At 43.6% G+C, this 576716-nt stretch overlaps 8 protein-coding genes and 2 non-coding genes across 57 annotated transcripts in view; 5 read left to right on the forward strand and 5 right to left on the reverse strand.

Moving 5' to 3' along the window:
• The first annotated feature begins 35246 nt into the window (after positions 1–35246).
• Positions 35247–50236, forward strand: PABPC4 (poly(A) binding protein cytoplasmic 4). Of its 13 annotated transcripts, none has more exons than XM_047869355.1 (16): positions 35252–35981; positions 38749–38942; positions 39708–39823; positions 41069–41208; positions 41558–41652; positions 42320–42457; positions 43049–43144; positions 45113–45385; positions 45729–45816; positions 45960–46079; positions 46583–46669; positions 46764–46891; positions 48265–48358; positions 48475–48605; positions 48826–48885; positions 49929–50236. In XM_047869355.1, the coding sequence occupies exons 1-16, from the start codon at positions 35789–35791 to the stop codon at positions 49944–49946; spliced, it is 1971 nt and encodes a 656-aa protein (XP_047725311.1). In that variant the 5' UTR covers positions 35252–35788; the 3' UTR covers positions 49947–50236. The 13 variants fall into 13 exon arrangements, 12 of the variants coding, with proteins under 12 accessions (XP_047725320.1, XP_047725318.1, XP_047725319.1 ...); XM_047869358.1 differs by having other exon boundaries at positions 45729–45801; positions 45960–46031; positions 48826–48928; XM_047869357.1 differs by having other exon boundaries at positions 35253–35981; positions 45960–46031; positions 48826–48928.
• On the forward strand, positions 43405–43539 carry LOC125174285 (small nucleolar RNA SNORA55). Its single transcript, XR_007155397.1, has one exon. It is a non-coding gene; the product is annotated as a small nucleolar RNA SNORA55 (small nucleolar RNA).
• Positions 50237–51913: 1677 nt separating the features above from the next.
• LOC125171996 (peptidyl-prolyl cis-trans isomerase E-like) lies at positions 51914–85243 on the forward strand. Of its 14 annotated transcripts, none has more exons than XR_007154542.1 (6): positions 51914–52337; positions 52878–52940; positions 53044–53200; positions 59155–59287; positions 61662–61785; positions 72902–73037. XR_007154542.1 is itself a non-coding variant. In XM_047869372.1 (6 exons), the coding sequence occupies exons 1-4, from the start codon at positions 52176–52178 to the stop codon at positions 72930–72932; spliced, it is 483 nt and encodes a 160-aa protein (XP_047725328.1). In that variant the 5' UTR covers positions 51914–52175; the 3' UTR covers positions 72933–75956; positions 82429–82517; positions 85003–85243. The 14 variants fall into 14 exon arrangements, 5 of the variants coding, with proteins under 5 accessions (XP_047725328.1, XP_047725327.1, XP_047725329.1 ...); XR_007154537.1 differs by having other exon boundaries at positions 59155–59274; XR_007154539.1 differs by having other exon boundaries at positions 59170–59274.
• BMP8A (bone morphogenetic protein 8a) lies at positions 72610–104319 on the reverse strand. Of its 2 annotated transcripts, XM_047869369.1 has the most exons (7): positions 103986–104319; positions 91671–91860; positions 91087–91235; positions 84524–84718; positions 83687–83766; positions 83010–83120; positions 72610–75930 (listed from the first exon to the last, which is right to left on the reverse strand). In XM_047869369.1, the coding sequence occupies exons 1-7, from the start codon at positions 104317–104319 to the stop codon at positions 75781–75783; spliced, it is 1209 nt and encodes a 402-aa protein (XP_047725325.1). In that variant the 3' UTR covers positions 72610–75780. The 2 variants fall into 2 exon arrangements, with proteins under 2 accessions (XP_047725325.1, XP_047725324.1); XM_047869368.1 differs by lacking the exon at positions 72610–75930 and having other exon boundaries at positions 82818–83120.
• LOC125171994 (succinyl-CoA:3-ketoacid coenzyme A transferase 2, mitochondrial-like) lies at positions 86950–88669 on the reverse strand. The gene is given in 3 exon segments (XM_047869367.1): positions 86950–88332; positions 88335–88361; positions 88364–88669. Coding segments are annotated over 3 exon segments (1560 nt in total). The 5' UTR covers positions 88617–88669; the 3' UTR covers positions 86950–87052.
• A 4230-nt stretch (positions 104320–108549) lies between the features above and the next one.
• On the reverse strand, positions 108550–439877 carry MACF1 (microtubule actin crosslinking factor 1). Of its 16 annotated transcripts, none has more exons than XM_047871152.1 (100): positions 439643–439877; positions 313109–313170; positions 301349–301438; positions 296569–296646; positions 292922–293014; positions 268918–269084; positions 268012–268124; positions 267805–267911; positions 267271–267390; positions 267022–267117; positions 266244–266371; positions 266062–266155; positions 265745–265899; positions 264684–264960; positions 263590–263718; positions 262264–262341; positions 261484–261645; positions 259571–259675; positions 258323–258418; positions 256463–256588; positions 253786–253938; positions 252327–252481; positions 250826–250952; positions 250109–250292; positions 249514–249683; positions 245121–245299; positions 244334–244472; positions 243617–243810; positions 242394–242556; positions 241429–241512; positions 238475–238582; positions 238183–238281; positions 236194–236346; positions 235800–235888; positions 233578–233713; positions 224392–229839; positions 223380–223529; positions 221640–221855; positions 221403–221552; positions 218964–219197; positions 216587–216736; positions 215313–215546; positions 213771–213974; positions 211125–211643; positions 210150–210326; positions 209759–209882; positions 208742–208950; positions 208046–208363; positions 205233–205399; positions 203744–203900; positions 201354–201471; positions 198173–198235; positions 197285–197526; positions 196338–196467; positions 195443–195642; positions 190605–191100; positions 188452–189923; positions 160887–161048; positions 160521–160691; positions 159721–159887; positions 155384–155543; positions 154696–155022; positions 153644–153728; positions 152891–153132; positions 151979–152185; positions 150338–150457; positions 149796–149903; positions 148685–148903; positions 147512–147715; positions 146753–146761; positions 145558–145789; positions 144716–144942; positions 143264–143386; positions 143070–143171; positions 142358–142459; positions 142092–142265; positions 141845–142000; positions 141503–141700; positions 140784–140912; positions 139706–139879; positions 137235–137390; positions 136924–137130; positions 136681–136800; positions 135858–136027; positions 134639–134798; positions 133640–133834; positions 133179–133307; positions 131915–132058; positions 131246–131434; positions 130402–130522; positions 129532–129695; positions 127978–128140; positions 126566–126720; positions 125618–125692; positions 124465–124482; positions 121349–121466; positions 114097–114308; positions 113462–113572; positions 110861–110990; positions 108550–110012 (listed from the first exon to the last, which is right to left on the reverse strand). In XM_047871152.1, exons 1-100 carry the CDS (start codon positions 439860–439862, stop codon positions 109756–109758), a joined length of 22599 nt encoding a protein of 7532 aa, XP_047727108.1. In that variant the 5' UTR covers positions 439863–439877; the 3' UTR covers positions 108550–109755. The 16 variants fall into 16 exon arrangements, with proteins under 16 accessions (XP_047727108.1, XP_047727113.1, XP_047727116.1 ...); XM_047871157.1 differs by lacking the exon at positions 439643–439877 and adding an exon at positions 425568–425885; XM_047871160.1 differs by lacking the exon at positions 439643–439877 and adding an exon at positions 382712–382778.
• Positions 373946–374052, forward strand: LOC125174153 (U6 spliceosomal RNA). The gene has a single exon (XR_007155284.1). It is a non-coding gene; the product is annotated as a U6 spliceosomal RNA (small nuclear RNA).
• A 36227-nt stretch (positions 439878–476104) lies between the features above and the next one.
• Positions 476105–481846, reverse strand: NDUFS5 (NADH:ubiquinone oxidoreductase subunit S5). Its single transcript, XM_047870789.1, has 3 exons — positions 481691–481846; positions 479951–480168; positions 476105–476328 (listed from the first exon to the last, which is right to left on the reverse strand). The coding sequence occupies exons 2-3, from the start codon at positions 480164–480166 to the stop codon at positions 476224–476226; spliced, it is 321 nt and encodes a 106-aa protein (XP_047726745.1). The 5' UTR covers positions 480167–480168; positions 481691–481846; the 3' UTR covers positions 476105–476223.
• Positions 481847–492588: 10742 nt separating this feature from the next.
• Positions 492589–503434, reverse strand: AKIRIN1 (akirin 1). Its single transcript, XM_047870788.1, has 5 exons — positions 503097–503434; positions 498494–498634; positions 496051–496185; positions 494780–494851; positions 492589–494124 (listed from the first exon to the last, which is right to left on the reverse strand). Exons 1-5 carry the CDS (start codon positions 503314–503316, stop codon positions 494114–494116), a joined length of 579 nt encoding a protein of 192 aa, XP_047726744.1. The 5' UTR covers positions 503317–503434; the 3' UTR covers positions 492589–494113.
• A 28264-nt stretch (positions 503435–531698) lies between these two features.
• RHBDL2 (rhomboid like 2) overlaps positions 531699–576716 on the forward strand; it is a 52409-nt gene continuing 7391 nt past the window's right edge. The window contains exons 1-7 of one of the 7 annotated variants that reach the window (XM_047868864.1): positions 531699–531889; positions 535777–535870; positions 546120–546230; positions 555259–555525; positions 559388–559536; positions 563023–563135; positions 575450–575550. In XM_047868864.1, coding sequence (XP_047724820.1) covers positions 546189–546230; positions 555259–555525; positions 559388–559536; positions 563023–563135; positions 575450–575550 — 672 coding nt within the window. In that variant the 5' untranslated portion in view covers positions 531699–531889; positions 535777–535870; positions 546120–546188. Of the gene's footprint in view, positions 531890–535776; positions 535871–546119; positions 546231–546735; positions 546759–549632; positions 550481–553600; positions 554561–555258; positions 555526–559387; positions 559537–563022; positions 563136–575449; positions 575551–576716 lie in introns of those variants that run through there. The other 6 variants (XM_047868867.1, XM_047868866.1, XM_047868869.1 and 3 more) reach the window with 6 other exon arrangements.

The raw sequence follows: 576716 nt of genomic DNA on the forward strand, positions 1-576716 counted from the left end.
GATACTTTCTGAGAAGCAAAGTGGAAATCAATTTCCACAAGGGCATCTCTGTCCTCCAGGTGCCTCCTAGTCCCTGACCCATAGTAGATCCATAAGAAACATTTTGTGTTGGATGCTTTAGAAATTTATAATTCATTTAAGAGTCACTGAGTATTTTTTGACTTTGTGGAAAACTCAAGACATTAGCTTCCTTCTCTCCTTCCTGGGGAAGGAGGGTAGGAAGAATCAGGCCTGGATACCAGCTGATTGCATTAATAACAGTAAACAGTTTTGAGCCCTTGGTTTACATGATCTCATATAATCCTCCTATAGCCCTGGGAGTAAAGTACTATTATTAGCCCCACTTTACAGAAGAGGAAGTTGAGATTCAATTTGTGAGTGAAAGCACCCAAACTTTACAACACTAATCAATGTTCTAGCCAAAGTGGAAATGAAGGTCTATCTGATTCAGTCTTACCCAATAGAGTGCACTGCTTCGTTCCCAAGCTGCGTCCTGTAATACAAAGCCTAAGACATCCAGTGGCAGGCCTTAAAGGATTGGTGGGCTGGACTATTATGTTAGCCTGAGAAGCCTTCAGCCCATCATGCTTTTCTCCCCTGTGCTAGTGAGAGTAAGCCTTGGCTGCTATAACAAAGAGGCCCAGCTATAACACAGTGGATGAAAGAAGATAGAACTTTCTTTCTTTTTAAAAAAATGTTTATATATTTTTTTTGAGGGAGAGAGAGTGAGCATGTGCAAGGTAGGGAGGGGCAGAGAGGGAGAGAGAGAATCCCAAGCAAGAGCCACACCATCAGCACAGAGCCTGACACAATGCTCGATCTCACAAACCTCAAGATCATGACCTCAGCCAAAATCAGACACTCAACCATCTGGGCCACCCAGGTGCCCCAGAAGTATACGTATTTTTTGTGTCACTGCCTGATGGATGTTCCAAGTCAGCAAGAAGCTCTGCCCAATGCAGGCATTCTAGAACCCAGATTCCTTCCATCTTGATTCCCTGCCATCCCCTAGGGCATTGTGCCTACGTGGTTGACGCTAGGTCTCCAGGGGTTTAAGCCAGCAGGAGAGGAATGAAAGTCTGGTAGAGGCATGACCAGTCTTAAAGCCAAGTCCTGAGAGTAGCATGTGTATATATGTCCATCCACTTGGTGAGAACTTTGGTGGTTGGCCACATCAAACTGCAAAGGAGGCTGGGAAATGCATTTTAGCCCTGTTCTCTGAAATAGATGTGAATGGATGTTGGCAGATAGTCTCTATCAGCTGGTCCTTACCTTCCAGCCTGGGAGTTTGACACGAATGGGAGAATCAGGGCCACTGTAAGCTACTGACTACTGTGTGTGCACACATACACATACACTTGGTCCAGGGGTCAATTTACTTTGAGTTTAAGGAACCAGGTATAGGGACTCCACCTACAATTCTCTGATCCCACAGGGGTAGGTTGGATACCCTCAAATGGAATTGTGTCTGCACTGGGCCCAACTTTCTGGAGAACTCCCACAGAAAACATAATGTAAGACTAGGAGGGCTGATTGCCAGTGGGTTCCAGGCAACCAATGATCAGTGTCACCTGGAGGGCTTGTGTGTCACAGTGTCACCATCCCAGCTCCCCAGCCACTGGGGAGGAGGCACTATTGATGTTCATACCTTCCCTGACCCAGACTGCCTGTCCTGCTTGCTTCTCTCCTGACTGCCTGGGACACAGCCTACCTGGAGCTTTGGTGAAAGGCTGGCCACATAGGCCTGCAGGTTCTGTTTGTGGAAATTGAGTTTCTCATGAATAGGGCTGCTGAGAGGGCCCTCATTAATTATTTCACAGTGACAGGTGAAAAGAGGCCAGGCATTGGGTCTCCAAAGACCCCAGCTCTCAGGACTTTTTTTTTAACTTCATGTCAGAGTAAAAAGAAGCAAGAGTATCATTCAGCCCATGAATCTTAGAAAGCTAGCTGGCCAACCTATCCTGCCCTGAGCCCCAGGGCCATTTTAAAGTCAGGGTTGACTCAGGCCTTTGGGCAAGATCTGGATTGCCCTGCTCTGTTCAAAGAAGTCCAGTGTGTAACACCCCAGCCCAGGCACCCAGATGTTCTGTTAGAGCCTCTGTAAAATAATGAACAACTCCAGCAACCGTAAAAGGAACCAGTCAACAAGAAGGAAAAGTAATAATGCCCTATATTGTATAGCGTGTTACATTTCAAGTGCCTCCAAGGGTATTATTCCACTCACACCTCTCGACAATCTGGTCAAGGGAGCCAGGACTGGAGTTATTATCTCCGTAATGCAGATGAGAAACCCAGTCACATTAAGAGGTAAAATAATTTTCCCCCACATCAGAAAAATAGTAAATGGCAAAGCTTGTCTGGACAGTAGCAGAAAGTCCTGGATCATAAGCAGGTGCACAAGTCACATAACATTATCCAAACATTACTGAGCACTTGCCCAGTACTAAGTGCTTTACATGTGGGCTCTGAGTCTGTCTACACAACTCCACAGTCTGGGTTTTATTTCTATTATTATCTCCATTTTATAGGTGAGGAAACAAGCTCAGAGAGAATGAGTAACTTGTTCAAGATAACACAGCTGTTAGGTAGCAGAGCTCTTAACTGCCAAGTTCGACAGCCTACTAAGTGCTCTATCTTCTACCCCTTCCACATATCAGAGGAGGAGGTACCCAAGCCTCCACAACAGCTCCTGGCTTACACCTCAAAGCTTTGGCCTCAGACCCATCAGTATCAACTCAGCCACCCCTCGGGACATAGAAACCAGCTCTGCTTTCTTAACAACACGTAGGGAGTACTGACTATGTGCCAGGTACTCATTTAGGTGCTGGGATACAGCAATAAATAAAACAGATCCCCAGATTCACAGAGGCAGACAGATGATAAACACCTAGGCAAATACATATATAGGTGGAATGCTTGATGCGGAAGAAGGATGATGTGGATAAGGGAACAGAGAGTGATAGGGAAAGGTGCTGTTTTACATAGGATGGACAGGGAAGGCCAGAGGTAGCAATTTGAACTGACACTAGGGGAGGAAGGAAGGAGGGGGGGAGAGGGGAAGGGAGGGGGAGGGAGCCATGAAACTATCAGAGAAGAGGGTGTTTTAGAAAGGGAGGGTCAAGGACTACTCCCAGAGGCCAGTGCAGCTAGGGTTAGACAGCAAGGGGAGAGCAGAAGGAGATAAAGTCTGAGAGGGGTGGGGGACAAGTCACGAGAGGGTGTTAGATTTTACTCTGAGTCAGGAAGGCATAGGAGGGTTAAGTGTCCAGGAGACTCATGATCTGGTGTATGTATTAGGAATCACCATGTGAAGGATAGACAGCAAGGGGACAGGGGTAGGAGCAGGGAGGCCATGGAGACCCCTTTGATTCCAGTGACCTCAACTGCCCACACCCACAGAACCCACCATCATCAAAAATGGCTCCTGTAGAGAATCCTCTTTTTCAAATACTCAGTTCTCCAGCCTCCAAGTGCTCTCCTTCAAGCTCCCCCTCTCAGCCTTCCTATGGCAAAAACTCTCCAACCTTGGGGCACCTGGGTGGCTTAGTCTACTAAGTGTCTGACTCTTGATTTTGGTTCAAGTCATGATCCCATGGTTCATGGGCTCGAGCCCCTCATCAGGCTCTGCTGACAATGAAGAGCCTGCTTTGGATCCTCTGTCTCCCTCTCTTTGCCGCTCCCCTGCTTGTGGGCTCTCTCTCTCTTTCTCAAAATAAGTAAATAAACTTAAAAAAAAAAAAAACCCAAAACCCTTCCAACCTCAAGGAGTTCTTCAAATCATTGACCGCACCATCCCCTTCCAGCCATTGGTCACCTCCTGGTTCCACTTCCTTCCTTATCTTGCTAAGGGCTCATGGACCCTCATATCTGTAACCACCCCTTCAAATAACCTGAGTCCTTGTCCCACCTCTCCCTCCACTGCAGTCACCAGGTATGGGAACAGACTTTATAATGGACCCCATGACCCCCACCTCCTGGTGTCCATACCCTTGTAAAATCCCCTCCACAGATACAGGCAGAATCTGTGGCTTGGTTCTAATCAATAGAATATGGCAAATGTGAGGGGTGTCATCCCCATGTTTAAGCTATATCATATGGCAAAGGTGATGGGCTGCACCCCCGCCAATGATTGCCTTATCTTATATAAGACTGTCTTAGCCATATGGATAGAGGGACTCTCTCTGCAGGTTTGATAAAGTCAGCCATGGCTCCAACAGTAGCCATGTTGGAGAAGCCCACATGGCAAGGCACAGTGAGTGGCCTCTGGGGCCACAGGAGCAGTCTCCAACAGACAGCCAGCAAAAAGCCAGGGCCCCATCAGGCAGCACAAGGAAGTGAATTCTGCCAACCACCTGAATGAGTTTGAGAGTGGAGTTTTCCCCAGTCAAGCCTCCAGATGAGCCTAGCCAACACCATGATCACAACCTTGTAAGACCCTGAGCAGAGGACCCATCTAGGCCATGCCAGGTCTCCTGACCTACAGAAATTGTGTGCTAATGGTTATATGGCAATAGATAATATACCAGGCAAACCCTGGATCTTGTTTACAACTAACTTCCTGCTTATTCTATACCTGCTGGAAAAGAGTCATTCAATCAACTAGAAAAGTCATTGGTCTGATTCATTCATAATCAGAAATTTCAAATGAGGGCCTACTCTGCCTCTCCACCAGCTGGTTCTCCAGCTTTCTACAATAACCACATTATTCCTTGGCCTCTCTCCTCACAACCCATTCCCCTTCCCATTAAATTCTCAGAAGGTGATCTTGCTTCATTCCTCATGTTGAATATGGAGGTTTTAGTGACCTTGAGAATAATATTCTTTCTTTCTTTTTTTTTTTGAGAATAGTATTATTTTCTAAGAGCAACAGTATTGAGGTACAATTTACATACAATGAAGTTCACCAATTTTAACTGTACAATGTGATGAGTCTTGACAGTGTATACACTCAGGTCATCAAAATTGTGGTATAGAACATTTCTATCACCCCGAAAGTTCCCTTGCTCCCATTGGCAGTCATTCTCCTTGTGCTATGCCAGCCCCTGGCAAACACTGATCTGCTTTCTGTTGGAGCCTGGCTTCTTTCTTCACTGTGCATATGGTTTAGAGATCCATCAATCAAATTCTGTGAATCAGTTGTCCCTCCCTTTGTTACTGCTGACTAGTATTCCACTGTATGGACATACCACAGTTTGTTGATCCATTCATCTGTAGATGGTCATTTGGGTGGTTTCATGAAGGTGGTTTATTAAAGAAAGTTTATTTGTAGAGTCCACAATTCATTTCTATCAGTAAAATTACTGAATCAAAACACTAGTTCTTTCTTAACCTTTAAAGCTCAGCTTGGAAATCTTGTTTCAAGGGGTGCCTGGGTGGCTCAGTCGGTTAAGCATCTGACTCTTGATTTTGTTTGTATGTTTGTTTGTGAGTTCAAGCCCTGAGTTGGGCTCCACATTGACAGCGTGGAGCCTGCTTGGGATTCTCTCTCCCTCTCTCTCTCTGCCCCTCCCCCTTTCAAAATGAATAAATAAACTTAAAAAAAAAAAAAGAAATCTTGTTTGAAGGTCTAACAGATCTGGAGCACCTGGGTGGCTCAGTTGGTTAAGTGTCTGACTCTTGGTCTCAGGTCAGGTCTTGATCTCACGTGGGGAGTTCAAGCCCCACGTTGGGCTCTGTGCTGAGTGTGAAGCCTACCTAAAAACAAAATTAATTTAAAAAAAGATCTAGCAGATTTTATCAAATGCTTCAAATGGATCTTTAACAAACTTGTGTCTTCAAATATTTTAAAGTGCATTTATAGATGACTGGATCTTCCGCATCTCACTTATCTGATAAAAACAAAAGTTTCCTGAGGATTTAGATCGTTCTTGTAAATCTAATAAACCCAACCTATAAGTATGGTGAAAACTTAATTTCTCTTAAAAATCTATTTATATAAGAGTGCCTGGGTGGCTCAGTCAGTTAAGTGTCTGACTTCGGCTCAGGTCATGATCTCACGGTTTGTAGGTTCAAGCCCTGCATTGGGCTCTGTGCTGACAGTTCAGAGCCTGGAGCCTGCTTCGGATTCTGTGTCTCCCCCTCTCTCTACCCCTCCCCTGCTCTCACTCTGTCTCTCTTTCACTTAAAAATAAACATTAGGGGTGCCTGTGTGGCTCAGTCGGTTAAGTGGCTGACTTTGGCTCAGGTCATGATCTCGCGGTCCATGAGTTTGAGCCCCACGTCGGGCTCTGTGCTGACAGCTCAGAGCCTGGAGCCTGTTTCAGATTCTGTGTCTCCCTCTCTCTGACCCTCCCCTGTTCATGCTCTGTCTCTCCCTGTCTCAAAAATAAATAAAACTTAAAAAAAATTTTTTTAATAAAAATAAAAATATAAACATTAAAAAAAATTTTAATCTATTTATATAAAAAACTTAATGTATGTAGATTTCTTCTTTAAACAGAAATAGTATGCTAAAGTTTAAAAAAATTTTTTAATGTTTTTTATGTATTTTTGAGACAGAGAGAGACAGAGCATGAGCAGGGGAGGGGCAGAGAGAGAGGGAGACACAGAATCCCAAGCAGGCTCCAGGCTCTGAGCTGTCAGCACAGAGCCTGACGCGGGGCTTGAACTCACGGACTGTGAGATCATGACCTGAGCTGAAGTCGGACGCTTAACCGACTGAGCCACCCAGGTGCCCCCTAAAGTTTTAATTCTTGGTTTAGTATGCTATATATTTAATTCTAAATCTGCCTAGGGTTAACTTGTATACCCACATCAGGTGCCCTCTAAGGAAGAAAGTTTCATTCAGACAGCAGAAGTTAATTAATTCTACACCTTCCTGAGGTTGAAAGATGTGCTTCAACTAAAAAAGAAGAAGATGAAAAAAAAACCCACAGACTTTCCAGTTCATGGAAGTCGCCTGACCACTAAGGAAGACAGCTGTGGCTGTGGTTGCCAGCCATGTCCTCACCAGGGCCTCGCATCCTGCTTGTATGGCTGAATCTCTGATCCAAAGGACTGCTGAGAGGCCCTCATTATGTAGCTGGTGGGATGTGTGAAACGGTGACAGGTGTTGGCTTTGGGGGCTCTTCTGTCTGATTCAGGCAGGACTGAAAGCATCTGACTCAACCCTGAATGTCTCAGGAAGCTGCATGGTGCTGCAACAGGCCCCTTTAAGTAAAGACCCACAAGCCTCTGCAGGTGGACCAGGAATGACAAATACCTGACACCTGAACAGCCACTTCCGGATCCTGTTCCCTTGACAGACATTGCTAGTCAATTGCTACGTCCCTTCCCTGTTGTTAAGACAGCACTACCCAGAGCCAGACAGAATTAACTGAAGTTGGCGCAAGAGCTAAAACCCTCGTGCCTCCCCTGGACTAACTGTAACCGGCTCTGGTGAGAAAATGAGGCCCGTCCACTTGACCCTCGCTCAGGGCTGGGTTAATGGGTAACCGGGTTTGGGGTTTTCCGGGCTCGTTCCTGTTTTCTGTGGAAACGGTGATCTGCAGTGTGAGGACGCGGTGCAGAGAACAGCCTGGAAGAGGTGTGGGTATTACCCGCCTGCCCCGGGTGGGACCGGTGTGGGGAGCTACAGCAGGCTCCAGGACATAGCCCACGGTGAGATGCTGAGGGGAGCACACAGGCCCGAGTCCCAGGCGGAGCGCTGCCGGCCTCTCTGTGTGGTCGCGGGCCAGGCGGCTCCAAGCCTGAGCCTTGGGCTCAAATGTGCACGTCTGAGCCCAAGCCCCCGAAGTCCAGATGTGGACACCCAATGGCCAAACCTCTAAGAGGCATCCAAAACTAACATGTCTTAAAACCAAACCTCTGAGTCTCAGCCCCCTCCCTGACACACTCCTCCCCAAATCCTCCGGGTCTCAGGAAAGGACAGCTCTGCCCTTCTAGCTGCTCTGTCTGAAAGCCCCGAGGTTGAGGTTGTCTTTGACACCTAATTCCCTCACAGTCCACACCCAGCAAATCCTGTCAGCTCAGCTCTGCCTTCAAAATACACCCAGGGGCGCCTGGGTGGCTCAGCCGGTTAGGTGTCCAACTCTTGGTTTCTGCTCGGGTCATGATCTCATGGTCCGTGAGTTGGAGCCCCACATCAAGCTCTGGGCTGGCAGCCCAGAGCCTACTTGGGATTCTCTGTCTCTACCCACCCCGTGCCCCTCCCCTACTCACGCTGTCTCTGTCTCTCTCAAATAACTAAACTTAAAAAAAAAAAACAACATCCAGAATCTGTCCACTTCTCACCACCAGCGCTTGTGTCATCCAATTCAAGCCATCAGCATGTCTTGTCTCTCCTCCGCATCCCTGCAGTGGCCTCATCACAGGCCCCCTGTGCCTTTACCCCACAGCCCATTCTCCTCACAGCAACCCCAGCAGCTTTGAACATGCAAGTCTTTTGCTCAGCACCCTCTGCTGACTTCCTCGCCCACAAAAGCCCACAGCCCTCCCCACGGCCACACGGCCCCACATCGTCAGCTCCCCACCCCATGCCTCACCCTAGACCCATTGCACAGAACTCTCCCTGTCACCGCCCTCTTGTGCTACCCTGGCCTGCATTAGTCTGATTATTTCAGAGAAACAGAACCAATAGGATGCACATTATGTATTTGGAGAGAGATTCGTTTTAAGGAATTGGCTCCGATCGCATGGGGGCAGGAAGTCTGAAATCTACAGGGCCGGCCAGCAGGATGGAAATTCAGGCAAGAGTTGATGTAGTCTGGAGTCCGAAGGCTGGAGACTTGCGCAGAATTTCTGTGTTACAGTGTGGGGGCAGAACGGCCTTCTCCCTCAGGAGGACCTCAGTCTTTGTTCTTAAGGCCTCTACTGATTGCATGAGGCCCACCCACATCACAGAGGGTAACCTGCTTTACTCAAAGTCCGCCGACTGAAATAGCGATCACAGCCAGAAAGTGCCTTCACAGCAACCGCGAGAAGGTGTTTGACCAAAGAACTGGGCACCACGGCCTAGCCAAGTTGACACATAAAATTAACATCACGGCGACTCTGCCATTCTTTGAAGGCGGGCACCTTCCTGTCTCGGGACCTTCACCCTCACTCTTCTCTCTGCCCGAATGTTCTACTCCAGGATATCCACCATGACTCCTGGATATCCAGAAGTTCCTCCCTCCTTTTCTATGGTTTTTGCTGGATGTCATTTAGTGACACTTCCTCTGACAGGTGTTCAATTCTCCCATGTTCAATTCCCAGCCCCCCTCTAGCCCTGGCACTTCTTACCCTCCCTTCCATGCTCTATTTTTGGCCATCTTCATTACTCATACTGAAAGAATATAAAGGTGTTTTTTTTTTTTTTTTAATTGTGGATCTCCCTCCCTAGAATGTAAGCTGCAAGAGGCAGGGATGCCTGTGCGTGTGTGAGGTGGAAGGTGGGTGGGAAGGGTTGTTGCTGTATCCTCAGTACCTACAGCAGTGATATTGAACACAGTAGTCTTTTACTAAATATTAGTCAAGTTAATAATAACAGTAGCTCAAATCAATACTAAGTGCCAGACACTATTTTAAACACTTTTCATGACTCATCTCATTTCATTTTTGCAAGTTTTATGAAGTAAATCCTGATATCCCCATGGACAGATGAAGAAACTAAGGCACAATGCTCTTAAGGTGGTAGCTAGTCTGTGATGGAGCCAGAATTTTAATCCAAATACTCTGGCTCCAAAGACTGAATCTGAAGCCACTCTGTCTTGCTCTCAAAAGAATGAAAATATGAACGAAATTAGAGTAACTATTTACTGTACCCATACCAGAAACAATAAATTTTGAAGTCAGACCTAAGTTAAGATTCCAGACTTTCTATATATTGGAATACGTGACTCAGACAAGTTTGTTGGTTTCCCTAAGTCTCAGCGTCCTAATGAACAGAAAAGGAAAAATCTACCAAATGTTAGCTGATTTAATGTATGTACCCGTTCTTGATCTATTACTGCCCCCTAGTGGTCAGTTAAAAATAATGACTTCATAGGTACCGCCCCGAAGCCAGTAGTTTCTGCAAAATAAAACAGCCCATGATTCTTGGTTTCTTTTGTCTCCTAGATCCTATTAGTTTTCAAGGTATAAGTGAAGATCAGGCTTCCTCAAAGGGAAACATTAAAGACTAGCCCATGGTGGTCCCTGTAGGCAGAATGTTTCCAAAGAAATCATCCTCATGAAAAATAAATTACCCAACCTCCCTACCTAAACAAACACACATAAAAAACTTAACAGGCTCAGTACGTTTTACAGTTGAGTTGTCCACACCTTCAAAGAAGGTGTACTTTAAAGAAGGTGTACAAAGAAGGTGTACAAAGAAGGGTACTAAGAGTATTTTTGGATGATATTAGCATTGCAATTGGTTGACCAAATAAGCAAATTGCCCTCTACATTGTTGGTGGGCCTCATCCAATCAGTTGAAGAGCTGAATAGGAAAAAAAAAAAAAAAGACTGAGTAAAAGGGATCTTGTCCTGCCTGCTATGTGGGCTGGGACACTGGTCTTTTCTGGCCCTCTGACTCAATTGGAAGCGTCAGATTTTTCTGTGGCTCAAGCCTGCTAGCTTTGGGACTGATACCAACACCATCAGTTCCTCTGGTTCCCAGCCTTCAGACCTTCAGACTCAGAGTGGACCTGGATCACTGGGTCACATCAGCTCACCTGGGTCTCCAGCTTGTTGACAAAGATCTTGGGACTTCTCAGCCTCCATAAGTGTGAGCCAGTTCCTTATCATAAGTTTCTCTCTCTTTCTCCCTCCCTCTGTGTGTGTGTGTGTGTGTGTGTGTGTGTGTGTGTGTTTAAATACAAACATACATTCTATTGGTTCTGTTTCTCTGGAGAACCCTGAACCATACACCCTGTTTTAAACACACCCCTTTAGAGGATGGCAAAAAAGGAAAACCACTTAACTCATTTTTCTAATGCTAGTATAACCTTGACATCAAGCCCAGGCAAGGGCAATCTGAGATGAGAACATTATAGAACAAATTTAGTTATGATTATAGATGCAAATCCCCTAAATAATAAAACATAAAACAGAATCCTTATTTTATAGAAATATAGAATAGACTTTAGCCAAAAATGCAAGGGTTGTTTAACACTAGGAAAACAATTCCTATATTCTTTTTTTTTTTTTTTTAATTTTTTTTTCAACGTTTATATATTTTTGCGACAGAGAGAGACAGAGCATGAACAGGGGAGGGGCAGAGAGAGAGGGAACACAGAATCGGAAACAGGCTCCAGGCTCTGAGCCATCAGCCCAGAGCCCGACGCGGGGCTCGAACTCCCGGACCGCGAGATTGTGACCTGGCTGAAGTCGGACGCTCAACCGACTGCGCCACCCAGGCGCCCCCAATTCCTATATTCTGAGCCTTAATACATTAGAAGAATACAAGCATATGATCACTTTAATAAATGTGCAAAAATCATTTGACAAAATTAAACATATATCTTTTCTAATCTTAGGAAATTAAGATGTGTAGAGTAATACATCAACCTGATAGGGATATTTGCCAAATATCTAGGCATAATACTTAAGTCCGGAACTCGAGCATTTCCATAAAAGTAAAAATAAAAATAAAACAAGATAAGAATGCTTTCTACTCACAATTTTACTGGAGTTTTTAGCTAATGTAATAAAATAATAGAAAGAAATGAAGTTTAAGAAATAGAAGAGTAACACCATCCTTAGATGCATATGATTTATTTTATATCTAGAAAATAAAGGAATCTACATGCAAAGTATTAAACTAATAAGAATATTTAGTAGGATTGCTAAATACTGGAGGATCCTACATAAATCAGTAGCATTCTTGTGAATGCTTATTGGATTAGCAACAGGAAACAAGAAAATATAATCAAAAGGATGTCATTTCCAATGGCAACACAAATTATGAGACATCCAGAAATATATATAACAAAAACTTGCTAGATGTTTTCTCAGAAAATCATGCAACTGTTTCTTTGTAAAGGAATACAAATCTAAACCTATTCTTCCAGTACAATTTAGCAATCAGGCTGCTTGGTATTTACTCGAATAAGTTGAAATTTTATGTCCGTGCCAAAACCTGCGCACAGATATTTATAGCGGCTTTATTTATAATTGCCAAAACTTGGAAACAAACCAAGATATCCTTCAGTAGATGAATGGAAAATTGTGGTAGAGCCAGACAATGGAATATTATTCAGCTCTAAAAAGAACTAAGCTACCAAGCCGTGAAAAGACATAGAGGAAACTTAAATGCATATTACTAAGTGAAAGAAGCCAATCTGAAAAGGCTACATACTGTGTGATGCCAACTATGTGACATTCTGGAAAAGGCAAAACTATGGAGATGGTGAGAAGATCAATGGTTGCCAGGGGTTGTGGGGGAGGAGAGGATAAGGCTAGGCAGAACACAGAGGATTTTTACAGCTGTGGAACTATTCTATGTGATACTATAATGGGTATATGTCATTGTACATTTGTTAAAATCCATAAGGTATTCAACACCAAGAGTGGACACTAATGTGAATCACGGACTTTAGATGACAATGATGTGTCAACATAGGTACTACTCGATGCAACAAATGTACTACTCCAATGTGGGATGTGCAGATGTGGGAGATGTTGACAGTGGTGTGTGGGGGAAGCAAAGGTTCTGTGACAATTTTGTATATTCTGCTCAATTTTGCTGTGAACCTAACACTGCTCTAGAAAAAAAGTTCATTTTATTTTATTTTATTCTATTTTATTTTTTTTTATTTCCTTATTTTGAGAAAGCACAAGCTGGGGAGGGGCAGAGACAGAGGGAGAGAGAGAGAATCCCAAGCAGGCTCTGCACTGTCAGTGCTAGAGCCCAATGCAGGGGTTGAACCCACGAACCATGAGATCATGACCTGAACTAAAGTTGGATGCTTAACTGACCGAGCCACCCAGGTGCCCCAATAAAGTCTATTTTAAAAAGTAAAAGAAGACCTAAATAAATGGAACTATATAATTTGTTCATAGATGGGAATACTCAATATAGTAATGATCCAGGTAACCTGCAAATATGTTTATGATTTCAGAACTATTCCAAAAAAAGAAAAGAAAAGAAAAATCCCAATAGGGTTTTTCATGGAACTAGTCAAACTGATTCCAAATCCACATGGAAGTGTAAAGGTCCAAGAAGAGCCTAGAAAATACCAAAAAAAGGAAAAGAAGGAAGGAAGGAAAAACAAGGATAGAAGGAAAGAAAAGCAAAAAGGGGAAACAATGAAAGAGAAGATAGCTAGAAAAAAAGGAAATACCATTGTAAATTGAAACTGCACAGCCATCAGATAGGTAAAATCAAAGTCTGATAATAACAGGCTTTGGTGGCAAGGACTCATAGAAATTCACATGCTGTGGATGAGAGCGTAATTGACACCACCACTTAGGGAGCAATTTGACAATATTTTGAAATTTTGTATTCCCTGCCACCCAGCAGTTGTATACCCTAAAGAAATTCTCTCAAATGCGTCCCAGGAGACATTGTCAAGTCAGTTCATAGCAGCACAGCTAGTAGAGAAAAATTGCATCAACTGTAATGTCCACCAGGAGGAAAAGAAAATATGGCATGTACTCCAATAAAAGGCAACTAGCAAAAAAAAAAAAAAAAAAAAAAAAAGAAAAGAAAAAGAACCAGGCCTACATGTATCCATATAAAGTTGGATGGGTCAACAAGGTGCAGAAATAATCCACAGAATGAAAGAACTCAGGAAAATATTTTTATTTATTTATTTATTGAATTTTATCTTTATTTTAGAGAGGGAGAGTTGGGAGGGGGAGAGGGAGAGAATCTTAAGCAGGCTCCATACTCAGCACTGAACCCAACTCAGGGATTGATCCCATCACCCTGGGATCACAACCTGAGCCGATGATATCGGGGATGGAGTGAGATGCTCAACTAACTGAGCCACCCAGGCACTCCTAGGAAAATATTTTAAAATCCTGTTCTGGCTTTTTATTATTGAGATAAAATTCACATGACAAAGTTCACCATTTTAACCATTTTGAAAGGTACATTTCAGTGGGATTTTTTAAATTTTATTTTTTTTAAATTTACATCCAAATTAATTGGCATATAGTGAAACAATGATTTCAGGAGTAGATTCCAGTGATTCATCCCCTACATTTAACACCCAGTGCTCAGCCCAGCAAATGTCTTCCTTAAGACCCCTTACCCATTTAGCCCATCCCCCCTCCCTTCAGTGGGGTTTTTTAAAGATAGGTTTTTTTTTTTTTATTTTTTAAGTTTTTTTTTTTTTTGAGAGACACAGAGACAGCGCAAGTGGGGGAGGGGCAGAGAGAGAGGGGGAGACCGAGAATCCCAAGCAGGCTCCGTACTTTCACCTCGGAGCCCAATGTGGGGCTGGAACTCACAAAACCATGAGATCGTGACTTGAGCTGAAACTAAGAGTCAGATTCTTAACCGACTGAGCCACCCAGGTGCCCCTATTTATTTTTAACTAATCTCTAAATCCACTGTGGGGATGCCTCACGACCCCGAGATCCAGAGGCATATGGTCTTCTGACTGAGCCTTCCGGATGCCCCCATTTCAGTGGTGTTTATTATATTTACAGAGTTGTGCAGCCATCACCACCATCTAATTCCAGAACACTTTTATCATTCAAGAAGGGGTCTCATGCCTACTAAGCAGTCACTTGTTACTTACTCCTCTTTCCCCCCCATCTAGCAACCACTTTGGCAACTACAAATCTCTTTTCTGTCTCAATGGATTTGCCTACCCTGTAGATTTGGAATCATACAATATGTAGCCTTTCGTGTCTGGTTTCTTTTATTATGTTTTCAAGACTGATCCAAGTTAGCATGTAGTGGCCCTGCATTTCTTTTTATTGCTTAATAATATTCCATTATGTGGATATACCACATTTCGTTGAGCCATTCATCAGTGGATGGGCATTTGGGTTGTTTCCACATTTTGGCTGTTACAGTTAGTGCTGCTATGAACACACACTCTGTTTTGTTTGTAGAAATAGATTAGAAGGACACACATTGGACTAATAATAACAGCTCCTGGGAATCAAGAGAAGGAGGGGAATTGAACCAGGAGGTGTACAAAGGGGCTTTATCTGTAGTGTTCTCTTTATTTTATATAAAAAATATATCTGGAGCAAACATGTTAACAGTTGATTATTTTGGGTGATGAGCACATGGCTGTTTGTTACATTATTCTCCAGGCTTTAAAAAATTTCAATAATTTTAAAATTAAATCCATATATATAAATATGCACACACATATCTGTGTGTGTGTGTGAGTGCGTGTGTGTGAGTGTGTGTGTGTGTGTGTGTGTGTGTGTGTATATATATATATATATATATTCCTGTAGCAAAGTTCTGGCATTAGAGGTCTAAGGAGTCTGGGAAGAACAGACCCTGAGGGGTGGGGAGAGGCCAGGAGCAAGAGGCCAAGCCCAAGGCCAGGGAGGAGCAGCTGGAAACTCTTGGAAGAGACACTTGGAAAGTTGGGGCAGAACCCCATGACCCCACCTGCACCTCTGTCCTGGGGCCCCTCAGTAAGAGGGCCTAGATCTGGTGTCCATGATCCGTGATGGCAGAGCCAGGGCCAGGTCAAGAAAGAGAGGCTGCAACCCCATTGATCTTCCTTCTCAGCCATGCTTCTGGAAGGAGTCATCCACCTCCCCCATGCCACCCCCATTGTCCTCACTTTCCATTTTCCTGAGCCCTCTGTTCAGGGCCAGCCACATAATTTGTGAGACCTTGTACAAAATGAAAATGTGGGGCCCCTTGTTCAAAGGCCAGGGCCAAGGCCTTCTAATTCCATGGGGGCAGCCACAATGTGGGTGGTGTGAACAATCAGAAGCCTCTAGGTCAAGTCCCTGGGCTTGTTCATTTGCTCATGCATTCACTCATTCATTCAAATGAGTGCTTCATATGTGGCTGGTGCTGTGCGAGGTGCTGGGAGTACAATGGTGAGCAAGACACAGCCCAGCTTCAAGAAGCTTGCATTCTAGCCGGGGCTGTGGGTTGAATCCCAGACACAAAATAGATCCTCACAAGCTGCAGGAAGTGCTGCGAAGAGCAAATAGCGGGGCCTGTGAGATAGGCCCCTGACCACAAGAAAACCCCTGCCAGAGAGTGACGCTGCAGCAGAGTTCCCAAGGACAAGTGTTGGGGGGTGAGCTGGGGGAGAACATCCGGAACATTTCTGGCAGACTGGTGAGTGACACCTTCAAGGACTTGCAGGCCATATAGCAAGAGCCAGGGAGGCCCAGATGAGACCGCAGAGGGGCCTCTACTGTTCCGGTACCTTGTTCACGGGATTCCATTTGTACTATTATTCCCTTTAAAATTGTCTTCAGGAGGTTGCGGCAAGATGGCGGCTTAGGAGGACGCTGGGCTCACCGCACGTCCTGCTGATCACTTAGATTCCATCTACACCTGCCTAAATAACCCAGAAAACCGCCAGAGGATTAGCAGAACAGAGTCGCCGGAGCCAAACGCAGACGAGAGGCCCACGGAAGAGGGTAGGAAGGGCGGCGAGGCGGTGCGCGCTCCACGGACTGGCGGGAGGGAGCCGGGGCGGAGGGGCGGCTCGCCGGCCAAGCAGAGCCCCCGAGTCGGGCTTGCAAAAGCGGAGGGGCCGGGCGGACTGTGTTCCGACAGCAAGCGCGACTTAGCGTCTGGGAGGTCAGAAATTAACAGCTCTGCTCGGAAAGCGGGAAGGCTGGAGGACAAAGGGAGGGAGAGCTGCTGAGCCCCCTGACAACAAAGCTCAGTTTGGTGAGGAACAAAGGCGCTCGCCAGCGCCATTTCCCCCGCCCATCCCCCAGCCGAAATCCCAAAGGGAACCGGTTCCTGCCAGGGAACTTGCTCGCTCCGCGCAAACACCCAACTCTGCGCTTCTGCGGAGCCAAACCTCCGGCAGCGGATCTGACTCCCTCCCGCTGCCACAGGGCCCCTCCTGAAGCGGATCACCTAAGGAGAAGCGATCTAAGCCTGCCCCTCCTGCCCCCGAGCACCTTGCCTACCCACCCCAGCTAAAACGCCAGATCCCCAGCATCACAAGCCTGGCAGGGTGCAAGTAGCCCAGACGAGCCACACCACCCCACAGTGAATCCCGCCCCTAGGAGAGGGGAAGAGAAGGCACACACCAGTCTGACTGTGGCCCCAGCGGTGGGCTGGGGGCAGACATCAGGTCTGACTGCGGCCCCGCCCACCAACTCCAGGTATACACCACAGCACAGGGGAAGTGCCCTGCAGGTCCTCACCACGCCAGGGACTATCCAAAATGACCAAGCGGAAGAACTCCCCTCAGAAGAATCTCCAGGAAATAACAACAGCTAATGAGCTGATCAAAAAGGATTTAAATAATATAACAGAAAGTGAATTTAGAATAATAGTCATAAAATTAATCGCTGGGCTTGAAAACAGTATACAGGACAGCAGAGAATCTCTTGCTACAGAGATCAAGGGACTAAGGAACAGTCACGAGGAGCTGAAAAACGCTTTAAACGAAATGCATAACAAAATGGAAACCACCACAGCTCGGCTTGAAGAGGCAGAGGAGAGAATAGGTGAACTAGAAGATAAAGTTATGGAAAAAGAGGAAGCTGAGAAAAAGAGAGATAAAAAAATCCAGGAGTATGAGGGGAAAATTAGAGAATTAAGTGATACACTAAAAAGAAATAATATACGCATAATTGGTATCCCAGAGGAGGAAGAGAGAGGGAAAGGTGCTGAAGGGGTACTTGAAGAAATCATAGCTGAGAACTTCCCTGAACTGGGGAAGGAAAAAGGCATTGAAATCCAAGAGGCACAGAGAACTCCCTTCAGACGTAACTTGAATCGATCTTCTGCACGACATATTATAGTGAAACTGGCAAAATACAAGGATAAAGAGAAAATTCTGAAAGCAGCAAGGGGTAAACGTGCCCTCACATATAAAGGGAGACCTATAAGACTCGTGACTGATCTCTCTTTTGAAACTTGGCAGGCCAGAAAGAATTGGCAAGAGATTTTCAGGGTGCTAGACAGAAAAAATATGCAGCCAAGAATCCTTTATCCAGCAAGTCTGTCATTTAGAATAGAAGGAGAGATAAAGGTCTTCCCAAACAAACAAAAACTGAAGGAATTTGTCACCACTAAACCAGCCCTACAAGAGATCCTAAGGGGGACCCTGTGAGACAAAGTCCCAGAGACATCACTATAAGCATAAAACATACAGACATCACAATGACTCTAAACCCGTATCTTTCTGTAACAACACTGAATGTAAATGGATTAAATGCGCCAACCAAAAGACATAGGGTATCAGAATGGATAAAAAAACAAGACCCATCTATTTGCTGTCTACAAGAGACTCATTTTAGACCTGAGGACACCTTTAGATTGAGAGTGAGGGGATGGAGAACTATTTATCATGCGACTGGAAGCCAAAAGAAAGCTGGAGTAGCCATACTTATATCAGACAAACTAGACTTTAAATTAAAGGCTGTAACAAGAGATGAAGAAGGACATTATATAATAGTTACAGGGTCTATCCATCAGGAAGAGCTAACAATTATCAATGTCTATGCACCGAATACCGGAGCCCCCAAATATATAAAACAATTACTCATAAACATAAGCAACCTTATTGATAAGAATGTGGTAATTGCAGGGGACTTTAACACACCACTTACAGAAATGGATAGATCAACTAGACACACGGTCAATAAAGAAACAAGGGCCCTGAATGAGACATTGGATGAGATGGACTTGACAGATATATTTAGAACTCTGCATCCCAAAGCAACAGAATATACTTTCTTCTCGAGTGCACATGGAACATTCTCCAAGATAGATCATATACTGGGTCACAAAACAGCCCTTCATAAGTTTACAAGAATTGAAATTATACCATGCTTACTTTCAGACCACAATGCCATGAAGCTTGAAATCAACCACAGGAAAAAGTCTGGAAAACCTCCAAAAGCATGGAGGTTAAAGAACACCTTACTAACGAATGAGTGGGTCAACCAGGCAATTAGAGAAGAAATTAAAAAATATATGGAAACAAACGAAAATGAAAATACAACAATCCAAACACTTTGGGACGCAGCAAAGGCGGTCCTGAGAGGAAAATACATTGCAATCCAGGCCTATCTCAAGAAACAAGAAAAATCCCAAATACAAAATCTAACAGCACACCTAAAGGAACTAGAAGCAGAACAGCAAAGGCAGCCTAAGCCCAGCAGAAGAAGAGAAATAATAAAGATCAGAGCAGAAATAAACAATATAGAAACTAAAAAAACTGTAGAGCAGATCAACGAAACCAAGAGTTGGTTTTTTGAAAAAATAAACAAAATTGACAAACCTCTAGCCAGGCTTCTCAAAAAGAAAAGGGAGATGACCCAAATAGATAAAATCATGAATGAAAATGGAACTATTACAACCAATCCCTCAGAGATACAAACAATTATCAGGGAATACTATGAAAACTTATATGCCAACAAATTGGACAACCTGGAAGAAATGGACGAATTCCTGAACACCCACACGCTTCCAAAACTCAATCAGGAGGAAATAGAAAGCTTGAACAGACCCATAACCAGCGAAGAAATTGAATCGGTTATCAAAAATCTCCCAACAAATAAGAGTCCAGGACCAGATGGCTTCCCAGGGGAGTTCTACCAGACGTTTAAAGCAGAGATAATACCTATCCTTCTCAAGCTATTCCAAGAAATAGAAAGGGAAGGAAAACTTCCAGACTCATTCTATGAAGCCAGTATTACTTTGATTCCTAAACCAGACAGAGACCCAGTAAAAAAAGAGAACTACAGGCCAATATCCCTGATGAATATGGATGCAAAAATTCTCAATAAGATACTAGCAAATCGAATTCAACGGCATATAAAAAGAATTATTCACCATGATCAAGTGGGATTCATTCCTGGGATGCAGGGCTGGTTCAACATTCGCAAATCAATCAACGTGATACATCACATTAACAAAAAAAGAGAGAAGAACCATATGATCCTGTCAATCGATGCAGAAAAGGCCTTCGACAAAATCCAGCACCCTTTCTTAATAAAAACCCTTGAGAAAGTCGGGATAGAAGGAACATACTTAAAGATCATAAAAGCCATTTATGAAAAGCCCACAGCTAACATCATCCTCAACGGGGAAAAACTGAAAGCTTTCTCCCTGAGATCAGGAACACGACAAGGATGCCCACTCTCACCGCTGCTGTTTAACATAGTGCTGGAAGTTCTAGCATCAGCAATCAGACAACAAAAGGAAATCAAAGGCATCAAAATTGGCAAAGATGAAGTCAAGCTTTCGCTTTTTGCAGATGACATGATATTATACATGGAAAATCCGATAGACTCCACCAAAAGTCTGCTAGAACTGATACAGGAATTCAGCAAAGTTGCAGGCTACAAAATCAATGTACAGAAATCAGTTGCATTCTTATACACTAACAATGAAGCAACAGAAAGACAAATAAAGAAACTGATCCCATTCACAATTGCACCAAGAAGCATAAAATACCTAGGAATAAATCTAACCAAAGATGTAAAGGATCTGTATGCTGAAAACTATAGAAAGCTTCTGAAGGAAATTGAAGAAGATTTAAAGAAATGGAAAGACATTCCCTGCTCATGGATTGGAAAAATAAATATTGTCAAAATGTCAATACTACCCAAAGCTATCTACACATTCAATGCAATCCCAATCAAAATTGCACCAGCATTCTTCTCGAAACTAGAACAAGCAATCCTAAAATTCATATGGAACCACAAAAGGCCCCGAATAGCCAAAGGAATTTTGAAGAAGAAGACCAAAGCAGGAGGCATCACAATCCCAGACTTTAGCCTCTACTACAAAGCTGTCATCATCAAGACAGCATGGTATTGGCACCAAAACAGACACATAGACCAATGGAATAGAATAGAAACCCCAGAACTAGACCCACAAACGTATGGCCAACTCATTTTTGACAAAGCAGGAAAGAACATCCAATGGAAAAAAGACAGCCTCTTTAACAAATGGTGCTGGGAGAACTGGACAGCAACATGCAGAAGGTTGAAACTAGACCACTTTCTCACACCATTCACAAAAATAAACTCAAAATGGATAAAGGACCTAAATGTGAGACAGGAAACCATCAAAACCTTAGAGGAGAAAGCAGGAAAAGACCTCTCTGACCTCAGCCGTAGCAATCTCTTACTCGACACATCCCCAAAGGCAAGGGAATTAAAAGCAAAAGTGAATTACTGGGACCTTATGAAGATAAAAAGCTTCTGCACAGCAAAGGAAACAACCAACAAAACTAAAAGGCAACCAACGGAATGGGAAAAGATATTTGCAAATGACATATCGGACAAAGGGCTAGTATCCAAAATCTATAAAGAGCTCACCAAACTCCACACCCGAAAAACAAATAACCCAGTGAAGAAATGGGCAGAAAACATGAATAGACACTTCTCTAAAGAAGACATCCGGATGGCCAACAGACACATGAAAAGATGTTCAGCGTCGCTCCTTATCAGGGAAATACAAATCAAAACCACACTCAGGTATCACCTCACGCCAGTCAGAGTGGCCAAAATGAACAAATCAGGAGACTATAGATGCTGGAGAGGATGTGGAGAAACGGGAACCCTCTTGCACTGTTGGTGGGAATGCAAATTGGTGCAGCCGCTCTGGAAAGCAGTGTGGAGGTTCCTCAGAAAATTAAAAATAGACCTACCCTATGACCCAGCAATAGCACTGCTAGGAATTTATCCAAGGGATACAGGAGCACTGATGCATAGGGCCACTTGTACCCCAATGTTCATAGCAGCACTCTCAACAATAGCCAAATTATGGAAAGAGCCTAAATGTCCATCAACTGATGAATGGATAAAGAAATTGTGGTTTATATACACAATGGAATATTACATGGCAATGAGAAAAAATGAAATATGGCCTTTTGTAGCAACGTGGATGGAACTGGAGAGTGTGATGCTAAGTGAAATAAGCCATACAGAGAAAGACAGATACCATATGGTCTCACTCTTATGTGGATCCTGAGAAACTTAACAGGAACCCATGGGGGAGGGGAAGGAAAAAAAAAAAAAAAGAGAGGTTAGAAAGGGAGAGAGCCAAAGCATAAGAGACTGTTAAAAACTGAGAACAAACTGAGGGTTGATGGGGGGTGGGAGGGAGGAGAGGGTGGGTGATGGGTATTGAAGAGGGCACCTTTTGGGATGAGCACTGGGTGTTGTATGGAAACCAATTTGTCAATAAATTTCAGAAAAAAAAAAAAAAAAAAAAAATTGTCTTCAAATTGGCTCCCTTTGTATCCTTACCCTGAGCAAGAATATTCATGAAACCCAAGGATTGACCTACCACGTACATTTTTTCTAATACACGCTGAAATTTAAAAAAAATTTTTAAATTCCCCCATGTCCCACCTACAATCATTCCCTTTACCACCGCAGTTTGGAAAATACTATTATCAGTTCCTATCTTAAGAGCCATGGGAAGCCTGTAACAGGATTTCAGCCTGTTGAGGCCAGTGACACGGTCTCATTTACATTTTTGAAAAACGATTCTGGCTGCTGCGTATAGAGTAGATGTCAGGGTGCCGGAGGGAGACGGCTGAGGGGGTTGTTGCTGGTATCCAGGGAGGAGCTTCGGGGATCTGTAGGGAGGGGGATCTTGGCCTTCCCACCCACACCCCACACAAGCCCTACCCTCCACCCGAAGCCAAATCTCCTTTTTTTAAATGTCCCTGTGCTGATTCAAGGCCTTCCCAGATAAGCGGATTCTTCTGTGATCCTCCCACCTCTGTATCAGCACCAGCACTGCTGGGAATTTGGACAGCTTTTTCAGCGCACCCATGAGAGCCCAGCTTCACAAGCGGGTTCGGGCTGACCGCAGTTTGGCCTTCTGGGTCACATCCAGTCAGGCCCTGTGGTCTCCAATCCAACAACAAGGGCTCCCACGACACCCCAGTCAGCCCGCGGTTCAGGTGGTTTCTGTCATCTGTAGGTTGGTGGCTTGTAAACCTATGGACCCCAAATCTGCACCCTTAGCCACTGGACCCACCCTCCAGGGCCTGCCTTGCCCCCAAACTTTGTACCTTCTGCAAGACTTGACTCCCCTGACATTGCTTCCCTGAGGACCTGTTATCTACCCATTCTCCCACCCCCCACCAGAAGTGGCCTTCTCTATTGCTGTTCCAAACCGTTACCCCGACATTCTGTGAAACAACAGAACGTCTCCGCTTTTAAGACTCTTGCAGGGGCGCCTGGGTGGCTCAGTCGGTTGAGCGTCCGACTTTGGCTCAGGTCATGATCTCACGTTCCGTGAGTTCGAGCCCCGCGTCGGGCTCTGTGCTGACAGCTCAGAGCCTGGAGCCTGTTTCAGATTCTGTGTCTCCCTCTCTCTCTGACCCTCCCCCGTTCATGCTCTGTCTCTCTCTGTCTCAAAAATGAATAAAAAATTAAAAAAAAAAAGACTCTTGCAAAACTGCCCCCTGCTCTTCCAGCTCCATCAGCTTTTGGATGAGGGAGCGGGGAGGGGTGGGTAGGAGGAGGGCTCTAGCAGGTGCCGCCACTGGCTAAACCCCAGAGATACCACGGTGAACTAGACTGCCCCCGCCAGCGCCCCCTTGCGGTGGGAAGGAGGCACTTCCAGCACTTCCGCGCGTCCACGGAGGAAGTTCCGGAAGGCAGGCTTTCTAGAGCAGGCGATTTCAGACTTGAAGGTTGTAAAAAGCCTGACGCTATACTGGAAGGCGGAGGCTGGGAGGGTGGGCTTTGGGTAAGGAGGGCGGGAAGAGCAGGGCCAGACAGTTTGGAAAGCCTTTGTCAAGACATTTGGTTCTGAAAGCAATGCTGAGATTCTGAAGGGACGAAGTAGGGGAGTGGCAGGTCTGGCTTCCCACTTTAGCAAGATTAACCCTGACTGCTAACTCACAGAGCAGAGGGGAGTGGAGAGGAGACCCCGGCTAAGACCAGTTGGTGTAGAAGGCACAGCTGGGTCAGTCTGGGATCAGGATCTAGGACTTGATGATTGGCTGGATGTGGTTGGGGGAGAGGTTGAGAAAAAAAAAAAAACAACAACCAAAAATGGCACCATGCCTGGGTTCTACTGGTTTGGGCAACTGCGAGCTAGGAATTGAAGACTTAAGCATGACTAAGACCTGCCAGGCTCTTGCCCTCACAGACACGTGCTCTAGATACAGAAGTACATTCTAGATTTTCATGCATTCTGGGAAGATAACAAGCAGAGTGCCATAAAGGAGAATCACAGAGGCAGCCACTGCAGAAGGTGGCCTCTCTAAGGAGGAGATAATGCAGCTGAGACCTGGAGAATGAGAAAAGTGCAGGGAAAGTGAGTCCTAGGAGAGGTCCCAGCTAATGCAAAGGTCCTACAGGGCCAAAAGGCCAGTGTGGCTGGAGTGTACGTAGGAAGCCAGGGTGGAGTGCTTCCAGATGAGCCTGGAGACACTCTTCTCCTCCTGGGGAGGGACAATTGAGGGAATCACATTCTTCTGCCCCAGCCTAAGTCCTCCACTGGAGCTTCAGATCCCACCCCTTCTTCTCTTGGGGACCTTGTCTCACGATTCTTCACTCCCTCTGAGATCTTCTGTCTCTTCTATGGGCTTATCTCCTTCGGCAGTAAACACCTCTAGTCACCCTCATCTTTAAAAACTACCATGTAAAAAAAAAAAAAAAAGTTAAAAAGCCTGGGGTGGGGGTGCGGGTACCTGGCTTTAACGAACTCTTGATCCGACTCTTGATTCGAACTCTTGGTCCGACTCTTGATTCCTGCTCAGGTGATGATCTCATGGTTCATGAGTTCAGAGAATCCCTACTTGGGATTCTCTCTCTCCCCCTCTCTCTCTCTGCCCCTCCCCAGCTCACGCACAGGCGCTCTCTCTCTCTCTCTCTCTCTCTCTCTCTCAAGGAGACACTGTCGGTCTCCTTCACTGTCCCTTCCATGTGGGCCTTCCATGAGGCTTCGGTGTTCTCTCTTCTCCCCTCCACTGGCTCCTTCTGTCATGCGCATGCCGATGGCTCACAAACATATGGTCATTTGTTCATTCAACCAAAATGTATGGAGCACCTACTCTAAGGCAGATACTGTGCTAGGCAATGGGGATACAATGGTGAACAGGATAGAATGGTCCCTTGACTGGGTGCAGTTTATGGTCTGGTGAGATAGACCTCCTAGAACGGACAGACAGTGCTATAGCTGTGAAGGAAGCTGGCAGAGTTAAGTGGTGGCGACGCTGCCTGGACAGGATGTTCATCAAAGACCTTTGGTGGGAAGCGATATTTAAAGGGGTGCCTAAAGAATGAGAATGAGCCAGGCAGTCAGAACCTGGGGGAATAGAGCGGAGAGCAAGTGCAAAGGCCCTGATATGAGAAGAGTTCAAGGAACCGAAGGAAGGGCAATGTGGCTGGAGCAGGGGTGGCAAGGCATAAAGTGAGATGAGATTGGAGAGAAAGGCATCCGTGAGCTCTTAAGCTCGTGGGCCTCATAAGCCATAGTAAAGAGTCTAGAGGTTATTTGAATGGCAGTGAGAAACCTTGAAGGGTTTTACGCAGAGGAAAGGATTTTCTAGTGGATTCCTGTTGCTGTGTGAAAAGCAGATTGGAAGTCAACAAGAGCTGAGGAGGAGGCCAACTAAGAAGCTATTGCATTGGTCCAGGTGACAAATATTGGCCCGTCACGTCTCTTCTGAAGGCCACCTAGACTTGTATGCCCGGCTCTTCCCTGGGCATCCTCCCTCCATCCTTGAGTCCCCATCTTTCACAGAACTGTTGCCATCTATCCACTACCCTACACTAGAAACCTGGGAGTGTTTCTTTCTCCCTCACCCTCCATTGCATTTGTGAGGGAGGCAAAATGATTTTCCCCCTACTCTTCTGATTTCTTGGCTGAGACCCCTGTGATAGAAGGCAGGTTAACAAGGGAAGAGTACAAGTGTGTAAACAGGTAAACCTCAGGCATTTGGAGGAGATACCCAGGGAAAAACAAGTAAGTCTCTGAGATGGCCTAATATTCAGGCTTAAACGCCATTTTGATAGGCAAAGGGGAGGGGGATGCAGGCCTCTTAGAGGAGAGCACATGCATTTTAGAAAAGATGAAGCATCCCTTAGAAGAATAGATGAGAGAGAGAATAGTTTGTGACAAAGTTTGTCTGGGTGTGGCATTACTTCTAGTCTCCTCTTCTGTGATAAGAGTCAATCCTCTCTGGGTGACAAAACTCCCCAGGAGAGGACTGATTACCATTGAGTCCTCTTGGAGGATTTGTCTTTAGGCAGATAAGGAGAGTTCAGAGAAAGTCTCTCCTGAATGTGCTGTTTTCCAAGTGTTCCAAATAGCAATTTTCTGCTATTTCTGAATAAACCTCACTTTTTTGCTGGTAAAATAACTGACAGTTTTATTTTTAAGGTTAACAATCTTTATTCTCTTACTTAGAGTTTGGCTTGTTTCAACGAGCAAGAATTGCTTTTTAGTTTGAAAGAGAAAGTAAATTATGTCAGGAAAAAAAGAAGGACCCAGATGTTCCCTGTTGGAGAGAACTTTTCTGGCCTTGGCACTTAATTACCCACCCCATCCCCCACCTTGGACTTCCACTGTGTCCTCTCCAAGGCATTTATCATGTTGTGATGGAATGTATTTGTTTGCATGCCTGTCTCCCATGCAATTCATCTTGGTTCCCTGTATCCAGCATATAATAGGTGTCAGGTAATTATTGGATGGACAGATGATGGGTGGATAGATGGATGGAAGGATGGATGGATGGATAGATAGGCCAAGTTACTTCTCTCTTATGATTTGCCTGACATGTTATCTGTACCCCATTCAGAAATAATTTTTCATTCATTTTTGGAGGTTTTGTTTCTTATGCCTTTGTCATTTTTTTCAAATGATAGCCTTGAGCTACTCAAGGGCAGGGTCTGTGTCTGCTCCATGGTAGCTAATCTTGCTTTACACACATGGTTTTATTGAGTCCTCACAATGATTCTATGAGGCAGATACTCTTTTACATATATGCTAGCTTCATTGAGATGTAATTCACAAACCATACAATTTACTTATTGAAACCATATAATTCAATTGTTTTTAATATATTCACAGAGTTGTACAACCATCATCAAAACCAACTTTAGTACATTTTGATCTTGTCAAAATGAAACCCCTGCCCATTATTAGTCACTCCCCATTTCCCCTCAGCCTCTCCCCACCCCCAGTCCTAGGAACGACCAGTCTACTTCCCATCTCTACCAATTTGCCTCTTCTGGGCATTTCATGTAAATGGAATCCTACAATGTGCTATCTTTTGTGACTGGCTCCTTTCACTTATCATGATATTTTCAAGGCTCATTCATGCTGCAGCATGTACTAGTACTTTTTATTGCTGAATAATATTGCATCGTATGGATGTCAAAATCACCTAGTACCAGGGAAGGGCAGAGTGGATGGGGCACAATAGAATGGGGTTTCCCAATTTTTTTTTAAATTTTTTTTCACATTTATATATTTTTGAGAGACAGAGACAGAGCATGAGCAGGACAGGGGCAGAGAGAGAGAGAGAGGGAGACACAGATCCAAAGCAGACTCCAGGCTCTGAGCTGTCAGCACAGAGCCTGATGCGGGGCTCGAACTCACAAACTGTGAGATCGTGACCTGAGCCGATGTTGGACGTTCAACCGACTGAGCCACCCAGGTGCCCCGGGGTTCCCCAATTTTATTGGGAATCTTGATGAAATACAGATCCTAATTCAGCAGGTGAGGGGTGGGACCTGAGATACTGTGTTTCTAAGAAGCTCCCAGGTGATATGGAGGGATGTAGAGGACTTTCACTAAAGGTCAGGGAATTTGAGACTCTTTCCTTTTAAAATTTTTTTAAAAGTTTATTTATTTATTTTGAGAGAGAGGGAGAGCAAAGGAGGGGCAGAGAGAGAATCCCAAGCAGGCTCCACGCCGCCAGCACAGAGCCTGATGCAAGGCTCGAACTCATGAACTGTGAGATCATGACCTGAACTGAAACCAAGAGCCAGATGCTTAACTGACTGAGCCACTCAGGTGCCCTGGGGCTCTTTCTCATATAAGACATCCATGTGGCTTTAACTCTATGCGCCACCAAGGTCGCCTCTTCTCGATGAATGAATTCTTTCCAGACATCAAATTTCAAGTGAAGAGTCAGCATGGTGAGTATGAATTAGAGAAAGATGGATGGCTATTTTTGAGGGATGATTTGGTCCATCTCTGAGTGGAGCCCGCTGAAGCCTCCTCTTTTCTCTGGGTCTGTTTCTGTGTCAGAACCAGATCATGGGTCAGGAAGCCAAGCTGCCAGCCTGCAGAGCTGCCCTGGAACATCCTGGGACATCCCTGTCCCTCCTGGGTGCCCCTCTCCATGCTTATGGCCATCAGACTTTCATGACAGGTTCCTGTTCCCAGGTGTTCAGACCCTGATTTATCAAATACACTTTCTGTCGACATAAAATGAATTTGTGGGTATGAACTGCATTGTCAACCTCAAGGGCCATCTGCAAGAGGCGGGATTGTTGAGCATATGGTCGATGTGTTAGTTTGGGTCCTCCAAGAAGCAGACACCAAGATGGGATTAGATGTATGAGAGATTTATTGGGAAAAAGCCTGTGAAGGATAAAGGGGATGGGAGCAGAAATAGTCATGGAGAGCCTATAGACCATGACATAAGTCTGACACCTGCTAGGTCAGTGGGAAGGAAGAGCTTCAGACTGCAGTGAAGGTTTGAGGAAATCTTGGCCAGGCAGAGAGTCCATGAGCGAGGATATCCATTAGAAGAGTCTAATGCCAGACAGGAACAGTCTGTGCATTCCTCCACCATGCCCATCATTGGCTGTGGCCCCTGAGTGAGCATGATGGTGAAGCCAAAGGGGCAACGGCTGTCAATCAAGAACACCCCCCACAGTAGGTTCTTTTGAAGGAGTTAAGAGTGACCTGGCTCCCAGTTTTCTACCAGCTACCAGTGGTCAGGTCACGAATGTCACACAACTTCCTCACCACCCTCAATTCCCCCATCTGCCAAGTTGACGATGGTACCGACTTTCCATGACTGTTGTGAGGGTTGAATGAAATGATATGTGTAAGCCTCAATAAATGTTAGTCATCATTATTACTACTATTATTTTTGCCAGCATGAGATTTAGAGCAAGAAGAAACTCAAGTCTCGACCCACTCTTGCCAGCTTTGTGATCTTGGCCAGTTGCTCTACAGAGTTTGGAATAGTGCCTGGCATGTAGGAAGCACTGTGCAGGGTTTGTTGTTAATGTCATTATTTCCAAATAATAATATTGGGTCAATTACTTCTGGGGAATGCCACAATCTAGAATGGCATTCAAGGACCTCTGCAAAATCTCAAACTCTACTTTGCAGTTTCCTTCCCCACTGCACACGCGCGCGCGCACACACACACACACACACACACACACAAGTTCTAGCCTCATTGGCCACTCACAGCAACCTTGAAAATGTTATGCTGTCATAACACAGTATTGTATAATCCACTGTCTGTCAAGTGCTTATCTTATGGCTGGCACTGTGTGTAAGTTTACATATGTTATGTCTTTTCTATTCTATCAATGAGGAAACTGAGGCCCAGGAATGTGAAGTGACTTATCCAAGCTAATAAATGGCCTGTCCACCTCTGGACTTCTGTTTGTGGAATGCTCTCTCCCTGCCTCCATTTTATTTCTACCCTCTAAGACTTTATCTTCCTTTAAACCCAGATTCATCACCACCTCCTCCTTCCTTGATCCTCAGTCTAGGTACAGATAACCACTCCCTTAGTGCCTAGGGCTCCTGTCTGTGGCACCTAACTCCACAGGTACTGAGTGTAATAATTGATCTGGAAGTCAGTTTGTTCCCACAGGATTGTGACCAGTTCCAGGGAAAGAACAAAGTCTTGTCCATCTTTGTAGCCGGCATCTAGCCTGGGGCCCTGAACAGGAAGACAGCAGTTATGAATCTCCTCATTTATACCCTTGACCTCCACAGATGATGTTTTTGTTTTTGTTTTTTGTTTTATTTTTCAGGCCAGTTCCAGCTTTTAATACCCTGGTCTTTGGCCATGCCATGCACGTTTAGTCCTAGTTTGAGGTTTGAAAATGATGTCTTCCACATAGTCAGTGCTCAGTAAATGGTTGTTTATTCTTGGCATTTTCTGACTAACTGTAAAGGCCAGCAAGGGGTCATGCAGATTCCCAGCTCTCCTCGATGTGGGGAGGACAGGAAAGGAAAAACATCTTTTCTCCAGTGGTCAAATTCTAGGCCCATCTTCATTAAAGGGGTTACTGAGATCATCAAACAGATATGGAGGCCCTGAGATGTGACAACCGATGTCCGAAGTTCACAACTTGTCTTGGTGCCTGGAACAAACCTCTAAGATCTCAAAGATCCTGTCTGTACACAAGGAAGGGTCTTCCTTCCTGAGGGGCAGAACCTTTGTTGCTTATGAGGAAGAGAGCTTTTGTAGGTAGAGTTGGCCATCTGCTAGGAGGATGGGGCTGGGTTTCCCCTGTTCTTACCTTCAAAAAGTTTCTAGATTCAAAGCAGTTTTCACAAATTTTACATGCGCATACACACACACACACACACACGCACACACACAGACTCATACATACACTTGTTTCTTTTTTTTTTTTTTAATTTTTTTTTTCAACGTTTATTTATTTTGGGGACAGAGAGAGACAGAGCATGAACGGGCGAGGGGCAGAGAGAGAGGGAGACACAGAATTGGAAACAGGCTCCAGGCTCCGAGCCATCAGCCCAGAGCCCGACGCGGGGCTCGAACTCACGAACCGCGAGATCGTGACCTGGCTGAAGTCGGACGCTTAACCGACTGCGCCACCCAGGCGCCCCCATACACTTGTTTCTTATCTCTCTCCCCAATAAGGACAGGTTGGTTTGTGAATGTTTAGCTCATAGTTCTGTCCCCAGCACACCCAGAGCAGAGAGAGCCTGGCTCTTAGGAATGCCTCATAAAGTTTGTTGAATGACGAATGAATCAGGAAGGTAAAGCTTTTACATCTCTGCTATACTGCAAACCCCTCAGCTGCAGAGAGCTACCCCTGTGTGCATCTCCTTACTTTGAACTTGTATCCTCTTCCTCTTCCCAACCCTGGACATATTCTTTCTCTTGCTTGATATGTCATACCATCAAGTACAGACCTAAAAGTAGCGTCCGCCCCAGTGGAAAAAACAAAACAAAACAAAACAAAACTGCACCCTTTCCTGTCCCAGCAAAGGCAGATTTGACTGATGTGCTCAGCCCTCTTTCTAAGATCACTGGCCTGGTAAGTTTTTGTTTGTTTGTTTGGTTTTGGTTTTGATTTGAAGTATAGTTGACACACATGATGCGTTAGATTCAGGTGTGCAACATACTGATTCAACAAATCTATACATTGTGCTATGCTCACCACAAACGTAGCTACCATCTGTCACCATAACACAATCGACTCTATTCCCTATGCTGTACCTTTCATCTCTGTGCCTTATTCATTCCATAGCTGGAAGACTGTACCTCCCACTCCCTTTCACCCATTTTGCCCAGCCCCCTCCCTTCCCTACCATCTGGTGACCATCGGTTTATTCTCTGTACTTATGGGTGTGTTTCTGCTTTTTGTTCGCTTGTTTTGTTTTTTAGATTCCACATATAAGTGAAATCATGTGATATTTGTCATTCTCTGTCTGACCTACTTCACAGAGCATGGCACCCTCTAGATCCATCCGTGTTGTCCCAAATAGCAAGATCTCATTCTTTTTTATGGCTAAGTAATATTCTATTGTGTACATATATGCCACATCTTCTCTATCCATTCATCTGTCAAGGGCCACCTGGGTTGCTTGTGTAACTTGGTTATGGTAAATAATGCTATGATAAACATAGGGGTGCATGCGTCTTATTGAATTAGTGTTTTCCTTTTCGTTGGGTAGATACCCAATAGTGGAATTACTGGATCATTTGGTTTTTCCATTTTTAATTTTTTTGAGGCAACTCCCTACTGTTTTCTACAGTGGCTGCACTAATTTACATTCTCACCAACAGTGAATCAGGGTTCCTTTTTCTCCACATCTTCGCCAACACTTGGTATTTCTTGTCTTTTTGATTCTAGCCATTCTGATGGTTATACTGTGATATCTCATTGCAGTTTTGATTTGCATTTCCATGATGATGAGTATGTTGAACATCTTCTCATGTGTCTGTTGGCCATCTGTATTATTATTTTTTTTTCTTGGAAAAATATCTATGTAGGTCTTCTGCCCATCTTTAATGGGATTATTTGGGCGTTTTTTTGGTGTTGGGTTATCTAAGTTCTTAACATATTTTGGATATTAACTCTTTATTGGATATATCATTTGAAAATATCTTCTCTCATTCAGCAGGTTGACTGGCCTGCTAATTTGTCCAGCCTCTTCCCAGGCTTCTTTTAATCTGGAAAAAGTCCTCTTTGGATTTTGCAGGCCGGGAGTCCAGGTGGCTTTTTTTGGTGACTTTGCATATATCTCCCCTCTAAGACCAATTAAGTGATGCTCTTGTGTTTAGATATGGGGAATTGAAATTTCTTTGACTTCCCAGAACCTTGGGAACCATCTGTGACACCTATACTTTCTCCTTCCATATCCAATTAATCACAAATTATACTAAATTTTTAAAAAATTCAAGCCACTTTCTCTATCTCCACAGCTACTATCTATCTTAGTGGCCATAACTTCCAGGTCTCCCTGTCCCCACCCGCTACTCCTTTTCCTTTCTGTGGCCAGAGAGGTATTTTTAAAAATTTAATTTGAGCCAAGGCGCTTCCCGGTTAAAATTCTTCAGTTCTGCTCTTTGATCTCAGATAAAGTCCAAAGTGTTTCAAGTCTCCCAGAGTAGGCGGTCTGCAGGCAGTCTTTTCCACCTCCCACTGCACCACAGTCCTGCAGGCTCAGCTCCGACCCACTCTTTCTCAGGGCTTTTACATGTGCTTTTCTCCTTGTCTTCATGAGGGTAACTCCCCTCTCTTCTCGGCACAAGTGTAGCTTGATAAAAATAACATTTACACAAAAGACTCGTGTGTATATATGTGTATTAGCTTATTCTCACAATAACCCTACTAAGTGATATTGTTATTAGTTTACTTACAGATTGGAAATCTGAGAATCAGAGGTAAACTTGCTTGCTCGAGGTCCTACAAGTAGCAAGCCCCCCCCCCCCCGCCCCCCGTCGCTGGACAGCCAGCTGCATGAGGACAGGGATTGTGTGGGCTTTTTTCATGAGTGCCTACTAGTCATTCCTTTCTTTAACAAATATTTATTGAGCATTTAGAGTGTGCCATTATTAGGCACTGTTCTAGGTCCCTGCTTTCATGAAATTTATATACAGTGAGGAAAAGACAGGTATCAAGCAGGTAAACACATATTTGAACAATGTAATTTTAGGTAGTTAATAAGAGTCTTGAAAATAAAACAAAACAGGATAGTGTGAGAATGATTAACAGTGTTGGCAGGCTACTTCAGACCGCAGGGTAGTGGCTTCCCTGAGGAGGGGATCTATCTAGAGGAGTATTCCATAAATGTTTCTTGATATAATACACCATCTGGACTAACTCTCCATGAGAGAGGGACTTCCTCTGCCTTGTCTACCATGGTATATGCACCTATATCTGATGTTGGCAAAGAATAGCCCCAATTAACCACTGCTTTGGATGAATGTATACACAAATATGTGTATTTCTTCATTGCTTTACTTAAATCAGTGATTTTCAATGGGAGTGTCTGTGGGCCCTTTGTTAATTTCTGGATTCGTTTGTCATAGCGATGAGAAGGGTGGTTCCTGGCATTTTTGGCAGAAGGGATGTTGTATATCCTGCAACACATGGGACAGTCCCACATAATGTAGACTCGTCCCATATACCACATGACTTTCAAATGACCTACTAGATTCTCGCGTGGATGAAAAAAATTTTTATAATTGTTGAAGTCTACACTGGATTCCTTTTTATGTGGAAACAAAGTATTTTTTATTTTTAAAATTTTTGCTGAAGGGTAGTGGACATATTAGTTTCAGGTGCACAGCACAGTGATTCAACAATTATATATGGTATGAAATGCTCACCACTGTACATGTAGTTACCCTCTGTCACTGTACAAAGTTATTACAATATTATTGACGGTATTTCCTACGCTGTACATTTCATTCTCGTGATTTATTTCGTAACTGGAGGTTTGTACCTCTAAATTCCCTTTACCCATTTCAAATCTATTCCCCTCTCTGCCCCCGCCCAAGCAGAAATATTTTTGCGCCCTTAAATGTCAACTAAATTTCCAGGAATGCCACCACCATGTAAATAGAGGGATGATTGCATTTTGTTCCTTGGAAGCTTTCCCAACACTTAATCCCATCACCCATGGGTATTACTGCAGATGTGGCTGTCGGGTTCTCGGTACCTCTCCCTCTAGGTCCTAGTATTCTGAAAACATCAGAATGTCTTCTGTATTTGCACCCAAACATTTACATAATGAACCACTTATTATATAATTATACTTATTTCATGTCAGCTTTATTTTACAATAAGCAACACACGGATCCTAGACGTTACGTGTGTGGGTGGGTTGAAGGCGCTCTATCTATTCCCGGAGGGGCAGGTGGTGTATACAGTCGCGCCGTCAGGAAAGCCGCCCTTGGGTCCGGCGGAGACCCCAGCGGAACGGTCCTCCGCGCGCCAGGGGTCGCTGTGGCGCCGCGCGGCCGCGCCGGGTCGCTCTCGCGTGGCCGCCCCGCCTCGGGCCCCCGGGCCGAGTGGGCGGGCACGACTGCGCCCAGGTCGCGAGGCGCCCTTCGACCAGCAGCGCCCGGGGCGGGCGGGTATAAATGGAGCGGTGGCTCCCCCAGCCGCCTCTCTCCGCCCCGGGTCGCCGCAGCCTCTGTCGCTTTCAGGCCCAGCAGCCTGAAGGAAAAACAGGAAAAGAGTAAAAAAAACGAAAACGCTTTAAAATCTAAAAAAAAAAAAAAAAAAAAAAAAGGGAGAGAGAGAGAGAGAGAGAAAGAAAAAGCGCATCCTCCTCTGAGAACCCGCGGGGAAGTCACTTCTGCACGCTTCCGGCCTGCCCGCGCCTGCCGCTGCCGCACCTTGGCGTCCGTCGGTCCGGTGGTGAGCCGCCCGCCCGCGTCCACGCGCCTCCGCTCCGGCCGCCCCCGCGCCGCGTGGCAGCCCCGCGCCCGCCGCCCTCGCCCCCAGCGCGCCGGCCCCGGGCGCACCACGTGTCCGCGCTGCCCTTCGCCGGCCCGGCGTGGGAGGCGGCTGCGCGCCCGGCCCCCGGGGCTTGCCGAGTCGGCACCGACCAAGATTTGGTTTCCCTCTTCCCCTGGCTGCTGTAATCTTAAACCGCCGGGAGCCCGAGGCCTATATTTATAGAGAAACGCGTGTCCTGGAAGCCGCCGTGGGCACCATTTGGTCGCCTCTTGAAGAATTTTTATAATTTGGAGGGGAGTCCCCGTTTTAATACGTTTTTTTTTTTTGTTTTTTGAAATTTGGAGCTTCAGACTAGGACAGCTGCAAATAACAAACTCCCAGGGAGGGCCATATTGTTTTTGAGAGCCTTTTGTCTGCGGTTTTGCAGTCTCAAACGAGCTGTCCCTGAACTCCTCCTTCCGGTCCTCCGTGTCTCTGAGCTACTCCGGCGTCTCTTAGCTTCAGTCTGCCACCTGTGAGCCGCGGCGCGGGCCACGGCTCCGAGAAGAGCCCCTTTTGTCCTGTGTGGTCCCTATAAGAAGTTCTCCTGGCGGGGCTCGGGGTGGTGGGGGCTGGGGAGATGAACGCTGCGGCCAGCAGCTACCCCATGGCCTCCCTCTACGTGGGTGACCTGCACTCGGACGTCACCGAGGCCATGCTGTACGAAAAGTTCAGTCCTGCGGGGCCTGTGCTGTCCATCCGGGTCTGCCGCGATATGATCACCCGCCGCTCCCTGGGTTATGCCTACGTCAACTTCCAGCAGCCGGCTGACGGTGAGTAGACGCTATATCCACAAATTCGTGAGATCCTAGGGGACCCTAGGAGTCTACCCCATGGAGGTGGGGAGCACAGGATGCAGGGGTTGAGAATGAGGATCCTGGCATCAGGTGACCGGAGTTTCAATCTCGCTTCCATTGCTTGCTAACTGGGTGACCTTGGGCTAATCAGTGGTGGCGGTGGGGTTGGAACCCAAGGAGACTGTAAAACGGGATTTGGAGGAAGTCACTGTCATTCCATTGTGTGCATGGTCCTGCTTTAGTGGGAACCTTGTCTGGTCAGTGAGTATGGGCTCCTGCCCCTCACAGGCCTGCCGAAAAGGCAGAACATCTGAAACACAATTCCTGCCAGAATTTTAGGTTCTAAAGCTGCTGCCATCTCCCCTACTTTGACCCTGGACTGAGTCTGTCTGATTTTGTGCTAAGGGGCCTTTCAGTGAAGGTAGGAAGCAGTGAGAAGAACAATTCTGTTGGTTTTACTTGAGCAGGGACTTGTATTGGCGCCACCAGCGCTGCATGTGCCAGACCAGCTCCCGGGTCTCCGGCTTTGCTCCTGGGGTGGAAGGGTCCTTTACTCTCCGGACAAAGCCCTGAAGTGTGGAGAAAGGGTAGCCAGGTAGTCTGGGGAAACACTGTGGAAACTGACTGGGCTGGTGGGGATTATCACCTCACCTGTGAACAGTGTCTTACCCTTGTCTAAACCCTTTTCCTTCATCCCATTTGAAGAAAATGGGACTCCAGAGAGGGCAAAGGGACTGCAGGAGGTGGGAGGCTCAGCTGGGACTGCCAGTGCAGTGCCCCGCCAGCCCAGACTGGGCCCTTGCTTGGAACAGTGAAGAGGTATGCTGCAGGCGTGGCCGGAGGGAGGCCAGAGGAAACCTAATCAGGGGCTGCACGTGACTTCAGATTAAAAGGGAACAACTGTAGACACCATTACTGGGGGAAACAAGCCATTCTGTGGCAAAGGATCTCTGGGTCCCTATTTTTGTCCACACTTTGTTCACTGTCCATGAAACACAGAGAATGTCACTTGCCCGAGCTGCAGCTGAGACCAGAGAGTTGGACTTGTTGAGAGACAAGAGGCACTGATACCATCAATTCTGTGTGCTCTGAGTTGTGTCTGGCCAGAGGGAGGGCACAAAGGTGGCCAAGTGTGGCCTTTTTAGGGGGAGTGGTGGATACATTGGCAGTTGCCTGCCTTTTTGACACTTTGTGAACAAAAGTCCTGTCACTTAGAGATAGTAGCAGAAGCCATTGGTCAGTGTGTCTGCCAACACATGCCTCTGCAGGACCTCTCCCTGCTATAAATAAGTGCAGCCAGATTTGTTAGGCTAAGCCGACTTGCCTTCTGCAGCACTGTCTGGAAAGACACTGAGGAGCTGTGTTGAAATGGCTTCTTTGCTGCTAATCAGACACAGTTTGGGGTCCTGGGCTGTGGATCGCAGAGAGCCATCACAAGTGACTGCTTCTGTGCCCGGACTTTTCCTGAGTTGGAGCTGCCCAGTCTCCCCTTTCTCTGACCTCTTTCCTTCCCAGAGTCAATGAGGCCACCTGAGAAGGTGGGAAGGGTGGTTGGAAAGGGGTGAAAAGAAGATACTCCCTTGGCTGACTGGACAGCTGAGCTTGTGGAGAGGCAGGGTTAGGGAATTTTGTCCCTGTTATAAGTGAGGTGGTTCCTTGAGACAGGAAAACTACCCCCCCCTGCATTCTGTTCATGGAGGAGATTCTGGGGGTTTCATCGCGTAAGTCAGGAAAAGTGGCCACCAGCTCTGGGAACTTGTCGCCAATAAGAGAAGCGTTCCTGCTGACAGGTGATGGTACGTTTTAGCTTCTGGTCCTTTTTGGTACACACATGGGTTTGTTGGGAAGCCAAGGAAGCATCCCAAAGCAGTGGATGGAAAACTTGGCTGAGCACCAGGGCACTTGAAGTCCGGAATTCCACAGAACTCAGATTAAGACTTCACAAGGCCCTGAAACCACTAGGTGCAGAGTCTACTGCACTGTGTGCTTAGGCAGAAAGATGCGGTTTCATCTTTATCATCCTGATAATAAAAATATTTCCATGTGTGACCATTAGTATTTATCATTTTGAGGCCTTTTGAATCTGTTTCTGTTGTCAGAAATTGAAAATACAAGAAAGTGGGCTGAAGATACAAGAAACGGATAGCGCTATCTCCCCAGTCAGTTGTTCCCAGGTTTTGTTCTGTCACTTGTTTCCTAGACAGACAGATTGTAGACTAAATGACAGCTTGTTGGTAATTTGATGCAATATCTAACTGAAAAATAATCAGAAAATCTAGTATTAGTTTCTTACTAGTTAGCTGCACGGTTTAGCCATCCTGGACATAAGTTTGCTCATTTTATGAAATAGATAATATCACAACTGTTCCACCTGTGTCACCATGGGTGGTCAGCAGCAGATCTTTATAACTGATAGAGCTCGGTCAAATGTATGGAATTGTGACTTGATATTGGTGCCAGAAGGCCATTTAGATGCTCTCGCCTACCCCTTTTACACAACAAGGGTGCAGGTCCAGAGGGCTGGAGACTTGTGCCAGGAAGTGGGAGCAACTGGCCAGAACATCTACCCTCACTGGCAACGCAGGCTGGAGGGATCTGATGCCTTTTAATTTTAATAGAGTTGCCTTTTATCACAGTGATTACCTTGAAAAGTCTTGGGAGTCCTCTGTTCCTGGGATGGTGGCAGTTGTCTGCACGGAGTGATGCTTTATATCCTTGACCGAAATATGTTTCTCTCTTGCAGCTGAGCGGGCCTTGGATACCATGAACTTTGATGTGATTAAGGGAAAGCCAATCCGTATCATGTGGTCTCAGAGGGATCCCTCTTTGAGAAAATCTGGTGTGGGAAATGTCTTCATCAAGAATCTGGACAAATCTATAGATAACAAGGCACTTTATGATACTTTTTCTGCTTTTGGAAACATTCTGTCTTGCAAGGTAAGCATTGATTAAATGATTTCAGTAGAATAATCATTGGCTCATGAAAACAAGATAAATACCAAATGGGGAGCAGCCTTGGAATTGGGCGATGGGATATTGGGCGATGGTAATTGGCTGGAAATGGCTCCAAAGGCTAAAAGTTCCCTGTAGATAATCTTGTGTCACAGTCCAGTATAACCAGCAGGTGCTTTTGTTTCTCTGTTTATTCTTCCCTCTGCCTGAAATATCCTTTCTGTTTTCTACCTTTGGAGGGCATTGAAGAGTTTATCTTTTCTGGGGGGAGAAGTAGAGCAGTGCCTCTGGTCTCCAGGCAGCTATACTTAGTCATCTCAGAAGTATAAATTCATCCTCTTCCTTCCTTCCCTTTGCACCTGTTTTTGTGGAGAATTTAGTACAACTGGTGTGGTGGTGGTATCTGACTCCCTACTAGACTTGAAATTGTATTGTGGGCTTGGCCATTGATCACTTTTTCTGCGGCACGGTGGTTTTGCACCCAGATCTCAATGTTTTTTTAATGAAATAAAACATTTGGACTGGAAGCAGCCTAATAGTGGCTGCCATTTGTAAATGGAACATCACTAGGTCCCTTGTAGTGTGCTCACTATTAGGAAAAGCCTTATCTGCTGGAGTCTCCTATCTTTTGACTATGGATGGGCTAGCGGCCTCTCGGACACAGGAGACTCTGAGGAGAAGGTCATGTGGTTGTCAGATACCTGGAGATGCCAGTGGTGCTAAAGTGGCCACCCCCCTTGTCTTTGACAGGTGGTGTGTGATGAGAACGGCTCTAAGGGTTATGCCTTTGTCCACTTCGAGACCCAAGAGGCTGCTGACAAGGCCATCGAGAAGATGAACGGCATGCTCCTCAATGACCGCAAAGTGTGAGTGTCCCAGTCCGGAGCAACAGCCATCGCATGAGCCAGCCGTGGCCCCACCTCGGTATTAACTGGCACACACAAGGCGGCTACTGGTTCTCTCGGCCCAAGTGTGGCCTGCTCCTACCTCTCCACTCCAGGGCTGGTGAGTCTCCCTGCCCGAGCCGTGGCAGCCCTTTTGACTCGCCAAGGTGGGCTTCCTGCCCAAGCCATGGCCTGCCTGCCGCCTCTCCCTCAAAAGCATCATTCGTCCGTGGGTTTTATGAGCATCGGCAACTGGGGCTTGCTAGAAGGCAGCTCTGAGCCCTTTCTGAGCAGGGGTCTTGGCCAGCGGCAGAGTGGAGAGGGCCCTGGACTGACCAGGAGCTGTGTACTAGCCATGTGACCTTGGCCTTCCTGTGATTCAGGTCTGTCCGTGGGGTCATTTGCTAGGAGTTGATGCCAAATTGTCCCCAGATCTCCACTTGGCTAACTTATGACTCAGTGGCCTTCTCATACAAGGCTGGCTCCACAGTAATGCTTAATTTGGTTATAATGAAAAAATCTCTGATTGCAGAAGACGCTGTTAATAGTAGACCTTCTCGCTTTGGTATGGTTATTGCAGAATGGGGACAAGAGAGTCTTAAGCCATTCAGGGAGAGAGAAGGGACAATAAGTCTTGGCTATAACAAGCAAAAATCATTTCTGTCCTTTGTGTTGAACAGACTAGGGGATGGATTGCATTGATAATGTGTATGTGGCCAATGGTCAAGTCTTCCAAAGGTATCACTGGAAAGAGATCTAAAGATTTTCAGTGTGTGGATACATTTTCCCATTAAGTGCAAACACCAGAATGTGCGAAGTGCAAAAGCAAAGGCTACCTCATAGTTCACTCTAGCAATCTCACCCCTAGGATTAACCACTGTTAACAGTTTGGTTTGTATCCTTCCAGACCTTTTCTATGCATTTACATAGATGCACAGAAATGAACGTTTTAATAATGGTCACCAGGTTTCTTCATGAAGGCAGTGTGATGTGGTAGGAGTAGCCCTGGTCTGAGCCAGGAGTCCTGGGACTGATCCTTGCAGGACAGTCCTGCCTCTCTCTTTCTGCTGGGGAGTTGGGGCATCTCTGAGCTTGCTCTCTTGGTGGTTGGATGGGGACTTGTGTGTTTTAACCTCTCCTGTCAGTCTTTAACCTGTATTCCTTTGGGCCCCTGGAAACCTGATTTGTTCTTCTGGGTAGTCACTGTTTCCTATGATTTCTTTTTAGGTTTGTGGGCAGATTCAAGTCTCGAAAAGAGCGGGAAGCCGAGCTTGGAGCCAAAGCCAAGGAGTTCACCAATGTTTATATCAAAAACTTTGGGGAAGAGGTGGATGATGAGAGCCTGAAAGAGCTGTTTAGTCAGTTTGGTAAGTTGGGCTTCTTTGCCCCATGTGCCCCCTTCCACAGTTCACCAGACCTAAAACGTGTGGATCTTAGTTGTTTAAGAGACAAGGGCACCTAGGCCCAGAAGTAAACTACCTTGTGTGACAGGGTCACAGAGTAGATAGGAATAGACTCTTGGCTTTATCCTACCTTGTCCCAGCCCCAGGGCCTTTCCAGTAGCTTGGTCAGAACTAGAAGACCAGGCACCGCGCCTCTTTCTGGACCCCATCTGGGTTCAGCAAGAATTGGCTTCATTTGGACACTTAGAGAAGGCTTCTCTCCTTGAGCTGCAGTAGAGATGGTGTTACTAATAGTTCTGTCCTTTGGTAATAGGTAAGACCCTAAGTGTCAAGGTGATGAGAGATCCCAGTGGGAAATCCAAAGGCTTTGGCTTTGTGAGTTACGAAAAACACGAGGATGCCAATAAGGTGAGAGTACCACAAGGGTCGGGGAGAAATTTTCAGGAAGTGGCCCCTGAGTGTGGTCAGGCCTGGCTGGTAAATAGAGAAGAACTGGAATTGCCCGGGTACCGTAGTGATGCAGTTACTGGCCTGAGGGACTTCACATGGTAATACATCATTTACCTGTTCCCAAAGCACCAGGCATGTAGCCTGTCACCTCAGCTGTTCGGCCCTGTAGGTTGAAAGAGTAGGATGGATGTTTGCTTCCATTCTTAGTGAGGGGACTCCGTCTTCCCTCAGGAGTTGCTGACTTGATAACAGGGCAGCAGCTATTTTTGTAGATAAAGCATGGTGCTGGCCCTTGACATACGTCACTCACTGCCCACAAGAGAACCTGAGAGACTTAGCTACAGCCAGATTATCAGCCTTGGCTCATGTCTGCCATGCTTGTATTTATAAAACTACCATTTTTTTTCCTGTATCATATGGACCAATAATCCATTTAAGTAGTAACCCCCTTTTACTCATGAGGAAGTTTGGATTTGCTTAGCTGGCTTCAGAAATGGAATTAAACTAGTTTTTAACCCTGTAGGAAAGATTTCCTTCTCTCCGAATGTTTGGTGGGACTTTGAGGCCTCCAGGGCAAGGGCCCAGCCTCTACGTCTTGGTTTTAAGACCTGTGTTTCCTCTTTAGGCCGTGGAAGAGATGAATGGAAAAGAAATCAGTGGGAAAGTCATTTTTGTAGGCCGCGCACAGAAGAAAGTGGAACGGCAGGCCGAGTTAAAGCGGAAATTTGAACAGCTGAAGCAAGAGAGAATTAGTCGGTATCAGGTGAGAGGTGGTCTCAGCACAGCCTCCCCACTGAGGGTTTACTGTGCAGTCCCGACAAGAGCGCCTTTCTGTTTATCAGCCTTTCTCTTTGGGAACTGGGAAACTGCCTCTTCCTTTCCTTTCTCCCAAGATCCCCAGGTTTGGAAGGATATACTTACCGGATACAGCAGTGATTCTAGAACAAGGGCAAAAGAGATTGATGTATTATTTAGGGACTCACTCCCGGAAGCCTCAGTCTGTTGTTCTTAGTCATGTGGGTTCTTTTTACTTAAATGATTGCCTTTTGTTGGAATGGTGGCAAGAGCCTTGCTGGGGACAATGGTCAGAGCATTCCAAACCCTTATTGAGGGTCCCTTCAGAAACTGCGGCAGGAGTCTCAACCCTGAGCCTGCATCAGAGTCCCCTTTAGGGCTTGTGAAAGCATGGCTTTCTGAGCCCCAGAATTTCTGGGGTCCTGGTCTGAGAATTTGCTTTTCTAAGAAGCGTCCAAGGAGGTGGTTGCTGCTGGTCTGGGGACCACATTTTGAGAACCAGTGTCTCAGGGCATCTATAGGGTACAGATGTGCATTAACTGTGGCCCCTCTGCTTCAGGGAGTGAATCTCTACATTAAGAACTTGGATGACACCATTGATGATGAGAAGTTAAGAAAAGAGTTTTCTCCTTTTGGATCAATCACCAGCGCTAAGGTATTTTATACTGTGGTTTGGAGATCGAAAGTAGAAATTGTAATTTTTTTTATTTCATTGAAGGAGTGGAATCTAAATTGTGTTCGTTGCTGAAAATAGCTATCATATTCATCTAGCATAATTCCTCCTGGCCTCCAATATTACGCATCTGAGTATGTGCTCTGGAGAATGGAATTTCATTAGGTTAAATGGCACCATCTCTCTCAGGCACTGAGGTATGGAGGTGAATCTGAGCAGTCCCTCCTGCCAACGCCCCTCAAGCACCTGAATCTTTCCCATTCTTTGCTGCTTTGTGCTGGTGTGGGGACAGATGGTGCAACAGTATGAGCAGAGGAAATCCAGACGGGTTGTTTTCCATTTGTTTTGGGGCCTGTCTCTACAACTCTGCCACACACTTTGTCCTTGAATGAAGGTGTTTGAGGACTTGGGAGCTGGGGTTAGGAACTTCTGTCCTGGCCTTATAAAAGCTAAAGGCACACAAAGAGGAGTGGAAAGATGACTCTTCCACATTTTGCCATGTGTGTTGTCTGCTTGGTGTTCTTTGATAGTCCTATCAACTGATACAGCAGGGTGAGTGAGTATGAACCCCCTTGTGGAGATAAGGAATTGGAGTCCTTGAGCATGAGTACACTCGTTAGAGGATGGTGTGCCGCACGTCCTTGGTCCGTGGGGGGGGTGTGATGGGAGTGGATGGCGTGTGAAAGTTTTGGGTTGTAGCCTTGAGGCACACGCTGTTCCTGCTCAGCAGAGGTGCAGCAGGTGTCAGAGTCTTTTCAGGGATGAGAAAGAGGCCAAGTGGTCTGGTAAAAAGACTTTGGTGTGACCCTGTCTTGGCCCTTAGTTTAAGTCGTGCACAACCTGGGAGCGTTGTCAAAGGAACATTATCAGTTGTAGCAGAGTTGACCAGAGTCCACCCTGTCGGGTTCCTTGTTTCCTTGGCCCATCCCTCTTATCACTTCCTTCACTGGCCTTCCATCAGTGTGAAGAATGATGGTCTCTCCTTGCTTATCAGCACAGTGCTTAAGTTGGCAGGAAAAGAACAAAAGAACCGGGTCTTTCAAGTTTCACAGCCCCTGTTTTCAAGATCAGGGTGTCATGTTTTCATACACCGTGTTGGCCCATCTCATTGGTAGAAAGATGTTGGGTTGATATACATCCTTACTCTCATGTCCTCCACCTCAGGAGGCTGTCCAGGCAGCGAGCTAAGACACAAAATGGTGCCAAGCATACCTCGTCCTGTTGCTACCGATTATTTCTGAGGATGTAGACCAGGGAAAGCAATAAGTCACCTTCTCAGGTGAGGATAAAGAGCTATCCATGAATGACTAGCTGTATGTGGGAAGAGAACCAGTAGACATGTGGTTTTGTGGTAGTTTGCCTTAGAGGTCATCATGGACATTGAGGCTCACAGAGGGCAAGTAAATGTTAAGGTCACGCAGCTTAGAGATTAGAGTTGGGACGAGAATCCCAGCTGTCTCTCCCAGCTGGCCATCTTTCTGCTGTTGGATTAATGGTGATGGTCATTGGTTTTGTAATTCCTGCCCGCATGTGGTAATTCAAAACCATATCCTAACCTTGATAAGCAATGATGAAGGTTTTGTGCACCAAGGTCTTGAGCAGATGAGTTCTGCAAGTAAATAGCTTGACACTGCCCAGATTTCTAGTGGGTAGCTAAAGGTAGCTATGCTTCAGGTATCAGGAAACATCTTTTGAGTTCCTGGTTTAACCATTAGCTATGTCATAGTGTTTGGAAACTTTAGGATCACCCAGAGATCTAACAAAGTGAAAATGCCTAGGTCCTGTCCTTAGAGGTTGTGACTTAATTGGCCTGTGGGACATCGTGGCACAAGGCTGAGAACCCTTATCCTACACTTGGGGACTCTTGCAGCAGGACCCAGGGTTTTTGACTCTTAATAGCTGTCCCCCAACATAGAACACTTTTTCCTTAAGTAGCTGGTCCCTTTGTAGGTAATGTTGGAGGATGGGAGAAGCAAAGGGTTTGGCTTTGTCTGCTTCTCATCTCCTGAAGAGGCGACCAAAGCGGTCACTGAGATGAATGGACGCATCGTGGGCTCCAAGCCGCTGTACGTCGCCCTGGCCCAGAGAAAGGAAGAGAGAAAGGCTCACCTGACCAACCAGTATATGCAGCGGGTGGCTGGAATGAGAGCACTTCCTGCCAATGCCATCTTAAATCAGTTCCAGCCTGCAGCCGGTGGCTACTTTGTGCCAGCAGTTCCACAGGTGGGTCTGCTTGTGTTCATGGATCTTTGGAACCTGCCCCCTGACAACTGCTCTGGCAGCCTGTGGTGGTGGGGGAGAGGGGTTTTGGATATTGGAGTTCAGACTGTTGGAGTTAGGACCCATGAAAATGAAGATATTTCTCTTCTCCCTCCCTCTTCCTTCCCTGCCCCCCACAGAGTTAAAATAAAAGAATCCCCATTAACTGGCCTTGCGGCTGCCGCCCACCCCCCGCCTTTGAGTAGAGAGTTTCTGTTTAATTAGCCTTGGGCCTGGCAGTAGGATGAGATCTTTCATGTGGATTCAGGCCCTTCAAATAAAAGGGCTCGGATGCTCTTTCTTGCAGGCTCAGGGAAGACCTCCATATTACACACCTAACCAGTTAGCACAGATGAGGCCTAATCCACGCTGGCAGCAAGGTGGGAGACCTCAAGGTAGGTGGTGGGGAATGGTGACTTGGTCACCCAGGATAAACCTATTCTGGTCTCCCCGCCTCTCCTCCTTGCCCCCTCTGAGGCACAGCCTAGGTTGTGGTCCATATGCTTGATTAGTGATGCACAGTTTTTGTCTTCACCAGGCTTCCAAGGAATGCCAAGTGCTATCCGCCAGTCTGGGCCTCGTCCAGCTCTTCGCCATCTGGCTCCAACTGGTAATGCTCCGGCCTCTCGTGGCCTCCCTACTACTGCTCAGAGAGTCGGTGAGCAAACTGGCCTTGAGAAGCGTGGCCTGGGGAGGAGGGAGTCAGGTTGACTAGCTTCTGCCCAGAGTTGGTCACTTCGTTGGGCTCATGTTCCAGTTCTGGTTCTGTAATCTTAGCTGTGTGCTCTGGTTGGTACTTAAAGAGCAGAGAAACCATGGGAGTTCTAGGGCTATGTCGGTGACTTAAGATTTTTTTGCTCATTGGTGACTCATGTGAAAAAGGTTAATTATAGATGCTTGTTAGCTGGATGACTACAGAGGCAGCCTATTCTTTTGGGTGGGGTTGGGAGATTGAAGGAAACTGTTGTTTACAGAATGTGTCCTGTATTCCAAGAGGCGGGAAGAGTTGTATGTTATCTGTTGGCTGTTCCTCGAAAGTAGCTGTAGTGGCTCCACGTGTGATGTGTTGTGTGAACATGCTTTGGAATTGCTCCTTCCGTGGGACGTGGCCAGTTGGACCTCTGCTGCCGACACTGATGTGCATTTGCTGGTCTGTTGTAGGGTCTGAGTGCCCGGACCGCTTGGCTATGGACTTTGGTGGGGCTGGTGCCGCCCAGCAAGGGCTGACTGACAGCTGCCAGTCTGGAGGTGGTATTGGATGCACACAGAATGGGGAAAGATGGGATTTGACGGGTCTTTGCCCAGACTGATTGGCTTTAATTTTACTTATTCTTTTCCTAAGGTGTTCCCACAGCTGTGCAGACCTTAGCACCTCGTGCTGCTGTTGCTGCTGCTGCTCCTCGGGCTGTCGCACCTTATAAATACGCTTCCAGTGTCCGCAGCCCTCACCCTGCCATCCAGCCTCTGCAGGTGAGGTCTACCAAACGGAATGCTGAAAGGATCTGCCCTGTTTGCATTTGGTTGAAAAGAGGTCTTTGCTTTGATTCCTTCAACAGCCATTAATGCCTGCTCTGTGTCAGGGTGTTGTGTTTTCTATGATGACGCTGCCTTTTAGGGGCTTTCTTTACTGTGAGGGAAAGGGGCTGGAAAGCCTTCCCCCCCATAATAATTTACTTAGCAATGCCCCAGCCTCAGAAACAGCTGGTGCTTCTGCCTTCCTTTTTACAACATGTGTGCTCGCTTAGCTCTTTGAGCTTCTCATTTCCACTGGCTGAGTTGATGCTTAGCCTCTCTGTAAGATTGGTACATTAAGGCAGTAAAGAATTTCATTTTACAGAGGAGACATTCAGTTCCAGAGATGTTAAGTTGGGGTTGGGGGATTAGACCCAGAACTCAGTAGTAATTTGCTTAGAGGAGCCACACTTAACACTTAGCCTTGTGACCCCTGAGCTGCCTCCTCCTACTTCATGCTCTCTAAATTGGAGATGCCTCAGAACTTTGCTTATGTAGCTTTTGCCTACAGGGCCCTACTTTTAGAGTTGTGACTGGCGTTGACAGTGTATGTTGGTAGTCCTTAAGCATTTGATAGAATAAAAACATTTGATATGGGGTGCCTGGGTGGCTCAGTCGGTTAAGTGTCCTACTTCGGCTCACGTCACAATCTCACGGTTCATGGGTTTAAGCTCCACATCAGGCTCTCTGCTGTCAGCACAGAGCCTGCTTTGGATCCCCTCTCTCTGCCCCTTTCCTGATCACTCACATGTGCCCTCCCTTCCTCCCCCCCCTCCAAAGAAATAAGTAAACATTAAAAACATTTGGTATAATAAAGTGATGTGGGATATAATTATAAATGGAATCACTTGATAATTGTTGAGACTTGTAGGTTTACTTTCTTACTCATTTCTTTTCTCTTCTAATAGCATGCTGTTTCCTTTGTTTTGTTTTGTTTTGTTTACTTTTGGGAGAGAGAGCACAAGCAGGGGAGGGACAGAGAGAGGGAGACACAGAATCCAAAACAAGCTCCAGCCTCTGAACTGTCAGCAAAGAGCCTGACACGGGGCTCAAACCCATGAACTGTGAGATTGTGACCTGAGCTTAAGTCAGACACTTAACCGTCAGGTGCCCTGCATGCTGTTTTCATTGTAGTTGCTTTTTGTTTATGCTGTGTACCCCGCTGTTGCTCATGTAACCCCTTCCTCCCCAAGACCGCGATTAGTTCCTTGGCAGCAAGGACATCCACCTCTCTCTCTTTCACATAGTAGGCTTTGAGAGCGAATGGTCAGGCTCATGACCATCAAATGTCCTTTCCTTGATGCTAACCTTCTGCCTCTCCTGATTCCCAGGCACCCCAGCCTGCGGTCCATGTGCAGGGGCAGGAGCCCTTGACCGCCTCCATGTTGGCTGCAGCACCCCCCCAGGAACAGAAGCAGATGTTGGGTGAGTGACCCATGTGTTGGCAGAAGAGGGAGCCAGAACCTGGTACTATCCTGGATACCCGTGTCCATTCTTTACTGGGATTCAACCTGGTTTTTAATTAAATATTCTTCCCCCAGGAGAACGTTTGTTCCCACTCATCCAAACCATGCATTCAAACCTGGCTGGAAAAATCACAGGAATGCTGCTGGAGATTGACAACTCTGAGCTGCTGCACATGCTGGAGTCCCCTGAGTCTCTCCGCTCCAAGGTGAGCTGGTTTCTAGACCCTTCGGCTTTCACTTGCTCCGCCTGGGAGGACGAGGGGTGGCCTTGGCATCCTGGTTCAGCAGAGAAACGGAAGGCTGCTTGTGGGGTGGGTATTGGGAAGAGCAGGCAGCACCAGGAGTCCCTACTACTGGATCTGGGCACCAGGGAGGGGTGGAGGGCCTCTCCTCAGATGTCACTGACCACCTGGAGATTCCTCACAGGTGGATGAAGCTGTGGCGGTTCTACAGGCTCATCATGCCAAGAAAGAAGCTGCCCAGAAGGTGGGCGCTGTTGCTGCTGCTACCTCTTAGACAAGGAAAAACCGTATGTTTGGCTGTTTTTGTTTTTTGCAATGGTTTTGACTTGTGAAGATCTTCCTAAAAGATTAGGGGCAGCATATAGAGCCATGTTTCTGCTATTTAACCTGATAACTTGGGCAAGCTGTCACCCGAGTATTTTCTGTAATCTGAAGGAGTTAATTTGGAGAAAAGAGAGAACAGGTTGTAAATTATAAGGAGCAAACAGGGCAGTTTTCTCCATAAGGAGCACCTGGTTAGATCTTTTTCAAGAATGACTTTTTTTGTTTAGATGGATATACAAGGTGTTGTCATAATCTGATCCCACAGCCTCATTTCTATGAACATCTCCCTGGTTTGGCTTAAGGTTGGTGAGGTGAGCTTGCGTGTGAAGCCACTGCTTAGCTCTGAGAACACAACGGACACAGGCCCTGTGTAAGGTGGGAGAGGCAGACACACCTGACTACAGTTACAGGGTGTGGTTTTAGTCAATTCCTGGACCTGGAGCCCATGGCACCCATCTGCAGAGTGAGTGAAGCTTAACTAGGACCTCTGACAGGGACTGGTGGGTGCCTCTCCTGGTGGAGGAAGGAGAGAACCAAATAGGCAGAGGCAAGGGAAAAGGGCATATGGTAAAGGCCTGAACACTTTTCATTGGGGATTTAAGCAAGTGAACCATCACTTTGGTACAGGATGGCCAGGAAGGGTGCGGGGTGGGGCTGTATAGTAAGTACATAGCCTCAAAGTGGGTGACTCTGAGTCAGGGGTGCCTCTTTGAGAGGACATTTGCCAACAGAGACCTATTTTGGTTGTCATACCTGGAGATGTGTTACTCACATCTAGTGGGTAGAGGCTAGGGATGCTGCTAAAACATCCTGCAATGCACAGGACAGTCCCAACACAATCGTCCATCCCACATGTCAGTAAGCACCGCTTTCTACAATACCTTCTATAAAGCCAGAGATTTCAGTGAATCTCTGTGCTTTTTCTGATTATGTATTTATTTGTGTTGGTGCTTTTCTTTTCAGGATTCAAAAGCCAAATAACCCCTCCTGGAATTCAGCTCAAGGTTTGAAGATTTCTAGCGTGTCCTATGGACCTCAACACCAAGAACCACAAATTGGAAATTTAATAGGTCATTTTGTATCAAAAGGTCAATTATGAAGCACCTAGAATTTTTCAATTAAAAGAATATATTCTCTGGGTTCTGCTATGGCCCAGACAGTGTTAACTTTTTTTTTCTATTGTGGGTTTTGATTTTTTTCCCCCAGAAATTGGTTTTATTTGATGTACCCAAGTCTTAAGTTTCTCAATAAAGAAAAAAATCTCCATAAAACTGCCTGTCCTGTTTCACTCTGACCAGTTTTACCCTGTTAAATTCAGTTATCACTGGAAGTAACTTTTAGTATGTATAGCCTATCATCCTTTCCTGATGGTTATAAACAGACTATTTTGAGTTAGCCAGGTATACAGAACTGTCCCGTTGCATTGTTGTGGGAGGAGTTTTATAATGGACCTCCATTTAACTTACAGGGAACAGAAGTCTAGCATGGGAGAATTGGGTACAGGTTGGGGTTGGCACATGAATGAAGGCTGTATGGGGAGATCAGCAGAACCCGGCCCCTTCCTCCTTGGATGTGTTAGCTGGGGTTTGTGGGTCCCCTTTCCTACATTCGGTTGATTATGCGGCTAAGATTTCCTCTGGCACTGGGAAAAGGCTTGGTGGCTAGGTCTGAGTGGCAACAGCAAGCAAGTGTTGGAGTCCTAAGTGTGTTGTGGTTCCTTTAGTCCTCAATTCTCACCTGGCCAAGGTCAACCAGTCTACTTGCCCTCACTGTCCTCCAGAACACTTTCTCCTTTTCCTTGAAACCTGGCAGGCTGTCTTTTCTCAGGGCCTTACCCAAGGTATCATTTTGCTTGGAATATTCTTAGCAGGCTCCCCATTTTCTTGAAGGTCTGATTTCACTTTAAATAACTAAGGCCTGATCTGCACAGCAAAGGAAATAAAACTAGGACAATCTGAATGGGAGAAGATGTTTGTAAATGACATCTAAAAAAGGCTTAGGATTCAAAATATATAAAGAACTACAACTTGGGGCACCTGGGTGGCTCAGTCAGTAAAGCATGCAACTCTTTAACTTAGGGTCATGAGTTTGAGCCCCACGTTGGGCATAGAGCCTATTTAAAAACACAAGAAGTGGGGCGCCTGGGTGGCGCAGTCGGTTAAGCATCCGACTTCAGCCAGGTCACGATCTCGCGGTCCGTGAGTTTGAGCCCCGCGTCGGGCTCTGGGTTGATGGCTCAGAGCCTGGAGCCTGTTTCCGATTCTGTGACTCCCTCTCTCTCTGCCCCTCCCCCGTTCATGCTCTGTCTCTCTCTGTCCCAAAAATAAATAAACGTTGAAAAAAAAAAAAAATTTTAAAAAAACACAAGAAGTGTTGGCAAGGATGTGAAGTTGGAACCCTTAATGCACTGTGAGTGGTAACCCAGCCACTATGGAAGACAGTAAGGAGGTTCCTCAAAAGTAAAAATAGAACTGCCCTATGATCCAGTAATCACACTACTGGGTGTTTACCCAAGAGTAGGAAAATACTAATTCAAAGGGATACACGTACCTTTATGTTTATTGCAACATTATTAAAATAGCCAAATATGGAAGCCCAAGTGTCCATCGACAAATGTACGACTGAAGATGTCGTGTATATATACAATGCAATATTATTCAGCCATAAGAGAAGGAAATCTTGCTGTCTGCAACAACATGGATGGAACTAGAGTATAATGCTAAGCAAAATAAGCCAGAGAAAGACACATATCCTAGGATTTCACTCACATACGGAATTTAAGAAACAACAAAGACCAATAAAGAGGTAAACCAAAAACAGACTTTATAGAGAACAATCTGGTTACCAGAGGGGAGATGGGTGGAAGGATGAGTGAAACGGGTGAAGGGGATCAAGGTTACATTTATCTTGAGCACACAGCAATATTTGGAATTATTGAATCACTATATTTTACATTTGAGACGAATATAACACTTATGTTACACTGGCATTAAAATAATTAGAAATAAAGGCCGGATCTAAAGTATATTATTCTATTTCTTGACTTCCCCAGTTAATGCCGCTATGTATTTGTGATCTCTATTCTGAGTGCCCTCCAAACATCCGCCGCAGGCCACTGGCCAGGAGCACAGCGGCTGCGCCAGCGAGCGCGAGGTCGGGTCCGGGGGCGGGGCCTGGTTTCGGCTTCCGGCGGAAGAGCCAGGGAGCAAGATGGCTGCCGACAAGACCGTGTTGTTCGTTGCCGAGCTAGCGTGGGTTTCTCTTGTGGCTCTGCCCCCTCAGCCTGTGAGCAGCGCCCGCGACTTGACGGCTGTGCTGGTCCTGGCGCTGCCCAGAGCCCTTTCCCTCTATGATCTTGGTCTCGGAGAGTTGGTAAGATCTGTTATTGTGACCTCAGACCGCATTCCAAACTCTCAAGCCCATTCATTCCATAAACTCCGCAGCCCTGACCCCTTAGAGGAAGGAATTCACCGAATAGTTGGGGAGTTTTGGGAACAGCCTTACTGCGCGGGCTGGCAAGCCTCATGATGTGACCATAAAATAGACAATGTTGATGAGGGTCGAGCTGAGGGCTTTGGGGAATGAACACTCACTCCATCAGGAGAGGTGAGGGCAAACTTTCTGAAGCGCAGAGGCCAAAGCTGGGTTTGAAAGATCATGAGTAAAGCTGTGGCCTGAATGGAGAGCAGCAAGAAAAGAGCCCGGAGAGGTGAAGTAGTCCAACATCTGGGATTTGCGTTCAGGGAGGAAGGCTAGATAGGTCGGCAAGGCTCAGACCTTATGAAGGTCTTATTATATGCCGTGTCAAGGAATTTGGGCTCCGTCCTGTGGGCGTTGGTGAGCTTTTGGAGACTATTAAGCTAAGCTGGATAGTGATGTGATCCGATTTGCACTTTCTTGGAATCATTCTAGGAACTATTGAAGAGATTGTGAAACTGGAGGCAGTGAACCTATCACAGTAACCAAGGGCTAGATGTAAGTCTGAAGGGGGATAGGGGAAGAGTGTACCTCACCGGTCATTTTGTATACCTAAAAGACTGGGGACTCCTTCTTCTCCCTGTGGCTGTCTTGCTAACAGAGCATCTGTACCAAGAGTATGGAGGGCACTGGTTCAGAAGGCACTTCCTCTTTGCTGGTGGGCTGGCAGAGGAGGTAGACAACAAAGTTCTTCGTGTTACTTTTATTTCTGTTTGGAGACATCATGGATAATTAGTTTTCCCTGGATTATGAAACAGGTGAGTTCTTTCAATGTCTCTCTTGTTCAGATTCCTAATGTCAGGAAAAGAATTTGAGAAGAATTTTAAGTCATGTGCATTGTTTACGGTTGATATGTAATGAAGTTCAGGAGGATGTCTCTCTAGGTCAACGTGACTATGATCTTGGTGATGGAAAAGGAATGTTCCAAGGACAACAAGGCCAGGATGCTGGTGTGGCTATGGGCTGAAATTTAGATTGACAGTTTGTTGGATTTGAAGAAAGGCTTTCTCCACACTGGAACCATTTGGGGGCTTTGATATTTGATCATTTAATATATAAACTGCATAGTAAGATTCAGTAGGAAGCTAGTTTTAGAAAAATCTTGAAAGGTCTGAGTAATGTTTCACACCCCCATGCTGGGTAGCTATACCCCACCACACCTGCTGCCCAGACCTCCCTTATTGGCCGTTGTGATTTTAAATAGCAGCAGGCAGCAGGAAAGTTCAGCTGCAACAGTGGCAGGGCCTTGGACTCTGCTCATCTGGGGGAGTTTCCCTTAAATTGGTATCGTAGTGGGGCCCCTGGGTGGCGCAGTCGGTTAAGCGTCCGACTTCAGCCAGGTCACGATCTCGCGGTCCGGGAGTTCGAGCCCCGCGTCAGGCTCTGGGCTGATGGCTCGGAGCCTGGGAGCCAGTTTCCGATTCTGTGTCTCCTTCTCTCTCTGCCCCTCCCCCGTTCATGCTCTGTCTCTCTCTGTCCCAAAAATAAATAAACGTTGAAAAAAAAAATTTTTAAAAAGAAAAAAAAAATTGGTATCGTAGTTATGGTGCATATTTCTATTTGATCCTTGGTTGTAATTTTCTAAGATAAGAGTTTTAGAACCAGCTGTGCCACTAATTCTGGGTTGATACCTCTCTGAGTTCTTCATTTCTTAAATAAAACAGTAAGACTGGCCATTGGGGGCTCGTCTATCCCTGAATTCTATAAATTAGTAACTCTTGTTGCCCTTGCTTTCTGCCAGCTAACATAATGTTTTCCTGAGGACAAGCATGAGGCTCCTTCACTAATAATCACTTAACGCCGTAGTGAGGTCAGTGCTCTGTCCTCCGTTGGTGTTCAGTTGGAATGAATAATTGGTAAACAACTTTGTCTACTTTCTGTATGTCTTATAAACAAGTTATTAAAATGCTTGGAAAGTAACTTAAGCCTTAAATTCTGTTGTGGTAGAATTGGATACTACAAAGTTTAAAAATTTAGTTCACTATTCAGCTATGTTTATTTCAAATGAACAAAATAACCTTAATATTTCTGGAAGCCCTGTTGACTAAACTAAGGAAACCCTAAAAATTAGATTTTCATTTAAAAAAATTTTTTTTAATGTTTATTTTTTTTTTGAGAGCGAGAGCGAGTGAGAGCAGGGGAGGGGCAGAGAAAGAGAGAGAGAGACACAGAATCTGAAGCAGGCTCCAGGCCCTGAGCCATCAGCACGGCGCAGGGCTCAAACTCGTGAACCGCAAGGTCATGACCTGAGCTGAAGTTGGATGCTTAACCAACTCAGCCACCCAGGCGCCCCTAGATTTTCATTTTTTAAAATGGCGTCTGGATATGGCATGCTTCCTTCTATTGCTCACATACTAACGATCTGCTGTTGTGAAGAGCACCAAGGATTTGCTCTTGTTGAGTTTGAATTGGCAGAGGTAAGAAATTTTCCTTGTTTAGTATTTGGTGTTGCCTATTGTCATTGGCTACAAAAGGTGCCACTCTCCATTTGGGTGGATGTAGTAGATTCCTGGGGCTGCCATAACAAACTACCACAAACTTGGCTTAACACAAGAGAAATTTATTCTTACAGCTGTACCTGCTCTGGAGGCTAGCAGATCTAAATCAAGGTATTGGCAGGACCATGCTCCCTCTGAAAGCTCTAGGGAAGAATCCTTCCCTCCCTAGCTTCTGGTGGCTCCTGGCAGTCCTTGGCATTCTGTAGCTTATAACTGCATCAGTCCAGTCTTTGCCCCTATCTTCACATGGCCTTATTCCCCACATGTGTCTGTGTCTCCTCTACTTACAAGAATACCCGTCGTTGATTGGATTTAGGACCACCTTAATGCAGTATGGCCTCATCTTGACTAATTATGTTTGCAAAGACCCTATTTGTAAATAGGGTCACATTCTGAAATTTGGGCAGACCTGAAGTTTTGGGGGATATGATTCAACCCCCAAAACCCTGGTTTGGTGGTGACAGTTGCCAAGGGACAAGAAGTTCCGGTTGAAGGAAGGCTCACCAAGCCAGGCTCATAGCTCCCCTCATGTAGTCAGAATGTGAAAGACAGATCCTGCAGAGATCTGTCTCTGCCTTCTAGAGCCTGCATTGCTGGTTCCTGTCTCCTGTGTGTTTTCAGGTTTCTGTGCCTGAGCACACATCCTTACATCACCAGCTCTAATAAGCAGTTAGTACATACACTTTGTTAAATGCATATAATCTAGGGAGGGAAGGAGGGAAAGTGTGGGGTTTTTTTCCATGTGTGTGCTACTGAGTTTTTATTTGAGTGCTAACCACAGGAAGAGTTGGACTACACACATGAACTCTTAGATTCTCTTAGCAGGATGCTACAGCGGCAATCGACAACATGATATGGCTGAGACTCTTTGCTTTTTACTGAAGCTATTTTTTGATGCTACTTTACAGTACATGGGACCCTCAGGTGCATATTGTGTTTCCAGTTTCTACAGTCTCAAGTTATCTAGGAAGCAAAAGTTGTCATTATTTGAAAGTATTTACTGTGAACTGGCTACTTATGAAATGAATTCTTATTCAGAAATCCTTCCTATTTAAATGTTTGCATAAATGCCAACCATCTTTGTTGGTGAGTCTCTCCCTGACACTTTGGTGTTTTTTTGTTTTTTTATTAAAAAAATTTTTTTAATGTTTACTTTTGGGAGCAGAAAGAAACAGAGCATGAGTGGGGGAGGAGCAGAGAGAGAGAGGGGAGGAGATACAGAATCTGAAGCAGGCTCCAGGTTCTGAGCTGTCAGCACATAGCCCGATGCGAGGCTCAAACCCATGAACTGTAAGATCATGACATGAGCTGAAGTCGTACATTTAACTGACTGAGCCACCCAGGTGTCACTTGTGGGGTTTTTTTTAAGTGTTTATTTATTTTGAGAGAGAGAGAGAGAGAGAGAGAGAGAGAGCGAGCGCGTGTGTGAGTGAGCAAGCATGAGAGGGGCAGGAAGAAGGAGAGAGAGAATTCCAAGCAGGCTTCATGCTGTCAGCACAGACCCCAACATGGAGCTCAATCCCATGCACCATGAGATCATAATCTGAGCCAAAATCAAGAGTCAGACACTCAACTGACTGAGCCTCCCCAGCGCCCCTCTCCCTGACACTTTTGTATCTACGTCAGGGGTCAGCAAATTCAGACTGCAGGCCACATCCGTCCTGCAGCCTGCTTTTGTATGGCCCATGAGCTAAATAGTTTTTTATATGTTTAATGGGTTTTGGAAAAAAAGGGAAAAAAAGCATATTCAGTAGAGACTGTTTGACCCACAAAGAAATATTTACTGTCTAGGGGTACATGGGTGACTCAGTCAGTTAAGCGTCTGACTTCAGCTCAGGTCATGATCTCATGGTTCGTGGGTTCAAGCCCCACATAAGGGTCTCTGCTATCAGTGCAGAGCCCACGGTGGATCTCTGTCCCCCTCTCTTTGTCTCTTTCCCACTCGTTTTCTCTCTCTCTCAAAAAGAAATAAACATTAAAAAAATTACAAACAAATGTTTACTGTCTAGCCGTTTACAGAAAGTTTGCCAGCCTCTAGTCCAGGGCAATATACTGCAAATAGAGTGTAAAAGGATTGCAAGGTAAACTTGTGAATCTGGCATAAAAGACAGGGTTTCATGGAAAACTGCTGTGGTTGGCTCTAGTCAACAAAGTGTAAACTTTTGAACCATGGCTCAAAAGTGGCTCTCTCTAAGTAAAGTTAAACCAGAGAAAACCTGTAAGGTTTGTTAGGCTGAGTGCTTCAAAGAAAAGTGGTTTAAATTCCTACTGCTGCCGTAACAAATTACCAAAATTTAGTGGCTTAACAACAACACAAATTCATTATCTTAGAGTTCTGGAAGTCTTAAGTCCAAAATGTGTCTCACTGCATGAGCAGGACTACATTCCTTGTGGAGGCTCTACGGGAGAGTCTGTTTCTTTCCAGCTTGTAGAGATTGACCTCATTCCTCGGCTTCTGGTCCCTTCTGTCTTCAAGCCAGCAGTGGCCAGGTGAGTCTTTCTCACTCTGAGTCACTCTGAAACTAACTCCCCTGCCTCCCTTGTCACATTTAGAGGATCTTTGTGATTACACTGGGAGCACCTGAATAATCCAGTATAATATCCTTATTTGAAGGTCAGCAGACCAACGAGCGATAGCCTTCCTTCCTTCTTGCCATATAATATTACATATTCACGGGTTCTGGAGAATAAGATGTGGACACCATTGGGGGGGGGTGTTATTTTGCCTACAACAAAACTCTTACATGTTTCTACCCTCCCCTTTTTTTATCTTTATGATAAACCTTTCTTGTCTTATAATCAGTCTTTATGATTAAATATGAAATAAGGGTATTTCATGCTATCATTCAGTCTTTTTCTTAATTGCTATAAGTAAAATTAGTACTTGATTCATCTTTGTTTCTAGGAACAAAGCATAGCTATAATTATAACTTAAATGTTACTAATTAAGGAATCCTATTTCATATTTTTTTAGTTTTCATGAAAAGGCCCAAAACAAACCTTTTTTAAAAATCTTGGGGTGCCTGGGTGGCTCAGTCAGTTAAGTGCACGACTCTTGATTTCAGCTCTGGTCATGATCTCATGGTTTGTGGGTTTGAGCCCCGCATCAGGCTCCATGCTGACAGTGGGGAGCGTGCTTGGGATTCTCTCTCTCCCTCTCTCTCTGCCCCTCCCTCCCTCCCTCTCTCTCTCTTAAAAATAAGTAAATAAACTTAAAAAAAAAAAACTATCTACCCAAGTGTCAGTTGTTCTTGGATAATATTCCTGTACACCCATGTTTTCTGTCACTTTTTCATCAAACATGTCCCCCACCAGCCAGCAATACTATTTCTTTTGCATTTAGTGCTGATCTTGACTTTTAAAAATGGACTCAATACATGGTAACTGCGTTTACCCTTATAATTTCAGAGTTCTGAGCTCAGATTCAAAGATCATGCCAGCACAGATCTTCCTGTTGGTGTTGAAAGAAAAGAAATGTGTAGTGGCTCAGGGACACTTTATGGTTGGTTTTGTGTTTAGCTTGCCATTGCTGGGTGTGGGCTCCCAGCATAGAATTAATCATGAGCAAATCTCAGACTTCTTAGAAGTAAAATGGAAGGTCATTTATTAACCTTACAAGGTTTAAGCAGCTGAGTTGTATTGCAGTCATTTTAGAATGAACCTGAACTCTTTGGGTGCACAATTTGTGTCCGTTTAGCCAAACTAGTGAGTGTTAAGGAAGGCTCATTCAGACCAGGCAAGCGGGGCAATCATGGATTCCCAATCACATCCTCAACTTTGGTCTCTGTTGCCTTTTTATCCCTGTTTTACTTCCTGCTGTGGTGGGAGTATATACATGGGTAGAGTGGTGTACAGGGGAGGGGAGAATGCAACTCCTCCATGGAAATAGACTTTGAGATTCTCTGCAAAGCTAGAGGCATGGTCTCTGTGAAAGTCTTGCTCCGGGATGTAGACATACACTGTGCCCTTTCGGCCTTGACAGTGGTTGGAACTTCCCTTTTGGCTCGGCTTAGTCCTCCCTTGTTACTCTTATCTGCCTCTGCTGAGAGCTGGACTTGAAGGCCTGACATTTCCCAGTGACAGCTTCCCTTGTCCGAGAGGTAACTTCTGCCTGTGAGAGCCACATGGTGTGTCCATTCTGCTGACAAAGTGAAGAACTGGGCACAGCTAGTGAACAGCTGGCCAATAGCCTGAATTTCTTAACATCTGTTCAGTTCTTTTCCTTTCAGTGTGGTCAGGTGATGACTGGTTGAAGAAGTTTTCTGGGCAGACTCTTGAAGAGAATAAAGAGGAAGGAGGGTCGGACGGAGCCTTCCAAAGTGGAAACCCAGGAGGTGAGGTTTGAAGGTGTGTGCTTCCACAGGAGGGGCTGGTGCTTTCCACCCAGGGCGCTCCTGATGTAGGTGGCGGCAGGTGAATGGAATGGAGAAGCGTGGCTTTCTTGTCTGTGAGGGGTTCTAGGTGAGAAGTATGGTATGCATGCTTGGATACCGATTTTTGATTGCTTGAACTAGGTGGGGGTCTGAGATGAGAAAGGACAGTGAGGACTCCCCCTCACCAGTGTCCGCCATCCTCCTGACCTTTCCTGCTCCCTCGCTGAGACTTTGGCCCCAGGCTTGCTTTCTTCCTATTCCTGGCCTGATTCCAGAGAGACCTCAATCCCTCCGTCCTTAGCCAGTTGCTGCCTGCCTCGGCACTTTCTCCTGCTTCTCGATACACCATCCTGACCGTCACTTCTGGGGATAACTTGGAGGCTCCCTCTCCTCTGTCCACCCTCTGAGCAGCGGTGTTTCTCCAAGTTCCTCCCTTAGCCCCCCACTCCTCTCTGCCCGTTGTCCTTGTAGTTTCAGCCACTGTGTCCCATGTCTGAGCTTATTGCAGCACTCAGTGTTCTGCTCATTTCCTGGTCTCTAGTCCTCACCTTGACCTTGCTCCTGAGTTTCACGGGTTTCTGCCTGCATGTCTCCCAGTTACCATAAATCAACAAAGCATGTCCCAAGTGGATTTCCTCTTTCCTTCCTCTCTGGTTGTCCCAAGTACCCAATCTTAGCAAATTTTGCCATCTTCCACAGTCACCCAAACCAGGGACCTCGCTGTCATCTCTGACTCCTCGTCACAATCCACACCTGATGCACTGCCATATCCTGCTATCATTCTCTTTTACACCTGCCTGAATCTCTTCTCTCCTGTTTGCTTCTGCTGCATTGGCTTGCTGTAGCCTCTGTCATCTCTGCTACGAGTAATGATGGTAGCTTCCTAGCTGGTCTCCCACCCTGGGCCCGATTCCTCCTGTCCTGAGCAGCCAGAGGGAGCTTTCTAAGGCATAGAGCTGACCATGTGGCTCCTCTCAAGCAGTCTAGGGACTCCTCATCTATAGGAGGAGTAGTCTGGGCTCCTTTAGGGGGATAGAAGGGCTCTCCGTGTTCAGACCCTGCTCACCTCTCCACATTGTATGTACATTTTACATTCTAGGACAGAATTTGTAGGTACCTATAAGTGTCTGTGTTTTTACCTAAGCAGTTCCTTTGCCTAAATTCCCTTTCCAACTTACTTTGTCTCGCCATCCCCCATTCATCTTTCATAGCTGAATTCGGTTGCTGCCTTCTCTAGGAACCTTTTTTGAATCCTCTAGTTGAGTGAGATCAGTGTCCCTTCCGGGCTTTTGTTGCCTCTGGGATTCTGTAGCACCCTCTATCCTGCATTTACAGCGTTATTTTGACATTATTTACTTAACAAATGTTCAAATGTTGCTTCCTCTATACCAGCAACTGTTCTGTTTTACAAATATTTAATACTAATGATAATCCTTTGAGGTAAGTGCTAATATTATCTCCAACTCTTGGTGACAAAACTAGGCACAAGGAGATCAAATAACTTATCCAACATTACATAGCTCATAAGTGACGGAGCCTAGATTTGAACCGAGGCTGTGTAGCTCTGGGATCTGTGTGTGTCTCGTGTTTGTGGCCAGCCCTCCCCCACTGGATAGCCAGTTATTTAACAACTCCAGTACTGGGCCTCATAGCTCAATACCTATATCTTGACCTATTAGTTCACACCACAAATAGGTCAGAGACAAAGAGCTTTCTCTATGAAACAAATGGTAGGGTTTGTACTGAATGTTGTGTTTATCAGCTAGTCATCCTGGTCCACCTGGAGCACAAAGCAAGGCCCAACCTCCTCATTAATCATGAGCAAATCACAGACTTCTTAGAAGTAAAATGGAAGGTCTTTTATTAACCTCAGTCTTCTGAGCAGTCAGGCCCAAGCCAGAGAGCAGCCCTTTCTGCTTCCATTGAAGCCAGACTGTGAATCTGTAGGGGTAGGCATGGAGGAGAAGGGTGTGGGTCGCTGTAACAGGAGTGTGGTGGGTGGGCTTGAACTGGTGTTTGAATGTGCCAAGAGCTATGTGCTATGGGCCAGGAAAGTTCTGTGACCGCAGGGCAGGGTGAAGCGAGCTGGCATGTCTGAGGGTAAGTGTGATGAGGGAATGAGCTTGCGAGGTGGGGCTCAGGTTAGCTGGTGCTGAAGTGTCCTGTCACTGGGTGTCCGGCCGGGGGCTGCGGCCATGGCCTTCCCTTTCACGGCCCAGGGCCTTCCCTGCCAGCATCTTGCTGTAGCCTGCTTGCGGCTGTTGGGTTCTTGGTGTGTATTCAGAATACTTGCTCTCCTACTTGGGGGGTCGAGTTCTGTCCAGCCTAATGATTTATCCTGCACCCAGGGGGATCCCGCTGCGAAAAAGGCCTCATCAAATCCTCAGGTGTACATGGACATCAAGATTGGGAACAAGCCAGCTGGCTGCATCCAGATGCTTCTGCGTTCAGACATTGTCCCCATAACAGCAGGTGAGCGGGACTCTGGGCAGGATGCCGGTGGCTGAGCAGGCTGGAGAGGGGGCTTCCTGGAATCCTGAGCCTTTAACACTTTTAATCTGAGTCCTTCTGTTGGGATCCCAACATTTAGTAACTAACGAGACTGAGCAACATTTTCGAAGTTCTGTAAAGGCTTAGGACTATTAGAAAGAGTAGGCAGTTGAAAGTTATAAATTGTGTGGTTTTTTTTTTTGTAGTTTTAATGTATTGGTAGACTTATGGGTATATGGAATAAGAGTTCTGTAAGAATAGTACAAGGAATGCATATATCCTTTGTCCACTCATTAATTTACTTTTTGCCCTCTACACTTTACATTGAATTGATATACATAGATGTATCTTCCCCCTACTGTCCCAGTTGAGAGGAAGTTGAAGACATCATACCTCTTGACTCCTAAATAGTTGAGTATATATTTTCTTAAAAAAATTTTTTTGTGTTTATTTTTGAGAGAGGGAGACACAAAGCACAAGTGGGGGAGGGGCAGAGAGAGAGGAAGAGACAGAATACAAAGCAGGCTCCAGGCTCCGAGCTGTCAGCACAGAGCCCAACATGGGGCTTGAACCTGAACCAAAGTCAGTGCCCAACCAACTTGAGCCGCCCAGGTGCCCCAACTATATATTTTCTAAGAATAAGAACATTCCCTTTCACTCTTATGTGGATCCTGAGAAACTTAACAGAAGACTATGGGGGAGGGGAAGGAAAAAAAAAAGTTAGGGAGAGAGCCAAACCATAGGAGACTCTTAAAAACTGAGAATAGGGGCGCCTGGGTGGCGCAGTCGGTTAAGCGTCCGACTTCAGCCAGGTCACCATCTCGCGGTCCGTGAGTTCGAGCCCCGCGTCAGGCTCTGGGCTGATGGCTCGGAGCCTGGAGCCTGTTTCCGATTCTGTGTCTCCCTCTCTCTCTGCCCCTCCCCCGTTCATGCTCTGTCTCTCTCTGTCCCAAAAAAAATAAATAAACGTTGAAAAAAAAAAATTAAAAAAAAAAAAACTGAGAATAAACTGAGGGTTGATGGGGAATGGGAGGGAGAGGAAGGTGGGTGGTGGGCATTGAGGAGGGCACCTCTTGGGAGGAGCACTGGGTATTGTATGGAAACCAATTTGACAATAAATTTCATATTTAAAATAAATTAAATTAAATTAAATTAAATTAAATTAAATTAAAAAAAAATGTTCCCTTACATGATCACAGTATGACCATCAAAATCAGGAAGTTTAACATCAGTACAACACTGTTTACTAATTTTCAACCCATATTCAGATTTCATCAGTTACCCCGGTATTGTCCTTTATAGTAGTTTTAGCAATTGTTCTTCCCTGGCAAGGATTCACACACCACACACTAAAGAAGTCTCTTTAGTTTCCTTCTATTTGGAACAGTGTTTCAGTTTTTTGTCTTTTTTTTTTTTTTTTTTTTAAGTTTTATTTATTTTGAGAAAGAGAGTGTGAGTGTGAGCAGGGGAGGGGCAGAGAGAGACGGAGATAGAATCCCAAGCAGAATCCACACTAGGAGTGCAGAGCCCGATAAGGGGCTTGAACTCAAAAACTGTGAAATTATGACCTGAGCCAAAACCAAGGGTTGGGTGCTTAACTGAGCCACCCAGGTGCCCCTTTCATTGTCTTTCTTGATCTTGATGACTTTGAAGAGGACAGGCCCGTTTTTAAGATTATTTCTCAATCTTTGCCTAGTACTTCCTCATGATTAGGTGTAGGTGTGATGTGTTTTGGCAGGAACACCGCAGAAGAATGCTGTTTCCTTACCAGTGTATCGTGTAAGGAAGTGCATGATGTCAGTTCCAATATTTGTGATGTCAACTTTGGTTGCTTGCTTAAAGAGATGGCTGCCAGCTTTCTCTCCTGGAAGTTACAACTATTTTTAGGGTTATAAATTAAAAGCTAAAGTTTTTTCTCCTCACTACCTCCAGCCCATCTCTTTGAGGTAACTACTATTCACATTCACAGTTGTGTGCTTCTTATTTTCTTTCTTTTTTTTTTTTAATGTTTATTTTTGAGAGAGGGAGAGTGCGAGTTGGAGAAAGGCAGAGAGAGAGAGAGAGACACACACACACAGAATCTGAAACAGGCTTCAGGCTGAGCTGTCAGCACAGAGTACGACATAGGGCTGGAACCCGGGAACAGCGAGATTGTGACCTAGGCCGAAGTCAGACACTTAACTGACTGAGCGCCCCCCCCCCCCCCACAAGCACCTCTTCCTATTTTCTTAAATATTCATATATTTTAAATATGTTTATCAAAAGTTTTTTTTAAAAAACAGTATTTCTTTTTTTTTATTATTTTTTTTAATGTTTATTTATTTTTGAGACAGAGAGAGACAGAGCATGAATGGGGGAGGGTCAGAGAGAGAGGGAGACACAGAATCTGAAGCAGGCTCCAGGCCCTGAGCTGTCAGCACAGAGCCCGATGTGGGGCTCGAACTCACAGACCGTGAGATCATGACCTGAGCCGAAGTCGGACGCTCAACCGACTGAGCCACCCAGGCGCCCCTCAAAAGTGTTTTCAAAAAATGTTTATCAAAGTCATAATTTGCACATAGTTTAAAGAAAATCATTGAAGTTTGTTATAACGTGATGTTCTTCTGTTCCCCCTCACCATAATTTTCCTACCCTGCCAAAGGTAACATTCATTTTTTTCAGGTGATTATTTTGGCTTTTATTGCTACAGCTCTGAAAAACATATTCACATTATCACTACTTGATTTTTTTTTTTTTTTTTCAGTTTTTGGCTGTTTTGGGTCAGAATTTTTAGGAAACAGACTCATGGAGAATTGCATGCAGGAGGCAGAGAGTCATCTCAGGGACAACTCTTGCAAGGGAATGAGGGGAGCAGAGTAGGCAGAGTGTAACTGAGATGCCATCAGTCACATAGAGGCCTCAGCTGGTCCCGGGGGTGCATTGGAGCTTGGATAGCCCTTCTGAGTTGTCCTGAATTGAGGCCTGGGAACCAGGCCTCTGAACCCTCACATGGACAGTCATGAATTCTGGCTGATTCCCAGAAGGGGTGAGCAGCTCTCTTCAACCAAAGGCATTTACTGGGGTGGAACTTCTCCTGGGGCTGCTAGCATCTCACACTCCTGGGAGGTGAGAAAGTGAGAGTCTTGGTCTTGAAGGGGATCCAAGTGGCTTCCCAAAGCCTCCACCGCAGTCCACCTCTCACACCACTCAGATCCTTATTGGCTGCTGCGTCTCAAGTCTCTCCTGTCTCCTCCCTCCTGACCTCCGAACGGTTGCAGGGACCCAGAGCTCAACACTTTTTTGTCTTCTCTACCCTCACTCTTCACTAAATGATTCTTAACATATTAGCCTCGTGCCCACCTCTTAGAACTGATTCTTTACTGGGTGGGAATGAAAGTCACAGCTAATATATTCTTCCAACACATAGTTTGTAAAAAGAAAAAAAAAAGTGTTATGTGGGGCTCCTGGGTGGCTCCATCGTTTGAGTGTCTGACTCTTGAATTTGGCTCAGGTCATGATCTCGAAGTTCATGAGATCGAGCCCCAAGTTGGGTTCTGCACTGGCAGGATGGAGCCTGCTTGGGATTTTCTCTATCTCTCTTTGCTCCTCCCCTGCTGGTTCTCACTTTCTCTCTTAAGTAAAAATAAATATATATATTTTTTAATATTTATTTTTGGGAGAGTGCAAGCAGGGGAGGGGCAGAGAGGTGGGCAGAGGATCCAAAGCGGGCTCTGCGCTGATAGCGGCGAGCCTCATGTAGGGCTCAAACTCATGAACTGCCAGATCATGACCTGAGCCAAAGTTGGACATTCAACTGACTGAGCCACCCAGATGCCCCTAAAAATAAACATTAAAAAAATTTTTTTTAAATAGTGTTATGTAATAATTATAATATGAAAGAAAATGAAAGTAATTTACAATAAAATAGTATGTATTTCAGTATTTAAATGCTTGGACACAACTAAATATGTGAAATATTTAAACATACACTTCTGCCTAGAGCAATAGTTAGTGTGGACTGATATAGGTGTATTTTGTTAGCAGGGTCACAGTAACATGATTTCCTGACATGGTGAAAATCCCCTGGTAAAATTCTGAATGAAACCAAAAATTATGTTCCCTTGGTTTATGTAGTAGGTCTATTTCTGGAAAAATTCAGTGCAAAAGATAAGTCTTTGGATTTATATGTAAAATGGAGTTAGGTTCTCAGCTCAAATCATTATAAACAGATTTTTATCCAATACATGAATGTTTCTCAGGGCATTTGAAAGTCTGAAAGGATTAAGAATAATTCTTCCTGACATGTGACATGGCAGGACATCTGGATTCCCTGTTCCCTTCCCACTAATGCCAGTAGCACCCCCATTATTTCTGACAACGAGCAACATAGCTTGGAGTTTCCAAGTAGCCTCGAGGGGGCAGTCTTACCCTATTTATAACCAGTGCTCTGGCCAATCCCTTCCTGTCCCAGGTTTTCCAGGGTTTCCAGTCATATCTGTAAATGAATCCTGTCCACATGTCAGCCTCCATGCTGTTCTCTCCCTGTCGCCTTCCCCTGGACGTCCCCTGGGTGTCTCAGACCTCACAGACTCTCATGTTCTTTTCTCCCAGACCCTTCCTCTCCTCATCCCTGTCTCCAGCAATGCCACCACCATCTCCCTAACTGCTTGCTCAGCTTAGGACCCCTCCTCGACCCTTCTCCTCCATCTGACATAGGTCAGATCCACGTGTTTCAAGTCACTTTCTCGTCTGCCCTTGCTTCACCCTTCCTTCACCAGCACCAAGTCCTCACACTTGTCTCCCTGTTTCCACTCCTGCATCTTCCCCTCCTGGTCCAATATGTAAGGTAGTCAGAGCCATCCTTTTCAAACATAAACCCAGTCCTGTTACTGTCTGGCTGAGAGTCCTCCCATGGGGCCCCATCACTTAGGACCCACTGGCATGAGGCCTGGCACCTTCCCAAGCTCCCAGAATGTGCTGCTCCTCCCTCTGTCCTCAAGGCAGTCTTGCTGTTCCTCAGTCACAGCTTACTCCCCCTCAGGGTCTTGGTCATTCTACTTCCTGTCCTAGAATGTTCTTTTCTAGCATCTACAGCGTTCACCCCTCACTTCCTTCAGGTGCCATGTACCTTGTCTTAGAGACCTCCCTTGCTCTCTGTCTAGAATGGGCATTCCTGTCATCTCTTCTTTTTAGTCAGCTTCATTTTTCTTCATATATTTAATACCTGAGATTATATTATGAAGTTACTTATTCTTTCACTTATTTTCTGTCTCCCTTTCTAGAATATTAGCCTCATGAGGGCAGGACCCAGTCTTTATTGGTCACCACTGTATTCTAGAATTGTGTAAATATTTGAATATTTAAAACTGATGTTCACAGGGCAGTTTTGTTATGTGTCAGGCACCTTGATCAACTCCATCATTGAGAGTGGAGTGGGACATGGTCCCCATCCAAAGGGAGCATGCAGTCTAGAGCCCTAGCCATGAAAAGGAGGCTTTCTCACTGAGACAGATGAGCTTATAGGTACCCTCCCTCAGCCTCTGCCGAACCTGGCTCTTTTAAACTCAGATGTCACCTCCTTCAGAAAGCCTTCCATGGTACTGTTACATGTGTGTGTGCGTGTGCATGTGAGAGAGAGACACACACACAGACACATATACTTTTAGGTGATTGCGTCTTGTGCTTCCATTCGCTGAACAGATGTCTGTGCCACAAGGCTTTGCTGTTCCATAGCATGATTTTCTTTAAAAAACAAACAAACAAACAGTTTTATTGGGATGCAATTCACATACATTCAGTTCACCCATTTAAAGTATACATTTCAGTGGTTTTTACTGTACTCAGTTATGCAGCTATTACCACAAATAATTTTAGAACATTTTCCTCCCAAAGGAAACCCCACACCCTTTAGCATTCTCCTTCTCCTTGTCCCCCAGGCCTAGGCAAACACTAATCGACTTTCGATTATTTTGGACTATCATATAAATAGAATTCCACAGTATGTGGCCTTTTGTGACTGGCTTCCACTTAGCATGTTTTCGAAAAAGTTCATCTACGATATAACATGTATCTGTACTTAATTTTTTTTATTGTCAATTAATATTCAGTGTGTGCATATACCACAATTTGTTTATCCATTCATAAGTTGATGAACATTTGTGTTTATACATTTTGGTTATTATGAATAATGCTGTTGTGAACATTCATGTATAAGTTTTTGTGTGGACCTATGTTTTCGTTTCCCTTGGGTAGGTACCTACAATTGGAATTGCTGGGGCATAGGATAACTATTTTTTCATATTTTGAGGAACTGCCAGACTGTTTTCTAAAGTGGCTGCACCATTTTACATTCCCATCAGCAGCCTATGAGGGTTCCAGTTTCTCTGTATCCTCACAATCACTGGTTATTATTTCTTTTATGTTCTCTTTATGTTATCCTAGTGATGTGAAATGCTGTCTCATTGTGGTTTTGATTTGCCTTCTGACTGATGGAAGCAAGATGTTGAGCATCTTTTCATGTGTCTGTTGTCCATATTTTAATCTTCATGGGAAAATGTCCATTCAGATCCATTACCCATTGTTAAATTGAGTTATTTATCTCTTTTTTATTGAAATACAAGAGTTCTTTAAATATTCTAGCTGTAGTTCTCTTATCAGATACATGGTTTGCAAGTATTTTTTGTCATTCTGTGGGTTGTCTTTTCACTTTTCTTTGTTTTGCTTCGAAGGACAAAAAGTTTTAATTCTGTTGAAGTTCAATTTATCTCTCTTCTCTTCCATCAGTATATTTTTTGCATCATAACTCAGAAGGTTTTGCCTAAACTAAGGTTGTGAAGATTTACTCCCATATTTTCTTGTAAGAGTGTTAAAGATTAGCTCTTACATTTGGGTGTTTGATCCATTTTTAGTTCATTTTTGTGTATAGTGTGAGAAAAAGGATCTAATTTCATTCTTTCGCCTGTGGATGTCCAGTTGTCCTAGCCTCATTTGTTGAAAAAGTTGTTCTTGGGTGCCTGGGTGGGTCAGTTGGTTAAGCATCTTACTTTGGCTCAGGTAATGATCTCATGGTTTGTGAGTTTGAGTTCTGCTTCAGGTGAGCATGAGCTCCGCTTTGGGTGAGCCGTGCTCTCTCTCTCTCTCTCTCTCTCTGTCTCTCCCTCTCCCCCCCCCCCCCCCCCCCGGTCTCTGCTCTTGTGGGATTCTCTCTCTCTCCCTGCCCTCGCTCACTTGTGTCCTCTCTCAATAAAAGAAAAAAAAAGGCTGTTCTTTTAATTGTCTTGGCATCCCTCTTGAAAATCAGTTGACCATAAATGTAAGGATTTTGTTTCTGGACTTTCTGTTCTGTTTCATTGATCTATATATGTGTCCTATGCCAGTTCTACATTGTCATGTATTCTGTAGCTCCATAGTACATTTCAAATTTGACAAGTGTGAGTCCTCCAACTTTGCTTTTCTTTTTCCAGATTGTTTTGGCTATTCTGGGTCTCTAACATTTCTGTATGAATTTGGGGAATAGTTCTCAATTTTTGCAAAAAAGCCGGTTGGATTTTGACAGAGATTGCACTGAATCTGTAGAACAATTTGTGTATTGCCATCTTAGCAGTATTAAGTTTTCCAGTCCATGAACATGGGATATATTTCCATTTGTTTAAATCTTCTTTAATTTCTTTCTGTAACATTTTATAGTTATCAGGGTATAAGTTTATATTTCTTTTGAATTTATTCTGGTTTATTCTTTTTGATGTTACTATAAATGGAATTATTTTAATTTCATTTTCAGATTGTTCATTGCTAGAGTATAAAATAATTTGATTTTTGTATGTTGATCTTGTATTCTGCAACTTTGCTGAACTAGTCCTAATAGTTTTTTAGTGGATTCTGTAGGATTTTCTTTATACAAGATCATGTCCTCTGCATATTTCATTTTGTTGTTTTGTAGATTGCAGTTGCTGGAACATCTAGTACGATATTGAATAGAAGTGGTAAGGGCAGATGTTTTGGTCTTATTCCTGATCTTAGGGGGAAAACATCTAGTCTTTCACTGTGTGGTTTTTTTGTAGGTGCTCTTTATCAGACTGAGGAAGTTCCCTTCTATTCCTGGTTTGTTGAGTGTTTTTATCATGAGAAGTTGTGGGTTTTGTAAGATGCCTTTTCTGTGTCTATTGCGATAATAATGTGGGTTTTATGCGTTATTCTGTTAATGTGTTATATTGCTTTTTGGATATTAAACCAGCCTTGCATTCCTGAGATACATCCACAGTTATCTTTTGAGTGACTCTTTTCCACTAGACTATGAGCTGCACCAGGGCTGGGACCAATGTCCCCAGGGCTCAACAGGAGCTAAGTTACAAAGTAGACAATACAAGTATTTATTGAATGAGTGAAAGAAAGGATAAACCAGTATAAAATGATTTAAGCAACTTTGCTCACCATTTCACTATCAACTGAGTGGCAAACAAGGCATCCACATGGTATTATCCTAGAGTCTGAGCCTGCCTGGTTGAAGGGCTGTCAACAGTCTGCACAGATGTACGTCTGACAGCAGCGAGCCAAGGGTAGGGCCTGACGTGCTCCTTCTCTCCCCCAGGCCTGCTCTCCATGGTCAGCTCTGGCCCAAACACCAACAGCTCCCGATTCGTCCTGACATGTGACAAGACTGATTGGGTAGATGGCAAGCACATAGTGTTTGGGGAGGTCACAGAAGGCCTGGATGTCTTGCAGCAGATTGAGATGGGTGCCCACTTGGGCCCTGGGTGCGTAGCCCTGTGGGAGAGCTGGAGAGAGGGGCCGTGGCAGATCCCAGGGAGGGCTGCTTCTGCTCAGGCAGGGGTGGGTAGATGGGGAAGGTATCCCTAAGCCAGTCCTTACTCTTCACCTTCCCTTGGTTCTCCCCCTCCTCTGTCCCCACAAAGACCCAGGGCAGCAAGGATAGGAAGCCAAAGCAGAAGGTGATCACTGCCAACTGTGGGGAGTACGTGTGAGTCCGCAAAGTCTCAGCACTGCCCCTGCATATCCAGGAGGGAGCTGTCAGCCTGGGAACCAGCACCTGAGGGTGTCTGTCCCCTTTGCGGCAAGCAGGGGTTTGTGTCGTGGCCCTTCTTGGACTCAGCTCACAGCGACTCTTCTGCAGGTGTGGCCTGGACTCCCTCTGGCTCTTTCCCAGGCATGGCCAGCACAGGGGTCACCTTCCTCATTGTGGACAGGCTGTATGTGGCCTTTTCTGGGCCTTTACTGCCACAGCTTCTCTTCGTCCTGCCAATGTGGCTCCTGGACATTTCTTCTAGGAAAATAAATCCTAGTTCTTATATGGCCGCCTGCCAGCCAGGTCCCAGGTATTTTCAGAGAGCTGTGACTGGCCCATCTTCCTGTGACAAAGCAGAGCACCTCCCCTGCTGTTTCCCTCCCACCTGGGCTGGGTCCCTAAGACTATACCCTTTGCAGACTACTGTAGGGCAGCAGAGGTCAGAGCTGGTGCCAAAGTGCCTCTGTCCTCTCCTCTGCTATGAGGCCAGTGAGTTAGGTAAGCCATGCTCTATTCCTGCCCTCATACCTAGTCGTGAGTCTAAGGGGCACCTGAAATCAGTCTTGGTGACCCATTCACTTATTATTCAGTCATTGAACCAATAGTCCGAATTGTAGTACTGCAGAATGCCCAGAGTCCTTTTACCAGGCGCTGTGCGTGGTGCTGGGGAAACACGAGAAATCAGCCAAAATGGTACTTGCATCCTCCCCATACCCCAGCCCCAGTGGAAATCAAAGTCTGGTGCCACAGTCTGTAGCATGTGTGGCCTCTCACCCTATACCAGTGTTTGGCCAGCCGGGCCACCTCCCAGCATGTCCCATGTGCTGAGGCTGGTCACCAGAAACCATCAGTCATCAGAAACAATGTCCAAGGCTGCCACCTGCTCCTCTACCGCCTGCCAGTGGCTCTAGATCAAGGTTCGACACTCAGAAACCATTGGGCAGGGCTGGTTCTCATTTTGGGTTGAAGTCAGGCTGAGCCTGGAGGGGAGGAGAGAAGCCTGCTGGCCTGTGACCCCAGGACAGCTTCTGCAGAGGGTTGGAGGCTAGCCCTCTCTAGCTAGCTAGCATCCTGGGCCAACCTTGGTTTCTGCCTTCAGGTGGGGTTTGGCTTGTACCCCTTTGGTTGGCTGGCGCCCGCTCCTGTCACTGAAATCATGGCCTGCAGTATTCCCAGCAGGGACCCTCGCTCCCTAACCTAGGCATCCCTCTAACTGGTATCAGTCATGGCTATCAGGACAGGCAGCAGTGAGGCCAGGAAAATGCCAGCCACTCAGGGCTGGTGTGATGTCTGGGAGAGAAGAGATGTACTTGAAATACTCAACAAGGCTGGCTCTAGGGATTACATGTGGGGAGGGGGAACCGACTGGCCTGAAGCCCCAGGAGGGAGGACCGGTCACAACTCTGTGAAACCAGGGGAGAGGTTGTTGGGGGGAGGGAGTTCTGTCCCTCACTGTGCTTCCCTGATTGCCCTAGGAAAGTGGGACTAGCACACTGGCCAGGAATCCAGTGGATGGGGACCTGACAGGTGGCAGTTGCTCCCTCTGTGCTCTGTAAGGGGCTTCCCCAAAATTTATCATGTGGGTCCACCCATAACCCTTGTGTAGGTGGTGACCTGAGCCTCAGTGGTGAGATGCCAGGTCTCAATGCCATCAGCCTGCTGATCGCGTAGGTATTGTCTGACCAGAGCACCTGCCTTCCTGATGCGGGGCCAGTGCTCCCGATGGTAGGGTCATGGGGGCCCCAGACCTGCCTCCAGGGAGGGAATTGTGGCAGAACTGGGGCAGAGGGAGTGCTACAGCAAGATCTGTTTTCAAAGAAGATTTAATAACAAATTTTCAATATATCATAGATCGAGTAAATCAGATCACCAAGCAGTACATAGAGTATGATCCTGACTTCATGAAATACCCAGATGTTCTATATAAAGACAAACATGTATGTGTCAAAGAAAAAGACTGGAAGGAATTATTAACAATGCTTATCTCTGTGTACTGGGATTATGCATTTTGGGGATTATGCTGGGATTATGTTTTTTATTTTCAAAAATTTCCCTAGCACACAAGTGAGGAAAAACTTTTTTTTTTTCTTTTTAAAGGTCCAAATGCTTGCTCAAGGCTTCATGGTAAGAAGAGAAACCCCAGGAAAGCTCCCCTTTCAGCTTCCCAGAAGCTGTAGGACTCTGGACTTTGGGAAGAAATGGGGACAAAACACAGCCCCGTCCTCAGTCCCCAGCAGAGGCCCCGGCTCCACAGGTCACCAAGTCACGGTAGGTCCCTGCACGCCAGGACTCCCACCGGCAGGGGATTTTGTAAGTCCCTACCTCATCCCTAGAGATGACCAAATTTAGATTTTTTAGGAAAAGCTCAGCTTTAAAGTAGACACAGCAGCACCTCCTGGACATGTTCTGGAAGGAGGGGGTTTTAACAGGAAGGTTTTAACAGGGGAGGCCCAGATACATAAATTCATTTAAAGTAAGACCACTAGTAAATGCTATTCATTCAGTACCCATGCACGCACGGTGCTGAGTGCTTTGTGGACACACCAAATCCTCACGATGGCCTTGCAAGGGCAGTACTAATACTCCAGAGGAAAAACTTCTAACTTAGAGGTGACATAATTTGGTCAAATTAACAAGAGGCAGAGCCAGGATTCTATGCCAGGTCTACTGGCTCTAAAACCCACCATATCCTATTCACAGCCTCCTTTCCTGTGAAATTGCAGGGCATTTCTTGAAGCATGTTACCCATTTCTTTACATAGAGACACAAAAGAACAGGGCTTTGCCTGGTGAGCTGTCGTCCGGGCCAGTACCATGCTCTGATTGTGGAGGTGTGCTGGGTGTGAGGCGCACAGAGCAGTTTCCCCTGCACCCCTGCCCCCAGACTTGGCTGTTCCTCTGCAGCCTCCCTTCCTGGCAGCACTTACTTTGCTGTCAGTGGGCCTGAGCTGACCACCCTTATGTATTCTAACGTGCAGCCTTGAACGTAACTTGGGGTATCAGGCAACCATATAAATAAGATGGCTGCCCCTTTATTGACTTTGCATCCATAATTCTCCCCCTTCTCCAAGGCCTTTTCTGGTTGGTTTCAATTTGTTGGCTGGCTGGAGGTTCTAGAAGTCTGTCAGGAAGTCCATGACCACTGTACTTTCAGCTTTATTGCACAGAAAGGGATTCAGATCATGATACTTACATTCCTCTTCGGCACACCCAGTGGACAAGGCAGTCTGCATCTTTAAAACATTCATTCTACAAGCTTTCTTGGTATCCCCAAAACATGTCACGTTATGTGCTAGGTGTTGAGGAGACCAAATACTGACATTTGTTAAAAGTTTTCAAACCTCCACTGCCATTGATACTGGGAGGAGAGAGCTGCTAAGGCCCCGAAGTAGCGGGTTTCATGTCCTATGTACACAGCAGCTGGGCACTCAGGCTGTCTTTGCTCTGTGACAGAGGAGACAGCCAGCGTTTCAGGCAGGAAGTAGGCTTATATCCTTGTGTCACAGATGAGGAACTGAAGCTTGAATCAGGAAGGGAACTTATCCTGACACCAAACCCATCAGTGGCTGAGTTGGAACCAAAGTACAGATCTCCCGACATTCCAGCCACTTTGTGATTCAGTCCCTTGCCAGCCAGAGCTCAAAGCCCCAGGCTAATAGGGAACTCCCCACTTTGCAGACAGTCTGGGCCTGCCCTCTGTGTACACGGGGAGGGTCTCTTCCTCTGTACTTGCTCCATAGTCCCTTCCAGGTCCCTGTGGAGGGGCTGCTGTCCTGCAGCAGGGCCCCAGATTCCTCAACTGCTGCCCCGCCTGCTGTCCTGGGGCCCCACCTCAGGGTGCAGAGTGATGGCAGAGATGCGCGTCTTTGGGCACAGGGGTGGTTCCGCTTCAGCTGGGCTGTGCCTGTGGGTTGGGCGGGCCCAGGATCTGCTTTTAATGACACAGTATTTCAGGGCTCGGGCAGCTGAACTCTGTCTGCTCCAGCAGGTAAATTACAGGCTTAGCAAGTCAGAAATCAAACAAACACTCCCAACTGCCTATGGCAGCTGCTCTGAGGAGAATAACGATTTTCGGGAACCTTCACCCAGGTCAGCCTAATTACTGCCTGTCATTCCCTTGGGACAGGGACCTTTGGTTCACAGGCCTCAAGAAACAGCACAGTGCTTCTGGGCACACAATGTGGTATAGACTGTTGAGCAGCCTGTTCTTAACTCCTTGGTTCTAGCAGACAGACAGTTCCCTCCTTGCCCTGTGCCTGGCCCGAGGTGGCCCAAGCACCATGCTGTGGGTAGAATGGGTTGCTCCTTAGTGTGGGGAAACTGAGTTCACTTTGTGTCAGTGCTAAGCCTCACATGGAAAAAAGGCAGAGGAAACTGGAAGCCCCCAAGGTTATTTGCTTCTGGGTTGGGGTGGGGGCATCATACCACTTTCCCAAGGAGGGGAAGACATATGCCATAAAACATCCCTGTCACCCTCAGTCTTAGCATGAGGCTCATCCAGCTCGTTCTTCTTCCAATGTGCTGCCAGTGGGCCAAGTTAGGAGCCCAGTAATGCACTACTGAGCACAACTGCATCTCTGTGCCCTGGAAATTCCCAGTGTGGTGCTTATAAAGAGGGATAGACCCCCTTCTCCCCACTCAAAGCCCAGCCAGCTAAGCTCACACTCCAGATGCTCCTCAGACAGGCCTGGGTCAGCTACAGTCTGGGTTGGGGATGGCCAAGGACAGGTCCTAAGACAGGATGTCTGAGCTGAAGACAGTGCAGTCAGCATGCCTCGGAGGCTGCTGCGCACATCAGGCCAGCCAGTCTACAGACATCGGGGGGAGGGGGCAGAGGGACCTGGGGAGACCCTGGCAGGGATGCAAGTAGGGGTCCTTTCTGCCACCCCACCTGAGCTGTGATGGCATTTGAGGGTTTCCTGCATCTGGAGAGGGGCCTGATCCAGGCGGGAGGCTCTGCAGCAGCGGGGCCGGGCCTCAGTGGCAGCCACAGGCCCTGACCACCATGTTGCGGTGCTTGCGCAGGATGACATTGTTGCTGCTGTCATAGTAGAGCACGGAGGTGGCGCTCAGCTTCGTGGGGGCGCAGCACGCCTTGGGGACCGCATCCGGCTTCATCAGGTGCACCTGGCCAGGGGAGGGACGGCAGTCAGGTGTGAGTACCGCGGCCTTCTCCCACGACTCCCAGGTCCCACCGACCCCGGAGTCTCCAGCTGCTCACCCTCCCCGGCTCCATCCTCTGCAGCCCGGGCTGGCGCTAACCTGTAGATGTTCCCCACCCCGCCCCCCTTCACCCCTTCCCCGCACCAGCTGGCTCCCTCCCTCCACATTCACTCCCCTCAGAGGCCACGACCCGTTCACTGGTCTCCAGCACATGGTGTGCCCAGTCCCTCTGCCGCACCACCCCTCTGGGGTCCCCTCCGCTCCTCCCATGTGCTCCTGTAACATCCCTGATCATATCTTGTCCCCGTTAGCTGTTTGCCATCTGTCTCCCCTCCCAGCTGTGAGCCAGTGAACGATCACAGAACAGGAGAGACCTAGAATCCTAGGTCCATCCTCGTGTTCAGTGCTGTTACTCCTCAAGGCACTTGCCACCCCTGATAACAACTTCTAAGGCAACTACTGTTCTGGGCCGACCAAGACGGAGGGCACGGAGGCCCCGCGTGGTGCCCAGAGTCGCATGGCTCTCAGATGTGGCAGAACTTGGACGGGGTGTGCTGACCTGCTGCCCTCTGAACAGCCTTACTGCCAGGAGAGAGCCTGCCTGAGGAACGGCCCATTTTCAGCTTCCTAAAAATATTTCTCCCAAGCACTGGCAGGACGAGCCGCAGTTTACACAGAATTCCGGGTCAGGGCCCCCCACTTCCAGGCCCGAAGGAGGCCCGAGGCTGTGGGGAGGCAGGAGAGAAGAGGACACCTGTTCCATCCCTGTGTCGTGCAGCCCAGGGCCCCCCACCCTCTCAGACGCTGCCGAGCAGGACCTAGACGAAGCTGTCTGGCTCTGGGAGACCAGGAGGAAACCGAGTCCCTGCCGGAGAAGATGCAGGCAGAGCTACAGCACTGAAGCAGCAGTTGGAAAACCCCCCTGGGCATGTGGGAGGGGAAGCTGTTTACTCCTCTCATAGAGAGGCCCCAGGGACAGAGATCACTGGGGGACTCCAGGAACAAGGGAGCAGGCCTGTGCTGTTTCCCTCCTGTCCCCCAGCATAAACCCGCCACCTGTGGGAAACAGCACAGCACTGACACTCCTGCCTGACTTGCCACCCTGCCCTCCCCCAGCCATGCCCCTCTCAGCTCCAGTACCCTGGGTCCCTTCCTGCAGAGGACGGTCGTGCAAATCCTGCTGACACCACCTCCCTGCACCCCAAGCCTTGGCAGCTCCACCCCTCCAGTCAGGCTGGGCCTTGGTCCCCACGGCAGCTGGTCCCCTCTCACAGAGGTCTACCTGCAAACCTTGTAGACACTGCACATCGTAGATCCACCCCCTCCAACACACCCATGGCTGGAGCCCATCCATGTGGGACCACAAACGTGGCAGTGCGCGAGCAGCCCCGACGGGGGTCAGCACCTCTTCAGAGACTCCTTCCCCGGAGAGAGGGAAGGACAACTACACATACGAGTCAGGCTGCACCCCAGCAGTGGACTGGGGGCAGACAGTCTGATAAACAGGCCCTGCCCACCAACAAAATCTTCTCAAGGGACAACACAAGAAAAGAGCCCTGTGTTTGGTGCTATAGCATCTTGCGAATGCCTAGTATGACTCAACTCAAGCCCAGAGTGGCCCCAGACCAGCCCACTAACACCACAGGGACCAAACACTGCCCATAACATCAGAGAACTATTGCAGATGACTGGACTGAAGGAAAACGCGTCACAGCAGCAGGGTGTATGTGGCACACACAGAAGACACCCCTGAAGCACCAGCTTCCAGCGAACGGGGGGGGTGCACTGTGCTGCTGGGCACTACCGGATGCCTTCAGAAGGCCACTACTTTCAAGAGCTGGAGACGTAGCAGGAACAGAGAGACAAAATAAGGAGACCGATAAATATATTCCAGATGAAAGAACAGGACAAAATCATGGCAAAAGACCCAAGGAAGACAGAGATAAGTAATATGCCTGATAAAGAATTTGAAGGAATGATAAAGATACTGTACTTGAGAAAAGTGGATGACATCAGGGGTGCCTACCTGGCTCAATTGGTAGAGCATGTGACTCTTGATTTCAGGGTTGTGAGTTCAAGCCCCACATTGGGCGTGGAGCCTACTTAAAAAAGAGTGAAGGACATCAGTGAGACCCTTAAAGAGATAAAAAGGAACCAAACAGAGACAAAGCATACAATAAATGAGGGGTGCCTGGGTGGCTCGGTTAAGCTTCTGACTTTGGCTCAGGTCCTGAACTCACAGTTTGTGAGTTTGAATCCTGTGTTGGCATCTGCTGACAGAACCTGGAGCCTACTTTGGATTCTGTGTCCCTCTCTCTCTGCCCCTACCCCACTCGCACTCTCTCTCTCTTAAAAAAAAAAAAATACAGTAAGTGAAATTTAGAACACACTAGGATGGAATAAACAGCAGGCCAGAGGAATCAGAAAATGAATCAGTGACCTGGAGGACAGAGTGGTGGAAAATAAGTTCGCCAGATGAGAAAAGTTATGCAAAATGAGAATACACTTAGGGAACTCAGCAGCATCATCAAACATATAACATTTGCATTATAGGGATCCCAGAATGAGAAAAAAGAAGGGGTCAGAAAATTTATTTGAGAAATAAGGAAACAGAAATCCAGATCCAGGAGGTACAGAGGTTCCCGAACAAAATCAACCCAAGGAGGTCCACACTAAGACATATAGAAATTAAAGTGACAAAAAGCAATGATAGAGAATTTCAAAAGTAGCAAGAGGAAAAAAAAAAAAAGTTCTATACAAGAGAAACCCCACAAGGCTTTCAGCTGATTTTTCAGTAGAAACTGCAGAGTAGCATGATATATTCAAAGTGCTGAAAGGAAAAGTTTGCAGCCACAGTACTCTATCCAGCAAGGCTATCATTCCGAATAGAGAGAAAGCTTCCCTGGAAATGAAAGTTAAAGGAATTCATGACCACTAAACCAGCCCTAAAAGAAGTTTAAAGGGGAGTCTGAGTAGAAAGAAAAGACCATAAGTAAGATTAGAAAAGTAGCAGCAGGGGCGCCTGGGTGGCTCAGTCGGTTAAGCATCCAGCTTTGGCTCAGGTCATGATCTCACAGTTGTGGGTTCGAGCCCCACGTCTGGCTCTGTGCTGACCGCTCAGAGCCTGGAGCCTGCTTTGGATTCTGTGTCTCCCTCTCTCTCTGCCCCTCCCCCGCTCATGCGCTTGCTCTCGCTCTCTCTCTCTCTCTCTCTCTCTCTCAAAAATAAACACTAAAGGGCGCCTGGATGGCAGAGTCAGTTAAGTGTCCGACTTCGGCTCAGGTCATGGTCTTACAGTCTGTGGGTTCGAGCCCTGCATCAGGCTCTGTGCTGACAGCTCGGAGCCTGGAGCCTGCATTGGATTCTGTGTCTCCCTCTCTCTCTCTGCTCCTCCCCTGCTCATGCTCGGTCTCTCTCTCTCTCTCAAAAATAAACATTTAATTATTAAAAAAAAAAAAGTAGGAACCACAAAAGCAGTAAAAAATAAGTATTTATATAAATCAGTCAAGGGAGTCACAAAATAAAAGGATTTAAAGCATGATACCATATACCTAAATCATAGTGGGGGCAGAGGAGGAATAAATAATGGGCTCAAACTTAAGTGACCATCAACTTCATATAGACTGCTAGATGCAGCAAATGTTATATACAAACCTAACAGTCATAACTAAAAAACCAATAATGGATATACAAGAATTAAAGATGTCCCAATACATCACTAAAGAAAGCCAACTAATCATGAGAGAAGAGCAAGGGAAGAAAGGAACAGAGAATATCTACAAAAACAACCATAAGGGAAGTAACAAAATGGCAATACATACATACTTGTCAATAATTGCTTTGAATGTAATTGGACTAAACAATCAAAAGCCAGGGTAATGGAACTGATACTAAAAAAAGCAGCAGTTGGAAAGACCACCTATATCTGCCTACATAAGAGAATCATTTCAGATCTAAAGACATGCAGACTAAAAGTAAAATGGAACATGAGCATAAAGTCAGGATGCTTATATGGGACAAAATGGACTTTAAAAACAGACTATAACAGCCAAATTTGACACTATGTAATCATAAATGGAACCATCCAACAAGGAGATATAACAATTGTAAATATTTATGCATCCAACATGGGAACACCCAAATACATAAAGCAGTTAATAACAAACATGAAGTAGTTTATAGTAATACAATAATAAGAGGGGACTTTAACATCCTACTTACATCAATGGATAGACCATCCAAACAAAATCAACAAGAAAACTGGCTTTGAATGACACATTTGACCAGATGGTTTTGACAGATGTATTCAGAACATTCCATTCTAAGGCAGCAGAATACACATTCTTTAGAAGTACACACAGAACATTTTCCAGAATAGGTCAGATAGGCCACAAAACAAGTCTGAACAAATAAAAAGATTAAAATCATATCATGCACCTTTTCTCAACACAACACTGAAACTAGAAACCCACAAGAAAAAATCTGGAAAGAGCACAAATACATGGAGGTTAAATAACACACTACTAAACAATGAATGGGTTAACCAAGAAATCGAAAAGGAAAAATACATAGAAACAAATGAAAGCAGAAACACAATAGTCCCAAATCTTTGGGATGCAGCAAAAGCTGTCCTAAGAGGGAAGTTTTAGCAATGCAGAGAAGTTTACTCAAAAAGCAAAAAAGAACTTCAAATAACTTAATCATATACTTAAAGGAGCTAGAAAAAGAACAAGCAAAACCAGCAGAAGGAAGGAATTAAAGGTTAGTGCAGAAATAAAATAGAAACTCAAGACAAAAACCAGGCTGGTTCAGTTGGTAGAGCATGCAACTTTTGATTTTGGGGTTGTGAGTTTGAACCCCATGTTGGGTGTAGACATTACTAAAACAACAACAACAGAACAATGAAATCAGGAGTTTGTTCTTTGAAAGATCAATAAAATTGATAAACATTTAGTCAGACTCAGGAAAAAAAGGGCTTACATTTTAAAACATCAGTAATGAAAGAAGAGATACAACCAATACCACAGAAATACAAAAGATTATGAAAGATCATCATGAAAAGTATATGCCAACAAATTGCATAACCTAGAAGAAATGGATACAGTCCTAGAAACATATAACCTACCAAAACTGAAGCAGGAAAAAATAGAAAATGTGGACAGACCAGTTACCAGCAAGGAGATTGAGTCAGTAACCAAAAAACTCCCAATAAAAGTCCTTGACCAGATGGCTTCACAGATGGATTCTACCAAAAACTCAAAAAGGAGTTATACCTATTCTTCCCAAACTATTCCAAAAATTAAGAGTGAAAGGAAAATTTCCAAATTCATGCTATGAGGCCAGCATTACCCCAATTCCAAAACCAGATTAAAAAAACAAAAACAAAAAACCCGTTACAACAAGAGTACTATAGGCCAATATTCTTGATGAATATGGATGTAAAAACAGCATACCGCATCCAATAATATATTTAAAAAATCATTCACTATGATCAAGTGGATTTATTCCCAAGATACAACAATAGGTCAATATTTGTAAATCAATATAATACATCAATAGGAGGATTAAAACCATATAATCATTTCAGTAGATGGAGGAAAAGCATTTGACAAAATACAACATCTATTCATGAAAAAACCCTCAACAAAGTAGGTTTAGAGGAAACATACCCCAACATAATAAAAGCCATATATGAAAAGCCCACAGGTAACATCATAATGCTGAAAAACAGAGCTTTTCCCCTAGGTCAGGAACAAGACAAGGATGCCCACAGTCACTACTTTTATTCCACAGTACAGGAAGTCCTAGCTATAGCAATCAGACAAGAAAAAAGGTTAAAAGGCATCCAAATTGGTAAGGAAGAAAAACTTTCACTATTTGGAGATGATGTGACACTATATATAGAAAACCCTAAGGACTCCACCAAAAACTGCTAGAATTGATACAATCAGTAATGTCACAGAATACAAAATCACTGTACAGAAATCTGTTGCATTTCTATGCACTAATAATGAAGCAGTGGAAAGAGAAGTTAAGAAAGCAACCACATTTACAATTGTACCAAAAAGAATAAGACACCTAGGAATAAACTTAACCAACGAAGTGAAAGACCTGTACTCCAAAAACTATGAAACAATGATGAAAGGAATCGAAGATAACAAACATGGAAAGATACTCAATACTTACTGATTGGGAGAACCAATATAGGTAGAATGTCCACACTACTCAAAGCAATCTACAGATTTAATGCAATCCCTATCAAAATGCCAACAGCATTTTTCAACTAGAACAATCCTAAAATTTGAATAGAACCACAAATACCCCTCATAGCCAAAGCAACTGTGAAAAAGAAAAACAAAGCTGGGAGTATCACAATCCCAGATTTTAAATTCTACAAAGCTGTAGTAAAACACTTAGCTATAAGCAACAGCAACAGTGCTCTTCATGGAAACTATTTTTCAGCATGTGAAGTTACCCCAGACTCAGCACTGGTAGCATACCTACTTTGGGAAACACAAAGAACTAAGGATCAGGAAGAAGACAACCGGAAGGTGAGCAAAAGGGGGGGTGGGGGCAAAGCCCAGCCCCTCACCCAGGCCACACCTGTAATGCTCTCCACATACACCTTGCAGCAGGTGGCTGAATGCACATGCCTGTCACTCACCCCACAGGGGTCTGTGCGACAGGAGGCCGAGGATGCCGGGGGACATGGTGATGTGTGTGGTGTCTGACCAGAAGCAAGCATGTCTTGTAAATCTGGGTGCCCACATATGTACATGATGCCTTACATGTGCGTGTGCAGGGCACAGATCTGGGTGTGCACAGTCAGGGTAAGTCGGGTGTGTGTGGATTCAGATGCCTAGGGGTCTACATGTGAACGTGGCCACATAGGGACCAGTTCCTGTACAGACATGGGAAGTTAACTGCGTGTGCCTACAGTGAAGGGTGGGGAGAGCTCCCTGAGACCTGAGCAGGCGCTTCCATCCACCTGGCTGCACGAGCCCTCTCCCCGTGGGTGGGGACAGGATGGACGCGGTACTGACCAGGGACTGCAGGATGGCGTGGTTTGTGGCGTTCATGCACGAGTCCAGCGGGAAAGAGCACTCCCCCTCACAGTAATAGGCCGAGTAGCCTTGGGGAGCAATGACCCAATCCTGGGGGGGGAAGAGGAGAAAGTGAGTGCCATCCAGATGCCCCACACACACACACACAGCCCCTGAATCCAGCACACGGCACAAGACGACTCAGGGCTGCCCCTTACCCACCTGCAGCCCCAGCCCCATCAGCCAAGCCTAGGGTCCCTGCAGGCAGGCTCCCCCAAGAGGGCTGTCGTCCACTGGGAGGCCCTCGGCAGGCAGGGCTGGGCACAGCTCTGTCCCCTTCACGTGCACTGGGCATCGGATTCCTCCCCACCCGCCCCACTGCATCTTCTAGAGCTGCTGTCCCAGCAGACGTGCACACGCACTGCCCTCCCAGCCTCGGTTTCCCTGTTGCAGCCCTGACATGTTCTGGCTGAGGATTCAGACTATCCCCATTTCCATGGTTTTCACCAAAAAGCACCTTCTCACTATAAAAGAAAGACATATTCCCTTCAGAAAACACTGAAGAACCTAATGCATGAGAAAATTAAAGTCACCCATAATTCTAGCTGCCCCTGGAGATACACCTATCATTTCCGGGTGGGGACCGTCATGTAAGAAGGAGGGGAGTCAGAAATTACCAGCCAGCCGAGGTCCTGGAAGCTGACGTAGAGCTCGTGCCGCCGGCAAACCTGCCGGCCGTCAGTGCCGTGAACGTCATCTGCAGGGACAGAAGCCAGGTCTGTTCTGGGGTTCCTGCTCTGGGCAGCTTCCACAGGGAGCTCCCAGGGAGGGGGACACCCCACCGGGCACACTTGGTGAATAAATGAATGCAGTGAAACAGACGCATTTGATCTCATTAAGCCCATCCTGCAGCTCTGCTGGTGTCACGACCCAGCTCAAGAAACTTCGATGGCTCCAGGTGGGTCCGATAGCTACAGAGGAACCCTGCACTCACCCCAGCCTCCCCTGAGTTCCAACCTGTGGGCCCTCCCGATGCTTCAGTAAACAGCCCAGGGGACCCTGGGCCATCAGTGGCTCCTTTTCTGTACTGACCTCATCCCACCTCTCCTGCCGCCCCCATTCCACAGGATCGAGTGGCTCACGGAGGCCAAAGGGCGGACTCCCCGTGGAGGAGAGGAGGGCAGGAGGGCAGGGCAGGCCCACTCCTGATCCTGAGGGGCTCAGTCTGCGGGGGAGACCTCCGCATAAACAGTTGTTCATCCTGCAGGGTCCCCAGGGGCTGTGCTGCCCGGAGGATGGGGCACCTGATTCTGATGGAGACTTCTGGAAAAAGCCCTGGGAGCCAGGGGAGGGCAGAGAAAGCACTTCTGGGTGGCAGGGACGGAGAGGGCAGAGGCTGGTCCACAGAACAGTGCTGGAGGGTGACCCCCGGCCTGAACCTACTGAGGACCCAGAAGGTTCTGTCCCCTCCAGGTGGCTCCCGGGCCCCGCCCCAGGCCCCTCCCAGACCTCACCAAAGATCCCCGGGAGTTTGTTCGGGTGTGGCAGCTCGTTGGTTTTCTTGGGCGGCCTCCTCTTCAGGGGCCTCGCTGCCCGAGGGGCTCGGACGGGACCAGGGCTCGCCCTGAAAAAAGTGACCAGGAAAGGCTGTTTGGAGCCCGGCGCCCGTCGCCCCAGCAGGCCAGCCAGGCCAGGATCCACGCTGTGCCCTGAGACGGAGAGAGGAGAGAGGGCGATCACTCGCGGGCAGGGGCTGTGCACGTGGGACAGCGGGGACCCTCCTGCCAGGGCCTGCTCGGGCCCAGGAGCGCAGAGGCAGAGGGCCTCAGTTTGCTCCTCTGGAAACAGGAGTCCCAGGTCCGAGGGAGATGGAGGGAGGGGGGCCTCGCGAACACAGGGTCATTACTCGCGATAACGGTGAACAATGCCATCTGTGAAGCACTTTATAGGTTTGGAGTTAGTTCACACCCGTGACCTTCATGTGTCTCCACAGTCCCCCTGGACCTCATGCTTTGCTGAGAAACGTCAGAGCCACTCTGCCGGGGGCTCGCAGAACCACGGTTCCCATGTCCATCTGAGCGCTCCGAGGCCCGAATTCTCCCTTCCACCCCATACGTTCTGGGGGTGTGGATGGATTTGTGACCCAGCAGATTAGAGCAGCCACCAGGACGTAGCCAGGGCTTGCTCTGCCCAGCACTGCCAAGAGCAGGGCACTAACTGTGCCCTGACATCCACAAACGAGACCCCGGGTTCAGTGGGGCAGAGACATCTGGCCAAAGTCCTGGAGCCGCGGTTCAGTCAGATCCCAAGTTCTTACCCACTGAAGGTCTTACTCCTGGGTGTGTGGGTTAAAAAAGAGAGAAAAGGCTGTGGGCTGGACATGATGGGGACCTCCGGCTTGGAAGAGGGACACCCCTGAAAATGGGATTTGACCCCGCAGCTGCTTAGAGATGAGGATGCCCTGAGAAACACACTCACGATCCCTGGAAATGTCGACTCCACCAATGAAACCAACTTCCTGTACCTCTTTGTATTTCCAAATGACCTCTTGATTCCTTAACTGTCAAAGTAACACAAGGGCAACTGTAAGGTAACCTCTGGGGAAGAAATATCACTCAGAAACCTCTGCCCACCCCAACACATCATTTTCATCTTTCTGGAATATTTTCATGTCACCTGAACTTTTACACAATGGCCATCTTAACAAAGAAATCTGTATGTTTTCCAACTTTTTCACATAAACATGTTCACTGCTGTTAAAATGTCTCCACTATGAACGTTTCAAATGTATAATATTCCTTTGAGAAAATGTACCATAACGTTTAAAGATTAGCTTAACTTTAGACATTTAGGTTATTTGCCGGCTTTCATTAAAAGACGAGAAAGGGGTAGATCTCTTCATTCTCATTTCCTGTGGAATTTTCCTTTTTCTTTGTTTGAATGTTTCTATTTTTCAGAGAGAGAGAGGGAGAGAGAGAGGAAACGTGAGTGGGGGAGGGGCGGAGAGAGAGGGGAACAGAGGCTGTGCAGTGGGCTCTGTGCTGACAGCAGCGAGCCAGTCGTGGGGCTCAAACTTACAAACTGAAACTGTGAGATCATGACCGGAGCAGGAGTCGGATGCTCAACCAACTCAGCCACCTAAGAGTCCCTCCCACGGTATTTTCTCAAACTAAATGACAGGAGGTGATTACTGACTTTTATGCTCCTTAAAACACAGTGCCAACTGCTCTACTTCCTGTACATCACCTCAGTGTTGCCACCCTGACACACACACACACACACACACACACACACACAGGCACCTGTACATTCGTACGTATGGAACACACGTGCACTTCTCATACAGGATACAGACATACACGTACACGATGCTACGTGTCTATTCCATTAGCGGGTGTCTGATTCACTGTGAAACCATCCCAGTCCTGCTCAGCTGGCAAAGGTCAGCCCTTAAACAGCCGGGCTCTAGACCTGGGGCCCCGGGCCAAGTTGGTTGAACTAATCAGTCCAGAGACTAAACTTTGATCTATGACATCACCTCCCACAAACAAATGCACCGGACACGTTAGAGGCACCGCTCAGGAACGACCCTGCTGGGACGGGAGGGGGGTCAGCTGCAGGGGCTGACACTGGAAGGAGCCTTGGGGATACGGGGGTGGTTACTCCTCCCTCATCACTTCCCCCCACATTTCGTGGCTCATTCCCGAGAGAAGGCTCCTCGGTGAAAGCCTTCCTTCCTGGGGATCATCCGAGCTGTAGGAATTTAACGTAAACATCACAGTGAGGAGGGCATCCGAGTGCCCGACGACGGAACCAGACCTAACTCAGGACTCACAGAACATGCAAGAGCAACACCAAAGATCTCCTTTTGTTTTTAATTAAAGCCATATTCCTCTTGAGAGAATAGTCTGTCTGGCGGTAGCCGAGTCCGAGACGCCAGGAGAACCGGTCAGACGAACGGACAGGCGTGATGACACCCCCTCTGGGTGAGAGGCAGTGGCGAAAGTGAAACACACCCTCTGACCAGGGCTTCCTTCCCTGGGTCAGGCAGCCACCTGCTGCATGGGTCTGAGGTTCGGTGACACGGCGAAGGGCTGCCCGTGCTCTGTGACGACGTCCACGGTCAGCCCGTCCCAGAGCTCAATCAGCGTCAGGCCTTTCTTCTTGTGCACGTCGAACACGGCCTTGTCAGTGATGGTCCGGTCCACACAGCGCTTCCCGGTCAGCAGCATGGTATGCTTCTCTGAGATTTTGGGTTCATTGGCCTTGGTGCAGTGCGCCATGGTGACCACCACTCTGGTCTTGGGACTGGACACCAAGTCCATGCCCCCCCCCCCCATGCCTTTCACCTTCTTCCCGGGTATCATCCAGTTAGCCAGGTCACCGTATTTGGAGACCTGCATGGCTCCCAGCATGGTGAGGTCGAGGTGCCCGCCTGGAATCATGGCGAATGAGTCATCGCTGGAGAAGAAACAGCCCCTGGGGAAAATGCTCACCGTCTGCTTGCCCGCGTTGATGAGATCTGCATCCACCTCATCTTTGGGTGGGAACGGCCCCAAGCCCAGGATGCCATGTTCACTGTGAAGATGAACAGTCATGTCTGGGCTGATGTAGTTGCTGGCCAGGAGCGGGATTCCTATGCCCAGATTGGCATATATGCCATCCTCAAATTCAAGAGCTGCCCGCTTGACAATTCGGGCGCCGGGGTCATCTGCAGACTCGGCTTTTTCATCGTGCTCCTTCCTGAGGGCTAGATGCTCAATTCTTTTCTCGTGTTTTTCTCCCTGAATCACGCGGTCGACATAAATGTTAGGAACATGGATGTCTTCGAGGGCAAAGGTCCCCACATCCACGATTTCTTCCACCTCCACCACGGAGGTTTCCACAGCTTTGCACATGGGCACGTTGAAATTCCTGGGACTTTTTCTGAAGATGACGTTCCCAGCGCGGTCGGCCTTCCACCCCTTCACCAAAGCAAAATCAGCAGTGATGGCCTACTCCAGAAGATAGTGGTGTCCGTGGAACTCCCTCACCTCTCGGGGCTGGCTCATGATGGCCATGTGGCCATCGGGCGCGGACCTGATGGGGGCGCCTCCCTCCTGAACCAGGGTCCTGTAGGCCATTGGCGTGTAGAAGGCGGGCACCCCGGCGCCCCCGGCACGGATGCGCTCGGCCAGGGTGCCCTGGGGCGTCAGCTCCAGCTCCAGCTCCAGCTCGCCCGCCAGGTACCGGCGCTTGCACAGCGTGTTCTCCCCAACAAAGGAGCAGATGAGGCGGGCGATCTGCTTGGCCTCCAGTAACAGGCCCGGCCCAAAATCGTCCAACCCACGTTGCTGCTGACCACGGTCAAGCCTTGACGCACGTGCGGAGCAGCGCCTGAATCAGGTTCTCTGGAATCCCGCAGAGCCCGAAGCCGCTGACCATGATCTTGGCCCTGTCCGCGATGTCTTTGACGGCCTCCACGGGATCCGCGTAGAATTTGGCGCGGGCGCGAGCGCTGGTGGCCAGGCCGCGCACACCGCCCTCGGCCTCGGCCAGCGTGGGCCCCCAGCGGCTGGCGGGGATGCGGTGCCCGAGCGCCCGCGCGAGCCTCTGGAGGACGGTCATCGTGCGCTCCGGCTCCGGGCCCCGGACTGAGACCGGCGGGGGACAGGCCAACGCCGGCCGCCACCACCGCGTCACAGAGCAGGGAGGGTGCGTGGGGCGGTGACGCTCACACCGGGTGGCCCCGGCGTCCCTGCCCACAACGAGGCGCCCCTCCCCCAAGGGGATTCCGGACCCTGCGTCCCCCGCCCGCTGCGGAGGCAGCAGCGTTCCTGAGGGGAAGACGCGACCCTGAGTCCTCGGGATTGGCGGCAAGGCCGCCGGTGTCCAGCCCAAAGCCCTGGGGGCAAGGGAGGTCCTTCGCGGGGCCCCTTCCGGGCACACCTCTCCCTGTCGGACACCCCCAACTCTGGGTGGTCCCCTTCCTTCTCCGTCACCACCCCCTTCCCGGGTGACCTGCTCCAGTCCCCTGGCTCTCAGCCACGCAGACTGCCGCGCTTCCTACACCTGCGCCGCCCGCCCCCGCGCTCACCTGTCCTGGGTGACCGGCCATCTGGACGTCTACCAGGGCTCCCAATGACCTCACCGCCAAAGAAAGTGCTCTGGGGTTGCTGCCTCAGACCTGCCCCCTCCTCTTCTTTGACTCAGACACAAAGCTATTAAAAATGGGCCCCTGGCTCACTCCACATTTTCCGTGATTCCTCCGCTGCCCACTTTTCTCCATTTCTGCCGCTACCAACAAGCTCCTCCCCACTCCACCTGCACGCTGGGTGGCTCCTGAGCCTCTGTGACGGCGCTCTTGTCCCCCACACACCACCCTCCTTGCTCACGTCAGGGGCGGGCCGTTCTGGATACATACGGAGAAAGGTTTTATTTTATCCTAGTTGAGATTTACAGAAAAATCGCACCGACAGCCCAGAGTCCCCGGATACCCAGAGCCGGTTTCCCCTGGGAAATGTTAACATTTACGTTAGGGCCGTGGATTTGTCACAACTGATGAACCAATATGATAAATTAACACGATATATTCGGATCTCGCCGGTCTTCCCCATGTCCTCTCTCTCTTCCAGGGTCCCTGCCCGGATCCCACATGGCCGTCAGCTGCTACAACTGCTCAGGCGCCTCTGGGCTCTCACACGAACTCAGACTTGCTTTGTAATTATGACGGTTTGGAGAAGGACCTGACGGGCACTCTGCAGTACGTCCTTCAGTTTCCGTTTGTCTGGGTTTTTCTCACGGTTAGACGGGGTGTGGGTTTTGGGGGGAAGGCCATGAGATGAAGGGCCCTTCCCATCCCTTCATGTCAAGGGGACACGGGAGGTACGTGACATTCACGTGAACCCTGATCACCTGCCGAGGCAGCACGCTCAGCTTTCTCCTCTGTGAACTTACTTCCCCCACCCCGTCCCGACACTACTTTGGGAAGCAGGTCGCTAAGCGTTGTCACACTGAGGGGTGGAGTGATGTCCTCCTTGGGGGGGCAGGGGGGGTGTTTTCAGGGGGCTCTTTTCAGATCCTGCCATCCTCCACTGCTATAAAATACAGTGAGCTACCCCCCACGCTCCAACACCAGGCCCTGGTTTACCCACAGAGGGCCCGGAGCGCCTGGCGGGCTCAATTGGTAAAGCATGCGACGCTTAACCTCAGGGTTGTGAGTTCGAGCCCCACGTTGGGTGCAGACGTTACTTACAAATAAAATCTTGGGGGCCCTCCCCGGCTGGTTCAGTTGGTTAAGCGTCCGACTCTGGCTCAGGTCATGATCTCTCAGTTCATGAGTCTGAGCCCCACATCAGCTCTCTGTCATCAGTGCAGAGCCTGCTTTGGATCCTCTGTCCCCCTGTGCCCCTCCCTGGCTCACGCTCTCTCTCTCAAAAATAAATAAACGTTAAAAAATAAATATAATCTTAAAAAAAAAGAATGCGCCGTGCCAGCTCTCAGTCTCCTCTCCCATCTGCCCTGGCCCCCCCTGCTCCAGCCACGGCCGCCCCTTCCTGCAGCTCAGATACGCCAATCTTGTGCCCACCTTCGGCCTCTCCATCCCACCTCCTGCCATAACGGAGGCTCTTCCCCAGATACCTATGGAACGAATGAAGGTGTGATCCTCATTCTACAGATGAGGAAACGGAGGCTTAGCAGGTAAGTATCCTGCAAGGTCATCGAGTGAGAGCACTGCAGGGCTGGGATTCAAGCCCAGGCCTCTCTGATCAAGTCTGAGGGTGTAACCGCTTCCCCTCCTGCCCTGCCCAGTAGGGGACCTCCCAGCCTACACGGTTGCTCCTGGAGAGGGAAAACACAGACTCTCTCTTAGCAGCTCAAGCGTGGGTTCCGCACAAGGAGAGGAGGGAGAGCACTGGGGTAGGGGGCCCCTGCACCCTGCTGACCCCCACGGCGGGGCAGGGATCGTCACCCCAGGCACAGGGCTGAGAAAGGCCAGGCCTCCAGGGCCCAGGGAGGGGGCTGCAGCCCTCTCGGCTGCCAGCAGCGCCAGAGGAGCCCCCGGGGAGAAGGTCTGCCGCCCAACCCTAGGCCTCACCATCGTCCGTTTCCACATAGAGGCGGAGCCCCAGGTCCTTGTTCCGGCTCAACAACCAGCGGTCACTGGCTGCCGTCACGTCCAACACCAGCCAGCCCTCGTCCCCAGCTCGGAGCGTCTGAAGATCCAAAAAGAACAAGTCAGACTCCCTGTGGACACGAAAGAACAATTAACCGAGGGCTGGCACAGCTGCCTCTGTGTTTCTAGGGCCCTCCTGTGGACCACGAGTGGGCGCCTGCCTGGCTCGGGCCGGGTGCCTCACTCTCCTCACCTCACTGCATCTACCCCACAAAGGTGTTACTGCGCCCACGCAGCGATGTGGAAACAGAGGCCCAGGAGCTCAGTGACCTGCCCAAGGTCCTGCCCAAGGTCCTGCCCCAGGACAGCGGGGCACGGACTTGCAGCAGGACTGGTTCTGGGTCACTCCCCACAGTGACACGAGGCCTGGGGTCAAGTATCTTTCTGTCTCTGGGGGTGTGCTCTCCAGGGAGCTCCCCTTCTGGCCTCTGGGACATGTCCCCTCCGGGGCTGGGCCCGATACACCGACAGAGGCTCGACCAGGAGGCGGGGCGTGGGGCGGGCACCTGTTGGACTGCTCTCTGACCACCTCGAACATGCTGACGTGCAGGGTCCCGTTGAGCAGGTGGGTGCTGGCCATCTTGTAAATCCGGAACTCAGCGGCTGTGACCATCTCCCCCTCTGGGATCTGGGTCAGGTCAAAGCGGAACTCCTTCCAGTGGGGCTCCTGGTGGCCCAGGGTACGGTCACGCTCCACTGCAAGACAGAACGGGACCGGCGGTCGCTCGTGTTCTGGGCTCGGGCTGGGGGTAGGCGGAGTTGGGAGGGAGCTGGGGGCCGAGGCAGCCTGGGTGGTGACGGCCCCCTCCTCTGCAAAGGGGCTTGCTCCCAGGCTCCGCCCGCTGGGTGCTGAGAAGGCTCAGTGGGGCTACACGGTGAGGCGTCTGCAGAGGACCCAGCATACACCAGCTCAACGAGAGCAGCCTTCACTTCTGGCCCCTGAGCCCCAAACCCGGCCTGCCATCCCCATTCCCTGCTGGCGCTGGGACCCGAGGGTGAAGTAGATGTCAGGTCCCTCCTCTGGGAAGACGGACATCAGAGCCAAGGCAGAAAAGGGCCACGTAAGGGAGCAGAGACATAACTGAGTGCATTTCGGAGGCAGGGGCTGCCCAGAATCTGCCGATGTACATGCATGGAAGCCTGGGGAGGGGGAGCCTTTGCAGCTGACACGGGCTGGGGCTTGAGGGGTGAGAGCGGATATGTCGAGAGAGAAGGACACTGCACAAGAAAGGGGCCAGCCTGAGCAAAGGCCTAGGGCTCCAGGGCTGAGGAACAGATTGTGCCAGCAGGGGAAACAACAGCCATAAAACACAGCAAAGGGTGAAATGATGGCAGGCCCCGTTTGGGGACAAGGGGAAGGAAGGAGGAGTGCCGGAGGGAGACTCAGAAAGGAACAAGGAGTAGCAAGGTAGGAGTGACAGCTCCTGGAGAGACCTGGTCAGGGCCTGGGGAAGCTGGACAGTCCCATGGAGTGGTGGGATCTGAGCAGGCTTCCCGGAGGAGGGGACATCTGAACTGGCCTTGAAGGATGGGACAGAGTCTTGTCGGGTGGAGAAGGTGGCAGGGAAGGCATCCTAGGCAGAGGGGACCCCAGAGGCACCGGTGTGGGGTGCTGGGGCGTCCACAGAGCAGCAGTGTGGGGGACGGGCCCTGAGTGGCTGTGGCCTGACTGCGGAGGGCTGGAATTCTGGCCCAGGAGCGTGGGCTGTGCCTCTGGCCGCTGGGGTTCAGGGCTCTGGGCAGCAGGGGCGCAGTGTGGTTTGGGGTGGGGAGGAAGGTATGTGTGGAGGGGCAGGTGAAGCGCAGGCTGGAGGGGGAGCCAGGGCGGCCTGGTGGCGAGGCTGGACTGTCTGGGCAGGAGGCTGTGAGTGGCGAGTCAATCCCACATCTCCCCAGCTGCCCGGAAGTGCCCAGGACAGTATATTTAGTACCGTCTTACTTTAGCCTCTTGTCACTTTCAAACACCACAAATCTGTGTTTCCGGAAAGCAGGGGTGGGAGCCGCCCAGCGCCGTCCTCAAAAGCCAGCACTGAGATTTTAATTACATGTCTGTGAGTCTTTTAAAAACTCTCTCTCTCCGGCTACTGGGCTCAGTGACCACAAGTCACCGGGCCGGTGGCGGAGGCGGATGTGGGGAGCACTTCCCGTCCTCACGGTGAGGACCTGATCTGGTGATGGACAAACAGCTGGGCTGGGTGGGGCCCGTGGACGCACATTTGGACAGGAGGAGACGGGCTTCTCATCCTCAGCCGAGGAGGAGAAGAAACAGAACGTCCATCCTCTGACAGCGTGCCGGACACGCGGCAAATGCCCACCCGTGGCCCAGGCTGTTGCGGAGGCAGCATGACCCAGAGCGGATGCGGGTCCTCCCACACAGGCAGAGAGCGCGGAGGGCAGGGTTCTGGACCCTCACCGAGCGATGCACGCCAAGAATATGGACACGCATGTCCCCTCCCCCCTACAGACACACTCACACTCACACACACGCACAGCTTTGGTGACAACTTCCATCCACTCGAGGACTGCACAGACCACCCCTGTTATGTGGCGGTGTAATCCCGGTCGTGCAGGATGACGTAAGTCTAGGCTGCTGGCTGTCACAGGGTGCAGCACAGAGAGCGAAGGAGGGTGGCTCAGTCACACCCTTCACCTGTGTCCTCTCAGAGCATCATAAATGTATCTGCTCCCAAGGCCCAGTGGTGGCTGACGGGCGGGTCCTGGGGCCACTGGGAATCTCCGTGTGCAGTCCCGACACTGATTTCATGCCGGATCTGGGGACTCGGGGCACAACCCGTGAGCCCGCCAGCTCCTCAGCCTGCGGCCTCCCTCCCGTGCTGACCTGGAGGGCCAGGTGTGCTGGGTCGAGAGAGCCTCATGTACCTGCATTGACCCCAGTTCCCAGCTTCCATTGTGGGTTTGTGAAATTGAGCCATGGGGGAGAAGAGGAGGACATACAATTTTCTTCTTCTAAATAAAAGATTATACAACATAAAAATATGTCAATTCAACTGAAACACATTTGGATGGCATTAAGGTGCCTCCTTTTCACCTGCCTGACCTGTCAAGGTACTTGATCCTCTGGCCTCAGTATCCACATCTGAAAAATGGTCATTTGATCCAGGGTCAAATGTACCTGCAAAAGGCCATGTTTGCTACTGCAGCAGGTACTTGGTTATTATGGTCCAGGCAGTGCCTCTAACGTATTATTCAGGAGCATTTCCTTCATAGTGCACCTTCCTGCCCAGCCTCCACTTCCCCTTGGGGAATCTGGAATCTCCCAAAGATGCCCAGGCACAGAGAGGCAGCCCCTCAGAATCACCACTGAGGCTACTCTGGCTCGGGCAAAAAGCAGAAACTGACCCTTTATGAATGTGCTGTATAGTCCAGAACACCAAAGCTCCAAGGACAGAGGTCACTGCACACACTGTCCTTCCACTTTTATACACACAGAGAGAGGGAACCCAAGGGTCTTGACTCCCATCTGGGCTCCTTCCACTCTATCAGGGTGGACCTCCGCCATCTGATGTTGAAAGAATGGCACAAAAATCAAGTTGGAAGTGGCCTGTTGCTGCCTCCCACACCCCTGCTCTCGTCGATAGTCTGCAGAGGGAATTTATGGGAAAGGCCAAGTCCGTACAACGTGATTTCTTGGGTTTTCCCAGTAATTTTTTTTTTTTTTTTGCTACTGCTTGCAGGGTTGGGAAGTTCATTTCCCGGTCCCCTGGCAGATTTGGACAGGCTGAGGGGCAGGGGGTGCTGGACCCCAGCCACATGAGATATGTCCTGCCAGGAATCATCTCTCTGTGGTGGCCTTGAGGGGGATCACTGATGCCTGCAGCAAGCTTTCTGGGAAGTAAACTATTTCTCCGATCTGCAACATCTGGGCCAGGGATTCCTAACGTTCCCATAATTTCACTTTTGGGCCTGTGGGAGAGGACTCCTGACTACACATGCTCAGGAGGCTTTCTAAAAACGCTCACTTTTTCCATTCATTTTTCCTGGTGACATCCAGGAAAATGTATTCATTTACTTGGCACATTTGGAAACAGGGCTTATTGGATGCAGGCGCTGTGCACGGCATGGGGAGGCTGCAGGCAGTGAGACAGGGTGACCCGCCCCCACGGAGGTTATGGTGCTCATAGGGCTGCAGGGAAGGCGGGCAGCAAACAAGACGACTGTATGTGACCAGCTGTGATGGATGTCAAGACCAGGATGGGACTGGGGAAAACGCAGGGAGGGGCGTGTGAGTCACTTGATGCCTTTAACTTTATTTTGAAATAATTTTAGATGATTTAGATTTAGAGAAAAGTCTTGGCAGGAATAGTACAGAGACTTTCCCTACACGCTTTACTCGGCTTCCGCTAATGATAACATTGTACGTAATCAGACCGTAGCATAATTACCAAAACCACAAAACTGATATCGCGCAGTGCTATTAACTATAGTCTTTTCTAGACTTTTGCCAGGTTTTCCACTATTCATCGTTTAAGTGTACCTGACTTCAACCCAGGGTCCCACATCGCACTCAATTGTTAGGTCTCCTGGGTCTCCTCTGATTTGTAACAATTGCTAAGACTCTGCTTTTCTTTCATGACATTGACACTTTTAAAGAGTGCTGGCTAGCTCTTTTGGTTTATCTGACATTTTCTTTCCTTTTAAAAAAAATCTTTATTGTTGAGAGAGATATAGACAGAGCACGCAAGAGCAGGGGAGCTGCAGAGAAAGGGGGACGCAGGATCCAAAGCAGGCTCTGTGCTGGCAGCAGAGAGCCCAATGCAGGGCTTGAATTCACGAACTGTGAGGTCATGGCCTGAGCTGAAGTTGGATGCTTAACCAACTGAGTTACCCATGTGCCCCTGATGCTTTCCCGTTAGACTGAAGTTATGGATTTTGAAGAATACTACAGAAGTGATATCCATTTCTGTGCACATCAAATTGGACAACATGGTGTCAATATGTATTATTACCAGTGATACTAATGGATTTGTTGATTAAGGTGTTGTCCAGGGATTCAAAGAGGCTTTGTGACCTGGGAAGAATTTGATAAAACTCACCAGTTCTTGATGCTATGATAGTCCACGGCCCTGTGAGGTGGATTGGAAGCCAGCAGCCAAGAGAGGCTCTTGACAGCCAGCTCCATCGAGGTTTGGCAGGCATGGGCCCACCCCTGGGGATGGACAAGGCCAGCCCTGTTTCCACAGGTACCTAATTTTCTGCAAAGCTCTACGTGGGAAAGCAAAGACTTTACTTTCTTAACTCCATTACTGTGGCTCCAGGAAAATAAACAATCACAGGACTCCTGGATCTGTGGTCTTCTCCTACAGCCTCTGATAAAATGACCCCTGCTCTCCACATTTGTGGGAAAGACCCAAGGTGTGCAGGAGATGTCCTTGACCACCACGGTCGCCAAATACATTCTAAGTCTGAGGCTCTGCACTCACCACTCATGGACTAGATCTCCAGATGCCTCACCCTGAGTCCACCAGCCCAACACCAACAAAAACTTTGGGTATTTTTGTGACTTAGACAAAATTTAGAGGTATCCGGATGATCTAAATCTGTCTTGTTTCTGACCAAATAGTAAGACTCCAAAAAACATCTTTTTCCTTCGGCTCAGAGTAGCTATTAAAAAAATAAATCTGACCTTTCTGCCCTCAAACCCTTCCCCAGCCCCACAGGGCCCCTGGGAGGAGCCCAGGCTCTGGTTCCAGGACCCCCTGAGCTGACCTGGCCCAACCTCATGGCCTCCTCGGCCTTCGGGCTGCAAACACCCTCCCTGGACACCCTCCCCAAAGCGCTCTCTCCTGAGTTGCCCCCATCCCGCCTGGTCCAAAGGCCACTCTCCTCTCATCCTGCTCCGACCCCACACAGATCAGCCTGCCAGCCTCTCCCTTTCCCCAGTCCCAGGGGTCCCCATCTCTGCTCCATGTGCCCTTTTGGATGGTGCACAATTGAGGGCAGGACTGCACAATGTGGGGTGCAAACGGGAAGCTCTCAGTGAACTTCCACTGAGCTCCTTGTGTTCTGGGGGCCCAGACAGGGGATGTGTCTGCTGGTTCTTCCCAAGGTCCCCGGGACAGCGGCTCAGCATCCAGCAGCCGCTGCCCCTTGGGTTGGCCGTGCTGCCGGTCTGGAGTGGCCTCCGTGTCACGGTGTGCCTCCATCAGAAGCCACTCACGTTGTCACTTTGCCTTGGGACTGGCCCCCCTTTGCATGGCCAGGCTGCTAAGGGGGAGGGCAGGCTCCCCAGGGTCCCAGAGGCAGGTGTGTGGGTCCTGTCTGGCTGGTCCTGCTCGTGGCAAGGGTGAGGGCCCCCCACCCCTTCAGACCTAAAACAAGACCCAGGTCTCCATGGCCAGTGCAGGCCCACTAAGGGGCTGCAGAATGGACCACCTACCAAGTCTGCATCTGAAGGGCTTCTTCCTCCCACCCAGAAATCTCGGTGCTTCCCAGAGGAGGCCAAAGCTCCATTTCTAAGGTATTTTTAGTCAGTTTTCATTACCGACTTTTTTCAAGAGCTGTTTCCATAAATGGTTCTGCACTCATGATTGCTGGTCCAGGCCTCCAACGGCTTCAGACCCCAAATTAAAAGGGAACACCCGCACACTCCCCCACATCAAGTCTGTCAAGGCCAAAAATAGATCCGAGGAGATTGAGCAAGGATACGATTCCCCAGTGCAAACCCGGGGGAAGAAATGAACTGTGGGACTTTTCCGGAAAGATGCGGTCACAGTGACACATCCCTCTCTCCCGTAGGGAATGGGTTTCCGTAAGGAGATGGATTGGGTGTACCTCCCTGCCCTGGGCCTCACCCCTGGAGGAGCCCCATCAGTGGGCAGGGGTGGGCACATTCTTTGGTCAGAGCTGGAAAGGCCTCCAGGGCAACCCTGCAGACATGGGGAAACTGAGGCCCAGAGGGGCAAAGACTTGCCAGGGGTCGCACGTCAGGTGAGGGCCCTTCGTGTGGACTTTCAGACCTGCAGCTGAGGTAAAATGAGTGGCCCTAGCTTCCCTCCAGGTGGTGATACTGCGATGGGGGGTCACCTGTCAATGAGGTTCTCCTGTCAATGGGGGCCCCCTCCCCCGAGAATGCCTGCTGAAGCCACCTTCTTCCAGGCAGGGCCCTGGGGGCACTGGAGGTCCCAGGAAGTGCCCAGGGAGATGCCGGACCCGCTGTCGGCCTCCACAAAGACAGTGAGGACGGCCCTGCTCTGCTGCACCGACCAGGCCCAGGCTCCCGCCCCTGCTCTCAGCTCCCTGCCTCCAGCTGTGATCGTCCTCCCTCAACCTTGCCAGTCTTCCCTGAGTGCCTGCCATGCAGGGGGTGGGGTGCACGGGGTGGGGGTGCCCCAAAGACTCAGATCTGTCCCTGTTCTCAGGTCGTTCATGGTTTCCCAGGGAGTAAAATAGGGGCGAGACATGGCCCTGAATGAGACTGGCAGAAAGTGACTCAAATCCTAAGAGAAATACACACGATGGGGGGGTGGGACTTTCATCAGAGAAGGAGCCTGTCTCTTGAAGAGGAGTGGAGGTGGGAAACTCCTGCCTGCCCCTTTAAGAGGTGGTGGCAGGGATGTTCTATGCACAGGGTATGAAAGGAGCAAAGACACAGGTGAAATGTAACAGAGTTCTCTGTTAGTTGTTCCTGCTGTTGCCAGCGTCTGCTAGCCTCCCCCTCACAGTGCTGGGAATAGGCCTCATTCACCTGCTCTTAAAGGTGAAGAAAGGAGGTTCACAGACTTTAACAGGAACCTGTCTAGCATCTCACAGCTCCCAGGTGGGACAGCCAGGATTAAAATATAGGCTCAATACATCCACGTGAGCACGTTCTGGGCACCTTTATTCATAACCCCAAACTAGAAACAACTCAATATCCACTAATAAAAATGGACAAATGTGGTATACTTGCAGAATGCAATACAATTCAATTATAAACAAGCGCTACAGGGGTGCCCAGCTGGCTCACTAGCAGAGGCTCTAACTCTTTTTTTTTTTTTTTTTTTTTTTTTCAACGTTTTATTTATTTTTGGGACAGAGAGAGACAGAGCATGAACGGGGGAGGGGCAGAGAGAGAGGGAGACACAGAATCGGAAACAGGCTCCAGGCTCTGAGCCATCAGCCCAGAGCCTGACGTGGGGCTCGAACTCCCGGACCGCGAGATCGTGACCTGGCTGAAGTCGGATGCTTAACCGACTGCGCCACCCAGGCGCCCCCAGAGGCTCTAACTCTTGATTTGATCTTGGGATCATGAGTTCGAGCTCCACCTGGATGTAGAGATTACTTTAAAAAAAAAAAAAAACTTAAAGAACTAAAGATAGGAAGATAACAGGGATGAATCTCAAAAAAAATTATATTAAGTGAAAGACTAGACATAAAAGTATATATAGTAGGGCTTCGGGTATAAGGGGACCAAAGAGAGGTGACATGAATGCATTGTGATAGAAATCAAAAAGTGACTGCCTGGAGGCACTGGGCTAGTGGGAAAAGGATGCCCAGGGGCACCCATGTTACAAGTTTCAATGTGGTATGAAGGGTATCATGAGCATATCTTATTTTGTAATAATCAAACAATAAAACCACTTTAAAAACAGGATTCTCAGTTTATAACATACATTCAAAGACCGTCGAATTCAGCAACACTTACTGTACCTAATGGTGGGCCAGGCCCAGGTCTGGGCGGAGAGGCAGTGTCTATGTAGGAGAAGAGCAGAGGAGACAGGAAGCTGACCTGCTGGGTGGCCTTGGGAAAACCACCTAACTTCTCTGAGCCTCACTCTCCTCTTTTCAAAACAAAGACGTGACCTTAAGTGTGATGCAGATGAAGAGACAGACTCAGAGGTTCTGAGCACAGGGTCCTCACCAGGGGCCATCTTACACACTCCCCGAACAGCCTTCAGGGTGGGCTATTTTACACGAGTGTCTCCCATTTTACAGAGGACGAAACTGAGGCTCTGAGAGGTGGCCTGGAGAGCCCAGATCACACTGAGACTCGGTGGTGGCATCAAGATGCACAGGTTAGAGCCCCCCACCCAGGTCCTGTCTGACCTCCCACTGTCCATCTGCTCCTGGGCTCCAGAGCCCCCCTGGGGGTGGGGTCACTGTCTAGACCAGTGGTCTAGACAACCATCTTTGTGGCTTAAGTATTTATTCCTTGCTCCCCACTAGGAGGCCAGCTCCGCAAGGGGAGGGACTTTGTTTCGCTCACTGTCCTATCCCAGGAACTAGAAAGAACTATGTCTGGCACAGAGCAGGTACCACATGACTATCTGTTGAGTGAATTCGTGAGAAATGAGAGTTCCCTAGTAAAGAACCAAAGGAAGTACCTTCAAGGTCACAGGGCTGAGCAGGACGTGGGCCAGGTCCCTCATTCCCACTCAGCCCTGCCTCTCCCAAATCCAGCGCCTCAGGTCAACACCCCCTGTCCTCGGCTGCCTGAGGCACGGGAATAAATTAGTCTGGTCAGAGAAGGGTCTCCACAAAAGTGAAGATGGCTTGATGCATTTCTGGCTAGACCTCTGCCTTTAGGGCTGTTTGTGCCTCAGTTTCTCAACCTGGAACACGGCACCTGCTGGCCCAGTGGCTCGAGGTGGAGAAGGACCAGGACCAACGTGCGGAGTTGGTCTTTCTGGCCTCATTCCTCCCTCCCTGTGGGCTGGGCCAGCCTGAGGCGCCCAGGGAGCAGCCAGTCAGACCCACGCTCCAGCCCAGGGGACGGGGTGGTGCCATGAGGAGGTGCCTCCAACACGGAGCCACGGGGTCAGGGCCGGGAGGCCCCGTGTTTTCTGACACCATCGCTGTGGACTGGATGAGAAAAGAGGCCCAGAGAGGGAAGGGAGGTGACCTGGGACAGGAAGGACTCAGTGGCGAGCCCAGGCGGTACAAGAACCTGGGTGTTGCCTCCCAGCTCAGGCCTCTCCTCTCCGTGAGCACAGGGGACACCCAGGACAGGTATCGGACCCCATTACCGTGTCCTGACCAAGGGCAGCCAAGAGCATACAGGTGGAGACTCACTGACAGGCCAGGCAGGGGCCCCAGCTCTGACCGTAGTCCTGGCCTCCCTACAGAGACACTGTCAGCCATGACACGGGCTTCCTACAGCACCTGCCTGGGCACAGAGGCCTGACCCACGGGCCAGAGGCCTGTGGGAGGCTAGAGGTCTCTGGGTCCCACAGGCTGCCATGGACGGTCAGGGGCCCAGCAGGCAGCAGGTCTGGCTTCTCAGGACCCGGATGAGGCCAACAGGAGGTAGAGCTGGAGGCAACAGGTGTGGGAGCCTGGGCGTGGGTGCTGACACCATAGCGACTCTGCTATTAGTCTCGGTGGTGGTTCAGGGGCCTGGGGCCTGGGCCTCCAAACAAGGAAAGAATCCTGGTAGGTGTCTAATCCCCCCGCCCCCACAGCCCAGGTAATTACCAGTTAAAACTACTCAAATTGAAGGAGTTGTACTAGTGCAATTAGCACATCAGAATAAAGGAGGCCCTCTGACAGCTGGCTGGGCCCGCCCACAGACCGGGCTTCCACTGAACAAAGATCTGCTTGTTAACCCCACAGCGTCAGAGGCCTTCGATCTTCGTGAAACACACAGACATGGCGTGGGAAGAGGCTGGCATCTGGAATCCACAGCCCCTGGATGATGTCATGGATGCGCTGTGTGGCCCTGGACTGGCCATTTAGCCTCTCTGAGCCCATGAAAAGGGCTTGGGGTGGCTCAGTCAGTTAAGCATCAACTCTTGATTTTGGTTCAGGTCACGATCTCATGGTTCGTGAGTTCGAGCCCCGCATCAGGCTCTGTGCTGACAGCTCAGAACCTGCCTGAGATTCTGTCTCCCTCTCTCTCTGCCCCTCCCTCTTCTCCCCCCCCCCCTCAAAACAAATAAATAAAGGTTAAAAAAAGAAGTGTGGGACATTCCCACACATCCAACCAAGGCTGGCCAGCAGCTGGGAGGGACCGGAGTCAGGAGCAACCAGGCCCAGGCTCACCGACCAGAGGCATGATTTTCTGGTCATCTCCCATCTATCAACTGAACACACAACAACCCTGACGATGCGTTGATCTCTAGGAGCCCCACTTTACAAGGAGGGATCTGTGGCTCCAAGAGGACAAGGGACGTGCCTAAGACCACACAGCAGAGGCACAAGAGGAATCAGATGTGTCTGAACTAAGGGTGATGCTTGATTCACAACAGCAGCTCCTACCAAGGCCGTGTGCGCCTTGACCATGGGATGCTGGGGAAGCAGGACATTGGCCGGGCAGTGACTCACTAACGGATGGCTCCCTTGGGGACATTCTCAACATAACTGTATCTACAGCCCCTCTTGGTTCTGAGCCCCAGGTCAGCTTGTTCTGAGGACAGGCCTCAGTTTTGCACATGGTCTCTGTTATCCCACGTCCCCCACCCTGCCCTCTAACCAGGAAGGTGGCATTCACTGGCCCAAGTCCTGTGCCTGGCACCGGGCTCTCAGCAGAGGTTAACAGCCGCTTCCTGCTGTTCCCTCACCTCAGGCACCCACCAGCTCGGGGCTGGGGGGGGACAGAGGCCTCCTTGGCTGTCCCCTCTGCCTGCCCCAGTGCAGGAAGCAAATGGCTAAAGACCCCACAAGACCTGCCGCTGCTCCATCCCCTGGGTTTCTCTGCCTAATCCCCTCTGGAAGCTCTCTACAACCTGAAAGCCTGCCCTCCTGACAGGAGAAAGAAATATCAGCTCCTTGAGGAGGTGGATGTAGGGCTACCTGCTGTCCTGACTGGGCCACAGAGAGGCTGTGCTATGCTGGGCATAACATTGTCTCTCTGAGCCTCAAAGTCCTCATCGGGGAGATGGGGATGAAGATCATGTCTGGTAACAGGGCTGTCGGGAAGGTCAAGAGTGACGCTGTGGGTGAAGGGAGGCTGTTGGCCTTGGCAAAGGTCTTCTCCCATCTAAGCCTGAGCTGTAGTCCCTGTGCCCCCAGATCCAGTCTGGTGTCTGCTCCAGCCCTGACCCCACAGACAGGAGGCAAAGCGGATAGGGGACAGATAGTCAGGACTGCAGACTAAAGAGCATTTAATAATAGGAAAGACATCTTTGAAAACTAACCATAAATGGCTCCACGACTTGTACAGAGTTTCTGCAGAGAGGAAGGGCTGGGCTTTGTGTGGGAGAAGGAGGGGCGTCCGAGCTGCCCACCATGTCCTTCCACAGCCTGGACCTTCACAGCATGCCAAGCCACGTCCCAGGTGCTGCGCTCAGGGTGACAAGACCGCCGACGGCCCCACTGAGCTCAGAGTCCACTCCTTCCTCACCCGCTGCCCTGACAGCCACACCCTCACCTACAGGGGCTGGGGCTCTGGCCAGGGAACGGGCTGCTGTGGACTCATGACATCTTGGGCTCTCATCTCAGCTCTGGGCACTCTGATGATGTCACCGGGGCTTTCCACGCTGAACTTTGTCCCTTTCTCCAGTACTGCCCTTATCACTGTGGCAGCATCCCGGCCTGTTTACTCATCCGTCTCCCCAGGACCACACTGTCTTCCTGGCACTGCCCGGTCCACCCGACATGAGATGATTCCTACCCTTGGGTGTTTCCAGGGGCGGGACAAACGCGCACATCGATGGGACTCACATTCGCGTCTGGTCTGTCGGAGTGAGCGGGGGCCCACAGCCCTTGGACTCGGCCGCTCTGAGCTCCGCATTCCCAGCCCTCTGTGGGGGCGTGGCCGCGATCAAAGGGGCGCGCACCGGCCAAGGCGGTCCCCTGGACCCGTCCGCACCCGCGCGTCCACCCGGTGGTCTGGTCGTATGGTCACCGGGGCCCCGGACGCCCACTCCGACGGCCTCACTCACCCATGTTGACGAAGCTCATGACCAGGTCGGCGCGGCCCGGGCGCCGCTCAGGGGGGCCGCCGTCCTCGTCGTCGTCGCGGGCCATGGCGTGGTATAGGTCCAGCATAAAGAGCGGCGCCGACGCGGGCAGCCGGGCGGCGGCGGACGGCGCGCGGGGCCGGGGCCGCCCGGGCAGCCCGAGCACCGCCAGGATCTCGCGCTGCATGTCGCGGCGCTCGCGCGGGCCCAGGCGGCGGGCCGGACAGCCGGCCGGGGCGCGCGGGCCGGGGCCGCCGCCGCTCAGCGCGCACAGCGCCAGGCCCACGAGCCACAGCGGCCCGGGGCGCGCGGCCATGGCCGGGCCGGGGGGTGGGGGCGCTCAGCGGGTGCGCATCCGCTCCGCGGCCGGGCGGGGACCGGGGCCGCGGCCACCCCGACGGCGGACGGAGAACCGCGGGCGGGGCTCGGGGTTGGCCGCACGGGGCGCGCTCGCCTGCGGTTTCCCAGCACCTGCTGGGCTCGGGCGGCGTGGACGCGGCAGGGGCTCCTCCGGGAGCTGGGGGCTGGCGGCCAATCTGTCTGTGGCGGCCGAGCCGTCAGTCGGCTGCTGCCGAGGCCCGCTCAGCCGCAGGGGCGGCGGGCGAGCTCCGGTCTGCGCTCGGGACGACGCAGATCCGACGGCGCCTCTCCAGCTGGAGCTGCTGTCTGCGCCGCGCGCCCGCCTCCGCCGCCCGTGGGTCCCGCGTGCCGCCGTCGGGCCCCGCCCCCTCCGCTCCCGACCAATGGGGGCTCGGGGCGGGGCCAAGGCCGCCGGACCGAAGCCAGGGGGAAGGGGCGGTGGGGCGTGGGTGGTGCAGCAGGTGGTGGTGACGCCGAGATGCCGTCCGCTGTTCGTTGGTGGCCGGGTCCGGCGAGGGGTCCCCTGTCCAGCTGCCGGGTCGTCGGGGTCGTGCTGGGCTCCCTTCCCAGCCGGCACCGTCGGGCGGGCGGGGGGCCTCGGCCTGGGGACACGAGGGTAGCGGGGCAGTCGGGAGAAATGAGGCCCTGCGCTCCCGCAGGGCGTGCCCTCCAGCACTCTCGACCGGGCGGGATCCGGGGCTTGCGTCCCACCATTGGAGTGACCCCGCAGTCCCGCCTTAGTGCGCGGAATGTCGCTCCACGCGACACGAAGAAAAGCCTCAGTAGGGTCTAGAGGTAGAGAGGCCCCGAGGTGCCAGTCGTGCCCGGAGAGTGAGACGCGTTCCTTTGCCGTCAGCCGCCACCTCAGTTCCTCGCTGGCCACCCGGCTCCTTACCCGCTGTCCCTTTGCACGCGCTATTGGAGGCTTCTTTCGCGACACCTGCTCAGTCTCTGCTCCCAGCGTGCGTGCCACCCACCTGGTTCCCGCGTGCTCCTGGCTAGCGCCCCAGGCGAGACCCCCCATTCCCCCATGTTCCGGCGACCGCACTGTCACCGCCAGCCCTCGCTGTGCGCCCTGGGGATCCCCCAGTGCTGATCCCGCCTCCCGGAGGAGGGAGCCGCGCATCCGCCTCCAACTGGGCCAGGGAGCTCTGGGGCCCTTTCAGAGCGCCCGGGAGCCGCCCTTTTCGCGTCTTAATTGTCGCGGCTTTCAGAGGCTTGCAAGAGAAAGAAGACTCTACATGGAAACTCGTTGTTGTCTCAGCCCCTTTCTGCACACTCTGCTCCTCCTGGGCGCCCTCTCACTACATTGATTCATATATTATGGCTAAGGCGGTGAGCTGGGAGGAAGTGACACCTAGACTGAGCTCGGAAGGCTGGACGGAATCGGCCTGGGATGACAGGAAAGGGCAGAGGGAGAGCTGGAGAGCAGTTTCCAGGCAGAGGAAACAGCTGGTGTCGAGGCCACAGGACTCCAGGGAGCATAATGCAGGTAACACTTAGCACTTACCATGTGCCAGGCAAGGTCTGCGTCACTTCTTGAATGCTTGCACATATAGAGTAGATGCCGTTTCAACCCCCTCTTTTAACAGATGAGGAAACTGAGGCACACGGAAGTTAAGGGACTTCCCCTGCAGGTGAGCTGTTCAGTGGAGCCTGGAAAGCCTGGGAAACAAATGGCCAGGGTGAGGGTGAGGCTTGAGCGGCTGGCAAGATACGGACCCAAAGGACCTTGCGAGGAGACTAGATGAGGGCTCCGGACAACAGATGGTTATGGTGGCCCCAGTGTGGACTCAATACGAAACTTCAAAAGAAACTAAGAAGTCCACCGAACTTTAAAAATTCCCATCATCACTTCAAACTTTAAAAAAAATCAAGACTTTTCTCTCACATTCTAAATCGAACCAATCATTTGTTGGTGCTTTAAGCCCATGCCTAGTCTGCCTTTTTTCCAACGGTAAATTTCCGCACTGCTTATAAGCCCCATAAGGATGTGGCAGCTTCACCACTGAAAGTGCCCAAGGCAGAGTCCGCTGCAGAGGGGAACATGGATTGTAGGGATGAAGATTAGAGTCAGGGCCCACAGATGGAGGCAAGTACAGTAATAGGGTGGGCAATGACCATGATCCTTTCTGGTGACGGGGTAGAGGGCAGAGGAGAAGCTGTTTAGCAGGCTGCATCCCCAGGGCTTGGTGAGTGCATACTGGGGCAGGGGCAGGGTCAAGGGGGTATCCCTGTGTCAGGCTAGTTCAGGGTCTCTGAATCTCCTGTCCTCCTCACTGTCCTTCTCTGGCCAGCCCTCTGCACTCCCCTTTGAGTTCACACCACATCCTCTGGGTCCTCAGATCTAGCCTGGAGTCCTCAGGTAGTGTATTGTGCAACACTGGGCTTCCAGCTAGACTGTAAGCAGCCCAGGGCTGGGCGGATTCTTATAACAGAAATCACTGATCTCAATTAAGGGTGAGCAGAGATAGCTGTGTTCTTTAAACAACAGGCCTCAAATTCCCATAAACCTAAACATCAGGTTTCGGTCATTCCAAATGGCGTCTCCCTGAAATTCAGTTCAGCGGCAACCGCTGTGGGCTGCTCTGTGCTCTGGCCTGAGCCAGAGATGAAGCCGACGGTTCCCTGCTTCCAAGGGCCCCCCACAACAGGGGCGACAGTCTGATGAATATACAGTCTTAACGGGACGCAGAAGGAAGGCTGTGCTCCCACCGAGGGCCCGGTAAAGTGCCTGGATGGGTAGAGGACAAGGAGCTGGGAAGTGGGGGTGGGGATGTGAGTGGAATCCTGGAACTCCGGCCCTGGAAGGGAACTGAGGGGGGGAAGATTTCTGGAGAGATAGTGTCAAACAAGGGCTTTCCCAGCCGCCTGGTAATGCTGTGACCTTGGGCACGTTACTGAACCTCTCAGGCTGTTTCTCATCTGTGAATGGGGGTCACAGTAGCTGGCTTGTACACGGAGCACTTAGCACAGGCCTATCACAGTCAATAATGGTCAGCTGTTACTGCATCATTGAAAACCCCAGGGACTTGTGTAGCGCTACCCAGCAGACACCAAATTTGTATCACGTGTTTAGCACCTGTATCCCAGAACTGTAATTTTTTCTGGCACCCTTACATTCTCTACATGGCCTTGCATATGGGTGTTTGTTAAATGGAAATGCACTTTGTATAGATTCCACTACTAGGTGACCTTTGTTGCACAGGCTGAGAGAAATCGGAATTACTTGGTAAAAACAACAGCAAATGATCACAGTCCAGAATCTGAAAAGGATGGAGGTCAAGTGTTTTAAATATGCTTCCACTGCCAGGAGGCCTAGAGGGGAAGTAAATTTGGGTGAAAACACTATCCTACACAGTTCTGGCAGCTTGAAGTTACTTAATTCCAGGGGGAACCGAGTAAGCACTTCCTTCAGAATCCATTAGGATGGATTGTTTTAAATCCAGATATCTGGCCTCAAACAGCTTTGGCAAACACCTATGCATCTCACCAAATTCCTGATCACATGAGGAGTATGGCCTAATGGTCAGAAACACTGGTAGCCTGAGTTTGAACCCCTTACCTACCTCTTAAGTCTTCTTTACTTCTTAGCCTAATTCCTTCTGTTAGAATTAATATTTGGCTGTTCTAATTATTATAAAGCCAAATAGGGGCTGGAGGAAATAGGAATGCCAGACTTGAGTAGGGAATCAAGGATTTGATTCAAGGTCCATTTTTTGCCATTTATTAATTCTGTGATCTCAGGCAAATAACCCTCTTTCCCACCCCGGTGTCTCCATCTGCAAAAGAAAGGAGCTAGATTTGGTGACCAATTTGGCATCCACTTCTGAAATTCTGTCATTTAACCAGATATCTCAGCATACTGTGGGAAATCAGCCCCATCCTCTCAAACCCAGGATCTCTTGATTTCTACTTCAGAAGTTTTCTTACATATTGCTATTTGTGTAATCACCTAAGTGGAGCAGATACGCTACAGATTTATTAACAATAGTCTGATTATTTCTTTGTTGCTTTAAAATTAACAAGGATGAAATAAACAGGAAAAAAAAATCTGTTAATGAGCTCCTTAATTTATCCACCAAGATGTTTTGATCTGAATAATGCGTTTAAGTATCTAAAACACAATCATACCCAGAGTAACATGTTATATATAATAGTTGAGAAGAAAATCAGGAAATACAAATTTGTTACTGCAAGCAATTTTAATACAAAAGTGTGTCTTGTTTTTAAACAGTTCATTGGTAGAGCTTCGGTTTCTGCCTCAATTAAAACCAATTGAGATAATTACACAGCAACATGGTCGGAGCTGAAGAGGAACAGCAGCTAAAAAACGGGAGCCCCAGACAGCCCCTCTTCATGGTCACTTGGTCAGTTGACTTTATTACGCACAAAAAAAGACGGAAGCAAACGGGACTTGATAACAAGTGTGCTGGTGAACTCCTTTAAAGGACGAGCAAATGTTTGTCTTATGTCCACATTTTCAGAATAAGCTCGTGGAATTCATTCCTCAGTTTGTGGAAAGTTGATCGACCATTTAAATAAATAGGAAAAATGCAGATAAACAAATCTGTAATTCACAATGCCACCAAGGAGTGTCCCCTTGCCAAGGGCCTGGGTCCTGGTGAGCACAGGAGTTATTGGTGGCTGGGTTAAATAGAAAGTTACAAACCAGGACTCTTAAAAACCCCAATGTTCTGACATCTTCGGAACAGTCACATTTACCCCTGAATTCTAGCAGCTATTGTCCTTTAAACACCCAGTACTGAAACAGGATTCAGAGTATTGCGATGAACTCCTTCTGCTGATCATGTGCAAACATTACCTAGAGGAGGTTCCCTCTCCTCAACTAAAATCACACAGCATTAAAAACATTGGAAAAAGCAATTAGAAGTGCCCTCCCCTCAGTTCTTGCTAATTGAGGTGTCTGTGATTTACAAAAAAAGAGTTCCTTAAACACTGCAGGATTCTTATTATTTTTTTAATATAATTTATCTTGCTGAGACAGCAAGTCAAGTTTATAAAGAAGATGCATTTAGGAATAATCCTAAAAGATAAAGCAGGTTTACAACCCTGCACCGCGCAGAAACCCTATTTAGAGGCATTTTTTTTTTTTAATACACATTCTCATCTTGACCTTTTCACTTGTTTTTCTCAAATATTTCATTTCTGGGCCCCATCCATTACAGGGTTACCAGGAGGCGAATTTTATCTACATAAATATTCACATGAAAATAGTAACTTACAAAAAGAAAAAAAATAAGGCAGCTTCATAACACAATTATTCTTTTACACTTTTAACAATATAACTTCTCCTGTTCAGAATAAATATACACCCAATGTACGGAGCAGGCTTCAAAGTGGATAGAGGCTTGGGGGTGCTTGTACAGTGTTATCGCTTGGGACCCGGAGTCCTGGGGGAGGCAGTGGTGGTCTTCTTAGACATGGTCGGGATTTTGGAAGGCTTGTTTAGCCCTCTTCTGGAGCTGCCCTGGCCTCCTGCAGCGCTGCTCTCCGAAGTATCTGAACAAGCAGACTGCGTCTCTAAAAGGTCAAAGTCAGAGGCATCGCTTCCTCGCCGGCTACTGGCCCGACTCCCGGCCCGACTCCCAGCCCGACTCCCAGGGCGACTGGCTGATTTTTTAGGGTCTGGAATTTGAGAATAAAGCAGCAGACTTAATAGAGACAACATGGGGGGTGGTGAGGACAAGCGACCAGAGGCTAGGGCTCTGATGTAAATACCACCAGATATGCTGTGTGATGTTGGGCAGATCAGAGCCTTTCCGGACCCCATCTTTTCATCTACACAGCAGCCACTGAAACCTTTTCGGGCTTTGTGATTCTGCTTGAGAAGCTTGCCTCCTGAGGATTAGACAGCAGCTTCTCTCAGCACAGTGACCTCCTGTGCCCCCACAGTAGTGCCGAGTGGGGCTGCTCAGTCACCTGGGCATAGAGGAGAGCCTGCTAGCAGGGGTGGGGGGTCGGGCAGGCAAACAGAAAGCCAGAAATGAGGCCAATTCCTGGACTCGCATGGGGAATATCAACAGGTGAACAGATGTGATCTTTCCCTGATGTTCTCTGCTTGCCAGTGTATGCTATAATAAATGCAGAATGTTGGAAAAATTACTATCCAACTGCCAGCCCCAACACTGGGTGACCTTCTGAGGAAAAGCCCACTTCAGGAGGTCCCTCCTGCCTTTTAGATTCTCTCAAATACAGTAATTTCTGGTCAAGAACAGGGGCCTGGCTTTAGATGTGGACACATCTGCTCTCAGAAGGCATGGCTGCAGGCAGCTACAGTGGCAGGAGGGAAAGGAAAGAGCAGCAGAAAATCTGCAGGTCTCTCTTTGGACATCACATCTGTGTGCTGCTCTCATTATCTGCTTTCCTTGGGGAGCAGTGAAGCACCACCCAGAGGCTGCTGTCCCCCAGTTCTAAGCCTGGCCACTCCCCTTCCCCTTTCACCCCAGTGCACATGGATGGGGGCAGGCACTTACCTGCCCGATTCGTTCTGGCACCTGTGGAGGCTGGGGAAGAACTATTGCTGGTATCACCAGCGAGGGATGTGCGGCTAGAGTGAAGGGCTGGGGTTGGTCGTTTCAGCTTGCTCCCTGTTGATGGAATAACCTTAAAAAAAATTTTTTTAACAAGTTCTATTTACTAGGTGAAATTTTTGAAATTCAATCTGAAAAGGTCTATTTAAGCCTCCTTACACCTAACTGATTGAAAAGCAAATTAAAAGTCCAGGAAAACAAAGATTTTTGAAAGTGTCCTAGGTCATATAGTTTGAGGATTCCACCCCAGAAAAGGTCTTATGTTCCAATTCAAAATGTCATAATGTCTTCTATATTTCTACTAGAAAGTTCCTGACAAATTTCCACCAGAAATGGCCAAAAAAAATCCAAATAATCCTGAGTGTCGAAGTGTTGGGGCTAGAAATTTCAAATATGTGTTCTAGCTCTAAATATTTCATATGGAGATGCCAATATCACTCCAACCTCTCTCACTGGATGGGTGCAGGAACTTCAGTCAAACCAAGATCTTTCAGTCCATTTCCCTCAGTGGAAAAACTGCAGACAAGCACACTCTTTCTTTTTCAATCCACTGAGCCACCATGGTCTCCTCACTGTTCCTCCCACCCGGTTTCTGTATGGCTCACTCCCTTGTTTCTTTTGGGCGGATTGGCTGAATGACCCATCAGAGAGGTCTTGCCTCACTACCAGAGTGATACTCTAACTTTCTATTTTCTTCCCCTGCTTTATTTTCTGGCATATCACTCATTACCACCTGACATACGATAGATATCCTTGTTTGTGGTTTGTCTCGCCTGTATTAAAGTGTAAGCTCCATGAAAGCAGGGACTTTGTTCACTGTCACATCCTCAGCACCTAAAACAGTGTCTGGCACAGAAGAGGGGCTCAATAAAAACTTGCCGAATGAATAAATCATGTGTAGAAGCACTTCCTAATGGAAAAAGAGCTGGACAGATACACGTTATTACTACTGCTACCAGCAGGAGAAACATTTCCCATTTGAGTGTTTTGTTTTGTTTTTTTAAGACAGTAGTAGACTTAATTTGGAAGTCCTCATTAAGAATTTTTAAGTCTTTTAAATATCACTCATACCATAACACTATTCTAATTTTTCTTTGAAATAAATTGTGTAAACTGTTTTCCAGGACCTTTAAGATGTTCATACAAATGGAAGAGTAAAGCAACCTGTTTTCACTGTGTTTCTCATATTTAATTTAGGGAAAAAAAGCAAAAGCGACAGAAAGTGATTAACGGTCAAGCGCAAACGCTCCTGGCCCACACAGGAGGAGGAGCACCAGTTTCAGAAGCTACTGCTCGTGAGCATGCCGCTGGCGAGACCGCAGCCCTGGAGGCCCTGGGCTGGAGTCCACGTTGGGAAGCGGCCTGTAGAAAATACCCACAGGTAAGGAAAGATGAAACCTCAAAATGAGCAAAAGGTAAAACCTTAAGATGAAACAAAAAGGCTGATCTATTAGAATCCTGTGAGCATTTTGTACTTTATAAATACATTTAAAATTTTAGAACTTTTGAGACTTTCATGAAACTGGAGCCATTAAGGAAGAAGGAAAGCAAGATAAGCAGGTAGAGTCCTGGGGTTTTGGTGGCAGGAGGTCCCCAGATCATGTTCTAAACCAGACAGATTTCTGAACTGGAGCTTTAGCTCAGAGCGGATGAATCCCAAAGCAGCAGCCCATTCACAGGCACTGGCTTCTTACATCTCCCGCCTTCGCCTTCTGGGGCTGAAGCTTTGCATGACTGAAGGCAATGCTATCTTTTGAGGCACAAGGAACCAGTATTTCCCAGCAGGAGCTAGAATGCAAATTTTCCCGCTATCAGACAAGCCACTAGCCCATGTTTTGTTTCTGAAACACTGCTCTTCCACAAATGCTTTGGGCATTTTAATGACTGCACTCAAACATGCTTAACTGCCAGCATGTGTATTCAAATCAAGGCTTCAGACACCCAAGTGACTAGGCCACTAGTCACACATCCGTGTGACTTAAATTCAGAAGTTAAAATCTGAGCCTTGGAGCAGTGTTCGCTGATGCAGTGTTTGGCTGAAGAAGGCAGCACCCGCCCCTCACACCAGTTTGGCAGTATCAACCACCCTGAGGACATGGCTCAGGGCAGGGGACGCCAGCCGCTCTTCTGTTCTAGCAAAGATAGAACACTGCTGAACATGCACCGTAGTTGAATTTCAAGTGTTCATAACTCGTCTGTGTATCTGAGGTTTGGAGACTCCGAGAGGCCCGAGTTTTATGAATAATATCCATCAACAAATCACCAGGAATGACAATTGTTCATCACCCTGGAAAAACATCATTCTAAACACTGGCAGCAAGTTGTTAATCCAGTTTGAGGCATCTCTTGTTTATCTCCAATTTTGGTGAATCCGAGTTAGAAACCCCTGAAAAGCACTTGACTAGATGAATCGGCTGTGAGAGCAAGCACCACACAGATGGAAAAGAGCATGGACTTGTGTCAGGAAGAGGAGCCGATCCAGTTCTTGGCATTAGCGAGGGCCTCGTCGTGACCGTGTCCTTAGTCAGCAAAACCATACTCTACCTCGGGGCTGGGCAGCTGGAGGTCAGGATAATGGCTGTCCCTGACAGGGGTGCCAGCTTTACTGTTTACCAACCAGGGTTTGTCATAACAGCGAGGGAACTGAAGTGGAGTCTGCGAAACGGAAATCCAAAGGGAAGGATGGGAACAATTGAAAATGGAACAGAAAAGAAGCAAATTGGGAACACAAAAAATAAATAGAAGACACTGAATTTTAAAGAAATAGAAAACAAAACAAAACGTGCATCAGTTTAACAGGATAAAAGGGACCAGGCAGAAAGGCAACAGCATACTTCATAAGTAACCCATCAAAACAACCAAATTTATTCGCTGGCTTCAGCTGCACAGAGAGTGCCTGGATTTCCAAAATTAGTAATTCTGGATGGGAGATTATGTGGAAAGAAGTGTTTCTGACTTAACGATCTGAGTTCATATTTTAATAATGTCCTTCAAAGTAAAATCTTAAAGGTCCTGTTCTCTACTGGGGCCTGGAGAGGCTGGTCTAGGTAGAGCTTGGTCAGTATATCTTCATGTTCCTCTCCTGGCTGGAGGCGTTCAGAGGCTACACTTAACACCAAATTTCTGTAAATATGGGAACAGGGACAAAGGCCATAAGAGAGGTCAGTGTCAGTACATACCTTGGTACCACTGGCTGGGGTGGCTGGAGAAGACGGCATGGATGTACAGCTGTGGTTACTCTGACTAGCACTGGAGCTGGAGCGGGTGGGGGAGGCAGCCCGCGAAGATGGTTTGGACCTTCGACCCCGTGATCGGAAAGGGGTCATTCCCTGGGATGCCCCCTCAGGCAGGATGAATTTCTCTCTAAGTTCGATGTTAGTTCTACCTCGTGCTAAAAAGGAACACACACACACACACACACAATGTCAGTTAATCTTAAAAAAAAAAAAAAAAGTCTTTGATGGTCATACAGCTGCTTGACCCCATGATAACAGCTATATAAGTTATAGATTTAGTACTATCTGTGGATTCTTTTAAAATAAATTCATGATTTGTCAGTCTGTCATGATTCTTACCCATAGCAATGAAGTAATAAGCCTCATTGGTTTGCCATGATAAAGAATTTTATATAAGAGATAGCATCTCATTCTGTGGTAATGATCTTGCCATGTCACTGTCCCCTGGGGTAAGCACACCGTAACGGGTCAAAGAAAGCAGATGCAGCAGTGCACAAACCTCTGACATTAGATCAAAACCCCTCTTTTCTCTCTCATAGTACATGTGTACTTTTTGCTCAGATTTTTGCAGGATAGTGGAGAAAAACAGATCATTGCAATCAACATTGTCCAGACTCTTATTTGAATTCAGTTGCTAACAATCCTCAGGGAAGTGGTCCAGGAACTCAGGATGGTAAAAAGACTGGGATAAAATCATTAAGAAGTAAACATGTGGGAGGAGAGAGAGAAAGATTGAGACCATGCACAAAACTTGCCAGTGAGAAATGTGAGATCAAAAACTGAAAGCGACAAGAAGCTTAAGGGACAATGGTGAGTGGCAGGAATGTCAGGTGGGAGGCGATCTGGAAACTGCTCTGAAGGCCAACAGGTGCTGTCCCATGGCTTTCTGGAGCTGTATAACCAGAACTTAAAATTTGGATTCGGTCAGAGGATTCCAAGGATGACCAACGTAAATGTTAAATGTGAAAGACACTGCTAATTTAAAAGAAATAATTCCTCTGGAATATGTCCTTAGATTATTTCTCACCAAAAGGGTTTATCCTGTAATAACTTCCTCCCTCCTTCATCTATCCTAAACTGTTCACTTTTTAGAATACGCTAGATAGATCTGAACAACAGGACCTCTGGTGAAACTTGGGAAAAGAACTGTTATAAACAAAATGTTTGTCATTCTTTTCTAGTAAGATTTTTCACTCTGGCCAGGAACCATGGGTTTAGCAGATCTGAGGTACCTGTGCCCACCTCCCTCTTCTGCCCAAACCTGCAGGTCTTCAAGGGAACTGAGGAATTTTGGTACAATGAGATTTTAAATCAGGTTTCATGGGTGTCCAAGCAGCGTATTACCAAATTCCTAGATCAAGTTCTTCTCAATATATTATGTTGACATAACATATCAAAGCGTCAGGTTAAAAGGGCCAATGTGGGTATCAAAACCTGAGTTACAATCTAGGCTCAGCTACCAACCAGGTCTTCCTGCTCTGGGCCTCAGTTTCCTCCGGCTGATCCCATTGTCTCGATGGCCTATGAACGCTGTTTCCTTCCTCCTCAGGCCCCAACAGCGTGTGCCCCTCAAGGCTCATTCCTTGTCCCTGGGTTCTCTACTCATGCATTTTCTGGACTTCAGTGTTTTCCCCTGTGTCTACGCTAAAGATTCTCCAAGAGAATTTCCTTCAGCACTAACATGGGAACTTCAGTAAGAGTTCTCATCACTAATAACTGTGGGTTCAGGACTTACATTTCTTTATTTTGTGTTTGCTGAAGTGCCCAGCGTAACAGTGGACACACAACAAAGGCACTAAGATAATAGTGATGAATAAAAATCATCACTTAGCTGAGGATTCACCCCAAAAGAAATGCTTATGTCCCTGAGCTGTACAGAACTTCAGTTGTGTAATTTAAACCTAGTAAACATTTAACAGTTTACTTGTGCACTGGCTCCCCCAGACAAAAACAACAGAGTGATACAAGAGGAAGACTCTGAAGCAGGACCTCAGGTGAGCGCCACAGCATTACATTTAAAATGTAATGATATGATATCATGTTGCTCGTGCACTGCACAATTTACAGAATGTGATCACATGCAGTAGGGCACTTGACTGTCACCAGGGACCTGTTAGCATCCCTGTCACAGACAAAGGAACTGAAGCACTCACAAGGCTGAGGTCAAGGAGAGCCGTGGTAGGGCTGGGACTAGAAGCCACGTCTCCACCTGAGCTCTCTCCCCGCCCCACGCTCCTCACATCCTCATCTACACTAGCGGTTCTCCACTCGTCCCTTACCTCACTCAGGCTCCCGTCCCCACCACAGCACTTAAATCACTCTGCCAAGTTATTACTGATAGCTTTAAACTGTACAAAGGTTGAAATATACAGAAAAGTACAACGAGAATAAAAATTCCTTCATCTTACAACCTAAGGGACATCACTTACAATGATGGTGTGTCTTTATTCCTGTGCACAACTGTGTATGTGTACATATATAATTTAATACAAAAACATCAGGAGCATTCCTCCATGCTTGACAGGTCTTGCATAATTTCAACTAGCTGCATGGCCTTATTTCATCATATGGACATCAATTTATTTAACCAACCCTACTAGTTATATTTTTAACTTGCTTACAATTTCTTAAACATCATATACAATGTCGTGACAAACTACTTGTAAAAGGTTTTTGTGCATATCGATGATTTCCTTAGGATAAATTTCTGTTAAGTGCATTTTCTGGGGAGAAAGGATGCACACAAGATTTTTGATACTTCTCAATTGATCTCCCAAATTTTATACCAACATACACTCTCCAAAATAATGCAGGAGTATACTGAAATTACTTCCTTCTGGCTAATGCTGTTATTCACATGTGCACACATACACATGTACAGATAAAAATCTAATAATCTGACAAGTAAAAACACCTCTCTGCTGTTGTAATTTCCATGTGGGGGGATAACTGCTCTTGTCTTGAAATACTCTCTTCCCTTGGCTCCCAGGACACTCTCTCTCCTGCTTTTCCTCCTTCCCGCCCATTATCAAACACTGATGTCCCCTGCTTCTGTCTGTAGTCCTGTTCTCCCTCTTAGTTTTTGAACCCGGTGGCGATGAGCTCACCGACCTGACACCTCATTGCCATCATACAGTCGTGCCTGACTCCAAACGTGTCCCGTGAGCAGACCCTTTGCTGGATCACAGAATCTTATACCCAGTGACTGATTAGACATGATCCGAGCCAGAAACCAGGGGGGTAGTGTAGGTCTCTCCTTCCTGATGGCAGTTTGGCCTCCTGATTCTATCCTCTAAAGCTCCTCAAATCCCCAGTGCATTCCCACACCCCCAAACCTCCTTACACTTATGTGGATCATGGGCTATCTCCTCCACCATGCACGGGATATAACAGGCTTCCAACTGGTCTCATTTCTCATCTCATCCCCTAGAACTGAATTTCTAAATAAAAACCTGATAACTCTAAATGGCCCAAAATCCTTCCATGGTCTTCCATTGTTTACAGCAGAATTTCCCAAACTAAGGTTTTCTGAGAGGGTTCCTACAAAAAGAGCTTAATAAACACCTTCCCCCTTTGGAAGAGCCTTAATGAGATTAGCATTTTGTGAGCTCTAGGGAGACCTACAGTAAAGAAACCTGCCTTAGCTTTAAGCCAGTGTTTTCCAAAAACACTTAACTGTAATTTTTTGAAGATCACATATTGGAGACCAGGGCCCGAAGGCAACCATTCTAGTTTTTCAACACCAAAGGGGCCACCATTTTCTAAGGGACTTAGGCTGGCCAGTCACAATTGAGTTCTTAGCTCCTGTTTAATGGATATGGAAGTTCAGTTTTACAAGATAAAAAGAGCTCTGTGGATGTGTGATGGTAGCACAACAGTGTGAATGTACTTAATGCTGCTGAACGCTTCGAAAATAGTTAAGATGGTAAATTTATGTTATGTATATTTTACAACAATAAAAAGAAAAGGAAAACAATCAGTTCTAAGCCAAATTGTCTTTTAAATCTTCATGAATGAAGTGTTCTAGATCTCCACTTATTTGGAGGAACTAATTTGTCTACTGCTCAAAAACATATATAGTACCCTAAAAGTAGATCTGTTCTTAGGCAGGGCACTGTTTTCATCTCTATCCAAAACATCACGATCTCCTTTGCCATGGATGAATTCAGAAACTGAAACCTCCAATTTTGGCAGTGTTGGGAACCTACCTAGTTGAATATTTTCACTGTATGTTTGGCTAAAGCAATGTGCGGTTTGAGAGCTCTCTCACTTTATTTTTTTAAGTTTATTTTCAGAGAGAGAGGCAGAGAGAGACAGAGAGAGAGAGAATCCCAAGCAGGCTCTGCGCTGTCAGCACAGAGCCCTAGGTGGGGCTCAAACTCATGACCAGGAGATCATGGCCTGAGCTGAAATCAAGAGTTGATGCTTAATTGACTGAGCCACCCAGGCGCTCCTCTCTTACTTTTTGTTTTAAATTTATTTTGAGAGACAGAAGAGTGAGTGGGGTAGGAGCAGGGAGAGAGAGAATCTCAAGCAGACTCTGCACTGTCAGCCTGGAGCCTAACACAGGGCTCGAATCCACGAACTATGAGATCATGAGCACAAACCATAGTCATGCTCAACTGACTGAGCCACCCAGGCGCCTCTCTCACTCACCTTTTTAAGCAGCTATGTAGCAGGAGGTAACAAATGACTGTGTGTGTTAGTATTATACTGTCATAAATTTTGTTCTATCCTCAGTCTAACATTCTCTATGGTCTAGACAGCCAAGGAAATGCAACACAAATGAATATAAAATCTACCCTAAGTGGTGCTTCTCGAAGCCACATGAATCTTCACAGAATCCTAGATAGCTTCAAGAACTCTCCTCTTTGTGATATTCACGCCCTCCCCAGTCACTTCTTACATCCACCACAGCCCATAAGTGTTCACCTCCTAGTGCAATTTTTTGATTAGAAATACTCATCCTGTCACTGGTAGAGTTATGATAACTAAGACCGCTGGGCAGTTCTGTACTCTGCAATCAGCCCAATCGAGATGATTACTGAGTGCTAGGAGGTCATTTCTGGAGAGGCATACAGGAAAGCCTTACCTTGTTTTCTCCAAGGGATGCTGAAAAGGCTACTATTTTCCACAGAATACAGGTACTAGACGGCCCTCCCAAACTTTCTTGGGGTTCCAGTTTTTAGCTATTAATGTAAGGACAAAGCAAGCAGTGTTCCCCTTGGCCATCAGCATAAAGTTATTGTAAACAGAGCAAGTAAAGCAGGCAGCAAACAGGCAACCAGATTCCAAAATGTCACATGCAGTATCTCTTCTGTTTATTTGTTTAGTCCAATCACACAAGACACCCCCCCCAAAAAAACACGAACCAAACAAAAAAACAAAACCCCAAAATCTTACTAATAGGTTTAGAAAAAAAAAAAATGTTGTCTTACTGAGTTATGGTTAAAATCCTATATATACATTGCTCCTGCTCCTGATGTAAAACCGTGAAAGAGGACTTTTATATCAAGGAAATTAGTTTGCAACATAGTAACTTCTAAAACTGATTGAACACTTTCAAGTTTTTATCAGAATAGGTGCTTTTAAAATTAACTTTTTTTTAATTAATGAAAATTATTTTTGTTTACTGGAGTAATTGCAGAATGAGTTAAAATAAAAGAAGCTACTTATGGGCATATCTGAATTCATGTGAGAACTGCACCCTTTAGCTCTAAACACTTCAAAATAGGACTATAAATCACTTCCAAAGAAGTTATGTAACTGTACTGTAAACATTTCTACCAGGTTTATAAATATGCCTCACCAATTTAATTACACAGGCCGAACCAGCAATCCACACACACAAAGGGGAGGTGGTGGGTATGCCAGCCTCTGAGACACATGGCACCTTGATCAGGAGCACACACTTTAGAGCCAGACTGTCTTGGAACTGAATCCTGTTCTGCCATTTATTATTTGTCTGTCCTCAGGTAAGTTATTTAACTTTTCTGTGCTTTAGTTTCTTATTCTGTAAAATGGAGACAATATTGGTCTGCACCTCATAGCCGTGTAAATGTGTTATCATCTGTAAACTGCTTATAACAGCGTGTGGCATCTAAAAAGCTATGTAAGTATTTGTTAAATGTACAGAAACTCTGAACAAATTCCATGGGTACTGTTTCAACAGAAGGGTTCTATGCTCCATCAACTTATAACAGTTAGAAAAGCTAGGGCTTGGCTATTTCAAAGCATTCGTAAAGGCAGCAGATGCCACAGAGCCAAGAGGCACCACAGTTTAAGAAGCAAAGCCATTCTCAGTGGGCTGGGGTGTGGGTTAGGGGGACAAAGCGTAAAAGCCAACCTATGGGAGACTGACTGGAAATCGAAGAGCTGGAATCAGAGCGCTTTATTTTACTCCCAGGATGGTGAACTAGAATAAAAAAATAAACAAACACAAAGAAACAGAGACAGAGCAGGAAACGCAGAAACTGGTCAAGAAAGACAAACTGGCAGACAGTGGAGGAGCCTCCTGTATACCCACATGCAGCTTGGCCAGCAGGAAAAGGGAAAGGCCGCAGTTGAAGAGGGTTTAGCCACCGGAACCTGATCCCCTCTCCTCTGTTGCAGCCCTCACATGCCTGTAGCTGCAGCTGCCATCGTTCGCATGAAATTTCCCATCTTCTTTTGCCTTTGGGCTGGCATGCCCACCCTTTCAAGTTCAGCACCCCAGGGTCTTGCTTCAGTGATCACCTGTCTTAGAAGCATCTGCGCTGAGGGCTAGGTGTTCATTATCCCCTCTCCTAGCCATGGGAGATGCAGTCCTTCCCTGCATGGGAGGAGCCCAACACCCTCCCCGAGTTTCCGGCATAGGAATCAGGAGCACTAACCAGGAACTTCAGAGGCTTCATTAGGCTCCTTTCCAGGCTAGTGTTAATTTAACACCTCAAACCGAAACACTGGAAGATGCCAATAAATTCCTAATTCTTGTTACTGTATCTCAAAACCTGTCTCCCCTGACAGCATCCACCTCTCCTGCTTTCTCTTCTTGGTCTACTCAGGCACCCTCAAGTTCCAGTCTGTGCTGGTGGAGTAGCTTAACAAAGTAAAACCCAAACAGACCCACTACCAACACTTTGTGTAAGCATGAAAGATAAAGATCAGCGGTGAGGGAGTACCTAATGTGTAATTTATGCTCAGGAAGGTTCCTTACCTCGGCAGGGATCATTTTTCACTAAAAATTCATCCAGGGCCATCCATCCTCCACCAACTCGGACCATCACTGTGCTGCGCAGGATGCGGACCAGCCGCAGCTGCTGAGAGTCTCCAAACTGCAGGACCAAGGGGACAGTGATGAGTGAGTGCGTCCTAGAGCAGGCCGAGGCCTTCTTCCCAGAGCAGACTGTATTCAGACATGACACATGACAGTTTGACAGTCTGCAGGAGAATTTTAACTATTTGGCATTTTTCACAAAAGAATTTAAAATACGGAACAGCTGAGATATCAAGGTAAAGACCAGTGTCTTTCTGTTGGGATCAAGTTAGCTTTTGGTAGTCATGCCTCTACTGTGGGGCAGGGCAGAGGATGGACAAATGTTAGCTCACCTCCGTTCTTTTAAACATTCTGCCCAAATTAAAACCCAGTAGTAAAATTCTTTGTTACGTTAGTTTGCTTTCATAAATGGTAGACATAAAGTATATGTCAACTTCTGAATACAGTGCGCTCAAAAGGTAAATGAAGAACAGCAAATACTATTTCAAGCCTTAAGGAAACCCTTGCAAAGCCATCATTATTACGAGCTTAGAAGGAAAACTGATTTTCCACACAAGGTTTTCAGAAATAAGCCCTCTATATTCTCTAATTGTGAGGTCACCAAGCAGAAAGTTTCTTCAGCTAAACAAATGATTATAGAATTTTACTAAAAAATTTAGCTGAAGAAAATAAAATTTTAATCTACCATGATTACATAGTATTCAACAATTAATTTCAGAGATTAAGACAAGTATGACTTTCTGATATTTATTTTTTCCTTTTTCCTCACCTAACATCCCTATTTCTTAGCCCCGTTAACATATGGAGTTTCCTACTGCGTAATAAATTACCCTCTTCCTAAAATAAGAGGCAACAAAAGAGAATCATGCGGAGATCCCAAAACAAAAATCAAACATTTGGTTGGAGAAATAGCATTCCCAAAATTATTTAATTCAAGGAGAATGCTGGGGTTAGGGTGGGGGCGGGGGAGTGAAGGGACTAATTAGTTAATTCACATTTTTAAATTTATAAAGGAGAACCACAACTTTGAAACAAGGCATAAAAATTGAAAATGCCAGAAAGGATGTTTGAGAAAGGCACATAACCAACCTCCCTGAAAATTAATATATTTGCAGTAATTCTCTGTATTACTCTGCACTGGCTCAAGTGCACTGTTTATATAGGCAGCAAGGTGACTGAAAAGTATTACCCCCCTCCCCAATCCTTTACTTTGAAAATGACTCCATTTTCGAATGACTACATCTCTCATCTACAGTTGTTAAGATTTTATACAGAGTGACCACAGCAACAGCATGGTGTAATATAAAAAGCACTGAAATGGGTGCCCAGAGATGTGAGGGAATAAACGTCCTGTCCTGGGAAGGAAGCTGCCTCTTGGGCCTCTGAGGGTGCCTCCCTCATCAGCTGGCCCAGCAGAAGAAACGGGGAGGCACCGCAAGAGGAATGGAGAATCCCACCACAACCAAGAGCAGTGACGCCAGAGTCACTAGTCGGGGTTCTCTCTGGCTTGGTGAGGAGAGGGAGGAAGTAAGGAACTCACTACATCCTCCACAGTGAGTCAGGAAGGGACTCCAAGAAGTACCTTATCCTTCTATTACTGTGCCCTGTACTTTATCTGTCAGTGCTTAGAATTACTTCACTTGACTCATTCCTCTTTAGTCCTAATTTTTTTTTCTGAAGTGCTCTCTGAAAGATTCTAACTTGTTTCTGCTGAGCTGTAAGGAAAAGGGGGTTTGATCCAAGCCAGCAGCAAAAGTGGCTGGGGGGAGTTGAGGCCAGAGTAGTAGAAGGGGCCATAGCAGCTCTAAAAATGGGGAGCTGTGCAAACCTGGCAAAGCTGGGCAGTGAGGCAGAGGCCCCAGAAATGTCTTGGGGTGACAGTAACTTGTTTCCTTCCCTTCACTGGAAAATCCCTTACAGTGACCTGGGTTCTTGCAGTGGCTCTGACACTAGCTGTGTGACTATCAGCATGGGATCCTTTGGGTCTCAGGTGCCTCATGCACAAAATGAACTCCAGGACTCTGTTTCCAATATTGGAGCTAACTCATCTGACCCTTACTGTCAGTGGAGCAGTAGAGGAGGAGGTCACTGCCACTTCAAGGACCTGCCGGCTGTGTGTGCAGGTTATTAGCAAACAGGTACAACTTTTAGGTATGACTTGGCACTTTCATGCAATGACATTTTAAGCCCAGTTTCTTTCTATCCTCTGTTCTTCCCACTGGCCCAGAATGTTACTGGAGTGAATGACTATTGCAATACCTAGAACCTAATATTGACTGAAGGCCTCAAATAAACTCTTAGTGGTTCTGACTTCATATCACAAGACAGACTTTACCCATGCAACTTCCTTCCATTTGAAGGCACAGGACCCCAGAGCCCTCAAAAGATCTGTATGGTTAGAATTACCAAGCGGAGTCAAAAGCATTTAATCTTTTCTTGCAAGTCTAATTTGATCCCTGAGATTTTGGCTGGCTGGACGTAATCAGCACACTTGAGGCTATGGCCAATCATGACTGCTACACTATAGTTCTCAGGCACCTTATAGTTATAAAACATGTAAATACAAGTAAATATTAATAAGGTCTTTAAATAGATGCAGTACTTAAGTACCCCAAGACTTTTTTGATTTATTGTACATTATAAAATTTGTGTTAACTGTCAAAAGACTGGTATAAATCAGAACTGTGCTGTTTGGTATTCTGATTTCCAAAACAGAAGTATAAGACCAGGTTGCTTTTGGAAACACGTTGGATTGATACCACAGCTTCAAATTCCCCTGAATCACATTACTTCAAACTCAGTCCAGCATAATACCATTTTTAGCCAATCTAATTTTAAATGGAAAATTTCATCTCCTTTAAAAAATAACGTACTTCTATCCTGCTGCTAAGACAGCTTTACAATATCAGCCCTGTTAGCAGTTTCTCCACTTGGTAAGACAACCAGATGTGACCCAGGCATGCTTCAGATTATGTCCTCTCCCCACAGCAAAGAACAGGCAGCACGAGCTACACAGACCATTTCCACCGAGGAGAATGTTGCAAGGCACACTGTACCTGATTGCCGAGGAAGAACTATAGACAAAAGAGTAAACGATGGAGGAAATGGAAGAAAAAAAAAAACAAAAAACAGAGAACATTTTGTCAAATTAACACTAAGGAACAAAAATCATGCAATCACGTTACCAGTCTTCAAGCATGTTCTTCGAGAGCTCCTGCCACAGGGGCGTGGTTTTACAAATTAATTAAGACCTAACTTTTCCACTCTATTGCTCTTGTTAATTCATGTCTCTCAAAGGCATTAAAAAAACAAGAAAATAAAAAGCAATAAGCAAGCACAAGATTGCTTAAAGTTTTATTAACTAGATGCCCTGGACTGGATCCAAGGCACAATCACCTAACACTCGCCAGCTAAAGAGCAGCCCAGGGTGGTTTTGGTGTACTTGGAAGACACTTTAACGTACTGATGGAACCTAGATTCCCTGTTTCTAACTCAGTACAAAAAGCTGTACAATCTGAACCCTCTTTACCAATCCTAGATTTTCCTTAGGACTTCAGAGAATCCAGATAAGCTGCTGAATATATTTAGAAGTGCTGTTTCAGATCCCTCCTATGCCCCAAGCCAGGTCCCAAAAGAAGCTAGAACACAGCATCATTCATGGTCAATTATGTCCACACTCAGCACAGCCTTCCAGGGAAGACTACTGAGGCTGGTGTCCCCTTAGTGCATCAGCTCAGAGCAGACAGAGCATCCTTTGGGACCTTGACAGAGTTCTGCCAGCCCCCTCTGAGCTCGGGAGCCACTCAGGCTCACAATGCTCAGCACTTTGGGGTAATCCGTCAGTCTTCAGGTAATTGTTGCCCTATCTTATGGAACAAGTGTCTCCATTTCCCTAAAGACTTTGGTCAGCAAAAGAGAGAACTTCGATATGTCTCCTATACTGGAACTCAAGTACAAGCCTCTGTTAGCTAAATATGACGGTATTTTTCAGATGGGACTATGTAGGGCACTAAGCTTAGCCCAGCAGGACACCTGACCTCTAGAACCTACAGAGAGTGACCACATCTTAAGTCCTACTGGCTCTGGTCCTCCAAGCGTTGGTATGGGGAAGGTGGGACCATCTGGTCAGCTGTGTGCCAGGTTACTTTCACCTGGAAGGACCATATAGGAGGAACAACTACCACAAAGGACTAGTTTTCTCTTCCTTACCCGGTATTTATTCTCTCCAATCTGCTCCACCTGAAACCTTTTTGCACATTTGCACTGAGCCACTTGTCTTGTGACCTATTGGTTGTGAACAACAAAAAAAGAAAAGTGTGAGGGGTAAAACAAGACTTCCTCTTCAGAGAAACAAAGATTTTTACATGTAAACAGAAAGCTATTTGTTATGTCTGTTTTAGATATTTTAGATTTTTGATACATGCATTTATCCTTTATTCCAAATTAATACATGTCACACATTTGTTGGTCATACATTTGTTTCCAAGTTCCTTCAGAAAAATGTGCTAATATGCATGCATCAAAATCAAACCAAGTACAGCAAACTATGAACTGTTTTAAATTTAAACCTAGGAGCCTCAGAGTCCCCAGAGGTCAGTCCTGGGGTGTTCCAGGCCATACCCAAGACCTGCCCCGCTAACCTCTCCTTTTCTAGGATCAATAAATCCTGAGATCTCCATGTGTTACTAATGAATTTGCTATTTTCAATGTGATGGATGAGATTTTCAACATGGAGAAAATTTTTAACTAGGCAGAAAGGTTGGTTGGTATACACCGTGTTAAACATTACTTCACATTTTACTCCTTAAATGCTTTATTTTAAGACCACATGCTCCTGGATACTGACATAGAATGCCCAGGACTGACTGAGAGAGGACTTGTTCTAGGCAACATGGTGTCTGTGAACTGGAATGGGTGTGGTAAGTCTGTGAACATGAGAGGAACCACAGATGTGACTCATTTGAGTAAAAAGTCATCTAGACTGAAAGAGAGAGCTCAATAGCCAGAGATACTCTGGGGAATCATCCTCCAAATGGGAATTTGCCAAACAGGACTCCAAATAATGATCTTGTGACAGTTAAGTCACAGGGCTGATATGGTCATTGCACCCAACCACTATGGTCAAACATGTGCTCAAAATACAGTTATTTCCCATACCTCATCTTCAATTTTATCCGCGTCGGTTGTTGGGCGGTAAGCATCCTTGTTGGGATGCAGAGCAGCCACGAATTCATAGTAATCGATGTAGCCATCTCCATCTCGGTCAAAAATGTCAGCGACAGCAGTCATCTCTAACTTGGTGGTAGGAAACTCTGGAGAAAAGCAATCACATTTGGAACATTTTAACGAACAGTGCTTACTTGGCTTGCTGGAGGGCATATAAATACTTCTTGAAAGAAAAAACATTTATGTCTTGCTTTTTGCTCAAAAATAATATATGCCCACTTAGAAGATATAATGTTATAAAGATACAGTACCCAGAGATTACTTACTGTTAAGTTTTTGGTGTTTTGATTATAGACTCCCTCCTCCCCCACTCAAAAGAAAAAAAGAAAAGAAAGAAAAAAAGGCAATATTTCAGGTATACTGAAAGATGTGATATTACAACTACCCACAGGCCTACCATCCACCATGAGAATTTACTTATCTGCTCCACTACTGCTGGATACTTCGATTATTTCAGAATAGTGACAATGTGGACTAGGATGAAGTTTTTTTTCTGTTTAGACAACTACCTTAGGCTCTTGAAAAACTGCTTCCCAAAGAAGTGTGAATATTTACAGTAGCCAGGGTGATTTATTAAAATGTGAATCAGATGGTCCCTCAGGTGAAAACCTCTGGTGGTTTCCCACTGTCCTGCTGCCTCTAGGATCAGAGGTCAGATCTGCTCTCTTCACCCAGGGCCTACCAGGCCCTGCACGAGTTGGCTGCTCTTGACCTTTCCAACTTCATCTCTTACCACTCCCCTAGATCATGACAGCCCAACCACATTAATCTTTCTATTCCTAGAACATGCCAAGTTCGTGCCCACCTCAGCGCTTGGAACCTGCTGTTCCCTTTGCCTCTCTTCCCTTAAATATCACCTCTGCAGATAGGCCTTCCTTGGCCACCCATGTAAAGTTGCACAGCTGTGAGATGTGCTCTGTGGCCCTGGCAAGTCACCTAGCTACTTTATGCCTCAATTATTTCTCTTGCTAAAAATAACTGAGATCATATATTTTGTAAGCTGCATACAGATGTCAGAAACGGGTATTATGAAAAATTTTGAATTTCAAACACTTTACTTAGAACCTCATCGTTCACAAAAGTTGGCTCTTTAATCTACACCTCAAACAGGTTTTACTTGCCACTCTGTGTCAACAAGACCCTTTTTTTTTTATTCCCAGCAAAATGAAATTCTTCTTTCCATCAAAATGATAGGCCAATTTTAATAATAAGCAGGTACATTACTTCCTCCCTAACCCTATTGCTTTAACTTCAGAAAGACTCTTCAGCCAGAATATCGCTTGCTTCTACCAAGTGCAAGGAATGCAGATGTGACCCATGTTTGGAAGTATGAGTGAACTCACTGGATGCTAGAATGCCATCAATAAACTCCTGACGTGTTATCTTCCCGTCCTGGTCCTTGTCAATTCGCCGGAAGAAGTCCATCACCCGAGATTTTTTGTGATTCATCCAACGCATATACTTTTTCCTCCAGACATCGAAGTCAAAGTTGGCAAATTCCTTCAACTAGAGAGAAATCATAGGTGTCAACACGATTTATTCTTTTGGCTCTCAAATCTGCCCGGAGCATACCAAAACTTTCAGACATTCAGTAAAGCCATGCAGGCCTTCCGGAGGGGCATCAACAATGACATCCGTGTGCTCTTTGTGAAGGCACAATCTGGGTCCTTCACTTAAAGCTGTGATTGTTTACATGAGCTGTGGTATAGCGGAGCAGTGAGAGGAACGGTAACTGAACAACCACCATGGAAAATATGGAGCACGCGGAACAAGAATGGGTGGAACCAGCCTTGCTTTCCCTTTGCACTTTTCGAAGGATCACCTTCTCAGATGTAAGGGAATGGATTCTATCTCAGAAGAGAAGTCCTTAGCACTCCTCACTTATGTGCTTTTGAAAAGAACTGTGGTCACACTGAGGCCCGGGTCGGAAGGCTCATGTTTCCCATCATTTTCTGAGATGAGAAAATTTGAGTTCTGGCTGGAAGCATTAAGAATCCAACCCGTGCGTGCAGCAAGCATGTTTCTTTGGAATGGTGCCAGAGGGGGCAAACTGCCCGTCTGACCTCCATGTGAAATATTTGGCTTTGGCAGAGGACAGCAGGCCTGAGCAGTGGGCAAGGCAAGGTTTAGCTGCTCGGGCTACGTTGGTGAGACAGACTCAGAATGACTGAGACAGGGCAGCCGTTCTCCCCCTGGTCATTCAAACTCCAAAGTTGGAAGGAATAGGGAAAAAAGAAAAAGCCAAAAACCAAATATGCTTAAAACTCAACTGACCTACAGAAATAACAACAAAAAACACAGAACACTCACTTCCGGGCATAGCTGCTTTGACAGGCACAAATAAAAAAAATATAGAAGATATTAGAGGTTTGTTTTAGAAATTAGGAAGTGTAGTACTAGATTTTTTTAGGTTGGTGTTAATGATACTTCAAAATAGATTTGCTCTTCATCATTAGTGAATATTCAGAGAAATCACAAGGTCATAAAAGTTACCCTTGTTTCCTAATTGTGTAACTTACACCTTTACATAAAGGGCCCAATAATGGTTGTTAGTGTGATAAGCTGCACACCTGGAAGTAACTCAGCCAAGTTCTGCTTCTGATTCTTGACCACAGCCAGGTGCTGAGGAGGGTCGCATCACAGACCAGAGCCTCATGGACTGGCTGGTCGCTTGCTTGCTTGCTTGCCTTCCACAGCTAGGTGCTATGTATGACCTACTCTGTTGTGAGTGGTCTCCTCACCCATGAGCTTTCTCCTAGGGGGACTGAAGGACACAGTACTGGCTCACCCTGGTCTGTCCTCTCCTTCTAGAGAAGTAGGTCAAGGTACACATAGTAAGAGGGCCTCAGAAGGTTAAGTCACCTCCCTCCAGGAAAGGATGCTTGGCAGGGCCTTACCTCTTCCAGTCTATCCAAGGCATCGTTCAGCTTCCGCTGCCGCTCCAGTGCTAGCAGCCACACCTGCTGCCAGCGGGCAGACAGCTGGTTGATTCGTGGGTTTTTCGCTTCAGACTGTGAAAGGATTGGCATGGGAGGAGGGGTGGACTGACTCAAGGACTTCCCTAAAAGGAAAAATAACTACGAGATTAGAAAAGCTGCTTTTGTCAGTTCACAGAGAGAAAGTGCCATATGTGTTAACTTAGGAGACCCTTAAAATGGTATCCGGTCAGTAAATGCGAAAAAAAAATATGGGCAATATTCATGTATTAGGACTGCTCATTTCAAAACTATTGATCTTCCCTCCCAGCCAACAAGTACTTATTTCATATCTTCAAATCAATTCTGTCCTCAGCGAACTGAGGAAATGTCAACTCAACCAAAAAAAGCAGTGGCTCTAGAGGAGCAGATTTATCTTTTTAATTAAATTAACACAAGACAAACGTAAACAGCTAGCACTGATGACCAAAACACTGGAAAGGCCATTGCAGTAGAATCTGCTCAACCACTTCAAAATTATGCCAGTCCAAGAAAATGGAATATAGCTACTGCATGTTGGTATACAAAAAGTGAGTTTCAAAAAAACATTTTAGTTCAAATCCAATACAATTTTTGAAAAAATAGGGAAGTTTTTTGTTTTGATTTGATTTTAAAGTAGGCTCGACAACCAATGTGGGGCTTGAACTCACAACCCTGAGATCAAGAGTCACATGTTCTACTGATTGAGCCAGCCAGGCGCCCCAAAAAGAAGTTTTTTGATAGGGACTTGGAAAGTGGTCATCTTCAAATAGCAGGAAGGAAACACCCTAACACAGGAGGCTAGAAACATACTGCTGCCGCTGCGGGATTTCTCGATGAAAGGCGCGTGAGCAGGCTCTATATTCTTCCTTTTGTACGTCTTGGTGACCCGGTCCACATCAGGCTGTTTGCGAGTCATTTCCTCCATAAACATCTGTCAGACACAAACAGGGAAAAGAGTTAAAGAGTTTTCTTGGACTGAGACAGAATCAGGCAACTTCACTCACAAAGCCCAAGCTCATGATGGACAGACCAATTCACAGATGCCTTTGTACACGGTCTCACTCCTTTCAAGAAACAACTGAGCAAGGCACTTACTTCATCAGGTATGGGAAACCTGAAGAGATAAGACATGGCTTCTGACTCCAAGGAGCTCACAGCTGAGTGAGGAAAACCAGGAAGTCAGAGCAATGAATGCCACACAGGATACCAAAGAAGGACCTAGGAGACCCTCTCCTGCTGGTGGCTGTGAAGACATAGGCTGCCATGCTATGAGCGTGCCAGGTGGCTGAGACCTGAGGGCAGCCTCTGGGAGCTAATGGTGACTCTTGGCTGACAGCCAGCAAGAACATGGAGACCTGGTCCTATAACCACAAGGAATCAGATTCTGCCAACAACTGAATGAGCCTGGGTGAGAACTTGCAGCTGGGGCTGACATCTAGATTTTGGCCTGGTAAGATCCTAAGGAGACCCAGCTAACTCAGGCCCAGACTCCTGCCCCATGGAAACTGCAAGAGAGTAAGTGTGTGTTGTTTTAAGCTGCTAAATCTGTATGAATATGATAAGCAGCCATTTAAAAACAAATACACAGGGCAAAGGAAACGGGCTCCATGAGCAACACAGGAAACACCGCGGCCACATGACATGGTGACAATACCTGATGTTCGGCAATGAGGGCTTTAACTCGGTCGATGTTCTGAGGGATCGGCTCCTGGTCCCGCTGAATGAGGGTGGTCTCAGCCCACTGGATCCACGCCAGAAGTTCTTCCAAGAGCTCGGCATTAGCCACCAGTTCTGACAGGGCTGTTTCAAGACGCTGCTGGTGCTGCTTAGCCCATGTCAGGACCTAGGGAGAGAAAGAAAATCCATCGCCTCTCTCAGTCAAGCACATCCTTTGTTTCCAAAGTTTTTTCTTCTATCTGATCCTAACAATGACTTTAAGGGGGAAGAACACTCGAATACTCCAGAGGCCTCACTCTTACTCTAGTGACAGAGCTGGAATGAGCAATCAGCACTCCTGGAAGCAAATCTAGTATGAATATCCTATTAAACACAGGACTTCTCGGGAAGGAAGGAAAAATACCAAACCATGTCCACTGGAATTCATCACTGAAACCATCACTACACCAGCGCTATTCTCTCAGACTGCTGCTCATTACCAAGAAAACAGTCATGACTAAAACGCTAACTTAATTCTTACTGACATATTCACGGTGGGTGAAAAGAGTCCTTATCTGGGGGTGGGTGGGGAAAGCTCAGTAGCATTTTCTCACCAGAAACCCGCTTCACGGGGCATGTGCTGTCCCCTCTGCAACCAGGAACCCACCTCCTCAAAGCGAGCTCGGATGATAGTGATCCAGTGCTTGATGGTAGTGATGCAATCAGGATGGCACACAGCCAGGATGGCTTCTCCCATTTGTACTGCTGCGTTAACATCCACTCGCTTTTCTTCCACTTTCTTCATGAACTCCTTGAACAAAAAAGATTTGAAAACAAAAACTTGAGAAATCTACTCTAGCAGCACTGTTAGTTTACACTGAGGGGGAAAAGATTTCAATGCATTTTTCCCTCCTCTATGTGTTAACACAGACCTCAAGCCTGCATTTGGGTGTCTCTGGCACTTTGTTCCCAGTTCTGAAAGACGTGAAAAGGTGAAGGGTTTACACAAGAAGGACTTTCTCAGGGCTCCTGGGTGACTCAGTCGGTTAAGCATCCGACTCTATTTTGGCTCAGGTCATGATCTCGCAATTTGTGAGATCAAGTCCTGTGTTGGGCTCTGCACTGGCAGTGTGGAGCCTGCTTGGGATTCTCTCTCTGCCGCTCTCCCACTCATGCTTGCTAGCATGCTTTCACTCTCTCAAAATAAATAAATAAGCATCAACAAATAAATTAAAACAATGATTTTCTCTGCTACAGATGACAAGGTATAGGGACCCAGAAAGGGACCTCCTATCCCACACCAGGCATGACCCTCTTCCTATTCTTAGTTTTTCTTCAAAAAAAAAAAAAAAAAAAATCCTGTTTTTATTCATTTCCATGCATATAAACAATACAGTCTTAGACAAATGACAACTATAAAACACTATGGATATTTAAAAAATACTGAAAAAAAAAATCTGCAACAGAATACCACATATAAAGCTCAGATCAAAATCTCCTGATTAATTTCCCACTTTATTAGGACAGACCGTGGCCCTCAAGACTGCATTATATTCTGGATATATATATTCTATATAGAGCTTGGTAAGAGGTCCAGTGTCTGACGCTGGTAATGTGAGTAAAGGCAAATGAAGCTGTGTGCAGGTGAGGATTCTAGGGGGTGGTACAGCCCACATTTTTCTTTATATGATACCACGCTGTTTTCACTTGTTTACAACCAATACATATTACTTTTGTAAAAACAAATGAATGATGTTTAAGGTATCAAAAAACCCACTAGTCCCTTCCCTTTCATTCCTGCCAAACCAATAATCTGGACCCATTCTGGTTCCAGTCCTTTGCACGTGAGGTTGGAAATTCCCAAACAAAAGCAGGAGGCAGCCCTCACCCTGGTGGGTAGCATGGGTCACTGCACCCTGGGGCTGGATTACCTTATGGGTGTCAATGAGAGACTGCAAGGCCTCCGTGTCATCAGGAAGTGCTCCCCGAAAACGAAGCGTTTGCTCTGCTTCAGAAAGCCACTCCAACAGCATGTGGACTGTGTCCCGAAACTCTTCCGCCTGAAATAACAAAGCACAGCAGATTGAGCCTCTCTGCAGCCAAGGTCCTGGACATTGGGATAATGTCAGAGAAAGGGTTGGGCCTGAACGCCTTTGTGTGTCACAGGCACTGATGACCCTATCAAGGCCCCACAAAGGTCATCTTTCATTTGTAGATCTTTAAAAACCAAATTAATTTTTTTCTCTGAGTGAACATTAAAATCTTGTAGAACATTCAGAAGATCAATGTTTGGTTTTACATTCGAGACTGGGTGGAACTGATCCTGATAAAGAAATGAGAATGAATCTGCTAGGATCCTCTCCCTTGGGTTGTCGCCAAAAAAGTCTCTAACCTGTTTTAAGGCCTGCTCCAGTCGGCTTTGTTTGGAGACGGAGAGCTTACACACAGTGTCCCAGCGAGTGCTCAATTCCTGGAGCTGCCCTTTCACCCATGTGGTGTCATCACGGCTATTCTCAATCAACTCTCGGCCTGACCGCTTCAGTACCTGAACGGTTCCTGTTCGCTTTCCCAGTTCCTTCTGGAAAACCTAGAAAAGAAAAACAGAAGAATTAGTTTGCTGAGAAATGTTCTGAACCCATGACGTCAAACCACAGAGAAAAGGAATCGTTCAGTCCAGTTGTCCTTGGTAGGTGCTAGTCGTGTGTCTTTTATGCACAGGGAGGCAGGACAATGTGTAAGAAAGAACCATCAGAAGAGGTGGCTCTCAAGATGAGTGGTGTGGCTCTGGGTAAGCTGTTTACCTGGAGTCCCAGTTTCCTAACTTGTAAAACAGCAGTAACGTTACAGCAAGATTTCCAGAATCGTGGGAGTTAAGTAAGAACACATTCTGCCATGCACATAATAAGAGTTTGTTGTAAATTCGAGTAAAGCTGAATGCTTTGTGCTAAAACAAGAGGATATAATGGAGGTCAACATGACAGGTGTGGGTTACACTAAATACCACTGTGCAAGGTGCTGGGCTAGCGAGGGTCAAGGATAGCTCAGAAAAGAACTCATTTTCATTGTAGGAGTCAGTGGAAATGGGTATCTTGAGGGGCTCCTGAATTTAAATTCATTGTGTGACTCAACTGAGAGGTACAAACAAGAAGGGGGGAACCCCAAGACAAATTGTACACATCACCAAATCCAAATCAAAGCAATGCTGGCGAATCCTTTGTGACTGATGCAGAATCCCAGTGATACACACGGAGCGAGGAGTGGTCTCTCTGACAAGCAGAGACACAGGCTCTTCCAGACTTCCTTTCTCCCGATGATGAGTCGGAGCAGGAGGCCTGCTTAGGCGGAGGAACCCAGGGCTCTGCCTCCACGCGGCACAGCTCCCGCCCCTCACCTTATGGGCGTCCATGAGGTTCATGACCAGGTCAAGGTCCCCGTGCACGGGCTGGTCCTCGGCCAGCTGCGGCTCCACCTTGTACAGCCAGTCGACCAAGGCCTGCAGAGCATCCATGAACTGACCCGAAAACAGCAGGGCCTCCTCCAACTTGTGCTGCCTGAGAGAAGCACACAAACCTCACAGTTTTGGGGGATCCCTTTTCTTTGACTGGCTCACAGTTCTGACTGCTGAAGGGAACACTGCTTGCACTCTACAGAGACAGGGCTCTCCATGCTGGGCTGGTTCGAAACAGATAAACAGTGACAAAGAGCTATGCCTAGACATTTTGAACCAAACTGCTCTCTAGAATGGATTTAGTACAGGAAACAAGTGCAGATACCCTTCTGGCATCTTAGGAGTCCAATGGTTATATATATGGATACACGCTAATGCCCCAAGTTCTGTGCTAATTACCTTACACCACTCAGGTGGAGGAGGACAGTTTCAGCCATGGTCTGAGTCAGGAGTTGTGTGACCCTGGGCTTTCTCTTCACCTCTGTGAACCTCAGTCACCTCATGCAAAAAATTGTGGAGCACAATATAACGATATCCTAATACTTAGCATAGCATAGTGGGCACCCAGGGACAGGAGTACAACTTATGGAACCAAACTCAAAAGCTTCAAATCCCAGCTCTGCTGCTTAGTAGCTGAGTGACCTTGGGGGAGTTAAAAACCCTCTTTATGATAGTTTCCTCATGTGTAAAATGGGAATAACAGAGCCCACCTCAGTGGTTGTCAGGTGGATTAAGTGATTAGTAGCCCCTTTTTGGCACATGCTCATTAGTGATTGCCCTGTCAAGGGCAGGTATTACAATGGTTACACGAGGTGCTATGTGCAGAGGCTTTGCTCAGTGCTTGACAGTGAGAGAACTCACTGACACAGCCATCAGTGTCACAACTTAGTCACTGACAGAGAAGTGTAGTTACTAATCTTCTGTTGCTATTGGCTTGAGTTTATGGCCTTCTTGCTAATACGGTAAGGTTCAAGTTTAAAATGAGAATTTTAATACATTTTATTCAACTTCACAACTTGCATTGAATGAACCAGAGATATTGAGATGCTACAAAACCTGTTACTGATGCATTAGCTTTATTGCCATTTTATGGAATCCAATTAACAGTCTTTGTTAGTTTCAGGATGACATACAGACCCACAAAGCAAATATTCGTACTCACCTCTCCACAGACTTGCCACAAACAGTATCCCATTTGTCTCTGACTTCTCCCAGTAAATTGTCAAGTTTCTGAGTGTCATCAGGAAGCAAAGTCTTTTCTTTCAGGGCTCTGCCAGTTCGAATTGTGGTATCATACACAGGCTGTTTGCCGCCAAGGGTTTTCTGAAATTCCTGTTTCCAAAGAGAACAGAAAGAATCCACGCTAAAAGATGATGTCTTGATTTGGAACAAAGAAAATTTTTCAGTGTTCAGGTTGGTAATGGATGTCACTTCTTCTTGAGTTAACAACAGCTTATCCTCGAGAAATTTAAAAATTTTGGGTGCGCCTGGGTGGCCTACTCGGTTAAGCATCTGATTCTTGATTTCAGTTCAGGTCATGATTGCACGATTAATGAGATTGAGACCTACATTGGGCTTTGTGCTGACACCATGGAGCCTGCTTGGGATTCTGTCTCCCTCTCTCTCTCTGCCTGTACCCCGGTCTCTATCTCTCTCTCAGAATAAATAAACTTAAAAAAAAAAAAAAAAAGAAAGAAAAAGAAATTTATAAATTTTTGTTTATACTACATGTAGCAGTGCACAAAAATTTCTAAAAGCTTGTTGTTTTAACTGGTTACTCCCACAATCACTTTGTTTGAAGTTATTTAAATGAGTGATTTTTATGGTTAGACCTTATGTAGATACAAGACAGCTAGCTTCATCATCTTGATTTTTCAACATTAACCAATTTTTTTTTTTTTTTTTTTTTACTAGCTCTGATTTCCATTTTTTGCAAACTTCAGTGAATACCAAGGTCAGGACCTAAGAGCCATGAACCGCTTTACCTTATGCTTAGAAAGCTGGAGTTTAATTTTGTCCGGGTCATTGGATATCTCCAGCTCTGAGTCCAGGTGACTCTCTGCATCTTCTAGCCAATCAATCAGTTTTTTCCAAGCTTCATGGAACTGCAATTATATAAAAAGTAAGAATGAATATGCAAGCTACACTTTCATGTAAATCATACCAGAGGCTCTACACATGCAGCCCAAGATTGTTCAAGAAATTGGTAGCTTTCTTTCCTAACTTACTTGTTTTGCCCTCTTCCTGGCATCATCCAGTGATCGCCCTCTTTCAATAGACCGCTGGACAACCTTCTCCCATCGAGACTGGACGCTGACCAGCAAATTCTTGATCAGAACAACATCCTGTTTTTGGCTAAGGAACTTTAACTGATTCCCGGTTTGATCCAGTTCAATTATCTGGTCTCGATGAGCATTGACCTCATTAGCAAACACCTGAGGGGAAAATATAGCTCTTTTTAAACTGAAGATAAGATAGAGGAGCTTCTTTCTCAGCTAGTCCCCTCAAAAGGCAGGCGACATTGTAATGTCACAGTTACCTTGTGCTCCTCTATCTGGGAGAGGACAGTGTTTAGAATCAGGCTGGGAGGAGAGGCGATGTTGAGATTTTGCTCTGCTAGAGTGAGCCAATTGATGAACTCTTGCAGGGAATTCTGGAATTCTGTTGCCAGGTTGAGGGCCTCTTCCAGCTTTGACTGAATTTTAATTAAAACACAAAAAGAGAAAGTGCCAAATTCAGGAATTGTAGTTTCCAGGACAAAGGCGTGAATTGTACACTAAAAAAAATGATCTCTAAAGAGGAAGCCTCACTTAACCTCCAAACATGCCCTGTTTACAAACAAGGGGGCAATTTAACGTTAGTGTCTGAAACCAAAACAAGTATGTATAAAAAGGAAAGAGCACAATTTGCAGCAAAGTTGCTTTCTCTGCCATTCCCCACTTCCTGGGACATTAAAGAACAGGGATAGAGCTATTCAGTAAGTGTAAGGGAACAGATCCTTCAGCGGTGACAGCTGCAGGGTCTGCAACTAGTTCTGGGCAAAGCCTCACTTCCCTTTGATGTACTTTTTCCAGTATAAAAACAACTGAATGAAAAGCACTTTACTGTAAAGATGATGGTCACTACATTGCTCTATTTAAATGTTTTCAGAAAATATGGCATCTGAAAATGTGAGGCTGAAGCTCATTCTTTTTTTATTTTTATTTTTTTAAGGAAGTTCTAGGCCCAACTTATGACCCTGAGATTAAGAGTCGTGTTCTACCAATTGAGCCAGCCAGGTGTCCCTGAAGCTCATTTTTAAGCTACAAGCAGAAAAGGTGAGGGGGGAAAAAAAAAAGCCATAATATTCTAAGCAAAAATGTGACACTAGATACAAATGTTTAGACACTGCTCTAAATCAGAATGGCAAAAACAATGGCTCATTCAGGGCATGTCCACTGCCCAAAAATGCACCCCAATTCCAGAGTCTATGAGCTCCAGAGCTCTACCCACAACACGTAGGTGATGGCCTCTGTCCCTGGTCCATTTAGCAGGCAGGCATGTAATAATGACAGGTTGCTAAAAATGAATATATCTAAGATATTCATAGAAACCCAAGATGTACACTACAAATGTTATTGTTAACTGAGTTATATATACTGTATAGGTTTTTATTTTTCTTTATATTTTCAAGTCACTCTTGTAACACAGAAAAACACTATTATCAATGTTAGAAAAACGTACAGACCTAATGTAAACAAACCAAGAGAAAAATAAAATCTACCTCAAATTTATTACAGAAATGCTTAGAAATTAATATTGCAAGTTCCTAGATAACAGGAAATCTTTCCACATCATTTTATCTATTTATTCCTTAATATAACACCATACACACTTACTACAGAATATTAGTGATACTAAAATGTAAAGTTCTTGCAAAACCAGAAATAACTATCCCTGACACCAAGCCCTTGTTTGACCAGTTTCACCAATGATGGGTAAGTATATCTTGAGGCAACTTGCTCCATTGATGGGAAAACATAGAAATTTCTTGATTAGGAGCCAGAATCTGCCTCAGTTTCTTTAATTAGTCTTAGTTCTGCATTCTGCAGAAATTAGATGATAGTCTGTCAAAGAATTAGAACACAGCCCCACACTCAGTGTCTCTGGTCATTCTTCATATAACAGAATTACCAGATCTCACACTAAAAAAATTCTAGGAAATTAATGGTACTCTCAAAGTATCCATTTATATGTGTGAATACTTCTGTCCATTAAATTTCACAATGATAGGGTTCATGCCTTTGCTTCCACTATATAGCTAGCACAGTGCCTGGCACATACATGCTTAATAACTGTTGAATGGATATGGCCAACAGATTTGAACACATATTTTACATTAGATCTGCCCAGTACAGAAACTCTGTGCTGAGTAATACTCCGAAATTTGGTACTCATAAAAAACAATGTTGTGAGGCCTTGATCCCTGATCAGTTTTCTTTTGAAGAGAATTTGATTTCTGAAGAAGAGTGGGAAAAGGTCACAAAATTTACCCCTCTTCTGATTTTTTTAGTAAAATTATATGCACACTGCCAAATATCTGTGGAGAATATTAGCCCAACTCCCTGCATGTTCTGTTCCCACCCTCCCAATCCCAAGCCAGTGACTCCAACATGACCTTGTTTTTCAGTAGGAACACAGATCAGTGATTACTATGAGTTATAAGTCCATCACTCAGCAGTTAACAGCCTCATTATGTCTCAACTGGTAAAGGCAAAAAAAGGAATGAACGACAAAAGCAAATATTGGCAGAAACCAGTACCATCAATGCAACTTGATATGGATGCAAAATAGAAATTTAACATCAGGAAAGATAGCTTGATTTGTACAAAAACGATAACCAGTTCTGCAACTTCTGGTACTATATAATGGTCTCCGAAAAATCTTCACAGAAACTAGATGGTAATTACATGCGATGGTCAAGCAAACTACTCAAGCCCAATAATCACACACTGTATTTTGTGGTGATACCTTTCTTTCTTCCATCTTACTGCTGACCACATGCCACTTCTGTTCCAAGAGAGCTACACTCTGTTCTGTCTTTGAGCCAGACCCAGAATCATCGCGGCTTAGAAGCATGAGCCTGCCCTTGTCAAGCAGTTGATTATAAGTCTCTTCCTTGGCTTTGAGCTGGGAATAGAGTTCCTACCAAAAAAAGGAAAAAAAAGTCAAGAAAGGGATTGTAATGCCAATTCTCTGAAAGCCACCCACACACAGATTTATAAGCACAGTTGGAAAAGTCCAGGAAGGTCTCATCTTGATCAAAACCCTTTCTTTTGGATTCAGTTCAATTCCTAAGCAATGAATCCTACCATTCTTCACTAAAATTGAAATAATTTTGTTATCAAGAAGATTTCCTTAAGGATCAGAGATCACAAAAGTAGACCCCAATAATTTATTTCTCCTTTACTTGAAACATTTGCCTAGAAATTATGTTGCTTTTTTCTCAGCCCCTTTCTTAAAATATTGTCACATGGGGCACCTGGGTGGCGCAGTCGGTTAAGCGTCCGACTTCAGCCAGGTCACGATCTCGCGGTCCGTGAGTTCGAGCCCCGCATCAGGCTCTGGGCTGATGGCTCGGAGCCTGGACCCTGTTTCCGATTCTGTGTCTCCCTCTCTCTCTGCCCCTCCCCCGTTCATGCTCTGTCTCTCTCTGTCCCAAAAATAAATAAAAAACGTTGAAAAAAAAAAATATTGTCACAGTATCTATCGATTTCTATAAGTCCCTTCAACACTCTTTTCTTAGACATATCCATGTTAACATATTTGTCTTAATGCTCTCACCTTCAAGTCAATATTCTTATGCCAACTGACTGACCAACTCAAAATTTAACAGCTCACCAATGTATTTCCAGTCAAGCTTCCCTGTCACCACTGCTGCCTGTAGTAGGGGCTCTTAAAAGCCCACATAAAAAGCAGTAATCCTTAAGGTCATACTATATTGTCAGTAAAAATGTGCTGCTTTGTAGACTCCTAGATACATACAGGTCTGTGAATTCAGAAAGTTCTGAGTAGGGGATTATGTTCAACTTCAAGAAGCTTCCATTACCATATGTGTATCAAGCTGTTCCCTTGCAGTTTCAGGAAGTCCTCCTGTGGGCTTAGATGCAGAGAGTTGGGTCTCCATTCTAGTCAGTTCCAAGAGAAAATCTTCAATTTCACTATGGAAACCCTGGGCCTTTGAGAAAAGACACATCAGTAAGGTCAGCAGTCAATTCTCAGCTTCAAAAGTAGACTTCCTAAATGACCACATGAAGAACTACCCTGAGGGAGGAATTCTGGGTTGCTCACAGGGTTGTTCTGTTGCTGGATTAGCACGGGGCCAATATACTTATTTATTTTTGGAACCTAGCAGAATTCTTTGGACTTCACTGTAATATATGATAGATGTCTGATATAACCTGATGAATCAATCAACAGACTGAAGTACTATTGAACATGGACATGGGGGGATCCTCACTTAAGAAATAACTGAATCTGTGAGCAAGGTTTGTTATGGCAAAGATTTACTAACTAACTTTGAATAGTAAATAAAGAGACAAGGCTACAAACAAATCTGAAAAGAATCACTCAATCAAAAGCTATTCTTTCCAGACAAGTTCCAGCACAGAATTAACCATCTTCTTAAGACATGGAGCAGGGGCTGGGGTGGGGAAAGGAAGGTTGGTGAGACATTCTCCAAATTGTTTTCCTTTCACTGACTCAGACAGGCTTTCTTCCGATGTTATGTGCACAGCTCCACCTCCCTAACTTGGACAATACACGCACCTGCTGCAATGTCAACTGAAGCTGCTGTTCTCTCTCCTCTGTTTTTTGTAACACTGACTCCCAGCACTGGTTCATAGTTTCCAAACGGCTCCTTAGGCTGCTGGCGTCATCTCCAGCACTAGATTCAAGAAGCTCATTGCCAGCTTTGTTGACTGTTTCTACTGTGGCTTGATGGGCCAGAACATCATTTTTTAGAACCTAAAAGACGTTGAACAATGTAACTTAGCTCCACAGATATCATCAAGCCTGGTTCCCAACGGTACACACAATATCCAGAGGCTTCTGGTGACAATATTGGGTCTCAAGGCAACAGGCTTAGAGATGAAAACTGAGGGCACTTACATGGTGCTTTGCGAGCTCAACTTCAATGACTTTTGGGTCTCCGCTTACTGGTCTCTGAGCATCCAACAACTCCTCAGTGTGAGTCAGCCAACTCATCAGTTCCTCTAAGGCATGCTGGAACTGGCCAAGGGCCAGGAGAGCACCTTCTAGTTTGTGCTATTCAGAAAAAGACATAAAGAGAATGTTGGTCAGGAAATTAGAAAAAAGGAACTAGTTGTCCACTGATGCACTCTACCATCTGCCTCACCTGTCTGTGGGCAATTTTTTCACCCAGGTTCTCCCAGAGGTGTTTGAGTTCTGTCAGCGGTTCTCGGATAATGTCTCTATCCGTCTCATCAGTAGCTTTCTTTAACATCAGCTCACCCTGGTGATTGAGCTTCTCCATCTCAATTTGCTGCTGGTAAACTTCCACTTTGAACTCCTATCAAAGACATACTAATGTTAACATCAAACCAAATCTTTAGAAACAAAAAATAAGCAACTCTTCTTCAAAAGCCATTCCTATTTACAAACCTTCATTTCATTTAACTGATCTTTAACAGTGTTGAGGTCCGTGCCAACAGGGGGCATGGTGCAGAGCTTAATCACAGTGTTATCTAGCCAGTCAAACATAGCCTAAGACAGAAATACAAACAGTCAAAAACCAAAAGAACACAAGGAGTTGGGAGAGAATTAGCATTACCTCTGCTGACATAAGTGGACAAAAATTAAAGTACCTTGTGATGTCTGTGTTTTCAGGTGGGGGTCAGAGGTAAGGGATAATGATCTTTATTCCAGTGATATGGGGATTTAAGAACAGAACCAGTGTTATCAGGATAATGGCCAAAATAAACTCTGGAAAAACTAAATGTGAATAGCAGTTGAGTATTTGTCATGGCCACCTAGCAAGGTCAGGATGTGGTGAAACTACTGTGCCAAGCTGTGCTTCAAGGTAACTTGGTTTTGGAACCTTTTGGCAAGCAATGACTTGCACAATAAGGCCTGCTTCACTGTACAGCCACCCTGAGGATAAATATGATGATGAAGAGCATGGCAAGAATCGTAGAAATTTGGAGGTATTTTTCTCACTAGGAGTGGAAAGCTTCAGCTGGAAATATCAAAACAGCACTGTCTTAGTTTGGAAAATGCTCCAGTCCTGTAAAGGTGATCCACTCAGATGCTGGATCCAAAATATGATAAAGAACATGGAACTTATTTCTATGGTGGCCACTGTGTGGCCTCTCACCTGAAGAGTGTCCTGATACTGCACAGCAGCTTGCATGGCATCCTCAAGCTTTTCTAGCCTCTCCTTCCAGGTTTTGTTTAAGTTCTCCCATGCATTATTCAGCTGGGGGAAAAACAGATTCTTTAATTAATAACCCTCTTCTGTGTGAGTTCACTAATGTTTCATCTGAATTCCTTATCCAGTTTTCCATATACCTCATCAATGCTCTTCTTTACTTCGGGCTTCTCAGTTTCTCCACAGGCAAAAATCAAATCTGCTCCAAGGATTCGAATAAATTCCAACTCCTCATGCAGACCATCTGTCTCTTCCTTAATAGTCTACATGTAAATGAACAGATCATAAGCCAAAACAGAAAGCAGAACAGAACTTCCCAAACTTTGCAAATGTAATTTATACCCCCATCAACAGCAGATGTTGAACAGAACTGTCAATTTCACAGAAGCCTTTCAATGTCCTTAATATTTCACTTATATAAACAGTGAAACTTCAGACTCAATTTATTTCTCTTTCTCTCTCACATACAATATGTATATATGGAATATATTTATATATATATAACAATACATAAAAAATAGTCTGGGAAAGGTCTAATGAGCTTTAATAATTTATGGAACGTTTATCCTTCCAGCTGCCAGAGATTTTCTTTTTTTTTTTTTTGAGAGAGAGAACATGCTTGAGTGGAGGGAGGAGAGAGAGAGAATGCCACAAAGTGCAGAAAGAGGGAGAGAGAGTGCAGAGCCCAGAGAGGGGCTGGAGCTCACCCGACATGGTGCCTGAACTCAAAAACCTTGAGATCATGACCTGAGCTGAAGTCGGATGCTCAACCGACTGATGCAGCCAGGTGCCCCCACCAAGGAGATTATGATCTACAGCCAGAAGTCTATCATGGGGAAGTATATCAACAAGGCTAAAATAATATAGTACAAGTCACCAACTTCAGAGCTGAGAGACTAACATAATAGAAATGCTAGGCTGTATAATTGTGGAGAAAGTCCGTTCTGTGCCAGATCCTAAAAACTGGTTCATGCACTGGCAATGACAGGGGCAAGGAGGGGGGAGAATGGCGGAAATAAAAGACAAAATATCAAGATAGGCAGGACTTTACTTAAAGAGACAAAATGAGATGAAAAATGCATTTCATAAAAACTAGGCTCTCCAAAAAGACTAGAAAAGGGTAGGTCAAAGTAACAATTGTTATCTCTGGATGATGAATCCAGAATTTATTTTCTTTTCTATTTGCTATTTTTCTACATTAAAGAAATTTACTTGAAAAAAGAAATTTACCTGAGAAATAACGTACACTATGGAAAGAACTAAAATCAGAAAGCACATTCTACTAATTTGAATTAAGTTTAAAATTGATAAAAGGATTGCTTTTGAGTGATGGAACTACCCTATATCAAAATTACAGAGGTTGGAGGAGTGTATCCAGGCGGTGAAACTTGTATGTATAAAGAAGAGAGAAATCTTTATTATAACGAGCACATATTTTTTTCAAGTGGAAAAAAGTCCTATTAAACAAACAACAACAATAACAACAACCTCTTAAGGAGTAGGCCTGGGTAAGCAGTTAACACAATATACTTGGATAAAGTGATTTTCTAGAGGACAAACACATAAAAGACAAGGTTTTGTTTCTGTCTTACCTCAGCAGCTTCAACCTGTTGTTTGATTATAGATGGGTCAATGCCTGGGCTTTCCAAGTCATGGACAATGTCCTGGGTGTCTCTGATAGTGGTCAAGAGAGCCGCCATGTCATACCAGAACTTCTCTGCTAGTTCAAGGACATCAAGGAACTTAATTTCTCGTTCTTCAGCTCGAGCTTTGATGTCCTCCCAGAAGAATACCATCTGATCCAATTTGTCCTGGATTTCTGAGGGAATAAACAACAGATATGAATGGGACTTCTCTGAGTACTTGAATCCACTTCATCAGAAATTTCACCCAGTTCTCACATTTTCCCCTGAAATTATCCTTTAAAAAGCTCTACAAATTTATAACCTGAAGGATAGTTTTTTACCTTTGTTTTATTATTATTTCAACATTTGTATTTTCTGCTTATGGTGGTCTCCCACATAAAGAGATCACAGAGATGGCATGGAAATGTGTTATCATCTAATACAAAGGTACTGCTCAAGTGCAAAAGACCTAACTTCTAAAGGGGCTGAGATGAGAACTCTATTTCCAGTGTTCTGTGTCAAACTCACTGTTTCCTATGGAAAGTGTTCTATAACATAGTTATGCTCCGCCTACATTGGACACTGCAATTCATATTAGGGGTTAAAAGAGCATCTGTTTCCTGGCCTAGGAATCCAGCTACCAATTGTAATCTTGTTTCAATGGGGAGATGTGTTCTGAATTCTAAATGACTTTCCAATTACTTGGGGACTGCCTTTACATTCAGTGAAGTATATCTGGTGGGATGCTGGAGTAAGCACAGCCTAGAATTTACTGATTTTCTTTAATAATAATTAGATTCATGAAGCACCTTTTGCAGCCAAGTCCTTGTCGGCTCCCTGAGATCGTGCAATGAGCTCTTCTCCACGGCGCTTCAGGGCCTCAAAGGAAGGCTGAAGCTTTTCCAGCTCCACGGTGGCGCTCTTGTTGTCACTGACACACTCTCTGATCTTGTCCACTTCGGCAGGGATCAGCGGTGGCATACGCAGGCGAGAGGAGAGATTCTCCAGAGTCTCCAACATAGGCTCGATTTTATCATGGAACTAAACAGATGTTGGAACGTTAGCCATCACAGCAATACTACTTCATCACACTTCTGCGGGAAATGTTAGGGAATAACAGGTTATGAATCTACTACTCTTTCTGGTAACTTGCATTCGGCTTAGCCCGATGGCTGTCAAGTGTTAGGTCTGCCTAAGAGACTGCTTTGGGCATAGCACACCAGTGCTGGCCCATCAAAAAAAGAAAGTAAACGTTTATTTTCAAAACAAAAAAAGATATCAAGTAATATGCCAGAAATCGACTCAAGTCATTAGTGCTGTCACAGTACTTCCCTGATCCCAACTAGTGTGACAAGGAAGGGACAAGACCATGAAACTGGTGAGAGTCAGTGTGTCAACATTTCAGATGACAGCTGCATGCAACAGATTAGACCAACAAGTTAGAGGCCCTCTACCAACTGTGTAAATGGATGGGGAACTCAATATGCCACATGACTTAGAGATTAAAAGTATCCTGGCATGCAATTTAATAACCCACTATATGTAATAGTGAGAAAGGAAAAGGTCGGCATGATGAAAGGTAATTAAAGAAGGCCAAATCTATCCTTATTCTAAAAGAACAATTTACCTTCCCGCTTTTCAGGTACTGTGAATAACATGATTGTAATTATAAAATTTTCATTTATAATCTGAAGCAGAGAAGGGGGAAAAGGGTGCAATGCAGATATTCTTGCCCCCTTAAGAAGTTCTCTAAAACCAACTCTGGATTCATTGCAATGAAGCTTAACTCTAGTGTCTTACAGGGGAGACACATAGGATTTCCTTGACAAAATCACTCCCCGCTGCTCCCTCACTTTTAGGTTTTGCCCCAAGTGAGACTGGCATAATAAACCAGACTAATAAAACTTCTTCTACGACAGTAAAGGGCAATTTCCTTAAAGGTAAATCTTCTCAATTCTCAGCTTCATAAGAACCCCCTAATCCCAGTAGAGGTGGGTACCTTACCTCTGCAATCTGTAATGGTGGGCGCGGTCAACACAACAATGAAATGTGACGATGTGGGGAGGACAGGAGCAGGCAGCAACAACACAAAGTAACACATTCCACAATGTGAGTGAGAGATGGGACGGAAGGTGGGGGGAAAAACTTGAGTAAGTACAAATATTAACCAAGAATATTGACACTAAACATAGGAATAAAATACCCAGACATGACAAAAATACCACTAACAGCAATATATTAGTTGAAAAGTATGTAGTTACATGCTTTAAACTCCACTGCTGGTGGTTTATGTTTCTCTTTGGCTCTTACTTGTCCCTACTCAAGCATCTTTCTCTGCACCAGGAGCTAGCTGGTGGCCTCTTGAGTAAGAAAACTAATGTGCTGTCTTCCAAATCTCGAAAGTAAGAGGCTGATAGGAATCTCACTTTTCTTGACACATTTGTTGCTTCAAGGTGAATTTATCCAAAATCATCCCTGCTAAAGACTCATCACAATAGAAAAGTTTTCAAGAAAACTGTCAACAGACAGTATATACCAGCCAAGATGAGACACGCCCCTCCCCCCTGCAACCAGCCATAATGTTGGTATACCAATGTTCCTTGGAATGAAAATGTAATAGGCACAGGTTCCTGATCTACTGATGACATATCATCTGCACGTTGGTCTAGACATTCCAGACCACAGAGGCACACCTGATACAGAGATCTCGTGCTTAGACTAAAGGGCAGTTGAAGGGAACAGGACTTAAAGACACACACATACCTGAGCCGACTGGGAAACAGCCTCGTCCAGAGCCAGTGCCCGCTGGCGCACCTCCTCTTTTATTTGGGCATATAGGTTTTCTGCTTTCTGGTATTTTTCCTCCACCATTTTCCCCTCTTCAGGGTTTAACTCCTTTAGTTGTGGGCCTATCTTTAGCAGCTTATCAATATGGGGTTTGTGTTCAGCAATGGATTCCCGGAGTTGCTATGTAAGAAAATAAAATGATTATTTTTGTACCTAGCTCGTATCAACTTTGAGAGGAAAAAATGGAATTGCTAAAAACCAGCAAGTCCCAGCATCGCACCATTTATGGAAAAGAAAAAAAAAAACGATCTAAGTCTTAGGTTCTAACACTACCTAATTCTCTTAATTTTCAAAAGCCAGTTCAGACGTCCCAACACCAGGAAGCCTTCCCAGACACATCATCTCTCACTCCTCCTCCCCCTCCCTGTTGATGCAAGCTTAATCCCCCTCTTCTGTACATATAAATACTTCCATGCACTATAATTTGCATGGTTAAATAAGTATCTGTCCCCCTCCTCAAACTGAGAGACATTAAGCAGGACAAGGCACAAATGGCAACTTTTCTAGTAATCCAACCACTCCTTGACTCTACTGCTGGCTCCTTCCAGTTTATATCCATCCATGTATAGGAATACAGAGAAAAGAATAAGCACAAGCCATTAGCCACAAATAAGAGAGACATTAAAAACTACCTTTAATGGTAAAAGCCATTAGTTGAAGTGTCTACAAATTTCCCTTTTCCCTAAAGTCCATGCAGCCAATGCTTTCTGACATTGTTTCACTCCAGCTAGGGCTCACCCAAATGGAAAAAGCCACCCAACCATATCCCAAGTCTCATGACGCCCCACCATATCTGGAAAGATTTAAAAATACCCTTGATGTTTACTTAGTTCTTTATTTCTGCAGTACCCAGGTTTCTGACATCTCCATGCTCTTTTTCTTTAATGGATTCATATTAAGGACAAAGGAAGTAATTCAGGTATGTATTGTGTGTGTGTGCGCGCGCACGCAAAAATTCTAACCAATTAAGACTTAACTTCATAACACAGAACTTCCACTTGGTAGGCACTAAAAAACATGTTGTTTTAAAATAAAGCGTAGAGCCAATTTTGAGTTCTGCCATTGCATACAACCTGGATTGCTCCTTACCCTCATTTCCTCTTGCTGCTGCCTGAGCTGCTCATGATCAATGGCTGGAGGAGGTAACTGTGCTATCAGTGCCCGGGTCTCCTCAATCCAGGGGCTGAGCTCCTCATAAGTTTCCCAAAACTGGTTCACCAAGACCTGTGCCCGTTCTAGGCGGGTGTAACGCTCTGAATTGAGCAGACTAATGGCTTCATATTGCTGTATTAGAGACTCTGTCTTTTCCTATGAACAACAAAATATAAAACTTATTACTATCACGAACCCTTCTTTTAAGGAAAAAAGGTAGGTATATATCCATAAAAAATTAAAGAATTTCTTCAGTTTTTTATGTCCAGAAATGGATTAATTGAGCAAAATTACAACTGATTTTATTTTCTTTATACTTAACTGAATTTTCTATTTTTTCTTATCATATATATGTATTGTTTCTAGACTTTTTAACACATGAAAGTAGTTTCAAAGACAAACAGAGCAAGCACGACACAGCATAACCTCTTAGAGATGACATACAACCTCAGACATAGCATTATTACGGCAGGTCAGCTCAAGACAGAACATCTCAGGGGCTGAAATGGACCCTCTGCCCACTAACTTTGACTTGTCTTTTCTCCTCTGATAAAAGTGTCTTCACAAACCAGACACTTAGGCTTCATATGTTTAAAATGAGTAGTTCAATTTATGAAAATTTCGGAGGAAACAGTGGTTAACCATAACTTTTACAAGAACAAGGAAAACTGATCTACAAGTCTCTTGGCCAATCCTTTTAGAAATGGGTATGATCATTTACAAGGGCCTGAAGAAAGAATATCTGCATATGGGTCTGAAAAATCTATCATAGATACTTAGGTAACTCAAAGACCCTTATGGACTGAAGATACATAGCAATTCCCCTGTTATAAAGAAAACAAACCTGCAATGTATTTCACATCTTCTGGTAGGACTGTTTGGACATTTGTGCACATAGGGTTAGGGACATGGCTCCCCCCAGAACATCAAATTGCACTTTAATACCATTACCAGTGACAGAGGGGGAAAAACCTTGTCATTTCACAATTGTACTGATTCACCACCATCAAGACAAGATAAACATGGTAAATAAATAAATGCAATTCACCTGTAATATAGCTTTTTGTTCCTCCCCACATGTGCCAAAGATTTCACCACGATGACTGAAGAGTTCATCCATTGAATCTTTGTGTCGAATGATGTCAATAGAGAAAGCCTTTGAAAGTGAATTACAGTTAGGTCACGAAGTAAGAGAACCCCAAGCCTGTGTTACTGAAATGTTATTAGACACAATTTATGAAAAACTCCTCACTCTGATGAAGCCACATCAAAACTATTCTATAAAGTTTGACACTTTGCCTATCCATACATCTTCCATGCTTATCTTTTAGTAGCTTACAAAAGTATCATCTATCCTAAAAATCATCCAGAAAACTGCTAACTATTCTTTCCTGGATTAATGGGCCTATTGCTCCCTCTTCACAAAACAAAAGAATCTCTTCCTCATCTTACCAATTATTTTAAATCTCTAGCCACCATCATGAAACTGCGTTATTCAACCTGTGGCAGTCAGAAACTCTCGTAGTTACTCTAAACCAGTGAAGATTCTTCTAGCTCAGGGCACAGCAGATATGTCAGTGTTACACTTACCTTCTGTACCTGCAGCTGAGCTGTGGTCTGGTCCTGTTCTAGGCGAATTGGACCCAGGGCCATCAGTTTTCGTTTTGTTTCAGCAACCCAAGCTAGTTCTGCATCAGCAGCTTGCTCATACTAATAGGCATATTAAAGAAAAATGAACAAATTATGTTCCTTAGAATTACCATTTCCTCAACACAGAAAGGCCTGGATTTTTACTAATATGGTTTATTTCTACAAAGGAAAGCCAAAACTGGGGAAAATTGCATAAAATCATAAATCAAGATGCAGATAATTTGTAACTGATTATACTTCAACAAATAGAAGTTGATCCTATTTCATATAGAAGAAGTCATAGAATTCAATTAGTGATCCTACAGCTAGAAACAACAATGGAAATTGACACTCCTAAGACTATACTTCTAATCACAATGCTTTTATGAGGCTGTGCTCTCTCCCATCTGCCAATCCTGTTTCCTACCCATACACTTTTAGCCGTATGTTTAAACGCATGGTTAAACATGGCAACAGACAGCTGAGTCAAGCTAACTTGAAAGTACTCTCATAGTTGAAGAAGCATAAGAACACCAAACCTTTAAAGGGTTCTGTGGAAACAAAGAAAACTAAGAACTTGTTCTATGTGACTGTTTAATGAGGTCCCCCAATTATTTCTCTTCAACTGTGCCAACAAACGCCAATATTTAAAGAGGAAAGTAGGCTTTTCCCAAGCATGATAAATCTCATACCCAAGTATCTGGTCAAGGGTAGGGATACCAATAAAGACATGTTGAGGATGCACTTGAGAGTCACAGCAAACTTCTGTGTGGTTCACAAAGTATTTGCTTATTACTATGAACCCAAGAAGTCATGTTATATTTACTTTGCACCATGACACATTAATAGGTACGTATCCAGCTACAAAGGAAAGCAAATAACTTTTTCCAGAAAGCAGGAAGGAAAAAAGATCGAGGGAAATAGGACACCTGTGTTTACTGAGAAGGTTCTATTTTGGATACCTCTATTTTGGTTATTAGCATATTTGATAGTAATTATAGTTCTTGGTTCCTTCCCCTCTTCCAGCTAATACTAAAACAGTTGATTATGTCAAACTAAGATGGGATGCATTTGGACCTTCTGGTCCTAGATATTATCTACTATCAGAATCTGCCTCTTAACCGGTCAGTAGCTAAGAAGAGGGCTCAAACAGACTCTATCACATATTCCCGTCTGCTCAAAAACGGTCAAATATTATGGGTCAGGGCGCCTGGGTGGCTCAGTCAAGTAAGTGTCCCAACTCAATTTCGGCCAGGTCATGATTTCAGAGTTCAAGCAGGTTCAAGTGGGTTCAAGCTTCATGTTGGGCTCTGCACGAACAGCATGGAGCCTGCTTGGGATTCTCTCTTTCTCTCTCTCCGCCCCTCCCCCACCCTCAAAAATAAATAATAAATACAAAAATATTTTGGGTCAAACTGAGACCCATCTTCACATATCTTTATCCAATCACTTCCAATCACTGAAATAACTTGTTGGATCAGATTTAGCTTACTCTTATTATCCTTATTTCTGACCCTGTATTTATGTGGGTCATAATTTTGTGCTTCACACATACATCCCTGCTGCCTAAAACATTACTGTAGAGGTGTTAATAAACATTACCTGCTGTGATCTCTGAATAGCAGCATCAATTTCATCCACCCTTTGTCCCACAGTGTCACTGACCAGCTTGTACTGTTCGTTGGCATCAGACACAAGTTTATCCAGCCCTTCTCTGGCTCTCCAGGGCACCAGCTCTAAGAGAGCACGGCTCACTTCATTCACTGTGTCCAACACCAGCCTGTGCTCCATGACCTCCTTCTTTAATTCCTAAGGAGGGAAAAAAAGTTTTCAGGCCATTCCTTGCTAAATTAAGCACATTAGCAGCTGTGCTGGGTAGAAAGTGCTATCTCTACCACACATCCCAGCAGGGCTCTGACCTCCTTCCTCCACTTATTTTTTTTCTTGTCTTAGATTTTTCAACCATTCCACAGCCTGACTTCAGGCTTAGCTGCTGCTTAGAACTGTCTGCAACACTTCTTGGGCCACACTATCTCTGGGTAGAACAAATACTGCCTCTTTCTTTTTTCTCCTTACTTCAATAGAAATGATAAAGTACTTTAGCCAAGGGCATTTTTAAGTCAATAAGTACCTACATAGTATTTCTGCACATCCAGAACTGCACTAGATCCTGTAGGAGAATCAAACAGAATCCTGAAGCACTCTCTAGAGAATGAGTTACAGAAGTCAATTTTAAAATGTTACACGTGAAGAAAACTTCCCAGGGATCTGGGATTCAGTCTTTTTTTTTTTTTTTTCCCCTTCAGACCATAACAAGTGCTCTTATATAAGTCTGCCTTTATGTCAAATCTTACTGTCCATGAAAACAAGAGCAAACAAGAAAGGAGGCAGGCAGAACTTTTTGGTTTAGATTTAAGGTTGAGACAGTTGGTGATGACACTTAAACCTTTGAACTTAGGGATTGGAAGAGGTAAAAAAAAATTCTTTCCCTTTACAGCGTGAAACTCAGTTCACCTTCTGTCTTTGCTGAAACTGGGGTATCTGCTCCCCTGTGGGAGACTGTCCTCCACTGGCTGCCAGCTCCTCCTCCACTTCCCTGAGCCACCCAGTCAGTTCCTCATAAGTAGACTGGAACTTGGTGGCCAGCTGCCGGGCTTGCTCTAAAGTTCGGAGGGCCTTGGAGCTGGTGACCGTGATGTCTGCATAGCGAGTCTTTATTCCGTCCAGTTTCTCCTGGATAAGCAATACCTCTTCACCTGTGGGGACAGTGCATAATTATTTATATTTAAGAGGATATGAGGGAGTCTCCTTTATCCCCTTTTCTTCGAAATGAGCTTAAATTTTATAGATGCTCTCTCCCTATGGAAGCAATTTCACTTAGAATCCCACACTATGGGAAGTGGGAGATAAACCTTCCAACTGATAAAAAGAAGCCACTTCTGAGATTATTAAGATCTGAATTCAACTGCAAGTGTTTCTAAATGGTCCCAGCACCTCTTGGTGAATGCTGGCCTTGGACATACTGGAGAGCAGGGGGAGTCATCATCTATAACCAAATGTGAGATAATATCTTTTAGTTTTCAAAAGATTTAGCAGGAAACAGGACCCCAGGCTGCCAGCCTCCAGGAGCACATGGTAATACAACCAGTAAATAAATACTGAACTTCTTCTACATACAAAGAGTAGTGGCTAGTGCAGGATGTTTATTTCCCTGGACATGTGCTTGAGTGACTGCAGAGGTGCTGAGAGATGCACTTTTCAAAGTACCTGTGGTTTGTTTTAGAAGAGCCTGACCATTTTTAATAGCTTGATCTACATTCTTCTTTCTATTAATGATTTCTTCATTTAGAGCCTGAAAGGAAAGAATAGCATGAATCTTAAAACTACAGCACAACAAAGGGAAAGAAAGGTGAGACCTTTAGGAGACCAAGTTTAAAGTAAAGAGACAAATACCAGTTTAGTTTATACCTCAGTTATGTTATTCCTTATCTCTTTGGTTACCCTATTTATTACTCAAAAACAATTAAATCTGATACTTATGGGCAAGCTAATCCCTTGCACCGGATAAGAAGAGATTAGGATTAAATCAGTTTTACCAATCTACTGGTACCAAACCTGAGCCCAAGAAAGGCAGATGTAGAATTCAGCAAAAATGTCTACTGTGTCCAAAACCAAGACTCAGAAAGTTCAAGAAAAGAAAGTCAGCAAGAACAGGCTGAGTTAAATCAGGATCATGGTTAAAAATTCTTAATATTTGAAGTCAATGAATCAGAAGAATCTTAGATTATTTAAAACAACAAAACAACTGCTTTGCCTATTTTTACTACCCTTAAAGAAATTTCATAAAAATGAGATGAAAAGAGAAAATTGTTCTTTCCATTAAGATGACAAATAATCCTTGGAATTTGGGCACATAAATTCTAGAAATATTTTAGAAGTTACAGCTACATGGTCAAACCTAGGGCGATATTTAGGTATTCTGGCTTTGTCACATTACACTCTCTTTCATAAAACTTCTCAGATGGAAACTGAGTGATACATTATCTAATGATGTAAAACATGAGTTGGAACTGAGATGGTCCCTGACTGTACTCTGGATCATCTTCTAGAATTATTGACTCAGTTTGTTAAGTACGAGTATTTCCATGGACTCATCAAAAAATAGATTAGTCCTTAGCAACAAGTCTATAACTATGTGCTTATGTATAAAATGAAGTCGAAATGTTTGGAATTAAAAGAGAAAGAAATGAAGAGAAACATGAATCAGAATTACAACATAACTTAGTAACATGACCAATAAAAATGGAAAACATGAATACCAGGTGGTCAGCATGCTGTTTCTGCAGGACATCCTGTCTGTAATCCTTTACGAACACTGAACTGAGCTTGTCCTCAACCTCAGCCAGCCAGTTGAGCACCTCCACCTCATCCTCCCCGAACAGTCTAGCGTTACACAGTGCCTGTTCAAGCAGGGCTGCTTTCCGACAGCCCCAGTCTTGAATCTCACTGTATCGGGCCTGCAAGGAGTCTAGCTTCTCTGACAGCACACCCTGTTCTGCAGAGCATGTCAGGGAGGAGAGAGACTGCCCAATTTTGACTGCCTGGTGCACATCTGTTGCATGGCTTTCTATTTCTTCCTCCAGAGCCTGGAAATCCAGATGGAAAAAATGAATAACAGAAACAAAATAAATGAAAAGTAAACATGAAACAATGAATAACAAATGATCTAATAAATTAAATAATAGAAAAAGTTCACCTACCAAAGGGCAAAAATAATATAAAAAGTGAGAACAAAAGCTGTTTTTTTTCTGATGGCAGCCTATTAGTCAATTGTTATTTTTACTTCAAGGATGTGACTATGTCAATGAATAATTTGACCATAGTTCAAATTAAACTTTAAAATATCCCCCCCCCCCCAAAACATATCTTCTAGACTGCTATAGGCAGTTAACTTCTGAGATTTCTGACTGCAGTGCTGTGTTCTAATTTATGACAACTCCTCCCTACCTTGTGCCGGATGATCTGCTGCTGAATTTTGGCAGACTGAGTGCCAACAGGCTCTGAGTTAGCAAGCTTTTTCTCCGTGACGGACAAGAAGTCAGAAATAGGCTCAGCTGTCTCATGGAATTGTTTGGCCAGAACCAGGATATCTTCCAGCTGTTTTTGCCTACACAAATATACAGAACAAGCCGCTCAGGCAAAAAATCACATTAAGACTGATAATAGTACTATATTCAGTAAAAGACCAATCTTCAGGTACATTTTAAGTATCAATAGTAAACACGACACATATACGTAGCACTTTGTGGTTTTAAAGTTTTTCATAAGCATTGCCTCATAACCTTGTAAAGTAGGCAGAATAATTATCTCACTATGACAAAACAGAAAGCTAACCCTGAAGGCTTAAAGATTTGTCCAATTCACCCAGTGAGTAGTTAACAGTGCAAAGAGGACTATAATCAGGCCTTCTAATGCTCTTTCTCCTAAGGGACAGAGCACATGCATCATGTGAACATAAGACCAAAATAAAGTTTTTTTTTTTTAATTTTTTTTTTTTCAACATTTATTTTATTTTTGGGACAGAGAGAGACAGAGCATGAACGGGGGAGGGGCAGAGAGAGAGGGAGACACAGAATCGGAAACAGGCTCCAGGCTCCGAGCCATCAGCCCAGAGCCTGACGCGGGGCTCGAACTCACGGACCACGAGATCGTGACCTGGCTGAAGTCGGACGCTTAACTGACTGCGCCACCCAGGCGCCCCAGACCAAAATAAAGTTTAAAGGCATCAAAAAAATTATCAGTTTTCATCTCTTTCTCCCTGTCACTGCTACCTTCACTGTGAGTTAAGAGAGCATATGAGGAACAAATGCAGACTATGAGCTAGAACTTCTTCCCCATTTCCCCAGCTCCAGCGATTTCAAGCACCAGAACATAACTCTGAATCCAGATTTAAGGCAAAGAAAATGACCTCAGAGTAGCTGAATTTGCCAACACACATGGCAGTCAAAAGAACTGTAAACTTCACAGCTCACTTAGAATTTTAAGTCCTGATTAATATAACATCCATACTAAGCTTAGATTTCAAGATACTAAGCTGCAGATTAAAGGCAGCTAATTACAAAGGGGAGAGGAAGCCTGATAGAGAAGAGAAAGAAAAACCACCAAAGAACTGGATTAGCACACAGGTTAATAATAAAAGGCCATAATGATATCTTTGGATGATTAAGAACAGACTAAATGCGACATCATTTAAAAAGGTCTGGGTATATGATGCACTTTAGTTCAACAAACCTTTACTGAACATCCACTTTGTGCCAGGTTCTATGCTGTGTACCCTGGACAAATTTATTTTAATAAGAAATGATTTAGAGGTGCCTGGGTAGCTCAGTTGGTTGAGCATCCAATTCTTGACTTCAGCTCAGGTCATGATCTTGGTGTTGTGGGATAGTGCCCTGCATCAGGCTCTGTGCTGAATGTGGAACCTGCTTAGGAGCTCTGTCCCTCTCCCTCTGCCCCTCCCTAACTTGTGTGCACGCTCTAAAAAAAAAAAAAAAAAAAAAAAAAAAGAAAACAAATGATTTAAACGTAAAGAATTACCATTTTAATGATCTGGAAATTCAATTATGTTTAAATATAAAGCAAAACATATTTCTAGATACTATTTTAATTTTTTTAAGTTTTATTATTTTTTAATGTTGAAGAATATGAAGCTTTTTTTTTTTTAAACAAAGTAAACTCTAGGCTCAAAGTGGGGCTGGAACTCACAACCCCAAGAACAAGAGTCACATGTTCTTCCGACTGAGCCATCCAGGCATCCCTCTGAATGCTACTTTTAAATGTCAGTATGAAGTACAGAATAGTTTGTTTATGCCAGCCTTCAAAATACATCTTCAATTAATACAACTAAAACACATAATCTTAAAGATTATTATTAAACTAGTATATCATTAAAAAAAAACTGGGGGCCCTGGATGGCTCATTTGGTTGAGCATCTGACTCTTGATATTGGCTCAGGTCACGATCTCACGATCCTGAGTTCAAGCCCCGTGTTGGGCTCTGTGCTCTCTCAAAATAAATAAACTTAAAAAAAAACTTGTCCCTGATTTCTAGGTTTTTCTGACTCATCTCTGGTTTTTGGAATCTGAAAGTTTGAAAAACAATGTAATAGCATTTAGGATACCAAAGAGCAAAAATAATTCAGCGGTATAAAAAAATCCAATATTAAAGAATCTAAATAAAAGTCTTTAGGATATCTGGAACAAATGAAGCTTCTCTTGGTATTTCTCTTTAAAATATTGACCCAGAAACTGTGTTAGGTTAGGAGGATGGAAGTGGGCAGAAGGAAAGAGTCATAAAAAGATACATTAGAAACAAATCAGCACTTTAATGAGCTTATGGGGCCTATGAAATAAGTATATAAAATAATGACAATACAAGGTACAAAGAATTACAGGAGTGAAGAGGAAAATGAAAGTATTCCATCCTTGGAGAATAAAGAAAAGTTTCATAGAAGAAGATAAACAGCATGCTTTCTGTCTCTTGTGTCACGGAAGACACAACACTATCAGTAAAGACACAGAATTAGGAACTGACAGAAGATACCTAAGTATATGGTATACTTTACCAATAATACGAGGAGGAGGAACGTGGAAACAGAAATGTAGATTAGGGCCAAATAACTGAAGGCTTCAAATATTGGGTTAAAGAGTTTAGATTTTGTTTTATAGGCAACAGGGAGTCATTAAATTTCTGAGCAAGGCAAAGGGGAAGCCTGAGGGTAAGTGGCCATAGAGTGATGAGTGATTAGTTCATTAGGAAACTACCTCACATTGAGGAGCCCAAGTCACGACCTGAGGCAGGTGAGTAGGAATTAGAGAAATGGATGAATAGAAAAGACACTAGAGAAGTAAAACGGACAGAATTTAGCATCCTGATAGATGTGGGACACAAAGGAGTGGGGGAGAAAGGGTAAAAAATGGGGTTAAGGTTTTAAACCCAGGTAACTGGAAGGCTAATGATACTATTAATGATTACGCCCAGGTAACTGGAAGGCTAATGGTACTATTAATGAAAATGGACAAAGAAAAAAAAGCAGTGCTATCTGTAAATAAAAATAAGTGTAATTTAAAAAAAATAAACTGAATTCTTTCATTTTTGTTTCTCCCACAAATATGGGGGACAATACTTTGCAACTCTGATAAGAAATCAGCACACTGTGGGCCAGTGTAGAAGAGGGAATTATGACAACTTCTGCTGGCTACCTAGAGAACTGAAAGGCTACAACCATAACTCATCACCTACACTACTCTCATAGAGATTTATAATTGGTGAGCATTTCTTTTTAAAACTGGGGACAGCATAAACTAAAAGACCTTCATGTGACATACTAAGCTGAAGTGATGCTGGGGTATAGCTATGGAGAGAGAAAGCACTTCCTCAGAGGAGAAAAGTATACTGCTTATTTTTGGCCACTTATTGAAGACTGGTCATGCACCTGTCTCTCTTTTTAATATTTTATTTTTATGTTTTTATTTTTTATTAAAAAATTTTTAAAAACTTTTACATTTATTCAGTTTTGAGAGACAGAGACAGAGCACAGTGGGGGAGGGGCAGAGAGAAAAGGAGACATAGAATCCGAAGCAGGCTCTAGGCTCTGAGCTGTCAGCACAGAACCTGACGTGGGGCTCGAACTCACAAACCGTGAGATCATGACCTGAGCCGAAGTCGGATGCTTAACTGACTGAGCCACCCTTATTTTTATGTTTTTAAAGTAGGCTCCACACGAACGTGAGGCTCGAACCCACGACTTCAAGATCAAGAGTTGTGTGCTCTCCCTACTGAGCCAACTAGGCGCCCCTATTCATGCATCATGTCCATATATTGAACAGAATCACAGACTAGGTCCTGGATGCAAAAACATCTAATATTGGGATAAGCTATCAGAAAAGAAATATGGTAAATTTCAATTCCAAGTACCAAAAGTATTATTTATAAATATGAAGGGGAAAAATCTGTTTCGAAAACTCAGAAAATAACTTGGCTGGATTGTAGGCGTCTGTGTCTGTCGGTTTGGAACCATGATTGTATCACAGCAGAACAGCAACACGGAGCAATGAATCTTCCAGTTCTGAGAAATTCATGGAGTAGCTGAGGCTCATTTCCTGAGAGCTACTGTGATTATGAGGATCATCTCCAAGAACGTATTCCTCTTCAAGATAAAAGCCATTACACACCTTCCAGAGCTCTCTATGACTCATCCAGGACCTTACAGAGCACTTCAAGTTAAAAACTGGACAAAAAAAAACCCTTGTCTGACCCATTCCTCAAAACCCCTCTGCCCTTACCTGGCTGCTGCCTTGTTGAGTAGTCCAGTCCATCTACTTTCAAGACCCTCCAACTGTGCAGTGATTTTCTCTCTATCAGCCAGCTCAGCAGACTGGGCTATTCTGCCTCCTTCTGCTTGAAGCATATCTACTGTGGCCTTTCGATCATCAAGGAGCCGCTGGAGCAACTAGTGCACACAGTGTTGAAGGAGAGTGAAAAGTGATAACACAATGTCACTTTGAAATCTGAAATAAGGAAGAAAATACAAGCGAAAGATCCCCAAACCCCCACCCCACCAAATCCTAAACTGAGTTGAATAATGGTAGCTTTTTTTTCATCCAGAGGCAAAAACGTGAGATGCAGCATAGCTCCTAGGACCAGCATAAACTTCACACTCTTACATTTTTAAATAGAGGGGTGACAGTCATTATGCGACTAATAGGGAACTTAGTTTGAATCAGGAGAAAAATGCACTAAAAGGGAAATTAAACCAAGCCAAAAATACAGACAGCACCTTATACATGACACACAACATTATTCAGAATATTGCTGACCCTGAAAACTCCAAGAACCTTGTAAGAAAAAGCTGTGCATGAAACACTGGAGTAGAATACACGAATAAATACACCGAACTACTGTTCGGTCCAATGTGTGCCACAGTAAATTGGTAGACTGAAGTAAGATGATGCAAATCAACTTTCACCTTTCTTTTCATGGATTCCTACTAAAACTCCTGAATATACTCCTAAATGAGAAGCCAATGTGTTGTCTGCCACTCCCTACGGCTGTTACAGTTCACTGTCCCAACATTCTCACTTACCTTCTGTTCTTGGATCTGTGCTTTCACCACTTTATACTCGGCAGATGGAGGTTTCTGATTGGCTATGAGCTCCTCAGTGTCTGCCAACCAGCTGAGCAATGGCTCCAAGGCATCTTGAAACTTCCCACAATGCAACAAAGCCTCCTGCAGTTGTGCAATTCTTTGTGCAACCTGTATCACAGATGCAGGGGCTCGTTGTGAGAGAGGAGAGAGCTTTTTAAATGACTACTGACCCCCCTTTCCTAATTATATTTTCCAACTGCTGAATCTGTATTTGTATTCAGGTTGCAGGGAAACCTACAATTGAGATGTGCCTTTCTAAGCCCTCCATTCCCAATGCACTAGAGTTAGCCCCTCGCCACTCGCCTTTTTGTTCAGTGTGTTCCATCGAGCGTTGATCTCTTCCATGTCATGTTCCAAACCCTGCACATCACAGTTTTTTCCGGCACTCTGAATCAACCCCTGGCCGAGTCCATTCACCTGCTGTAGCTTCATCTGAAGAGGATCCACCTGTTCTTTCTGAAACATCTAGATAATTACATGCCAAAGTTTTAATCTAAAGGTAGCAACCAGACCCTCTATACCACACAGTGACTGGTCATTCTTGGGAGATTTATGATTTAACAGAGGAGGAGCAGGAATAAAAAGAGAAAACAAGCCATTTGTATAGGGAACTATCAAGGAAACATGCGGTTTCATATTTCAGTACATCCTCATATGGACAATTACAGAGAGTTATGGCACTACTTAGAGGTCTTTAACCCAATGACTCATGGTTGGTTGGTTTCTGCTTGCTTAATTTTTAATGCAAAAAGCTACAGAGGATAGAGAAAAATCAGCCTCAAGATATCATAAAAGTGTGCTATCAATCCTAAAAGAGAAGAGTAATATCAAATGACTAGTATTTAAGATTAAAAATACCTTGGGGAATACCTTTAACTGACCACTGATATATGCAACATTCTTCTCTGACTAGGACTCATAATTCAATTAATTAAAACATATTAATGTTGTGAAAAACACCAACCTCACAGTTTAATCCCCCTGTGGTCACTTAATTCCACTCTGTTCCAGGGCCACAGACCACACACTGCTAATAATCTTGAGACAGTATTCCCGAGATTACAAAGGGAAACGGGCCAGTAATATTGGGAAATGTCCTTACCAACTTCATACTCTGAGATGCAGATATACAGAAAGTATTTTTAAAATTATAATACTGTCTACCCATGTTCACCATTAAACAATGGAATTTTAAAACAATGTGAATAAGTGTAACAAACAATGCATGTTTCTCTCCCCTGCAGTTAATAAGATCCATTATGACTTAGAAAGTTCTAAAAGGAAACAAAGAGAAGATAATACTTTGACACTGTAATGGTATTAAAGAAAAGAATGAAATAAATAATTGTCCCTAAGATCATATTTTTCTCAATTATCAGAGGATAAAATCAGCCACATTCCACACATTCCCCATAGATCCAATGTGGATTTATTTCTATTTTTTTTCTTCTATAAAATGTTCCTTCAGTTTCAGTGAGATAGGTGAGTCAATTAAAGACAAAGAATGACATAAAATGGAAGAGGACAAAAATGTAAAAGAAAGATATAAGTTTGGGTAAGATTAATTTTGACTTATATGAGACTATAGTTCACACTTGAAGCAGGAAACTTATTCTTGAAAGAATGGGTTATGATGGCTGGATAAGCGAGTCACCAGGGAGGAAAAGCCCCAGGGAACACTAAAAAAGGAAGGTTACAAAGGTAATTACCAGTGGGCTTCATTTTATACTATAATTTGATTACACCATATTTTGTTAGGCAACACTACAAGGCGGTTCAGCTAAAAATGACTGTTTCCCCAACAACAGGGTTCCCAGAAAAGGCAAGTGCTAGGATTCCATTTTCTACTAAAGATGTTTTTTCACTGCAGAAAAATCAAAGCAGAGGGGGGAAAAAACAACTCCCATGTTTTAAGTTGCTTGGGTTCAACAAAATGGTGGTTGGTGATAGGGTGTGGGGGTTAGAAAGGCAAAGAAAGCAGAAAACAAAAGGTAAGGAGGGAAGATGTCAAGCCCACACTGAAGAGCACCCTTTTATCCAGTAAGCAAGTCTTGTCTCATACTGTGGCATTTAAATTCTTTCTGTGCTTTCCAGTATGGTAGCCAGCAGCTACATAATGCTATTTAACTAAAAATTCAGTTCCTCAGCCACACTAGCCACATTTCATGTGGTCAACAGCCATGTGTGGCTAAGTGCCTACTGTACTGGGCAACACAGATAGAGAGTATCTCCATCTTGGCAAGAAGCTCTATTGGACAAGCCATATAAATGACATAGAAAAGTAAAATATATTTAAATAGCTTAGTAACCTCTTTCATATAATAGAATTAATTCTTTTTTAAGGAATTCCATTTACTTTGTCAATGAACATTTCCTATAGAAACATCAGGGATTCCTTCCTCCATTTCTCAACCTCCACTCTATGGATTAATTTGAGAGGGAATGGGTGTTTCATCTTTTTCCAGAGTTTTAAAAATCTATGAGAGTACCTCTAAATAAATACTAAGTATTTATTTTGAACACAAATTAACAGAATGTTAAAGTAAATTTAAAAACAGTTGCTCCCTTCTCTCAACTCCCAAATAAAGCTGTTCTGCAAAATCAGTGCTTTTAGATGCATTAAAATTCCTACTCCTCAGTATTTCAATGGGGCTGTGCCATGTTATTAACCAACCAGAGCTGGCAGATATTTCCCAGAGCAGAACACTAGCAAAAATTACTGCAAGAGTGTAAGACGCAACTGGGACATAAAACAGAAAATTTCCCAAAGAACTTCTTACAACAGTTTTATCTTTGGTAATACCACATTCTCCTAGTTTTTATCCTGCCTGATCCTTTTTTTTTTTTTTTTTTTTTTTAATTTCCTTTATTCTCTTCCTCCTTCTCTTCTAGAGAGATGTTAGTCTATGGGTGTGGGATCAGGGAAGGATGTCAGTTCTGGGCTCTCTTCTTGGCAATTCCATCCATTCCCACATCTTTAAATATTAACCATGATGCTTGTGGCTAAAATGTGTGTGTGTATGCCCATCCAAGTACTTTAATACTGGCATATGAATGAAATCACGGTACCTCAAAACTTCTCCCTTTCCTCTCCCCTAAAAACTGTTTTTATCTACATCAACAATTTACTACTGCCCCCATCTGCTCAGTTGTACAAACTAGAATCGAGAAGCCAACCCTGATAAACACCCCTTTCCTTCTCCCTCCTTCTCAACATAAAAGCCATTATCAGGTCTTGTTGATTCTACATCCAACACACCCACACACGTACGTATACATATATGTGTGTATATGTATACATACATACATGTGTGTATATACACACACACACATGCATACACACACACACACACACACACACACAAATATATATTGTATCCAACCATCTTCAAATCCAGTGACATCTCTCCAGTTCAAGCCATCTGGCCAACTGCAGTAACCTAGCAGGCCTTTCTACTGTCCTTGATCTCCTATAATGCACTCCACATACAGCAACCAGAGTGATTTGTTTTTGAAAACCATTCAGTGTTTTCTATATTTCATGCCAATCATAAGACAAACTAATAAAATATAAGACAAAATAAATCTGAGATTTATAAATCCCAACGTTGAGAATGTTTACTGTCTGCGCAGACTGGTTTGCTCTATCTTCAAGCTGCAAGTAATGTTTTAAAAATGTAAATGAAATCCTTTCGCTCCCCTACTTAAAATCTCTCAACAGCTTCTCATGGTTTTTAAAGTATAGATCCTTTTGAAAACTTCTTAGTCCCTGCATCATCTGGCCTCTTCCTACCTCCCCAGATTTACTTCAAGGCCCTCTTCCAGAACCCTTGCTTACTGTGGGCTAGCCACTTGGTCTTCTTAGAGTCCTAACATCCCAAAGTCTTCCCAGCTTCCATTTCCTTTACCTGGCATATTTTTCCCTCTGACTCTCTGCCTAAATAATTTCTAGGTATCCTTCAGGTTTCAGTTTTAAAATCCTTTCCCTGACACAATCAAAATGAAACATCCCTATTATGTATTACAGCCTTTATTTTTCATTCAAAACATTTGCTGTGATTTCTAACTACATATTTGTGTCTCTTTTTTTAAAGGTTCCCCCCCCCCGGTAATCTCTACACTCAGTGTGGGGCTCAAACCCACCACCCCGAGATCAAGAGTCACATGCTCTTCTGACTGAACCAGCCAGGCAACCCTGTATTTGTGTCTTTTTGCTCAATATTTGCCTCCATTACTGTAGCAGAAGTTCCACAAGGGGAGGGACTATGCCAATTCTATTCACTGCAGGAGCCCCAATACCTGGCACAGAGTAGGTACACAATAAATATTTATCCAGTGAATGAATGAATCCTTGTATAGAAATGGTATTAGGGAAGGCAAACAAATTTAGGAAGGTTCTGCTGATTAGCTGAGCATTCAAACACTGAACTAAGATTGTGAGGCTTCCCAACTTTTGCTGTAAAAGACTTTCTTGGCAATTTTGAATGTTATAGAACCCCTAGTTTTATACCAAAGATTTTTTTTTCTTCCATTGAACCAGTCTCTGGAAATAAAACTAAGGAAGTCTGCAAAAGAGAAAAGGGTTTAAATAACCACAGACTGCTCTCAGTGGGTCTGAATTCCACTATAGGGATAGTAAATAAGTTCTAGCATTTTGCTTCTTCCACCGAACTCTCTTGTTAATGCTATTAGAAAGTTTATATCTATTTTAACCATGTATACATGTGTATATTTGTATGTACACATACACACACACAGCGTTTAAACTACATTTCAGGTATGATCACTTACTGAGTTCTAAGTGTTTACGTATTAAAATGACAGGTTCAGTTGCCTCTAGGAACCATTTGGGAAGAAATGAAATCCATACATCTCTCATCTTGGAAAAACTTTTTCTCTCAATAATATTTCACTGGTCAGAAAAATCTGTATGCTCATGTTACCACTATAATATTTGTTTTGTTTCAATAAAAGTTTTCAAAATAGCCTCTCTACATTCTTATTGGTTAATGTCCCGGCTGGGGTGATGGTTTAGATTTCTTTTGTACACAAATGCAGGCATTTGCTTGCTTCCATAAAGTAACCATACTTCAAAGATGGACAACTGTACAGCTGGGCTACCACTGTCTTCTCCTGTTGTTTGTATCAGGCAGTATTTCATAAATGATTACCCCCCTGGAGCTGGAGGAAATCCTCAGAAATTACCTAGCCCCATTTACTCATTTTGTAGATGAGAATCTGAGACTGATATTAAGGGTTTCTCTGATTTTTTTTCCTTTAGGCAGATTTGATCAGCTCTTTACAAATTTAACACCTGTATTTCATTGATTATTGCTGTAGGCTTTATACAAAAAATATTCTGTTTAATCAAGAATGCCTGTGACTTTGGACAAGTTATTGGGATCCCAGTGTCAATTTCGAATTTAGTAAAACTCAGAAAAGGGAATCAGTCCAACAATCTGAAAGCTTGATGGGATGCTACCTTACAAAATAGGTGGTGAAGCCCAAGGTGGACACCACCACCACTCAGCTAAGCAGGGGATCTGTAGCAAAGTTGGCCACTTGTGGCCCGCAATCAAAATGACTTTTCATCGCTGGTAGCTGCAGATTTAACTGGTGCTCTAGCCGACAAAGCTGCCCTGAAAGGCTCTGCAATGGGGTGGATGTGAGAACCCATCTTTCTTGTAGCATCCACAGATATTCAGATGGATATCACTCATTCATTCAGTCTGTCACAGTGAATGCCTATTACAAGGCAGGCACGGTTTGGGGCCCTAGGGATGGTATAAAATCAAAACCACCTCTGTCTCTGTACTCAGTAATCCCTGGCTATATTAGATTAGATGAAACTTCCAATTCCTTCATTCCTTACCATTGCCCAAATGACACCGGGGCAGTGAACTGTAGAAAGCTGCCAATCTTAAAAGTCTTTGACTAGGACTGCTCAAGGATGTGAACACTGTTCCGGGTGGTTTCTAACACATTTCCGTTCTCTGACATTAAGAATTGCAGAACCATGGAGCTCAGACAGAATGCAGGAGGACATTCAGCCCACTTCATGGATCAGGAAACAAGAGGTCCAGGAAAAAGAGTGACTTGCTTCAGGACACAAAGTTTGACAAGATAGGTAAAATACCTCTATTTTTCATAAACCTTATTATGCCTTATTCTGGCTTTAAGAAACACACATTTGTATTAAAAAGCTGTTATTCACACATCTAGATACCACCTTCACCCAAACCGTTTTGGTGAATTCTTTCAACTAACCAGCACAGCTATGTGGGAGAGAAAGGGGGACGATATCAACAGTGATTTCCACGGGTTATCAGGTTATCCTCACAGGGTTCTGCCTTAACAAATGCGCAAACTAGAGACTCAGGACATCTAACTAATTTGCCAAGTGGCTAACTATCTCAGGTGTCTCTCCAAAGCCCTCACCCCCACTCCTCCCTCACTGCTGACATCACTTATTAAAGAGCAGCCTCTTGATTTAGGACAGAACATGGTCACTGTAATCTTCAAAAGCAGAATCATCTGTTCCAGCTAATAATCTTTTCCAAAATGCAAACCAACAACTATTGGGCTCAGTTTATAAATACAAATTGTAAAGTTTTTCACCAAATGAAAGTAAGACATATTTTGTGCATAAATGCAACAGAAAGACCAGAATAGTCCAGTGCCCCAAAGAGAACCAAAGAAAGGATTATCTGTGCCCTTTCTAATCACTACCAAGGGAACTTGCACATCTCACTTTACTCCCCAGATCCTTTCCCAACAAAATGAGCAACAATTACCTCATTTGAATTTAATTCATCAGTTGCAGCCAGAGGCACTTTCCCATGCAGCACTGTGCCAGTCACCTCTTTTATTTCAAATCCTGAGGACTCAAGGTCCCCCTTAATCCACATTCTAGCAGGGGAAGCCTCTTCTAGAACAGGAGTTCCTTCTTCTGAGATAGGCCCAGAATCAGTGTGGGCAGTATCTCCCAGGAGGGGTGCACCAGCAAGGAACATTTCCTCAGGCAGTGCAGTAGCTGGGGCTGCAGGCTCCTCCGGGGTGGGCACTCTATCAGCTGGGGCTGTAGGCTCCTCTGGGGTGGGCACTCTATCAGCTGGGGCTGCAGGCTCCTCTGGGGTGGGCACTCTATCAGCTAGGGCTATAGGCTCCTCCGGGGTGGGCACTCTATCATCTGGGGCTGCAGGCTCCTCTGGGGTGGGCACTCTATCAGTTGGGGCTGCAGGCTCCTCCGGGGTGGGTACTGCAGCAGCTGGGCCTGCAGGCTCCTCCGGGGTGGGCACTGCAGCAGCTGGAGTGGCAGGCTCCTCTGGGGTGGGCACTGCAGCAGCTGGGGCTGCAGGCTCCTCCAGGGTGGGCACTCTATCAGCTGGGGCTGCAGGCTCCTCTGGGGTGGGCACTCTATCAGCTAGGGCTATAGGCTCCTCCGGGGTGGGCACTCTATCATCTGGGGCTGCAGGCTCCTCTGGGGTGGGCACTCTATCAGTTGGGGCTGCAGGCTCCTCCGGGGTGGGTACTGCAGCAGCTGGGCCTGCAGGCTCCTCTGGGGTGGGCACTGCAGCAGCTGGAGTGGCAGGACCCTCTCGGGTGGGCACTGCAGCAGCTGGAGTGGCAGGCTCCTCTGGGGTGGGCACTGCAGCAGCTGGGGCTGCAGGCTCCTCCAGGGTGGACACTGCAGCAGCTGAGATGGCAGAATCCCCCAGGGCAGGCACTCTATCAGCTGGAGCAGCAGGCTCCTCCGTGGTGGGCACTCTATCAGCTGGGGCTGCAGGCTCCTCCGGGGTGGGCACTGCAGCAGCTGGGGCTGCGGGTGCCTCTGGGATGGTCACTCTAACAGCAGGGGTGGCAGGCTCCTCCGAGGTGGGCACTCGATCAGCTGGGTTAATAGGCTCCTCTGGAGCAGGCACTGCAGAAGCTGGGGTGACAGATCCCTCTGGAATATCATCTCTCGTGGTAGCCACTGCAACGGCTGGGGGAGCAGCCAGGATGTCCTCCTCTGTGGTGGCCACTGAAACAACTAGGACATGTGCCTCTGTGGTGGCCACTGAATCAACTGGTGTGTCCACCTGTGGGGCAGGCGCTGCAGCAGCTGGGATGTCTGCCTCTGGGAGGAGCGCTGCAGCATCTAGGGCACCATCTTCTGCAGTGGGCACTGAGGCAGCGGTGACAGGCTTCTGTGGGATGGGTGTCCATCCCTCCAAAACTGGTTCAGTACTACTAACCTTGGTAATTTGCTCCTCTAGAAAGAGATTTAGCAGTGAATCTGAATCTCTCATTTCTGTCTCCCCTCCCTCTGATGATGCCACAGTCAGCTTGGGCTTTGTCTCATTCACAGTTTCCAAGCCATCTCTGCTAGGTCTTGGTCCTTCAACCAGCAGGGGCAGATTCAGACCATCTGACTCTGTGCACTTCCTCTGGAGAGCTTGGAAGATCTGCCCTGTGAAGGCTCTGTGAAAATGTGCTGGGGCTTGGTCCTCCGAAAGCTTGGCTTCATTACCCAGCTCTTGCACCTCACCATCCGCATCCCAAACTTTCTCCTTGGACAATTCATAAGGGTCCACGGTTCCCAAGGAAGCCAGATTGTTACTTTCTTGATTAATAGCTCCTTTTTCACTTTCCAAATGAATCTCATCTGTTCGTAAATATGAATCATGCGATAACACCTCTACTTCAGATACTGAGGTAACATCTGTTAGTTCATAGCTAAAAGCACAACTGAGGGGGACCCTCTCAACACACTCCTCAAAATTCCCCTCAGTGTGACCGCAGTCTACCTGGGACAGATTGCCATTTTCTTTGGCCAGCTCAGCTACAAAGCCTAGTAAGTCTTCTGGATGAGAAGCCCTATGATCAGAGTTGGGCAATCCTCCTGGGTCCAGCTTTCCCAGAGACTCCAGATCTCCTGGGTTTCTGAACTTAAATTCCCCTGCAGTCTTGGGGCTAGAAGGCACTTTGTCATGCTCCTCCTCACTAACAGTGGAAGTGTCTCCCACGGTATCAGAGTGGGCAATAAGTTCCACAGCATTAGGCACCTGAGAAGAATCCAGGGCATTAAAATATTCACAATCCAATCCAGTATCAGAGTCTTTCACCCTCACATTTAAAAGGCCTATGTGTTCCTCTTCTAAGTCAGTCCCTGGAAAATGACTAATTACAAGTGAATTTTCTGCATCCTGGGATGGGGCCAGCCCTTCAGAAGAGGCTTGCTTCTCCAGTTCAACTAGAGGAGTTACTCCTTCTTCACATAAACACTCTTTTTCAAGTTCAAGAAACATCTGCACTGAATCTGTGTCAGAGAGCTGCTCTGAATCAATAGGACCAACAGTATATTCTAAATCAGAAACAAGACCCTCCAGCCCCTGAGCAGTTCTATTTGTCAGCTCACGTACAGCACTCTCACCTGTGAAAACACAACTGTAATCAAGAGGTGTATCCTTGAGAACAGAAGCCAAATGTTTCTTAGCCGGCTGTAGGTCATCAGAGCAAACTTGACTGAGAGCTAGGTGGTCAAAAGTCCTTATGACAGCAGCTGAACAATCCGCTCCATCCTCTGCCACCGCTACAGTGTTTGCTTGTTCTTTTTCTTCAAAAATATCTGCCAGGCTGTTCTTTTTCTCATCTGCCATTAGAAAAGTCTTTCCTCTCTCTGACAGTTTCTCTTCCTCCCACTCCTCCTCAGCTTCCATCATTATCCATCGCTCATCCTCCTCAAACTTTAGCTCAGACTCTGTTTTCTCTCTCAGGCTGGGAGTTATGAGAAAATGCAATCCTGGATCCAACAGCTCCTCACTCAGGCAAGGGGAAAGAGGTGGCATTTCCACAGTGCAAGCTGTGTCCCCAAGGGGGTGCTGCTTCTCAATGAAGGCTCCCTTAGCTAAACTTTTCATGGCTCTGGGCCAGGTTGCACTTGAGAATCTGTGTTCCTGCATTACATCTGTGTTACCACTTGCTGCTGCAGCTTCTGGTTCTAGAGGCTGGAATTCACGGGGAGAGTGCTCACTGGGCGGCTGCAATCTGAAGTCTTGGCACTCTCCACTTAAGTTTTTCAAATCCTGCACTTCTGGAATATCTATGGATTTGGACACATGTTCCAGAGTCACTGACTCTGACTGAGGTTCCCTGTTGTCCAAATGACCAGAACTTTCTGTCAATGCGGAACTGGATTCCTTCTTCTCTTGCAAGGAAGGATTTGAAGCACCGGCTTCTGAAACCTCACTGAGAGAAGCTTCCATCCTTTCTGCAAATTCTGGGAAATTGGGTGGCATGAAAGACTTCCATGATCTCCTGTTAACATTATCTTTGCGTTCTGCATTTGGTCGCCTTCTGGGTGGAACAGGTGCTGACTTCTGCACATCACTGGTTAACTTTAGTGCATCAAATATTATTCTCTCATCCAGCTTTTTGCCTTCTGGTGCTCTCGATTCAAAAACATTAGATGCTGCTCCTAAGGTACCATTACTGGATATAGTACTTCCTTCCATCTTTTCCATGGTGCTTTTTGAAGTCTGATTAAGCTTTGACCCCTGGTCAATTTGTTCATTTATTCTCATTGTATCATATATAGATCTCTGTGGAACATAACAATCCTCTATATAGCCATCCTCTTCCTCTCCTTTCCCCAGGCAGGTGGGGTTCTGCCTTAAACAGTCTGGCCTGCTGAGTGGCTTACCCATACTTTTTCAATCAAGATGAAACATCAATCTTTTAAAAGTTTTTCACAGGTTACCCAAAAATGCATTCTGCAGAAGTTAAAAATCCTTTTACCAGTTCACAACCCAGGACCACCAACTGGATCTGCCCTCCAAAAAAGCCTGCAAGTCCAACTCTGAAACCATTCTGGGAGCTTCTAAGTGGAACAGTTTTTCCCTCACAGGCTAACAGCCTCATAGTTGCAGACAGATAAGCAGTATAATTTAATCAACAAATATAAAATAATTCCTTGTATGGCTTCTCTTGTGTGTGTTTTTAAGAGCACCGCTCTAATTCAGTCAGTAAAAAAAAAAAAAAAAAAAAAAATCAAATCATTTGATATTGCCCAGTCTTATTCAATACCTAGTTCCACTCACTTCTCACCCAGAGTTAGAAGCTTTATACCGACTGTGTCCCTTAGTAACAATGGCACAGCCTTCCCAGTCTTCAAGTATGGCCCAAGCTCCTAAGAATTCCTTTCATTTTATCCTCAGTTCCAGTCCTGGAGAGTCCAGCTGGTCTGAATTAGCCATTCGTCCTCCCTAGTTCGGGTGTTTGCATTTGAACTGGGCTGGTCGGCGGATATTCCTGCAACTTTAAACACAGGAAGTCCTTCATTCGGGGCCAGCTTGGGGCTTCCTGTCTCCAAAACATCATGGCATTGTTGTGGCTCCCAGAACAGCCCTGCGCTGTGGCCGCAAAACAAGGCGAGTGGAGCCCGGCGCCGGGCCTTTGAAAGGCCGGCAGGCTGCAGCGGCGGCCGAGGGCCGGTCGAAAGGCTCTCTCAGCGCGGCCCGCTCCCCCGCGCCATGCCGCGCGCCCTGAGGGCCAGGGTTGCCTCACCGCAGGCTGGCAGGTGGCTCCGGGCCGCGCCGGCCTCCAGTCCCGCGCTCAGGAAGTTAGTTTGTCCCTCCGGCAGCTGAGTCCCGCGTGCTGTGGGCGCCGCCTCCCCCGCCGCCGCCAGTCCCCGGCCCGCAGCCGCCGCGCCGTGGGCTGCATGTCAAGCAGCCGCCTCTATTCTCCGCCACCGCCGGCCCCGCGGCCCCGCCGTTCTCCCCGCCCGCAGCTGTCACGGTCCCGGCATGCAAAACTTCTGGCTGGGAACAAAAGGCTCCGCTCGGGCCGGGCGGGGGCGAGCCCTCCTCCCCCTCGCCGCGCGGCCCGCTCACCCGCCGCTCGCTGCAAGTGCTGGGCTGGCGAGCGGCTCTCCTCCCCCTTCCCCGCGCCGCCGCGCCGCGCCGCCCCGCCCGGGCAGCCCCCCTGGAAGCCCGGGAGCGCGACGCGGAGAGCCAAGGGGAGGAGGGCGGAGGCGGAGCCGCGGCGGGGGCAGGGAAAAGGAGCGACCCGAGCGGAGGAGGAGGGTGCGGCGGAGAGGATTGGAGGCCGAGGCGGCGGGGGCGGGGCTTCCGCGCGGTTCAGGGCCTGGGAGCCCCGGCGCCAGCCGCTCGGCTCACCAAGCCCACGCCCACCGCGCCCCAGGGCCCGAGGGAGAGCCCCGCCCCCCCGAGAGGGCGAGAGGAGGGGGGCGGCACCCGCGCGAGGCTCGGCAGCGCAGCGCAAATCCCCTGACAAAGGAAAGCCCCGCCCTCCACCCGCTGGCCCGACCCCCCTGCCACCCCCGCCGCGTCCGGACCCGCCGGGCTCCGAGCCCAGCCCAAGGGCGAGCGAACCTAGAAGGGACGCCCCGCCTCCCCCAGCCAGCGGGTTCTGGCAGGGGCCACTCGGGGCCCCATCTGCCCGCGGGGTCGTGCCGGCTGCGGCGGGCGGCACGCATCGCTCTCGGCTCCAGCTCTATCACCAAAGGCTGTCCTGGTCCCTCCAATGTCACCTTTAGCGCGCCCCTGCAGGGCCCAACAACACTCTGGCCTTAAACCCGGCACTTTCTGGGTGTCCGAACGTATTCTCTTAGGCCCAGAGGCCAAGTTATTGGATGAACTCTAGGCACCTTCTCTTTCCTTCTCCTGTACATCAGGTCTTGGTCCATCCTCCCACCAGAATTTATCTGCCCGCAGACATGAGAGGTGGCAAGGACTGAGGAAGGAGGGCAGAGGTGGGGCGGTGGAGATGCCGGCAGCAGAGACCCACGCCCTAACACCTGGGCTCCTTTATTGCGGCGCACATCCAAGGAAACCTGAGCCTCCCTGGGGCCAGCTCAAAGGCATGCGTCTGTATTTCAAGTCTCAAAACGGAAAATACGGGAGAAAGGTGGCCCACAATCCTGTCCACAGCTTTTTGGCTTTTACAAAAGCCATCTGATCACCTGGTGACTGTTAAACCAGTTAAGTACAAAGGGCAACCCAGGAAACTGTCCAACAGAGACAGCTGCATTTCTCAAGGAGTACAATACTCTGCTCCCTTTGTGATGGTCATTTTCGTATTTTATGAAGGAAAAACAACAAAGTCTATTAAAATTTCTGAATCTCTGTTGAACCATGTGGTCAATATAGATGGTAAAACTTATGGAAAAGTTATTTCTATCCTTGACACAAAAAATGAGTGAAGCCAATAGTTGGCATGTGGAGATCTGGCAGTGAAACCCTGAGCTGAGCCTTAGGCTTAACTCAGGGAGCCAGAGAGGTCCTTGGCAAAAATGAGGTGTGGGCTGAAGCCTGTGATCTGAATTAAGCAACTAAAGGGGCGCCTGCCTGGCTCAGTCGGTAGAGCAGTCATGCGGCCCTTGATCTCAGGGTCGTGAGTTCAAGCCTTACGTTGGGAGTGAGGCTACTTAAAAAAAAAAAAAAATTAAGCAACTAAAATAGACCGTTCACTGGCAAAATGTGTTACACTTCATTTCTCACTTTAAAAGAGGCTGCTGATCAATTCTGCCCTCTCAAATCCAAAAGACTATCTCCCTATCTGTAAACTGTAGACTAGATTGTGTCTTGATAGCCTAACCTTTTCTTTAGTTTTAAAAGTTTTAAAGAAGCTGCCCTAGAATCCTGAGTCTTCCTGGTCCTATACTACAAGACACTAGAAACCTTGTCCTCTTTCTACAAACAGTAGAAAGAACCAAGAATGGATGGCCTAGAGAAGGTTCCAGGCAATATGATCAGTGTGAAATATCTGAGGGCTGGGATGTGGGAGGAAGGAGGCTTGTTTTGGATGGCTCCTTAAATTGGCACACTAAGATCCAAGGGCAGATTTTGAACCAACAAAAAGCTTTCTCACAGCTATTCAAAGAATAGAGTGTCTGCTAAAGTGAGGACTTTCCTGACCCTGGAGGTATTTGAGCAGAAATTCAAGCAATCACTTGGCAAGGATTTAGGGAAACAGATTTACAAATCCTCTATCAGTTTGTTCAGGATGAATTTTAAGGTCCTTTCTAATTATGACACACTGTGATTCTAAGGTTTGATCAGCTTACAGATCTGGTACTTAACATTTCAGGGAATCTGGGTCTTAATTTTTCTGTTAATTATTCAGTACAACTGGAAAAACCCAGGGAAGGCAAGATCAGTTTCACTAGCAAGTCTCCCTGGCCAAATACACTCACTTAAGTGTTCAGATATCGTAACAGACTGTTTAGTGTGCCAGGGCCCCTCTGGTTGGAAGAATCTGAGGAATTCTGGCTCTCAACTAGGGTGGGTGGTTATTCCATTATAAAGAATGATCTTGATGTGGAATCACAAACTTCATGGCCAGAAATTCCTTTCCTGTTTCCTCACCAAGTCAGGTGCCAACCAATTCAGTCTTTACTAAATCCCCTCCCCCCACACCTATCTATCTACCTTATTCTCATTATTCTCATCAAATGCTCCATGTTATAATGTAAATAAGCAGAGCATTTTAACAACTATGAAGTTCAAATTTAAGGTATTTATTGGCTTAAGTTATACCCTCTGACTAAAGTGTTAGAGATTATAAATTTCCCCAAAGTTCAAACACACTCTTATAGAAAGGATTACATAAAATTGTCCAATTCTCTCCCCAACTACAAAAAAAAAAAAAAAAAAAAGCCGCCAGAGAGTGCTATCTGAATGCTTTGCTCCTTTTTTTATCGTTAGCATGTGTTTAGGAAGAAATCAAGACAAGGAAGCACAGGGCTCTTTCCTCCATGTCTTTTTTTTTTTTTTTATCTGTTCATGAGTTTCTCTTTAGTTTTGGTATGTGGAACTCTGCCAATAGCCATCTCAGTGACTGAAATAAATACCTGATATAGCTTTCAGCCTCTTGTTACCCTGATAGCTCCAACAAAAAAAGCATCTGTTCATTTCACTTGCTGTGTGTAAACTTTTTAAAAGACAAGAACAGAGAGCTCCAGAGAACCTCTTTGGATGCTTCCCCTACTCCTGTAACCACAAATATATGTGCTGAAGCCAAATTTCAAATTAGTTTCCAGTTAGTTGATTACAGAGTTCAAAGAATTCTCTACTTATTTTGAAATTCCTAAGAACGAAATTTGGTATCAGGTTTTCTTTCAGTGAACTTAGAAGAAAGAACAATCCTGGCCCTTCCTGCTGTCTTCCTAATTAAAGACAGCTGGGTGGAGTCTCCTCACACCCTAACACTGCTCTCTTTCCAAGTTTTGAACCTTGCATTTTGCCTTTGCTCTAGTCTTTTTTTTCTCTTTTTGAGAGAGAGAGAGAGAGAGAGAGAGAGAGAGAGAGAGAGAGGAAAGAGGGCGAGCTGGGGAGAGGGGCAGAGAGGTAGACAGAGAGAATCCTAAGCAGACTTCATGCTCAACATGGAGCCCGATGTGGGGCTCAATCCTGGGATCATGACCCGAGCCAAAATCAGGAAGGAGTCAGTCGCTCAATGGACTGAACCACCCTGGTAGCCCACCTTTGCTCCACTCTTAAACTACCAGCCTCCTAGGACAATCTGGAGACCCCAGATCCATACTTCCTCAGATTCTTCAGTGCCTTTTCATATGCCTCTCTCTCTCAGAGGATTAGTTCTGATTAGAGGAGGATACAGAAGGCTGGTTACATCTTGCACATTTTAAATCTACAAAATGCCTTTCATCTTAGGCTCACTAGACTTTACAAGCATTTATTTAGTGGCAAGTGGAAACTCCACAGTATTAGTCTGTACCTGTTGGGCATCAGTAACTACCATTCTAAGGTGTTTTTATAATACAAAGATGGCTACAGAGTGGCTCATTAAGCAATAAAGCATGATGTGAAGCTTGTTTTAAATGGGATACTAAGGATTTTGAGGCTCTGTGAGCTCGCATGTATTGCCAAACCCATGAGAAAACTTTCCACACACTCTGCAGGAACTCTCATGACCCTGGTAAGCTCTTTCCTGCTTGCAGACTTCCCAAAAGACAGTGTATCAATCTCTCTTTTAGCCACTCATCGAGGTAGTAATGACAAAAGCATGGGGCTCTGCAAGTTAGAAAAGACCAGACAGAAGTGTGGAAGAAAGGAAGGCAGGGGGAATCAGGTAAAGCTTTATGGAATCACATTTACTCACTAGGATGTGAATATGCAGAGATTGTGAAGACAAGATTTCTAAGTGAAAGCCTAGAGGCAGAGACCCCAAAAGAAGCAAACTCACGGTAAGCATGGCTTAAGTACAGGGTGTATGAGAGGTAAGAGTGGTAAGTAGCTCAAGGCCAGTTCAGCAAGGCTCCTGAATGCCAAGCATGGATTTATGCTTTATTCAGAAAACATTTATGACATTGAGATTTACTTATGTAAACTTATCAGGGGATCATGAAAGTTACTGAGTGGTGTGTGGAAAGTTTCCTAAGAATTTCGGACTGGGTGCTCATTAAAATGCCATTTAATAACTTAATATTATCTCATTTTAAAAATACAAATTCTTTTTTTTTTTTTTTTTAATTTTTTTTTTTCAACGTTTTTTATTTATTTTGGGACAGAGAGAGACAGAGCATGAACGGGGGAGGGGCAGAGAGAGAGGGAGACACAGAATCGGAAACAGGCTCCAGGCTCTGAGCCATCAGGCCAGAGCCCGACGCGGGGCTCGAACTCACGGACCGCGAGATCGTGACCTGGCTGAAGTCGGACGCTTAACCGACTGCGCCACCCAGGCGCCCCTAAAAATACAAATTCTTAATTTTTTATAAATGAAACTTGAGGTGGTAAACTTACTTGTCCAAAGTAGCATAGTATTGAATACCTGGGCACTTAAGATTTGAGCTTGTAGCTGATGATACTGCATTGGTCTATGTGCAGAATAAACTGTAGATACAGGAGATTGAAGGTAGAGCCATCAGGAGGGCTTTATAGTTTAGTCAAGAGGTAATAAAGGTCTGAACTTGTGAAAATGAGGAAGGGAGCTGTGAAAGAAATCACAGAGGCAGAATATTTGAACTTCACAACTGACCATATAGAAGGTAGAGGTTAAGGGGGAAATAAACATAAGATAATGCCGTAGCACTACTCTTAAATTACTGAGGGCATAATAGTCCTATAAAACAAAGCAGAGAGGAAGAAACTATTTGAAGAAGTTAACATTCAATTTAGGGTACATTGAATGTGAAGTACTCAAAGGCAACCTATGTGGAGGTATCCAGAAAGGCCCTTCACACAAAAAATTGAGGTTTGGGGATAAAGATACAGATCTGGAACCTTTCTCCCACAGATGAGTGAGGGGGTGCACATCTAGGGGTTAACAGTGTAGAAAAAGGGAAGAGGGTAGATGACAGAATTTTAAGAACCACATATTTGGGAAGTACAAGGACAAACTAAAAAAGAAAGCAGAATGGCAGCTAGAGAAGAGAATGGAGAGAGTACAATGTCAGGAAAGAAAAGAAGCTATGATGTTAAATGCCGCATAACAGAGGAGGATGATGAGTTAGACTTGGCAACTAGGACATCAGCGATTACTTCTAAGCGAACAGTTTCAGTGCTGTGATGGGGGCTGGATCACATTAGGGGATTAAGGATAAGCAGTGATGAGAAAGTATTCATCCTCCCTTCTTCTTGAGACTGTTCTTTTGGCTTCCATGGCACTGTGCTATTCTGATGCTGTCTTTTTAGGCAGTACTTCTTTGTCCCTTGGGTTTCTCATCTGCCCTCTTAAGGCAAGTAATTTCATAAGATGTATCCTTGATTCTTCTTCATTTGTTCAGTATTTACAGGCGTCTACTATGTGCTCTAAATTATGCCAGGCACTAAAGGAGAGAGTGATGAGGAAGATGTGGTCAGGAGCCTACATTCCAGTGGGGGGGGGGGGGTGCGGGGGTGGGAGGGGGGTTGGGTGACATTCATTTTAATTCACTTGTAAGAAGCACTCTGAAAGAAAAGTGAGCAGTACTATGACAGCACCAGTCAAGGGGGCCCGATGTGGCCTGCAGGTTTAGGAAAGGCTTTCCTGAGAAAGTGACCACGTAGGCTTTCATTTGGGACCGAGAGCAGTCTTTCCTGTTCCAGGTTTGCATGACTTCACAACTTTCACATATGAACAACTTCACAAAATTGCTTGGTTATTTCTATGAAACAGGTCCTTGGGGGTGAATTGTCAAGAAATCTTGCTATAGGGGTCCTTTCTCCAATATTAGAAAAAGAGGTAGGATAAATAATACAGAGGGAAGAGATTTATGAAAACTGTCTCTTTCATTTTGTTACTAAAGCAATTCTTACCATCAATCAACAAACAACCACATTAGGTTTGCATGTAAAGAACTGGACCCAAATCAGAGCTTTTCTTTTGGGAATGAACTGCAAGATGACAGAGATATTAAATGGGTCACTTAGATAGATGCAATGAATTCAAGCTGGAGGAGGCCTCATAGAAGTTCAATTTCTTTGAATTCTTAGCTTCTTCTTCTTCCCTTAACTCATATATACATATAACTGAATATTAAAAACATGTCTGCGGAAACTATGAAGAATTAAAGCTTTTCTGTAAAACTATCTGGATCTGGTGTATACACTTGGCAGAGAGATTAATTATATCTCTGTTTTTTAAGCTGCTTTCCTCTGAAATTAAGCTGATACCTTTTCTCCTCACACCTCAATGTTTTAATTAAAGATTGATTAATATTAAGAGGCGTAGCTTCCAAAGATGCTGACTTGGTAGTTGCCATTGTATGGCAACAAGGGAAGATAACATGGTCTATGTTAAAAGCTAATTAGGCCAAGGACCCTGTTATCATTAAAGCTGATCTGATGGGCAACTCTGAGCTACTGAGGAAGTCACTGAGCTGGTAATGGCTTCTGGTTAATTCTAGTTAATGATATGAAAATAACACTGATTTGTAGAGCACATAAGCCAAGGTCAAAATGGTCTCAGAAAAACATGCTGGCTGTGGGATTTTGATATGAATGAATAAATTAACAGGTTAATGAATAAGTAAGCAAACATATATGCGTATGTATGTGTACATAAAGTATATTTACAGCTGTGTTAGGAGTCATGACCTATACTGCCTATATACTGCTACTCTAAGGTTAGAAACCAGCTCTACTCTTGTTCCCCACAAATACTGTTTGGGAAAGCTGTTTGTCCATCCACTTGTTTCACTGCTGCCATTGAGCTAATTGTACTTTATCCTCATAATTTTCATTTTTCCCAGAAGAGAAAAAGCTAATCTAATCTGGTACTGGGCCTTACAGCAAATCTTCTGGAGAATAATTATCCCTAGGAACAAAAGGCATAACTTTTTATTAAAAAGATTTCATAATATTCTAATTTGTCTACCTAGATAAATTTTTTTAAAATAAAAGATTGTCATTTATTGATCACTTAATATATGCCTGGTACCTTCATCTACATCACTTCATTGAACTCTCATAAAAACTCTATAGGTATGATTTACCACTGCTCACATTTTATAAAGTTAACTATACAGAGAGGTTAAGTAATTTTCCCCAAGGTCACTCAGCTAGTAAATGACAGAGCCAGAACTCAAAGCTGGATATTTCTGACTAAAACTCAGATTCAATTTTCTTCACTACACTAAATTGCATGAAGTATGAAGACTCTCCCTGTGAACTAATTGGGTAAATGACAATGACTATAAAGTGATGGGTAACTGCAAGCCAATATTTCAGAATCTGGCTTTCTTCAAGTGTGCTTGGTAGCAAATTTCTTTGTCTGAAATAAAATCCCACTATTTAACATATGCTAACTAGTAGAGAAGGAAGGGAGCCCAGAGGCAAGAAGGAGAGGTGAAGAATCCAGGCTGGGATTAGAATTTTTTGGGATTCACAAGGATTTGCCTCAAGTCTTGCAAAGTTGACAGCATTTTGAATCCCAGAGCTCACATGGCTTATGAGAAATAAAGAGCACTCATCCAATCAGTCAGAATTCACTAATCTCCAACTATGTGCACACCAACATGTTAACTACTTCGAGAGACACAAAAATGAATTTATTCAAAGATGGGACAAATGCCTATAATGAGAAAACACCAAAGTTAGGCAGTATAGGATAAAGGCCAAATGAGTTGCACACATTAAGTGGTTTAGGAGAACAGAAGTAGTGAATTTGGGAAGGAGGCTTTGTGGAGACATGGGACTAGAACCAAGCCTTCAGGTATGGGTAGAAATATGCATAATGTATAAAGAGTGTTTGAGACAAGTGGATGGGTGGTCTATATAGGAATTAAGACTGGAAAAAACAGTGAGGATCAAATATGTGGTTTCCAAGGCTGGAAAAGGAAAAGACTAGAGGGATACAGACCAGTTCTGAAGGATGCCATCATTTAATCCATCAGATCAGATGGCTCCTACATTGAACTGGGTGAAGGATAAGTACATACAGAAAGAAGGGTAAATACAGACAGAAGCTAAGGGAAAAGCAACTTGGAAGCCCAAGTTCTAGAAGGCTACAGCATAAATTATGTCTGTTTTTTCCGTGGGAACCATGTACGTACACGCTAGCAGTCCAATCAGAGGAGCTCTCTGCATTCCTAACAGAGGATCCTTTGTTCCAAACAGCAAGGCTCAAAAGAGACAGAGTCTGATAAAATCACACTGAGATCAGGACACCCAGCTGGTGCAGGGGCTGATGCCATTCCATAACACACCCTACAGGAAGCAGCTTGAGATACACAGCTGATTGATTTCCACAGCAGGAGCCTTGCGGCAGGGTGGGGCTGGGACTGGTCAAGCATTAAGAGAATTCTTTAGCCACTGACTCAAATTAGTTCACCAGGATCCTGACTTTCTCCAACAGATCTGTATAGTCATTCCCAGAACTAACACTATTTCTTAACTAACTTTTGGAAAAAAAAAAAAAAAAAAAGGAGAAAAACCATGAAGCTTTGCCAGGCAGTGGAGTTGTCAGTTAACTCTTACCTGTCATGGCATCTGAAGAGGGGGAAAAAAATCAAACCTCCAACTTTTTAGAAAGGGGCTGAATAATTCTGTGTTGTAAGGGGCTATCCTCTGCATTATAGAATGTTTAGCACCCATTAGATGCTAGCAGAAGCCTCTCCCATTGTGACAGTCAAAACTGTCTCTGGACATGGCCAAATGTCCCCTAAGGGGCAAAACTGCCCCCGTTTGAGAACTATTGGTCAAGCATGACCTTTGGTGCCAAACAAACCTTTCCAATCCCAGCTCTAACATGCTGTGTGGCTTGAACAAGACACTATAACAAACTCACAGTCTCAGTGTTCCTAACTGCAACTGGGATTGTAAATGTCTGATTGATAGGGGGTTGAGGTTAGAGCTCACTTCAACTTAGGTGTCTTTTAGGTGTACTCAGCACCACACGTCACTGCCACTGCAATCCCTGGTGCCTGTTTCCCATAACACATTGTCCCACCACAAGGGCTGGCACAGAGCAAGTGCTCAGTAAGGATGATGGACTGAAAGGAATATGGAGTCCCTTCCTCCTACCTCCCACCAAGGGATCCATGGACCATTACCACGTAGCACTCATTCTTATCCCTGAGTGGCCAAAATTCTGAAAGGTCCACATGTCAAATCACAGTGCTAGTAGCCGGAAAACAGCTTATGAAGGCCTAAGGAATAAGTGTATCCCATTAATCTCCCACCGCCAATACCAGAGGCTGGTATTCGAAAAGCACTTGGTAGTGGTAGTGGCAAAGTATTAAGGAAGGTGGGGAGGGAGCACATTCTTCCCATAGCTAGGTTTTCCCAACAGGACAGCTGAGACTTGGGAAGAATCTGTTTGGCAGGAGACAGCTCTTTGGTGCAGTGACCTGACAGGACTCCCTGTGGGACTTATTTCATCCCTGGTGAACCAAACAATCCTAACAATAAAGTGTCCTTCAGAGCAACTCATCACACTTCCTAGAGGCTCCCTGCTTATGCTGTGTCTCGTGTGCCAGCCAGCTAGCTTCAAAGTGCCCAGGATTTTTCTGACGCTAAGGCTGAGGACCAGGCCAAGGCCAAGACCGTTTACCATTCATTTCTAGACACAATGAGAAATAGTCCTGTTCTGCAAGTCTGTGCTTATCTCAACCTGTGTTCACTAATCAAATACTTAACAATGAATACAAGTCCTGTGTGGGGTAAATTCTAGTTTTCCTGGAAACATATTTTTCCTCCTTTGTGTACAAAATCATATGGTGAACTTTAGTTGCAAATGCTACATGCTGACATGATATGTGAAGAATTTCAGTAAACTCAAATCAAACTGCTCAGTCCTTTCTTACATTGCTTTAAAGTCTTCCCTTGCTATCAAAATTTCCACACAAATTTTTGTGAAATCCATCAATGGATTCTTTCTTGATGATCTTTCATTTGATTTTACTGCCTTTGCTGAGGTGTGAGTCTCCTTTAAGATGATGTAATGACTGCAATCCTGGGATTTTGCTTTGTGATGCTGATACTTAAAATACTAATGGGGCTGCTTTAAAATGGGGCTGGGAAAAGTTCAATATGAAGCAAAGCGAAAGTCCTTAAACACGCCTTTACCTTCTCCCCACCCAGTTGCTAAGTGGGGGTGGAGAGGATTATTAGGGAGCACTGGAATTCTTGGGGTTTGGTAGGTCTGGGAGGTGATCTCCCAAGGGTTATTAACATCAGCAGCCAAACTGTGAGCTCCTGAGCTGAGAACAACTGACAGACTGCAGTCTCCCCCTAAAGGCACTGAATGAGGAAGCTTCCTGAAGTATTTCCACACAGGAAGTTCCTCTTCTCTTTAGAAATGCATCATCAACCAAACACCTGCATCAACAACTCCACGAAAAATAAACTGCTGATGCCAGGGAAAGTGCCTAGGAAATTTTAAACCAGACACAGATTAGTCCCAGCAAAAATCAGGAATCCGGGGCCCAGCTTAAAGGAAGGCTGACTTAGAGGCAATTGCTGCTACCACACAGTCTTAATCAGATTATTAGAAGGCTGTCTGCAACATAAATATTTAACTTAATCAGCCAGCGCTGCTTCCAGCTGAATTCCAAGTTTCCCAAGTGTAGGTGGTAATTTTCTTCTAAGGCAGCGGTGCTCAACAGAGGGAGATTTTTGCCTTCCAGGGGACATTTGGCAATGTTTGGATAGACATTTTTGGTTGTCTATGGGAAGGGTTGCTGCTGGCATCTAGCGGGTAGAGATCGGGGATGCTGCTAAACATCCTGCAGTGTGCAGGACAGCCCCCCCACCACAACGAATTATCCAGTCCCATATGTCAAGAGTGCAGAGGCTGAGAAACCCTGTTCTGGGGCATTCTCTTTACTTCCTTGGACCCTAGTAGTTCCTCTTGGAGTAGCCCTGTTTAAGGAAGAAAGACAAAACCAAGACAGGCCAAGGGTCAGCACAAGGCAGGAGTGGGGGTGCCTACTCAGCTTACCTTGCTGCTGCAAAGCTGGAGATACTGAAACCTCTAGGTGATAGACAGGTCACACACCAAGTGTGATTTCCTTTCTCTCCAAGGGCAGGTAGATAATGCTGACCTCATTTGCTTCATTCTCTAGTGAATCTAACTGGCAAAACTGTAGATGGGCTGATACTGTCTTTGTAATCCTTTGAAAGGAAGAAGTGTCTTTGTGCAAACTGGCAGCCCTTCAGCTCCATGTCAGGCCATGCCTGTCTTAGAGTTCTCATGTGTGCTCAGAGCGAAGCTTAAACTTGCTTTCTATGAGGAAAAAAAAAATCAAATGAAGTTTACAAGGCTTTCTTGTTCTGGTGTTCTGGTGGGATACTGAGGTCTCCAGACAAAGGCTGTAAGTATGTGTAACTCCTGACCCTGGGCTCTGCTCAACCTGAAATAGAACTGAAAACAGTCCTGAGGAAGCCTGCTGCCTTATCTATTTCCCACCAGCCCAGCCGTGAAGACAAGGAAGGAGAAGACCAACAGGCTTGGGTGCTTCCAACACACCAGTAAATGAAGTGAACTTTTGTGGGAAAGCTATGGACCCTACAAAGGTTTCCATTTTTCCCACTTGTTCTTTCTTACCACTGAGTGAGTGGTAGAGGGCCGAGTATGAAGCCTGACCTGAGTACACAGTAAATATAAATACATATGAAACTCGGAGTGCATGAAGGGCATCCAGATACTGCTCTTAATGCCCAAGCCACCACCTACTTCCTGACGGAGATGCCACTGTGGTTCTCGGCGGGTGTGTGTACAACGACGGGGTTGGCTTGAACTCATAATGATCTCAATTCTTGACTATAAAGCTAGCACAGGGAATTTCAAAATGAGGAAAGCCTCTTGTTATCATCAGAGTTACCAGATCTTTGGCTTAAATTTTAGTGAAATAAAGGTCCCTCCTTTCTTGTTAGTGTCCTGTTATGCACATACAATTCCTTTTCCTCAAGAATCACTGACTCTCTTGTTCAGGAAAACAGAATTTCCTGAAGAGATTAGCCAAAGTCTTTTCCTCCCAGTTTTCTGAAAACGTACTCAATATTCTCATTTGAGATTTCTGGAATGGCAGAACCCAATAAAGCCAAATGCAGGAAGGTTTGAGGTCTTTGCTTGTTTAAAGCGGAAGAGAACTCTCTTCCCATCGGACAGATCCACCCTGGTGGACCATATTCTCTCATTTATTCAGAAGCAATTGAGTTAAAAGCCTTTTCTAGGAAAAATGACTTTCAGTTTTTCACGTTAAGGAGGAAATAACTTTTCCCACAAGCTGCCTCTCCACGCATTTCTCAGCACTACTGCACAGTCCCAAGTAAGCCGGGGCTGTCCCCAGACCTGACTCATCGGTCTATGCCACCCATCCACAGTGGAATTAGTCCCAGCAGATGCTACACTTGTGTCTCAGAGACTCATATCCTCTTCTCTTCGGCAGACTCTGTACTGAGAGTGTGATTCCATTAAAAATTTAAAAAATTTAAAAATTAAAAAAAAGCTGAAAACTTAAAGCTAATGCTGTTTTTTATGTTCATCTTCATCTCTGGTTTTTCCTTATTAAAAAACACTTTGAATCTGAAAGCAGAGTCACACTTTATAAATCAGGCCTGCTGCCGGTATGAGGGAAGATTAATTCATTGCTGGGTGTACAGCACATTAACCCAGAACTCAACACTCAAACCACGAAAATGACTCAGTCCTCAGAATGGGTCCAAAAAGACCTTCCCTTTACTCAGTCTCAGGGGACCGTGGAGCTGACACACAGAGCTTTTCCCTCCCATTGTTTTCACTTCCCATGAGCTCAGTGTGAGCTGAGCCAGGAGCGTGCTCCTCCCCTCCTGACCAAACGCCTTTGCTGGGAGGAGGCAAAAACTCTTCCCAAAGCCTTTGACTTTATAAGGCGGACATGTGGAGCCAGGCTTCTGATTTGTGCCCCCAACTTGAGGAGGATACACACAGGGGCACAACTTTGCCACCCTCTTTCTCTCTCTTCTTCCAGTCTTGCATTTCAACACTGGTCCCCTGCAGAGACACACACTCTGCCTATGACCAGCCTTCGCATCCAGAGTATTGGTGGTGGGAGGGTTATTGTTAGAAATCAGTGAAACAGGATGCAATAATAAACAGCTAAGCAGATACTAAACTCTGAGCATTTCTAAGCTACATACTAGGATACAAATAAAATATGGTAGCATCCAGTAATTTCTTAAAATCTGCCAGCTACATCAAAATTCAGAAAGTTTCGGGGCGCCTGGGTGGCGCAGTCGGTTAAGCGTCCGACTTCAGCCAGGTCATGATCTCGCAGTCCATGAGTTCGAGCCCCGCGTCGGGCTCTGGGCTGATGGCTCAGAGCCTGGAGCCTGTTTCAGATTCTGTGTCTCCCTCTCTCTCTGCCCCTCCCCCGTTCATGCTCTGTCTCTCTCTGTCCCAAAAATAAATAAACGTTGAAAAAAAAAAATTAAAAAAAAAATTCAGAAAGTTTCTAGCAACTAAGGATTAACTGAAAAGGACAGTGAAAAGTTGTCCTCAAATCCAAACACTATATACACCTGCCTGTGGACTCTTTTTTATATCCTAGCTTGTATTTTAATGCAATTTTAACAGGCTTGTTTACTTCATTTTCTAGCTCACTGATGATTAGAAGCAAGGGATAGACAGCAAAAGGCAAACCCAATGACAACAGTGAAGTAGCTGCAGTGAGAAGACAGCCCTGCTATCAGGGTAAGCGGGGGGAAATGGAAGCTACACACATATGCACCAAGAGGCACTAAACAAGAACTTCAATACCCAACACAAACTGCACAATAATTTAGGAACATTTAATACAAAGCAGCCCCCAATGTCTCTAATACCCTTGAGGATATCACTGTCACAAAGAACAATATCATCTTTTTAATAATGTTAACCTGCACTCATAAAGAAAAACTTCTACACAACGTAGTGTTTAGAAGATTAGGCAAATAAAATTTAAAATAATTCCCATGTAAACCAGAATCTAGTTTGATACAACTATTTGAATCAAAGGGATGAGCTTCAGGTTTCTAAGAAATTCATTTAGTTGGTCAGATAGTTAATTCTAAGTAACCCGGAGCCTGTAGAAGACAGTCTCTGCTTTCAGGGCGCTTACAACAGCAAAGGCAAGAAAAACACACGTGATGAAGAAAGGCCACCTGCCCCTGGAATGGAGGTGCGGGAGTTTCTAAGAGGAAAACGTATGTGCTCATGGGTTTGAATTTTCCCTTCCTATCCTCTCCTTATTTGGGTCCTCAAGAATCCCCCAAACAATGACTTGTTGCTCCAAACTACACTGTCTCCAAACACTGTAAGGAGATCTTCAGCCAATGTCCCACTTCAGAGTTGAACATCCCTTAAGCTGGGGACCCTTCTAAAACAGCCACCCTTCTGTGCTCGAATCTTGTAACTTTTCTCAGGACTGCGGGGCCCTGACTGGTGTCAATCCCACCTCTCCAAACGTATTTGTACTTGAAAAAATCCTGACAGGCAGGGGCTTTGGAGAACAAATGAACTCTGACTGCAGGAGTATGACTGTGTAGGTGGGAATAATTAACACCAGTGATGGAAACAAAGTGCTGGAAGTAGCCTTTTCATATCCACTCTGTGCACCAAGAAGGAAAAGCAGCAGAGGGGTCTCCAGCAGTGGAGTAAGGCACTTTTTGGCATTTACAACAGGGGAAACTCAGGACGAAAGGCTCCCATCCTGAGAGCCATGACCCTACACACAGTCCTGAGAACTCCAAGTCCCTGACCTAGCAAAATCGCATTTTTGAGAGTCAATTCCTCCCATCTTCCTCTTCCCTGTTGCTTTAATTTCGACTCACAAAATCTCAGGACTGGAAATTCTGACTCAGGCAAAGAGTGAAAACATGTTTGCAGTCAGGGCAGTACTTTTCAAACTCTCCTATAGGCAAAGAACTTATACTCCTGGGGGCCTGGGGTGTCGTCTTACCCGCCTGCTCTAAGTGGGAAGTTTCTTTGAAGTGTTATGTTTTATCTTAATAACTCATGAGAATTTTGTACTTTACTTCATAATGCATCAATAACTTTCTCCTGAAATTGGAGGAAAAAAAAATCAACACTTTATGAAGATGACCCCATGTTTATCTTATGACTTCGCACACCTCAAGTGGAAAACATGGACCTAGGGAAACATTTGCTGCTGTTACAAATCACAAGAGGAGATCCTCGAGTAAGCAGTAACATTTGGACATTTCTTTCTATACCCTCAGTTGGTTATAAACACTGAAATAAATTACAACAGAAAAACATTCAAACCAATTGCCCAGAATCCAAAAGACTGTTAAGTCTCCAGACAGTATGCTTTGATGGTGATGGAAGCGAGAATAGCGACCCCAGGAACAGAAGTTAAGATGTATATCCAATGGGTTTCCGAGTTACAGGAAAAGAAATACACATTACTGAAGGCAAAAGATCAAAAACCAAGGGCATGGCTTACCTTAAAATCTGCTAACTGCTGGTTGATGAGGTCCACTTCAGTCCCCACGACCCACTGGAGGGCCTCCCCTTCCTCTGCTGCCGTGGTCATGTCATTGAGGGCTTTCAGCTTCCTGTAAAAGTCCTCCACGCGGCCCAGCGTCAGCTCCAGCTGCTCCTGGCGAGCTCTGCTCCTCTCTGTCAGTTTGCCACATTGCTTGTTCAGGGCTTCGAGCTCCCTCTTGAGACCTAACAAGTCCAGAGTCCCCTCTTCCTCCAGCATTTGTCGACACTCTGCTTCAGAGGCCTCTATGTCTAACCTGAGAGCTTGGATTTTGTTGAGGAATAGCCGTACATCCTCAATCTGGGACTGGAGGCTATCAGTGTCTCTGCCAATGGCACCCATGCCATCTAGCTCATCATCCAGGTCTGCCAGCTGCGAAAACATCTCTCGGACTCGGCAGTGAAACTGACCAATCCCCTCCAGCTTGTTTTCCATTGTCATGCAACCGCTGTTCACTCTTTGCTTTACTTCCAAGAACTCTTGCTGGGTGACCTCGGCTTGATGAAGAAGTTGGGAAGCATCAGATCCATCTGGGGCATCTTCTACCAGACCCTGGGTGAAGTTCCTCAGATAGTCTACCTGGGGCTCCAGGGTCTGCAGCACTTCCTGTTGAGCTCTTAGCTTCTCCAGGTTCTTGTTGCTACAGGCTTGAGAGCCTAGAGCATCAAAGATCTCAAGTTGGTGTTTGGCCCCTTCAACCTTCTTTTCAATATTCTTAAAGCTTTCCTGGAACTCCTTGAGCCTCTGAGTCATTTCTTCAAGAGACCCTGTTTTGGCCTGTAGTTCCTCTGTAATGGAATCCATGTTCTGGTTGATCCCAGCCTTCTCATCCCGGATGTCATCTTCATCTGTTTCTGAAGAATTGATCAGAATGTCAGCAGCACTGTTCAGTATTTCTAGCAGGGAGCGGCGCTTTTCCACCTCACTCAGCATAGCCTTTGATCTCAGAAGATTGGACTCTAGCTGCACTGGGTCCAGAGTGACCTGCAAGTCAGACATCTTGGCCTTACAATCTTCTATCCACGGCACAAGGTCCTCCACATGCCACTGATATTTCTGAGCTTTCTGCATGCAGTCCTTGAGCCTGGATTGTCTGTCTGCAGTTTTTTTACTAAGCTCTTCCCAGTGGCTTTTGAGCTCAACCAACTGGTTTTGTAAAGTCTTTTTCTCTTCTCCAGGAGGTACAGAAAGAAGCAGAGATTCTCCCTCGGCCACAATCACCTCATAGGAGCCACTGTGTTGGTTAAGGCTCTTCTGAAACTCTTCATTCTCCTGTAGCTGAGACTGTAGCCGCTCCAATTTTGCAGAAATTGGGCAATTTTTTGCTTGCTGGCTTTGTTTGTCATCCAACCAGGTTCTCAGCTCATCAAACATTTGCTGGAACTGCTGGGTGCTGGCAAGAGCTGCCTGGAGTCTGTTCATGCGGTCAGCTGAAATGAGAAAATCAAGTTTAAACCAATCAGATCAGGACATGGCATTTAAGATGTTTGCTGAGAGTATATGGTCTATTCTTAGGGGAAGGAAACATGTTAACTGAGGGTCTGCCACAAAAGCAGCACAGAGCTAGTCTCCTTCACACACTAGATCTGATTTAATCCTCACGCCAACCTTGTAAGGTCACCTGAGTAATAGAAGTAAACTTCTGTTTCTAAGCTGATAAAAAGCCATAAATGTTTCTACAGAAAGGCAACACACTGAGTACAAAATTCTTCTGGTACAAGGCCATCATAAGCAGTCCAGAACATATTCTAATTCTGTAATATGGTATATGTGTGTGTATGCATGTGCATGGTATAAATAAGTATTAGTTAAAGTATGTGTGTGGCTTCACCTATAAGGACATCCATGAGCACGAATCTCTACCTGCTGACAAAATTGATATTAGTGCTCTTATGTCTAGGATTATGCTATATAAAGTCTCCCATATTGCTAGTGCTCAGCCAATGTGTGATGACCATAGCACTTCTCACTGGAGCTGGACAAAGGGATAGGGTAACACTAGTGTGAGTCCAAAAGCTGTTTACAGGTCACCCTAGATTCTTGGGACTATTACAAAGTCAATCTTTGGGCTTGCCACTATTGTCAGCAGTGTGTTCTGTACCCTAACTTACCTGCAAGGTCTTCTAAACCTTGGAGAGGCAAGGCAACTGTCTCCAAACGCTTCTTCAGCTCATCCTTGAGGTACTGCTCCCCAATGAGTACTGAGAGCTCATCACAAAGTGTCTGTGCCTCCTTAATCTCATGGTCTAACTGCTCCACATCAGATCGAATCTCACTGGTCTCCTCCAGTTGCTGCTTCACGGCCTCAGGCTGGGTGCTGATGGCCGACTGGCTACTTAGTCGCTGTCCAACTGCCTTTACCTTCTCTGATAAGTTCTGGAGTAGTTCTTGGTACTGGGTGCTTTTGATAATAGCTTGGTCAATTTGGCTGGAACGGGAATTGAGTTTGTCAGTCAGTTCAATCCACTTTTGATTGATGCTCTGGAGTTCTTTCTGTACTTGGCTGGTGGATGGAGAGACATCTCCAGGGCCTGTTAGAATGCCCTGAGCCGCCTCGTTCAGCTGCTCATGCTGTTGCCTGCGTGTTTCAAATTCCTTCAGCATAAACTGTAATAGAAATGACATCAAGATGTTTAGAGAGAAAAGACAGATCTAAAAAGAGTGTCAAAACAAAAACTGATTTTAGATTGTGCCAAGTAGTGCCAACTCCTTTGGAAAATAAACCAGAAAACTCCAAGGACCAGGCTGCTAGGAAAATGTAGTATCATTTATAACAACAACAACAACTGCTTAATAAAAACTTGTTTTGCAAGGGTCATTGATTGTGCCTATTCTATTTCTTTTCCTTATTTGTCATACTCTGTTTCAACATCAGTTACTAAAATTGGCCTTGTTTTCTGGATTGGCACTCATCAGCTTTGCCAGATAAAACCTGGGGTCCCAGAGCCAGCTAGCTATACCTCTGGCTGGGCTTGCCATTTCAACTCTCAATACCTCTGTTTTTCCTAGTTTCTTTCTTGGAATTCCAACAGCATAAACAATCTGTACATTACAACACAGCATGATTAGATAATGAGCTTCTTTAAAGCAAGGAGCATGTCTTTTTACTCTTTTCTATCCCTTATTTCTTTCAGCAAGGAGTTAGGATTATGGGCTCTGGAGTTGTACTGCTTGGGTTCAAATTCTTACTCTCTTACTTACTAGATGTATATATAACCTTAGGCAAGTTTTTGAAGTTCTCCAAATTTCAGCTTACTTATCTATAAGATGAGGATAGGAAATACTCATCTTGGCTGTTTTAAGGATTAAATAAGATAATTTATGGAAAGTATTCATCACTCACACTGTACAAAAATAAATAAGACAGGACTTTAAGGAATAACAGATGTGTAAACAATGAACCATAACAGAATGTAAAAAAAAAAAAAAGCAAAAACGATAAACACTGATGTGAACAAGGCACTGTGAAAGCAAGAAGTAAGGATGATTAATTCGATAGAAGATGACAAAAGCAGAAGAGGGAAGTCAGGAAGGCTTTGCAAAGGACAAAATAAGGAATTTTCCCAATGAGCAGAGAGTCAGACTGGTGAGGGGCATTTCAGGGGGAGGGCCTAGGATTAGCAAAGGCACAGAGCTGTAGGAATATGGTATGTTCAAGGAAAGGAAGTTACCTGGTGCAGCACAAAACCTAGATATATGGGGGAAGAGTGAGAAATGAGGCTGGCAAGACAAACTGGGATCAGATAGTGGAAAGTCTTACATACGACACTGAGCGGGTATTTGGACGTTGTTCAATAGGCAGCCATGAGCCAGCAAAGCATTTTCACATATTTAGATGTGTGAGTTAAGGAGATAATTTGGTAACTGTGTGGAGGATGCACTAGACAAAGAAGCCCATTAGTAGGCTGTTGCAGTGGTCTAGACCTGAGATCTAACCTACCTAAGGTAGTAGCATTTAGAATGGAAAAAGATTAGAACAGTAATTCTCAAAGTATGCTCCAGGGGTCCTCAGAAGTCTCTAGGACCTTTCAGAGGGTCCACGAGGTCAAAACTATTTTCATAAAAATAGTAAGATATTATTTGCCTTTTATAACTTTTCTTTCATGAATGTTCAATGGAGTTTTCCATAGGCTATATGGCATCTGGTATTGCAATAAATTAAATGCAGAAGCAGATATTAAAATCTATGAGAATGTTCTATTAAGCCAGACATCAAAGAGATTTATAAAGCCATAAAACAATATCTCTCTTACTAAAGTTATTATGTTTGGATAATGTTATTTTTTCATAAAAAATATGTATGTTACTTATGTTAATGTTATGGTTTTACCAACATTTAAAAAAATTAACAAATACATTTATATTTTAACGTTTTTATTTATTTATTTATTTTTTTTGAGACAGAGAGAGAGAGCATGAACAGGGGAGGGTCAGAGAAAGAGGGAGACACAGAATCTGAAACAGGCTCCAGGCTCTGAGCCATCAGCACAGAGCCCGACGCGGGGCTCGAACTCACGGACCGCGAGATCGTGACCTGGCTGAAGTCGGACGCTCAACCGACTGAGCCACCCAGGCGCCCCAAATACATTTATATTTTAAAGATTTTATTTTTTAAGTTTATTCATTTATTTTTGAGAGCGAGAGAGCGAGCACACACGGGGAGAGGGGCAAAGAGAGAAGGAGAGAGAGAGAATACCAAGCAGGCTCCCCACTGACAGTGCAGGGCTCGAACCCACAAACTGTGAGATCATGACCTGAGCCAAAATCAGATGCTTAATGGACTGAGCCACCCAGGCATCCCAACAAATACATATTTTTAGCTTCCTCAGTGTTTTAACACAGTAAATATTAATAGATACCAATATTTAAACACAAGCTCTTTGGGGTCTTTAATAATTTTTAAGAGTGTAAACAGTTGATAGCAAATAGTCTGAAAACCACTGGAATAGGGGGCTAAAAGAAAAGGTTCCTTCAAATACTACTTTTAGGTCTTAATTTAGGGAACTTGGTGGATGGCAAGAAGAAATGGAACAAATTTGAAAGAGGATGTAGAACAAGAAAAGGTTTTTGGGTGCTTACAAAAAAAAAGGAGAAGGGGAGAAGGAGGAGAAGAAGGAAAAGAACAGGAAGAAGAAGGAGAAGGAGAAGAAAGAGAAGAAGGAGAAGGAGGAGAAGGAGGAGAAGAAGGAGAAGGAGGAGAAGGAGGAGAAGGGGAAGAAGAAGAAGAGGAAGAGGAAGAGGAAGAGGAAGAGGAAGAAGAAGAAGAAGAAGAAGAAATGTTCTCAGCATGATTTCATTGGAAATGACATATTTGGTCAATCTAAATTTCTATTAAACAATTTTTTAAATGTTTATTTATTTTGAAGGAGAGAGAGAGAGACAAAGAGAGAGAGAGAGAGAGAGAGAGAGAGAGAGTGTGTGAGAGAGAGAGAGAGCAAGAGAGAGAGAGAGAGTGGAGGAGGGGCAGACAGAGAGGGAGAGACAGAATCCCAAGCAGGCTCCTCATTGTCAACACAGAAGCCAATGCAGGGCTTGAACCAAAAAACCCTGAGATCATGACCCAAGCCAAAATCGAGAGTCAGACGCTAAACCAACTGAGCCACCCAGGTGCCCCTTGGCCAACCTAAATTTCTATGATGGTAGGTACTTAAATAATTTTTTTTTCTTGAGGTTTGAGTAACAGAAAAATCTTTAAATGAAACCAGCAGATATAAGACATTACATTAAGTAATATGGTCATTGTCACTGGGGATTAAAAGTAAAATAAGGTTCAGTGGGCATTCAAGAGAGCTTTCCTACTATTCTTACTTTCTAATCTCATACGCTAATAAACTTTTGCCTGCTGCTCATTTTGTGTCCACCTAAAAAAAAATGTAAAATACGATTCTACAATGTAGTCACATCCACTCATCTTACTGCCTCTGTTAATGATATTAATAATACAGTTATTGACTGTTCATCATTAAAAAATTTTTTTAAACATTTATTCATTTTTGAGAGAGAGAGACAGACCCAGCACAAGTGGGGGTGGGGCAGAGAGAGAGGGAGACACAGAATCTGAAGCAGGATCCAGGCTCTGAGCTGTCAGCACAGAGCCAGACTCGGGGCACAAACTCATAAACCATGAGATCATGACCTGAGCTGAAGTTGGACACTTAACCAACTGAGCTACCCAGGCGCCTCTGTCAGGCAATGAGATAAAGCCCTTACAAACATCTCATTTAGTTTATAGCAGCACTCTCAACAACAGCCAAATTATGGAAAGAGCCTAAATGTCCATCAACTGATGAATGGATAAAGAAATTGTGGTTTATATACATACAAAATGGAGTACTACGTGGCAATGAGAAAGAATGAAATATGGCCCTTTATAGCAACGGGGATGGAACTGGAGAGTGTTATGCTAAGTGAAATAAGCCATACAGAGAAAGACAGATACCATATGTTTTCACTCTTATGTGGATCCTGAGAAACTTAACAGAAACCCATGGGGGAGGGGAAGAAAAAAAAAAGAGGTTAGAGTGGGAGAGAGCCAAAGCATAAGAGATTCTTAAAAACTGAGAACAAACTGAGGGTTGATGGGGGGTGGGAGGGAGGAGAAGGTGGGTGATGGGTATTGAAGAGGGCACTTTTTGGGATGAGCACTGGGTGTTGTATGGAAACCAATTTGACAATAAATTTCATAAAAAAAAAAAACCCTTAGAATAAACTATGCTAGTAAATCTTTATGACCTTTGATTATTAAATATTAAATATTTATTTATATGTCTATAAAAAAAAAAAAACAAAAAAAACCCAAACATCTCATTTAAACCGAGGAAACTGAGACACTGGAAGGTTAAGTGACTAGTCCAGGGTCATTTGAAATCTACTTGCTGACAACAGCATTCAAATCCAGATTCGCATGACTCCCATTTCTTTGCTTAAAGCAGTAAGCTTTGTGGCTCACCTGGACCTGCTGCTTTTGTGCAGTCAGCATGTTGGGGTCAATAGACAGGGGGCCCAGCACCCCCATCATCAGTTCCTTCTCCATCAGCCAGGGCCGGAGCTGGGATTCTGCAGCCTGGAAGCTGGCCAGATGATTTGCAGATTCCTCCAGCTGCCTTTGCCGGGCCACGGTCACTTCAGTGGCCCTTTCCCATCGGGAATCTGTAGAGAGGAAATGAGAGAATGTGTTCCTTTACGCTCACCAGCCACTGGCCTGATCCCTAAGTTATGTTCCTAACCAACTACAGGAAATGACCCCTGCAGCATTAAAGTTTTTTAAGTTAAAAATAACCTTCATTTAATTTTAACTAAAGTAACGTAGTTCTGTACTTGATTGTGGTGGCGGCTTATGAAACTACACATGGGATAAAACTGCACAGAACTACATATACACACACACACACAAATGCACGTATATATTACACAACACATAGATTATTTTATAGCCTGTTTTTTAACTCTTACTATATAATAAACATCTTTTATGCCCATGTTTTTTCTATGTCAATAAATAATTACTACCATCGTTTACAGTTTAATACTATGAATGTGGCATAATTCACCTAATCCTTCCCGTGAGTAGATTATTTCCCATTTTTTCATTTTTATCACCAATGCTCTCTTTATCACAAGATTGTCAGATTGACTTGCCCAAGAAAGCCAAATATCTGACACTTCGAGTGGAATCTCTAGATCCTTTCCTTAATCAGACTCAATCTCTAACCCCATTTGGGCCTCTTGCTTGCTTCTGAAAATTAACTAAAAATAAGTCCTGCTTTATAGGATGTGCTGAAATTCTATATCTGCTTTGAAGATAAGCAATTTAGTGAATCTTCAATCCCCCTGTGATAACTTACTGAGTTCCTCTTGCATTTCCTTCCAGTTTTCTGCTTCTTGTGAGTTAGGATATGTCATCAGCAACCCAGCCAGGGCTTCCTTTACTTTTTGGATTTTTGGAGAATTCTGTTCCAATTCAGCTAGGAAGGCCTAGAAGAGAGAACAGCAGGGATGCCATGAGATTTCTGGATAGGAAAGAAATCTGTGTGTGTGCAGGAAAGGACTGGAAGACTGGGTTGCAATTATTGGCTCTACTTCTGATGCCATCAGTGACTTGTTTTGTGATTTCAAGATACCTAACATTTCTGCTTCAATTTTTACTTTAAAATGAAAATCTAAGTGGCAGGATTTTTATGTACAACACATTGGTAGAACTCAGTAAAAGGGTATTATTAATCCCCATACACAAAAACCGTCAGATATGATGATGATGATGACAGCAAAGACGTCAAGGACATTTATGTAGTTGGAGGAGATGGCACGATATGCCCAATTAGAATATAAAACATTTTGGCAAAAAAAAATTTTTTATAGGATTTTCCATATGGTCTTATTTCTTCTGGTATTTTTCCTAGTTCTACATGTCTACCTTAAGAATGAACTGTAATTACAGCTATATTTAAATCCCCCCGGGAGTTGGAAAGGGGCTTTGATGAGAATGGTTTGGCTTACAGCATCATATGGAAAACCAGATCCCATTCTCAGTGAGCTGATGCTTCTGAGGAGGGATATTCTCTTTCTGTAAACAGGTCTGGTTTTGTTTCTGAATCTTATTCATAGTAATTTCTAACTTCATAGGTAAGAAAGTTCTCTAGTAGAGTTTAGGCATATTAATCATCTGAAAGGGCTCCTCATGGCCTGGGTGGGTGGGCATGTCTCACTTTCAGGTCCCAGGCTCAGGCAGGACCATCGGTACAACAGCCCCTTCCTCTTAGTGTTTGGGATACAGCTAATGTAAACATAGTACCTTGTTAGATTCAGCTTGGGCTCTCACTGTTTCCGGCTTGGTTGGAGATGAAGAGGCATCCATGGCTTTCAGGACTTCCTCTTTTGATTCCAGCCACTGCAGCACTGAGCCTGCCTCCTTCTGAACTTCCTGCATTCTGCTGAGGACAGCTTGAAGGCTTTCTTGGTGTTCCCGAAGCACTCCACCCAGTTTCTCATATTTTAAGTTTACATCTGACATGTCACACTGGATCTCCGTCAGATCTAGCATCATAGAAACAGAAATCAGATTGGGATAGCTCTCCAAGCATCCTCCTGAATTCCTCATGCTAAATTACTCATCAGGATCAAGCGTCTCTCCTACTCCTTCTAGTGAACTAGAGATTCTGTTCCTGCTGAATTACATAAAATTTCTTGCTTACATATACAAAGCAAAAAATGTTTCATTAATCTGCTTTCAGATTTTGACATTAGGTACTCAGATATAGAAATGAAATGCTAAATACACTTGGGAACTGCAGAAGTGAAGGCAGTAAAGGATCTGGGGCATTCTTCTGCTCCCTCTTCTCCAAACTACAGAGAAGTCATGGGGCCAGAAGGTTGAATGCTAGACTAGACCACCTTTAGTGTGGCTTCTTTAGGACTCAAAGATTCGCATATGTTTTTCTTCCAGGTCTTTTCCTTCTTGCTCTTATCTAGTGGTGCAGTTTATTTCCTAGTACCTTTATTTCATTGGCTGCCAACCTGTTTAGCCTTTAGCAATCCAGCAAAGAAGGATCACAGTGGCTTCTCCCAGATTTTTTTTTTTAACCCTCATGCCCATCCTGGCAGTTCTTTCACACATACGGAAACATACACAGATGCCAACGCGAACTCTGTCCTAACACATCCAACAAAGAGGCATTCTCACCTTTGCAGGTGTGGTATCCGTTTACACTGCCTACAGAGCTTCCTACAGAGGGCAGTATGGAACCTGAGCAGAAGGACAGGGAGACAAACAGGGCAAGACAAACTTGTGTTAGGAATACATACAGGCACTGAATTTGTTCTCTGGCACTCACTTTGAGCTCAGGTACCAGGAGGTTAACACAGCACAAGACAACATACTCATGGAAAGAGACAAATCATTTTAGCTGCCAGGCAACAACTCTGATGTTTCGGCTTCTGAGCAGTAGGCAGAAGATAGAAGGCTTCTAATCCCTTCTAAAGGAAACCCGAATTCCCTTTCTCAATCTCCAACTAGTATTCTCTGGACCCTGCTATAACTTTGCGAAGCAAGTACTGGTAAAATGATGAAGTCTTTAGAATAGCTGTGCTGCCTGCCATACTCTGCAATGAGGATTTATAATAAAGCCAAAAGGCTCAACTTTAACATCAATGTCCTCCAACATAACAAAAATGAACAGTAAGTGTAATTGAGGACATAAAAAGCAGCATTCTTTTAATAAAGATATTAAAATGAAGCCTTCTCATGTTGCTTCAAAAGGAAGATTCTGTCTTTTCTTTCATGACTTTCTGCTCCCCTTCCCTACCAGAAAGTGGAAATTCTAAGTGCCAATAAATCTAGCTCATAAGCATTCCCATAAATTCTGCCTTTGGTTCTGTTTCTAATTACCACAATTTCACCTATGTTCTCCCCAAGTTGATTCCTGGTGCTTCAGGAGTGTCCCAAATTAAATAAATAACAGATCATGTGATTATAAAGATTATACAGAAATGTGAAGAATATTCATGATACAGTGTTACATTAAAAGGTCAGAATAAAACTCATGCACTGATTTCACTAGAAAAAGTTATACATAAGGTTACATTAAAAATAGTTAATTATAAAACTTTTAAATGTTAACATGATTGTATTTTCACTGAAAAAAAAAATGGATCAAACAGAAAGATCATATTCCATTGCAGTATGGTGATGGCCAAAAAAGAAACTGGACTAGTAATTAAAGCCAAGACTGTCACCAACTTGGTATGTGAGCTTTAGTCTATGGATAGACCTCAGTATCTTCTCCAGGATATGAAGGTAATACTAGCTATCCTGTTAGCTCTCATAGAGTTACTAGAGAGAGGTAATGAGGCAGTGTATATGAAAGCACTTTATAAAACAAAAAGAGCTACACAAATGTCAGGAACTGGAATATTCAGGACTTCTCAGAGATAGAAGAGAACTGTGAAAACACTCAGGCTAGTGATTTTCAAAGCACCCAAGGAGGTGCTTTAGGGACTCTGTAAATGTTTGGTTTTAAGTGTAATATTCAGAATATATTTCTAACCACTTAGAAATGGCAACAAAACGCGCATGTTCAATTATGTTGAATAGCACATCTTAACCAATTTATGCTGTTCTCGGCAGAGAATAAAATAGCTCCTGTACCTCTCTGCATACATTTATACTTCTTTTTTGAGCGTCACTGATTGGAAAAGCTGTAGCTCTTTGCCAGGACATTACAATAGTCAAACCTACACATGTTCCCTCATACAAAGAAAAACATTTATGGGACATGAGTGCTACATTAAAGAAAATGATAAAGAAGGCTGTGGTGCATCTATTCAGATCAGGCTTTCATTAGGGTGGAATCCTGTTAACAGAATTCTTAACACTTCAGATCATGGTGATGTCAGGTTACAGGCAAATTTTTGTCCTCAATGCCAGTTTTAGGTACTTTCTAGGTTTAAGAAAAGAATGTGAGTCCTCATTAAAATTCTTGGTGATTTAGCTTTGAAACAAGAATTTATTACATCACTTTCAAGCTTCTAGTTCAGCTTAATTGATGAGTGTTCTGAGACTGTAAAGTGAACTTTTTAAAACATTTGTTATCATTTACAACTACTTATCTGTGTGAGTTGCATTTTCTGGATATGATACAGGCAAACAAAATTGAGAAATAAATCAGATAACAAAGCTGTCATCCAGAAATCCTTTTCCAAATTTTTATATTCCCTAAGATAGTCTCAGTATCCTCACCAATGGATTGCATAATAGATAAATGATATAAATTCATTTATAAGGGAAATTTATGCCAATAATATACCATTTGTATTGCTTTATGTAGTAGAGTTCGATTTGAGATTATTCTTAAACAGACTCTAGGGCTATAAAAAATTTGAACAACCACTGGTCTAGTCCAGAAGTGAAAAAACTATACTGGCCAAATCTGGCCCTCTGCCTATTTCTGTATATAAAGTTTTATTTGAACACAGCCACACCCACTTATTTATATATTGTCTATGACTAATTTTGTGCTACAATGGCAGAGATGTGTAGCGTGACAGAGACCATATGCCTCACAAGCCTGAAGTATTTACTATATGGTTCTTTAAGAAAAAGCTTGCTGACTCCTGATATAGTCACACACTAATAAGTTGCTGACTTAGAGGTTTTATGTGTTGGAATATAAGAAGCACGAATTCCCTGAAATGGTGTCATTTCTGGGTAGTTCTTTACACTCCAAAAGAAAAGTAGCCATTCTCAAGAGGTAAAAATAAACTTTTCTCTTACTATGTCAGTGACTATAGAGGTGCACTAACACAGTTTGGTAATAAAACCTATGAGATCCCAATTAACAACCAGAAAGTGATTGTGAGCTCATACAGATTTTGTTTGAAAGACTTAATTTGCAGCCAGAGACTATTCATACATCTGGGCATAATCTTTGTGTCCACTTCCAAGAAGTGTGGCAGTCCTTGGTATGCCAACACTGACCCCTAAATGCTGTGTCTCTCTCAAGAGATCAAGCTAATACCCTCCAGGACTGACTCCAATGTAAAGATGATGCACAACCGTCCATTCACATGTTTAAAAGAGAGAAAATTCGTCAAAATGGAAATCTTATTTTAACCCTTCTCTGTTCATTTAGGCTAACTAGTCCCTTTAGTTTTTCCCACCATAAGAAGGAAATCTGCAAAATGGAGCAATGATAGATAGCAAATGGAAAACAGATCAGGTTGAAGGGGAAGACTGCTTTGTGGAACACTCCCCTTTGTTCTCATACTCAACCTTGATTCTGAGTTTTATTAAATAAGGGGTCATAACCAAAGGCCAAAGCAAAGAATGATGTTTATTCACTACATTTTTAAGAACCTGCACTCACCTGTCTTGGCCTGGGAATCGGGTGCTGTGATCTCCATGATGAGATTTTCTAAAGAAGTGCCTTTGCAATTGATTTCCTCCACCAAACTTCCCTTACTTGCCCAGTCATCTAGAAGATCCTGTTAAAAGAACAGACAGCTAAATGTAACATCTGGTGACTTTGGGACACCTGTTCTTCTAAATATATTCCTTAAAGTTTTGATAACATTGAGTGACCATCCTCATGTATTCAGCCACTTCAAGATCGGTTTAGCCAGTCATCATATGGGAGAATGATATCCTGGAATATTCAGGATCTTTTCATCCATCCATCCATCCATCCATCCATCCAATATTTATTGAACATTTACTGTAGGCCAGGCATCATGCCTAACACTGGGGATAAAAAATACGATTATGACACAGTTCCTATAACCACGAGCTCAGATAATCAATTGCACCATAATGGAATAAATGCTATTACAGAAATATAGACAGTAAAGTCTAAGAGCACAAGAGGAGACACACTTAATTCTGCGTAGAAGGAGGAAAGCTTTAAGACAAAAGGTATAAAAAGGGAACAGGATGCATGTAAAGAATAAAAAGGAAATGGCAATTGGAGGGTAAAATGAGGAGCTCCATATGGAGATGTACAGCAATACCTAGAATCATAGGCTACACTTTGCATTTTCAAGGGAACTTTATATTGGGGTTGCAGTCAGAGCTCTAACAGGGAAAACAATTAGGAAACAATGGCATCTACTCTAACTAGGTCATGTTGTCTCTGGAGGTGGATTGCCTGCCACAGAAGCAGAATTTTACTTCTTCCAAAGCAGGGACACCATCCCAGCTTTGAATCCTTTCCTCCACAACTGAAGTTCCCTGACAATCTACTTAGTTTACCTTAAAAAAAATTTTTTTTTTAATGTTTATATTTATTTTTGAGAGAGACAGTAGGGGAAGGGCAGAGAGAGAGGAAGACAGAGGATCCAAATTGGGCTCTATGCTGACAGCAGAGAGCCCAAAGCAAGGCTCCAACTCATGAACTGAAGTCTGACGCTTAGCCAACAGAGCCACCCAGGTGCCCCTACTTAGTTTGCTTTTGGCCTTAAGCTGCTGAGCAGCAGAGGAAGACAGAGCCATGAACATCTAGCAAGCTCATGCTGCCTAACTGAGCCTTATCAATTCACAGCTGTCAATTCTTTTATTAATCACTCTTGATTCCAAAGAGCCTCAGTTCCCAGATGATGCATTGACTCACAAGATATTTTAAATGTTTGAGGGCAACACAGTGACATCTGTTGGGCACCATGTGAACAACTACTATTACATGATTTTGATCTAACCACGTAGGAAGTTGAGGTTTTTTAGGTTTTTTTCCTTTCCTGTTTCTTTTTTTGGCCTTGAGGTACTGTGAAAAATTTCTTGAAACACTAAGGGCACTGTGGACCAAGAAATCAGGAAGCCTCTGCCCTGGGGGATTCCCTATAGCAAATGTTCCTGGCTCTCTCTGTGAAAGCAACTAAACTCTTCCCTGCCATCTGGCCTAAGACAAATCTTGCTTTACTAAGAAAAGGAAGAGAATGCATGAGAACTAGTTGGAGGCAGACTGGCTTGGTGTCAACAAAAAGAAGAGATGTATTAGAGATGCAAGCAGAGGCCGAATGACTAAATCAAAGAAGGGATTCTGCAGGGGATTGGAGAAAGGTTAATCCTACTCTGGAAGGTACCTTCCAACCATCTAACTTTCCTTTGTTTAGCTGTGGAGCTAGTTCTTCTTTCCTCAACCTGCTGACCATATATCTAGTCACTGGCTCACATATAACAATTCTCAAACACACAGTGAGAGTGTAAGTTTCTCCAGGACTGCACTTTGACAACTGTCAAACTTTGACAAGCTGTCTTTTTGACACAGCATGAGAGGCCTCCGAGAAACAGTTGAAACTTTATAGATGTTATTCCCCATAGGTTACTTTTGTGGTTTTGGTATGGACGTACATACATGCATGTATGTATTTAGAGAGAGAGAGTTGAGAGCATGTGTGCTAGGGAGAGGGGCAGAGAGAGAGAATCTTAAGCAGGCTCCATGCTTAGCACAGAGCTTGACCCAGGGCTCGATTCCATGATCCTGGGATCATGACCTGAGCCGAAATCAAGAATTGGGACGCTCATCCCACTGGGCCACCCAGGCACCCTGGTTTTGGTTTTTAAATTGGAGATGTTTTGGTGCTCAGTGCTGAGGTAGGGGTAGGTGGGAATCACATGAAGAAAATGGGGAGATTTCTATTCTGATGATGCAGATGGATAACTTGGACTTGTCACACCACTTCCCTACCACAGGGGGAGATCAGTCCACACAAGCTTCCAAACCGCTGTCTAGTCTGGTTCCTGGAGCTCCTTTTGTTCACCTACCTTCAGGTGTTCGATCTGCTTTTCCAGCTCTTTAGTACTCATGAAAGTCTCTGTAGGTGGAATATTCCCTTCTGTTTCCTTCAGCCATTTCTGGAAGGTCCTAACCAGCTTCCGAAATTCATCCAATTGCTCCTGACAAGATGATGCATCTTCCTCTCTGTCAATGAAGACATTTTGTTACTTGCCAGACTAAGCTTTGTAAAGAAGTCAACTTGAACTAAAACTGTACTCATTCTGGGACTCAAGGCACTTTTCCTTACAGGGCCTTTCCTTCCCATAATCTTTTCCACAGCAGCTTTGGCTAAACCACCACATACAATGTAAGAGAGCATCAAACTAAGGAATCTGTTGCCCTTGTTTGGACATTTCTGGGGAGAGGAGTCCTCAATCTTACCCCAGGCTAAAGTGAAAGCCAGAGAAACTGAAAGGAGCGTGCTATTTAGGTGCTATGATACAATGGAAAGAATGTAGGCTTTGGATGTGAAGGCCAGCTCTGCCACTTTTTAGGTAGTTGACTCTTTCAAAGCCTAATTCAAATGCTAATCCCCTTAGCAAGGAAGATGCCGAAACTGAGGCTCAGAGAAGTCAGCTTGCGCACACAAATGAATAAAATAAACCAAGGAGAAAGGATAATTCAATTTCGAAATTAAGTTCTGGAAGTGGCCACATCTGGCAGACTTTAAGCCAGAGATCCTGTTCTTCATACAGCTAAATGGCCCTGAGCATAGGAAAAACCAGCCTTCCTGGCCTTTATCCCCCTCCTCTCCACTAAATAACCTGCTGCTTACAGTACTGTTTTGAGCAACTGCTTTTCTCTGGTCACTTTCCCAAGGCAGTCACTTGCCTAATCAAGGTTATATATATGGCTAAACCAAGAGAAGTCTTATCAAGCTCCTAAACCCACATGAGGTTTTCTAATGGAATCATGGCTTTTCAACAGTCAGCAGGTAATCTGAAATCAGCTACCCTTGTCATATATCCCCATGTTTGCCTTAAAAGAAGAATCCAGACACTCCTCCAAAACAGCAACTTAAATGTGGTCAAAACAAGCACAGAGAGACAGAGAGAGAGAGACAGAGAGAGAGAGAGAGAGACAGAGAGAGAGAGAGAGAGAGAGAGAGGACCAATATAACCCCTTAATTACATCTGGAAAGTTTCTTCTAATTTTTGTCTTTACTTCAAATCCTGCCACAATCCTACTTGCTGTCCCAAATTTGTTCTTTTGGGTCTAGGTGACCTAGGCCTTTGATTGTACAGAGGGGAACTGAGCCCCATCACTGAGAAGGAATTCATTATTTAGTAAAAGAAAACCACTAAGGACCAAGTAGATTGAATAGCTTGGCCTGAAAGAGGCACTTTCCAACTCCTAGGACTCAGTAGCAGAGTGCCCGATGCCATATTTTCTACTGAAGGAGGAAAAGAAAAGCATTTCATTCAACAGCAAGAAAAAATTAGCTCCCTGAATTGACCAACATATATGAAAACTCACCTTTCTTTAACTGTCTTCTGTAACTCTGTAAAGTCCTTTTTGAGGTTCTGTACCCTGTCCTGGTGTTGGGAGAGGTCCAGGGCAAAGCCACAGGAGCTCAGTTCAGTGACCAGGTGCTCGAGAGTCTCAAGGTTCTCCTGTTGATCTTCCATTTCCAAATTCAGTTCCTGTTAAGCAAATAAGGAAATGTAGTAAATCCTCTCATCATTATAAATAAGTATACTCTAAAAAAAAAAAAAGATAGCTATATTAAATCTGGGGCAAGTTCCCTCTAATCTGTAGAAAAAGAACAAAAAAAGAGGCTCTCTGGATCAACTACAGCAATAAATATGGAGGATTTCTCCAATCCACCTGAGAATGGCTAGGAATTTAAAAGGAGTCTTGTCTCCTTTAAATAAATGTTCAAAGATTTGGGAGGCAGCATGGCGAAGTGAAAAGAATGGAGGTTTTTGGAGTCAAAAAGACTTCTGAAAATCAATCATGGCTTGTGATCTTAAGCTATTAAACTTCTCTGAGCTTCCATAGCTTCTCTCTTCTGTAAAACACGACAAACATACTCTCTCAACTATTATTTAACTCTGTAGTGAAGATATTAGCCAACGTGATTAAGGTAAGAGAAAACAACCTGTGGCATAAAAATTTGAAAAGAAGAGGTAAAACTGTATTTGCAGATTATATGAAGTGTATTTATAAAACCCCAAGAGAAACGGGGCACCTTAGTGGCTCAGTTGGTTGGGCATCCGACTTCAGCTCAGGTCATGATCTCACAGTGTGTGAGTTCGAGCCCCACATCGGGCTTTGTGCTGACAGCTCAGAGCCTGGAGCCTGCTTTGGATTCTGTGTCTCCCTCTCTCTCTCTGCCCCTCCCCTGCTCATGCTCTGTCTCTGTCTCAAAAATAAATAAGAACATTAAAAAACAAATTAAAAAAAAAAACCCAAGAGAATCAATACAATTAATCAAACAATGATGTAATCCAATAAAATAGCAAGCTTTATGAATAAAACCTTAAAATATTTCTGATAGACACAAAAGCATACCTCAATAAATGGAAAGATATCCATAAAGATATGTGTGTATGTATATGTGTACATATATGCATGCATGAATAAATTTAATATGACCCAAATAAAACTACTAACTTTTCCCCTTATGACTAATAAAGTTGATTCTAAAGTTCACATGGAAAAATAAACATACAAATATAGATATGAAAAATGCTGAAGGAAAGCAAGAAAGGAGAGACTAGCCCTACTAGATACTAAAACATACCATAAAGCCTGAGAATAAAAAACAGTACGCTATGGTTTGTGAACAGACAGACCAGCAAAGAAGAACAGAAAATCCAGAAATAGACTTGAGCCTATACGGATAAACTATATATGATAAAGATGAGTTCTCAAATCACTGAGGAAAAGATGGACTTTTCAGAGAAATGGTATTGGGAACAACTAGATAGATCAACTTGGATTCATACTATGCACTGTATCTTAGAATAAACTTAAAATGTGAAAAGTTTCAATGAAAGAATGAAAGAAACCATACAAGTTCTAGAAGTGAATTCATGGGTGAATTCCTTCACCTGTGTGTGGCAAAAGGCTTTCAAATTATGACCAAAAATACATGTTCACTAAAAAGTGATAAAGTTTACTGTGTAAAAATTAAAAAACCCCTTACATGGCCAAAAACACTATATAAGCAAAAGACAAAGGACAAACTGTGAAAAAAGATTTTCAACAGATCACATAAAAAGAATTAATCTCCCTAATACAGAACTTTTATAAGTTGAAAGAAGAAAAAAACCCGAAAAACAAAAATCAAACTCCTGACAGAAAACAGTAAAGGCCATGAACCAATAGTTTACAAATAAAAGCCCTTAAATGTATAAAAATATACTTAACTTCATCAGAGAAGAAATAAAAATTAAAACCACATCGAAACTTCATATTTTCTCAATGAGATTAACACAAATTCCAATGCTGACAACATATTCTGCATGCACTGCTGGTGGGAATGCAAAATGGTGAAATCTTGTTGGAGGGAGGAGGATGTAGGTAAAAAGTATGCTGGTGTTTATTGTGCATTCCTTCTACTTTTCTGTAAGTTTGCAATTATTCAAAACAAAATCCAAAAAGGACAGGAAACGAAACAAAACCCAGAGACCCTACTTTAACATGGAAAAAGCTGGATAAACCCAAGGCAGCAATGTGGGGATACTGGAATGCTGAAGTGCTACAGGTGGCAACGTGGGCAAGTACAGCCACTGTGGAGCCAAGGTGGCCACTACTTGGTCAAATTAAGCATAGACATATGCTATGACCTAGCAATCCAGCAGCATATGTATCTGTATCTGTGACAGGTGATATTCCTCACCAAATATTTCCAACTCTGCACCAACTACATATATGGTAGGAATACATTTCTCCACCCCCTTGAAAGCCAGGTATAGAACCTGCCTTAATTAATGAAATGTGAATGGATTTGATTGATTGCTCTCTGTTGCAGCGGTAGTCATGAAGGCATATGGCAGGATGAAGTTCCCGTGAACTTGAATCCCTGAAAATGACCGTGACGGACTAAGTAGCCCTACTGATCTGGGTTAAACATGCAGAATGAGTGAAAAATAAATCTCAGCTTTGTTTTTAAAAAATGGACAAACAATATCTAGTTTACAGGGTGGTTGTGATAATTCTTTAAGATAACGCAGGTCAAGTTTCTAGTACGCTGACTGACGTATTATGTGCTCAGTGAGTGCTGGTCCCCTCCTTGCCCTTCTTTTCTCTTTGTTCTGCCAATTTGGCAGATATATTCTCACCTGGATCTGCTGGAAGAAATGTGCAATATCTTGATCTGGCTGATTTCCAGAGGCTAGCATCCGGCTTTTGTTTTCCATGAACTGCTGCAGCTTATCAGAGAGATGTTCAAACATCTCTGCCTGGGGCAGAAGCTTCTTTAGGGAGCTCTCCTTTTCTTGCTGCTGTAGACAGAGTTGTTCGAAGCGCTGGCTCACCTCCGCCAGTTTGCCCTGCAGCACCGCAGCCGTGGTGCTGTCTGCCGTCTCCATGAACCGGGTCACCATCTCACGGGTGGCCTCCAAGCTACTCTTTTGCCGAGCAATGTCTTGCTTCAATTTCTGTCACCAAAAATGTGTCTGTCAGCTCCTGGCTCACTTATCCTAGGATATCTGAGCCACAAACCAATAAACTTCTCATAATTACATGCTCCCTTCCTCAAGGAAGGTTGGATTGCAACTGAGCCTCTGTGATACCATACAACCCATCCCCTTAGTTCTCCAGCCTATCCCACCAGTGACTCTGTAGCACTGCTTTTCCTCGAGCTTAACAATGGTTTGGAAATTGGGTAGAAATATCTTTATGTGGATTAATCATCATCGCTAAGTCTTATTAGAAGATTCATGGGAATGAATTCTTCTGATACTTTTTCAAAGTGATGAAATTCTGGAACACAGCAAATACATCCTCTATGCTAACTCTTGGGGCATTGGTCTCACCATGTTAGTGGCCAGGGCTTCCTGGATGACTCCCGATGACAGTGATGTCACCTGCTCCTCTTCCAGGTTTTGCTCGACTTCCCTGATGGACTCCAACAAGCTCTCCAGGCTTTCCTGGACACTCTGAGATTGGGCAATTGCCTTCTGCAGCAGAGCAGAGCGCTCAGCCAGGTTACTGGAGAGGCTCTGAAAATGGCTGAGTATGGAATCTGGAAAATGAGGGCCATAAGAAGAGTGTGGACACGATTTTTGTGTTGTGCTTTTAAAAAGAATGTATTTAAATTGCACATATTAATTACAATAACAACAGACATTACAACAAAAAGAAAGAATAAGCTTCAAGTGAATTTATATTTGAGCCAAATTCACAACGCACTGTTTACTGAGCACCTGCTAAATGCCAGAAATTGTGCTGGATGCTGAGGACTGAAGACAATTAAGATGAGTCCTTGCCTTCTGCAAACTTAGGACCATAAAAGCAAGCATAGGCAGCAAAAGGCACATCACAATTAACCATAAAAATAAAATCTTAAGTGCTATATTGATGGTAAGAGTAATGTACTAGAGAAGCCTGAAGGAAGAATAATTATTTCTTATCTTTTATTTCTTTTGGGGGTTGGAGGTGGTAGTCAGGACTTTACAAAGGAAGAAACCTCTCAGGTACAGCTAGAAGTTTGAGCAAGATTTCATCACGCATGCTAAGCACTCAATACATGTTAGCAGTTAAACCATAGGGAAAACTTCAGGGGTCAAGTAATGAAGAAATGACAAGTTTACTTGGGAAAGGAAAGAAGCAGGGCATGGCTAGAAGGCAGAATGCCTGGGAGGAGTTGAAACCAGATTGCAAAGGCGGTCAATGGTGCAGGGACAAAGCTCATTCGAGGGTGAGCTATTGCCGGTTGTATCCTCAGCCCCTTGCGGGCACCACAGATACTTGCACGATATAGTGTGATGTATTACAGAACAGTGGTACATACTAAGAATTAAGGGAGCACTCTTGTTATTGCTGCTTCATACCTGTAGTTTCTTGCACATGCTTGCGGTCTGGAGCTGGCTCTCCTTCAATTTCCATGAGGTCATGGGCTACTTTTTGGAGCTTTTCTATAGGTACTTGGTGCTCAGCTAATTCTTCCTGCAACTGCTGCTTGTCCATGAAAAAAGCCAAAAGTAAAACCTCTGAGTAATCAAAGCTGGTTCTAGGAACCGAGAGCTCCTTAGCATGATGCTACTGGAGCTATGAAGAATAATGCTGTTTATCCATACCCACAGACGTTAGAATTAACTGTTTTAGGAACCAGATCTTGTCCGAGGCATTCCCAACCACTGCCTTTAACCTATGAGAGTATTTGCTTTATCTTGTGGTAGGTGCTCCATCCCATGTGCTAGAACAGCCTGTGTCCCCGCCTACCTTTGCTGTTGCAAGCTGCTGTTGTAGGATCCCAGGGTCAGAGGCAACAGTATCTGAGAGGAGCTTCTCCACGTTGGCTTCACAAGCCTGCATCCAGGCCTGCAGGCTGTCAGCAGTGCTCTGGAACTGCTGATACCGGCCTAGAAGCATGTTCAGGTGAGAGCCCAATCGTGTACACTGTGCGGGAGAAAAAAAGGGAAAGCAGATTTATGCAAGGGCAGGCTAGAGGCAGCAGCTTTGTAGGTAGGCACAGTCCAAAGAAAAGCCTGGCTTTGTTAAAGGGATCTCACTAGAACTACAATTGAGGGTAGTTCTGGGGACTCCATGGACAGATAAGTAGCAACCATCTTCTACAAGTGGGGCCTCTGCTGTTTGATCCATACTATTCATCCCAACTATATTATAGACCTGTGAAGATTTAGTGAGTTATATGATAAGCCACCAAAGAAATGCACACCAGGTTGCAGGCTAAGGCAGGGACTAGGAGGTACAAAAAGTGTTCCTTTTGGTGAGGTCAGAGATGTTGGCAAAATGCACAATACAGGTTAGAAGAACTGACTGGATTATACATCTTGGGAGCTAACGGGAATTCTCTGATAGGGAAGAAGGTAAGGATTTACCTAGATGCTCTGTCTAGGAATAAAGACTGTGTATGTGGTTCAAGTTTTCCTTGTACTATGTCTCCTGCGAGCCCACATCTGCTGATCAGGATACAGGAAGCGAGCACCTCCATCCACCTTCCCTACCAGAGCGAGACATGATACCCCTGATACTGCTGGGACCAGGCATTAGCCCATGGGCCTCCACATTCTGCATTTTTGCAGAGCTCATAAACACATTCTGCCTGTGGCCAATACACAAATCAGTTCACTCACTGTGTCCTGAGGTTCTTATTCTAAGCCCCAGAAACCATGCATAGTTATGTGAGGGCTGCTGTGATTGTTCCCCCAGAGGCCATCAGGAACTTCTTGGTACCTTTGAATGCAGAGCAGTGTATCTTTCTGTTGCATCCTTCAGTTTTCCCTTCACTAACATTCCAGTTGCTGATGCCTCTCTGCCTTCCTCAAAGCTGTTTTCTGTGTCTAAAACTTTCTGTCCGGAGATGGTCACAAATCGCAAGTCTCCTTTGTGGGAAATGACATCCTCCGAGAAGCTGCCCTGCCGCTTCAGCAGGGAGGGAAGGGCTTCGGGGCAGCTGCCTCCTTGATGCATGTTCTCCAGCTCTTTCTCAGACCGTTCCAGCCAGTTCTCAAACTCTTCATGGTCCTGCAGAAACTTCTGCAGCTCGTCCCGCAGTGTCTGCACCTGCTTCAGCTCTGCCTCCGACCGGGCCAGGGAAGAGGCATATTGGCCCTTTAGCTCTCCGAGCTTGTCCTCTAGCACCTGGCGTTCTTCGGGGGTGAGGTTGTGGCCATGCTGATCCAGGAAGGCCTGAGCAGACTGGGTGGCCAGGATGAAATTTTGCTGCTGAGACAGCAATTCTTGGTGATGGGCCTGGCAAAAAATCCCCCCAAGCAAAGGACAATCAGCAGGTACACCACAAAAATTTGGTTATATCTACAGCTGGAAGTAGAGAAAGATCTCAATAGGCCACTTTTCCAGCTGCTCAAAAAACCACCAATATCTCTCACTCTCTAAGGATTATGCCATATACTAATCCCAGCTGAACTGACACATACAAGATCTTACATTTTTCAAAGAGATTTCACATGTATTATCTCAACTAATTTGGGACACAACCTGCAATGTAGGCAGACAATATAATATCTGTATTAAACATATTAGGATAAGGGATACCAGAAAGATGTTATATGTCTTGACTAAGGTCACCCAGACAGTTAAGGGACAAACTGAGACTAGAATCTGGCTGTCTTTACTAAACCATCCTAAGCCTAAGAGAAGGTACAAATGGCCAGCTGATAACTACTCACATTAGTGGAAGGGGAAAGTAAGTTGGATAAGCCAGACATATGACAGTATAAAAACTGCAAATATTTAGCTGTGAAATATGTCACTTACATATCCATGAAGCCGGTCCCAACTAGAAAAGCTCTTGGAAAATTAATTCATTAAATAAACAATTTAAATTTTAGTGAGAGTAAAATGTATTTCTGGATAGCATAAGTAATTTGTATTTCTTATTTGTATGTGCTATAGCTACATGGTTACACGTGGACCTTTTTCTATTTTGATGGGATTTATTTTAGGGAGCTGTGTTTGTTTTGTTTTGTTGTTTAAAATGTTCTTCCTGAGTCTATTAGACAACAGTGGGAGTTCAGCCAGTGTTCCTGCCTACCTATAGTTTATGCAACTACCTAGGATCAGGACAATAGCCTAATTTTTTCTGGAATATTGTCCAGTTTCAACCTGTATCAGCAACCTGACAGTGTCAGCTTCCAACATCACCTCAGGGAAGCTGGGGTGACAACTATTTCCTTCTCAAGTAAATAGTAAGGGGCAGTACCATAGCTTGTCTGTACACCCCCCCATATGTCCCCATCTCATCCACCCATGAGTAAGGCAGTCTCTTTCCTGGGATGGAGATGCCCCTTGGTCAGGCTGACTACTGCCAGCAACAAGTATCAGGACATTCCTTGTGACAGCAGACCCATTTCTGCTCTGTGCTGTTAAAAGACTGCCACAGCTTTGGGGGACACCCTACAATGGATCTCCAACCATAGAATAGCATGCAAGAGGCAAAAATCTTACTAATACAAAACACAGCAATGACTTACAAAGGCCATTCAATAGAAGATTTCTAGCTAAGCCAAATTTTCTTTGCTATGAAGATATCACTACTAAAATAGGTAATCTATGTATTTTCTGAGTTCCCTAAACATACTGTTTTTCAGTCATGCCTGCACATGCCAGTTAATATTCTAGGAGATGGTTCATCTGGTTGGTTCACTGGTTTAACTCCAGTGCCGGACATATAGCTGGTGCTCAATATTTGCTGAATAATGAATAAAGGAATAGAGATAAATAGTCAGGAATGGTTTCTTGAGGGCAACAGGCAACCACTAAAAGGCTCGATCAGGGATATAGCATTTTAGAGCAAGGATGGGAAAGGAGAGAGAAAGGAGCCCAGGATGATGTTTAGTTCAGACAATTACGTGGAAGTAGAGGAAGGAGAACACATCTGACTGGGGGAGGGGTGTTATAGGAAACAGGAGCTCTGTTTTTGAGGTTCAGCTGTTTGTGGTTCCAAGTTACAAATAGGCAGATGGATTTATGTACTGGTTTGAAGCTCAGCACAGGCATTAAGGCTGGAGACAAATACATACTGGAATTCACTAGTATAAATAGTAAGTGAAGTGTCATGAGTGGATGAAATTACCCAAGGGAAGCATATTCTGAAAGATGAGAATAGGCTTAGGCAACAACCCGGAAGCACATCAGTATTTCACAAGTTGGCCAGAGGAAAGGAAAAGGGATTACTGGGGCAGAGTCCTGCTTTGGAAACCAAGGCACACAGTATTTCAACGGTGTCAAAGCTGCTGAGGTATCGAAGAGGGCATGAACTGAGAAGTACGCACTGAATTTACGGGTAAGGAGGTTATGGTGACTTGCCTGGGGTGGCAGAGAGCCCCTGGCATCGTGAGGACAAGCTAACATCCTCACCTTCATCTTCTCGCACTGCTTGTCCAGCTCCTCCAGAGCTTGGTTCACTGCCCTGTGGCCATCAGTGGTGTCCATGGCTCCTTTCCCCAGACCAGCTCCTGACAGCTGTTCCATCTGTCTGCCAGTCGATCCCACCCCAGTCACCCAATCCAAGAGAGCATCAATCTTACTCCTGTTCTCGGCCAGTTCCTTTGCTGCTTTACTCTGAAAGCCATAGAAGAGGTTTAGTAAGAAGACCTTAGATACTCGGCTATACAAGAACAAATTAAGTAAAAGGTGAGACTTTTATGCTAAAGAAGAAGAGAAGCTCTAAGACTACGTATAAACATTCGTGGCATCCACAAAAAAGAATGAGCATCTTCTAAATCTGTTGAAAAACAATTACAACAATCTCTAGATTTTGTCTGTATCTCACTGCTCAAAAAAAAAAAAGAGTGAGTAGGGGGCAGGGGTGGGTGGCAAATTTCAGGATTTAAAAGGGCTTTAATAGAGGATTTGATCCTGGCTTCCCAGCAAGGCTTCACAGAATCCTTTCTAGGTGTGTGGAAATGATAGCCTGGCTTGGTAGGGTCAGAAACAGCACAGTCACACTCATTACTTGCTGCCCTTCCCTAAGGGAAATGCAGACTACTCCCATCCTTTTTTCTGCCACACAGAGCACTGAGTTCTAAAATTTGCCTCTCAAATTCCATTATCTGACTGTTCAAGTATTTTAATTTATTAAACATTCATGTATTTCAGAATTCCCCTTCAGGTAACTTATTTCTCCTTTCCATATTCTCCACCTCCCCCATTAGTGTCAGAGTCCTCGGCCAGGCAAAGGATTTAATTCAATCTGCCGGGGCTGAGGGGGGTGCAGAAAGCCGTTTGAGACTTTACCTACTCCTAGACTTGTACCAGTGCCACGGTTTGCACTGAATCTATAGGGGCAGCCTGGGGATAGCTTGTGGCACACTAAGACCCCCCCACCTACTTCCCCCTAGTGCTGCTGGATCATCAGTATAGATTCATGTTTGAAATATGCCATTTGCTCTTTCTTCCTCAGTGTACTACCCTTCTTCACTAAGTTCTTTCCAACATTTTTCAATTGGAGGACTGAGTACACAGATAGCAAAAAAAATCTGTTTCTCTGGGGGGGTGGGGTAGGTGATATGAACTTCCCACCAACTATACTTGACTTAAAGTCCTTCAGGATGATTCTTATACAAATAAATCTTGACTGGGGTGCCTGGGTCAGGATCTCACAGTTCATGAATTCGAGCCCCACATTGGGCTCCATGCTGTCAGTGAGGAGCCTGCTTGGGATTCTCTCTCTCTCTGTTCTCCCAAGCTCTCTCTCTCTCAAAACAAATAAATAAACTGTAAATACACACACACATACATACATATATGACTCACAGACCAACTCCAAAGTAACCCCTTTTCATAATTCTGTTCTCTGTAAGGCAATGAGTTTCCCTTCATTATATACCTTTTACTTATTTGCCAGGTACCAAAATTTTCATTTTTGAAAAATACCAAGTATCAAAGCAGTCTGGTTACCTTTTCAGTCTCCTGCTGTACGGCTGAAGTCACCACTTCTTCCAGCTCCTTCTGGGCCACCCGTGTCCGTTCCTGGAGAGCCTCATACTGTTCCTTAGCCTGATGAAGCTTCTCCCGAAGAGCTGTCAACTCGTGGGGGCTCAGCTTGGCCTGGTTCTCTTCCAGGAACCCTTCGATGTCTTTGACAACACTGGCAAATGAGGTGGCCCGATTCTGAATATCGTCCTGTAAATCCTTAACACACGAACACAGGGATGGTAGAGACTTCAGTGTTACTTCTTCTAAGATTGCTAACAGTGCGAAGATGGAATGGCTAGCATGACACAGACCTGCATCAGATGTGTGTCCCTCACTATAATCTGCTTTAAGGTTTAGGTCTAAGCCAATGCAAATAATTTCTAAGATTTTTTTACTTAAGAAATTTTCTAATATTTATTAGAAATATTAAATATTAAATTAAATATTTAAATTAAATATTAAATATTTCTAATATTTAATTTTCTAAGCAAAATTTAAATTTCTAAGCAAACATTTGATGAAGACAAAAGAGGAGACTCCCCACAAACATGATGTTTATTTTGCAATGAGTTATCTTCAAAGAGATCATTCTTCTATAAAGAGGAGTTGACAGTAGGATTCCAGCTGAGTCAAGGCTTGGTTTCTCCCTTATACTTCCTTGGTTATCACTTCTTCTCCTTCTTCTTTTTTTAAAGTAATCTCTATTAGCCAACGTGGGCTTGAACTCACTACCGCAAAATCAAGAGTCACATGCTCTACCAACCGAGCCAGCCAGGTGCCCCATCACTCCTTATCCTTAATGTGGCCTTTGAGGCCCAGCAGGATGTGGATCCTGCCTCCCATCATTCACTAATCTTCCTTTTGCTCATTGCAGTCCAACCAAACTAGCTTCCTTTAAGTTCTTGAATACACTGTACTTGGCATAGTCTCCTCCTCCTTCCATGCCTCTGTGCGTTAACTCCTATATACCCTTTGCTTCTCAGTTTAAGGTGACACTTTTTCAAACTAATCTTTTCTGACATCCTAGACAAGATTGGGTCTGGCTGTTATATATTCTTGTGTAACTTTTCCTTTATCCATACCATAGTTAATAACTACATGCTTGTTTTTATGATGATCTGTGTAATGTCTGTCTCTCCCATGAGACTGTAAGTTTCAAGAGAACAGGGAGGTTTACCATTATGTTGCCTGGTACATAGCAGGCCTTTATAAATATCTGTTGAAGGAATGAGAAGAATGAATTAACTCATACTGACCTTTAAGTCACTCTGGTTCTTCTGCAAAGCGGAGAGATCCTGCTGGGTGGCTCTACCTTGGTGGCCTGCCAATGTGCTTTCTGCCTGTCCTAGCCAGTTGCAAAGATCGTCCAGTTTCTGGTAACAGGTATTTTGTTGTTTCTGCAGGGTCTAATTAAAATGCAAAGGGGCCGAGAGATAATTAATAATTCTCATTTTTACAAATAGAAGATAACTCCCTGAAATATGGAACAGGAATGTTATATCTTAAGGATGGAAAGTTGGTGAGAGACTAGAATAGGAAAAAGCACAGAAGTCATATTCTGAAAGCTCCCCTCATTTGGACAGTCTGTTGATCCAGGTCAATAGTTTGGATAATTTCAGGTGAGAATGCTCCCAGGTTTTGGTTGGGAGTTCCTTTGCCAGACTGCTGTTATCTGGATTATCCCTGGAAATGGAGAACAGAGAGCCCAGATGCTTCAAATTGATATTCATATCATGGTGATAATAGTAAATTAGTGGTTTTAATCAATTCCTCCACCAGAACTGGAAGATATGCTACATACAAAGTTAAAATATGGAAAATTAAAAGGATTGGATTAGGAAGAAAAAAAATCAAGGAACCGGATAATTCATAAGCTAACTGAGCTTCTTAATAATTGAGCTGACTTTATAAATTAAATGTCTCACAGATGTAGACACCCATTAAATGGAATGATTACATGCCAGGCATGAGGGGCTTGGCTATTTTGAGAAGGAAACTGCTCAAGAATAGCAACTTTCTCAGTCCTTTAGGTATCTACACTGATATCAAAGAGAAAAGCCAGGCCCCGGGGGAGGGAGGGAATATGTTTCTGTGCCTGATCCTTTCTCCAGATCTCATCTTGGCTGCATGACACTGAAGCACCTAATTGAGCCATTGAGCATGATGTGTTCTCCTGACCATCCTTCTGGAACCATTTTCCACCAGTTTCTACCTTCTGATGGTGTTTTAGCCACCTGCACTTACAAACAGGTGCCCAAATTGGCCCTCTCTCCCCCTCTTTAGGACAAATAGAAGGGCTCTGGAAGAGAACTCCTAAGAGCTCTTCAGCTGTAAAACGGGATCTTCATGGGTTAGGATGGGTGCAGACTGAATCTGAAAAAAGCAAAGCAAACAAGTTAACACACGGACATACACATGCATTCAGGGCAAATATAGAGAGAAGCAGAGCATTTCTGACAATAACAAGGTTAATAAACATTGTGGAATCAATTATGTGCTCAGAGAGAATGTTCACATGCAGTTCTACCACCTGCTGCAGCTCTGCGGTCTACCCTGGATCCGGGCTATATCTTAAAGTGGCTCAGACCAATACTATTGCGTTAATTATCCACAAACTACACCATGCTATATAAGTTCCCAAGTGAGGATGTGGCAAATTTTCAGATTTGGAAAGTAACCTAAAGGGTTTCATTAGTATTTTATTTCAATTTCAATGCAGTTGGAGCAGGTAAGCAGTAATGGGGGACATACGGAACTGACCAACCTAATTTCCTCTAGGCCTAACTCAAAAGCTCAATTCGACTTTGCACGATATTTAATAAAGGCGACCCTGAGACAGATTGCTGGTGATAATGACATTCTAATAGCATCTTGCTGAATTCCAACTTTTCAAACAGCAAAAATGGCATAAGCATCATTTTTGGTATTTTTAGGTTATGATGTCACCATTAATGCAATTATGTTGAGTTCTGCAAGAGGGTTATGTGTGGTAGGACGGTTTGTTTTCAAAATGTAACATCCTTGATTCTACACACTGTTTTCCATAATTGAATGAGCACTAGGCATTACAGTGTGAAGAAAGGTGCTAGAAAATAATAATTATTTTTAAAGTGCTAAAAAGTTAATATGATTCTGATAAAAATTTCTTTGTCAGCTGTTTGAAGGTGGTCAAGGAATATTACTGTCAATCATTTGCAAAGCCCCAGAATAAAACTCATTTCAAAACCATTCTTCTCAAGAGCTCAGAGTACCTAAATGTTCCTAATGGCCCTCAAAAGACTCCTGGGGGAGAAAGGAGGAGAAACTAGGGCTGGAGATTGAACTTCCATTTGAAAGTCAGAAACAATGAGGCACAGTGAGGGTAGAGTCTCACTAAAAAGAAAATACTTGCACATGCATACACAGGTAAACACATGTATTCTCTCACACGCACATAAAACCAAAAACATGGCAAGAAAAACAGCCAGAATAGCTGCCTCCTAGACCAGAACCAAACTGGCCTGGAGGATGTGAAATTTCAAAATTGGCAAACGCAGGCTCCTAGAATTATGACGGATGGAGTCTGGCCAGAAATCTCAAAGACAGAGGATACCCCAAAAGACAAAGTGAGCCCAGCCGCTGGTTCAGTCTGACCTTGACCTGGACTGCCTGCTCCATTTGTTGAAAACGGCCCTGCAAGGCATCCATCTGAGCTGTGGCCTGCTCCGCAAGGTCTTGGAAGGACCTCTGCAGTTCATTCAGAAGCCTCAGTATCTGTCGGTTCTGCTGAGGGGATAAGTCCTGGGCATGCTCCGAGATAAAGAACTGAATATCAAAAGCAAGAGCATCCAGCTGAGATTTCCTGTCAGCCATGGGCTGCTTCAAATCCTAAGAAAGGAAATGAAAGAAATAAAATAAATAAAAACAAAACTTCTAATTCTCTATCAAAGTAGAATCTGTTGGTTTTAATCAGAGTCAACATTAAAGAGAGGTTAATTTGGGGCGCCTGGGTGGCGCAGTCGGTTAAGCGTCCGACTTCAGCCAGGTCACGATCTCGCGGTCCGTGAGTTCGAGCCCCGCGTCGGGCTCTGGGCTGATGGCTCAGAGCCTGGAGCCTGTTTCCGATTCTGTGTCTCCCTCTCTCTCTGCCCCTCCCCTGTTCATGCTCTGTCTCTCTCTGTCCCAAAAATAAATAAACGTTGAAAAAAAAAAAATTAAAAAAAAAAAAAAAAAGAGAGGTTAATTTAATAATCACTACTGATAATTTCTAGGGCCAAACCAGCATAGGAAATCTCTCTCACTTCTGCTCTCTCCAAACTCCTCATATCTTACAATTAGGTTTCCTTTACTGGACTTTAATTTCCAAATGCAGTAAGCTTTTAATTATTCATGTTAATATAATTATACTACTGTTCATCCCCGGTATCTAGAGACAACATTTTTTTTTAATGTTTGGAGAATATATCATGAATTTCCGGTCTGAGATAGATCTAATTGTATTTTCTTAGATTCAAACATCTATTTTTATTTGTCCAGCAGTGAGTTACCGGGAGACCAGAAGTGAGAAAGTACTCAGTTTGTCTGTGGTTCACTAAACCATGATTTTGACAGTAAATGATGTTGCTTATACATTTTAAAAAGTGTAAAAGACTACAGCGAGACCTTCTTATATAACAGTTCCATTGCTTCCTTAAAGCACTAAAACCTGCCTAAACACTAGCATTTATCTGTTTTCAGGCAATGAAAAGCATGCAAAATTTCCACAAACAGTTAGTGATCATCAGCCGTGTAATACTGCAATAAAGACAATGAAGATATCTACATCGCTATCACTTTGAAACTGAGTGTAGTCAGCAGTCCTGCAGAGCAGGAGGAAAGGACTTCTGGGTTATTTATCATTAAGCTAAGGATCTTTCTTCACCTGTGACAAATGGATTTGGGAAACTGTCATTAGGAAAACAAGACTTAGATCATGTTTGTCTTCCCATAAAGGCATGCATTTAAGTTATAACTAGGGGAGGAAGCCAGTGCATGAGACGCTCTGTGTTTTTATACCATATACTATGTCACAGGATTTTTTTTTCACTTTTTTTTTTAAATACTCCTGTTAGTGAACAGAGCAAGTCTGCAACTCACTCCCCTAATGATATATTTGGATAAAAGGGTATAAACAAAGATGGCAGGTCAATTCTTGCAAGACAAAAAGGGATGGGGTTGGAAACAAGAAGCCTGACCATGGATAAACTCTTAGGACTGGGGAAAAGGAACAAAAGGAGGGGATATCTTTAGTTCTGCTCTGACTTTAGAAATAATTTAAGGAGTGTGCTATCCATAGTAGAGGGAGGGTAAACCACTGTGAGTAATATCTGATATTATCTTGAGTATAACCAAAACAAAGAACAATGTTGGGAGGAAAAAAAACCAAAACACCTCAGTTCTTGTATATCTCAGTCTTTACCTTTCTCTCACTGACCTATAAAAATAATCAGTTAATTTAAAGCTTAACAAGAAGAAAAGCATCAGTCTAGATCAGGGGTTGGCAATCAACAGCCCCCAGGCTAAATATGTCTGCCATCTGTTTTTGTAAATAAAGTTTATTGTAACACATCCATGACCATTCATTTACGTACTGTCTACAGCTGCTTTCGTGTTTCAACAGCAAAAGTGAATGGCTGCTACAGAAAAGGTCCATTTGTATAAGACCAGCAAGGCCTAAAATATTTATTATCTGGCCCTTTGTTTGCCAAGCCATGCTCTCAACCATGGATCAACAATTCTCCTGAAATTAGTGTGTGTAAAATTAGAAACAAGGGATGGGTACTAGATGCTCAGTTATCAAGACAAGATGAAGTTGATAATCACAGACCATTCTGTAGACTCTCCCTCACAGAATAGCTGAAAGGAAAAATAACCATAATGACTGAGGTTCCAAGGGTATGAGAACCTAAAAGACTAAACACAGCAGACTTTATTTCTAAAATGGAAAACCAGTCTTTCGAAGATAGATAGATACTCGTTTGCCTGGCAGGAAAATAAAATTGACGCAATTCAAAGGACAACTAAAACATGCTTGAGAATGGGTGGACAGTCTACCTCATACCGCTGGAGACAGTGATTCAGGCTGTCTGCATTGGTGTCATCGTTATATTCTTTGCTGTTCAGAATAAGATTGGTATCGCCAACCCAGTCTCTCAGATCTTGAAGTCTGCCGTCTAGCTGTTCACGCTGACTTAACACTTTAGTCTAAGAAATAAATGTCAAATTAGACTATAAAAATCTTTGAGCCATCCCAGACATTGTGAGCCTTTGTGAATAAAAACAAGAAGCTACCTTCTGGACTTCCATAGCACTCTGGAGGTGGAATAGTCTGGAACTCCAGGTGTCACTCACAGAGCTGAGGGACTTTTGGAGATTCTTGGCATCCTTCTCTAGAGCCTTCAACAGTTGAGCAGGAACTTCTTGAGGCTGGCTGATGATAATCTGATTTACACGCTCTAGTTGCTGATGCACCAAGGTGGACAGATCCTTTAGCTCACTGTCTAATACCTGAGGGGATAAAGTGAGTTACCTCCGAAATTAAGGCTAGAACTCTTGCTATTTAGGAATCAACTGTGGACATAGTTTTCTGTCACTTATGCCTGCACATGCTTTACAGCTTAGAAAAAGGTTTTATGTACATTCGTTTGATTCCCACAATCACTAATTCTTGAGGTAGGCAGAGCAGATATTATTATCCCATATTTAGAGAAGAGATGCCTCAGCACTTGAAAATGTTATTTTTGTATTTTACTTTATTTTATTTTAGTCCAAGATCACCCAGCTGATAAGCAATGGACTCAGGACTTGGATTCAGGTTTCCTGACTCAGTGTAGTACACCTTCTGCTACAAGATGATGCCTCTTCAAGAGTGTCATTAGCCTTATATAAGGTGACACAAAATAAGTCTAATGAGGGGCACCCGGGTGGCTCAGTCAGTTAAGCACCGACTTCGGCTCAGGTCATGATCTCAGTTTGTGAGTTTGAGCCCCGCGTCAGGCTCTGTGCTGACAGCTCAGAGCCTGAAGCCTGTTTCAGATTCTGTTTCCCTCTCTCTCCCTGTCCTTTCCCCTGCTCCTGCTCTGTTTCTCTCTCAAAAATAAACATTAAAATATATATATATATATATATATATATATATATATATATATACACGACAAATGAAAGAAGGACTCTTCCATTCCAAATTCCAAGGGGGCAGAACCAAAAAATATAAAATATCCCAACCCAGCCTTCCCACTCAGCCAGTCTACAATATTCTGATCCTCAGCAAAAAAGCCAGAAATAAGCTGTGGAAAGCTTGGTGGTTCTGGGCACTGTCCTCACCTGCTCTCCAGCCACCCAATGCAAGACCATACTCTGGATATTGAGAGAACTGCTCAGCTTCTACAGTCTGTCCTTGTTGTGACTCCAATCCTATGGCAAGTCTTAACCTCCAGGTTTCCCCATCTCAAAACTGTCTAATTATGTCCTCAGGAATCTCATGCCATCAGTTATTACTTCTCTCCCCTAACGAGTTCTCCTTTTCTATTGGTTCTTTCTCTTGGCCCCCAAATCCACTCAAAACATTCCTCTTTCAGCGTACCCCCTCCAGCTAGTGCCCTACCTCTCTCCTCACCTGCATACCAAACTTCTGGAAAGAACGATTTACATTAATTGTTCCCACCTTCCAACCTCCCATTTGTTCTCATGGCAACCTTGTTTATAGCCTGCAATCTTACTAACACTGTTCTTATCAAGGTCATCAATGACTCTCTGGCACTAAATCTCCCTTTCAGTCCTCACTGTACTTAGTCCCCCTCCTGTATTTCCTCCTTCCGTAACTCCTCCCTCGAGTCTCTTCTGCTTTGGTTTCTGGGAGACCAGTGTTTCCTGGTGTTCTCCAGAGATCTCCAGTTCTACTTTTTCAATCTTTTTTTTTTTTTTTTTTTTTTTGGTCCTTTAAATGGTTAGTATTTTTGAACATGTTTTTCCTCCTGAAGAGTCTCTATTTTCCCAAGCTGGTGGGCCTGGAGGAGGTCTCTGGCAACCCACCTTGGCCTGACACAGCAGATCCTGTAGCTCTGCCAGGTTTAGGTCCAGAGGTTGAATCTGTTTGGTCCTCATTTCAATGTCTCGTAATACAGACAGATAAGATACCAGCTTCTCATCATGTTCTAGGCAGAGTTGCCGGTTGAATACATTCTGTGGAACCAAAAAGAAAACTCACTCAGATCTGACATCCTCCTTTAAATATGCTTTTAAAAGTAGTTTGGGTCTTACCAATAGACAAAATAGAATTTTTACTACACATAGGGTGGGATGAAATAAAACATGTTGCCTTCAACTGTCAGACAAAAGAGTGATTTTATTAATTTCTTTGGGGAGGAGAGACTCATAGTTATCAATATAGCATCGTTTTAGTGAAACTTCCAAAAGCTATTCTGACTTCAGATAGCATTGCTCCAATATTTCATATTAGTTCCAATGTTGGTTTCTAAATTAAAACCCTTACGATTTTCGGAAAGACATGCTGCCTATTTTCGAACAGCTGTATAACAAACAGATGATGATAAATTAAGTTATACCTTAGAGAATCATCTAGTCCCTGAAGCTGTATGGATGCACACAATTATACATATGTAAACTCAATATCCAGTCAAGAGTTTTAGCATTAAACTAGTTATATCTAAAATACACACACACACACACACACACACACACACACACACACACACACACACACACACACACAGGGGTGGTGCCTGGGCGGTTCAACTGCTTAAGCATCCAACTCTTGGTTTCAGCTCTGGACATTATCTCATGGTTCGTGGATTCAAGCCCTGCATCGGGCTCTGGGCTGATGGCACAGAGCCTGCTTGGGATTCTCTGTCTCTCCCTCTCTCTGCCCCTCCCCTGCTCACTTGCTCTCTCTCTCAAAATAAAGAAACTTTTTTTTTAAATAAAATAAAATAAAATAAAATAAAATAAAATAAAATAAAATAAAATAAAATAAAATAAAATAAAATAAAATACGTATATACAAACACACCATTGGCAAACTTACTTTAGTTGCTCGGAAGGGCTCAGGGTTTACACCTTCATGTCCCTTTCCCCCAGGTGTAGTCGTGAAAGCAGTCTGTTCACCGCCAGGGCTTTCTCTGAGCTCTTCTTGTGGGGTCCTCTCATCCATCTTCATTGTAGGGTATATGAGCGGCACTGGATTTTCTTCACTGGTCTCTGCAATAATGGGACTAATGGCGGCATCTTGTTGCCCTGTCCTCTCTTTTTGAGACACATCTTTGAAGAGTTTCTCTGGAAGAAGGGACACTAAGACTCTGGGATTGCCCTGAGTCACTATGCCCTCAAAAGATGCTGCCTCTACATCTGTAACTGTAGGGCTGGACATTTCTAGAAATTTCTCTCCAGTTATTTCCTGAGTTGTTACTATTTTAGATGCAAGAATTCCATAGATTTCATTATCACTTTTGCTGTCTTGATGATAAAAGTCCTTTTTGTCTGAGACTTCCAGATAGCTGACTTCTTTTGGGTCTACTCTAGAAACTGTACTTTCTTCCAGTTTAAGAGTTCTTGTTGAGTCAGAAGGTACTTCTTGGTATGATCTTTCTTTATATCCATTAGATGAGCGAATCAGATCTTTGGTTTCTTTGGTTTTAAAAGTAACACAGGAATCTTGGTAATCATTGGTCTCTGGTCTGATGGTTCCCTGGAGAGGCTTGTTTGTTTCAGAAATTTGGGATCTGCCTGCAACTTGGGTCTTTCCAACTAATTCCTGATAGTGTAATCCTTTAGGTCCTGGGGTCATAGAAGAGAATGGTTCACTCTGGGCCCCACAAGTAATTTGAGAAAATTTTTCTTCTGCTTTTAAAGTTAGGCAGAGGTTTAAATTTTTTACTTCTCCTTCACTGACTTGATTGGGTTTGAAGAATGTTAAAGCATCCTGATTTACAGAAATTCCTTTGGGTATCATTGGGGAAGAGTTTTCATCTTTACAAATAATAGAAAATTCCAGCTCTCTACCAGCTTCTTTTTCACTAATGGCTATTTCCACAGGTGGATTCTCTACAGTGGATCCCTGGTCAGCTGTAACAATGGTTTCTTGATTCAACTTTTCTTTGGAAAGAACTGGTTTGTGTGTTTCAACACTTTCTTCTAGATTCATCTCCCTCTCCTTCCTCTTACTTTTCTCTCTGGTATTCATTGATTTCTGCATAACCTGCTCACTCAGAAATCTGCCTGAAGTTTCACAATCTGATTCCTGTACTTCTGAAATAATTCTTTCTTGGTTTTCCCTTATCTCTTTAGAATCTGGACCTGACGTAGACCATTTCATTTGGGAAGTAATTTCTATTTGGGCTTCTACTGTTTCCTGCTCTTCATTTGTGTTTTTTTCCACGTCATTACTAGCCACCTCTTTGAATTTAAAATCATGAGCTTCTGAGCGAGAGAGTGTCACTGAACCTTGGCCCAACAATGTACCTTTATGATCGCCAGGACTTATGATACCGACAGATTCTTCAGCATCTGGAGAAACTCTCTTTTTATCTTGATCCTTCCACTCCATTTCCTGTAATGAAATTTCCATGCTCTTTTTGGCCTGCCCCCCATCAGAAACTCTTGTTTGAACCTTTCCTTGTACAGTCTGACTTGCAATCTGAAATAATTTCTCACTTGCTCCTTTACCACAACTCATTCCAGCAGTCTGATTACATACAACTAACATTTCCTTTCTTAGAAATTCCTTCTCTATTTCACATACTTCAATCCCATCTTGCTTTTCAATCTGAGCCCCGTGATTGCAGGACTCTAAAGGATCTATCTGGATCATAGCTGCCAGTTCAGGACTGATCAATCTTTTCTCAACAGCTTCCTTTAAAGTCACTCTCTGATCATTAAATATGTCAACAATTCCTCCATTTAATACCTGATGAGATGCAATAATTTTAACCATGTTTTCATCCACTAATTTCTGTTCTAAGGCTGATGCCAATGTCAGTCTTTTTCCTGTGGCAGTATCTATGATCCCCCCAGTATTTGCTTGAGCTTCCAAAACCTTCAGTGTAGATACAAAGTCCACTTTTCCAAGCTGAGTTGCTTGAGACAATGTAAGCACTTTGTCACTTGCTCCATCTTTAATGTCTGAGAAGGGAATTACTTCTAGATATCTCTGTCCAGATTCAATATCAATCTTACATTTCTTTACTAATTCTGAATAGGGAACAATTCTGTAATTCTCAGGATCTACAATCCCATGCATCATTCCTGAAGACAATATTGCTTCATTAGTTAACAGTCCTTCTTTTTCAGCTTCTGCCAAGGTCAATCTCTGGCCAGAAATGTGATCTACAAAGCTTCCAGGCAAAGCCTGAATTTCTTGGATTTCTCTTTTCAAGTCTGGGTTAACAAGTTCTAATTTTATGGCTTCAGAAAGGGAAATAGTTTCCTTGGTTTCAGGATGATAAAAGCGATGGAGGCTTAAGTTCTCAACTTTTCTGAGTTGCTTGGCTAAATCTTCATCAATGATGCCATGTTCAAAGGCATTATCAACAGAAAGTCTCATCCCAGATGTATGGTGAATGATACCTCCATCCGCCACCTGCTTGGTCAGCAACTGAACAGCCTCCTCTCTCTCCAGAAGTCCTCTGTCAATGGACTGCATGACTGTTAAAGGAGCTTTGCTCTCAGGGTCTAGAATTCCTGTTGTTTCCATTTGTAAGCTAATAAATCTCTCCCTGACTGTTTTCTCAGCATCTCTGCCTTTGGAAGCTTTCTCCAGATTTATAAGCTCTGTCTCATCAGCACTGTCCACCAAGCCAAGATTTGAGGCCAAAGTTACTGAAACTTTTTTGCTTCGTTTCAGGTCAACAACGCCACCAGTCACCACCTGCCCCTCTAAAATTCTCAAGGCTGTTTGTGTGTCAAGAAGTCCCATTGCAACTGCTTCCCTCACAGAGCAGAGTGTGTGGCTACAGGGGTCTAAGACTCCACTTATAGCTTTGTCCGCCCTGAGGACATTATGTAATAGTTTCTCATCCATCAGACCTTCATCGATGACTTCTTCAGTAGTCAAAGACTCGCAGGTCTGAGAGTCAAAGAAGCCGCGAAACATATTCAGCTTTCCCATTAGTTTGACGGCAGTGTGGCTGGGCACAATACCTTGGGCTATTGCTTCATTTAATAAGAGCTTCTGACCTGTTTGTCCGTGAATGATACCACCATCTAGTAATTGTGCAGATAACGTATTTAAGGTAGCTTCCGGGAGCAATTCTGAAGGATGACCGCATGGCAGGGAGGTTTCATGACCATGATCTTCTGCATCTGTTTTTTCTAATGTCATCGTACTACCGCCTGCAATGTTGTGTCCTTCTGGATTATGTTTATGGTCATCCCTACCCAAAAATGTTTTATTTAAGGTTTTCTGTTTATCTAGAGTATGAATATTCATGTCATCTTCAGACTTTAGCTCTGATTCTAAGTCTAGAGTTTTCTTTATCTGAAATTGTGGCTTTTCGCTTTGGGGTTTTAGGAGTAGCCTCCCAGTTTCACCTGGAATTTCAGTTTCAAGTGTGTTTGCTTGTTCTGTCTGACACAGAAAGGAAGCCTTTCTGGAATTCTGCCATTCTTCCTTCGGTGTCTCGACAGAGAAAGGCTCTTTGCCTACTGCCAAGGTCACAGCTTCAGCTTCCTCAGTGGGTACTGTAAGGAGAAATCCCCTGCTAACCTTTTCTCTGGTAGACATTCCTGTTAGTTCTTCCTTTTTGGTACCTAGCAATTGTCCTTTTAACTCTGATTGGACTTTATCTAGGACCATCAAAGAATCAACATTTGGATTTCTCACTTTTTGTTCCCCCACAAACAGCTCCCTTTCAGAATTCTCTACTGAGGAACCTTCAGTTTCCATTGTGGCCCTTTTGCCTTTTGCTTCATTGCAATCTGCCTGAGTGGGATAGTCTTTGTTCTGAGAAGAAATCTGGAGCTCACGTGGCTTCACACTCAGTCCATCACAGAACGTTTCTGTGGTTTTGACATTCACCAATTCTTGTAATCCCTTGGGACTTTCTAGTCTCTGATGCCCAATTTCCAACACTTCTGGAGGACTTGCTTGATATTCTCCTCTTGCTGTCAGTGTCTCTAACAGCTCGTCATCTACCAGGAGCAGCCTCTGTCCATCCTGCACATTAATATAGCTGTGAGTCATCAGCTGAAACAACAGCCTCTCACCATGGCTTACTACGCCCTCAGTTTGGCACCTGCTGTGTGGTAGACCTACTGCTCCAGGATTAATGTTCAATTTGCTTCGTTCTGAATAATCTGCTAATTGCATGTGGGGCATCACATCAGGTATGCAAATGGATTTTAAGTTATTGACAAGATCTTTGTCCAACATACCATCTTCTACTGCTTTTCTCCAGGACCAAACCTCTGTGCTTGCTGGCAGAAACAGAGCTTTAACATGTTGTCGGCCACTAAGGATTTTGTGAGCTAGTTCAGTAGACACAATACCTTGTTCCAGGGCATCTGTGATTGGGAGGATCTCTCCAGATTCAGGCCACAGCAACCCCATGAATGACCAAAGGGACTCCAGAATCACAAGAGCAATCTTAGCAGCTACTAGATCATTGCTCACTGCTTCATCTATTGTCAGCCTATGCCCAGTGATGGTGTCTATGATGCCTCCTGTCTGAAGCTGCCTTATGAGAATAGCACAGGCCATATCTTGGTCAATCAAATTATGTCTTACAGCCTCTTCTACAGTAAGTCTGTGTCCTGTTCTTGGATCTACTATGCCACCAGCAAAAAGCTGAGCTTCCAGCAGCCGGACAGTGACCTGCCTATCTATTAGGCCTTCCTGAACTGCACGAAAAACACTAACCTTCCGGCCTGATTTTAGGCTCACCATTCCCCCTGCCAGTTGTTTGACAGGGAGCAGTTTCAACCCTGATTCCTGGTGGACAATACATCTCTGCGTCAGATCTAGCAAACTGATTTTCTCAGCTGTGTTGGGGTCTATCAAATTCTTGGATGATTTCAAGTAAGACTCTAACACTGAGTGAAGCCTTGCAGAAATAAGGCCTTGGTGAAAAGCCTCCTCTAGGTTGACGCAGCCCTTGTTAGGAGGGAAACTGAAACCTCCAGTTGCCAGGTGAGCTTCCAACACTTTTAGTCCAATTCTCTCACTGATTATTTTCTTTTCAATTGCTTCCACCACGGAAGGAAGCCCTTTGCTCTCAGTAAGCCTGCTTATTAAGGACAGGGCATCCTGTAGCTCCCACAGCTGCTGGTACACCTGGGGATTAATGAGGTTTCTGGCTAGACCCTCTTCCAGAGAGAGCTTTTCACTGGTCTCAGGGGCAATGAGGCCAGACATGATAACCTGGGATTCCAGGAGCACAAGGCCTGTGTCTTGGTCAATGAGGCCCTTTTGCATGGCTTTGAAGATGGGAAATATCTCCACTGTGCCTAGGTCAATCACCCCAGCAACAGCTCTGCAGCCCTAAAAGGAAAACGAAAAAGAAAACTGAATCAGAGAAGCATGCCTGGTGAAAGCATTCCTTCAAAGAACTATAGTCTATCAAATTCTGACCACAAGAAAAACCCAGCCTGGAATGAGCCCCAATGTGTAGGAAACACTGAAGCCTGGCACCGTTAATACTAAAAAAGAGTTTTTCTAAACTGCAGAATGTTGAACATGGCTGGAAGTTCACAGATTACTTGACAGATGCTGGCATTAAGCATATCTGAGTGACAAGCTCTACAAAGTAGCAAGCGGTGAAGGTGAAAAGTCAGCTCTAAGACTAAATCACCACAAAGGTTCTTCCAGAAATCTACCAGTTCCTCAAAAGTGAAAAGTCAACCCTATAAAACAGCTTCTCAGTGTTGTAACCTGTGCAGAAGATCCTGAAGTAGGATGCCTCTGCCAATGAGTTCGGCAGGACCAATCCACAGGATTAGAAGAGTCAAGCAGCCCAATGGCCACATGACATGTGTGCAGCTCTGTAAACAGCCCAACGTGTACCACTCAAGCAGCTGTTCCACAGCTGGGGCAGTCTCATGCAGTGGCCACTGTAAGTATCTCCCAAGGCAATGGCTCTTGGTTAAATTAGTTCTGGGAATCAGAAGTAGCAAGTCAAGGAAGGAACAGACTGGGGACCTTTGCCTCTAACCACTAGGAACTTTTCTTCTGGTCCAGGCTAAAATGGGTAGTACAGCCTCCATGATACACCTACAATTTGTTGGGCACTTAATATATTTATTGAGCACTGATATTTACTTCTCACAACAATCCTATGAAAACAGTTATTTTAATCTTTAGTTTCCAGATGAGAAAATGAGGCACAGTGAGGTTATTAAGTAACTTGTCCAAGGTCACAAAACAAGTGAGATTCAGAGTCAAATCAAGACCTGACTCTAAGTCTCATGCTATTAAATTGCCTCCTCTAACAGACACAGAAGAGCATGAAGGAAAGGCACAGTAGACTGCATCACACTCAGGAGTTAGGTCCTACGTCCAGTAAAGCAGGAAAATCTACACATTGCCAAAATTACCCTTCCCAAAAAGCCTAAAAATGGCTCCTTCCTGTTTGAAAGCCTTTTATCACAGAATGATGGTATTCAGAAATTAAATCGTTTAACGGGCGCCTGGGTGGTTCAGTCAGTTAAGCGTCCAAGTCTTGATTTCAGCTCAGGTCATGATCTCATGGTTGATGAGATCAAACCCTGTGTCAGGCTCCACGCTCCAACGTGGAGACTGCTTGGGATACTCTCTCTGCCCCGCCCCTGCTCATGCTTGCTCTGTCTCAAAATAATTAAACTTAAAAAAATAAAAAAGATTAAATCATTCAAGTGTTTTGTCACTTACTTTTATTACTTTCAACTTTCTACCTCTTCTTGTTTATGTTCATTATCTTTGTTTCCTATAGATGATTTTGTCTGCCCCCTTCAGTCAGTATTACTTTCTGATCCTCGTTTAACTCTTGAACTAATCCATGGAGGATTTATCCATGGAGGATGTTGTTGAAGCAACTGCCAATCACTTCCCTGCCTCCTAAATAATGCATTCCATTCTGTCTCAGGGAGAGTAAACTCTGTAAGAGCAGGTACCCTGCCCATTCAGTGTCTAAGAACAGTACCGGCAGTTCAAGAAACATTTGTTGAATTAATGAATAAATTGGTAAACAGTAAGGAAATCCTTAAAATCTTTAAACTACTTGCCCCCAGATTTTAAAGGCATGCACTGAGAATTTCAAATTCAATTAGTGGCACAGTATAAGAGACAAAGAATGGAGAGCAAATGAGGGAACACATTTGGTTCACATCCCTAATCTCACTGTATTTATTCAAATAATGGACTAAAACATAAAATTCTCACCACTACTTAAAATATTATGTGTTGTTCCCCATCCTCTTTCTGTGTTCTGAACCTAGAAAGTAGTTCCACTTGTATGACGCAAATGTGTATTATATGCATTTACCAGGTATTTGTTCTATAGAGACTGAAGGGAAAATCACACTAGCATAGGACTCTTTGAGATACATGAAAAATTCCTTTTATAAAATCCATGTAAAGACTGTTCAGAAGCAGACAAGATGACAAAGGAAAAAATTCTTTTGAGAACTTCTAATTTCTTCTGTGAGATTCCTCAAATACTGATATTGAAGAAAAACCTGGAGTCTAGCCAATTGCTAGACAAAGAGAAAAGACTACAGGCTGTTCCTTCCAATACTCTCAGGATTGAAGGACAGGCAAGAAGCACCAAGCTGGGCAATAATCCAGAGAAATCCAGTTCAGTCCCACCAAACATGGGCATTCTGACCTAAACAAGCAGAGAAAGACAGACGGAGAGGAGGAAAGGAAACGTAAAAGGCTTCTACTTACCAGAGTCGCAGCACGCCTTGGGCAGATAGAGAGAGAGCCTTACGGAGCAGCTCAGCCGCATCGCACACACAGTGTAAGCTTGGGGTTAGCGTCCAGCATGCGACTGTTTGTTTTTTTGTAAAAAAGAACCCCAAACAGGTCGTCCTCTTTTTCCCTTTTGTGCATTTGTGCTTAAACTCCAAAGGGTTAGTGAAACTTGTAAGCAAGGATGTCAGTTAATCAGAACAATACTTCACATGAAACACACAAACAGTAACAGGGGACACATCATGCTCAATGTAGTGGTGCTCAGCAGCTTGTCTTTCTTTCTTTTTCCCCCCCTTTTTTAACCTTTCAAAATGAGAACTGGGTGTTCTCAGCAAGCAATTGTTAAAACTTTTCACATACTCCCTTATATGGTGAAGCAATAAGCCATTAGAAGTGGGCTACCTTACATAAGGATGCTAAACCAGCATATTCTTTCTGGAAAACTACTCTCAAACAAATCATAGCTGGTTCTGTCTTGTGATCTTTATAACTCTAGCTCCTGATGCACCAATTTCATACCCAAGGACCAGAGTCAAAGCATGTTTTGTCTGAATATCATTTTGAGCATCATCGAGACCAAATCTGACAACCACATGAGCTTAAATTTTGACCTGCCCCACATAATTTGGCCATTGCTTCACAACATAGGAAATAAGCAGGCAAACACATATATATCCCAGAGACACATGTATATAATATGGTAAGTTTACATATACACACAAAAATCCAGGAAGAACTCAGGACAACCAGCAGGAACTTGACAATTTTCCTATGGTCTGGGAAGGGAACATGAGTGGGAACTGGTAAAGATGTCACACTATGGAATGACCATGGGTGAGGGGAACCAGCGTCTCAGTCAGTACAACCAATCCACCAGTTTGCTTGGAAAATGAACATTTCTCACTTATTTAGTAGCTATGAAAAAAAATATGGAGGAAGAAGTACATGGCCTTTTCTTCCCAATATTCAGAACTTCTGGCTGTCAACTTTTGAATGACAACGCCATGAAGGAGTAATCTTGCTGCCCTGTGATCAGATATAATATAGGATTTATATTCTCTTCAATTGCGGTCTGCCATAAAATGGCAGAAACAGAAACTGTAAATCAGGTCTACAGCGTTGGCCATAAGTGCCTTCTAGTGTTTTTGACTGACCAATACATCATGGAACCCCAGTAAAGAAACACAAGACAAATGGCTGCTATGGTGAGGTTAAAAATTAAGTCACATTGGTCATGGAAAGCTAGTGAACATGATTCTCAATCAGCAAAGCTGCTTTCATACCATTCAAAAGGTACCTTTCCTATTTGGAGAGAGAAACTAAATGTACCTTTTGTTCTGTCTGTTGGGCCAACTGGCTCTGAAGTTGCTGAAGCTGGTTTGCTGAACCATCACAAAGGTCATGGTAAGCCTTATTTAGGGCATTTAATTGTTCAGATATTTGTTCCTTCTCTTTTTCTGAGAGCCTAGAAGATGAAACATTGAAGCTCTTTTAGGGAAAAACGTTCTCTTCTAAAAATAAAATATTTTAAACAGACAAAAGAGAAAATAACCTCTCATTTACCTATTACCCAACTATCCACCTTTGCCAAGTTTTAGTATCGTACCAGATTTACTTTAGATCTTTTTCATGGAAATAAGACATTACGGATATATTCAAAGTCCCATGTACATTTGTCACCAACCCTGTTCTTTTACCTTTCTCCCTAGAGGTAATCGCAATCTTGGATTTGGTGAATTTTGCAACTACCCATCAATTTATTGAGATTTCCTAAGCCCTCCTTAACTCTCCCACTTTTTTCTTAATCTATCATTCCTCCCTATGATCTTCAGTATCTTCTTCTTGTAGTCCAGACCCCACAGTCCATAGTCTCTATTAGCTCCTCGTTATTAGCCTTGCACTCTGTCCTTGCTAATCTGATGAAACTCCTGCCCCAGATCAATAGAATCACTGGACTTCTCTGCTCCTGCCTGCAGGCTAAGTATATCCTGTGTGTGTGTGTGTGTGTGTGTGTGTGTGTGTGTGTGTGTGTGTGTGTGTCTTGGGGTGGGGGGAGGGAGGAGACCCTATGGAGGAGATCCTACTGGTTTCCAGTCTCTAGTGGACCTGAGAGCTTCCTGACAACCTTCTTGGAGGCCCCAGTCAATCCCAATTCCTTTGCCCTGTGAGGGAGCTATCCTCACAGCAAACAACCTTTCAGTCTATTTCAAAAGGAATTGCAGACCACTGGGCACGAATTCACTCACCTTCTGGCTTCGCTCCTTACATATTTACCTCTATCCACACCTTTCCTAATCTCCTTTTCCTCAAACCTCATAGGAAAAGCTGTCTTGACTCTGGTCTAGGGTTGTACTTTCTACCCACTGATAAATTGTGTCCTCTCCTATAACTCTGGGACCCCTCTCCTGTTATTATTCAATCTCTTTCTCCCTTTTGGTCCTTGAGACTCAGTCCATAAACATAGCTAAGTTCCTCTGATCTTTCAAGAAGAGGTCTTTCTTGATTGTATATTCTACTCTAATTATTTACTGTATTATTACCGCCATTTCCTATGGCTAAGCTTCTTGAAAGAGTAGTCTAATTTTGCTATCACTAACTTCCTCACCTCATGTACTCCCCGTCATACTGAATCTGACATCATGCCTCAACTTTTCATCAGTCATCAAAAACTTCCAACTTGCCAAATTCAAGAGAAACATCTCAGTCTCAGTCTTTCTTGACCTCTGACCACTTTCTCCTTTTTGGAACACTATTCTCTCATAGGTTCTAAAGTATTACTCATAATATTCCCTCTATTTCTATAAGGCTTCCTTTACAGGCTGAAAAGTACCAAGACGCCCTTGAACCCTTGTAAACTAATCCATTCATGGTTTCTACTATGCTGATGACTCAGATCTGCATCACTTTAGACTTCTCTCATTAATTCTAAATTTACATACACACCTCCCCATTGGACAACTTTAGTGGAACTATGTAAGGCATAAATTAACATATGAGGTACCTTCTAATACATTCTAAGTATTTCCACTCTTATGTCCTGTGGGCTCTTCAGGTTCATAATATCTAAGAATAAAGCTGCCTTCTCCCTCAATCCACACCTTCTCGTGTATTCCCTATCTTGGTTAGTGACATCACCATACATTCAGAGACCTAAGCCAGAAACCTAGAAGTTATATCTGACAATCTTCATTTGTCACCAAACCCTGTAAGTTCATCATCCTTAATAACTTTTGAATTCTTGCCCTTCTCCACCCTCAACATTTCTCGCCCATATTATCACAACAGCCTCTTTACTGGTCTCAGGCCTCCACTTTGTGAATGTATTCTCTGTAAAACTGTTCTAGAAATCTTCATCAACAAAATCCAATCATATAGAAGAGACTCCTCCCCATAGTCAACAAGGTAAAATGCAAACTCTTCAGCACGAACAATGAGGCTCTTCATAATCTGGCTCTTGCAGCCCTAAATTCTCCAGTCTCCCTGTGACCTTAAGTTTTAGCCAAGTAGATTCAGTCCCCTACATGTGCCAAAATTTCTCATTTAATACTCACTTATGACCATGCTTGGCCAAGAAGATCTGTGAGGTTTTAATGGCCTCAGAGACTTGTTCCCTCTTGGTTGTCAGTTCCTCTGCCAGAACCTAGGTGGTAGAAACAAAGAGTATAGCCTCAGAACCCAATAGATCAAAGAATCAAAATTATTTGAAATAACTTTTTAAAAATCCTAGGGAAAAACCTAGCTTAGGTCAGATTTTTATTACCAATAAGCTATATAAAGTTGATTAAGAAGGTAAAGTACAAATAGGATGACTTCTTAAATTTCTTTAAGTTAGGCAGTTAACATTTATTGAGAATATCATTCCTGGGATGGCCCATATGTGATTTGTTTTATTCCATCTAACGCATTCTTACATATTATTAAGAGACAGATGGCTCTTCTACTCACCTGCTGTTCTAAAATAGCTTTTTCAATGTCCGTCGATTCTTTGGTCTGGGATGAGGTAGCTTTGCTTTGTGTGTTCCTTGCTAGGGTAGACACCCAGCCCAAAAGTTCTTTAACCTTCTCCACATGTTCCTGCTTTTCCTCTTCTACAACTTTCTAGAACAGGAATTAGAAAATCAGTATCTTGGTCAATGTCTTATTAAACTGGCCTGACTTCTGATTTCCTAAAATAGAGACACAAAAGTTACCTAAATCAGTAGGAAGCTAAAATAACCCCAAGATAAATATAATTTACCCAGCCTAGAACATTGTTCATAGGTGCTTAACTGTGTGATACTAGTAGCCAAATTCAACATATCTAGGTTAGCACCTTTCTAAAAAAGAACAATTTTTTTAACATAACGTATTCAATAATTATTTACTGATATTTAAATATCCTTTAAATATAGCATCTTTTTTCATGATTCTTAGATTTACAGGTAAAGAGAATGAAGTCTACAGAGATTAAGTGAGATAGTTATGACATAAAGGAAGTTTTTTGCTAATTTGCATAGGCAAAAATTGGTATGAGTTAGTATTTCCAAAGCGTTTCTTTTATAAAAGTGAGCAACATACAGAAACTTATTTTGCAAAGACGTAGATTTGTATAAGATTATATACTCATTATAAAAAATTCACATAATCTGAAGTGCATAACATATATCCCTTTAATCTCATTCCCCAGAATTTTGGTGTCCACCTGGCCCTTGAACAACACAGGTTTGCACTGGGTGGGTCCACTTATACACGCATTTTATTTTATAAATACAGTTCTTACATAAATGTATTTTCTCTTTATCATGATATTCTTAACATTTTCTTTTCTCTAGCTTACTTTAAGAACACAATATATAATAAATCTCTTTCATAATTTTAACAGTTTCATAGCATCCCATTGTATGGAATTTGTATGTTTCCAATTATTTCCCATTAACAAATTATGCTTTATTAAGGATCTTTGTTCATATCTCCTTTCTTCATATTTACAATATATCTATAATGAAGACACTTGGAAGTGGGAGAGTTGGGACATTATACAGTCAATCCTCATTATTCAAATTCCATATTTGTGAATTTGTTCTACTCACTAGAATTTATTTGTAACTCCAAAGTCAATACTTATAGCAATTTCGTAGTCTTTTCCAGATATGCCCAATGTTCCCAGCTGAGGGTGACACTGTACCTTCTCATTCCAGCTCTTATACTATAAACAAGTATTGTTTTCACAGTCTATTTAGTATCATGTTTTTTCACAATTTTTTTGGTGATTTCACCATTTAAAATGGACCCAAGCAGGGCACCTAGGTGACTCAGTCGGTTAAGCGTCCCACTCTTGATTTCGGCTCAGGTCATGATCTTGCAGTTTGTGAGATCAAGCCCCACATCAGGCTCTGCACTGATGGCACAGAGCCTGCTTGGGATTCTGTCTCTCCCTCGCTCTCTGACCCTCCCCCACTCATGCTCACGCTCTCTCAAAATAAATAAACTTAAAAAAATAATTGATTTATTTTAAAAATAAATAAAATAAAATAAAATGGACGCAAGCACAGTGCTGAAGTGCTATCTCATGTTCCTAGGCAAAAGAAGGCTGTGAATGCCTTACAGAGAAAATGTATGTTAAATAAACTTCATTTAGGTGTGAGGTACAGTGCTCTTGGCCTGAATCAACAAAATATATTAAATAAGGTATTTTTAAACAAAAACACACATAAAACAAGGTTATGTATTATTCACTGACAAAAATGTGTGACTAGAGGCTCACAGGAACCTAACCCTGTATTTCCCCTAAGTGTAAGAGTGCAGTATTCCCTAATGTGGTGTGATAGTAACTTCACAAAACATGACTACTGTGAATAATGAAAATTGGCTGTGTGTGCACTTTAAATTTTGCAAGAGGAAACACAGGATTTTTAATTCTATTTTCAAAATGATTTAGGACCCAACCATCCTCACCTCTTCCTCCTCTAGTCGCCGGAGCGCATCACTGATGTATTTTACATGCTGAGTTGTTAAGGTCACCAGAGCTGTGTAGCGAGTCCTCAAGTCCATGAACTATGGTTCAGAAAAACAATTTAGATAAATTATCTGCCGGAAAAGTATATTTAAATAGTTGAAAATGAGAGGAAGTTTTCATGAAATCACATGCTCAACAGAAAGGTGAACCCTAAATCAAACTGTCAGGGCCCCAACAAACAAATCTTTCCTTAAGGGAAGACAGTGGCATGTCCTTTCCCCACCCTTTCACCTCTTGCGTGATGGCATCTGAGGAGGAAAGCATGCGACGGCGCTTGCCAGGGGATTTCTGCTGTGATTCCACAAATGCCTTGTATGTCATCAGTTGCAATTCATAGTCCTGGGAGAGGAAGACATTTCACCACATTTACACATACTCATGCAACATAACTCATGCAACAGAATCATAGTATTTCATTGCTGGAAGGCACTTTGGTGATCACTTAAACCAGTGATTAGCAAACTTTTTTGCTTAAAGGGCCAGGTGGAAACTATCAGGCCATACGCTCTGTCCTAGCTGCTCAACTCTGCCACTGTAAGGGAGGACAACTGGAGACAATCAGTAAATGAAAGGGTGTGATGGTGTTATCATAAACCATCATGGATGGACACTTGAAAGCTGAAGTTCATAGAATTTTCATGTGTCATGAAGTATTCTTCTTCTTTGGTTTTGGGGGTTTTTCTTGCTATTTCTCATGGGCCACAGAAAGATAGTGTGCAGGCTCAATTTAGCCTGTGGGTCATAGTTTGCTGACCATCCTCATCCTCTCATACATTGGGAACCTGAGGCCTAGAGACAGGAAGTGCGTCTCCCTGATTACTCAGTGGGTGAGCAACAGAGAGATCCTAAACCGATGCTCTTCTCATGTTGCTGTGCTATGCTGACATCGCCTCTGCCATCCTGAGAGTGCTGTCTTCCTCCAGGACCCCTTCCTATCACATATGGATGGGTGCCAGGGAGCCTCTTATTACTCTCCTGCCTTTACTCTCTTCTCAATTTCTTTTCTATCCTGCCACCAGAATAGCTTTTCTAAAACATAATGATGATCACTTCATTCCTCTGTTTGAAAGCTTTTAATGATCTAGAGCAGAGCTTCTCAAATAGCAACATGCACATAAATCACCTTGGGGATCTTGTTGAAACTGAGATCCTGATTTGGCAGGTTAAAGATTCTGCATTTCTGACAAGCTCCCCAATGATACTGATGCTCCTGATTCTAACACCCCATTTTGAGGAACAAGAATAGAAAGTAAAGCCAAGAGAACTGAACAAGGCCTTTCATAGGCTGGCCTCAACTTTCCCTTCTCATTTTCCACAGTCACTGCTTCTTATGTATCACACACCATCTAGCTATGTCAGAATTATTTGCTATTTCCTCCTATAATCATTATATTTCCATTCCTCTGTGCCTTTGACTATGCAGTTCCCTTGGACTGGAATGCCCTGCTTTTTGTTGTCTACTTAGAAAACTCTAGGCAGGAGAAAAACACGGAATGAGTTCCTTAAGCAGCCTAGAGCAGCAGTAAAAAAAAAAAAATTATTACTATTACTACTACTATAATAGTACAATATTAGTAGTAATAAAATGGTAACAATAATAAAAGCAGGTGCTACCATTTACTGAATGTATCTTAAGTTTGAGGCAATGTCCTATGTATACACTATCCCAGGTAATCTTTATAACCATTCAGTGAAGTACTGATTCCATTTTGTAGATTTAGCAACAGGCACCCAGAGAGGCTAAGTACTTGCATAAAGTTTTAAGCCTAGAAAACGGTGAAGCTAGGATTTAAACTCAATTCTTTGTGATACCAAGTCTTTAGTTATTAACTAAAGAAATGGGTTCATTCATAGAATATTTGTTGAGCAACTACTATTACCTATCATTGTTCTGAGTGCTATATGCATAGTGGAGAACGCGTTAGAAAAAACCTTGCTCCCTTGGAACTTACATTCTAGTGGGAAGGAACACAATAAACAAATAAATATATAATAATCTCAGGTCATTTTTATTTGGAGACGTTATCAGAGAAATAGGGAAGGGGGACCAGATCATGCATAGCCTCATAAACTATACACGGCTTTAAATTTTTATTATGAGTATGATATGAAGTCACTAGACAGTTTTAAGCAGGTGACTGACGTGATCCAATTTACCATACTTGAGCTATTGTAAGGTGCACATCTCCCCCACATTTTAGTATCTCTAAAATTAGAATGTGTCTTACAATCAATGGTATTTGCAAAATTAGCAGAATTTCGGGGTGCCTGGGTGGCGCAGTCGGTTAAGCGTCCGACTTCAGCCAGGTCACGATCTCGAGGTCCGTGGGTTCGAGCCCCACGTCAGGCTCTGGGCTGATGGCTCAGAGCCTGGAGCCTGTTTCCGATTCTGTGTCTCCCTCTCTCTCTGCCCCTCCCCCGTTCATGCTCTGTCTCTCTCTGTCCCAAAAATAAATAAAAAACGTTGAAAAAAAAAAGTTAAAAAAAAATCTATTTAAAAAAAAAATTAGCAGAATTTCTTCTTTTTTGGTAGTGTATAAGATAATGGTGTGGCTTATAACTGACAATGTCTGAGATTCGGTGACATGCAGTATGCTCTAAAAAGGTGGGTCTAGCTACTACGTGGGAAAATAGCCTATGGGGCAGGCTGAGCAAGAGATCAGCTCAGAGGATTAGAAGAGTCTAAGGAAGATTCCTCACTCAGATGTGAAACAGGGAAATGGGGACAGGTGAGTGGGTAACAAGAGATAGATCAAGGACATATTGGAAGATGAAGCCAAGCTGTTCACAGACAGAACATAAACTTTAAGGTAAAGAGAAGATTTAAGGGTAACTCTTGGGTTTTCTGCTTCAGCAAGTGGGAAAATGGGACACTCCTGAAATAGGCGAGACCTGAGAAGTACATGTGAGAGGAAATCCAAAACATTCTGTTTCTGACATGGCAAGTTTAAAAAAACCTGTGGATCATCTTAAGTGTGATTCCTTGAATCAGAGCTGATGTCTGGTACTACTCTGAGCATCCTCAAATATAGGGCCATGAAAAGTACACATGTGCATTAACTGGAGGATTGGGCCAGCCCCCCCCCGCAAAAGCTTACTTGTCCAAAAGCAAACCCGACAGTGACAAGGGAGATCTTTCTCTGCTAGAGATCATTTATATGCCTTTGGGGATATGGTAGAGTTACCTTTACAATAGTGGAGTATTGCTGGGAAAATTTTTGACACTGGTCCAGCTTTGTCTGATTCTTCTCGATTTCTGCAAACAGATCCTGGAAACCAAAGTATCACAACATTACCATCGTCCGTATTGTCATCAAAACAGCTATCATTTATTATGTTCTAAGGCAGATTTCAAATCTTAGCGACATCAGAATCACCTGTGAGGCAATCACTGTCTTGCCAGGCCACCTCCAGAGTTTCTGATTCGGTAGGTCTGGGTAAGTCTGAGAACTTGCATTTCTAACATGCTCTCAGTAATGCTGATGCTTCTAGTCTGGACTCCACACTTCAAAAACCCTGCTCTGCAAATTTTACATGTATCCCTTCATTTAACCTTAACAACAATAACTTTATGAGTGAGATAGGTTAAACAAATAATGGACTATGTCCATTTTATTGATGAGGAAGTAGAATGCTGAGAAGTTAAGTAATTTGGTCAAGGTCTTATAGTGAGTGAGTGAGCCAGGACTGGAATCCAAGCAATTTAACACCAGACTTCATACTCTAAACTGTGATGTTAAACAAGATAAACAACAAAACACTAACAAGTAAAAACCACTTTGAATAATTTTTGTCCAGTTACATCTTTCCTGGTTTTCCATGCCCCATGTTCTAATCCTAGTAAAATCAAATGCAGTATCAAGAAACAAAATGAGGCAAGATAATTTTAATCTGTCCACCTATGGTTTCAATATATAGTCTCTGAAACTCAGGTTTCAAAGGGACCTTACAAGTCTGTCTGGCCTAAGTGCAAAACCAGTATCATCTTGAGACCATCTTGCTTGAACTATTTTCAGAAGAGGAGTCTCAGAATACCTTGCTATTTGGGGGAAGCTTAATTGCTAGCTTTTCACCTCCTTCCATGATGAACTAACTCCTCCCCACCCCCCACCCCCGCACACAACTTTCACCATGCTACTGCTATACCCACCGTCTGCTGGCTAAGCTGCTCCGACAGCACTCTGCTATCCTCTGCCTGGCCTGGCTTCATCATTTCCTGCTGGGCAGTGGTTTCCTCAATCCATTTGATGAGAGTTCCATGGCAGGCTCTGTAATCTCCCAGAACTTCCTGAATACTTTCTAGCTCAGATTGGCTGGAGGAGCATAGGGAAAGAAACTGCCATTAGACACCTTGGTACAAACACAATAAAGTAAATGGGGCAATTCCCTCCTTATCCCATTCTTCCAGTTGGGCTTGATCACAGAGGATTCATCTATTTTGGGGAAACAGTAGTACAATGCCAACGGAGACCTATGCACGTAAACAGTGCCCTGTGGGGTGAAAGTAAGTAGAAACCAGTTTTGCATGGTAGCCCTGGACACTGCTTTGGAGCCTGGCATCCCATGATGATCCTTGTCAATTTTTTTTACCTAGGCTGCCAAGGATCACCAGGATTGCCAATAAGATAGTGCTGGCTGTACACTTCTGTCTCCTGATGACAGAGTACCCGTTGGAGTACCACAGTTATGATTTAGGAATTGCTGTAAATTCTTGGGGAAAGATGGGTGAAAATACTAACTTCCAGTTAATTTCAGGAACAGTTTCTTATATCACTTTTGTGAGTCCAACCAGACTTGGGATAGTAATTCAATTACAGAGTATCAATCCAAACTTTTGAGTTACTATAACTCCTCCCTCTCTGTATTTGCCTATCCAGCCTAACCTCAGTAAGGTAATTTTGTCTTTCCTATTCAAATCAGACATCAGAAGCAGGACTTCAAGTAAAAGAAATAAAAACCACTGAATTAGCAAATGAAAGTGGAAGCAAGAAATTCTGCAAAGCTCCACTATGAAAAATGGCTCATAGTTGGATTCAAAACTAAAACAAGAACCAGAACTCAAGATCTAGCCTTGAGAAAAGATTATCACCCTTCCAGTTTATATCCCAAAACATCACTGTCGTCATGGCTTAACTAGATAAAAACTGGTACAGGAGAAGCATCGCTAACAGGACCATCACTGCTTCACCAAATGCAGCCTCAGGTCTGCTTTGGGGTTGATGGTCCCAATTTTCTGTCATTCATCTTGTCCAGAATTCATTTAATCTGTACCTTTCTCTATCACATCCTGCCTTTAAGTAAGAATGTACAGCTTTCTGTTTAAAACCTAGTCCCTGAATTCTAGTAAGAGAAAAGGGTGAGGTCACCACTCACCGGGTCTCGAGCTGGACAATGACCCGGTGCCAACGTTCCCGCAGCTGGGAGCCTTTCTCCTGACAGCGCTCCAAATCCAGGCTTCGCTCTGGAGTCAGACGACTCAGTTGTTCTGCCACTGCCTTGGCCTTGGCAATTTCCTCATCCAGGACTGTAAACACTGAATTCTTGTCCTTCACGTCACTAAGCCAGTGCTATAAAAGGACAAGTACAGCAACAGGTTAAATATATTCTGTGCCAAAAAGGACTCAGACTAAGGTAGCAAACAAGGACATAGCCTATAACTGGCTCCGCGTTGTATCTGGGATTCACAAGCCAAACTCTATAATGTTTGCGCTAGAAATGCCTCCACAGTCCTCATGCACACAGGGAGGCCAAGGGCAGGCAGTACATTACAGAGATGTGCAAAGAATTAGTGTTTGAAACTTGGCTATCTAATTTAGAAGTGTAACTACTGATTGTATCTGATTTAGCTGTGATTTTACGGAAATCACAGGAAATAAAACAGAAAGGCAGTCATTTATTTCCCTTTCCAGCTAGATATTTTTCTCAGTCCCAACTTCTTTGGATCCACATTAAAATATATTAAATATGCTATCCTGCCCAGTTTAAATGCAAATTTAAATCACTGTCATGCTGTCCAAAATTGCATTTCTCTGCTAACCCAAAGCAATGGATATGTTAAGTCAAGCTCCTACGAAACTCAGAGCAACCAACCCGTAACGTAGACCGGTGAGACTCCAGAGCAGAGAGATCTGCTGGTACAGCTTCTTCTTGACTCAGCTTGATTTCATAACCTTTGACCAAGAGTTCAGCATCCTGGATGCTACGCACTATAACATCGATTGTCTTTAGCCTGTGAGGGGAAGGTCACCTTCGTTAACACACACATTTTAAGAGCTTGGCCACAGACTTGGAGCACTATAGAGAGGTTCACAAGATGTACTGCTAAAATCAGTTTTACCATTACTAGATGATGACAGGGTTTTATAAAAATAAGAAAGCATGATATATGTGCTGCCAATTTCAGCCAATTCAAAATAAAGTTCTAGGTGACACTGGGACACACACACATGTGGTGGACTCATGGGAGAAATGACATAAGGCCAGAAACCCACTCAACACTATGAAGAGTCTAAGATCTGTGACTCCTCAAGGTCATGGATGGATAGAGGGAAAATCTTCAAAGACTGTATTTAGCTTAACTGAAAATTTAAAATTTTCATTGTGTAGTGTCCCTTCTTTTTTTCAGAGCTATCTAACCAAAGAGAAATACTCCTAACAATGCAAATCCATCTCTCTTTCTGTATCACTGACATTTGTTTGCTGCACCCCAAGGAACCCACTCCAGTTACTTGGAGCGAAAGCCAAGGTCTCTCTTCATGGGTACATGCTCTTCAAGATCTGCAACCTCTCTGGATTGTTCGTGAAACACTCCAGGCACTTCCCCTTCTCATTCCAATGAAAGCATTGCCCTCTGGATCCAAACCTGCAGCCTACTCACTTATTCAGATAGACTGTGGAGAGACCATACACATGGTCCATTTTCTCCACCAGCAGATTGAGTTCTGAGCGCAGAGTTGGGACACTCGAACCAGATGGAGACTGATGGAGAAAGCTGTTGCATTTCGTGGAAACAGTATCCAAGTCTGACCTCAGTTGCTGTAAGTCCTCTTGGGTACGCTGTCAGGAATAGGACACACAATAAAGATGGAGACAGAATTGAACAAAGAAGTAATAGCAAAATACTGCAAACAAGCTAAATGCCCATATGTGGGAGACTAGTTGAATAAACTGTGAAACAGCACTGAAGGGGGAGAATGGGAAGAACACACACAAGTATTTCCTGAACACAGTATTTGGACTATAGACAAATGTGCAGGCTAAAGACAAAAGGAACCATAAATAAACACTGAACTCCAGTTGGTAGGTTTGTGGAATTTTTCTAGTAGCATTGACTCAGCAATTCTAAACCTACTCATCTCTACATGCTAGAACTGAGCAATAACATAAAGTAGGTTTCTCAGTCTTAGGGAAGGAAGTTACAAATATGGAAACGAGAAAAGTTAGAATGAGACCAAATGGAGACAGATACATATGAATTCACAGTTATGTCTGTGTGTGAGAGAGAAAAATTGATAGATAAATATATTGGTCTACATTTGTGATACATTTATGTGAATATATTGATACACACATCTATACACATATATGTGTATACATATAAGTATGCATGTGTGTAACATTGGGTGTGCCTATATGTGTGTGTGCATTATGCGTTTGTAAGTATGTGTTTTTCTAGCTCTATCTGCTGAGCAGGCCTAGAAACAATGACACCCCAATAATAATGAGCATGCTTATATGTAGATCTTGGTTTCTAAATAGCATTCTCTACCTAAAGGAAGCAGGACTCCTTGGACAAATGGCTGATTCCAGGGTTAGGGCTGGCAAAGGCAAGATGAACCTGAAATATCTCATTTTGTTAAGAAATAAGAAAGCACTCAAAGAATGGTGGGACATGTTAAAATGACATAGATACCAGCTTGAAGGGGCTCTCAATAGCCCCTTGAGAAATTCTGACATCAAAATAAAGACAGTAACAACTTACAAACCATTAACATAAGAATCCATAAGTCCATACTGACATAAAGAATGAAGAAAGGGGACACCTGGGATGCTTAGTCAGTTAAGCGTCCAATCCTTGGTTTTGGCTCAGGTCATGATCCCACAGTTTTTGAGACTGAGCCTCGCATCAGGCTCTACACTGACAGCAGGGAGCCTGCTTGGGATTCTCTCTCTCCCTCTCTTTCTGCCCCTCTCCCACTTGCTCTCTCTCTCAAATAAATAAATAACTTTATTTAAAAATTTTTTTAATGTTTATTTATTTTTGAGAGAGAGAGAGAGAGAGAGAGACCATAAGTGAGGGAGGGGCAGAGAGAGAGGGAGACACAGAATCCAAAGCAGGCTCCAGGCTTTGAACTGTCAGCACAGAGCCCAACGTGGGGCTCAAACTCACAAACGCAAGATCATGACCTGAGCCGAAGTTGTATGCCCAACCGACTAAGCCACCCAGGCACCCCAATAAATAACTTTTAAAAAAGGAAGAGAGGAGGGCATAGAATAGAAATTTTAAAACGTAAAAGGAACAACAGAATTAGATAACCACCTTTTGGCAATAGTCATACTAATAATTAATTCAGTCAAGAATCAACACTAGTTGCTAAAAAACTAGTTGGTGAAAGTGTGATGTAAAACAAGATATTTACATGGTCTCCAAGTATCCCCCCACAACATGCGTAGTAATTACAAAGGGGAAAAGAGCAACAAGCAATACAAGTTATCACCAGTAATGGGACAAATCAACATCACATGCTTCCTGATATCATGTGCTGAGGACACACAATCATTTCTGTGGTATTCCTGCCAAAAATGTGTAACCTATATCTAATCATGAAGAAACCTCAGATAAACACAAAGAAAAGAATAGCCTACAAAATAAATGACCTGCACTCTTCAAAACGTTAGGGGTGGGGTTGGCGCGCCTGGGTTTGCTCAGTTGGCTAAGCATCTGACATTGGATGAGGTCATGATCTCACATTCCATGAACTTAAGCCCCTCATGGGGATCTCTGCTGTCAGTGCAGAGTCCACTTTGGATACTGTGTCCCTCTCTCTCTGCCCCTCCCCCACCTGCATGTGCATGCAGGCACACTCGAAAATAAACATTTAAAAAAATGTTAGGGTCATGAAAGATGATTAAAAAGTTGAGAAATTATTTCAGTTTAAGGAAATTTAAAGAGACACAGCAACTAAACACAATGTGTGATAGGTACTGGATTGAGTCCTATACTAAAAATTTGGAGGGGGTGGAGAATACCCAAAAAAGGCATTATTAAGTCAACTGATGACATTTTAATAAAGTCTTAGATAACAGCATTATATGAATGTTCATTTCCTGATTTTAATCATTGTCCTTTGGTTACATAAGGGACTCTCCTTGATTTTTGAAAATGCACACTAAAGTATTTAGGGGTAAAAATGTATCATGTACAGAACTCACTCTAAAAAGAAGAAAAAGATTATTTAAAAAAATTTTTTTAGGGGCGCCTGGGTGGCGCAGTCGGTTAAGCGTCCGACTTCAGCCAGGTCACGATCTCGCGGTCCGTGAGTTCGAGCCCCGCGTCAAGCTCTGGGCTGATGGCTCAGAGCCTGGAGCCTGTTTCCGATTCTGTGTCTCCCTCTCTCTCTGCCCCTCCCCCGTTCATGCTCTGTCTCTCTCTGTCCCAAAAATAAATAAAACGTTGAAAAAATAAAAAATAAAAAATAAAAAAAATTTAAAAAATAAAAAAATTTTTTTAATGTTTATTTATTTTTGAGAGAGACAGACAGCGCAAATGGGGAAGCAGCAGATAGAGAGGGAGACACAGAATCTGAAGCAGGCTCCAGGATTTGAGCTGTCAGCACAGAACCCGACACGGAGCTTGAATTCACGAACCGCGAGATCATGACCTGAGCTGAAGTCAGATGCTCAACTGACTGAGTCATCCAGGCACTCCAAAAAAGATTATTATGATGTATACATATGTAAAAAAAAAAAATGACAAAGCAAATACAGAAAAATGTCAACATTTGGGGAATCCAGGTGAAGGCTATATGAGAAAAGAAAATTTCTGTATAATGAAACTACTTCAAAATAAAAAGTTAATGGAAAAAAAAAGGAAGATCCTTTAGAAGAGCTGAATATTAACATTTCTTAGAATGTTCTATTTTGCTGGGACAAACAGATTTCAGGTGACTACAGAAAACTAGTAAGTTTCAATATGAAAATTACAGGTTTATATGATATGCTTCATTCAGGCATATTAGATCCTTCTTGGCCACTGAAAATTACACTGCCCACTCATCCTCTTCTTTACGCTTTGGAATAATTGAGAAGGGTAAGAAAAATCACTCCTAATTTAGCCAGTCCTTTCCATTCCTTCAGACTCCCAGGTCAAATCTAATATTCTTTTTTTTTTTTTTTTTAATTTTTAAATGCTTATTTAGTTTTGAGACAGAGACAGAGCACAAGCAGGGTAGGGGCAGAGAGAGAGGGAGACACAGAATCTGAAGCAGGCTCCAGGCTCTGAGCTGTTGGCACAGAGTCCGATGCAGCGCTCGAACCCACGAATGGTGAGATCATGACCTGTGCTGAAGTCTGATGTTTAACCGACTGAGCCACCCAGGCACACCCTATACTCTTTAAAGAGCTCTCATACCATCCCAAGTAGAAATGGTCTAATAATACTCAAACTTCCTATAGCAATGTTTGCTTAGAAATCTGTAAATATCCTAGGTACTATCTTATGACATCTCTTATACTCAAGTTTCTAATTGTGACTTCAACCTTTTATTCTTCTTTAAACTATGCTATAAGCCCAAAGCAAGGACTTTGGCTTACTGTCTTTACATACCTATGAGCACATAGCAAAACAATTAATATTTGCTGCTTTTACTTCAGAAACACTGCCCTACATTTTGATGGCATTTTACTTTTTCAGGAAACTCATTATAGTTAAGTACTATATCACTTAACTTCCAAAGTTTTCCAAAACTTTGAGCAGACAGTAACATCTCTACTACGCAGTCTTAAAATATGTAGCCCAAATGCAGTGCTTAGAACAATTTGCCAGTTTGCCTTCCCAAGTGTGTAGAAAACTAATCAACATTCAGCGACACACTGGGAGTTGAAATCATTCTTTGCCACAGGTAAAGGCATTTATAGGCTGCAGGGAAGGACTCTTGAGAAGGAATGCCATGAGTCTATTGTTTTATGTCTTAGGCTCCATATTGTCTTGACACCCATTCACTCTGAAAACATGTGCACTGCAGGCAGCACCCACCTTGCTCGATGCTTACCTCTTGCTCTGCGATCCTTAATGCACTATCCTGCCGGGCATCTTTGTCAGTCCTAGAACTGGCTGGAGACTGAATTCGTTTGATCAGCCGCTGTTCACACTCCTCCAGGCGTAGTCGGATATTCTTCAGCTCTGAAATGTACGTCTTGGCCACAGTTTCTTCTTTGTCCTCTGTGAATGCACAAGTACAGAATACCATTAACCACCACAACAGAAATCAACAAACCTGAGAATAATAGATTCACCCTCAGACAGAGGGCAACAGGCCTGATATTCCACAAATGAAAGTAAGGCCTTCCTTACATGGGGGGAAGCTTCTGCCTGATCCTAAATTCCCTGCATTATACACTCATCATTAAGGATCTAAACATGTTATCTCCACAAGAAAATGTGACAGGCTGATAAGCAATGACAAATAAGGCCTCTTCTTCCATGATCTAATTTTCAGAATTCATCTCTATAAGTTTTTCCCTATCTCAAGTTTTTAGCAATTCAAATGGTAAAAAGGTGGTACTTTCTAGTCTATATGAAGGGTCCAGCAGCACCCTTCAGGGCTCTCATTCCACCATTCCTCTCCCTCTTGCCAAGGCACACACCATTCTCTATGGACTTCATCAGGTGCTGGAAGTGGGTTTTACAAGCCTCCACCTCCTCTTCCAAGCGCAAACGATCAGCCACTGAGAAGAGCAGAGAGTCACGGCTATCCTGCAGAAAGTCTTCATAGTGGGCCTGGAGGTTCTTCATAACCTGGTGGCACTCCCCTGGTGCTGAGGCTCGAAGCTAAAGAGAGACACAGAGAGAAGGAAATAAAAGAAATTTCAACAGAATGGGAACATAATACCTTCTCCCTTTTTCCTTTTTATTGATGTTTAATATATAGACAAATCAGCTGCACATACCGTAACTGCATTTGTTTTTTCACAAAAAGAACTTGTCCATGTCATTGGCATTCAGATCAAGAAATGATATTACTAGCACCCCAGAAGCACCCACTGTGCCCTATTGTACACAACCCTGACTAATGGTTAATTCACCATTATTCCTGTACAACATACATTTATACAAGAGCTGCAGAGTGAGAAGAAGTCTTTAGTTGGCCAAGAAAACAGGAGATCTTGTTTGTTTTCATCAGGAATTTCCTTAACCATTCAGGCTGCTGTTTTTCGTTCCTAGGACCCCCTAATTCTGAAACATCCCTGACTCCACTTTACTCCCTTTGGGTGGGCAGGAGTCTTACAGTAATGAAAAAAAGTTCCTTCTGAAAAAAGCTTGCCAATAGGATGTGAGCCTGAGGGAAGGCTTTTCACAATTACCTTTTCCAGGTTCCAGGTCTTTACAAGGTCAAGGTCCTTCCGCAGATAGTTCCAGGAAATAAGGCTTTTGGTGTTAACATGTAGCTGATGCCAAAGGGCCATCACTTTCTGGTAAGACTGTTCGACCCTAGAAACAATAGAGAAGCTGGCTGTGGCTATTCTAAAACCTGAGCTCCACATTAGAGACCTTTCAGGGCGAAAATGTGATTGTCTTAGCAGAACTGGATTTATATGCTGAGCAGAGAAAGGCAAGTAATCAAATACTAACAACACAGCAATCTTTAGAACCAAATTAATTGACATAGTCAAACAATTTGGACTTACAATGGTATTATGAATATGATGTCAGCATGTTTAGCAGTCTTATAAATGTTACCTGTATATATAATGATCACGAGAAGTCAGAGAGAGGGTACACCCGTGAAGGTAAGTAATATAGAAAAGTAGAGATAAAATAACCCCATTTGGAATTGTTGAAAAACGACAATCCATATCAATGCTTAAAAATACATTACTGGGTCTATATATTCACAAAACTGCTAAAATGTTTAAAAGTTAAGAACAACTTAAAAAGTTATCTGGCATATTAAAAACAAAAAACAAAAAAAGAACTGCAGTGTGAAGGACCGGAGAAGTTTTTTTCTAAAGCATCCTGTGCCTGATTCAATCTCAACTTCTGGAAGACTTACAGACTCTAAACTCTCACATACACAGACATATTCAACACACACATTACCTTGAATTTCAAATTAAGAAATGTGACATATAAGAATAAGATAGAAAATTAGAAGCCAGGACTTCACTTAAATAGGAGACTTTAAACCCATTTAGTTTATCTGCTCCCTCTCCAAAAAACCCATTAAAATTTCAGTGACGTCAAAATAAAGGATTGAAAATAGCGAGCTTAGGAAATTAGAATTCTGGGGTGGGGGAGGGAATAGTTGGTTTTTATTACAAGCTTCATGGTGTAATTCAGCTTTTAAAAATATGTATGTAGGGGCGCCTGGGTGGCTCAGTTACTTGAACGTCTGACTCTTGGTTTTGGCTCAGGTCATGATCTCACAGTTTGTGAGTCTGAGCCCCACCATCAGGCTCTGTGCTGATGGCATGGAGCCTGCTTGGGATTCTCTCTCCCTCCCTCTCTGCCCCTCCCTGGTTCTCTCTGTCTCTTTCTCAAAATAAATGAATAAACTTAAAAAAATATGTATGTATGTTACTTTAATAAAATATAAAGAAAATTAACTGTCACTACAAAAATCAATCTGAGAGTTAACTGTTTATGATCAAGAATGATCACCGAATTGAACATAAGCATTTACTGAAAACCTACCATGTAGCTGCAAGCACAAGACTTGCTATCTTAATAGTAAGTCTTTCCCAAAAGAAACTTTAAAACTTGGCTGCTCTGTTTAAGATTGCAAATGCAGATTCATCCCTCCATCAATTCACTCAAGCCAAGCAGCACATGTGGCAGTCCAGAGTGGCCCCTGAACCAAGTTACCTGCTGGCCATCTCAATGGCATCCTTATTGGGTGAGGGGATAAGGAAACAGACCGATGGCACCATCGCCTCATTCCCTGTGGGGCTGATCACTTTCCACTTGGTCCTCTGCGAATTATCTTCCAACACACACTCATCATTCTTGCAAATGGTGATCTGAAGAGACAAACTTGTAAGTTATTGCTAGTGGATAAACCGACAACCTGTATGATGTGGTGCCTGACCCCAAAGCTATGAAATCCTTAAGAAAAAAATCATTTTGGAGATCTGACATCCCTTAGTGAGGGTTCCTGATTTTGATGAAAAGATAACCTTATATAAATATACAACACAGGAAAGGTTGAGACATCAAAGAAATCAAGGAAGCAAGTGTCTGTTAAATGTTTATTACAGGTCAAGTAACCTAGTATATGAAAGTTCTAAGGAGACTGTCTTAAGACCTCCAGAAACAATCTCTCTGCATCTACAGCCATTAGGGCAAAGGTTAAAGGGACATGAATAATCACAACTTTGCTTTTGTGATACTTCCCTCTTCCTCCCTTCTTGTCATCCCACTCAAATCCCTTGAAAAGGCTTAAGCATTTTGGAATCATCAATTCTTTCTCTTGGGAGACAAGGAACCAACATCCTCATCCCTATTTTATAGACAGAAATACTGAGACACAGAAAAGTGCCAGAGAAGTTCATTCTTACGCATTACAAATATTTACTGAGCCTATTATGTGCCTGGAATTTTGCTGGGCCACTGGATGTAAGAATGGTAAGATGGTAAACTAACAAACATGGCTGATATTCCTCATATTCTGGTGGGGGTAAGAGTTATAATACTGTATGTCAAATGCAATTTACCAGGGAATGCATGGAAGGGACATGACCCAGTCTTGCCTAGAAAGGTAAAGAAGGATTATTCAGGACCTTGAAGCCACATTAAGGAATTTAGGCCATCTAAATAGAACTAGGGAATTGTTCTTTTTTTTTTTTTTTTTTTTTTAAGATCATTCTGGTAGAAGAATAGAGAATGCATTGATTGGGGAGGCTGATGCCATTATTCAAGTGAAAGAAATTATGGTCTAAATCAGGGTAGAAGCCGCAGGGACAGAAAGAAGTATATCTAATCTAAGGGATATTTATTTGCAAGTTGGTATTGATTTGGTATGGCTACTAGTTGTGGGGTATAAGAGAGGAAAAGCCAAAGATATGGCTCAGGGGCTACAAAGTATCATTTCTGACATCACTTAGGAAATCGGGTGGATGATGATACCAATCACAGAGGCAGGGAGCAGGTCAAGATTATAGAGTTTGGGCTTTTTTTTTTTTCCTTTTTTAAAAGAATGTTTAAGTTCTAATGAAAAAATCAAAAATCTGTAACATTAGACCTTTCTCTATCACACCCTAAACTGAAGGTTTTGCTTCTCCCTCCCTTCCTTCTGGAGCCAGAGGTACCCTTTCCACCTCCTCACCTCTATCTGCCGATAGTCACAGATGGCCTTCACAGAAATGGTACTCTTTAGCACGTGGTCAGGACTGCGTGGCTTTAGCTGAACAATGGTTTTTGATCTCCCAACAAGACTGGCAACGGAACTCTTGGACTGTATAAGCTGCTCCTTTTCATCCTACAAAGTGAGAAGAAACACAAAAAAGACATTAATGCTGCTACTCAGGGTGACTGAGCCAACAAAGAAAACTGAGTGCTCCACTCCCTCAGAGAATGTCATTTCTCAGTTAAGTAGGGATCCTTGGTGGAGCCATCTTAGAAACACAAAGATAAAGAAAAAAGGAGAGGATATTTGTCTTCTACCAAGTGCTTTTATACTCAAATTGTTCAGCTTTCTCCCTGTGCCCTTTCCAATGAATCATGAAGCCACATGCAAAAGTAATGAAAACACAAAAACAAACAAAAAAAAGAACTGCCAGCTGCCAAATACAGCTACACACAGCTAACAAGGGATTTCCCCAAATAAGGTTCAGAAAGCATGGAAATTTAAAAACAATAATAACAACATTGCTGTCGCTATTATTATTATTCGCTTTCTTACTGGCAGAAGCCAGTTCTTGCCTTCTGCTTAGGAGAAGCTAGAATTGTGCTCTTTAAAGAATTTTTAAATAATCATACCTCCCAAGCTCTACTACTAATATTTCACTTTCTTAAATTGAGTCAAACTTTCTAGAGAAAGATCTTAGCTCTTCCACCAACAGTTTATAAAGCAATGCTGTTGGTGGAGACACGACAAATGATTCAGGGTTTACCTTTTAGGGTCTTGCTGTGCCATGCTCATGTAAATTTGAATGGTTTGAAAGAAGTATCATGCAAAATTGAAACTCTCAAGTCTCCGCAAACCCAATTATCTTAAAAACTAATGAACTTCCTGTCCACAAAATTGGTAGCAATGTACTACCAATTGTGTTAGAGAGTAAAAGATAACTTTCATGTATTACCAGGATGTGTCAAGCCCATTTTGAGGTATATAAAGTCCTTAGAAGAGGACTTTCTTAGGATGGAAGTAGATGTGATGAGAGTAAAGAGTTAATAATGTTAAGAAATGCCATTAAAGAATTAAGAATATGCAAGTAAAGAAAAAGAAATGCTTAAATAAACTACCTGTGCCTGTCCCCGGGAGCATGATTGGAAGAAATACAACTTTAACTTATTAGTTAAGAAAGAGGAATGGAATATATCAGGGAGACAGCCACACTGTTCCGTACTTGACAGCTGGTCTACCCATTTCCGTTTCCTTGCAATAAAGATGTCAATTTCTGTCTAACCCACAGCCAAACATCTCAAGCTCCAGAGACCAAGTGCTCAGCGTGGTAAAAGTTCTGAAAAGAACCAGAAGCCATGACAGATGCTCCCGAACCTGACGGACAAGCTGAGGAAAAGCTGAGGAGCAGACCCAGGTGACTTCATGCCCAGATGACGCCGCCAACCCGATGCCCCTGACCTGGAGAGGAGGGAACAGAGCAGCGACCCTCGAGAAGAGAAGATATGACAACAATTGCAGAGAAGTTACCCTAAGACAGGAAGGTACTCTGTGGAAGGGAGGAGATAATAGCCAAGGATTATTATATTCCTCCTTCAAACTTGAAGTACCTCCAAGAGAGACATTCTAGAGACAACATCTAAAAAGTCAGGCTTTTACCCTTCATTCCAAGTTCATTAAATTAACAGATTATTGGCCCGGGTAAAACACTGAATGTGAACCCATTCATAGGTTAATAATACCTGAAAGTGTAAAAATAAATCGATAAATAATCAACTAATGTTCACAAATACCCAACTTTCACCTACAAAAATGTTTTGGGTTCTCTGGTTCTCTTATTTATAATTTTCTACTGAAATGTGGGAATCCTCTGGCTTCTCATATAGAAAAAATAATTTCCCTATTACACTCTTCTATCTTAATTTGGGACATAGCTGGGGCCTTGTCCTGCCAACTCTGTGTAATATGCATTCAATACACGTAAACACTCCTGCTCTGATTTTATTATCAGCATTTCTGAAAGAATAATTCATTGGAGAAAATGAATATAAAACTGATTTGGAGTAAATACCGGATGCAAAAACATTTTCTCAAAGTTAATACTGCTACATAAATTGGACAAATATTGCATTATATCTACATAAGATTTTAACGTCATCCTTAATTAAAATCAATATTCTAATACCTCATTTTGGCAAAACAAAATTACCACAGAGGAAAAATTTGGCTCAGGTCTAGTTCATTGGTTTGGTTTTGTTTTAATTCTCTTTGCATGAGAGAGTGAAAAAAGAATTTGATGTCAGTCACCTAATCCCCTTCAACACTATTTTTCATGCTTTACACCTCATCTTTGGTCCCAACTTTTGAATTAAAATAGGAACAATGCAAAGACAAGCATAGTGGGCACTAAGTGGCTCAGGGGAAGAGGACTAGGCCTTTACTTCAATAGCATACCCAAAGGAATCTTATCAGCAACTTCTTTAAGGACAGAAAAGAAAAAAAAGAATAAGAACAAACTGGGATTAAACTTTATTTGAATGTGAGCCACATTTTATAACACTGACCCATTACCCTACAGCTTTCAAGGATATAAACAGCAGCAGCTGATATGGTTTACTCTGTTTCTCAGGAGTAATCATCCCTCTGAGGCAACACCCACCATGGAGTCCTGGAGCAGGTCCTCGAGACGAGATAAGCTGGTATTGTGGTCACAGGAATATTTTCTTTTGATGGAGTCTTGGAGGTTCCTCAAGAATGACTCCAGGTCCCGTGCATCACTGAAGAACTGTGAGGATAGGAACGGGATCTCAGGCTCAACACATCACGACACACAGATGTTAACCAAGAAAAAGCAATCTCACTGTAATTACTCTCCTGGATTGATGACACTTCATTACAAAATCCGCACGAGTGGAAACTGAGGGCTTAAAACACCACATCTGGGAAAATATTAGTGATGACAACCACAAAGCCTATTTAACCCTAGAGAAAAGTCAGTCAGCTTTGCCTTCTCAGAAACACTGCTAGTGAGGACACTTGGCTGTGAGGTAAGCGTGTCATGAAAAGCCTAGAGGTTGAGTGATCAAACGGTCCAATTCACTGATAAGATTACAAAATGATTAGCGAGATTATTTAATTTAGGGCAAACCCAAACAGAGGCAACGGCTTATTTCCTCCTCCCATCCTCATCTGAAAATAAGGAGTATGTTCTTGATCTTGTGATAGACTGAAGAAAGAAAAATGGTCCTGGGATTTTACAGCTTCACCCATCAAGAGGGAGGGTCTACGTCTTCCCTTGAAGCCGGCCCAGGTACATGACTTGCTTTGGTCAATGATATAATAAATGTGACAGCAGAAAAAAGGGCTTGTGTACTGGGGCTCACTCTCTCTGGTCGTTTGTGGGACAAACGTGAAGAAGCCTAGGCTAGCCTAACAGATGTCATGGCCTTGTACCCCATCACCCCCACCAACTATCAGACGTGGAAGTGATGCCATTTGCAACCAACCAGCCCCTAGCCTGCCTGCCAGTTGCCTGCAGCCATCCACAGGCTAAGCAAGATAAGAAAATCATCTTTTCTTCTCAAAAAATTAAAAATAGAACTATCCTACGACCCAGCAATTGCACTACTAGGTATTTATCCAAGGGTTACAGGTATGCTGTTTCGAAGGAGCACATGCACCCCAATGTTTATAGCATCACTACCAACAATAGCCAAAGTATGGAAAGAGCCCAAATGTCCATCAATGGATGAATGGATAAAGAGGATGTGGTGTATGTATGTATACACACACACACACACACACACACACACACACACACACGAGTGTTACTCGGCAATCACAAAGAATGAAATCTTGCCATTTGCAACTACATGGATGGAACTAGAGGGTATTACGCTAAGCAAAATTAGAGAAAAACAAATATCATATGACTTCACTCATATGAGGTCTTTAAGAGACAAAACAGATGAACATAAGGGAAGGGAAGCAAAAATAATACAAAAACAGGGAGGGGGACAAAATAGAAGAGGCTCTTAAATATGGAGAACAAACAGAGGGTTGCTGCATGGGTTGTGGGAGGCGGGATGGGCTAAATGGGGAAGGGGCATTAAGGAATCTACTCCTGAAATCATTGTTGCACTACATGCTAACTAACTTGGATGTAAATTTAAAAATAAATAAATAAATACATAAAATAAGAATATCATCTTTTCTCATCTCAACTGAGCCTAGCCCAAATCACCAAACCACAGAGTCAAGAACTAACTGAAGGATTACAGTTTTAAGCAGCTGTGCTCTGGGAGTGATGGTTTACACAGTAAAGTGTGGTTTAACTGATATAGATGTGTTTTTCACCCTACCTTTTCCATGTGCAGGCTTGTGTGGACACACAGGCACATACAATTGCTTGCCTGAATGGAAAAGGGTATTCTCCTCATCTCTGATGCTCATGCGTGCGCACGTGTGCACGCACACACACACACACACACACACGCACACAAACACAAAGTTCACATACCTGAAAATAAGCAGTATTCTCTTTTACATGCTGCTCAACACACAAGCATAGCTGCTTCATCCACTGCAACTGGGACTGGACGGCAGCGCTGTAAGCCTGCAAGAGTCAAGCACACGCACAGAAGGGCAGGGGTTTAGCAACATACATGTGCAATGCTCTCTTCCAAGTCCAACTCTGCTAATGACAGGCCAACAGAAGATACATGGAGATGCTTGACAGGCATCTGCGGAGTGCTTCCCATGAGAAACAGGCTTGTCTTTCATCCAACATAGGTTACATAGAAAAGGCCTCTTCCACACTCAATTGCAGCTATAGCTGACCCTTGAACAATGGAGGGGATGGGGGCACCAAACCCCTGTGCAGTTGGAAATCCACACATGACTTTTGACTCCCCAGAAACTTAAGTGGTAATAGCTTACTGTTGACTGGAGGCCTTACTGATAACGTGAACAGTCAACAAACACATATTTTGTATGTTACATGTACATATACTGTATATATACTATATGTTTACAACGAAGTAAGCTACAGCATAGAAAATGTTACTAAAAAAATCATAAGGAAAAGAAAATACATTTACAGTATCCTACAGTATTTAGAAAACAAATCCGCATATAAGAGGGCTACGCAGTTCAAACCCATGTTGTTCAAGGGTCACCTGTAAGTGATCAGCAAAACCTGCGCGTGAATAAATCCCTCCCAGATTCCCCCACTCTCTCTCTCTCCTCTGGGCAAAGGCACCACACCAACAAGAGACAGGATCTGCCCGCATGCCTATTTAAAATATATGGTTCAGGTGCGCCTAGGTGGCTCAGTCGGTTAAGCGTCCGACTTCAGCTCAGGTCTGATCTCGTGGTTTGTGAGTTCAAGCCCCACATCGGGCTCTGTGCTGACAGCTCGGAGCCTGGAGCCTGTTTCGGATTCTGTGTCTCCCTCTCTCTCTCTGACCCTCCCCCATTCATCCTCTGTCTCTCTCTGCCTCAAAAATAAATAAACATTAAAAAAATTAAAAAAATAAATAAATAAAATAAAAGATATGGTTCAATAGGAGTCAATCTCTCTTCTAGTTTCTCCTCCTATTCTCCTTTGTTTGTAGTCTTTCAGGGGCTGGGATAAAGAGAGAAGATCCAAGACAAATGATCACTGACACTTCGTTCAGGTGTTTCAGCAGAACGAAGTCTCTGATTTGGATGCTTCCACTATGACCACCCTAAGCACTTGACCCTCACACATTCTCAAGTCACATACCTCCACAGTCTGCTTGGCTGGGTGGTTCTCAAGTGACAGCAGCTCTGCTGTATCTTGTAGAGACCGAAACACATCCTGTTTCTCCTCCAGCTGCATTGTCAACTCCTGAAAGTTGAATTCAACTAGATGCAGTAAGTGCGATTAAGGGGAGAGGAGCAATAAAGAAAAAGTTGTGTTCCCTGCCCCCACTTTAAAGGGGCCTCCAACACAGGGTTAGTGCCAAAATGAGAGGAATAAATAGCACATGCCAGAGGATTTCGAAGAGCAAAAATGCTAGAATTACTGGACAATGATTTACAAAGGATATGGGGCCTGGGCCAGACCTGAAAAAGCAGGGGAACACAGGTGAGCAATGGAGACAGAGGAAGGAAATAACTTGGCAGGAGTGGCTGGTTCACGTCCCATACCTGACACACCCTGAGATCCCAATCAGTGACTCACTGGCTTTGCTCAGACTATTCCCTCAGCCTACAGTGCCCTCCTCTGGTTTTATATTCTGTTAACACTACAGGACCCAATTTAGATGCTAGCTTTTCTATAAAGCTGGGTGCTGATCCTTGCTGTCACATTTGATCCCTTCTTTCTAAGCACTTTCTTTTTATCTTTATCATAGCCTGATTTCCATTCTCAGACAGTTTACTGCATTAGAGCATTTACTCTTTTTTACTTTAGAAGAATCATATGCTATTCTCTAGTCAGAAGTTTTTATTAAAAAAAATTTTTTAACGGTTATTTCTTATTGAGAGACAGAGCACAAGCATGGGAGGGACAGAGAGAGGAGACACAGACTCCGGAGCAGGCTCCAGACTCTGAGCTGTCAGCACAGAGCCCGATGTGGGGCTCGAACTCACGAACGGTGAGATCATGACCTGAGCCAAAGTCGGATGCTTAACCGACTGAGCCACTCAGGGGCCCTCAGAAGTTTATATTTCTTTAAATCTAACGGAATTTAAAAGTATCTAAAGTAAGTGTGAATAAAAAAGCTTCCTGGGGCACCTGGGTGGCTCAGTCGGTTAAGCATCCGACTTCAGCTCAGGTCATGATCTCACCGTTCGTGAGTTCGAGCCCCGCATCGGGCTCTGTGCTGATACCTCAGGGCCTGGAGCCTGCTTCCGATTCTGTGTCTCCCTCTCTCTCTGCTCCTCCCCCACTCACACTCTACCTGTCTCCCTCTCTCAAAAATAAACATTAAAAATTTTTTTTAAGAAAGCTTCCTATTTGCATAGAGTTTATAATATCTTTAAAATGCTGAGATGTGGAAATACACTTAGAAAGAAAACAACCCCATTGTATTGACTGAAAAAGAACAAACGAATGTTGTCGTTGTCCAATATTCAATTTCCCTTCCCGTCTTACAAATGAAGATATTTGACCAAAAAATTATTAAATGAATTTAACAGAATTCAGAATATATGAAAAGCCAAGAGTATGCTTCAGTTAAACAACAGTAAGCCCTATACTAAATGCTTTGCCCATATTAGCTTAGTCAATCTTTTACACAAGTCTTTGAAGTGATACTATAATCCCATTTCACAGAGGTCCAGAGAGATTAAATGACTGGCCCAAGGTCACAGAGCCAGTTAGTGGAGAAGTAAGAATTGGAACTCAGGTCTCTCACTCCAAAGCCTACCATCCTAAACACAAAGCTATTCTGAAACAACTCGACTTGCAGTCCAATACTCTCATTGTCCAAGACATTGCCTTTCTAAATGCATTCTAAGTAAATTCATTCTAGGACTTGGTTTCCCCTCTCTCCATGTACACTTCTCACATGCACAGATGCATTAAGCAGGGGGTTCCTATTTCTACCCAGAAGAATGCAAATCCAGAAATCCAAGTTCTCAAAAGATTAGCCTCTCTCTGTCTCCTTCTGCTATTACATAAATATGACAGGTCTGTTGTGCTAGACTCACAGAGAAGTAATTTCTTTTGGCTGAGATATTGGGATTGTTGTCACTCCAATCATATGCGAGTTCCTCCTCCTCCTTCTCATTCAACCAGATCAACTCAGCTGTAGCTCTGGAGACAAATTTATGCAGGCTCTGAAGGTGCCTCATCCGGAAGCTGGAAGTTTCCTAGACAAAGCAGGGATTACATGGTTAGACTGCCAGGCTTTCATCTGTAGAAGATAGCACATGTGACATCAAAGCAAAGAATAATGCAGGAAATAAATTTAGCCTTGATTTTTCATCTCTGGGTGCTCCTCATGGACTCAAATTTAAATTTAGTACAAGTTTAGCACAGGACTCCCAGAGCCCTGGTCAATCCTAGCAAGAAGTTACAACTCACCAGGCTTCTGTGGGGCTCCCTGAATAAAGAATGATCCTAGGCCTGTCCTACTCTGGACAATCTTGAAAGATGGGAATGAAGAAAAGATAGAAGAAGAGTCTCCTTCCTACCAACCTCAAACTTTTTGTTCTGGTGTCTCAAAGCATATACAGGCACTGCTTTGGTAAGACACGGAAACTGGGACAGGTTCTACTTAATTTAAACTTTCTGGGGCAGTGATTTCTGATCCACTAAGAAAATTGAGAAAATGTTGTAATACATATGAACAATTGCACAGTAAATGATATAACCTAATAAGCAGAAAACCAAAACAGGGCCAAACCGCAGACTTTCTGAATTAGGGAAGACAGTTGTTTGGAAGGAACTAGACAGTCCATGAAGAGAACAAAAGAGTCAAAACTCACCTTCAGTTTACAATACTGTGTCTCCAGCTTTCCAAGAGTTTCAGCATAACTGGTATGGAAATTCTGGGACATTTTTCCCTGATAAAAAATGAAATAAAGATGTATTAGAGAAAGAGTAAGTAAACTATATGTACAGTATGTTTTCAACTATGTCTGCACATAGTTAGGGACTGATTACCCCAGAAACAGAGTTGAGATAACAGATCTCTGGGTCAGGTTTTAAAGCCTGGAGAAACACTGTATTTTAACTAACTTGAATTTAAATAAAAAAAAAAAAAAATTATGGGCCAAACCAAGAAATAGACTCTTAATGCTAGAGAACAAATTGATCGTTACCAGAGGGGAGGTGGGTAGGGGGACGGGTTAAATAGGTGATGGGGATTAAGGAGTCTTGTTGTGGGGGCAGCTAAGCGTCCAACTTTGGCTCAGGTCATGATCTCATGGTCTGTGGGCTTGAGCCCCACATCGGGCTCTGTGCTGACAACTGCAAGGCCTGCTTGGGATTCTCCCTCTCTCCCTCTTCTCTCTGTCCCTTCCCCACCCCATTCAAAATAAATACATAAACTTAAAAAAAAAAAAAACTTAAAAGAAAAAGAAAGAAGATATTTTTATTCCCCCCCCCCCAAAAAAAAAAAAAAAAAAAAGGAGTGCACTTATGATGAGCACCAGGTGATGTTTGGAAGTGTTGAATCACTGTACTGTATACCTGAAACTAATATTACTCTGTTAGCTAACTGGAATTTAAATAAAAACTTAAAAAATAAAAATAAAAAATAAAGCCTGGGGCAACCATGAGTGAGGGACGGTTTAGTGGAGTGAACACAGCTGAGAGACTTTGTGCTTCCAGTAACTCTGGGAGGTTTCTAGCAAAACTTATGCCTGATGATTCCCAAACTACTCGGCTGCTTTTTTGCAGGGGAAAGTTGAAATTACAAATGGGAAGACAGAATGAGTGAGGGAGAGACTGAGTGAGTAGTTTTTCTATTCCAGCACGCCCTACAGGCAGGAGGTGAAGTGGAAACAAGATGAGGTTCTGGAGCAGGACTGTTTGGAAACTGCACCCACCATGCACTGATTCTGACCTTAGCTTTCAGAATTGCTACTCCTTTTAGTAAAAACGGGTTAATAAAAATACCTTGCTCATAAGGGCATTTCAAAGAGCAAAAGAGACACTTGATGTGGAAAGGGAATTTGGTGGAAAGTGCTGCTCATGGTTCTCATTCTTTTCCAGAGCCTCCTTCTCCCTAGAGACAGCTGCACTGTGCACGCTACCCCGTTACCCATCCCACCCCACCCCGCTCCGTGATGGATTCTGAATGCACACACCTCATACAGCCTGGCCTCTTTGACACTTGAGCCCAGTTCTTCCACACTGGTGTGGATGTGCTGTTGTGTCTCCAGCTGCAACTCCACACTAGGCAGGTCATTGCCCCACTCTGCTCGCTCCAGTTTCATCTGGAAAAGAAAAGATATGTATTTCATTGGTGAATCAGCAAAAAAAGAAAATTTTCAGAACTGATGTTTGGGCAAGGGGGCTGAGGGTAGGAGACTGGGCAAGAGGACACCTAAGCCATCTCCATCACGGCTTCTTATAGGAAAACATGCCATTATCACCCCAAAGAGCTGGAGACTAAATTCCAACTCCTGCAGCAGGGGCAGCCTTTTGTTGCCACATTACGGGATAGATTCCTGAATTCACCAACCAGAAAGGTGTTTCCAAAGGCTGAAGGTTAACTTTATAGTTTAGGCATTTTCCATTATGAAGCTCTGCATTTCACAATCAGAGTGGATATAAGAAAGAAATATCTGAAAATATTAAACTTCATTCATGGCATCAACTATTGACCAGTTGCAGGTAATATTTAAATAGCTTGTCTTTGGATGTTTTTATTTGTCGCTACATGGGGAATCGGCCATCAGGGCATGGGAAGAATTTCATGTAAAACAAACGCATTAGAAGGATAAAAAGGACAGTATCGAACTTGAACCACTATTCTGGAATACATGCATGCACAGCCCCTCAGAACTGTGAGGCACAGCACTGCTTAAACTCCAGAGGGAAGACCAACAACAAAGAGTGAGGGATAAGCTCCTCTGCTGATGAGGGAGTTTCAGAAAAGGTAACTGAGATTTACAGACTCTGTAATTTCTCCCATGAGCTCCACTTAGAGTACAGTTAACTGAAGGGAATGATTCCCAAAGGGCTTCCAATCAGAAAAGCCTACGCTATCCGGTGTGGGACTTTTGAGGATTTGAGCTGACCCTACCCATTTAACATTTGAGAAGGGGGCTTGGGTTCCAGGCAGCATTAACAATTTAGAGTTTACGCAAGGGGCACAGAGCATCCTGGCACTCCTAGACAAGCTGCTGGGTCCAGTAAACCTTAACACATTGCATAAGCATTTGGAACATACACCCACCTGCATTTCTTCTACCCAAGACAGTAGTTCATACACAAATCGAAGATTGCCTTCATCCTCAGAGGATGAGATAGACACAAGTTCAGCCCGAGTCATGGGTTTTCGGAACCAGGAGGTAGAGGAAGAATGGGTTCCCTTGGTCAAGGGTTCTGCCTTCAGATGAGTAGTGGTTAAAGTAGAGGGTGGAGCCAATTCAAGTGAAGTGAAATGGCCCTTCCTATACAAGTTTGTGCACTCTAGACGCAGGGTGACCAGCTCGTCTTGCAGACGCATAACCCTGAAATGGAGGAAGAGAAAAAAGGAAGACACTTAAATCTATAATACACATTTTTTTAAGTGGGTTCCACAACCAATGCGGGGCTTGAACTCACAACCCTGACATCAAGAGTTGCATGCCAGCCAGGCGCCCCTGAAACACACTTTTTTAAGATAAAATATTCCCTATCCGTTTGACAAGGATGAGGTAAAAATAAAAATGAGATCATATCAGGAAAAGTGTTTTGAAAAAAGAAGTGTTATAGGAACACAAGGTGGTTTTAACATCTTCGTCGTTCAGAGTTGTTGAGGCAAATGCCAAATTACAGTGTTAATTGGAGGGAGGCAAACCAGTATCTGTTTATGTAACTCCTGGATGGTACAACAGAATAAACATGGATTAGGGACCAAAAGACATGAGTCTTAGTCTTGGTCCTGTACAAACTGTGTGACCTAGGTGATGCCCATCCCCTCAATGGGTCTTAGTTTTCTCTACAAAATGATGCGTTCGATTGGCAGCAGTTCTAACCCAGATGTGGTACTGCATCCCAGTAGGTCACCCTGAAATATGTGTGGGTGTTATAAGAGGCCACAGTGATTAGGGAATCCTACAGGTACTAAGTGGGCAGGGCCTGCAATAAGGGGCAAGTGTCCTCCACCATGAGAATTTTCCTGCCCCACATACCTGTAGTATCCCCACCAAGACACGGACCTCCAAGACGCAAGTTACAAGATTCAGTGCCAGACTCTTGATCTGTGAGCCTCAGCGATAAGCAAGCCCTCTGTCTGAGCCCCGTGCTCCTCACCTAAAAGCCAGCTCTTCCAGCTGGTAGTAATTCTCATCCCGTAGGATCTGGAGGTCCACCTGCAGCTGCCTGATGAGACCCTCACATTCCTGAATGTACATGATGACATCTGACTCGCACTGTACCGGTTGTCCCGATTCCAGGTGAGCAGCGTCCTAAGACAGAAAAGGAGTAATAGGAGTGGGAGAATGCCAGTGCCCCACCCACGAGGACTGAGGGAGCCGCGTGTGAGGAAGTGACACAGCTGGATTTCTCAATCGTGAATCTGGACCATCAGCGCACAGGGTGAGAAGGGGAGAGACAACACAGACACTCACAGCCTGCAGTGTATTCTTAGCTAGTGTCAGCTTCTCTTCACAGTTCAAAGCACCATTCTGGATTTTGTTCGCAATCTGTAGCAGCAATTCCAGCCTATAATAAGATAAAAACCGTAGTCACGTGCTGGGCTCAAAGCGGCCCGGGTGGGTAACATCAGGCTGCCGTCAGGCCCTGAGCCCACCTCTCCACAGCTGGGCGAAGCGACTTCTCTCGCTCCAGCATCTCGATGATGAGCTTTCCCCATTCTTCCTCCACATCATTTGGGTGGTAACCTTGAGGCAGTTTAATCCGGCCAAACTCAATCCACACCTGAAAAATCCCAGAGACACTCTTTTAGTCCGAAAACACAGCCGTGCCCTCAGGCCCACTTTTACGTGTTCTTGACACATGGCTTCTTGCATATTTACCCAGCCATCAGCAGTTTCTCCTGTTGTCTAATAAGAGAAAAGAACGGAGTACTTAGCAGTACCTCACCTCGAGGTAAGAGCAAAGAAACCATCTCCAAAATACAGGGACTACCAGCTGCTCTAAATTTTTTCATTCCTTCTACATTTTCCATAAATCCACCTGTCCTCTTACTAACTCCCATTCTGGAAAGGCCAAACGCTCAAACCTACAGCTTCAAATTCTCTAGGAGTGAAAATATGGATGGAAGTCTCTCTCCTTTCCATCTTAGGGAGAGGATTCGCTTCCCTCTGAAAAACAGGAAAACTCATTCATAAAACTCAGTGTTTCTGAATAAATGTCATTTTTCAAAAGCCTCTTTCAAAAATACAGATGGATGATGGTACCCATTTACCATAAATTTTCAACACCAGACTAAAAGTGATGTTGATTTGTCACCCTGAGAATATTGCTATTAATGCAGGTTGGGAAGAGCATGCCGGCAATCTAACAAAGAAGTAACAATCAGGCAAACCAGCAAACCCCAAGAATCAACAAAGGGTAAGTTTCCTTACCTCTAATAATTTATATAATTCCTCAATTCTTCCTTTTTCTCTCTCCTTGGCCAGAATTTCTGTTTCTTTGAAGTGTATATATTGGTTATAAAGTGCCTGCAAAATTAATATTTGGTGAATGAATGGATGCATGCAAGCAACCTGACCCACTTTGTATACCACCTCACCCCAGGAGCCAGCAGCAGCGAGCTCTGAGGCTTAATCCCAGCATTGAACTTTATAAAAGACAATTTAGGTCTGTGACTTTACCTTTAGTTCAACAGGGTTCTGGGGAAAAGATTTATCTGACATCAGTATTGTATGCTGTTTGATCCAGGGAATGAGGGAGTCCACTCGGCTTTGGTATTCTTGCCACCTGGAGTCTACTTCCTATTGCCAAAAGGTAGATATCACACACCTTCTGATTAGCGGTACACAAGACAAGCACAGGAGACAGTAGTTCAGGCCACCCCAAACCACATAAAATCCCTTTCCTCTCACTGCCTACACAGCTGTTCAGCCTAATGCGTGGAGTCCCAGTTTCAGAGCTCCTCAAGGGCTCTCAAGATGGGATTCAATTTCCTGACACTAGAATAGTCTATGCTGGATGCTACAAAATTAGCAATATCTGGACTCATTCCCAGGGACCAAAGACAATGACCATGTATAAAGATGATGTGGATTCAGTTTGCTCTGTATAAAAGTGCTCCGCATACAGTGAGTGCTTGAGAAACAAAGTCTAATCAATGCATTCCGCCCAAACATATCAAAGCCAGAAGGTATTTTAGGAAAGTTTTCTTTTACCGTAGCACTGATCCCTTCTCCACCCTCAGGGACTTTGGGGAAGGCATCATAAATTGAAGACACGTAAGTGATCACAGACTTTTCATCTGGAGATGGCACATCCACATCTGAGAGAAAAAGGGAAAGAAATTTCTTAGAACAGAGGGAGCTGCCAGCAGAAGGACAATGAATATAAGCCAAACAAACTCAACACCAGTCCGCTCTCACCTTCTGCGTCCAGTAAGCGGGTGACCCCCAGTCTTTCTGCTACTTCAAAAGCTTGCTCCAAATTCTCACGGTTGCTTTGGATTTGTACCCTTTCCATATCTACCAGATCAGGTCTGTAAAAGTCCACCAAGGCACGTGAAAGGCCTATACATCACACAAGTTCACACAAAGCAAACCTCTTAGAAGTACCCAGAGCTGGAACACACTAATTACATGAGAGAGAAAGCAAGACGTTTAGAAAGATACTAATCCCATTTTTAATTACATGCCAGGAACCCAGTGCTCCCTCATCCTAAACCCATAACAGCAGGTTGGTTGGATTTTATGGGAAAGCCAGTATAGGGTGAAAGCTGGGATGTGTTTATGATCATTAAGAGTGCAATAATTTTAATTTTTGTCATCAAAATTCCTATCTTCCTCACTCATCTCACTCCAGCCAGCTGCTATTCCTCATCCACTCCAAGTAAGCACCCACTTCAGACCCTCTGCACTTGCTGTTTCCTCCAAGTGAAGCCCTCTGACCCTAGGAGGACTGTGTGGCTCGCTCCTTTACAGCTCTGCTCCAGCACCCTAATCAGAGAGGCCATCTCCAGCCACCCGTCCCAAGTACAACAAACCCCATGACTCTCTACCCCTCTACTGCACTTACCACCATATAACAGAATGCATTTCTTTGTTCACTGCCTAATAAATAAACTCCATGAAAGCAAGAGCTGTTGTGGTTCTGTTCCCTGGTGTTTGTACCCAGTGCCTAGAGTAGCAGGAATTCAATACATACTCCTTTTTGAAGTGAGAAAATGAGTCAGAGTGTTGATCCTTGGTTCAGGGAAAAAGTGGCATTATAACTTATTGCAAGCAAGATGAGAAGAAGCTCCTCCAGGCACAGTGAAATCCCACTGCATTTACCTGTATCGGTGAATAAGTGCATTGAACATCTTCCCATCACTCCAGCAGGAGGAAAAGTTGGTACATTTGATCCCTGTGTAACCAGCTGTCACCTTCTGGGTCCACAGGAGAAGCTTCTCCTTGGCTGACATGTCCCCTGATTCTCCACTAATGTAGATGTCAGAGATCTGCCAAAAGATATGGCACGGGTACTTTAGCATAAATAAGAAGAAGCCTTCTAGCCTTCTCTTCTTCATGCATATGGCTCTTAGAAGAAGAGGGAGATTGAAGGCTGGTACAACTTTGAATGACAACTCTAACAGATATTCACTCTGTTTGGTAGTCAGAGATACAAATTAAAACCACGAGAGGTCATTTTTCACCTATCAAATAGGGAAAGTTTTTTGTAATGATATTAGTTAGTACTGGAGAGAATACCTAACACTGGACATTCTCACATATTGTACCAGTGAGAATACACATGCCCTAACTCCTCCAGATGAAGTTTTGAATCAAAAGTCTTAAAATACACATATACTTGATAGGAAACCATCAGAGACACACACACCAAAAAAATTTATACAAGAATGCTTACCAACATATGATAAATGTTACAGCAAAAAGCTATAGAGCTTAAGCTCTAATAAGGGATTGATTGGTTACAAATTAATAGCACATACACAGGGTGGAATTGTTTGTAGCACTATAAAAAGGTGTGCTTTGGCAAATCTTAATGACAAAAGAAAATGATCACCGTATGTTATGAAAAGAAAAAGAACGCAAACAAAACAATTTAATAGCGGTTTTGTTAAAAGATATACAGAATATCTAAATATATAGTCACATGTACATACATATATATACATACATATACATGCACACAAGGTATGTGATAAATGCATATATGTACATGAGGGTAAATAAGGGTAAATACAGGAGAGAAAGACACCAAACGAATCATCACAGGTATCTCGTAAGTGGTAGCATTATAGGTGATATTTCTCTTTCCCAAATTTTCTACATCATGTACATTTTTATAAGAAGAAAACATGTTAGTTTACAAAACCCCCAAAATCCAGCACAGGAACTACTTAGAGAGAGGACAGTTTGGGAGAGAAGAAAATGCATGCCTTTGGTTCCATGCAGACCTGGGTTTGAATCTCAACTTCAAAAACTGTAAGCTGGACCTCAGTCATAACATCTGTAAAGTGGGAATAATACCTACTACCTTTTCTCAGGATTGCTGTGATAACCGAGATTATATACTACAGCACCCAGCCCAGACATAGGGCTATGCTCAACAGAGTTCTGTTTGCTCTTCCTTGTATGGATGATGGCCTTCCTCCAATTCTTACTCCCACATAACACTAAATGCTATCTTGAATTACTGGCTATTATTTCATACATTTGATCTTATCTCCCCAAGACTATATAGGTTTCCTGGGGAGCCAGTACCACAGCTAACAATCAGAACTATCTAAAATTCAAGAGCAGCCCCAAGAGAGAGAGAGCTCCTCGACACAGGGCATGTTCAAGAAGAAGTGGGGATGTTGTGAAAGAAAAACTTCCAACTCTGAAACTCAGCGATCACGTTGCTTCCGTATATCACCCACTGCACCTAGTGTTGTGTTAGTTATATGCTGGACATTTAACACATTTAATTAATGATTATTTAGTTTAAAAATAAAACAATAAAAATAAACAAATGTATTTTAGGGTAAGGTCTACATAGAATCCCGAGACAGGCTACTTTTTAGACAGCAAACTTACTCATTAGCGAATTCAAAACAGTCTGTAGTATAACCAAACAAGTTTGAGCTCGTATCAACAATGGTTGTCTCTCCTGGAGTGAGACTATGGATAATTTTATTCTCTTTTTACTTTTCTTTTATTCACGCTTTAAATACTGAACATACTTTACATTTATAATGAAAGCTACAAAACAATATTTATCAATAAGAAAAAGAAAAAGCCTTTGAGTCAGAGAGACAAGCACTGGAAAGGAGGTATTTACCAGGAACATGACTTCACATAAATAAATGACCAAAGCTTCTTGCACCCCATCTTCCCTATATTTAAGATAAAACAATAACTTTATCATACAGTCATTATAAGGATTAAATAAAGCGATGTAGGTAATATGCCTAGAGAATGTGCATTTCCTTTCCATCATAATAACACACCATGCCCAGAACAACTTGGGGGCCAGGTGCTTTGGGCAGGGAAGGCACAAGCTTGTCAACAGAACACCTGTCTCTTAGCTGTCTCCATCAGGTGCAGCACTGTGAATGGCGTAGCCTCCCTGGTCGTCAGTACATGGGAACAATCAACAATAAGGCACTTTCAAGTCTCTGAATACTAAATTTACAAACTCAACTCATAGCAGATAAGATTAAATCAGGTAAAGATACTCTAAAATTCAGGGGAAAAAAAACAGGGCCAAGAACTTTCATACTTTATTGAGTACACAAGAAAGCTGAAGACTCCTAAATATTACTAAGATGCCTAAGAAAGGCTATGGGAACAAAAGAGCATGGGTGGCCTTCAAGGAGTTTGGAGAAGGGAAAGCCATAAGTGCTGCCTCCAAGACAGTGATGGTGAAATGGTGGCCTAACCAGCAGATCCAGGATTCCTGTCCCTTTGACAGGTGTATTTCTACAGGAGAAATCAGGCTACCAAACTTTGATGATGCCAGCTAGTAAGATCAGCCTGCAAATCTGTCCTCTCTACCCACCGCCTCTTTGCTCTGACTCCATGTTCAGCTGACAACCTTCCATTATTATTTGCTCACGATACAGACATCCTAAAGCGACAAAATGCACAGAGTGGTCGATTCAAATACTGTACCACTTGGCAGTTATAATTCATACTGTAAATTAATTGATTTACATCAATTAATCTCTAGCCAGTATGATCACTGTGAATCAATCCCCTAGAACTCAGTCAACAAGTGTACCAAAAAAAAAAAAAAAAAAAAAAAAAAAAGCAGAGTTGCAAAGCTGAGGGCCCAACAATGGATCATGGTACCCAAGCTATCATCCTGTGACTGCAGTAACAACAGCTCCTCCCTGATACCAATTCTATTCCAGTTCTCCTTACCAACACTTGGATGTGCTGATTTCAGTGGCCAGATACCACTCACCACTGACAGATCCCAGCACTTCCACTGCAGCCACTTCAGACACAGTAAGGTAAAACACTGCCGGGAACAGGACAGGTGGAAGTGAAAAGGGATACAATTTGAATACACAAGATGAAATCTGAGTATTTGGGCTATTTATTTTTTTAAAATCCCAGTTAGTTAATGGGTATTTTACGCCCAGTACAATCAGTCAATCTCTCTGGTGGCATCCTATCACAGTATTTTTGTATATTGCACTGAAAATAGTTCATTGAACAGCTTTACTTCAGATTTCCCACACAGCTATAATGAAACAGGGAAATGTCTGGATCCCTCAAGGAAAGGAAAAATACCCTGTTTGGACTAGGGCCCTTCCTAGACTGCGCTGGATGAGAAAAATAGGATTCTCATCACAACCATCTCAGTAATTACATTGGGCTTCTGTCCATCTCTTCATGTAACGTTCACATGTGATGTACACAGTGCTGTCCTTGGGGCTATGCAGAAGCTTCTACCTTAATCTTCCAAATACAGAAACCTGGCTTCAGTGTCAGAGAGCTCTCCCCCTCATCTGGGTTTTTAAAAATGAGCCATGTAGAGAGAGAGGACAGTCTCAACACCATCCTAGAGACTATGCGTGTCTACCTGAAGTCTCTTTCAACCCATGCTTTCCGAGGCTCAATTAATTCCTTCTCTGAAGTGTATCTAGAAACTTAAGGTGTTCCTAATAATTCAGTAAGTATTTATTAAACAAGATCTCATCTGTGTTTAACATTATTCCAGGCACCATGGAGAAGAACAAAAAAAGTCAAACACCATTTATTCATTCTGTTATTTCTTGACAACCACTATATAATAGGAGCTGCATTTAAGTTCTTTCATCTCAAGATAAAAAAGTCAAACACCGGGGCACCTGGCTGGCTCAGTTGGTAAAGCATGGGACTCTTGATCTAGGGGTTGTAAGTTTAAGCCTCACACGGGGAGGGGGGGGGGGGGGTAGAGATTACTTTAAAAAAAAAAAACTTAAAGAAAAAAGCCAAACATCAATTGTTTATTCTATTTTTCTTGACAACCACTATGTTCTAGGAGCTGTGTTGAAGTTCTTGGTATCTGAAGACAAAAACACAACCTTGGGCCTCAAGCCCAAGCAGTTTAGCAGGGGAGACAATATGCCACACAGATCAATGCTGTGACACAGATAAGCAACTAACCTGAAGGAGCATGCTGAAGAAGCTCTCTGAGATGACATTTATGCTGAGTTTCAAGACAGAAGTAGAAGTTAGCCAGTTGAAAAGAGGGAGATAAAAAAACAGACATGCTTGCCTTGAAAGAATTTAGGTGGCAGACTCCCTATCTGGCTAAAATAAAGCTACCCCATATAAGGTACTCCCCAATTTTTCCAAATGACAACAGATGGATGGAAGAGAGGAAGGGAGAAAGGGAAGATTTGTGGTCCTCTTGCATATATAAACTTCCGGAAATTTTTTTAGATATATACACTTATTTATTTATTTATTTTAATTTTTAATGTTTATTTTTGAGAGAGAGACAGAGACAGAGTGTGCGTGAAGGAGGGGCAGAGAGAGAGAGGGAGACACAGAATCTGAAGCAGGGTCCAGGCTCTGAGGTGTCAGCACCAAGCCCGAGGCAGGGCTCGAACTCACGAACCACGAGATCATGACCTGAGCCAAAGTCAGACACTTAACCAACTGAGCCACCCAGGTGCCCCTATACACATATTTAAAATTAAGTAATATATCTAATGCATTAATTTAGAATTAATGCCACTTGCTGTGATGAACACCGGGAAGTTGTATGGAAGTGTTCAATCACTACTGTCCACGTGAAATATTACAATGTATGTTAACTAACTGGAATTTAAATAAAAACTTTTTAAAAATTAGAATGCTTTTTCTACTTTTCCATTTCATAAAACCATGTTATCAAACCTCTTCACATGCATCTTTAACATCAATGTCTTTTTCATCAATAAAGCTACTTTAATTAAAAAAAAAAACAACTAAAGCTATTTTTTGAGTGAATATTCTAGAAAACTTCACCTACATTTCTTACTCAAATTTCTGAGACACAACAGCACTTTTTTGAATCCATGTTGTCACTGGAAATTCTATCCCCAGCCACAAGAATCCAGTTGCATAACATTGGATTAGGGTTTTTTTTTTTTTCATTTATTTATTCTATTGGTATTTATTTATGGTTTCCATAATGTGAACACTTGCTGTGTTTTTTATAAGTGATGTGAGTGATTTTTTAAAAGTTTTTAATGTGATTAAGACTTATACACAATTACATCCAACACTTCAAATTAGGAGGTTTATAGTCTGTAAAACAATAGTCTGTAATGAAAGCCTTCTTAAGTTTTGGTCTTTTTTGGTTAACCAATTATGTCAGTTGATTCCTATAAAAGTTGATTACCGACTAAACTAGCAGATGGTGACACAAATTCATTCATCCTATTTCATGAGCTGTATTTTCAGTGGGGGCCCAATAACAAGAAAAACTTAACAAAGAGAATTCCTCTTTTCTGAAGACTAATTTCTGGAGGGAAACAAAAATCTTACCATCTATGTAGCCATATGTGGGGGATGGGAGGGTCACATGAAAAAGTTATGCTGAAGGCCTCAAAGAAGCAACTGTAACATAGTAAATAGTAATATCCAATACAGGGGCTCAGCAGAATGAAAATTCATCTGGGTTAGAGGGATTAAAAATCATACTTAAAGAAGTGTGATTTAAACTCATCCTTGAAGGATGTTATCGAAGGGACAGAGAGAAGAAAAGAATTCTAGGTAGAAGGTAGATGCCAACAAAGACTGGAAGTTGAAATAAGCTGAAACTGGAAAAGATGGTTAAGGGGTTGACCTGGTAAGATAGGTAGATTTGGGGGACGTAGGTGGTTCAGTTGATTAAGCATCTGACTCTTGGTTTTAGCTCAGGTCATGATCTCACGGTTCGTGGGTTCAAGTCCCACATCTGGCTCTGTGCTGACAGTGTGGAGCCTGCTTGGGATTCTCTCTCTTCCTCTCTCTCGATGGCCCTACCCTACTCATATGCTCTCACATGTGTGCTCTCTCTCTCAAAATAAATAAATAAACTTTAAAAAAAAAAAAGGTACGTTCAAATGGAAAATTGACACGAGAGAAAGTCAGATAGATTATGGAGGGTTAGAATATCAGACTGAGGAGTTTGGACTTTGTAAGTCTATATAAGTCTCAGAGAACAGGACTGGATGTAGGGAGCAAACAGATACTTGATTCTCATGTCCTGAAGTTCCTAGCAGACCTCATTCCACTACAGAGACAGCATAGGACTGAAAACTTCCATCCAAGAAGCAGGTGAGGGCATAGTGTGGTTGTTCATTACAGATGCCTGGCTGGTTACAGGGATCTAACTGCAGCTGTGTTTATTACCAGCACCTGAGTTAGGCAACAGTCATGGGGTGCACCTTTCAGCATTCAAATTCAGGGTCTAAACCCTAGGTCATAAAATATGCGCATCCTTCAATTCTACTAAATGCTGGTAAACTGCTCTCCAAACAGTAGTTCCACTTTATACTTTCACGCATGAAGAGATTTTTTCCATCACTCTACATCTTCATCTATACTTGGTATTTTCAGACTTTTTATTTTCTGATGGGTATAAAATACTATCTTGTTTCGATATGTATATCGTTGGTTACTACTAGTGACAGAGACGTGTATGAGGCATCTGGGTTTCCTTTTTAGTGAATTGTTTATTCCTGGGTTTTCCCCTATTTTTCTACTAGGGTGTTTACCTTTTTGTTTATTTGTAGGGATTCTTTAAATACTACTACTAACAACTACCATTTATTGTGCTTCACTGTATTAACTCATAAAATTCTCACAACGACTCTACAAAGTATATACTACTGTTATCCTCAATTTACAAATAAGGAAATTATATCGCAGAGAAGTTAAGTAACTTGCCCCAAGGTTCACTGCTAGTAGGTAGTAGAGCTGGAATTCAAATTCAGACGATCTGGCTCCACACTCCTAACCACCTTACTTATACTACATTTCATAGATTCTGAATATTAATCCTTTTTCAGAATATGCATTATGCAACCATTACCATTATTTTTCTTAACTTACCATTTGAAATGGAAAGTTTCAAATACATGCGCAAAGAAACTGAACAGTCTAGTGAACTCCTATGTACCCATCACCCACTTTCCACCATTTCAACTCACAGCTAATCTTATTTCATCTACACTCAACCCACTTCATGCTCCCCTGATATTATGAAGCAAACCGACACACATGGCATTTCTTCCATAAATACTTCAGTGAGTAGCTCTAAAACATGAGGACTCTTTTTTTATTATTATCATTTTTAAGTAATCTCTACACCCAACGTGGGGCTTGAACTTACAACCCTGAGATCAGAAGTCACATGCTCTAATGACTGAGGCAGCCAGGTGTCCCTAAATCATAAGGACTCTTTTTAACATAACCATACCACCACTGTTACACCTAAAAATTCATGATTCTTTTTTTTTTTAATTTTTTTTAAATGTGTATTTATTTTTGAGAGAGAGGGAGAAAGAGCATGAGCAGGGGAGGGGTAGAGAGAGGGAGACACAGAACCTAAAGCAGGTACCAGGCTCTCAGGTGTCAGCACAGAGCCAGATGTGGGGCTTGAACTCATGAACCATGAGTTCATGACCTGAGCTGAAGTCGACGCTTAACCGACTGAGCCACCCAGGCGCCCCTCATGATGATTCTTTGTAACAATTATTTGGGGAGGGGGTAGAGAGAGAGAGACAAAGGGAGAATCCCAAGCAGGCTCCACGCCCAGCACAGAACCCAACTCAGGGCTCCATCTCACCACCATGAGGTCATGACCTGAGGCAAAATCAAGAGTCAGATGCTCAACCGACTGAGTCACCTGGGCGCCCGTAGTAATAAATTTTTGAAAAAGAAAAAAGTCCTTTCTTAACCAAAGCTCCTTTCTTAAAAAGAAAAAAAAATTTTTTTTTAGTGTTTTGTTTATTTTTGAGACAGAGAGAGACAGAGCGTGAGCAGGGGAGGGGCAGAGAGAGAGAGACACACAGAATCCGAAGCAGGCTCCAGGCTCTGAGCTGTCAGCACAGAGCCCGACAGGGGGCTCAAACTCACAAACCGTGAGATCATGACCTGAGCCAAAGTCAGAGGCTTAACCAACTGAGCCACCCAGGCGCCCCAACCAAAGCTCCTTTCTTAACTGTGATTTTAACTGCTACATTCGTCTAATAGGATCATCTGGTTAATTTTGCTTTCTCCTCGCCAATATTAGTAAAACAATTCCCTATAATTAAAGAGGAGACATGGGAAAGGGATACTTGTAAACTGAAAAGGCTGAGCCCAGAAAATAATATACCAACCAATTTCCTCATCACTTCTAGCCCACAGTGTTACCTTACTATCACTCAAAATTGTATGGACTCTAAGGGTTCATGGCAAGGACACTGGTATACAGCCATGTTCTTCATTCAACAGAACCCACTAACAGTGTGGACAGGAGACTGGCATGGGAGCCAAGACAGGGAGGAGGAAGGGATTGTCAGTAATTTTCCTTGTTCCAGTAAGCCAGGTATTCTGGATACTGATGGCAGCTGGCAGTAGGGAGTCCTCCTGAGAGAAGGCTTGTGCCTGACACTCCGACCCAGCTCCAAATCCCAGTCCACTTATCATTCTGAAAACTGAAAACCATTTTTGTTAGCTGGTCCCTATCATCCCATTTCTGTGTTAACTATTTCCTGACAAGGGAAGTATCAACTATAACAGGTGAACAGTAAGGTAGACCATTTGTCTTCTATTATCTAAACCCCACACTCGGGGCACCTGAGTGGCTCAGTCGGTTAAGCATCTGACTTCAGTTCAGGTCACGATCTCATGGTTCGTGAGCTCAAGCTCCACATTCTCTCTCCCTTCCTCTCTCACTCTCTCTGTATCTCATGGGATTCTCTCTCTCCCTCTCTCTCATAAATAAATAAAATTTCAAAAAACAACAAAATAAACCCCACACTTGGCAAGAATCAGAGTCAGTTCCCATTTCTCTCTATCCCTAAAAGAAATAAAACCCACTGCGAAGTTTGTGTCCAGCCACAACAAACCCAACCCTGGCCCCATGTCCGTCAATACACCTTGGGCAATCAACAGGAGAGACGATAAAGCCTAAGTTATGCCAAGGACAGGCAGCACTCCAGAACTTGAACTGTTTCCTGAGGAGGGTTACTACTCTAACATATTAGAAACAAAAGAAGCACCAAAAAGCAAACAGAAAAATCAAGTCTGTGGAACTGCCAGCTGTCTCCTCTTTAGGAAGGAGCTGGAGTGTGACCAGCAGCAGCTGCTCCTCTGACCCCTATGTCCTCCCAGGGCAATCACCCTCAGCAGAGGGAACGCACATTCCTGTTAGATGCTCCCACTTGGGGTCTCAACCCACAGTTTATAGGAAGCCTGCAGTGTCAGAACACGCTGCTTCTGTCTCCCTGGCAGCTGCTGTCCTCGAGGCCTGTGAACAGCACGCTGATAAGGGAGCAGCTCCCTGAAGAAGTTCCTGTAGAGATCAGTGAGGGATTCAGGCCTCCTGGCCTACAGGACTTTCATTCTGAAGGGATTTCACACTTATCTTGAGAAGGTACTTCTTATCTGTGATACGGGATGGTCAGTCTGTGGTCCCTGCTTCACACGATGGGCAAGGAGCCTCAGAAATGTGTCAGCCATCTGAGCTGATGCTCAGTCATTGAACTTTTCAGCCTGGGCTGTAACTCAGTGGTCTGGCTGTGCCTGCTCTGGAAGGGTCGAAGGGATGGGATGCCCAGAAAATATGACATACCAATTTGATTCACATATTGAAAACAGCAAAAGAATCACACTGCTGTCAATACTGTCAAACTACAGAAAAGGTTTCTCCCACCAATCTTTTCTTTAAGACTCTGCACAGAGCTGTTCTGTGGAGATCCCATAATAGAAGTGCCTTGATCGCCTATGGACCATCATCAAGAATAGATTTTCATTAGGAGTTCTTTAAAATTTTACACTCGAAACTTTCTGAAAATGTCACAATTACAAGCATGTTTCCTAAAACATTATGATGCCTCCAAACCTCAGCTTTAATACTAATGGTATAAAAAGAGCAGTTTATAGCAAAACTGCTCTATATCCACTCCATACAAAGAGCTCAAATACTCATACACTCCACCTCAGCAGCCTCCACTGCTTTCCTTCCCACCTTCTCTCTTTCTCTCTTTCTCATTCTCTCCCTCATTCTCTCTCTCTCTCTCTCTCTCTCTCTCTCTCTCTCTCTCACACACACACACACACACACACACACACACACACACAACCCACACCCACAAACACTTTTATACGGAAAAGCCTAAGGTCTCCTTAGACTCTTGCCCAACCATATAATAAGCATCTTTTTTTTAAAATGTTTTATTTATTTTTGAGAGAGACAGAGAGACAGAGCACAAGTGGGGAAGGGGCAGAGAGAGAGAGAGGGAGATATAGAACCCGAGCTGTCAGCAGAGCCTGAAGCAGGGCTCAAACTCACGAACCACAAGATCATGACCTGAGCCAAAGTCGGAGATTTAATCGACTGAACCACCCAGGTACCCCATAAAAAATATTTTCAATGGCCTTCCTTCCAGCTGTTGGGAGTCCTCAAACTCCATAATAACAAAGGGGACTGACATGAGCCTATCAATGGAGGAAATTCATCCCCAAAGAGGACATTTTAAGCACAGATCAAGCACAAGACATTGTGTCTCTATTCAGCCTCATGCTGTTGGGTTTGATATGCAGGGCACCAGTACGGAACAGAGGCCACATCCCTGGGCAAGGAAAATGCCCTATTTCTTCTTCCACCTTTTGCTGCACTGGGATCCTAAAGTTTTTATTTCTTCTACCACAGGAAGCTGATATGCCAACAAAAGTTCTTTAGTCATTGGTGAATTAATAACTTCAGTCACCTACACAATCACAGACTTACATACAAGATCCTGTGCCGCCCACTGTCTTGCTAGTCCCCTTCCCCTCACTGTGTCCAAATCTCTTGAATTCCTACTTACTCCTTGACCCTAGAAGCATTCACAGTGCCCACCACCATCACCACGGACACCTATGCCTTCAATATAACAACAAAAACTTGTTCAAGCCATAAACAAGTCCACCCAGAACACAAACTTTTTCTAGCCTTGAACCTTCAAACTATTCTAACCCCTCCTCTCTGAGTTAAGCTCCAGATAATTCTGTGCCCCTTTCCTCTAATGCTGCAATTAGGAACCCATGGAGGACCAGCCCTCTCCACCTATACAAATACCGAATGGGTGTTGTCATTAGCAGTGTCCCCATAGGAGTGGGATTACATCAGCCCTCGTAAGAACATCACTCTCCAGGGAAGAGCAATCACACTGGGGTCAGCTGCCTTGGCCCGAACCCCTGCCACATTCCCTATGCCTTCTGCACTCATTTAGGAGATTCAGCTAGGCCTCCCTTCAGCCACCACACTACAACTTCCTGTAGCAGGGATGCTCATAAACAGACCTGCCTGAGAAAGTTAAGTACTACCTAGCACTGCACTTTGAAAGATAACCCCGCCAGATAGCTCGAGCAATTATGCTGTGTGGTTACCCGGAATCAGGGATTCCCCAGAGACAACGAGACTTGGTTTCAAGCATCAAGGGGCAGATCTGAAATAGACTCCGCTTGCCAAACCCAGTCACTAACTCTTGGTACGTGACATGGGGGTAAGTCCGCGAAGAAGCACCAGGATCCTCACTTCTTAGCACACTTCACTTTGATAAGTTTGAGGGCCAGGAATCCAAATGTGAACGTAGCCCACCTACCTCCTCCAGACCCCATGGTGGGGTGTGACTTGCCTCCAAAGAAAGGGTGCCATCCTCTTCGGAGAAGGATGTGGAGCTCTTTTCAGGCTCTGTGTCTCTAGGTTGGATCCCGCGTAAGTGTGGCCCGTCACTGCCGTAGCCAGAGGAGGAGGGCAAAACGCTCACAGTCCTGCCGCTGATGGATAAATCACTCTGAGAAGTAGGCAGTCTGGGACCCTGGGGGGGCACTCGACTCACATGGGCAGGTTCTGTGCATCTGTGACCTCTCGACTGGTCCGGCAGTGATGAAGGGACAGAAGGCTCTGCAATCCAGGCACCTGTCTGAGGGCCACTGCAAATACCCGCGGTTCCTGCCCCCACACCCTGGACCCCTGAAAGTTGGTCTGGAGACCCTGCATCGGTGGGGTGGTCTGGCGGGGGGAAGGTGCCGCTCCGAAGTCCAAGCTGAGCACCTCCTTTCCCCACTGCAGTCTCCCCTTGCAAAGGCAGCAGCACAGCCCTGCTGTTGCAGGACGCCATCCTCGGAAATTCCACCAGTTGGCTCACTGACTTCTCACAGTTCCTTTCCGCCGGGTTATCAAGCAGGTGAGCGATGACAGTCCTCCCCTCTTGCAGGGAATCCCAGACCCCTCCGGCAACTGATGACTCATTCTCCAACAAAAGGTGAGCAGTCTGGATCTCCCCTTGGAATCTCTCCTTCACCTGCACGATCATCCCCTGAGCACCCATCCCTGAGCTGGGGGCTGAGTCCCGAGGCAGTAAAATGTCCAAGGGGGGGTGCTCTGTCCCTCCTGCTCCTTCCTCCTTTTGGAGACTCACTGTTAACTTCGGTAGGGTTTCTGTCTCTTCAATTAGTGTGGTTCCTTCCAAGGGTTCCTCCTCATGAGATACCTCTGGAGTAGGGGTTTTCTTCCCCCTCCACTTCCTTTTGAACCGAACCCTTTTCTTAGGAGATATGGGAGCCTTCTCCGGAATAGCTCTTGAATCTTTCGGCTCCTTAACACAGCCCAGTGAATTTCCCATCGCCTTCCTCTCCTAATCTCATCAAAAACGCAGCTAAGCCGGTCCTGGGATCCCAGAGAAATCCCAACCTTGGCTTCATCGGATTAGATGCACATTTAAAAACATGCACTATGCCGGCAATCCCTCCAATTCTTTCTCCCTCCCTCCCCGCCTCTCTGTCTCTCCCAGCCGCTGCCGATTCAGACAGCCATCTTACAGGCTCAGAGCTGCAACAAGACAAATTCAAAGCATCTCACTGCAGTTCAGAAATCACTTGACCTAAAAGCAGACAGAAACCGGATTGGCTGCAGCTTCCTCTCTCCAAATATGAGGTAATTGGAGCACTGCCCTCAGAAACACAAACAGAAAGCAAAAAGGAGCTAGAAACCAGGGGAGGGGGGGGGAAACTAGGGAGGGTGAGGAGGAGGGGGTGGGATGTAAGAGTAAAGGGAAAAGGGAGGGGAAAGAAGGGAGGCCATGGAAGAAGGTAACGTGAAGGGAGGAGGAGGAGGAAGAGGGGAAAGCAAACCAGCGTGCCGCTACCTTGGCAGGGAAGGGCCAAGAAGAACCAGGGCTGGGGACGCTGCCATTATCACTGCCCCCCAGACTCTGAAAGGAAAGAGATTTCAATTGTTCTGCCAGATACCCAGAAGAAAATATCAAGCAATGAAGACAGATGCTCAAATTTTTCAGGTCAGAAATAATAAAATTATCTTAAACAAATTATAATCTGAAGAGAGACCCGAAACTACTCCTCACAGTTAAGAAACACAGGCTTTAAAGATCTAGCCTCCTACAGCATTTATTTCTCTCCTCGCCTTCCCAAAAAGAGAGACAGGAGAGAGAGAGAGAGAGATCTGTTAATTCTGTTAGCCAATGACACAGAGGAGACACTGGGAAATCGTTTTTGAGTATTGTGTAAGGAGGCTCTGTAAAAAGGATACGGCTTCCAAATACAAGAGAGAAGCTCCACCTCTGCTGAACAATAGTTACACAAACGTTCACCAGTAATCACTGATGCCGCCAGCTAACATTTTTTTCAGCATTTGCTACGTGCCACGCACTATGCTAAACTATGGATTACCTCATTTAATTCTGACAGTAACCATATGGAGTCAAAACTACTATTTTACAGGTAAAGAAACAGAGGTTTAAGAAAGTTGATTAATTTGCTCCAGGCTACGCAGCTAATAAGTGGCAAAGCCAGTCCGTGAACTCCTATTTGTTAATTTCAACTCCATGTTATGCTATGTTCTAACTGTGGCAGGGATGGGTCTGTCCTCAATTAAATAAAACAGGAAGATACCCACTGTTCTGAATTGTCCACTAGACTCACATGGGCCAAGGACCCAAACAGATAACACTGGGAGTAAGAGAGGAAGTTGCTAAAATGAGTCCCAGATGGTTTTTACTCAAGTTGCAGCAGGGCAGGAAGTCTGAATTAAAGGTCTAAAAAGTTGGACTAAAAAATCACCCTGTTATGTCAATGGGATTCGCCCACCCCAATTTTTAGTATAGTGTTTCACAGATGAGATAACACCACAGCCTTAGGGGCTCTGGATGGAGTGGAAAGAGGTTGTACTTCCCTGCTGCAGCTGTTTATTCTATACTGAAAGGATCCACACCACACAGCAGAGGAAAATAGCCTGCCTGGTTCTGTGTAAATGCTACCCACCTCTCCTGAAAAATGCCCTGCACGGAAGGAAACCCGAAGGCAGCAGCCCCTACATAACTGCTTACTGAGACCCATCTGCCTCCACTGCAATAGGTGTTTCTCCCCAAGCCTTTTCCTACAGCTGAGCGCAAAGCTGCAGCACCATCTTATGGTGATCATAATCCACAGCAAGAAACGAGACCAGGAGACCAGCATGGAAGAGAAACTCAGACTACAGGAGACCATGTAATCAGCAAAAAACTCTCACATCATAGTATAATTCTCTAAGTAAGCACCAGCCTTCACTCCTCCACCAAACAGAACGAACTATGGAACTTCTCAGGTACACACCCAGGGCCGAAGCTTGAATATTTTTCATGAAATACAAGCAAACCAAATTCCTGCAACTGATCAACTTAGGGGCAAGAGAGACAGCTGCTTTATCTGACTGCTGCTGACAGCGGGGCCTGACAGAACTTGGCATATTTATTTATGGGAGTCGTTTCTTTTTTAAACGTCTTGCCCATGTTGGACAGATCGGGCCTTCATTTCCTTCTGCCCCAGAGGAAAACTGGCCTAGGGAAGGAGCAGAGCTTTCACTAAAGGAGGCCTAGGTTCAAATTCCCAGCTCTAGTAACTTAGTAGCTAAGTAACTAACTTGCTAGGTGGTTCAGTTTCCTTACCCGTAAAATGTGGATACTACCACCTGTGGAAGTGGGTGAGAGAAGGCCGATGAGGTAATGCCTTATAAAGTGCTTGGCTCAGTTCCTGGTCTTCAGTAAATCCCTTTTCTTCCCATTTGTTACTTAAGCAACAAGATAGGAGACACTCTACCATCACCACCACTGGGGTCCTAATATACTCTTTTTTTCTTGACTAGGCTCTTAAGAAAGTAGATATGTTCTAAGACCCAAAGTTCAGGTGTTTGTTTTTCTTAACAGAGGCTCTGCTTCCACTATTTCACTAAGTAAGTCAACTCTGATCACTACTAAGACTTCACCCTGTACCTTTTTTCTCACCTCACCTGAGCTCTCAACATAGGGTGCCGCCTTCTGGCAAAGCAGCTGACTAAGGGCGACTAGGAAGAGACTAGGGCACATTCTTCAGGTCTTCTGTTTTGGCTTTTTCTAGTTAACTGTTCACTGCCCACAGTTCTTACATGGAGACGGCCAGAGTGAACAAGCTCATTCATTCGTTCACTCCACAAACATGAATGGTGCCTCATCTATAGGCCAACCACTAAGTGCCATAAAGTGCACAAAAGTGTAAAGCTCACATCTACCAGCTAAAACCACTTTTTACCCTAACTTCCCTGAATTTTGTTTTATTTCAGAGTGCTAGACGTACCCTTGTATTTAATAAACATTTGAGAGTCAGAAAGCTAATTTTGTCAGATTCTGACTTTCAGAACTCATCTTTTAGATAAATTATAAATCCTAACATTAATACAGGTCTTGGCAAAACCAAGGGACAGGAAATCCTATTATTAGGATCTGAAAGTGTAATCCAAAAATGTCAGTTGGATTCTGTTTCAGTTGCTCATCTGAACAGCCAGCACTGGAAAATAGCCATCACAGTCTATTTATCTGGTCTACCTACCTCCCAGCTTTGAGAAGATCAAATTAATAAAATATCCATTCGCTTAACAAATATTTATTGAGTACCTGTTCTAAGCCAGGAAAAGAAGAGAACAAGAGACAAAATCCACTGTTAAAATGGCATCCTACTGCAGAGATCCAGACAGCAAATAAATGTTAAAACAGTAGTGTTATCCAACACAACACTATGCATCACATACTGCTCTGACAGTAATTTGGCAAAACAAAGGAAAAGTGTATGTATGACCTAATAATTCCGGTCCAGGTACCTATCCAAAAAACCCACTTTCCTATAAACCTAAGGACACATGTACACACATGTTCACTGTAGCAATGAATGCCTTCGGCACAGAGCCCGCTTCAGATCCTCTCTCCCTTCTCTCTCTGCCCATAACCCACTTGCACACATGCGCACTCTCTCTTTCTCTCTCTTAAAAATAAATAAACAAGGGAAAAAAAGGATATATAGAAGACAGAATCTATATCAACTATAAAAACATATAAACACCACCACATACCGTTATGAATACCTCATCTGTCACAAAGACACAAAAGCATATACGGGAACCATCTACATCAACTTCAGGACAGTATTTACTTGGGGAGGTCAGAAGGAACAAGAAAGTTGGTTGTATGGGAAATGTTTCATTAGCACCAACAACAGAGATTATAATGACTATTTTACTGATCCCCTAACATTTGATAGCTCTACTCTACATTTCTATTTGGCTTTATGTAGCAGGTGTCCTTGGTGAGAACAGCTAATAGACACTCAATAATAAAAGACTAGAAAACCGCAATAATACATAACTAGTGAGAGACACGTCATATTCTCTTTGAGACAAGGATGATGGAGCCTCTATATAACCCTTTATCAGCCAACCAGAAGCTTTACAAGAAGGGGAACTTCCCCACACTCCCAAACACTTAGCTAATACAGACAAACACCAAGCCATCAAGAATAGCAAAGAAAAGGAATTAGTAGTTACTTGCATCTGAGAAAATACTCTGGCAGCAGAGCTTCCCACGACAAAACAAAGTAGTTACTCAGCTAGGCTGAAATAGCAAACAGGGAATAGCAGGTAGCCAATATGCATGCAGAAGACAGACAAAACCAAAAGTATTTTATTTTCTGGTAAAATAGGTAACAGGGCAGGGAACAGTGTGCTAAGTCAAAAGCCATGGTAATTATAAGGTCTGTTAATAATTGTAACAAGTTGCTACCAGTAACTGCTGCTAATTATTGAGTATATACGTGTTCCATCTCCCTGGCTCATACCTCCCTGATTCTTTAAACCTCTATCAAGCTATTTTATGGTGCTTCTCTGAATTATTCAGTTGAACCTGGGTTAAGTCTGTGTCTAGTTCACTTTGTATCTCCCACAGACTCTACCTAAGACTTTGTTCATAGCTGGTCCTCAGTAAATGTTTGAGGAATTCAGTTAAAGAATACATTTTCCTGGGGGCACCTGGGGGCTCAGTAGGTTTAAGCATCCGACTTCGGCTCAGCTCATGGTCTCACAGCTTGTGGGTTCAAGCCCCATGTCAGACTCTGTGCTGAAACCTCAGAGCCTGGAGCCTGCTTGGGATTCTGGGTCTCCCTCTCTCTCCGCCCCTCCCCCACTCATCCTCTCCTCTCTCTCTCTCTCAAAAATAAATAAAACATTAAAAAAATACACTTTCCTATAAACTAAAACCACAAGAAGATACAATTTCATACCCACTGTGATGGTTATAATCAAAAGAAAAACAATAACAAATCTTGACGAGGATATGGAGAAGTAAGAGTCCTCACACCTTCCTGATGGAATGTAAAATGGTATAGCCACTTTGGAAGATAGTTTGGCAGTTTCTTAAAAAGTTTTCCATCAACTTACCATACAACCCAGCAATTCCACTTCAAGGTATATATCCAAGGGAAATAAAAACATACATTCACACAAAGACTGGTACTCAAATACTCGTATCAACATAACTTATAACAGCCAAAAAGTGGAAACGACCCAAATGTCCATCAACTGCTGAACAGATAAAATATGTGGTGCATATATATAATAGAACAGTACTCAGCAGTGAAAAGGCATGAAATACTGATACATGCCTCAATATAGACGAACCTCAAAATTTTAATGCTAAGTGAAAGAGGCCAGACGCAAAAGAGTACATATTCTATGACCCCATTTATGAGAATTGCCCCAAATAGGCAAATCTATAGAGACTGAAAATAGATTGGTGGCTGCCTAAGGCTGAGGAGGAAAAAGGGGGGGAATGTAAATGGACAGAATTATTTTCCTAAAATAAACAAACAATAGAATGGCAACCAAAAAGGTGTTTTAAAACAGTCAGCAAACTATATGAAAGGAGAAGAAACAACAGAAAGGGCAGGTCTGGAGGCTGGACTTCTCTGAGTACACCTCACATGCACTTTAAAATTTTCCCTTTGGAACAACATAGATGGTCTATATAACATAAAATAAAATGGAAAGGGGAAAAGCAATCCCTAAAAATTTGGAGGCAAATAAAAACCAATGAACCTAATTGTGTACTGAATTAATAGCTTCACAACACAGAAATTTTTTTCAAATGATTTTAAAATATAATTATGTGTACATTCTTAGGAGATATACACAAAGGACAATGAAAACTATAAAGAAATCACAAACTTCTTAGGGTGCCTGGGTGGCTCAGTTGGCTAACCATCCGACTCTTGATTTCAGCTCGGGTCATGATCAAGCCCCACATGGGGCTCTGCGCTGACAGGGCTGAGCCTGCTTGGGATTTTCTCTCTCCCTCCCTCCATCTCTGCTCCTGCCCCACTCACACTTTCTCTGTCTCTCAAAATAAATAAATAAACTTTTGAAAAATTACAAACTTCTCAGTAATCATATTGTTAATAATAACACTAAGATTGCTGTTTTGGTTCAAATACATGTAATATATCTATGTGATTGTACACACATCTACATGTATGTAGGTATATGGAAAAGGGAGTAAGTAATATGTTACTGTTGTTAGGATCAAGATTTTCAGCATGAGTAAAAAAGATATAAAGTCAAAGAAGTTAAAATAAAACTATAATTTGGGGGTGCCTGGATGGCTCAGTCAGAAGAGCATGTGATTCTTGATCTCAGGGTCATAAGTTCAAGCCCCACACTGGGTATAGAGATTACTAAAAATAAATAAATAAAATTTTTAAAATAACTCTGTAATTTTAAGTTTGAATGAGAGATAGCAGTATAAATTCATGGTTTTTTAAAATAAGGAAAATATACTTATTAGCTAGCTCTGTCCACAGAAAAACTGACCAACCCAGTAGCATTCAGATTGTGGTCAATAAAGAATGAGAGTTTCTGGAAGAAATTGCTAATTTCAGGCCTTGGGCAGGAAATACACAGAGTCTGGAACATCTCATCACAAGAAACAAAGGAGATTATCAAAAAGGACTATGGAGATGATGCCAAAAGACTCAGAGTCCACTTTAGGAAGCTCTCATTGGCCAAAGATGGAGTTGAGTATTAGGAAGAATGATAGCTGTATTTTATTGGAACACATTTAAAAACCCAGGAGTCATAAGTGACACTAAGAAAAAAAATGAAAAAACTTTCATTTTCTTATCTTTGAGAATCTTAGGGAACCAATTAATTATGCTGAAAACTGGTAAACAGAGGGAGATCTTTGTATCTGCCCTTTCCTAGAGGAGATATCTCTTAGGGTAATTGCTGAGGTGAAGTTCTTCTTTATAGAAGTAATCCAGCTAAATAATCAAAAAGGAATGAAGGAATTTGAGCAGCACCATTTTGCAACTTTTAAAAAGTAGGCTCTAGCGTGGAGCCCAGTGAGGGGCTTGAACTCACGACTCTAAGATCAAGACCTGAGCTGAGATCAAGAGTCAGCTACTTACCCAACTGAGCCCCTGCAGGCACCCCTGCAACTTCTAATGAAACAGTGGAACTAGCAACAATGATGAGTGGTTGCTAAAACTATTAGGTGAAGATGTAATAGGGACTGGATGATCAGGCTGCTAATAGCTGAACCCACATGTTCAGCAGCAGACGTATACTACTCAACATCACCATCCTTGCCCTCCACATCCTCCCTAAAGGTATCTGAACGTGATTGAGCCTCAGGTCTAGATCTAAACCACCAGTTGATAAGCAATACAACAGAGGGATGGAAGATGTCACAGAGATGCTATCAACATCTTTATAAACCTTAAAGGACAAAAGACCAGATTTCCTCAATGGATTGTTGGGGGGAGGGAAAATTTAATGCAATATGTAGACTTTGTTGGGATTCTGATTCATAGAAATCAACTTTTTTTTTTTTAAATGAAGTAACTGGAGAAATCTGAACACTAATCAGATACTTGATGATTTTAAGAAATTATTGAGTTTCACAGTGTTATACTAGTTTGCTTAAATTAAGAGTCTTTAGGGGCACTTGGGGGACCTAGTCAGTTAAGTGTCCAACTTTGGCTCAGGTCATGATCTTGCATGTTCGTGGGTTTAAGCCTTGTGACAGGCTCTATGCTGACAGTTTGGAGCCTGGAGCTGCTTTGGATTCTGTGTCTTCCTCTCTCTCTGCTCCTCCCTCGCTCATTCATTCATTCATTCACTCATTCTCTCTCTCTCTCTCAAATGAATAAACATTAAAAAAATTTTTTAAATTAAGAAATCTTTATCTTTCAGAGATATATGCTGAACTACATACAGATGAAATTACATGAAGTTTGGGATTTCTTTCAAGATAACCTACTGGGGTTTGAGGAGTGGATTAGGATATAGATGAAATAATACTGGCCATGAGTTAAGAACTGTCGGGATAGGTGATAGGTATATGGTAGTTCTTCACACTGTTTTCTCTACTTTTATCAATATTTGAAGGTTTTCATAAGAAATTTTTTTTTTCAACATTTATTTATTTTTGGGACAGAGAGAGACAGAGCATGAATGGGGGAGGGGCAGAGAGGGAGGGAGACACAGAATCGGAAACAGGCTCCAGACTCTGAGCCATCAGCCCAGAGCCTGACGCGGGGCTCGAACTCACGGACCGCGAGATCGTGACCTGGCTGAAGTCGGACGCTTAACCGACTGTGCCACCCAGGTGCCCCTAGAAATTTTTAAAGAAAGGGGCGTCTGAGTGGCTCAGTTGGGCTAAGCATCCAACTTTGGCCTAGGTCATGGCTGAGGTCATGATCTCACGGTTCTCCTGAGTTCAAGCCCTACATCGGGCTCTGTGTTGACAGCTCAGAGCCTAGAGCCTGCTTCAGATTCTGTTGTCTCCCTCTCTATGCCCTTCCTCTGCTCATGCTCTGTCTCTCTCTCTCTCATAAAAAAAATTTTTTTTTTAATTTTTAAAGAAAGAGAAAGTACACATTTTCCTGATGGAGCTGTTCAGGAAAACAATGGTTCCATTATCTCCATCTCTTCTGTCCCAGCAAAGTTTTGATTAACCAATTCAGTTTTTATTCCTTGGCCTATGAGTCTCCCTTTTAAAAAGAGATTGAATTACAGTCAAGATAAATAGAGACATAGTGTAGACACAGTCCTCTTATCTCACATCTATGAGACCGACACTGGGACTCACGGTGGGGACAAGTTTGTGGCAAAAATACAAACGGCCAAAACAGTTTCTCTAAAAACATCAACAACAACAACAACACTCCTCTGTTCTTAAGGGCTCTAAGGGGATACCTCTACTGCTCCATGAAAGCTCAGCGAAGTTCTTACACCCACCCTGCTAAGGCACACCTGCCAAGTTCATGTTCCTGGTTATCCCTATATCCAAAGCATGCTTAAAGACACCCTGTGATGGCACAAAAATACATGTTACTTCCACACTTTCCAGATTGCCAGCACTGGCTCCAAACCAGAGCCACAAGAAATAAACCCCAAACTCAATTTTCTCAGGTAATGAGGAATGCTGGGACATCTGCTGTTCTGCTTCTAACCAGCAGGTGGCACTATTGCCCCAACTAGGACATCACAGTCACTTGGGTCCCTGGAGTCCATTCCTTGAGTTATTTATATTAGCCTTCTTTTCTTACCTGCTCAAAAAATGCTCCCTCTAATCTATCAGCTTCATATACAGGGACTGTGTATGGGGGAGCTGTCTGAGAAACAGCTTTGTTTGGCTGAGCTAAAATGATTCAAGATGGTCTTTTTATAAAAATAAGGCTGTATTTTTCCAACAGCAATCCAGACTTGAAAAGGATTTCCCTTCTTAGGAATGGAGCAGCAACAAGGCTGTGTGACCATGTGAACACTACCAAGATGCCACTGCTCTTGAGTATGATGGAAGCAACAAGCTTGTGCTTACCAGCCCATATACAAACCCAGCTGCTAAGGTGCTTGCTGTGGACTGAATGTTAGTGCTCCCTCAAAATTCGTGTTGAAGCCCTTACCTGCAACGTGATATATTTGGAGGTGGGGGCCTTTGAGAGGTAATTAGTTTCAGATGAGGTAATGAAAGCAGAGCCCCCACGCTGGGGCTTACAAAAGGATGAAGAGACATGAGATCTCTTTCTCTGTACCCATGCACCAAGGAAAGATCATGTGAGGAGACAGCCAGGAATAGGGCCCCCACCAAGAACCTGACCATGCTGACACTCTGATCTCAGACTTCCAGCCTCCAGAACCATGAGAACAAGGTGTTTGTTGTGTAAGCCACCTAATCTATGGTACAGGCACACCTTGTTTCATTGTGCTTCACTTTACTACACTTCACAGAAACTGCATTTTCTACAAATTGAAAGTTTGTGGCAACCCTGCATCAGTAAGTCTATCTGTGTCATTTTTCCAACAGCATTTGCTCACCTGTGTCTGTGTCACACTTTGGTAATTCTCCCAATATTTCAAAAGTTTCATTATTATTGTATCTGTTATGGTGATCTGTGATCAGTGATTATGGCTCACTGAAACTCAGATGATAGCATTTTTTAGCAATAAGCTATTTAAAAAAAATTTTTTTTAACGTTTATTTATTTTTGAGACAGAGCATGAATGGGGGAGAGTCAGAGAGAGAGGGAGACACAGAATCTGAAACAGGCTCCAGGCTCTGAGCAGTCAGCACAGAACCCAACGCGGGGCTCGAACTCACAGACCGCGAGATCATGACCTGAGCCGAAGTCGGACGCTTAACCGACTGAGCCACCCAGGCGCCCCAACAATAAGCTATTTTTTAATTGAGGTCTGTACACTTTTTAAAAATACAATGCTATTGCACACTTACAGACTACAGTATAAACATAACTTTTTATATGCACGAGGAAACCAAAAAGTTCATCTGACTTGCTTTATTGTGGTGGTCTGGATCCAAATCTGCAATATCTCTAAGGTCACCTGTATTTCATTACAGAACCCCAAACTGACTAAGGCAGTGCTATAATTAACCAGGCTTGTTTTAAGATCATTAGAGATGAGGAAAAGTCTACACCAAAGCAGGATTACAACCCTTCACCCCACCCTTCTAAAAGCATCAAACGGCCCATACTGTGAGTCCCCATAGAGTCAGTTTTGACCCAACTGAGCAGACTTCTAACAACCGGCCAACACACAAACCAGTGAAAAATCCCATTTCAGCATGCAATGATCAGGAAGTTCTGGGTTTAGGCCGCAAGAGCTCTGTCCCCAGGCTACTTCTACTCTCACCCTTGTTCACGGCCACACACAGAGAAGAAAGGCTTGGCGCTAACCATGGAAGGCTACACATCTTCTAGTTCCTTCTAGGCAACATCCAAGCCAAGCAACAATGACCCCAAACTTCACAGGCCCTACCTGGAAGTGCAAAATAATGGTCCAGATCAGGCCCAGGGTCAGCTTGGGGTTGCCATCCGTGATGTCATCGTTGCGAATATTCACTAGTTTCACCTGGAAAACAAACAGAAGCTGATCTCAGAGCTCTGGGACTTTTGGTTTTGATTTCATTTTTGCAGATTTTCATCCTTATATCCAACTAAACTGATTGTGTGTGGTGTATGTACGCAAGTACAGCTCTATGAGTCTGAACGTCTGTATTGATGCATAATTACCACCGCAGTCAGAATAACAGAACACTTCTGTCACCCTGACAAGGTGATTTCATGCTGCTCCTCTGTGGTCACACCCTGACTTCACCTCTAATTCCTGCCAACCACTGATCCATTCCCCATCTTACTTGTTCTAAAATGTCGTATGAATAGAATCAGACAGTATTAAGTTTTTGATACTGGGTTTTTGGGGTTTTTTTTCACTCAGCATAGCGCCCTGGAGATCTCCATCCTTGTTGTTATATGTATCACTAGTTTGCTCCTTTTTACTGCTTAGTAGTATTCCATCGTATCAACAGACTATGCTGTGTTTACCCATTCATCCACTGAAGAACATTCGGGTTGTTTCCAGTTTGGGACAGTGATGAATAAAGCTCCTAGATTCATGAGCATATGCTTTCATTTCTACAGGGTAAATTCCCAGGCGTGGGACTGCTGGGTCATATGGTATATGTTTAGCTTTAGACAAAACTGCCAAACTCTCTTCCCCCATGATTGTACCATTTTGCATTCCTATCAGCAAGGCAACCTTATAAGCACATGGTATCGTGAGTTGCTTTTTTATTAAGTCATCACAGCGCTGATTTTTTTTCTTTCTTTTTTTTCCCATGGGAGGGAATAGCAAGCCCCTCTCCCTTACTCTTTGGCCTGTTCTCACCTCCATTTTCCCTCCTCTGCTGAAGATATCCACACCTGCCCATGCCTCCACTAGCATCTGTTTTTACCTGTAAAATCTCATTCTAATAACACAATGTGCATAGACACACAGGCCCTATCTGCTGCTATCCCACATGCTGGAAACTGAGAGATTTCCCGGGATGTGGGACTTTCAGTGTTGAAACTGTGAGAGCACCAGGAAAAGCAGCCCAGCCCCTGCGAGCCTTTTCTGTCAGACCCTCATGGAGTTCCCGTTCAACTGTGACAAACTGCCCTTGAGCTGGCCTCTCTTTATCTCTTCAGTTGAACTGAAACCTATGTGTCTCTAAAGAACTCTGGTGACCTCACTTCTCCCCCTACACCAACAGTGACCTGGTACCACAGGTGAAATCCTTGTGTCCCTCCAAAATTCATATGTTAAATTCTAACACTCATTGTGATGGTATTTGGAGGTGGTCCCTTGGGAGGTGATTAAGTCACGAGGGTGAAACCCACATGAATGGGAATGGCACCCTTATAAAAGAGAACCCAGAGAGCTCCCCTGCCCCTCCACCATGTGAGGACACAGCCAGAAGACTGTGGTCTAAGAACCAGAAAACAGGATCTCGCAGACACTGAATCTGCTGGTACCTTACTCTTGAACTTCCCAGTCTCCAGAACTGTGAAAAATATAGTTCTGTTGTTTATAAGCCACCTACATGATAGTATTTTTGTTACAGCAGCCTGAACCAACTAAGACACCTGTATCTCCATTCCTCTTCTGTATACTGCAGGTAGGAGAGGCTACTCTTCTAGATCGAGAACACAGTTTTCTAATCACCAATCACTGACCCACAGTTGGGAGGATGTGGTATTAGCCATGTCCACATTCCTCAGCCCCACTCCCATCAGCTTGCCCCTTCCATTCTGAAGTCTACTTTGCAAACAACCTTCCAATCTCTACTAACCCTTGATGACTTTAGCACCTAAATCCTAAAAGTGGTGATCTTATTAGCACTCATCTCAATGACCCAAATATCACCCCATCTGCACAATTCATGTACGTTCTCCATTCTGAGGACTTACGCTTTTCCTCTACTTTGGACAGCTACACAACTACATCTTAGACCTCCCCATTACCAAGAGCTGTTCTAGAGTTCTCCCTGCCCTTCTCTGAGTCCGCTGTTCTTATCTGCACATACTTTAGTCTGATCATAGTAACCAAATCTACCGTTGGTCCTTATTTAGACTTGTAGCTAATCGATTCTTCTCATTCTCCCTTGCCTATTAAGAACCCCCAGGGTCCTTCCAGCTCTACACACAGACATTTCTAATGCTGCTTTCTCCAGTACCCTAAACACTGCCTCTAATTCTCCCACCACTTTTCATTTGTCAATTTATTTCAACAAATATTTATTAAGTGTCGATTAAGGACCATTCATTATGCCAGGTGATGAAGAGAAAACTGGAGGAAGATCCCATTTCCGGTCCTCACGGGGCCTGCAGTACATGAGAGCAAACAGAGAAATAATAAAGTAGTAGATGTTATATTGAAAGTAAACTGCTCTGGGAGCACAGAGAAAGAATTTCCCAAGTTAATGAGAAATACTGATAAGAGTGATGAAAATAAACTAACTCTAAAAATATGCATACCATTCAACGTCCAGCTTGGCCTGAGTGATTGCCTGGTGCCCACAGCTAGACCGATTTCTTCCACTCAACTGGCTCCAAGCAGACAAACTCTCTGACCCCCTCTTCCATCTTCCTTCCCGCCACCCCACCCCTGCATCTTCATCCCTCCTCCTTCCTTTTCCCTGTATCTCAAAGAAAGCGGCATTTTCCTTTTCTTTTTCAAAGATAACCACACCAGCTGTGCTCAGGATCTCACCCTCAATCCCTGAATTTGTTTCCATCCGTTAGAAAGCAGGGGTGGGGCAGGGGGAGGGGCAGTGTGTAGAAACAGCATGGACAGTGGCAGGAACACTGAACTCCATGGCAGGAGGCCTGGGTGGAAGTCCCAGCTCTGCTCTAGCTTGTGCGCTCTGGGGCAGGTCATTTCACCCCGCCAGATCTCACTTTCCTTATCTAGGAAATGAAGACGCTGGGCTAGAACCTCTCTGTGGCATCTCCCAGGGCTGATATTTTGTCACTGTCAGCACTCCTCCTCACTCTCATCCCTGTCTGCCTCTCTTCACTGGCTTCTCCTCCTATGTGTAAAAACACGTGGAAAACTTTTTTCCCTTCTTATATCCAGGCCCACTAAACTGCTCTAACCCGCTAACTCCAAGAGCTCTTCTGCTCTATTCAGACTGTTCTCAAGTCACCAATGCTTGTCGGCCTCAGACCTCATGTGGCACCAACACAATGGCCAATCCTGACCAGCCCCTCATCTACTCTTCAGGATCATGTAGCATTCTGGTTTCTCCTCTTGCTGGATCAGGTACTTTTTTCCATCTTCTTTGACAATTTATTTTCCATCTTCCTTTTGACCCCCACCTTAGGTGAGTCCATAAGTTTCCATCTTTAGCATCTTGCTCTTCTCTGTTGACACTCTCCCATTCAGGAAGGCCTTAGATTCTATGCAAGGACCACCAAATGATTTGTCCAGCCATAATGAAATCGTTCACTAGCAAACAAGACTCAGACTGGGCCAGATGGAGCAATTACCAAGGGCTCACTAGGAACACTGAAAACATTCCTAAGTAAGGGTCAAATGTCAACACTCCATGGCAGAATAGGGAAAGCATGGAAGTGTCTTACCTGCCGCTGCTTTAGGAAGTCCAGGGCAATCTGCACATTCTGGAGCCTATGAAAACGCATCCTGCCCTTCTCCCGGGGCTGCAAACAAACAAAAAGAGATGGTAATTTTAGCTACACCAGTTTACCTATGCAGAGCCCCATCCTTTTTCATTTCAGGGACTGAAAGACCACACAGAATTCCTCGTGGTTGAAGCCAGCCAGGGGAGCATTACATAAAGCACCCCTTAGTGGCAAGGCCTGTGTGTGTTTCGCCGTGCTCTCTGAGGCCTCCATGATGCTGGTTTCCCACTGTGCCTCCTGAGAACACACAGTGTGGGTAGACTACTAGTGTCGAATCAGTGCCGCAGCTCCTGTACAGGGTCTTCTGTGGCCATATACGGCAGAACCTGATTCTGGATGTGCAGTTAATGGGAACAAAGTCTCTGGCTCTGTGGCTCCTAAAATCACAGTTAAATGCTATTTTAAGGAAAGGGCAGAAAGTCCTAATTGCATACTACACAGTAATTAGAGCCAACCTTATTAAAAACCTGGCAAAAGAAGCTAGAGGTAGCCAATTTTAAACCAGGGAATGAAGAGTTATACATGCTCAATAAACAAGTGAAAAACTCAAAAACGAGAGACAAAAATCAGGAAGAAACCTATTTTCCAGGCAGATGGGTGTCCATTTAAAAAAGTCACCTTGGACCTCAATAAGAAATACCAACAACAATGAAAACCTTGATGAGTAGGGCCACTCAACAATGATACTCCAAAGAAAGGCATTTTCTGCTAGTCTCTCAGTCCCAGATGTCATACAAGCCACTGGAGAGAAGCTCATCTCCATCCCGTGCCCCTGGTACCCTGTCCATAGCTCAGCTACTATCCATCCAAATGTGGCTAAAATCAGTGTACCCAGTGACAGCATGCAAGGGGTGGCTATCTGTCTCTGGAACCTTTTCTCCTGCTCATTTTCCAATGTTGCTTTTATTTTACTAAAATTGGGACTGAAACATCACTCTTACTAGATTATATATACCCAACTTATTTGTAAATGTCAAAGTGGTACTAATTAAAGGCTGATGAATAAGGTAGCTATGCGGCCAGGTGCTTGTACAGAGGAAACATCGTCCCAGGTTGAAACACAAAAAGTAACCAAATGCGTGCAAAGATAAGGGGAGAAGCATTTCTCTGGGTGCCCCCAACACTTCTAAACAACACTCCCAAATGAGGATAATCTACAGAGATGTTGAGGCGCCTCTGGGCCACAGGATAACTTCTTAAGTCAAAGGTTTAGGAAAATCCTCTAGCAAGAACCTCTTTCCAGTCATTTCAGCTAAACTACTTGTGAACATGGCTTTGAGGATGACAGAGCCTATCAAAGTGAAGAGTCTAAGGCAATGGGAAGGGAGATTCTAAAGAGGTGAAAAATGACTTTAAGAGGACAGGAAACAGGGATATTGCTTAATCCCTGTTTCTGGAGAAAGATTATGGGCTATAATTTAGGGCCCACAAACAGGAAATGCCCTTCTCACACACTCTTCTCTTTATTCCTTGGTACTTCCCACCAAAAATAAATACCCTAAGAACATGCAAGTTAAAATCTCTGTCCTCTAGAGATATTATTGACAAAAGCAGCGTATCTCCATGCAGTGAGTGGTTTGCAAACTACAGGCTGTTTTGAAAACAAATGACATGGTGTGTGGTGAGAACCTGGAGGCTACAGAGGGTGGAGAGAGTTAGTCTCAAGTGTGGAGCCGTGAGCAATTAACTGTCATGCCTTCAACTAAACTTTCCACAGTTCTGCAATCCAGACTCAGACAACACAGCAAGGCCACCAAGAAAGCTACTGGTCTCCAGGTCACAAAGGCACTTGACACCTCCAAACACCATTATTCTTTCTGTGCCAACCACTCTCAGATAAGCAAAACAACCCCCACTCCAGGATCATCTAACAGTGGCAAGAGGCACAATTAGTTTTAACCACTTTCTTTGGGACTGAAATTCCCAGGTGCAGAGGGAAGAAGGTGATTGGTAACTAAGGTACTTGGAGACCTCGAGAACCTCAGACTCTCTGATGGCCCTGCGGTGCTGGCTGGGATCCTGGCATCCCAGGAGGACCTACTACATCATCCTCATCTTCCTCCTCCTGCTCTTCGCTGTTTGTATGGCGCCAGGAGGGCATGCTCACGAGACGGAGGGTCTTCAGCCCTGCTGGCTCCTTTGGCCACCAACCAAGGCAAAAACATGACATAGTGACAGGAAATTCACAACACAAAAATGAGAAGGAAATGAATGCAACATTTTTTTTAAAAAGTGAAAATAAATATGAAAATACCCTCCCACAACCCAAAACATGCAAAACCATATCAAGACCAGATCACATGGTTATATTGAACACTTAGTCTGAAACACATCTTCAATTCTCCATGGCTGCCCATTCTCTCTTTTTGTAAATCAACTAAAGGAGAAGGAGATTCTGAGAATAATCATGAAAGAGGTATCTGGATAGTTCTCAGTGAAAAGATGATATGCTACGAATATCTCCATAAACAACTTGCACGTTTTCAAAGGTTAGGCAAAGAAATTAGATTGGAGTGTTTTCAGACGGTTTTATAAGCAACGTCACCCAAAAAAGAATCACTTTCAATATAAAATCCCTACAAGTTCATCAAATATCCCAGCCAAATTGCCCAAAATGTAACTTTGTGAGTTAAAGTCCAGCAATGTGAAAGTGACATTATGATTACTTATGAGATTTATAAATGAGGGCCAGATAAGAAGTGGAATTCGCCAGTAGTGGCTGTGCTAATAAAAGCATCTGTCAATTTAAGTCCATTAAAAATTATAAAAGTAGGGGCACCTGGGTGGCTCGGTCAGTTTAAGCATCTGACTCTTGATTTTGGCTCAGGTCATGATCTCACAGTCATGAGATCGAGCCCCACATTGAGTACCCCCACAGTGGAAGCAGAGCCTGCTTAGGGTTCTCTCTCCCTTGCTCCCTCTGCCCCTGCTCCACTCAGGTTCTCTCAGGGGGAAAAATCATAAAAGTAATTCTACCATAAGACAAAAAAGATGCGAAACCAAAACAAAGGGCCCATGGGAAGCCAAGCCCCAATCCTTGAAGAAGGTGAATAATACTTAAGGAGCAAAATCTAATGTGCTAAATTCCCTTCTTCAAAAACAGCAAATGCTGACTAAGAATTCACCAAAGGCAATGAATGCTTGAGTTACTTCAGTTCATGTTTTCCCCCAGAGATGTTTCCAGTATTTACCCCTGGACTTTTCTAAATGAAAACTATGTTGGGGCACCTGGGTGTCTCAGTCAGTCAAGCATCTGACTCTTGATTTCGGCTTAGGTCATAATCTCATGGTTCATGAGACAGAGCCCCACGTCAGGCTCTGTGCTGACAGCATGAAACCTGCTTGGGATTCTCTCTCTCCCTCTCTCTGTCCACCCCACCCCCCTGAAAACAAAGAACCCACAAGTGGGGTTATTTTGATAAGCCAAGAAGCTCAGGCAGATTTGTCTTTAGATACATAGGTGTTTCCCACAAGCAATGCTTACTTAACACATTTGGGAGTAGGCAGGCATATTTAATTATCCAAGGAATTCAAATGTACTGCATCCAGAACTGTGTTCAGATAGCAACTTCAGTACTTCTCCAAACCTCTGAGATTCAGTGAATCAAAGAAGGAAGAAAGTGAGGTGGACTGGAAAAAATAACTCTATATACCTAGGATTTTTTTTTAAGTTTATTAATTTACTTTGAGAGAGAAAGAGAGAGGGAGAGCACATGTGGGCAGGGGAGGGGCAGAGAGAGGGAGAGGGCGAAGGCGAGGGAGAGGGAAAGGGCGAGGGCAAGGGGCAGAGAGAGAGAGAGAGAGAGAGAGAGAGACAGAGAGAGAGAATCCCATGCTGGTTCCCTGCTGTCGGCGCAGAGCCCAACTCGGGGTTTGAACTCATGAACCGTGAGATCATGACATGAGTCAAAATCAAGAGTTGGACACTTAATCGACTGAGTCACCCAGGCACCCTTAAATACCAGGGCTTTTAATGTAAACTTCATATCCTTAGCTGAATACAGAAAATAAAACAATTCACAACAGATGGGAAAATAGGAGCACCTATATAGACTAGAAAGAAAACTCTAGAAAGAAAAATATGCCTTACTAAAAAGAATCTTCATTTTTTTTAAGTTTATTTATTTGTTTAGAGAGAGAGAGAGAGAGAGAGAGAGAGAGAGACAAAGAGAGTGCACGCCTAAGAGCAGGGGAGGGGCAGAGAGAGAATTCCAAGCAGGTTCCACACTGTCAGCGCAAAGCCCAATGCGGGGCTCAAACTCAGGAACTTCGAGTTCATGACCTGAGCCGAAATCAAGAGTTGGACACTTAACTGACTGAGGTACCCAGGCATCCCACTAAAAAAAAATCTTTAAATGTGAATCTATTGTTCCTGAAATAGTGTACCAACAAGTAGATAAAGAACAAATAAGGAGAAAAAAAATGCATATGAAAGGTATAAAACCGATACCTGATTCCATCAAGAAATGAGAATATGACACATCAATTCACATTAAGATGAAATTACATCATTTTAAAACTGTAAGTATGACTTAGAAGCAAAGTGCACCAATAATGTCTTCTACTTCTTTCTCCCAAGTAACAGAGAGCAGGCAGTGGTGGCCACTGTCCTGGCATTCAACACGATGGACTGGTATGTCATTAACAGGGCCATGTTTGGGCGAGGTCACTCATGAGAAAAAGAGAGGAGGTCACTCATGAGAAAAAGAGAGAAGCTCACCAGTTTGATGCCTGAGAGCACCTCCAGCAGAGAGATTAGGTTGTGGCCATCCCGCAGATCTTCATAAAGATCATTGATGTGCTTGCGGACCTGTGCATGAGAATGAAACAGATTTTTATTTGGTCTTAAAATCTCTTATTATCTACACAAGAGTTTTTGATTCTAGGTAAACACAGATTAAAGAATTTGAAATGTGAAACAATAATAAAATTCAGGAATTTTCAGTTTTGGAGTACAATACATATGAAATGGTAACACTTACCAGAAATGTATGTGTGTTTTTAAAATAGAAGCCAGATCCACTACATACTCTAGCCAACTCTAAACAATATTCAAGAAAGACTGGACAAGGAGATGGAGAGTCAACCATCCTGAAACCTCTCAGGAATTATTATGGACCAAAATGTGATACAATAACAAATGCAGATGGAGGAGTCCAGTCAGAATCAGAAAAGCCTTCTAGAGTGCAAAGGAAACAAAAATGCTAGGTACCCAGTGTTTGACAGGATGTACTTATATTTTAACTCCTCTCTTACCAAATATTTCTAATAGTGAATTTGAGGGTTATTTTCCTTGTGAGAAAAATAATTCCAATTTTAGAACTGAAACTATGGGAAAAAAGATCTCACTTTGGAAAAATATGTGGTCCATGTCAAACACCATGCTGAATGCTGTACACGTTATCTCATCTCTCTCTCACATTGATAAGGCAGGTGTTATTCCTATTTTACACGTGAGGAAATGAGGCACAGAGTGTTAAATAACTTGCCCAAGATCACAAGTGGGAAAACTGGCCTCAGGTTGGTCTTTCTGAATTTAGTCTTTGCCATTAACTACTATGCTTTATAATCAGCCATAATCTTATTTTATATTTATTTAAACCAAACAACAGCCCTATGAAGTTTATTCTTGTATCCACGAAGGGACTGAGGAAGCTGAGACCTTGAGAAGTTAAAGTCACATAGCTGCAGGAAGCAGAAATAGGTTTTCTGGTTTGTTACAAGTCCAGTGACAACTCCATGGGGTGACACAACACAGAATCAGAAGACTAGTAGTGGCAAGCATAAGGAAGATTAATTTTCAATATAAATAATTGTCTAGACAACAATAAAAAGGGCTACTTTCAGAAGTCGTGGGTTTCTAGTCACTGAATTCTTCAAGCAGAGACTGGGATACTGGATTTCCACATCTGAGTGGAAAACTGTACTATAGTCATTTCCAATTGTAATATTCTAGCATTCCAAACAGAATGGGAGTCCGAAAAGATAAAGGCTATGGAGTGCCTGGATGGTTCAGTTGGTAGAGGATATGATTCTTGATCTGAGGGTTATGAGTTCAAGCCCCAAGTTGAGTGCAGAGATTACTTAATAAAAAAAAAAAAAAAAGATAAAGGCTGGAAATATCTGGGGAGACTTCCTGGAAGAGAAAGAACTGGAAGGATTAGAAAATGTTTTGATAGAAAGACAGAAGATGGAAAACCACAGAAGACAAGGTACAGAGGTGAAAACATGCAAGATGCGTGTTTGTACCTGTGTGAGTAAAGGAGTAGGAAGGTGATGGGTAGATTACCCAGTTGGAGAAAATGGTTCATGATGAATTGGGTAATAGCTTTCAAATTTCAAAGGAACATTTCTTTAATTTTTGTGTTATTCACAATGTGAATACAGGTATAACACACTTTTTGGTTTAATCTGCAATATTAACATTTTCTCCACCACTTTAAGTCTAAACAAAATAACACATCTAGCTCAGACTTGTAGCATTTGTTGATTTCCATCATGTAAATACTCCCACCATGACCAATTTCCAGCCACAAATATACTATCACTAAAAGTGATGTCAGGAAGAAATGTACAAGAGCACACCATTATATACTTTTCCATCAGAGATACAGCATACATAATTAACTTCAAGAGCATAGAAAATATTAACATGTAGTAAAATAATTATGAGATGATGTGTTTTGAATATTTATTACCATTATTTTAAATATAACTTATTTCATTGTAAGCTTATATAATATTTCATAATGGCTGTGCTTAGCAACCAACTCACAGAATTAGTATTCAGTTCTCATGAGCCCATGTAAGCTAGCTCCAGCACACCAGTGGCTCCAAAATTTCAAGACCTCTCCATCAAGTGGGTCCAAGGTTTCAAGCTTGCATAACCATGGTGCACCATGGTTGCATAAGCAGGTCATGAGGGTTGGAAAGAATGGATTTGGTAAGTTCAATTTTAAATATACTGAATTTATTTTATTTAAAGTTTATTTATTTATTTGAGGGGGAGGGTGTGGGGAGGAGCAGAAAGAGACAGAGAAAGACAATCCCAATCAGGCTCCAAGCTGCCAGCACAGAGCCTGACATGGGGCTCGATCTCACAAACTGTGAGATAGTGACCTGTGCTGAAATCAAGAGCTGGACACTTAACTGACTGGGAGCCACCCAGGAGCCCCTTAAATATGTTGAAATTAAAAGAGTAGAAAAGGAGCTACAAACGGTAATGTTCTGGAAGCAGCTGAAAATACCAGAATTCAATTTGGGTCAGCTGAGAACTTAAGTTTAGAAGTCATATGCAGAGAGGTGCTAGCTAAAGACATGGGAAATGTTGGCCTTTCTGGGTTAGGGGCAAGAAAGAAGACAGAGTGCTAAGGACTGAGCCTGCGGGAATAGCCAAAATTAGAAGGCAGGAGATGGAAAAGTAATCAACAAAGGACAGGGTGGAAAAAGGCAGTGAAAGAAGTAGGCAAAAAAACAAGAAAGGGTGATCGAGGAAGGGGTGGATTATTGCTAGTATCAAATGCTCCAGGACAAGGATAAGGACCAAGAAAGCGTTTTTTAGTTTTCTTACAAATAACAGTGTTTTTTGTGAGAATCGTTTTCTAGAGAGTGGTAGAATAGAAATCAGATCATAAATGAATGGTGGGTTAAAAAAAAATAAATAAAAAAGTGAGGGGTGCCTGGGTGACTCAGGTCACGATCTCAAGGTCATGGGATGGAGCTCCGTATTGGGCTTTGCACTAAGCATGGAGTCTCCTTGGAATTCTCTCTCTCTCTCTCTCTCTCTCTCTCTCTCTCTCTCTCTCCCTCTGCTCCTCTCCCCCACTCGCTTGCTCTCTCTCTCCCTCTCAAATAAAAAAATAAATAAAAAGAATTAGAAGTTCAAAATGAATAAATAAATAAAGTAGGAAAATATGAAGTACTTGATGTTAAGGGTTAAAAAGAGAAATGACAATGAGAGACTTATTTTTGATAGGTAAGACCTGAGCATAAGGTATTAAAATCAAGAATGGGCACTGAATAATTATTTAAATGAATAATAATAGGAATGAGGACCAAGTGAGATCATATTATCAAAAGGACACTAAATACCATGAGTACTAAAAAGAAAAAGGTGGTATTTTGAAATACAAAGTTAATTTCACATCAAGGCCTCAATATCTCCTTCTAAAAATGCCAGTTATGTTTTACACCTGCAAATAGCAAAATTCAACCACCTTACAAAAAACTTAGGTGAAATGAGTTTATTTTGTCTCTCAGTCTTTGGTTATAATGACTAACTATGAAAAACTATAAAAGATAGATATAGACAGAGATAATGGGGGAAGGGAGGGGAGCATTTTTTCCTGAGAATTTTCAATAACAGAGAACAATAGTGTTTCTGAAGCATATTGGGCACAGCTCTGCCTACAGATGGATAAAGTACTAGCTAACACTAGTGCTTCTATGTTAGAAAATTTTCAAATACAGAGATGGGATTTGGAGGGTTCAATTCATATCCCAAGATCACACAGCTAGTAAACAGTCAGGCCAATAAAATCCAGGTCTCCAATTCTGCTCCATTCCAAAGTCTTTATCTCTTCTGCACATATCAAGTTGCCTCTAAAGTTTTCCATAAATCTCTTAAGAAAAAGTCCAATAGCAGGGCACCTGGTGGCTCAGGTAGTTAAGCGACCAACTCTTTCTTGATTTCAGCTCAGGTCATGATCTCACAGTTAAGAGACTGAGCCCCAGGGGCACCTGGGTGGCTCAGTCGGTTGAGCGGCCGACTTCGGCTCAGGTCACAATCTTGTGGTCCGTGAGTTTGAGCCCCGCGTCGGGCTCTGTGCTGACCACTCAGAGCCTGGAGCCTGCTTCTGATTCTGTGTCTCCCTTTCTCTCTGCCCCTTCCCCATTCATGCTCTGTCTCTCTCTGTCTCAAAAATAAATAAACGTTAGAAAAAAAAATTAAAAAAAAAAAGAAGAGACTGAGCCCCAAATCAGGCTCTGCACTAAGTGTGCAGCCTGCTTGGGATTCTCTCTCTGCCCATCCCCCACTCTCTCCCTCTTCCTCTCAAAATAAATAAACTTTTAAAATAAAGATAAAAGAAAAAGTCCAATAGCCAAAAAAAAAAAAAGCTAACAATGCTGTATGATATATATGAAAGTTGTTAAAAATAAATCCTAAGAATTGTCATTACAAGGAAAAAATTTTTTTTCTTTTTTTGCTTTCTCTTTTTATTGTATTCATGTGACATTGTGGATACTAACTAAACTTACTGCTAATCATTTCATAATATAGGTAACTCAAACCATTGTGCTATACACATTACACTCATACAGTGATGTATGTCAACTCTGTCTCAATAAGACTGGAAAAGGAAAAGGAAAAGGAAAAGGAAAAGGAAAAGGAAAAGGAAAAGGAAAAGGAAAAGGAAAAGGAAAAGGAAAAGGAAAAGTCCAGTGGACCAAGCATCAGATGTTTTAGAGGCAGTCAGACAAAGCCAAGACTGATCAGGAATCATCAATATGTATCTTTTTCTCCAACTAATACTCATGCTATTCTGTCAACAAAAAGATGAGTGAATAACTTCAGCTACTCAGGTTTTTGCCTGTTTGCATTCCCTGTGAAAATCACTGTCAACATTAGCGAATGTCTCCAAAGAATATATACAAATGGCTAACAAACTGATGAAAAGATGCTCAAAATCATTAGCCATAAGGAAAATGTAAATCAAAACTACAGTAAGATACCAGTCCACACCCAAGAGGATAATTATAATAAAAAAGATGGATTATAACTGTTGATGAGGATATAGAGAAACAGACCCTCACACATTGCTGGTGGGAATATAAAATGGTGCAGTCGCTTTGGTAAACAGTCTGACAGTTCCTCAAAAAGCTAAACACAAGTTACCATATGACCCAGTGATTCTACTCCCAGGTGAATATCCAAGAGAACTGAAAATATCTGTCCAGGAAAAAAAAAAAAATGAATGCATGTTCACAGCATTCATTGTTCATAACAGCCAGTGGAAATAATCCAAATGTCTATCAATTGATAAATTGGTAAACAAAATGTCGCACATCCATACAGTGGAGTATTATCTGGCAATTAAATACTGATACATGCTATAATGTGGATGAACTCTGAAAACATTATGTTAAGTGAAAGAAGCCAGTTACAAAAAGCAAAGGACCACATATTGTATGATTCCATTTATAAAAGATATCTAGAATAGGCAAATCTAAAGAGTCAGAAAGTAGATTAGTGGTTGTCTGGGGCTGGGGGATGGTACAGAGGGACTGGGGTGATGACTGAAGAATACAGGGTTTCTTTTGGGGATGACGAAAGGGTTCTAGAATGGATTGTGGTGATTGTTGCACAACTCTGAATATGCTATAAGTCACTGAATTGTATACTTTAAACATGGGTAAATTGTAGGCTACGTGAATTAAATCTCAAAATAGCTATTTTTAAAAATTAAGGAATGACTATGTTTTGAGGGATCAAGTCCACCGAGGCCAGTCCTCCTCAATTCCTGTGCATCAATAAGCTAAGGAAAGCTCTGCTCTCCCAGTTCTTTACAGATTAACTTGAAGTTATGGGTGTTATGGGTCAGTCAGTAGAGCATGAGATGCATGATCTTGGTTCAGGGTCATGATTTCAAGCCCCGTGTTGGGTGTAGAGCCCATTAAAAAAAAAAAAAAAGAAGATTAATTTGAAGTTACAGAAAATGAAACAGCTTCCCCAAATTTCTGAGTAGCTTTAGCAAAGGGAACAAACTGCACTTGGGTACTTGGAATCAGAATCTGGCCCAAAGGAATTTTAACACTCCCAGCTGGCAGATGAGAAAAGTGTTGCCTGGTCAAGTTAGGTACCCTGTATAAGATCACTGATATGGGAAGTGTCCATCACTGTCTCCCAATCCAAGTTCAGTGCTCTTTCCCTTCACAAGGCTTCCATGATGCTTGAAGGGTAGAAAGGACATATTAAGAGGACCTCTTCCTTTCCCAAAGAGAACCAAGGATTGTCATGTGGTATTCTTTGACACCTGCAGAAACCCTGATCAAAAAAACCTTTCCTCTAAGACTTAAAAGAAACACAAGCAGCTCAATTTCCTTGACCCAAACTATGTTGAAGAATGATAAACAGGTCAGAGAAGAAAGTTTTAAAGAGAAGAATATGTTATTTATTCTCATCTACACTTATAAAAGGTACAGGGTATGTAAAAGTGAACCTAGTAACTTTTTTTTAAATGTTTTTATTTAATTTTTGAGAGAGACAGTGAGACACAGAGTGAGCGGGGGAGGGCCAGAGAGAGCGAGACACAGAATCCAAAGCAGGCTCCAGGCTCTGAGCAAGCTGTCAGCACAGAGCCCAACACAGAGCTTGAACCCATGAACCGTGAGATCATGACCTGAACCAAAGTCAGATGCTCAACCAACTGAGCCACCCAGGCGCCCCTGAATTCATAGATTTCTTTTTTTTTTTTTTTTTTTAACATTTATTCCATTTTGAGAGACAGTGAGAGACACAGCACAAGTAGGGGAGGGGCAGAGAGCAAGGGAGACAGAATTTGAAGTAGGCTCTGGGCTCTGAGCTCTCAGCACAGAGCCTGATGTGGGGCTCGAACACACGAACCGGGAGCTTGTGACCTGAGCTAAAGTTGGATGCTTAACCAACCGAGCCACCCAGGTGCCCCTGAACTCAGATTTCTAAACTGTAAGGGGAATTCCATATTGATTCCATGGCCAAATTTATCCTTGAGGAAAAGCCTAAAAGCTAATGCTAAAAAACAGATTATAATTGTCCCAGACTTTTTACCTGTGAAAGACCTGCGCTCATTTAAAACTTTGGATATTTGGGGGTGCCTGGCTGGCTTGGCCAGTAGAGCATGCAACTCTTCATCTCGAGGTCATGAGTTCGAGCCCTACGTTGGGTGAGGAGTCTACTTGAAAAAAAAATTTTTTTTAAATAACAAAACTCTAGATTTTTCCTTTTGATGGTTCTAGTATATGCTCAGAACTCTTGGGTTTGTAGGCTTGCATTCTAAATTAGTTTACTTATATATTAAGATGCTAACAGCCTTAGCAAATCTCTTTTAAGATTGGACCAACAGTGTTCTCAACTAAGAAAGAAGAATTAATTTGCTTAAACCACAACAAAATGTTTCCCACAGAGATAGCTGGGGATCCAAGGGATCCTAGGTCAACTAAATCCAGAACTTAGGAGGCTTGGTTGCTTTGATCTTATATCCATCTACTTGCCAATGGCCACGTTAATCTGGGTGTACTTGGGGAGCACAGCAAGGGATGCCTGAACTACAAAAAGCAAATCTCGATCTGTAATTCTCAGACCAAAGTTCAAAGGATGCCAGCATGGAGCAGTGATTCTGATTAGCAGTGACTCCCTCTGAAATATCCCTAGATGAGAAATGCCCTTGGCTGGGTGTCTGAGAAGAGATGAAAAATAGCCGGGGACTGAAGTAAAGTTCTGGCCAGCTTCCAATTTCTAACAATGCTCCGCTGTATTCATCTGGTTTCTCCCTCCCTGGGCCTCCTGTCATCACACAGCACTGAGGCAGAGGTCCAACCAGCAACAGCAGCGAGCCAGTGCATTTGTATTCAAAGTACAAAGTTTAAGGGACAAGCCTGAGTCAGGATAAATTCAGTTCTTCTGATTGTTAGAGATGAGGCATGAAAAAATAAATTGGGGGCATATTTAGTAGAAAGAACAAGTAATTTTCATCATGAGACTTGTGAGTGATCCCTAGCTCCATCCTTCCACCAGCTGTATGATCTTGGGAAAGTCACTTTATCATTCTGACTCTCACTTTCCTTAGTTGTGAGCATCGAGAGGATTAAAAACCTTTACTTCCTTCAGTTATTATAAGAATCAAGCCAGATAAGAATGTGCTTTATAAGCTATAAAGCACTATTAGAATATTACTCAGGGCAACAAATACTGGGTACTTCTCACATCTGTGGTGCAGTACATAGTAGACAAAGTAGTACAATACAAACCCTAGCCCTCAGTGAGTGCACCGACGGAGGAGACCAATGAGTGAGCACACGAGGCATCACTTCAAAGTGGTGTGGAACAGAGAGTGGCAATTAATTTAGTCTAAGGACTGGAGGTCAGATTCTCAGGAAGGTGATATTGGAGCTGGGCCTTAAAGGGTAAGTGGGTGATGGCCAGGCAGAGGACACTGGGATGTGCATTCCTGGGAGAGAGAAATGAATAAGCAAAGAGGTGTGAAAGCACACAGTGTTTAGGGAGCACTGAGTTGTGTCATGTGACCAAGCACAGGCCACACAGGCGAGAATGCCTGCAAATGAAGCTGGGCAGCTTGGAACCAGCTTGGGAAGGGTTCTGCATCATGACAGAGTTCTGTGTCACCAAACTGAGGGCAAATGGTACACACTGAAGGAATTAGAGGGGAATAGCAATTTTCTCTCCATGTGTCTCTTCCTTTCTTCTTTCTTCTGACACTGACAAAATAAGACATAAGATCTGCCTTCAAGTTACAATCAAACAGAAAATATGGAATGTATATAAATACTGTAACAGAAGTATGTAAGGAATACAGTGAGGGCACAAAGAAAAGGGTAGTCAATTCCATATGGGAGATTCTGGAAAATATTTATTGAGGAGGAGTTAAATTGGTATTATGCAGGCAAAACAGAGCTGGAGAAGGCTCCACGCAGAGAAAGCAGCATGAGCAAAGATACAGAGTCATAAAATAGCATGGCACATGGTTCAGCAAGAGCCTGAGGTAGGAGGGAAATTCAACACTCTGAGGCTGGAAAGGTAGGCAGAAGCCGGGGCCATTACTGAGGTTAACAGCACAAGTTCTAGACTTTAGGCTGTTCTGCCTCTTTCTAGTGATGTGACCTTGAACAAGTTAACCTCCCTAAACCTCATTTTCCTCATTGATAAAATGGGAAAATTACTAGAGTCTACAGCAATCGTCAGTGAGGATTAAATGAGATAATGCATGTAAGGGACTTAGTACAGAATGTCCGCTTTACAGGAAGCACTCAGTAAACTATTTTCCTCAACATTGTTACTACAGAAAACAATATTGGGAACTATTACAGTGGTCAAGGCAAGCTGAAGAGGCCCTAGACTAGAACAGAAGTCATGGAGATAGAGAGGAAAAGTCAGATGCAAGCATTTTCTGAGTTGGAAGTGAGTGACTGGAGCTGGTGACAAGGGGATGATTGGCAGGCTGAAAATAGTACGATTCTAGGTTCCTAATTTGGACAGCTAGGTACGTGAGTGAAAATATTTAGCAATTTGGGGATGTGTTGAATATAAGATATGTCTGAGTGACATCCAGATGAACGTGTCTAGTACACGGTCTTTGGCTTAGGAAAGAATACAGGAAATGGCTCTATTATTATGTCCTTTTTTTTTTTTTTTTTTTTTTTTGAGAGAGAGAGTGCGTGTGCACACATAAGTGGCAGAGAGAGAATGCCGAGCAGGCTCTGCGCTATTAGCATAGAGCCACACGTGGGGCTTAATCTTAGAACCAAGAGATCATGATTTGAGCTGAAATCAAGAGTCAGACGCTTAACAGACTGAGCCACCCAGGTACCCCTCATTATGTCCTTATCCATACTTTATAGTTTGAAAACTGCCCTCACCTGCAATTCCCATTAAACAAGTGGCCCTAAGGAGGTATGTTTAATTTATGTAACCATCTCCCTAGCTACAGATTACCGAGCTATAGATGGACACCTGACCCATGGAGGAAAAAGAAACCCCAGCCGATCAGATTTTCTATTGTCTTCAGAATCCTGCAGCCACAAGGGTTTATATCACCATTTGAGAGACAACCACCACAGCTTACACACAAGCAATGGGAGAAATGCAGACACACAGGAGGCATACAGAAAGAAATAAAAGTGAAAGAACACAAGGCCTCATAAAAAGAGAGTAGCTGCCTGATAATGTTTAGTTTTTCGTAAAGCCTAGCTGCCTCCAGACACCAGATTCTATGAGATCACCTTGTATTCTTTTTCTTCCTGTGCTTTCTTGCATTCCGCGCCACCAGTGATCCCTGTGACTAACACAAGAGACTGCCAAAGACGAGTACAGAGAACAAAACTAGAAAATGGGTAACGTTAGGTCCCTAGGGACCAGCAACATGGAGAAGTCAGAAAGAAAGGCCAGTCAGAGAAGCATGAAAAAGGCATTCATAGAGGAAAGAGGTAATTCAGGAAAAAGCAGTATAGGAGAAACCAACATAAAAGAGGGTTTTAAGAAATAATAAATTAGTCAACAGTATCAGATGCTGTAGAGAAATCAAATAAGAGAAAGACAAAACCAGGCTACTGGATACAGCAATTAAGAGGTCACTGGTGACCTTTCCCGAGCAGTAATCAATATAACTCAAAATTTTCTGAATTATTTGAGTAATTATTATACAATATTCAAAACTTTTGTTTTCAAATATTGACCGCCATATTAGTCACACTGCGTAGCCTGAGGTGTGTGTGTGTTTTTTTTAATGTTTTTATTTTGAGAGCGAGAGTGTGAGCAGGGGAGGGACAGAGAGAAGCAGTGACAGAGGATCTGAAGCGGGCTCTACAATGACAGCAGCAAGCCCGATGTGGGGCTCGAACTCACAAACTATGAGATCATGACCTGAGCTGAAGTCAGACACTCAATCAAGTGAGCCATCCAGGCGCTCCCTGAGGTGGGCTTTTAACAGGCCTCTGCTTGGGGTGCCTGGGTGGCTCAGTCGGCTAATCGTCCAACTTCAGCTCAGGTCACAATCTCGTGGTCCGTGAGTTCGAGCCCCGCGTCGGGCTCTGGGCTGATGGCTCAGAGCCTGGAGCCTGCTTCCGATTCTGTGTCTCCCTCTCTCTCTGCCCCTCCCCCGTTCATGCTCTGTCTCTCTCTGTCTCAAAAATAAACGTTAAAAAAAAAAATTATAACAGGCCTCTGCCTAGGTTTCTCCTCTATTTAAAAATAATAATAAAATCTGTCCCTCCCCACCAACCCTCCCACCAGCAATTCTGGAAGTACTCTGCATCTTAAACTGCATGGTGGTTATAATGTATATACACATGTAAAAATTGCTTAAACTAAACATTTACGATTTGTACACTTAGAGAATAAAAGCCCCTCTTCCCCATCCTTACACAGTGGTCAAATCTAGAAAAAAAATAAAGAAGGGAGCTTAGAAGATAATTTATAAAGCTAGGAACAAAGTGTTCTTTGAATCTAGGAATCACCCCCCGGCAACCTCAACCCTCAACCTCAACCCTCAACCTTCTGAGGTAATGGCATTTATTACTGTCGTCTCCAAGAAACCGATCAGTACAACTTTCCACACTGTTATGACTATGTTAGTTATTTTTAAAAAGTCACATGTGTATCTACATTGAGCACATGACAAGCAATCTGAACTATCCAAGAGACAAGACTGATAAATCCAGCTGAAGAGCAGCCAGAGGTGCCAGTGCAACATCTGTGAAGGAGTCCTACCTTCATCAGGTGCTTATTGACCCATTTGGTGAATGTCTTCTTCTGAACACGGTCCCGTTCATCTGTAAAGGAAACACAGAGAAGGCACTGGCTTAGTGCTGCCCGGACAAGTTCCCATACCCCGGCTTCATCCACACCCCAGCTTCTCCGTGGACTGTGAAGATAGTTTCCATAGACCCATGAAAAGTGTCTTGTTGTTGGGAAGATTTGGCCTCTCTGGACTTCCTCCCCTGTCCCGACCATGTTGCTGCTTTACAGATGAGACAGAGCCCCATATGCCTCAGAAACCATATTGTGGCGAAGTCTCTTTAACATCATAATCCTCTGGGGAGTGAGTGATTCTCTGCTTCCCCCAAAACAACCTCCATAAAGCCAAAGCTGTGAATACCACCTGCAGAAGAGGTGGAGTGGCCTTGGCATTTGGGACCCTTGTATTAGCAGTGGTCACATCTCCCTCTCTGCAAACTGATCTGCCTGACCAATGCTCTGCCCCCACCCTCTCCTGTCCTACTTTCCTCACCAGCCTTTACCAATCAGGCAAAGTCAGAAAGCTGCTCAGTTTACCCACACTGCACATCTCCCCCACTCCTTCCTTCTCCTAAGTCTTATAGAGCCACTTCTTTGTAGGCAAATTCTCCTTCATTCTCCATTTTGTGCACCTCTTTAACAAATACATGACTGCCAATACTTGGCAATCACTGTTCCAGAGGCCTGGTCCTGCAGAGGACTCCCTTTCTACCACACCCGCCAATTCCCCAGGGTGCTTCCACCCCACTGATCCATCAGCCTTGCTCTTTTTCTTCTATTTGAAGCCTATGCCATCCCCATACTACCTTATTCAAATCATCCTTGCTGTCATGGACCACTCCCTGCCACCTGTCCCCCTCCACATGCTAAATCTACCTTAACCTCCGTAACAACTTAGTTCACACTGATTATCTTCACAGGCACCCTGTGGCATCCTCAAATTACTTGATCTCCTGTGCATATCCAGCCATCACGCTGCCATTCCTGGGCCTCATTTCTGCTCCAAACATACCTACTTAACAGTCATCTTTATCAACCTTCTGTACCTCTAATCATTCCTAACCTTCATCACTCCATTCCCTTTAAGAGCATCTAAGATTATTCCAGTCTATGCTAGACAACACAGTTAAGCAATTCAAAGCTGCCATCATTAATACCCCAGGAACTGTCATCTGCCTAACCTTCTACCACTACGTTCACCGTGACAATCTGCAAACCTGAATTACCACATTGCTCAACTCTTCCATTTTTTGCTCCAAGTCAGTCAGCATTCCAGAGAAGAAAGTGGCAGAATTATAGAACTCTGGTTCACTAGCAATCCACACAAACATCAGTGAGGTTTTCCCTCCCCGCTGCCTGGTTCTTCCTTTCTAACTGACTACCTAGTAAGGGTCACATAGGCACCATTCCAAATAATGCCAACACTCTCTCTCTACTTCTAGGTGAATGTACTACCTGCTCACATTTCTAAGTTTATAGCCATTTGGTAAGGCTACCTCATCCCTGTCTCTGGTCTGAACTTCACATCCTTCTTTTCAGCTTTAAATCCTTTCCTGCCTTGCAAGAACACTGATCTCTTCCTGCTATATACCACAGAACTTAGGAGTTAGAATTAGTTAACTAGTGTCATTCCCTGCTGAAACATGATTCCCTTCAACAACAAAGAATCATCTATTCGGGGTTGAAAGGTGTGCCCAGATCCTGCATACTTCTATAATATTCCTGATATTTAAGATTTAATAGAGAATTTACTACCTCCTAAGGCAATACATATTTATTTAATAGTTCTATAAAATGTCATCATCTGCTTCACTATTAAGTCTACCTATTGGCTCTCATTTGGAACTGTTAGAATTTTTTTTTTCTTAACTTTTCATTTTATTTTTTATTTTTTTTGAGACAGAGAGAGACAGAGCATGAACAGGGGAGGGGCAGAGAGAGAGGGAGACACAGAATCGGAAGCAGGCTCTAGGCTCTGAGCCATCAGCCCAGAGCCCGACGTGGGGCTCGAACTCACAGACCGCGAGATCGTGACCTGAGCTGAAGTCAGACGCCTAACCGACTGAGCCACCCAGGCGCCCCTAGAATTTTTTTTTTAAGTGTAGGCTTTCACTTAATAGAGTCCTGTAAGTATTCAAAGCCAAGATCTTTATTAGATTTGACCACTGTAATTCCAATGTATTTTGATCTTTTTAGATGCTGATTCAGTTTTCTAACTGAATTCTTCATTATTCTTCTTTATCTTTCTTCATTATCCTTTCCAAACCTGTGTCATCTGCAGACTGAATCAGAATCCACTTATAACTCAAAAAGTTAAAAATAGAACTATCCTACAACCCAGCAATTGCACTACTAGGGATTTACACAAAGGATACAAAAATACTGATTCAAAGGGGCACATCACCCCAATGTTTATGGCAGCATTATCAACAATAGCCAAATTATGGAAAGAGCCTGAGTGTCCATTGACTGATGAATGCATAGAGATATGGCATACACACACACACACACACACACACACACACACACACACACACACACACGATGGAATATTACTGAGCCATCAAAAAGAATGAAATTTTGCCATTTGCAATGATGTGGGTGGAGCTAGAGTGTATTATGCTAAATGAAATAAGTCAGTCAGAGAAAGACAAATACCATACGATTTCAATCATATGTGGAATTTAAGAAACAAAACAGATGAACATAGGGGAAGAGAAAAAAAGGGAGAGAGACAGAGAGAGAGGCAAACCATGAGACTCTCAACTACAGAGAACAAACTGAGGGTTGCTGGAGAGAAGTGGGTGGGGGGTGAGCTAAATAGGTGATGGGTATTAAGGAGGGCACTTGTTGGGATGAGCACCGGGTGTTATACGTAAGTGATGAATCACTAAATTCTACTCCTGAAACCAATATTACACTATATGTTAACTAACTAGAATTTAAATAAAAACTTGAAACAAAAACAATCACAAAAGAATCCACTTACAACTGTAGTCTCATCTAAATCACTGACACTTTGCTCACACTATTTTCTCTTCATGACATGCTAATCTCTCCTTCTCTACCTCTCCAAATGCTATTTATTCCTTAAAATTTAATTTATTCATTTACTCATTTCTTCTTTGAATACGTCTTTATTAAGGACCTAGGTCACTAGAAGAGCCTGTGTTTGACTCTGACAATAGATACCAAAGTCACTGTCCCTATTCTTTAAAAGAGATGACAGGGCACCTGGCTGCCTCAGTTGGTGGAGGCAACTCCTAATCTCAGGGTCCTGAGTTCAAGCCCCACAATGGGCATGGAACCTACAAAGAAAAGAAGAGAAAAGAAAAGAAAAGAAAAGAAAAGAAAAGAAAAGAAAAGAAAAGAAAAGAAAAGAAAAGAAAAAGTCTAGCAGAAAAGAGAAATAACTTCAGTACAGTTTGATACATGCTATAACAGAGCTAAGCACAGAGTGCTCAAGAACACAAGAGAAATGGTTAAGCTACCTGAACAGGAGAGGGAAACATGAGCAATTAGTGAAAGTTTCCAGATGAATGACTCTACCTAAACCTTAAAAGATGAGTAGAAGTTAGCCAGGAATTAAAAGGAAGGGACAAAGCTACTACACGAAGTTTCACGTAATGCAAATTCATGGAAACAACTGGGAGCTTATGTTCAGAGAAGAGCACAGAATCAAGGATGGTTGAAAGACAGGATGTGTATTAGGTAGTGGAGAGATTTAAAACTAGATAGGATGGCATGGGTCAAATCATGACCGTTCTTGCAAACAAAGGAGTTCAAACTTTACCACTAAGAAATTGGTAGAGATAGGTAAGAGGAAGCTTTGAAAGATTTTAAATAGGAGATGACATGATCAGATGTATGCTTGAGAAAACTACTCTGGCAGCCTTTCTTGACAACTCCAGGCTCAACAGTCTCTTTGTCCTACACATTTTTATGGTTCTTACTATGCTAATCACTCAGTCAGCACTTACATATAGAGTCCTGGCTTTTAATATGCTTACTCTCACATCACCCATGAGATCATTAACTCCTTAAGGAAGGAGACCATGCTTTACTTTTTGTATCTCCCAAAGCTGCTAACAGCTAAAGCTCTGCAGGATGTGACCTAAAACAAAAACTTTCTTGACTGGCCAATATATGATTAGAAGACTGGCTAACAAAACACACAGAATGAAATCACAGCCAAGTTACCTACAAGAAAACAGTCCAACAGGTAAAAAAGCCAACAGCGCAGTGTCACCTGTGTGCTGAAACATGCAGCCATGATGAGAAAACAAAAAGCCAACTGAAAGTTCTGCCCCACCCCCTACATTTTCACCACTACCAAACCCATTCTGCTTCACTACACTTAATACCTTCTTAACCAAGAGTGGCCTGTTTCTAATTTTACAAAATTCTCACCCTGGAGACACAAGTTTTCCTTCTTATTTTTCTTTTCAGAATTTATTTTATCATAAAAGCTATATGCGTTTGCTGTGACAGGTTAATACATAGTTGGAAAAGTTAACAAATGTCCTTTTAAACTGATCTTTTTTTTTTAAATGGATTTCACGCCCAGAGCAGAGCCCAACATGGGGCTTGAACTCACCACCCTAAGAGCAAGACCCGAGCCAAGATCAAGAGTCGGACACCCAGCCAACTGAGCCACCCAGGTGCCCCTAAACTAATCAACATTTTAAAGAGGCGGAATTCATAGGATTTCTCTTTAGTCCACTGCCTCCTTTATTTTAGACCTAAAGATGCAACGGGCATGATGGAGACTGTTCATTCCATCTTACTATATCCATAAGCTATTCTATTCACCTACCAAGTCCTTACAGGATAATAATGCGCCAGGTAGACCTAATGTTCTCATATCAGTCATGTTTCTAATAGCTAAAAAACTGACTTTCAATTCAGGAGTGAGAGGTCTGAGTACTTACTCTGAATAATTACTAAGGGCAACGTGATTACAAGCCCTTTTCAAGACCAGCTAGCCTGCTTTAGAGCTGAGCCAGAAGCTCCTCAGAAAAGGGTTTTATGGAACAACAGTGCCCCAAAGCTGGAGGATTCTTTTTTAGGATCCTGTGTTGCAGACCCATCAATTATATGCAAGTTCTTTCCAATTTAAGCATTAAGACAAGGATACTGCAGTACCTGGGGTTTAAGATCATTAATATTTTTAGCAAGGAAATTCATCAGGGAAGCCAAAGAGCAACTTTAACTATTATACCTTCAAAATGCTCCAAACAGCTCAGACCTTGAAACTTTTAAAATAAGTTTTAGGTTTGGCTTCCTACACACAAATCCCTAATTTAATTCCAGGCCCAGCAAAGTTACAATTTTCAAAGGTACCCAAGTCAATCAAAGAAAAGGCCACATTTTTGATGCTTCTTATAAACTTGGCCCCACCAAAGGCTATGAACTGACAACAAAGAACCCAACTGCCCACTGGGAAATTCTAAGATTGTACATATTGAGGCACCAATTAATCATTCAGGGATTAGTTAATTAGAAGGATTTAATACTTGTTTCCAACTTTTATTAAGGGCATTACAGTCCACTGAGCTACCAATATACCCTAATTTTCTTTCTTTTTGTTTCACTGGCAGAGATGTCCTTCCTGTAACTTAGGCAAGTCCTTCCACCTAAAATCTGGATCCCATCTCTTCTCTTCCCTCAGGAACCTTAATCCAACAATTATCCCCTAGCTTGTATATCTTTAACTTCTCTCTTTCCTTTCCCCTTGGCTTCCTGAACAAGTATGATGACAATGTTGTCTCCACTTCCTCTCCTCCTAGTCCCCCATGTGACCTGTGTGGCCTCTGGCCCCACAAATTCACTGAAACTGCTTTCTCCACAATCACCTTCCTGTCAATTCAAATGACACTGCTGATCATTCCTTCAGCTTTTATTTTTTTATTTTTTTTTTCAACGTTTATTTATTTTTGGGACAGAGAGAGACAGAGCATGAACGGGGGAGGGGCAGAGAGAGAGGGAGACACACAGAATCCGAAACAGGCTCCAGGCTCTGAGCCATCAGCCCAGAGCCTGACGCGGGGCTCGAACTCACGGACCGCGAGATCGTGACCTGGCTGAAGTCGGACGCTTAACCGACTGCGCCACCCAGGCGCCCCTCCTTCAGCTTTTAAACCCACTCTCCCTCATGAATCTCAGACTCCATTCTACCCTAGTGTTCCTCTTCCTCTTTGGGTTATTCCTTCTCTTCTGCTCACTCCTTATATGTTTACTCATCCTTCACCCTCTTTCCTTCATTCTGTATTCTTAAGATACAGGTGGGTGTTATGTGCATGGTGGAAGGGGAAAAACATAGCTTTTATTTGCTTTTATTTTTTTTAATGTTTTTTTTTTTAATTTTTTTTTCAACGTTTTTATTTATTTTTGGGACAGAGAGAGACAGAGCATGAACGGGGGAGAGGCAGAGAGAGAGGGAGACACAGAATCGGAAACAGCCTCCAGGCTCCGAGCCATGAGCCCAGAGCCTGACGCGGGGCTCGAACTCACGGACCGCGAGATCGTGACCTGGCTGAAGTCGGACGCCTAACCGACTGCGCCACCCAGGCGCCCCTTTAATGTTTATTTTTGAGAGAGAGAGAGAGAGAGAGAGAGAGAGCATGAAAGTGAGGAAGGGCTAGAGAGAGAGGGAGAATCCGAAGGAGGGTCCAGGCTCTGAGCTGTCAGCAAAGAGCATGACGGGGGCTCAAACTCACAAACCACGAGATCATGACCTGAGCTGAAGTCAGATGCTTATTAACCAACTGAGCCACCCAGGTGCCCCCCAAAAACACAGCTTTTAAAAAAAGTTACGAAGAGCTGTTCTCTCCATTCTCCCAGAATGACTTCATCTACTCCTATGTTTTCAATCATAACTGATAATTTTCAAATCCATATCTTAAGCTCACACTTTCATCCTAAATACCACTCCCATATGCCTAATTGCCTCCTAAACATTTATTTCATAGTCATCTCAAATTCAATTTGTCTAAAACTGAACTTTTCTTTTCCCTCTGTTTCTAACAGGTTTCCTTACTATAATCCATGTGTTGAGGACTGAATGTTTGTATCTCCTCCCCTAAACTTATATGTTGAAATCCTAACCCCCCACTGTGATAGTATCAGGAGGTGAGGTCTTCGGAACATGATTAGGTCAAGAGGGTGGAGCCTTATAAAAAGGTGGTTCTTTATAAAAGGACCCCAGACAGTCCTCTCTCCGCCATGTGAGGGTACAGTGAGAAGACAGCAGTCTATGAACCAGCAAGAGGGCTCTCACCAGACAACACATTTGCAGTTGCCTTGATCTTGGACTTCCAGCCTCCAGAACTGTGAGAAATCAAGGTGTGTTGTGTAAGCTACCATGTGTGTGGTTTTATTATGGCAGCCCAAATTAAGACACTATCCTTCTCAATGCTGCCAGCCATCTTTCTGGCAAAACTAATCTTTACTGTCTGACTTAAAATCCTTCAATGACTCTGTATGCTCCTAATAATATTAACAGTTAACATTTATTGAACACCTGCTTATGTGCTACACACCTTACATATATTGCTTCTAATGCTCAACAACCCTGAAAATTAAATATTATTTTACTGGAAAAATAAAGCCTAGAGAGGGTAAGTAATTTTTCAGAGATCACAAGGTAGATAATGAAGTCAAATCTGAACTCAGCTCCACTGGATTCCAAAGCCTGATGCCTCCATTCAGGATAATATTTAAACTTTTTGTCTCAGCATCTAAGACCCATTATGATGTGCTGCCTGCCTGCCACTCATTCCTCTCTCCTGTTTCATAAAAATTCTTTCAGCCTTCCTGAACATTCTTGCCGAATGTAATCTTCCCCTGTATTTACTGTTCCCTCTGCTTGGAATATAGTTCCCTTTTCTCTGATTACTTATTGTTCTGTATTCAACTCAACCATCACTTCCTCCAGGAGCTTTTCCTATCCCTTATACACACTAGTTGAGGTGATCTTCCTCTTGTGCTTGGTACAAGATATCACTGTTTACACGTCTATCTGTCCTACTCGGCCAGAAACAATTTGACAATAGGCCTAAAATTGGAATTAAAGCCTGCATTTGCAGTGCAAAGCTCTGTGTTCTAATCCAACGTAGCCTATAACATAGTCCCAGTGCATTATAAATCATTAAAAAAGCAAATAAGAGAATAGCTTTTGCTTGTTTCCCCAGGGGCCACAGAAAAATCACAAATGGTTCAAGAAGCCCAAGAAGCACCAACTACCTGGAAATGTCAAACTGAGATACCTGAGCTGACAGAGAAGGGAAGTAGATAGTCAGAAAAGGCCTGTGCCTTGACCTCACGAAGTTTACAACCTAGTGCAAAGACCAATATGTAAATAATTAACAATATTATCAAGCAAATAACACACCATATACAAGCTACACAACATGATGCTGATAATCACAGAGTTGGCTAATTCTGATAGAGGGGCAGGAGAAGAGTCATGGAAGGCATGATGCTTGAACTAAACCTTGGATAACAATTAGGATTTGGGCAACCCAAAAAGGAGTTAAAGAATGCCAAACAGGGGGGCGCCTGGGTGGCTCGGTCGGTTAAGCGTCAGACTTCGGCTCAGGTCATGATCCCATGGTCTGTGAGTTCGAGCCCTGTGTCAGGCTCTGTGCTGACAGCTCAGAGCCTGGAGCCTGTTTCAGATTCTGTGTCTCCCTCTCTCTCTGCCCCTCCCCCGTTTATGCTCTGTCTCTCTCTGTCTCAAAAATAAATAAACGTTAAAAAAAAAAAAAAAAAGAATGCCGAACGGAAGAAAAAGCAGGAGCAGCGATTGGGACATGTGTAAGTACAGAGGATATGTTTCAGGGAATAGTATAGCTATGCATAGCCTACAATTAGCAACATAATGAGAAAGGTAGCTAGCAAGGTCATCTGAGGTTAAATCACTCCAGAAAACTGAAGGAGTATGTGCTTAATTCAGTAAATAAAATAGTAACACTGAGATTTTCTGAACAAGAGGGTGTTTTGGAAGGATTAATCTGGCACTGAACTGAAGGCCAGACTGCAGCAGACAGACAACTAAGAGGTACAAGAACAAGCTAGATGTCTACCATGACAAACCAAGAAAGAAATCTAAGAGCATGAATTAGGGCAGAGGCAGCAGGTATTAAAGGAGGGCAGTCAAGATCTGCAAGATAAAATAGAGGCAGAAACAATAGCCCTTAAATAGTGACTAGATATGGTAAGGAAAGGGAGGTTTCAAAACAATTCCAATGTTTCTAGTCAACAAATGTTGGTCAAATAATGTTTCTAGCAACTGGGAGGAGTAGTGTCTTGAGATTAGGAAAACAGAAGGAGGCACAGATTGGCTGTGCACAGGTTGGGTAAAGGAGAAGAAAAATAATGAAGTGTTAGCAAGACCTTCTTGCTGACAGTTGGAACCCTAGGTCTAGAGTTCAGAAGAGCAGTCAAAATTGAGGATACAGATTTGAAGCTAACTGTTTGCCGGTGAGGCTGTGGCAAGTACAGCAGACAGCCTCTCTCAACAAATCTTCCTAAATAACCACTTTGCCCATATTATCCCTCTACTCAAAATCTTTTAGTGGCTCCCAGAAGACTAAGTCCAGGCCCTTTACTCCATAGTCTGCTACAACCCTTTGATATTTGAGTCTAGTTTTTATTCACTATATGTTAGGTGGTTGGAGGAGACAAAGACGTAGCCTCTGACCTGAAGAAATTTACAATCTATTCTTCCACCTTTTCCTTTAGGCTCTCCCCTACAAGACCTCACTACAACCATTCTGATATCATTGTTTCCAAACACACTTTGCACATTCTTGTCTTTGTTCACCATCTGCCCTTACTGGAATATCTGCCCCCGCCCTCCACTCTTTTTGGATCATCTAAGTTAGAGCCTCCTTACAAGACCCAACTGAAATCCCACTTCTTCCTTTATACCTTTTTGGCTATGCCAGCCACCTCTAGATGCCTCAAGGTGCCTATGTTTATTCAATTTACTTGGCACCAAGCATATAAAACCTATTGTTAGATACCTCTATATGTAAATCCAATTTATCTGAACTTTAGCTCTTTGGAGTCAAGAACCATGTTTTAAATTTCTTTAAACAATTAAGACAACAATGGATACTCAAGAATACTCATTCATTTAACAAATATACACTGAAAGCCCACTATGCGCCAAGGTTATTATCTACAAGGACACTTTAAGATGGGATTTTCAAAGTCAGACTACAGAAGTATTCCCAAATGATAATTAAAAGGCTACTTTTCAAAAAAGGCGGGGGGTGGAGGGGTGCTCCTGGGTGGCCCAGTGGGTTAAACATCGGACTCTTGCTTTCAGCTTAGGTCATGGTCTCGTGGTTGTCCAAAAGAGGCCCCCTCCCCAACCCCACATTAGGCTCCACACTCAGTGCTGGCCATGAAGCCTGCTTGGTATTCTCTCTCTCTCTCTCTCTCTCTCTCTCTCTCTCTCTCTTCTCTCCCTCCCTCCCTCTCCCTCTCCCTCTGCCCTTCTGTGCTCTCTCTCTCTCTCTCTCTCTAAAAAAAAAAAAAAAAAGAAAAAAGGCTGCTTTTCAGCAGGGAGCATGGATTTCCATTCAGATGTCCCATCTGCAGTTACAGCTTTCCTAAATTCTTCTTGCCACATCTGGATCCAGGAGACTTTGAACCACTTAATGTAAGCTCAGAGAAAATGGGCTGAAGAAACAGATCCACAAATACAGAGGACAAACTGATGGTCACCAAAGGGGAGTGGGGTGTGGGGGTGGGCAAAATGTGTAAAGGGGAGTGGGAGATACAGGCTTCCAGCTATGGGATGAATAAGGCACAGGGGTAAAAGGTACAGCATAGGGAATATAGTCAATAATATTGTAATAGTAATGTATGGTGACAGAGGGTAGATACACTGTGGTGAGCACAGCATAAGGTATAAACTTATTGAATCATATACCTCAAACTAACATAACATTGTCTGTCAACTATGCTTCGATAAGAAAGGAAGGGAGGGAGAAAAGGAGAGAGAGGGAGGGAGGGGAGAGAAGGAGAAGAAAGGAGAGGAAAAGAGAGGGGAGGGGAGGGTGGGAGGGGGAGGGGAGGAGAGGAGAGGAAAGGAGAAAAGATGAGATGGAGATCAAGCAATTAAACTGTGCTTACCAAAAATGTATAACGGCACCAGCATTATAAATGATTCCTATCCTCAGACATATATAAGTCAACTTTGGGAGATAAGACTGACCTAGATATTGTGTGTACTCTGTGTCAGGCACTGTGCAAAGCCTGTCTCATTTAGTATTTGATTTACTCCTCACAACTCTATCAAGTACGCATCATTTATCCTCATTTTTATAGTTCAAAGTGAGGCTCAAAGAGGCTTATTAATAATTTGCCAGAAGTCACACAGTTAGCAAGTAGCAGAATGGAGATTCAAATTCACATCTATCACCGACTTTTAACCACCACACCTACTGCCATCATGAAATTATTAGGAGACAACACAATATAGTCCTGTGTAATAACGGGAAGAAGGGAGGTGCAAACCAAAGCTGTAATAGGATTCATGACAGAAATCTATCACCAAGGGTTGGTACAGGCTTATGTCTCAATGAAGATTGAGATTTGGGAGTTTAAGGAAGTGATAATTCTAGCAACTTCAAAATAAAATTAAAGTTTTATGTTATTTCTCAGGCAAACAGGAACTTTATGAATAATAATTCTTTGCTCTATTGGCAATCAGAGAATACAAGACAGAAGTTAGATACAGAAATAATCTGGGAGTAAGCATGTGGCAAGAGAAATGAGCCACAGAGATAGAGGGAGAGGCATACAAGCAGAAGGGAAGAGGGAGAAAAGCTCGATAGTTTCTTGAAAATTCACTAGATTATCACATTCAGAAAAACTAAGTACTTTACAGATAGAAAGAGATTAGAGGTTTAAGAATCCTCAAAATATCTTAAAGATGAAGAAATCCCAGTCCTGTGAGACTTAAGAACTTGGAGAAAGTGCCACAGTGGCAGAATCAGCCTATAACTTGGATTTGCTGGCCTCTAGCCTATGATTCTTAATTTACTGAATACTCATCTTCCCTCGTTGAACCTGAGTTTCATCTATAATGTGAGGAGTTTGGACTAGATAGATCAATGCTTCCCAGATCTTAGTTTGGGAACCAGCCATATCAAAACCACCTGCAGAGCTTACACTGGGCTAAATGCTGGAATATCATGTATTCCTCATAATGACTCTGAGTTAGGGTCTATTTAAATCCTCTTTTAACAAATGAAGAAACCAAGGCATAGAAAGGTTAAGCAATTCTCCCACCTCATATAGCTATTTGGTGGTAGAGCAAGAACCCCAAGTAAACAGGTGATGCCAAAATCCCTCTTTTAACTATCAGCCATGGGATTAAAAGAGGTAGGATGAGAGAGAATAACGTTTTTGCTTCGAAACATTCAATAAAGATTCTAGATTTCCTTATACTTCTCTGTTGATTACAGAAAAGGGGCCCTTTTATCTCTAAGCACTTTCAGATACAGAGCCTCTTTCCTCTAGATCTCAGGGAGGAAATCTCAATGATACCAGAAAGATAAAAGGCTAGACTACATGGAAACAACAGACTAAAACGGCCCCTCCATGTGCCCCAAACATTATTATAATACCACCTCTGTTTCTCAGAAAGCACTTAAATATCTAGCAATACTGGCCTCCCAGTCAGGAGACAGAATCGGAACCCTAGCTATGCTACACCCCTTCTGAGATTTCTTCTGTCATCTCCCTTTGATAAAACAGCCAGTGATTTCCATTTTAGTGAAAACCTATTTGGGTCACAATTTTGTTCTGCTTTAGAGACTCGACAGTATAAAATCAAAAGTTTGATTATCAAAGTCGATGATCAATCCAGGAGTTCCCAAACTTGGATTTCACCAACCAATAAATGTTCCAAAATAAATCAGAAAACCTAACATAAAGTTGTTAACCTTTTCTTTTGTTAAGTAGGCATTATCTAAAACCAAACTACCACCTAAGAACATTCATTCATAAAATAAAGGACATTTTAACATCAGAAAAGTAGGAAGGGCAATTTCAAAGTAAAGGACAGTTCTTTAAATGAGTTTCGCCCATGAAAAGCACACTACCTTCCCCTTATCTTTTTCATTTTACTGAGAAGTGATGAATTGATATCTCATTCCAGCACCCTGTAGTTTGGAAGCCAAAAGAAACCTGTGGCCAAAAAGGCTAGGCCATTTGCTCAAGGTCACAGAATATTATTTAAATGAACGCTAGTCTTTTATCAAGGGAGATCTAAGTGCAGCCTACACAACACTCCTCCTAGCCTCCAACTCTTCTTTAGGTCCTGTCCACAGACCATCTTCAAGTCTTCCTAGCTCCTCGCCACTGGCAGAAGAGACTAAGTGTATGGAGAATTAGCAATCAGCCCCAAAGAGGAAATCCAGGCCATGACTCCTCCCCACCCCGCCCCCACCCCCGCCCCCCACCATCCAGTCTGCTCAGAGGTGGACTCCGTAACCAACTTCTGCTAAAAATATACCCTGGACTTTCAGAACTATGTAACATAACTTAAAAGTGGTTTCCTGATACAGGCGAAAAGAAGCATGAGCATGAATTCAGTCTCTATAAAAAAGTCCCACACCCAAAGCTCAGGCTCTTAACTGCCAGTGACTACAAGCTTAAGAAGTTCCCCAGGAAGTAGGGCACCACAGTCTATTCCCCTGCACATTTTAACAAGCCCGAAGTTTGTAACACCTGCAAGATTTCAAAGCCCATATATTCCTGTGAGTCAATGAGAGCAAGGGCTCTTTGGGATCCACAGGCCCAGACAAAGAACAAACTTCACGTACCCATACAGCACATGCGGCAAACCAGGTGGGCGTTGAACTCGTGCTCATCTTGGTAACTAGGCCACATGGCACTCTCGTGTCTGCTGACCCCACCCAAAAGGAGGGTGTTCCAAAGAACCTCCAGACAGTGGCTTGTGCACCCTCTGCAGCTCCTCAAAAAAGACTTCAGGGTGAACAGAGACAGATAGCCAAAGGGCTATTCGATGAGCAGGGAGAGACAGCAGAAGTACAGAGACGTGGCTCCACCCACCACTTCCTAATGACCTCCTCCTCCCCTTGAGGTCAGAGAGGAAGCTCCTCCTTAGGGCAATTCCAAAAACTGGGTTCAGGTCTTCAGGCAAACAGCATCCTATTCAAAAGTGGCACCAGCTCAGAGTTTTCAGACCAACAGCAGCATACAGAGGTGGGAGCTTCATATGAAAAAGTCCAGCCAAGTCACTAAGACTGAGCACACAGAAAGAGGCTGGTCTTTGAGTTACCCTCCATTTGCAGAGCAGAAGCTTGTGACCTGGCGAATCTTAGAGAGTTGCAGGACAGCTGGTAAGGTAGAATGGCTTACTGCCAAGTCAGGAACAGTGCATCCATTGCCCAACAAACTGCTCCTAGGGCTGGCCTCTCCTCAGGCAGAAGTACCTATGAAGCGTTAACCAACTGAGAAGGTCCCAAAATGGGAGAGACTACAACGCGGCGAATCCCTTCACTGTCTGCTGCCAACAGATTCCCAGATTCTAAAGGGAGCTTCATTTCCCCACACTTACAGCTGCCCAAAGGGAAGAGTCACAGTCTCTCGTCAATGATTCCACCTACTTTACAGAGTAGCCCAGCTGCAGCCAGCCTCTCAGGTAGATTAGCCCAGCAGATTTCATCAACTTCAAAAACACTGTTTGCCTGTTGCTCCATTCTTTCCTCTCATCCAGCCAGGAATGTCATCCCAAAGTCCCCTTCCTCTTCCCAGACCCTCCCACTCTGTCTTTGCAAGTCAGCACACTTAACTCCGCGGTGCCAGAGATCCCTTTATCCATCAGAGGAAGACTGCTTGCTTGTTTGTCCAACTTGTTTTCTGAGTCTTGGCTAATTGTACCAGACACTGGAATGTTGAAGAAATACAATGAAGGGCTTTTTCATTAGGATGGCCCGGCCCATCTATTGCTTCTTCACAATTCTGACCCAACCAGGGGTTAGAGAAGCCGAGCCTCCGCCGATGGCAGGACGGCCACTAGGATCCCGGTCCCACACCACGCAGAAAGGCCCCGCTGCAGATAAGGGCCTAATCACTGGCCCTCTGCTCCAGCTCCCTAAATAGAATGACTTCTTCAGGCTAATGCTACTTCCAATCCTGTTTCTAGGCAAGGGGGGGAGGGGCAACGCCCAGGAAAGCAAGTCTGCAGAGATTAGCCCCAAAGACTGCAAGTAAAAACTAATAGACTGAGCTTGCCTAGCAGGCCACTCTGTTTACACAAGCCCTATGACCTGCCTCAGTGCCCTGACAGCTTTCTTCACTCCCTACTGGGCATCCCTCCCACCTACAAAGTGCTAATAATCCTGTTACTACTTACTAATAACGAGACTCACAGCTGACCTTATCCCTCCTTGACTAAGCTCCCAGTCACCCCGATAACCTGCGACAATTCTACTCAGTTTGTTCCTCTTATTAAACTCTCCTTAGTCAATCTTGGGACAGGAAGGGTCCTCCTAGAATTTACCTTGAACTAGGAAGGGAAAGGCACAAGGAATAGGGAAGAGAGAGGAAAAAGGAATAAATGCTTCCTGATTTGTATTTAGTAACCTTTTCCTTTATCTGACTTAAATTTCCTGAGTCTTGAGTCTTCTGCCTCCTATCCTGGTCTTACACACATTTTGAAGGCACTCAATAACCTAAGCTAAAATTAACTGAGCATCTACTATAACTGTTAGTTCACAGGTGATGTGCTAAGAACTTTAAATATAATTTCATCTAATCCCAACAATTCTCTAAGATGGTATTATCAATTCCATCTCAGAAATGAAAATATTTTTCTTTTTTAAAAATCTTTTAATGTTTGTTTATTTTTGAGAGAGAGAGAGAGAGAGAGAGAGAGAGAGAGAGAGAGAGAGAGAGAGAATGTGAGCGGGGGAGGGGCAGAGGGATAGAGAGACACAGAATCGGAAGCAGGCTCCAGGCTCTGAGCTGTTAGCAAAGAGCCTGACTTGAGGCTCAAACCCATGAACAGGGAAATCACGACCTGACGTTTAACCGACTAAGCCACCTAGGCACCCCTAGAAATGAAAATATTTTTAAAAGGCTAACTTGACCAAGATTACACAGCCATTTGTCCAGCTCCAAAGCTATGCCCCCCTCTTATACCCTGCTGTCTGTGGGAAGGACTTAATCCAGAACTACACTGCCGTGTGGGAGCTGTATATTTAAGAACGTGGAATATTCCTGGGAAGATAAAGAAATAAAAATATTTGACTATAGCCAACTGGAGATTTAGGGCATATCCTAAGTGAATATGTGGGGCAACTTCTAGAAATACTAAGTAATTTCACAGTCTCTAAAAGTCAAAATAATCATCACTGGGTAAGTTCTGAAAAAGATGAACCAAAACCTACCTTCTCCTCATTCCCCCTGCATCCAAGCAGACCCATTTCCCCTGAAGGCACTGTGGACTGAGAGAGTCCTGGGGACAAGGTCAGTCTAGCTACCAGGAGACCTGCCTTCCCTCCCAGGATCCTAGGAGGTCCTGAATCTCAAAAGGGAAGCTACTGCTGACAGCAGGAAGACTTTGGTTAAGACAGTCAGCTCTTGGGGTGCCTTGGTCAGTTAAGCACCCAATTCTTGATTTCAGCTCAGGTCATGATCTCACAGTTCGTGAGATCGAGCCCTGCATTGGGCTCCACACGGACAGTAGAGAGCCTATTCGTGGTTCTCTCTCCGTCTCTCTCCCCACCGTGCATGCACTCGTGGTCTCTCTCAAAATAAATAAATAAACATAAAAAAAAAAAAAAAAGACAGTCAGCTCTTAATTATTCAGAGGAGACAGGCCTGAGCAGTGATTACCCCAGCCATTCCCCTTCTTTTTTGCCCAACTTTTAGTCATGTCATCGGTCACTGTGTGTTCAGAGATGTTAGAGTCAGGAAAAGTGAGTCTGATTGCTACCTACAGATGCGTAAAATGCTGGGTGGGGAAAAAATAAAAATTAAAAATAAATAAAATGTTGAATGGAAGAGATTCAAGCCACTATTTCCATACATGGCTAAAAGATATTAGAGAATTTACAACTACTGGCATTCTTACACTATCACAGAAAATCAAAGCAATATACATTTCTTTAAATGCCAAAATCATCCACTGTTAAGAATATTAAAGCAGACACAAAAGGCTTTCCTCCTGATGTGTAAAACAATGATTCATAATATGCCACTAACTTTTCATATACTCCCACATTGGCTTCTTTCACATGTCTTCATTCCGACTGTAAAGACAAATATTTGTATTTTGTCCCTGCAGCCTACAGGAAATTACTATGTCCTCAATGATATCTTTTGTGAAACAAGTATCATGATGATAGTAAACAATTACATAGTCCTTGGAGTGTCAGTCTGGCTCAGTCAGAAGAACATGCGACTCTTGATCTCAGGCTCATGAGTTCCAGCCGCACTTTGGGTTCAGAGATTACTAATAAATAAATAAATTTAAATAAACAAAGAAAAAACAATTGTAAAGTCCTTACCATGTGCAGAGTGTATTCTAAAAACTAACTCGAAACCACCATGCAGTATTATTAACCTGACTTTACAGAGGAGGAAACACAGGCCCAGGTAGATTGATGTCAAACTGCCAGTAGTGGCAGAGCTTGAATGATAGCACAAGCAGTCTGACCCAGACTCTCAACCACAATTCCATGCTATATGCAAGTCCAGGCCAGATGATCACACTGCCAGAATCACAGAAAATTAGAGACTTTAGTCTTTATTCTTCTCACTCAGAATGGAAATTTGAAGTCCAGAGGAAATAAGTGACCTAACATCTCCCAGTAGGCAGCAGAAGAGCCAGGACTTAGAACTCAGATTTCCTGACTCCAAGTTCAGTGGTCTTTCTACACTGGACAGATCTGGAAAAAATAGCTAAGGAAAGAAAAAGATAAAGGCTCCACCTTGATTAAAACAGCTGATGGTTTTGTCATCTGAGTAAAGATATTTGATATATGACCATTTACTTATTTACTGAGTGCCTGTTATATGCCTAACACATTTTCAGATAATATAAATGGAGGATGCACAGCTAATGTCATAAATGGAGAAATCAACATTCAAAACAACCTCAACACTGACGCCAAGTCTCACAGGACAAAATGTAACTAGAAAACCTGTAAGTCGTGTGCTGAAGTTCAAGAAAACTAAAGGGACAGTGGTGTGTAGCAGGGAGATTAACAGCAATCCATGGACAGTCTCTGACCATTTTATAACTGAACTTAAGCTTAATAGACTCAACAGTGTAATGGAGCTCCTTTAAAAAAAAAAAAAAAAACAAGGTGACACAATCTTAGGTTGTACTTCACATGGTCCAGATCCAGGAATTATAGCTAGTATCCCAGTGGGATACTGAAAATGGAAAGAACCTTAAAAGACTGGATTGTCCAACCCTTTTACTTTACAGATAAAGAAAACAAGACCCTAGAGAGGGACACATTTGTCCTTTGGCAAATGTTCTTCTCAAGGAACCATAAAGCTTTCTTCCCATTTATGCTATAACAATATGAGTTATTAATAAACTACAACACAGGGCAACTCTCTATCATTCAATTATTTTATATGGAGCACCTACCTTAGATTACATGTCAAGCTAATGCAAGCCCTATAAATACATAAATGAATAGGACAAGTTCATGCTACAGCTTATATCTAATGCTATCATAATTTTTTCATTTTATTTGTTCAAGTAACATTTGCTGACAGCTATTTTGTCTCAGACACTTGAGAAACTGAGGTGAGTAAGAGTCCCTGTTCTTAAAGATCTTACAGTCTAACAGCCTCTAATTAGTGGGGAGAGACAGACAAGAGCAAGATGATACAGGTTTGAATAAGAAGCACTAACACAATGCTATTGGAGCACTGAGAAGGAAGTCTTACTTCAGTGGAGAAAAGACTTTCCAGAGGCAGTAACTACTTACCTTGAAGGACAAGTATCAAGTAGTCCAGCTGAAAAGATGGTATGGGCATTTGTGGTAGAGATCTGCAAGTTTTTAAAAGATTCTGGAGTACTAGTTGCTTATAAGACCAAGACAGGAAATGGAACTAGTGAAATAGGCAGGGAGCAAATTATAAAAACACTTAAAAAAAAAAAAAAAAGTAATCTCTACTCTCGACGTGGGACTCAAACTCATGACCCGGAGATCAAGAGTCGCATGCTCTACTGACTGAGCCAGCCAGGTGCCCCACAACACTTTCATGTCATGCTGAAAAGTTTGAACTTTATTCTAAAAGCAGAGGAGAGGCACTGATGGATTTTAAGCAGGAGAGTGACACACAAAGCTCTGTATTTCAGAAAGGTAACTCTGGCTTTAGGAGTGGGGAGGAGTCTGGGGGAAATAGGTTATTTTAACAGGAAGTTTTTGGAATAACAAGATGATATATGCGAATGTTAAGTGTGGACAGGGTGTATCGAAAACTATTTAAAAATCTAAATACTAATTGAATGCAAAGTGCTGTTTTACAGATATTATATGACTTCAATATAAACTATGTCTTCCTGTACCTTGTTTACATCCACTGAAGAGATGGTGACTTAGGGATGTGGTTGTAAAAGCCATGTGCTTATATAACCAGAGCTCACCAAGGGACTCATAAACATCTAGGAAAAAAACTAAGAAAAGTGAAGGAACAGTGATCAGTGATTCCTTCCCCATGTTTCTGTTCTACTCCCCTCACCTCTCCACATGCACACATGGCCTCCAAATTTTCAAAGCAAAAACAACTGAGTTAACTGTCCAAAGGGAATACTAGAATAATGAGTTAGGGAATCATATATAGTAAATAAGAGGAAAGAGTCTGGGCTGGCAAAGATAGCCTTCAAACCTAAGTAAGTCTGACACCTAGAAGAGGAAGTAGACTTGATCTTTGCTAGGCAAAATTTGGACTAATGGGCCTAAGTTACAAAGAGGCAACTTCTGGGGCATCTGGATGGCTTAGTCTGTTAAGCATCCGACTCTTGATTTTGGCTCAGGTCATGATCTCATGGGTTCATGAGTTCGAGCCCTGCATCAAGCTCTGTGCTAACAGTGTGGAGTCTGCTTGGGATGGTCTCTCTGCCTCTCTCTGTGCCCTTCCCCCGCTCATGGTCTCTCATAAAGTAAATAAGCTTTACAAAGGAAAAAAAAAAAAAAAAAAGAGGCAATTTCCAAATTAAAAAAGAACTCCCCAGTTACCAACACAATGAATAGTCCATAGGCTGTATGTTGTACCATCAAAGACCTTTAAGCAAAGGAAGAATGACTTCTAATAAAGGTAGGATTAAGAGGTTGGACTGGTTAATATGTAAGATCCTTTCCAACTCTACAAGAAAAACAGAACTTGTTATCAACTTTAAGAGCGGAAGAAATCAGGGGCACCTGGGTGGCTCAGTCGGTTAAGCATCCGACTTCGTTCGGCTCAGGTCATGATCTCTGGTTTGTGGTTTTGAGCCCCGTGTCGGGCTCCGTGCTGACAGATCAGAGCTGGGAGCCTGCTTCGGATTCTGTGTCTCCCTCTCACTCTGTTCCTCTCCAGCATTCTCTCTCTCTCTCTCTCTCTCAAAAATAAATAAAAGCTTAAAAAAATTGAAAAAAAAAAAAGAGTGGGAGAAATCAGAAATCTATACAAACACAGTGAGGGTTTACCAGAACACAGTGTCTTAGAACCAAGGAACTAGAAGGAACCCTGAAATTACCTAGTGGTTTTTAGGGGCACCTGAGTGGCACAGTCAGTTAAGTGTCAGACTTTGCCTCAGGTCATAATCTCACAGTTTGTGAGTCTGACTTCAAGCCCTGCAAGGGGCTCTCTACTATCATGGCAGAGCCACTTCAAATCCTCTGTCTCCCTCTCTCTCTGCTTCTCTCTGTACATGTGCACTCTCTTTCTCTCTGAAAGAAAGAAAGAAAGAAAGAAAGAAAGAAAGAAAGAACGAAAGAAACCACCTAGTGGTTTTTAACTCACAGAACACGTTTTCAAACAAATCTTATATGCAACTCAACATATAGAATATATAAAAGCAGTATTAAAAAAAAATAAAAATAGGGGCGCCTGGTTGGCTCAGTCGGTTGAGCATTCAACTTCTGCTCAGATCAGGATCTCGCAGTTTGTGAGTTCAAGCCCCACGTCAGGCTCTGTACTGACAGCTGAGCCTGGAGCCTGCTTCGGATTCTGTGTCTCCCTCTCTCTGCCCCTTCCCCGCTCATGCTCTGTCTCTCAAAAATGAATAAACGTTAAAAAAAAATTTTTTTAATAAAATAAAAAATAAATAAAAGCAGTGTTTAATAGTATAAATCAATGTTATGGCTTCAAATGTATGTTACTTATTTTAAAGCTAAATGAAATAACCAGTCGAGTAATTTTGATTAAAATTAGAGATCAGTTAATTACAGTTATAATAGCCTCAGCATCCAGTCTATGTCTATGTCATGAAATACAGTGAAGCCTTTTTTAACTGGTTCATACAAACAGCAACAAACAGTAACAGTTTCACAGTGTGCCTGGTACTCTCATGATATTGCTCAAATAAATTGATACAAGAGCCTGAAGAACAGCAGAAATATTTGTTTCAAAGCCAAATACCTTCAATATCTAAAACTGTGTACATTCTTTACAAAATGTAAATATGACTAGAAATGTAGGGCAAGAAGCACAAAAACTTTTAGTACATGCTCTGCCAATATTACAGTGTCATCACTTACCAATGTGTTTCCTACTCACTATGGACTGAGCACCTGAGCCCATACAACTGAGTCTTGCCCAGAATTTATCAGGCACAGGACATATATTCTGCAGTATGTTCTGCAATAGTGAAATGCTTCCAATTAAAAAAAAAAATTTTTTTTTTTAAAGACCAGATGAAAAGATACTAGATACTAACTTCACTTTTTGATTAAACTGTAAATTTATAAGCAGTTAAATATATATACAGAGATAGATGATGGGGAAACTTTATTCTGGTGATGTCCATTTGGAAGGTAGTACATTACAGCATATATGTTACTTTTTTTTAATGTTTATTTGTGTGTGAGAGAGAGAGAGAGAGAGAGAGAGAGAGAGAGAGAATATGAGTGGGGGAGGGGCAGAGAGAGAGGGAGACATGGAATGGGAAGCAGGCTCCAGGCTCTGAGCCGTCAGCACAGAGCCCAATGTGGAGCTCAAACTCACGGACCGCCAGGTCATGACCTGAGCCAAAGTCAGACGCTTAGCTGACTGTGCCACCCAGGCGCCCTGAGATAAATGTATCCATTTAAATATATTTTAAATAGATAAAATACATCTCAAAATTGAAATTAAAATAAAATGGGTACAGAATCTCTTAAGCATTTCTGCATAAGTTTTGGTATCCATAGTCACCAATTGGAAAACCCCTGCTCCAATTTTACAGATAAACTGAACACAGCACATTCCCAGTTAACTATGAGGTACTAGAACCAAAGTTGTCTCATAGAAATAAAAAGCTTTTACAATGTATTTTTCTTTTTTATTTCAATGCATTTTATGGCTATTTATGAAATTCACATTACTAAAACATAAAAAAGAAAGCACTTAAAAGACAGGGGCCTGCCTAGTAAGTATCAGAGAAAATCTTATACTGAAGGTAAACTTTAAAAATATCAATCAATTAGTGGTTTAGAAATGTCATTACCATAGTGCATGGGGAAAGGGAAGTAGCAGCCTCAGCCTGGATGATAATTTCTCACTGCATCTGAAATAGTACATAGGGCCAAATAATTCATGCCTGCCTTTTCCTTTCTTTCTAAACTCCAATACAGTCTTATATTCCAGGAAAGCTACGTTGGGCTACCTCTTTAAAAACACCACCACACAAGCAAACATATTTCTGAATGTCTGTTTTTGCTGATATAGACACATGCTGGGATCTGGATATTTAGTCAAAAGCATTTCTGGGACTTACTGGAAAGGACACTGGGGAATGACTGAATCTAATTCTAATTCTGTCAAGCATTCATGAACTTTTAATAGCAAGCGAAGTAATAAGTCATTAAATCTCTACCTTAACTTGTAAGATACCAAGTAACAAGTTCTCAATACATTGGCTTGAAGGTAGCAGGTGGATCACAATGACAGTAGTAAAAGCACTGAAATCCAAGGGTGAACTCCAGGGAAAGTTAGACTTTTATTAATCCTCAACCATGGAGACTTAGAAATAGCAAACGTGAGGCTGTTCCAGCACTGGGCTTTTAGAAGCCAAAGGAATATAATTTAACTAATAGCAAGTACTAGAAGAAAGAGGGGTCTGCTTTTTTTTTTTTTTTTTTTTTTTTTTTTAAGTATCAGGATCTGACTCCCTGGGGAAAAGAACAGTTAACTACTTTGCATTGAACAGGATGGCTTAGATAAACAAGTAAACTATACAGCTGCCTGAGGGGAAAGGAACAGTTTTAATCATATCAAAGAGAACAGAGGCAGCACCTAGGCAGGGACACCATTCACCCCTTCCTCTCACTGGCCTTTCCTCCACTGCCTTTTCTCATCCAAAAACACACCAAATCCAGAAACTTCTCTAATTCCACAAGTTTTCTCAGATCAGACCTAGAGGACCCAGAGGAGGGTGATAGAATTACTGTATGGTTTTGGTTAAAAACAAAGACCTAAAAGCCACTTCGAGATTAAGAAAGGAAGGAAAGGAAGAGCTTGATTCTCTAAGGACCCAAGTCAGCACCATTGCCATTTCCCTCAGCTTGGAGCCCAGACATCACTTCATCAAACCAGCACCCTCTAGCAGACAGCCTCACAGAACAGGGAAGAGTCCAGGTCCAGGGCAGCCCTGTTTCCTCAGTACATCTATACACATACTAGGTCCTAGGTCTGATAGCATCCGGGCTGAGAAGACGTACTGGCCCTTTAAGGAAAGCCACTGGGAAGCCCTCCGTCATTTACCCCACCCTCAAAAGCCCCACAGTAGATTGATTTATACTTCAGTACAAAAGTTACCTGCTCTGCCCCTGGCACATCTCTTCCAGTACAGAACACCAGCAATTCCCAGAACATGAGTCAAAATAAAGATGGTTGATGGCAAATAGGACGAATCTAAGAGAGGCATTTCCACGCTCGACCTTCCTCCTTTCCAGAGTTAGCCACAAGCCCACAGCTAGCGCAGGCCTCCGAATGCCTTTCTCCTGAGGTTACTGCTGTCCCGTACTATCAGCGCAGAGGCAGAGGCCCGCAGCTCATTGTTGTCAGAAACTTCCTGGCGGTTTCTCCTCCATGTCGCCTCTGACTGTTTTTCAGCAGGCAGTACTACGAGATGGGGCTAAAACTGTACAGTGTATCTCAGACAAAGCCCAGGAAACAACTGGCTAGAGGGGGAGGGGAAAGCGAAGGAGGAACCAGGAGAGTGAAAAGGAGAGCCTAAGCCAGTGCTGAGCTGACTCAAATTCTATCTTTGGCATCCTCTGTTCAGCTTAAACAAACAAACCTCAGACCCCTCTACAAGAAGGGAGGGTGTCAGAGGACGTCACATTCAACTTTCCATTCCCGGCCAGGCTGGAACACCAGACTTCAGGATGAAGCCAAAAGAAAAAAGTCACAGAATTACTAGGGAACCACTTGCGGGGAGGGGGCCAAGTACACAAGGATGTATTGTAAGCGTCCATAAGTACCCTGGCCAGTCAGAGGGCAACCCTTCCACACCCATGGCCTGGGAGGGGGAGGCGAGGGACCTGAACATCATGACAGAGAGGATCACATACAGAACAAGCTCCATGAGCTAGATCTGACATCAAGGCCTGATGAAGATGAACAAGGAGAACAAAAAACCAGTGTGCTTTCAGAGTTGGAAAACCCACCTGATTTCCACTAGCTGCCTGAGGGGATACGAGGATACTCAATGACAGCAGGAAACAATGCCTTCCACAAAGCTAAGGCCTGCTTACAAATGAAAACTTGATACGGAGGCTACAGCAGCAACTGAAAACACTTTACCAATACATATCTACTAGAATGACTCAAATTAAAAAGACTGATCATATCAAGTCTTGGCAAGGATGTGAAGCAACTAGAATTCTCACACACTGCTGGTGGGGGTGTACATGGGCACAACAGCTCTGGTTGGGCAGTTTCTTATAAAGTTGAACGTACACATACCAAATGACCAAGCAACATCACGCCTAGGATTTACCCAGGAAAAGTAAAAACATGTGTTCACACAGAGACCTGTATGTGAACATTAATAGCAGCTTTACTCAAAGTAATGAAAATCTGGAACCAGCCCAAAGTCCATCAACTGGTGGACTAATAAACAAATCCATACAATGGAGTGCAACACGGCAATGAAAAAGGAACAAACTACAACAGCACAAATGAATCTCAGAAGCATTATACTACGTGAAGGAAACTAAACGCAAAAAGCTACATACCGTAGAGTTCCACCCATATGACATTCTAGAACAGCAAAACTATAGGGACAGCAATCAGGTTGGGGAAGACAAAAAGTAAAAACAATCAAGTAGTTTGTCACACAAATACAACGGAGATGTTTGTCACACAAATACTAAAAGAGATGAAGCGGAGAGGGAGTGCCAATAGAATCAAGTTTACAGTTTTATGTTCAGCGAGGGCTTCTCTAATAAGAGCATTAAGCAGAGACCTAAAGACTATGAGCAGGAGCTCCTGGGTGGCTGAGTCAGTTAAACCTCCAACTCTTGATTTTGGCTCTGGTCAGTGAGGAGCCTGCTTGAGATTCTCTCTCTCCCTCTCTCCCTCTGCCCCTTCTCTGCTCATCCTCTGTCTCTCTCTCAAAATAAATAAACTTAAATAAATTTAAATTTTTTTTTCAACGTTTTATTTATTTTTGGGACAGAGAGAGGCAGAGCATGAACAGGGGAGGGGCAGAGAGAGAGGGAGACACAGAATCAGAAACAGGCTCCAGGCTCTGAGCCATCAGCCCAGAGCCTGACGCGGGGCTTGAACTCACGGACCGCAAGATCGTGACCTGGCTGAAGTCAGACGCTTAACCGACTGCGCCACCCAGGCGCCCCAAACTTAAATAAATTTAAAAAAGAATATGAGCAAACAAGTCATATGGCTATCCAGAGAAAAGAGGAGCCAAAAAATTTTTTTAAAGCAAGTGCAAAGTCCCTGAGGCAAAAGTAGGTTTGGTGTGTTCAGGGAACATGGAGAAAACTATAATGGTTGGAGCTCAAAGAGAGAAGGGGAGAGTGTCAGGAGATGAAGCAAGAGAGATTATCAGGTCGCCTATGGCTGTGTAGGCCATTTGTAAAGACTTTGGCTTTTATTCTAAGTGAAGTAGGAAACTTTTGGAAAGTTTTGTGTGAAACAGTGACATGACTTAGGGTTTTAAAAGAATCCTTCTTGCTATTCTATTGAGAACAGATACTGGAAAGCAAGAACAGGAGCAAGGAAACTAGTTAAAACACCATTACAATAATCCAAGTGAAAACTGGTAGCTGAGAAACAACAGCTGGGACCAGAGTGTGGTATTAGAGCTGGTGAGATGTGGTCACATTCTGGATAAGTTATAAAGAAAGAGTCATCAGGATTTGCTGATAGAATGGATGTAGGGGGAGGACAGAAAGAATAGAGTCATGGCTCCAGGAGTCCTGGCCTTAGAAATTGAAAGAATGGAACTGCTACTTCCTGAGTTGGGAAAGACTGTCAGAGAAGCAGAGGGTTTGGGGTTTGTTGGTGATTGTAGCTGTTTGGTTTGGGGGGGGGGGGGTGCGGGTAGGCAGGAATTCCCATTTGGACACATTAGATTTAAAATACCCAGTAGACATACCAGTGGAATTTTGAATATGCAGTTGACTATATGAATCTAGGATTTTGGGAAAGACCCAGAATGAGTTTTGAAGCCTGGAAATGGAGTGAGATTACTTGGGGAGTGAACAGAGAAGAGACCAACTTAATGGACTAAGTGCTGGAAACACTACATCAGATGGGGAAGAGTAAGAACCATATAAGAGAGGCCAGGGGGTTAGGAGAACCAAAGAGCATGCTGCCCCAGAAGCCAGGAGAAATGTTTCAAGAAGTAGTAATTAGGGGCACCTGGCTGGCTCAGTCGGTGGAGCATGTGATCTTGATGTTCTGGGTTCGAGCCCCATGTAGGGTGTAGAAGTTACATAAAAATAAAATCTTAAAGAAAAAAAGCAGTAATTAACCATGTCAAAGCTATTAATGTGTCATGATGAGGATTGAGAATGGACCACTGAATTTAGCAATGTGGAGGTTGCTGATGACTTTAACAAGGGCAGTTTTGATGCCAGAAATGGCTTGACTGGAATGATTCAGGAAAGAATGGGATTTTTAGGGATATGATGAAGAGCATGGTGACTATAGTTAAAAATCTAAAAATGGATTGCCTATGTGAAAGTTGCTAAGAGAGTAGATCTTAAAAGTGCTCATCACAAGAGGGGCTCCTAGGTGGCTCAGTTGGTCATGCACCTGTCTCTTGGTTTCAGCTCAGGTCATGATCTCACAGTTTGTGAGTTTGAGACCCCCATCAGGCTCTGCACTGACAGTGTGGAGGCTGCTTGGGATTCTCTCTCTCTCCCTCTCTTTGTGCCCCTCCCCTGCTCTTTCTCTCTCTCAAAATACATAAATAAGCTTTAAAAAAAATTTTTTTTAAAGTACTCATCACAAGAAAAAAAATCTTTTGGTAACTCCATAAGGTGACAGATTTTTTTTTTTGTACTGGTTTGTCAATATCCTTTTTTATTTTTAATTTTATTTTTTATTTTTTAAAATTTACATCCAAATGAGTTAGCATATAGTGCAACAATGATTTCAGGAGTAGATTCCTTAGTGCCTCTTACCCATTTAGCCCATCCCCCCTCCCACAACCCCTCCAGTAATCCTCAGTTTGTTCTCTATATTTATGAGTCTCTTCTGTTTTGTCCCCCTCCCTGTTTTTATATTATTTTTGTTTCCCTTCCCTTATGTTCATCTGTTTTGTCTCTTAATGTCCTCATATGAGTGAAGTCATATGATTTTTGTCTTTTTCTGACTAATTTCACTTAGCCTAATACCCTCCAGTTCCATCCGTGTAGTTGCAAACGGCAAGATTTCATTCTTTTCGATTGCCAAGTAATACTCCATTGTATGTATGTGTGTGTGTGTGTGTGTGTGTGTGTGTGGTGTGTGTGTATACACACACACCATATACACACACCGCATTTTCTTTATCCATTCATCCATCGATGGACATTTGGGCTCTTTCCATACTTTGGCTATTGTTGTTAGTGCTGCTATAAACATGGGGGTGCATGTGTCCCTTCGAAACAGCACACCTGTATCCCGTGGATAAATGCCTAGTCGTGCAATTGCTGGCTCGTGTGGTAGTTCTATTTTTAGTTTTTTGAGGAACCCCCATACTGTTTTCCAGAGTGGCTGCACCAGCTTGCATTCCCAAGGGTGACAGATGTTAACCAGACTTACTGTGGTGATCATTTTGCAATATATGCAAATATCAAATTATTCAAAAAAATTTTTTTAACGTTTATTTATTTTTGAGAGAGAGACAGAACGCAAGCAGGGGAGGGGCAGAGAGAGAGAGGGAGACACAGAATCTGAGGCAGGCTCCAGGCTCTGAGCTGGCAGCACAGAGCCCGACGCGGGGCTCGAACTCACAGACCGTGAGATCATGACCTGAGCTGAAAGTCAGACACTTAACCGACTGAGCCACCCAGGTACCTCGCAAATATCAAAGTATTATGTTGTACACCTACAACTAACATAATGTGTCAATTATACCTCAATTAAGACTGATTTTTTAAGTTAAATATAAAAAAAGAATGGGAGAAGAATTAGTGACAACAAAGTAAAAACAACTCAAGGAATGTTACTGTAAAGAAGAGCAGAGAGAGGGACCTAGGATCAAGAGAATTTTTCTTTTTCTTCTTTTTTTTTTTTTTGAGAATTTTTCTTGGCATGTGAAATGTACTAGTGTTTGCTGAAAGGAATAAAGGCTACGGAAGGAAAACCAATAGCGCAATCCAGTGGAAACTAAGCCAGAGCCTCTTCTGGAGCAGGGCTCTCATGTGAAACAGAGCATTTCATCCATCCATCCATTCACTCAATTTGTTTTACTTTATTTTATTATTTTAGAGAGAGCATGTGTGCAAGTGGAGGAGATGGGCAGAGGGAAGGAGTGAGAATCTCAAGCAGGTTCCATGCTCGGCATGGAGTCCAATGTGGGGCTCAATCCCACGACCCTGGGATCATGACCTGAGCCAAAATCAAGAGTCGGTTGCTCAACCGACTGAGCCACCCAGGTGTCTGCATTCATTCAATATAAAAACACAGAGCATCATGCTAGACACAGTGGACACAAAGATGATGATGATGTACCCCTTACTATAGACAAGCCCTGGAGCTGTGATGGCCAAAGAAGATGAAAGGGCATTTATTATAATATACTATACTAATACTGCAATATATTAACATTTATTAAGTGGTTACTAGAGAGTATCTTCACATCTGTTACTTCATTTAATCTTGATAATATTATCAGTATTAGTTAATATTTTATTATTATATATTTTTAATACCACAAATGAGGACATCTTATAAATAATTTAATAAATCTTAAAAATTTTGTATATTTACAAATTTTATAAATTAAATTTATAAATAATTTTATAAATGTTAGGGGGTTCCTAACATTGTATGTCACATGTACTCAAATTTTTTAAATAAATTTTTTGATAAAAATAAAAAAGAACTTGAGGCTCAGAAAATTCAAATTATTTTGCCCAAAGTTACAAAGTAAGAGAGTGAACTGACATCTGAACTTTTATCTGTCTGATTTCAAACCAGTGTATTTTATCACACTGTCTCCCTTTACTAAAATGTTCTGGCAAACTAACTATACTAACTTGAAGTTAAACAATTTAGATATTTATATGTCTGGAATACTTCCTCTTTACACATACTGTACATAGCCTGACCTGGCTCTAAGGAAAGCATCTCAACTTCAACACAGAACATCACACTGTTAGTGCTGCCTGTATCACCTCATACAACTGTCTTTTGGCAATCTTATAAATATCTTCACCATATTTTTATTTCCCGAAGTTAAAACCATTTCTCTGCCTCACTGCAAAAATATCTTGGATCACATGCTTGTGCCATTCAAAAACACCTAGGAAATTTGAAGAAAAAAAAATCCACAGCATTCAAGTATCAAGATATATTCTGAACTTACTATTATTATTAGAGAAGACAATGGAAGGTATCCAAGGTAATTTACTCTTCATAAGATGGCATGCTATACCTTGGATACAACCATTTTTCTACATATGACAGGTAATAAGTTTTGTTTCCAGGCTTTCTATATATGCACGTTTGTCTGAAGGAGTAAAGAAGAGAAGGGGAACTGCCTCTGTGAAAATAAAATAAATTTTTCACTTAGCAAAACTAAGATGGATCTGTGTGCTGTCATTTATAGGAAGTGGTTAGAAGCTGGCAGGAGGGAGTGACTGGGGTTTTTTTTAGAGATCATTTATTATACAAAGAATGGGCCTTTTAAAGTCATATTTAGCACCCCCCAGGATATCCCTTCCCTACAGCCAATGGGCAGGGCCCCAAACCACCAAAGAAGCCCTGTAAAAGCAAGACTCTAACCTTCATTAAGATTTGAGACCTGCCTCCCTTTAAGATTATTTCACTCCCAAGAATTTAAGGTGGTCACCCACAGCCATTACCCACAAGAAATCTCAAAACAAGACAACACCCCAGAATCACTTTCATGTCTGCGACTGAGGTGACAGCAGGTCTATGAGAAGGGGCGCTGTGACTGTTATTCAAGCTGCCATGGAGTTATACGTGGTCTCAAAATAACTGACATCCACAGCCTCTGAACTTGAGCAGATACAGACTAATAACTTAGGACCCATTTAGTCATTCATTCATTCATTCATTCATTCATTCATTTATAATTTATTTATTTTGAAAGAGAGCACGTGAGTGGGGTAGGCCAGAAAAAGAGGGGAGAGAGAGAATCTCAAGCAGGCCCCTCACTGTCAGCGCAGAACCCAATGCAGGGCTTGAACCCACAAACTGTGAGATCATGACCTGAGTTGAAACCAAGAGTTGGACACTCAACCTACTGAACCACCCAGGCGCCTCAAGATCCATTTAATAGACTGAAATCTGGGGATTACTGGGTAACTCAGTCAGTTAAGCATCTGACTCTTGATTTCAGCTTAGGTCATGATCTCACAGTTTGTGGGTTTGAGTTCCACATCAGGCTCTGTGCTGATAGCACAGAGTCTGCTTGGGATTCCCTCTCTCCTTTCTCTACCCCTCTCCTGCTCCTGCTCATGTGTACATGCTCTCTCTCTCTCTCGCTCTCTCAAAAGTTAATAAACTTTATAAAAATTAAAAAAAAAATAAAAGACTGAAATCTGGAAAAATAATGCTTACAAAGAGGATACTTTTTTAAAAAAACAACAGATATACCTGAGATTAAAACTGTGGTAGAGATTAGTATGTGGCTGTTGTCAATGGAAACCTTGGGCTTCTGGGAACGACAGGATCCAGACATCAAAGCCTGGCCCCGAGCTCTGGTCATCTGTCGCCTGCCATGAGTCCAGTAGGTATCTAACTACGGATAGGCAGAGGACATGTGCTTCACAGTAGCTAATTAGGAGACATTGTGACTCCTGTCTCTAATGTTTAGCAATGTAGGATTATGAAAACAATAAATATGCAAAGGCCCAGAATGCCTACAAAGAATATTCTACATACCCAAGTATCAGTGAATACAATAATGGTAGGAAATTTTCCCAAATTTTTTGCTCAGTACCCTAGATGCCATTATAGTAGTGTGGTAATTACAAGCTCAGTCTGAAGCCAGACTGCCTACATTCAAATCCAGACTTTACAATATATGTCACATTAGCACCTTTGGGCAAATTATTTAATTCACCGCATACAGCCTCAATTTCCCCATCTGTAAAATGATGACACTAACAGTACCTGTCTCATAGAGCGAGTTAATGCATTTAAGGTGCTTAGATCATGGCTGGCACACAGTATGTGCTTAATAATTATTGGCTACTATTATCATTATTTGGAGGAGCAGCATACAAGCCACATCTGACCACAAAGATCTCTGAATACTGTTCAGACTGTATAAAACTTTAGTAAACTGATAATTTGCCTAATTTGCCTAATCCCAGTTTGCCAATCCTGTCCATATTCACTGTGAGATTAATATCCCAGAAGCATGCATAATGACCAGTATATCTTAAATACTCAATAAATGTTCATTTGTAATTTCATTCTAAAACTTTCAATTTCCCACTGTCAGCAAATTAAATTCAAAAAACTCTCTCTGGCTTTACAGTGTTTTCCTCATTTAACCTGGAATGTATTTCCTTCTCATCCCCACTAATCAAAATCCCATTCATATGGACCAGCTTAAAGCCAATATTGCCACAGATTTTTCCCTGGTGACTCCCTCCATCCCAGTCAGAAGTAAACATCTCCTTCTCTTGAGATTATATTATATTTTGTTTCTCTCTCATGACATTTAGCACTTTCTATTTTATAATATAGTTTTGTGCTTATTTTTGCTCTCTCACTAAAGTTTTCGAAGCTAGATGAATTCTGCTTCTCTATATGAAATCTCTTAACTTAACAACTATTTGTGTAATGGGTCCAAAGAGCACTGTGAGAGCCAGGAGTATAAAGGCAAAACATACTGGAATGAGTTAAACAGGGTCCAGTAAACCATGGAGATTCACAAAATATAAGCATTTCTTGGGAATGAATCTATTTTGACTGCAAAAACATACACCAGAGAGCAAATGCCTGGAAAACTATTCATCTTATGGCAGGAAAAACTCAATATACTTCTTTAGACAGACAGACCCAGCAGATATATACACTAACAGAGGAACTGAACCACTTTTAACAGAATTCCAAATCTACCTGGGGGTTTAAGGAAAAAAGTGACTCCAAGAACACAAATACAGGTTTTCCTTTTTCTTAAAGCTGGCAAGAAGTCACTTTACTGATTCAAAAATTCCACTTCTAGAAATCTCTCCAGACATGGATTCTGCCCCAACATCCAAACTCTGGGTGGCCTTCTTGTCCAACTCAGCAATTTAGTTAGGCCCTTACCCTTGAAAAAAAGAAAGAAAAATCAAAGTAAAGGTAAAAAGTAAAGGTGAAAAGTAAAATGGGTGATGTTCTGGGGTAGCACCTAGAAAACTCATTCTTTATTTTTAATGGAGGACATAAAGACAGTGGGCCACTATTTTTAAAGAATTTATTTTGGGGGTACTTGGGTGGCTCAACTGTTGGTATCAGCTCAGATCTTGATCTCACTATCTTGAGATCGAGTCCTATGTCGGGCTCCATGCTGAGCAGAGAGCCTGTTTGGGATTCTCTCTCTCCCTCTCTCTCTGCCCCTCTGCCACTCACGCTCTCTCTCTCAAAATAAATAAATAAACTTTAAAAAAAAAAAGATTTTACTTTTAAGTAATCTCTACATCCAACATGGGGCTGGAGCTTACAACTCCAAGATCAAGAGTCTACATGCTCTACTACTAACTGAGCCAGCCAGGTGTCCCTAGGAAACTCATTCTTTTTTTTTTTTTTTTATGTTTTTAAATTTATTTTTGAGAAAGAGAGAGAGAGAGAGCGAGCGCACGCACAAGCAGGTGAGGGGCAGAGGAAGGGGACAGAGGATCCAAAGTGGGCTCTGTGCAGAAAGCAGAGAGCCCAATGTGGGGCTTGAACTCATAAACCATGAGATCATGACCTGAGCCAAAGCTGGACATTTAACCAACTGAGTCACAGAGGCACCCCCTTTTTTTTTAATGTTTATTTTTATTTATTTTTTTTTTTTTTGAGAGAGAGATCTGGTGAGTGGCGGGGGAGGGGGGGACAGAGGATCGGAAGTGGGCTCACGCTGACAGCAGACAGCCTGATGCAGGGCTAGAACTCACGAACCATGAGACAATAACCTAAGCCAGTCAGACACTTAACCAACTGAGTCACCCAGGCACCCTGGATACTCATTCTTAAAACCAAAATGCCTCTCTCTCTGCACAGGGCTCTAAACTTAACAGTCTGTTAACCAAACCCAGATTCAAATGCTGACTTTACAGTTTCTGGCTGTGTGTCTATGAATCAATTAATTAATCTCTTTAATCTTCAGTTTCTTCATTTGTAAAATAGGGATAATAAAATCACCTCTTTGTGGTGTTACAATGGGGATTAAGTGAGAAAACACATGGACTATCTGGCACACAATAAGCATTCACTATTAACTGTTTAAAAAAAAACATTAAACATGAACTCATTCATGTTAGCCATTGTTATTATTGTTACTCTATTAGAGCATTTATGCCCCAGCAGGGTAACGAGCCACCTTCCACGGGCAATGTGAGGAGATAAGTCAAGGCAAAACATGTGGTATTTAAGCAGCTCTAAGCCACCAACTCAATAAATAAATCAAGTTAGATTTCAATGGCACTGCTTCAAAACGAGAAAGGACAAGAATATTTAGTCCATCTTAATATCCATATTATTATTTTAAATAATCTCTCTCTCTTTGGGATTCAGACCATTTCCCCCCAACAAAGTAATAATGAAATCTAGAGTGATTAGATTTTTTTTCCTGGAAATTCTGGTAGCCAGTATCTTCTATAAATGGAGAAGATTCAAGGAAAAGAAGCCCTGTCTATGGAGACTGCTCTCGACTTTCGCTAAGGATTGTTATTTTTGTCCAGAAAGATCTCTCATTACAAGTGAATTCATGATGGCGAGTAGCACCTGACTCCTATCCAGCCTAAACACATTTTTTAAATGCTTTTCCAAATAAAAACAGTTTCAATGGCAAACATCTTGCAGTGTGGTCTGGCTAAGAAACATGTGATCCATTTTAGTTTCTCTGAGACACCTTGGAACACAAGAGGGCAGAACGGGTATGCAGCTGACAAAGGGTCAGGAACTCAAGTCAGCCTTGAGAATGCTAGTAGGTAGCTATACTCAAGGCTCAGAAGAAGAGTCCGGGCCAAGATAAGAGGTAGGTAAGAGAGACCAACTTAAACTATTTATCCATGGAAACCAAGCTATGCACACAAACAAACGGCTAATTTTAGATCTCTCTGAGATGGTTTTCTAGATCCTGGCAGTAGCCTAAATGACAAAGAGAAAAAACTTGTCACCTGAACACAAAGACAGATTTGTCAGCTTCTTTACACCTGTGGACCCCTGGAGCCTGCTCTGAATCCTAATCCACAACATGAGAATCATTTGGTCTTTCTACCACCAGGCCCTGCTTATCTTCTAATAAAACCTGCTCTCATGAACCCTCACTAGGGTCCAAGGACCAAACTCAAATAAACGTGCCTAACAGGATCTCCTCTAGTAGTACCACAAAACACTAATTATGGGACCCTAGGGACCCCACTTAATATTTCTGAATATTTCCTAAAATGTACAACGTGTATAAAAATACCTATTTCTCAGGGGGCACCTGGGTGGCTCAGTTGGTTAAGCGTCCAACTTCAGCTCAGGTCATGGTCTCAGTCCATGGGTTCAAGCCCCTCATGTGGGGCTCTGTGCTGTCAGCTCAGAGCCTGGAGCCTGCTTCCGATTCTTCCCTCTCTCTCTGCCCTTCCCCCACTCCCACTCTGTCTCTCCCTCTCTCTCAAAAGTAAGTAAACATTAAAAATAAAAAAATAAAAAAACTATTTCTAGGAGTTGTAGTAGGTAAGTATACATCAGATGCTTAATAAACAGTTTTCTTTCCTTGTCTCCTTTCACTTTTTCAAAAAAAGTCTCTTCCAATCTTATTTATAAAACCAATTCCATCTCAGCTTTGGCTTCTTGTCTCACCTAGCATTTGGAATAATCTGTTCTTCATATATTCAGTAGATTTACAAATTTCTTAATACAAGTTCGCATTTTTTATTTCTGTTCTAATGTTTATTTGAAAAAGTGCTCAATATAGGGGGCGCCTGGGTGGCGCAGTCGGTTAAGCGTCCGACTTCAGCCAGGTCACGATCTCGCGGTCCGGGAGTTCGAGCCCCGCGTCAGGCTCTGGGCTGATGGCTCAGAGCCTGGAGCCTGTTTCCGATTCTGTGTCTCCCTCTCTCTCTGCCCCTCCCCGGTTCATGCTCTGTCTCTCTCTGTCCCAAAAATAAATAAACGTTGAAAACAAAAATTTAAAAAAAAAATAAAAAAGTGCTCAATATACAAAGATGTCACAATAAAGACGAGGAATATGATTGGTCTACCATAAGATTAGTGAGTTTCTCTCATTTAGAGCTTAAACCCCCAGTGACCCCTACTGGACAAAGACAGATACAGAAGACTGAGTTTTATAACGAAGACAAAGATTCTGTGACTGCTTTTACTCTAGTGAAATTCGCACACATAGAACTTTCATAACACAAGCTCAAGCTTGCCTCAAAACCCACACACACATAATATAAAAGGCAGGGATGCTAGGTGTAGTCAGCTCTCTCCTTTCATGAACACATTATCACCTCAAAGTTGGTTGGCGTATTGGCTGCCCCAACTGGATCCCCAGTATTCACAGCTTTCTGGTAAGTTCTTACAGAGAAAAGACCAGACACAGAAGAAGCAGTCACTGGCACATAATCCCTACCCCCCACTACCCTGCATTTTTCCATTTGCAAAGCTGACTCACTCTCAGCTCAGCCCAGGCTCCTCACCAGCAGTCAGGGCCACTATGTGTGCCCAGTGAGTAATGCTTCCCCGATGCATCCTAGCAGCTGCCTCTGACTTAACAAGTCATAAAAGGAAATCTGGGTAACAGTTTTAAGGGAAGAGAACACATGCTCCATCCTGGAAACAGGGATAGTTCCTCTCAGTCCTTTGCAGGGACTCAGAGCTATAGTGAATTCCCTCTAATGGCAGCCAGGTGGCAATGCAGAAACAGCTGAAGGCAGAAATACCAATGGGTACAATAAATCCCTACTCTCTAAAATCTCAGGGCAACAGATTCTACTTTGGATAAAACCAAAAGTATTGAGCATTAGGCAGAGCCCAACCCAGCCTACAGATTGGTTATGGCTCATCTACCATAGACTGCTTGTCCAGCAACAGCTTGCTCAGTGGAGACTGCAAGCCAGACTCAGTATCAAACCATCTACCATCACTCAGCCTCATTTGTAAGGCAAAACCCCAATGAAAACCAAATCTCAAAGAAAGGGAGCAGCCTAAAGAACTGCCCATCGTCTATCCTCAAGTTCCCAAAGTAGGTGATGAGGAAATGAGGAAAAGAATGACATCTGGGTTTTTGATTAGTGACTGGCATATCTGATATTCAACAAATCCTAAATGAACAATAGTTGTAGTTCAACTTTCTCCCAAAGGACATTCCTGGAGCATCTAAATCTCCAAAGCTTATCTCAAACATTCTGAAAATGACCATCAAGAGCTAAATAATTTTTGACACAATTTACTTTGAGCAATAATCTTTGATGAATTATCAAACAGCAAAACTTCAATTAACTAGGACTCAACTAAATCGGGTCTACTCTACTGTTAGGTGAAAGGTGAAAAAGAATCACTCCTGATACATAGTATCACTAATTTTTTTTAATTTCCTTGAAATCAGGGCACTTTCAGTATAGCTGCCTACATTTTTCTTTTACCTATAATCCATGGGTCCTTGATGCCTTGGAATGAAACTATTACCCAGCTCAGTTTTTAGCTAAACTTATAATATTGAAGATCCTAACTTATCAAAAAGAAAAGAAAAGAGAGAGAGAGAGAGAAAGAGAGACAGAGGGAGGGAGGGAAGGAAGGAGAGGAAAAATTACCTATGATATTACCTATGACAAAATTACCTAATTACTAAGATCAAAAAGATATGTATAAAAATTTTCAAAAAGAGTGAAACAAAAAGTGTCCTTTGGCTAACCCTGTATTAATGAGAATATTTAATTAAACACATATCAGATTTTATCACTACATTTAGCAGTTTGAGAACTAGAAAAGGAGGTGATATCTCCAGTCCTGACTAGTTTATCATATGACTAAAGGATCATTTAATCACACTGGATCTGTTTATTCATTCATAAAATGAGGTGACATTCTAGATCTCTACATTCTTTGCTAGCCCTAAACTTCTGTGGTTCTGTGAAATATCTAGTTGCCTGGGATTTGTGTTGTTACCCATAACAACAACAACAAATTACAAAGCGGTCTTATAATACTCTTTTAGACCTTACAATCTAACCAGGGAAGTGGCGTGTGTATAAATAATTATAGCATAAGGCAGTATGCTGTGTCATGAGGGTGGCAAGACCACGAGAATTCAGCGGACAAGAAATTTAGGAATGCAGTCAATGGAATGGTCGTTTCCAGTTGGAGAAATTGGGGGTGGGGGGAGGCTTCCCTGTATGAGGCACATAAACTGGGTTTAGGAGAACATGTAGGATGTCAACATTCTAAAATCAAAAAGAGCACACATTCCAGGAGGAAAGATAACCTGAGCAAGAAAATGAAAACAAGAAAGAAGAAATAAAACTAGAGCACAGAGTTTGTGCATTTGAGAGTGAACGAGCAAGAAGTTTGGAAGATTCACTTCTGCCAACTTTAGGTTCTATGCGGCAGACTTAACACGCACATTTATCTCCATTTTTTCTGAAGCCTCAGGAAAATGACAGTCAAGGGATAAAAACAGGACAAACCCGCAGAAAAGAATAAAAAATATCAACAGAAGTTTCAAAAACCACAGCGTGGATAGATCAACGTTCACTAATTTAAATTTCAGCTTAATCTTTCTGCTAAGTGCCTGTGAAGAATGGGGAACAAGAAGAAACCAGGGAAACTGCTGCAGGGCTCCAGAAAGTCTGGGGAACTGGATGCATCAGGGGTCGCTGTAGGCTTGGGGGCAAGGGGTAGAAAGCTGCATGATGAGGCTGAATACAAGACACGTTCAAAGTCGTGAGGCCCACATGAGGTCAGAAGTGTGCTTCACTAATAACAAGGGTATTCAGTGAAATCTGACATAATGAACAAGACTCTCCCCTCTGCCCCACTGTCCAGACTGGCAACCCCAGAGCTCTGGCTGCCAGGCTTAAAAGGCCTCAGACAGAAGACTGGCCAATTCCTCTCTGGAGAAAAAGACCTCCCCTACCTGATAATTCATTAAGAACACACCGGTCAACAAGTCAGCTTGTTAGGCTTCCATTCAGTTTTTTAAGAGCTAAGTCTTATATATGAAGATCACCAAGAAACATCAGACATTTTAAGAGCACCTCTAAGGTGAAAGACAGAGACCAAAATGAACAAACAAAAGGAGCTTGAAACAGAGACAGGGGCACCTGGGCAGCTCAGTTGGTTAAGCGTCCGACTTCGGCTCAAGTAATGATCTCACAAAGATCTCATGGTTCGTGGGTTCAAGCCTCACATCAGGCTCTGTGCTAACAGTACACAACCTGCTTGGGATTCTCTCTCTCTCTCTCTCTCTCCCTCTCTCTCTCTGCCCCTTCCCTGTGTGCGTGCATTCGCTCTCTCTCACTCTCTCTCACAAATAAATAAACTTAAAAAAAAAAAGGCAACAAACAGAGACAATATTAGAAGCAGAGGAAAACATTGAGGGGGTTGAGGGCACCGTAATTAATATCCTCAGAATGCACTAACAAGTAATAGTGCCATAAAACAAGAACAAGTAGTATAAAAAGGAACACTCAGAAAATCTTTTAAATGCTCAGAAATAAAAAATACAATAGCAGAAATAAACCATTGTAAAGAAGAGTTGGAAGATATTGCTGAGGATCTTTACCATAAACTAAAACAAAAAGACAAAGATAGAGAAAATACAGGGAAGGAAATATTCAGAGAAGCCATCAAATTAGCTCAATATCTAGCTAACAGAAGTATCAGAAAGAGAAAATGGAAGGGTGGAAATTATCAAATAACTAATAAATGAAAGATGTGTTTTTAAATGAAAAAGACCTAGGGAGAACTCAACTCAGCAAATTAAAAAAGATCCTCTCCAATGCACATCATCACAATATTTCAGAACACCAGAGACAAAAATGAAATCCTAAGAGCTGTTGAAAAAAAAATAAGTCACAAACAAAATTCAGAAAGCAGAATGGCATTGGACTTCTCAGTAGCAGCACAGGAAGGCAGAGGGAGGATCGTCTTCAAAACTCTGATGGAACACCATTTGCAAACTAGAAGGCTATACTCAAACTCTTAATCAAATGAAAAGTAGAATAAAGACATTTTCAGATAAGCAAAGTCTCAAAAATATTTACTTCTCATGTATCTTTTCTTAGGAAACTACTCTAAGGTATATTCCAATGAAGGAATGGAGTAACCAAGAAAAATGGCAGCATGAGATACAGGAAACATGGGATTGAACACAGAAGAGAGGTAAATGAATTTCCCAGTATGATGGTGAAGGAAAAGTCCCAGAATGACAACTTTACTCAAGGCTTGAGTTGGAGAACAGAACTGGAGAAAAGAAAGCTCCTGGGGAATTTCTCCAAAGATTATTAAAAATATATACATATGTATATTATTTGATATGTTCCAACATACTGAGAGCTGTCTTACAGTCCCCATGGGAGAGCATGGAGTTAGGGCCACAGAAAACAAGTGATAAAATAAGGCAATTAGTTCCAGGGGGAAAAAAGTCAGTCAAGAAAGGAAATGTAATTATAAAATACTGTGTGGATCACCTTTAAGCAAATATTTATATGACCATAATAATCTAAACACTGAATACCAATGGAAATAATGTGTGACAATGAGAAAAGGGAGAAGAGGGAAGAGGGCAGGGATGAAAGAACTAAATCCTAATTTTCTATAGCTGATTATCAACAGATAATGTCAAAAAATGAAAAATCAAGAAGCAGTAAAACAAGGGTATATTTACAAAATGTAGTAGGGGGCACCTGGGTGGCTCAGTCAGTTAAGCATCCAACTCTCCATTTTGGCTCAGGTCATGATCTCATGGTTTGTGGGTTCAAGCCCCACATTGGGCTCCGTGCTAACAGTGCAGAGCCTGCTTGGGATTCTCTTTCTCCCTCTCCCTCTGCCCCTCCCTGACACATGCCTTCTCTCTCTCAAAATAAATAAATAAACTTAAAAAAAGAGAGAGAAAGAAATGTAGTAGAGGTGTGCCTGGCTGGCTCAATGAGTAGAACATGTGACTCTTGATCTCGGGGTTGTGAGTTCAAGCACCCTGTTGGGCTGGAAGCTACTTTAAAGAAAAAGAAAGAGGGGGTGGGCCTCGGTGGCTCAGGGGTTAAGCATAGGACTTCGGCTTAGGTCATGATCTCGTGGTTCGTGGGTTCAAGCCTCATGTCGGGCTCTGTGCTGATAGCTCAGAGCCTAGAGCCTGCTTCCGGTACTGTATCTCTCTCTCTCTTTCCCTCCTCCACTCATGCTCCCTCTCTCTCTCAAAATAAATAAACAAACAAAATTAAAAAAAGAAAAGAAAAGAAAGAGGGGTGTTTAGGTGGCTCAATCAGTTAAGCACCAACCCTTGATGTCAGCTGAGGTCATGATCTCACAGTTCCATGAGATAAAGCCCTGCATAGGGCTCCAAGCTGATAGCATGGGGCCTGCTTGGGATTCTCTCCCTTTCTCTGCCCCTCCGCTGCTCGTGCTCTCTCTCTCTCAAAATAAATAAATAAACTTAAAAAAAAAAAAAAAAAAAGGAAATGTAGTGGAAAATACTAAAAAAAAAAAAAAACCTCTACATGACTTGGAAGCAGTCTCAGAAATGGGGAGGGACAAAACAGATTTTTCTTTTTTTCTTTTTTTTTCTTTTTTAAGATAGAGAGTAGGGGAGAAGGGTAGAGGAAGAGAGAGAGAATCCCAAGCAAGCTCCACACTCCGCACAGAGTCTGATGCAGGGCCCAATTCCACAACCCTGGGATCATGACCCGAGCTGAAACCAAGAGTCAGACGTTCAACTGACTGAGTCACCCAAGCGCCCCAGGTAATTTTTGTTGTAAGTCTCATAGTAATATTTGATCTTTTAAAATAAGAATATAATTTTGATAAAAATAAGTTTATAGAAAGTCGGGCTGGATTATGAAAGGTCTTAAATAACAAGATGAGTTTGGATTTTATCCTATAGGTAACAATGAGCCCTTAAAAGAGTCCTCCCACTAAAAAAAAAAAAAAAAAAGAAGAAGAAAAAGGAAAAATCAAAAAGATATTTGGAATCCCAATCCCCACAATAGATTCCCTTAACATTCTGGTTAATTGTTGTGTCGGAACATTTCTCCCTTATCACTGCTTGACCTTATGATTAAAGGCATTTCACCCATAACCAAAGAAAGGGAAGATCTGTACACATTATAGGCAGGTATAAAGAACATGTTCCGGTCAAGACTGCTGCTTCCACTCAGACTCATCTGACTCAGTGAGTCAGGTGGTGACTTCTGAAACAGCCTCATCATAGATTACCCTCAGGGGGCTCCCAAATAAAACCCATGCTTGGGAGCATTTTCCCCTCGGTCTTCTGGCATGTCAGGCTAAAAGTCTCTTCTAATGATTTGTTATTTCATGGAGAGATACAGGGAGAAGTACAACTAGCACAGAGGAGGAATGTTGCCACCTAGGGCCCAGGGAAGTCCAGCACTCTTCTCTAAGAAACCTCTGATTCAGTCCCTCCTGATTCATATCCTTCCTACCCTTCCTCCAAAGATCAGCTATAGTTCCACAGTGTACCTAGGAGTACAGCCAGATAATCAGCCAGAAGGATGCAACAATTCAAGACAGCACCAAATAATGTTTTCCCCCATGCCATCCAATTCTGGGGGGTTTGTTTTGCCTTGTTTTTTAACTTTTTCTTCTTGTTTATGGTGTATCTTAAAGAGAGGCAGTATCTTCTGTCCAATGCTACCGTAAAGTACTCCAAGCCACTTCCAGATAAATGATTCATAAAGCACAAAGACAGCAACTGATATTACTAAGCCATCTCTCCCCAGATATTCCTTGGGAGACCTGAATCCTGACACAGAATACAAGCGATAAATACCCTCTCTTATCTTTTTGAAAACTGCTGGCTTAGCCTCCAATCTCATAATCATGCAGACTCTGGTAAGTGTTAAGGCATAACAGTAGTGACTAGGAACACTCTTTTACAAGCTTAATGTAAATGGAAGCCTGGGGATGACTGGTTGGCTCAGTTGTGGGAGAGGGGCATTTGACTCTTGATCTCAGGGTCACGAGTTAATTAATTACTAAAAAATAATTAATAAAATAAAATAAATGGAAGCCTGAATACCTAACCAACTTTAGTGAGTTGCAATATGAAGAGATACCAAAAATTACTATCCTTTCTCCTGACTGTAAGTTTCCCCCACTTATCAGCTTTATCCCTACACACCGCAGAGGGCCTCCAATTCAAAGAGAGGAAAAAAAAAAAAAAAAGAAATTTGAGGTTAGAGCAAAGATCCAGGTCTTGCCAAAACACTGGAGGAAACTGAAAAAAAAACAAAAACAAAAAACAACACTGGAGGGAACCAGAGTACTTTTGGCAATAAAGTCAAGTCTCTGAGATTTGACCTTCTGATATCTAGGCAAGTTCCTGTATCTAAAATATCAGGGGAAATGCCACACTTCCAGACTCCACGAGCATGTGAGTTTCAATTCCGAGACACAGACACTGCTAACCATAGAGCTAACACACAGAGTGCAAGACCACACTACACTGCGAGTGAAAGAAATCCACGACTGGCACAGGATGTCATGAGATGTCTCACCCAGTTATAAACACGGTACACCCAAGACAGGCAGAGACTTGACCACATGCTCTAAAGGCTCATGAACAGCACTGCCCACACCAGGGCTCATGAAAAAGGAACTAAAAAACAGGTGATGTTTCTTGTGATCTATGCTAGTCAATCATTCTGACTGCCCAGGCAACCATACAATTCAACACCTCCCTCCAGCCTCAATCAAGGTTCCTGTCTCCACCTGCTCCTCTGACATCATCCTGTCATTATATCTTCTTTGAAATTCCTTTGATGAAAAATGAGTCATCTCTTCCTGCCAACACAAGCCCAGGCCTCTTCCAGGCAAGTCATTATTTTTGTCAGTCCTCTGAGGACAGGGCGCCACCCAGCGGCTCCTCCAGCTGCTATCTCTATACCTCCCAGGAAAGAGTGTCTCAGAGCAAGATCAACAGCCTGGAGAAAAAAATGTAAGAAATGAAAGAACTATGGTTCTTGGTGGAGCTGGAAGGAGGCCTGTGACCCAAAACATAAGCTATCTATGCCAGTGGAACACAGAGTTGAGAAGATAAATAAGAATGAACGTAGGACACCGAGAGTCACACTTAAAACCTGGAAAGCCTTCAACCTCAGGGCATTCGCCTTAAAAGCTTTTGTTCCTTATACAATGTGCCATCAACTATTCCACATAAAGTGATAGCAAACCTAAATTTCTCATCTTGAGGCTTTGGGGCAACAGTAACCTACCCAGTGCTCAAGACAGTGATGCTCTAACTTCAAGATTCACAATGGCAGGAATAAGGAGACAAGCACAAATTGACAAAATACTATTCATACATACAAATCACCCTAAATTTTTTAAATAACAGCTTTATTGAGTTTAATTCACATACCATACAATTCACCCTTTTTAAAAAGATTTTTTTAATGCTTATTTTTGAGAGACAGAGACAGAGCATGAGCAGGGGAGGGGTAGAGACAGAGGGAGACACAGAATCCGAAGCAGGCTCCAGGCTCTGAGTTGTCAGCACAGAGCCTGATGCAGGGCTCGAACTCACAAACCATGAGACCATGACCTGAGCTGAAGTTGGACACCTAACCAACTGAGCCCCCCAGGCGCCCTTCAGTTTACCCTTTTACAGCAAATAATTCGATGGATCTTGACATATTCACAGAGTCGTGCAACCATCACCACCATGTAATTTTAGAACATTTCATTACCCCTTAAAGAAACCCTATATCCATTAGCAGTCATGTCCTATTCCACCCTCTCCCATCCCCAGCAGCCACTAACCTACTTATTGTCTCCATGGACTTGCCTATTCCGTATAATAGAATCGTACAATATGTGGTCTTTTGTAATGGTCTTCTTTCACTTAGCATGTTTTTAAGTTTGATCCATATTAGCATTGATTAATACTTGATTCCTTTTTGTTGCTGAATATTATACTATTGTATACATATGACACTTTTTGTTTATCTGTTGATCAGTTGATAGATATTTGGGTTGTCTCCTCTTTTGAGCTATTATGAATAATACTGCTATGAGCATATGTTGTACAAGTTTTATGTGGATATACATACTCATTTCTCTTGGATATATACTTAGTGGAACTGCTAAGTCATGCAACTTTTTGAGGAACCACTAAGTTATTTTCTGAAGCAGCTGAACCATTTTACATTCCCACCAGCAACGTATAAGGGTTCCAATTTCTCCACATCTTCACTTTTTTATTATAGTAGCCATTCTAGTTGTTATGAAGTGGCATTCTCATTATGGTTTTGATTTGCATTTCCTTAATGAAAAAATGTTGAGCATCTTTTCATGTATTTTTTGGTCATTTGTGTATCTTCTTTGGAGAAATGTCTATTCAAATCTTTTGCCCATCTTTGAGTTGTGTGGTTTTTAACTGTTAGATTCTATTGGTTCATTTTATATATTTAAATATAAATCCCTTATTAAATATATGATTTGTAAATATTTTCTCCCATTCTGTGGTGTGTCTCTTCACTTTTTAAGTAGTGTAGTGGGGACAGTACACTGGAACTCAGTGGGCTCAGTCAGTAGCTGGGCTCAGTCAGTTAAGTGTCCAATTCTTGATTTCTGCTCCGGTCATGATCTCATGTCATGAGACTGAGCCGCATGTTGGACTCCGCACTGAGCATGGATCTTGCTTGGGATTTTCTCTCTCTCCTTCTCTCTCTACCCCTCCCCCACTTGAGCGCACACACATGCACGCTCTCTCTCTCTCTCTCTCAAAATAAATAAATAAACTTAAAAAAATAGTGTCCTTTGAAGCACTAAAGTCTTTAATTTTGATCAAGTCCAATTTATCTATTTTTTTCTTTTCTTTTGTTGCTTGTGCTTTGGGTGTCATACTCAAGAAGTGATGTCTTAATCTAAGGTCACAAAGATTTTTTTCCTAAATTTTCTCCTAAATGTTCTTATAGTTTTAGCTCTTACACATAGATCTGTGGGCCATTTTGAGCTTTTGCATATAGTGTCAGGTAGGGGTCCAACTTCATTCTTTTGCATATGGATATGAACTTGTCCCAGTATAATTTGCTGAAAAGACAATTACTTCCATTGAACTGTCTCAACACCTTTGTCAAAAATCAATTGATTATAAATGTAGAGGGTTATTTTTGGATTCTCAATTCTATTCCATCGATCTATATGCCTATTCTTATGCCAATACCATACTGTCTTGATTACTATAATAAGTTTTCAAATTGGGAATGTGAGTTTTCCAATTTTCTTCTTTTTCAAGATTATTTTGGCTATTACAGATCCCTTGCATTTCTACGTGAATTTTAGGGTCAATTTGTCAATTTCTGCAAAAAAAAAAAAAAGCCAGCAGGGATTTTGGTGGGGACTACATTGAATCTGTACATCAGTTTGGGGAGTACTACCATCTTAACAATATTAACTCTTCCAGTTCATGAACATATAAGGTAAGAAGCAATCTGAGCCACTGTTTTCTGATACTTAAATTTCCTTATGTTCTATCAAATACTTAGCACACTGGAGATACTTGATTTTAAGGACCCCCCCCCCCCCCGAAAAGAAATAAAATGCTAAAAGATACTAATTAGAAAGCCACAAAGTGTCTTTCATATTGCAATACATTATGCTTTTTTTTTTTTTTCAACGTTTATTTATTTTTGGGACAGAGAGAGACAGAGCATGAACGGGGGAAGGGCAGAGAGAGAGGGAGACACAGAATCGGAAACAGGCTCCAGGCTCTGAGCCATCAGCCCAGAGCCCGACGCGGGGCTCGAACTCACGGAGCGCAAGATCGTGACCTGGCTGAAGTCGGACGCTTAACCGACTGCACCACCCAGGCGCCCCTATGCTTTTTAACTAGTTTCCAAAACAGCTGAGTACTCTAAGACCTAGAGACTTAGCCGAGCTTAACTAGGTCTGAGAGGAACAGCAAAGGTCCTGTGATCTGCCAGGCCCCACTGGCCTTGGCTCATTCCACTTTAGTAAACGACAAAAGATGGAATAACTATGACCCCCTTCTCTACCTCAATGAGGTAGAGAAATGCCTCAAATGAGACAAAATAAAACGTTCAGAGATTATTTTACATCTTCTTTTATATAAATTGGCCACAAATAATTTCTGAGAGAAATAAATCTTTGCATCAGTACCAGAGTAGGGAACCAGACATTTTCAATAAAATGGACTCATATATAACAATTGGGTCAGAAGAGGGGACACAATCATAGCAACTCTTGGTGCTATATTGTATAGCAAACAATTTGCACTTAAATGTGTTCATTTAGAGTGGCTGGGGTAAGGGAGGAGGGGAGGGGGTTGGGGGAAGGGATACACTAAAGGCCTATCTAGCCCTCCTTTGGGTTGCCACTGTATTTACTAGACTAGAATAAAGGCAAAGAGTAGTATAACTTTATGTTATAATATATAAACTATACAATTAACATTATGTAGTTAAGTAGGCAAAAAGCTAACCAAAGGCAGTCCACTAGCTCCCATCAACTCTGACCTCTTCGATTACACTACAAAGCTCCCACTTTCAAACATAATTAAATACCTCTTGGGTGAAAATAACCCATTTTCTTAGGATTAGAGAATAATCTTTATATGCATAACCCTAATCCTCTCTAAATCCTACTTTTACAAACAGGAATTATCTCCCCATTTTACAGAAGAGGAAACTGAGACTTACAGAGATGAAGTAACTTATCCAAGATCATACAGCTAATAAGCAGCAATGCTGGGATTCAACCCCGGCATCTTCAATTCTTTATCTAGTGATTTTTCCACTCATCCAGTGGCTTTCCAAATATCCCAAATCTCCTATCGATGCTTCATCTCAAGGCCTTCAAGGAACAGAAGACATAGGAGAGCAGCCGAGTCCCATTCCACCTCTGTTCTGAGTGGAACTGGCTTTCCTAGACCAATAACATGAAGGAGGGAGGGAAAGAGGCAGAGGTCAAGGTGGGAAGAAAGGGAGTTGTGGGCAGAGACAGAGAGAGAAATATGACCAAAGATCAAGATGGACATCAGAACAGAAGTGTGGGGGGAGTTCACCTTGCAGCTAAAAATGAAACTAAAAACGGCAGGCAGCCCTGGCCAAGAAAGATAAGACGACTTCAGTCAAAACTACAAACTTTTTTTCCCTGATGATTTCCATTTCTCCTCTGTAAACAGAAGTTAAAATATCACTTAATCACGGTTTAATCATTCTCCAAGTTCACTGCAGTTTAACTCCTTGTATTCTGAAGGCTTCCAGGATGCTCCTAGAAAACTCTGGAGGGAGCTAAGCAGACCATCAAAAGATGGCTAAAGCAAACAAGAAAGCAGAAGGAAACTTTCAATAAGCATAAGTCTCCAAAACCACTTTACCAAGCCGGAAGTTTTATATTAAGCTCACATGCCACCTGTTCCTTCAGCTTTTCAATCTGACACCTAATCCACGCATGGCCATGGCTCATGATAGGATTCCAGGAGTGAGACGCCAGACCAGAATTTCACTCCTGAGGGCCAGGGCTTTAAGACTGCTGGAATGTGCCTAGTAAAGATGTGGGGGTGTCTGGGCAGCTGAAAGTCTCCACAAGGGAATTCAGTAAGGACAACTGCTTTCCCTCAACCCAAGATTATGAATTTAAAAATAAATCTCAGTGACCCTCATGCCTTAAGAATCATTTGGAAAATAATGTTACTGAATCCAACAATTTGTCCCATTTGGGTGAACCGCAGAGAGGGAAAAAGAGAGAAATGTTCTTACCATCCCTCTCAAGGAGTCTGATAGGACAAATAGACAAGGGAAATCCCAAGTTGGCTTCCCAGAAGCCAAGGTTCATAAAGTGTGTATTTTTATATTTCTTGTATTTTCAGGTTTCAGGAAGACTGTTAATGCACGTGCAGCATCTATGAGGTACTAAGATATATATACATATACATATATATATATGTATATATATATGGTCTTTGTAATCCCACTCCATATATATATATATGGGATATAAAGTATTTGTAAAAGGAAAAACTACAGTGAATTGTAAAGCAGTATGGTGGAAGGCCTCTGTGGACCGTCATAGTGAAGACAGGGACACAACCTTGAGGCCTCAAGCTCCTCTCCTGGAATTTGTAAATAGGAGGCAGTGGGGAATAACTGTTTCCCTGACAGCCTAGATACTGTAGAAATCCTTCTCAGTGATCCCATTTCTCAACTTGACTAAAATAACTACCACCCAGATTCTTGGAAATTGCCGTTTTCCTTATTCAATTGGGAGCTTTATCACCATGGCAGTGCAGCTTTTCTTTTGAGCCGAACAGCTACAGGATTTCAGCATTATTCTCACCCAACTGATTCTTAAGACTGGAGGGTCACTGGGAACAGCCTAAGGGCACTTCAGAAGGCAAAGGCTCTCCCATTCACTACAGTTGCTGGTAGATCGCAAAACAAACAGTGCACAGAACAGAACTGAGATGTTTCCACAAAGTTACCTCATAGAGCTGACTCTCTGAAAGGGTATATTACCAATACCAATTAGAAACTGGGCATGGGGCTTGGAGTCCTACCTTGCTCTACACACACAAATGCTCCTACCATGACCACCACCATCCCCTTCTCAGAGAGCAATAAAAATGTTATGAATGACATGGGGGGTGGTTCCTGGACCCTTCTCTGATGTCCTCCTTGCACAGCAAAATGATGACAGCAGGGCCTGAGGCAGTTCTTTGTACATTAGTCATCAATCTGGAAAAGTCCTACATAAGAAATCCTATGAGGTGGCCCAACACCTGAGGCTCTACAAGCCAATCATGGTTGCTGAAGTTTTTGTTTTATTGGAGGGTTTCAGTTGTTCATTTTTTGTTTTGTTTTGTTTTAGGTTTTTTTCTGGGGTACAGAAGAAACATATGGCTGAAAATAATCCATTTTCTTAGGATTGAGAAAGCAAGGGCTGCAGCTTTGACCTTTGTTAAATGTGATGTTTTGAACCAACAAAAGCTGAAAGAACCTGACAAGTAGGATGGAGTGGGGTTACAAAGACCAGGACAACTATATGGCCCTCCTAGACAGAAGTTCCTTCTGTCTCTATGTCTGAAAATACTGACAGCATAGACTTCCCTCAAGCCTGATTACTGTTTGATTTACATGCAGGAAGGGCAATCTTTCACAATCATTTTTCTTATCAGTTATTTATTTCTGATAGTCCCCACTGCTCAAAAGAAATAGTTAAAAAAAAAAAAAAACTTAAGTATGAGAAACTACCTAGCTTTACTATTTACCAGGAGCTCCCAGAAGGAAGAACATTAGAAAGAAAAGGAGGAAAAGGTATAAAGAACTCCATGTTTCCCCAACTGCCTCTTTCACTGAGTAAATACCACTGACTCTTGAGACACTAGGAAAACTCCACCTTACCCTATTTGAGACCAAACTAGCATTCAGCTTTCCAAGGTCCCAATGAACAGAAACTCCATCTCCTCCAGTTCTATGACCAAATCAGGACAAGAGAAATTACGGCTTTGCTAAGGTAGCTCTCCAAATACACACACTACCTTCTTTTCTCAAGTTGACCAGAGGACTGTGTGAGCCCTTTGAAAGCCATGCCTATGACTGTATTTTCAACACCTAGTTCTGTGCCTTTCAAAGAATGGAATTTAACAAGTGTTTGTTGACCTTAACTACCCTTTTGGGTTGCAGGTGATGCCCTAAACAAACCCTGGTCCTCCTATAACTATGGTCACCAATTTCCCTTCTCTCAAATCCCCAGGCCAATAACAGTGATTCCTGGTCATAACATACCTCCAAGTTTCTAGACTTTCTCAAATAATTCTCAAATACATCTTTGAAATAGAATTCCTAACCCTCTTGACATTTGTATTGTTTGGCATTTTTGTTAAGGAAAGGAACTGAAATAAAGTTAATCAAAAGAAGTCACAATTCCCCAAAGGCTGGGGTCTTTCAAAGGACCGTTCCTCTCCAAGGCTTCAAAGGCAAGCACTGGGATTCAGAGAAACCAGGTCATAGTTTAGGCTTGTCAATAACCAGCTGGGTGACTTGAGGAAAGTGTCCTTTGACCTCTCTGGGTGGGCTCTTCCTCATCTACCTTTGTAAATTTGGGGTTGATCCACGAACCAACTAAACCTCTAGAGCTAAACCAGTGATGTCTAGTCTAGTGGGTATAATGAGAATTCATTTCTAACTGGCCTACCCTAAGCAGGAATTTTCTATAGAAAAATGGCCTTAAAAGGGAAGAAAATGAAAGAAAGAAAAGGCCTTATATGAAAAGGATAAAAATCTTAAGTTAGTGGAGAAAGCCGAAACTGTGACTACAGAATTTAAAAGAAGACTCTTTGAGGTCTCCCCACACCCAGCCACTCGCACTCTCTCCCAGACTTGAAAGAATCCTGAACACTGAAAACAAATAAACGCAAAAGGCAAACACACAAATCAGCATTCTGGATGAGAAAAGAACTGCTGAGAGCTAGAAATCAGGTTTAGGAGAAGAAAACAAAGATTTAAAAAACATGAAATACGGGATACAGGAGAATCACAACGCACTTGCGTTTAACTATACAAATTTGACCACAGAGAGAGAAGTAATTTAAACACACACACATAGGTTTGCTCACGGCTCCATTCAGTGAGGTTTTATGCCAAGGTCAGGTTATGCACCAAGGTGAATATGAGAGAGAGGATGTGAATCTGAGACATCAGTGAGTCTCAGTTCCCATGTGGTCTCACACTGCCAGCACCTTGAATACTGAATATGATTCTAGTGTTTGAGAAGACTTATTTTCTTACCATAAAATGCCCCCTAACTACAAGCCAACTACTCCATGCAGTGTTCTAACTCTGTCCTGGCATATACACAAAACCATGTTTATATACTTTGATTTATGGGTCATTTAAGGTATTTTTCAAAGACAATTTTGATTCTTTGGGATTTTCACTTTATATGATGCCATTAGGATCTAATCTCCTGCAAGAGGTAAGATGAGACTTCACCTTGTGGGGAAGACAGGGCAGACATGGAAATCCTTCCTAAAAGCTCAAGACAATACAGAAAAGGCCAAGAAAGAGACCACCAACTTAAATATCTGTGTCACCCTCTAGCCACACACCAGCAACTCGGGAAAGGAAGTGGCAAGCTTACAAAACAGCCCAGAGACTTAAGATGGGTAGCGCAGCAGGTCTCTCATGGATGGCCAGGGAAATGGAGTGGCTGGGCACTTGCTCGGACGTGCCATTAATGACACTCCCTCAGCCTGGTACTAGAGTCACTAGGGCCAGACCAGCCCTGAAGACTCCCCCTTTCCCTACTGAGATTTCCTTTTCCCGCTTCTCTCACTACTGTGTATTTGGAAGACCAGGGGCACCTCCTCTACAACTCAGTTCAAGGTTCTCCTGGAGCATGAGAAACCTCACTACCCTCAATCAAAGACCAAGAAAGTAGATGACCTCTTTGAGTCATGACCCACGCCCATCCCACAAATAAGAGCAGTTTTGCCAGAGAGTAATAATATAAGCTCCTCTTAATGAAATGGAATCCTTGTTGACATTCAACTATGGAGACACTGAACCTCTAAGAAGTGTCTACATAGAGAATAAGTCTTTCCCTTTGCCTCTGACTGACAAAAAGATCATGCCTGATGAGAACCTCTACCTCCTTTTATTCTAAAAAGACAAAGGTCTGACTGATAGCCTTACACAGCAACATTTGAAATCAGAAAAATAAAGCTAGCTACACTCAGCATTTGTAGTAGACAGTAGTAGTAATATTTACAGAACAGTCAATATTTCCTGAGCACTTACTATATACCAGGCACTGTTCTAAGTACTTTTTACATAATTACCTCACTCACTTCTCATTACCACTGTATGAAAATGGCACTATCACAATCCTCATGTTATAGTTGAAAAACTCTGGCCAAAAGGGGAAGGCTAAGTTGACACACTAAGTGACAACGTGGGATCCAAGGTCATCAGCAGTGTAGATCTTTGGGGAACTCTCATTTTGGATGTATTTCATAAAAAACAGGAAGAAGGAAAGGCTAGCAAAAGCAATCACCAAAAATTGGAGAAATATTATCATTTCCTTTGTTTCTTTCTTTCCACTTCTGCAAAAGTCTCTGATTAAGTCTCTCCTGTTCTCTTTAGCTATCTTTCCTCCCCCCAAACCCCTCAAACACGGTACCTTCACAGGCTTTCAAGTCTTCCCACAGCAGCTTAAGGAAAAGAAAAAAATGTGAAGAAGGCCTTAATCAAAAGCCCTTTTCTTTTGGCAAACAAAAGGCCTTGGTATTTCCACAGACAGACTAGTTATTCTTAACCCTAACCAAAGATTCTTTGGCAGAGAAAGAAATATGAAAATGTTAGGCTTGTGGGAATGGCTTGTGCTTTGGGCTTTTGTGTCTCAGTCAGTAAAACCAGCCCACAGAAACATAAACACACCACCCCTCAGTAACTCCAGGCCGACTTGGTCCAGGGTCTAGGGAGAAAGAGAGAGAACAGAGTCCCTACTACGCCTGATGGTCTAGGCCCTCTCTCCTCTTATGCCCTTCCTGAGAGGGGGAATGTTTGACAGTTTTTCAAGCACACTAGGCAGAAAAATACATCTGAAGATACAGACACATAACAGATCAAGTTCTGACAGTGGAAGAAAAGCAACAAGTGGTAGCAGATGAGGGCAGAGATGAGGCCTAACTCTGGGTGCTCTCACTAGCCTCTGTGCTTCTCACCCCAAATCACCCCACTTTCCTAAGTAAACTGCTAAGATCTGGCAATTGTTTCAAGTGCTTTCTCCACTTAGCACTGGGTTTTAGAGGCATAGTGTGGCCCTGAATGGCCTTAAGTAGTCAATATTTTCCCAGCAGGGAAAGGGAAATTAAGACTATTTTTAAAAATAGGTCAGTAAGGGGGGAAAAAAGGAGGGGAAACAGTCTGCCCGAAGTCAGGAAGGCCCCGGCAGCACTGACCCCAGATAGATCTGGGCTAAACTCTGAATCTCTGACACTCCCACCCCCATCCACTGCATAAGCATAGTAGCATTATGATACTAAAGTGCCTAAAGCCTTTATACCCAGGCAACAGCCCCCTCCCCTTGCTACCTTACCCAGGATATTATGAATAAAACCACTATGAGGACACAGGCCCAGAGGCATATCTCCTAGCAGCCAGGTCTCTGTCACAGTGGGAAACAAGAGTAGCCAGGTATGAGGAGTCTCAGCCCAGCTTTGAAATCCCCTGGAGTGAATAGCCCAAATTAAGCTGTGATTGTTATCTATAATGGTACAAAACCTTGAGGTGTTAAACCATGAGGTAATAAGGTCCCATGTGGTTTAGGACTCTGAATTCTCTTGACTACCCAGGAAGCAGGCCCTCATCTTGCTCCCATGCAGTATCAAAGGCAGGTGGAGTAAAAGGCACTGCTCAGCCAGGCTCAAGCCACCAGCAAGTTTCAAATGTCTGGCCTACAGTAGGCACACACATTTTTGCTGAATGAATAAATGAATAAAACATTTCATCTTCAACTGCTATAATCAGTTCCTTCCTACATCCAAGGGGGTGGAGGCAGTGTCAGAGAATTCTAGACAGTAGGGGGAAAAAAAGCTTTCTTTTCCCTGCCATTCCCCGGTGATCAAGCTCTTCTGTTGCAAAGTATAATGCTCACTTCTATATAAAATTCATTACTTGACTGTTCTCCCACAGAGTTGGATAACAGGCCACACTATCCTAATCAAGGACAATGGTGTTTCTGCAGCTGGTGTGCAATATACAGAGTCCTCTGAAAGACAACACAGCATAGTCAGGGAGATGTCCCTTGCAGCAGTTTTTATATAGCAACAACCTGGAAACAACACAAGCATTCAACAACTAAGAGAATGGCTAAGTGAAGCCATTACCAACATTATAACTGAACTTATAATGACTATAGGGAAACACTAAAAATAAAAAAAATTTAAAAAATCCTTACAATGTTACATGAAACAGGCATGCAAACATACATGTATATGTTAAGTGAAAAAAGCCAGACACAAAAGGCCACATGTTATAGGATTCCATTTATAGGAAAGATCTAGAATAGACAAGTCAGAAAGCAGATTAGTGGTCACCAGGGGCTGAGGGAGGGGAAGGGATGGGGGAGTGACTGCTTAATAGGTACAGGGTTTCCATTTGGAATCGTGAAAATGTTCTGAAGCTAGACTAGTCGTGATGGTTGCACAACATTACAGATGTATGTAATCTCAATGAACTGTAAATTTTGAAACAATTACAATGGTAAATTTTACGTTATGTGTATTTTGCCACCAAAAAAAAACTGGATTGGAAAAAAAACACATATATAGGTCAGGATTACAATTATGTAAAAGTAGACATGAACCAGAGGAACTCAGACAAGTCCCAACATCTGTTAAATTAAAATGGAACTTCACTGATGTTGGACAATAAATAAAAGGAAAGGAAAGTAAGAAAGGTCAGAAGCATGCAACCAGCCCTGAAGCCATACTTACAAGCTACAAATAAGTGCCCACCAAGGGGGGAGACAAGTTACATGGCTCACCAGGCCCTGGAACAGCAGGTGTGTGTGTGCTAGGGAGTGAAGGAGAGAGATCTCCGGCCCTACTCAGCCCTGTCCTCTAATCCCCCTTAAAAACACTCCCTAGGGCAGAGAAACCATCTGTTTCAACAAAGCCTAGAGCCCTACAAGCATATTAACTCCTTCACTGCTCACCTCCTACACGTGGGCTTCACTCAATATTAAGTGTTCCTTTTCAAAATGCCTTTATTTTTTTAAACAATTTTTTAATGTTCCTTTATTTTTGAAAGAGAGAGCGAGAACAATCATGAGCAGGGGAGGAACAGAGAGCTAGGACAGAGGATCCAAAGTGGGCTCTGTGCTGACAGCAGAAAGCCCGATGCAGGGCTTGAACTCACGAACCACGAGATCATGACCTGAGCTGAAGTCAGATCCTTAACGGACGGAGTCACCTAGGCGCCCCTAAAAGTACCTTTAAATGTTAGAATATAAGCTCTACAATGGAGGAGACTTGGCCCTGTTCTCTGGTATATCCCTAATACCCAGAATAAATCAACATCAGAGGGCATTCAATACATTATTGTTTCATTTATGACTATTTTCTAAAGTCTCCCTCTTCTCGTCACTTGTCCTCACTTAGAGTCTGACCTGGTTTCCTCAAATTCACTCAACCAACCAATATTTTGTGTGCTTGTGCACAGGATAAGTAGTCTCCTCACTGTGCGGTCTATCACTAGACCCCAGGGCCTAGTACAGCACACACGGTGAGTGCTCATACATATCTGTCAAATGAAAGAATAACTCACTTTGGTCACCACACCTTATCAGCGTTCAGTACTGAGCACTAAAATCTGGCTAGGTATGGGCTAAGTACCATGAGAGTTACAGAAATGGGACATCTATTAAACACTCCTTTCAAAAAGCTTACAATTTCAATGGGAAGACAAAACTACCATGCAGGAAAGTGATACATCAGCATGAACAGTGATAATCTGAGAAGTCTTCATGGCGAAGCAAGGCCTCAGGTGAGGCTGGAAGGAATGGATAGGTTTCAGTGAAGTATAAAGGGCATTCTAGGTAAAAACTGCCTAAGAAATGGCCGCAGTAGAGAATGAATGAGGCACTTCAAGGTACACAATAAGGAGATGGATTGGGGCGCCTGGGTGGCTCAGTTGGTTAAAGCATCCAACTTCAGCTCAGGTCATGATCTCACGGTTCGTGAGTTCGAGCCCTGCGTCGGGCTCTGTGCTGACAGCTCAGAGTCTATGCTGACAGCTCAGACAGTTCAGATTCTGTGTCTCCCTCTCTCTCTGCTCCTCCCCGACTCAGGTTCTATTTCTCTGTCTCTCAAAACTAAATAAACATTAAAAAAAATTTTTTTTAAAGGAGATGGATCTGTCTTCAGCTGAAAGTGTGTTCTGGAAATTCCATGCGATAAGCCTGGAAGAGTCGGAGTGGGGACAGAATACAAAAGTCTGTCATGGGGCATCTAGCTGGCTCAGTTGGAGGGGCAAGCGACTCTTGATCTCGGGGTCGTGGGTTTGAGCCCCACACTGCATGTAGAGATAAAGTAAGTAAGCTTAAAAAAATAATTTAAAAATAAAAGGTCTGTCCTACTTTTGGTAACAGAAAGCACCAAAAACAAAATATGATGCAGTTGCAGTAATTGAGGCGTGAGGTGATGAGTGACTGGACCAGACTCATGGCAAAGGGAATGGGAAGAAAGGGACAAACTTAAGAGAAATTCTGAAGAAACAAAAGGACCCGATGACAGACTGAAAATGGGAGTTGATGAAAAGAGTGGAGCCAGAGATGTCTCCAGGGTTTCTGATCTAAGACAGTGGAAAAATGTGAGCACAACTGTCAAAACTGAGGAAACAAGAAGGAAAGCCAAGTCTAGGCTTGGTTGTGAAAATACTGAGTTCAAAGTGATATCCAAGTACAGATGTCCTGCAGGCAGTTGAAAAACAGACCAATAAATTGAGATTTTTATACATACAATGGAATATTATTCAGCCTTAAAAAAAAAGGAAATCCTGTCATGCTACAATATAGATAAAACTTGAGGACATCAGGCTAAGTGAAATCAGCCAGACACAGAATGGCAAATACTGCATGATTCCACTTATAAAAGCAATTAAACTCATGGAAGCAGAAAGTAAACTGGTGGTTGCCAATGGAGGTGTGGGGCGGGACAAGGAGTTGCTGTTCAACCAGCACAGCGTTTCAGTCACGCAAGATGAAAAAGTTCTAGAGATCTGCTGCACAACAAATGTGCACACAGTTAACAATGCTGTGCTGTACTTGTAAAAATTTGTTAAGAGGGTAGATTTGGTATGACATGTTTTTTTTTACCATAATAAAAAATAATAACACCTAAAAACACTGAGAAATTTTAAGTAGTAGAAGACAGATGTGGGAGTTTGCATTTCCAAAGAAAAGCTGACGCCAGAAGAACTGGCTAGAGGAACAACAACAACAAAAAAGGTCAGGAGCAGCATCATAATGCCAGCTATGTCTGTATGGTGTATTTACATGTCCCGCTGTGTTAGGAATTTTACCTGTGCCATTCCATGTAATCCTCATAATTTTATGTGGGAGACACTCTTATCCCCGTTTTACAGATGAGAACATGGAAGCTCAGAGAAAGTAAGTAGCCTGACCCAAGTCACTCAGCTAATAAATGTAGAAACTTGGATTTTAACCCAAACCAGCCTGGATCCAAGGCCCTGGTCTTCCCACTTCACCACACTGCCTCACCCCTTAGCTAACTGCCAGAGGTAGAGTCAGAAAAAAGAAAAGACTCAGCAAAGGCACATAAGCAGCAATAAGGTAAAGGAAAACCAAGAAATGCTCTCACTGAAGCTAACAGAGAAGAACATTTTGAATAGGCAGAGAGGTCACGGACAGTATCAAATGCCAACACTCCAACACATAACGAAGTCCACACTCCAAGCTATCTGTAAAGGGTCATGAAAAGATGGGAGTCCTGGGCCAGGTTCTGCAGCCCAGAGAATTTCAAAGAAACAGAAGCCCAACGCAGAGCTAAATGGGCTTCTCCCCTCTTATCACTGACACACACTTGGAGCTGCTATTCTCCCGGCTACACCACGGGCCTCATGCCGAAGTGCATCACCTGACGAGTCCCAGGAAATACCGACCCAAACACAAACCCTTGCACAACACAGGGTCATGTTCAACTTGAGCTGCGGGAAAAGTGTCTCCACTCCAACTGTAGTTCAATATACAATCCGTTTGTTTCTAAAACCAAACTCCCTTTTAGAAGGATTTCATGTGCCTGCTCTCTTCTTCTTTTGTCCTGGACAAACTAAAATCAGATACATACAGCTCCACTTCAGGTGCAGCCCTACCTCTCTATATGACCTCATACTGCTGCCAGAGTTCTACTTCTCTCCTATCAAAAAGCCCCTGATTGTTTATATCATTTCTCTGCCTTGAAAATATCTAGTGCTGTCTACTGCCTACATTATTGCTTAGCCCTTTATAACACAGACTCAACTCTCCATTCCAGCTTCATCTCTCACCCTAAACAACTGCCTATTCTCCCCAGCTTCCTACTTCACAACACTTCTCATTCTTCCCCAGAGGAAACAGACTTCCATGAGTTTATTCCTTTGCACACCTGTTGTCTTTCCAGAATACCTTTTCTCCCCTAACTGGCAAACTCTTACCCAACTTCAAGATTCGGCTCAAATACCAATTCTGCTGTCAAGTCTTCCCATCACCTACCAGGCTGCCCCTAGTAATCACTCCACCTCTGCTCTCACAGTACTTTGTTCATATCTCTATAAATAGCACCAGATAAATAGAGGGGATAGATATCCCACTGGACCATGCAAGAGACTGACAATCCCTCAGTGACAGGGATTGTCATTAATCTTTGTATCCTCAATGTCTTGGATAGGCAAAAGGTTCTCAATGAAAGGAAGGAAGTGTCGGAGGAGGCGCCTGGCTGGCTCAGTTGATGGAGCATGTGACTTTTTTTTTTTTTTAATTTTATTTATTTTTGAGAGACAGAGTGTGAGCAGGGTAGGGGCAGAGAGAGAGGGAGACACAGAATCTGAAGCAGACTCCAGGTTCCAAGCTATCAACACAGAGCCCGATGTGTAAAATCTTTAAAAAAAAAAAAAAAAAAAAAAAAGAGCGGTGCCTGGGTGGCTTAGTCCATTGAGCACCTGACTCTTGATTTTGGCTCAGGTTATGATCCCAGATTGTGGGATCAAGTCCTGAGTCAGGTTCCATGCTAAGCGTGAAGGCTGCTTAAGATCCTCTCTCTCTCTCCCTCTGCCCCTCTCCCCCACTCTCTCTTGCTCACTCTCTCTCTCTCTAAAAAATAGATGAATGAATGAATGAATAAAAATGTTTAAAATTTAAAAAAAAAGAAGAAGAAGAAAAAGAAGGAAGGGGAAAGATACGGGCACTTCCAGAGAGAGAGAGACAGAAAGCATGGAACATTATCAGGGAATAAACCAGTTAGTTGATAACAAATTATAAAAACTCATCTTCCAAATCAAAGGATTTCAAGATGTATCAAACCAGGAAGTCTATAAGGTTCCTGCCACTCCATAATGAGCAAAAGATACTGTTTAGCAACTGATATTCATCCAGAGGGTCCATGCCTACAGTTGCTGTAATGAATAATACATATATGATTAGAGCTATATAGCCTGGCGTTTCTCCAGGAAAATTGCCAAAAGAAACTGTGGCAGAATGGTGGGGACAATACTAATAACTACTTCAAAAAACACAAAACCAAGGATAAGGGAAAAATGATAATTTATACTTTGCTAACATACAGGCTCACTCTTTGAGAGCAAGACATAGTGTAACAGTCATCTCCTGTCATAACAAAAAACACAGAACTACCCCACACATTTGAAAATCTAGAGTACGGATCATTATGCCATGGAATCTCATATTCCCCACGCATTTCAAACCAGCAGCAATAGAAGCCAACCCCAATGTGAACTTGTACTGATAACCCTTTCTAGCCCAGTAACATGCAGTAAGCCTAAAAAATACACAATTAAGGTGCTTGCTTTGACAGCACATATACTAAAATTTGAACAATACAGAGAAGATTAGCTTGGCCCCTGTCTGAGGATGACACACAAATTCATGAAGCATTCCATATTTTTGATGGTAGCTATACTCGTGGTGAACACAGCACAACATATAAATTTGTCAAATCACTAAGTTGTACACCTGAAACTAATGTAACATTGCGTGTCAACTCAGATAAAAAGAAAAAATAAAAATTATTTTAAAAAGCTAAATAGAGGAGCACCTGGCTGGCTCATTAGGTGGAGCATGCAACACTTGATCTCAGGGTTGTGAGTTCAAGCTCCACACTGGGTGTAAAAAGTACTTTAAAAAGTAAGATTTTTTTTAAAAGAGCTAAATACACACACACACACACACACACACACACACACACACACACACACAATTAAGGAGGGCATAAACTTTAATAGTGTACAAAACCATCATGCATCCAAAAACTACAGGATTTACTGAAAGTCTAAGTAGGTGCGTAGTACTGTAAAAGATGTTGACAGGCCTCACCCCAGAAATATGCAGATTCCCAGATTCCTTGCACTGGAGAGAATCACCCCATTGTGATAGGTTCGCTTAAGGGCTCTGGGAATGGGAGGGGTAGACAGTTCTCACTGTGGAGGATGCAATCCTGTCTGTTGGTGACTCAAGCCATTTTCCACTATCCTGGCTGCTGTAGAGACAGACATTTTTATTGACCGCCCTGCACACACGTGTACCTTCCTTCTCGCAGTCCTCAAGCTAATTTCCAAACACCCCAGTCTATCATCAGTTAGAAAGCCCACATTGTCTGCTCCAGGATGTAAACTCCAAGTCAGAAACAAGATTGAACTCTCATCAAGTCTATAATTCTACCCTAAGCCTGTCAGTCCCAAGTAACAGAAGCCAATTTGCACTTGACTGTAATATGTTGATTTAAAACACGGCACCAGCTCCATTTCTCTGAGGCAGTCACCTACCACAAGCAAGGGTGATGACATAGCAGTTTGTCAACCAATTAATTCTATCAAGTTAACCTGGCCTGATTTTCTAGCTCAGTAACAGCAAGAAAAGAAAAAGAGAATCTCAACCTTGGACCAATCTGGGGTTCCAATGCAGGATTTCTGTAGAGCAATGATTAGGTCATTCTTGGTATTGCGTTTCCTGATTAACACAGATGTATCTCTCAGTGCAAGAGGAAAAGGTACTAGGGCTGGGAGGATCAGTGAAGCCATTTAAATGTCCAGAGTTGCTAGGAGAAAAGTTTCAGAATAAAACAGTGCAGTGATGAGATGATGACATGTGGGAGCTGCTGACTAAGTGAAAGAGACACTTGGCACCTGTCCCATGATGAAATTAACTGCACAGTAAAATATCAGAACCAGTTGGCCACCAAGCCTGAAGACAGTGCTATCCCTAGAGCACAAGGGGCCAAGAGCTATCAGAGGGGTATTCAAAATGTTACACGTAACTTGAATAGCTTTTAGAAGTGCAATAAAATTAAAAACCAACATCCAGAGCTTTGAATATATGTTTTAGGACCAGTAATTCTACTTCTAGAGACCTATCCTAAAAGTATCATCAGAAGTGCACAGAAGATTTTATTTACAAAGATGTGGATTATCATAGTACAGCTGTAAAAAATTGGAAACACACATGCTCCACAAGTGGGAAATGTTAAATAAATGGTCCTTTCATTTGAGGAAATTCCACAAGCTGTTAAGAAATGATTTCAACAAACAGGTAAAGGCATAAAAATGCTTACAAAATAATAAAGAGCAAGAAAAAGAACTACATTACAATAATGACAAACATATAAAAACAAAACGTTATGTATATACGGATAGGAAAATATTAAATGGGAGACACCTGGCTGGCTCAGTGCATAGAGCAGGTGACTCTTGATCTCAGGATTGTGAGTCTGAGCCCCACACTGGGTATAGAGATAACTTAAAAAGAAAACCTTAAAAAGAAAAGAAAAAGATTGAATGGAAACACAACAAGTTATGAACACAATAATCTGCAGGTTGTAGGATTTTTGTGATTTTTGGTTTTTATTTTTCTATGCTTTCTACAAGGCCAAAATAGTGTATCTATTTAATGGCAGAAGAAAAAAAAGTGTTTTTTTTTTCCTGAGATTCTTTATTAGCCACATTGAAGAGGGGAAGAAAATTCCCCCCAAAAAAGGTCAATCTCTGAAAGGTACATGTCAGGGTATGAGGACTTCTCCTGCATGCCCAGACATGGTAATAACAACAGTCTTCCTGTATGGCCTACTCACTGGATGTCCAAAGTAAGAGAATGAGAAAGAGGGCTTGACAAACACCTCACAGCTAAGAAACCAAACTGAGTGTGTGCCTTGTCAGTAGTCACCTTGTTCACTTGCTCAACGTTGCCACTGCCCAAAACATACTTGGAACCCCTCACTTGGAACTGCCTCCAGACTAGTAATACCATCTTTCCAATGTCTTCAAGAGCAGTATATTTTCATTCTTTGAGATTGGATTTAATGTTTCAAAATAGCCTAAGTCTTAGATAATATCATTTTTTGACCAAAATTAAGTAGGACTATAAAACAACTGTAGTTTCTTAAGGGAGTAATAATCTAGAGGTGAAGAGAGAAACCACAAAAAGGGTTTTGTGAATGTACACAGCACAGGCACCAATGTCAGAGTATTGTGGGTTTTTTTTTTTTAACCCTCTACGGTGACTACTGAAGGACATTTGGATACATGAGTTTAGTTCAATTCTTCAAATGTCCTTTCATGCTTAACATGTGCCAGGGGAAGAAGATACAAGAAGAAAGGAGTCTAGTTCCCACTTTTAGCAACAGTATAAAAAACATCTTCTGGGCTCCGACTCTGTGCCAGATGTCACACTTACTACTGTATGTAATCCTCACAACATTTTGGGAGGTAAATTGTATTATCCCTATTTTACAAATGAGAAAACTGAGGCTTACAGAAGTTACAGGAAACTTGCCAAAGAAGTAAAGACTAGGAGGAAAATCAAATGTTTAATAACTGTAACTATAACATAACATGTTTAATAACCATAGTTAATAACTATAAGCATGCTCTAAAATCAGTACGTTTAAAGTGTTATGGCAACACTGATGAGGAAAAGAGAACTCTATCTCAAAATGCAAAAGGAAGAAGAAAGAGACGAGAGAGAAAGCAAGGAAAGGAAAGGAACTATGGGGGAAAGTAACAATGAGCTAGGCACTGAAAGAAGAGATGTTTTATATAAAGAGAGAAGGATAATGGTATTCCAGGCAAAGGCAACAAAACAGTACATGCAGAGTGAAAAGAAGGGTGAAAGTATGTGAGTACTGAGGTATATTTGTTTTGGGTTTTTTTTATGTGTCTTTTGGTTTTATTTGAGAGAGAGAGAGAGCACGTGCATGCACAAATGGGGAGGGGGACGAGAGAGAGAGAGAGAGAGAGAGAGAGAGAGAGAGAGAGAGAGAGAGAATCCTAAGCAGGCTCCACACTCAGTGCAGAACCTGAGATGGTGCTCAATGCCATGACCCTGGGGGATCATGACCTGAGCTGAAATCCAGAGTTGGACACTCAACCAACTAAGCTACCTAAGTAGCCAGAGATACACTTGTGTTGTTTTTGTTTTTTTTTTTTAAATAGGTAATTATCAGGGTGCCTGGGTGGCTCAGTCAGTTAAGCGTCTGATTTCAGCTCAGGTCATGATCTCTTCATGAGTCTGCGACTCACATTGGGCTGTCTGCTGTCAGCACAGAGCCCACTTTGGATCCTCGATCTCCCTCTCTCTTTCTCTGCCACTCCCCTGCTTACACTCTGTCTTTCAAATATAAAAAATAAACATTAACAAAAAAATTTTTTTTAATCAGTCATTATCTCACAGACCTATCCCAATTTTGTTTAGCAAAGACTAGAGAACCACCTTCTCATCATTCAACCTTAACCACATATCTGCTTTCCTATTAATCCCCAATTGCCAGTCCACAGCACAGGCCTGGACTCTGCCAAAGAGCAGGACTTGGGCCAATAGTAAAACCCGTCATACCCACAGAAAAGATCCATCTGGGAAGAAATCACTTAATAACTATGGTTTTTGGCAGAACAGAGAAGTAAACCTTAAAGCCCAGAAGCAGCAACAGCAATGGGATATACTGTGCCCCAATCCTGGTGTCAAAGCACCAAGGAGTCACAAGAAATTGGGGACCAGAACTTCAAAAGACTTCTACAATGTCTCTATTCTCCCACTGGGTTCCCTTCAACACTAAATGGAAGAATGGCTGTAAGCTGAATCATCTCAAGAAAGGCAAAGTAGGTAACTCAATGAAAAGGGGAGCCTATGACCTCTTTCTGTCAGTTCCTCTGGAATACACAAAGATAGAGGTGAAATGAAAAAGGGAAGTGGTCATTCACCATAATCAGGGGACACAGTGTGTGAAACTCAGCCCACAGGACAGTTTGACAAAGGCAATGCCTTGTATCTAACTATCTGCCTGGCCACCCAGGGTTGGAGAAATAATTGTCTAGGACCTATAACAACATTCCAGAAATGAGTATAAAGACCAAATCAAAACAACCACATGCCCTCTTTCCAGATACCTCTCTCACCTGAGAAAGATTCAAGTTCTGGGATAGAAGGAAGGTTAAATCAGGTGCTTTCTGTGGGTGAATGAACAAGACAAACTGCTGTATCTCATACATTGTACTCTATAAAGACTATTACACAGTGTATACACATGAATGTAGGATGAGAAAACAGGACACAGCTCAAGGAGGCTAGTGTGGAGAGAAAAGATCTATTGTCCTTACTTCAAAGCACCACACTCTGTACTCCCCCAGAGAATAAGGTGCCCATGAGTGTCACACATACACTTGGGCAGTTGTGGGTATTCCACCCCCTATGGCACTTGGTCCCCAGACAGCACCAGTCATCTTGGCTGCTATACTCCCAGGAAAGCCTTAGCAGGACAGATGTTCTCAGACCAGCCAAGCCTTGGGTTTACCAATGTAAGCCACCTGTTATGTGAGTATTTTAGGAGCTAAATGGATTAATACATGTAAAATGCTTAGATCAGGGCCCAGTCCATAACTAACATTTGCTGAGTGCTTACTGTTATTACTATTATCACTAATGCTACTGTCTTCCAGTCTCAACCTTGATAACTGTCCTCCAGTGAGATCAAGGAAGAGACCTGGAACCAATCATGTCAATGGGTGACAAGCACTACAAGAGTATAACTTGACCCAGCTCATTCTGAACCAAAGCAAGCACAAGGACTTACCCTGACTCAAAGACTCTAGGAGGGACAGGGGAAAGAAGGTCTAGAACTAACATTTGGTGAACTCTGGCCACATTCCAGACACTAAACTCTGTGTGTGTGTATACATATACATATATGTGTGTATACATATATGTGTGTACATATATACATGTATATATATGTATATATGTATATATACATATACGTATGTATATCCTCGTGTTTAATGCCCATAGTAGTAAATGCTTCTGAGTTCATCTTGGAGAGCTAGAACCAAAATAACCCTAGTATCTGGGGTGGGAAAGTGGAGTGTGAGCTGCCACCACTGTAAGTGTGGTCCTTTCTCTTCTCTGATTTCAGCTCCACACAGCTGATTTCAGCTCCACACAGCTCTGATTTCTATCTCCCTGGGATAGATGGATCTTGTCTGTTACTTGTTCATTCCTAGCAACCTTACTCACTCCTTGCCAGAAAGGATGGGGGGTGCGGGGGGAGAGGGGGGGACTTTTTAGGTGGGTCAAGAAAATAAATGATTGCCAAGCTGGTTTTAACATAACCTCTTTCAAAAGCAGAAACAGCCCTTCCTAGTGTGCACCATCCCTGAATGGATCAAATCAAGAGCTACTTGTTCCATCAGCCCCACTGAGAAAGTCAGGAGAGTTACAAGACACTCAGGACCAAAGCAAGCCGTATTTAGGGAGTAAAAAAGGACTCTTTCCTCCATGCATGTTTCATGAGAGGAAAACAAGAAGTGCCCTGATTGGTCATATCTGCACTTTACTCTTTTTTTTTTTTTTTAATTTTTTTTTTCAACGTTTATTTATTTTTGGGACAGAGAGAGACAGAGCATGAACGGGGGAGGGGCAGAGAGAGAGGGAGACACAGAATCAGAAACAGGCTCCAGGCTCTGAGCCATCAGCCCAGAGCCCGACGCGGGGCTCGAACTCACAGACCGCGAGATCGTGACCTGGCTGAAGTCGGACGCTTAACCGACTGCGCCACCCAGGCGCCCCTGCACTTTACTCTTGAAGCACATACAGCAGAGGAGGACAGGGTTATTTGTGGTGTGGTCTCCTGAGAAACTCAGGAATCTACTTAGGTCACTGCTAAACTTGATTCACTTAGGCCACAGCCATCCTCATGTGGTTTAACTGCTCATCTAAACCCTTGACACAAAGGGGAACCAAAAAAGAAAAGTTCTATTCTCCAATTCTATAAATAAGTAAATCTCCTGTAGTTTCCACCCACCATCTGTCCATCTTCAGGAAGCTCTGGCCTTTTATCAGAAGAATGGAGCCAAGGATAATAGGGAATAAAACTACATTAAGGAGTTTCTACTCTAAATCTTTTCTTCTACTGAAGGAACATGCAAGTTAATGAAGGTTGATAATCCTTCCATGAGTTTTGTAAACAGAGGAGGGAAAGGACTCTTGCTGTTGGGTGGGTATCATGCCCAAGAATATAGAAGGATCCCTCTAAGACAGGAAATAGGGCAAGAGAACCTCTTCTCTGCTATGGCACAAAGGTACATTCTTGCACCTCCCTTCACCCAGGCCCCAACAAGCCCCAAGGAGAGTCCCTGAGAAGTTCCACGGGTTCTGTCCCCCTCTCACACCTCTTCCCCGTGATTCTGGATGAAGAAGGCCACACTCCCTCTGCCCTCTCAAAATTGCCTTTGACAGAGAAACAACAGTTAACGCGGTTCATTCTTGCTAAGACCTGCCTGATGCCTGATGAGCTTACAGAGCCCCAAACCAAAAGGGATTGGCTCAAGCTCTCAGGAGTCCTGGGGGAAAAAATGTTTACATGGTGTGGTAGGGAGACAAAAAGGAAGAAAAGGTAGAAATTAGTAGAATAGTATTTTACAGTTGTATATCTCTTTATAGCCTGCAAAGCTCTTCTCATATACGTTCTCTTAGAAACAGTTCTTCGACACATAATGAAAGACCCTGGCAGGATGGGAGTCCAGGTCTGCCGCCATTCCCTCATCCCTGTTCCTCTCTCTACCTCTCCTACTCTCTCTGCACCCACCCCATGGTTGCTCTGGATCCAGAATCTAGACTGCTGGTGAAAGAGGGATGGTTTGAGCACCTTCCTAAGCAGATGGAAACAAAATCATCTATGAATTACAGAAGAGAAAGTAAAAAGATTTCATCTATCTTCTTCCTTAAGAGCCAAAAAGAGGCCTGCATTTTTCTCATCTGTGGTCAGCAAAGAGTTGGACAATCATGTAAAGCAGATATTATTCTCTTTAAATATTATTTTATTAAAAAGTTACCTCCTTTAGGGGTGCCTGGATGGCTCAGTTGGTTAAGCGTTCGACTTTGGCTCAGGGCATGATCTTCCGGTTTGTGGGTTTGAGCCCCACATCAGGTTCTGCACTGACACTGCAGAGCCTGATTGGGATTCTCTCTTTCTCCCTGTCTCTCTGCCCCTTCCCCACTCATGCTTTCTCTCTCTCTCTCTCAAAATAAATAAATAAACTTAAAAAAAAGTTACCTCCTTTAAAGTCAATGATTTACCCTTTACATGGCATCTCTGGCCTCCAACCTGCATTCCTCCTCCCCCACCCCCTACCACTCCCCACTCCTGCTCTCTCCAGGTGGGACTCTGACTCACTATACACACAGGTGACTGGAAAACCTGGCCCAAGAGACAACTACACCTAGGTGAGGCTGCAGTGCCAGATGGCAAAAGCCCTCCACCCACACTGCCCTGGGAGTATCCTGAGCCCTGCTCAACTCAAGAGAGCAGGGGAGAAGACACTTGTTGGGATGAGCACTAGGTGTTATACATAGGGGATGAATCACTGGAATCTACTCCTGAAATCATTATTGCACTATAGGCTAACTAACTTGGATATAAATTTAAAAATAAATAAATGAAAATTTTTAAAAAAGAAACAAAACAGATAAACATAGGAGGAAAAAAAAAGAGAGGCAAACCAGAAAACAGAATCTTAACTATAGAGAATAAACTGAGGGTTGATGGAGGGGAGATTGGTGGGGAGACGGGTATTAAGGAGGGCACATGTGATGAGCATAGGGTGCTGTATGTATGTGATGAATTACTAAATTCTACTCCTGAAACCAGTATTACCCTATAAGTTAACTAACTGGAATTTAAATAAAAACTTGAAACTAAAAAAAAAAAAACAAATAAAATAAATAAGTAAATTATCAAACCAAAAAAAAAAAAAGAAAAGAAAAGAAAAGAAAGAGAGCAGGAGACATTTCTTCATTGTCCATTCAACATTCAAGCAAGAGAACAGACTGCTACTGAAGTAGCAGAAACGATCCCCTCCTGGTCACCCACCATCACACTTACAATGCTAGCCTTTCTGTGTCATTGTGGGAACACACACAAAAATATGGCCAGCTCAGAGTAAGAGGGTTTTCCAAGCTCCTGAGCAGCTGATGGAAAGGAAAGACGCCCGCATAACACACAACACAGTAAGCATTCACACATTCAGCAAGGAGAAAGGCAGGGAGCCAGAAGCCTCATTGTACCTCTAAGGTTGTTGAGTCCCTCCAGGAACTTCTGGTACTTGTAGGCGTTCATGCCCCTGCTCAGCTGTGTTGGTTCAGTGGCTAGAAGTAGGCAGCATGGCACAGTGACAGCTGAGAAGTGAGAGCGTTTGAACGGACTGATCTCTAAGCCCCCGTGCTTGCTAGCCCCCAAGAACTGGACTTTGACCACATTTATAAGTGACGTCACCAGAGAAGCCTCATTACATTACAGGGCTTTGTGCTCCCTCATTTGTTGCAGTGAGCGGAAATACCTCCCCAGGAGAGGACAGCCCCTCCTTTGTGCAAAAGAGGAAGGAGACCACAACAGGCCCCTGCCTATCATCTGCCACCTCATCTGCCACCTTCTCTCTAGACTCCAGCCCAGGATCCACTGGGATTACCGTTCCCCTGGTTAAAACTCTAGGACACGGGTTAGGGGTTCATCTAACATTTGAGAACGAAACCTTTAAAGGGCCACACTCACCACAAGCATGTCACTACAACAGGAGCTCTTGGGCAAATATCACATGGCAATGGGGCAGGTTTTTACAAAATAAACAACCAACTCTGCACTCCCCTTACAGCAGTGATGTTTACAGAATGGAACACAGCCATACACAGGCAAGACACTGCTTATCAACACAGTCCAAGGCAGGAAGACAAAAGCAGAAACTGTGAGGCCCACTCCCTAAGTGCTAAACTGTAAAGCCCACTTGCTAAGTGCTAAATGCACAATTCGGGGGGCAGGACCTTCTCCATAGATAACTAGGGGACAAGTGAAGTTCAAACACCACCCTCACAGCTTCCCACTCCAGGGCACTATTCCACTCAGCTAATTTGTTTTTGGTTTTGCTTTAATGATGTCAGTAGCTGCTGCAAATTTCCTTCTACTCAATTAGCCTCAAAGAGATGACCCCCCCCCCCAAGTAATCACAGGCTCTTCGGATAAGCTACATAGATTATGTAATAAGGGGGAGAAAACCTGAAATTTCTATAGTATCTCGTTGTAAGAAATTCAAAATGGTTCATCTGCATCATTATGTTCATCTTTGAAAATGTCTTTATGAAAATAACTATAAATCTGATTTTACATATGAGAAAACAGGGTAAGCAATCTGCCTAAAAGTCACACTCTGGTGCTCTGGCTCATCTTACCATGAAAGCCTTGGCATTCTAGAAATCCATGGGCAATCAACTGAGTCAGACACCACAGAGGAGCAACCCCTCATAAAGAAGACACCCCTCTCCCAGGCCTGAAGGTTTTCTGAACAACCTGCCATGCAGGCTGCCATTCAGTGCCTTGGGGTAGAACTCGAAGTGTGTCAGACATAATGTTGCACAAAACCCCCAATTATGCAGGTTGGGTGCAGGTGAAGAAACTGTATAAGGAGCATTGTGAAAACAAAGAAAAAAGAGAGTGTTCCCACTTAAAAAGATCAGGCTAAGTAATATTAACAGCTGCTAAGATAATAGAAAGGGGAACATTTTTAAATAATAAAAATATCCAACCTAGGCTTTTGTGCCTTCTTATGCTACCAGTCAGTCAATAGTCACAAGGTAGCCAATCACTGTATGCAGATCTAAGTATTTATGAGAAGTCAAGGGCAACACAATACATGGTTCCTTTTCTCAAAAGAACAATTTCATGGGCAAGATTCAACAGTTAAAAGGGACCTTAATGTTTACAGGGCATAGGTTAGACAATGGGATACAGTAAAAAACCTAACAGAAATATAGATTCTATGGTACATTACTGTAAGAATCACAGTATCTTTAAGGTCACCTAGTCCAACAGACCAGGTCCTTGGATTCCTCATCTGTGAAATAAGGCTGTGGACAGAGAAAGGCAAGCATTAAACAACAGTTCAGATCATGTGTGTCTGTTTCCTAGCATTATTCCACTTATTTCTCCAGGAAGAGAATGGATAATAGAGTACTTGGGTTATAGAGTCAAAATACCTAGATTCCAGAGTCTATCTCAAGATCCAACTTTGCCACAAACTAGCTATGGCAGACAGGAGCCCCAAATTCCTATAAAACACTAATTGTTCTTTTCTGTTTAGGTCACAAACTCTAGTGAGAACCTGATGAAAACTAAGGATACTCTCCCTAGAAAAAGGCACATATTCATCTACATACAAATTTGTTTACAAGTGGAGAGGGGTCAATGAATCATAGGTAAAGAACCTCTGAACTGATCTCTAAGACCTGTTCTGTGTCATGATCTGAAAGCAATCAACGTAGTGCAGGTGAATATAAGAATGTAAAGGAATGATCAATTAGCCCGAGCAGAACTGGGTCCTCTTGCTTTAACGCCACTATAAAATCCCACTCAGAGACTCCTCCCACCTGAAGGAGCAAAGCAGTCCAGACGACAGGAATCTAACAGCAGGAAAAACTGACTTTTAAAATAGCTACTCGAACTAAGTGCATTTAAAAGACAACACATGCTGGTTTGTCATTTCCTCTGTGTGTTTCACCATTGAAATTGTTTAATAACATTTTATCAGATAAAAATTAAACAAAAACAAGGATGTTTGGAATTATAAAGTGAGTGATGGTTCCAATTTGAGGCTTTGGGGAAAGGGCGGCGGGGGCAGCCTGGACTCCAGTTGTATTCTTCTTGCAGATCAGAGACCGTTCCTCAGAATCAAAGCATTTCAAAGCACCACAGTCCAATACCTCTACATGCTCTTTGTGGCTGTTCATCTTTTATCCTCATAGGTCCCACACGGCAAATAGTGAGGTGTTACCTCAGGTGGCAGGAGAAATTCTGCCCTAGGTTCCAGACCAAGATGGACAATGTAAAAGGCTCAGGATCTGGCAGTCAAATAGGGCCTCTCTGGCCAGCTGCTGACAGGGAGAAAAACAGCCTTGCTGTCTCCAACAGCCCTTACAAAGGCACAGACACCTCAGACCTAAGTGGAACTTGACTGAATGAAGGCAGATCGAGAAGTGCAGAGGACAGAGCATGAGATGTGGCCCTTAGAGCTTCTGGCTCTATAGTGACAGGATGGCAGTTAAAAAGGAACACCTGCCCTGCCCTTGAGTGGGCTCAGGGACACCAGAACTCAGGTGGGTGGAGTGAAGGCCTGAGTCAGGTCCAGGATACAAATCCTGAAACAGCAGGACAAGTCTTCCAGCAGTCTCCTTACAACTGAGGAGAAAGTTCTAGGCCGATGAAGAGAGAGAAAGTCCTATCTTGGAGTTCACACAGTCCCCCAAAACTCCTCTACAAATCAATAACTTTCAAAATCCCTTTGAAGCAATCTTTCCTCTAAAAACAGAGGTCCTTCTTCCACAAGGCCCCCTCATGTCAGGGTCAGGGAAGCAAAACCTAAGCAGCCAGTTTAAGGAATTCACCCAGCCATTCATTCTGTGTACATTTGTTGTGTATTCACCACGCAGCAGGCACTATAGGTGCCGGGAACGCAAAACTCAAGAGTCTAATGAGATGGAGAGCAGGACAAAAAAGGAATCAATCTGTCTGCTCAGATTCACAGAAGATGAGGGTCATAGGTGGTCCAACTGAAGGCACAGCTGACTTCCAACTGCTCACTCTCTAGACCAGCCCTAAAGACAAGAGGTTTAGGAACATGAAAGGTAACTCTCTTCATATAAATATATCTATCCATTTTCTTTGAGGCCAGTTGCTCCTGTTACTCCAAAGCAGCTGCTGGCCCAGGAAGACAGCAAAAATGTCTCCAATGACTTAAGAAGTCAGTAACAAAAGCAGGTGCCAGGTTCATGGTCCTATTCAGGAAGCAACAAAGATCACTTTCTTCATTGTCTCCCCCTGGCAGCAGTGTCTGAAGGAGAAAGGGATTGAATTACACCTTGTCCCTCTGGACTGCTAGAGAGAAAATGAGTTTGCCATCTGAAGAAAGAGTTGTCCCCAGGGCCAGGGCCGCCTCTGCAGGGCTGAGGAACAGAAGACAAAAGAAGTCAGACCTCATGCTTAGAAGGAGAGAACTGAAATGGCAAGACCAAGGGAGGCTTTAAAGGGAACTAAGTGCAGGTCTGGCAGCAAAGGTCCAAGAAACTCTGCCCACTCTGTGCTTACCCCAGGCTTGGGGAGGTACTTTGTGTGGACCAGACTTATGATTTGGGGTCTGACAATGAGCTTAAAAAGGCCTTGTGCTTTAGGCCACACACCCTCAAATCAGTTCTCTCTCCTTGATCCTTTTCTTTTCGGCCGTGTGGTTCGCGGAAAAATGGGTGAATCCTATGAGTCCTCTCCTCCCTACAGTGGTTATGTAATATTACAAGACCAGACAAGGTGAAAGGCACTGACCTATTGGGAGGGAAGGCAAAAATACCTGCTCTTAAGGTAAATCTGTGTCTTCCATGACCTTGGATTCTAGCTCTACCTGAGACCAAAATTCCCTTCTACATTTACAACATCATACAGTAACCTAAAAGCCTCATTGGGGGGACCTAAGTAAAAGGTCAGAGGTAAGAGTCACCTACTACTGGAACAAGGTTATGGATCTCCAGCAGAGAGATAGGAGAGAAGGACTTTTATTTCAACAAAAGTCTCCTGACACAGCCACAGGCATTCAGGTGTAATAGAGACCAACAGTATCCCCTTCCTCCAGGAACAGCTTCTCTCATCAAATCCATCAGGATCCAGAGGACACAAAGGTAGGCGCCTGCTGAGGAACACCGTATTTAGTTATTCTGACAAACCTGTGGGGAAAAAGTGCTTGCTGGCTCAATTCACCTGAGCACTTCCACCAGCAAATAAAACAAGTTTCCAAGACGACAGGCCACCAACTTCCCAGAGCATTCCTATGTTGCTTTTGAGTAGAGGAAGGAGGGAAAATAAACATTATTGAAAACTCAGATTGTAGACACTAAAAATAGCATAATAGAATTTTCCTTTGAAGCTGCCTTTTCCTAAAAATGAGGTTATTAAAAAACAAACAAACAAAAAAAGCCCAAGACAGACTGTATAGTGCTGACTCCAGGATGGCAGGGTAAGAGTTCTTAAGAAACTTATTACCTTGAGTCTAAGATAATATTCAGTGTGGGGCGCCTGGGTGGCTCCGTCAGTTAAGCAGCCAACTTCAGCACAGGTCATGATCTCCTGGTTCCTGGGTTTGAGACCCACTGTCAGGCTCTGTGCTGACAGCTCCGAGCCTGGAGCCTGCATTGGATTCTACATCTGCCATTCTCTCTGCCCCTCCCCCGCTTGCACTGTCTCTCTCAAAAATAAACATTTTTTTAAAAATCTTTTAATGTTTTATTTTATATTTGAAAGAGAGACAGAGCAAGAGCAGGGGAGGGGCAGAGGGATGGAGACAGAATCTGAGGCAGGCTCCAGGCTCTGAGCTGTCAGCACAGAGCCCAACACAGGGGGCAAAACCACGAGCAGTGAGATTATGACCTGAGCCGAAGTCGGAAGCTCAACTGACTGTGCCACCGAGGAGCCCCAAAATAAATAAACATTTAAAAAAATGTTTTTAAATAGGATAATATCCAGTGGAAAAACATCACAATGTTAAGGAGGTGCTAAAAGTACTTAATAGGTAAAACCTCAATAGGGGTGCCAACAACTAATGAGTAGTGGGTACATATACATCTGCTATAGTGTTATCTATACTCATCTACATGCTTGAAACATTCATAATAAACATTAAAGTCATGGATCAAACCATCCATCAAATTTATAAGTATGTATACTATTTGGCCCAGCAATTCCACACCTAAGAATTTTTCCTATAGATATACATTTGCAAAATGATAAGTGTACAACAGCTTTTTCATTACAGAATTTTATAACAAAAGAGTGTCCATCAGTAGGTAACTGGCCAAATGAATGTTTTATTTTATATTTGAAAGAGAGACAGACAGAGCATGAGCAGGGGAGGGACAGAGACAGAATCTGAGGCAGGCTCAGCAATTCCATCCATATAATGGAATAATAAGCAAGAGGGAAAAAGAGAAGGTCTTTATGTGCTGAAATGGATTAATTTTCAAGATCTAATAAGTAAAACAAAGAAAAGTCAAACAGGGTGTACGTTAGCCTCTCATTTATGTTTGTTTAAAAAGGAGGGAAGAAAAATATATAGAATTTAGATTGCAGAAAGTCAGGGATTTTTATCTACTTTCTTCACTGTTTATCCCCAGAGCCTAGCATGGTACCTGGCATGTAGTAGGGGCTCAACAAATATTTGCTGAATTACTTTCTTAAATAAATAAGTGCACACATCATCTCTGGAAGGCACAAAAAGCTGACAATATTGTCTTCAGGGAAGGGGGAAGGATGGCTGGAGTGAAAGATTTTTCACTGTACTTTCATCTTTTTGGACCTTCTGAACAGTCAATTATGTGAACATATTACCTAGTCAAAAAATAAATGAAAGCCAAGAATTCGAGATTCTAAATCCCGATCCCGGCCGGCACCGCCACTGACCACATACCTACTCACTCCATCATTCATACAGCCAACAAGCCTGCCCTGGCCAAATCGGTACACCCCTGAGGGTGAAGTTGAAGAGTTCAGGGCCGCCGCTCAAGCATCTTATGATCTAGTGAGTGAGACAAGCAAGTGCACCAAGATGCAATACAGTGCGGCTGATGCTGGTAAAGGTACATGGACGCAAAGAAGCACATGGAAGCCTAGGAAGGCTTCCCAAAAGAGATGCTGCTGCAACTGGAACTTTGGGGCCAGACAGAACCGGATTGATGGGGACAGGAGTGCTGTAGACAGAAAAAGCAAAGCAGAAACATGAGAGAGCACGATGCATTTAAGGAACTTAAAATAGTTTGACATAGCTAGAGTGTAGGGTACTCTTTCCCCTGGAAGAATAATGGCAGGACATGAAAGCTTTGCATGCCATGCTAAAAACAAAACACATTTCATCCTAAAGGCAATAGGAAGCCGAGTGACTATTTTTTTTTAATCATTAGATTTTAAGTTCATAAAGGATATTCTAGCAGCTGTGAAAATGAGGGAAGTAAGACAGAAGGGAAAGAAACCAGTTAGGACACTATCACAGTTACACAGTGAGAAATAATAGACTCATAACAAAGAAAACAGTCCTGGGAGTGGGAAGAAAGGAAGGAGTGTGAGATCTCAAGTAGAATTATACAGCATGTGATTACTGTTTTGTTTGAGCTAGAGTAGTGTTGGGTGGACACACCAAGTGAGGGAAGATTCTCAAATGATTCCCAAATATCTCACCTGTGTGACTGGGAATGGGAGAGAAAAAAGCAGATTTGCCGGGGTGAGGATGAACAATTCATTGTGGAACATGCTGAGTAAAAGGCACCTATAAGATATGTAAAAGAAGTCCTCCAACACTCAGAGATACGTGCATGCAGATCAGGAGAGAGAGCTGACCCAGCAGTTGAAAAAGGAGCATAAGAGGCGCCTGGGTGGCTCAGTGGGTTAAGCGCCCGTCTTTGGCTCAGGTCATGATCTCACAGCTCGTTGAATTCAAGCCCCACGTCGGGCTCTGTGCTGAAAGCTCAGAGCCTAGAGCCTGCTTTGGATTCTGTGTCTCCATCTCTCTCTGCCCCTCCCCTGCTCATGCTCGCTCGCTCTCTCTCTCTCTCTCTCTCTCTCTCTCAGAAATAAACATTTTTTTTAAAATTAAAAAAAAAGAAAATATGAGTATAAGATCACTCAAGAAAACTATGTGGAGGGCCAAAGACAAAATCCTAGAAAGCATCTTTATTTAAAGGAAAATAAACTTGTAAACGAAGGAAGAAAATCAGGAGAGGATAAAGTCACAAAAAGTTAGGGAAGGAAAAACTTTTCTTTTGAAGTTTATTTATTTATTTTGAGAGAGAGAGAAAGCATGAATCAGGGAGGGGCAGAGAGAGAGAGAATCCCAAGCAGGCTCTGCACTGTTGGCACAGAGCCTAATGCCAGGCTCAAACCCACAAACAAGATCATGACCAGAGCCAAAGTGGGACACTTAACCAACTGAGCCACCCAGATGCCACAGGAAGGAGAACAGAGCATTTCATAGTCTCAAGTACACAAAAAAGGTCATGTAAGATTAGGGCTGAAAAATTCCCATTGGATTTGGCAATTAGGAAGTTTAATGACCTTGGCAACAGCAATTTCAGGACAGTGGAGGGGGTTGAAAACTAAAGGGCAGGGGATATATACTGCACTTAAGAATCTTGGAGGAAACAAAGAACATGGCTCTGAAAGGGGAAACACTTAACATCTTTTGTTTTCCACTTTACCTCCCATAATATATCTGCATATTTAAGAAAAATAAGTAGAAGAATGTCCATAAATAGTGTTAGCACTTTATTAGGTGTTAGGTGTAGAATGATAACAATCCAACTTATTAATAATATTACATTAAAGCTGGTTCCATTTACTCCACAAATCACCAAATATTTTTGGACGCTTATGTGCTGGTAATGTGGGAGATTAAATGGAGTTTATGATACTCAACTCAAGTTAGTTGTCAACCTCGAGAAGCTTCCAATATTGTAGAAGAAAATAATGCGTATGTACAAACAGGATACTAAAGTACAATATGAAAGATACAGAAAAAAATGACCACTAGCATTTAATAAATTAGGAACTAATACCCAGTGGGGGTGATCAAAGAAGGTTTCCTGGAAGGCTGTGAGGTGGGCTGTGACCAATGGGTGAGTGCCACACGGCAGACACAGCAAGTGAAGGCTCTCCAAGAAGACAGTCTTGTCTGGCTTAGATCTGAGGAGGCACCTGGAGAGGATGCTGGAAAGGCTATTTATTGTGTAGGACTTTAAACAGGCTGAGATGACTGAGCCCTGCCTCTCTTCTGACTGCTGCAGTACAGTGCCAACCGCCTACGGGGCATTTCCACCTGAGCATGCCACAGCAACTAGAACTCAGGTTATTAAAAGTGGACCCACAGCTTCCCTCCCCAAATTGATACCTCCTTTTAATTTCCCACTTTGAGTAATGGCACACTTTACTCAACCCACCATCCAGTCCTGTCAGTTCTTCCCACCGCCTTTCATCATCTTCTCCTTTATCCAACAGCTGTCCTCTCCTGTCTAATCCTCATTACCTCACACCTGAATTGCTGAAATGGTCTCCAAAAAACAGATTTCTCTCCTTCTCATTCCAATCCATGTTGCACGTGGCACAACATCAGCCTTCATAAAACACCACCTTAATTAAATCATTCCAATACATAAAATCTCCAACAGCAATGCAAAACCTACCACAGGAAAAAAAATCTCAATGAAGTATAAAAACTCAACTACATGGTACAACTTTGGCAGAGAGTAGTTCAGCAAAAATATATCTAAAATGTTGTAAAGCATGCAATGAATTTTGATTCTGCAATTTCACTTTTAGGAATTTATACAAAAGAAATGTGGCTAAGTGTGCAAAGAAAAAATATATATACAAGTATATTCATCTCATTGTTTAAAACATCAAATGCAGAAGTACCTAAAAGTCCAACAATAGGGTATCGGCTCAAGGGCAGTACACCCATGCAATGGAATATTAACAATACAAATTGTTATATAGATACATATTTTTTGACACTGATATTCACCACAGAGTAAAGAAAACTAGTTACATATATATATATTTATATATATATATTTTTTATATTATATATATTCTTAAATATATTTATATATATATAGTTACATATATATATATTTATTTAAAAAATCTGAAAGAAAATATGGCAAAACATTTACAGTGGTTATCCAAGTGATGAGATTTCAGGTGACTTTAATTTTTAAGATTTTAAAGTAATCTTTTTTTTAATGTTTATTTATTTTGAGAGACAGAGAGAGAGAGAGAATACGTGAGTGGGGCTAGGGAAAGAGAGAAAGAGAGAGAGAGAGAATCCCAATGAGGCTCTACATTGTCAGCGCAGAGCCTGACGCAGGTCTCGATCTCAGGAACTGTGAAATCACGGCCTGTGCCAGAACCAAGAGTCAGATGTTTAACCAAGTGAGCCACGCAGGTGCCCCTATTTCTAAGTAATCTCTATACCCAACGTGGGGCTGGAACTTACAACCCTAAGATCAAGACTCTCATGCTCTATCAACTGAGCCAGCCAGGCACCCCTAGGCAACTTTAATTTTCTAGTTTTCATTGCTTCATAATTTTCATACAGTAAACACAGATACTTTATGAAATAAAAAGAGGAGAGGAGATTCTATCACAACTAATATCCAATATAGCATAGCTCTTTTAGACTTTGCAAACGTGGAGACAGCAGAAACTTTGTATACAACCCAAATTCCATCAAGTGTATGGCACCAAAGAAACAAGGATGAAGAAGGCATAAGTCTACCCTCATTAAACTCATGGTGTAAAGGAGCCAGATGATTAAACAGAGAATATAAAATAAGTACTATTACAAAGGGATGTAAAAAGTACCATGAGAACTCAGATGAGAAGATAAGTTCAATTTTTCCTGGTTGAGGTAGGGGGAAAGAAGCTGAAACACCATAAAAAGTTAGTTACTTTTGAGCTGGAATGAAAGATTACAGTATGAACAAGAGTTTGTGAGGCAGATGGAGCAGAAAGAACATCCAAGGCACAGGAAACCGTATAAACAAGGGATGAAACTGAGAATCATATCCATTCTAAGAAGTCTGAACTTCACCCTGTGAAGGAATAGAAAGCAGTGAGCACTGGAGTTCTTAACAAGAGATAAAGTGTAAGACTCAACCACACAGTACAACTTTCATGGAGAGTAGTTCTGCAAAATGTATCTAAAAAAAATTTTTTTAAAGTATGCAATGACTTTGGACCCTGCAAAAGTCACTGGCAATATGCCAAAGATGATAAGGATCTAAAATAGGGCAGTGGATCCAACCAGGATGGATGGATGGATGGGAAAGGATGGATGTTGAGATGTTTCTGAACTAGAACAAACAGAATGTAGCGTCTAATCAGACATGGAGAATGAAGAAGACAAAAAACAAACCCAAATTTCTTAGCTCAGGCAAACAGGTGCAGAGTGATACTGGTGTCGGAGACAGGGTACACAAGAAGAGAGGCAGGTGTGGTTGGGCAGGGGAAAGAAGAGGGATGATGATGACCTTGGTTTTGCATATGTCAATTAGAATATCTGCAAACTCTGAAGTAGAAAAGGGCAGTAGTTATTTGTAAATACAACTCTGGACCCCGGAGAAAAGCCCTTAGAGATACTGAGAGTCATCACCATACAGACAATGTTGATAAATGAAATCACCAGAGTCACTAAACTCATCCAGGGAGAGTGCACAGAGGGACACGGAAGAAAGAGGGCCATAGGGGATCAAATGTTATGACAAGGTCAAAGGGCATGAGAAGTGAAGGAGACTCTGGAACTCTGCAAGTAGATCACCATGAGTGATGGAGACTTCAGTTGGGATGGTGGTCAAGCCCGGCTACGGGGGTCAAGATGACTAGTGGTTTAAAAAAAAAAAAAAAAAGGCAGAAAGAAGAAGAGACCAGTTTAAAAGAATTTTAAAAGAATTTCTGTCCTAGAATGGAGGAAACCTGAACATATTTACAAGGAGTCACTAGGTGGGGAAAGACAAGAATACAAGCCATGTACATGCCCAGAAGCCTGCCTATGACACAGGGAGAATGCAATGAGGACTGGAAAATGACAGGTGCACTGAGAGGCAGAGCCACGGGAAGTGCAAGACTACTTGACTTGTTGAGAGTTACAAGGTAGGGTGGGGAGCAGCAAGTCTGAGGAGAGGAGAAAGTTTGGAATGGATGCTGTTAGGGAAAGGGAGCGGGAGTCAACCAGGAGAGAAGAGAAAGACTTCAGGGCAGTGTTCAGAGTCAAGCTGTGGCTGGAGCTCGTAAATCTGTAAAGAAATCCGTCAGCACAATGCTATGCAGCAGAACTCGGTAGCTGGGTAGAGAAAACGAACCTGGGTCCAGCTTCGAGGAAAGGAAAGTAAAGTGTGGCAAAAAGAGACTTGGAGATGCCAGGACAGGTGTTGTCATATAGGCTACAGGTAGGGAAGGCAAAGGCACCATTCAGAGGCTGAAAGACTGGAAAACAGGCAGAGACCAGGTTCTGTAGGCATAAAGGAATAGAAGCAGAAGAATGAAGCTTGTGACCAGACTCTGGGATTTTCGGGGGGGGGAGGGGGGCAATTTCACATCATCTCAAATACTCTTCCCCTAGAAACAGCCATTTACACAATCCAAATTGATGCCATGCTGACTTCTGAGCCGTGCTCTGATATGTAACCTAGTTCTCCAGACAGGGCTTTCACTTCAAAGGCTGTCAGGAGTTCCAATGAGAGAATGGCAGGATTGAGTCCTCCCACCCTTCTTCCTTCCTGAACTTTGAGATTGACCTGGATATCTGGGTGCATTATCAGTAACTTCTGCTTATTGACTGGGAGATTATAGCAGTTGTCATGTGTGTGGAGTTGTTGAAAGTAAAAGTTTAAGAAACTGCCCAATTGCTAGTTTAGCAATTCCCTCAGGGTCCTGGAGTCAGCTGATGTGGGACAGGAGTCATGGGCCCTTCTCAGGGCCTCGGACCCTTCCCCCACTGCTAAAGGACAACAGTAAGCATAACAAATCAAACATAATCACATTCAACAGGGAGGCAGGAATGGGGTTTGCTAAAAGATAGGTGACATCTAAGACTGAGGTAGGAAAGTGAGTTCACATCCTTTCACTGTAAAGCCTGAATCTAATGCTTGTCTTACAAGGACAGGAAAACCTAAACAAGCTACTTGCTCATTCCCTAAAGATCTAGGTGCCCACACAGCCTATTATCCCAGCCTCTACAAAAAGAAAGACAAAATCCTCTCAGTGGGTGAGCCACGACATTGCCACCAAAAGGGGCTGTGGGCTTATAATGGTAATTCGCTCTAAGAGCCCCAGCTTCCTTCCAAACCTTCTCCTCTCACCCAAAAACAAAGGGTTCAATGATCACAAAAGGTAATTTCTTATATTAAAGTACACTGACGGAAGGATTGAGATTTCAAGGATGTCTATCCGGATAAGCATCTGGAATTTGGCCTCCACATCAGCCTGGTCAGCCATTCCATTTGAACTCGAGATGGACCCTGCTGTGTGAGACAAAAAAAAGTGACTCCAAATGTTTGTTTAATGCAGCTCTGGTTCACCTTCACTTGGGTCACCGCCTTCTTTTGCTCACAAACACTTAATTGTCTCTGAAAAGTAGGTCAGTGCCTTGTGGAACAAGCTGGAGGGGGGGCTAAGACCCAGCCTATCATTCCAGCAGGCCTGGAGAGGCCCAAGCCGTGTCTAGGAGACCAAGACCAGTCAACAATGTATTAATGCCAAGAGTGCTCCAGGTGCTCCAGGAGGCAACCTGGCTACTGCCATTCCTAGGTAGTGTGATTCAGCAGACTGGGAGAGCAGAAGATGCCCAGGATGGGGGGGCCTGAGGTTCATGTGAGTCCAAGAAATACTTGTCCCACTCTGATGGCTAATGAGGTGTCCCTAACCATCCCTGAATGGAGGGGGCAAGAGGTGAACAATCAGAATGCTAAACTCTTCCTCACTGTCCATATGGTCTCTTCTGTAGAATACCAAGCATTGCTCAACCATAAAAGGAGCTGTCTGAACGTCTCCCCACTCCTTTCCCAAATATTTTCTTCAGGACACCCAAAAATAAACACTGCTCCTTGCCCATGAGCTAGAGGTACATTCTTAGCTCTGTAAGTTGACCTATGAACATGGCTGATGATGAAGAAGGGGTTAAAGTTTTTTAACAGGACATGGCTTGTTCCTGGGTCCAAATACTCCATCCACCCAGAATTCTAAAGTGGGAGAGAGACATCCCCCTCCAACCTCCTCCAACCTCTAACTGGCTAGTTTACTAAATATAGGATATTGCTTCAAAGTCAAAAAGAAGGGGCCCAGGGAAATGAGGCGACAGAGGGCTGGCAGTCTGGGAAATAGCTACCCAAGGGTCAGCTGTCCAGCTGGCTCTGGAATCTGAAAACTTCCAAACCCAACAACTGCCTTTCTCAGCAAGAATCAAAAGTATGTGAATCAGCTGTGGAGGATCAAGGCTGCAGAGCCCAGTCTCAGAAGCCAATAGCAAACCACTTCCTTGGTCACTGTTCCCCACAAAGAGCAAAGTGCCAGGAACTTCACCGTCAGACCAGCTACCAACTCTAAGACAGACAAATGAGAAAAGGAGTTAGTTATCTTCTTGGCAAACAAAGTGCAGACATCTCTCTCTTTCTCTACCTCTGTCTCTGTCTCTCTCTCTCTGTCTCTGTCTCTCTCTCTCTCTGTCTCTCACCCTGTCAATCCCTCCAATTCTCTGGCTGTAAAACCCAAACCATTGATAATGCCAATTTTTCAAAATTCTGATTATACAACTTTCTATTATCTTCAAGTCCCACGTACCTCTCCTCCTTCTGATCCCCCACTGCTTCTCCTGCGCCACAACATATGCACACTTCACCTCTAAGGTACTTTAGAGTCAGAACCACATGAACTAATAACCTGATCTCACACTATTTTTATTATTTATTCAATGTAAGTCTAGTCTTTGTTACTAGACTATAAAATCATGTCTTATCACCATTATTATAGTTAACAATGCATGTTTACTGTAAGCCAATAACCATTCTAAACACTTTACATGTATTATTTCATTCAATCTCCATAAGAATCCTATGATGTAGGTACTATCAACATAGCCACCTTACGGATGAGGACTGAAGCACAGACAGGCTTACAAACTTGCTCAGGCTCACGGTAAATGGCAGAGCTGAGATTCAAATCCTGGCAGCTTAGCTCCAGTCGATGCTCTTAACTGTTATACTCTACACAAGTGGTCCCAGACCAGCAGCAGCATCTCCTGGGAACGTGTTAGAAATGACAAACTCTCAAGCCCTACCCCAGACTTACTGAATCAGAAACTGGGGGGTGGGGCGCAGCAGTCTCTGTTTTAACAAGCCCTCCAGGTGATTCTGATGTGAACCACTTCTCTGCAGTACATTCACAAGCTTCGCTGCTTCTGTTTTTCTTTATTTGAGCCACACCCAAGACAGACAGGAGTCCAGGAGGAACTTAATAGTGTAAAAATATTCAGAACAACTGATTATGGCATAATGGTTAGGAGTGCATGCGGATTCCAGTGCCAACCGCCTGTCACTATGAACCCCAACTCCGTTCCCTACCACCTGTGTGGCCTTGGGCAAGTCACTTAGCCTTCCTGTTCCTCAGTTTCATCAAGTATAAAATGGAAATAAAAACAGTACCTACCTCATTTAGTTGTTGAAAGGATTAAATGAGTTAATATCAGGCAAAGCATTTATAAAGTGAATGCCATATAGGTCTTATTAACATGGTCTTTGATCCATTTTACAATTAAACCCAACAAATATGTATTAGGCATCTATGTGCTGGGCACTGTGCTACGTAAATGCATTCACCAACATCTCCCTGACTCCTCACCAGCCTTTCAAATGTTTACTGATGCCTTACTGGGCACAATACTCTGTGCTATGAGATATAAAGGTCACAGAGAACAAGGACAGCACAAAATAGTGCACCAGATAAGATATTTTCACAAGTAACTATAGCATACAGTGGCAAGACATAAGAATCATAAGATAGCATTGTTTGGTAGAAAGAACATGGGGTTTGAGGTCATAAGATTTATATTTAGTTCCAGCTGCATGTGACCTCAGGCAAGTCATTTAACCTCCTTGAGCCTCAGTTTCCTCAGCTTTTACGTAAAGCAGAAGGGACAAACTATACGGGAAGCTCAAAAGAGCTAATATATGTGAAAAGCATTTTGTAAAAGGCTATATGAATGTAAGCTGTCAGCTATTATTACTGTTACTTTTAAGTGAATTTCTTTCAATAATATTAAATTCAGAAAGATGATATGATTTCCAGCTGAAGGGATTAGGAAATGCTGCACCAAAAAAAGTGGTATTTGAGATGGATGTGGAGGGACAAATCAGATGTAGAAATGGAAGGAAAATCCAGGCAGAGGAAACAGCCTGAGCAAAGCACAGAAGCAGGAAGACACAGGGTACTAGTTCATTCTGCTGGAATAAAGAGTAAAGAGTAATGGGTGATAACATTTAAAAGGTAGGTAAAGGATAAACAAAAGGGAAAAAATCTGTTCATTTTCTCCCCTACAAACATTTTTGGTAACTCAAGTAGGAGTAATGATAGAACAGTTGGTTAAAATTAGTTTTAGGATTTATCTGTGAGTCTGAAGTATTCAGCACGCCCTCTGCTCCATTTTCAAGGGTTGATTAAGAGCCAGCTATATCGTATGTGTGGAAAATGGAATACCTCTAATTATGTAGTTTGTGCATGGGCCAGTCTGAAAATGATACTGTTATTCCCCATCAAAGCTGCTCATAGAGAATTCAGGAGAAGGACTGCTCACAACTAATTGTTTTGGCCTTTAGGACCTTTCGACATCATTATTCAAATAAGAGAAAGCTATGTTCATCTAACACCAGCTACAAAATGAAGAGCAAAGGATTCAACCCTTTAGCCATTTCTCAAGTGTTTGTTGGTACCTCTATTGACACACAATATAAAGTACATTCGTTTTAGGGGCGCCTGGGTGGCGCAGTCGGTTAAGCGTCCGACTTCAGCCAGGTCACGATCTCGCGGTCCGTGAGTTCGAGCCCCGCGTCGGGCTCTGGGCTGATGGCTCAGAGCCTGGAGCCTGTTTCCGATTCTGTGTCTCCCTCTCTCTCTGCCCCTCCCCTGTTCATGCTCTGTCTCTCTCTGTCCCAAAAATAAATAAACGTTGAAAAAAAAAATTTTTTTTAAAAAGTACATTCGTTTTGTTTTGGTTTTGTTTTCACTCATTGATTTTGTACAACAAATTATTTGATCAAGATCCTTGAGTGACAGGTATCACATAATCTATAGTAGTAAGAATTTGCCGATACAGAAATTGAGGCTTCCAATAGATTGTTTCAGACAAATTTTTAAAGCTTTATATGTTGAAATCATTAAATGAAATAATGTTTAACCTAGTATCTTGTCAAAGAGTAACTGAAAGTAAGAAAATAAATTTTAAAAATTTAAAGAAAGTCCATTTTTAGTTGACAGAGTAAATAAACTTGTTGATTATGCCAAATATTTTTATATTTCAAATCCAACTGTCAGTTTTCATAAAGAAAACATAAGGAAAAAAATATTAACTTCCCAACACGTTAAAGTTCAAAAATCAAACTGAACACTCTTGTGCATGTCTTTACTCCACTGTCATACAAGTGCCCCCTACTGTCCTTTGTATTTAAGCTATGTTTCTCTAAAATAGATTATTTTTTTAGATTCATTTTTAGATCCTCTCCTGTAGTGGCCTTCACAAAGCATAAACATAATTCTTTAGTCATACATACTTATGCAATCATAATTGAATAAGACTAAATGTAATCTTTATTAACTTAACATAGAATTAAATATGCTTTGTCTCTGTCTCTCAAAAATAAACATTAAAAAAATTTTTAAAATTGTTTTAAATAAAACAAACTAAGAGTCTAGGGGTGCCTGGCTGGATCTGTCCATAGAGCATGGGACTCTTGATCTTGGGGTTGTAAGTTCAAGCCCCACATTGGGTGTAAAGATTACTTAAAAATAAAATCTTATTAAAAAAAAGAGAGAACCTAGATATGTTGTAACAGCAAGAATCCCATTCATAGTAAGAGCAGAGGAGAGAGGAAGGTAGGCAAAGCTGGTAAGCCACAGGCACTACAAAGCACTCTATCCTTGGAAAAATTAGATTAGGAAGCAATTTTCCCCCTAGAGCTCTACCATGCCTGGACCCTCTGTGTGGGCTCCAATGGATCCATCATATGTCAGGCTACTATCAACATGGGTACCATCATCCACCAGACTCCTACCAAAAATAGGTCCCAGAACCAAAACCCAGAGAAATGAAATTAACACAAAAACAGTGATATCTCTCTTCACTTCATCCTCTTCATCTCAGCTTAGGGACCTCTAACTGTAGGGAATCAATCCAACAATATTAATATGAAAAATAATAATCACATTGTTAGCAACCCAAATGTCCGTCAATGAATGAATGAATGAACAAAATGTGGTATACACATACAAAAGATTATTCAGCCTTAAAAAGGAATAAAATTCTGACACATACTACAATACAGATGAACCTTGAAGGCATTATACAAAGAAGTCAGTTTCAAGAGGAATAAATATTACATGATTCCATTTATAGGAAGCACCAAGGGGCGCCTGGGTGGCTCAGTCAGTTAAGCATCCGACTTCAGCTCAGGTCACGATCTCGCAGTCCGTGAGTTCGAGCCCCGCGTCAGGCTCTGGGCTGACAGGTCAGAGCCTGGAGCCTGCTTCGGATTCTGTGTCTCCCTCTCTCTCTGCCCCTCCCCCGCTCAGGCTCTGTCTCTCTCTCTCAAGAATAAATAAACATTAAAAATTTTTTTTTAAATTAAAAAAAAAAAGGAAGTACCTAGAGTAGTCAAATTCATAGAGACAGAAAGTAGAATTGTGGTCGCCAGGGCTGGGGGCACTGGGTGGGAATGAGGAGTTATTGTTTAATGGGTATGGAATTTAAGTTTGGAAGATAAAGTTCTGGAGATGGATGGTAGTAATGGCTGCACAACAGTGTAAATGTACTTAATGGCACTGAATTGTACACTTAAAAATTGTTAAAGTAGGGGAAAAAATGATTAAAGTGGTAAATTTTGTTATGTATATTTTACCACAATTTTTAAAATCATATTGCTATTATGACTCTTTCTAATAAAGACTCCAATTACATACCCACTATGTACCAAGCAACAAGCTTTACATGCACTCATTTAACCTTTACAAAAATCCTGCAAGATAGTTACTATCACCAACATTTGCTACTGAGGAAGTAGAAAAAGCACGCACAGCTCAGAGAGGTTAAGTGACTGTCCAAAGTCACAGAGGTAGTAAGTAGCAGCACCATGATTCCAATGCCTATATCCTTTCCACTGCAAGATACTGCTTTCTGCCCTACAGGGGAAATTTATCTGATACTGTAAAACAGCCCCAAACCAGAAAATCCCTTGAGCAAGGAGAAAGGGCACACGGTCAGCAACAAAAGGACAAATTTACTGTTAAAAGTTAGGCACAGGCTCACTGATTCTATTTATAAGACTGTTCTTTCTCTGATGATCTCCAAGAACTTTAAACGTACCAATTACCCAGCTATGTAAAACCCTGGCAAACTAGAAAAAGTTGTGTTACCACAGAACCTAAAAGTGACTTTTCTCATAACCTACCAAGCAATGTCTTATTTTGTAAGAATTTTTAAGGACTTCTCCAAGGTCCAAAAAGGAAAAAAATCTAAGAATTAGTATGCTGCGAAATTAAACTCCAGCTCCCCAAACACTAAGCAGAGCTCTGCTACAAGCAAAGTGGATCGTGATGCCTTCCTCCCCAGTCCTCTCTTCTAGTCCTCTGCTCTCACTCCAGATGGATCGGGAACAGGCCAGTCAGGATTGGGCAGGCAGCTCTTGGTTAGGAACACAGAAGCTGCTGTGTGGGTCCACAGGTGGCGCTGCTCCGGAACCACCAGCTCCCACCCAGCAGAGAGGAAGCTACAGGGTCTGCTCCTAAGGACGGATGACAGGAAATCTGGAGAGCCAGATTCCCGTCCAGGCTGTGTCTGTCAGGGCTCAAAGGGGCATCCTGCCAGGTTCCATTCCAAGGGTGGGGTCACTTCCACCAGAGACAACAGTGCCTCCCCAGCAGATTCAGGCACCGAAAGGGCTGAGCAGAGGATGTGGTAAGAGTGGGATCCACAGCTAAGTCCCCATGAGGGACCAAGGTCTTCTTATCCAAGTGGGAGATGGGACTCTATCACCACAGGTCAGGTAGGAAAGGGATTCAAAACAAACCCTTTAGGTCCTATGTCTCTGCCAGGGGGACGAGGATGCTTGGCTTCATGTATAGGCTTTGAATTCTTCAAACAAAAGCCACTCTGCTGAAAACAAAAGCAGCCTCCCTCCCAGCCCACATCCCAACTAACTGATTTATAGTCAGCAAGTGTCTCCTGGTACTCAGAAAATATGCTACCAAACAGGAAATGAGAAAATATCCACTTCTTCCAGAAGGAAAGGGGAGGAATCACATCCCAGTAGAGACAGGAAATCAGCTGATCAGGATCCAAGCCTTTCTCAGGGAAACAACTGCTCCCTTCTCAAGGCACAGGGTTGTGCAAAGCCTAGTTCCCCTCAGGCTTCAGTCACTCCCTAGGTAAGAATGTCCAAACCTGGCCCATCTTGTTATAGCTCTTTACTAGTTAGGATATTTAGTAGTTAAAAGGGAAAAATAAAGGCATCCCATGCTCAAATGCCAACCAAAAAGCACATCTCCACAAACTTCCTATTCTTTGCTGTTGGACAGAAGGAAAAGAGCCAAAAAGCAATGTTTGCACAGGACTCAGAGAAACCACAAGGTGCATTTGGCAACAGCCGTGAGTGATCCCAATATTCAAGTCTACAGCCACCCAATCTGAGGTTGTTGGCTGGGTGTGGGTTACACAGCACACAAGAGGTTGAGACTTTCTTGTTCGCCAACAGTGATCATCATAATAACAGCTTTATATTTCTACAGTGCCTGGCTAGCAGGGGCTCAAAGCTTTCTTTCCCCACTCCCAATCTAATCCTGAGCCCCTCCCTTTGCTGAATCCCTCCATTTGGGAGGCACAGGCAGGTAGGTGTCTTTAGTCCCTACTTACAAAGGTCACAGTGACTAGAAGAAGTCTTGCCCAAGGTCATTAGCTAGTCAGATGTTACTAACATTCATAACTTCTAAATGATTTCCCACATGAAGGAAAACTACAAGACAAGTATTTCTCCAGAAATTCTTGCCTAAGAATGAAAATTCTCTGTGTCCTATCCACAAAAATTCTTCTCTTTATCCATCTCCACTCTATACTAATGTCTCCAGACTCAACATGCTAGGCATGCATCTGTCTGCCTTTAAAGCTTCCTTCGACTATTCATTCAACTCAACATACATTTATAAGCGCTTTGAGTTGGGCACTGTTAAACATCAGGGACATAAAGATGAGTAAGACTCCATCCCAGCTCTCAAGATGCTCAGTTTCATGGAGGACAGAAAGACAAACAAATAACTGTTATTCAGAGGAACTGGGGACAACAAAAAAGAAGAGCATATGCTTACAATTCTTTAGCCCTTGAGCCATAGCATCTACAGAGATTTAGTGCCAGTGAAAGGAACCTTTCTCTCAAGAAACTTCTGAAAATATTCCTACTTTCTTCATTCTCAACTTAACACCTCCAAATGATGCTGCCCAAAATGCCAAGGCTGTAAATTGGTACAACGTGTAAAAACAAGAACACCACCACAATGGAAGAGAACTCTTGAGTCAGCCCTTGGAGGAAGCTCTGCAGGACCGCACCCAGGAAAGGACCTGAACAATGTGATGAATGTACTAAATCCACCCCCCCACCACCCCATCATCCCTTCCAGAGCCAGAGAGTGGGACACGTAGGAGGATTTATCTGAAAGGAGGGAAAGAAGTAGACATCACCTTATTCCTGTGGACCAAAACTCTCCCGACCAAGATAGTCTCAGTAACGTCACAATGTTTAATGATCTACAAAAAGTCATTTGGCACTGTTACTCCCTCCAGATTAGTCCGCAGCTAAATAATCCCAAAGAGAGCTGGGAGGCACCTAACCTAAAACAATGTACTTAAAAAAGGGTGGGGCATTTTTAATGTTTTCTTTTTTTTTTTTAAGTTTATTTATTTTGAGAGAGAGAGAGATGGCGCGAGAGTCAGGGAGAGGCAGAGCAAGAGGTAGAGAGAAAATCCCAAGCAGGCTCCATACTCACGAATGCTGAGATCTTGACCCAAAATCAAGAGATGGACATTTAACCGACTGAGCCACCCAAGCACCCCTAAAAAGAGTGTTTTTGGGGCGCCTGGGTGGCGCAGTCAGTTAAGCGTCCGACTTCAGCCAGGTCACGATCTCGCGGTCCGTGAGTTCGAGCCCCGCGTCGGGCTCTGGGCTGATGGCTCAGAGCCTGGAGCCTGTTTCCGATTCTGTGTCTCCCTTTCTCTCTGCCCCTCCCCCGTTCATGCTCTGTCTCTTTCTGTCCCAAAAATAAATAAAAAAACGTTGAGAAAAAAAAAAAATTAAAAAAAAAAAAGAGTGTTTTTAAGACCCAAAGCCCAATCATTATAAATGTATTACAATGATATATTCATATATTCATACTCTGTTCAAAACACCATTAATCCTGATCTTAGGATAATGAGATATCCTATAACAGAAAAAAAAAAAATCAAGTCAAAGAGTGGTCTTTTCCCTTTCAGGGACAAGTACCAACTCCCCAGTACAAATCTTTCTTTGGGTCCATATGACTCAGAGCAAAAGAATGAAGAATGGAGTGATGCCCTTCCATCAACAAAAGAGTAGATCTTCATATTAGGAGACCCCAAGACCCCTAAATCAAGCAATCAAAACATTCTGCCCTCTAGGCCACAGAGGACTTAACACAATCACATTCCATTTCCTTTTCTCCACTTTCCTACTATTTGGGGAAGGCAGAGGAGTGGAGCATAGAAAGGCAGATTACAATCAAGATCTGGACAGCTAATGAAGGGTGGTCCACTGCACACCTTGGCCTCACAGATGGGAAAGATGACAAATCTAGTGTATGTGGTAGAAGGGCATCAGTAAAGCAAGATAAGGCTAAAGGAAGTAGCAGGTGTGGAAATAAGAGGTTTTACATCACTCCAGTAGCAACTCCTACTAGCAAATGCAGAGGGATCTTGGCAACCCGTAAGGTATAGGGCTGATAAGACAAACAAGAGAAAGGAATATTCCCATCCTTTAACCTGGTAACTATCCTGCATCTCTCTTAGATTTCATAATCCTAAACTAAGCCCTTATTCCAGACTCACCCTAATGAGAAAGTTGCTGGGTGGTACAGTTTTATTGCAAAGAAAATAAATGGCAATTAATAACTGGTTTGCACCAGAGAAGCTTGCTTGTCTAATCAGCCTACTGGTTCCAAGAAGCTTCTCTCTGCATTACACCATCCTTTTATTTATATTTTTAATAAAGCCATATCCCTATATCTAACAATGTAGCATCCTCCCTTCCATTCCCTTGTCAGCCCTCCTCCTACACTTACTATCTCTTTTCCCCCCCGATGTGAAGTGTTAATCCCATTCACCAGAGGAGGAAATAGAACCTGTTGCACAAGTATTTCATCTGCCGATACTCCTCTCAGTGGCACACACCCCATCCTGACAGGCAGGCAAGATGATGTCATCAGTTAAGTGTTCCTCAGCCTTCCAGCTCTGAGCACCTGATCTTTAAATGGATGTTAAATATTAAGATCTCACCACATCAACATTTAGTGAATACTTGCTAACATTAGGGCATTGTGCTAGGCAAAATAAGGAATAGAGAGAAGAATAAATCATAATCTGTGAGCCCCAGGAGCACATCTAATTGGGCAAATATGTGGGAAGTTAAAATGCAAATAATAAAATACCAGTGACGATACATTACATGGTCAAAGGGCAAATGAGTAGTCTAAGTTTCTAAGTTAACTCTATGAGTTCAGAAGCAAAATGAGTGATCACAGGTTAGTATGGTTTACAAAGGATTAAAGGGAAAAGGAGGACTTGAGCCGAGCTCCACAAATAAGTAGGATTTCACTAGGAAAGATGGGGAAAGACTCTTCAGGAAAGAGGGTGGCTCTGGCAAACGCATAAATCCTAATTACCAATGGGCACCCAAAAGTAAGCCGGATATATGGCAACAAAAATAAATAAGAGGTAAGGCTATGGGACAAGAGGAGACATGACCAATAGGAAGGAGTAAAGGAGGGAAGGGGGCAGTTCCAAAATAAGACTAGCAAGGGAAAAGCTGGAAGAATACAGACTAAACCTTCAACACTGGTTACCCTGACCAGTCGGACAAAGTAGAGAAATAGAAATACTAGAAAAGAGAACTTTTACTCTTTTTTTGTACTGCTTAAATTTATTACAATGAGCATGTGTGTAGTAACAATAGAATTAGACAAACATAATCAAACTATGTTTTTTCCTCTTTGGTTCTAGGACAGTATTTTTATTTTAAAGGAACTCGTAATGTCCCGCACCTGACTAGGGCCCCTTGACAAGTCTTAAACCACTAGGTAAAAAGTGTCAGCTGAAGTCACACTCCCTTTCCCACTCACAAACAATAAAAGCTCACAAGAATGCAAGTAAAGGTCACCTCCCTGACCCCTTCAGTCAGCATGCTTCCAGAACCAGGAGTTTTTAGAGAAAAAGAGACTGGGGCCAGACAGTTGTATTCAAGGAAGTGAAGGCAAAGTTTAAGATCATGGTTAAGAGCTGAAGCTCTGCAGTCTCACAGAGCTAGATTTAAATGCCTGCTCTACCATTTCCTAGTTGTGACCTTGGGCAAGTTATTTCACCAGCTGAGCCCCAATTTTCCCCTCTGTAAAAGAAGTGATGATAATATCAACTTCATGGGGCCATTCTGCAAATTAAATGGTATAATGTATATAAAGTGCTTAACATAGTCCCTGGCACACAGTAAAAACTCAACTAATGGGACTTTATTATTATTACTACTAATAACAATAATATCCATTCGCCCCATAAAAGTGAAACATCACCCATGGAAGCTACAAAACCAGGTCCATCTCAGCTCTTTCCTATATGTAGCCAAAACCAAAGAGCAGAATTAGCAAGACCAGGATTAAACCTGAACTCTTCCTGTGTCCCTACTGAGAAAATCCTGGTAATAAGTCTTAACAGACCAGCAAAAGCTAATTTCATGTATACTCCTCTCTTCAGGTAAGAAAGTAGCTGAACTTCTGTTTTTATAGGTTGAATTGTGTCCCCAAAAAGATGTTAAAGTCCAAACCCCTAGGACCTGTGAATGTGACTTTATCTGGGAACAAGGCCTTTAAAATTGACCCAGCTAAGGTGAGGTCATCAGGATAGACTCTAACCCAATATCAGGCTGGATTCGTATAAAAAGGGAAAATTTGGACACAGAGACACAGAAACGATGAAAGCCGAGAGACAGAGATCACCAGCTACAAGCTAAAGAGCTTCTGAGGCTACCAGAAGCTAGGAGAGAGGCCTGGAACAGACTCTTCTTCACTGCCCTCAGAAGGAATGAATCCTGCTAACACCCTGATTTCAGGCTTCTGGCCTCCAGAACTGTAAGACAATACATTTCTACTGTTTAAGCCCCCTGGTTTTGGTACTTTGTTATGGCAACCCCAGGAAAATTATATGTCATGTTTTTTTTTTTATTATCCTATTATAAACTACCTATTTTTATTTTTTATTTAAGAAAATTTTTTTAATGTTTATTTATTTTTGAGAGAGATAGAGAGAGACCAAGTACAAGCGAGGGAGGGGCAGAGAGAGAGGGAGACACAGAATCCAAAGCAGGCTCCAGGCTACGAGCTGTCAACACAGAGCCGGATGCAGGGCTCGGACTCACTAACCGTGAGATCATGACCTGACCTGAAGTCGGATGCTCAACCGACTGAGCCACCCAGGTGCCCCTAGACTACATATTTTTAAATGAATTTTAATTTAAAATCAAAAGGTGGGTTATTTTTAAATGACAAGACCTGGCTATATGTACACCTCTTTCTCTACTATTTCTCATCTCCTAACAGTGAGAATACCATTATGGAAAAAACACATTAGGACCAAGACAGATTCTAACTCTGTTTGAATCTGATATATCTGCTTTCCTAACCATCCCTGGATGAACAGAAAGAAGGAAAGAGAATTCACGTATGTTGATGATCCACCATATGCCTCACATATGCTAGGTGCCAACCCACATCATCTTATTTAAACTTAACAACATCCCTGCAAGGTATGAACTATTCTCCCCATTACTAATGAAGAAATCAGTGTTTGAAAGGTTAAGTTGCCAAGCACCATAAAGCCAGGATTCAAGCAGAGCCTAGATTCAAACCCCTTGTTCTTAACTACACCAACCTGCTTGAACAAGTACTTTTGAACCAATTCCCTAGATACGATTTTCTACCAAAATTTCTATTTTAATCACTATGTGTTGAATGAATCAATGAAGAGACCTTATAAATCATGTCTAACTCTCCCATTTTTACAGTACAGAAAGTGGCTGAGAGAAGTAAAATGATGTGACCAAGGTACAAATAAGCTAGTGGCGGTCAGGTGTCCAGCCCAAGTCTTCTGATTTCCATTACACCACATAAATTTGAGAACAATGGCAGGACATGAAAATAGAGAGCATGGATGCTAGAATCAGACCACCTCAATTCAAATCTTAGCTCTGCAATTTACTGGCTGTGTGACCTTGGGCAAGTCAACCTCTCTGTTCTATTTCTTCATCTGAAAATAGAGATAATACATCTCTTACATGGTTACTCTAAGGACTGAATGAATTTATATATAAAGTATTTAAAATAGTGCCTGGCACATTAAGCACTATATGTGTTAACTACCACTGTTGCAATTGCTATTATTAAATAATGCTAAGCAAAACACCAAAGAATATATACATGCTGACTACACTTTTATAAAATTGCAGACAAATGTACTGACAGAAGAGAGAGAAAGGCTCTTTATTCCTATAAACCTGACTAACTTATTAGTAATAACACTTATTATTTACTTTGTGCCAGGCTCAGTATCTGGTATGTTAGAGACATTACTAAATTTCATTAAATCTAAGCTATCATCAATTGAAAAATGCACTAGTATTTCATTTGCTCTCCCCAACAGCCCTACAAGTTAGAGAGTTCCCCTATTCTGCAGATGAAAAACTGAAGCACAGAGAGGTTAAATAATTTACACAAGGTCACACAGCTAGTAAATAGTCAAGCCAGGTTCCAATCCCAGGTCTGTCTGACTCCAAAGTCCCTTGCACTGAACCACTTAATCACCAACTTGGTGCTTCTCAAACTTTCATGTGCACAGAATCATCTGGGAATCTTGCAAAAATGAAAACTGACTCAGCCATCTGGGGCGGAGCCTAACGCTGTGCATTTTTAACAAGCCCCCAGATGCTGCAGATGCTGCTGGTCCTCCCAGGACCATGGATTGCCACACTATTCTGTTTCCCGTTACCACCTCTCCTCCTCCCAGGTCTCTACTCCCATCTCAGCAATCAGCTCCTGAAAGGGCCAGACTCCCAGAGGACAGAGGAATCTACTAATCCTTTGTTTCTCTACCACCTTGCTATCAATTTCCTCTTGCCTCCTGGTTCTGTCCCTACTCTCCTTTCTAAGGCAGGCTACACAAAGCTACCTGAGAGGAAGCTAACAGGGAGATGAAAATGAATGGCTGGTTTCCAAGGGGACCTCTCTAATGAAAAAAAAAAGAAAAAAAAAAGTTAACCTTATGCTTGGATGATTGGGGTGACAAGGTGCCAACTCAAAAGTCCACATCACCACCGTGACTCTGAATGGTGAGCAAATGATTCTGGAATAAATTGGAAACTAAGAGTTATTTACTTCCATCATTTCTCCAAAGAATGGGTGTGACCTCTCCCCATCCCCATTATCAGCTCAGGTCTCTGAGCAACACAGGTAATTATGGTCACCACAGACAGCTAGTTTCAACTGGGTTCACTCCTCTCCTGCTCTACCTGTCCTACATTTTAGGCATTGTCTTTGTGCTCTGGGGGCATAAGAGCACTACCAAACACACTCAGAAGCAGCTGTACTGCACAAGATTGTGACATAATCATCTTCCTATAATGGTCCTGGATACCTGGGTTAAAAAGGAAGTCTGAACTTGAACTATATGTGATATAACTGAGTGGGGGTATATAGCACTACCCACAGCACGGAATTGGGTTGTTTTGTTTTGTTTTGTTTTGTTTTGTTTTGTTTTGTTTTACTCAAGAGCCCTACAGACTCCTCCCTATTCCCACAACCCCACTGTTAGATGGGGTTGTCTTAAGGTAAACAATTTCTGCAATTCTACTTGAGCCATTCAAATCAGACTGGTTCAAAAGTAGTCTGACTTGCAAATCTTAAAGCAATTCAGACCACAAATTCAAAATATTATACAGCCCCTTAAGGTTAAAAAGGCCTATTGCCAAGTGGGGTTTATCAGGCCTGAGTTCAAAACCCAATTCAGCCACTTATGATCTGTGTGATCCTCAGGGAAGTTATTTAAGGTTCCTTAAGCCTCAGTTTCCTCATCTGTGAAATCTACCCATGTCACTGGACTGCCATAGGATGCTATTTGTGATGATTACATGAGATAAGGCACCTGGCATTTAGTAAGGGCTCAGTCCATATTAGTTTGCTCTCCCGTACTCTGCTCACAGTTACAGTTATGACCATACTGCACATCAGTATCAAATGCAACTACAATTAAGCATGATTTCATGGAAAAAACACCATTCACCTGGTGAGGAGATATGGCTTTCGCACTAACTAGTTATGTGACCTTGAGCCAGTTATTGCCCCTTTCCATGCCTCACTTCATTCCCTTACAAGGAATAAGAAGAGTGAGCTGAACCGATCATTTGTAGTTCATTCACTCAACAATTATTTATTGAGTATCTACTATATGTCGGATGCTCTTCTTAGTGCTAGGAATACCAGAGTTAATAAACAAACAACAACAACAAAAATCTCTGCTCTCAATGACGCTGCATTCTAGTAGAGAGACAATAAACAAAGTAGAATATGGAGTTCCGGGAGTAAGGTGAATTAGAACTATAACATTCCAAAAGGGAAAGGGGGGTTAAGGGCATATATAGTTCTAAAAGTTCATGAGATAGGACTTAGAAGATCATATGAGAAAACTACATTATAGTCTGCACAGTGGAATTCTCCATCTGCCGTAACACACTGGCCTTTGGCCCTTGAAAAGGATAGATTATATATTTAGTATACACAAAGCACTTAGCACAGAAACATCTCATACTGACTCCTAGATGAAAGCTAGCCATACATTCAGATTCAAGAGCCAGGGATCTAAAAGGATCCTCCGAAGAACATCTGGTTCAGTTTCCTATCTTTAGCAAATGAAGAATTAAACCATCTATGAGACTGCTTTATTTCTTGAAATTCTTCAAGAACAAAAATGGCACACCATTCTAACAAACTAATGCTATTACCCCAATAACAGGAATTGCTGAAATGTCTTCTACTAGTATTTAATGCCATATCCTCTTATGTATTATGTAGACTGATTTCATGCGGTGAACATTTGTAACAAATCTGGGTGCACAATCTTCACTCACCAAATACTTCTCCAGCACCTATACGTGCTAGGCACTATGCTAAGGCTCGGGAACAAAACTTAAAGTGTGTAGAGGAGATAATCATAAAACCAACCAAACCACAATCCACTTGATATGCATATCAGAAGACTGTAGCAGGGAGGAAAGAGATTAACCATGTGGGAAGAAAGGGTAAGGAAAGGCTTCCCGAAAGTAACAATGTCTGAACTGTGTTTAAGGGTAAACTGGAATTTGCTGGCAGGTGAGGTTAACAGGTAAAAGAAAAATTCCAGGCAGGGGAAACAACATTGGCACACAGAGACATTCTCCAGCCTGGCATGGTAAGGCAACTGGACATATCTTCTTCCTGACAAGGTGAAAAATGCAAGGAGCAGGCAGGGATTAAACTTTTTGTTGCATGTTTGCTCTTTACTGTATAGGCAATGGGAACACCGCGGGGTTACAAGCAGCATCTCTCTTTATAAACCAGAATATGAGATGTACGCAAGAAAAGGGGAAGGCAGAAGACAAATAAATGGAGGAGTTCCAAGTCTGCTCTTAGACAAAATATGTAGGCAAAGGGAAGCAGTTCATGATAGCAATAAATATTTTGTCTTTATCATCCCCCTTAATACAGCCCCCACACCTATTTTCTCTTATACCATGAGACATGATTAGTTTAGTACTTCTGAAGATTTTTTTTCCAGGTAGGAGTGTGAAAGAAAGACCAACGGGGACAAAAGGGTTAAGTTGTCAAAAGGAATCACAACAGTAGTAAGGCCCTGGGCTCGTGTACTAGTGATGAGGCTGGAGGAGGTGACAGACGGAGAGAGATGGAGATGGAACCAACAGGACTTGATAAAAGACTTGCTGCCTGGGCAGCATGAGGGAGAGGAACACACGAAGCCCCGGTTTCTGGCTTTAACAATCGGATGGATGGGGAAAGCAGTCATGGAGATGGGGAACACGGGAGGAGAAGCAGGTCTGGAAGAAGGAATGGAGATGATGGCACCCATTTTGGATACAGCAAGTGTCAGCTGTCTGTGGGACAACCACATGCAAAAACCCATCATGAGGGTGCCTGAAGTTGCTGGAAATACAAAGAAAATATAACCACCACCACCATTTGCAAAGTGGTTCAATTCATGAAGTGCATCATATGCATCTCATTCGTTATAACCTACACCTTCAACAAGATCACAATGAGGTTGGGAAGTTCAGACAAAGACACGCAAAAAGTTAAGTAACAAAACACACAGTAACAAATGCTCCCAGGCAGTTTTGGTTTATGATGAATTGTAAGAAAAACACTTGTTACACTTAAAGACTGTAATCAAATCACCACTTAGCTTTTCAATCTCTGGAACTTTTTTATTTAACTTTCCACATCACTACAAGTCTATTAAGGGTATTACACATCTTTATAAGTCAGAAAATGAGATATAATCAAGAAAAGGAGAAGGAGGAACAGCAAAAGAACACAGGGGTTCTGGCTCTGCTGTGAGACAACATATGTAGGCAAAGGCAAAGGGAAGCAACTAATGATGACAGCAAATATTTTCTGCCTTTACCAGCCCCCTGAATCCTGCCTCCACATCTATCTTCTCTTGCTAACATACCACCTGTGCTACAGCTATGTTGGATACTGCCTCTTATCCCTTCTCAACAACATATTCTTGCCAGGGCCTCAGCTGCCTCACCCCTTTCCAGGAGCCACCCACAGGATGATCAGAAAGAAGAGGACTAAGAGATGAGAATCTAATGTTCCCTCTCTCTCACAGTGACAGTAGAGGGAAATTCCAGCCCCTGACAGTTCCCCATTCTTCCTTAAAAAGGCAGTATTACATGAATACTGTTTTCATACTTGTTAACAGTAACAATAATACAAACAATGAACAAGTCCTTTGAAAGATGTGAGGACCTCAAAGCACCTAAACTACTCTGGTCCCTGTTTTCCATTTGGGAAACTAACCAACAGAGGCTGGGATGGGTCCTACATACTTACACCCTTGAGGTGTCCCAGACCAGCCCAAACCAGCTTCTTTCGAACCCAACCCTGACCCCAGGGCTTATGGCTCATTTGTGGTGTTTGCGAGGGCTGGAGCGTTTGCAGTAGGTCTGGGATGCACTTCCTAATGTTAAAAAGATAATTGCACCAGAGAACACAAGTCTTCTGCATATTCTCCCTGCCTACCACTTCAGCTACAGGTCACTGGAGAGTGAGACCCTGTCAGGATCCCATCCCAGCCACAAAGAAAGGTAACACAGCAATAAGGTCCTGCATGAGACAAGACAGGACATTACTGAGAAACTTCCCGGCATCAAGGAGCCATGGAAGGCAGCTCGCCTGCCATCCAAGTTGGAACAGAAGATAATTTTGTCTCTGTTGGTCTCCCTTCCCTTAGGACTAGGTCTCTTTCTGGGATATGTTCTACTGTGAAAATGGTAGCTAAATGAGGAATGACCTTCCATTATTTATTCAACTGCTTACACATTCCTTATTGTCTTTTGTCATTTGTAATGTTTACTGTACTGTAAAGTCCTACAGGGCAGACAGAGGGTTTATGAACTCTATTCAGTGTTAGATACTCTGCTACATTCAAAGAGGCTCTTAGAGGCACTTCTGCTGCCAGCAATGACAAGGACAGTAGAAAGAATCCATACATGCAAAGTGGCATGCATCCCCCGAAGTGGACCATTCACTGCACTAGTGAAACCAGAGGCAAGGGACACAAGCAGATATACACACCTCTAGCGGGACATAGAGAGAAACTGTACCTGATAAGCCAAACCAGGGACTGAAACAAGATCAAAGATTCTCCGAATTAGTGGAGACACACCTTCCACTCCCTGGAGTGACTCATGTCAAATTCATCTGAAACAGAGTCCAAATTTACAAAACAAGGAGCAGAAAACAAGCACACTGTGGGGAGTAGGCCAATTAACAGCCCAAGGATGCACATAATGCCAATTCTGAGCTGGACCTAATACATTAGGAAATATCCTCCACTCTAGACTAAAGGTGAAGAAACCAAGCAAGTCGAGGACAAAGGAAAGGGTAACCAATACTCTTTTTAGACATAAAGGTCAGATAAATGTTGAAGGACACTATCACCATCTGAAAGGTAGTGATTATAAGGAACCTGTTAAGGTAAGGCAGGGAGGACTGAGTCATGAGAACAAATCCATCACGTTCGCTGCCTGCCTGCCAAAATAAACAAGGAGGAGGTTGCATGTTGTGGAGACAATAGGCACTCTGTCTAGCCTTACAAAGAACCCTGGTCTTCACAAGCCTGGTCTAAATAGACTAGGGAATACTAATCCTGCAGCCTTCATGGAAAGCACAAACGTTTCTAAACTCAACTACCCTGGGAGAATAAGTGAAGCTAGCCTGTGAGATTTATGTCACAGCTAAGCATGGAATTCCCTCTCTAACCAATGAACCCCGCTCTCTCCATACCAGATAGTAAGATGAGGATTAAAGACCAAAGGTAAGAAAAGCCTCTGTGTTAAGAATCAAAATGCCCCTGACCACTAAAGTGAGATTAAGTCAACTCGTGTGTGTGTGTGTGTGTGTGTGTGTGTGTGTGTGTGTGTGTACACACACACACACATACACATACATATTTTATACATGTATATATATATATGAATCAATCTCTGGCCTATACTTTACTAAATGATAGAAAGGAATGCAAAAGTTACATATTTGATTCCTGCCCTGAAAAAGCTTATCATTTTGCTAGGGGAACAAAACACAAGCCAGCCAGACAGCAATACAAACAATGAATAATCAAGCAGTTACATTTTTTGGAAGGACCCCTTATTCTACAAGGACCACTTGTTCTTCCATCACTCTTATGCTGGAAAACTGATCCTGGACCAATCCTCCTGTCTGCCTTCTCAGCATCTACACTCAGGTTACTGAGAGCGCCTGCAGCTAGAGGGAAGGAACGTGCACATGCAAGTGTGTACACATACATACACAAACACAAACACACACGCACACACAAACACACAGCCCCTCCTCTGAGCAGATCACTCCATCCCTTACTTCAAAGAGAGAATAAGAGAAATTTTCTCCATCAGAGAAAATTCCCTCCAGTTCCTACACCTGCTAGCTAACCACCTGTATTCTTGCCTTCCTCCCTCTATAATCTTTTTCAGCAGACACATTCCTCTTTTTACTCTTGAACCCACCCTCCCATGGATTATTCTCTGTTCTTCGAATTTTACTAAACTCTCTTTCTCTACTGATTTTTTCCAAACAGCACTTAAATGTTTGCATCTCTCCTGTGTCACGATAAACAAACAAAACTCCCTCCTCTGCCCACCCCCGACATCCCCCTCTTTAGAATGCCCTCCTCCATGGGGGTGCCCAGGTGGCTCAGTCAGTTGAGCGTCCGACTTTGGCTCAGTCATGATCTCACTGTCCGAGAGTTCGAGCCCCGTGTCTGGCTCTGTGCTGACAGCCCAGAGCCTGTTTCCGATTCTGTGTCTCCCTCTCTTTCTGTCCCTCCCCTGCTCATGCTCTGTCTCTCTCTCTGTCAAAGACAAATAAACTAAAAAAAAAAAAAAAAAATTAGAATGCCTTCCTCCTGTTTCTTCAATGTCCAGGTTTCAAGGCTCATGGACTCCATGTCTGCACTCCTCATTTGCTTCCCAACCCACTGCTTGCTTTCGGGATTGCACTTTCCACAACCCCACTGGAAATGCTCCAGTAAAGGTGACCTTTATATTCTAGAGCCAAAAGTCCTTATCTTGCTTGACTTCTTCATAATCTGACACTGTGCAACACAGACTGTTTCTGGAATTCACTTCTCTTCCTCCTGCATCTCTGGGCACTCTCTTTTGGAGGCCAGTTTCCTTCAGGGGATCCTCCTCTTCTGCTCCCAAACCACCCCTCCCCCCCTTGCAGTTCCCCAGAGTTTTTGCCTCAAACCTCTTCTCACAGTACACACTCTCCCAGCAATCTCCTTGTCCATTCCTGGGATTCCATAAGCTGATGACTGACTCATCTATTGCTGATGACTGACTCATCACACATCTATGCGTGAGCGCTACACCCCTTACCTGCAGGACACCTCTGCCCAGCATCCCAAAGACCACCTCGACATCAACACACAGAAACTAACTCCATATCTTCCCCTGCACCAACACTGTCGCCAAGTCACCGCAAATAAGCTTTTTCCTCTTATACTCCCTTTTTTAGTTGATGATCCCACCCACCCATACAGAACCTCAACACAGAAACCTGCCAAGTCATCCTAGGTGCTTCCCTTTCCCCTCATATACCACATTCAGTTAGTCATCAAAACCCATGGATTTTACCCCTTAATCCCATTTCTTGACTTGTCCGCTTGGGTACATTACTACTTCCACAACCTTAAACTCTAATCACTTCCTGCCTAAATTATTATGACAGCCTCCTAACTGGTCTGTCACTAGCCCTGCCCCTTTGCAGTCCTCCTTCACACTGCTGCCAGAGGGGAAATATTTCTAAAATGTAAATCCAATCATAGTCTTCCTTGCCCCCAAATCCTTCAATGGCTCCCAAAAGCCCGTAGGATAAAGCCCAAACTGTATACAGTATGACAAAGCCCCTCAACACTTCAAGCCCTCCCACCTTTCCCACCTCCTCCCATTTCTCCTTCCCTCACATCCTACACCCAGACCTTACTAATACCCCATATTGCCTCTCCTCAAGCTCTTTCATCCACTCACTTTTGTTCGTGCTGCCCAGAATGCCCTTTACCGGAACTTCTGGCCCCAAGTCCAGAATCTTTTAGGTGACAGCTCAGGCATTTCCTCTTGGATGCTTTCCCTGGCTGGCCCTCTCCCACCCTGGCCAGAGTGGCTACATCCCTCCACTTCCCTCACACCAGCATCTACCTGATAGCACTCCCTGAAATGGACTGTAACTGTCAGTTTACCAAAAGGTTTTCCCCATTTGACTGTAAGACCACAGAGATGCAAGGACAATATCTTTGTTTCTTCAACACTTTGCCTACTACCTGGTTCGGAGTAGATATTCCATAAATGTTTATTAATTAAATGAATGAAGGGATCCTCCAAACAAGCCCCCTGACACCCTAGGAGATTAGCAGTTCAAGATATAACTGAAGATTTTAGAAGAGATTTAAGAGGATTTCTTGTGCAATTCTTGGCCGGTATTCCTGGAAGCATACAATGAAGGTTGTCCAGAGAATGGGTAGAAGTGGCATTCTGGGGCACTCAGCATTGTGAATTTAAATAAGAAGACTCAGCAACACAACTGTGAGTCACAGGTTCAAATGCACAGCCCTATCTGACAAGTTCAAAATGGAGTAAAATCTTCAAAAGATTTTTATACAAGATAAAAGAGGCCTTTATTTTGGAATAACCCTAGCATAAGGGATAGTTAATTTTTTTTCTCCAGGCAAAATCTTCTAGAAAAAGAGTTATCAATGTTAGGATCTAAACTTAAGTCCCTGTACCTGCCCCAAATGTCTCTCAAATATACACCTCTCCTCTTTAACATCCCTTAATCTAACCTCATGACACAGTTACAAGAGTGACCTCCTCGAGAATAAAGCTCCACTCTCATCCATCATTTACACAACTGCTACGTTAATCCTATCCATTTCATAATGGTCCCTCATCTTAACATTCAGGACCTTCTTTCCCTCTACCCCTAATCTCCATATCATTCATACATTCATTCATTCATTGATTTTTATTTGACAGTGTTCTACTCGCATGCTCACAAGCAGGGGAAGAAAGGGAGAGGGAGAAAGAATCCTAAGCAGGCTCCACACTCAGCGGAGAGCCCAACACGGAGCTCAATCTCATTACCCTGGGATCATGACCTGAGCCAAAACTAAGAGTTGGGTGCTCAACTGACTGAGCCACCCAGGCACACTCATATCATTCTTTTAATGTTTCTCAGTGGCCCCTCATCTCCCCACTACCACTTTCCCCAACACAGTATCTGCTTATAGGTACGAGTAGGTACAATGTGAGCTTATTTACTATTGTTCACAAACTAAAAAGTACAGCCAAAAAAAAAAAAAAAAAAAAAAAAAATCCCTTCCTTTATGTTTCAATCCAAAACACAACTGAGGGTTGAAACCATCTGAGCTCCAAAAGACCCTTCAAGCAAGTTCATTCTTTTCATCAACACAAAGGAATTGTGTTTACCTTTCTGAACAAAATTCACAATAGAAATTTGCTGTGGTAAGAGGGAATCCAGTAAGTAGTACAGCTGGCAAGGTCCTTGCCCAAAAGAAAGATACTGACTGACCAATTAATTAACTCGTCATAGGCAAATCATCCCTGATCACTGGCACCTCCTTGATGACTGACACATGGTTATGCAGAAGAAAGCAAATTTTGAACAGAGAAAGAAAAATAAATGCTTGTGCCCCATGAGAATAGACTTACACTGCCACACAAATTTATGGAGCCACAGCAAGCTGAGGGTATCAGATCCCAGATGGCCTGTCCTTGAGCACTGCATTCTCTCTGGCCAGAGCACATCTATCTGTTGGTCAGCCTCCCTCTCCATTCTCCCCCTACACACACGCACACACACACACACACACACACACACACACACACACACACACACAAATAAGGAAGGTGTATTATTTATAACTGTATACTTTCCTGTATTTTTTACAATGTTCTACATTAAATATACATATTACTTTTATAATTTGAAAAGAAAATTATTTTAAAATATGACTTGAAAGTACTCATATGATTGCCCCTTCTCTCTTGAGAGAAACTCCCTGCCAATCAACCACTTACAAAAGAAGTTATAAAAAGTCCCTACGCTGAAAGAGCATAAAATTTCATTGGGAAACGATTCTAACAGACATGAGGCAATGCAAAAATAATACAAAACAGAATAGAGGTTAAGAGACTGTAAGGTAGACATTGTAAGATCAAGGAAGGAGAGATGAATTTCTGAAAAAGTGAGGGGAAAAAGCTGCATGGAGCACACAGGTCCCATGCTTAGCTTTAATTTAAAAACAAAACAAAACAGGTAAGATTTGAATAATCAAAGATAAAGGTAAAGGGCCTTCCAGGAAGAGAGGACAGAACGGCATGGGGACAGATATGAGAATCTAGGGGGAATGAATACTGAGACCTACCCACAAGGAGCAGAGAGCTGTGCTGGACAATAGTCGATACAATTAGGTATGCAGAGTAAGTCAAATTATGGAAAGCCCTGAAAGCTGGAGACAAAGAATCAGAGATTCATTGTAATTTATTCCAGGAATTGAGAAGTTCTGGAATTAAAAACAGTATTTTATTAAAAGTAACCAAATGAAAGTTGAAATAACCATTCTCAGATGTTACACACCAAGCTAACAGACCTGAAAGGGCTCCTCCAGGCCAGAGATGAGCAAACACCCCGGGGTAGAAGCAAGACAACTGAGGCTCACACTCCAATCAAAATCATGAAGAACAAAAGCAGAAGCTTTAGCACACCACACAACCTCATCACAACATGGCTCAACTTATAATTACCAGAGGCTGAAAGGGCCAACCTTATTTAGTAAAAGGAGAACCTGGGTGTTTTCAAGACCACTGAAAAAAATGCTACAAATTCATTTTGCAACCCATAATTATTTACTTGTGAACTTTGATCTTGGAATGTACACTCTGAACAGCTTTCTTTCTACCATCATCTCTAAAACCTGAAATTGGCACTGAAAAATACCAGAATAATAAGGCCTCAGCAGATGCATTTCCCTGGCGTGTATTATGTCACTTGCCAAGCAAGCCCAACCCAAGATGAAGGCAGTAGCTCCCGTAAGCACTGTTAGCACATGCACACGTTTTATGATTTCAACAGCATGAATGTGGCCAAAGTTTGTGATTTCCCAGCAGACAGACTTGACTCACTTTCTGACTTAACAGTGTCCATGTCCAGAAGTAGCAATTATTCTATTGTTCTGTCTAGAAGCTATCCACTCCAATTCAAGGGCTATGTTCTAAAAAGGAACTTAAAACCTGAGTTTACATTTAACCAAGAGGTTGCTTCAGAGAGTCATTTAGTTAAACAATACTAAAGCCTCAGAAGATATTTTCCAACCAATGTGTTAACAAAACTTTATCACTTTGCATTACATTGTTTTTATATAAAAATTTCAAAGTGGGAGTGCCTGGCTGACTCAGTCCATGGAACACACCACTCTTGATCTCGGGGTCCTGAGTTCGAGCCTCACATTGGGCATAGAAATTACTTAAAAAAATTTTTTTTCTCAATGTCAAAGTAATAAACCTCTCCCATAATAAAAGGAAAAGAAATCCTCCACAGTTGAGAGATCTGGAAATACATGCCATTTAAGGGCTACCCCTCAGAGGCTAAAAACTAACAACAATGATATTAGTAAAGTATTTTCACAAAGGTACCTGGTCTCATCTCAGGTCATGATCTCACGGAGCCTACTTGGGATTCTCTCTCCTCTCTCTCTGTCCTTCCCCTGCACTTTCGCACACATGCTCTCTCTCTCTCTCAAAATAAATAAATAAACTTTAAATAAGTAAAGTATCTTCACAATGATCTCACTTAACCCAAGTCACTGCTCTGATTTTAAAACTTCCTTCTGCGATACAATATGAAACCTTCATCTAGAAGTCTTGGATCCTGGCTCTTGGACAGTAATTTAAGTCTCTATGCCTAAATTTATCCATGTGTATAATACCTTCCTTACAAAATATTATAAAGATCAAATAAGATAAGAAATATGAAACTAGGTTGTAAAAAGTAAAGTATTATCTCCATGGAAGTTTTTCTAAATATGAATGGCCTCATACATGCCAATAGCTCATTTATATTCTCATGAATCCCAAGGAGTTAGTATTATCATCCCCATTTTCACGGTGAGAAACCCACAGATTACAGGTTAAGTAACTTTTCCAAGGTCATACAGGACCAGACTGGAGCACAAGGCTAAAGAAATTCAAAGCCTTATCTCTTTCTACTATATTGTGCTGCCTTGCTAGTTTTGAACGTTAAATAACACACAGACCCTTCACTCCTCTCTGTACAGTGAGTTCTGTAAGTTCTTTTTTGGGATACAAGTAAACAAAAATCAGTCCTAACTAGCTTCTTAAAACCCATGGCACCTAGTGAGAACTCTGGCGTTTTTAAGTACCAGAGAGTCCACGTCACCAAAGTTGAAATGTGAATATTCTCTTTTATTCTTTGCCGCGCCTGGCATGCAAAGACTCTTTAAGGCTTTGTGAAAACACAAAAGTCTAATTCTGCGCAAACCAACTTACATATTACCTTCCTGCTTAACCAACCACCAGAAACCTGATTGTATTTGTTTCTAGACCTCTTCTCTAAAACCTAAAACTATGCCCATATGTAGCTGGCTACTTCCGTAGAGTTTGTCCCTATCCCAGGAAGAGTCAGATCCTGGTTCTCCTCCCTCTCTGACTATTCTTAGTTTCCTTTGGTGCTCACAACAACCTCAATCTACCAAGAGGAAAACTTTGTGACTGGCCCAAATCATCTGGATGAAATATTCCTCAAAACAATACATGTCTCTTTCCTTTGTTTCCATGTGTACCAAGCAACCATCTGATTAGCTTCATAAGCACTATGGTATAAGGAAAAGGGTGCCTCAGACTGCAATGTAAGTGTTCCAATCACTGGATTGGTATGTCCTCCACTATGAATTAATAAAATTGGCATACTTGTCGCTTTTTTTAAAACTTTCAATGACTGACTCCCCCGCTGCCCATGAAATAAAGCCATAAAAGAATCTTTATAAGTTGACTCTGAGTCCTTTACAGTATCATCTGCTCCCAAAATTCGAGTCATACCCAACTAGTCACATTCCATTCCTCAAACCCCTCCATTCTCTTTGTACCTTCAAGCCTTTGCATGTGATATTTATTCCTGCCTTCTCCCCTCCCCATCCTCCTCCATCTAACTAAATCCCATTTATCCCTCAAGGCCCACTCAAGTGTCACCCTCCTTTGTCAAATCTCCCAATGAACCCAAGTGGAAATATTCATCCCTCCTCTTGCTTCCACAGTGCATTATACATATCTCTGTTCTACTACCTATAGAATCATAATTGGTTGTTTGCATATGTCTTTTCCTTTGCTAGATGTGAATAACCAAGGGCAGGAACCAGATCTTATTCATTATTCTGACATTTCCAGTGCCTAACACTGGGTTACTTGTAATAGATATTTTATTAATTGTTGAAGGATTGAAAGAATGAAGAACGATACCCTGACTCTGTGGGTTGCTACCCACTCTGAAATGTTAGGATTGAGAGTTATTATCTAATATCTCCTGTTTGCTGGACAGTCAGGCTCTGAAAGAGCCTTTGGGATACTTAGGAAATGAGAGAGAGTGTTTATGTCCATGCTGAATCATCTAATCCTGCCAAAATCATGCTCACTACCAACATACAGGGAAATGGTTGCCAGGCATAATTATGGAAAATCCATGCCTGACAACCATTCCTAATACAGCTGCAATACATACTGCTCTATTCCCTTCACAATACAAATGCATCACTTCCCTTCTAGCCTTTGCCCTTTCCAGGGACAGTTTATGCAGCTGAAAACTTTAGTTCTCCTTCTGAATACCAAAATCCTGTTTCATTTGTAGAATGAAGTGACTACAATTAACAGCAGCAGAGAGAGAGCTCCGACTAAATCTGGTGGCCAACCAATGAGACTCTAGAACCCCAACATCATCAATATCTATTTCCCCAAGTCTCTCCAAAACTAATTCCTGTCTTTGTTCTCCCAAACTATACTCCTAGTCACTGTTTCCAGCTTAGGTAAAGAGTTCTATCAAGGCAGTAAGGGGATTTCTAAATCTGGAAAATGCAAGAATTCCATACAGTGAAGTAACAAAGGCCCGGATGCTAATCCACCCAGACTTCCCAGTGAGAATGGTGCAGTGGGGGGAAGAGAAATTCTGCACCTATCCTAGAGCAGCCTGCACAACAACTCAAACAGCTCGAGTTAATTTATTATGGCCAACCATTTTCGACTCATTCTTCCCCTCAAGAAAGAGATCTGTGCCTGCAAAGGATCAAATTCCTATACACCTGACCAAAATCCTTCAGAGGAAAGGCAAACTAAGTGAGCCAGTTAAAAGGACTGAGCACAAGAGGCCCCTCCTGGAACCAGCCCTACTTCCCCCTTCTTTCCTAGTTTCATTTCCTAGGAATCCAACTTCCTTTCAGCTGGAGGCCACCAGTAACACGATCCAGTGAGGTGCTGAGATTTCTTCACTTATTCGAGTTATAATCCTGCCAGTTTTTAAAGCTGTCACAGCCCAAGACAGGCCCAGAGTATCCTCCGCCTAAAAAGAATGCCGGGTTGCCCAAAAGCCTGCAAAGGAGACTTAATGGAACCATTCACTTAGCAGCAGTTTTTCAATGAAGTTCAGCAGCACAATCTAACCTCTTTGTGCTCTGAAATGAACCACATTTCTTAAAAAGAAAGACCACAGGGGGCTGACAGAAAACTTGCTGCAGGCAGGGAAACCTGGACAGCTTACAGGAGCTGATGCAGAAGGGAACAAGCAGACCTCCTCAGCAGGTCCCTTTTAGCATTTCATTTCATTTCTGTCTCTCTCTGCCTCTCTTTTCTGGTGCATTCTCCAGCAGGACTCTAATGCCACAAGGGAAGAAAAAGAGGGAGCGTTTTACAGCTTCTGCATTAGTTTCCCTTCACTGGGTAGGTGTCGTAAACAAGTATGCTGGATTCAGTCATAGGAGCTGAAGTTCCCTCTCCTTCCGAAGAAAAGAAACTAGAGGCCCGGTCACAAGGGCCCCGCTGAATAAAGCAGGAGAAAGTGCTGCCTCTGTAGTTTCTGGGGGAAATCTCCCAGTCTGTGAAAGCACAGCTGCCACACAAAGCGCCGGCCTGGGATGTTAAAGATCGGAGTTGGGCCCTCAGCTCCCGAGGCCTCCCACCCCTGCCTCGCGCGCGAAGGGCACCCCCGGGCGGCCGGGGACAAGTTGGGGAGCCGCAGTCCGCAGCCCCTCCGTCTGTCAAAACTTTCTCGCGGACACCCAGACCTTGCAGGAGGCACTGGTGTGCGGGACTGCTCAGCCAGAGCGCCTCCGGGCTGCAATCCGAGGCCACCGCAAGCCGTTGGGGAGGGGGGGGTGGGGAGCCGCGGCAGACCCCCGCCTCCACCGGCTCGAAGCCCCCGGGGCTGGACGGGGAGGAGGCCTCTCCCCAAAAGTGCACATTCACCGACCCCGGCCGCCACGCGACGGAGCGGAGACTGAGGGAGACAAAGGGGGGCGAGGGCCCCCGGGCGGGCTCGCGGCCGGCGGAGCCTCGGCGACTGGAGCCCCGCACGGGGAGCGGACGGGGAGGCTCCTCGCGCTCGACTCCTCCTCCTCCCCTGAAACTCCCCGCCGCGCCGGGGCTCCGCAGGCAGCGCCCCGGCTCGCCTCCCTCCAGATAATAGGGCGGCTAATATAACCCGTGCTGGGAAAAGGGCCGTCTCCCGCAGGCTTATCTCAACTCCGCAAATAAGCCGGCCCGAGAATGAGCAGGTCCGGGGCCGGCCCCGACGCCGGGGTGGGCGCGACCCCGCCCGGGCCCCGGCCCACCCGCCACCCCCCACGCGAGTCCCCGACCCCCGACGAGCCCCGGGGCCCCGCCGCGCCGCCCGCCGCACCTTTGTAGCGTTCCAGCACATCCTCGTACGCCTGCACGAACTCCTTCTCCTGGCTGCGGTTGGCCGGCTGCTGACCCGGCACGTAGCCGGCCATGGCCGCCCGCGCCGCTCTCCGCGGGCCCCGGCGGGCGCCGGTTCCAGGCCCGCGCGCTGAGGCGGCGGCGGCGGCGGCCCCAGCCTCGGCCCTTTGTGCGACTCGCGGGAGGCGGCGGCGGCGGCGCCCCGGCAGTCCGCTCTCCGCTCTTCGCCCGCCTCGCCCGGCCTGGCAGTCGCGCTCGGCTCTTCAGCCCGCCCGCACCCGGCCGCTCGCGCTCCGCCGGTCCCGGCTCGCGTTTCCGCCTCCCCACCCCTCGCTCCGCTCCTCCCTCAGCCCGCCCCGGCGCGGCGGCGGCGGCTCCTCCTGTCAGGAGCGCCAGGCCCGGCCCGTTCCCGCCCCTCTCCCGCTGCCTCAGCGGCCCGACGCTGCCCGGCCCCCCGGCAGCCCACGCGGGTCGCGGGCGGCAGGGGACCACCGCCGGCGGGGCCGGGGGCGGCGGGGCCGGAGGCCCCACGCGCGTCCGAATGAAGGGCCAGGCGGGCCGCCGCGGCCGCGAGACCCCGTGCCGACGCCACAGGGCGGGCGGGCACCCCGTTCGGCGCTGACCTACACCCGCCGCTGGGACAAAGGAGGGAGCCCCCTGGCTGGAGGAGACCGAGCTGGGCCTGTGCAGCTGCTGGAGACGGGCCTAGAGAACTGAGGGGAAGGCAGAGAGCAAAAGACCTAGAGAGATCCGGGGCTAGACACGGCCAGCATGAGGACAGGGGCAGGACCCGGACGGGGCTGCAGCGTGAGGCCGAAGGGAACACTGAGGCCACACGGAATCCCAGAAACAAAGGGTTTTCCAGAAACAGAAGAGACTGAACTTGAAACGGAGAGGGCACGCCAAGCACCATGAAGTAAACCAGGCCAAGGATGAGCCAGAGGCTGAGAAATGACAACGGGGGAGGAATGAACACGGGATTCTGACCTCACGGTGGGGTGGATCTACAGAGGGAAAAGACCCCACAGGATTATTGCGCTGTGACAGCCATCAGAACAGAGAGACTTCCAGATCGAAAGGGAGAAATGTGGGGACCTGAGACTGAAAGCGGGATGGTTACGGAACAAAGAAAGGGATCCTGGAGCCTAACTGGTCAGGGAAGAAGAAAAGGGAAGCCCAGTAATCTGTCAGGAGAAAGAAAAGCGATGACAGGAAACTAGTAGATATAGGTAGGGATTTAGTGGGGACCGTTTTGAGAAGAGAGTTCCCAGTATCATCTGCCAGTCCATTCATCTGTGTATCCTTCACTCCCAGTGTTCACAGACTGCACTGGGGGCCAATAGCTGTGAATGAGGAACTCGTAAATGCAGGGGATCTTTCTGCCCCCATCTCCCCTCATCCAGCCATTATCCTCCCCAGCCTCATCAAGTCTGTTAACTTGATTTTTTTCAGGGGGGTGGGGCAGTGGTTGTGGGTAAAAAGTCAAGCTGGCGGTTCTCACAAAGCAGCATATTAGCAGGTTAAAAGAAAAAAAGAATTCATGGGACATTGAACAGGCAAAACTAGGACTTGGGTTTCCATCTCAGTTCCCATGCTCAAGATTTTTAAAAGGGAGCTTCTTCCCCCTGGGGTGAGGCCTGCCTCTTTGTAGGCTATGAGTAGTGCCAAGTATTTGGCCAGTGCTCAGCACATTAAGAAGAAGAAATGATGCTTTTCACCATTAGGTGCACACTGGTTGTTTCCACATCATACCATGATCAGAAATCGGGTGAACAAGTCATTAATCATATCTTTCTCCATCCATCAAGTTCTGCTGGCCTGTCCAAGTTCTAGGACTGGAAATTATACAGGGAAGAGCCCAAAGAGGGCAGACAGGGAGGATTGTTGGACAAATGCTCATTTCCTTCCAGTTTAATCCTTTGTGCTTAAAAAAAGCTAGTCCACGTTTTGGTGTCAGCTGCTTAATGAGCTCAATTTAAGAAGAGAAGGAGAATAAGGTTGAGGGTTTTTTTTGGTTGTTTTTTTTTTTTTTTTTTTTTTTTTAAGGCTCAGTGGAAAATGCAGGGTGAAGGAGTTGGGACTGATGGCATAAGCACATTTTTCATAAACAGCAGAGAATACAGAAATGCTAACTCTGGGGACCTTGACTGTATCAGTGCTGAGTCATCTGCATTTCCTATACTATTTTATTCCAGTAGGGCTAAGAAGGCCCAGACACAAATACACATACACACACCTCCACCCTCACCCCCAGACATCTGCCTCATTTTCATTACAGTAAACAGAAAAGTCCCTCAATCCCCTCCTAGGACTGCTACGTGTGCCACTTTGTAAGCAGGTTCCTCAAGAATTGTGACGGAGGCTTGCCAAAAGTGCAAAAAGACAAGGGCAAGAAGGGAAAGAGAGTCTGTTCTGGGAATCAGACTTTGTTGAAGGCCTGGGGGACTTGCGGGGGGGGGGGGGTGGGGGACGAGGGCAAGAGGTTGAGATTCCTATTAAGAAACATGGTAATCAAGGAAGAAAGTTCTGGTTTGGGTTGCGGCTGAGGGCTTCTCAGACTCAAGTAGCTTTCTTGACAAGATTTGCATTTAAATGCTCCCAGGAGATTTTGAAGTAATGAATTCTTCTAATGAATGGAAAAGGGGAAGTCCACATGTTTGGCTGATGTTTCTGTTTTATACTGAGAAAATTTTATAAGGATAGAGGAACAAAGCAGCTGCTGGAGGGTGGGGGGGTGGCGAAGAAGGAAGCCTATGAAGGGGAGGTTTCTGGTTTTTTCCAAGCAATGGTCTAAATTTATGGCCAGACCACACAATCAGGACAACTCTGAGGCTTTCTCCTTTTGGTCTATGATTTTCCTTTGCTCCTGATGGCCAGGCGGCTGTTGCATTTCTAAGGAGGCTGCAATAAGGAAGCCAAAGGCAGCAAGATGTACTCAGAAGGCCATCTAGTGGGGGGAAAGGGTAATACAGGCAAATAAAGCCCTATTTTTCCTCCGTGTCCTCTGCCACTTAAGCCTCATCAAGTGCCCCTCTCCCTAAGGTCCAGCCACTATCAATTTCTTTCAGCTTCTCAAAGATGTGCTCTCTCGCCCCAGGGCCTTCCCACCTGCTCTCCTCCTGGGCTGTGACCCTTCACTGCTCTCCTCTTTTGGTCTGGCTCACTCCTACTCACACCTCTGCTGAAACTCCTGCAGAGAAGCCTGCCTTGATCCCCCGGATTAGTAGATCCTCCCTCCCCCTCTTCTCCCCTTTGGTAATATGCATCACACTTGAAGCTATCAGTTCCTTGTCTTTCATCCTTATTAAACCATTAGCTCCCTGAGGGCTGGGACTGTTGTCGGTTGTGTTCACCACAGGACCTGCGTCTAGCAAATGACCTGGCACGTGCAGGGCACTCATTAAATATTTGTTTAAAATTTTGATTAAATGGATGAATGAGTGAACCAGATGACCCTAAAATACTCAGCTGCCTGTGTCTTCTGATGAGCTAGAAGGCTAGAGTATTTAAGAAGAGAATATGCCTGTCTCTCACAGTATCCCTTTTTGCCTGGCGTTCAAAGTCCTCCATATTTTGACATCTTTCCTTTATCAGCTGATCTCCGATGATACCCTTGTGTGCAGCATGTTCCCCTAGAATCAAACTCTTGAGCATTTGCCTGGAATGTCCTCCACTTCCCAATTTCACCTAATGAAATCCTACCCATCTTGAAAGCTCACCCAAAACGACATGAAGTTACTTTTAATCAACCCAGGTAGAAGAGGCTGTTCTCAAAAATCCCAGCCACATTTTCTTTCTCTCATTTCTGGCGCTCCAGCCACATGTACTGTGGGTGTCTGCATGCATCACTGCCTCCTTTAAACGTCCTGGTTCAGAAGTTCGTTGAGGCGGAAACATCTATTTCATCTTCCCTCATCATAGGACCCAACACAATGCTTTGTACCTAGTAGATGTTCAATAAGTATTTGCTGAAGGCATGGATGCCTCAACTGAGGACATATGGGGGTGGAGGGTATGGGCTTGATCTGTGATTCAAGACAGTTAAGAATCCAATTCAGTGTCCACTCGGTGGCCAATGGTTTCAGGTGCAGAGAAGAAAGAGGAAAGTGGAAAATTATTTCTCCTTCTGCTAGTGTTCCTCCTCCAACATCTAGAAGGTTTACTCCCAGCACTTCTTCAGCTTGGCTCATGCTGCATTAATTTACATGTGTTAATTGATGCTTTATAAATAAATTTTTTGCTAGTAGTATGTGCAAGAGCTCTGTTCCTCCTTGCAGGGGTAAGCTGTCTCCTGTACCTCTTACATTCCCCAATAGTAAGCTGGAACGAGACACTGAAGGGGCTGCCCTAAGCCCTATCCTTTGGCAAGATCTTGGAAGAAAATCATCCAGTTCTAGTCTCAGGAGAGCTGCCTCCAGACCCATCCCACCAGCCTTACAAACAGGAGCCCAAACTCCCTTTCCATCCAGCCCCTGGAAATACTTAACTAAGCTTTGCCTCCAGTTTCCCAGTCCCCTCTGTGGTAGGAAGCCTTTGACCACCATCATGCTGCCCTCTTCTGTTCAGAAAGTGTAACATCACTCATTTAAGAGGTCTGGATGGTGCCAGCCACCCAGGAAGACAAGATCCCTGCCACAGGCGGCCCGTCACCATGGCAACCCTCAAAATGGTTACTCAGCCATCTGGGTTACCATAGCAACTGGCCAAGTCTCTCCACCTCAGCCTCTCCCTAGGCCTTCTCCCGTGGCTTGTCAGAGCTAATGCCAAAGAATCTCCAATCCTTACTGGGGGAAATGAGCAGAAACTGGACCCCTGATAGGCAGCTGTCCCAAAGGGGCGTGGAATGCCTCTCCCGCCCGGGGCTTCCTGAGGCACAGTGGAGATAATGGGAGTTAAGGCACTCTGTGAACCTTGAAGTGCTGCGCAGATGTTAGCTATTATTAAACTACTGTTCCTTGTAATGGGGGAGGCAGTGGGTTGCCCTAGGCAGAGCTAGTGCCGTTCCCGGCGTGGCCCCTTACTGGCTGGGAGACCTTGAGCAAGTTACCAAACTCTCTGGGTTTCTATTCCATCTACTATGCCCATCTGCCTCCTAAAGTTCTTTTAAGGATAAGGTCAAATAAAGCACATAAGACACTAAGCACAATCCTGGCATTCAGAATATACCAATAGCAGCTAGAAAAGCTCCTGGCCCCTCTGCTATCTCCCAGGCTTTCTGTGAATATAACCATTTTATTTTCTCTCTTAAAGGAACAGCCTAATGTGAGCCCCACTCGATCAACCACACCCCACCTCCCTTCCTGTTCATCCTGAGGTTCCTACCAAACAGGGCTGTAGGCAGTCTGCACTCTGGGGGAATTGGGAGGTTCCCCAAATTAGGCGGTGTGGCTAACCCCTCCAGTGGAAACAACATCTCCCCATCCAATGCTACCTCAGAACAGAAACCTCTAAAGGGGCTGTGACGGGCAGCCTGGAAATTGAGCACAAATCCCACAGAAGCCCTAGAGAGTGGTGGCTGCTCACATGGGACAGCTCACCAGCGTCGGGTCAGGCCTGGGGCACGTGCCCCTCTCATAAGACCAAAATTCCTTCCCTCTATGAGTTTAAAGACTTCAATCCTATTGCATCCCAAGTTCAGTCTCTTAAGACCGAATCCTTGAAATCCATTTTCAGGGTACTTTCTCAATTACACTGGGAGGGTCTTGATTCAAATCCAGGCTCCAAAGGTTTGAAGTGTTTTAGGCAAAACAGACACCATCCTCAGAAATCAAATTTCCAAACAGAGAACACAGGCATGCTTTAGCCTAGTTCTTCATGTTCTGGAAGCAGGGTACAAACCTCAAGTTGGAAGGACCAGAGGATCAGGTAAGCAACACTGGAAGGGACACACCACCCCCTAGGGCCTTGGCATTTGGAAGTCACAATCCCACACAATGCCTCTGGGAAATGTGTGGAGTAGGACTGTTTCCAGCTCAGATTGGACTACTGAGCAGATAAACCAACATACTTACTGCTGGGGGAAGAGCAATAGCTTAAAAGTGAGGTGGCGGGGTGCCTGGGTGGCTCAGTTGGTTGAGCGTCCAACTTCAGCTCAGGTCATCATCTCGCGGTTCACGGGTTCCAGCTCCACATCAGACTCTGTGCTAATGGCTTGGAGCCTGGAGCCCACTTCGGATTCTGTGTGTCCTCTCTCTGCCCCTCCCCAACTCATGCTCTGTCTCTCCCTCTCTCAAAAATAAATAAATATGTTTTTTAAAAAAATTTTTAATAAAAAAAAAAGTGAGGTGGCAAGAGGACATTATTACTGGAACTTCCATCTCTGTAACTGGGGAGGCCAAAATGGGGTGTGTGAGTGAAATAAGACTGGCCCTGAATTGCTAATTCTTGAATCTGGGTGATGGGGGTTCATTTGACTATTCTCACAACTTTAGTAAATGTTTGAAAGGTTCTGAAGAATGCAGGTGGTTGGAGTTAGGCCAACCTGAAGGAAGCAGTGAACAATTCCAAAGGCCACATTGCACGTGTTGTGTTCCAGGGGGCGCCATACACATTCAGCAGTGCTGAAGTTCCTTACCTTCTCTCTTCGGTAACACAGGGAGAATAGCAACTAGTTCCCAGGGCTCTGTGAGGACTGAATGGTAACATGAAATGCCTGACACACATCTAGGACTCACTACATAGCAGCTTCTCCAACTATTACTTACTAGGGGATCCCAGCTGGCATCAGCTCTCAGGAGCTCCTGGACAGAGTCGAGTTCAAATCCCCAAACCACCCTCTGAATGCTTTAATTCCTAACTCCTACCGGCTGGTTCTCTCTTCATTTCCTCTCATTTCTTTCTACTGAGGCCAAAGAAAGGAGAGCAAGAATAGACACCAGCAACAGGGGCATGCCCTTTCTCTTCAGGTTGTCCTGGCAAAGTCCTATTCCTTTTCCAAGTCCCAGATCAAATGCTATCACAGCGCTAAGCTAGCAGTGGGGGCAGAAGCAGGAGAAAGGCCTTCCCTTTCAGAACTTCTCGGAACTCCGGGCTTGCAACACGCACAGCTCGGGCTGCATCCTAGCTGCCTGCACGGGAGGGAGTGGGGTTCCAAAACCCATTCGGAGCCTAGCACAAAGTGGCTCTAGAAATATTTGGTAAATGAATAAGTGCATGATCGATGAATCAGCAAAGGAATGAATGGATGCATTCATGAATTAGTGAACTGGTGTACAAGTGAATGAATGATATCACTGAGAACAGTTACTGTGTGTCCAGTGCTGATTACATAGCAGGCATTAGGCCAAGCACCTCACTCCCCACAACCTCATTTAATCCATCCCGCGAGACTCTGTGGTGGCACTCCTGCTCCCCCATTTTAACTGTGAGAAGGTGAGGCTCAGTGAGGTTAGTAATTTCCCAGGCTCACCCAACTGGCAAGTGATGGAATTGGAACTGGGACTCCAGCTGACTCCCAAAGCCATGCCCTTGAGCGAATGAATGGAAGAGTGAGCACAGGAGGAAATGAGTAAGTAGAGAATGAGGAGGGAAAGGCATGCTGGGAGACACACCCACCCAGGCTCCAGACAGAACCTTTCCCTGGACCACAAGGCTAAAAGCCTGGTAGCTTCTGGGCTAGGGGTGGGACACAGTTGAGGGAGGAAACTTCCACCCACACTGAGTTTTCAAGTTATAGGGGCTTCCAGACCTTCTCTGCAGCAGCATCGTAAATTCGGGCAGAGATTCCAGCCAGGAGCGCCGGTTCTGCTCCTGCAGAAGCGCCAAGGCAGAGCCAGGAAGCTGGCCCACTTCTACCTGACAGGTGGCAACAGGCAGGCTGGGGCCAAATCACGGCAAGTCCCAGCCGAAGCAACTGGCCAGGCTCAGGATCGCACTACTTGGTGATGGTGGGTTATTAATACTCACACTCAGATAGGCTCAGAGTCCTCCTCCCAGGGGGAAGGCTGCTGGGACAAAAGACAGTGCAGCCCTAGATTCTGCTGCACAGTCAGCTCCTCTGGTGGCGTCTGGTCTCTAACCCCGTGGGACAGAGAAATGACAGCCTTCCGCAGCCCCCAAATTAACCAGTCCTTCCTCCACATTCCTACCCTCCGTCCTTGGCTGCTCCTGAACAGAAAGGCGTGAGTCAGACTGCCATTCCAAACCTGTCTCCGTGTCACCTGGGAAGTCGCTAGAAAAGCACGCTGGGAAACCAACGGCACAAAGCCGACACCTTGTGATGTGGCAACCACCTTCCCTCACCAGCTGGGGTCCCACAAAGACCCTGAGCCTCAGAGAAAAGACTGGTTGGCTGTCTTTTCTGCTGCCTGCACAAAATTCTGCCCACGTGGTCACTTTCCATCCCTGCAGCTAATGTGACCCAGATTTACTTTCAGAGAGCTGGTGCTGAGCTGGTGGTGTGTAGCTACAATTCATTCTGCCCCACTTTCAGGGGACTCTCAGGCTCATCTCTCCCGTTACTGAAGCCAAGCTCCAGAAGGGGATGGGGCTGGGAGGATACTGCCAGGAAGAAGTAGAAACGCTAGAAAGGGGGAGGAGCCTCCTGGGGGGCAAAGTTTGAAAAGCCTGGGGCCAGCACAGTTGGTGGCTCTGGTATAAGGGTTCTCAATGGAATCGTTTTTAGGGCACCCTTTCCCACCCCTGTGTTCCCTTCTTCCCAACATGGGTTGGCCAGAGAAAAGACACTCCCATCTGCTCTCGGACAAAGCCCTAGTGTGAACAAAAGAAAGGGACGGAGCTTAGAGGCCTGGAGCCCCTTCCTTGCTCACCTGGGAAAACAGGCCTTCCTGGAGACTCCACTGCCTCTCCTAGTTGGCCCAGAGAAGTTACAACAATGACACGCTAAGTGCAGTAACAGGCATGTTAACCCATGTTCGTCTAACACGTTCGACTCTCATTCAATGATTACTCAAAGCATATATCATCACCCTTTTATAGATAAGGAAACTGAGGCTCTAAGAAGTGAAGTCATTTGCGCAAGTCTTCTGATTCCAGATCCACTTGTCTCCACAGTGCCTGGCACCCAGCCGGGATTAAATCCATTTTTAAAATTTATTTATTTATTGTATTTATTTTTTGATGTTTATTTGTGAGAGAGAGTGCGAGCAAGGGAGGGGCAGAGACAGAGGGAGAGAGAGGATCCAAAGTGGGCTCTGGGGGCGCCTGGGTGGCGCAGTCGGTTAAGCGTCCGACTTCAGCCAGGTCACGATCTCGCAGTCCGTGAGTTCGAGCCCCGCGTCGGGCTCTGGGCTGATGGCTCAGAGCCTGGAGCCTGTTTCCGATTCTGTGTCTCCCTCTCTCTCTGCCCCTCCCCCATTCATGCTCTGTCTCTCTCTGTCCCAAAAATAAATAAACGTTGAAAAAAAAATTAAAAAAAAAAAAAAAACAAAGTGGGCTCTGTGCTGACAGCAGTGAGCTGGATGTGGGGCTCAAACCCACGAACTGTGAGATCATGACCTGAGCTGAAGTTGGACCCTCAACTGACTGAGCCACCCAGGGACCCCAATCCATTTTTTTTTTTATTGAATGAACGAATGAATGAACAAGCAGAGAGGCCCCTTCTCAGAGCTTCCATCCTGGAGCAGAGACACACAGGCACAGAGAAGCAGGCTTCTTCCTCTGACCACGCATGTGCTTTCAAAGGCTGTCTCCCCAGAAGTAAGCCCTTGAGGGACTCCAGCAGCTGAGCTTAGGCGCTGAAAGCAGGGCAAACACCGGCATGCAAGCCCAGCCCTCACTGGGCTAGATTCTAAAGCCCTTACTAGAGGGCTAGCCCTCTAGATTCTAAAGCCCTTACTCTCAGAATGAGATCCTGGGGCAACACCAGGAAGGGTATGATGGGACTCCTGACACATTGAGCTCAGATCTGGTGGGGGAAACGTACCCAGAAACAATGAACTTTAATACAAGGCCAACTGAAACCGGGGCTGGGCAGAGATACAATTGCTGTCTTGCTGCAGGGATCAGGGAAGGCTTCCTGGAGGAGGCCACACTGCAGCAGAAGTTGGGGATGTGATTTCACCAGCACCTGCTGAGAGGCCCCCAAGAACAAATCCTACGGATGCTTTCTACTGGTTAACCGGGAGGCCAATCCTTAGCCCTGAGTCCCTGCGCTCCCCTCTTTCACAACGCACACAAGAATGTAATTTCTTTTCCCCCTGCCCTCCTCTCAACTAGAGTGAGCTCCATGAAGAGGGGACCACATCTTCAGCCATCCTTGGATATCACTGCCAAGAACAAGGAGGGTCCTGAAGATGTGATATTAGAAGGATGGTGGATGGTGAATTCCTCCTGGACCCAGCCTAGCCCCTAGCCCAAACAGGAGCCCTCCTTTCAGACATTTTACTGCCATCTGCAGGAAACTTGTCATAATAAATCTACAAATCCACAATGACAGAAAGTATGAATGGCGCCCCCTAGAGTTGTACAGTGTACAGCCTGTGACACTGTCCTGTACCCGGCTTTCCCCCACCCCCGACCGCCCCCCCCCCCCCCAGGCTCCCCAGAGCCCCAAGAGATACAGCCTTCTTTCCCCTCCTGTGGTGTTGTGCTCCTTTGCTGGTGTGCCTTCCACAGCACCCCCATTCCTTGTTGCCCCCCACCAATAAGTAAGGGTATCACTATTCCTGTTCACTGACAATAGAGAGCCAGGGGGCTTCAAAGAGGCAACGTTTCCAAGATCTCTGTCTCTGCCTTTTTCTACAGGCCAGGATCTTGAGACCTCTCCCAGAAGTGACCAGAAGGACTCTCGGGTGAATCTGAGACCAACTCAGGTTTTTAGATTGTCACCTGCAGAAGATTCAGCCTGGCCTGGTTGCCCCACGTTGCCTAAGGAAATGGAAATAGCAATGCACCTGGAGTTGGAGGATCTGTAGTTACTGGTGTGTGACTACAGGCAAGGCATGTAAATCCTCTGGGCCTCAGATCCTAACACGCGTCCTACCTAACACACAGTTATTGTGAAATCTCTATGTAAACCAAAACACTGATCAACAGAAACAAGGCTTTCTTGTTAATGGACTATTGTTCTGTTGCAATGTGGCTAGGGTTAAGGAGTTGGGAATAGGGCTGGCAAAGAAGAGAGAGACACGCTGAAGGGAAAAGACGAGGATGGGAAAAATTGGGTTACAGTACGCGTGGAGCCCTTAGAACCTGTTTTGACTTTAGACTGAGGTCAGCAGGTGTCTCAGCTCTGACATGCCTCTCCAGTGTGCCATGTGTGATCAGCAGAGGTTCCCCCATCAGGCCTCCCAAGCACAGGACACAGAATGGGCTAGGGGAAGGGGGAGGTCTCTGCATGTGGTGAGACTGATGCAGACACCCCCACTTGGCTTCACACCCAGACCCCGTGGGGAGGAGAAAATTGCACAGGCCACAGCTGGCTTCCAGGGCAAGACTGACTTCATTTCCTCCCAGGATGAAAGTTCTAACTTCAGAGAGCCTCAGAGCACCCAGGTCTCCCAGACATGCCCTTCCTGCACCTCACAGGAAGCAATCCCCGCAGAAGTCAGGCTGCCTTCTAAATTACCCTGGTAGAGTCCCCACCACGTTCCGAAATCACAGCAAGATTTCAGCCGGGCCCTGAAGCAGCTGTCCCGCCTCTTCTCTGCTGCTAACGAAACACGCCCAACTGCAGCGCATGAGTTATTTTTAACCATGACAGTCTCCACATTTTCAGCCTCACCGGCCCAGCCCCCTCCTCAAGACAGTCATTTGGCAGGATCAGGTTGAATAGAAGATCAGCATGGATGCCGGAGACACAGCACAGCGCCCGCCACCCCTCTGCTCATCTGACCCAGCAGCATCCTCAGGGACTCTGCCTGGGCCTTAAGCCCCCTCAAGTCCACTCTACTTTTATTCCAGACTTGGGATGTTAAACAGCAGGCAAAACATCCGGTGAGGCCCCTCGGAGCAAGGAGCAGACCGGAAAGGGAAATCATCACAAAAGGGCCTATAAGTATGTATGTGTGGTGGAGGATGGGGCTAGAGGGCATAAGGAAGGAGAAGGAGGCTGCCTTTAGGAGGAGAGAGCTTTGTGGATCCCGAGGACCCTCAGCTGGGGCCTCTCAAGGCTGGAGACAAATAAAGCCCCTCCTGCATCCTAGCGACAGCTGTGAAACCCTGTGGACTGGCTGATGCCACAGGCCCAAAGGTCTTGAGAAGGACCAAAGACCTTTCTCCAAGGGCTTTCTGTTGCCCACAGAAGGAGTGCAAACTCTCCAGCCAGGTCTCCTCCTTGCAAGTCCACCCTCTGCTAAAACCCTTCCCTCATTATTTGAGCCCACATAACCCTCTCCCTGTCTAGCTTTCCATTACATCCCACTGCCTGTTCCTGGATCACAATCTGTCACATATTCTCCTCGAAATGCTCCTTGCATTCAATCATTCAATGCTGGTTGATCTCCAAACAGGAACAAGGCCCCATGCAAGCAGCTGGGGGCAAAAACATGAGCAAGACACAGTCCAGCATTGCTAACAGTCCTGAGGGAGTGGCGGGTTCCCCCACAAGGGGATAATTGCCATACTGTACAAGGGAACACAGGGGAGGGAAAAGTATGAATACCAGAGCGGAGGAGGGAGCTCTGGATACCTCCGGGGGGCATTGGGGACAGAGGAGGCGGCACTTAAAAGAGGGGGAGGTGGTTCCCAGTGCCTTGCAGAGAAGAAAGCTAAAGCATGGAGGTCTGATCCTGCAAGATGCACACCTCTCAGGGTCAAGGTGCAGCTCAATGTGGCAAGTGCTTAGAAGCAGAGATGGCAAAAGGTGAAGCTCAAGAGGGTCCTGACTTTGAGGGGCCTCTATTCCACAGGCAATGAAGAGCCAAAGAAGGCTTATCAGCAGCTGAGTAACAGGATCAGGTTCTCATGTTAGAACAAAATACTCTTGTTAGTCACATGGAGGAGGGGCGGGACTGGAGGAGGAGAACTGTGAGTTGGAGGTTGGAAGGTCCAGGTGCAAGGTGACACAGCAGGGGCGGGCAGGGGGCACTACTTTAGAGATACAAAAGAGGGAGCAGGACAGGCCTAGGTGATGGAATGAAGCTGGGTGATGTCACTGAACTAGCTGCCAGCACTGCTTTGTCTAGCTTTCCATCTGCACTCTGGCCCCGCTGCCTGTGGAAACGTGGAGCACAACCCACGGGGGCAGCCCTGGATGCCCTCGCAGGAAGCAGCAGAGGGAGCACTCTGCAACCCTCCCCTTTCCTGAGCCAGAAACCCGTTCTAAGAGCTTTACATACATTATCTCATCTCATCCTCAAGGCAGCTCTGTACGGGAAGCATTCTTAAGCCGAGGAAAGGGAGGCTCAGACAGGACAAGAGACTTGCCTAGAGCCACACAGCTGGCCGGTAGCAGGGCCACCCGTCCAGCACCTTATCCCTCTGACTTTGAAGCCTGTCCTCGTAACCACTGCCCTGCATGCTCGGCTACTTGGCAAAGGAGAAGCGGACATCTCCTATGGCAGGTGGCCCCAGCCCTTGCCCAGCAGGAAGGCTAAGTGGGTACCACATTTTCAGAAAGCACTGTGAGTGAAACTGCCCTCTCCAAAGACTCAGCCCAAGGAAATAACTCAACAGAAGTCAAGTGTTATTATTCATAAAGATGTTCTCTGCAGCATTGTCTGTTATGGTGAAAAAGTAGAAAGTGAGTAGGATTTTTTAAATCATGAAATGTTACGCAGCCTTTAAAAATGGTAACTGTAAAGCCTAAAGTGTAATATGGAAAATCGTTTGGATAGAAGAGTAAGTGAAACAAGTCCAGACCCAGAATGGTACGTAAGCTAGCTATGAAGGCAACTGCACGGGGACAGAGGCAGAGAAGATGCAAAAATGGAAACAGGTCTCCTGTTAGCACGCAGGGAGGAGCAGTGGCAGATTCTACCCTGTCAAGTTTTTCTTTAAGGTTATGCCATCATCTTTCCAACAACAGGAATGCCGAAGCGGACTCCAGCTGGCTTGTCAGAGTACCCTGAGGAGGACCCCTCCACCTCTCGCCCCCAGCCAGCGGCCCACTCTTGCCTTGCACCCTGCCACCCCACTCACTGGGGCCTCTCTTACCAGCAACTCTGACCACGGCCCGCTCCGCAGGGTCCAGCACTGAGTCCTGGCTCTTCCGCTTTTTCTGCTCATGCAGTGGCAGGTTCCAGGGTAAGGTGTCCCCTGGGGGACATGGAGACAGGCTCCCTGACCTCTCACTCCTGTAAGACCGCTCACTCCGGCAAGACCGCTCACTCCGGCAGGACCGCTCACTGAGCGTTTCTTCATCTGAGGAAGACATTGCCCAGGCAGGGGCTGCAGCAGGGGGGTTGGGCCTGGGAGCCCAGGGAGAGATGATCTGTAGGAGAGAGGAGCGCAAGTGAACAGACGGAACGGGAACGGGTCACATAAGGTACACTGACACTTGGGAAGCAGAGGGTCTAGTCCCAGTTCTGCCCCTGACCTGACCTCTTTACCCCCTGAACCTCAGTTGCTTCGTCTGGAAAATGGGATGATGCTAAACCATGGCAAAACTAATTCACAAGACTTTAGAGAAATCCCCTGACATAATATACCTGAAGATGTTCACAGATCTGAAAATACTCCGTAAAAGTTAGCTCCCATTCCCAGTAACCTCTATTATTGTTACTCGGTACATTTGGAGCTTATAAGACCCATAGATCCAGAGACATGGATTTAAGTTCTACCCTGGGGAAGCCATTTAACCTCTTTGAGCCTCAGCATCCTAATCTATAAAATGGGGGTGACGATAGCACCTAAACCTCATAGGGTTGTTTGCAAGGCACAAAGGAAGTAAAGCACTGAACAGTGCGTGGTGTCCAAGAAGCACTTAATGAACAGTATCTATTACTGTATTCCTGTTCGACCTACCTTACAGGAATGTTATAAGGATAAAAATGGGGCAGCAGATGGGAAGTATTTTAAAAAAGCGAAGGCACGCTCTCACTAGCAGGCATGAAACAAAGCATGAGCTAGAATAGACAGGAATTTCTCCCATTCCATCTCTGGCACATCTAATAGAAAAAGTACTGAACTTGAAGTAAGACAGACCTGGGGATAAAGTCTGGCTTGGCCACTTTACAACTGGTGTGGTCTGGGGCAAGTCACTTCACCTCTCTGGGACTCGGCTGCCTCATCTGCAAAATGGGGTAATTATTTCACCTGAGAGGATGTCTTAAGAACATAGTGAAATGCAAATATAAAACTGGCTGGCACCACACATGGCACATAAGAGGCATTAGATAAAATGTTTGTTTGCTTTTTCCAAGGGCTGTTGTGGAAATAAGAGGCACAGCATGGGGGTGGGGGAGGTGACACAGAAAGTCAGTTTTTCTGGTCAGTTTAGCTAGTGGAGAGATCTGAACGGAAACATAACCACCCTGGGGCCAGCTGGGCTCCACCAGCCAGACTGGGCAGCCGACCCTCAGCAAGGCCAAGCTCACTTCCCAGAACCATCTGCTACCCATGGACCACTACCCCCAACAGCCTCATCAGAGCCTGGATGGTGCATGCCTTCAGCTACCACCTCCCTGCAGGACCAAATGCAGCCCGATAACCAGCTCTCTCTTTGGCTCTAGGGTCCAGGGAGGGCAGGAGACTGTCACCTTTCCTTTATGAGGGCTGTCTGGAGACCGTGAGGTGGCCTAAATGGCCAGACACCATGGGTCTCTGGGCACAGCTCCTCCCGGATTCTGGGAACCTCAGCATGGAGGCAGCAAGGGGCAGAGACAGGCTCCCGGGGTTCCCCACCATAAGCACAGAATGTGAAGAGATAACAAAAGAAACATTAAACGGGGCTGAAGGCCTCTAAGCAACCTCGGGCGGACGGAACAGCCCTGCCAGGGCACCTCCTGTGCCAGCAGCATTTGGGCCCTCTTCCCATGGAACATCAAGAAGGAATCCAGCCACAGAAGGCAGAAAGGAAAGGACCCAGGTCCTGGCACAGCTTTGCCTTTTATCCAGCACCTACCCCCTCCCCGCAATTACTTCTGGTGCCCGCCTCCTACCTCTTACAGCCAGGTCGGGGGCTGAAGCTACTGCCCCCGCCTCGGGGGAAATTCAGGCCGCGCTTCCTTCCCTAGCGTCGGCAGGGGCCAAGAAAACGCCCCTCCTCTCAGGCCACCTGCTTCATCCCAGAACCGCCCATTCCTCCCCAAGACGCCCATTTACTACAAAGGCAGGCTGGTCCCAGACCCCTCCCGGGGAGACCTTCCCTCGTCGCCTCCACCCCGGTCAGTCTGCCGACCCTCCCAAACACCTGTTTGACCTCGGGGCTCTCGCCTCCCCCCTCGGTCACCTGAGTCACTCCATCAACCCTCGATTCACAGGAGCGCGCGCCCACGCCCCCAAACCACTCGGAAGGCCGTAGGCCAGGTGCGCGACGGGAACCTCACCTGCCTGGCGCTCGCCCGCTGCGCCCCCCCCCCCACGCCCCTCTCCCCACCCTACCTCCACCCCTTCCCCGAGGTGGGGGAGGGGCGCGCCCGGGAGCCCGAGGCGCCGCGGGTGGGTCCGCGTGCCCGCCGCGCGCGGCTGACAAAGAGCGGGGCCGCGCCATGCGGACGCGCGACCGAAGGCCGAGCGGGCGCCGGGGCCAGTGGTGGAGACCTGAGGCTGGGAAGCGTCCTCCCCGCCCGGCCCTGGCCGCTCCCGCAGCTCTCTCGTCCGCAGGGGAGGGTTCGGCGTCCCATCTTCCCGGAGAACACGCCTCCCTCTGGCCGGGGCAGCGCCCGACGCGGGGAGACCCCCGCTCCGCGCGCTCGGCGCTCCCCCGCCCCGACCGCTGGGGCTGCAGGTGCGAGGCCCCGGCGGCCGCGATGCCCACGCCTGTCAACCCGCCTTCCCGCTGCGCCGGCCGCCCGAACTCGGGCGCGGCCGCCCGGCGCATCCAGCACCGCGCCCCGCCGCCGCCGCCGCCGCCGCCGCGCACCCCGCGGACAGGCAGGGAGCCTGTAGCCAGCCCCGCGCCCCGTGCCTTACCCTGGGAGCCCGAGCAGGGGAGACCGGCCGGCGGCGGCAGCAAAGGCGGCGGCGGCGGCGGCGGCGGCGGGGCGCGTCCGGGGCTGGAGCGCAGCGGAGGGGAGCGCCGCGGAGCCGAGGGGAGCGGCTCCCACAATGGCCGAGCTCGCGGCGCCGAGCCCCCCGCCCCCCGCGCCCTAGCGGCAGCGGCTGAAGCGGAGCCGGCGCAGCCGCCCAACCCGCTCCCCCACCCCCGGCGCCGACACCGCCCCCCGCCCCCCGATGCGCGCTCCCCCCGCCCTGCACCCCACCCGCTGCCGCTGCCGTGCTCCCCGCGCGCCCCTGCCCGGCCGCAGCCCGGCGCCCCCTCCGCACTGCCCCCCGAGTCCTCTTGCGGCCCCCGGGCCTCTCTCTGTGTTCCTCTCCCACCCCACCCCCGCCGCAACTCCTCCCGTGCGGCCGCGGGGTCCGCGGGCCAACTCACACCCCCACATTCCCCGCCCAGTGCTCCCGCGCCCTCTCCTCCCCGGCCCCGCGGCCGCTCGCTGACCCTGGCCTGGTTCACACTCCCGCCCCTTTGAAGCTCCTCACCGCCGGTCCCCGAGTCGCTGTCCCTCCCTGGCTGCCTGGCTGCCTCTCAGCCGAACCCGGTTCTTGAATGGCCCATTCCCCGGCCTGCCCCCCTTTGCCCGCTTCCCCTAAACCTACATTCTTTCCCTGCTCCTGGGGCTTCTGCTCCCGCTTCCGGAGAGCGCCCAGCCAGTCCACATCCCCGCTGGGCTTCTGGCTCCGAATGTAGGAGGGACCAGAAGGAGGCCCCATCTTCCCCACGGGGTAAAGGGCAGAGGGGAACCAGGCCCCAGGAGGCAACTCAGACAGACTCTTGTTTAGACAGCACCATTTAGAGCCTTAGAAGAGGCTTCACCTACTGAGAAAACGTTTATTGAGCTGCTTCTGCATGCTCCGCCTAGTATTTCGGAAAATAAGAGCCAGAAATGCCTTCAGTGCTTTCATAGTACAGATAAGTGAACATGTTCAGAGAAGGGAGGGTATTTGCCTAAAGTCACTCCACTAGTAACCTGCATAGCAACAGCTACTATTTGGGCGTGCCTCCTGGGGGACCACGCAAGGTGCTTTTCCTGGGTCATGCCATATCTAATCCTCACAATCCTGTTCATTCTTTCAACAGATAGATATAGATACTGAACGTCTACCATGTGTCAGGCCCTAGGCTCAGTGCTAAGAATACAGTGATGAACAAGCTGCCTCTGGTCCCTGCCCATTGACTCCACTGGGCTTAGCAGTAAAGATAGAGGATATAAATCACAGCGCATCCCTTGAGGCAGCACTATGATCTTCAATTTCTGGATGTCGAAACTGACACTAGATAATTTACTCAGTCATCTAGAAAGAAAGTATCCAATCCAGGACTAGAATTCATGTTCTGGGTTCTTTTTCACTGTAAAGGTTAGGAAGATGTGGGTGGGACCAACTTACAGAGGCCCTTGAAATTCCAGCCAAGAAATTTGGTCTAAATTCTATGGTTATGAGCAGCCAAGGGAGGTGGAAAGCAGAAGACTGAAAGTAACCCAGGGACAGGCACAAGATGGGTGTGGATGGTTATGCTAGAAGACTATTGCAATAGTCCCAGCAAAAGGTAATGAAGCTCTGATCCCAGAAAGGAACAGTAGGGAGGGGAAGGGGGGATTTCCACCCACTGAAACCTTCTAAATTTCTGTCTGCATGCATTCTGCCATGTTAAATAAAGGAAAGGAACTACCATTACTAAATTTCTGCTAAATTTCACTAGGCAATGCCCCCAGGGAATTTTGTGTATATTGTCCTGTTAAATCCTCCCCAGAACCCCGTGCAGTAGGTAATTTTATTATTCTCATTTTACAAATAAGGAAACAGAGACTTTGAGAGATTAAAGGACTTGCTGATGCCCACAAAGCAAACTAGTGTTGGGGCTCGGGTTAGAGCCCAGGCCTCTCTCTAAACCTCATGCTGTAGCCTTTATCTCTACTGTCTGAAGCCAAGACAAAGAACCAGTCTTTGATTCAGCCAAGCATTCTTTACCTTGGATCACAGGTACTTTTAGACTTCCAGAGAAAGGTCAGGGGTCCACAAATGTAACCTAAAGTGTAGCTGGGCCAGTAGCGCAGGCCCCTGTGTGGGACATCTCTCCACAGAAGCCTGCAGAGAGGCCTCAGCCCAGGAGAATTCTGCAGCCCGTTTCTAAAGTTCCTGTGGGGATGGGTGAGAAACCGTGAAGCAGAAGCAGAAACACAAATAGCCTTCTCAGTGAGAGAGGAACATGGGTGCCAAGGGGAGGGCAAACTGAAAGCATGGCAAGGGTGCAGGGAGGCTGGGTATGATACTGAGTGTCCGCGGAGGCTGGGACCGGTGGCCCAGGGCTCTATAGACAGGACCAGCAGGGGAGAGTTCATGAGGCAGGGCTGTCTAATCACCTAGGAAGCCTGCGGTCCCAGCCTCTCTGACTGGAGAGAATCGAAAGGTTTGCCTCTTCTCAACCTCATTGTCCTTCCCAAATCTGACCACCAGTCCGGTCCTGAATTATTCATGCTGTGGGCTGTGAGAAGGTGGAGCTTCCAGAGGCTTCCGGTCTTAGGACCTAGGACATTCGGTGATATCTCCCCCAGGCTCTAGCTCCAGGAGTGCTGCCCTGGGATTGAGCCGCTGGTAAGATCTGCCAAGGTTTTTGCAGCTGGCAGCTGTCCAGTAACCTTGGGCTACTGGGCTTCAATTCATTTCAGCAATCTTTTATTGAGGAATACTATGTGCCGGGGACAGATCTGTGCTCTGTCGGGAACACAAGTGACTGTGACCAGGTCTTTGTCCTTGAGGGTATGCAGGATAGTAGAGGGAGCAGGCACTTAAAAATTATGCCCTTTTACAATGTTCTCTGGGCCTGAGAAGTGTTCCCCTCCAATGTCCCCCCATTTCACCAATTGAAGGCCTCTGCTAATTCCCTCCAGAAGTTACTGGCCTTGAAACTAGGGAAACTCACACCCCAAACACCTGAGCAGGGTTCTCTCCGTGAAGGGGCATCAAAACAACTTCTTACCAAGGACTATTTGGAGCCCTGAACTAGGCCCCCCGACTGTGGCTTGGGCCCCCAGGTTTCCAGCCACATCAGGAAAATGACACTCACTCTCAAATCCTTCCATTCAGCAAACACTAATTAAGCATGCACTCAGCGCCAAGCACCCAGCTTTGTGCTGTGCTGCTGGTTCCAAACCAAAGCACACAGGCATGGACCCCCATTCTCAAGCTGCTCACACTCTAGGTGGGGAGATAGACAAGGGCAATTATACTTCAGCCGATGGTGCAGAGATGGGGGAGGCACAGGGCACCTTGGGAGGGCGCACAGAACGGGAACATGTCCCAGATGCTTGAGGTCAGGTAATTTTACCAGGATTTTCATCTTGTCTTTCTAGGTATTTGCTTAAGTGGAAATTCCTCTGGTCATCTGTCTACATGGAAAAAGCTTTACTCTTCCATACTGGTTTTTCTTTCCACTATTATCCTCTATCCCAGCCTATTCCTTTGGGCCCTTTCGAATCAGGCAGACATCCAATGGAAGGTGGAGGTAAAACATGAGCATAAGTAGAGGCTGGAGCCCTGTGAAGTAATGCTATCTGGAGGAAATAGCACAGGATCCCCATACAAGGAGGGACTTTGAAGATTTCTAAGCTCTGCCTAGAACATTTTCCTCCCACCTTTCACTGAGTGATTCCTCACATCCATACACTGATGACGTCCAGATTTGTATCCCATCTGTACCTCATCCCAGCTCCAGACTCACATCCAACTGCCTCCTTGACATCCCCATCCCCACCAGGATATCTGATAGGCATCTCAAACTCAACATGTCCCACCTAGAGTCAGTTCTTGATATCTGCCCCTACCACCCACAAAACCCCATCTCTGCCATCTCAGAAAAAATGGCTCCACTACCTACGCACTTACTCAAGTCAAAGATCGAGTAGTTACTCTTGATTTTTCTTTCTTTTGTTCTCTTCTACATTAGCAAGGGCTGACAAACTGCCTCCATAATGTATCCCGCATTCATCCACTTCCGTCCGTCTATTGTCACCTTAGTCCATCACTCACCTGGACAACTGCACTAGCCTTCTGAATGGTCTCTCTGTTTCTACTCTTGTTCCCACTCACTCCGGTCCATGAAGCAGCCAAGAGTGAGCCTTTTTAAACATAGATCAGGTTGTCACCTCCCACACAGTTCCAACTTGCACTTAGAATAAAATATAAACTCCTTGTAATGGTCCATAATGATCCGGTCTTTGCTTAGACCTAACCTCAAGACCCCTTGTTCACTGGATTCCAACACATCAGATCCTCTTTCTGTACTTCTAACAAGCTAGTCTCATTCCCATCTTAGGGCCTTGCAACGCTGTCTTGGCCGCCTGGAATTCTCTTCTCTAAAATGTTGCATAATTGGTGCCCTTTTCGTTATCCAGGACTCAGCTTAAAATTCACCCTCTAGGGGTGCCTGACTGACTCAGTCAGAAGAGCATGGGACTCTTGATCCTGGGGTCATGAGTTCGAGCCCCACACTGGGTATAGAGATTACCTAAATAAATAAATAAATAAATAAATAAATAAATAAATAAATAAAGTTAAAAAAAAATTCACCCTCTAAAAAAGGCCTTTTGTGGCCACCCATCTAAAGTAATCACCTTCATGGGGCACCTGGGTGGCTCAGTCAGTTGAGCGTCTGACCCTGGCTCAGGTTATGATCTCACCCCTCGTGGGTTTGTGCCCTGCATCGGGCTCTGTGCTGACAGCTCAGAGCCTGGAGCCTGCTTCGGATTCTGTGTCTCCCTCTCTCTCCCTGCCCCTTCCCCCACTGGTATTCTGTCTCTCTCCCTCTCTCTCTCGAGAATAACTAAACGAAACATGTTAAAATGTCATACAGAAAGTTTTTGAAAAAGCGTTTTAAAAATTAAAAAATAAAGTAACCACCTCCTTTATTATTTTTTTTAATCTGAATAAGGAAGTTTATCTTATCACTGTGAGCAATAGGAGAGAGTGTAAATATGATATAGAGTAACCACCTCCTTTAAATGTTTTTATTTTCTGTGTAACATTTCTCATTTGTCATTATCTGGCTTCTTTGTTTGCCTGTGTGCTGTCTCCCCCACCAGGATGAGGACACTGTGCAGTTCGCCGCCGTATCCCTACGGGGTCTGGCACACGGTATGCTTGCGGTAGCCATTTGTTGAATGGATGAAAGCTTGGATGAGTGAATGAATGAATGAATGAATGCAGTGAGAACAGCAGAGGAAGAGACTTACCAGCAGAGAGATCAGTATGTACAACGACCTGAAGTTGAGAGAGAGTGTCTAATGCTCAAGAAATTGAAAGAAGCTCAGAATCATTGGCATGAAGAGTGTTAGGGGGTCGGCTGTCCAGAATGAGGCTTGAAAAAGCAGTCGGGAGAAATTACGGAGAATGTTGGGTTTTAGATTCTCTCCCAAGTTCCATGTGAAGCCATTGAGGGTTGATTGGTTGTTTTGCTTTTTATTTGTTGTTTTTTCAGCTTTATTGAGGTAAAACTGGCAAATGAAACTGTGAGATATTTAAAGTGTACATCATGATGATTTGGTATACATTCACTGTGAAAGCGTTCCCTACATCTAGTGAATTAACACATCCATCACCTCACACACGTACACGCACACACACAATATTTGGGGGAGTGAGAACATTTAGGTTCTATTCTCTTAGCAAATTTCGATTATACGAAACAGTTTATCAACTATAGTCACCGTATTTTACATTAGATTTTCAGACCTTATTCATTTTGTAGCTGAAAGTTTGTACCTTTTACCAACCCATCCCTATTTCCCCCACCCCCCTGGCAACCACTTTTCTACTCTCTGTTTCTATAACTGTTTGTTTGTTTGTTTGTTTGTTTAATGCCACATGTAAGTGTAAGTCTTGGTCTTTCTCTGTCTGGCTTATTTCACTTAACATAATGCCTTCAAGGTGCATCCATGTTGTCCAAATGGCAGGATTTCCTTCTTTCTCGTGGCTGAGTAATATTCTGTTATACATATACAACACATCTTCTTCAACCACTCATCTGTTGATGGGCACTTAGGTTGTTTCTGTATCTCAGTTGTTGTGAATAAAGTGCAGTGAACATGGGGGCACAGACATCTTTTCAGGATCCTGTTTCCATTTCTGTTGGCTATATACCCAGAAGTGGAATTGCTGGATCATACGGTAGTTCTATTTTTCATTTTTTGAGAAACCTATATATTTTTTCCACAGTGGCTGCACCAATTTATATCATCACCAACAGTGCACAAGGGTTCCCTTTACTCCAGCTCCACACCAACATTTTTTTTTTTAACATTTACTTATTTTTGAGAGACGGAGTGAGAGCAGGGGAGGGTCAGAGAGAGAGGGAGACACAGAATCTGAAGCAGGCTCCAGGCTCCAAACTGTCAACACAGAGCCTGATGCGGGGCTCAAATTCATGAACCATGAGATCATGACCTGAGCCGAAGTCAGACACTTAACCAACTGAGCCACGCAGGCACCGCCCACCCCCCACTTTAAAAAAAAATTTTTTTTAACGTTTATTTATTTTTGAGAGAGACAGACAGACAGAGTGCCAGCAGGGGAGGAGCAGAGAGAGACACACAGAATCTGAAGCATAACATTTGTTATCTCTGGTCTTTTATTTTTTATTTATTTATTTTTTAACGTTTATTTATTTTTGAGACAGAGAGAGACAGAGCATGAATGGGGGAGGGGCAGAGAGAGAGAGAGAGAGACACAGAATCCGAAGCAGGCTCCAGGCTCTGAGCCATCAGCCCAGAGCCCGACGCGGGGCTCGAACTCATTGACCGTGAGATCGTGACCTGAGCTGAAGTCGGACGCTTAACCAACTGAGCCACCCAGGCGCCCCTCTGGTCTTTTATTTTTAATAAATTTTTTGTGTTTATTTATTTTTGAGAGAGACAGAGACAGTGTGGGCAGGGGAGGTGCAGAGGGAGAGGGAGAGGGAGAGGGAGAATCCCAAGCAGGCTCTGAGCTTTTGGCACAGAGCCCGATGCAGGGCTCAAACTCAGAACACAGTGAGATCATGACCTGAGCTGAAATCACGTGTTGGATGCTTAACCGACTAAGCCATCCAGGCACCCCTGTTATCTCTGGTCTTTTTGTTGATAGTCATACCAATGTTTCAAACAGGGAAGGGGCTTAATCCAAGAGGCATTATGGGAAAAAAATCACTCTGGGTGCTGTGAGAATAGACTATGAGGAGGCTAAATTGAGTGTGAGAAAGCCACTGACAGATGCCAATTAAAACTTGCCAGTTTAAACTTGTCCTGACAAGACTGGACAAGAATGATATTACTGAAGATGGGGAGAATTATATAGAATCAAAAACCTTTATTTTTATTTTAAAAAATTTTTAACATTTATTTATTTTTGAGAGACAGAGCATGAGTGAAGGAGAAGCAGAGACAGAGAGGGAGACACAGAATCCAAAGCAGGCTCCAGCCTCTGAGCTGTCAGTACAGAGCCCGACACGGGGCCCGAACCCACGAACAGTGAGATTATGACCTGAGCCAAATTTGGATGCTCAAACAACCAACTGAGCCACCCAGGCATCCCAAGAATCAAAAACCTTTAGAAGGCATCAATAGGAGCCCCTGGCTTGCTCAGTCAGTGGAGAATGTGAGTTTGAGCCCCACATTGTGGTAGAGTTTACTTTTTAAAAAGAGGCATTAATAGGACTTAAGGATGAACTAGATGTGGAGGGTGATGGAAAAGAGGTGCCAAGCATAACTTTCAGATTTCTGACTCCGGCAGATTAATAGTATCATTTTCTAAGGTTGTACAGAAGGAGGAACAGGTCTGGGGAGAAAGATATTGTGTTCATTTTTAGACATGCTAGCTTTGAAGTACCCTTGGGCTGCCCAGTGGAGATATCCAGGTCTGGAGCTCAGGAAAAAAGGTCAAGGCCAGAACTAGACTGGGGGAGGGGGAGCTGTCTGCATAAGGATAAGGGCAGAAAGTTGAGCATCCACATTGAGCTCACCTAGGGCAAGGGTGACGGGTGAGGAGAGAGGAAGACAGAGCCCTGAGCTGTATCAACACTGGACCCTAAGGGGTAGGAGAAAACTGTCATGGGACAATGAGGGCAGATGCTTTCAGTCAGAAGGAAGTGGCTGAAAAGTTGAGCATGGAAAGGGATGAAAATGATGGTGCCTAAGGCAGTCGGTGATATGCTTTTCCTCTGGCCACAGGGCCTGGTTTTGGCATGGCCCTGTGGCCACTTCAGGCCAGAGAGACACAAAGAAGATTGCTGAAGAAGATTCCTTACTCCTGGGGCACCTGGGTGGCTCAGTTGTTTGAGCGTCCATCTCTTGATTTCAGCTCAGATCATGATCTCAGGGTTGTGAGATCAAGCCCTGAGTTGGGCTCTGCACTGAGCCTGGAGCCTACTTAAGATTCTCTCTCTCTCTCTCTCTCTCTCTCTCTCTCTCTCTCTAAGAAAATAAAACCAGGGGTGCCTCAGTGGCTCAGTCAGTTAAGCATCTGACTCTTGATTTCAGCTCAGGTCATGACCTCATGGGCTTGTGGGTTTGAGCCCTATGATGGGCTCTGTGCTGACAGTGCAGAGCCTACTTGAGATTCTATCTCTCTCTTCCCCTCCCCCACTTGCTCACTCTCTCACTCTCTTTCTCTCTCTCTCTCTCAAAATAAATAAATAAACTTAAAAAAAAATAGGAGTGGAGCATCTGGTGGCTCAGTCGGTTAACCCACCAACTTTGGCTTAGGTCATGATCTTGCAGTTAGTGAGTTCAAGTCCCGCGTCAGGCCCTGTGCTGACAGCTCAGAGCCTGGAGCCTGCTTCAGATTCTGTGTCTCCCTCTCTCTCTGCCCCTCCCCCGCTCATGCTGTCTCTCTCTCCCTCTCAAAAATAAATAAAAGATTTAAAAAAATAAAAAATAAAAAACAAAAACAAAACAAAACCCCCTTTATCTTGGGGGGGAAAAAATTCCTTACTTTCAAGAGAGTCGCCAGGAGACACTCCGGCTATCACTCTTCTTGTCATTGTCATCATTGTCATTTCAGTTAGTTGGCTCAAGACACTTTTGGCTTTAGCAATACTTTAATTAATTAAGTAAGTAAGTAGTTATTGGGAGCCAACTGTTATTAGAGCTGGGGACACAGTGATAAGACAGAGGAGGTATCTGTGCCCACAAAACTTAAATTCTAGTAGGGGAGACAGACATTAAACAAAGAACCCGATTTCAGTGTGCTACAGTTATTAATAAGTGCCAGGAAGAAGAATAAGGTAGAAAGGAGCATAGGACCATGGGAGCTGCTATTTTAGATAGGGCAGGGTGGTCAGGAAAAGCCTCACTTGAGGAGGTGATCTTGGAGCAGAGACCTGGAGAGAGGAAGGGAGGCAGGCCTGTGAACATCCAGAGTGGTACTCTCCAACCAAAATGGGATACAAGTCAAAGGTGTAATGTTAAATTTTCCAGAAGCCACATCAAGAAAAGTAAAAAAAGGTGGGGTGCCTGGGTGGTTCAGTCGGTTAAGCATCCAACTCTTGGTTTCAGCTCAGGTCATGATCTCACGGTTCGTGAGTTTGAGCCCAACATCAGGCTCTGTGCTGACACCTGAGAGCCCGGAGCCTGCTTCGGATTCTGTGTCTCCCTCTGTCTGCCCCTCTCCTGCTCACACTCTGTCTCTCTCTCTCTCTCTCTCAAAAAGAAATAAACATTTAAAAAATTAAAAAAAAAAAGAAAGAAAAGTAAAAAAGGCAAAGATCACTGGTTGCCATAGGGTATGGGGGAGGGAGGGATGGATAGGCAGAGCACAGAGCATTTTTAGGGCAGTGTTTTGAATGGTGAATAAATGTCATTATGCATTTGTCAAAACCCATCGAATGTACAATGCTAAACGTGAACCTTAATATAAACTGTGGACTTCAGATGATAATGATGTACTTGTGGAAGTCTATTGATGGCAACAGAGGTACCACTGTGGTGCAAAGTGATGGTGGCTGGGGAGGTTGTGTGTTTATGGGGCAGGAGGTATATGAAAACTCTCTGTACTTGCCTTTCAGTTTGTCTGTGACCCAAAATTTTCCCTAAAAAATAAAGTCTACTGGGGTGCCTGAGTGGCTCAATCGGTTAAACGTCCGACTTCAGCTCAGGCCATGATCCCGTGGTTTGTGAGTTCGAGCCCCACATCGGGCTCTGTGCTGACAGCTCGGAGCCTGGAGCCTGCTTCAGATTCTATGTCTTCCTCTCTCTCTGCCCCTCTCTGCTCGAACTCTGTCTCTCTCTCTCTCAAAAATAAATAAACATTTTAAAATAAAATGAAATAAAGTCTATTTAAGTAGAGAGAAACAGGTGAAATTAATTTGAATAATATATTACAAACAGTGGCATAGTCAGTCCTCACAACAATCCTGTACATCTAACATATCCAAAATATTATCATTTCAAAATGTAATTAGCATAAAAAATTGATTAGATAGTTCAATATCTTTTAAGTTTATTTATTATTTTGAGAGAGAGTGTGAGCAGGGGAGGCTCAGAGAGAGAGGGGGACAGAGCGAGAGAGAGAGAGAGAGAGAGAGAGAGAGAGAATCCCAAGCAGGCTCCACTCTGTCAGTGCAAAGCCTGACCTGGGGCTTGAACTCACAAATCGAGAGATCATGACCTGAGCCAGACGTTTAACCAACTGAGCCACTCAGGTGCCCCAGTATTTCAACATCTTTTTGGTGAACTAGGTCCTCAAAACTCCCATGTGCATTTTACACTCACAGCACATCTCAATTTGGAGCAGCCACATGTGGCTGGTAGTTTCCAAATTGGGCAATGCAGAGGCAGAACGTTTCAAGCAAAGGAAACAGTAAGTGCAAGAGTGCTGAGGCAAGAATAAGTTTCGCTGTGTTTGAGCAGAGCCAGCAGGCATGGGAAGGAGCGAGGGGTGAGTGGGCGGAACACGGGATGAGGCTGGTTGGAGAGAAGGGCAGGAGCTGGGGCAGGGCAGGGCGGGGGCGGGGGGGGTTAGCCTTGGATTAAGCAGTCTGGAATTGTTCTAAGTGTGATCAGGAAAGCACTGAGGCGCTCTGAGCAGGGAACATGGCAAGTCCTTTGTGACATGAAATGCAGTGCACATGTTCCTTATCATTATACTGTTTCTAATTATAGGAGAGGCAGTGCGGGGCCCTGGATCCCTCTAATGCTGCAGGGGGAAGCCAGCTATCTCTCTCCCAATTTCACATTTGCAGACCAGAGGCCCAGAGACAAAGAGTGCTCGCACCGGGATGCATAGCACGTCTTTTCTTGTTATTGGTGATTGGATGTAAACAGGCTCAGCAGACTTCTGCGGGTAGAAGCCTGGCTGGAGGGAGTTGAGAAGGAGATGGAGAGGTTTGGCAGTGAAGGGAAGGAGAAATGATAGGGTGGGAACTGGAAGGATGTGGAATCTGTTCGCTTGTTTGTTTTTGAGCAGAGGAAGATTTGGACATGATTGCAAACTGATCTGAAAGCAGGAGTAGAGAGGGAGAGGCTGGGAAGAATGGGTTCCAGATGGCATGGGGCTCCTGAAGACATGGCAGGCACTGGCTGTGGAGTGGAGGAAAGCTAGGTGGTGATGTAGGTAGGCCTGGGGACTTGGTGGCACCAGGCTCAGCTGCCTCTGTTCCCGCCTTCCACAGCCCTTGACCCTTTGCCATCTGGATTCCTGGGACCTGCATGCTGCCTCGCTCCCGAAGCCCATTCTCTGCTAGTCACTCTCAGTGCCCCCCCAGACCAGAGATGATCCTGGCAGGGCTGCTGCAGACCATCTGCCACTTTCACTCTGAGCTCCTGTGCCCTGGTTAGGGACTGCTGCTTAGAGCCTTCTTCTTTATCCTTCCATTCTATGATCCCAGTTCTACCCTCCAAGCAAGACCTTTGCATGAGTCTCCTTTTTTTTTGTTTTTAAATATTTATCTATTTAAGTAATCTCTACACCCAATGTGGGGCTCGAACTCACAACCCTGAGATCAAGAGTTGCAGGCTCTTCCAACTGAGTCAGCCAGGCGCCCCAGCGAGTCTCCTGGTTCTGACATCCAAAACTCAAACATCTACCATATGCAGAACCTTCCCTGTTTAAGCACAGTTCTATTTGCTTCACAAAGGTATGTGCTGTCAGAATCTCATTGTACAGGTGAGGAAATTAGGGCTCAGAATGGATAAACGTCTTGGGCAAGTCTTACGGCCAGTAAGCGCCAGAGGGACGATTTGCCCCCAGTCTGTACACTCTACAAACTGGCCTCGTTCTATGATGCCACACTGTCTTTTAGGTGTCAGAAAGAGCTGCTGTCCTGGAGGTCTTTTCTCATTTGGGCAGTGGGCTATGGGCACAAGCAGCAGAATGTGGGGCTCAGCTGTGGGGACAGTTAGAGAGGGTAAGTTCTGTGCCAGCAAGGACTTGTGTCTCTTTGATCACTGCTATACCCCTGTCCCCAGAATAGCATCTGACATAAAATAGGATGCAATAAATATTTATTGAACAAATGGATGCCTGAATGAACTCTAGCCTCTGAGAGGGCTGGTCAAAACCCAACCAGAGATGAAATCAGGCAAGAATACAAAGCAGGGAACAAGTGCCCAGAACTGGCTAAGGTACAGCTTGATTATAGGAAAAAGACAAAAGTCCAGGATTCAAGTTCAGGGCTTCTTTCCTAAACCACGTGAAGAGATCTTGTAAACTAAGCCTAAACCAATCAAGACACTGCATTTCTTTGCCACAGTAAGCAATTCAGAGAAAAACAAACAGCTGCTTTATTCTTTATAAATTACTGTGTATAAATTCATTATATGGATGTATCATAATTTCACTAGTATCCTAATGAGGGACTTTCAGGTGATTTAGAATCTTTTGCTATTACAAAAATGCTGCCAGGAATAACTGTGTACAAATGTCGATTCTCACAGATACATCATATCTGAAATATAAATTTCAAGAAGTGAAATCCCTGAGTCAAAAGGTATATGCACTTATAATTTTCATAGATAACTGTCAAATTGCCCACCATTAAGGTTGTAACTGAAAACTCCCTTCTGAAGTGTGTGAGAAGATGTGCTTACAATATTCTGGCCGAAACAATATCACCAAAATGTTTTATCCTTGATAGTCTGACAGGTGAAAAATGAAATGCCAGTCCAGTTTTAGTTCACAGCACTCTTGTTATGAGCGTGAGCATCTTTTCATGGATTTAAGAAGTTGTTTAAAAAAAAATCCTCCTACTCAGGTGTTTGGCTGGCTGTCAGTAGAGCATGTGACTCTTGATCTTGGGGTCATGAGTTCAAGCCTCATGTTGGGCATAGAGCTTACTTTAAAAAAACTCCTCCTACTTAAAACAAAACTCTTGGGGTGCCTGGGTGGCTCAGTGGGTTGAGCGTCCGACTCTTGATTTGGGCTCAGGTCATGATCCCAGGGTCGTGAGATGGAGCCTGGCATCAGGCTCTGTGCTGAGCGTGCAGCCTGCTTGGGATTCTCTCTCTCCCTCTGCCCCTCCCCTCTGCTCGCATGCACTCTCTCTCTAAAATAAAAAATAAAAATAAATTTAAAAAAATTCTCTAAAGAAGTAAAAATTTGCCTCTAATCCTAGATCCCAAAAGCAAATAGTGTTGGTTACTATGTATCTTCCAGACTTTTCCTTAAATTCATACCTATTTATATAATTTCACCTAAAAAAACATGCATGTGTATACATACATATATGTGTGTAACATACCTGAATTATGAAACCTGCAGTTTCTTTCTTATCTTTTGCCAGTTACATTTTTTTTAATTTGCTTTTAGATGCCTTGCATTTTTGGTTAATGTAGAACTTCTCCAAGGTCTGCTTCTTACTTCTTTATGGCTACTTCATATGACCTTTGGGGTATGTGATAATCCACTTAACAATTTCCTTAGACATTTTGATGATTTTCAATTTGTTAAATCCCAGCAATGCTGCAACAAATGTTTTTCTACGTGCATTTTTACATACATGTGCTATTATTTCTTTAGGTCTCATTCCTAGAAGTGGTCTTTGGATGCTTCCAATGATAAACTGATCTGAAGCTAAGAAGGTTGGTCTGGGATAGGAAAGGCTTCCATGTATTTTACCTACTGTCTTCGGCACATAAAAGAGGGCCCACTTTCGAGTCTGTTCCCCTTCATATCATGAACAGCTGGGTATTTCCCTGAACAAATGGTATTACAGTTCATCATGGTGAAGGATTCTTGAGTGGCTGCTGAATTCAATGTAAGCAATGAGAGGGTTAGAATAACACAGAAAGGTCTCTGCCTTCCAAACTCACAGTCTCACAGAGAAACAGGGTATAGAAAGAGAAATAGCAATCTACATGATACAATGAGTAATCGGCCCTGGTCCAGACTTTTCTTCTCTTGGGCCGAAGCATTACTGTCCAGGTGGAGAGACTATAACTTAGGCTTGGTCAGCTCTCTGTGTCTGCTCCTTGGACTATTAGGAGAGAATGGCTCCAGATATGTAAGCAAGAGACGATCTAAATTATTCCATTAGGCCGGAGGCCACAGTCTCTGTCTCCTCTCCAACGGTCTTCTACCCACCTTCATTTGGTAGACATTTCCCTATCTCTATTTCCTGTCAGAAGCTGGGGAGGCAATGGAACCTAGCATTCAAGTACTCGGTAATATATGTTGATTCGGAAGGCACTAGGTGGCAAAAAGATAAAATATTCCAGTGTTTGGCCTAGAAAAACTCAGGCTGAAAGCTGGTATATTTTGTTTACTCCATATTCTTTTGGCCTTGTTGTTGTTTAACTTAAAATACTTTACTGAGGTAGAGTTTACATGCAATAACACGTACCCATTTTAAAAGAATGGTTAGTTAAGTTTTAAGAACTATATTCACTTATGTAACCACAAAGCCTGTAGAACATGCCGATCACCCCCAAAAGTCCCCGCATGCTATTTAACTTTTTAAAATGTTTATTTAGTTATGTATTTATTTGAGAGAGAGAGAGTATGTGTGCACGAGCACAGGGGTGGGGCAGAGGATCCAAAGTAGGCTCTGCACTGACAGCCGCAAGCCCGATGCGGGGCTCGAATCCACAAACCACAGGATCATGACCTGAGCCAAAGTCGGACACTTAACTGACTGAACAACCCAGGCGTCCTGCTCTTTAACTTTTAAAAAATCTTTCGTCTTGAAATAATTATAGAGTCACAGAAAGTTGCAAAGATAGTACAGAACAATCCCATGTACCCTTCAATCGTCTTCCCGCAGTGGTTACGTCTTCCATAATTATAGTATAGTACATATCAAGAGCAGGAAATGTACACTTGTACAATGTGAATAAATAGTTAATGTGAATAAATAGCTCTGTGTCATTTTATCACTTTTAGACTCATATAACCAACCCTGCAGTCAAGATACAGATCTGTTCCATCATCACGGGGATCTCCCTAGCGCTGCCCCATTATAATCACGTTCCCGCCATCCCTATCCTCTGGCAACTAACTAGTAACCTCTTTTCCACCTCTACAATTCTGTCTTTTGGGGAATGTTATATAAATGGAATTATACAGTGTGTGACCTTTTGAGATGGCTTTTTTCCGTCAGCCCTTGAGATCCATCTAAGTTGTTGCTGTATCAAGTTTGGTCCTTGTCAGTGATGCGTAGTATTCCAAGCTGTATGTGTTTCCCAGAGCTGCCATCACAAATTGGCACAAACTTGGTGGCTTACAACAACAGAAATTTATTCTCTCATATCTAGAGGCCGGGAGTCCTCAATCCAGGTGTCATCAGGGCCGCGCTCCCTCCAAAGACTTGAAAGGAGGCTCCTCCCTTGCCTCTTCCAGCTTCTTTTGGCTTCCCCCATTCCTTGGCTTGTGGCTGAATCACCCCAGTCTCCGTCTTCTATCTTAAGATGGCCCTTCTCCAGTATAACTGAATCTTCTCTTCTATCTCTTACAAGGACACCTGTCGTTGGATTTAGGGCCGATTTAGATAATCCAGGCTGATTTTATCTCAAGACCCTTAACTTAATCCAGGGTTTTTCAGCTATACTTAGCAGGAGGAACAGGGAAAAATATGTCTGGTCCATATTTCCGGAAGTGGAAGTCGCTCTACATCCTTTAAAAAAAAATTAAGGCCAACCTTTAAAAATCACACATGTCTCATAAAAATGTAGACTTCCGGTTTCCCATGAACCATTGGAAGAAAAGTCATCCTGGCCTGCACTTCTGCTTGGTAACAATTGGCTGTGCCGTTGGGGTGCCTGGGTGGCTCAGTCAGTTAAGCCTCTGACTTCGGCTCAGGTCACGATCTCGCGGTTCGTGAGTTCGAGCCCCGCGACGGGCTCTGTGCTGACAGCTTGGAGCCTGGAGCCTGCTTCGGATTCTGTGTCTCCCTCTCTCTCTGTCTCTCCTAGCTTGTGCTCTGTGTCTCTCTCTCTCAAAAATAAATAAACATAAAAAATAAATAAACAATTGGCTGTGCCGCTGTGAATGGGTGATGATGAGTTTACCATAAGCCCTGCCCTTGCCCAGTGAATGAATATAGACTTATACGTACCAAAGGCTTGTATCACTAGTTCTTACGTTACTGTAGGAGTCTGAACTTGCCGCCTGTGTATAAGAACTTGTGTTGGGGGAGGTACCTCCGTGGCTCAGTAGGTTAAACGTCTGACTTTGGTTCAGGTCTTGATCTCACGGTTTGTGACTTCGAGCCCCACACGGTACACTCTGCTGTCATCGCAGAGCCTGTTTTGGATCCTCTGTCCCTCTCTCTCTCTCTGCCCCTCCCCCGCTCTCTCGCTCAAAACTAAATAAACATTTAAAAAAGAAAAAAACAAACTTGTGTTTGATCTTCAGGAAGTGTTGGCCACAACAAAGCATGGATGTCACGCCAGAAAAGGAGCCACTGGCAGGATCCTTAAAGGATTCTGCTACATCATTGAGGAAATGTTCTCTCTCTCTCCCAGCACAAAACTCTGCTTCAGCACAGATTGTTCTCAGCAGTTACAGTAAAAGATAAAACAATAAAATAAATAAAAAGATAAATTCTCTCAGGACACAGCTAGCTCATTCCTCCTTTTGAGAACCCCTAAGCGTGAAGTGACCCTGAGCTAAGCTCCCAGCCCATTCTTGTGGAAGCACTACAGACAGAGCCGGTTGGCCCACAGAAACACCTAAGTCAGCAAAAGCCTTGGATTCTTGGTGACTGCAAAGCGAAGCCCCGAGGGGAGGCAGCTTTGTGATCTAAAACAGCAAAGAATGTTGTGTTGGAAGCTCCCACCAGACAGACGATCCAGGCAATGTGGGAGTTTTCGTGAGGGCCCAAGGAAAGGCCTAAAAATGGCCCATCTCTCCTCACGGATTCAAACAAGTGGTTCCGTTAGCCTGGTCAGGTATGCCATTTCAGTGCCCAAACTTACCAGCACCGGTGGGGCTGCAGAACCACACTCAAGGCAGATATTTTCTTTTATTTTTCTTTCTTTCTTTCTTTCTTTCTTTCTTTCTTTCTTTCTTAATTAATTTATTTATTTTTTGAGTAAGCTCTCTGCCCAATGTGGGGTTTGAACTCACAACCTCGAGATCAAGATCACACGTTCTACCAACTGAGCCAGCCAGGGGCCGGCCCCTCAAGGCAGATATTTTCAAACTGTTGGGTTCACTGACTCCTTTCGGAGACATGAGGCCTCATGAGTGGCCTAGTCTCTTTGATCCACTGCACTCTGGCTTCTTCCTGAGAGGGAAATATCAAGAGGAAGCCACCGATCTCCTTCCTGTTGCCTGAATCCTCACCCCTCCCCGTCCCCAGCGCCTCACCTCTGGTTCTGTGTACAGCAACAGCCACCATTGCTTCTGGCCAGAGCTGAGAAATGCTGAGCAACCTCTTTGCTCTGTTTGGATAAAGCAAAGCCCAACAAGTGACAAGAGGGCAGGAGCTGCCTGAGGAATCCTGCTGCCCTTATGTGCTGTCTCTGGGAAATCAAACACAAAATAATTCGGGTTGTCAACAAGGGCCCCGGCTCAATGCATCTTGAGGGTGTTTTGGCCAGGGACTTCATCATTCTCCTTGGCCAGGGCCCCGTGCCTGGCCCTCTGTGCCATAAGGAAACAAAAGCACTGATGTCAAACTAGGAGGAAACTCAACTCAAAGAGACCCTTCAAGAGGGCTGGCCATGGGGCGCCTGGGTGACGCAGTCGGTTAAGCGTCCGACTTCAGCCAGGTCACGATCTCTCAGTCCGTGAGTTCGAGCCCCGCGTCAGGCTCTGGGCTGATGGCTCAGAGCCTGGAGCCTGTTTCTGATTCTGTGTCTCCCTCTCTCTCTGCCCCTCCCCCGTTCATGCTCTGTCTCTCTCTGTCCCAAAAATAAATAAACATTGAAAAAAAAAATTAAAAAAAAAAAAAGAGGGCTGGCCATATATAATGTGGTAGTAATCGGTATGAGGAAGAGGAGAAGAAGAAGAAGTCCAGGTGGTCCAGGGTTGCTCTGGTCTCCAGCCAGGACTGGCAGGTAAGTGCCTCTAAATTATATGCAAATCAGTACTAAGTAATCCTGGCCTGGGCCATTTATGCTCATATCTCTGTGGTCTGCAAATGACAGGTGCCACTCTCACTCTGAATGGTTACTGGAATCGAGTGAGTCCTCCAGGTGCCTAGACTGGGTAGTGGGGCAGGAGAGAGGACGCCATTTTGACTGACTCCAGGCAGGGACCTCAGGGCCGCCCTCTTGGCAGTCCAGGGACTTTACCTCCAACCGTGCCTCCCTTCCATCCCCTCCTCTGCTCCACTGCCACCACTACCCTAGGCCAAGTCTGTGCCCCTGCATTAGTCTCCACTACTTTCCTTGCTTCCTCGAAGCCAGAGATGGTGAACCAACACATGCCTCCTAAAAACACAGATCTAGCCTTTCTTGCACTCTCCACCCATCCCTCTCAGAGACCACCTGATCGATTTTCCAAAGCTTTGATCACATTACTCCTTTGCTCCTAAACCTATAGGGGTTCCCCAGTGCTGTCAGTAAACTCTTGTCCCGATGTTCATGGCTCATCTCATCCTTTTCAGTCAGGTCTCTCTCTTTGCTCCCCCTTGGCCCCATGGTTTTGTTGTTGTTGGTTTTTTTTTTTTTTAATGTTTATTTATTTTGAGAGAGAGAGAGAGATAGTGAGCAGGAGAGGGACAGAGAGAAGGGGAGACAGAAAGAAGGGGAGACAGAGCCTGACACAAGGCTCAAACTCATGAACTGTGAGATCATGACCTAAGACAAAATCAAGAGTCAGATGCTTAACTGACTGAGCCACCCAGTTGCACCTGAGCCCCGTAGTTCTTGAGCATTCTCTGATTGTACCAGAATGGTACACAAAACCATTTCACAATGAGGACCTCTGGTTGAAGAGGAACTGAGGGGGCTGCTAATAATCCCTTTTCTCCTTCTGCTTGAAAACCATTGCTTGAACCAGTGATTCTGAGCACAGTTACTCTCAAACACCTCCAGGCTTTTGCTCAAGTACCCTCTGCCCAGAACATCTGGCAAATCTCCAGGTCCAAACCCTATCAGTCCTTTAGGGATCAACATGAGTGCCACAAAGCCTCCAGCCCATCTCTGCTCCCCTGGCCCCCAATATCCATTCTCATACCAACAAGGCTGTCTCCCTTTCCTGGGCTCACACAGGACTTGAACATCCCTCATGAAACTGAGTACTTTCTACTATGAACTAATTATTTGTGTCCATACTTGTCTCTCACTGAACTGTGAGCTCCATGAGGGTAGGGGCCATGGTCTATCACCTTTGACTCTTCCACAAGGCCCAACAGAGTATCTGTTTTTCCTCCATCCCTGTGAATAAGAAGTTTCTAATCCTTCATTTTCCAAATTGGGTAATGTAGAACACCAGGCCCATGGGATGCTTCTTCAAAATTAGGTTCTTGCACCAAATACAGTTGGGTAACACTGTATAGTCTACCCCCCTTTTTTTTAAATGTTTTTCTTTTATTTTTGAGAGACAGAGAGAGACAGCATGAGTGGGGGAAGAGCAGAGAGAGAGGGAGACACAGAATCCGAAGCAGGCTCCAGGCTCCGAGCTGTCAGCACAGAGCCCGATGCAGAGCTCGAACCCACAAACTGTGAGATCATGACCTGAGCCGAAGTCAGATGCCTAACCGACTGAGTCACCCAGGCGCCCCAATTCTACCCTTTTCTTGGAGATTCACAAACTCTATTAGCACAGTAAAAGTTCTAAGTTCTACAGTTAAAAATGACAACTTGACTTACTCGGCTTTACTGAATTGTATTTGACCTTTTACCAACTCCCCCCAAAATACATACTGAGATCTCATAAAAGTACTGTTCCACAGCACACACGGAGGAAATGCTATTCTAAATTCCTTTTGAAACCTTGATTCTTGTGTTCTCTTTCACATGACCGAGAGTTAACATGTAGGTGAATACAGCAGTGACGTTGAGTAAGACTGCAACATCTTTCAAATCTGGGACCTTTTTTATTGCATGTAAACATCAAGAAAAGGGACATGCATGTAGGGAAGGACTCCATTGCTTTCCTCCTGCTGCCCCCTCTTCCTAGACGCTTCTGCAATCCGGTGCTCTTGGTAAGATTCCTAGTCTGGCAGTCACTGCCCCAGGCTGGCCTCACCTCCCTTTTTAGGTTTTCTCCCCAGCACTCCCCAACAATCCCTAACCTTCACTCTGAAGATGGGACGCTGGCTCGAGCAATTCCGTGAGCAGAGCTATGTTTTCCAACCGCCCATGTGATCCTCTGCCCTGAATGGCCATCCATGCTCACAAGTTTGCTGGTGGAAATCCTGCCCCACCTTTCAAGGCCCTGATGCAACCTGCACTAGCTGAGCTGGAAGTTCATCGATCAATGAACTCGAGTGCTGCAAGAAAACTTAGAAATGAGCTCATCCAAAGCCTTCATTTCAGGAAATGGTGATTCAAATAGGCTTAAGTGACCTCCTTAGGTGATAAAACTCAGTAGAGGGTAATTCAGAAACCAGCTCCTCCTCACTCTTTAAAAATTTCCCTCCAGTTGTATTTTATCTTATTGTGCATTGAATTATGGTTAAACGGTAAGCCCCTCCAAGGAATTTACTTTTTATTTCCATTGATAAGTCATAATGCTCTAACCAGAGGCTACAGATAGATGGGTGTGGTTTCAGTATCTTTCAAGAGTTTGAGCTCTGGAGTTAAATAAACCAGATTTTTTTCAAAACAGGGTTAGTTAAATTTACAAATGAAATGCACGCGTTTTAAAGTATATAGTTCTAGGAGTTTTGACAAATGTAAACACTACATAACCACCACCATCATCAAAATGTGGAACGGGTTGCCTGGGTGGCTCAGTCGGTTAAGCATCCAACTTCAGCTCAGGTCATGATCTTGAGGCTCATAGGTTGGAGCCCCATGTCGGGCTCTGTGCTGACAGCTCAGAGCCTGGAGCCTGCTTCAGATTCCATGTCTCCCTCTCTCTCTGCCCCTCCCCCACTCATTCTCTCTCTCTCTCTCTCTCTCTCTCTCTCTCTCTCTCAAAGATAAATAAACATTTAAAAATTAAAAAAAAAAGAAATTGGAAAATAATTTTCTAAGCAATACCATTTTGTACTCCCATCAGTAATGTAAGAGAGTTCCAGATGCTCCACGTTCGCACCAACATTTGGTATTCTTAGTTTTAAAAAATTTTTGGCCATCCTAGTGGGTATGAAGTGGTATCTCATTATCATTCAAATCTGCATTTTCCTGATTACTAATACTATTGAGCACTTTTTTAAAAAAGATTTTGTTTTCAAGTAATCTCTACACCCAACATAGGGCTCAAACTCACAACCTTGAGATCAAGAATTGCACGCTCTACTGACTGACCCGGCCAGGTGCCCCTAGCACTTTTTTTTTTTTTTTTTTGAGCATCTTTTATGTGCTTATTGGCCATTTGTGTATCTTCCTTTGTGAAAATATATATTCAAGTCTTTTACCATTAAAAAAAAAGACTGGGTTGGGGCACCTGGGTGGCTAAGTTGGTAAGTGCCTGACTTCAGCTCAGGTCATAATCTCATGGTTTGTGGGTTCAAGCCACATGCCAGACTTTACGTTGATGTGCTGAGCCTGCTTCAGATCCTCTGTCTCCCTCTCTCACTGCCCCTCCCTTCCTCCTCTCCTCCTCCTCCTTATTCTTCTTTTTCTTTTTTTTTTTCTTTTTGTAGAGAGAGACCATGAGTCGGGGAGAGGGGCAGAGGAAGAGACAGAATCTTAAGCAGACTCCACACTCCGTGCAAAGCCTGATGCGGGGCTCAATCCCACGACCTTGGGATCATGATCTGAGCTGAAATCAACAGTTGGACACAACCAACTGAGCCACCCAGGCACCCCTGCCTATTCATTTTTTAATACTGTCTTTTGATGAGAAGTTTTAATGTAATGAAATCCAATTTATCACTTCTTCTTAATGGTTAGTGACTTCTGTGTTCTTTGTAAGAGTCTTTACCAACCTAAGATCACATATATATTCTCTTACATTTTCTTCTAGAACTACACTGTTGGTCTATATTCAAGTTCATGGATTCTTTTTTCTGTCATTTTCATTTGGATACTGAGCCCATCCGGTGAGTTTTTGATTTTGGTTACTCTATTTTTCAGCTCGATAATTTCAGATTGGTTCTTTCATATATTTTTCTACTTGCTGAGATGTTTGTTTCAAGAGTTTGTAATTGCTCACTAAAGTATTTTTATGATGACTGCTTTAAAATCTTTATTTAGATAATTCCAACATCTGAATTATCTTTGTGTTGGCATCTGTTGATTATGCTTTCTCATTCAAGTTCCTAGTTCTTGGCATGATGAGTGATTTTCTATTGAAACCTGGACATTTTGCATATTATGTTATGAGACTCTTGATTCTACTTAAATCTATTTTAGCTGGCAGTCACACTATTTAGCTTAGTGCCCAGGTCCCGGCTTCATTTTGAGGGCTGTCATTCCAAAGACAATTTAGTTTTCAGAGTGCTTGCAGTTATATTCTGGTCTGCTTCGTTTATGTGTGACCAGAGACCAATCTGAAAACCTGCATGGTATTCCTCACTGTAATTCAGTGCCTAAATATCTGCCACATGAATTCTACTTATTTTATCCTATGGGCCATTCTGGGGTCTGCCTAGGATTTCACGTACAGGTTTTAAAGAACCTCTTTCAGTGGCACCTGGGTGGCTCAGTCAGTTAAGCCTCCGACTTTAGCTCAGGTCATGATCTCGTGGTCCATGAGTTTGAGCCCCGTGTTGGTCTCTATGCTAACAGCCCAGAGCATGGAGCCTTCTTCAGATTCTGTGTCTCCCTCTCTCTCTGCCCCTCCCCAGCTCATGCTCTGTCTCTCTCTCAAAAAAATTAAAATAAAGAAAGAAAGAACCTCTTTCATCAGTTTCCTCATCTCCCAAATCCTCCTCTGCACAGATGAGGGTTACCTTGCTGCTGCTGGGTGGTGGGGGTAGGGCTCACAGTCCAAGGCACCTTGCTTCTTCAGAGTGAGTAAGTGAGGAGAATGAGTGAGGCAGCAAGACGGAAGTAAGTCTTTTGCATCCTAATCTCAGAAGTGACATCCTGTCACTTTTGCCGTATTCTGTATGTTAGAAGCAAGTCACTTAAGGCAGCCTGACACACCACGAAAAGGGGATTACATAGGACAGGAGTATCAGGGGATGGGGACCACTGGGAGTCTTAGAAGCAGCCTACCGCAGTTGTCTGATTTTTCTCATCATTTTGTACTTTTCAGAGACATTAAGTAGAAAAGCTACCTTTTACATTTACTCATATATTAATCTGGTTAGGTTTAAGCATCCCCACTCTGCTATTTGTTTCCTGTTTATTTCACCCGGTTCTTTTGTTCCTGTTCCTTTTTTCTTGCCTTCTTTTAGGTTAATCCTGCACATACGTGAAATACACAGCTCTTAAGTGTATGGTTTCATGAGTTCTGACAATCGTGGTCATCCAGGTAATCACCACTGTGATCAAGATATCGAACATTTCCACTACCCGCGAAAGCTCTCATGTCCTCCCCTGTTCGATCCCCATCCAACTGCCCCTCTTAGGCAATTACTGTTTTATTTTCTATTACCAGACATTATTTTACCTGTTCTTGAAATTCCTATGAATGGAATCATACAGTATATATACTTTCTTGTGCCTGACTTCTTTCATGTGATCTGCTTTTAAGATTCCTTTTATTGGCTTTTTTGCTATTTTTCTTTGATCTATCTTCAATGCCACTGAACCTTTCTTTTGCTGTCTCCAATTTGTTAAGCCCATCTAGTGAATTTTTAATTTTAGATACGGTAGTTTTCAATTCTAAAATTTCATTTGCTTTGTTTTTCATGTTTTCATTTCTCTTCTAAGATTTCCTATCTTTTCATGCATTATGCTGATCTTTTTAAGTTCATGAATATATTTTTAATGGATGCTGTTAGGTCCTTGTCTGTTAACTGAACTTCTGAATCATCTTGAGGTCTGTTTCTGTTGACTACTTTTTCCCTTTACTATGGTTCACACTTCTTGTTTACAATATGTATACATGTCTACCATATGTTGAAAATTGTGAGTGATAAAAGTAGTACAGACTCTGGCTTCTGTTATTATTCTCTCAGGAGTGCTGATTTTGGGGCGCCTGGGTGGCTCAGGCAGTTAAGCATCCGACTTCTAGTCAGGTCATGATCTCATGGTCCAAGAGTTCGAGCACCGCGTCGGTCTCTGTGCTGACAGTTCAGAGCCTGGAGCCCGCTTCAGATTCTGTGTCTCCCTCTCTCCCTGCCCCTCCCCTGCTTGCATCTGTCTTCCAAAAATAAATAAAAATAAAAATAAAAATAAAAAAGAATCAGCTTGTCAATTTCTACAAAGAAGCTAGCTGGAATTCTGACAGGGATTATGTTGAATGTGTAGATGAATCTGGAAAGTATTGCAATCCTCAAAACGGTATCTTCTGACCCATGAACATGATGTCTTTCCATTTTATAGATTTTCTTTAATTTCTTATACCAATATTTTGAAGTTTTGTGGGTTTTTTTTCAAGTTTATTTTGAGACAGAGAGAGAGCGAGCAAGCTAGCATGAGTAAGGGAGGGACAGAGAGAGGAGAAAGAATCCCAAGCAGACTCTGCACTGTTAGCACAGAGACCAATGAGGGGTTAAAAGGGGTTAATGGGGGGCGCCTGGGTGGCTCAGTCAGTTGGGCGTCCGACTTCAGCTCAGGTCACGATCTCGCGGTCAATGAGTTCGAGCCCCGCGTCGGGCTCTGGGCTGATGGCTCAGAGCCTGGAGCCTGCTTCCGATTCTGTGTCTCCCTCTCTCTCTGCCCCTTCCCCGTTCATGCTCTGTCTCTCTCTGTCTCAAAAATAAATAAAACGTTAAAAAAAAAATTAAAAAAAAAAGGGGGGGCGGTTACTGGTTAACCTCACAAACCATGAGATCATGATCTGAACAGAAATTGAGTTGGATGCTCAACTGACTGAGCCGCCCAGGCGCCCCAGACCAATGTTTTGAAGTTTTAAGAGTATAAATTTTACACTTCTTTTGTTAAACTCATTTCTAAGTGTTATTCTTTTCAATGCTATTGTAAACGGAATTATTCTCTTAATTGCATTTTCAGATTGTTTTCATATGTGTGATATTCTCTCCTGTCTTTTTGAAACTCCAATTATATGAAGACTGCTTTATATTATTCCATGGGTAACTGATACTCCTTTTTTCTCTAATCTTTTTTCTCTCTCTGCCTTAGTTTTTACTGATCTGTTTTCACATCCACTGATTTTTTTTACAGCATCCAACCTGTTAAGTCCATTCAACGCATTTATTTCAGACATTCTATTTTTCAGTTCTGTAATTTTCATGTTTATAATATTTATTTATAATAGTTCTGGTGACTTTTTCTTTTTCTCCTTGAGTATGGGTCACATTTTCTCACTTCTTTGCATGTCTTACAATTTGATACTATATATCAGATATTGTCTATAAAAGAAGAATAAAGTATAATAAGAAACCATAAAAAAAGAAATAAAGCATAAGAATAAAGTATAATACTTGTTTTTTAGAAACCCTTTTCTCCGAGAGCCTGGGTGGTACAGTCGGTTAAGCAAGTACACTTGATCTTGGCTCACGTCATGATCTCTCCATTCGTGGGCTCGAGCCCCCCAACTGGGCTGTGAGCTGAGCCAGCTTGGAATTCTGTCTCCTCTTCTCTCTGCCCCTCCCCCACTTGTGCGCATGCACGCCTCTCTCAAAACAAATAAACTAAAACAATTTTTTAAGAAACCCTTTAACCATTAGAGGGGTTATCATTCAGATTCGTCTTAGAGTAGGGTTGGGGGTGTGTTATGGCTTTAATTAAATTGATTTCGGGGCGCCTGGGTGGCGCAGTCGGTTAAGCGTCCGACTTCAGCCAGGTCACAATCTCGCGGTCGGGGAGTTCGAGCCCCGCGTCAGGCTCTGGGCTGATGGCTCAGAGCCTGGAGCCTGTTTCCGTATCTGTGTCTCCCTCTCTCTCTGCCCCTCCCCTGTTCATGCTGTGTCTCTCTCTGTCCCAAAAATAAATAAATGTTGAAATTGATTTCACCTGTGATTCACCCACCTCCCAACCTTCCTAGGTGTTGTCTATCCGATCTTGTCAGAATTTGAGCTGGGAAGAATTTGATTTGGATGCACTTCTAGACATTCTTGGTTCACCTTTGGAGTCAACTGACAGGGTCCCAGAATGTAATCACCCCAAGAATGTGCACAGCTACATTATTTATGCTTATCAGCCTCTTCTCAACGCTGTCTCCTCAGCAAAACATGGGGGCAGGCAGAATTGTTGAACCAGGCAATTTGTTGCGTTTGAAGTTCTTCCAGATTCCAAAATGTCTTCCCATTCCAGTCATCTTAGACCCACTTGATTTCCCCTCAACCCTGCAATGTCTCCCTCTCTATGGCAGGCCTACCCATACCCACACCAGGAGCCCACCCCCCCAGACTGGAAGCTGATCAGATTTGTTACCTATATATTTTTTCTGGAGTTCAATTCAACGCTTCCTTACATGTGCCATTTTCTATCAGTCCCATGGAAAACTATGAATTCTTTTGTCCAGGTTTTTCTTATCACATTAGCAACAGTCTCTCAAAGTCATCTATACAGTCAGAAGTGAAAGTCTAGGGGCGCCCAGGTGGCTCAGTTGGTCAAGCATCCGACTTCGGCTCAGGTCATGATCTCATGGTTTGTGAGTTCAAGCCCTGCATCGGGCTCTGTGCCGACAGCTCAGAGCCTGGAGCCTGCTTCAGATTCTGTGTCTCTCCATCTCTCGGCCCCTCCTCTGCTCATGCTCTGTGTCTGTCTCTCAATAATAAATAAACGTTTAAAAAAAAAAAAGTGAAAGTCTAGATTTAGATTCAAATCCTGCTTCTAATACTTAGATGTTTGATACCAATGAAGTTACTTCACTCTTCTAAGCCTGTTTCCTAAGATGTAAAATGAGGCAACTTTGACGTATTTGCTATTCAGTGGGCTTTCTTTGTTACAAGTGACAAAAATCCAACTGGCATTGGCTTAAGGAAAAAGAAATTTATTTACTCATACAACTTTCAAGTCCAGGGACAGGGCTAGGTTTTCGGGGTTTTTTTTAATGTTTATTTTTGAGTGAGAGAGCACGTGAGAGTCGGGGTGGGGGGGGCAGGGAGAGAGGGGGACAGAGACTACAAAACGGGTCCTGTGCTGACAGCAGTGAGCCCGATGTGGAGCTCAGGCTCACAAACCGTGGGATCATGACCTGAGCCAAAGTCGAACGCTTAACAGACTGAGTCCCCCCAGGCGCCCAGGACAGGGCTAGTTTTATGAAGGACTTGAGGAAGAAGTTCATGTTACCAGACAGCAGTTTTTCTCTCTCAAATTGGCTGTTCCTCTTCATCTATTGAAAATATACCTTTATATTTCTCCTCTTAGTAGCACAGTTGCTTAATCAAATGAATAAAACATGTCTACAGCACCTATAAACTTAAACCTCCTCCACATTAAATCAGAGGAAACATCATTCCTCTCTTTTTTTTTTTTTTAATTTTTTTTTTTCAACGTTTATTTATTTTTGGGACAGAGAGAGACAGAGCATGAACCGGGGAGGGGCAGAGAGAGAGGGAGACACAGAATCGGAAACAGGCTCCAGGCTCTGAACCATCAGCCCAGACAGAGCCTGACGCGGGGCTCAAACTCACGGACCGCGAGATTGTGACCTGGCTGAAGTCGGACGCTTAACCGACTGCGCCACCCAGGCGCCCCTGTCTCTTCTAATATTCCAAGCAAGTCTCCATCATTGGCTCCAACTGGGTCATGTTCATGATTTGGAACATTCTTGAAAATACAGTAAGGGAAGAAAGCAAAATGCAGAAATCATGTACATAATTAGCTACCATTTTTGTTTAAAAAAGGGCAAAGAAAATGTGTGTTATGTATGTATAGGCACAGAGTATTTCTAGGATACTCAAAATACTGGTTGCCTCTGGTAGGATTACTACTATATGACTGGGAGAGATTTTTCATTACATATCTTTTCTATCTTTTGAATTTTAAACCACATCAATTACCTATTCAAAAAAATTACATTACATTACATTACATTACATTACATTACATTACATTACATTACATTACATTACATTACATTAAATGAGTTGCCAAAGCACTCAGTGGTTTCCCTTGTGTGTTGTGTTGCAGCAGTCAGGGTTAAAGAGCACAGGCCAAAGGAGTTAAGGAGTCTTGCCTAGCAGAGTGTAGGGAAGGAAGAGGCAAGCGCAACAAATAATGCTGTTTTGAAGGAGCAAGTAACTTGCTCTCTGAGTGTTTAATCATCAGTTACAAAGAACCTCACAGCTTTGTCCCTCCTGCCTCCCAAACCCAGTTCTGCACCAACCTAGTTGGCCAAAAAGATACAGTCCTATTTGTTCTTATTCAAACTGCCTAAAGGAGGGGTGTCTTGGAGCTGATTCCTTCCTTTTAACAGTTCATTTTTTTTTTTTCTCAAAAAAGCAATATAGGGACAAAATTGACCAAATATAAAGGCAAAAGGCAAGGTTGCTTTGTGCCAGGGCTATTTATGGGTATCATATCACCTAAATGAAGGCTTCCGATATTCCATAAAGATATCAAGGCAATGCTTTCCAGCAAACACAATGCAGTGTTCTCTACAACTCATTTTTTACCTTTAGGCAAACACAATCTACTGGAATTTGGTTTCCTTTCATACAACAACCAAGAGCTCAGGAATAAGAGATCTTTGAATGAAAGGGAGGTACTTACTTTAAGCCTTGATTAATATTCTGCTTTCCTCTCTGGCACTTCCAATTTGCCTGACTTTCCAAAAACATGTATGCACTGAATCCCATTTTGGACTTTAAAAACTCAGAAAAGCTTGTGTGCACGGAGCACAGAAAAACAACCTGACACAGGACACGGCATGGGATCTTGCTGGAAGGACTCCAGCTTGTTTCTCCATTGTGACTGACTGGTGATTAGTTTAAGAAAATGCTGCTTGGCTAAAGATCTGCCCTGTAACACAAAGAATAAGCAGGACCTTGCTCAAATGCCAAATCCTTTTTTCCCAATTTTGGGACTAGAATGCAATCTACTTTCTCTTTTGAGGAGAACCTTATATTCAAGCCCTACAACTGATATTTTTTTAACTCAAAATGCTACAAGATTAATAATGAACAATACAAACAGGAGATTAACAAAACCAATTCCACTTAAAGTAATATTAAAACAAACAAACAAACAAACAAACAAACAAACAAACACAAACATCCTTTGGGCACCCAGCTGGCTCAGTTGGTAGACCATGCAGCTCTATCTCTAGGTTGTAAATTCAAGCCCCACATTGGGTATAGAAATTACAAACTTTTTTTAAAAATTGAAAACTTGACAGCTGCATTTGTTAAAAAACAAAAAACAAAACCACCAAACTTAGGAATTAACTTAGCCAAGGAGGTGAAAGACTTGTACAGTGAAAATTATAAAACACTGCTGAGAGAAATTAAAGATATAAATACAAAAAGACATCCTACGTTCATGGATTGAAAGATTTATTGTTGAAAATATTACCCAAAGCAAGCTATAGACTTAATGCAATCATGATAAAAACCCCAGTTTTTCTGCAGAAATAGAAAAACTCATCCTAAAATTCATACAGAATTTCAAGGGGTCCTGAATAGCCAAAACAACCCTGAAAAACAAGAATAAAAGCTACAAGACTCCCACTTCCTGATTTTAAAACTTACTACAAAGCTGCAGCAATCAAAACAGTGTGGTAGTGGCATATAAAGGCAGACATACGGGCAGAATTGAACAGAATCCAGAAATAAACCCTTGCACATACAACCAAATGACTTCTGACAAGGGTGTCAAGACCATTCACTAAGGAAGAGTCTCCAACAAATGATGCTGGAAAATCTGGATATCCACATGCAAACAATGAAATTGGACCCTTACGTAACACCATCTACAAAAATTAACTCAAAAAGGATCCATGACCTAAAGGTTAAGACTTAAAAACTATAAAATTTAAAAGAAAATATGGTGGGCGGGGGGGAATACCTGGATGGCTCAGTTGTAGAGCATGCGACTCTTGATCTCAGGATTTTAAGTTCACGCCCCACGTTGAGTGTAGTGTATACTCAAAAATCTTTGGGGGACCTGGGTGGCTCTGTTGGTGGAGCGTCTGACTCTTGATTTCAGCTCAGATCATGATCCCAGGGTCATGGGATCAAGCCCTGCACTGGACTCTGTGCTGACAACATGGGCCTGCTTGGGATTCTCTCTCTTTCCCTTTCTCTCCCCCTCCCCTGCTTGTGCACTCTCTGTTTCTCTCTCCCTCAGAAATAAATAAACTTAAAAATAAAATAAAGTAAAATCTTTAAGGGCCAGCTCAGTCGGTGGAGAGTGCAACTCTTGATCTCAGAGTTGTGAGTCTGAGCCCCACATTGGGGGTGTAGAGATTAAAAAATAAAAATAAAAAGTAAAATCTTTAAAAAATAAAATACAATTTTTAAAAGAAAACACAAGAAAACATAGGGGGAAAGCTTCACAACAGTGGATCTAAAATGATTACCTGGATAGGACATCAAAGGCAAGAAACAAAAAATAAACAAATTAGACATCATGAAAAATTTAAAATTTGGTGCAAATCAGCAGAATAAAAAGGCAACCTACAAAATGATAATATCTGGAAATCATGTATCCAGTAAGGAATCAGTATCCCAAATATACAGAGAACTCCTAAAACTCAGCAAAAGATAACTCAAAAAATGGGCAAAGGACTTGAATAGACATTTATCCAAAGATGCACAAATGGCCAATAAGCATGTGAAAAGATGCAACATCACTAATCACACAGAAATGCAAATCAAAACTACAGTGAGATACTACCTCATATCTATTAGCTAGCTACTAACAACAAAAAAGGATACGAAGAGACTGGAACCATTGTGCACTGTTGGTGGGAATGTAAAAATGGTGCAGCTGCTATGCAAAATTGTATGGCAGCCTCAAACTATTAGAAACAGAATTACCTTATAATCTGGCAATTCCACTTCTGGGAATATATTTTATTTTATTTTATTTTAATTTTTTTTTTTTAACATTTATTTTTGAGACAGAGAGAGACAGAGTGTGAACAGGGGAGGGGCAGAGAGAGAGGGAGACACAGAATCTGAAACAGGCTCCAGGCTCTGAGCTGTCAGCACAGAGCCTGACGCGGGGCTCGAACTCACAGACCGTGAGATCATGACCTGAGCCGAAGTCGGACGCTTAACCGACTGAGCCACCCAGGCGCCCCTCTGGGAATATATTTTTTAAAAAATGGAAACAGGGTCTTAAAGAGACATCTGTACACCCATATTCATAACAGTATTATTCACAAAAGCTAAAAGATGGAAGCAACTGATGTGCCCACTGACAGATAAGCAAAAGGTTGTACAGACACAGTGGAATATTATTCAGCCTTAAAAAGAAAGAAATTCTTCAATATGCTACATGGGTGAACCTTGAGAATGGTATGCTAAGTGAAATAAACCAATCATAAAAAGACGAATACTATATGATTCCACTTATATGAAGCAGAATAACCCAACCATAGAGACGGAAAGTAGAACAGTGGTTGCCCAGGGCTTGGGGGAAGGAGTAGGGAATTACTATTTAATGGACATAGAGCTTCAGTTTTGCAGGACGGATGGTGGTCATGGCTTGTACAACGTGAAAACAACATCAATGAACTGTGTACTTAAAAGTGGTTAAGATGGTATTTTACCACACACACACAAAAAGTTGGAAAAAATTCTAAAGGACATCTACATTAATTTTTTCGGTTCATACCTCCCTTCTACATCTGGATTTTTCTTTTAAAAATGTTTATTTATTTAGAGGGAGAGAGAAAAAGCATGCACGAGCCCAAGCAGGGGAAGAGCAGGAGAGAGGCAAAGAGAGAATCCCAAGCAGACTCTGCGTTGTCAGCACAGAGCCTAACGCAGGGCTCAATCTCACAGATCGTGAGATTGTGACCGAGCCAAAATCAAGAATCAGATGCTCAGCCAACTGAGCCACCCAGATGCACCTGATTTTTCTTTTTTTAAATGTTTATTTACTTATTTTAAATGTTTATTTTAAACGTTTATTGAGACAGAGAGAAATGGTGTGAGTTGGGGAGGTGCAGAGAGAGAGGGACAGCAGATCCGAAGCAGGCTCTGTGCTGAGAAGAGAGCCCGATGTGGGGCTCAAACTCACAAATGGTGAGATCATGACCTAAGCTGAAGTTGAATGCTTAATCAACTGAGCCACCCAGACACTCCGGAATTTTTCTCTTAAAAGCCATTTCTAAACATGTCAATTAGAAGTACTAATATACCAGGGGTGCCGGGGTGGCTCAGTAGGTTAAGCATCTGACTTCGGCTCAGGTCATGATCTCACAGTTTGTGAATTCCAGCCCTGCACTGGGCTCTGTGCTGACAGCTGGGAGCCTGGAGCCTGCTTTGGATTCTGTGTCTCCCTCTCTCTCTGCTCCTCCCCCACTCATGCTCTCTCAAAAATAAATAGACATTAAAAAAAAAATGTTAAGTACTAATATACCGGTGATGTAAGATAGTAAATTGAAACAATGGTATTGCTTCTTCAAAATTATCTGAAGTTCTCATTTTCTTAGCCTTTAAGTTAGATTTCACAGGCCTGAGAGTAAACACAACCACTCTCTCTACTGCCTCCCCCTCCCAGCCCCAGTCTGTGTTGTGTGGAAAATAAACCAGAATGAAAGCAGTAAAGAATACTGCAACTTCTTAAACCAGTTAACATATTTAAAGTAGCTTATACGTAGTAAGCATCATTAAATGCTGCTTATTACTACCTAGATGCTAATTTTTAAGGCATAGCTAGAGGCATTTTTCCTAACTTAAAAAATAGGTTGCAATTTCATTATAGACAAGTATGATCCAAGAGAAAACAGAATAAATAGGATAGAGCAATCCTTTATTTTTAGACACTTTCACAAAGAAGTTTTCAGCAAATGGACTTTCCGGCGGAGAAGAGAAAACATGAAAATCAGCCTGCAGCCATCAGCAGCAGCTCTGCTCAGGGCCTAGGGTCCTCCTTGCCCAAGTGGTGAGGCGGGGGTGTGTACTTCCCTTCCTTTATCAGTTTATCCCGCTGCCTCCTGATGTCACTCAGACGTTTCATCTGTCAAAGGAAAGAAGTATTTAAACTAGGGGGAAATACGCGCCATAAAGTTGAGGGCTAGAGAAAGAGACTGAAAATTGGTTTCATTTTTAAAACAGAAGCTTTTCATCTTAGCCTTGGAGATGAAACCCTTCTTTAAAGAAATAACTTGAAATCACTTCCCAAGCTTTAACCAAATTTCTGGTGTGAATAATAATATCTCCTTTAAAAATAATTAAAATGTTCCTGTTGTATACAGGAATACAGGTATTTACAAAAACAATGATAAAACACGGATCACAAATCTAAGAGGCATATTTGTGCATACTTAAATCCTTAAAATATTGAAAGATGAGATCAGCTCACAGCTGATACACTCCTGACCTATGTGAAATTGGTACTGCTGCTGGTGACTGTTCACTGGGTGTGAATGAAGCAGAAATAGCCGATACGAGGTTTCTCGTTACCACACCGAAATAAAGATCTGATATGTTCTCCGCTAATAGTCACTACCAAGCCCTGAGTTCTGCCTCTTCCTCTCAGGTAGGACACTGGTTGCTTCCTAACCAAAGAAAGCCATGCTATACAAGACCGTATAAAGGCTGTAATTCACATGGATTCTTTGACACAGAAAATACACTCACTGATCCTGACTGCATTACTCCCCTGCTCAAAACCCAATGGCTTCTCATCTTACTGAGGAAACAGCTGAATCTTTCCTTATAATGCCTTACTAGGCCTACCTCTGACCTTATGTCTTAATGCTTTCCCTCACTCTTGCTGCTCCAGCTCAGGGACCTTTGCACTTGCTCTTTCCTCTAATCAGAATATTCTTCCCTCACATCCACATGGCTCACTTTCTTGAAGTCTCAAAGGTCTCGTATCATTGAGGTCTTCTGTGCCCACCCTCTTTAAAAGAGCATCCACTTAGGTCCCACAGTGTTTTCTTTCTTTCTACCTTTATCTTCCCCACTGTACTGATCAACACCTGACACTATTGTTTTGTTTTGTTTTTTAACTTGTTTGTTAATTTTCTGACACCCCATATAAGCTCCTTTAGAGCAGGAACTTTTTGCTGTTTTGCTTATCGTATATTCCTAGCACCTACAATAGTGCTTCAATAACTAATTTTTTGGTAAGTTTTCACAAAGGTATGAAAAATTAATATATTCAGTTAAAGACTCCATTAACCTTAAAGAATCAGTCAGGGTTTAACTTCAGCAGAAATAACTCTAGGTGTCCTAAATACTGACATAAACATTAGCATTTTGGGGGGACAAAACATGAGACTCTTAAATACAGAGAACAAACTGAGAGTTGCTGGAAGGGCTGTGGGTGGGGGGATGGGCTAAATGAGAAAGGGGCATTAAGGAGGATACTTGTTGGGATGAGCACTGGGTGTTACATGTAGGGGATGAATCACTGGATTCTACTTGTGAAATCATTATTGCACTGTATGCTAACTAACTTGGATGTAAATGAAAAAGTAATAATAACAAATAAAGAAACAGAAATAAATTTAAAAACAAAAAAATTAGCATTTTAAAAAGATTGCATTCGTTTTTTAATTCCGGTATAGTTAACATAAAAGACTGTATTTTTTTTTTTTTATGTTTATTTATTCTTGAGACAGAGACAGAGCGTGAATAGGGGAGGGGCAGAGGGAGAGGGAGACACAGAATCTGAAACAGGCTCCAGGCTCTGAGCTGTCAGCACAGAGCCCGACACGGTGCTCTAACCCACTAACTGTGAGATCATGACCTGAGCTGAAGTCAAGACGTTTAACTGACTGAGCCACCCAGGCGCCCCAAAAGACTGTATTCTTGACATTTCTGTATTAAAGAACCTCTCAACAGAGGACTAGTCATGATTGAGCTATTACAACAACTAATGTCCAACCTTTCTCTGAGTATAACAACTTAGTGTTGTGGATGCAAGCACAGGCTCTGGAGCCAGCATTGCCAGGTTCAAATCCCAGTTCCACCACTTACCAGCTATATGACCTTAGGCAATGGCCTTGATTTTTTGGTCTTGCCCCAAGTTTTTAATTGTATAGTGGAAAAATTATAGTAATGTATCTCACAGGATTATTGTGTGAAATAAATCCGCTATTACACGCTAAGAACTTAGAACCGTGCTTGATTCTAATTCCCTGATTCATTAGTATCTTCACTTAGGGCTAAGCATCTAGTCATTTAGGGTGACATCTAAAATAGTAATGGATCTATTTACAAATTCACAGGATGAGTAAGTGACCTGAGAGCAACTCTTTAATATCTCCAGATAAGGAAACCAAGACCAAAAAGGGAAGTGACTTGCCCAAAGTCACAAAACTAGTGATGGCAGAACCAGTATCAAAACCCAGCTCTCAGGGCTCCTGGGTGGCTCAGGTGGTTAAGCATCTGACCTGATTTTGGCTCAGGTCATGATCTCACAGTTTGTGAGATCAAGCCCCACAGCAGGCTCCATGCTGTTATCTCCTTGCTGGTTGGGATTCTCGCTCTCCCTCTCTCTCTCTCAAAATAGATAAACATTAAAAAAAGAAAAAAGAAATTAAAAAAACAAAAACAAAAACAACCCAGTTCTCCTAACTCTCAATCCAATGTTCTTCCACCTCACCACACTGCCTTCTTTTGGTGTAAACTTTACATGTACAGTAGTCTTAATCTGAGCAATGAATAACTGGGGCCCACAAGAAGAGAAGTTAAGACATATTGTGAACTAAACAGCTGGTAGGTGGCTAACCACGACCCACTCACTGTCCCTCAGTAATATTACAATATTACTCATTTAATCATCGATATCCCCACAGTGAGCAATACAAAATACCTGATACCCTCTAATTCCTTCCAAGTTTGGAATAGCACATGTTAGAAGATAGGAAATTAAAATTTTTTTGATACAGACAACTTTAACTAAAAATCTAAACCACCTTCCTGAACTCCAAGGAGTTGGGAGTCATAAAAACGTTTCTATTTGTTTTATCTGGAGCACAGAAATAGGCAAAATAACAGGCCACACCCAAAGATTTCTTCTCTAAGGGAGAACAGAGGCCTATATGTGATGGAGCTCATGCAACTCTTGAGGAGGTAGACATCATGCTGTCAACATCCTTTCCCCCTGCCTCTTTGGTCAGACTCAACTAAAGCAATCTCATTAACACCTCCATCTTGCCCAGAGTAGAAATTAATCCAGAGATTCTTATATCACATTCAGTGTAACAGACCTGTAGGGTTTTACCTTCTTCTCCAATGAGGGTTCAATGCATTTGAAACATTTTCATCCAGAGAGGTTCACGGACAAACAACCAAGGCTGGTTGATAACTTTTGCTTTATAACCTACTGCAAAAATGGGAATACATACACACGTGCGATTTCTACCCTGGTGGCAACAGGAGGGTACAATGCTAAGGAAAATATGTCAGAAGACGAGGAAGAACACTGAGGAACAAGAGACACCCCCCCTCAGATCGGAAGGCAATTAACTTCCTTGACATGGTACCTACATAGAGAAAGTGTTTTCACCACAAAAGTTTTGCCAATTCACATTGGTCAAGCCATTGCCAACGACCAATTAAACACACTTAAAGGTAGCCCCAAGAAACAAAGAAATAATTCACATCCCGTCTCCACCACTCCTCACCGTTTTCTGCCGAAGCAGACATTCTACGAAATCATCATATTCTATCTTGCACTCTTTCTCTGCACGGATACCACCAATTCCATGCGCACATTCTATCCATTCTTTTTCAAAAGCATGGCATCGACCTGGAATCTTGTGAGGCTGCTCAGCACTTTGGATTGTCATCCACTGATCTAAGTTAAGGCCCAGCCTTTTCTGCACATCAAAGAAAGGCATGGCTGAAATGGAAGATAAAAAAGAAAGAATGCCATAAAAGTGCAATCAAATGAGAAATTTCTAAGAAAAATGAGATAGTTAATTATGACAAATATCCCTTTAGAAAGCTATGTTACGCTATTCTCCCAACATAATCTCATTAATTTTTTTCATTTGACAGGTTCTTCCAGTTTATAGTAGATAAGTAATATCTTTGTTTTCATAAAACTCAGGGGGGAAAAAACCACTAGAACTAAAAAGCAATGCATAAAAATCAACTCTGTATTGATAAGGTCATTTTATTTTGATAAGGTCATTTTAATCAAAAAGAGTGTTTATGTTTTGACTCAAGAATCCCAATTCTTTCAGACAGGTCTGAAGAAATTAGCTGAAAAAGAACAAAAAAGCCCAAGCACAAAAACATCTTTTTTTTTTTTTTTTTTTTTTTACATTTTTCTATCTGTAGCAACTGAGATGACAATTCTGTGACGTCATCCTGAATCTGGGGTCCCTCATCTGTGTTCACACAGCATCTCAACTTTCCATAAGAGTACTTCACTTTTCAGGCCCCTGTAATGGATTATTAACTTGAATGTCTCCCACATTGCAAAATGAGTGATGTGTGTGCGGGGATCAAGTAAGGGCTCAGTAACTGTTGAAAAAAAAAAAAATGAAATTCAAACAACTTAAGTGTGCAACAGGGTAATGGATAATTAAATCTAGTAAGTACCCGCTTATTAGAATATGACAGACAACAGGAAAAAAGGATAATATACACAGAACATATATTTTAATGTTAAATGATAAACGGTCTACGGGGTCAAAGAAAAACTGCAAAAGATTGGAAGGAAGCACAAAAAAATGCCAATAAAGATTTACAGGTGAATTTCGATTTTATGTTTTCTATCCATTCTTTCATTCTATCCAGTACCGTTCCAGATAGTGGAATGGGGGTAAAGCAGCAGCTGCAACGTAAGCACTAGATTGCAGACACGGAAGGAACTGGGAACCCAAAGAACAAGAGGGTAAGAGCTGGAAGGAGGAAGCACCAACTCTGCCTAGGAGACTGGAAAATGCCTTTAAGATGGGTTGAGTTTTGCCAAGTGAAGGTCAGTGGACAGAGTATTCCAGTAAGGCACAGCACGAGTTACAGCCGGAGGTGTTGGGTATGCCCTGGGGGACACCGAGCACCCAGGAGTGGCTGAAGCGCGGAGCTCAAAGCGCATGTCGGGACGAAGAACGAAAAGGCGGTGGAGGGTGGCGCGGCCGTTATCACTCAGGGCCTTGAAAACCAGGGTAAGGTGGGTGGACTTGCGGTTAAGAAACAGAAGGCCAAAGCATTAGTCCGGCAGAAATCCGAGAGAAACGCGGTCTACAGACTTCGGTGACCCTGCCTGTGGGCGTAGGGGCCTGGGAACGCAGAAAACACGTTCAGAGTTCGGGCCTGGGACAACACACACCCAGGAAAGCAAGAGGAAATTCGTTTAAGAAATCTCGGAATAAATCTCTTTGCCTAAACTACCCGCAGACAAACGCAGCACCTACCGTCCCGCTGCGATTCCCTCGTCTCCTCGCTGACCGCCGCTACCGGATGATCTGAGAGCGACGCAGAGGCCTGCCGCAAAGGACGCCCGCAGTGCGACTCTTGCAGCGCGACTGCGAGGCCCGACCTTCTCTCTGCAGTTGCGCCCAGAAACCATAGAAACCAAGCCCCTGGGTCTGCGCCTGCGCGGTCGTGGGCCTCAGCCTCTGATGATACGGACCAGGCATAAAGTGACCCTCTCGAGATGACCGCTTTAGACACTGCCTAGCGGTTAGTGTGTTCCTGCTGCCTGCTCAGCCCTGTGACTAACACCCTCACGACAGCTCGGATTGGTGAGGGACTTGACCAAGGCCACAGTACAGAAAAAGCATGCCTTCCCCACCCCCATCCCCGCCGGTAGTAGTTAAGGCCTTGCGCTGTGGATTAACGCTGGGTGGATTCAAATTCTAGCTTCACCATTTCGGTGCGACTCTAAGAAAGTGCCTTAACCTTGCAGTGCCTCAGTTTTCTTATCTTAAGAGAAAAATACCTTGGGGAGCCTGGTCCTCAGTCGGTAAAGCAAAAGACAGCGTCTCAGGTCATGATCTTAGAGTTAATGAGTTCCAGTCCTGCGTCTGTCCTGACAGCTCAGAGCCTGAAGCCTGCTTTGGATTCTCTCTCTCTCTCTCTCTCTCTCTCTCTGCCGCTCCCCACTCACACTTTGTCTCTCTCTGTCTCAAATAAATAAATAAACATTAAAGGTCAGCCCTTAAAAAATAAATAAAAATATCATCTTAAAAGATAAAAGTACCTACAGCCTAGGGTTCCTTTGGGGATTAAATGAGTTAAGTGTAAAACAATGAGGCGGTTCCAGGCACATGGAAAGCTCTCCAAGGTAAATCACAGTTCTTTGTTATTTTGTTTTTAGTTTTTATTTAAAATCACAGTTCCTTAATATCTCAATTTCTAAAGTTTGCAGATTCGGGGTGCCTGGTGGCTCAGTCGGTTGAGCGTCCTACTTCAGCTCAGGTTATGATCTCGCAGTTGGTGAGTTCCAGCCCGGTGTTGGGCTCTGTGCTGAGAGCTCAGAGCCTGGAGCCTGCTTCAGATTCTGTGTCTCCCTTTCTTTGCCCCTTCCCCGCTCATGCTCTGTCTCCCTCTGTCTCTCAAAAATGAATAAACGTTAAAAATTTTTTTAAAAAATTAAAAATAAATAAAGTTTGCAGATTCAAGAAAGTGAAAGAGACCGTGCCCCTCCTGTGTTTCAGAACATCCAGTGGCTCTCTGATTACAGCAGGGCCTTGGAAGTGGTGTGTGTGATATGATACACCAGGTGGGAGGGAAGAAAATACTCAAATAACTTTTTTAATCTAATCATTTTAATTTCTATTTTTTGATATACTTATTACATAAACTCCATGCCTGAAGTGGGAGTCATGACTCTGAGATCAAGAGTCCCAATGCTCCATCAACTAAGACAGCCAGATGCCCCTTTAATTTCTATTTTTTGATGTTAATCTTTATAAAGTACATAACATTACTGCAGTTGTACATATAAGTAACTTAAAAAATAAGTGTTTGAGGTTTGGGCTGAATATTTATTCTCATTTTAAGTGATGTGCTTTCAAAAACATTTAAAGAAGTCAAGCCTTCCACCCTTCCCAGCCTCGTTGTCCAAAATCCTCTGCTTAATCCCCCACCCAAGAGCTTGCTGTTCCATTGTATTCTTGGAAAAGTTCTGCCACCCAGTCTCTGATTTTTCCCCCCTTTCCCCTGGAATGACACTATTCCCACCCTGTCTCCATTTCTACATACCAAATTCTTGCTCTGCTTCAGGATTTTGGCATAAGTTTTTCCCCAAAACAGGTGAACTGCCTCCAAGTCCCAGGAGTACCCACTCTAGAGAAAATTCCTAAAGTCTCACAACTTAATTGGTTTCTTTCAAGCATTCCAATTCTCCTCTGCTCCTCCTAGCCCATCAGATATATATATCCCCCCCAACTGAGATCAGAGTTTCAATTCAACTGGAATCTCCCGAGCACCTAACGCATGTCCAGCAGAATACTGGAAGATTATGGAATTAATCATTCGTGGCCCTTGCCCAAAAAATAGTGGAGATAGCAAGATGCTACTGATAGCCACCCCACTTTCCACTTCTTCCACTTTCTTGTTTATATTGGTGGCATCTTCCTGGTCATTCAGACAGGAAACTCTGAAGTTGTATTTTGCCTTTGCCTCAACTTTCATCCAATCTTTCATTAATTATTGGCCGTTAATTCAAATACTCCTTCAACAGGTTGCCAATTTATTTCTTCCTCTCTGCCTTGCAGCTCCTCACTTCCATCTGTTTTGCACTGAATGTTTCTAAAATACTAATTTCATTGTATCACTCCTCGGATACCAGGCAGGATTAGTACAAAGATGGGTCACTCAAATACCTCCAAGGCCAAACAAAAGTGCACTATAAGGAAATAAAAACAGAAGCACCATAGAAAATGGCAACTGGTATTTGGCTTCAGTTTGACTGATGGAAAGAGTGGTGTGGAATGTGACGAACTGGAGAGGGTCTGTCCTGTCTGAAGGCAGCTGCAGCTACTCTGCTCCGTCCTATAGCTGTTGAAAATATCAGGGCTCCAAATTGTCAAATCTTCAACTTTTTCAAGAGAAGCCAGAAATCTTTTATTGTTTAAATGTGAAACCTACCACTTTGTTAAGTTTATTTATATATTTTGAGAGAGAGAGAGAAAGAGAGTGGGGATGGGAAGACAGAGAGGGAGAGAGAGAATCCAAAGCAGGCTCTGTACTGTCAGCATGGAGCCCACTGCCGGGCTCAAACTCATGAACTGTGAGGTCATGACCTGAGCCGAAATCAAGCTTTGGACATTTAACTAACTGAGCCACCCAGGTGCCCTGGAAACCTACCACTTTTATTTATTTTTAAATGTTTATTTATTCTGAGAGAGAGAGAATGTGTTCATGTGCTAGCAGGGGAGGGGCAAAGAGAGAGGGAGAGAGAATTGCAAGCAGGCTCCCCACTGTCAGCGCAAAGCCTGTCTCGGGGCTCAATCCCACAAATTGTGAATTCACGACCTAAGTGGAAATCAAGAGTTAGACGCTTAACCAATTGAGCCACCCAGGCGCCCTGAAACTGACCACTTTTAAACTGCAGGGCAACTAATTTTTTTAAGTGCTGGGGCCAAACGAGACCCACATTGGAAATGGCTTGATGTGCCAGATTTCAACCCATGGATAGAGGGAAATTTGAAGGTGGGGAAAAAATTTACTTGGAACTCTGATGGTTTTTTACATCCAGCCTTTCTCCCTTCTTACCCACTCTCCTTAGTGCTGCCAGTTGCTTTTCTAAAACTCAAAACTGATCATTCAAAGATACTTCCTGAGCTCATATCATATACTGTGGGCCTTATTGAGTTCTTGGGACTAAGACACAGAATGATGTAGCAAGTGATAAAGATGGACAAAACAAGGGAGAACGCGAAGTACGGGGACATTCATACTGCTTGGGTTGTGTGTGAGGTGTAATTGTATTCAAGAAAATGTTCAAATTACTGGGTTTGGCATTCAAGATCCCTCGATGATTTCTTCCCATTTCTAAATCCTCAGATACAATTGCTTTTCAACCTCCTCGTATTCTCAGCCATCTAGAATTGCTCTTTCTTCCAAACCTTGTAGGAGCAGTTTCTTCTGCCTGGAACAATTCCACCAGCTCGCTGCCACCTACCCACTGCCTCCCAGGTGAATGCCTAATCTGCCCAGACCATTTAGCGAACATTTTCTTTTTTTCTTTTTTAAGTGTATTTTTTTTCTTTTTTTTTTAAGAGAGAGAGAGAGTGGGAGAGTGCAGGCGGAAAAGGGGCAGAGAGAGAGAGAGAGAGAGAGAGAGAGAGAGAGAGAGGGAGACACAGAATCTGAAGCAGGCTCCAGGCTCTGAAATGTCAGCACAGAGCCGGATGTGTGGGTCTCGAACTTAGGAACCATGAGATCATGAACTGAGCTGAAGCCGGCCACCCAGGGGCCCCTCCCAGCGTTTTCTGGTGAAAGCTTCCCGAATTCCTCAGGCATTTACTAGGACTTTCTTGAAGTCCCGCTAGCCCTGTAGACTTCCATTGCAGATACTGTTGACTGTTTATACGCCGGCCCCCTGCACTGGACCACGCATATATCTCTCTAACAGCACCGCACGCGCAAGGGTGCCTGTGACAGGTCTTCCTGTATACACGGCATACATTGAAAAACTACAACTCCCAGAAATCCCACGCCAGAACTGAGCCCGCGCCGTTGCTATGGTGAGTACGCGCGCCCTCCAGGATTCTTTCGCTTTACGTTGTAAGTGACGTAGCTTTTTCTGTAGGGGTCCGTGGTCGCTTCTGTTAGGTGCTCGGTTTTCCTTCCCTTTAACTTGCTCTGCGGATTCTGTTTCGGGGAAGTGTGATTTTAGGACGACGTCAAAGAACTTTATGTGCAGAAGCCTGAGCAGTCCAGTTCTTCCATTTGGTGTTCCGGAAGGCGAGGCGCAGAGACCCAGTGAAATACGACTAGGCGTTCGCCAGGGCGATCACGGCTATTTGTTCTGACCTAGTAGAGCCTTGCTCCCAATTTCATCGCATAATGGCCTGATGACCTAATCTAAGCCCCCGGTATCACCCCTTAGTCATAATCCGAGAAAAGCTTTAACACTACTCTTCGAACATTGGGAACTACATTGGGAACTTCAGGCCTGTATCTGATACCACTGCTACAGTTGGGGAAGACGGTTGGGAAACTTTCCCCCACTCTCACCCTGAAGCCCCCAGCTATGTGATAGATACAAAAGCGCCAATACACAGAGGCTTGCTGGCTTAGTGGGTGGAGCATGTGACTCGATCTGGGCATTGTGAGTTCAAGTCCAACCTTGGGTGTAGCGATTACTACAAAAAATAAAGCGTAGGATGGCTTGGAATATACTGGAAACCAGAGGCATCATTTAGAACTAAAAATGAATGTGTGGACTGAGGGTGAAGACACCAAATTGAAGATGCAACAGGACCAGGAACTAATGAAGCATAACTTTAAGTGGGATGGCTGTGCCAGGTTCATGGTGATAGGTGTAACTTAATATTGGCAAACATTCCATCAGTAGAATTAACTCCCCTCATTCGGACACGTAAAGCTGCCCCTTGACTTTAGGTTTCCCAAGTGGTATGATTGCATGAAGAAACCACACTGTTAAGGCCAATGGCAGTAGTCTACTGTACCTGACGTACTTATCATCGTAAGTTAACACACTGGAGGGGTGCGTTGCTGGCTCATTCGGTAGAACAGGAGACTCTTGTTCTGAGGGTCATAACTTCAAGCCCCACATAGGACACAGAGCAGACTTAAAATAAAAATAAATGAACACACTGGAGTCTGGTTTTATAGACCAATACACATTTATTAGTGAGTCAACCTTCCTGAGTACAGATCAGGGTAAACTACCTGGAGGGAACCTGCCAGGGCAGCTGAGTAGTCTTCCCCAGGAAACACCCTGATCTCTCTGTCCAGATGCACAGACACTTAAGAAAGCAAGTTTTATCACATTTCTTCCCATAGACTGTGAGCTTTTCTAGGGTAAGGACTACATCTCTCGTAATCCTGGCTGCAGAGACAGAACCTACCAAAGGCTTAAAATTACTTGATCTGAGAGTCAAAGAAGAGTTTCAGGTAGTGTACTGATTGACTGGAAAAGGGAAGGAGTAGCCACATCATTTAGTCACTCATCATTTAAGAGCCAAGAATAAAGCACCTGGCTGGCTCTTACTCTCAGGGTTGTGAATCCAACACCCACGTTGGGTGTGGAGATAACTTAAAAATAAAAAATAAATCTTAAAGAAAAAAGCCACGAACAGAGAGAGGAGCTCAAGGTGCTGATAACTGCTCCACATAGTGAAAGAGTCATGTAGACACATAAATGCATTATACAGCTTTATAAAGGCATAAAATGAAGTGCTGAAATGAAGTACTATGTAAGAGTACACCTCCTTAGAACTTCCTTACAATCCAACTTAGACACCTAGTTACTCACATTACCGTTTTATTTCTTTGAACACTTTATTATTTTATTATTATTTTTTTAAACATTTATTTATTTTTGAGAGAGAGGGGTGGGAAGGGGTAGAGACAGGAAGACAGAAAATCCGAAGCAGGCTATGTGCTGTGAGCACAGAGCCCAATGCGGGGCTCAAACCCACAAACTGAGATCATGACCTGAGCTGAAATCAAGAATTGGCCACTTAACCAACTGAGCCACCCAGGCACCCCTAAACACTTTTAAATCTTGGATTAACTTGTTTTACTAGTTTGCCTGTTTTACCTCATAAGAATATAAGCACAAGACAGGAACCTTGTCTGTCCAGCTCAGTGGTATATTCCTGGTGCCCAGAACAGTACTTGCCAAATAGTAGGTGCTCGATTAACATTTATCAAATGAACAGGTAACTCTGCCTTGAAGAAGGGGGCAGAAAGACAACTGCCACTTGAGTGGGTAATTGTCAAGTAAGAAGGGCTTTAATTCCAGGCAATGGAATGGGAGCACCATTAAAAATGACAGACTGACTTGATGCAGGGGACATTTTCAGGAAAATTTCTCAATAATCCATGTAAAGTGCTTTTATGAGATAGATTTAGGAGAATCTATGCAAACAACAACAACAAAAAAACCCACAGCAGCAGTTATGGAACTGGGCTGGATTAGCTAAGCGAGGGGCAAAGACAAGCCAAACCAAAAGAAAAAGGATCTTTTCAAAGTCTGTCTCTGTGAAGAGGGAAAATGAGACTAGACAGATCCTTCATAAGGATCATGCTCTTCTTTTTTTTTTTTTTTTTTTTTTAATGTTTATTTATTTTTGAGACAGAGAGAGACAGAGCATGAACAGGGGAGGGGCAGAGAGAGAGGGAGACATAGAATCTGAAACAGGCTCCAGGCTCTGAGCTGTCAGCACAGAGCCCGACGCGGGGCTCGAACTCACGGACCGTGAGATCATGACCTGAGCCGAAGTCGGACGCTTAACCGACCAAGCCACCCAGGCACCCCAGGACCATGCTCTTCTTAGCCAGGCAAAACCAGAGCCATGTTTAATCATCCTTCCCAATCAATGTATAGGCCTTTGTTATCTCTAGACCAAAAAAAGACTCTAACTGGTCAACCTGTTCTCTAGTTTGGTATTTGCCCTTCTGTCTTATATTTACTCCTGAATTAGCTTCCCCCAAACTCTCCAGATTCCCACAGATTAACGGCTAAATGCCTACTAGTCAAAACCCTTCATTATCTAGCACCTACTACCTAGCTTCAAGCTCTCTTCCTGGGATCCACAAGTTTTCTACTTCGACTAAACAAGAATGTCCTCACTGCATACCACCATGAGTTCCCACCACCCAGCCTTTGCTCATTTCAAGCCCCCAATTCCTATTTTTGCCTGAGCTTTATTCATCCTTTGAAAACTTGCTCCAGCTCTACCTCCCCAAATGAAAACTTCTCTGATCCCTATTACTTAGAACCATCTCTTCCTTTCCTTAGTCCATTATCTGTACCATTCACACAACACTTAGCAACTTTTACCTTGCCTTACATTCCTTGCTAGACTCTGACTCTCGGAGGTCAAGATCCGAATGCCTAAGTCATTTATGTATATTAATTCCATACCAGGTATTGTGGATATAAGACCGACTAGGGCTACTTACAAAACCTGTCAGTCTTTAAAAACTCAAATATCTGCCCTTCACAAATAAAGAACTTAGAAGACAACAGTAATGCTTGCCGAAGGATTGGAAAAACACTCAAAGCCAGTATAAACATGTCTTTCCCTACTTATCTTCCATTAACATGAAGGCATGTTGGGTACCAAGCTACATTAAGCACTTTCACCAAAGCTCTGAGGAGACAAAAAACACAGGAACTTGCACTTCCAAAAATTGAGCATCAGGAAGTTTGGATTAGCCTATTGCTAAGACCAACTAAAAAGCAATTGAAATATAAAAATTATTTTCTTAAAAGCATAAAAAAGGCTAACTAGGTAATAAAGAATTACTGAGCCAAAACCTGAAAACCCAGAAAGCTTACAACTCAAAGCTGTGCTTTCTATTAAGGCATCTGTCAATCTGGAAGATGCCCCTGGATACCTGCACTGTACTTTCAGAAGCCTCATGGACTGAAGGGGACAAAAATCAAAACCTAAGACCAGCTAAAGGTGGGAACCCCCATCACAGACTGGGATTTCAAAGTATTACACTTTTAAGATACAGATGAAACAAAAGTAAATCGGTCTTCACACTGACTTGAGACCTGGTTGTGTGCCATCTGGATGATCTAGGGAACCTCCAGCTTTCAGTATGAATTAAGGTTTGGTAATATTCCCAGGTAAAGGCAACCAGAAATCCTTCTAGAGGTAGATGCCTCATCCTTATCCTGTTTATTCCTATAATTAATTGTTCAAATATAGTATTCAGCTCATAGATAACCTGGCACATGTAGAGACAAGACACTATGAGCAACAATCAGTAAAAACAAGAGACCATTAAGACTTCAGGTACTTAAATTTTAGACAAATTTAGGTAATTTTCCAATCCTCCCTACAATGAAGTGCTAATTATTTCAAAGTATCATTTGGGGTGAGTAGCTGGAGATTTTTCCCTAAGTAAATGTGCTTTCTTCCTGAAGGTGTCAACATTATTCAAGGTCCAGTTTAACTGTACCTGTAGACTATAGCATTCTCTGAAGCCATTTTCAAGGAAATAATCACTAGGGCAGCAATCAAGTCACTGTTCCTTAAGAACAACACTTAACAATTTTTAAACCTATGCTATCTTCTGATAAACATAAAATTCCTACACCCACATTTGTATCTCAATTTCAAAATTAACTATGCTAAAAATAAAAGTCATCCTAAGCATCCACACCCAATAGCATGTTCCCTGTCCCCATCTTTGAGAATCCTTGCTTTGAAAACTTCATTAGCTTTTTCTGTTAAGATATTCACTTTAGCAATCATTTGTAAGCAGAGACTTTTTTTAAAAAAAAATCATGCCACAACCTGAGGTGTAACTCCCCTAGAGGTAACAAATTAAGGTACTGGTCCACCAATCCATGATGCACCAAGTTTGCCTTGTTTGTGAGCTTTTCAAATGTGTATCAGTGCTACAGTTGCAAGGGCCCACAAACTTTTTTGTGAAGAGCCAGAGAAAGTATTTTCAACTCTGTGGCCCATACTGTTTCTGGAGTTGCAAACTGTGAAAAGCAGCCACAGATGCAAACAAATAGGTGTGGCAGTATTTCAGTAAAACTTTATTCACAAAAACAGGCCTTAGTTTGCTGACCCCTGCTATAGTGAATAACAAAATACAGATTCACCGCAAGGCATTACTGAATTCATTTGTCATTCATCTTTTATTGTTTTCTTAGTCAAACACTTAAAAGTACAAATTCTAATTAGAGAATGTGATATTTTGAGGTTAACAAAGGGCTATTTATTCATACTGGAAAGTTGAGAATTGCTGCTGCAGAAAGGAAGGTTTGGCCTTCAGATCTGATGAAGACCACTGTAAAGAAACCTGCTATTAACAGTTTCAAATGCATATTTTGTGTCCCAGGCTGTGGCTACTTTCTTCACATGGGCTATTTAATTTAATCTTGCATTTGAAAACAAAACCCAATGATGTACATACAATTAACCCTCATTTTGCAGACAAGAAAACTATGGCTCACAAAGTTCAGTAGCTTGGCAAGGCTGACGTAACAAACTAAAACTCTAGGGCTACACACATCCAAAGGCCATTCTTTAACTACTACACAAGCCAACCAATCCTCCCTGGCGGGCAGAGAAGATTCACCACGTTTGAGAGGCTGGCCCAAATTCTTATACTCCCTGATGTTGTTCTCCTTGGGGAGCTCTTAACAGTCATCTCCATCTCAGGAACCTTCATCTCCCCTGTACTCCTCTGACCTAAGCATGAACACTTACTCCTTTCATTCCCCTTCAGCTTAAGATTTTACCAAAAGAAGGTAACAAATGGAATTAAAACCAAAAATTTTAACTAGCTCAGTAGATATGGCTGTTCTGAGACCACAGGTCTTGGCCGATTGTTATAGATCTCTGTAGATCAACTTCTTCCCTGGACACTGACCTACCTCCATGGGACAAAGACGCTTCCCTACCTGGCAACGCCCATGTTTAATAAGCTCTAGAAATCAAGCTCTGGAGAAAAACTCCTTTTGCTACTCTAAGGCCTACATTATAGGTCCTCATTTTCTGTCCTAGGAACTGTCTCTTCTCTGGATAAAACACTAAACAAACATGTCTAGTCCCTTTTGAGGAGATTCTAAAACCCAGCCATGGTGGTCTTACCCTACGGCCCCAAAGGGCAACCATACTGTAACAGCCTAACAACACTGGGTGCAGTGAGAGTGTCTATCAGTTTCCTTATAGAAACTTACCCTACCTCCCAGCCAGAAGTATTTAGTGGGAACGGGGCTGACACTTGCAACAGTGAGCGAGCAAGCATGTCACTGATTACACTGATTCTGTAACAATACTTCAGTGCAGCAGTATTCCCTATTCCTGTCCTCCTTTCAGGACTTTTCATGGCTCCCAAGGCTGCCCTACCCTTGTTTTGGTGTGACTACCCAATGTAAGGCCACTCCCATGACAGCCACTGCTATGCTCCTCTTCCAGGAACAAGTAACTACCCTGGAAAAAGAAGAGATGAAACAAACTACCCTTCAAATATGAAGTAAAATAGTGCTTTAATTATTAAAAGATCACTAATGGGCTTTTTAAAAAGTCTATAAATCTTAAATGTAATGTTTTACTGGGGAAATGGTTATAGCAGCCTCCCATAAATTATTTGAATTAATAAACATTATCACAGTATTAAGAAGGCAAGGTAAACAAATAGCTTAAGTATTTTATTTGTTTGCAACTAAGCTTGTTAACACTATATAATGAAAATGTACAAAGAATAATGTTGCAGTTTTTGGTTAGATTTAAGTCAAAGACATTCATTAATAAGGAATCTTCGAATATGAATATTCCAGAATTTCTCTAAGCCATCTGATCAGAATGACTGTCTCTGAATATTACCTTACTTTGGAAGGTACTGGCGTACATTTGAATTAAACTCAGAATTTTTCAAAATAAGCCCTAATTAATAAAACTATTCTATATTCAAACTAAAACAATTTTAATAGAACTCTCCTTTCCAGAAACAATGATAAAGGAAACAAGGCATTTTGTAAAATGTGGTCCTGAACAAGTCACAGTAAAAAATAAATGTATACTTAACTTCCACCTCCTCAAAACAGAGGCTACTTTCTGTTCCTCGGTCTCGGAACAAGGTGAAGAACAGTCTGTAAGCAACTTTGGGCAGGGGGTTGCCAAAACAAAGCTCAAGCAGTTGAACGTGGTCACCTCCTAAAAAGAATTTGGGGGAACCTGACCAAAGGATCCTAATTGTTTGTAATAACCGATTCAAAGGCGAAGCGGCTCCTCCCAAGTAGCAGTGCCATCAGGGGCTGGCCCAGCCCCGCGCTCACCTGTGTCGTGCTCCCAAGAAAACCCTGATGCTCCTGCTCCAGGGGAGACTTTTTCTTTTTAGAGGTTCAGTGTCCAGGGAGCTCTCTGTGTGAATGAGGTGAGCACAGACTCCATGTGGGTATTTTAAGGCTTGGAGTCAATATTTTTCAACACGGCTGGGCAGAGTCCACATGTCAAACGGCCCGTCTCCAGTTTGTCCTAATTCCTCACCACGCATTTGTAGACCTAGGACCACAGACCTTTGCTATGTCATCATAATCACATCTAATGTCCATCCTAACTTATGATTCATATTCTGTGCCTGGAAACAGTCCCTGTATTTAACAATAATACCTACACATAAAACAATCCACCATTACAACTTATATGGTCACAAAACATTAATGATCTTCTGTAGACCAAGCAAATGTTTTTAACCATAATTGTCGTGCATCAAATTCACAGCCAGAATCCCCAAGATCAAAAAAATTTGCACAATACAAATAATAACTTAAAATACACACACACATACACACACACACACACACACACTCACACACACACTCACACACACACTTCTTACAGAACTGTGCTTGGGGAATCTCCATTTGCTGAGTGCCAGTGAGGGCATATTTTGCTAAACTGCTGCTCCAGGTATTTTTGTTTGGAAAATCTATCACAGTAGGGCACAGCTGTTTATTGGATGAGCAGAAAAGAAAGATATGCTTGTGGCAACCAGAAAGTTTTAAGGTCTTTCAAGTTGTATAAAATGGACCTGCAGAAACGTTTAAGTGTTCTCAGGATGCAAAGTTGGAGCTGAAATGTGATACCAAACCAGTTGCAAAAAGTGTACAGCAGCCATCTCTTGAGGTCAAACCTGGTACCCAGATATGCAAGAAAGCTTCAGGACACATCTATAAATTAGGAATAAAAACAAAAGAGTTTAAGAAAACTAAAAATATAGTGTCATGCTTTTTAAAAATATTAACCAATGGGAAATGTGATAAACGGCACGAAGACACAAGTCAACACTTAAAAGGTCCTAAGTTTTCCAGAATTTAAGAAACCTGACTCAGCTTCAGTTTAGATATACAGCTATTTATTACTTTATGCTTTGAGTAACCAGTAGTTCCAAGATGTCTAGAATTAAGAAATTCTGACCACACACTTGATAAGCTACCTTAAGGAACTAACTTCCATAAATTAACAATTCAAACTATCTTTCTGCAGGAAAAGCCAGGTAACACACAGATTGGCATTGCAGTGAGACTACCTAGGTTTCAATCCTGGCTGAACTACTAGTTTTATGAGCTTGAACAAATTATTTAACCTCTTTAAGTGTTATCCTTACCTATAAAATGGGGCTAATGACAGTTCCTCCCTTACTGTATATTAAATAAACTCCATGAGGATTTAAAGGGCTTTACACAGTGCTAGACATTTTCTTTTTTAATGTTAGTTAATATTTAGCTTCACAGGGGTTTTGCTCTCAGGAGACAAGGTATTCAGTATCAAGATCTTGCTCCTGGAAGTCTTGGAAAATTCAAAGAAAAACTTGACAATACTTACAGCTTGTTGGCCTTGTCCCATATCGTCGCATAATCTGATCATGTGTGAATTTCACAAAAGATTCATATTGTTCTGTAAGGGGAAAGACAGTATATACTATAACAATAAATTCTCCCCTGGTTTTTCAAGAATCAAATGTCAGGATCACAGCTAGCTTCCCAGTTTAAGTTATCTACTCTCAGACTCTCCTTTGTAACAGCCACTGAGGTGTTCCTGTTAGATCCCAGAGCCAAATCTCTGGCTCCTACATTTGGTCACTAATCATCTATAATAGTCCGACTCTTGATTTCAACTCAGGTCATGATCTCAGTTTGTGAGATAGAGTCCCATGTCAGGCTCCACACTGACCGCATGGAGACTGCTTGGGATTCTCTCTGCTCCTCTGCTGCTTATGCATGTGCTCTCTCAAAAATATAAAATAAACTTTTAAAAATTAATTAATTTAATTAAAAAAAATAAAGGGGAACTCCATGAACAGAGAAGTGACTCAGAGTCAACTGAACGATTTGGGGGTGAGGGCAGAAGAGAAACGATATATTGGAGCTGCTTCTAATATACATTATTAGTATGTTAAAGGATCGAAGAAGTTCAACTATAAAGAAACCCATTTAACTTTGTTGTTAAACCAACAGTTGGTTTAACAGTTCTCAATATAAGGCAGAGTTTCTAACATTCTGAGGAACCATGTGGTATAGGTCACCAGATTAGGAAATAATACTGTTACAGGAAGAAGATGTTGCCTAAAACCTCTCTGATCACAACATTGTCCCCTTTCACTACATGGGTATTACTTTGTATTCCTGATTCAGATCTTCCTTTCGCAAAAGGCTCTACTTGTTGACATCACTATCAACTCCTTTGTTCTAACCTGAGCTGTGCTTTCCAAACTTCACTCTAATGGACCTCGGAATCACAGGATGTCTGACTTCCCACATCCACCAAGTGACTCCCACCAGAAGTCTGAATATACGGACTATACTCCACTCCTCCCAACCACCTATAAGGAGGTTAACCCAAATAATCTACTTAGCACCTTTATTTACATGGAAAATTTTCAAAAGAAAAGCTTAGTTTATCTCATTTCAGAAATATAAATGAAAAGCCTTTCCATAAAAGTATAAATGAAATGTTTAGAATCACCAGAGAGTAACAATATTCACAACTCATTAAACCTTCTTACATGAGGTCCAGCTCTTTTTCTAAGTTACCATTTAACTAAACCTTATTTACTGAACCCTATTAACAATGGCATAGCTGCTACCTCAGCCTACCTGCTAGTTTGGTATTGAGGATTTGCTCATACTCCTCCCGAATTTTATCTTCGTAGTCTTTTAAGAGACGCTCACATATTATTCCAACTTGTCGGAGGGTAAAAGTGGGCTGGTCCTTCTTCATCCAGGAGGTACCTGGCCAAAAGACAAACCTAGTTTTGTTTCTTTTTTGTAAGATTTTAAGTAATCTCTACACCCAATGTGAAGCTCAAACTCAACCCCAAGAATGAAAGTTGCATGCTCTACCGACTGATCCAGCTGGGTGCCCCAAGACAAATCCAGTCTCAACAGTACACTCTAGTTCTAAGGCTCAGAATTAGTAACTTTATGCAAACAGTCCTAAGGTACAAAAACTGTTTAGAAAAACGTTGTTTTTCACAACTCTACATGGAATATTTTCATAAAATTCTCTGAACTTCTGCCATTAGTTTTACAAAGTAAGGCCAAAGGTAAATTGAGAAGCAGGAGGAACAATGTAAGCCCATATTCAATGCTCACTTGGTAAAGAACAAGAACGAAAAGTTGATATAAAGCCTCTACTCTGGATTAGAGAAAACAGATTCACAGAGCTACCCAAACCCTTGGAGATTATCTAGACCTCTGTTTAAGTGAGGCAGTGCATCATAATTACCTATAGAATTTACAAAAAGATACACGTTCTGATTTAATTCTGGGTTAGGGCCTGGCTACCTTTTAAGTTCTACAGGTGACTCTGAAAAGAAATGGCTAGGAGTCTGATGCTTAGGAGACCAAGTGACTTGCCCACTATGAAAAAATGTTAGCAAAATCACTGATATATGAATGAAGGAGACAGTTAAGCACTACATATCTCATCCTTGATCCCTTTTGAATCTAGGAAGAGAAGAGTGAAATGTTCTTAAGATGGAGTTAGAAACCAAAACATCCACTGGAATGCTAGAAAACATGGAAATTGGGTTCCTGATCCTGGGAAAAACAGCAGCTCCTTTGGTAGCCCAGTTATGAGTTTTGCCTAGAATCAGTTTCTTCAGCCCACTTAATCTATGAGCCATTTAACACTCTGAAACAAGTAGTTTTTACTTAAACCAAAACCAAAATTTCTTCTCTACAAATGAAACCTGACCAAAAGTTCTACCCAGGCATCACTGTATTGTTTTTCTGCACCCATAACATATTCTATTACTTTAAAATTCTATTACTAAAATCTCAAAAGAAAATTAAAGACAGACCTGCTAACTATTACCACTGAAAGGTCTACCACTCATGGGGCACTTGGGTAGCTCAGTCCATTGAACGTCCAACTTTGGTTCAAGTCATGATCTTGGGGTTTGTGGGTTTGAGCCCCACGTCAGGTTCTGTGCTGACAGCTCAGAGCCTGAGCCTACTTCAGATTCTGTGTCTCCCTCTCTCTCTGCCCCTCCCCGGCTTGCACCCTCTCTCTCTCAAAAATAATTAAACATTAAAAAAAAGAAAAAGAAAATTCTGCCACTCATGAATGTACAAGAGCAATTTAAAAGGGTGTTCTGAGAACCTTTGGGTTATAAGACAAAAATTATTTGAGGTGAAATTCACATAAAATGAACCATTTTAAAGTGAACAATTCAGTGTCATTTAGTAACAATTTTGGGACAACATTTATCTAGTTTCAAACTATTTCCACCACACGAAAGAAACACCCCTTACCTATTAAGCTTTTCCCCTCTTATTCCTCTCTCTCCCTAGGTCCTGGTCAACACAATTTGTGTTCTGTAAGGAGACGATTTTTAATAAAGGTAATCTTTAACTCTCAGAACTATTAAAAAGTAGAATACTTTGTGAGGAAAAACTCCTTTACTGTTAAAAGGACAGACTTTACCACCAATGGAGATGTTTGAACACTAGCCTGTTAACTATTTGCAGGGATATGGCAGGCAAGACTGATGGTTGAACTATGTGACCATGAAGATTCTCCAACCCTGAGATTCTATTTTTGAGCACATCCTCTCTGACCACCTGTCAATGTTATAGGGCAGTGCTGTCACACAAACTTGTGCAGTGATGGAAATGTCCCATAGTTGTGCTAATACTAGAACCACATGTGGCTACTCGGCAATTGAAATGTGGCTACTGCATCCAAGAAACTACATGATAAAATTTTATTAAATTTTAATTAACTAAAATCTAAACAGCCACATGTGGCTAATGTAATGACTATGATATTAGACACTGCAGTTACAGAGGGTACTTCTGCACTGGGTGGATGAAAGAAGCCAAATCAAATCAACCTAAGGTTTTTTTCCAATTTCATGACTCTATGGTTTCAAAACTATTTATAAGTAGTAATATAGTGCATACATTGTACCAATTTTATTGCTTTAGATGAAATCAATTCTGGATTAGGAAACCATCATTTGAAGTAGCATTTACCGTTTTTTTTCCCATTTACAAACTCTTAAATGGTCTGTCCACATTAATACTCGCTTACCTGGAGAACTAGGTGCTGTGAGTGCTGTAGAATGAGGCTGACTTTCCGAAGTACAAGCTTCACTCTGATTAAGAACAACTTCTAATTGTCTCCACCTCTGATAACGACTATATTCTTGTTTTATGTTCTGAAAAATTTGTTCTAAGAAAAAAGAAACACACTTTTTGAGCATTCACTTTATTGTGCCATTTCTTCAAACTTCTTGTCTCTTCCCCCATGTTATTAATATTAGCAAGAAAAATGTCGATACTGAATAAAGTACTCCTCCTAGAACTCCCACAGTATGCCCTCTTACTGCTATTTTAACAATACACAGAAGAGCAGCTATTTTAGCATAAGCCTCCCAGATAGTTCCCTTTGCTTGTCTTCCTGTGACAGTGAAGACCAGATCTGCTGTTTGCTGTAGGATTAACGAGTACAACTTACAGCAAAATAAAAAAAAACTCATCCTTCACCTAACAAGGAGCTACTTTTCATCTCCATTAAGCTGCACAATTTTACAAACTAGCATAGTAGGGGGATTCCCTTACACAGGCCTTCTAAAAATGAAACTCTTGCCCCAATTGGGACTCAAGATCTTTGGGTGAGAGGACACCAGAAATCCCAGACACAGACCATGGGAAGACCTGAGATGTACTATTTGGAATTGATGATCAGGGCTTAGAAAAGAACTTTCTGATCCTAGGAGGCAATATTTGATAGGATTCAGATTACTGTTCTGAGTCAAAGCAGTCCTGAACCAAATTTGCTAATGCTATTGAAGGGAATCCAGGACACACAAATTCAGACTTTCCAGATAATAAAGCCTCTTTATCAAACACAAAACCCAGAAAATCATATCGCCACCCTACTCATGTTATTCTAATGTATACTCTGCTATAATTTTATTTTTTAAATGAGATTAAGAGTTAATAATGCCATTTTGCTTCTTCCTAGCTATGTGACTATGACCTTGGAAAAGTCATTCAGGATCTTTAGCCTAGTTCTTCAATATAAATGTTAAATGCCTACCTGATAAAGTTTTGAAAATCAAAATCAAAGATTTTAATAATCTTCTAATAACAAGTGACAGTACATACAGCCCAGGAATTGACACAAACTTAAAGTAGCTCTACATGCGGCTAAATTCACTAACCCTCAGCCTAAACACACAATGTAGGATTAGCAAAACTTTCCTTTAAAAATGCTATGAAGTTCATATTTTAAAGTCCCCTGAATTTATTAAGATTTCACTTCATCTTTAGAACGTATTATTCTCCAGCATATACTTGCCAGATTCAATACAAGGATGTAAGGAACTGTGAAGACTTGAAACAAGAAAGGACAAGTATGAGGACAATGCTCATGAGAACAGAAGGTCTTTGATAAACCTCTAAGTGCCTCCTGTATGGCGAAGTGAAGAAATGGAAAGATACAACTTTTAGGCTGGTTAAAGGACTAGCATATCCAAGAATTGAAACACGGCATGCAGAGAAGAAAAATAAGGAAGTAGATGTGATTTTCTCTCCAAGGCGGCCACTTAAAAAAAAAAGAAAATGCAAACTTCTTTTTAACAGCGGATGGTTAACTTTAGGGACATCTGGGTGGCTTAGTCAGTTAAGCATCAGACTGCTGATTTTGGCTCAGGTCATGATGTCACAGTTCATGAGATCGAGCCTGCAGCGGGCTGTGTTGACAGCACAGGGCCTGCTTGGGATTTTCTCTCTCTCTCTCTCTCTCTCTCTCTCTCTCTCTCTCTCAAAATACATAAACATTAAAAAAAAACAAAACAGTGGATAGTTAACTTTAATTCTTGCCTCCTATTATTATTTGAGGTTATGCTTCCAGGTTATATCAGACTAAGCCCATCCTCAAAATTCTACAGTGATTCCTAGCTGCTACAGACCAAAATCCAAACTCTTATCATGGAATTCCATGCCTTCCCAGACTTGGCCCCAAGTTATGTTTCCAGTTCCATCTCCCTCTATAACCCAGTTGCATTACATTATCCTTAATTTGTACGTTTTCTGGCCTTTGCTCAGTTTCCCTTTGTTTGAAATGTGGGTATCTTTCTTTTCCCAACATTATTCAAGACCCAGCTGAGGGGCACCTGGGTGGCTCAGTCGGTTGAGCGTCCAACCTCAGCTCAGGTCATGATCTCAAGGCTTGCGGGTTCAAGTCCCCACTGGGCTCTGTGCTGAGAGCTCAGAGCCTGGAGCCTGCCTGCTTCGGATTCTGTGTCCCTCTCTCTGTTCCTCCCCCGCTCATGCTCGGTCTCTCTCTCAAAAATGAATAAACATTAAAAAAAAAAAAAAGACCCAGCTAAAATGCTACCTCAATCTGGATATTTACTCTCCAACTCTCAAGTCTTGATCAATTAATTGCTCTGCACCTAGACTCACTCCATGTTTACAGGTTAGCAACACCCTCCTATGTCTGGTATCCACCTAGCTCATTTAAGCAATAAAAGACTTAATTTTATGTGCCTTTTCCACAAAAAGTGCTATGACACTTATCTTTTCTTTAAAGTGAAGCAGGAGTGCCTGGGTGGCTCAGTCAGTTAAGGGTCCAACTCTTGGTTTTGGCTCAGGTCATGATCTCACAGTTCTTGAGTTCAAGCCCCACATCAGGCTTCATGCTGACAGTGAGGAGCCTGCTTGGGATTCTCTCTCCCTCTCTCTCTCTGCCCCTCCCTCACTTGCTGTCTCTCTCTCTCTCTCTCTCAAAATAAATAAATAAAAACTTAAAATTTCCTCCCCCCATTCTTCCTTTTCAGTCCAGAAGGCATCTTTCACTTAAGCCAAAGCATCATATAATCAATCATTCATACTTTCTTTCATGACAGAACCATACTCCAATGAGCATTAAGGAATTTAACTGATCTTTGCAAATAAATATTTTAAGTAAGATATTTTAATATAAGTTGCCAAGAAGGTAGTTTGCATGATCTATGCAAAAACTAAAATTTAAGATAAAAATGGACTCCCATTACTGCACTCTGCAACACTGAAGCTTCCAAAGGCATTCCATAATCATTTACTAAACAGTTGCTGTAATGTGAACTACAGGAGAATTAGTCTAAAGGGTAGTATTAGAAGAAATAAGATATTTGCATAAAATCCATGAAGACAGGGCAAGTATTAATTCTATTTTGCAGAAGAGAGATCCAGAAATTAATTCTATTTTGCAGAAGAGAAATCCAGACTATTCTTGGTGTCTGTAGGAACAGCAGAACAAAAAATATCACTTCAAGTGGGCATTTTTGTCCCCTGATTTTGAAGGACTCTTCACAAAAAAACTTTTGCAAACATTATCTCCTTCAGTACATAGGGCTTTCCAAATAGTAAGTGATCAGGGAATTTAAAGTGTAACAGAGTTCCTTGTGGGGCAAGGACAGTCAGGTAATGGATGGAAGACTTAAAACGGAGCAAAAGCATAGTTTGGAAAAAAAAAAAAGTGTTGAAGTCTAGGTAAGACATAGCTGATAAATCCTTTGAATGCCAGGATAAAGAAAAGGTGAACGTGAGAGAGATGCAGTGTCTAGGAGAGCTTGCCTGGCAACTGCAGGAATCTTGTGAGAGGATGAGGGCCTGAAATCTGCATTATGGAGATGCAGAGGAAAAAGGAAATAAAGCCCAAAGGCATCGGTAACTGAAAAGGGGTAAGGAAAGAATGACATTAAGGCGGTCCTAAGGTTTTGCTCATGCTTGAGGAATAGAAAAACACACACAAAGAAATAACTTTGCTCAAGTCCAGTTCTGAGGACCCTCCCCCATCTCCGGGAGCCCTTTAAAACTGCTACATATTAATTCTGATGCACTTTCCCCTCTATTCCTGCACAACGGTTGGGGGGGGGGGGCGGGGGAGGAGAGGGGTTGTCCTAACTTTACAGTCACACTAGCTCTTCCCTTTCCCTGGCCAATGTGGAATCCTGACTGAAAGAGAGCCTCTGTTACGGATAGTTGAATTCCTGCTTCTGGAATCTGTGTATGTTTAAGGATTCTCAAACAAATTCTAGTTAACGACCTACCGATTTCAAGCCATATATGGTACAAGACAATAGCCATACAATTAGAAAAAACACGGCCAGTCCCTTAGAAATAGGTTCCAATCGGATTCCATGACTTCTGCGACGGCCTCCGGTCCCTAAAGACTTCAGGAAATCAGGTCTCCCTCCAAGCTACAGTACAGTGAACAGCACGCACTCAGGCCCCTTCCCAGGAACCCGCCCCCAACCCCCACCCTCAAGGCCGGCTTCGTGAGGAGAATCCCATTTTCCATGGCCCACTGGATCTGCTGGGCGGCTCTGTGCAGGCCCGGGCAGCGAAGGCAGGAGGGGCTTCGCGCACGGGAAGGGCCCAGAGCGGCCAGGGATATCCCCATCTTCCTCTGCCCACCCCTCTAGTCTCTCCAGCCCCAGGAAAACCGAAAACGGACACTGTGGCCCCACCACCCCTCCCGGATGTCTCCCATCCCCGGAAGCGACAAGGCCCAGCGCACCCCAGTTCCCGTTTCCGAGGGCAAAGAGGGGGTCTGTGGGTGAATGAGCCCAGCGCCCAGAGCCGCCCCCCCCCAAAAAAAATGCCTGGGCCTGGCTTCCTGCCAAGCCCGCAGCGCAGGTTACCCGGTGTTGGAAGGCGCCGCTCGCTCCCGGGCGGGGCGGGCTGCTGCAGAGTCGGCGGTGGGGTCTGCGTCTGGAGCAGCGGCGGCGGCTCGGCGTCCGGGGGCCTGAGGCCCGGAGTGGGGCCGGGCAGAGGGGCGCAGCGCCTCCGCTTCGGGGAACCAGGGCTCAGCAGCGCCGCCTCGAACTCCATGGGCCGCTTCAACGTCGCCCCGCACGCCATGCCGCCGAGGGGCCAGGGACCAGGAGCGGACGCGGAGGCAACTGCAGGCCAACCTCCGGCTCCTCAGCGGAGCTCGCAAGCCAAGCCGGCCTCCAATGGCGCCTTCAGCACCCGGCAGCGGCGCTGGCCCCGCCTCCTGTGACGTCACGGGCCCTGGCCACCGCCCGGCAGAGGGGGAAAAGCCGGAAGAGGTCCGCTCTGGGAGGCCCGTCAGCCACGTTCCGGCCCCCGGCGCCTCCCGCTGAGGAAATGGAACAGTCTGGGCGGAGAGCCGGGTCGCCAAGCAACCTCGGGAAGGCCCCCGCCCCCGCCTCCGCCCCTCGCGGGGTCCCATCATCCCCCACCCCCACCCGGCGTCCCCCCACAGTTCCTCGAGCCGTCGCGCCGGGGTGGCCCCCTAGCTCTTCGCACCTGCGCGGCAGGGGCGTGGGGGAGGGGAGAGCTCGGAGTGGCCGGTGAGAGGGCGCGGGGGTCGGGTGTCTCCGAGTCCGGTAAACGTCCTTCTACTTAAACCTATCTAGGCCGCTCTAGTCCCCATAATGGAAGAGAGGGGCCTTCTGAAAGGTCTTCAAGGGCATTCCCGAGTCCAGGAAGTCTTCACTTAAGCATGACTTGAGACCTGAGGATGGACGTTAGGAAGTCCACCAATCCCATGAGATTGTGTACAAAATTGTGTGTGTGTGTGTGTGTGTGTTGGAATACGTGACCCATATCTTCAGCTCATCAAAGGGGTCTGCTACTCAAAATAGTTAAAAACAAACAAAACCCATTGGCTTAAATCATCCTAGAATGGTGTCAGAGTATTAAGAACTTAAGCTGGTTACTCATTTGCCAGTCTCTCCGCATCTGACCTGGCAGCTCGGTGCTTCCTCAGGGCCATGAGAATTCTTTACAGCAGTGGCAGCTGTAAAGTGCTTTTGATAAATTCTGGAAAGGCACATAGATAACAAGAGGGTTTCGCTTTCAGAAACTGAATATGCTTATGTATTACTGGGAAGCAGGTCAAATGCTTTCAACTGTTCACCAAAGAAGCTCTGATCCAAAAAAGGTTAAAACCTTCCTATAAATATTCATATACATTAAATAATGGCCATACCTCCTGTCTGCTTCAACATAGCCTGGGGTTTTCCAGAAAATGGTCCCAAGTTTCAGATACTCTTTTCTAACAGGCCAGCCAGATGCCAGATCAATGTGCCCCAAGATTTGAGTTGGAAAATATGGGCATGCTACCTCAGTCCCATTCTTTGTCCTTATTCTGTTGCTTTTCTCAAGATCCAAACATAGGCTAAGTGGTTTTTTTTTTTTAATTTATCTTTGACAAATAGCAGAAATACTTCTAAGATGACTGAGCATAACAGATGTTATATTTTATCCCATCTCTTTCTCTAAAGACATAAGGAAGGTTTACCATAAGCTAGAAAACTAGAAATAAAACATTAGGGCCAAACTAAAAAGAGATCGCAATCAGCCTGAAGTTAAACATGTCTGTGACTGAATTTGAAACTTAGTTCTGAGCTTCCTGCCTGCCAGGGCAAAAATGAAAACATAGTACATGGCATCTAAAAGGAATTAGTGCATCAGAGAAGACAGACCATAGATTTTTTTGCCATAGCTAAATATTCTTTTTTTTTTTTTTTTTTTTTTTAAAGTCAACTTCACCTCTAGTGTGAAGCCCCTTGCGGGGCTCAAGCTCACCACCCTGAGATCAAGATCTGAGCTGAGATCCAGAGCTAGACGTTCAAACAACAGCCACCCAGACACCCCTAAAAATTCTAATTCTGAAGGTAGTTGCTCATTCGACCTTATTGGGAACCAGTGAATGATATAATAATCAAGATTTGAACAATAAATGCAAAAGCAAGATTCAAACAGACATTTCTTGTTATGCCAAATAAAAGCCAAGGACATAAAAACAACCTAGTGATGGTTATTTTTTAAGGGGCTTGTCTAATGTGTCCTAGTAAATTGTTTTCTGTGGTCTAAACTGGTCCAAAGTTAGAGCTTAGAATGTTTAAAAAGTGTGTCCCCTGAGTCATCATTAACAGCACTTTTTCTAGCTAGGGTTTGCTGAATGCTTTGATAATCAGTCTCTTCTCTGTGATCCTTTAAAACTTTGAGCGTGCCTTGTAAGATTAGTGTTTTAAAACAGGAAGTTATAATTTGTTTACATATTTGTGCATCAAAACTATAAATTCCTTGAGAATAATAAGCAGGCCTCATTCATCTGTGTTTCCCCACCCCAGCACAGTGTTTAAATACAGTAGGGGTAGGCACAGAATAAATATTGGTCGAATGAATAAATGGTAATTATTTCGGGGCTGTTCTGTCTGTCCCTGAAAGTTGATAGTCCACCTTGCTGAATGAGGGTGGATTCAGATGATTCAGAAACCAAACAAGTAGGTGGTATATCCTATTATAAGTTGCAGTTGACAGTGGCCCAAACAGAGAGATATCCTTGAGGGAAGCAGATGGGGTACTCTGACGGCCACCCAGTGTGGTGTCTCATGAGGTCACCGCAGTCCAGGTCTACATTGCTTTGCATATCCAGTCACTTGACCAGTCATACACATGCACACACATACACACACATTACTAATTACCAGCACTATGCTATCATGGTGGAGGCTTCTATGATATGAAAAGAGACACGGTTCCTAGGGCTTCCAGCCTGTTGGAGATGGCAGACATTACTCAAATCATCACAACAACAAATATATAATCACAAAGTGTGACAAGGATTATGAAGGAAAAGGAGAGAATATCATGAGAGAGTACATCGGACATCTTAACCAATCTTGGAGAGTAATGAAGACTTCCCTGAAGAAGGGATATTTGAGCTAGGAATCAACTAAGCAAAGACAGGTTGGGAACATCCAAAGCTGAAGGAACAGCATATCCAATATCTTGTTATAAAAAAGACCATGATGTATTTGAAGAACCAAAAGAAGGCTCAAGTGGCTGTGGTACAGAGCATGAATGCAGAGAGTCAGGGAATAAACTGATGAGGAAGACAGGAGCCTGATCATTTAATGCCCCATTGGCGGCCCAGAGATGTTTTACCTTTATCTTAAGAGCAGTGAGAAGCCACTTCAGGGGTTGTGGTGGGAACAAAAGAGTTTAAGTATGATCAGATTTACATTTGAAAAGATTCCTAGCAGCTGTATTGAGAACCGGTTGAAGGAGAGCAGGGATGGATGGAAATCAGTAAAAAGGTTATTTTATCTGTCCATTTTCATGCCTTGCAGTATTAGTTTTATAATATCACAAGGAGGGGCGCCTGGGTGGCTCAGTCAGTTGAGCATCCGACTTCGGCTCAGGTCACGATCTCGCGGTCCGTGAGTTCAAGCCCCGCGTCGGGCTCTGGGCTGATGGCTCGGAGCCTGGAGCCTGCTTCTGATTCTGTGTCTCCCTCTCTCTCTGCCCCTCCCCCGTTCATGCTCTGTCTCTCTCTGTCTCAAAAATAAGTAAATGTTAAAAAAAAATTTATAATATTACAAGGAATCTTTTACGTCCCGGCAAATTCTTTCATATCCCCACCTGCGGGTATTTCTTTGCTAATTCACCCTGTGAACGCTCAGTAATAGGTTTTGGGCTCTGTTTACTGGTGCCAGTAATTGTCTGACCCAGGAGCATGGCTGGACTAAAGTTGGGGATGGGAGTGAAAGGAAAGAAGGATACCATCTTCCAAAATCTCCCAGAATTCTTTGCCTAAAGTTTTCAAGAGTTGTCTATATTTGCTGTCTTCTTTTACATACTTCCTACCCACCAAGCACCAACCCACATCAGTCTGATTTCTGCCCCTCCCATTCCACTAAAACAGGTAAAGTCACCAATGATCTCCAAGCTATGGAGAGAAGTGGACTGATTTGAGCAAAGTTCAGAAGATAAAATGAACAAGGGCACCTGGCTGGTTCAGTAGGTAGAGCAGGAGACTCTTGATCTCAGGGTCCTGAGTTCAAGCCCCATATCAGGCACAGAGCCTACTTAAGAAAAATAAAATAGGGATGCCTCGCTGGCTAGGTCAGAAGAGTATGCAACTCTTGATCTTAGGGTCATGAGTTCAAGTCCTATGTTGGGTGCAGAGATCCCTAAGAAAAACAAATGAACTTTAAAAAAATATTAAAAATAAGGGTTTCTGGGTGGCTCAGTCAGTTAAGTGACCGACTCTTGATTTCAGCTCAGGTCAGGATCTCACAGTCTGGAATCTAGCCCTGCCTCAGGCTCTGTGCTGACAGAGTGGGGCATGCTTGGGATTCTCTCTCTCTCTCTCTCTCTCTCTCTCTCTCTCTCTCTCCCTCTCTCACTTCCTCCCCTGCTTGTGCTCTCTCCTTCAAAATAAATAAATAAACTTAGAAAAATAAAAATAATAAAAATAACAGTAAAATGAACAGATGTTGGTGAGGATTAGGCACGGAGGTGACCGAGATGAGGACTCAGGTATGACTCCTAAGCTTCTAGCTTTCCCAGTGCCATTTTCCGAGAAAGTTTTTATCAGGTAAGTATAGGGGAAGAAATGTGTAGTTTGGGATATGTTGAGTTAGAGTTTCCTTTAAAGCATCACGTGTGATTCTCAAGTGGAGAGTGTGTGTATAACTCTGTGGGTCTGGGATTCAGAAGTCTGGGCCAGAGAAAAATTAGAGTCATTAGTGTAGAAATGATAATTGAAGTTACAAGGGCAGCTGGGATTCTCTAGGGTAGGAATTCTTGGCCATTTTTTTTTCTTGGCCATTTTTTAAAAAGATTTTATTTTTAGGGGTGCCTGGATGTCTCGGTTGAGTGACTGGGTCTTGATTTTGGCTCAAGTCACGATCTCACAGTCATGATATCATGAGATCAGGCTCCATGCTCAACTTGGGATTCTCTCTCTCGATTTCTCTCTCTGTCCCTCTCCCCCCCTCACTGCACGTGTGCGCACGCACACACACACACACACTCTCTCTCTCTCAAAATAAATAAATAAATACATGTAAAAAATTTATTTACTTTTGGGGCGCCTGGGTGGCTCAGTCGGTTAAGCCGCCGACTTCGGCTCAGGTCATGATCTCACAGTCCATGAGTTCGAGCCCCGCGTCGGGCTCTGTGCTGACAGCTCAGAGTCTGGAGCCTGTTTCAGATTCTGTGTCTCCCTCTCTCTGACCCTCCCCTGTTCATGCTCTGTCTCTCCCTGTCTCAAAAATAAATAAAATGTTTAAAAAAAATTTTTTTTTAAATTAAAAAAAAATTTATTTACTTTTTAAAATAAAGTTTATTTATTTTGAGAGAGACAGAGAAGGGTAGGAGGAAAGAGAGAGAGGGAGAGAGAGAGAGAAAGAGAGAGAGAGAGAATTCCAAGTAGGCTCTGCATTGTAAGGGCAGAGCCTCATACAGGGCTTGAACCTACCAAGCGTGAGATCATGACCTGGCTGAAATCAAGAGCCAGGCAGTCAACTGACTGAGCCACCCAGGCACCCTATTTATTTATTTTTTAATGTTTATTTATTTTTTGAGAGAGAGAGAGAGAGAGCGTGCGCGCTTGCGTGCACACACACACACACACACACATACATGAGTGAGGGGGAGGGGCAGAGAGAGGGAGACAGAGGATTGGAATCAGGCTCTGCAATGACAGCAGAGAACCTGACTCAGGGGCTCACACTCACCATGAGATCATGACCTGAGCCCAAGTCACATGCTTAACTGATTGAGCTACCCAGGCACCCCAAGATTTTATTTTTAAGTAATTTCTATGCCCATTGTGGGGCTCAAACTTACAACCCCTGTGATCAAGAGTCACATGCTTTGCTGACTGAGCTCCTCTTAGCCATGTTTTGTGTGCCATGAACTCCCTCGTCTAACAGTATCCATTGGTGATCCATTGGATACTAATAGACTACCTGGAAATATATAATATATATCCACTGGCTATTAATAAACTATCAGGAACTGTGTAATATAAAGGCTAAAAACATATTAAGATTGAAGAAACATACTGCAAAGTGAACTCTTTTTTTTATTAAAAAATTATAAAATAGGGGCGCCTGGGTGGCTCAGTCGGTTAAGCATCCGACTTCGGCTCAGGTCATGATCTCGTGGTCCGTGAGTTCAAGCCCCGCGTCGGGCTCTGTGCTGATGGCTCAGAGCCTGGAGCCTGTTTCGGATTCTGTGTTTCCCTCTCTCTCTGACCCTCTCCCGTTCATGTTGTCTCTCCCTGTCTCAAAAATAAATAAACATTAAAAAAAATTATAAAATATAACTTATTGTTAAATTGGCAAACATACAGTGTGTTAAGTGTGCTCTTGGATTTTGGGGTAGATTCCTGTGGTTCATCGCTTACATACAACACCCAGTGCTCATCCCAACAAGTGCCCTCCTCAATGTCTATCACTGTATTTTTTTTTTTAATTGTTAAGTAATCTCTACACCCACCATGAGACTCGAACTCACAACCCTGAGATTGAGTCACATGCTCTACCAACTGGGTCAGCCAGGCACCCCAGGAAATTCTAATAATAGCCTGAAAAAAAAAATAGCCTGAAACAAATACCAAATTATCTGAGCAAGACCTAGGAATTGGAGTGGGAGTCAGGAAAGAAGTGGTAAAATCCATCTAAAGTTTTCATGTGAGTGGAGAATGGGGAAATAAAAGTGTTCTAAAAGATCTTATCTTTTGGGGAGAAGGGAAGGAAACGAAGGGGCAAGAAAGTATCTCTGTAAGGCAAATAGTTGGTATTTTTATATATTAGAAAAATATATGGGTAATATAAGCATAGGGAAAGAAAATCACAAATAAAATGGAAAATTATGGGAGAACTCAAAAATTAACAAAAAAGAAAAAGGCGGAACAAATGATAGTTTGATAAAACCAGAAGGATCAGCAAGGTAAAATAAATAATAAGCATAGTATTGACCAAGAACTGAGTGTTATCAATTGCCATTAAACGTAAACAAATAGAACTATCCCCTGAAAGACAGAGATCATCAGATTGAGTTAAAAATGAACCCAGGTAAGTACTGCATATAAGAAACATGTATTTTTTTAATGTTTATTTATTTTTTTTAATTTAATTTTTTTTTCAACATTTATTTATTTTTGGGACAGAGAGACAGAGCATGAATGGGGGAGGGGCAGAGAGAGAGGGAGACACAGAATCGGAAACTGGCTCCAGGCTCTGAGCCATCAGCCCAGAGCCTGACGCGGGGCTCGAACTCCCGGACCGCGAGATCGTGACCTGGCTGAAGTCGGACGCTTAACCGACTGCGCCACCCAGGCGCCCCTGTTTATTTATTTTTTGAAAGAGAGAGAGAAAGAGAGAGAGACTGTGAGCAGGGAAGTGGGAGAGAGAGAGGGAGACACAGAATCGGAAGCAGGCTCCAGGCTCCAAACTGTCAGCACAGAGCCATTGCAAAGCTCAAACTCATGAGCCATGAGATCATGGCCTGAGGCGAAGTTGAAGTCGGACACTCAACTGACTGAGCCACCCAGATGCCCTGTATTATAAGAAACATTTAAAATGCAGTAATAAAGAAAAGTTGAAAGTAAGGAGTGGGCAAGGCAAATCCAGCACATGCTAAATAAACAGAATGTAGAAGAAGCAATGTTAATATCAGGAGGAATCTAAAACAAAAACAAACAAACAAACAAAAAAAAACCCCGCACTCAATGGTATGATATAATAGTAGAAAGCATAACTTAAGACGTTTTAACACTTATAAATTAAATAACATGGCAGCTAACTATACAAAGCAAAAACTATTAGAGAGAACCTGGCTGGCTGGCTCAGTCAGTAGAGCATGTGACTCTTGATCTTGGGGTGTTCAAGGCCCACATTGGGCATAGAGAACATATTAAAAAAAAAAACTATTAGAAAGGCAAAGAGAACTGATAGAAATACAATTGGGGGCCTGGATGGCTCAGCCGGTTAAGCATCCGACTTCAGCTCAGGTCATGGTCTCACAGCTTGTGAGTTCAAGCCCCATACTAGGCTCTGTGCTGACAGCTCAAAGTGGAGCCAGCTTCAGATTCTGTGTCTTCTTCTCTCTCTGCCCCTCCCGTTCGTGCTCTGTCTCTCAAAAATAAATGAAAATTAAAAAAAAAGAAATACAATCATGTTGTGATCATACTGAAAAAACAGGCAAGAATATAAAGGAACTGAATAATTGAATAAACAAATGTGATTTAATATTCATTTATGGAACCTACCATCCCCTGAATATCATTTTTTAAATATGCACATGAATCATTTACAAAATTAGACCATATACGTGGGTCAAAAGAAAATATTAAGACCTTTTTTTAAAAAGCAAGTTTATAGGGGCGCCTGGGTGGCGCAGTCGGTTAAGCGTCCGACTTCAGCCAGGTCACGATCTCGCGGTCCGTGAGTTTGAGCCCCGCGTCAGGCTCTGGGCTGATGGCTCAGAGCCTGGAGCCTGCTTCCAATTCTGTGTCTCCCTCTCTCTCTGCCCCTCCCCCGTTCATGCTCTGTCTCTCTCTGTCCCAAAAATAAATAAACGTTGAAAAAAAAAAGCAAGTTTATAGAGCACACTTTAATTATAACCCAATAAAATTAGAAATATGTAATAAAAAGGTAATGGCAGGCACCTGGCTGGCTTAGTCGGTAGAACATGCAACTCTTGATCTCGGGGTTAGGAGTTTGAACTCCACATTGGGTGTAGAGATTACTAAAAAACTAAAATAAAATAAACTTTTTAAAAAAGGTGATAGGAATACCTTTGGATGCCTGCATATTCCTAGATAACACTGAAATCAAATAGGAAGTAAAAATTGAAATTATAAACCAGAAAGCAATAAAAAAGAGCATATTTCAGATTAAAACCCATACACACATATATGGTCAAATGATTTTTGGAAAGGGTGCCAAGACCATTCAATAAAGAAAAAAAAAATCTTTTCAACAAATGCTTATGGGAAAACTGGGTATCCACATGTAAAAGAGTGAAGTTGGACCTTTACCTAACACCGTATGTAAAAATTAACTCCAAATGGATCCATGGCCTAAATATAGGACATAAAATAATAAAATTCTTAGAAGAAAACTTTGGGGGGTGCCAGGGTGGCTTAGTTGGTTGAGGGTCCAACTTTGGCTCAGGTCATGGCCTCGTGGTTCACAGGTTCGAGCCCTGTGTCAGGCTCCCTGCTGTCAGCTCAGAGCCTGCTTCAGATCCTTGGCCCTCCTCTTTGCAGCCATCTCTCACTCTCTCTCAAAATAAATGAATAAACTTAAAAAAAAAAAAGATGAAAACATAGAACAAAAACTTCACCACCTTGGATTTGGCAATGTCTTCTTGGATATGACACCAAAGGCACTAATAACAAAAGAAAAAAATAGGACTTCATAAAAATTTCAAAGTTTGTGCATCAAAAAAACACTATCCATAGAGTAAAAACGCAACTCACAAAACAGGAGAAAATATTTGCAAACCATCTATCTTGTAAGGGATTAATATACAGAATACATAGAGAATTTCTAAAACTCTACAACAACAAAAAAACGTGATTCAAAAATGGACAAAGGATTGGAAAAGACATTTCTCCAAAGAAGATATACGAATAGCCAAGAATCATATGAAAAGAAGGTCAATATCACTAATGATTAAGGAAATGTGAATCAAAACTATAATACCAGGGGTGCCTGGGTGGCTCAGTTGGTTAAGCATCTGACTTCCGCTAAGGTCATGATCTCAAAGTTTGAGAGTCTGAGCCCGGCATCGGGCTCTCAGCACAGAGCCTGCTTCTGATCCTCTGTCTCTTTCGCTCTCAGCCCCTCCCCTGCTCCCATTCTTTCTCTGAAAAATAATCACCTGCATCTGGTGAGCCCCGTTTCTCTCTCTCTCTCACCCTCTCTCTGCCCCTTGCTCACTTGTGCCCTCTTTCTTTCAAAAAACAACAACTACAACTGTAATACCACCTCATACCCATTAGGACAGCTAATAGAAAAACAGAAAATATCAAATGTTGGTGAGGGTATAGAGAAATTGGAACCCTTGTGTACTGTTGATGGGAATGTAAAATAGCATAGCCACTGAAGAAAATAGTATAGTGGTTGCTCACAAAATTAAAAATGGAATTACCACATGATCCAGCAATTCCACTTCTGGGTATATACCCAAATACTTGAAAGCAGAGTCTCGAAGAGATATTTATACACTCATGTTTGTAGCAGCGTTATTTCACCACAGCTAAAACATGGAAGCAATGAAAGTATCCATTGACCGATGAATGGATAAGCAAAATGTGGTATATACAAACAACACAAGGCTGAATATTTTCAGCCTTAAAAAGAAAAGAAATTCTAAAAAATAAAAATAAATTAAAAAACAAGAAAAATTCTTTTAAAAAGGAAGGAAATTCTCCAATATGTTACAACATGGATGAAGTTTGAGGATATCAGGCTAAATGAAATAAATCACAGAAAGATAACTACTGCATGATTCCATTTACAGCAGGTATTTAGAATAGTCAAAGTCGTAAAGACAGAAAGTGTAATGGTGGTTGCCAGAGGTGGAGGGGAGGAGAGATTGAGGAATTATTGTTTAATAGGCATGGAGTTTCAGTTTTATAAGATGAAAATAGTCCTGGAGATGGGTGGTAATGATGGTTGCACAGCCATGTGAATGTACTTAATGCCGTTGAACTATGTACTTAAAAATGGTTAAGACGATAATTTTAGTTCTTCAATTTTTTATTTTTTAAATTCCAGTATAATTAACATACAGTGTAATATTAGTTAAGATGGTAACTTTTATGTGTATTTTGCCACAATAACAAACAAACAAAAAAACACCTAAAATTAAGTTGAACAAAGTCAGGGGGCCTGGGTGGCTCAGTTGGTTGAGCGTCTGGCTTTGGCCCAGGCCATGGTCTTATGGTTCTTGAGTTTGAGCCCCACGACAGGCTCTGTGCTGACAGCTCAGAGCCTGGAACCTGCTTCAGATTGTGTCCCTCTCTCTCTCAGCCCCTCCCCCACTCATGCTCTGTCTCTGGTTCTCTCTCTCTCTCTCTAAAATAAATAAACATTAAAAATAATAATAAAAAAATAAAAAATAGTTGAACAAAGTCACAGGTCATATATGAAGAACATGGTGAAATATTATTGAACAACACAAAATTGTAGCTAGACAAAAAAGAAAGTTTTTGTTCTTGGGTAACAATGTTATGAAAACAAAGAATATTTTTATTTTTTAAAGTTTATTTATTTATTTTTGAGAGAGAGAAAAAGAGAGAGAAAGAGAGCTGGGGAGGTGCAGAGAGAAAGGGAAAGAGAATGCTGTCAGCACAGAGCCCGATGCAGGGCTCAGACCCACAAACCACGAGATCATGATCTGAGCCGAAACCAAGAGTTGACACCTAACTCACTGAGCCATCCAGGAGCCCCCATTTGGGAAATATATTGAATTGAATTGTTAAAATACTATTAAATCCATATGGAAGAATATAGGCCTTAGAATAACTGAAGAAAGTATGACAGTACAGTGAAGGGGGACTAGTTGCTTTACCAGATGTCAGAGTATTCATAAAACTGCTGTAATCAAATTAATATAATGTTGGTATAGGACTAGTTCGGTGGAAAATAATAGAAATCTAGAACTAGATCTTAGTGTATTAGACAGTTCAGCATGTGACAATGGTGTCATTTGTCATAGAGGGAAAAACATGGTTCCTTTAGTAAATGATGCTATTGAGCTGGCTCTGTATATGGAAGAAAATAATTTGACCCCTATCTTGTACAATTATGAAAGATGACTTAAATATTTACAATTAAATATAAATATAAAATAATAAAAGTCTTAGAAGAAAAGGAAGGGATCTAATGTACAACATGGTGATTACAGTTAGTATTACTGTCATGTATACTTGAGGTTTGCTTAGAGTAGGTTTTAAAGCATTTAAAAACTTTTTTTTCAACTATTGAATACTTTTTTAAATTTAAATTCAAGTTAGTTAACATACAGTGTAGTCTTGGCTTCAGGAGTAGAACCCAGTGTTTTTGTCTCTTACATATGACACCCAGTGCTCATCCCAAAAAGTCCCGCCTTAATGCCCATCACCCATTTAACGCATCCCTCCACCCGCCTCCGCTACAGCAACCTTCAGTTTGTTCTCTGTACTCAACAAGACTTTTTTAAACCTTATTTATTTATTTTTGAGAGAGAGAGAGTTGGGAGGAGCAGAGAGAGAGGGTGACAGAATCCCAAGCAGGCTCCACACTGTCAGCACAGAGCCTGATGTGGGGCTCGAACCCACGGAACTGTGAGATCATGACCTGAGCCGAAATCAAGAGTGGGGGGCACCTGGGTGGCTTGGTCGGTTAAGCGTCCCACTTTGGCTCAGGTCATGATCTCACGGTCCGTGAGTTCGAGCCCCGCGTCGGGTTCTGTGCTGACAGCTCAGAGCCTGGAGCCTGTTTCAGATTCTGTGTCTCCCTCTCTCTCTGCCCCTCCCCTGTTCATGCTCTGTCTCTCTCTGTCTCAAAAATAAATAAACGTTAAAAAAAAAAAAAAAAAAAAAAAGAGTGGGATGTTGAACTGACTGAAGTACCCAGGCACCCCTGTTCTCTGTATTTAAGAGTCTCTTATGATTTGCCTATTTAAAAAAATATATTTATTTATTTAAAATTATTATATATTTTTTACATTTACTTATTTAAAAAAAATTTTTTTACATTTATTTATTTTTGAGAGACAGAGAGAGACAGAGCACAAGTGGGGGAGGGGCAGAGAGAAAGGAGACACAGAATCTGAAGCAGGCTCCAGGCTTTGAGCTGACAGCATAGAGCCTGATGCAGGACTCAAACTCACAAACTGTGAGATCATGACCTGAGCCGAGGTCGGACACTTAACCAACTGAGCCACCCAGGCGCCCCTGTGTTTACTTATTTTTGAGAGGGAGAGAGAGACAGAGCATAATCAGAGGAGGGGCAGAGAGAGGACACAGAATCCGAAGCAAGCTCCAGGTTCTGAGCAAGCTGTCAGAACACAGTCCTACGCGGGGCTCGAACCCACTAACCATGAGGTCATGACCTGAGCCAAAGCTGGACACTCAACTGACTGAGCCACACAGTCTCATTTCTATTTATTTTTGAGAGAGAGAGAGCATGAGCAGGGGAGGGGCAGAGAGAGATGGGGACAGAGACTCTGAAGCAGGCTTCCCACTGTCAGCACAAAGCCCAGTGTAGGGCTTGAACTCACGAACTGTGTGTGAGATCATGACCTGAACCAAAGTGAGACACTCAACCAATTGAGCCCCCCGGGTACCCTGCTTAGAGTAGACTTTAAAGCGTTCTCACCACACACCATGACTATGCGAAGTGATGGATGTATTAATTACCTCAGAGGTAATCATTTCAAAATGTATACGTATATTAAATCATCACGTTATACACTTTTAAAAATTGTATTGTACAACCTAAAGATACAAATGTGTATGTCAATCATACTTCAGTAAAGCTGAGGAAAAAAAAGTCACCTTCCCTGATAAAGTACCTGCATAAACTGCAGATGCTCAAAACATTTTGATAAAATTTGGATATGTTACATAATTTAAAGAGGAAAATATTTATTTATTTTATCTATTTTTTAAATGTTTATTTATTTGGGGGGGAGGGGACAAAGAGAGAGAGAGAGAGAGAGAGAGAGAGAGAAGCCTAAGCCTTGCTCTCAGCACAGAGTCCTATGTGGGATTCGAATCCAGGAACAGTGAGATCATGACATGAGCCAAAATCAAGAGTTGGATGCTTAACCAACTGAGCCACCCAGGTGCCCCAGAAAATATTTTTTAAAAAGCAACTATTTGGGGGTACCTGGGTGACTCAGTCGGTTGAGTGACTCACTCTTGATTTTAGCTAAGGTCAGGATCTCATGGTCATGAGATCGAGCCCCACGTAGGGCTATGTGCTGACAGTGCAGAGCCTGCTTGGGATTCTCTCCCTCTCTCTCTCTCTCTCTCTCTCTCTCTCTCTCTCTGCCCCTCCCCAAATCACATGCACGCATGCTCTCTCTCTCTCTCTCAAAAAATAAGTAAATAAATAAATAAACATTAAAAAAAGAAAAGGGGTGCCTGGGTAGCTCAGTTGGTTAAACGTCCGACTTTGGCTCAGGTCATGATCTCATGGTTTGTAGGTTCAAGCTCTGCATTGGGCTCTGTGCTGACAGCTCAGAGTCTAGACCCTGCTTTGAATTCTGTCTCCCTCTCTCTCTGCCCCTCCACCACTTGCACTCTCTCTCTCAAAAGTAAATAAACATTGGGGCGCCTGGGTGGCGCAGTCGGTTAAGCGTCCGACTTCAGCCAGGTCACGATCTCACGGTCCGTGAGTTCGAGCCCCACGTCAGGCTCTGGGCTGATGGCTCAGAGCCTGGAGCCTGTTTCCGATTCTGTGTCTCCCTCTCTCTCTGCCCCTCCCCCATTCATGCTCTGTCTCTCTCTGTCCCAAAAATAAATAAACGTTGAAAAAAAAAATTAAAAATCAATCAATCAATCAATAAATAAACATTAAAAAATTAAAAAAAAACAAGAAAAGAAAATGTAGGAGACCATATGTATAACCTAGGTATGAGGTAGACCAAGGCAGCAAACTCAGCTCTTAGAAAAGTAGGGGCGCCTAGCTGGCTCAGTCTGCAGAACATGCAACTCTTGATCTCTGGTTGTGAGTTCAAGCCCCATGGTTGGTGTAGAACCTACTTAAAAAGAAAAAAAAAAAGTAGGAACTACTTGACTAAATGAAGTTTTTTGAATGAATTTATAAAACAGGCAACAAATTTGGGGGGGAAATGCAAACAGTGAACAGACAGTTAGTATTTACAACATAAGAGGAATTCTTGCAAATGGACAAGAAGGGGACTAAGAACTGAATAGAAAAATGGACAAAGGACATGGAGAAGTAATTCACAAATCTAAATACACAAGAAGCATAGAAGAGTGCTCAGACTCACAATAACCAGGGAAATGCAAATTAAAGTAACAGTAAGATTTCACTTTATACTTATCAGATTCTGAAAATTCAAAAATTCAAGTGATATTTATTGCTGATGGGATTACTAAAAAAGAGGCATTATTATATATCGCTGTAAAGTAGGATGGCCTTTTTAAAATTAGGTAATCTCTATGCCCAATGTGGGGCTCAAACTCATGACCCTGAGATCAAGAGTCACATGTTCTACCAACTGATCCAGCCAGGTGCTCCTGCTATAGCTTTTTTGAAAAGCATGCCAGCAACACATATTAAAAATAAAAAACAGGGGTGTGTGGGTGTCTCGGTTGGTTGAGTGGCCGACTCTTGATTTCAGCTCAGGTCATGACCCCAGGGTCATGTGATCCAGTCCACGCTGGGCTCCGTGCAGAGTGTGGAAACTGCTTAGGATTCTCTCTCTCTCCCCCTCCACCCTTCTCCCCCACTTGTGCACTCTTTCTCTACAAATAAAATAAAATAAAATAAAATAAAATAAAATAAAATAAAATCATACCCTTTCATCTACAAATCCCACTTCTGGGTAGAAAAGCACTGGCTATATCTACAAGGATGTTTATTGCAGCATTGTGTACAATGGCCAAACACTGAGATTAAAGAGAATGTTTATCATTCAAGCAGTGATTGGAGAAAGTATGCTACATCTAATGTAGCTATTAAAAAGAATGGATCGGAAGTATGCATATTTACATGGTAAGATTTTAAAAAGGCAACTAAGATATGGGGAGTGTATGTAATTTGTCCAAGATCGCACAGCTAGTAAGGAGTAGGGCCAGAACTCAAAAGGTCTGGGTCCAGAGTCCATGACCTTAGCCACTGTACTATGTTGTTTCTGAGGGGAAGTAAACAGAAAGTTGGTGGAGGATGACAAATAAAAGGGAGAAAAAGAAAGATAAGCTAAATACCACAAACGTCAAAGGAGCATGGAACAAAAGGGGAATAATCATCTGGTGGCAAATGTTTGTTCCCCATCCCCCAAGACAGGATGGGACAGCAGAGGCCACCCTCCCTAACTTGCAATATGGTATGGGAATGGTGACTTTTCTTTCTTTTTTTTTTTTTAATTTTTTTTTTCAACGTTTATTTATTTTTGGGACAGAGAGAGACAGAGCATGAACGGGGGAGGGGCAGAGAGAGAGGGAGACACAGAATCGGAAACAGGCTCCAGGCTCTGAGCCATCAGCCCAGAGCCTGACGCGGGGCTCGAACTCCCGGACCGCGAGATCGTGACCTGGGTGAAGTTGGACGCTTAACCGACTGCGCCACCCAGGCACCCCTAGGAATGGTGACTTTTCTTAGGCCACCAGAAGACATTCCGGCTTCCTTTGCTGAGATGTAGAACCCGTATTAGCAGGTATTAGCAATTTTAGCAACAGGTATTAGCAACAGGTACTGCATAGCAATTTTAGCAACAGGTGTTATTAGCCACAGGTACCGCGATACTTTGTGTCTTCTTGCCATCCCTCCCTGAGCTGAGACTGAGTCTCCTCTCTGCTGGGGTGGCCCTAAATGCCATTGCTGCTGGCAGCTGTTCCTAGACGTGGGATGCAGCAGAGGCCTCTCTTCTCTCTGGCCAAGAGCGGCATGATGTGGTTAAAACACAGATCTGGGGGCGCCTGGGTGGCGCAGTCGGTTAAGCGTCCGACTTCAGCCAGGTCACGATCTCGCGGTCCGTGAGTTCGAGCCCCGCGTCGGGCTCTGGGCTGATGGCTCAGAGCCTGGAGCTTGTTTCTGATTCTGTGTCTCCCTCTCTCTCTGCCCCTCCCCCATTCATGCTCTGTCTCTCTCTGTCCCAAAAATAAATAAACGTTGAAAAAAAAAATTAAAAAAAAAACACAGATCTGAGGATCCGGCAGATGTGGGTTCAAATCCCAGCTCTGGTGTTGACCGTGTTGGGTAAGCCTAGGCCACTTGCCGCCTCTCTGAACCCAGTTTGCTCACCCGTCAAATGAACTTGTATCACTGGTGAATTACCAGAATTAACTGAGATAATGCGTCTCAAATGCCAAGCACAGCTCTTACTAATAAAGTCAGAAAGTATCTCTCGATGCAGCCACTTATATTCAGCTAGTTTTCCTTTACTTTTCAACCCAGCTCTCCTTTTCTTTCCATTATTTGCTGTGGGACCCCAACAAAGAGAGAAGCTGGGCATAGAACCACCTGTTTTGCTTATAATGTCTGAAACAGTCTTGAAAAATTGTGTACTCCTGCACATACGTTTTAATTGCCATTTAAATTTTTTCATTCTAAGATTGAATACTGCAAAGGAGAGGATTTCCAGCATTTTGCAAATAACAGCATTTGAAAATTAAAAACCATTATGTAGCTGTTTTTTGATATATTGAGTGCAATCTAAACACTATAAAGTGGCCTAGAAAGAGAGCTCTAACCAATAAGGGTACCAGATCAGATAGTGCTTGACCAACCTCACCATATCCCTTTTGGGGGCATTTGACTATGCGTGAAACAGTAGTTGAGACACAGAAGGAAAAAGTTCTAAGGAGAAGCCATAAGATAGTAGCATCCATGAGAAAGAAGAAATCAAGCAGAAGATGGAAGAACAGGGTCAGAAGAGATCAGTAGAAGCAGCAGGAAGAAGCAGGGGCAAGGACAAAGATCAACTGTGTTCACAGAATGGAGGAGTGACTTGGGTAGGAAGCAATACATAGAGGACCTCCTGTGGATGGGGGAAGGGAGCGACCACTGGAGTCGTGTTTGTGCGCTAGAGCTGTTACTGTCTCTTAAATGGCAAAGAACCATGGTTCAGTTGCACAAAGCCTGAACGTACAGCCCAGGATGGTTTTTGTGCTTCTTATCTGTGAATCTTAACACCAATTTCCCATTTCCTGTGGTAAGCTAGGGATGCCTTTGTTTCCTGTAGCCTAGAAGAAGTTAATGCAGAAATCAGCACCCCCAGGAGGGTGCTGTGAAGAAGTGAATGTGGCACGCACAGCATGTTGGTGAGCTGTGAGAATCTTCTTTCTGTTAACTATAGGACAGTGTAGCCATTAGGAGCATAGGCTCTGGAGCTGGGTAGCCTAAATGTGACTTTGTCCTTGTTGCAGGATTTGGGGACAGTTCTGGGCCTCAGTTGTATCTTTAAATGAGATATGTTGGTTTCCGATGGCTGCTATAGCAAATTGTTGCAAACTTGGTGGCTTGAGACAGCAGGAATTTATTCTCACATAATTCTAGAGGTCAGATGTCGGAAATAGGTTTCACTAGGTCAAAATCAAGAATCAAGGCCTTAGCCAGGATCTTCTCCATCTAAACACTCCAAGGGTAGAATCTGTTCATTGTCTCTCCCAGTTTCTGCTGGCTGCTAGCATTTCTCAGCTTGTGGCTACACTAACCTACTCTGCATCTGTGGTCACATTGCCTTTTCTTCTTCTGCCTGTGGCAAATCTCCCTCTGCCTCCCTCTGCCTCCCTCTTACAAGGATACATGTGATTGACTTTAAGGTCCACTTGGATGATCCAGGTGGATTATCCTTATCTCAAGATAGCTTTAATTTAATTACATCTTTTGCCATATAAGCTAATATTCTGACACCAATTCGTGCACTAAAATAAAATTCTGGCACTACCCCTCAAGAGTTAGCACAGAACCCATGATTAAAAAGCATGGTCCCCAACTGCTTTCACTTCAGATGCCACCCAAACTTCAGTCATCCCCAGGCCACCCCCAATTAGTATGAACTTGTTACAAATGTGAGGGTTCCCACTGCCCCCTCCAGTTTGAAAATTTGGTAGAATGACTCAAATAATTTAGGCAAGTTCTATACTTAAAATTAAATTTTTATTATAAACAATACAAGTCAGGACCAGCCAAAAGAAGAGATTCAGAAGTCAGGATGGCCTCAAATGGAGAACTTTCATGCCCTCTACCTGAGAAGTCAGGGCGTATCACTTCCTGACACATCAATGTTTGCCAACCAGGGAGGTCTACCAAGCTTCAGAGTCCAGAGTTTTTACTGGAGCTTCATTATATAAGCAAATTGATTAAATTATGAACCACTCGTTGTCCATCAGCCATTGGTTGAACTCAATGTCCTTTCCTCTTTTGCTTCCCTAGAGGTCAGGCTGGTGTCAGGTGGGTATCTCACTGGGGTTTTTATTTGCATTTCTCTGGTGACCAATGATGAATGATGTTGAACATATTTTCATGTGCTTATGTCATTTGTATATATTATTTGGAGAAGTATCTATTCTAATTCTTTGCTCAATTAAAAATTTTTTTATAATGTTTGTTTATTTTTGAGAGAGAGAAAGAGAGAGAGAGAGAGAGAGAGAGCACACAGGAGAGGGGCAGAGAGAGAGGGAGAGACAGAACTCAAAGTGGGCCCCAGTCTCTGAACTATCAGCACAGAGCCTGACATAGGGCTCCAACTCATGAACTGTGAGATCATGGCCTGAGCCGATGTTGGAGGCTTAACTGTTCTTTGCTCGATTAAAAAAAATTTTTTTTAAACGTTTATTTTTGAGAGAGAGAGAGTGAGGATGAGAGGCGGAGGGGCAGAGTGAGAGAGGGAGACAAAGGATCTGAAGCAGGCTCCATGCTGTGAGCACAAAACCCAGCGTGGGGCTCGAACCCATGAACTGTGAGATCATGACCAGAGTCAAAGTTGGACGCTTAACCGACTGAGCCATCCAGGTACCCCTCTTTGCTCAATTTTTGATTGAGCTTTCTGTCTTTTTAATTCTTGAGTTCTAAGAGTCCTTTACATATTCTGGACAAACCCCTTATCAGATATATGACTTTGGAAATATTTTCCTCCCATTTTGCGAGTATTTTCTCTCATTTTTCTTTTTTGGTGGTATTGTTTGCAGCACAAACATAAATTTTGAGGTAGCCCAACTTACCTATTTATCCTTTTGTCAATTGTGCTTTTGCTGTCACATCCAGGAAACTGTTGCTTAACTCCAGGTCACAAGGACTTTACTCCTATTTTTCTCCTAGGAGTTTTATAATTTTAATTCTTATACTTAAGTCTATGATCCATTTTGAGTTCATTTTGTGTATAGTGTGAGCCATGGGGCAAACTTTATTTTTTTGCATGTGGATATCCAGTTGTCTTTGTACTACTTATTAAAAATTACTACGTTTTTGAGCCAGTTTTGAACAGTTCCAGAGTGCTGGATACAGGAAGAAAGGTTTCCTGCCATATTTCATGATGGTTCTGAATTTTATTTTAATTTTTTGATTTTTTTGATGGTTCTGAATTTTAAAATTTGCTCTGATCTGGGAAATTTAAACCAAAATTTTCCCTGTCTCGCTGTAGGTAACATAATCAATTATCTCTTTGTTACATTTTCCAACTTCCTGAAATTGTTCTAATCATGTCCTCAGTGCCTAACGTCAGGGGGCACATCGTCAGGAAGTCTAATAAGCACGGTTAATTAAGTGTCACAAACAGCAGACCAGTAGAATTCCAATAAATATTAATCGGGGTTGTCAGTTGCAACAATAGAAGCCAAAAGTGGCTAACTTAGGCAGAAATGAATTTATTAGAAGGATATTACATAGCTTAGAGAAAAGAAGGGAAAATAAAAGAAGTAGGCTTGGAAAAGGAACAGCTAAAAAAAAAAAAAAAAGCTAGACAGCATTGATCATTTCTCTCTCTACAGTAGAGTCTGACTACAACACCACCACTGGACATTTGTTGCTTCCAGACTCTTGACATCATTGTTGCAGCCCTTAATGGTTTCAAATTGAGTCTTTACAAGACTCCAGTGTCACAGGTATGAGCATCTTATTGGCCAAACCCTGGTTATTGGCCCATGGCCTGGATGATAGGAGATAGGAAGGGCAAATATTTGTCTCCCTTCAAACTTTAAAAAAAAATTTTTTTAACGTTTATTTATTTTTGAGAGACAGAGAGCAAGCAGGGGAGGGGCAGAGAGAGAGGGAGGCATACAATCAGAAGCAGGCTCCAGGCTCTGAGGTGTCAGGACAGAGCCTGACATGGGGACTTGAACCAACGGACCACGAGATCATGACCTGAGCTGAAGTCGGACGCTTAACTGACTGAGCCACCCAGGTGCACCTCCCTTCAAACTTTTGTAACACAAGTTGGGCTTCTCCCTTCTACTGAGACCAATAAACGAAACCATTTCTCAAAATTAGAAGGGTGTTCAGACATGAGATGGCTAAAAAACCAATAAGGTACATTACCGAAATGAATAATAATAAATACAATAGCCAACATTCTTTGGGAGCTATGTATGTACCAACTCAGATATGGCTCAAAACAGCTGTATGAGGTATGCCCCATTATTAACCTGTGTGGGAGGCTAAATAATGCCCCCCAAAGATATCCACTTCCTAATCCCCAGAACCTTGTGCATGGCAAAAGGGTGAATATTACCTGTCATATAATGAAGAATTTTGGGGTGCCTGGCTGTCTCAGTCAGAGGAACATATTACTCAGGGGCATGAGTTCAAGCCTTACATTGGGCATAGAGCCTAGATTTAAACAAATGATACAAATTGATCGGCATTTGTCTCTGTTATGCCAATTGTGTCTCAACAAGCTGTTAGAAAAATTTATTAATGCACGGTAAAATTGCTATGGAAGATAAATCTGACTTCACCATGAAGGTAGATCTGTGGCTGCCAGCAGTTCCAGACTCCTGTAGCCACAATTTTTTTTTTTTCTTCCAGAAAGGAAAAGAGCATATTCCTCCCAACTTTGCTTTGAAGAATCTCAGGGAAAATGCTGATTAACCTTGTCTTGGGTTATACTCCCATCCTGTTTCCCAGGGAGGTCACAGGTCTGTGATCAGGAACGAGGAGCCTAAGAGCAATCTGGGACAATGAAAACAAGATTCTGCTGCATTAGGGAATATACGCAGTGTGTATTTACAAAGATCGGTTCCCGGCCAAGCAGTGCTACAGGGGTAATGAACAGCCAGTATTCAATGCCAAGGGTACCACTGGCACAGCCGCGTGTCCAGAGCTCCGCAACCACAGCAGGTGGTGTCCTTACCACCAGTTCCATTCTGCAAGTTGACTTTGGTTGTTTCTCATTGTGTAGCCCAGAATGTGATTTTTCTCTTCAGTCCTCTCCTTACTTCTACTAGCTACTTAATGTTCTTTTAATAAATTGCTTTTCTGCCTAAAATACCCAGAGTTGGTTTGGGTTGCTTTCAATTTAGAATCCTGATGGATGCAGATAAAGAAGACAAATTCTCCCTCTTGCGTAGGGCTTTTGAGCAAGATTTTCAGTTTAAGGAACACCCTCTGCGCTGACAGACTATGGTGATAAGTGATAGAATGGATGCCTTGGTGCTATCAGATATCTTGTATTAGGGCATTCCAGATACAGACAAACACATATATGATATTTTTTAATGTTTATTTATTCTTGAGAGAGAGATAAAGAGAGAGAGAGTGTGTGAGCAGGGGAAGGGCAGAGAGAGAGGGAGACACAGAATCCGAAGCAGGCTCCAGGCTCCGAGCTGTCAGCACAAAGCCCACCCAACATGGGGCTTGAACTCAAGAACTGTGAGATCATGACCTGAGCCGAAGTTGGATGCTTAAGCGACCGAGCCACCCAGAGGCCCCTGTGATAATTTTTAAATTGAAGTATAGTTGACACACACAATGTTACATTAGTTATATAGTGATTGGATAAGTCTATTCTATGCTAGGTCTATTCCTTATGTTAATGCTCATCACAAGTATAGTTACCTTCTGTTACTATACAACATTATTACAATACCATTGACTATATTCTTTATACTATACTAGGTTTTTCTTTTATAAGATCCTAATAACAAAGTTTTCCTATATATGTCTCTAGGTATCCATCTATCTATCAATCATACATTTGGAATTATAGTAGATTCTTGGTAAATCAAAACTCTTCAATTTATAGTAGCCCTCTTTATCTCTGATAATTTTGTTAACTTAAATTCTATTTTGTGTGACATTAACATAACTATATGAACTTTCTTTTGGTTAGTTTGACCATATGCTTTTAGATGCTTTAAAAAAATCTTTTGTATACTTAATTAAAAAAAAAGTTTTTTAATGTTTATTTACTTTTGAGACAGAGAGAGACAGATTATGAGTAGGGAAGGGACAGAGAGAGAGGGAGACACAGAATCTGAAGCAGGTTCCAGGCTCTGAGATGTCAGCACAGAGCCTGACGCGGGGCTCGAACTCATCAACTGTGAGATCGTGACCCGAGCCAAAGTCAGACGCTCAACTGACTGAGCCACCCAGGCACCCCTCTTTTGTATACTTTAAACTTAGATAATGTTATGTGTCAATTATATTTCTTAAAATTTTTTTTTAATGTTTATTTATTTCTGAGAGAGAGAGAGAGAGAGAATGAGCAGGGGAGGGGCAGAGAGAGAGAGGGAGACACAGAATCTGAAGCAGGCTCCAGGCTCTGAGCTGTCAGCACAGAGCCCAAGGTGGGGCTCGAACTCATGAACTGGGAGATCATGACCTGAGCCAAACCTAGACATCCAACCGACTGAGTCACCCAGGCACCTCTATATTTCAATAATAAAAACCCCCAATTTTTCCCAGTTTCTTAATTTGGGGGTGTGTCTTCTTTAAATAGATTAGTTCATTTAGCCTTGGTTTACTCCTGTTTTCTCCTAGGGATTCCTTAGATACCCGTCAAGGTCAGTTATGCACTAAATAAGATTTTCTTTACATTTTGTCTAGTGTTTTTAGTTCTGATGTACTGAGTTTTCTGCAACAAAAATTTTTGTTTTGAGAGAGAGAGAGAGCTAGTGGGGGAGAGGGGGCAGAGGGAGAGAGAGAATTTTTTTTTTTAATGTTTATTCATATTTGAGAGAGACAGACAGACAGATTGTGAGTAGGGGAGAAGCAGAGAGAGGGAGACACAGAATCTGAAGCAGGCTCCAGGCTCTGAGCTATCATCACAGAGCCCAACATGGGGTTTGAACTCACACACTGTGAGATCATGACCTAAGCTGAAGTTGGACGGTTAACCACCTGAGCCACCCAGGAGCCCTGAAAAAGAGAATCTTAAGTAGACTCCACACTCTGTGTGGAGCCCAATGTGAAGCCTGACACAGGGCTTGATTCCCTGACCCTGGGATCATGACCTTAGCTGAAATCAAAAGTAAGACTCTCAAGCGACTGAGCCACCCAGGTGTCCCTCTGTGAATGGCTTATAGGTCTTTGTTTCATAAACAGAATACCTTTTTAAAAATTTATATTTCCTTTAGACATATAATGCTAAAACCGAGAAGGAAAGCTAACTTAATGGGATATTCATATTTGTAGTTTATCTAACATATTTAGGAGAGAATTCAGCATTTGGGAAACATGCTCCAGGGAATCTGGAAGAACATAATGAGTAACTTTATGCAGCCTAGATGATATTGCTTCCTGTTGAGTGGCCTGATACTCTGGGGCCTTGAACTATCCCACAGACTCTGCACACCTCTAAGGGAACCACCTTCAGTTTTACCACCCACTGTGGATCACAATTCAGATGAAGAGCTTAATGGCCAGAAGCTACAGAGATATGTCCTGACACCTGCTGGTGGCTGAGGGAGCCTTCACTTGCTACAGGGGGGAACTGTTGCTCTTGAGTTCAAAAGTTAAACAAGCACTCACTGTTTCATACTTTGGTGTCATTGCATGGATACAAAGTGAAACAGAGTAGGTGACTGCTCTTGAAGAATTCATCATCTCAGGACATGCCCTTTAGCAGGGAAAGAGAAAGACATATACACAGATAATTTTTTTTTTAATTTTTTTTTCAACGTTTATTTATTTTTGGGACAGAGAGAGACAGAGCATGAACGGGGGAGGGGCAGAGAGAGAGGGAGACACAGAATCGGAAACAGGCTCCAGACTCTGAGCCATCAGCCCAGAGCCTGACCCGGGGCTCGAACTCACGGACCGCGAGATCGTGACCTGGCTGAAATCGGATGCTCAACCCAACTGCGCCACCCAGGCGCCCCATATACACAGATAATTTAAATACATTGTGGTAGGTGCTACAATGTGTGTAAGATAATAAAAAATATATACTGGTCTCTCCCAAGTTCCTGGCACAAAGCTCCTAAAACCCTTGTAAATTCCTAAGTGATAAGGACACTAGGAATATCTTTTGTTCTATTGAGGCGACTCTGGGTGGGCTCCTGGATGGCTCCTGGATGGGGCTGGCCACCAGAAAGAACAAGCCTTTTGAAGCTTGGAATTTTCAGCCTTGCCCCTCTCATTTCTGTAGAGAGGGGAGGGAGTTGGAGCTTCCAGGTCGGTGAACCAACCATGAATTTGGGAGGGTACACACCCCTTCTGTTTCCATGAGGACAGAGCTCCTGTGCTTAGGACTCTCTCAACTCTGGCTTGATGTATCTCTTCATCTGGTTATTCATCTGCATCCTTTATCATATCCTTTCATAAACTGGTAATGGTAAGTATTCCCAGGAGTGACCCACTCTAACAAAACTAATCAAACCAGAGGAGAGGAGTATGGGAACCTCTAATTTGCAGCCAAGTAGAACAGAAGTTGTGGGTGGGGCACCTGGATGGCTCAGTCGGTTGAGCACTCTTTTTTTTTTAATTTTTTTTTTACATTTATTTATTTTTGATAGAGAGAGACAGAGCACAAGTGGGGGAGGGGCAGAGAGAGAAGGAGACACAGAACCCAAAGCAGGCTCCAGGCTCCGAGCTGTCAGCACAGAGCCCAATGTGGGGCTTGAACTCACAAACTGTGAGATCATGACCTGAGCCGAAGTCGGATGCTTAACCGACTGAGCCACCCAGGCGCCCCAGTTGAGCACTCTTGATTTCAGCTCAGGTCATGATCCTAGGGTCTTGGGATTGAGCCCCTCTTAGGGCTCCACACTGAGCATGGATCCTACTTAACATTCTCTCCTCCCCCTACACCTTTTTCTCTCTCTCCCTCTGCCCTCTACCTCCCTCCTATAATTAAATTTAAACAAAAAGTTAAAAAAAGAAGTTGTGGGTAACGTGGGTACTGGTGATGGGCATCTGAAGTGGACAGTCTTGTGGGACTGAGCCCTTAACCTGTGGGATCTGATGGTATCTCCAGGTAGACAGTGTCAGGCACCCAGCTGGTGTCTCAGAGAATTGCTTGGTGGGGGAAGACCACATAGCTGGTGACCAGAAGTGTCAGAAGTGAAGCATCGTGTGTGAGTAGTAAAGGAGACACACAGGAAGGAAAGACTTTTCTCCCCAGATGATATGGTAAGCTCAGAGTGCACGGAGATTAGTTTACCGTGTATCTCCACATGAGGAACTCTCTATAGCTCCCAGATTTACTGCTTTTCATTTTAACTACAAGAGTAGAATCTTTCTGCCTCCAATGCAAATTTTTAGGAAAGGGAAATGAATTGGCCATCCCCTGATGGTCAAATGTGTTTCTCTGGTCCAATCACTATGACCAATGTTGGTCGCAAAATTCATATACGACAGCCAGTCCCAAGGGATGGTGTGGGTAACAGCAGTTCTCAGAGATTTGGTGCTGGGACCCTGGTGGCAGGGTACTTGGCCCTTGTCTTTCTGTACCACTCAAACCTGAATCAATCCTACCACCTTCTTTGCATAAGCAGCTAAGAGCTGCTGGAGGAAAAAAAGCCACACAAACATTTGTAGAAACTTCAAACGGAACCTCCAACTAGGAAAAGGTCCATGATGGTGGTTGGGTGGGGAGTGATGGTGCTAGCTGGGGTAGCATTGAAAAGACTGATTCGGGGGCGCCTGGGTGGCGCAGTCGGTTAAGCGTCCGACTTCAGCCAGGTCACGATCTCGCGGTCCGTGAGTTCGAGCCCCGCGTCAGGCTCTGGGCTGATGGCGCCTGTTTCTGATTCTGTGTCTTCCCTCTCTCTCTGCCCCTCCCCCGTTCATGCTCTGTCTCTCTCTGTCCCAAAAATAAATAAACGTTGAAAAAAAAAAATTTTAAAGAAAAGACTGATTCGATGGCTCCAAAGGGACATGATCTTGGTGAATTCAACAAGTTCAGGGTCAGGCTCCGAATTTTGCAAGCTTAGAAACATGAGCATAACATCTCCGAATTGAGATTTATAGGTACCGATTCACATTAACGAGGGTCACAAGCAACTGATATACAAATCCTAAATGAGAATTTATTAATTTACAAAGAATATTTAAGGGCATATCCTTCCCCAGCGCCTAGTACAATTGTTGCAGGATTTTTCACCACAATACCTGAGATTCGTTGTCTCACCACTTGCAAGAATGAAGAGGTGGACTGAAATGAGCAGCAGGCAAGTTTGTTACAATATACAATTAGAAGGAAAGAACAGTAGGAAAGCTCTCTTTACAGAGAGGGGTCATTGGAAAGCGAATGCCTGCGGACTATAGGAAAGGTTCCTGGATTTATAAGGTTCTGGTGCTCCCCCCCCCTCCCCTGTTACTTCTCAGGTTCTATCCTTATTGGCTAGATAGCTTTAGGTGCTGGGTTGTCCATTCCTGATTAGCTGGTTTCCATTGTAGGAGGGGTGGTCTATGGCCATATCGTTCCTTGTGGGTCATCCATTTTATGGCCTACTACTTATTTTTAGTTAGGTCTTTAGTCAAATTCCTGAGGGAAACCTGAGGGGGGAGTAGATGGTGTCTGTTATATTCTTAAGGGGAACCTTAAGCTGGAGGGGGTTTGCTGTAGTCAGAAGCTCCCAGCATTGTTTCAAAGTACGTTTTTCCCACCCAGGGACCTCAGGTCCCGACATTTCCCTCTGCCTGTTTTATCCTATCTTTCTCTATTATACAATGAGAGTTATTCCCAAAATGCATTGAATAATCAGAAACTGGTAAACCTATTTCACCAGGGGCCAAGATAGAACTAGTTTTTTTTTTTTTGTAATTAAAAAAATGTTTAATTTAATTTTAATTTGATTTTGAGAGAGAGAGAGAGAGAGAAGCTGGGGAGGGGCACAGAGAGACAGACAGGATCCAAAGCAGGCTCTGCCGTGTCAACGCAGAGCCGGATGCAGGGCTGAACTCAGTGAGATCATGACCTGAGCCCAAGTCTGAAACTCAACCTAATGAGCCACCCAGGAGCCCCAGAATGCGTTTGCCAGACGGAACCCAGGGGGCTTGTCACTAAATCTCTGCTGAGGGTCATCGAGTAACTGCATTCTGGTGTCCAGTACCAGATCTGGCTTCCGGCCACAGCACAACCGAAGACCACCCTGCTGAGGTCTTCCCCGTGGGGGCCGAGTAGGGAAGGAAACAGACGCAGACCTAGCGCAGGACGGTAGGATTCGGAGGAGGAACGGAGTTCAATGCCAGGGCCACAGAGAAAGAGCAGAGCCTGTCACAGGCTCCCTGGCTCAGTCCCAGGCAGGCGGAGGGGAGGACTCATTCATCCAGGGCCAGCCCAGGAGTGAGACTGCAGAGCTGGCTGGCCCGGCCCAGGCTGGGTGTCAAGGCGGGGAGGGGATTTCCTCAGCCTCCCTCCCCCTGGGCTGGGCGGCTGGGAACCTGTTGGGACGATTTTAGTTTGGGGGAGGGACCAAGAAGCTCCTGGCAGGGCGGGAACTTCAGGGCAGGGGAGGCAGCCCCTTGGCCCAGGCGCCCTGGAACGCGGGGGTGCAGCCTGTCCCGGCTGGGACTGCCGTCGGCCTCCCGAGGTAAGCAGCGGGAGCTGGGACGGGTGGAGGGAGGCCCGCGGTGGGGAGGAGGCCGCGGGGCAGGAAGCGCCAGGGGGGTCAAAAAGGCCGGAGGCCGCGGGGCTCTTGCGGGAAGGAGCCGGCGTGGGGTACTCTCTTGGCAACCTCCCTCCGGGAGTATCCTTCAGGATGGCCGCTTGGGATCCTGCAACTTTCATTTTAAAAGTAACATGTTGAGGGGCGCCCAGCTGGCTCAGTCCGGGGAGCATGCGACTCTTGGTCTCAGGTGGTGAGTTCGAGCCCCACCTTGGGTGTAGAGATTCCTTAAGTAAATAAATAAGCTTAAAAAAAAAATAAATAAAAGTAGCATGTTGAGTCATGAGTGGGGGGGCTGTATCTGGCTTCTCCCCCAGGCACACGGTTGGCGGGGACCAGGTCACGCCACTCTCCTTCAAGGTTCTGGTCGATCACTGGCTTTCCCTCCCTTCTTCATGTTTCCCCCTGGAAGCAACCTCCCTCCCCACATCTGTCCCCCAACTTTTTTCTCTCTCCAACCAAGCCAGTTGCTAGACCTCCTTCCCCACATTAGAGACCACAGCCGTGGGAAACAGCCTCTCCAGCTTCTTCCTGCTAGGCGCCTCCCCAACGTTATTTGTTTCCTCCTTCCTGGTACCGGTATCTGAGGGATTTTGCTCATTCATTTGTTATTATTCATTTGTTTATTCATCACTGTTTGAGCATATACCTGGATTCTGGGGGGAGGGGGCACACAATCTCTGGGAATAGGAAAACTGGTATGTATTTCACACGCGTTTAATAATTATAAGCTGGTGGGCAGCCTGGCAGAGTGGAAGATTATTTTGGGGTTGCTCAGACACTGGATTCATATTCCAGCTCTCCTGTTCACTTCCTGAGCCCCGGCTTGCTCATCCCTAAAGTGGTGTTGTTATGACGGCAGGAGACAACGCATATCAGGCACCCAGCTGGGTGCCCAGGACCTAGTGGGGGCCTCAATAAACACCTGTGCTCTTTCCTTCTTTGGCTCCCTCCCTGCCCTGCTCCTCCCTACCGACACCTCCCCTCTCTGTAGGGTTGTAAAGATCTGTGAGACAACCCCTGGCCTTGAAAGCACTTAGGCAGACTTGTAAACCTAGAATGGGTAGCGAAGGGGAAGGTGGAGATGGGAGAGGGAGGCTCAAAAGGGGTGGGGGTGGGACTGGGTAGGGAAGAACTGGACCAGGGCTGGGACTGCAGTGGAGGGAAAAGATGTTCCCAGCAGGCTCTCCTGCAGTTTCTGAATTTGCACTCACATTGAGCAAGTGATGGGAACTACCAATTCCTAAAACCAACTCTGCCTGGCCTCAGGCTAAGGGCTTTTAAATTAAAAAATAAATAAATAAACATTTTTAAAATGCTTATTTATTTTTGAGAGGGAGAGAGAGAGAGTGAGTAGGTGAGGGGCAGAGAGAGATGGAGACAGAATCTGAAGTAGGCTCCAGGCTCTGTGCTGACAGACCAATGCCGCTTGAACCCAGGGACTGTGAGATCATGACCTGGGCTGATATCTGATGCTCAGTCCACACTGAGCCACCCAGACGCCCCTAAGGGCTTTTAAATGCATTATCTCATTGAATCATAATCCTGTTATGATATTATTATTATCCCCATTTTACAGATGAAGAAATGAAGATACTAACAGGCTAAGGGATTGCCTAAGGTCACATGGCTAGTAACTAATGGATCCAGAATTCAAGACTAGGTCCATGCTAGACTCCATGCTCTTTGTTCAACTCCTTGTCTTTCAAGTTCCTCTGTATGGGGAAGAACAAAAGGACATGATCATTCTCCCAAATTCCTAGACACCAGTTTCTTAATTCCTGGACATCTGCTCTGGGCTGCTTCGTCCCAGCGGGGAGGAGCACACCTCTTCCTGATTCATGAATTCATTCACTTATTCATCCATCATTCATTCAGTCAAGTGCTCTATTGGTCCCAAGAAGGCAGGGACCATGTCTGTTTGTTCACAGTTGTGTAACCAGCACTTTGTATATCCCTAATACAGAAGTGTTTGGGGTTGCCTGGGTGGCTTAGTCGGTTAAGCCTCCTACTTCAGTTCAGGTCATGATCTGACAGCGCAGAGCTTGCTTGGGATATTCTCTTTCTTTCTGCCCCTGACCTGCTTGCTCTCTCTCTCTCTCTCTCTCTCTCTCAAAATAAATAAATATACTTTTTTAAAAATTTAAAAAAAAAAGAAATATTGCATGAGTCCTTTGTGGCTAAATGGCTCCAAGAAACATTTTTTGATACATTCTGTGGGCTCCCTGATAGGGATTCAAAGATGAATAAGACTGAAGTCTTATCCTCCAGGCACTCACAGCCTTGTGGAGGAGATGGTGATAACACAAAGAAGACATGGTACCCTAGACAGGAGCAGAGCCTGGAGAGGGAACTATGAGGGGCATTTAATTCTACCATGTTGGCTTTGTTCTCTACTGTATCCAGGGCCTAGCCAATGGCAGGCTCATGGTCGATGTTCAGTAAGGCTTTGCAGAGGAGGTGTTTAGGACAGGGTCTTGAAGGGGTTGTTAGAACTTCACCAGGTGAACAAATTGGGGAGGGAAGATTCTGGCAGAGAGAGATGCTCATGAAAAGGCTTAGTGCAGGGTGGGAGCTGGGATCGCTAGGGACTCAGTGTGGCTGAAGCGGAGAGTATATATGGAAGAATGGCAAGAAATGAGGATGGATAAATAGGCAGGGCTCAGGTCATGAGCCTTGTCAAGGACACTAGATTTTATCCCAAGGGTATTGGGTAACTATTGAAGGGATTTAGCAAAAGGAGGACACCATCTGATTTGTATTTCAGAAGTGTGGCTGATGCATGGGAGTCACGGAAATGGCACCAAGGCCTAACAGAGTTCCTACCTGTCTGAGCAAATGAACCTTTCTTTTTAGGATCTGGGTTAGGACTTCCTTTTTTGGGCTTCATAATGGTTCATGAAGGGCCTTCTAACTTGCCTTGTGTCCTGATCTATTGATGCTTTGTCCTCAGCTGTTTGCTGGGTTACAGCCAATCCATTCTTTTTTTTTTTTTTTTAAAGTTTTTTTATTTTGAGAGAGAGAGACGGGGGGGGGGGGAGAAAGAGAGAGAATGAATGGGGGAGGGGCAGCGAGAGAGGGACAGAGAGAGAATCCCAAGCAGGCTCTGCACTGTCAGCGCAGAGCCTGATGCGGGGCTCGAACATATGAACCGTGAGATCATGACCTGAGCCAAATTCAAGAGATGCTTAACTAACTGAGCCACCCAGGTGCCCCTGATCTATTCTTTCTAATAAAAGTATTGAAATATACAAATGATTTACATTTGCATAATTGGGAGCAAATTTTGGGGTATACTGCTTGCTAATTTGTGCTTTCTTACGTAAAGGAGAGAGAAGGAGTTGTAGGCGGGACACCAGGAATTATATTAGGCTCTGAATATGCCCTGGAGTTTGCGTTAAATATGGAACTGGGGGTACATGGGCATGGATAGCTTTCAGAGAATCAGTTTCCAGACCTTCAGATTCTATAGGTATTTCCTAACAGCAATCTGCTTGACTGGATTCTTTTAAGTTATCTTTGTGAACTCTCTTCCTTCCTTCCTTCCTTCCTTCCTTCCTTCCTTCTTTCCTTCCTTCCTTCCTTCCTTCTTTCCTTCCTTCCTTCCTTCCTTCCTTCCTTCCTTCCTTCCCTGCTTCTTCCCTTCCTTCCCTTCCCTTCCCTTCCCTTCCCTTCCCTTCCCTTCCCTTCCCTTCCAGCTTCATGTCCACTGTGGGGCTTAGACTCAAGACCCTGATATTGAGAGTCACATGCTCTACCAACTGAGCCAGCCAGGAGACCCTAACTCTGCTTTTGTTGTTTCCCTTCTCTAGTTTTACTAGATTTGTCCTGAATCATTCTATGGTGCATTGCTTGGAGATTTAAAAACCAGGACAACTGGAGAATGCTTTGTTCCTGAGAGATTAGGTAAGATAAACTGAAGGGGTGGTGCCTTACTACAGACTCTTAGAATTTACTTTTCATTTGTTTTATTATTATTTTTTAAGTAAGCTCTACACCAACTTGGGGCTTGAACTCCTGAGTTTGAGAGTTTGAGATTGAGAATTGTGTGCTTTACTGACTGAGCCAGGCAGGGACCCCAGCAACCACAGATTTAATAAGTCACCCAAGGTCACAGAGCTATTAAGTGGCAGAATCAGGACTTGAACTCCAGAACCTCCCCTCTAGAATTCGTGCTTTTAACCATTATGCTACTCTACTTTAAATGTATGTGCCTTAGCTCTTTTTCTATTGTATCGTAGAGTTAATTGGGACCTGAGTTAATTGTCATGGGGATATAGATAAACTCATTTGTAGAAATTTTAAAAATGAAGGTGGATTTTCTTACAGATAGAGAATTATTCTGGTTTGGCAGATTGGTTTGACAGTAAGGCCTGACTTTAACAACTGGATTACATGGCAGACATTTTTCATAAATTGAATCAGCTAAATCTATAGCTTCAAGGTTTAGATGCGTGTTTCTAATAAGACGATGCCAGAAAATTCTCTCTTTTGGTATTTTTAAAAGATTTTATTTTTAAGTAATCTCCACACCCAATGTGGGGCTCGAACTCACAACCCCAAGGTCAAGAGTTAACTTGCTCTACCAACTGAGCCAGCCAGGCACTCCCCAGAAAATTCTATCTTGGAAACTATTTTAACTTGTGAAAAATAATTTTAGTCATTATCATAAAAATGTGTGAAAGGGTCATAGCTTTTTCAAAATCTGATGGGGGGGGGCACCTGGGTGGCTCAGTCAGTTGAACCTCTCCCTTCGGCTCAAGTCACATCTCATGGTTTGTGAGCCTGAGCCCCGCATCAGGCTCTCTGCTGTCTGCCCAGAGCCTGCTTCAGATCCTCTGTTTCCCTCTCTCCCTGCCCCTCTCCCGCTCACGCATACTCACTCATTCTCTCTCTCTCTCTCTCTCTCAAAACTAAACATAAAAAAAAATCTAATGGGGATTCGTGAGCAAAACAATGTGAAGACTTCTGGCATATGGTATACATTACACATCACTGGCCATGTGCATCATGGTGGTGATGAGGTTCGTGGTCAGGACTCAGGAGCTGAAGTGGCTTGTCCGCAGGTAAGCAGAGGCAGAAGTGAAGCAAGATCAGGGTTTTCTGATTGCTGTGATTTCTATTACTCCATACTTCCTTCCTTCTCCATTTCTCGATGGCTTATTTAGCAAACTTTTACTGAGCACCTACAGTTGGAGTCAAAAATACACATTTTCTATTTTTTCTGCAGTTCATATTCGAGTAGAAAAGACAGACAATGAATAAACACATCAGATATTTTTAGATGGTGACAAGCGCTGGGAGCAAATAAGCTGAGGAATGTGATAGAATATCTGGGGTGAGCAGAGGGGTGGGTCAAGGAAGACTTCCTAGGGAGGTGCTCTTTGTTATGAAGGAGGTAGCCTTGTGTATATACATTAGGGTGTGTGGGAGGGGTGAAGGGGTGAGGGAGAAAGGTTTAGGTCAAGGGAATGGCAAGTGCAAAGACCCTGAGGCAGGAGAAAGCTTGGGGTGTTCCTGGGATAGAAAGAAGAACTTGTGGAAAACATTATGGAATTTCCTAAAAAAAAATTAAAAATTGAAATGGCATGTGATCCAGAAATTCTTATTCTGGGTATTTACCTGAAGAAAATGAAAACACTAATTCATTTTTTTTAATGTTTATTTTTTTTTATTTTGAGAGAGAGAGAGAGAGGAGCAGAGAGAGAGAAAGAGAGAGAGAGGGACAGAGAGAATTCCAAGCAGGCTCCAAGCTGTTGGGGTAGAGCCTGACACGGGGCTTGAACTCATGACCCATGAGATCATGACCTGAGGCGAAATCAAGAGTCGGATGCTTAAGAGAAGCGACTGAACCACCCAGGCACCCTGAAAACACTCATTCAAAAAGATGCCCGCACCCCTATGTTTATTGTAGCATTATTTACAATAGCCATGATAGGGAAGTAACCTCAGGGTCCACCAGTAGACGAATGGGTAAAAGAGATGTGATATATATAATGGAATGCTATTCAGCCATAAAAAAGAATGAAATCTTGCCATTCGTAACAACGTGGATGGACCTAGAGGGTATTATGCTAAGTGGAATAAATCAGACAGAAAGACAACTACTTTACTTATTTGTGGAATCTAAAAAACAAAGCAAATGGATAAACAGAGAATAAACTGGTGGTTGCCAAAAGCAGGTGGAGGTGGGATAGGTGAAATAAGTGGAGGAGATAAAGGGGTACAAATTTCCACTTATAAAATAAGTCATGGGGATGAAAAGCATAGGAATATAGTCAATAGTACTACAGTAATGTTATATGGTGACAGGTGGTAACTACACCTATTGTGGTGAGCATTTTGTAACGTATATAATTGTTGAATCATTATTTTGTATGCCCGAAACTAATAATACTTCAATAAAAATAATATTTCATTAAAAAAATTTTTTTTAAATGTTTATTTATTTTTGACAGAGACAGAGACAGAATGTGAGGGGGTTACGGGCAGAGAGAGAGGGAGACACAGAAACAGAAGCAGAAGCAGGCTCCAGGCTCTGAACTGTCAGCACAGAGCCCGACGCGGGGCTCGAACTCACCAGCTGTGAGATCATGACCTGAGCCGAAGTCGGACGCTCAACCGACTGAGCCACCCAGGCGCCCCAAAAATAATATTTCAATAAAAATACATATATATAAAAGGGAAACAGTGTATAAAAGAAAAAATAGAGGTTGGGGGAGAGTGGTAAAATTCTACAAAGAAGGCAGAAGTTAGGTTGTGCAGGACCTTACCAGCCTTGATAAGGATCTTGTATTTATCTGGAAGACAGTGGGAAACCATTGAGAGGTGTTTTCTTAATGTTTATTTATTTTGAGAGAGTGAGAGTATGAGAGTGCGAGGGGGGGAGGGGCAGAGAGAGAGGCAGAGAAAATCCCAAGCAGGCTCTGCGCTGCAGCCCAACATGGGGCTTGATCCCACGAACTGCGAGATCAAGCCCTGAGCCGCAATTAAGAGTTGGTCGCTCAACCATCTGAGCCACCCAAGTGCTCCCCTTTAAGAGGTTTTAAGGAGAGAGTTGCTATATTCTGCTAGACTCTGATTTATAGTTGTGTTTGTTTTGGAGGGCGGGGGCAGGAGTGGAAACTGAGATGGAGACTATTTCAGGCAAGACATCAGCAGTCTACTCTCTGGAGGGATACCAAGATGGACAATGCTAATGGGAAGGCGGAATGGTATGGGACGCCATTCTGTCTTCTAGTTCTGGTGACGTATGTTGGTAACTATTGCTGTGTTAATAAATCACCCCAAAATGTGGTGGCTTAAAACAACAATCATTTTATTTTGTCATGATTTTGTGGGTCTGGAATTTGGGCGGGGTCCAGCTGAGCCGTTCTTCTGCCCTGTATGGTATTGGCTGGTGTCACTGACTTGGCTATATTCAGTTGGTGGATGAGCTGGGCTATAAGGTCTAAGAAGGCTTCACTCACTCATAGGTCTGGCACCTTGGTGCTCTTCTACATGGTCTCTCTCTCCATATGAGTAGCTTGGACTTCCTCATAACATGGTGGCTTCAGGGTAGTCAGCCTTATTATTATTAGTTTTTACTTTAAAAAAAAATGTTTACTCATTTTTGAGAGAGAGAGAGAGAGAGAGAGCGAGAGAGAGCGTAGGCTGGGGAGGAGCAGAGAGAGAAGGAGACAGCGGATCCGAAGCAGGCTCTGTGTTGACAGCAGAGAGCCCGCTGATGCGGGGCTCAGACTCTCGAACTGAGAGATCATGGCCTGAGCGGAAGTTGGATGTTTAATTGACTGGGCCACCCCACGTGCTCCTTTATCTTCTGTTATTATTATTTATTTGTTTTTTAAAATTAAGCTCTATGCCCAACATGGGGCTTAAACTCAGGACCCCGAGGTCAAGAGCTGCATGCTTTACAGCCAAGTGCCCCAGTAGCCAACTTTCTTATATGGAATCAGGTTTCCAAGAGGAACAAGAGTGGGGCTGCAGGCTTAAGGCTTGGCCTTGGGAGGTGCTACTTCTACCACGTATTATTGGTCAAAGCCTGTCACAGGGCTAGCCCAGATTCAAGGACGGGAGAAACAAATCCCACTCTATCTATCTATCTATCTATCTGTCTATCTGTCTGTCTATCTATCTCTATATCTGTGTATCACACTAGGTTTCTGTGAACAGATTAACCGTAATCACCCTGCTGGTGCTGACTCACTTTATAAATAAATCTAAATCACAGTATACCGTGTTGGAACAATGTGTAGAATTTTATTCCTTGCTGGGTAGGGAAGGCCTGGAAACAGGAAGTATTTTGTTTTGTTTTGTTTTTTTTCTTTGTGTTTCCAAAGCCCAACATACAGAAGGCATTCAGGGAATGCTTGTCCAGTGAATGCATACATCATGTAAAAATTCATTGGTCATTAAACCACGGTGTACATAAAAATCCCCTGGGGAGCTGTCAAAAAGGCATGCCGATTCCTGGGCAAGACCCCAGCCCAGACCCTCTGAATCCAAATCTCTAGGGTATGAGCTTTCAGTCTGGGTTGCACATTAAAATATACAGTATCCAAGCCCTCGCTCCAGAGGCTCTGGCCATTGTTCTGGGGTGAGCCCAAACATCAATATTTTTTTATAATCTTCTCAGATAATTCTGATGTGTGGCCAAGGTTAAGAACCACTGCCATAGGATTAGAATCAGCCACTTTCGCCTGACCTCCCTGGATGATTCTGATGTAGGTGGTCTATGACAGGTCCTCAGTTTGCCCAGCACTGTCCTGATTTTAGCATCCCAAGTTCTACATCCCAAGAAATCCCTAGTCCCGTGCACACTAGCACAGTTGGTCATTATCAAAAGACCGCTGTTCAAGAAACATTGCCAATGAGGTACTAAAAGACCTTTTGAAAAGTACCTACAAATATCTAATGAAAGCAATGATTCTGCCTCCTTACTTAAGGCACTAACGTAGTAGTATCATAATGCTATCAAACAGAGTCCTCTCCTTGAATTAAGGAAGAGGTGGCTCAGGGTCAGTGTCTCTCTTGAGCCCTGCACTCTGGTATGCTAGGTCTGTTACCGTAGCTAAATAGGGTGTCCATCTCTGGGAATTCTTCCATATTCCTTAGTGTACACGAGGCAGCTTTGAAAGCCTGACCACAATCAACAAGGATGATGTGTTGAGGATAGTATGAGGTACAGGATGAGGTTCTTGTGTCTCTACACCAGTGTGTATTATTGTTACTATTACTTATATTACAATAAGGTACAAATATATATGTGATATCTTAGATAGCTCTGGGGAAAGTAGTATAGTATAGTGGAGAGCCCAGGATCGCCTCAGAAAAATGGCCTTATGTCCCAGCTTTCGTGTGACTGGGTAGGTATATGATCACAGTTGCCTCTCTTGCTTTCATTGCTCATCTGTAAAATGGGAATAATAATGATGTCATCTTCACAGGGCAGCTAGGAGGATCCACTGAAATGGTATAAGTAAAAGTGGTTCTGTAGACTAGGAAGGAGGAGATATTACAATTGCTGTTAATGGGAGAGACACAAAAAGACATTTTCCTATTGAGAGGCCTTGCCCGTGACAAAGGCCCCGGTTCCCCACCCCGAATCACAGCCACAGTTGTGTGGGATTCCAAGGGAGAAGCTTTTAACACATAGTGGGTGTGCAGAGACCTCGGGAGGCAGAGTGTCTCTGCCTTAGTTACCCTCAAAGTTGAGTGCAAGTTTGCTTTGCTTTAGGAATAAGAAAAACTTCTGGAAAAGGGGGTTTGTGAAAGCATTTTTTGTTTTTAAATCTTTTGCTTATTTGTTCCAAGTGTATCCTCAGAGATGTAGCAAAAAGAAAACAACCACAGCCACAAACCCATAATATTGAAAGGCTGGTTCTTAATTTCTGTAGCTAAAAAAGCGCTCTTTCAGGCTAAACCACAGAGATTGCTGCAGGCCCCTGGAACTGGGCATAATGATGGTTTGCAGTGTGATGAAGGAGGCTGTTAATCTCTGTGGCCCAGAAGCCCAATCTGTGGCCTCTCCAATTACCCAGGTTGCCTAGCAACGCCACCAAAAGCCTCCCCGCCAGGTCCGGCTGGGCAAAAATTGGGTACACCCAGCACAGCCTGCCGCCCAGCCTCCTGGGCTCCCAGGCCACATCAAGGCAGGACTCAGCCTTGGCAAGGGCCGGCCTGGTACCAATGAATGGGTGGGGCCAGCTGTTTAAAGAAACAATTCAGATATTTAAAACCTACTCATTTGAATGCAACTAGCAAAACAGCACAAACTAATGATCGAAAGTCTCTTTCTGCCAAAGAGGAGTTGTCCTAAGGCGGGTGGCTGTGCCTGTGTTCTCCTGGGTGAGATGAAGAAGGGAAGGTGAGCCTGACTTAGTCCTCTGGGTTTTCAGAGAGGCAAATCCCTTTCCTTTCCTGGGTGCCTATTTCCATCTTGACTCCCTGTGGCAGCAGTGGGAATGGTGGGGATTCCCAGCCCCATCCTCTGGGCTGATGGCCTGCCACTTGGAAACCCCCAGGCTCTGGTGTGGGTCTGTTTGGGGAGCTGGGGGAAGAAGAGGGAGATTAGGGTAGAGGGAAGGACGGGATGAACATAATCAACATAAAGATGTACACTTCTTTAACACTTGGTGCACAGAAATCACAGGGCCGAGGAGCACACAGGGTCTGTGGGTCAGACACCTGGGTTCCTCTCCCAGCTCTCCCCTCACTGGCTGCGTTACCTTAATAAAGTTACTTTGGAGCCTGAGTTTCCTTATCTATAAAATGGGGGTGTTATTATCCTGTTTTATTAAAAACAATTTTTTTTGTTATTATCCTATTTTATAAGGTCGTGAAAATTAATGAAGAGAATGCTCATTGAGTGCTTAGCATAGAATCTGGCAGGCAGTAAAGTGCCCACTCTTATGGCAACTCTTATTTCATTTGCTTCTTACAATAATTCTGTGAGATATTAAGGAGAGAAAGGGGGTCTGTTTGACAGCTGAGGACACTGAGGCACAGAGAAATGAAGGACTATGCTGGGAGCAGAACTCGGATCTTCACAGTGCCGAGCAAAAAGTCAGCTGACAAGTCCTTTTGTAGCCATGAGGGTGTGGTGGCTCTATGGGTCTCCTCTGACAGGTCAGCGATGGGAATGATAATAGGATGGAATGTAGAGGAAAAGGGTAGTGGGAGGCGCTTTTCAACAAAAAGTGATGTAAGAGTTTTGGTTAATGTGGTCTGGATAGATTCCCCTCTCCTTCCTTCCAGTATCCATTTTTTGTCTGTTTGTTTGTTTTCAATGTTTATTTTTGAGAGAGAGCAAGCAGGGGAGGGACAGAGAGAGAGAGAGGGAGACACAGGATCTGAAGCAGGCTCTGTGCTGTCAGCGCAGAGCCTGATGCAGAGCTTGAACTCAGGTGAGATCATGACCTGAGCTGAAGTTGGGCGCTTAACTGACTGAGCTGCCCAGGCTCCCCTCCTTCCAGTATTCTTTCAAATAAACTTTTTATTTTGGAATAATTTTAGATTTACAGCAAAGTTGCAGAGAGTTTGTTTACCCTTTACACAGGTGTAAGTATTTTCCAAACACCTCCTGTGTGCCAGGAACTCTCTGTTGGATGATCACAGAGTTTGTCAGAGGACTGGACCCTGGAGTCCTTACTTTGTGGTCTCCAAGGTGCTGCTGTCTCTACACCACTTTTCAGCGATCTGCTAAATCTATCCAATTAGTGTTTTCAGGAGTGGGGCCCAGGAAGCTGTATGGAAACTGATGTTGAAAAACAAATGCTCAAGGAGATTCTAAGGCATAGCCAGTTTAGAGAACTACTGGTCTGGGGGGCAGATTGTCCGATTCACTGTGCACGTGAGAGAGAGCCATGGTTCAGAGCATGGAAGGGACAGGCTCCAGCTCACACAGCCAGGAAGTGGCAGAGTCTAGACCAAAAAACATGTCTCCTGGTTCTGTGCTCTCCTTGCACTGTGTCTCCCTCACACAGAACAAGAAATGAGTTTAACTTATAACAGGAAGACCGCAGGTAGAAGAGTTTCTTGGCTATTCAGGTGTAATTAGGTTCTTGGCTGCAAGGGCAAAGAGTGATTCAGGTTGATTACACCAGTAAACAAATTTTATTGAAAGCACATTGGGTGGGAAAATAAAAACTATTTCTCGACTCCTATTCACACTTCTGACACCAAATATGTGGGGTTTTCACACCAAGCAATTCTGTCACTAACTTCCCCACTGGCTAAGGGCTCAGTTTCATATGACTGCTCCCCACTTCAAACCCCAGTTGCAAGTCTGGACTTCCAGTACTTTTTTTTTTTTTTTTAATTTTTTTTTTCAACGTTTATTTACTTTTGGGACAGAGAGAGACAGAGCATGAACGGGGGAGGGGCAGAGAGAGGGAGACACAGAATCGGAAACAGGCTCCAGGCTCTGAGCCATCAGCCCAGAACCCGACGCGGGGCTCGAACTCATGGACCGCGAGATCGTGACCTGGCTGAAGTCGGACGCTCAACCGACTGCGCCACCCAGGCGCCCCATGGACTTCCAGTACTTTTGATCAACTGGCTATAATTTGGGGTTTCTGTGACCCCTCCCCCTCGCCCCACTTCCTTGGGCTTAATAATTTGCTAGAACAGCTCACAGAACTTAGGAGAGGGCTTTACTTATTAGTACTGGCTTATCATAAAGGATACAAGTCAAGAGCAACCAAATGAAAGAGATGCACAGAGCAGGGTATACAGGAAAGGATGTAGAACTTCCATGCCCTCTCTGGGTGTTTTGTTCTCCTAGCGCCTCACTGTGGTTACCAACCCGGAAGCTCTATGAACCTTTTGCTTAGAGTTTTTATGGAGGTTCCATTACATAGGCATGATTGGTTATTGACTGTTGGTGATGAAGCTCCATCTCTAGCCCTTCTTCCATTCCCAGAGGTGGGCCTGCAAGTTCCAACCCTCTAACCTCTAATCCCGTGGTCATTTCCTTAGGCAACCAGCCCTATCCTCCAAGAGTCACTTCATTAGCATAAACTCACATGTGGTTGAAAGGGGCTTATTACAAATAATAGAAGATGCTCCTCCCACCCCTGTCACTCAGGAAATTCCAGAGGTTTTAGGAGCTCTGTGCCAGGAACTGGGTGGGAAAATATTTGTTTCTTAGTATTTCACAGTATCACAGGTAGGTTACAAAATCACTGGAAGGCTGCAGAAACAAGGTTTGGGAAATAAGCCGAGACAAAGGGAGACCTAAGAGTTGTTCTAAGGCGGGTAGCTGTGCCTGTGCTCTCCTGGGTGAGATGAAGAAGGGAAGGTAGGCCTGACTTAGTCCTCTGGGTTTTCAGAGAGGCAAATCCCTTTCCTTTCCTGGGTGCCTATTTCCATCTTGACTCCCTGTGGCAGAGAACTACACCAAAATCATCACAGAGCCAGGTAGGTGAAAATGGCCCTATTGCTTCTGCAGCTCCATGTTCATTGTTGCAGCCTGTATCCAAGATACAGCTGGCCTTGGATGCTGGATGTCAAACTGACCCAATGGCGAGGCTGGACAGTGGACACTGTTGCCACTGCTTTATTATCACCACTGGAAAGAACTTAACCAGTCTTGAAGCTCCAGCCTCAAAAATCCTAAGCAAATGCAGCTAATGGGTCAAGCCCAAGTTACATACCTGAACCCCAGTTGCCTAGGGACCTGGAACAGTTAGGATTGGGAATTTTTACCTTCCGTAGTGGGAAGTGGTCCCTGCTGCCCAGCAGGATTCATGAGATTGGGAATTCTCCAAGAACCCTGACAAATGACCATTATATAAGCATTATCAAAAGAATGTACTGGGAGTCCTTGACATGTGCAGATTCAACACTTAACAGTTTTCGTATTTCATTAGCTACCCTCAAAGGCCCGTTGTGAATGAATGTGAACTGAATGATTTTGCTAGTCATTTAGTTAGTGAGCCAGGCCCATCATTCCACTCTGACATCTCACATGACTTCACTCTTCTCTACTAGTTACAGCCTTTATGTAACCTGCATGTAGTAACTAAAGTCTTTGTTTCTTCTTGGAGTAGAAAAGACTCCTAAAAATAAATCACTTGGTAGTGTCAGAAATAGAAATGAGAAGAAAGTGAAGAGGTTTGAGAAAGTGACTTTTATTTTTTATGTTTTGCCACAGGTAGAAGTCTTGGGTACATTGGCATGGAATGGCAGGTTCAGCGGTGTCTAGGATCCCTGACACCAAGAGATGTATGATGTGCGTCACATAGATACAAGGAAAAGTGCTTTGGCAAGTTGTTTTAATGAGTGCTTCAGGCAGTGAAGAAACTGGTCTTCAAGAGAGAGGTTAAAGTTTACATAAAGATGAAAGAGGCACAATTAATGAACCAACGTTCTATTTTCTTTTCTTCTTTGGGACCTTGGGTGCAGAGTGTTGAACATAGTTAATTGATATTTCTCACATAACAAACTTTATAAATAACCTTACACCTGCAATTGTAGAATTATTTAGGGTCTGAAATGCAATCACTTAAAATTTTCTGGCCATAATTTTTAACATAATTTTGGGAGATACTATATGGTTTACTAAGGCTCTTGAAAGGTCTTAAAAAAATTTTTTTTTAATGTTTATTCATTTTTTGAGAGACAGAGACAGAGTGTGAACGGGAGAGGGGCAGAGAGGGAGGGAGACACAGAATCCGAAGCAGGCTCCAGGCTTCGAGCTGTCAGCACAGAGCCTGATGCGGGGCTCGAACTCGTGAATGGCAAGATCATGACCTGAGCCAAAGTCAGACACCTAACCCACTGAGCCACCCAGGTACCCCAGCTCTTGAAAGGTCTTTGGAAAAATCTCTTGCCATTGTCAAGGGTCTCCTGTGTAAATCTCCTTATGGAAATCTCTCTCTACATTAAAAAAATTTTTTTTCATGTTTATTTATTTTTGAGAGAGAAAAGAGAGACAGAGCGTGAGTGGGGGAGGGGCAGAGAGCTGGAGGCACAGAATCTGAAGCAGGCTCCAGGCTCTGAGCTGTCAGCACGGAGCCTGATGTGAGGCTCAAACTCACAAACCGCTAGATCATGCTAGATCATGACCTGAGCCAAAGTTGGACGCTTAATCCACTGAACCACCCAGGCGCCCTCTACTTTTTTTTTTTTTAAGGCAGAAGAGTGTTCTGGGTAAATGAGCATTGCCCCACCCTTTCCAATCCTTGGCCAACACAATGGCTCCATGATTCATATCATGAGCAATGCTTATTCCACACAAAGACAGGATGTAAGGAAGTTCTTTCCAGTTTTCCTCTAATTTCTTTTTTAAGTTTATTTATTTATGTATGTATGTATGTATTTATTTATTTATTTATTTATTTTGAGAGAATGAGAGAGAGGCGGGGGAGGGGAGGGGCAGGGCAGAGAGGGAGGGAGAGAGAGAGAGAATCCCAAGTAGGCTCTGCACTGACAGTGTGAAGTCCGATGCAGGGCTCAAACTCAAACTGTGAGATCATGACCTGAGCGGAAACCAAGAGTCAGACGCTTAGCCGGTTGAGCCTCCCCACTTTTCCTTTTCTTGAGAATCCTTGCTGGGGTACCTGGCTGGCTCAGTTGGTAGAGCATTTGACTCTTGATCTCAGGGTTGTGAGTTTGAGGGCCACATGGGGCATGGAGCCAACTTTAAAAAAAGGAATACTTGGCAACCATGAAGAGAAAGTCTTTGATGCACAGGGGGAATATCTTCATTTTAACTTGAAGAACATGAGTCTTTTCTACTCCTCCAACATTCTTTTTTTTTTTTTTAATTTTTTTTTTAACGTTTTTTATTTATTTTGGGGACAGAGAGAGACAGAGCATGAACGGGGGAGGGGCAGAGAGAGAGGGAGACACAGAATCAGAAACAGGCTCCAGGCTCTGAGCCATCAGCCCAGAGCCCGACGCGGGGCTTGAACTCACGGACCGCGAGATCATGACCTGGCTGAAGTCGGACGCTTAACCGACTGCGCCACCCAGGCGCCCCTCCAACATTCTTTTTAACAGTCCACCTTCGTCGTTCCATACTGGTAGGATGAGGACTTTTCACAGCAGCGCCACCTGATTTTGATCTGGGTGGGGGGGGTGGGGCGGAGAAGGAGAGAGAGAGAGAGATTTCAACAGAGTTGACAGCCACCTGCTAAAGATAAAAGGAAGGAGGTGAGGCACAACATCAAGCCAACATTAAAGAAAGCTCAAGAAACCTGGATGATTTTTGCTTAGTAAGAAACACAATCAGTGCAGTAAATAATGCCTCTCAATATATCACACTGTGATGAGAGTGACAAAGTGAATAATTTGATAGCTGCAGATGCATTTATATCTCTTTAAGACTATGATGTGTTGTATTCATTGCTGACTTGTTTTGAGATTCCTGCTTTATTTAATTGGGCCTCCAAAAATTCCGGTAATCTAAAGTATGCTTCCAGAGACCCTACCCCAACTTTGACCTGTAGAGCCCATGGAATATCCAGGCCACGCCCATGCAGGGACAAAATTAACGCCATAACCTTAGATTAGCCTAGGGAGGAAAACATTGGACCCGGGAGCAAATGTGCTGGTGAGCAGATTTCAGCACAGTGTAAGGAAGAATTAACTACCTAAGGATTGGAATGGGCAGGAAATGCAACAACCCAACTGAAGTACATTCTAGTTCTTTGTGATTTTTCACTGCTGTAAATAGTTCTGCACTGAACATCTTTGAAATATAGCTTTGTATACTTGCTCAGATACATTTGCAGGATAGATTTCTAGGAGGAGGGTGGTTCTGTTGAAAGTTATATGCTTTTCTATTTTGGGCAATTACTGCCCAGTTGCCTTCCCAAAAGGCTGCACCTGTTTCCCACAGCCCCAAAAGTATGGATAGTCCTTTCATTGTTTGATTAGTAATGTTTCCAGGGTGGTGAGCTGTGCTCAGAAATTCAGGTGTGGGAGCAGAAGATAAACAGGAGTGGGAGGGACAGGGAATGTCAGAGACTGGAAGTATTGAGCAGCAGATGTTGGAGAGATGGATGAATCAGGGAGAGGCCCCTGTCTCCAAGCAACAGGGCACACAGACGGGGAGGGAAGTCAGAGTGTGACCGTCATTGAGAAGAGAGGTAAACCCCAAACCCTGCAGTGGCCACCAACGTTTTCATCTGTTGCAAGAGGCTGATGTAGCTAGAACTACATGTCGGAACTGTCTACTCTCCCTGCCAAGGAAGAAAGCACACCTACAGTGAGTCTTGCCTAAACCAAATGGGGCAGATATCTTTGCAGCACAGGAAATACATTTCATTAAAATACCTAAAGTGGTGGGCTTGACTTTGTAAAATTTCTGGAAAGTTTGAAGTCTGGAGAAAAGAGAAAATTTTGAGGAAATGTAAGCCTTAGTTTTCTAGTTCCTTTAATAGCTATCAAGTTATATTAACATTGTAAAATTTTATTTCCTCATAAAGTGATCATCATGTATGGTATTTCAATTTACAGTAGAGCTTATTAACACAGTGCTAATCATCACTAGTTGAACTTACTTTTAAAATGCTTTAGGGGCGCCTGGGTGGCTCAATCGGTTGAATGTCCGACTTCAGTCCAGTTCAGGTATGATCTCACAGTTTGTGAGTTTGAGGCCTGCGTCAGGCTCTGTGCTGACAGCTCGGAGCCTGGAGCCTGCTTCGGATTCTGTGTCTCCCTCTCTCCTGTGCCTCTCCCCTGCTTGCGCTCTGTCTCTGTCTCTCAAAAATAAATAAATATTAAAAAAATTTTTTAAATGCTTTAATATTTGCAGTTAAACACTGTGAGTCTCCAACCCACACTGCATTTTGCCAATCGTGAGAAGTCACAAAACTGGAAATAGTCAACAGCATTCAAGGAAAATTCATGCAATAATTAGGTCTCCAGACTTAGTGTCTGTCCCTGGGAGGCCGGGTGAGTGGGAAGGTGGAAGATGTAGGGGAGGGAGGAAGACTTTCTTTTCAGAAAAGTTGCTGGGGGAAAAGTCACATGGAAGGGGAATTCTCTTCTTCCCTGAATTTTCTGAATATAACCTATTGTAATGTGGGAACTGCCTAATGAAGTATTTTTAAGAATAAATTCAGTATGAGTTGATTTCCAGTAACTTGCAGTATGAGTTGATTTCCAGTAACTTGCAGTATGAAAATAGGCCCTAGACTCAGCCCATCCCTTTCATCTTTCCAGCCAGCCAACCATCCATCCATCCATCCATCCATGCACCCACTCATCCGTCCATAGCTAATAATAAAATTATGGAGTGTTTCCCATGTGCCAGATACTATTCTAAGTGCTTTACATGCATTACCTCAAACGATCTTTTCTTAGGATTTTTCAAAATGCTTGTTTATTTATTTATTTATTTATTTATTTATTTATTTATTTATTTGAGAGAGAGAGAGAGAGAGAGAGAGAGAGAGAGAGAGAGAGAATGAGTGAGATCATGACTTGAGCCAAAATCAAGAGTTGAGGCTTAACTGACTCAGGAGCCCCCATTACCTCCAACAATCTTTCCAACAATGCTGCAAGGTAAGTTCTATCATTATCCTCACTTTAAAATGGAATCTGAGAGTTTCCCAATAAGTTAAATATGGAATTACTATATTAATTATTATACTTAGTTATATACTTATATTAATTATAGTTATTATTACTATACTTAATTGATTACTATACTAAAGGAATGAAGTCCTGGGGCACCTGCCTGGCTCAGTAGGTGGAGCATGTGACTCTTTTTTTCCTTCTTCAAATTTATTAAATTCCAGTTAGTTAATGTGCAGTGTAATATTAGTTTCAGGTGTAGAATTTAGTGATTCATCACTTAAATACAACACCCAGTGCTCATCACAACAAGTGCCCTCCTTAATACCCATCACCTATTTAACCCATCATCTCGGCCTATGACTCTTGAGCTCGGTTGTGAGTTCAAGCCCCACACTGGGCGTGGTAACTACTTTAAAAAAAAAAAAAGGAATGAACCTTGAAGACTTTCTTCTAAGAGAAGCCAGACTCAAAAGGCCACATATTGTATGATTCCATTTTCATGAAGTCCCCCAAATAAGTAAATCCACAGAGACAGAAAAGTGGTTGTCATGGGCTGGAGGGAGATAGCAATGGAGAGATTGCTTAATGGGTTTGGAGTTTTTGTCTGGGGTAATGAAAAAGTTCCTGAACTAGATAGTGGTGATGGTTACATAACATTGTAAATGTACTTAATGCCACTGAATTGTATACTTTAAAATGGTTAAAGTGGTAATTTTTTTTTAAGTTAACTTGTTTATTTTGAGAGAGATTGAGAGAGAGAGAGAGCGAGTTGGAGAGGGACAGAGAGAATTCCAAGCAAGCTTGCACTGTCAGCATGGAACCCAATGCAGGGCTTGAACTCGCAAACCCATGACATCATGACCTGAGCTGAAATCAAGAGCTGGATGCCCAAACAACTGAGTCATCCAGGCGCCCCTAAAGTGGTAAATTTTTATGTTATGTGTACATTACCACAATTTAAAAGAATGTAATCTGAGGCCCAGAGAATTTAAGTGATTTACCTAAGTTTAAAGTTGATAATGTAGTAGAGCTGTGTTTTAATCCCAGTCATCTGGCTCCATGGGTCATATTAAAAAAAAAATATATATATATATATATATATATGTGTATATATATATATATATATCTCATTGATGAAGCACATATGGGTGATACACTGTATCTAATCTTTGCAATGACCTTGAAAGTTTTGCATTATTGTTTAGTGTGTGTGTGTGTGTGTGTGTGTGTGTGTGTGTGTTGGGGGTGGTGGGTAGAACATACATAACTTAAAATTTACCATTTTAGCCATTTTTAAGTATACAGTTCATTGGCATTAAGTACTTTTACATTGTTGTGAAACTCTTAACACCATCCATCTCCAGAACTTTATCTTCCTACACTGAAACTTTGCACCCATTAAATCAGACAACTCCCCATTTTCTCCCTTCCCCCCATGCCCTCGCAACCACCATGCTAAGGTTTATGGTACCAGGCCCGCGGCCATTGCCTGGGGTTGCAAAGAAAAATAAGACGGAGCCATTCCTCAGTCTGTCTAGCGTCAAAGCCTGTGTTCCTGTCCTCTAGTGACCTTGCCACTAGCTCCTCTTCACCGAGTTAGAGAAGTCCAATTGCAGGACAAGGGTGTTGTTGAAGCATGCAGAGGGGATGCCTGTGGCTTGGGGGCGGGAGAAGGAAGTCAGTGAATGAAATATGGTTGAGATGAGAGATGGATGAAAGAAGGTCTGTTAGGAAGGTTGAAGATGAGGAGAATTGGGAACACAACCCTTGCCTTCTTTTTACTTCAGCTTATTCTACGGAGTATGTGAGATTTTGCGTGGGTATGTGCTTTGAAATGCCAGCGGTGCTCTGCCTGCGTGATTGGGACTCACATCACTCCTTAAGTGGATTTTTTTAATTAACTTTTTTTTAATGTTTATTTATTTTAAACATTAGTAAATGTTTAAAGTTTATTAAATTTAATAAATTAGAGAGCGAGACAGACAGACAGAATGCGAGTGGGGCAGGGGCAGAGAGAGAGAGAGAGAGGGAGACCTAGAATCTGAAGCAGGCTCCATCTGGGCTCTGAGCTGTCAGCACAGAGCCCGATTCGGGGCTCAAACTTATGAACCCTGAGATCATGACCTGAGCGGAAGTCGGGCGTTTAACCAACTGAGCCACCCAGGCGCCCTTGAAGTGGATTTGTTTGAAGGGTGTAACTCAGGAGATCATTCCAATGGAGGATGCAGATGACCATCTCGTTAGGGGTACAGACTCCTCCTTCAAGATATTAGGCCACAAAGGGGAGGGGAGAAATAGTACAGTAGTTGAGACTTTAGGATCAAGTCAAGGTGTCATAGATATGGCTTTATTTATTTCTTTTCTAATTTATTATTATTATTATTTTTTAAAGTTATTTATTTATTTATTTCGAAACATAGAGAAAGCTTGAGTAGGGGAAGGGCAGAGAGGAGAGAGCGAGAATCCCAAGGAGGCTCCACGCTGCCAGCACAGAGCCTGATGCAGGACTGGAACTCATGAACTGTGAGATCATGACTTGAGCTGGTTGGACGCTTAACTGGCAGAGCCACCCAGGCACACCTTTATTTGTTTTTTGTTTTTTTAATTAAAATAGTAATAAAACCTTTAAAAGTCAAATATAAACAGAGACTGCCTCTGAAGCTAATAAAAGCTTAAACTTCAAGTCTCTTTCATTTGCATGGGCTCCTTCAAAGGCCAGTATCTACTTTTGCAATTTTTATATTTTGTAACTTTAATTTTATATTATTTTTTCCAAGGAAAGCCCCCCAAATTGTTTACACTTTAGGCTCCACAAAATCTGGGCCCACCCCTGCACAGGAGGCAAAAATCTCGTGAAATCCCACCCACCATGCAGATATAATCATGGTTAATTTTCCAGATTTCTTCCTGTGTATCAGTATGTTACTTTTTGTGTGTGTGTGAGGTTGACTTTATTTATTTATTTTTGTTACTTTATTTTATTATTACTTTTTAATTTACATCCAAGTTAGCATATAGTGCAATAATGATTTCAGGAGTAGATTCCTTAATGCCCCTTACCCATTTAGCCCATCCCCCTTCCCACAACCCTTCCAGTAACCCTCTGTTTGTTCTCTATTTTTAAAGAGTTTCTTATGTTTTATCTCCCTCCCTGTTTTTATATTATTTTTGCTTCCCTTCCCTCCTGTTCATCTGTTCTGTGTCTTAACAGTATGTTACTTTTTACAAAAATTGGATTGTACTCTACAACTATTTTGCAACATTTTTTTTCCCTCGCTATTCCAGCCCTTCCCCCCACTTTTGACCACAGAAATATTTGAATGATTTAAGTAGTTTAACCAGGAGTTAAAAATAACAGAACTAGGAGTGCCTGGTTAACCAGGGTGGCTCAGTTGGTTAAGTGCCCACCTCCTGTTTTTGGCTCAGGTCATGATCTCACGTTTTGTGAGTTCAAGCCCCGCATTGGGCTCTGAGCTGACAGTGTGGAGCCTGCTTGGGATTCTCTCTCTCCCTCCCTTTCTGCCCTCCCTCTGCTTGTGCTCTCTCTCTCTCTCTCTCTCTCTCAATAAATAAATAAATAAGCATTAAAAAAAAATAACAGAACCAGACCAACAGGGAAAGGACAGTACATGGCATAGGGATAAGAAAGTATGTGGATCAGCCGTCTCTGTTACAGACATGCTGCCTTGGTATCTTATACACCTGCTTGGTGTCCCCTATCACAGTGTAATGATACAATTATTTGTATGATTTTTATTGACCTCTGTTTCCTCCATTACATTGTCAACCCTTTGGACTAGGGATGGTGGCCTGATACCTAGTAGGTGTTCCATAGATGTTTACTGAATAAATACTTGAATAATTGAATGTTGAGGATTGAATTCAAGGGAATACCTGATGTGGAAATTAGGAAGAACTCAGCCAAGAGCTTTGGATGTCAGAGCATCGTTGGGGAGATGTGTTTCAGCAAGGGTATTGACCTTGTGCCTGGAGGACCAGCAAGGAATGGCCTTCCTAACTCGAGTGTGCTACCGAATGGGCAGTGCTGGTTTAGGAAGAGAGCTGGTAAGATGTAGGTTTGATTCTTTTTTGGGGAGCAGAATGGGCAACTCAGTTTTTTTATCCATAAATGGGACTACAAATCCCCACCTCCTGGGGTTATTGTGGAAGTCCAATGAGTCAATAGATGTGAAAGGCTCCAGCATAGTGCCTGATACACAGTAGATGCTCAGTAAACTATTTTTGATTCTGAGTCAGAAATCTGAGACCTGTGTTTGGCCTGGGAGTAGAAGCGAGATGAAACTAAAATGGGAAAGGAGACCATTCACTTTAGCTGGATGAGACTGGGTTCAGTTATGTGGTGTGCATGGTTTGGGCTCTGAGATGCATCACTTCATGGCCAAGGCATCTCTTACACTGATGGTTGACTTGACAGTCAGTGGCAGAGGGGAAGGAAGGGACATACAAGGTAGGGTTTCTATTCCAAGGCTCTAGTCCATTCTTTGGGTGGTGGCGATAGAAGTGACCCCTGGGAGCCCTCTCCCTCATTTGGGGAGACCCTATTGCTTTGTCACAATTACATGCTAGGGATGAGGGTATGGATATTGTGAGTATGTGGGCACCAGATCTTCAACTGCCTTCTATTAATATCCAGGAAAGGCCGAGGAAACAAACCAGTGGTTGTACCAGACAGCTCAGGAAAGATCTGTGGCCCAAGGACTATAGAGTCATCTGTTTTTCCTTGACATTCATGTCCCTTTTAGGTGGAGGGAAGACCCAGGACAATGGCTGCTGATCGCGATTTGGAGATAGAGGATGTGACTCTGCATTTGGATGGAGACATGAAAGGAGAGCTGGAAGAAGAGAAGGAAATGCGAGAGGATGGGGGAGGTAAAGATCCCTTCAAGAATAAAAAGGTCCACAGGGTTGTCTCAAAATGGATGCTTCCTGAAAAGGTTCGAAGAACATACTTGGAGAGAGCTAACTGCCTCCCACCCCCTGTGTTCATCATCTCCATCAGCATTGCTGAGGTGAGTGAAGCGGGTGGCGGGCACTAGTGCAAGTACCCCCGGGGAGTTGCAAACACACGGGGGCTTCGATCACATCTAGAGAAGAGAAGAGAGCTTGGTGGTGGCAGGCACAGCCCACGCGGAACTCAACTTCACCCTCTCTGAAGTCTCTTTAGGTCCTTCCTATGTTCCCAGTCACTTTCAGCCAAGGGTGAGTTTTATTTTTCAAGCAAGTCCCCTTCCCAGCTGTGACTACTATTTCTGTGGCTTCATTTCATTTTAGATGTTGGGCCTTTAGAAACCAAATAATCTTGGGGTCACAGATTGGTTTGATCTCACGAACTGATCGGTTCTATAGACTATAGGCTGCCGCCACATTTCAGTAGGGAAAAAAAGAATGGAATCCTCTAATGATGTCTACTGTGGTAGCATGTAGTGTCTTTTCAGACTCTGATCAAGTAAGCCCTTTTATTTTCCAGAAAAGAGTACAAAGCTCAGAGAGGTGGAATGAATTGCCCAAGGTCACATATGTATGACTGGGCCAGCACTGGGCTTTTCCTGAGCCTCATCTTACCTACCTTTTTCTCCTACACCATGATGTCTCATAAAGAAATTGGCAGAAGATGCATGTGTGTGGGGTGTGACTTCAGGGACATTAGGAAGTCTCTGATCATTCCCACTGATGTCTCCAGTTCCTTATCAAGAATGGTATTAGTCAGGGTTCTTTAGAGAAATAGAAGTAATCGGTGTATACACACACAAACACACACACATTATCCATCCATCCATCTATCCATCTCTACATAGATATGGAGAGAGAACTTGATTGATTTTAAGGAATTGGCTCATGTAATTGTGGAAGCTTGGCAAATTCAAAATCGAGGGTAGGCCAGCAGGCTGGAGATCAAGGGGGATAAGAGTTGTAGTTGTAGTTCAAAGGCAGTCATACTTTCCCTCAAAGGCAGAATTCCCTTTCCCTCAGAGGAGGTCAGTCTGTTCTATTAAGGCTTTAAACTTATTTGTTGAGACACCACGTTATGGAGGGTAATCTGCTTTACTCAGAGTCTATTGATTTTAACATTGATCTCATCTAAAAAATATCTTCACAGAAACATCCAGAATGATTTTGACCAAATATCTGGGTATCATGGTCTAGCCAAATTGACACATAAAATGAACCATCATAGGGACCTGGCCTCTTATGGTTCAGATAAAGAAAAGGGTAATGAGTAAACACTCTTGGCACACTCTATCAGGTTATCCTTCCAGCCTATGGATTGGCTGGCCTGCCCATGGTCCAATCAGGTGTGTGAGTGCTGGGGGTCTGGGGGAATTGGGACATAATAGGATAAGGTCACGTGATACAAAACATGACTGTTGTAGTCAGTGCTGTGGAAAGGGCAGTTTTCCCAGGAAGGGTCATAGAGTGGGTGCTAAGATATCTGTCTCTCACAGAAAGATCAGTTTCTTTTTTAAAAATCATTGAGGGGCGCCTGGGTGGCGCAGTCGGTTAAGCGTCCGACTTCACCCAGGTCACGATCTCGCGGTCCGGGAGTTCGAGCCCCGCGTCAGGCTCTGGGCTGATGGCTCAGAGCCTGGAGCCTGTTTCTGATTCTGTGTCTCCCTCTCTCTCTGCCCCTCCCCGGTTCATACTCTGTCTCTCTCTGTCCCAAAAATAAATGTTGAAAAAAAAAATTAAAAATCATTGATTGATTGATTGATTTTCAAGTAATCTGTACAACAATTGTGGGTATTTGTCTCTCACAGAAAGATCAGTGTCTTTTTAAAAACTATTTATTATTTATTTATTTATTTATAAGTAATCTCTATACCCAATATGGGGCTCGAACTTAGAACCCTGAGATCAAGAGTCACATACTCTACTGACTGAACCAGCCAGGCACCCTGAAAGATCAGGGTGTTTTGTTTTTTTTTTAATGTTTATTTATTTATTTTGAGAGTGAGAGCGAGAGAGAGAGAGAGAGACAGAGACAGAGAGAGCAAGTGGAGGAGGGGCGGTGAGAGAGGAGGAGAATCCCAAATAGGCCCCGAGCTGTTGGTGCAGCACCCTGCATGGGACTTGATCCCACAACCATAAGATCATGACCTGAGCTGAAATCAAGAGTTGGGCGCTCAACTGACAGGCACACAAGTGCTCCAAAATCAGTTTTTAAAATAAAAGCTTTATTTTTTTTTAAATTTTAATTATTTTATTTTATTTATTTAATTTTTTTAATGTTTATTTATTTTTGAGCTAGAGGGAGACAGAGCACGAGTGGGGGAGGGGAGGAGAGAGGGGGAGACACAGAATCTGAAACAGGCTCCAGGCTCTGAGCTGTCAGCACAGAGCCTGATGTGGGGTTCAAACCCACGAACCATGAGATCGTGACCTGAGCCGAAGTCAGATGCTTAACCGACTGAGCCACCCAGGCGCCCCTAATTTTTTTATTTTAGAGAGAGAGAGCACGAGCAGGGGAGATGGGCAGAGGGAGAGAGAGAATTTCAAGTAAGCTCCCTGCTGATGTGGGGCTCAATCCCACAACCTTGGTATCATGACCTGAGCTGAAATTAAGAGTTGGATGTTCAACCTACTGAGCCACTTAGGTGCCCCTTAAATAAAAGTTTTTATGTATGTATGTATTTAAAAAAATTTTTTTTGAACATTTTAATTTATTTTTGAGAGACAGAGTGTGAGTGGGGGAGGGTCAGAGAGAGGGAGACACAGAATCCAAAGCAGGTTTCAAGCTCCAAGCTGTCAGCACAGAGCCTGACGGGGGTCGAACCCACGAACCGTGAGATCATGACCTGAGCCGAAGTCAGTCGCTCAACCGACTGAGCCACCCAGGCGCCCCTGTATGTATGTATTTTTAAATCTTTCTTGTTTTAATGTTTAGTTTTTGAGAGAAACAGAGAGAGAGAGAGAGAGAGAGAGAGAGAACGTTAGCAGGGGAGGGGCAGAGAGAGAGAGAGGGGGAGAGAGACAGAGAGAGAGGGGAGACAGAGGATCCAAAGCAGGCTCTGCGCTGAGAGCAGATAGCTGGATGTGGGTGGGGTTTGAACTCGCAAACCATGAGATCATTACTTGAGTCTAAGTTGGACGCTTAACTGGCTGAGCCACTCAGGCGCCCCTTAATATCAATTTCTACTAGCTTTTCCATTAATGTCCTCTTTCTATCCCTTCTGTATCCTGCAACCCAGAGTTATCACATTCAGTTGTCATGTTCCCCCAGTGTCCTCTAATCTATGACAGTTTCTCAGGCTTTGTTTTCATGACTCTGATAATCTTGAGGAGTATGGGCCAGGTATTCTGTAGATTATCCCCCAATGTGGGCTTGTCTGATGTTTTTCTCATGATTAGACTGGAGTTACGGGTTTTAGGGAGGAACACGCAGAGGTGAAGTGCCTTTCTCATCCTATCACATCAGGGAGTAGGGGACCTCCACATGACGTCCCTGGTGACGTGAGCCTTCATCACTTGGTTAAGGTCTTGTTTGCCAGGCTTCTCGGCTGTAAAGTTACTATTGTTCCCTTTCCCTATTCTTTGGAAGCCAGCAGTGACTTAATATTACCGTGTAAATGAGAGACCAAATGGGAATGGAAAGATGAGGGCAGAGGGTATTTAAGGGGGGTAGGGGGCTCAGAAAGCATTTTCTTCATATTTGGTGTGGGGCTGCTCCTACTCACTGGAGGAAGTAGGCTATGACCACGGTTACGTGGGCAGATATGCAGCAGGGAAATTTAATTCCTGTCATCTTTTGAGCACTTGCTACGGAATGGCCCCCTTGAGAGCTAATCATTTGGAACCAAGGTAGTGCCCGTGGGCTTTAATGGGGCCACTCTCTGCAGAAGGTGGTTAACATTCCTGTCTGCCCCTCCCGGTCAGCTGGCAGTGTTTATTTACTATGCTGTGTGGAAGCCTCAGAAACAGTGGATCACCCTGGACACAGGCATCCTGGAGAGTCCCTTTATCTACAGTCCTGAGAAGAGGGAGGAAGCCTGGAGGTTTATCTCCTATATGCTGGTGCATGCTGGGTAAGGAATGCTATTAAGTCGCTGACGGAGGAGGTTGACTGTGAGTACTCGTCACCCCCAACATTTGGTTGGTGCTTTATTATTGATAAGACACTTACATGTCCATAATCTAGCCGGATCCTCACAGGAACCCTAGGAGGCAGGTGTTATTACTGCTGCGTCGTGTCTGAGGCTTAGGGGATGTATTGCTCGTGCCAGGTCACGTGGCCACGTGGCAGACCTGGAACCTCAACCCATTGGTGCTAACCCCCAGTCCAGTGTACTTAGTGTTGCGTATGGCTGCCTAATACTGGTAATTATATAGGAACAGTAATGAGAAGAGACCCGATCATTATTCAACCACACGTATGTTCCCACACGTATGTTGTTTGATGTTGTTAAAATGTTCCCTTTAGGACATGAATCATCAGTCCCTCCCTACCCACCCCTGCCACACACTTAAAAAGAATTAATTCATGAGCATTTTGCTGAGTGTATAGTACTGTTTTGTTCCATCTGGAATAATACAAGCAATGGGCATTGGTTTTCGTTTATAGCTTCTTCTACGCTAGTAGTCTTTTTATGACCTCACTCAGAACCCACGACTCAGAACCCACTGCAGACAGTGAGCAGCTTGCCGCTGGCCCCCACCCTCCCCACTGAACGCCTGGGGCTTCAGATGAGGCCAACTTCACCTATGTGACCTACCCAGCCCTGGACCTTGAAGGATGACTCTGGCCAGTGGCTAAATAGGTATCCATGGCAGGACACAGGGCTCAGAGGCTTGACAAGTCAAGGACAAAATTGCTAATTGCTCAGTTTCTATGGATACTTTCAGTTTGGTCTTCCATCTACCACGTTCTGAACAAATGTGGTTCCTGTACCATATTTAAATTTTATTATGAGGGGGACAGTCAGTTAAATAGTAATGCAAGGCCGCATAGTATTACAGAGTAGTTACTTAACATCTTGCTGCCTCAGTTTTCACATCTGTGAAGTGGGGTAGTAAGTACCGACCTCACAACGTTGCTGTGATGAAATGAGACAACGGTTATAATGTCATTTTTGCAGTGCCTGATACATAATAAGACCCTCAGAAAGACTTCTCAAGGCGGCGTAGGACAGGTCACATATGGGGTTGTATAAGTTAGGAATGCTTTTGGATGGAAGTAATCAAAAATCGAACGGGGGCCCGAACAAATGGAGGTTAATTCTTTACCGTATAAGAAGCCCAGAGGTATGTGGCTAATTCGTCAGTTTAATGAAGCCAAGACTCTTGGTTCTATGCTGGCATCTCTGCTTTCCCCTTGACCTTTCTCTCATGGTTGGCAGTCGGCAGCTGTAGCTTGGTATTCAAAGCAGGAAGGGGAAAGGTAGTACCAGGTGCTGGTGACATCAATCCCTCTTGTCAGGAAAGAAGCTCTCTTACCAGTCCCCCCGTCAGCGCCACTCTTACTGCATCTCATTAGCCGGAACCATGAGACACAGCTACCCCTCGCTAAGAGAGGTTGGCAAAGTCAACATTAGCTCTTCCGGCATCACTACGGGAGGCAGACAAGTGGTAAGGAAATGGATATGGGATTAGCTACTGTAACATAAACAGAAAGATAGAAAGATCGGGATGGGGAGGGTCTCACAGATGACATGTATTCAAGTTGTACCTGGAAGGGCAGATAAAATTTGGCTGAGAAAAGTTGGGATTTCTATTCCGAGTATATGGCAGGATCTCATCTTTATGCCACTTCTACTCTTGCTATTGAGCCGCAGAAAGAAGGCTGAGGGTGATTCTTTGTTTTTTGTTTTTGGGTTTTTTTGGTTGCTGTTGGTCACTTTATCCTCAGGCTGTTCCCAAAGGATACGATGAGATGGCTTCCTGTGACTTTGCTCAAATTCACAAACTGCACGTATTTCCAAATGCTCTTTCTGAGGTCTCCTTAAGACTAGTGTAACTGTCCTTGCTAGACTATTTTGTGCTGAATTACATGTTACTTCTTGGATATCTTTGGAGATGACTTGGACAGTGATAGTTGTGGCTGGGTACACACGTGGCCATGGAGGTAAGTAATCTGTTCTGCAGGGTGTGCCCTGAGAACCTCTGCTGGGTAATTTGTTAAGTAAATTGTAACCCAAAAACACAATCCCTAAAACAAATATGAAAGCTCTTGCACTTTGTGGAAGATCCGACACCTATTTTGTTTAAAAAAAATTTTTTTTTTTTTACATTTATTTATTTTTGAGAGACAGAGGGAGACAGAGGGTGAGCAGGGGAGGGGCAGAGAGAGAGGGAGACACAGAATCCAGAGCAGGCTCCAGGCTCCTAGCCGTCAGCACAGAGCCTGATGCGGGGCTCGAACCCATGAACCGTGAGATCATGACCTGATCCAAAGTCAGATGCTTAACTGACTGAGCCACCCAGGCGCCCCCTAACCTTTTTGGTTTAACCTGAAATCTCCTTTAAAAAAAAAAAAAAAGTCTTGTGCTATATAGCAACTAAATTAAGGATTACTGTAATATGGGAATGTACCAAAATACATTCAGAGATTCTCCAGAGATACTTGTGGAGTTTGACAAGCAAAAGAATACGAATTTTTTTAAAAAAATATTTTTACCTATTTAAAAACTATAATAAAAACCACCTGTATAGTCAGTTATGTTCTATGCAAACTGTAGTAATGGGAGATACTAAATTTAGCTAATATTACTGGGTAAACTTTCTTTTTCATTTTGGTAAGCTTTGTTTTTCGACTTTTTAATGTAGAAGTGGGAATAGGGGTTTCTCTTGCCATCTCTGTTTTATTAAAGAATAGCCTAAGATTGCAAGACTGTTGTTTAAAAACCTGAGCCCAGGGGCGCCTGGGTGGCGCAGTCGGTTAAGCGTCCGACTTCAGCCAGGTCACGATCTCGCGGTCCATGAGTTCGAGCCCCATGTCAGGCTCTGGGCTGATGGCTCAGAGCCTGGAGCCTGTTTCCGATTCTGTGTCTCCCTCTCTCTCTGCCCCTCCCCCGTTCATGCTCTGTCTCTCTCTGTCCCAAAAATAAATAAACGTTGAAAAAAAAAAAATTTTAAAAACCTGAGCCTGGCTGGCTCAGTCTGTAGAGCATGTGACTCTTGATCTTGAGGTTGTGACTAACTATTGAAATTTAAACTCAATATGAGTGAATTAGGATTTTCTCAATACCATGCAACTGAAACAAAATCAGATGCTGGGGCTGACATAAGATGGCAATTGTCATCTAAACCTAAATTCAAGTTTATGTTCCCTAAGCTAGCCTCATCACTCTCTGTTTGACATTGTCAGTTACTGTTATAAAATAGAACCTATAAATGTATACTTCTAAAATGTCCTTTAATCTTACATATTGAAGCTCCGTGTTGAGTTTTTATTTTTAAAAAGTCACCTAAAAAAATTAGAGAATGGAATTTGAGTTAAGCAAGTCTGTAACTACCCTGTTAATGTCCCAAAGAAATAACTATGTGGGTTACTCATAATGTGTTTGTCTCCACAGAGTTCAGCACATCCTGGGGAATCTCGTTATGCAGCTCATGTTGGGTATTCCCTTGGAAATGGTCCACAAAGGCCTCCGAGTAGGGCTGGTGTACCTGGCTGGAGTGATTGCAGGTTAGTGTTCTGAGGGTAATACAGAATCCGTGCCTCTTAGGAAGCAATAAACAAAGCAAAAAGTAATAAACATTTCAGTCAAGATTTATTGCACTCCTAGTCTGTGCTAGGGAATTTGATAAGCGTTAGAAATAAATTAATTAGGGGTGCCTGGCTGGCTCAGTCGAAAGAGAATGTGACTCTTGATCTCAGGGTCATGAGTTTGAGCCCCATGTTGGGTGTAGAGATTACTTAAATAAATAAAGCTTTAAAAAAGAAAAAAATAAGTTCGAGGGTTGCCTGGCTGGCTCAGTCAGAAGAGCATGTGACTCTTGATCTCAAGATGGTGAGTAAAATAAACTCAAAAAAAAAAAAAAAAAGAAAGAAGTTGATTAGAATTAAAATATTTGAGGTAAGGTAAGTAGATAGAGGGGCGCCTGGGTAGCTCAGTTGGTTGGGTGTCCGACTTTGGCTCAGGTCATGATCTCGTGGTTCCTGGGTTCGAGTCCCACGTCAGGCTCTGTGATGACAGCTCAGAACCTGGAGCCTGCTTTGGATTCTGTGTCTCCCTCTTTCTCTCTGTTCCACCCCCACTTGCACTCTGTCTCTCTCTCTCAAACGTGAATAAAGATTAAAAAAAAAAAAGCAGATAGAGGGGCACATGGGTGGCTCAGTCAGCTAAGTGTCCAACTCTTGATTTTGGCTCAGATCATCATCTCATGGTTTTGAGATTGAACCCAGCATCAGGCTCCATGCTGGGTTGCAGATTCTCTCTTAAGATTCTCTCTCTCCCTCTTTCTCTGCCTCTGTTCTGCTCATGAGCTCTCTCAACAAAACAAAACAAAACAAAACAAAACAGATAAGCAGATAGAAGTCATTGTGCCTGTCCTCAGGTATGTCACAGTCAGACAGGGTTTTGTACAGTTGGAAGTCATGTGTAGTTTGGTGTCCGGGCACATATATTGGGGAGAGACCTATAGCCAGATCATGAAGGCCCAATGTGTCAGACTAGTGATCATGGGAAGTAACATGAGCAAATTTCCATTTAAGAAAGGAAGCTTGAAGAGAATGTAGAGAAGAGCTGGAGGGGCCCAAAACTTCAGTAGGAGCTAGCAGCATATGCCTGTGATCTCTGAAACTGGGTGTGCCTTAAGATGACCCACTTTGGTCTGAGCAGAAAATATGAGAATTTCCATACATCCACTTATTTATTTATTGTAAACATTTTTTTTTTTAGTTACACTTTTTACATCACAGTTGTAAGAAATAATACCTAGGGATCTCATGTATCCTTTAACCAGTTACTCCCAATGGTAACAGCTCGCAAATTATAGTACAGTATCACAACCAGGAGATCCACATTGATACAGCCACGGTGCAAAACAACGGATTCCTCACGTTGCATTTTTACAGCCATACTCTCTTCTTTCCCACCCCACACTCTCTTTCACCCCTGACAACCACTAATCTGTTCTCTATTTCTGTAATTTTCTCACTTTAAGAATGTTGTATGAATGGAATATATATGTATATATACATATATATACATACATGTGTATATATATATATTCCATATATATGTATGTATGTGTGTATATATATATATATATATATATATATATATATATATCACCTTTGGGATTGGCTGTCTTCATACAGCATAATTCTCTGGAGATTCATGTGGGTTGTTGCATATAGCATTAGTTCATTCATTTTTTTTTTTTTGAACAATTAAAAAAATTTTTTAAGTTTATTTATTTATTTTGAGAGAGAGAGAGAGAGAGAACAAAGAGGGGAAAGGCAGAGAGAGGGAGAGACAGAATCCCAAGCAGGCTCCGTGCTGATAGTGCAGAGCCGAACATGTGGCTTGAACACATAAACCGTGAGATCATGACCTGAGCCAAGATCAGGAGTCAGAGGCTTAACTGACCAAGCCACCCTGGTGCCCCAACAGTTCATTCATATTGATTGCTGAGGGGTATTCCATGGCATGGATATACCACCATTTGTTTAACGCTTCATTCGTTGGAGACTACCTGGGTTGTTTCCAGTTTGGGGCTATTACAAATAAACCTGTTAAAAACCTTTGTGTACAGGTTTTTGTGAACAGAAGTACAGAGTTTCATGAACATAGGTTTTCATTTCTCTGGGATAAATGCCCAAGAGCACAGTTTTTAGGTTGTATGGTAGTTGCATATTTAGTTTTTTAAGAACCAGCCAAAATGTTTTCCAGAATGGCTGTTCCATTTTGCATTCCTCCCAATATTGTATAAGTAATTCCGTTCTCCACATCCTCATCAGCATTTGGTGTTGTCACCTTTCTTATTTTTAGCTGTGCTCTGTGTAGTGATATCATGAAATTAATTTGCTTTTCTCCAATGACTAATGATGTTGAACACCTTTTTGTGTGCTTCCTTGTTATCTGTATAACCTCTTTAGTGAAACACCTGTTCATGTCTTTTGTCCATTTCCTAATTAGATTTTTTTAAACCATTGAATCCTAAGAGTTCTTTACATACTCTAGATCCTAGCCCTTTACTGAATATGTAGTTTACAGGTACATTTTTCTCAGTGTGTATTTGTCCTTGCATTGTTTTAATAATCTCTCATGGAGCAGAAGTTTTTAATTTTGATTAACTCTGATTTATCAATTTTTCCTTTATGAATCATGCTTTTGGTCATATCTGAGAATTCTTCACTGGGCCCTAAGTCCTGAAGATTTTCCGTTATCTTCTAAAGTTGTAGTTTTACACTTTATATTGAAATATGTGACCCCTTTTTGAATTGGCTAATTTTTGTATAAGATGTGAGGCTTAGATTGAGATTCTTTTTTTTTTTTTTTTTGATATCCAATTACTTCACAACAATTTATTGAAAATTCTACGTCCTTCATTGAATTTTTTGGGCCTTTGTCAAAAATCAGTTGGCTGTATCTGTAAATAAATAAATAAAAAGAAGTATACCTTTGTACTTCAGAGTTGTGATATTTAATGAGGATTTTAAAAAAAGAGTGAGGTTTATTTTAAAAATCTGCTCATTGAAAGATTTTATAAGTTATTTTGATTTTTTAGAGTGGTTTTAGGTTCATAGAAAAATTGAGAGGAAGGCATAAGGATTTCCCCTACACCCCTTGCCCCCCCCACATGCATAGCCCCCCATCATCAACATCCCCCAACAGAGTGGGCATGTGTTACAATTGATGAACCTCCATGGACACATTAACATCACCCAAAATCCAGAAAAAAGTTCACTCTTGGCATTGTACATTCTATGGTTTGGGATAAATGTGTAAAGGCATGTATCCATCATTTTAGTATCATATAGAGTATTTTCCCTGTCCTAAAAATCCTCTGTTCTCCACTATTCACCCCCCACCCCCAGCCCCTGGCAACCACTGATCCTTTTACTGTCTCCATAGTTTTGCCTTTTCCAGAATGTCAGATAGTTGGAATCGTACAGCATGCAGCCTTTTCAGATTGGCTTCTTTCACTGAGCAATATGCATTTACGTCTCTTCCTTGTCTCTTCATGGCTTGATACACATTTTTGTACCATTAATAAAGTAGAGGGGCACCTGGGTGGCGCAGTCGGTTAAGCGTCCGACTTCAGCCAGGTCACGATCTCGCGGTCCGTGAGTTCGAGCCCCGCGTCAGGCTCTGGGCTGATGGCTCAGAGCCTGGAGCCTGTTTCCGATTCTGTGTCTCCCTCTCTCTCTGCCCCTCCCCCGTTCATGCTCTGTCTCTCTCTGTCCCAAAAATAAATAAACGTTGAAAAAAAAATTAAAAAAAAAATGCAGACTATTGGGCCCCACACCAGACCCACTAACAGAATCTGCATTCGAGCACATCCACAGGTGATTCGTATGCACATTTAAGACTGAGAAGTGCTGTTCTGCAGTCCCACCTGTGTTCCCCAGGCTGACTGATCATCACATCACCTAGAGAGCTTGTCCTAGCTAAAGCGACCCAGATCCCACCCAGATCTACTGAATCAGAATCTCTGGGCATATGGCCCTGGGATCTGTGTTTTTGTCTTGTTTTCTATTTAGTGGGGTATAATTAACATATAATAAGCTGCACACATTTAAAGTATATAATATGGTAAGTTTTGATATGTGTATACAATCAGGAAACTATCACCACAGTGAAGATAATAGACATATCCATTGCTCTTTATGACCCTTGGGAATCTCTCTCTATTGCCCCTCCTTGTCCCTTCCCTGGCAGTTACTGATCATTATAGATTAATTTGTATTTTCTAGAATTTTATATAAATGCAATCATAGAGTATGTACTCTATTTTTGTCTGGCTTCGGTCCATTGTCATAATTATTTTGAGATTTACGCATGTTATTCCGTGTATCAATAGTCGATTCCTTTTTTTTTTTTTTTAACATTTTATTTTATTTTTGGGACAGAGAGAGACAGAGCATGAACGGGGGATGGGCAGAGAGAGAGGGAGACACAGAATCGGAAACAGGCTCCAGGCTCTGAGCCATCAGCCCAGAGCCTGACGCAGGGCTCAAACTCACAGACCGCGAGATCGTGACCTGGCTGAAGTCGGACGCTTAACCGACTGCGCCACCCAGGCGCCCCAATAGTCGATTCCTTTTTGGGGCACCTGTGTGGCTCAGTCAGTCGAGCGTCCAGCTTTGGCTCAGATCATGATCTCATTGTTGGTGGGTTTGAGCCCCATGTCAGGCTCTGTGCTGACAGCTCGGACCCTGGAGCCTGCTTTGGATTCTGTGTCTCCTCTCTCTGCCCCTTCCTGCTCACACTCTGTGTGTCTCTCTCTTAAAAATAAACAAACATTAAAAAAATTTTTTTAAATAGTTGATTCCTTTTTATTGCCAGGGATATACCACAGTTTGTCCATTCTCCTGCTGATGGACATTTGGGTTGTTTTCAGTTTGGGGCTATTGCAAATGAAGCTACTTAGAACATTTGTGTGTATCAGATAGTTTTTTTTTTGGGGTAACGAAAGTATTTGTGTAATCAAATATTTTTTGGGTTTCTTGGGAAAATACCTAGGAATGGAATAGCTGGATCCTATCAGAGGATGTGTTTAACTTTTAAGAGACTGGTAACATTTTAAAATAGATTTACTGAGATGTAAGTCATGTATCATACAATTCATTCATTTAAAATCTGTAATTCAGGGATGCCTGGGTGGCTCACTCAGTTAAGTGTCCAATGCTTGGTTTCAGCTCAGGTCATGATCTTATGGTTTTGTGGGTTTGAGCCCCACATTAGGCTCTGGGATGCCAGCACAGAGCCTGCTTGGGAGTCTCTCTCTCCCCCTCTCTCTGCCCCTCCCCCACTTATGCTGTCTCTGTCTCTCTCAAAATAAATAAATACATATACTTAAAAAGTATATAATTCAGTGTGGGTTTTTTTTTTAATTCACAAGGTTATATACCCATCATCACAATTGAATTTTACAACATTTTTGTCTGTCAAAGACACCCTGTACCATACCCCCTTCCCCAGCCTTAGGCAACCATTCATCTACTTTCTGTCTCTTTAGATTTGCCCATTCTGTATATTACATATAAATAGAATCATACCATATACGGCCCTTTGTGATTGGCATTTTTCACTTAGCATAATATTTTCATTGTTCACCAATGTTGTAGCATATATCAGTGCTTCATTCCTTTTTATTATTGAACAATATTCCGTTGCGTGGTTGTGCCACATTTTGTTCTACTCATTTGTCAAATGATGGACATTTGGGTTTGTTTTCACTTTTTGGCTATTATGAATAACACTGCTATGAACATTTGTGTACAAGTTTTTGTGTTGCTTTCTTGGATATATATCTATAAGTGAGATTGTTAGGTTATGTGATACCTGGTATAGTTCACCCTTGAACAACTTGATGGGTAGGGGCACTGACCCCCCTCACACAGTTGAAAATCCACATATAACATTTGACTCCCCCAAAACTTAACTACTAATAGCCTACTGTTGACCTGCAGCCTTATTGATAACAGTCAAATAATGCATATATACATACATATATATGTATGTATATATGTTAAGTCTTTATTTGGATAGAGAGACAGAATGTGTGGGTGCACGAGCAGGGGAAGGCAGAGAGAGAGAGGGAGCAAGAGAATCCCAAGCAGGCTCTACACTCAGAGCAAAGCCCATGAGATCATGACCTGAGCCGAAATCAAAAGTTGGATGCTTAACTGACTGAGCCACCCAGGCACGCCCATATTTTATGTATGTATTATATACTGTGTTCTTACAATAGAGTAAACTAGAGAAAACATCTTGGGGTTGTGGGTTTGGGCCCCACATAAATAAAACTTAAAAAAAATCATAAGGAAGATAAAATACGTTCACAGTACTGTACTGTATTTAATGGAAAAAAAATCTGCATAAGAGTGGACCTGAGCAGTTCAAACCCATGTTCTTCAACGGTCAACTATACTACCATTTTGTGCCTCCACCAGAAGGTCCAGCTCCTCTACATTCTCAGCAACACTTGGTATCATCATTCTTTTTAATTTTAGCCAATCTATTGTGGATATAATGGAATCTCACTGGGTTTTATTTATTTATTTTTTTTTTTAATTTTTTTTTCAACGTTTATTTATTTTTGGGACAGAGAGAGACAGAGCATGAACGGGGGAGGGGCAGAGAGAGAGGGAGACACAGAATCGGAAACAGGCTCCAGGCTCTGAGCCATCAGCCCAGAGCCTGACGCGGGGCTCGAACTCACGGACCGCGAGATCGTGACCTGGGTGAAGTCGGACGCTTAACCGACTGCGCCACCCAGGCGCCCCGCTCACTGGGTTTTAATTTGCATTTCCTAACAATGATGGTGAACATCTTCATGCACTTGCTTGCTATCCACATGCCTTCTTTGGTAAAGTATCTGTTTAAATCTTATGCCCATTTAGAGGCACCTGGGTGGCTCAATCAGTTGACAATCTGAATCTTGAGTTCGGCTCCTGTCATGATCTCAGCTTGTGAGACTGAGCCAGTGTCAAACTCTGTGCTGATCATGTACAGCCTGCTTGAGATTCTCTCTCTCTCTGCCCTCCCCCATGTGCATGTGCTCTCTTTCTCTCTCAAATTATATTTAAAAAAAATCTTATGCCCCATTTAAAATTGGATTGTATTTCTTATTATATATAATAATGTATATTCTGATTGTAAGTCTTTCATCAGATATATGACTTGCAAATATTTTCTCCTAGTCTGTTGCTTGTCTTGTCATGCTTTTAATGGTATCTTTTGAAGAATAGGAGTTTTAAAGTTTCGATGAGGTATGATTTATCATTTTTCAAATATTAGGAACTGTGCTTTCAGGGTCAGCCCTTGCACATTTTGGGGGGGTCAGATTTAACTCCATATTTCATATTTTTGATGTGCTGTGAATGGTATTGTTTAAAAAAATTTCCATTTCTGATTCCTCATTGCTATGACATAGAAATAAAGTTGATTTTTTTTTTTTGTACATTGATCTTCTATCCTCCAACGATGACAAATTCACTTATTATTTCTAGTAGTTAAGTAGGTAAACTGTTAAACAGGTATCTTCTACAGGGCTCCTTATTAAAGTAATTAATTAATTAATTAATTAATGTTTTTATTTATTTTTGAGAGAAAGAGACAGGCAGAGTGCGATTGGGGGAGGGGCAGAGAGAGAGGGAGACACAGAATCCTAAGCAGGCCCCAGGGTCCAAGTTGTCAGTACAGAGCCCGACCTGGGGCTCGAGAGCCCGACCTGGGGCTCGAATTCATGAACAGCGAGATCATGACCTGAGCCCAAGGAGGACACCCAACCGCCTGAGCCACCCAGGCGCCCCTCTTCTACAGGGATTTAAGTAATAAGTCAAAATCTTGTGGGTTCGACCATGTTCTTACCACTTCCGGTGCCCTTCATTCCTTTGTGTAATTCCGTATTTCCATCTGATGTTTTTCCTTCTGCCTGAGGATTTCCTTTAACATTTCTTCTGTGGGTCTGCTGGTTATCCATTCTTTCAGCCTTTGTGTGTCTGAAAAAAGTTCTTATTTTGCCTTCACTTTTGAAATATATATATATATATTTTAATTTTTTTTTCAACGTTTATTTATTTTTGGGACAGAGAGAGACAGAGCATGAATGGGGGAGGGGCAGAGAGAGAGGGAGACACAGAATCGGAAACAGGCTCCAGGCTCTGAGCCATCAGCCCAGAGCCCGACGCGGGGCTCGAACTCACGGACCGCGAGATCGTGACCTGGCTGAAGTCGGACGCTTAACCGACTGCGCCACCCAGGCGCCCCTGAAATATATTTTTACTAAGCATAGAATTCTAGCTTGACTGTACTTTTTGTTCAGTAGTTTAAAGACAGTGCTCTCCTATTTTCTCATTTGCATTATTTCCAATGAGAAATCTGCTACCTTTGTTCCTCAGTATGAAACATGTCTTTTTACTCTGGCTGCTTTTAAGATTTCCACTGCTTTTGAACAATTTGACTTTGTTGTGACCTGGTGTAGTTTTATTCATGTTTCCAGTGCTTAGAATTTGTTGAGATTCTTGGATTGGTGGGTTTATAGTTTTCACAAAACTTTGGAAACATTTTGGCCATAATTTCTTCAATTATTTTTTCTGTACGTGACTTCTCTCCTCTGCTTTGGGGACTCTAATTATGTATTTAATAGGCTGCTTAAAATCGACCCACAGGTCATTGATGCTTTATTTCTTTTTAAAAATATTATTCTCTGTGTTTCATGTTGGATGCTTTTACTGCCATATCTTCATGTTTGCTAATCTTTTCTTCTGCAATGTCTAATCTGTAATTAAACTCAACCAGTTTACTTTTTTTCATCTTAGACATTACAGTTTTCTTTATTTTTAAAGGAAGTTTTATTTATTTATGTACATAATTAATCTCTACACCCAGTGTGGGGCTCGAACTCATGACTCTGAGATCAAGAGTCACATGCTCTTCTGACTGAGCCAGCCAGGTGCCCCAAGACACTGTAGTTTTCATCTTTAAAAGTTTGAGTGTTTTATATCTTGTATGTCTCTACTTAACTTTTGAACATATGGTATACAGTTGTAATAATTATTTATTAGCATTATCTGCTAAAACTTACACTTGTGTCAGTTTGGGGAGGTTTGAATTGATTGATTTTTCTCTTCATTATGGGTCGTATTTTCCTGTTTCTTTGCATGTCTGATAGTTACTGTTTGAATGCTAGACATTTAACCTTTGGATGGTGAATATTACTGTATTCCTATAAATATTCCTTGAATGTGTTCTGGAACACGGTTACTTGGAAGTAGTTTGAAACCTTGATAAGACTTGCAAGGTGAAACTGTGTTTTTGAGTCATGTTTAGTGCTATTACCCACTACTGGTGCAGGACTCTTCTGTGTACTTTAACCAATGCCCCAAGAATTATGCAGTTTTCTAGCTTGGAAAGTTACTTAGCCTCTCTGGTGCTGTGAGAGCAAAGCTACTTACTCTTCCCTTTCTGGTGGAACTTTCCTTGGCTCAGGTAGTTTCCTCACATGCTTCTCTCTGTGCAGCTCTTTTCCCCTCTGGTGGTCTCTCTTGCAAATTCCAGCTGCCTAGCACTATCTGGACTTTATTTATTTTTTAGTTATTTAATATTTGTTTTATTGTTTATTTTTGAGAGAGGGGGAGAGAGAGAGAGAGAGAGAGAGCACATGAGGGCAGGGGAGGAGCAGAGAAAGAGGGAGATGCAGAATCTGAAGCAGGCTCCAAGCTGGAGCTGTCAGCACAGAGCCCGATGTGGGGTCTGAACCCATGAACCATGAGATCATGACCTGAGCTGAAGTCTGACGCTTAACTGACTGAGCCACCCAGGTGCCCCTTATTTATTTATTTTTAATGTTTATTTATTTGTGAGAGAGAGAAAATGCGAACAGGGGAGGGGGAGAGAGAGAGGGAGACAGAGGATCTGAAGCAGGCTCCAAGGTGTCAGTGCAGAGTCCAACATGGGGCTCGAACCCTTGAACTGTGAGATCATGACCTAAGACAAAGTTGGACACTCAACCTGCTGAGCCACTCAGGCACCCTACTATCTGGACTTCAAACTCTGTCTCATCAACTTAAAGTTCACTGAGATCTACCTGGATTCCCCCTTCACACATTATAGCCTGTAATCCTCTCTCTCAAGGCAGTAAGCTGGGCGATCGGAAAATTCACCTCATTTATTTCTTGCCTCTGAGGGTTTACTGTCCTTTCTTATCTGATGTCCAATATTTTGGAGATCACTGTTTCATTTTGTCCAGTGCTTTTAGCTGTTTCAAGCAGGAGAGAAAATCTTATCCTTGTTACTCCATCATGGCAGAAGTGGACATTTGTATCTGTATTTTATTTTATTTATTTTTTCAAAGTTTATTTATTTTGAGAGAGAGAAAGTGACTGAGTGGGGGATGGGCAGAAAGAGAGAGAGAGAGAGAGAGAGAGAGAGAATCCCAAGCAGGCTCTGTGCCACCAGCCCAGAGCCCAATATGAGGCTCAAACCCACAAACCGTAAGATCATGACTTGAGCTGAAGTAGGTCGTGTAACAAGTTGAGCCACCCTGGCACCCCTGTATCTGTATTTTATTTTATTTTATTTTTTGAGAGAGAGCATGAGCGGGGGTGGTGGTGGTGGCGGGGCAGAGGATCCGAAGTGGGCTCTGCCCTGACAGCAGTGAGCCTGATGCAGGGCTGTAACTCACTAACCGCGAGATTATGCCAGAAGTCTGACGCTCAACCGACTGAGCCACCCAGGTGCCCTGTATCTGTATTTTAAAAATAAATTACTCATGTGATTAAGATGCAATCACTCCAATCCTAGTCTGAAGGTTAACATTTTAGGACCACTGCCCTAACCCTACTGGACTCAATGATCTTTAGTCATCCATATACCTTTGTTTCTATGCCTTTGCTTTTCCAGTTCCCTAAGTTCTGAATATTTTCTCCTCCTTTGTTTTCCTTCCAAATCTTAAAGGTATTTTAGGTTGTTTTTTTTTTTTAATTTTTTTAACATTTATTCATTTTTGAGAGAGAGAGAGAGAGGGACAGAATGCTAGCAGGGTAGGGACAGAGAGAGAGGGAGACACAGAAACTGAAGCAAGCTCCAGGCTCTGAGCTGTCAGCACAGAGCCTGACGTGGGGCTCGAACTTCCGAACAGTGACATCATGCCCTGAGCCGAAGTCGGTGCTTAACCGACTGAACCACCCAGGCTCCCCAAAGATATTTTAGAGTTTAACCAAAATGTTATCTCCTCCTTCTCAGAGTGCCAGGGCTTCCACACCTCTGCTGAAAAAATCATTCCTTCCTAAGTGCTTCCATAGCAAATTCATTACATTTAAGAAATCACAGTAGTTGTTTTATTCTGCACCTTATGGTAATTGTTTACTCCCCTGTTTGTAGGATTCCTAAGGCCACTTTGTCTTTCTTGCACGAAGTAGGTATTACATAGTATCCTAAGGAATGAAGGCGAGTCTTCAAAGCAAAAAATCGAGTAGTAGAACCGAGCGGTACAGAGAGAATATCTTAGAGTTTGCATAAAGTGGTTTTAAAGTCTTGTTTGGGTTAGTAAACAGTTTCATCTTTCTTGGTGGATCTGATTGAATGCTGTGTTGAGAAGGGTTCCGAGTCCACATCTTGACTCCATGAGAAAGCTAGCCATTAGATAACAATATGTTGGAATATCGGGGAGCCTGGGAGGCTCAGTCGGTTGAGTGTCCGACTTCGGCTCATGACATGATCTCTGGGGTCATGAGTTTGGGCCCTGCACCAGGCTCCCTGCTGTCAGGGCAGAGCTTGTTCCCTTCTCTCTCTGCTCCTCTTGCTTTCTCCCTTTCTCTCTCTCTCTTTCAAAAGTAAACAAACATTTTTAAAAATGTTGGAATGCCTCAGGTATTTTGATAGTTTTGGCTAAAGTTATGCAATATTTTGAAACAATAACTAATAAGTACATAACACGTCACGCAGTGTTTACATCAACTAGTTTACTTCCCCGACAATGCATTGAGGTAAGTTCTATTAATATCTCCATTTTTTAGGGAAACGAAGGCGCAGAGAGGTTAAGAAACTTGCTCAAGCCACACAGCTGGTAATTCTGGCTCCAGAGCTCCAGAGTCTGTGCTTTTTGTTCTTGTTATTCTGTCTTCATGTTGTTTAATATTTCAGAAAAAATGGAGGTAGTTAGCCCACACGTCTATACCTTTATAGTATGGAAGGGACGAACAGAATAAATGTGTTGCTTGTTAATACGGTAATGGTCCAAACGTCCCAACTTCTACATTATAGATTTGTTTTTCATGATTCTTACGGTTATGTCTGATCCTTTGTGTTTTTCTTTCTTTAGGGTCCCTTGCCAGCTCCATTTTCGACCCACTCAGATATCTTGTGGGTGCTTCAGGAGGAGTCTATGCTCTGATGGGAGGCTATTTTATGAATGTTCTAGTGGTAAGAACTTTCGGAATGGAATCTATGGACTTTTTTCTTTTAAACGATAACTGGTATTTGGGAATCATGGTATCTTCATTTATCAATATTCGCGGAGCACTTCTCTTCCTTCTTGGCACCAGAATTTTTCTTTCATCTTTCATCTTCATTTTTATTTCCTGACCTCAAAAATGACGAATACTAAAAAAAAAAAAAATTTAATTGAAAAATAGAAAGTCAAAATCTCTAATACAGTATCTGTTAACAGTTTCATATACCTCCTTTCAGACCTTTTTCTTTTCTTTTTTTAATGTTTATTTTGGAGGGAGGGGTGGGAGAGGAGCAGAGATGGGGAGACAGAGGATCCGAAGTGGGCTCTGTGCTGTCAGCATGTGGGGCTTGATCTCATGACCTGAGCCGAAGTTGGATGCTTAACTGACTGAGCCACCCAGGCACCCCTCAAACCTTTTTCTGTCTGTATTCAAAATCCTGCCAAAATTAAGGCTACCAAAATGGACCAACTCTTAAAGATACTGTTGTACATCTTAATGTAGAATTATCTTGGCCCCATCTACCCATATCAGTACACAGAAATCCACTGCAGCCTGTTCAAGGGCTCCAGAGCACACTGTATAGCTGTATCCTGATTTAATCCTTCACCGAAAAAAAAAAATTGAGGTGACTAGCTTCTCACACTTGTAGATAATGCTGTAAGAATGTTCTCTTACATTTATCTCTTTGTATTTGTGATTTAAAAAAAAAATTTTTTTTTTAACGTTTATTTATTTTTGAGACAGAGAGAGACAGAGCATGAACGGGGGAGGGGCAGAGAGAGGGAGACACAGAATCTGAAACAGGCTCCAGGCTCTGAGCAGTCAGCACAGAGCCCGACGCGGGGCCTGAACTCATGGACCGAGAGATCATGACCTGAGCCGAAGTCGGCCGCCCAACCGACTGAGCCACCCAGGTGCCCCTGTGATTTTTCTTTTTTTAGGATAAATTCCTAGAAGTGGATTTATTGGATGCAGGCTTTACATTTTCATAGATAAATGCTAAACTGCCCTCCAAAGTTGGCATACCATGTTATACTCCCATGATACAGTATGTGTGAATGCCAACCACTTTTATTTATTTATTTATTTATTTATTTATTTATTTATTTATTTTGAGAGAGAGAGAGCAAGCGA

Source organism: Prionailurus viverrinus, chromosome C1, assembly GCF_022837055.1.
Source record: "Prionailurus viverrinus isolate Anna chromosome C1, UM_Priviv_1.0, whole genome shotgun sequence".
Taxonomy (NCBI): Eukaryota; Metazoa; Chordata; class Mammalia; order Carnivora; family Felidae; genus Prionailurus; species Prionailurus viverrinus.

Excerpts from the sequence above, each read along its gene's own strand:
- PABPC4 (XM_047869353.1), top strand. The coding sequence starts at position 35,789 with ATGAACGCTGCGGCCAGCAGCTACCCCATGGCCTCCCTCTACGTGGGT. Across the intron at positions 46,080-46,582 it reads TACTACTGCTCAGAGAGTCG|GGTCTGAGTGCCCGGACCGC; the intron begins GTGAGCAAACTG and ends GGTCTGTTGTAG. Across the intron at positions 48,606-48,825 it reads CTGAGTCTCTCCGCTCCAAG|GTGGATGAAGCTGTGGCGGT; the intron begins GTGAGCTGGTTT and ends GATTCCTCACAG.
- LOC125171996 (XM_047869372.1), top strand. The coding sequence starts at position 52,176 with ATGGCTGCCGACAAGACCGTGTTGTTCGTTGCCGAGCTAGCGTGGGTT. Across the intron at positions 52,338-61,661 it reads ATCTTGGTCTCGGAGAGTTG|GGGGATCCCGCTGCGAAAAA; the intron begins GTAAGATCTGTT and ends TCCTGCACCCAG. Across the intron at positions 61,786-70,369 it reads CATTGTCCCCATAACAGCAG|GCCTGCTCTCCATGGTCAGC; the intron begins GTGAGCGGGACT and ends TCTCTCCCCCAG.
- BMP8A (XM_047869368.1), bottom strand. The coding sequence starts at position 104,319 with ATGGCCGCGCGCCCCGGGCCGCTGTGGCTCGTGGGCCTGGCGCTGTGC. Across the intron at positions 91,861-103,985 it reads CATGAGCTTCGTCAACATGG|TGGAGCGTGACCGTACCCTG; the intron begins GTGAGTGAGGCC and ends TCTGTCTTGCAG. Across the intron at positions 84,719-91,086 it reads CTATGTGGAAACGGACGATG|GGCACAGCGTGGATCCTGGC; the intron begins GTGAGGCCTAGG and ends TCTCCGTCTCAG.
- MACF1 (XM_047871152.1), bottom strand. The coding sequence starts at position 439,862 with ATGTCTTCCTCAGATGAAGAAACGCTCAGTGAGCGGTCCTGCCGGAGT. Across the intron at positions 215,547-216,586 it reads AGAACCAGAGTGACTTAAAG|GATTTACAGGACGATATTCA; the intron begins GTCAGTATGAGT and ends TCGTGTGTTAAG. Across the intron at positions 147,716-148,684 it reads AGCAGCAAGAGGAAATGAGG|CAACTCCGGGAATCCATTGC; the intron begins GTAAGGAGCAAT and ends TTTCTTACATAG.
- NDUFS5 (XM_047870789.1), bottom strand. The coding sequence starts at position 480,166 with ATGCCTTTCTTTGATGTGCAGAAAAGGCTGGGCCTTAACTTAGATCAG. Across the intron at positions 476,329-479,950 it reads GTCTGCTTCGGCAGAAAACG|ATGAAACGTCTGAGTGACAT; the intron begins GTGAGGAGTGGT and ends TTCCTTTGACAG.
- AKIRIN1 (XM_047870788.1), bottom strand. The coding sequence starts at position 503,316 with ATGGCGTGCGGGGCGACGTTGAAGCGGCCCATGGAGTTCGAGGCGGCG. Across the intron at positions 498,635-503,096 it reads GCGGCGCCTTCCAACACCGG|AACAAATTTTTCAGAACATA; the intron begins GTAACCTGCGCT and ends CTTTTTTCTTAG. Across the intron at positions 494,852-496,050 it reads CCTCAATACCAAACTAGCAG|AACAATATGAATCTTTTGTG; the intron begins GTAGGCTGAGGT and ends TTCCCCTTACAG.